Source organism: Ambystoma mexicanum, chromosome 12, assembly GCF_040938575.1.
Source record: "Ambystoma mexicanum isolate Mex_15411 chromosome 12, UKY_AmexF1_1, whole genome shotgun sequence".
In the NCBI taxonomy this organism is placed as follows: Eukaryota; Metazoa; Chordata; class Amphibia; order Caudata; family Ambystomatidae; genus Ambystoma; species Ambystoma mexicanum.
In genome coordinates, this window is record NC_090936.1 from 1,008,984,157 (window position 1) to 1,009,471,743 (window position 487,587).

The window sequence follows — 487,587 nt, forward strand, 5'->3', positions numbered from 1 at the left end:
AAAGCAACAGATTTTATCTCACGCGGAAACCAAGCAGCAGACACAGAAGCCAAGCGTATGGCATCCATCCAAAAGTGAGATGATAATGGAAGTGGAAGTTATCCATGCCAACGAGCGAATGGTGGTTACACAAACTGCACCTGAAGGTTACAATAATTTGGGGCAAACACAGCTAATGGAACTCCAAGGGGAGGCACCACAGGAAGAGAAGAATACGTGGAAACTTCGAGGGTGTTCTTTAAACCCATCTGACAGCTTGTGGTGACAAGACAGCACAATAATGCCTGTAGCTCTAATGAAAATAGCGCTAGAGTAGTTGCATTACCCAACACACATGACTAAAGAGAATCTAGCAGCAACGCTTCCAGAAGACTGGTTCATACCGAATTTAGCGGAGCACGTTGCGTTATTTATAGTGAACTGTATAATCTGCCAGCAATTCACGGCCGGCACACATTAAAAGTAATGAGAGGAGTCATCCTCAGGCCAAATGGGCCTTTTCAGCACTTGCCGATTACGTCGACATGATTCAAGTATGTAACGGGTACAGATACTTAATTGTTGTGGTGTGTCCATTCTCTAGATGGATAGAGGCAGGTCCATGTACACACCCAGACTCTACCGGTGCGGCCAGATTTTTTGTGAGGGAAGTGTTCCCCAGGTGGGGGGTATGCGAAGTCATGAGATCAGATAATGGCCCTCATTTTGTCAATGGAATATTTGAACAGATTAGCCTGCTGCTTGGTATAAAGCACAAGTTCTCATCAGCTTATCATCCGCAAGGTAATGGGATATGTGAGAAGCTCAATGGCTTGTTAAAGGAAAGGATAGCCAAGTTGAAGCTTACTCTAAGGAAGGGATGGTTGCACTGCCTTCCACTGGCACTGTATGCACTTCGGAACCAACCCGGGTCCGACCATCATCTTACACCACACGAAATAGCCACAGGAAGAAGAATGAGAACTCCACTGACACCCCAGGATAGAGCTAGATGTGATGCTCAGTCAACAGGAGAGATTTTATTGTCTGAAATGCAAAACTATCTGAACTGTATGACATCTTGCCTTACTGTAATTTCAGACCAGCTGCAGCGACGACGAAAAGGGTGCAGAGCAGCACAGAATACAGAAGGAGATACTACAACAGACCAAGTTCAAGGTCTACGTGTTCCACTCGTCTTCCCTGGAGACGCTGTCCTTGTGAAGAATTATACAAGGAAAAAGTGGGACGAGTCAAGGTTCAACGGTCCTTTTACAGTGGAGGACAGCACTCCGTCTGCAGTGAAACTACAAGGCAGGAGAGCTTGGATTTTTCTTGGTGATATCAAACCCTACATCAGGAGAAGGCCCCTACCTGCACCCCAACGAGAGGAGTCGATGAGCGACAGAGAAGAACAACAGTATGTGCAGACAAGATCCATGACGAAGAAGAAGGACGCATGACCAACCAAACAAAGACATAAGACTTTTTGCAAATTGTGGCTTAAATTGGACACTTCCTCTAAGCAAAAAAGGGGATAAGGACATTAAAAAAACAGACACTCTGTGCATCCTAGTTGCAGGGTGAAGAAGAAGAATTGCACACATAAGCCACAACATAGCCTGCGAACTTTGAACTTTGGACTAAGACACACTTAAGCCTTGATAAGAAAAGAATATGCTGAAATTTGACCAAGAACCCTTACATTGGAAGCAAATACAGTATCCCGGCTCGTTCCACACAGAGACACTGTTCGGAATCACTTATGGGGTTCCGCAGTAATGACATCACCAAGGATGTGGTCAACTACTTTGATCTACTGCTAAGATCATACCCGTCAGTGGTGGAAGGCTCACCAGTGTCACTGACTTTCTTCAAGATCCTGAAAAACGAAAAGACAATAAGGTAACTGCTCACTGTTATAGCCGAACAATTTCTCCTACTCCCTGAGTACAATGAAAAGGAACAAAAAGTCCCAAACACAGGCGGAAATGCATGAGCTTATCAACACCTTGTTCTTTCGCATAATCGAAGACTGTCCAACCATTGTCAGAAGAACGACAGACACACTTACATTTCTTAGAGATCCAGCAAATACAGAGCACCTAAGCCATCTCCTAAATAACATAGTATTTCTAGTTGCACGCCACGCAAACGGGCAGTGCAGACATTGCCTACATTGAAGAAAACATATAATCCTGAACCTCAGCAAAGACAGGACAGATGTCCCTTTCACCAGAAGACAGCAGGTTGGCACAGACTTTCCAGAGCTAGTGGGGAGACCAATCAATGTTGACGTCCTCACATTCATCATAGATCCAGCTAATGTTGCACAGATGGGAATGCTCCTGCATGGAATCATGCTTCAAGTGGAACTTTATAACCATCAGAGGAGCTATCTGAGGAGATTCTGAAAAGCCTTCCGCCGAGGGACAGATCGAGGAAGCAGAGTGTGAGAGAACTTCACTTGTTATACCTATTGTTATTCTTCCCTATGTTCTTATACTGATCAGTGTCCAATATGTCCTCAGGACTGAAGCAAATCCGAGGAGTGTATTGGGAGCTTACCTACTTTGAACATGCACAGTAAAGGGGCTCACTGCAGTGTTATTTACTTTGTTTTTCCCATAGTCTAGCAAAGGAACTGTATCCTGAAATAAGAGACAATTTGTCACTCACAAGAGGGAGGACACTTGTAGAGTACCTGATACTCTTAAAATGCAGAAACAATAAACACTGACATTTGTTGAATGATCGAGATGGGGGTCCAGAGCAGCAATCTGGTCCTCCCACAAGAAGAGATGCACCCCCGCTTCTCTTGAAGAAAATGCTGCTGCCTGACCTACAGAGGCATAATATACATATGTATCATATTCATTATTGTTTTACTGTCACTAACAATCAGAACGGCATTCTTTATTGGTACCCAAAGCATTCCAATTTCAGTGCACCCACCTAATGATGCACGCATGAAACCCACAAAAACACCCAGACCATATATAGTCATTCCAGTCCCTAGAAGATCTGATGGTGGAATGAATGAATTTGAGATGGATGTGATTAGCAATGATACACACACACTTGTGGTCACAAACAAACAGAAAAGCCGGAGACAGGGTCGGCACGGAATGATAGAAGTAAAACCCCTCAATGCACACGAAACAGCCTTAGTGTCAATGACTGCAGAACCACAAAACAGTAGAAAATAAGAGACTGCCTGCCATAAGAAACTTCACAGAAGATGTTGTATGAAACAAGAAGAGTTAAGAGGAAAGCCAACAGAAAGAATCATATCAGTGACTCAAGAAAATAAGGGCCAACTCTGAGAAACTCTCTGCAAGGACGCAACTGATAGTAGACTCATTATTTCTGCACATAGCCAAAGCAAGGAAACTGCAAGAGGAACTGAAGAACAAAACCGCAGAGACTGTATTGCCAAGCATATATGTTCCCACACGAGGGACATGTACCAGTTCCACAGTACAACCATATACCGGACCAGCGTCATGGGCATTTGTAACTGTGAAAAAAAAATCAAAATATCGAGGCTGAGTACCCCAAAAAGGAAATACACCGAACACGGGTTACAAAGGAACATACAAAGATCTTTTTATTTTATACTGAACAGTTACAGAGAAAAAAGGTAACAGATAGCTATCGGCCCTCAGTACAACACAACGAACTCCAGCGTGGTTCAGTGTGCTTAGTGAGAGACGCTGTACATTAGAATTCGTTGCTCTTTTGTACCATTTGCGAATATGATGTCCAACCCTACTTCGGGTTAATATTCCTCTAATACATTACTGATCTAGGGTCATGCCGAGTTCATACCACTATATGCATAGGGATTGCCTTTAATACATTTGCGAACAAGTCTACATGGTAACAGTGTATTTTAGGATTTCTCATAAAGGTCTTCTCAAACATTAATACAATGTAGTTAAACAAGTGTTCTTAGTTCAGTATTTGGATACATTGTTCTTAACATATGCTCGTGGATTAGTTTCATTGCACGAGTAATCCTTTACACACAGGTCAGCGAAGGACAAGATCTCAGTTCACGACCCCAACAAGTGGCCTGCAGGCAAGTTACATATTAATTACACACAGAGGTCAAGACAGCCATGGTGTATTTCGGAATTACATCGTCCACCATTTTAACTCACAGGGTGACTTTACAGAGAGAACCTAAAATGGCGGATTGACCTAAAATGGCGGTTTACATTGATTCTAAGGTCAGGACCTTGCAACACGGATTCCTTCTCAAGTGGCTTATAAGCAGCTTGGCGTAGGCCAATATACATATATTCGTTGCAATAGGAGGTACGATATAATTTCCCGTTTGACAAACCCTCCTTTTGGCCTATGCCAAGTGCTAAACTACTTCGGATCTCCTTGCAAATAACTCCATGCATCATCGTCCATGCACCCTGAATCGCTGTCAGAAATATCTATTGCCATCAGATCAATCGCTACAATTTCCTTTTACACATTTCCTTGGAGGTTTTATCCGGGGCATATACTTTATGTCCTATCGTACCTATTGCTTGTGCGCAACATCCCCCTAGCATCGAACATATACTAGGTAGACACTGGATACAACAACAAAGGAACAACAGAATTCCCAAAATGATCAGTAAGACCGAAAGTACCTTCCAACCCCAAGATCGCAAGAAGTCCCAGAACCAAGTGCTAAGATCCCAGTTTCGCTTGGGAACATTCACTTCTGAACTGAGGACGTGCAGAATCTGTATTGCCTTGAAGATAGTTGGGGAGGAATCTGGCACGAAAACACAGCAAGCGGACCCCACTAATTTACACACTCCACCACATCCAGCCAGAATGACATCTAATGCCATCCAGTTCTGAAGCGCTACTAGTCTTATCGCTTTCTGTTCTAATGTCATATTATACAGTATGTCCGTGGTCCGGTTGATGGTTCTCTCCAGTACTCTCGCTAGTCTTCTGATATCTTCGGAATTCACTATCTGTCCCCAAAACGGCAGAAATGATTTTGCTACATCTCCCAAGACCTGTGCTGGAGTGTCACCAATCTCGTCCCGCCGTGGGCGAGCCTTTGAAACCTCTACTGTACTAGCAATAAATACCCCAGGTAACAGGATCCCTAAATAACAGGTTCCCTGCCAATCCCTGGGCAACCATGGAAATGCTACATTACCGCAAACAAAGTAGACAGGTTCGCCTACATACAAAGGTCTGTCTTCCCTAGTCAAATTTGCAACGTTGGCACAACCTTTAAAATCTCCCAATGACTGAGTACCATTCCTCTGTATGCAGAAAGAAACTGAATCGGGGCTATGGTTAACAGTGTAAGAAGGAGGTATGGCATCCTTATTGCCTATCGGAGCCATCTTGAAGGAAATCAAAGATTGGAAAGGACGAGACAGTCTATCAGAAGGCCTAATAGAAGCAACGTTAAGCTTACTCCTATTTGTGAAAAGCGAGCATCCCAGGGGAGTCAGAACACGTTTCTCAAAAAAGCTATTCAAATTAGTGCGATCAAAGTTCCCCGAGATGCTATCGTTCCAACGGCCAAAGAACATTGCTCTAAGAGAAGCATAACAAACAGTTGTCAAAGGTAAAGGATGAATATAGCAACCTAGCCCCTTATCCCTGTGTTGCGGTAAATGTGAGCAGACCCAACAGTTGGACTTATTAAAAATGGCATGCGTGGCATTCATGATAAGTAGCAGAGTATTACTGTGGTACCTTTGTCTATGCTGGGAGTCCCTAGGGGACAGAGTATACAAATGTACAAAGGGACTAGGAACAGTAGGTACATTTTCAGTCGGTAACAAGGACTCTAAAGGATGAGTTTCCTCGAGGTGCCATAAGCCTAAGACAGTGACTATTAGAAAACCAAATATTATTATAAAAACACAGCAATACATTTTCGGGGCCCAAGTACTTTATCCATTATCCCGGTTGGTCACACAATCATTTACAAGTCCTATACGAGCGGTAGCGGTGGCAGGCATTGTAGTCTTCAAACGGAAACCCCCAATGTTCGTTGCTGGCGACCTCCTGGCCCCGCGACTTCTTAGTCTTTCCAGAACCCTAGCCAACAGAATCCCCTTTCTCAAATTTGGGCAAAAACAAGCCCTCGATGATCCTTTCTTCTCCGAATGCACAGCCGAACCGTGCCGTAAGTCTATCAGATGCACAGCAAAACCGTGCCGTAAGTCTATCTTTTTGGACGCAGATTGTACCTTGCTTTTCCCGGTACTGATTTATCCGGAAACAATGTGTCATCACTTCCCGTTGGAAGCAACGTATCAGAAACAAGTGAAGATGCTGAATTTGAAACAGCAGTTTCCGGAAGCAAAACTTTTGGAGAGTGTGGAGACAAAATGGCAGGTTTCCCAAGCCTCATGGGCTCAGAAAGATACTCTGATACACTCTCAGCGCTATCTACTGCTTGGGGATCGTTGGTTGCCGCGTTAGCGAGGGGTTCTGTTTCTTCGGTATCATGTGGCACTGGGGAGAGGAAGTTTCTTGACGTGCGACGCGTGGATCCAGTTCTTTCTGCCAGAAACCCGCACCGCCGTCTGTGTGACCAACAGGGCCTGGAATGGGCCCCGCCAGCGAGGTGCAAGGCAGGAAGAACGCTCAAATGCCTTGATGAGCACCCAGTTCCCAGGCCGTATGCTGTGGCCCGCGCCCTCGTATCGCACAGGTAAAGCCTCTCGCACCTGGTGATAAATCAAATACAGGTTTTTAGTCAACTGGCTGCAATAATCTGAAAGTAATACATTTTCAACATTTCTCAAAGATCTACATTAGGAAGGTTCCAGATATTGGCAGGTCTCCCCATTACCACCTCAAATGGAGAGAGCCCAGTCTTGGTTTGAGGGGTTGTACGGATGGCTAATAACACGATCAGTAAGGCGTCCGGCCATTTTAATTTAGAGCCGGCACACGTCTAAGCGAGCTTGTTCTTGATGATACCATTGTGTCTTTCTACTAGTCCGGCGCTCTGAGCGTGTCTGGCCAAATGGAACCGTTTGTCGATTTGTAATGCTGCACATATCTGCAGAATTACAGCAGCGACAAAATGTGGACCATTGTCCGACCAGATGACTCTTGGTAGCCCGTACCGCGGGAAGTATTCTTTTAACATGGTTTTCACAGTAGTCATGGCTGTAGCATCTTTGACAGGGAAAGCCTCAACCCATTTACTAAAAGCACAGATGACCACTAATACGTACTTCATATTGTTGCACCGTTCCATTTCAATAAAGTCGAAATGGATGACTTCGAAGGGGACAGAGGGTGGCCCAAAACTTCCCCTTGGAGTTGCTGTCCCCTTTCCCACATTATGTTGTAGCAAATCATGCAGTCCTGAACATAGCGCTGGGCAATTTTTGAAATTTTGTCATTTGCCCAAACTTTCTCTAACATTTCCGTGACTTTCTGGGCACATATATGCGTAGGACCATGGGCCATGATGACCATCATCATTACATAAGCGTCAGGGAGAAGCCATTTCCCTTCAACTATGTCCACCCAACACCCATCATCATCGAGTTTCCCCAAGCCTTCAGCCCACCTCTTGGATTCCTCTAATGTGGCATCGGCTTGGATATCCCATACAGACCCAACACCCTCGTCCATTGCATAGGCATTTACAGCCTCCCTTGAAACATACATCTCCGTAAAGAGATCGTTAGGAGTTTGTCTAGCTATCTGATCAGCAAAAGCATTCCCTTTTCCTATGTCATCTGTAATCTTTCGATGTGCTGCACATTTTATGACAGCTAACTGAATAGGCAGCGCAAGAGCTGACAGTAGTTGTACCATTAGGGAGCCATGCTGGATTTTTGTGCCATGTGAAGTTAAGAACCCTCTCTCTGACCAAAGTCTCCCAAAGTTGTGAACCACCCCAAAGGCATACTGACTATCAGTATATATGTTTACTGTAAGCCCTTCGGAAAGTTCACAAGCTTGGGTCAATGCTATAATCTCTGCGGCCTGCGCAGAGTTATGCATGATTCTCTTGGTTACCACGACCGTGCTTAATGTGGTGATTGCATAAGCAGCTGTGGATGTACCATCCGGAAGTTTGAAGCTGGAGCCATCACAAAACAGCTCTCCTTGCGGATTATTCAAAGGTGTGTCTTTCAAATCAATTCTACCCTTTGTCTCTTGTTTGGTAGTATACAGACAGTCATGTGACTCATCATCGCCGCAAGCAATACCTTGCGGGAAAGGTAGGAGTTCAGCCGGATTAAGAACACAACACCTCTTAATTTGGATGTGAGGAGCAAACAAGATCAATTCATATCTTGTCAACCGTGCGGAAGTGAGGTGTTGCGTTTTGGGTTTGGTTCAGTAGAACATCTACAGAGTGAGGCACCATCAGGGTTAGATCATGGCCTAGGACCATTCCCTCAGTCTGTTTTACAGACGCAGCAACGACAGCTCGCAAACATCTTGGCAAAGCGCATGCTACAGGATCAAGGGCGGAAGAAAAGTAACCGCACGGCCTATTCTTCCCTCCATGTTCCTGCATTAATACAGCCAAAGCACATCCATCACATTCATGCACAAACAACACAAAGGCCTTTTCATAGTTTGGTGTGCCCAAAACTGGTGCCGAGCATAATGCAGTCTTGAGCAGGTCAAATGATTGCTCGTGTTCCGCGTTCCACGGCAATGGCGAAGAAAGTGCCCTTCTTTGTCAAAGCCAACATTGGTTTGATCACTAGTGAGAAATTCGGGATCCACAACCTACAGTAAGAAGCCATACCTATGAAGGCTCTAACTTCCTTCTGTGTATTTGGGACAGACATGCCAGAAATGTGTTTTATTCTTTCAGGTGTCAATCTTCTTCCCTCCTTTGACAGGAGATAGCCTAAATAGGCGACCTCCTGGCAACAATATTGAAACTTTTTAAACAACGCTTTGTGACCATGTTTAGCCAGATGAATAAGCAGCAACACAGTGCCCTCTTTGCAGGCACTTTCAGAGTCTGCAGCTAAAAGCAAGTCCTCAACATACTGAAGCAATGTACAAGTAGAGGACAATTCAAGAGTATCAAGCTGTTCTTTCAAAGCCCTACTGTAGATGCTAGGACTCTCTGTGTAACCTTGAGGTGCACGAGTAAATGTGAACGAGCATCCCCCTAAGGTGAACACGAACAAGTATCTACTATCCTTGTGTATAGGAATACTAAAGAAAGCATTCTTCAGGTCCACAATACTAAAGTAAGTAGCTGTAGCTGGAATCATGGCCAATATTGTCATCACATCAGGCACAATTGGAAATTGCGTAGCGACGACTTTATTAATGGCACATAAATCAATTATGAAACGGAATGGAATTGCATTATCGCCTTTCTTGTACACTGGTAAAATCGGACTATTGCACAAACTTCCTGAAATTTCCTCAATCACCCCGCGATGCACAAAATCGGAAACAATGCATTTCAAAGCTTGCTCGCCCTGAACTGAAATCTTATACTGTGGAATGCCTGGCAGCTCAATTCCATGTTTCAAGACTATTTTAACAGACTCAATCTGTAAAACACCGACATCATTGTCGTCAATTGCCCATAATCTCTCTGGTACATCAATGAATTCTGGCGGCAAAGGTCTGGTCAAGAATTGCGAGACAGAAAGTTGCTGTGGTGAAATCGTTAAACGCACTCCGTCAGAAGAACAATGAATTACCGCATTCAATTCTTTCAAGAGATTCACCCCAGCAAATTCTCTCCACAATTTGAAGTCAACAGAAATGGACAGTGGTCCGTAAAGGGACCCAAAGAAATAGGTACCAGCGAAGAAACTGGACAAACAACTGGTGTGCCAGAAAACCCTACAGAAACATTGGTTTGCCCTGACAGTGGAATGTTTGGAACCCGTGAATGATCAATGGAACACTTCTGTGCTCCAGTATCTATTAAAAGCAGATGTTTCCTATTTCCCACTACCATTTCAACGTAGGGACCTTTCTGATTGACGAAAATAGGTGTAGGTTCCAAACCCTGCTTCGGGCAATCCTAACGAAACAGAATATCATCAAAAGGAAGCTTTTCAGATAGATATGCAGCAGAAGGATGATCGAATATGTTCCTAGTATCCACACTCGGAGTCTGATTATCCTGTGAAAAAGGTTGCTGAGGATCCTGTGCAAACTGACCTCTATGAGGGCCCCTACACCCGGGCGACTCTGGATCGTCTACCCATATTCCCAAATTTGTTATTTGACCTCTGTCGAAGGACAGGGCATTGTGCACGCCAATGACCCTCTTGTCGACAATAGGGACACTGGTTAATGTTCACAGGACCCAAGGGCACATTCCCTTGCGGAACATACTGACCTCTAATTTGCGAACTACCCCCTCTGGGGCCTCTAACAATTTGCTGTAATAATACTTTAGTCTTTAAATCACCTTTTCGTTTTTCAACTCTATCTTTTTCATTGTTGACACGATTCTCGTAGTACTGAGCCATGTGTAGTACTTCTGATTGGGACTTCGCCTGCCAAGCGCTCTCAGAAGACATCATTTGTGACTGGATGTCGGGCAGCAATCCACGCACAAATTTGTCCACAAATAATCTTTTCACAGACTCTGTGCCTAAGTCTTGACCACTGAAATCCGAGAATACCTGTTCAAACCGATTAAAAAACTCAGTAGCACCCTCAGACTTCCCTTGGACACAGGCCGTAAGTTTGTCCCAAATAATTATTTTCTCAGGAATTATGGTTTTCAATTTTGCAATAATTCTATCAGGTAAAGTTAGTATCACCTGGGGCGGTCTTTCACCAGCTGGCCTTTCTCCATCGAATCTAGTTATGTTTGCCCATGTATCTCCCAACCCTGGTACGTCATCTATAGTCCTAACTTATTTCCATAAATCTACGGGCAGGAGTACAGGAAATAACAAATCAATATCACCTAGGATGAATACTGAGGACTGCAAGACGGACTCTATTTCTTTATAGAATCCTGTCGGATTTTTCCTAATATCAGGAATAGATTGTCTAATAGTATTCACTTCCTGTCTTGAGAACGGGACATGAACAAACTGCGATACATAATGTGTAGGAATGTCCACAGCGACTTTACCCGCCGCAGCATCGGCCACAATCTCAACCTTCGGGACAAATGTCGGAGGAACTTCTCTCATAGGCAACTGAGAAGTAGGCAACTCCGGCGCTTACTAAGCAACAGAGCTAAGTCGAGCGCTAAAGCAGTCGAAGAAGTGTCAAGTGAAAAAGCTCTCTTATAAATACTCAATAACTTTGTGGGACAACTAATTTTTCTCTTTACACAATCATCCTGTAGGTACTCTATCATTACCTGTATCACTTTCCTCTGCATTTCTGGCGTATACTGACTGTATGTGTCATATACCTCAACTGGAGTTATCAACATATCTGAAATCCATCTAAGCGCGTCTTTCATACAAATTTGTGCTTCCTCAGATATCGATTTTCGACAAGGAAGGACCCGTTTCTGTACATACATACTTTCCCCCTCGTCATCCTCATTCTGTAACCTTTCCAACTCCTTTCTATACTCAAATAACCTCTCGACATGCTCATTAACTTTCTCCACAGTGTCTCTTGAAAATGCTAAAGTGTTTAGATCCCTTAACCCTTGCGGGAGATCTGTATTATTTAATTTGCCCCACATTGCACATAAATGAATCCCTAAACCTTCAATAAAAACATTTTTCTCAGGAAAATTATCCATATTAAAAAGTGTGGCAAAAACATTAGCTTGATCATCTCTCTCCAAACAATGCTTAGCCCATGCAATCAAATCCCGTTTCTTTTCTGGCGGTACAGTATTGCGGGTGACAACCCTTGACCCCGCACCCTGATCGGCTACAAGCGCACAAGACCACTTGGAAGAGGGGGAGCAGGCAAATTCAATGTAAGTACTGTTACTGGTGCAATAGGAAGGGGTGGAGGAATAGGTGGAGGAACAGTAACTGGAGGAAGAGGAACATTAGGAGGAGCAGGAACAACAGGAAGAGCCAAAGCAGCGGGAAGAGGAACATACGGAGGTGACGCAGAGGCACTAGGCCTTTGTTCATTTAACAATTTGTCGATGAATTTGTCGGAAACATGAAGGTCTTTAGAAGGATACATTTTATGAATTCCAAGTGAGAAAGCCCTATCCATAGTCCTATTCGACTCAGAATATTTATCTTGGTCATACAATAATGCTTTTTCGGCGTTCGTTTTATGACGGCGCGCATGTTTTTCTCTACTCTTGTTGCTGCAACGCTTCTTTTTTCCAGTTCTGCAAAACATCGAATGCTGCAGGTCTAGCCTTTTTCTTTAATAGAATTGACTCTAAATACTCAATACGAGGGATTTCAAAACTACCATTGGTTGCCACTGAAGTTTGGAGGCATGTCTGGTTTGTCTGTGCCAAATATCATTAAACACTATACTTCCAATGCCATGCTTACAGTACATAGTACACGCCGGCGACCCCTCCTGTGGTGCTGGACAGCTAAATTCCAAAGATTGTCTATCACTGCGGAACAACGCCCTGAAGCAGGTAGACAATTTCCCAGGCATATCAAATTATTGGTGTTACCTGGTCAATAATTGTGTCTGCAGATACAATACGCCAAAATCAAATTATCAGGATATTTAAGAATCGGGTCACAACTCACCTGATCAATACTAAGGCGGTCCGATCAGATTACAAAGAATCTTACCTAACTAATCTTACCTCGTGTTTGGTGATTTCAGCAAATCTGCCCGCCTCGATAAGTGGACCCTCGTCAAGATGCCGTCTCGGACCACAAGCTAATCGTCCAGGGATCGGGTCGTGCAGCACTGCTGAGGTGTCGCGTCTCGTTCAGAAGGGGCCCCTTATTTTGTCACACCGTCTGATCCCGGTCCGATAGCGTGTGTCAACCTTCGACAATCCGGCATCAATCTTGAGGGTCCCTATTCGGGCGCCAACTGTGAAAACAAAATCAAAATATCGAGGCTGAGTACCCCAAAAGGAAATACACCGAACACGGGTTACAAAGGAACATACAAAGATCTTTTTATTTTATACTGAACAGTTACAGAGAAAAAAAGGTAACAGATAGCTATCGGCCCTCAGTACAACACAACGAACTCCAGAGTGGTTCAGTGTGCTTAGTGAGAGACGCTGTACATTAGAATTCATTGCTCTTTTATACCATTTGCGAACATGATGTCCAACCCTACTTCGGTTTAATATTCCTCGAATACATTACTGATCTAGGGTTCATGCCGAGATCATACCACTATATGCATAGGGATTGCCTTTAATACATTCGCCAACAAGCCTACATGGCAACAGTGTATTTTAGGATTTCTCATAAAGGTCTTCTCAAACATTAATACAATGTAGTTAAACAAGTGTTCTTAGTTCAGTATTTGGATACATTGTTCTTAACATATGCTCGTGGATTAGTTTCATTGCACAAGTAATCCTTTACACACAGGTCAGCGAAGGACAAGGTCTCAGTCCACGACCCCAACAAGTGGCCTGCAGGCAAGTTACATATTAATTACACACAGAGGTCAAGATGGCCATGTTGTATTTCGAAATGACATTGTCCACCATTTTAACTCACAGGGTGACTTTACAGAGAGAACCTAAAATGTCGGATTGACCTAAAATGGCGGTTTATATTGATTCTAAGGTCAGGACCTTGCAACACGGATTCCTTTTCAAGTGGCTTATAAGCAGCTTGGCATAGGCCAATATACATATATTTGTTGCAATAGGAAGTAAGATATAATTTCCTGTTTGACAGTAACCAGCAGGAAAAGGATGTATAAGGAGAAGGAAAGAGCTGCCAGACTCTTGTCCACTCAAATGGCTCAGATGAGGAGGCCTGCACCATGGACCGGGATACCTGAAAACACCCCTGCAAGAAAAAGCCATACAGATGCATTCAGAGATGTAGTAATAGCAAACTACATGAAAACCTTAAGAATCAAGAGAAGCATGCATGGAGATGACAATGAACTGAACTACTACCTGGATAGCACAGCACAACTAGGTAACAACATTTGGTACCAGCACATGAGGGAAGATGGAAGACAACATTCTGAAGGGGAATGCTTTGTTTGTGCACTCCTACCATACAGTATGGGGAAATCCAAGATCTTCGTGGCTGTAGAAATTGATGTTCAGACAGCACACTGTCTTTCACACGTAGCCATATGCAAAACTAGAGGCCAGTTCATGGGAAGTGACGCTTCTCTAATATGGGCAACTGAAACAGCCTATCCCGATGAAGATGATAATGTCCAAGATATTAAGACACAAAATAGAGCTCATACTAAGAACCATGTGATCAGATACGAGAAGCCTGGAGTTAAAGGAGCAGGAATAAGATGAGAAGTGAACCTGAGACTAAATGTCCAAGGAAAAACTCCAGAAGAGGCAAGAAATTGGAAAAACAGAGGCCAAATGCAGATTTGGGGAACAGTGCTTTCACCAGATGAATGGGAGAAAGGAGTAGTGATTTGCAGGGCATGAATGGTCCTCGGAGCCTGCAAGGGAGCAATTGAAAATTCACAAAGACTGTGCAAGCAATTGTGGCCAAAGCTTGCAAAACTGCTGACATGGGTCAAAGACAGAGGAGGACCCTTACAGATAGTGCCACTGGAGAACTCGAAATTGTGCTTCAGGAATAATGGCACAAGAAAAATGGGAGAGAATTAGAACTGTGGACGGATTTTTGATGCTCCAGGAATGGTACATGGAACTGCAGTGATTATGGATCATTATTGGGCTTGCAGATCCAAAGCATACATCAGACTGCCAAAGAACTGGGGAGGCATATGCACAATAGTGAATGTCCACGTTCCAGGATTGGTGATCCCTTAAAGTGACCTGAATATTGACAGTTTCCCAAAAGCAGATGCTCACCTGAGAAAGAAGAAATCTGTGGAACTGATAACTCGAATGAAGAGAGAAAATTACTTCTCTGCTAAATCAGAAGAAGCCTTTAATGCGATCCCATATGAACACAGGCTGTTCAGCCTCACCTCATCAGTGTTCACGACGCTCTTCGTGCCAAGAATCCAAGTTGGAGTAAATACTAAATGGTTGCAGATAACCAGATGGGAGTTGCTGCAGACCATCAACATGACCATAAAAGGATTCAATGTGATTAAGGAAGAGTTAAGAGCCATCCGACTGATGACTCTCCAGAACAGATATGTCCTTGACATGATCACATCTATGGATGGAGGAGTTTGTGCAAAAATAGGAGAATCATGTTGCACATTTATACCTTCTCACGACGAGGAGAATGGAACTTTAACAGAAGCTATAGGGATGCTGACGAAGCTACAGAACCAGATGATCGAAGAAACTGACGAAGTTGATGATGACAGCTGGTTTGGATCACTATTCTCTTGGGTCCCACAATGGATGGCAGACATATTCAAGTTCCTAGGAGCCCTGCTAGTGATATTACTAGGATTTTGTGCTATCAAGATAATAATCTTCTCGCAATGCCAGAAAACTGCGAAAAAAGCAATAGGGATGAAGATCATGATTGATGTCAAGCCAGGATGGAAGCCCAAAGACCTGACTGATGAAGAAATAAGAGACTTTGTGAAGGCCAGCATTCACGCACCAGAAGGAAAAAAGTTTCTCTATCCCAGGAAACACAGAAATTATGTTGGAAGATGGGTTTACTGGAGCCCAAATGGACAATGTCAACTCATGACATGGAAGAAAGACGAACATGTAAGGACAGCAGGAAGCCTGAAAGGAGTAATAAAGATATGGACACCAAAGAGACACTTCTTCAAACCATCCTGTATAGACCCAGAAGATGAAGAAGGAATGGACCCAGGCGATGGAGTGAAGATAAATACAGAAAAATCGAGTAAGTTGAATCCAAAGACGGAGGTGAAAGTGGTCGATGAATCGCCCAGAGAGGGGATATGATATGATATGATATGGCATTTGTAACGCGCCTATACACAAGTGTTTCAAGGCGCGAATGAAGAGAGTGTAGAGGAGGTCCCGAGTAAAGCCTGCACTCCAGTCGCCCATTTTGAAGTACCAGGAACGTTCACACTGAGATATGTGACGTATGATGAGCAAATAAACCAGCAGAGAGCCGCAGTAGGACTCTTCCCAGTACCTATCAGAAGAGCAACATCTATTAAAGTCCCAATATCCAGAAAATCATGGACATTAAGGTATCCATTGAAAAAACCCTACCAGCAAATGAGACGAAATGAAGATTGCCTAAGTACTGTCCCGGAAGAAATCAAAAAGGCCTTAATGAAAGAGTCACGAGGGCCCAGACTGACGCGCAGATAGAAGATATGACGACCAAAGAATAACACAAAGAGACGAAACGCCATGAATAAGGATATTGTGAACCTAGAAGAAGAGAACGATGTTGAAATACAAAGAAGCTTATGCTGTAAGCAGGATGAAGATACTCAACCAGCTAACTCCTGTACATATGCTTGGAAGCTAAGAAAACAGTGTGGCTTGCTATGCTAAGTAGAAGAATAGCACGGCAAGCGCCATTATACATAATCGACTTCAAAGTGAAGCACAGTACTATAAGTGTGATTCCACTTTGCACGAAAAGCAGAATCAACTCAGGTTAGTAAAGGCCAAACAAGACAAGGTTTATATTCCAGCAAAACGAGAAGAGACGGCTGAATCGAAACTCGGCAGATGCAACCCGTGCCAGTAGAGCCAAGGTCAGACCAATAGAAGGAACGAACAGTAGCCTCACATAATTGAAAGTTAAGAACAGAATATCCTGTCTTTGAAAGGTCGAGATAAGAAGGCGTAGGCAAGTGGCAAGCTGAACAAGATTCAAATACAGAAATTGAGAGAAACTAGACAAATTCACGGTGCAGGCAGCACATGACCAGCCGAGCGAGAAGAGGCACAGGTTCACACCTACGCTTGGCATCCACCCAGGCAGAGAACTTTTCCAGACAGAAGATACAGTTTTGAGGCCAACCACAGTAAAATAATTGACACATAGCTGCTGAAGCGCTGATTGATTGAAACCTTAATTGGAGGAAGGCCGGGTAAGTAGAGGGCTCCTCGCACCTGGCTGACCGTTCTGCGTGCTGCTAAGCAAAGTGGAAATTTATGCATGGGGTTGGTGCCAACCCAATCACAATGGACCAAATAATCTAGGGTCCTATAGTTAGTAGAACCAATGGGACGTCATACTTTTAGTGATGTCTACAATAGTCATACTTGAAGGAAGGGCTTAGACGCCCACCTAAGTATGTGTACCCAATCCCCTCACTCCGTTACCATATACAGATATAGTACCTATATAAAAGTTACCTTTTCCTAACCAATAGAATTGCATGTTAACTTTTGAGTGTTACACATCAATTATGCTAAGTTTTGAGTATAAATGTCACTGTTTGTATGAGGTTTGTTGGAGTTGAAGCGAGACGGACTATCGCATCACTGCTGATTGCCATGACTCCCCTTTATTTGTACTTGTCATTAAACGGACTCCCTTTGCCAAACCATTGAGTTGTCCTTATTGATTGGTGTTGGAGTAATACATCTGCACCCCCATCCATCTCAAGGTGCAGCTATCTCGTCATAAAGTACTCTCGGAGCGAACCTCGGCTATATGGGCTGGCCGGGGGTCTCCCCAGTACAATGTGAAAAAGTAGTCAGCAAAAGTGGCTTTCAGAAATGTTGTTATTAAATAGAAGCAATCCAAAGTGTGAACATTTTGCCAGTAATAAAGTTGCCAAAAAACTATTTTTAAATACACAAAAGTACAAGGCTTTAACCCTAAATATGACCCAAACATCTAACAAAAGCGCCACAATCACCCTAACCCATTGCTAAACCTTCCACTAACTCTAATTACAACCCTTATTCCATCCTGGACATTTACATAACACTAAGCCTTTAGCGCTCTAAAGCATTTTATTTGCATGTTACTCATTACAAAATGAATAGAAAATGAACAGTCAACCTATCTCCAACCCCATCCTCAGCTCACCACAAAGTACTTAGCCCTTTACTTAACCCAGACCCTTGCTCTAATACTAGCCTTACCCTAGCTGCAACTCTACCACTTACCCTAATGTTTACTTTACCCTAACCACTAGGTTTATCCCAACCGTTATCCTAAGCCAACATCACCAGTCCCCTTGTCCCCCCTATCCCTTTCTTTAACACTTACCCAAAAAATTACTCTTTTAGCCCTAGTCTTACAACTACCTCTACCCTAACACTAACCCTGACACTTAATCTACCCTAACCCCTAACTAATCTTGTGACAAATCAACTTCTGGGGCACCAGTGGTCCAGGGATGAATATCTGTTTCTAAAATATCAATCAGCCCCACACCTTTAGTACACCAGAAAGGATCCGTACAAATTGGAAACAGAAGCAAATTATAAACCTCCTTGTCCAATTTTGGTAACGTGGACAGAAGAGCAGGCTTGTCTCTGAAAGGTTGTGGATCGTTGGTTAGTTGCAACACAGCGAAAATACAATTATTACCCAATGATAAAAGGGACTGTCCAGACAAGGTTGTATACAAATATCAAGATTAAATATTAGGGCACCTGGCAAAACCCTGAAAAACCCAGGTAGATATACAAGAATAACAAAAACAAAGATTCAGGGTGAGAGGTCACACCACTCCAGCATTCTCAATATATATCACAGTCACTGGACATACATTTTTATTTCCACATAAATGTGTTTTAATAGTATCTGGATAAAACTGATGGGGATAGAGCACCCAGGGGTATTTGGGAATACAATACAAATAAGTATGATCCAGTGGACAGAACTGGATCTTAATGTAAAACAACAGCAAACGCAAAATGCTATTTTTGGTCAATCATAACACTTGTGCGGTCACAGGAAAGAGCATAAACTCAATTTCATGAACATGTATACAAAAGAATCACAAAGGTGATATTTAACGTCGACACAAAGGTGTTTCGGCCTAAAGGAGCTGTTAAGTGCAGCTTAGTGGGCAGGCCTTCATCAGGACGTGTGATGAAACAAATGGTAGTCCCGGGATCTCTATCAAAGACTTATCCAGTCGAAGGGTAAGCAAGAGAATCCATCATGAGTATAAATGTCTGAGCGGCATTGAATGAGTCGTAGAGGAACAACTGTGTACCTCAAAAGGTAAGTGATGTCTTCTAGGTTGATAACGGTGAAGACAACTCTCACGGTTGGTGTCTGTTTTCCCAGATAGTCTCAAAATGACCAAACTAATGTGCTGCGAGGTATTCGTCTGGGCTGCGAGTGGCGACGTCCGCACTTGTACTTACTTACACTGTTTTGTCGGCGTTCCGTGCGGGCTTCGCCACTCGCAGCCCAAAAGATTCTGCCGCCCCAAAGTGCCTGAGAGGCCACAGGAGAACAGGATCCAGGATGAATCTGGGACTTCCAAGACGACTCCTGGATAGGCAAGCACATAGGGCAGGCTTCCAAAATACTTCGATGAAGAGCAGCAGATTTGCATGATGGTCCCTCGAAGCTCAGGGAGAGGTCTCCTTTGCAGGTCCTCTCTGATTCATTCCTTGGGTGACAAAACAACTTTCGGATTACAGTGATGAAATGCAGCAGCAGACTTCTCCTCCAGATGAGCTTCAAGGAACAGCTTCTTCTTGCTTCAGCTTCGACTTCAGCTTCTGAACAAATTGGTAAGTGAGAGGTCCCTAGATATACACACCTGTTTCTCATTCACTCTGGCTGAGCCAGACTCAGTCAGCCAATCACACATAAGGGCATTCATGCAGGCAGGCAGCCAATCAGGCTCACAGGCATTTAGTGACCACAAAAGTGATGGGTGGAATGTTTTGAATGAATCTGAACCACTGGCAATTGCTCTGGGCAACCTTCCACACCACTGTTTTTTGGCCCGTCTGCGCCATTGCAAAAGGGGTCCAGTCATGTGCAAATCAGTCAGCTGCCGCCACCAATGGTAGCAGCCCAGCCCAAACTGCTAGACCAGGTCCCCTCTGCACAGAAAACCAAGCAACCCCAGACGTGTTTCGGCCTTGTTGGACCTCCTCAGTGAGGTGCAGCCTGGTTCCCTATGGTAATTTGCATATTTAAGTAACTTTGGGTCTCACCCTAAATTACTAGGGGAATCCAGACGTGGACCCCTTGCTCACTATTCTTAGAGAGGCACAGCTCCTCCCTACTGATGAAGTCCAACCAGACCGAAACACGTGTCTGGGGATGCTGTTGGTACTCTTGTTCAGAGGAGAATTGCCTAGCATTTCGGTGCTGGACTGCCCCAGGGCAAGACAAAGACTGATATGTTTGGGATATTTCTTCTCTGTGAAAGATAGTGAGCTAAAGACTCTGGGTAAGTCTCTCGTAACCAGGACTAATGTCTGGCAGAGGGACTCCCAGGACCCCCATTGGTAATTTGCATATTTAAGTAACTTTGGGTCTCACCCTAAGTTACTAGGGGAATCCAGACGTGGACCCCTTGCTCACTATTCTTAGAGAGGCACAGCTCCTCCCTACTGATGAGGTCCAACCAGACAGAAACACGTGTCTGGGGATGCTGTTGGTACTCTTGTTCAGAGGAGAATTGCCTAGCATTTCGGCGCTGGACTGCACCAGGGCAGGACAAAGACTGATATGTTTGGGATATTTCTTCTCTGTGAAAGATAGTGAGCTAAAGACTCTGGGTAAGTCTCTCGTAACCAGGACTAATGTCTGGCAGAGGGACTCCCAGGACCCCCATTGGTAATTTGCATATTTAAGTAACTTCGGGTCTCACCCTAAGTTACTAGGGGAATCTAGACGTGGACACCTTGCTCACTATTCTTAGAGAGGCACAGCTCCTCCCTACTGATGAGGTCCAACCAGACCGAAACACGTGTCTGGGGATGCTGTTGGTACTCTTGTTCAGAGGAGAATTGCCTAGCATTTCGGTGCTGGACTGCCCCAGGGCAGGACAAAGACTGATATGTTTGGGATATTTCTTCTCTGTGAAAGATAGTGAGCTAAAGACTCTGGGTAAGTCTCTCGTAACCAGGACTAATGTCTGGCAGAGGGACTCCCAGGACCCCCATTGGTAATTTGCATATTTAAGTAACTTTGGGTCTCACCCTAAGTTACTAGGGGAATCCAGACGTGGACCCCTTGCTCACTATTCTTAGAAAGGCACAGCTCCTCCCTACTGATGAGGTCCAACCAGACCGAAACCCGTGTCTGGGGATGCTGTTGGTACTCTTGTTCAGAGGAGAATTGCCTAGCATTTCGGTGCTGGACTGCCCCAGGGCAGGACAAAGACTGATATGTTTGGGATATTTCTTCTCTGTGAAAGATAGTGAGCTAAAGACTCCGGGTAAGTCTCTCGTAACCAGGACTAATGTCTGGCAGAGGGACTCCCAGGACCCCCATTAGTAATTTGCATATTTAAGTAACTTTGGGTCTCACCCTAAGTTACTAGGGGAATCCAGACGTGGACCCCTTGCTCACTATTCTTAGAGAGGCACAGCTCCTCCCTACTGATGAGGTCCAACCAGACTGAAACACGTGTCTGGGGATGCTGTTGGTACTCTTGTTCAGAGGAGAATTGCCTAGCATTTCGGTGCTGGACGGCCCCAGGGCAGGACAAAGACTGGTATGTTTGGGATATTTCTTCTCTGTGAAAGATAGTGAGCTAAAGACTCTGGGTAAGTCTCTCGTAACCAGGACTAATGTCTGGCAGAGGGACTCCCAGGACCCCCAATGGTAATTTGCATATTTAAGTAACTTTGGGTCTCACCCTAAGTTACTAGGGGAATCCAGACGTGGACCCCTTGCTCACTATTCTTAGAGAGGCACAGCTCCTCCCTACTGATGAGGTCCAACCAGACCGAAACACGTGTCTGGGGATGCTGTTGGTACTCTTGTTCAGAGGAGAATTGCCTAGCATTTCGGTGCTGGACTGCCCCAGGGGAGGACAAAGACTGATATGTTTGGGATATTTCTTCTCTGTGAAAGATAGTGAGCTAAAGACTCTGGGTAAGTCTCTCGTAACCAGGACTAATGTCTGGCAGAGGGACTCCCAGGACCCCCATTGGTAATTTTCATATTTAAGTAACTTTGGGTCTCACCCTAAGTTACTAGGGGAATCTAGACGTGGACACCTTGCTCACTATTCTTAGAGAGGCACAGCTCCTCCCTACTGATGAGGTCCAACCAGACCGAAACACGTGTCTGGGGATGCTGTTGGTACTCTTGTTCAGAGGAGAATTGCCTAGCATTTCGGTGCTGGACTGCCCCAGGGCAGGACAAAGACTGATATGTTTGGGATATTTCTTCTCTGTGAAAGATAGTGAGCTAAAGACTCTGGGTAAGTCTCTCGTAACCAGGACTAATGTCTGGCAGAGGGACTCCCAGGACCCCCATTGGTAATTATCACAGGCATTTAGGCCATTCACTCCACCCAGACACCCATAACAAAGAATGTGGATTGGGGCAAGTACCCAGCCTTTCAGCACACTACACTTCATTCATGTCAATTTCAGTCAGGGCTGTCTCATTCATTGTGTCACACACAGAGAAACCAGACACCCACAACAGAGAATGTGAGTTGACTCCCAACTACATTCACACAGGTCCCATCCCTGAGGTGTCCCCACAACACATAAAACCTGGGAAGGCTCTAGTCAGTCTGATAGGACTCAGCCCCAGAGCCATATATGGTATTTCCACCCAACAGCCAGTCAGGGGGAAAGGGACAGAGTCAAGGATTCCCAGGACTTGAGAAACAAGGTCAAAGGCAATAGAAACCAAGAGGCCACAGTGGCCATCTTGAATTTGTGTAGGAATCCATTGATTCCTATGTCAGGGCCTGGGTATCCCAACAGCGGAGGGCACTCAGAGTGACTGCCAAGTCAGCATTTAGCTGCCACCAGCCCATACCCTTCTCTGTGGGCAACATACTGGTGCCCAAAAACAAACATAATTGGTATAAGGGTGTACCCCCACCCATGGGTGCCATAGATTATCCCATGGGTGTTGTTCACCAAAAGGCAAAATGAAGAGCTGCACTGCCAGAGGTCCAGGCTGTATCTCAGTGGCAGAAAACATAAGGAAAACACACACAGAGAAGTGGTTGGACAAGGACTAAAAGCCCTGTCCCTCCATAAGGCATTTCCAGCAACACAGTGTCATTTTCACTATGTGATTATTCTGGGCCATTTGAGTGTTTTTATTCTTTTTTTATTTGTGCAATCAGCATTCCGATTTCTCAATTTATTTAATTTTGTTATTCTGATTTATTTCATTTTACTTATTTCATTTCCTTGGACTGACTACAGCCATTCCGCTGCAGTAAGCGCAAGGTTGCCTGGCCTCTTCACTCGCACGGGCATGTTTTTGTTGCAAGTCTGTCTTTTACTTTTTCTTACTGGCACCTATTGGGCAGCAGCTGGCTTTGCTCTCCTGCGCCTCGGATGGCTATTTGGCTATTTGGCTCCTGCCAATAATATGTGTATATTTAAATCCTGGACTCCTCGGAGGCACAGCGGACGGGCACAAAGTCTGGCCAAAATCAGGCCCATCTGTGCTCATCTGCGCTGCAGATGGGCTGTGGGCGACCCCCCATGGTGGTGCACCTCTTCTTTAGTCGGGAAGCTCTCTCATTGAGAGGCACCCTCTAACACAGTGTTCCCCCGCGGGCTGGGATCATGACATTCAGGACATACCATCTGAGGCTTATTTAGTCAACTCGCAGGTGAAATGTCTGCTTTTTATCGCGCCTTTGCTCCCCGTGCATGCTGTCAACTGCTACACTCTTCTGCAGGATCACTCTCACTCTTACGGACGAAGCTTAAAGCCTTGTCTGCTCCTGTTCTGGTCCATGCCCTGCCTTCCGATTACCGGGTCCTTCACCTGCATAGGGCCCCTCCGAGGGCAGAAGGTGGGATCTCTATTGTCCACCATTTTAATTTGTCCTGCTCTGTATAGTCTTTTCAGCACACCGCTAACATGGAAGCTTCTATACTCCATTATGTGGTGTCCCCTACTAGTACTCTTCATTTTGTATTGATTCATCGTCCTCCTGGACCTAGTTTACCTTTCTGCTCTGTTTTAATGGGAACTGGTGGCCGACCTCAGACTTCGGTTTGGGGTTCTGATGGTCTTGGGTAATTTTAACTTCCACCCAAATGACCTCACTGTCATACAGGTAACTGGCCTCATCACTGCTTTTTCAGAGCTGGGTTTTACCCAGTCAGTGGTTGGCCGTACCCACCGTTTAGGTAATACGCTTGATCTTATTTTCTCCCTGTCCTCTTTGGTGACTTCTTTGGCTCATCTGCCGGTTCTGTGGTGTGACCATGTTATTATTCCTTTTTCGGTTAACTCCTGTCCTATTTCTTGTCCTTTGGTTCTACCTCGTCCGACTAAAAGGCACTAGGGCAAGATGAAACGTTCAGACATCTCTAGGGCTATCACTCTAGGGCAGCCAGTGGGCACCTTCTGCAATTTTCAGACTCTTGTGCTGGACATGTCCTCTGCAGCTGGCTCCTTGGCACCCCTCAAAGTCTGCAAACTGTGTGCTTGTCTCTCTGAGCCGTGGTTTTCAGACGATTTTGACACGCTGTGGCTTGCTCGTAGGCAACCTGAGCACAAGCTTTGCTTTTCTTACTGCGCTTCGTCCCGCCTAGCTCTCCGTCAGGCTACTGCCTCCTACCAGCTGGCTATTACTCAAGACAAATGTGCGTTATTTTCCTACCGTGTGGAAGCCTCTGCCAATTCCTGCAAGGAATTATTCAAGGTAGTCTGTTCTCTCGCTTCGCCTTCAGTCACCAATTTGGTGGCTCTTTCGCAAAAGGTTTGTGATTCCTTGTCCGCCTACTTCGACGATAACATTTCCATCATCCGTCAGAAAATCTCTGACACCGCCGCCCTGTCTTCACCTCCTGTTGGCACAGATGCCCCAGCCTGTCGCCATTGGGCTGGTCATCTTTTCCAGATTTCCAGAGTCTGTCGTGGTTTCATCTCCCGCCGATCCTATCCCACTTAGTATTCTGAAGGATGTCTGCCCCAGCATTTCACACCTCCTTGTGAATCCTCAATGCCTCTTTTGCGTTAGCTCACATCCCTACCCCTCTTACACATGCCCTTATTCTTCTTCTTCTTAAAAAAACCTAATCTTGATCCCTCTATTCTCTCTAATTTCCATCCTATTTTTCGCCTCACTTTTTCTATGAAGCTCCTGGAAGCTCTGGTCACTCCGCTCCTCTGTTCTTTTCTTGAGGATTCTGGGGGTCTCGACCACTTCCAATCCTGTTTACGGCCCGTCCAGGGAACCAAATCGGTCCTGGTGGCAGTGGCTGATGACCTGGCTTAGAGTCTCTCTGCCACATTTGACACTGTGGACCATGACATTCTACTGCAGAGACTGTCCTCTGTTGGTTTATTGGGCGGGTCCTGGATTGGTTTGTCTCATTTCTTACTGGTCGGGCCTAGTCTCTTTCTCTTCCTTCTTTCATTTCTGTGGATAAACCTCTCACGTGTGGTGTTACTCAGTGTTCTGCTCTTTCTCCTCTTCTCTTTAACCTCTATTTTAAGCCTCTTGTTCACCTGATTCATTCTTTTGGTTTTCAGTGTTTCTCTTAGGCTGACGATTATCAGATTCTGGTACAGCTTGACTTGTCCCTTCTGGCCTCTGCTGAGCGCTGCAGTTCCTGCCTCCTGGCGATACACCTCTGGATGGGCTGGAACTGGCTTTGTATTAATGGCGATAAAACAGAGGTGTTGGTAGTCGGTTCCTCTCGGGCATCCTCCAACTGGTCTTCTGCTTCTTGGCCTATGGAACTTGGTCCTCTGCCGAAACCCTCTCCTGTTGTTAAGAACTTGGGGGTCAAGTTTCCAACCCACTATCTATGCAGAACCGGATGAGTGCAGTCTATCTGTCGGTTCATTTTAAACTCTGCATATTGCGGAAAGTCCTCCCCTATCTTTCCATTCATCTTCGATCACTGGTCATGTCCTCTCTTACGTCTGGGTCGTTAGACTATTGCAATGCCCTGTATCTGGCTCAGCCAGTTTATCTTCTTCAGCAATTGCGAATACTGCAAAATTCCACAGCCTGATTAACAGTGGGGGCTCCTCTGTTTTTCTCGACCACTCTGATTCTATTAAAACTGCACTGGCTCCCAATGGTCAAGCATATTAAATTCAAGGCCCTCTCTGTGGTCCATCGTGCGTCCTACGGTCAAGGGCCAGACTTTCTGCAGGCTAAATTTCGAGCTTACATTCCTGCCCGGTCCCTGCTCTCTGCTTCTTCCCTGAGGATTACGGTTCCCCACTTCAAGTTTGCTCGTGTGCGTGGCCGTCCTTGCTCAGCTGCAGCAGCCTTGCTGTGGAACGCCATTCCTTTATCTTTGCATGCCACAGAGAATCATCTCTTCTTTTGCTGGGCTTTGAAGACTAATCCGGTGCTGGTTAATTGCCCGGTCTTCCTTTCCTCTTTCACCCTTCGGTCTAGTCCCATGATCCTGTAGTTCCATGATGCCCTAGCTGGTCTAGGTGCCCTTTATTACATTATTTTGACATTGCATTACATCAGAGAGCCCACAACTGACTAACGCCACTGCTGAAGCACAAAAAAAATACTTACATAGCTCTAACAGATGGCCTGTTGCACAGCCTTAAAAAATCCTGTAATACATAAAACTCCAAACACTCCCACATAGCACCCAACAGAACCAGGCATATCTTCCAACACCTACACATTACCCTCAAAAGACACTCATTTGGTCACTTATATATGCACAAATATTCAAAGTCCAATCTAGAAGTCTGCTGGAATCATTGACCTACCCACTGGAAGATGCAGCAAGGTTGCCAACTCTTGACAACAAGGACACCAACGTGTTTCAATAGGGTCACCAACTCTTGCAAGCAAAGGCATCAATTTATGCCAAAAAAGTTATATACCGGAGACAACTAGGGGGCGCAGAAGGCAATGGCTGCCTGAAGCTCGGCTCCTCTCACCGTGGGGACAATAGAGATGATTTAGAGATAATCCCAGTCCCGAAAAAAACTGAAAAACCAAAAGGCTTTGATGGTGACAAGTGGTTGAAGGCAGAGGTGTCAAGAGCAGACCGCCAAACCGAGAAAGAACTGGCACCCGAACAAAGTGCCCATCCCCCATCGGAGCCTGGACACAGTGAACGAGTCACGAAGGGCACCAAGCTAGCCCAGAGTGAAGGAAAAGCGCAGCTGCGACCAGGATTGCAGAGGCACCCACATGAGCAGACGTAAGCAGTACCGACCTTGCTATAAGGATCTGGGGATCTTTGAAAAATAAATGATGGGCCACGCGACACGAATCAGGACCAACAAAGAGGAGGAAGCACAGAGTAAATGAACCAAATGCACCACGGCCCGCAACAGGGAGCGGAGACCCAGACTACTGTCCCACGGAATATAATTGAAACCAAAGCTCCCCCCAGAGCTCCGAATAAAGAGAGGAGGCGGAAGACCGACCCGGGACGGCTGCCCAGGGGTATGAGGACTGTTGGGGGTTGGTCTTTGGCCCCATGCGTGCCCGCAAGCCCCCACCCTGAAAGGACCACACTGCTCACATGTCCTTTCAGTTCGGGCTTCCCGGTCGCTCTGCTGCGTGCATGTCCCACACGGGGCAGCGCCACACTCCTCCTTTTTCGGGAGGACACACAACTGCTTTTATTAGTAAACACTACAAACCACACAACACAATAACAGCAACATTTTACGCCCATGCCCCTTTAATGTCAGCCGCCCGGGTCCCCTTATTCGGGCAGATTGTCCACATGTCCCAGCACGTATTCGCTGAGGTAAGCGGGTTTCCCTCGCCCAGCCCTCTGGGGGTACCTCCCGCTTACCTCCGGCACGGGAATTCCTTCCGCAGCAGTTCCCCGGACAGGGGAATGCGGTGTGCCCAAGGGAACTCCGGCGTCCTCCGGTACCTCTGCCACATCCGGGTCCAGTGGTGGTTCAGTTCATGGATCACCCCGCTTCTTAAAGAAACTGACGTTTCGGGTGATGGCAGATCTTCCATCCGAGGCCGTCACCATGGACCCCTTTACGGCTACCACGTCCAATGGCTCCGGCTCATAGGGGAGCGAGAGCTTCCCATGGGGGTGTCGGTTGCGAATGAGCACCTTGTCTCCCGGTTCCAGCTGCTGGGGGCGAAGACCCCTTCGCAAGTTCTCCTGGTCAATCCTGACCCGCCTGTCGGCCTCAACCTGCTGGTTGTCAATGACTCCCGGCTCCTTCTCCCGGACCTCGGGCAGTAGGCCCCGGGGACATCGCCTGATCAGAGCCTCCGCTGGGGCTACCCCCGTGGAGGCATGTGGGGTGGTGCGGTACACCCGCAGGAATTGGTAAAGGGCTCGTTGGAGTGGCTGCCCTTGTCTCTGGGCAATCCTGAAGGTCTTATTGAGTGTCCGCATCAGTCTTTCAGCGTCACCATTAGCTCGGGGCCACAGCGGGGATATCTTCCTGTGCTGAATCCCGCAGCTCTCCATGAACTCCGAGAACCGCTCACTTTGGAATGGCAACCCATTGTCCGAGCACAGAGTGATGGGGAAACCATGGGCCGCAAACACCTTCTCCTCGGCCACGACCATGTGCTCGAAGGCCACCGACTCCACAAACTCCACCTCCGGGTATCGTGAGTACTCATCAACGATTACGAGAAAATGGGTGCCTACGGACGTCGACCCAAAGTCCGCATGGACGACCTCCGAGGGCCTGGTCCCCCGGGGCATCGCCTCAATGGCCGCCTTTCGTTGCACGGGAGAAGCCGCCTGGCACCACACACAGGCCGCAACAAAGTCATCCACCCTTCTCTCCAGTTCCGGGAAACCAGACCTTCAGCCGCAGTCTCGCCTTGGTCTTGGCGGCGCCCTGATGTCCATGGTGGGCCAAGGTGATTAGCTCCGTTATCTTGGATTGGGGGACCACTATGCGATCACCTCGGAGCAGGAGACCCGATTCCGAGAAGGACAGCTCGTCCTTGACCTTCCACAATTGCTCGAGCCCTGTCCTGGCCTCCTGGGTCCGCCCCGCCAGAGCCTCCAAGATGGACTTCCAGGAGCCGTGCTGCATTGAGTGCTTTAGGATCTGGAAGCACTCATCCTCGGCCGCGGCAGCCTCCAGCTCCGACAGGGGGATTGCATTCGGCGTGGCCCCCTCCACCACCATGCGAACGTGGTCGTCGGCCTCCTCCGCACAGGTGTCGTACTCCTCTCCCCTGCGCACTCCAGGATGCCGGGAGAGGTAGTCCGCTGCGTTATTGGCCCCCGGCCGATACACCAGGGTAACTCCATACTCAAGCAAGGCAAGCATCCACCTCTAAATTCTAGCCGGGGGCTTCGAGGATGACCCAGCCAGAATGGGAAGCAATGGCTTGTGGTCTGTTACCACGGTCACTGGACGCCCCAAGACATGGAGTCGAAAATGTCTGCAACCCCAGAGGACCGCCAGTGCCTCCCGCTCGATCTGGGAGTATCGTTGCTCCGTTTCCGAGAGTGCCTTGCTGGCGTATGCCACTGGGCGGACGCTCCCGTCCAGGTCCACCTGAGTCAGTACAGCCCCCAGGCCGAACGGACTAGCGTCCACAATGATCTCGGACGCCAGCGCCGGGTCGAAAAATGCCATGGTGTCCTCTGCTGTTAAGGCGCTCTTAATGTCCTCAAAGGCTGACTGCTCAAGTGGGCCCCACTGCTAGATCGACTCCTTCTTCGTCAACGCCCTGAGCGGCTCGGACCTTGAAGCGAGATTTTGAATGAAGCGCCCACAGTATGTCACCATACCAAGGAAGCTCCTCAAGTCGGACACCGACTCGGGGGGCTGCGCCTTCTTAATGTCCTGGACCTTCCTCGGATCGGGCGACACCCCCCCTCCTTGAACACGAACCCGAAAAGGGTGAGTCCCAGTGACTGCAGCCTCTCAAAAGTCTTTCCAAGCCTCCTCAGATGGTCCACCTCTGTCCTAGCGAACACCAAAATATCATCGCTGGTATTAAGGACACCCTCCAGATCTGCTAGGGCGCCCCGTATAATGTTCTGAAATACTTCTGCAGTTGATGACACCCCAAAACTCAACCTCTTGTACCTGTACAGCCCACGGTGGGTGGTGAACGTTGTTATGTACCGGGACTCGGGGTGGAGGACAACGTGATGATATCCTGCTCGAAGGTCTAACTTGGAGAAGAAACGGGCCCCTTGTACTTCAGCGATAATGTCATCGATGGTAGGGGTGAGATGCCGCTCCCTCTTAATGGCCTTGTTGGGCAGCCTCATGTCCACACAAATCCGGACAGAGTCAGGTTGTTTAGGTTTTATAGCCACCACAATAGGGGACACACAGGGCGTCGGGCCCTCGACCTTTCTCGATAATGTCCAGACTCACCAGGTTGTTTAACTCCTTGTCCACCTGCTCCCTCAGATGGAACGGTACCCTGCGGTGCTTCAGGGCAATGGGCTGTACGGAGTCATCAATGTGCAGCCTGACCGGGTCAACGGTCATCTTTCCAATGCCGTTGAAGAGGGCAGCGTACTTATCAAGGAGGTCATTCATGTCTTCCAAGTACACCGAGTACGCAAAACTGACAATTCCGAGAGCCTCGGCAGCAGCACAGCTTAGGAGAGTGTTGTTACTCAGAGGGGTCACATAGAACCGAGCCCTGATCCGGGAGCCCTCATGCTCCACACTTGCCACGAAGGCACCGTCCAGCGGTATTGGTTGTAGTCCTCCAAAAGCGAATATGCGGGCTCTCGGCGTAGCCAAGTCCGGGGGCGGGTCAAGGGCGTCATAGTGTCCCGTAGCCATTACATTGACCGAAGCCCCCATGTCCACCAGCACCGGGACCGGAGAGTGGTTAACCTCCACCACACACCTCGGCTGCCTCCTGCTCTTCCCCTTCAGGACTTCCACACTCGAAACAAAGAAGATGTTCTCTTCCTCTTCCTCATCTGCCTCGTCCACCTGGGCCTCCACTTCACCTTGCTCTACCTGGGCCACATTTGGTGGTCAGCTCTGGCGCGGAGTCCACGTCCGGGCCGGACCTCTCGGTACCATCACGAGCAGGGCCGCCTTGCACACTTTAGAGAAGTGGTCAGGCAGGCCGCACCTGCCACATGTTCTTCCCGCTGCCGGGCACTCCATCGGGTGGGGGAGGTCATAGCCACACTTCTGGCACGACTCCCCTGATCTTCCTGCTCTGTCCCGGGGTCCTCCGCCAGGCCGTCTCATTCCTCTGCCGCCTCGCCACACAGCACACACCTCCTCTGACTTTATTGAGCAGGACCCCGCCTCCATCTTGCTTGCGCGAGCCTCTGCCACCTCATGACATCGGCCCAGTTCCAATATGCGGGGCAGAGTGATGCCCGGCTCTCTCAGGACCTGCCTCCTGAGCTTGCCGGAGGAACACGACTGAATCAGCATCGTGCGCATCATGTCCTCCGCGTCCCCCCATGCACAACCCAGGGAGAGGCGGCGCAGGCGACCATAAAAGGTGTCCAGTGTCTAATCGTCCTTTTGTTTGGCCGACAGCATAACAAATCTCTCATAGTCCACGTTGGCAAGGGGCAGAAAGTGCGCAAGGACCACCGCCTTGGCCCCATCATAGGATTGGTCCACCGGAGTAAGCGACTCAAACATTTCCTGCACCGCAGGCCCCGCCGAGTACAGCATAGTGGCCACCATGCTGTCGTCGTCTGTCACCTGAGCAGCCGTGAAATACATGTCAAGGTGGCTAACCCACCTCCTCCACCGGGGCCCCATGCTAGAAGGTGGGCCCGGTGCATCAAATTCGGGGATGGGCTGCTGGGCAGCCTGGGCTCGTGTCTGAGCCATGACGGGGAGTCCTTGCTGAGCACCTGGCTGTGCCACCGGCAGCACCTGGGGTACAGGAGCCTGAACACCTACTTGCGGGGGCAGCTGTAGAGCCGCCGCTGGTTGTTGAACTGGAAGCACTGGGGGCTGCAAAGCCTGCTGATGTTGTGCCGTTTGGCCACCGTCCTGAGGAAGCTGTGCAGCTACGGCGGCCTCACCCTCCTGATCATCAATGTCACTCATGGGCTTGAGCGCACAGGCACCCCCACCTAGTGTCCTGAGGGCCACAACTCAACCACCCACCACCACCATGCAGACAAAGCCTCCCCCCTCTTCCAGGCACAGCAACAGTCCAACCTAGGGGAGAGGCGGTGGTGACTTGTCCCTCGCTCACCTGGGACAGCTTCCAGCCACAAGACCCATGGAGGAGAAGAAGACACCCACTGCAGCCATCCTCGTGATGATGAAGGGGACAAAGAAGAAGCCACAGCGTCCTGATGATGAAGGGGACAAAGAAAAACGCTGTGTTTCCACCTTGCCGTAGTCCACAGGGGTGTGGATGTTCCAAAAATTAAGCTACAACTGTGGAGTGGACTAGACAGGCCCTGCCATGTTAGTCCTTCCCCTAGCTTTCACTCGACGTAGGAGTCCCAAAACTGGAGTAAAATTCACAAACCAGGCATGGGCGTGCAGGTTAACCTGCCTGCAAGCAGAATATCAAAACATTAGACCTGGATCACCTTCACCCTCCAAACCGGAACCTGATGAAGTTCCACGGCCTCAGAGACAAAATGGCCGCCAGCCGCGTGTACGATCCGCAGCCACGGCGTGAAACGAAACATCAGAACGTTCCGTTTCAAGGAAAAATTCCGGAATGCCTCCACCGCCGGGCCCGGGCATCCGTTAACACTCGTCGCCACTGTTGGGGGTTGGTCCTTGGCCCCATGCATGCCCGCAAGCCCCCACCCTGAAAGGACCACACAGCTCACACGTCCTTTCAGTTCGGGCTTCCCGGTCGCTATGCTGCGGCCGGGAACGCCCCATTTATTTATGCAGCACGCGGCGGCGTGCAACGTCACGCCGCCGCATGCGCGTCCCACACGGGGCAGCGCCACAAGGACCAGAGCCTCAGTGAGGGGAAGAGCCCAGATGGAGCACGGAGGAGCGGCGCCCCAGAGTGAGACCGGCACCAGGGGGCCAGAAGAACCCTACGGGCAGAGAAGAGGTGAGAACCCCCCCCCCCCTGCCACACAGAGGGACAAAGAGACCAGCAGTGAGGGAAGGGGGAGGCACCTACAACTGTAAGAGCCCCCCAACTGCGGCGCTGCGCATCGGGGGAAACAGAGACGTGGAGAAGAGCAACAGTGAACCCAGACAGTGAGAGTGAGGAGAGCCTGCCCACGACAGGTGGAGGAAGGGGGCAGGCCTCACTGTGAATCCAAGAAAGACTGCCCAAAGAGCTGTGCAGCCCGGGGGAACAACCCACTCTCCCCCTGAACAAACAAAGGCGACACAGTCAACGGGCCGGCGGAGATCTGCGCAACTGGGCTCACAAGACTGCACAAAAGAATGCCCATAAAGACTTGGTGCCCTCAGGGTGGCCGTGACAGAGGTACCCCAGACACAGCAGAGATCCTGGCAAAGCCTGGGGAGGAAAGAAGATCCAAAGGGGCAAGCAAGAGAAAATAGCCTGCATGACCCCCCCCCCCCCCATTGAGCATAATTAAAGGAAAGGCCAACACCTCAATTCACCCACAAGAGAAGGGGCCTGTTGCAAAAGAGGGAAAAACCCCAGCATAAAACCGTCTGTAAAAGGGCTCCCGAGGAAAAGTCAGCACTCTCCATTGGACCCAAGAACAAATAGCAGAGCGCAGTCAGAGGACAAGGCTGGAAAGCAGATGAAAGACCCAGTGAACACTCCTCACAACACCACAATAGAGCCAACAGAGGGGGAAAGGTGCCTAGTGCGGACCCAGCCCATACGAGGTGTAGAAAAATGATGTGAGCAGGGGGCTGTGGTGTGAGAGGAGTAGATATATAGAACATACGTTACGTTATATGTTTTTATATTTGATGATAATTAATTGTTTGAAATATACAAATTAAAATATGTTTTTTGATATTTCGTTTCTGGCTGAACATGTAATCGATGATATTGATCACGACAGGTTGAGTAGCTAATCCTACAGCTATAGTGTGGTGGAGGTGGGTAGCTAGTGGTGACTGTTTGCTGTTCTATATACCAGCCCATAAGAGGCCTGGACAGGCTCCAACAATACAGGAGGGAAGAGGCGTCCAAAGCAGAGGATACCCCCAGAGAGACCCCAAACTGAGCAGCGCTTCCACTAAGGAGGACATTGCACAGCTGATGGCGGGGATGAGGGCCTTATGATCTGACATTCAAACCTCCATTTTGGAAATAAGAGGGAAAGTCGAGAAGATAGAAGGAAAAATAGAAAACCTGCAACACAGCCAGGTCAACATGGACCTGGTAGAAAGGAAACTGAATGCAAGAATAACAGACATAGAGTTAAAAGAAGAAGATGTCAGGTTCTTGATCCTCTTCACTGGCGCAGAGGCAGCACAACACCTACCTCCCCATTGGGTCTTGGCACCTGGGATATTAGAACCACAGGTCACCGCAACCCTCTGGGGAAAGAGGGTTAGGGTCCGTTGAGTGGATATGTAGAGGGAGTTCAGGAAAACCGGAAAGAGGTTTAGGGAAATGTGATGGATGGGTAGGGGGACTTAGGGAAACATGCTCCTCAACTCCTGCTCCGGCTCCAGTGGTAGTGACTCCACCCTTGCACACCCACTCCACAATCACTTTGTGTGTCACGACCCGTATAAACAAAAAACCATGGCCAACCTATGGGCCAGGAGGGGCCTTGGATCGGGTCTCAAACAAACTCAGGCATCCTTTGCTGAAGCCCTCTTGGGGCCAGTCTTGGCGCCTTTGGCGCCAGGCTCATACTTCGTAAGGACTTGTGTTTTGGGACTACTTTGTTTCCAGTGCCAGCCAACATGGAGGCACCCACATAGCTTGGTTCCCTTGGAACCAAGCTATGCGGTATAGTGTTTTGGGTGTGGTAGCCTAAGAACTACTTTACCTGGACTACTTTTCTGAAGCTATTTAAACCACACCCGACTTGAATAACACGCTTCGCGTTACTTTGCAATCCTGCAAAGTGACCCTCATCGTGTTCAGCTGTACCTGCGAACCTCGGAAGAACAGCATCTGAAAAACAAAAGGACATTGTTAATAGCAGCAGCTTACCTGTAATTCCATCGCTAGCTGCCCTCAGCTCCTGCAAACAGCATCCAAGGATCAGCGAGCCTCCCGGACCGACGGATCTGCAAAAAAGGGAGAAACTGGCATCAGTGAAGTAACTAGATTGCACTCGCCCACAAAGGACAACGCGCCCCTGCCAAGAAGGCAGGACGGAGAGCACGCTAAAACCCATAACAAGGTGAGGAAAGGCCCGGGGAGGGGCTGCGGGCATACTGGGTGTTGGGAGGCTCTTACCCCAGTTGCCCAGTCTTGAACATTGCCCACCTATATTCCAGGCAGAGCTTCTCTGATGATCATACCTGGGAGCCGCTGAGAAGGATAGCAGAGTCCCCACAGCTGGGTGGTGCCCCTGTGGATACCAGGTCAGCGTAACAGAACGCGAAGCCTGCCAAACCAATCCGCCTGGGCGCCATGGAAACATCAGAATTAGACCAATTGGCCCAATTGTTAGGAGAACTTCTTGATAAGGTTCATTCTGCCCGACAGGAGACTAACGCTCTCTGGTGAGACTTATTGGTGACTAAAGAGCGTACTGAAGATATCAGCAGGCAAGTCTTGCAATCACAAGCGGGTCTACCTGGGAACAACCCACTGATGCAAAATCCTACCATGTCATCCACTGTCTCTACTCCGGTACAAGTTGTGTTACCAGGTACAGTTTCTTTGGCACCACCGGAGAGGTTTGCTGGTGATCCACAAAAATACGCAGCTTTCATGAATCAGTGTCGCCTTCATTTTCTTTGCAGGCCGGGAGCATTCCCAAATGACCAAGCCCAGGTAGCCTTTGTTTTATCATACCTAAGTGGCACCGCCGCAGATTGGTCGGTACCATTGGTGTCCCATGATGATCCTTTATTACATGACTTTGGGGGATTTCAGAGGGAAATGGAAAAACGTTTTGCTCGCCATACCCGAGAACAAGCTGTGGACAATGAACTCCTTTCCCTCCGACAGGGGAATCAGGATTTGTTAACGTATATCGCTACTTTCAACCGATTGGTTGCTGAAGCTAGGTGGCGTGAAAACAAAAGAACCACGTTGTTTCATCAGGGTTTACGAGGTGAATTAAAAGACATTCTAGCTCAAGTGGTTAATCCTCCTAGAGATTGTTCTGAATTCATAGACTTGGTTGTGCAACTGGACCACCGGTTGCAAGACCGAAAAGCAGACCATTCTAAAATGGACCCTCAGGCAGTGTACGTTTGACCTAGAGACAGTGTAACTTGAGTGCAAGAAAATACTGTGGAGCCCATGCAAATCGGAGGGGTACGACCCCCACTAACAAAACAAGAGCGAGATAAAAGGAGACAAAAACAACTATGTCTATATTGCGGAAAGTCAGGGCATTTCCTGAAGGACTGCCCAGTGAAACCTCAGAGGAAAATGGTTAGAGCCACGGAAAAAGATGAAGAGAAGGAGTGTCAGTCGGGAAACTACCCAGCTCGGCAAACATAGAGGTCAGTTTGTTGAGTGAGAGGAAAGAGCCACCGACCTCACACTTTGCAATACTGGTGATCTTAATTAATAACCAAGAATCGTCAAGAATGCATGCCATTTAAGCAAACATCGACAGCGGAGCAGTTGGGAATTATATAGATCAGGACCTGGCTGCAGAGATGGGGCTTCCCCTGTGTTCTAAGCTGACTACAGACAAGATAACCACGGTGGATGGGACAGAAATCGCTTCCGGACCCGTAACCCAGCGCACAGCCGAGATAACCTTACTGTGCCAGGACGGACATCGGGAACCTATTTCGTTCGATCTCATCAAGGCACCTCAATTCCGGCTCATACTAGGGATGCCATGGTTAATCGCTCACAACCCTTTGATTGACTGGTGGGCAAGAAAATTATTCTTCCCCAGCGACTGCTCCCCAGCCTGTTATTACCAAGAACAGAAACCTGCTTTCAGTATCTCTACGACTCCTGAAGTGGCAACCCTGGGAGTGACTAATACCTTGCCTGAGGAATACCACGATTTCCAGGATGTATCCCAGAAGGACCAAGCAAACACGCTGCCGCCGCACAGGCCCTATGACTGCCAGATCGACCTTGTTCCCGGTGCTCATGTTCCTTGCGGTAGAATTTATGCTCTCACGGAACCCGAGAAGCTTCATCTGAAGGCTTACTTAGACCAGTACCTCGCAAATGGATTCATCCGTCCATCTAAGTTCCCTGCAGCTAGTCCTTTGTTTTTCGTACCAAAAAAAGAAGGGGACTTAAGAACCTGTATTGACTACCGTGCATTAAACCAGATCACTGTGAAGAACCGTTACCCCTTGCCGCTCATCCCTGAAATGCTGGACCAGGTCAAAGATGCCCAAATTTACACCAAACTGGACCTTCGAGGAGCATACCACCTGGTGTGGGTCAGAAGCGGTGACGAATGGAAAACTGCTTTCCGCACGAAATATGGTTTGTACGAATATCAAGTCATGCCCTTTGGGTTATGCAACGCTCCTGCAGCATTTCAGTATTTCATGAATGACGTCTTGAGAGAGTTAATTGATGTCTGCGCCCTAGTGTACATAGATGATATCCTAGTGTACTCAACTTCAAAACAGGATCATATCAAGCATGTCCGTTCAGTCCTCTCCAAGCTCCGGGAACATCGTTTATATGCAAAGCTGGAGAAGTGTTTCTTTCACGTCACCGAAGTTGAGTTTCTGGGTTTTATTCTTACTCCAGGAGGCATCAGAATGGACCTGCATAAAGTAGACGCCGTTTTGAAATGGCCACCACCAACGTCAGTAAAAGGGGTACAGAGCGTGTTGGGCTTTGCGAACTTCTGTCGCCGGTTCATACCAGACTTCTCACAGGTTGTACACCCGATCACTGTATTGCTACGAAAAAATAACAAAACATTTGCCTGGACCGAAGAAGCAGAAAAAGCTTTTCAGGAACTCAAGAAAAGGTTCACCTCCGTGCCAATCCTGCAACATCCTCGCCCAGATCTTCCTTATATCGTGGAAACGGACGCTTCCAGTGTAGCGATGGGAGCTGTCCTCTCACAAAAAGATCCAGAAAAAGGCCAGCTACATCCAGTGGCCTTTTGGTCGAAAAAATTCTCTCCTCCGGAGATGAATTATGCCATCACGGACAAAGAACTCTTGGCGATCAAATCCGCCTTTAAGGCCTGGCGGCACTACCTTCTGGGGGCCAGACACACCATTACAGTTATCACGGACCACCGAAACCTGCAATACCTTAAAACAGCTAAAGCCCAGTCTTCACGCCAATTGCAGTGGGTCCTTTTCTTCGCCGAATACGACTATGTCATCACTTTTCGAACAGGGGTCAAGAATGGAAAAGCTGATGCACTCTCTCGTACAGGCACTGATGACTTGGTATATACGACCCCAGACCCCATCATACTTGAAGACAAACTCTTGGGCCTCACTACAGCTTTAACCCAAGTAGAACTGAGGGATAAGATTCAACGAACCATGAACCCAGATGCCTTCCTCGCATGGCAAGCGCAAGGAGAACAATATTCCATTAAAGATTACATACCCATTTTTAAGGATCGGTTGTATGTACCCACCAAATACTTACAACAACAAATTGTTTCAGGATATCACGATTCCCTGATCGAAGGGCACCCTGGAATCACCAAGACTCTAGCCAAGGTAAAAAAGAACTTCTGGTGGCCTGCCTGGCGTAAGGATGTCATCCAATATGTTCAATCCTGCGGAGTCTGTGCAAAAAATAAGTCGCAAAAACAAAAACCATCCGGTCTTCTGCAACCTTTGGACATACCTCCCACTCCATGGCCCACTCTTTCCCTCGACTTCATCACTGACCTACCTCCCAGCCAAGGGTTTAACACCATCCTCGTAGTCGTGGACTTATTCTCAAAAATTGCACATTTTATTCCACTCAAGGGCCTCCCTGACGCATCTACGCTAGCCAAAGTGTTCCTGGATGGTATTGTCAAACTACATGGCTTTCCATCAGTCCTGATCTCCGACCGAGGTAGCCAGTTCGTCTCCAACTTCTGGAGAAAGTGTTGCGCAATGGCGCAAATTGACGTCCGGCTATCAACTAGCCATCACCCTCAAACGGACGGTCAAACCGAGAGGACCAACCAGAACCTCGAACAATACCTATGGTGCATGATGCATCAGGAACTAAGAGACTGGAATGATTTACTTTGGATAGCCGAGTACGCATAAAATAATTCCTTGCATTCAAGTACTGGACAAACACCCTTTTATACCCTTTATGGTAGACATCCACGTACCTCAGAACTGGATCTCCCAACCAGTTTGGAAATGCCAGCAGTAAAAACTCTTCACACCAACATCACTCAAGCTTTCAAAAGGGCCAAAGAACATTTTACTCACGCCAAAGAAAAACAAAAGCAATTTGCCGACCATCACCGGAAAAAGGCCCCTGACTATCAGGTAGGAGACAAGGTCTGGCTGGCCGCCAAATTTGTACCCATTAAAGGAACCCGGACCTTCCAACCCAGGTACTTAGGGCCTTACACCATCAAAGCAATTATTAATCCGGCGGCCGTCAAACTGGATTTACCAGCTAACCTACAAATCCATCCGGTATTCCACGTGTCCCTTCTAAAACCGATGCAGCCTGGTACACGGATTGGGACACCACCAAAACCCATACTTATTGACGGGGAACCAGAATTCGAAGTCAGAAGCATCTTGGATTCCAAGTACTCAAGGGGCAAGCTTTACTATCTAGTTGATTGGAAAGGATTTTGGACCGCAACATAGGTCCTGGGAACCTTGTGGGAACATTCATGCACCACGTCTAATCAACAAATACCATCGAAACTTCCCAACTAAGCCTGGGACAGACACAAGGAACACCTTGAGAGGGGCCTTGGGGGGGAGTGCTGTCATGACCCGTATCAAACCCCCCCTGGCCAGCCCACGGGCCAGGAGGGGCCTTGGATCGGGTCTCAAACAAACTCAGGCATCCTTTGCTGAAGCCTTCTTGGGGCCAGTCCTGGCGCCGTTGGCGCCAGGCTCATTCTTCGTGAGGACTTGTGTTTTGGGACTACTTTGTTTCCAGTGCCAGCCAACATGGAGGCACCCACATAGCTTGGTTCCCTTGGATCCAAGCTATGTGGTATAGTGTTTGGGGTGTGTTAGCCTAGGAACTACTTTACCTGGACTACTTTTCTGAAGCTATTTAAACCACACCCGACTTGAATGACACGCTTCCCGTTAGTTTGCAATCCTGCAACGTGACGCTCCTCGTGTTCAGCTGTACCTGCGAACCTCGGAAGAACAGCATCTGAAAAACAAAAGGACATTGTTAATAGCAGCAGCTTACCTGTAATTCCATTGCTAGCTGCCCTCAGCTCCTGCAAACAGCATCCAAGGATCAGCGAGCCTCCCGGACCGACGTATCTGCAAAAAAGGGAGAAACAGGACAATAGACATTTTACAATCGTGCCTGAAGCTTACCTCACGAGTCGCCCATCGACCAGCCTCGCCTTGGGACTTCTTGCTCCGGGTGAGCACCGCAATCTACGGGAACGAAAAGACAACAGGTTAGCAAAGGCAAGGCATCAAGGCAAGGCATCATAGCGCTGCGCATAGCGCCTACTTACTGCATCAAGGCGCTCTCGATGCACCATCATCTCCCGGCGAGTCCCAACTCAGCCAACGTTCCACAGTGAACTTCCGCGCACCTAAGGAAAGAGAAAAGACATTATTTAAACCAAAGAAAGGCATACAAGCATAACAGTAATAAGACCTACCTGAAAGACTTAAAAGGGCCGGCATCAGTGAAGTAACTAGATTGCACTCGCCCACAAAGGACAACCCGCCCCTGTCAAGAAGGCAGGACGGAGAGCACGCCAAAACCCATAACAAGGTGAGGAGAGGTCCGGGGAGGGGCTGCGGGCATACGGGGTGTTGGGAGGCTCTTACCCCAGTTGCCCAGTCTTGTACATTGCCCACCTGTATTCCAGGCAGAACTTCTCCGCTGATCATAACTGGGAGCCGCTGAGGAGGATAGCAGAGTCCCCACAGCTGGGTGGCATCCCCGTGGATACCAGGTGAACGTAACAATGTGTTCACTATAGCTGGAGGCCTTTGTACTGGTGCCTTTCCCCAGTACTTGCCTCAGCAGTTACGTTATTACACAGCCACACTGTCACCTTTTAGACACAAGCAGCTCTGGCACCCTTCCCACATTGCTTCATGTAGGCAAGACCCCCATTAGCACGGCAACAGGTTCCCCACATTACTTCATGTAGGCAAGCCCCAAATTAGCAAGGCAACAGATCCCCCACATTACCCCATGCGAGGATAGCAACAAACAATGTGCACACTATGTGTAAATACACTTAGCTTTGGCTTCTGTATGAGTTCAAGGTCCTCTGGCCTTTTCGTGTTGATGGGCCGTTGCCCCGTCACACTGGTTCGTTTCGTTTTGCAGCTGAAATGAGCAAGGTAAAGTCAGTGTGCGTGCATATGCAATGCCGTTCCTAAGAACGTTCCCTGAGGGGTTAAAACTGGTTACGAGTGCGGTTACTTCACCGCCTGTCTACAACTGAAATCTAGGAATAATTAGTCATGCATATCATGTAAGGGTTAATATGCTTGCTCGGTCGCGCTTCCTATGGTTTTCGTGGCTCTGGGCAGTAAGCAGTTAACATTCCCCAGTGGCGCGTAGCGCATCTCCCTTCCGACGAAGATCAGCTGTTCTCAAAAAGAAATAGATTTCTACTTAGCTTTTTATTGTACGTGGAGCCTGCGGTGTGGATGCAGGCGGGCGGGCGGGCGCCCCGCGTATGCATGCCTCCAGGAGCTCACGGGATATACGCATAGCTCTCAACCATTTATGTCACAAAGGCGGGTGAAAACACCCGATTTTATTTTTGGCGGGTGAGAGGCCCATTGAAACGAATGGGCGTGAAGGTGGCTTGGCGGGTGAGTCAGCTGTTTACAATGCGGGTGACACCCGCCAAAAGCGTGTGAGTTGAGAGCTATGATATACGTCTCCTCTCGCTGGTAGCCAGGATTGCGAGCAGTGCTTCCAGGGCGCTGCTCGTGCATGCGCACAAGTGCGGGTGTGGTTCTTCTTCCCCCAGCAGGCTCCTGTAGCACACAGCCTGCTGGGAAATGTAGTTTCCGAGCGGTTCTCCATCCCTGGGCCTTGCACCTGCAGAAAGGGTGGTGAACAGGCCTGGAAAACCTGGCAGGACATCTTAGGGCTCCCCAACTCTCCAAAGGCCCCAATAGGGGCTGCTACTTGCCCCATTGTCCCCTTAGCTCCCCCAATTGCCCCAGCCCTGACGGAAGAACTCACCCTCAAAATGGATGACATGGAAAACAGTGAAAGGAGATTGAATGTATGAATAATTGGCCTCGAGGAATCGGAGGGGGAGACACCGGCCCAGATCGATATAAAAGTACAAGACATCGTCAATCTACTATTCAAGGCGGAGGGAGGCAAAATGGTGCAAATTGAGAGAGCTCATAGAGGAGGAAGAGCATTTGGAGGAGGACCTCACTCAATAGTCATGAAATTCTTACGCTACAAAGAGCAAGCAGAAATTCTCCTCAGGACAAAGCAAGCACAGGACATTGGGTTCAAAGGCTGGAAGATAAAGATATACCAGGACCTGTCAAGTTTCACTCTGGGACGTAGAAGGGAATGGAAACCCCTCTCCATATGGCTCACCGAGCAGGGAATCCGGTATAGATGGGGCTATCCCTTCGCAGTTACTTTTGAAATCAAAGGAGAGGACTATAGAGCCACCACGCCAGAGGAAGCAAGGCAGGTGTTAAAACACCTAACAGAGACAGCGGACACCAGAGGCCCACTCGCCAAGATCTCAGCACACAGAAATGCAACCTCAGAACCGAAAGAGAAGCAAGACGTGAAGAAAATATGTCAAGTTGGGATCCCCGTCACCATCAAAACCACCCTGAGCTATGAAAGGGGAGGCCGGGTAAAAGGTCAAAGAAGCCACACAAGGTAACGATGGTTGGGAAAGGGATTAGTTAAGGGTTCCCAAGGTGGGGGGTGGGCTCAAAACCTACTGGCCCTCAGTTTTAAGAGGGCGTCTCAACTCAAGGGACCTCAGACGGTTATAACGGTTAAGTTATGTTCACAGTTACAAGAGAGCGGGAAGGGGGAGACAGACAGGTGTAATATTAAAAGAAATTCATGGGGCAGAGTTTCATGCAAAGAAAATGGAGGAACAGGGAGGAGGCGGACAAGAGAAAAGGGGGCGAACGTAGGAATGGAAGAGAACTCAAGACCGTGGCCAGGGAGTGCAATGTTAAATGTGGGGATGCTTAATGTGAAGGTGATGAACTCCCCCACCAAAAGGTCGCTGGTGGTGAGGGAATTTGAAAGAACCACCCTTGATGTTCTCTTCATCCAAGAGACCAGACTTAAAGCAGGGGAAGAGAAGCCATTGAGGGGGAGCGGAGGGGGAAAACATACTGGGCTTCAGGCGATCACAAGAAAGGGGAGATAGGATTAATACTGCACAAGCGAAGTAGTGTGATAAACCCCGTAGCGTACACCTTGATGGGAGGCAGGCTCCTACTGTGAGGGTATCCAGATCACATTAGCGGGAGTATACATGCCCAACCAAGGGCAAGGTGCATTCAACAAGGAGGGTGGGTTCCTGCAACTAAGTGGAAAGGGACCTCACGCTATTGAAAAGAATCTTAAGTGAATCACCAGCAACCAAGGGCCTCGTTTTCCAGCTATACAGGACTCTCCTATGCAGTCAAGGGAACATGGATGGAGCTCTCAAAAAAAAGATGGGAGAAAGACCTTGGCCCCATGCTGACTGAACAACTAAGGATGCAAATGTGCAAATCAGCCCACAAAACCTCCATCTCAGCGCAATATAAGTTGCATGGTTTAAAGCTACTGCACAGGTGGCACTACGATCCCAGACGACTTTCCAGAATGTTTAACCAAGTGAGCCCTCAATGCTGGAGGGAATGCTCAATGAAGTAAGTTTAAAACAAAAGTTATATACTCATGCCCATAGAAATGCCAAGTCATATCAACAAGTGTTCCGACTCTTGCCAACATGAAATCCATCTTGTGCCAAGGAGGGTGCCTGATTCTGCCAACATGCGCCCTAACACATTATATTAATATGTATTTGTATTATGTCAGTCATCACTTCAGGGGTCTAACAGCACTGAGGCTTGAGTGGAGTATTTTGCTCCTGCCTGTGTCATCCCGACCTTGATCGAGAAGAGAAGAGAAGAGAAGAGAAGAGAAGAGAAGAAAAGAGAAGAGAAAAGGGCATCAGAGCAGGGGCAAGGACAAAGGGGGGAAAGATTAAGCACACATAAATGATGAGTACTGGTAAGAGGGGGAATAAGGAGTAGGTATAAAGCCTATAGTAGTTGCAGTGTTCCAACTCACAACAGAACTTCCAACCCATCCCAAAAATGTGCCACTTCAGGCCAATGAGGAAGCTAATTCCAAGCTAATTCCAACAAGTAGGCTAACTTATGGCAACAGAACTACCAACCCATCCCAGAAATTTGATTGATTGATTGATATTTTATTTCTATCGCCCTCGTACACAAGTGTTTCAGAGCGCGACAAGGCAAGGGAGGGGAACAGCGGAGAACAAAACAGCCATCTTACTAGGCCCAGTGACATTGAGAACGCGCAAGTGCATGGGAGAGGGGCGAGGGGAAAAGTGCATGGAAGAGGGGAGAGGTGGAAAGTGCGAAGCAGAGGAGAAACAGATAAATAACAATAAATAAATAATAAAGGCAACAAACAGTGGTAATGCAGCCAGCAATTTGCAAGTGCTAGGTTTAAGGCAGCAGACAGGGTAGGTCCGATAAGTGCAGGAAGAAAAAGGGGGGGCTGTATGGGTACAGATACAGACCCCAGTGCAAGGGGTGGCCTGGAGGCAGTGCGGGAGGGTGACAGGATGAGCAGGTACCTGGGCCCAAAAGACAGAGGGTGGCCAGGTGCACGGTGCCAAGAAAGAACAGATCAGCAGGGGAGAGGGGAAGTGAAGGCAGAAGAAAAGAGGAAAGTCTTGAGGTGCTTCTGGAACCAGAGATGGTTCTCCTCAAGTTTTAGAGTGGCAGGTAGGCTGTTCCAGAGGGAGGCCCCAGCCGAAGACAGAGATCTGCCCCCAGCTCGTTTCTTAGAAAAACGACTGACCCTGAGTGAGTTGGAGGTAGAGGAGGGAAGAGCTCGAGAGGGGAGGTATTTGCGGAGGGATAGCTGAAGGTATTTTGGACACAGGCCCCAGAAAGCCTTGTGGACAATGCAGAGGGTTTTTAATTTAATCCTTGCATCCACTGGGAGCCAGTGTAGAGATTTCAGAGCTGGAGAGATACGATCCCAAGGCTTGAGGCCAAGGACAAGTCTTGCAGTCCTGTTCTGGATTAGTTGCAGAGGGCGGAGAGTAGAGGCAGGTAGATTTAGAAAGAGGCTGTTACAATAGTCCATGCTAGAGAGAACCTGAGCTTGAGATACCATGAGCTTCTGGGGGAAGGAGAGGAAAGGCAGAGTACCTGAGGAGGTGCATTCGGAAGTTTGATTTTTTAGAGACCTCAGAGATGTGGGCGGAGAAGGAAAGAGTGGAGTCAAAGATGACCCCGAGGTTCTTAGCCTCGCAGGTGGGGGTAGGAGGAGGGCCAAGGGAGGCCAGCCAGAGAGTGAGGGGAAAGGATGGTGAAGGTGTGCCGATGAGGAGGATCTCCGTCTTGCTGGCATTTAGACAAAGATCATTGGCGGCACACCAATCTTGAATGGCAGTTATGCAATCAGAGATGAGAGAGGGAGAGGAGGTGGCAGAGGACAGCCTGAAAATGAGTTGAGTGTTGTCAGCGTAGCACTGGAAATTTGAGCAGAAAATGGCAATGCAGTGGTCGAGAGTTGCCAGGTATTGGTTGAAAAGCCAGGGCGAGAGGTTAGACCCCTGGCGAACACCACAGGTAGAGAGGAAGATAGATGAAAGGAAGGGCACAAGTTGGACCTGGGAGGGTCGATCTGAGAGGAAAGAGGTCAGCCAGGCCAGAGCCTGATCAGTGATACCCAAGTTTTCACGGAGACGGTTGAGCAGGATGGTATGGTTGACCGTGTCGAAGGCAGAAGAGAGATCGAGGAGGATGAGGACAGAGGGAATGTTAGAGTCAAGGTTGGTGAGCAGATCTTCACGGATGTTTAGGAGAGCAGTTTGCATGCTTCTGGCAGCTCTGAAGCCAGACTGGTGGTCATGGAGACAGCCAACAGAATTGGAATGAAGGTTAAGCTGAGAGATGGCCAACTTTTCCAGGAGTTTGCCAAGAAAGGGAGTAATGGAAATTGGGCGATAGTTAGCTGGACAAGAAGGATTAGCTGTGGGTTTCTTGAGAAGAGGATGCACAAAGGAGTGCTTCAGAGGGGAGGGGAAAGATCCAGAGGCAAAGGAGTAGTTGCAAAAATCAGCAAGGGCCGGAGCAAGGGTGTCAATGTGGTCCTTGATGGTTTTAGAGGAACAGGGATGAACCTGTTTTGAAGAGGCTTTCATAGATCGGACTTGTCTAGCAACCTTGTCAGGGGTGAAAAGAGGAAAGGACGAGAAGGATGGTGGGAGGGTGGCTAAAGGAGGGTCAGCAAGCACAGATGGAGAGGGAAGAGGAGGAGTGTGGGTGGAGAGGGTGGACAGGATGTCCTGGGTTTTTTAAATGAAGTGAGAGGCAAGGGCATTGCAAAGAGCCTGGGAGGCAACAGGAGGGGTAGAGACTGCAGCAGGGTTGGCTACAAATGTGCCACTTCATGCCAACGAGGAAGCTAACTCATTCCAACCAGGGTGCCAACCCATGCCCACAACGGCCCCAAGTCCTGCTAATAAGGGAACCTACATAAACTCAAAAGCATGCCAACTCATGCCAAGTAAGATTTTAACTTGGCTCAATAAGAATAACGACTTGTGTCAAAAAAGGCAACCAATTTGTTACATAAAATAGTTTATTCAAGGGTGCTCGTTCTTACCAATGGGTGTCAACTCGTTTCAACAATGACACTTGCCCGGGTTAACAATTGCACCAACTTGAATGAACCAGGGCAGCGTCTTGTGTCAATGAGGGTGTTAGCTCATGAAAACAAGCCAAATGACTTGTGCCAAAAAGAGCACACACATAGTCACCGCTCATATTAGCACAGCACCAAGTCAAGAAGGGCACCAACCTGCACCAACACATATGCAAACCCAGGACTGTACCTCTTGCTAAGAGGGGCACAAACTTGAGCCAACAATGTTGCAAATCCAAGACAACAAAGGCACCAAAAATATCACTAGCGCATACCAGCAAAATAGAACTCATGGTAAGAAGGTCACCAAAGATTGCCTTTACACTGAATAAACCAAACAGGTTAATTGATTGTACAAGTTGAAGAGTGCCGGCGTGCGTTATCTTTTTTTCTCAATCTTGCTTTGATGCACAGTGTAGTGCTAAAAGGCACATGCTAGGTAAGAGAGACTAGGCATGTGTCAGCTTCTATTCAAATGAAGACATTTATAGACATTTATTAAGGTTTCTTTGTTTAGCAGGTGCAGTTTAAAATGTCCAAAAAATAGAGACAAGTTTCTCTTAGAACAAGAGCAAAGTGAAAGAAGTGAAAAAAGGTAGACAAAGGTTGAAAAATGCTTCGTCCTTCCAAGCGGTGATTGTTACTAACATCGTGCATCCACTTGTTGCGAGTCATAACTGCTGTATGGTCTACTTGCAGTAAATATGGTTGGTTGTCTGTTCTATATAGTTAGTGACAACCCCATTTAAACACTAAAGTTTCCCATTTTTCATTAGGTTGCTCTGTTTGAATTTTTTATACTGTACCCCTCTCGGTTTTTCAGAAGGGGTATAGAGGAAAGGAGAACAATATTACACTGTGACATTATTGGTTTTCACTAGGTTAGATTGTTCTGAAGCCGACCGGTTTCTGTGGAATCTTGTAGATAGACCACATTCTTCAGGACCATGCGGAAGGCGCCAGCCTGCGTGCCTTATTGCTTTTGTATGCAGTGTAGTCTGCAAAGGTTGTTTTACACCACCTGTAGGGATGACAGGAGGGTGGGGGGAGGGGATACAATTCCCATTTGTAAACTCTCTCTGGATTGTAAAACTGCATGTTCACTTAGTATCAAAAAACCAAGCAGCCAGGAAACAAAGGGGATTGTTTCTTACCCTCTTCATGTTTTTTGTGGTGTGGTTATTTTCTGGAGTGGTTTATTGCAGGGTACCTGGTAAACGTGGCAACCTGTTACCTAGGGGCCAAGGAACAGACAAACTTTTCTGTTATATACATCATGGGCAAGATCTATGTGCCACATCATACATCATCTGTGGTTAAAAACACCAGTTAGCAACTATTACTATCTTATCACGAGCCGCGCTGACAAGCATGTACTCGTGCTGAAATAACATATGCTAAACAGGCACCGATCTGCTTCGATTGGTCATGTCTCTTGTAGTTAGACTAATGGCCAGGTGCGCGCCTCTCCCACTCGACCCCGCGAAGCGGGGGAGTGACAGAGCACGTGCCAGGTCCTATGGGGTGCTTACCTTCTGCTTGAGTCTCAGGCATGTTGTCATGCAGGACAATGGGCCTCATTACACGGAAGGCGGTAACGGTTAACGGTCACCGGTAATGCTACCGGTGACCGTTAACCCTTACCTCCTTACTACGAGTTCCCTTTGCGGGTCCCGACTTTAACGGCTGGTTTTACCAGCCGTTAAAGTAGGGTGCCGCAAAGGGACCCTGGTGCTAATTACGGTATCGCAATTTGCGGTACCGTAATTAGCGCCTTCCCCATTCCCATTATGCCCTATGGGGGCAAAAATGGGAATGGGGAAGGGCTTTGGTGAATGGGGAATTACCGCACCGCTCACCTTGGAGTAGGGCGGTAATTCCGCCATCCACCAAGGCGGACACGGTAAAATACCGGCGGCAACCATGGCGCTAATAGCGCCATGATTACCGCCTACAGTGTAATGGGGCCCAATGTCTTTAACCTCTTCCCTTAATTCCTCCTCACCTCTTTCTTCTGTTGAGTCTGTGGATTGTTCTGTCTCCTTCTTCTTACGGAGTCTTCTTGTCTTACTCTCCTTCTTATCCTTCTTATGATGCAAATAGGGGCGAGGCTCCTCAGAGGCCGTCGTGACAGGATGGAACCAGGTCCCGGAGACCCCCGAGGAGCCAGTCCTAAAACAGGGAAAAAGCTGGTTGGCGGAAAAAACCCTGCGAAGAAGTCTCTTTCTTCTTGAAGAATGGTAGGTAAGGAGACCGAGGTTGAAAGTGTGGCTTGTGTGGAATGATACCACTCTTCTTCTGATTGTAAATACGATGTTACTGATGATTGTTCCAGAGTATGATATAGATGAAGTCTAGGTCTGCAGTAAACAAGCAGTTCCGCTCCACCATTGGCCGGAAAGGAAAGCCGCCGAGAATCCACCTTCCCGCTAGGAAGGAATACTGCCGGCGATCCTGCCGACTGACCCAGATGGAAGCAGCCATGCGTAAGGGTAAGTGAAATGCTCGAAAAGAAGGAGGGAGAGGAACGCCAGAGGGGCGCGATCTCCTCCGAAAGAGCACTACAGGGAAGCGAGATAGAACAACACAAAAGCAGCAGATGTAGCAGTAAGATGAGGAACAGGGAAGACAGGAGGAGTAAGAGAAAGGGTAGCGTAGATAGTAACAGAGAGAGACCGAATAACCCTTACCTCCTCCGTGAGTCTAGACAGCAAATCGATATACCCTCACCCGAATAGCAGAAAGCACCTAGGAAATTCTAGAAATATGGAAAAGCAATGGAAAGGGAAAAGGGTAGAAAGATACTGTTAGGGCTTGAAAAGTACGAGAACTGAGCGTTAGAAGTTTCCTAAAAGAGAAAGCAACGATACAACGCATCGGAGCAAAGATGCGTGTGACGTATATACGTCCCGGTGGCCATCTTGGAATAAGGCATAGACCGCTGACTGGCACTTCTCGATCCATCTTAGGTGTGTCTCCATCGGCTCCATACCGTCCATGGTTGATGCATTACAGTATGCCCCCTCCGATGAGTCAGACCTCCTGGCTTTCCTGGATAGAGCCTATGGAACTTGTATACCAAGTCCGGAGCATGTACATGGGTCTTGGGTTCCCATGTTCTCTCAGAAACTGGATACCCCTTCCAGTGTACTAAGTACTGAAGGGTGCCATGCTTATAAAGTGAATCCACTAATCTGGCTACCTCGTATTCTTCAGGTCCAGAAATTGACCTGTTGTTTGTACTTCTGTTTGCTCTAAGAAATGGGTCTTCCACGTAAGCCTTGTGTAAGGAGGTATGGAATACCGGATGTATTCTCTTGAATCTTGCGGGAAGCTTCAGTCTGTAAGCAACAGGATTTATCCTGTCCTCGATTCGAAAGGGTACTATGTATCTTGGAGAAAATTTACCCAGATGCGCCCATCTGGGCAGGTATTTGGTAGATAACCAAACCAAGGTTCCAGGGTCCCATTGGGGATTGGGTCTTCACTTGGAATCTGCAGATCTCTTATAGACCCTTCGACTCTCCTCCAAAGTATGGAGAGCTAATTGATGTATTCCTTGCAAGTCAGCAAGCAGTTCATTAACCGCGGGAGCTTTGGTTTTAACCAGATCTAGTCCTGGTAACCAGTGTCCATGGGTACATTTAAAGGGACCGATGCCGATTGCTGTGTGGATTGTATTATTATAGGCAAACTCTGCCATCGGAATCAGCGTAGCCCAATTATCCTGCTCCTTTTTGCAAAAACAGCAAAGATACTGTTCCAAGTTGGCGTTGAGCCTCTCAGTCTGCCCATTGGACTGTGGGTGGTATCCAGAGGAAAGCACCCTTTGAATACCTAACTCTTTGCAGAGAATAGACCAAAACCGGGAGGTGAACTGGACTCCTCTGTCCGAAATGATAACTTGCGGTAAACCATGTAAACGTACTATGTCCTTAAGAAAGATAGATGCAGTCTCAGCTGATGAAGGTATACTCGCTAGAGGGGAAAAATGGGCCAACTTAGAGAACGAGTCGACAGTGACCATGATGGCGGTCTTTCCCTGTGACGGTGGCAAATTCACGATAAAATCCATGGAAAGATCCTACCAGGGACTGGTTGGTAGACTGGGTTGTTGCAAAAGACCCAATTGCTTCTGTCGAGACACCTTTCCAGTGGCACATACCGGGCAAGTCTTGACGAAGGAAATGACATCGGACCGGACAGAAGGCCACCAAAAACTTCTTGTCAATAGCTCATATGTAGCCTTCTGACCCTTATGCCCAGCTAACGGAAGGTCGTGACAAAAGTGCTTTGCCTGATGTTGTAATTCCTGAGTAGGTAGGAAGAGGGCAGAATCGTGGAACCACAGACCCTCCTTCTCCAGTAACTGTTCCGGAAGGGGGTTGTCTTTCTTCCAGGCCTTGCTCTCCTCTCTAACCCCTTGGAGGTAACGGCTTATGACTGCAATAAACCTTTGCCGGGGTATTAAGACCTCCTCCTCGACCTTCGGGTCTTCTGTCATAGGCCAGCTTCGTGAGAGAGCATCTGCTAGTCCGTTCTGAGTTCCCAGTATGTAGATAATCCGGAAATCGAAAGTAGAAAAATAATAAGCCCACCTGGCATGTCGAGAGTTGCGACACTCCATCTGCTGGAGTATCCGCAGGTTCCTATGATCTGTTCAAATAATAAATGGGTAGGTGGCTCCTTGTAACAGATGCCTCCACTCCTCACAAGCCATTCTCATGGCCAGCAGTTCTCTTTCCAGGACCGAATAATTCTGTTCACTGGCTGTGAACGTCTGAGAGAAATAAGCAATAGGACGTTCTTGATCCTTCAGGTCCTCCTGTAAGAGGACTGCACCCATGGCTCCGCTAGAGGCATCCATCTCAACAATAAAGGGCTTCGACTGATCAGGCTGTATCAAGATTGGGGCGGTAGTAAACAGTTCCTTAAGTTTGGAAAAGGCCTCCTGTGCCTTCGAGTTCCATTCGAAAGTGCTTCCCTTCTTAAGGAGAGATGTTATTGGTAGAACAATGTCAGAAAAATGGGGAATAAAGCGTCAATAAAAGTTTGCCAGACCAAGGAATCTCTGAACCTCCTTGACTGATGAAGGTTCGGGCCACCTAAGAATGGCCTTAACCTTGTTGGTGTCCATTCGAACTCCTGTGAAAGATAGGATGAACCTTAGGTAAGGAACTTCTGAGGCTTCAAAAATGCATTTCTCGGGCTTAGCGTAGAGGCGATTCTCCTGTAATCTCCGTAACACCTCCTTGACCTGAGATCGATGTTCCGTATGGGCTGTAGAAAAAATGAGAATGTCGTCTAGATAGACGACTACCGATACATTGAGCATATCAGCAAACATACCATCCATGAATCTTTGGAACACCGCTGGGTCATTGACCAGACCAAAAGGCCTTACACAGTACTCAAACAACCCCAACGGTGTTCTGAATGCAGTCTTCCACTCATCTCCGGATCTTATTCGTAACAAGTGGTATGCCCCGCGGGGATCGATCTTCGTGAATATCTGAGAATTCTTGACAGCTTCTAGTATATCTCTAATCAGGGGCATTGGGTATCTATCCCGAACTGTGATACTGTTGAGTCCTCTGTAATCGATGCAAGGATGCAGTTCCCTGGTACCACTCTTAGCTACAAAAAACAAGGATGCTCCTCCAGATGACTTTGACCTTCTAATAAGACCATTCTCGAGATTAGAGTCCAAATACTCCTGAAGAGAGATCCTTTCTTGCTGAGATAACGGGTACATACGACCAAAGGGTACCGGGGTCAGCTCCTTGAGATCTATGCCGCAATCCTCTGGACGATGCAGTGGAAGTAGTTTGGGAACCTTGTCTTCAAAAACCTCGGAGAACTCTTTATACTGTTCAGGAATCGAGGAGATGGAAATACAAGACTGTCCTATCCGGAGTGCGGTGAGAAGTTCTCCCTCAGTCTTCCTAAAGCAATGCGCCTCGCAATAGCTAGAATTGAAACTTAGTCTGTTGGCACACCAGTCTATGCAGGGATTATGTTGACGTAACCAAGAAATACCAAGTATTAACGGAAAATGGGCTGCCCTTATGATGTCAAAGACAATCTTCTCAACATGATTACCCATCGTGATCTGTGGAGGATGGCTTTCCATGGTTATTGGTCCTGAAGAGAGAGCACGTCCGTCCACTCGTTCAAATGGTATGCTCTTATTCTTTTCTTGGAGTGGAATTCCCCTCTCGTTGGCCCATGTCCCATCAATAAAGTTGCCTGCAGCCCTGCAGTCCAACATAGCCAATACAGGAATCGTGCTCCCGGAAGATACTGCAAGAGTAACCTGTAGCACCATCAGTCGGTTGTCCTCTATGCTTTCTCCTCCTGCTCTGGTTGTATTGCAAGGTTTTGAGGCGATATCCCTGTTATCTCCCTTGCATATATACGAGGTTGTGCGTTTCACTGGCGTCTGGAAGGTATTTCTGTGCAATCTTTTAGTTGATGCTTCGAGGATCCGCAATACATGCACAGATTCATTGCTCGACTGCGCCTTCTTTCCTCTGAAGTTAGTGGACCTCTGGTTGCCCCTATTTGCATCGGTTCTTCCGTTGAGGTGTGATCCTTAGGTGGAACAGGAGCATTATAAACTGGTGCATGACCTCGACTTCGTCTCTTCTCACTCTGTCTTTCGTTTAGTCGGAACTCTATCCGAAGGACTAGTGATACTAATTCGGAAAATGTCTCTGGTCGAGCTACTCGTGCTAGCTCGTCCTTTATCTCTTTGTTTAGCCCTTGGCGAAAGATTGTTTGTTGGGCCGTGCCTGGCCATGCTGCCATGGTTGCCAGGTCTTGGAACCAGGCCACATACGATTGAACATCCTGGTTTCCTTGTTTGACATCCATAAAGGCTTCGTAAGTCGAGTACTTCACCTCTGGTCTTTCAAATCGGAGCTTAAAGTTCTGAACAAACAGATCGTAATCATTAACTGAAAGATCATCGGTGGTAACCAATGGAGTGGCCCATGCCAGAGCACTTCCCATCAGGTTAGCTACCAGATAGCCTACTCGAGTTCTGCCAGTCTCGAAAGTCCTCCTTCTGAAGGAAAAATAAACCTGACAGGCATCCAGGAATTCCTTCATTCCTCTTGGATTACTGTCATATTTTCTGAGAGAAAAGGGCATGGGAGGCAGTTCACTTCTTAACTCATCTCTGGCTGTGGCTTGTTGGTGCAGGGCATGGTTCTCCATCTGGAGTGTTTGCATATCTACTCGTAGATTCTGTATGGCGTTGAACATCTCCTGAAACGGCTCTAAAGAGGCCATGGTTTCTCCTTGGTGTTGTATACTGTCATGCAGGACAATGTCTTTAACCTCTTCCCTTAATTCCTCCTCACCTCTTTCTTCTGTTGAGTCTGTGGATTGTTCTGTCTCCTTCTTACGGAGTCTTCTTGTCTTACTCTCCTTCTTATCCTTCTTACGATGCAAATAGGGCCGTCGTGACAGGATGGAACCAGGTCCCGGAGACCCCCGAGGAGCAAGTCCTAAATCAGGGAAAAAGCCGGTTGGCGGAAAAAACCCTGCGAAGGAGTCTCTTTCTTCTTGAAGAATGGTAGGTAAGAAGACCAAGGTTGAAAGTGTGGCTTGTGTGGAATGATACCACTCTTCTTCTGATAGTAAATACGATGTTACTGATGATTGTTCCAGAGTATGATATAGATGAAGTCTAGGTCTGCCGTAAACAAGCAGTTCCACTCCACCATTGACCGGGAAGGAAAGCTGTCGAGAATCCACCTTCCCACTAGGAAGGAATACTGCCGGCGATCCTGCCGACTGTCCCAGATGGAAGCAGCCGTGCATAAGGTAAGTGAAATGCTCGAAAAGAAGGAGGGAGAGGTACTCCAGAGGGGCGCGAACTTCTCCAAAAGAGCACTACAGGGAAGCGAGATAGAACAACACAAAAGCAGCAGATGTAGCAGTAAGATGAGGAACAGGGAAGACAGGAGGAGTAAGAGAAAGGGTAGCGTAGATAGTAACAGAGAGTGACCGAATAACCCTTACCTCCTCCATGAGTCTAGACAGCAAATCGATATACCCTCACCCGAATAGCGTAAAGCACCTAGGAAGTGCTAGAAATATGGAAAAGCAATGGAAAGGGAAAAAGGTAGAAAGATACTGCTAGGGCTTGAAAAGTACAAGAACTGAGCGTTAGAAGTTTCGTACAAGAGAAAGCGACGATACAACGCATCGGAGCAAAGATGCATGTGACGTATATAGGCCACGGCGGCCATCTTGGAATAAGGCATAGACCGCTGACTGGCACTTCTCGATCCATCTTAGGTGTGTCTCCATCGGCTCCATACCTTCCATGGTTGATGCATTACACATGTACAGTGTCTGGCGGGCAGCGCATGAGTTCACTACACGGCGGCTCGCCAGATTGAGTGTATACCAGTTGCCATGACACTCAGGGCGTCACGTAGGGACAGCTAAAATGGCGGCCCGAACGGGATGAGAGGGCCACCATCTTGGAGTGTCCCAGCCAGAGTCTGCCCAGAATGGGATCCTGTAAAGTCACCAGGGCACTGCATATTTGCATTTGATTTATGATTTTTCTTTGCACCTGGTGAGACCAAAAGACATAAAAAGAAATATGCCGTACTTCCGTCCGTGTTTGCGGACGAACAACACGTAAAAGGAGCAGAGCTCCAAACAAAGGCTAATGGTGTTGGGGGTTCACAGCAAAGCCTGGGGGGGATGTTTCAGTCCTCCCCTGTATCCTCTGTGAATTCAAAGCACGGTTGTGGGTGAACCAATGGTGTATAGCCACTTACAGTTTGTATCCTTCCTATGCACACACAGGTTTTGTGGTTATACATCATACATTCTGATCATTCGTCGCATGGAGAACAGATAGGGGATGTACTGGTCCTTGCATCTTCTAGGTCTCATCGCATGATTCTCACAAAGTTGCTAAAGTTTGCCAGCTCGTAGGTTCATTGAGGCCTATCATGTCTGTTTTTAGGCGAAATATCCATAGCTGTTCTCTTCTGTAGAGGAGGTTGTGAATATTGCCTCCTCTTTTTGGTATTGATATTTTTTTGATAATTGACCATGTGAAGTCTGATCGGTCATGTTGTTGCGATATAAAATGTTCCACCATTGGTGCAGTTATTTTCTTAGTGCATGTGCAGGATCTGTGTTCTGCCAGTCTTGTTTTAATGGGACGCATGGTCATGCCCACGTAGCGTTTTTGACAGGGACATGTAATGATGTAAATAACATTACTGCTGTTGCAGTTCATGGAAGTTCTTCTGGTTCCATGGATAGTGCCATCCTATGTCAATGCTGGTGGATCTCTTTGTGGTTGGGCATGCGCTGCATGCGCCGCAGGGTGTGTGTCCTGTTGCCGAGTTGAGATTCCAAAGGGTTTTTGGTTTGGATTCAGTTTCTTTGTACGTATGTACAAGGGAGTCTTGCAGGTTCTGCCTCCTTTTCATGGTGAACCTGGGGGTGTCTAGGGTATGTTCGCCTACATTGAGGATTGAGTACAAAAAAGAAGGTGGGTGAGGCGCGCACTCCCGGTCCTGGTCAATTGAACCTGTTGCAAAAAATAAGTAGCTGGGTTACATCCCAAAATGGACAAAAATTCACAGGGTTAGATCCCTTCTGCTGCAAATCAGGTACTCAGTATTAACAGGGTTAGATCCCTTCCTGCAAATCAGGTACTCAGTAATAACAGGGTTAGATCCCTTGCTGCAAATCAGGTACTCAGTAATAACAGGGTTAGATCCCTTGCTGCAAATCAGGTACTCAGTAATAACAGGGTTAAATCCCTCAGCTGCAGTTCTGTGGTCTGTAGTTGTTCTCCTCCTAGCGCTTTCTTATCTCAAATAATCATCAGGGAGGCTGTTGAGCAGGTGTGTCTAATTAGACTCAAAGGATTCTGGTAGCTGTAGTGAAAACGTTTTTTTCTGTTCAGGTGACCAGCAACCGACACCCCTCCAAAGCACAAGTCCTTCCCAAATTTGGGGGAGGGGAGAGAACCATCTTTATGATTCTCCAAAGTGGGGCACAGTCACCCCGTGGCGCTGCCTCTGGAGCCCGGGACTCCCATAGCATTCACTACAAAAAAGAAGGTGGGTGAGGCGCGCACTCCCGGTCCTGGTCAATTGAACCTGTTGCAAAAAATAAGTAGCTGGGTTACATCCCAAAATGGACAAAAATTCACAGGGTTAGATCCCTTCTGCTGCAAATCAGGTACTCAGTATTAACAGGGTTAGATCCCTTGCTGCAAATCAGGTACTCAGTAATAACAGGGTTAGATCCCTCAGCTGCAGTTCTGTGGTCTGTAGTTGTTCTCCTCCTAGCGCTTTCTTATCTCAAATAATCATCAGGGAGGCTGTTGAGCAGGTGTGTCTAATTAGACTCAAAGGATTCTGGTAGCTGTAGTGAAAACGTTTTTTTCTGTTCAGGTGACCAGCAACCGACACCCCTCCAAAGCACAAGTCCTTCCCAAATTTGGGGGAGGGGAGAGAACCATCTTTATGATTCTCCAAAGTGGGGCACAGTCACCCCGTGGCGCTGCCTCTGGAGCCCGGGACTCCCATAGCATTCAGTACAAAAAAGAAGGTGGGTGAGGCGCGCACTCCCGGTCCTGGTCAATTGAACCTGTTGCAAAAAATAAGTAGCTGGGTTACATCCCAAAATGGACAAAAATTCACAGGGTTAGATCCCTTCTGCTGCAAATCAGGTACTCAGTATTAACAGGGTTAGATCCCTTGCTGCAAATCAGGTACTCAGTAATAACAGGGTTAGATCCCTCAGCTGCAGTTCTGTGGTCTGTAGTTGTTCTCCTCCTAGCGCTTTCTTATCTCAAATAATCATCAGGGAGGCTGTTGAGCAGGTGTGTCTAATTAGACTCAAAGGATTCTGGTAGCTGTAGTGAAAACGTTTTTTTCTGTTCAGGTGACCAGCAACCGACTCCCCTCCAAAGCACAAGTCCTTCCCAAATTTGGGGGAGGGGAGAGAACCATCTTTATGATTCTCCAAAGTGGGGCACAGTCACCCCGTGGCGCTGCCTCTGGAGCCCGGGACTCCCATAGCATTCAGTACAAAAAAGAAGGTGGGTGAGGCGCGCACTCCCGGTCCTGGTCAATTGAACCTGTTGCAAAAAATAAGTAGCTGGGTTACATCCCAAAATGGACAAAAATTCACAGGGTTAGATCCCTTCTGCTGCAAATCAGGTACTCAGTATTAACAGGGTTAGATCCCTTGCTGCAAATCAGGTACTCAGTAATAACAGGGTTAGATCCCTCAGCTGCAGTTCTGTGGTCTGTAGTTGTTCTCCTCCTAGCGCTTTCTTATCTCAAATAATCATCAGGGAGGCTGTTGAGCAGGTGTGTCTAATTAGACTCAAAGGATTCTGGTAGCTGCAGGGAAAACGTTTTTTTCTGTTCAGGTGACCAGCAACCGACACCCCTCCAAAGCACAAGTCCTTCCCAAATTTGGGGGAGGGGAGAGAACCATCTTTATGATTCTCCAAAGTGGAGCACAGTCACCCCGTGGCGCTGCCTCTGGAGCCCGGGACTCCCATAGCATTCAGTACAAAAAAGAAGGTGGGTGAGGCGCGCACTCCCGGTCCTGGTCAATTGAACCTGTTGCAAAAAATAAGTAGCTGGGTTACATCCCAAAATGGACAAAAATTCACAGGGTTAGATCCCTTCTGCTGCAAATCAGGTACTCAGTATTAACAGGGTTAGATCCCTTGCTGCAAATCAGGTACTCAGTAATAACAGGGTTAGATCCCTCAGCTGCAGTTCTGTGGTCTGTAGTTCTCCTCCTAGCGCTTTCTTATCTCAAATAATCATCAGGGAGGCTGTTGAGCTGGTGTGTCTAATTAGACTCAAAGGATTCTGGTAGCTGTAGTGAAAACGTTTTTTTCTGTTCAGGTGACCAGCAACCGACACCCCTCCAAAGCACAAGTCCTTCCCAAATTTGGGGGAGGGGAGAGAACCATCTTTATGATTCTCCAAAGTGGGGCACAGTCACCCCGTGGCGCTGCCTCTGGAGCCCGGGACTCCCATAGCATTCAGTACAAAAAAGAAGGTGGGTGAGGCGCGCACTCCCGGTCCTGGTCAATTGAACCTGTTGCAAAAAATAAGTAGCTGGGTTACATCCCAAAATGGACAAAAAGTCACAGGGTTAGATCCCTTCTGCTGCAAATCAGGTACTCAGTATTAACAGGGTTAGATCCCTTGCTGCAAATCAGGTACTCAGTAATAACAGGGTTAGATCCCTCAGCTGCAGTTCTGTGGTCTGTAGTTGTTCTCCTCCTAGCGCTTTCTTATCTCAAATAATCATCAGGGAGGCTGTTGAGCAGGTGTGTCTAATTAGACTCAAAGGATTCTGGTAGCTGTAGTGAAAACGTTTTTTTCTATTCAGGTGACCAGCAACCGACACCCCTCCAAAGCACAAGTCCTTCCCAAATTTGGGGGAGGGGAGAGAACCATCTTTATGATTCTCCAAAGTGGGGCACAGTCACCCCGTGGCGCTGCCTCTGGAGCCCGGGACTCCCATAGCATTCAGTACAAAAAAGAAGGTGGGTGAGGCGCGCACTCCCGGTCCTGGTCAATTGAACCTGTTGCAAAAAATAAGTAGCTGGGTTACATCCCAAAATGGACAAAAATTCACAGGGTTAGATCCCTTCTGCTGCAAATCAGGTACTCAGTATTAACAGGGTTAGATCCCTTGCTGCAAATCAGGTACTCAGTAATAACAGGGTTAGATCCCTCAGCTGCAGTTCTGTGGTCTGTAGTTGTTCTCCTCCTAGCGCTTTCTTATCTCAAATAATCATCAGGGAGGCTGTTGAGCAGGTGTGTCTAATTAGACTCAAAGGATTCTGGTAGCTGTAGTGAAAACGTTTTTTTCTGTTCAGGTGACCAGCAACCGACACCCCTCCAAAGCACAAGTCCTTCCCAAATTTGGTGGAGGGGAGAGAACCATCTTTATGATTCTCCAAAGTGGGGCACAGTCACCCCGTGGCGCTGCCTCTGGAGCCCGGGACTCCCATAGCATTTAGTACAAAAAAGAAGGTGGGTGAGGCGCGCACTCCCGGTCCTGGTCAATTGAACCTGTTGCAAAAAATAAGTAGCTGGGTTACATCCCAAAATGGACAAAAATTCACAGGGTTAGATCCCTTCTGCTGCAAATCAGGTACTCAGTATTAACAGGGTTAGATCCCTTGCTGCAAATCAGGTACTCAGTAATAACAGGGTTAGATCCCTCAGCTGCAGTTCTGTGGTCTGTAGTTGTTCTCCTCCTAGCGCTTTCTTATCTCAAATAATCATCAGGGAGGCTGTTGAGCAGGTGTGTCTAATTAGACTCAAAGGATTCTGGTAGCTGTAGTGAAAACGTTTTTTTCTGTTCAGGTGACCAGCAACCGACACCCCTCCAAAGCACAAGTCCTTTCCAAATTTGGGGGAGGGGAGAGAACCATCTTTATGATTCTCCAAAGTGGGGCACAGTCACCCCGTGGCGCTGCCTCTGGAGCCCGGGACTCCCATAGCATTCAGTACAAAAAAGAAGGTGGGTGAGGCGCGCACTCCCGGTCCTGGTCAATTGAACCTGTTGCAAAAAATAAGTAGCTGGGTTACATCCCAAAATGGACAAAAATTCACAGGGTTAGATCCCTTCTGCTGCAAATCAGGTACTCAGTATTAACAGGGTTAGATCCCTTGCTGCAAATCAGGTACTCAGTAATAACAGGGTTAGATCCCTCAGCTGCAGTTCTGTGGTCTGTAGTTGTTCTCCTCCTAGCGCTTTCTTATCTCAAATAATCATCAGGGAGGCTGTTGAGCAGGTGTGTCTAATTAGACTCAAAGGATTCTGGTAGCTGTAGTGAAAACGTTTTTTTCTGTTCAGGTGACCAGCAACCGACACCCCTCCAAAGCACAAGTCCTTCCCAAATTTGGGGGAGGGGAGAGAACCATCTTTATGATTCTCCAAAGTGGGGCACAGTCACCCCGTGGCGCTGCCTCTGGAGCCCGGGACTCCCATAGCATTCAGTACAAAAAAGAAGGTGGGTGAGGCGCGCACTCCCGGTCCTGGTCAATTGAACCTGTTGCAAAAAATAAGTAGCTGGTTTACATCCCAAAATGGACAAAAATTCACAGGGTTAGATCCCTTCTGCTGCAAATCAGGTACTCAGTATTAACAGGGTTAGATCCCTTGCTGCAAATCAGGTACTCAGTAATAACAGGGTTAGATCCCTCAGCTGCAGTTCTGTGGTCTGTAGTTGTTCTCCTCCTAGCGCTTTCTTATCTCAAATAATCATCAGGGAGACTGTTGAGCAGGTGTGTCTAATTAGACTCAAAGGATTCTGGTAGCTGTAGTGAAAACGTTTTTTTCTGTTCAGGTGACCAGCAACCGACACCCCTCCAAAGCACAAGTCCTTCCCAAATTTGGGGGAGGGGAGAGAACCATCTTTATGATTCTCCAAAGTGGGGCACAGTCACCCCGTGGCGCTGCCTCTGGAGCCCGGGACTCCCATAGCATTCAGTACAAAAAAGAAGGTGGGTGAGGCGCGCACTCCCGGTCCTGGTCAATTGAACCTGTTGCAAAAATAAGTAGCTGGGTTACATCCCAAAATGGACAAAAATTCACAGGGTTAGATCCCTTCTGCTGCAAATCAGGTACTCAGTATTAACAGGGTTAGATCCCTTGCTGCAAATCAGGTACTCAGTAATAACAGGGTTAGATCCCTCAGCTGCAGTTCTGTGGTCTGTAGTTGTTCTCCTCCTAGCGCTTTCTTATCTGTTGAGCAGGTGTGTCTAATTAGACTCAAAGGATTCTGGTAGCTGTAGTGTAGGGAGGAGAATAACTACAGACCACAGAACTGCAGCTGAGGGATTTAACCCTGTTATTACTGAGTACCTGATTTGCAGCACGGGATCTAACCCTGTTATTACTGAGTACCTGATTTGCAGCAGAAGGGATCTAACCCTGTGAATATTTGTCCATTTTGGGATTTGACCCAGCTACTTATTATGTTTTTTGCAACAGGTTCAATTGACCAGGACCGGGAGTGCGCGCCTCACCCACCTTCTTTTTTGTACTGAATGCTATGGGAGTCCCGGGCTCCAGAGGCAGCGCCACGGGGTGACTGTGCCCCACTTTGGAGAATCATAAAGATGGTTCTCTCCCCTCCCCCAAATTTGGGAAGGACTTGTGCTTTGGAGGGGTGTCGGTTGCTGGTCACCTGAACAGAAAAAAACGTTTTCACTACAGCTACCAGAATCCTTTGAGTCTAATTAGACACACCTGCTCAACAGCCTCCCTGATGATTATTTGAGATAAGAAAGCGCTAGGAGGAGAACAACTACAGACCACAGAACTGCAGCTGAGGGATTTAACCCTGTTATTACTGAGTACCTGATTTGCAGCAATGGATCTAACCCTGTTATTACTGAGTACCTGATTTGCAGCAGAAGGGATCTAACCCTGTGAATATTTGTCCATTTTGGGAATTGACCCAGCTACTTATTATATTTTTTGCAACAGGTTCAATTGACCAGGACCGGGAGTGCGCGCCTCACCCACCTTCTTTTTTGTACTGAATGCTATGGGAGTCCCGGGCTCCAGAGGCAGCGCCACGGGGTGACTGTGCCCCGCTTTGGAGAATCATAAAGATGGTTCTCTCCCCTCCCCCAAATTTGGGAAGGACTTGTGCTTTGGAGGGGTGTCGGTTGCTGGTCACCTGAACAGAAAAAAACGTTTTCACTACAGCTACCAGAATCCTTTGAGTCTAATTAGACACACCTGCTCAACAGCCTCCCTGATGATTATTTGAGATAAGAAAGCGCTAGGAGGAGAACAACTACAGACCACAGAACTGCAGCTGAGGGATTTAACCCTGTTATTACTGAGTACCTGATTTGCAGCAAGGGATCTAACCCTGTTATTACTGAGTACCTGATTTGCAGCAGAAGGGATCTAACCCTGTGAATATTTGTCCATTTTGGGATTTGACCCAGCTACTTATTATATTTTTTGCAACAGGTTCAATTGACCAGGACCGGGAGTGCGCGCCTCACCCACCTTCTTTTTTGTACTGAATACATTGAGGATTGGACATAGTTTAAGAACCTCCTTTTTGATTCTGTTTGTTAGAGGGCAAAAACTGAATACAGCTGTGATCTTATCATTGGTGTCTTTTCGCTTTCCACAGTGTTTGAGTTTCACTTCTCTGGGTATGTTCTTAGCTCTTTTCCGAGCCTGTCTCACTAAGTGTTTGGGGTATCCTCTATTCAGTAACTTGGTGGCCAGGTGGTTCGATTGTAGTTCATAGTCTGTGAAGTTTGAGCAGTTTCTCCGTTACCTCAAGAATTGTCCAAATGGTATATTGTTTCTCAGGCTGGCAGGGTGGTAGCTGTTGAAGGTCAGGAGTGAGTTTCTGTCTGATGGTTTGTTGAAGACTGTGCTTACAATCGTCTCATTCATTATTTCTAGGTTAAGGTCTAGAAAATGTACGGCTCTCTTGCTGTGTGTTTCTGTAAAGTTCAGAAAGGGGTTTTGTTCATTCAGCCATTTCATGAAAGATTCAAGTTCTATTTCATTGCCTGTGAAAATTAATAGTACATCATCGATGTATCTGGACCAGAGTTCTATCTTGGCGTTACATGGGTCGTTCATATTGAAGCTCTTTCTTTCTTCGAAATCAGTAAAATACAGGTTTGCAGGGCTAGGTGCAAAAGTCGCTTCCATCGCCGTTCCAGAGACCTGTTCGTAATATGCATTTTCATGTATAAAGTAGTTTTTTGTTAAAGCGATCTCTGCCAATTGTATGATGAACGAGACCGGGGTTTGTACAGGTGGGTCTTTGCCTCGCAGTATCTTTTCAATCACTCTGAGGGTTGCCATCTGTGGTATCTTAGTGTATAAGGATTCAATATCCAGAGTTACCAGTAGGTTGCGTGTGGAATCAAAGGGGCGATTCTTCGTTAGTTTGAGTACTGCCGTGGTGTCTTTTAGGTAAAATCTCATCTTGATTACCTCTGGCTTCAGAAAGAAATCTACAAATTGGGACAAGGGTTCCAGGATAGAGCCTATGTCGGATACCTCCCCTTGTGTACTTTTGGTAAAGCATAAAATGCAGGTTTCCTAGGTGTTTTTGGATTTAGGAAGTCATATTCCTCGTTGCTGATCAGATCCTCTGCGCTCGCTTCTCGCGGGGTTGAGTGGGGGAGACACGCACCCAGCCCTTAGACTAACCGCAAGAGATAGGACCGATCGAAGCAGATCGGTGCCTGTTTAGCATATGTTATTTCAGCACGAGTACACGCTTGTCAGCATGATAAGATAGTAATAGTTGCTAACTGGTGTTTTTAACCACAGATGATGTAAATGACCTAACAGATTCTCAAGATCTTGCCCATGATGTATATAACAGAATCGTCTGTCTGTTCCTTGAACCCCTAGGGAACAGGTTGCCACGTTTAGCGGGTGCCCTTCAATAAACCACTCCAGAAAATTACCACGCCACAAAAAACATGAAGAGGGTAAGAAACAATCCCCTTTGTTTCCAGGCTGCTTGGTTTTTTGGTACTGAGTGAACATGCAGTTTTACAATCCAGAGAGAGTTTACAAATGGGAATTGTATCCCCCCCCTCCTGTCAATCCTAACAGGTGGTGTAAAACAACCTTTGCAGACTACGCTGCATATAAAAGCAATAAGGCACGCAGGCTGGCGCCTTCTGCATATCCCTGAAGAATGTGGTCTATCTACAAGATTCCACAGAAACCGGTCAGCTTCAGAACAATCTAACCTAGTGAAAACCAATAATGTCACAGTGTGAGATTGTTCTCCTTTCCTCTATACCCCTTCTGAAAAACCGAGAGGGGTACAGTATAAAGAATTCAAACAGAGAAACCTAATGAAAAATGGGAATCTCTAGTGTTTAAATGGGGTTGTCACTAACTATATAGAACAGACAACCAACCATATTTACTGCAAGTAGACCATACAGCAGTTATGACTCGCAACAAGTGGATGCACGATGTTAGTAACAATCACCGCTTGGAAGGACGAAGCATTTTTCAACCTTTGTCTACCTTTTTTCACTTCTTTCACTTTGCTCTTGTTCTAAGAGAAACTTGTCTCTATTTTTTGGACATTTTAAACTGCACCTGCTAAACAAAGAAACCTTAATAAATGTCTATAAATGTCTTCATTTGAATAGCAGCTGACACATGCCTAGTCTCTCTTACCTAGCATGTGCCTTTTAGCACTACACTGTGCATCAAAGCAAGATTGAGAAAAAAAGATAACGCACGCCGGCACTCTTCAACTTGTACAATCAATTAACCTGTGTGGTTTATTCAGTGTGATAATATATTTGGGTAACCCACAGTTTGGAAACCCCGAACAGTCCCCCTTTTGTGATTTTGTACACCAAAGATTGCCAACAAGAGTATAAACTCAAGTCAAGTTGTGCCAAGTCATGTCTATTATTAAGTCTACGAATAGCTCTGAGATCATTGATTTTTCATGTGTGGGCAATTGGCTTTCTGAATAGATTCTTGACATAGAAGAGAGTAGCCTATTATTAAGTCTGTGAACAGCTCTGACATCTTGGATTTCTTTATATGTAGGCAGTGAGTTTTCCGATCAGAGGCTTGACATGGAAGTGAATGGACTATTATCAAGTCTATGAACAGCTCTGACATCTTGGATTCTTTATATGTGGGCAGTGAAGTTTCCGAACAGAGGCTTGACATGGTGGTGAATGGACTATTATTAAGTCTATGAACAGCCCTGACATCTTGCATTCTTTATGTGTGGGCAGTGAGTTTTACGAACAGATGCTTGACATGGAAGTGAATGGACTATCATTAAGTCTATGAACAGCTCTGACATCTTGGATTCTTTATATGTGGCAGTGAGTTTCCGGAACAGAGTCTTGACATGGAAGTGAATGGACTATCATTTAAGTCTATGAATAGCTCTGACATCTTGGATTATTTATATGTGGCAGTGAGTTTCCCGAACAGAGTCTTGACACGGAAGTGAATGGACTATCATTAAGTCTATTAACAGCTCTGACATCTCGGATTTTTTATATGTGGACAAAGAGTTTCTCGAACAGATGCTTGACGTGTAAGTGGACTATTATTAAGTCTATGAACAGCTCTGACATCTTGGATTCTTTATATGTGGGCAATGAGTTTTCCAGAGGCTTGACATGGAAGTTAATGGACTATTGTTAAGTCTATGAACAGCTCTGACATCTTGAATTCTTTATACCCTGGCAGTGAGTTTTCCAAGCAGAGTCTTGACATGAAAGTGAATGGACTATTGTTAAGTCTGAACCTTCGGCCTTTGGTAGATGGAGGGGGAACGGGTGCCCTTATCTTACTGGACTTATTGGCGGCGTTCGATACAGTGGACCATCGGGTACTACTCGACCAGTTAGAAGCCGCCGGCCTGTCGGGCCAGGTTCTGGCGCTGTTTGCCTCTTTTTTGGCTGACTGCAGCCAGACGTTGACGCTTGCCTCCTTCTTCTCAGCCACCATGGTGCTATTGTGCGGGGTCCCCCAGGGCTCGGCCTTGTCCCCTGCCCTGTTTAAATCTATATTCAGCCTCTTATTTGGCTCATCCGCTCCTTCGGCTTCAGGTGCTACTACTACACTGATGATACGCAAATCATCATCCGGCTGGTTTCCACCCAGCCGGGCCTTGCATCTCAGCTTAGGAGTTGCCTGTTGGCCGTGAGTGGGTGGATGGGCAATAATTGGCTGAAATTGAACGGGGACAAGACCGAGATCCTGGTGGTGCACCCCCCACATGGCCCTCGAGCGGTTGGTTCTGCTTCTGCGCCGTTCTGGGCTTCTGCCTTCTGGCCTACTGAACTTGGAGCATGTCCTTCCCCAGCCCCAGAGGTTAAGAATCTGGGAGTAATTTTTTCAGCTTCATTGTCCATGGAAAGCCAAGTTGGGGCCATTTGTAAGGCAGGCTTCTTTCAACTTCGTGTGCTTTGGAAGGTCCTGCCATTTCTTCCTGTCCGACTGAGGCCGCAGGTTACGGCCACATTAGTTTTAAGTCGGCTTGTTTATTGCAACTCTTTGTTTTTGGCTCAGTCCCAGTATCTCCTTCACAGCCTGCAGCTCCTCCAAAACTATGCTGCACGTATATGTACTGGCACCCCATATGGTGCCCATGTGTCCCCCATTCTTCGTTCTTTGCATTGGCTCCCGGTTCTGCAGCGGGTTCTGCATCGGGCGTTTTATGATTCAGGTGCTGAATAGCTCCAGGATAAATTTCAGCTTTATGTGCCTGCTCGTGAACTGCGGTCGAAGGGCTGTTGTCTCCTTGTTGTTCCTCGCTACCAGTTTGTGCGGGTGGAAGGCTGCTCCTTTTCGGTGGCGGCCGCTAAGTTGTGGAACCCCCTGCCGATTCAGCTGATACCGACCAATGTTAGGAAAGATTTCGTAATTGTAGGTAATTTTCCTTCCATGTGGCAACCCCTAAACTTTTTGCTGTTGTTTTTCACCTTGTTCTTGACTTTGCCAGAGAAGTGCAGCCTTCTGCCGCACTCCTCTGGGCTTTCGCTCCTTTCTTACGGGGAAACTGACATGCCCTTAAGACTGTCAGTACCGGGGAACGCTGTTTCCCGTAGTTTCTTTTATCATGTTGCGGCTTTCGTGCAACATAACACAAGAGGGCACTGTAAGCTAAGTTACAGCTCTCTTGGGTCTCTAGCCTTCTACAGGCCCTAGATACTCGTTTAGGATTGTATCTGATCGGTGCAAGTGATTCAGGGACGGGAATGGTGGCAGCGATCGTTTCTTGTGTTTTGAGCTCCTTTTGGCGTTCAAAGCGCGTTTCTCGCGCTTAACCCAAAATGGTGGCCTGGCTCCCAAAATGGCCAGACCACGAGGCTCCTTTGTCCTGTACGCTGACCGTCTTGCTCCCTTCACCTTCCCCAGGTTGAGCCGACCCGGGGCCTTCCTTATTTGGGCATGTACTTTCCCGCGAAACACGGATGCTTTCTCAGGCTTCTACATGTCTTATGTGTGCCTCCAGGATGTGGGCTGGGATGTCTGGTCCCAATACACATCCTGGGTGCCAGAGAGTCTAGGGTGGTGTGAATGCCTGGGACCACCGTGGTCCGTGATTGGTCCACGAATGGTGTGAGTGTTGATGAGCGGATCTCCCATTGGGTCCCCTCCGTTTTGGCGCGAAGGGAACCGTGGATAAGAGGGGGCTGGAAACACCACTACCATGTCGATCTCCTGAGTTCTCACGAACGAAGGAATACAGGAGCCAAGTATCCTGCAACCAAGAGGCTGGACCGAGGAATCGCTGGTGACCCGCTGAAGGACTTCTCCTCTGCACTGCTGTCGCCTTGTGAAACCCTTTTCACCTTTGATCGAACCAGAAGGCCTGTACTGGTACTTCGACCCTTGGAATAGCGGGAACAGCTATTCTCGGCATCTTCACCATCTCCTGCCAGTAAGCCTTCGGAAGCGTCTCTGGGCCATCCAGCTGACTGACCAGCTTACACGGGAGTCTTGCTCTGTAACCGCCGCCAGGTTGTGTAGTATTTCGAGTCCTTGTCACTCTCACATGCTTCGTGCACTTGGCGTTCCCAGGTCTGAAGTGAGTAGTGTACATTTGGCTCAGAAACACACGGCCGCTCCGTTTCCCTGCTGTGGTAACAAACTGTGCGGGTTTCTTCGATTGGGACGTCCTTTTACTCAACACGACGACGAGGCGTTCCCTGCTCTTCTGAACCTGCCAGCTGCTGAAACTGACGCGGAGAAGCCTGGGTCTGCTTGCATCGGGGACCGGTTAGTAGCATAGCTAGGATCTGGTCGCCCTCCTGCAGGAGCCCATTGCTTTTCCCCGCTGTGTCAAACAGCACCCTTTCCCGTACTCGCGCTCTGCTTCTGCCCACTGTGGAGGCTGCGCTTGAGTCGCGGAACGTGTTCTTCTTTTGTGCACTAAACTGAACTGCCTGATTTCCCTCGAAGAGCTTCTCCTTTTGCCCGTTGGCACCAGCGCGTGCAGGTACTTTTGAGCACAAGGCTCCACTCTTCGCAGGGCTCGGACTTCCTTCTAGTTAGGTGCCTCTGAAGGCGAACTGGGTCTAAGCATTATTTCGCACTGCCTGTCTTCCTTCCCTTTTAGGTGGACTACCCATTTCGTGCATCTAACGCTTGAGACTGTCGTATTTGTATATATATTGTGTTGATATGGTATGTGTTGGTTTACTATCGTTATATTGCGATTTTCTCGCTACGGTCATTGTTTTAAAGGCCTTGGAATAAATGTGTATATATTTTTAATATAACAACTGTTTGGAGTAGTTTGTAAGTGATCTTGCTTTGTGTGCTCATTGCGGGCTTTCAGTCACCCTCACCCCTCTTGAGACCTAGTCTTGACCGCCGCGATCGCTACCTTGATTGGTCTGGCTCGTCCAGAGGTTACCCTGTTCCAAGTAATTAGGTTGGCCTTCTGAATTTCTGCGCCACCAGGACAGAGTTCAGAAATCCGTCTTAACAAATTGGTGTACAGCGGTGGGATACGACTGAAGGTATCCAGTGTTGCGCACGAACTAGGGCATTTCAGGTTATTCCAACCAGGACACGTAGTGAATTGTTGTAGTATAACTTTAAAAAGGCCATAGTCCTATCTAACAGTATGGAAACAAATACCTTGTTAACTTTAAATGCTTCCAAATCAGAAACATTGAAAAAGATGTGTGCGGAGAGAGGTGTTTCCTCTCAAGGCACGAAATTGGAAATGATCCAAAGAATCGTGGCGTGGCAAGAAGCGCAGCTTGACGCTATAACTTCTGAGGACAGTGCGGAAGGAGGTGGGGCTGCTCTCACTGGTAGAACCGACGGTTCTGCCGCTGCACTGATCCATCGCGACCACGAGGACAGGGAGGACGAGATGTCTAATGTTTCCTCTGCCAGTGCTGATGGGGAGGCTATGCTTGAATTCAAGAAGCAAGAGCTGCGGTTTAGGCAGCAGGAGCTTGAATTCAGCATAGCCAAACTAAAAATCGAACAGGCAGAAAAACAAAAAGACAGGGATCACCAGTTGGAACTGGCCAAGCTTCAGGTTGCAAATGGGTCCAAGGGTCCTGGACATGGGTCTGGGGCCTCCTCTCATCCACTGTTTCTGAAAGATCTGCTCAGTGTGTATGAGGAAAGGAATGACATTATGGACTGGCTGAATGCGTTTGAGTATGCATGCGAAGTTCAACAAGTTGACAATGCTGATAAGATTGCCTGGTTACTCAGCAGACTGCCCCATTCTGGCTGTAGTGCCATTATGGAAATGTCGAAGGCTGAGCGAGCTGATTTCGCAATGTTAAAGCAAACTCTCATTTTAAAGTTTGGGAAGACTCCGGCCCAATATTTGAAACGTTTCAGAGAGTATAAGAAAAAGGAAGGTGGTACTTGGGTATCTTATGTCACTGAGTCCTTGAAAAACTTAATTGGCTGGGTCGAAGGTTATAAGGTTTCTACCTTCGAAGGCATGATAAATCTTGTCATGCTGGAACACATTTTTGCATCTTCTTCCCCGGAGCTTAAGCAGCATTTGGCCGATTCGAAGGAGATAGATCCTAAGAAGCTGGCCATTGCAGCCGACTTATGGGTGTCACATCGAGTGTCCCATAAGGACAAAACTCATCCTGGTAAGCAGGAGGAAGGGAAAAAGTCCAAAGATAAGGAGGGTGGAGAATCTGATAAATCTTCTTCTCATAAGGGCCACAAAAAGAAAAATAAGGGTAAGACACAAGAGAACTCACAGGGTAGTGGAGGTCAGCCTCCGAAACAGAACTCTGGTTACAATAAGCCTCCCTATGTAAACAGACCCAATGGATCTTGTTTTGCTTGTGGAGCAACTGACCACGTGAAGGGGGATCCCCGGTGTAAGGTTAGACCTTTGGGGGTCCACTCCGCTAATCTGGCCTTCTCCTCCTACGAGGAAGAAGAGATTACAGGAGCATCCTTCTCCTCAGACTCATTTCCCAGCGGGATAGAGGCTGAGGTAGTTTTAGTGTCCCTGGGTTCCTGGGAGCCTAAAGTCGCAGAGGCTTATGCTAGGATTCCGGATAATACCAAGCACTACTTTAAAGACAGTGTGCTGATCAATGGAGTAGATACTCCAGCTCTTAGGATAGTGGGTGCAGTCGCACTGTAGTGGATTCTACCTTGGTAGACTCAGAGGAAGTTGCCAGAGCTACTCTGATGCCCACTAAGTTGGCTGACGGCCCACCCCGTATGTTCCCAGTAATACCTGTAAATCTTACTTACAGCAGTCAGGATTCCAGTGAGCATTCAGAGAAACGTCCCGGGAAAGGTCTTGTTAGGTAATGATCTCAGAGCTTTAGGGCTCGTAGGAGACACTGCCGAAAGACCCTACACACGGTCTCAAGCACAGGCAGCATTGGCCAAGACCAATACGCTGCCCCAGCCGAAGGGGAAACCCAAGGCGAAAGGAGTCGACAAGTCAAGACGAGGGAAAGAGAATATTCCCCCGAGCTCGCCTACCACTGCGGTGGAGGAAGTTGGTCAATCGCCCGGGCCTGACGAGGAGGTGGCGATGCCTGAAGTATTTGACCCCAACGATCATCCTGAACTAAAAGACTTGTTAGTTGAAGGAGGTCCTGATAGGGACGAATTCAGTAAAGGCCAACGTGAGTGCCCATCTCTGGAAGGCCTAAGGAGACAGGCCTGCTCCCAGCTTGAGGGTGAACCTCCTGGGACGCATAGGATTTATTGGGAAGGTGGACTCCTGTATAGTGAGCCCACAGAGTCTACAGAAGGAGACCATAGGAGGTTGGTGGTTCCCCTTGCTGTTAGGCCCTTCCTCCTGCAGTTGGCGCATGAAGTTCCCCTTGCTGGTCACCTTGGTATGAAGAGGACCAAGCAAAGGTTATCCATGCACTTCTACTGGCCCAAGATGGGGGTGCAAGTAGAAAGTCACTGCAGAAGTTGTGCCTCCTGCCAGTTGTCTGGTAAGGTTGGCGCGACAATCCAAGCTCCGTTGGTACCGCTCCCAGTTGTGGGGGTACCATTTGAAAGGGTAGGGATCGACATCGTTGGTCCCCTTGACCCGCAAACATCCTCAGGCAATAGGTTTATCCTGGTGCTGGTCAACCATGCAACCAGATATCCTGAGGCCATCCCATTGAAAACTGTAACTGCCAAGTCAGTTGCAAAAGCTTTACTTGGCATATTTACTAGGGTTGGCTTCCCTAAAGAAGTTGTGTCGGATCGTGGCAGCAACTTTATGTCGAAGTATATGCAGGCTATGTGGAAAGAATGTGGGGTCACCTACAAGTTCTCTTCTGCATACCACCCCCAGACCAATGGTCTGGTGGAACGTTTCAACAGAACATTAAAGAGCATGATTGGGGCTCTGGAGGAACCTCAGAGAAGAAAATGGGATCTTCTTTTACCATGCTTACTGTTTGCCTACCGAGAGGTACCACAGGAGGGTGTTGGCTTCAGCCCTTTCAAACTTCTGTTCGGTCATCCCATACGGGGACCCTTAGCCATCGTCAAAGAGGGATGGGAGATGCCCACTCCCCCTGTTACTACCAACGTAGTTGATTATGTGCTAGGGCTCAGAAAACGGATGGTACTTCTGATGGCCTTGGCTAGTGATAAATTGAAGGCAGGACAAGCGCTGGTGAAACATTGGTACGACCAGAAAGCTTCCCTCATCAACTTTACACCTGGTCAGCAAGTCCTGATCATGAATCCCATAAGGCCTCGAGCTTTACAGGACAAATGGTCAGGCCCTTACACAGTGGTGGAGCCCCTGGGTGAGGTTAACTATTTAGTGGACCTTGGAAGGCCTGGACAGGCTCCAAAAGTGTTTCACGTGAATAGGCTGAAGGCTTTCGTCCCAAGAGTCGAAATCGCAGCACTGCTACTGGCTTCAGACGTTGAGGAAGAGGAGTCTGAACCTCTCCCCGACCTGTTCCAAAGCGGTCCTTCAGATAGCTCCTTTGAGGGTGTCCGAGTGGCCCCTCACCTGACTTCTGATCAGCAGGCTGAGGTGAAAAGTTTGCTTAGGCAGTTTTCCCCCCTGTTTTCACAGTCGCCTGGTTTGACACCTTGGTGCAAACCTAACATAGACACAGGAGACAGTGTACCTACCAAAAGTAGGGGATACAGGATGTCAGACAAAGAACGGTCTTATATTAAGACCGAGGTCAACAAGATGTTAGACCTTGGGGTGATTGAACCCTCTAGTAGTCCTTGGTCCAGCCCTGTGGTTTTGGTTCCAAAGGCAGGCACTTCTGAATTGAGGTTCTGCGTGGACTACAGGGCTCTGAATGCTGTCACCAAGACAGATGCACACCCCTTGCCTCGAACAGATGAGCTGGTGGATACTTTGGGTGCCACCAAGTACCTCAGCACGTTTGACCTCACTGCTGGCTATTGGCAAATAGCTTTAGCAGAACATGCCAAGGAGATGACAGCATTTTCTACTCCAGAAGGCCTTTACCAATTCCGGGTAATGCCGTTCGGGTTGAAGAATGCACCTGCCACTTTCCAGAGGCTTGTGAATCATGTTTTGAATGGGTTGGACGAATTCTGTCTTGCATATCTGGACGATATCGCAGTTTTCAGTGCCACCTGGGAAGACCATGTGAAACACCTCAGGATTGTGCTCCAGGCTCTTCAGAAAGCACACCTGACCATAAAGGCTAGTAAATGCCAGATTGGACAAGGCTCAGTGGTTTACCTTGGACATGAAGTAGGTGGAGGGAGGATACAGCCTCTTCCCAGTAAAGTACAAGCAGTACAAGACTGGCCTACCCCCACTACGCAAACTCAAGTGAGAGCCTTCTTAGGACTCACGGGGTATTACCACAATTTTGTGGCAGACTATGGCACCATAGCTGCCCCTCTGACTGCCCTCACAACTCCGAAGAAACCCAAGAAGGTAACTTGGACCGACAGCTTTAACATCTTGGATTCTTTACATGTGGGCAATGCGTTTTCCAGAGGCCTGACATGGAAGTGAATGGACTATTGTTAAATCTATGGACTGCTCTGACATCTTGGATTCTTTATATGCGGGCATTGAGTTTTCCAGAGACTTGACATGGAAGTGAATGGACTATTGTTAAATCTATGGACTGCTCTGACATCTTGGATTCTTTATATGCGGGCAGTGAGTTTTCCAGAGACTTGACATGGAAATAAATGGACTATTGTTAAATCTGGGAACAGCTCTGACATCTTGGATTCTTTATATGTGGCAGTGAGTTTCCGGAACAGAGTCTTGACATGGAAGTGAATGGACTATCATTAAGTCTATTAACAGCTCTGACATCTCGGATTCTTTATATGTGGACAAAGAGTTTCTCGAACAGATGCTTGACATGTAAGTGGACTATTATTAAGTCTATGAACAGCTCTGACATCTTGGATTCTTTATATGTGGGCAATGAGTTTTCCAGAGGCTTGACATGGAAGTTAATGGACTATTGTTAAGTCTATGAACAGCTCTGACATCTTGAATTCTTTATACGCGGGCAGTGAGTTTTCCAAGCAGAGTCTTGACATGAAAGTGAATGGACTATTGTTAAGTCTGAACCTTCGGCCTTTGGTAGATGGAGGGGGAACGGGTGCCCTTATCTTACTGGACTTATCGGCGGCGTTCGATACAGTGGACCATCGGGTACTACTCGACCAGTTAGAAGCCGCCGGCCTGTCGGGCCAGGTTCTGGCGCTGTTTGCCTTTTTTTTGGCTGACTGCAGCCAGACGTTGACGCTTGCCTCCTTCTTCTCAGCCGCCATGGTGCTGTTGTGCGGGGTCCCCCAGGGCTCGACCTTGTCCCCCGCCCTGTTTAAATCTATATTCAGCCTCTTATTTTGCTCATCCGCTCCTTCGGCTTCAGGTGCTACTACTACACTGATGATACGCAAATCATCATCCGGCTGGTTTCCACCCAGCCGGGCCTCGCATCTCAGCTTAGGAGTTGCCTGTTGGCCGTGAGTGGGTGGATGGGCAGTAATTGGCTGAAATTGAACGGGGACAAGACCGAGATCCTGGTGGTGCACCCCCCACATGGCCCTCGAGCGGTTGGTTCTGCTTCTGCGCCGTCCTGGGCTTCTGCCTTCTGGCCTACTGAACTTGGAGCATGTCCTTCCCCAGCCCCGGAGGTTAAGAATCTGGGAGTAATTTTTTCAGCTTCATTGTCCATGGAAAGCCAAGTTGGGGCCATTTGTAAGGCAGGCTTCTTTCAACTTCGTGTGCTTTGGAAGGTCCTGCCATTTCTTCCTGTCCGACTGAGGCCGCAGGTTACGGCCACATTAGTTTTAAGTCGGCTTGTTTATTGCAACTCTTTGTTTTTGGCTCAGTCCCAGTATCTCCTTCACAGCCTGCAGCTCCTCCAAAACTATGCTGCACGTATATGTACTGGCACCCCATATGGTGCCCATGTGTCCCCCATTCTTCGTTCTTTGCATTGGCTCCCGGTTCTGCAGCGGGTTCTGCATCGGGCGTTTTATGATTCAGGTGCTGAATAGCTCCAGGATAAATTTCAGCTTTATGTGCCTGCTCGTGAACTGCGGTCGAAGGGCTGTTGTCTCCTTGTTGTTCCTCGCTACCAGTTTGTGCGGGTGGAAGGCTGCTCCTTTTCGCTGGCAGCCGCTAAGTTGTGGAACCCCCTGCCGATTCAGCTGATACCGACCATCAATCTCCTGGCTTTTCGCCGGCTGTTGTAAACCTATTTGCTCTGATTCTTCTCTGGGTTATCTATCTAGTGTTCTCATTCTTCCAGTGTCCTCTTTTAGCTCCAGGATGCTTCGGCGAGTGTGCGCTCTATAAAAACAATTAACATAACATAACATATGAACAGCTCTGACATCTTGGATTCTTTATATGCGGGCAATGCGTTTTCCAGAGGCCTGACATGGAAGTGAATGGACTATTGTTAAATCTATGGACTGCTCTGACATCTTGGATTCTTTATATGCGGGCAGTGAGTTTTCCAGAGACTTGACATGGAAATAAATGGACTATTGTTAAATCTGGGAACAGCTGTGGCATCTTGGATTCTTCATATGTGGGCAGTGCGTTTTCCGAACAGAGGCTTGACATGGAAGTGAGTGGACTATTTTTAAATCATGGACAGCGCTGACATCTTGGATTCTTCATATGTGGGCAAGGAGTGGACATCTTGGCAATGGATGCATGTCTTTCTACCACTGTGTAGCTTTGGGGGTTCTCTATGTGTCCGAGCGGGTGCATCTGATGGACTCTGTGTGGCAGTCATCAGAAGCCTGTAGTGTAAAAGCAAGCAATCCAATTATGACACCTCCCTGCTGCGGTGGGGGATTAAATCTGTGCGCTGCCTGCCTCGGGAGGTGTAACCGGGACTGTCACTCTGCCCGTGGCCTCCCTAGGTATGGTACCAGCCTCCTGAAGCCAAGCAGCTGCCGCGGAGCTGATCCTTTCCACTGAATTATTCCGTCTGAGCCCCCGAAGGACTGCTGGGGTCGCCATCTGCTTCCGTGGAAGGAGCCCAGGTGGCTCTGCCGCCATTGAGGAGAACAGGCTGCCACGAGGCCTGCAGGTTGCCAAGAAGGGCACAGCACTGATCACCCACGGAAAGGATAGCACTGGGGCTGCAGGGGTGAGGGTGGAGGGGGCAGCTCAATTGCGGTGCTGGGCACCTAAGGAGGGGCCGGTGCAGGGCACCCAAGGAGAGACCACACAGAACACCCAAGAAAGGGAAGGTGCCAGTCACTCAGAGAGAAGGGTGCACTAGGAACCCAAGGAGTGGACGCCGCTGGGCACCCAAGGAGAGGCTGGTGCAGGGCACCCAAGGAGGGGCCGGTGCAGGGCACCCAAGGAGAGACCACACAGAACACCCAAGAAAGGGAAGGTGCCAGTCACTCAGAGAGAAGGGTGCACTAGGAACCCAAGGAGTGGACGCCGCTGGGCACCCAAGTAGAGGCTGGTGCAGTGCACCCAAGGAGGGGCTGGCGCAGGGCACCCAAAGAGAGATCACACAGGACACCCACAGAGTGGAAGGCGCTGGACACTTAGAGAGAAGGAGGCACTGGGAACCGGAGGAGTGGACGGCGCTGGGCAGTGCTGGCCATTAATAGCTACACAGCGTGCCCAAGGAGGGGAAGGTGGTGCTGGTCAGTCACGGAAGGGGAGCGTTGGGTAACCAAGAGCGGCCTGTGCCGAGGACACAGGGAAAGAACGGTGATGCTCACCCAAGCAGAGGACGTTGCGCGTCACCCAGACGAAAGGTAGTGCTGAACACCCACTGATGATGCAGTGCTGGGCACCGGGGAGGGAACAGGGGGATCGGTGGTAGACACCCGAGTGAGTGCTACTACTAGGCGACCAGGAAGGTCACGGAGCTGGGCTCAGATGGATGCTCTAGCCAACGAAGACACCGAATTATGAACTCTCGAATCGGGGAGCAGACGGGGCGCCCCCCACTGTGGGAATTCCAAGGGAGTCAGGCGCGATCAGTAGCCAGGAACCCCCGGGTGATCCTCCCAGCGATGAGGTAAGTGTGTAATAAGATTCCTTTTCTCATTCCTCCTATTCTGTTTTGTAAGATGGCTCCAGGGAGACCCGTGTGTATTGCAAAATCGCCCACCCATAAATAATGAGGATCTCTTATCAATATGATGTCTCCTTTCGTACAAGTTAGAGACACTTTCAAAGAAATGTGCTGTGCGTGTAGTGAGTGAATGGATGCGCGTGTGGCTGAGGGTATGGCTGGACGGAAGCGCTCGCGCGATTCTTTCACGCACACATTAGCTGCGCAAACACGCAGCAAGAGAGAGATCTGGCGCAGTACGATTGCCGTGCTCAAAAGATGGAACACGTGACAACTCGAGTCCGCGTGGCACCTCGCGCCAGGCGGAGGGCGTGGGCGACGGGCGTTGGGGTGACAGGCCCGAGAGAGTGAGGAAGGAGACCGAATTAACTGTAATTGTAACCTAATCTCGAAAATCAAGCATACAACTTTAAAGGATTGTTTCTGCATTGAAAGACAATTCTGGCCTATTTCTTTGAGAGGGTTCTGCATTTTAGGGTTCTCCTTACTGGCGCGTTAAATGTTCTCGGAAGAGGACAGGCAAAACACCTGTGAAAACATTGAATTAATCACGTAGAACGGCACAGACCCACCACAGACATTGCCTAATATGACAATACACACCTTACGTACACGATAGTGCAAATTCGAAATGAAAAATCTTAATTTACATTTGACAAAAATACACGGTAACCCACACAACAAACGCCGAATTCACTTGTGTCTGTGTCGTCACTAAAATCTTCCAGGCGCCCTAAAAGCATCACACCTATTTTGAAAGCAAACGTTTTTTTCCTTCAAAAAATCGCCAATCAACCTTATGTAATGCACAACATTCAAAATGGTACCTTTGTACTCTATTGTTTCCGTTGTCGCTATTATTAGCACTACAATGTGCATGTCTGGTAGCTTCCCACTTGCGGTACTTAATACTCTCTGCCAGAGGCGTTGCTGGGGGGGGGGGGCTGAGGGGGCTATAGCCCCGGGTCTCTTGATTGTAGTCCCGGATAGAAGCTCAGGGGCTACAAACAAAATGCTAGCTAGCCCCGAGTCCCACCAGTCCCAACATTAGCTTAGCCCCTGATCCTTTCTAGACCTAGCAACACCTCCGCTCTCTGCTTCCCCCTGTGGCCATGTCCGCGCTGCATATGTTTTTGCTTACCTGAGCGTGGCATTCGTTTTCAGAATCAGCTGCAGAAATGCAGAGCTGCAATGGGGCTAATACATTTTGTCTGTACTTATGTATTTATGTATGGACATTATATAGCGTCATCGTGCAAGAGCAGTGCACTGTTACGTTAGTGGGATGTATACCACTTAACACTCCCATTTACATGGTCTCCAGGTGCTCTGCCGGATCTGAAAATAAGAGAAGGAGTGTGTTTGTTAGTTGGAGGAGAGGAAGAGCTCAAGAGTACTTTGCTGTGATGTTAGTAGTTTCAGTTTGGAAAGACCGGTCACGGTGTGTGCGGGTTTGTGTCTAGGTGGAGTGGGTTGGTGCGTTTCCGGGTGCTTTAGTCCAAATGGGAGGCCATGTGCCATTGGCTTTCTTGAGAATGTGTAAGTTGTTGGAAAAGGTGAGGAGTTGTGTTGTTTGGTGTCAGTGGAGGGAGTTTGTTATTGTTGTTTTCTATGGGGCTTAGTTCGTTTGTGTGTAGAAGTTTAGAAGGGTATGCAGAGTTCTATTATGGTTTAGTGGTGGGGAGGTGGGTGATCCTCGTGGCATACAGTTAATTCACAATCGTGCCAGTAGTTCTTTGAGTAGCTGCCATCTATGGTGTTGTCGTCTGACTTGCTTGGTTTCTGTTTGAAAGGGGTCTGAGGCTTGGAGGGTTAGCTTGGAGGGTTGAAGAGCCATGTTTTCATTGCTTTCCTGAAGGTTAGGTGTTCCTCTTCTGCTCGTGGCTTGGGGGGTTATCTTGGAGGGTTGAAGAGCCATGTTTTCATTGCTTTCCTGAAGGGGAGGGGTTCCTCTGTTGCACGTGGCTTGGAGCAGGGGAGCCGACTTATGAATTTCCTGGGGGGGGGGCCAAATACAGGAAGTGACATCACTGGCAGTTATAGGACCACAAATTTGCATGTAGTCGCCAACTTGGTGATATGATATGATATGATATGGTATTTGTAACGCGCCTATACACAAGTGTTTCAAGGCGCGACGAGGCAGGGAGGGGGGGACAAGGGGAGACAGACAACGATCCTACTAGGCCAGGTGTCATTCAGATCGCGCAAGTGCAGGGGTAGGGGAGGGGGAAAAAGTGCAAGGGGAAGGGGAGGGGGAAAAGTGCAGTACAAGGTAAGTGGCGTACGTAATAAATAAATAAATAGGGCCAGCTGGTGGCAAGTGTGAGGTAAGTGCAGAACAAGTGCTGGGGGAGGGGGGGTTGTAGGGATACAGAGACAGTCCCGCAGTGCAAAGGGGTTCCAGGGCATCAGTGCAAGTGGAGAGTGGCAGGGCCCAGGACCGAGGCCGTTTAGAGTGGTCCAGTTGCAGGATCAGTGCAGTTTCAGTGAAAATTAATTAGCAGTTCAGCAGGGGAGAGGGAGAGGGAAAGCAGAAGCAAAGAGGAAGGTTTTGAGGTGCTTCCGGAACCGGAGATGGTTCTCCTCAAGTTTCAGGGAGGCAGGAAGGCTGTTCCAGAGGGAGGCCCCTGCCGCAGAGAGAGATCTACCCCCAGCTCGTTGCTTCGAGAAGCGGCTAACCCTGAGGGAGTTGGAGGCGGATGAGCGAAGGGCTCGGGAAGGAAGATATTTGGGAAGAGAGAGTTGAAGGTATTTAGGACCCAGGCCCCAGAAGGCCTTGTGGACAATGCAGAGGGTTTTGAACTTTATCCTCGCAGCCACTGGGAGCCAGTGTAGAGATTTCAGTCCTGGAGAGATACGGTCCCCGGGCTTGAGGCCAAGGACAAGTCTCGCAGTTCTGTTCTGGATGAGTTGCAGAGGGCGGAGAGTGGAGGCAGGCAGATTAAGATAGAGGCTGTTACAGTAGTCCAGCTTCGAGAGAACCAGGGCTCGGGAGACAGTGAGCTTCTGGGGGAAGGAGAGGAAGGGAAGAATACCTCTGAGGAGGTGCAGCTGGTAGTGTGACCTCTTGGCGACGTCAGAAATATGAGGAGAGAAGGAGAGTGTGGAGTCGAAGATGACCCCAGGGTTTTTTGCCTTGCAGGTAGGAGCAGGGAGGGGGCCAAGGGAGGCAGGCCAGAGAGCTACAGGGAAGGAGGGAGTGGGAGTACCGATGAGTAGAATCTCAGTCTTACTGGCATTAAGGCAGAGGTCATTGGCGGCACACCATTCTTGGATAGCAGACAGACAGTCAGAGATGAGGGAAGGAGAGGGGGAGGCTGAGGGTAGCCTGAAAATGAGCTGGGTATCGTCCGCATAGCACTGGAAATTAGGGCAGAGAGCGGCGATGCGGTGGGCAAGGAGTGCCAGATACTGGTTGAACAGCCAGGGAGAGAGATTAGATCCCTGGGGGACACCACAGGTGGAGAGAAAGATGTCGGAGAGGAAGGACCCCAGTTGGACCTGGGAGGGTCGAGGTGCAACGGTGCGTAGGGGAGGTGGAGGCGCGCGCAGCGCAGAACAGTGGAAACATTGTCTGGCATGTACTGCATATACTAAAGTCAAGTAAGAAGGAGATGTAAGCCTTCGAGTTGCATTCCAGTAGGCCATCACTGCCCCTACTCCACCGCTCTATAATCATCCAGGTTGTAGTAGCTCTCAAAAGGCAGAGCAACACAACTAGGATGGGAGAATGAAATGCCATCCCATCCTGTGAGTGTGTCAAACGTCAGAGCAAAGACTGTGCGTGTGCCTCCTACCTTGGAGCACAATCTCACTAATTTGGTGCAAATCTCGCAAGTGGGAGCTAGGGAATCCCCTGCGTGTGTGTGGGCTGCAGACCCCGGATCACATGCTCACTTCTTCAGTGTGAAACTCTGGCCAAGGCTCTTTAGGCAAGCATTCAGGCTGGGTCTCACACCTATAAACAGTGTGATATATTGAGTGGGCACCTCACTCCTTGGAGCATAGTATCAACCGTTGCTGGTAATCTCACAACTGAATGTACAGTTTCACTCTTGGTAATCTCAGTGACCCCATGTATATTAATGGAGTCAGTCTCCCATCTGGGAAGAAAATTATATTTCTGTTAAAACACTCTGAATTGTCACTCCAGTTTCCTCGATCTATAGATCCATACCATATTCATTCAATGTGTGTGCAGGGGTGATCATTTGTGTCTGAGAGAGCTCATTCTTTCATTCAGGAGAGATAAAGGGGTAACAACCCCCTCTATGTGGGATCAGGCTCATTTTGCCCCATGGCCCCTCCAGAAGGAGTGAGCAGGTTTTAAGACCCTGCTGATTCTGCTATCCAACAGGCTCGAGCCTTCTATCCCTTGCCCCATCACGGCTCCCAACATCCTGAGCGCAGCTTATGGACAGTAGGCAGCTCCGGACACGCCTTTTGCCAATTGAATGTAGACAGATCTACTATTTAGACACTGGGAGAGAGCCATGAATCCACATTGGTGGAGAAGTAGCACTCAACATACAGAACACAATGGTATAGTGTTGCAGTCCTGCTGAGAAATGAAAATGTTGTGCATGTGAGCAGTAGGCTGGATCAGTGCTGCCCCATAAAAGGTGTAGAAGCCTCTGTGAGAAGTGGCAGGAATGTCCCAATGGTGAGAAGTGTAGTATTTTCACATTAACTATGCTTAAGAACTTTGGGTTATTGAATAGTGCTGCTACATTCTGAGTAATTCCATCCCTTTAAATCTATGAGCTCTTGCATAACCAGGACAGTGTTGAGTTATTCTGAAGATGACAGACTTGCTCAATAGTTCTGGTTCTGTATCATTAAATGTACTTCAGATCCTTAGATTATCGGAAGGATAGCTCAGGGGCAACCTGCTCACCTTGGAAGCAAGACGACACAGAGCAACACAGGTTCGATCCCTCGGTCCGCGCAACACAGGTTCACTCCCTCGGTCTGCGCAACACAGGTTCGCTCCCTCGGTCTGCTCAACACAGGTTTCGCTCCCTCAGTCCGCGTTTAGAAACCTCTTGGTAGTACAAGCATTATAAATAACCAATTAAAATAAAAAGAAATACATCTGTTGAGAAGTGCTGGGGCCTTGTCAATAAGAGTGTAGCAGCTCAACTGAGAAGTGCTGATGTTGTCCCATCAAAAGTATAGCAGCCCCACCAAGATGAACTAGCATTGCCTCAACAAAACCATACTATTATCGCTGAGTAGATTCAACAATTATAGAAGCCCTGTTACAGCAGTACTATCCCATCAAGGGCAAAGTTTAATTTGCCCTCTCCCTGCCCCTGCTCCCTGCCCCCTCCCTCGCTTTGTATCTGTACCTCCATTTCTAAAAATCCTTCTGGGTTGGGTGTACCTCTACATCTGTTCACCCCTCTTTGCAGGAGGGGTGCACAGATGTACGAATACACCCAACCCAAAAGATTTTTAGAAATTGAGGGACAGACTTGCTTTGCATCTGTGCCTCCATTTCTAAAAATCCTTCTGGGTTGGGTGTACCTCTACATCTGTTCACCTCTCTTGCCAAGAGGGGTGCACAGATGTACAAATACACCCAACCCATTTTTAGAAATTGAGGGACAGACTTGCTTTGCATCTGTGCCTCCATTTCTAAAAATCCTTCTGGGTTGGGTGTACCTCTACACCTGTGCACCCCTCTTGCCAACAGGGGTGCACAGATGTACAAATGCACCAAACCCAAAACGATTTTTAGAAATTGAGGGACAGGCTTGTTTTGCATCTGTGCCTCCATTTCTAAAAATCGTTTTGGGTTGGGTGTACCTCTACATCTGTGCACCGGGGTGCACAGATGTAGAAGTATACCCAACCCAAAACGATTTTTAGAAATTGAGGGACAGATGCAAAGCAAGAGCCTCTTGCTTTGCATCTGTCCCACAATTTCTAAACATTGTTTTTCCCCGGCTTTTACCCGGGCCGCTAGAGAGAGACACAGTATGGATGGAACAAAGGGCCATCCATACTGCGTCTCTTCTCTACGACCAGGGGGGGCTCAGCCCGGACTTCATTCTGCCGGGGGGGGGCCGGGCCCCGCAGCCCCCCCCCCCGTATTCGGCACCCCTGGCTTGGAGGGTTAGCTTGGAGGGTCGAAAAGCCATGTTTTCATTGCTTTCCTGAAGGTTGGGTGTTCCTCTGTTGCACGTAGCTTGGAGGGTTAGCTTGGAGGGTTGAAGAGACATGTTTTCATTGCTTTCCTGAAGGGGAGGTGTTCCTCTGTTGCACATGGCTTGGAGGGGTGAAGAGCCATGTTTTCATTGCTTTCCTGAAGGTGAGGTTTTCCTCTGTTGCTCATGGCTTGGAGGGTTGAAGAGCCATGTTTACATTGCTTTCCTGAAGGTGAGGTGTTCCTCTGTTGCTCATGGCTTGGAGGGTTGAAGAGCCATGTTTTCATTGATTTCCTCATGGCTTGGAGGGTTGAAGAGCCATGTTTACATTGCTTTCCTGAAGGTGAGGTGTTCCTCTGTTGCTCATGGCTTGGAGGGTTGAAGAGCCATGTTTACATTGCTTTCTTGAAGGTGAGGTGTTCCTCTGTTGCTCATGGCTTGGAGGGTTGAAGAGCCATGTTTACATTGCTTTCTTGAAGGTGAGGTGTTCCTCTGTTGCTCATGGCTTGGAGGGTTGAAGAGCCATGTTTACATTGCTTTCCTGAAGGTGAGGTGTTCCTCTATTGCACATATTCCACTGGGGAGAGAATTGCAGAGTTTTGTTGAGATGCTAGAAAAGGCTGGTCCACCATATTTCATTTTTGAATATTGTTAGGGTTGAAGGCGTATGTCATTGTCAGACCGCAAATTTCTTTTTGGTCTGTAGATGGAGATTTGTTCTTGCATGAATTCTGCTCCTCATCTGTGAATTGCTCTGTGAATAATGCAAAGTGTTTTGAAATAGATTTCTTCTTGGCTGTTAGCCAGTTTAGGGAGCTTAGTGCTGGTGTGACGTGTTCTCTCTTGCTGAGTCCTAAGAGGAGACTTGCTGCTGCGTTCTGGATCCATTGCAGGTATTCCAAGGTATATACTGTCAGTATATTCTTCGATAATGGCCCAAAATGTCACCCTCACAATTACGACGGCCGAAAATGCAGACTTTTTTTTTACACCCCCCCCTTACACCATATATATATGTTTGGGGTATGTAATATAATGGTAAAATGGGCGGTGTGGGAGGTCTCCCCCCCCGCATACGTATGTGGTGTAAGGGGGGTTTAAAAAAAAGAAAAAAAAATGTCTGTATTTTCAGCCGTCGTAATAAAAGTGGTCGCAATAATCACATAGATCCTATTCTTCTCATGACGAGATAGAGGACGGCAAGTGTTCTGTGTGGGAAGGTGAGAAAGGGTAATATCCGCATTATAGTACATAGGTGGAAGATGCATTACTTTTACTGCTCCATTGACATGAGGTTCCAGTGTTAGGTTGTTGTCCATCAAAATTCAGATATTTTTAACTAATTTGGATGCTTCAGATTTGACACCTATTTTGGTCGGTCATGGTATATGCAGTTGCATAGAGAGGTTGTTTGACATGTCCATGATTTCAGTTATGTCCAGGCTGATTTTAAGTCTGTTTTGCTCATCCATGCGTTGATTTGTCAGAGGCAGTTGACAAGGGTTTTTCCCATGCCCTCCATGCCTGCACTGGTGATTTTAGTCAAGGAAAGCGGGAAGTAGTCTGCCCATATTATTATCTTTAGTGGGCTTCAGAATTTACACATTGAGAAGATATTTTGCATGTACAAATGTAGATAACTGTTGTGTGGCTCAAGTGAAAACATTGACCTTTCTTAACCAATCGGATTCCTCCCAAGGGATCTGGTACACATATAGATAGATGATCTCCAGAGAGACTGCAACCTGTATGTATATGCTAGAGTTCTGGCACGGCCTTCGCTGCGCTTTTGTGATAGTAACACCTACTGCTCTACAAACTAATGTATACCCATATCTCCTTTAGACATCTTAAAAATGAATTGCATGCTTGAACTAAATTGTACATCGACATACTTTTTTACAGATTAGGCTTAAGTAATCAGTAAGTGCACAATAAAAAAATGCTGACCATGTCGCAAAGTCAAAAGTCGGCATCCAGGCACACAAAAGACTTGCTTTGTGTTTGTGTAGTGTATTCTGTTCTTCACTGCATGAGGGTTGTCCCTTTCATTGTTTATATGCTTTCACGTTCAACCACGCCATCCTGATCAATCATCTCTCTTTTTAAAAACATTTGTTTTCATTATTTCTTTTATTCAACAGCAAACTTAAACATATACATAAACAATTCATAACGTTTTACAAAAACAATCAATAATGATCCCATTGTCTACCAATAAACATTCAAATTAATTAACTTTTCTCACAATATACAACAATGAAAAACCTAAGACTCAATATATATCCAGACATTTACTCAAAATTGTCTCTGTGAGAACCTGGGCATCACAGATCAGTCCCTGGAGTGGCTGACCTCCTTCCTCTTGGAACGGCCCTCCCAGGTACAACTTGTTCCCTTTCTTTCCGCCACCTCTCTCTCTACCTGTGGCATTCATCAGGGCTCTATACTCTCACCCTGGTTTTTCAACATCTACTTGGCCCCTTTTGCCCACCTGATCTCTACCTTCACCTCTAACTTTCAATGTTAAGCGGATGAGACTCAGCTTTCCTTCAGACTCTGTCATGGGAACTGGACCCCCCAGCTAAACACTCCTTTTTCTTAGCCCATAGAGAGCCATTGCATAGGCAGAAAGGGGCTATGTGGGTTTGGGCATGGCGTATAAAGCCTTGGACACCATTTTCATTTAGAGTAAATCATTTTAGCAGCTAAGAACTTTCGATGTTATGCACATATCCATGTGGGGCTTATCACTTCCTGCCCATTCAACATGGATCTCTGGTGCCCGTGCTGGTACTATGCAGAGCGCTCTAGTCTCTGGGCGTGGCTGCCTTTATAAGCCATGCCCAGAGACTGATCCATGCTTCGTGTAGATTCTGTTGCTATACGCTCACCGCAGCTCCGGAAATACTGTAAAGAAGCAAGGAGAACGTTACCTTTTACAGCGCTATTGGAATCTACAAGGCACTTACCTGATCTCTGCTTGTTGAGTCTCGAACTTCACCCAAAGCCTCATCATGTTTACACGGCAGCACCAGCGCCTGTGGGAGAAAATAGAGAACATTAGTGAGTACAACGCCGTGCATCAAAAGACAGCCGTTCAGACAAGACGGAAGGCAACGCTGTGCAGTAGCAAACCACTCGCAGCCCAGCACACTCAGCCAGGCTATTTGCAAGGCTTGCCTCGATCTCGGGCGGATCTCCGCTGCAGCACACCAGGAACACCTATTGGAGATATAACAGACAAACAGAGTGTGGTAGGCACCGCACCCCTACAATTTGCCCATTGCTGCATTTTGGGACACTCTTGAAAACACATGCTCAACAAGGAACTCATGTCTGCTCACAAGACACTTGTTTAACCTCAGAGGAACTACTAAAGCAGAGGAAGAATCCACTAACTATAGCAAGCCGGGCAGCTAGAGAAGCTTGCTAGTAACACAACCAACAGAACGTACCTGCAGATCAAGGATCTAAGAGTCCAGTGAAGTAACTGGGACTCAATCCACCCACGAATCAGCGCCCCTGCATCTCACAGGATGGAGAGCCCACCAAACCTCTAAGTCTCCTCTCCTCTCTCGCTCATTCCTAAATGTCTATCCACGATTCAGTATTGGTGCACCTCCGATCTTTGCCTTAATGTCAGTAAGATGGAAATCCTTCTCATAGGGACCCCTACCCCTACTTTCCTTCTCTCACTCTGGCCACCCGCCTTGGGCCCTCTTCCTTCGCCTTTCTGTGAGGCAAACCTTGGTGTCATCTTCAACTCCACTCTATCATGCTCTTCTCACATCTCGGACGTCGCCAAGAAGTCCCACTACCAGCTGCACCTCCTCAAAGGGACTCTTCCCTTTCTCACTTCCCCCAGAAGCTCACTGTCTTCAGAGCCCTGGTTCTCTCTAGGCTGGGCTACTGCAACAGTCTCTTTCTCAATCTGCCTTCCACTACTCTCCGGCCTCTGCAACTAATCCAGAACAGGACTGCAAGGCTTATCCTTGACCTCAAGACCAGGGATATGAGGGGGTTGACTCTAAGGCTTCCCAAGCCAATAGCTTGACCGGAGGTTAAGGCCTTGCCAAAGAGCTAGTTTCCTACTAGCTCTAAACAAACACACCGTGAAGAATAAAAGCAATACAAGTTTATTCTTCAGGAAGACATTCTTCAGTTTTTTCTGTATGCCGTGATACGACACATATGCATATACAAAATCTGCATAATAGTGAGTTAGTAAACAGTAGTGACAGTTTATTTTATGTGTTGTTTAATATCACAACACATTGGCGTTGTCTGATTTTGTCTTCAAGGGTTTGTAGTGCTTCGTTCTGTTTTTTAGTTTCCTCCTCGGCTGTCTCGATTACTAGAATAATCCAGTCGCGGGAGCATTTGTTTCCAACACCGCTGAACTTGGACATAAATCTAGGGTTATCTAGAAAGACCCGAGATATGTTCTTTACTTGTAGTACCGGATCTTTCGCCGGTGCCGCTGGTGCACTAGTTGCACCACGAAAGATCCGGTACTAAACAATTTGGACACTTTACTGCAAAAAAAGAAGAAACTCATCCGCACGGAGTCACATGGACAATTCATGCTAGAGTACCTTAAAGCTGGCGTGATCCCTGAGGGCTTACAAGTAAGAAACATACCTTGGGTCTTTCTAGATAACCCTAGATTTATGTCCAAGTTCAGCGGTGTTGGAAACAAATGCTCCCGCGACTGGATTTTTCTAGTAATCAAGATAGCCGAGGAGGAAACTAAAAAACAGAACGAAGAACTCCAAACCCTTGAAGACAAAATCAGACAACGTCAATGGGGCTCATTACGAATCAGGAGTTAAGGGGTTAACGGCGCCGTAAACGGCGCCGACCCTTAACGCCTGATTCCGAGGTCCCTTTGCGCCATGGTGAGTTTAACGCCTGCTTTTTGCAGGCGTTAAAATCCATGGCGCTAAGGGACCATGGTGCTAATTACGCCACCGTAATTTACAGTGGCGTAATTAGCGCCTTCCCCACTCCCATTATGCCCTATGGGGCAAAAATGGGAATGGGGAAGGGTAAAATGGGAAATGGGATTTACCGCCCCACTCACCTTGGAATGGGGCGGTAAATCCGCCATCCACCATGGTGTAAACGTAGTTTACACCATGGTGGTAAGGGTACGACCCAGGCGGTAACTTACCGCCTGGGTCGTAATGAGGCCCAATGTGTTGTGATATTAAACAACACATAAAATAAACTGTCACTACTGTTTACTAACTCACTATTATGCAGATTTTGTATATGCATATGTGTCGTATCACGGCATACAGAAAAAACTGAAGAATGTCTTCCTGAAAAATAAACTTGTATTGCTTTTATTCTTCACGGTGTGTTTGTTTAGAGCTAGTAGGAAACTAGCTCTTTGGCAAGGCCTTAACCTCCTGTCAAGCTATTGGCTTGGGAAGCCTTAGACTCAACCCCCTCATATTACTGAACTACTTAACCCTCTCGAGTCAGGCCCCCTAAAAAAGAGGGTTCCCTCAAGACCAGGGACCATATCGCTCCAGTCCTGAAATCTGTCCACTGACTCCCGGTGGCTACAAGGATCAAGTTCAAGACCCATTGCATATTGCACAAGGCTTTCTGGGTCCATGGCCTGCACTTCATCCAATGCTCCCTTCCAAAATACCTTAATTCGCGAGCCCTTTGCTCAGCTACCTCCAACTCTCTAAGGGTTAGACGCTTCTCCAGGCAGAGAGTGGGGGGTTGAACCCTCTCCTCAGCAGGTGCTTGCCTCTGGAATGGCCTCCCCGCCCCTCTCATACTTGAGCTGTACCACCTGAAGTTCCAGAAGCTGCTCTAAACGTTCCTCTTCTCCTCTGCTTTCTCTCTCTCCCTCCCCTGCTGACCTACCTGACCTTCCTGTCTGCTGTACCAACTGGTTGCTTGGCTACCCGCAGAGTCTCACTGGGTATCAGGCTCTTTCTTGATCAGTCACCCTTGCACTGCTTCCGGGCCCACCACGCACTTATCGGCTGTAACTGTAACACTACAGTCCCTTGTTCACCTTGCACTACCCAGCGCCGCGCTGCCCTGACTGCACTTACTCAGAGCATTGCTGCCCAGTTTTCTCCTCCCCTATTCCTTGTACTTGCCCCCCTCCATTCCTAATGCCGTAACACAAAATGTGGGGGGGGGGGCCTGCGAGCCATGATGTGGGCCCCACCCTCCAACTCAGCAACAAATCACAGGTCGCACCACACTCTAGGGGGGCCTAGATTGTCACGCTTGCGCAATACGCACGAACATGCTGCTGAAGGCATATGCTGCACACTGCACTAGGAGAAAGATATGAATAGGTGTTTTAATGCAATATACAGCACACTTTCTGAGAAGAATTGGCTAAAAAGCGAGAGTGTTTGCAATTGTTTTGTAGGGTAACACCAATCCAATACATGCAAGTCACCAACAGTGCACAGGAACATGAATGCTTTGCTATTAAAAAATGCCATGCCAAAATGAAAACATGTCCAACTGGCTGCACAATGTAGACCAGTGTAGACACGTAACAACATTACAGTAAAGCATGCCAGGCCACATTTAGATATACCTAGACTGGTTGCACCAAAATGCCAGTCGAAGCAATAACGCTCATCAAGAAGAGAACACACATTCAAGCCTGCGTCTCTGTGACCTCTAATAACACGGGCAAACTCTTTAAAATCTTCCAGTAACTGGTCAATCCTGTTGCAGTCTTTACCTCTCCTGTTCCTTCCCAGGCCACCTGTATGCCTCTGTCCTCTCACTTCTCCACTAAAACTCAGGACATCCTGTCCTCCATCTCCTTCCTTTTCCTCTTCCTCTCTCGGCCCCCCCCCTTTGGCCATCTCTACCTCTCTTTCTCCTCTTTCTCTCTGACAACACCTGATGAGGTTTCTAGACAAGTCTGATCTATGAAAGTGTCATCCAAACAGGTTCTCCCCTGCTCTGCCAGAACCATCATGGACCATATTGACACCCTTTCTCCAGCCTTGGCCGATCTCTGTAATCACTCTTTCACCACTGGAACATTCCCCTCTCCCCTTAAGCACTCCCTTGTGCACCCACTACTCAAGAAGCCATCTGCCGATCCCGCCAGCCTGGCAAATATCGCCCAATCTCCATCACCCCTTTACTGGGCAAACTGTTGGAAAAGCTGGCCATCTCCCAGCTTACTCTCCACACTGAATCTGTTGGTTGTCTCCAGGACCATCAGTCTGGCTTCAGAGCTGCCAGAGGCACGATAACTGCTCTCCTGAACACCCGTGAAGATCTGCTTTCTAACCTTGAATCCAGAATTCCTTCTGTCCTCACCCTCCTTGATCTTTCCTCTGCTTTCGACACGGTCAACCACGCCATCCTGATCAATCGACTCCATGAGAACCTGGGCATCACGGATCAGGCCCTTGAGTAGCTGACCGCCTTCCTCTTGGACCACCCCTCCCAGGTCCAACTTAGTACCTTTCTCTCTGCCACACCTCTCTATACCTGTGGTGTTCCTCAGGGCTACATCCTCTCACCCTGATTTTTCAACCTCTACTTGGCCCCTTTGGTCCACCTGACCTCTACCTTCACCTCTAACTTTCAGTGTTATGCAGGTGACACTCAGCTTTCCTTTAGGCCCCCCTCAGACTGCTCTCCTCTCTCGCTCATTCCTGACTGTCTATCCGTGATTCAAGATAGGTGTGCCTCCAACGATCTCTGCCTTAATGCCAGTAGGATGGAGATCCTTCTCATTGGGACCCCTGCCCCTGCTTTTCCTCTCTCACTCTGGCCGCCTGCCGTGGGCCCTCTTCCTTCGCCTTCCTGCAAGGCAAAAAACCTTGGTGTCATCTTTGACTCCACTCTCTCTTTCTCTCCTCACACCTCAGACGTCTCCAAGAAGTCCCACTACCAGCTGCCCCTCCTCAAAGGCGCTCTTCCCTTTCTCACTTTCCCCCAGAAGCTCACTGTCTCAAGTTCCCTGTTTCTCTCTAGGCTGGACTACTCCAACAGCCTCTTTCTCAATCTGCCTTCCTCTTCTCTCCACCCTCTGCAACTAATCCAGAACAGGACTGCAAGACTTATCCTTGGCCTTAAGCCCAGGGATCGTATCTCTCCAGCCCTGAAATCTCTCCACTGGCTCCCGGTTGCTGCAAGGATCAAGTTCAAGACCCTTTGCATTGTCCACAAGGCTTTCTGGGCCCGGGCCGCACTACATCCAATGCTCTCTTCCAAAATACCTTCCTTTAGAGCCCTTTGCTCAGCTACCTCCAACTCTCGAAGAGATAGACGCTTCTTCAGGCAGAGAGTGGGAGGTAGGTCTCTCTCCTCTGCAGGTGCCTCCCTCTCAAACTTGAGCCGGACCACCTGTAGTTCCGGAAGCAGCTCAAACCTTTCCTCGTCTTCTCTGCTTTCTCTCTCTCCCTCCCCTGCTGGTATACCTGACCTAACTGTCTGCTGTACCGACTAGTTGCTTGGTTACCCTCAGAGTCTCACTGAGTCCAGACTCTTTCATGATTAGTCACCCTTGCACTGCTTCTGGGCCTACCACGCACTTAGGGGCTGTAACTGTAACCCTACAGTCCCTTGTTCTCCTTGCACTAACCAGAGCTGCGCTGCCCTGGCTGCACTTACTTAGAGCATTGCTGCCCTGTTTTTCCCTCGCCTCTCCCTTGCACTTTCCCCCTCTCTTTCCCCTTGTACTTCTCGTTCTCGTACTTGCACGATCTGAATGACACAAGGCCTAGTAAGATCTTTTGTCTTGTCCTCCCTCTATCTTCCCTCCCTTATCTTGTGGCGCCTAGAAACACTTGTGTACGGGCGCGTTATAAATTACTTATATCATATCATTTGATCGCATATGCCCAGAAAAATATACAGTGCCGCAGTAAGAACCGGCTAGACTGACAGCACCCAAATGCCAGTCTAGCCAGGTAATTACACTTAGCAGGACTGCTTTATCAGAAATGCCCAGTTAAAAAAAAGTCATACCAAACTGAGGAATGACTAGACTGGCTGCACCAAAATGCCTCTCTAGCGACTAATACCACATATCATGCCTGCTTAGCCTGGACATGGACAACCATTATGATTTGTCGCACAATTCCGTCCCCCCACACATCCCTTCCCGCTCCCACTCCTACCCCAACCTCCAAAATCAGCTCCTTGGCCCAGAATTACCTCCACGTCCCTCTTCCTTGTCCCAGGTATGAGGCTCCTTGCCTCATAGGTAAGTACTGGGATGAGGAAGAGTGGGACTAGGAGTAATGAAGGTTACAGGTAGCTAAGTCAGGCATTACCTCCATGTAACGCTACCTCATCCCAGTACTTACTCATACACAAGTGCTGCCTCATACACAAGTACTGGGACGAGGAAGAATAGGGCTAGGAGTAATAAAGATTACTAATAAGTAATCAAGGCATTAAACACAAGTGGGGGTGCAACACCATTGAGTTGACTGGGATCAGCACTCCTCTCCCCACCGAAATTTTGGGCTATGTTGACTCAACCTGGCTGACCTTCAGAGCAGTTGCCGAACAAAAAGGACACGGATGTTAAACGGCACCTGGGTTTCGCTATTATAAAGAGCCCAGCAATTACTAACATAAAGCATTTCACTGACCTGGGGGCAACCAGACGTGGACTCCCTGCTCACTGTGCTTAGAGAGGCTCAGCTTCACCTCACTGATGATGCCCAACAAGGCTGAAACACGTGTATGGGGTTGCTGATGGTACTCTTGTTCAGAGAGGAATTGCCATAGCATTTCGGTGCTGGACTGCCCTTGTGGGCGGGACAAAGACTGATATGAAAATGGATATTTCCCATCTGTGAAGGTACAGTGAGCAAAAAGCAATGGCTGTGAACTCTCAATGTGGTTAATAACCACTGAACAGGTTATCATGCCTTGTTCTTTCGAGAGAGGGGCGCCTGCTACCTTTTTTGCATTTCACTGGTAGTACCTGCATTCAAATGCCACATTTTTTAGGCAATTGAAATCGTGATGTGGCTTTAGTACTTGCATGCTAGGGGAGTGATTGGAAGGGTATAGAGGGAACAGGAGACCACTCATTCTCACAACAGTCCATAAGTGGGTGCTTTAAACCTTGAAGGATAGAGTTAACTGTTTGTAACATTGAAACTGCACTCGAATAGTCTCATTAAAATCCGTAAAGAAATTAGATGCCCCCACACAAATAAGTTTGCCCCTCCCGCATCGCATGTGAAGTTAGCGCCTCTCCCAACATTTGAAGGGTTAGCCCCCCTGAAATGTAGGTTTTGTTGCACCCCTGAACGCAAGAACACACACCATTCACCATATACACACACGCACACCCAGCCATCCATACATTTAAGTGTGCACTCTTTCACCATACAGGCACACCCAGGTAGCCACCCGTACATTTAAGTGTGCACCCTTTCACCATACAGGCATACCCAGGCAGCCACCCGTACATTTAAGCGTGCACTCTTTCACTATTCACTCAGACACGCAAACGTCATGGGGTTGAGGGGAGCCCTATTAATTCAAAAAGAAATTGTTTTTTTTAAGTCACTCTGACTTTATAAAGAAATTATTTCCATTAAGGACTGAACCATAACAGAAATAATTTCTTTGTGAAGGCAGAGTGACTTCAAAAATAAACTATTTCTTTTTGAAGTCATAGGGCTTCCCTACTCCATGACATGGAGGCCACCAACGTAGGGTCTTCCATGCCATGGGGTGGAGGGAGCCCATGGACTTCAAAAAGAAAATTTCTTTTTTAAGTCCTTTTGCCTTCATAAAGACATTATTTCTGTTACAAAAATAATTTATTTATGAATGCAGAGTAAATTCAAAAAGAAAAAATATTTGTTTGGGTAGAAAAAAAACATTTTTAATTTTTTTTCTCCAAGTGGGGCCACCTCCCAGGAGATGTGATTGCGGGGTCCCCCGCACCGCGTGGGCTGCGGGAGCACCCGTTATGCCAGTGTCCATTCCCCTTGCACTTCTCGTTCTCGCACTTGCACGATCTGAATGACACAACGCCTAGTCAGATCATTTGTCTTGTCCTCTCTCTGTCTTCCCTCCCTTGTTTTGTCGTGCCTAGAAACACTTGTGTACAGGCGCGTTGTAAATGTCTTATCATATCATCTCATTGCCTATGACAGGGAATGCAATAAAGATAAAATATTGTGTACAATACTTTTACTAAGCATTAGGCTGAGAGACACCATCAACGACTACTTGTACCAGAAAGTGGTAAGTACATAATCCACCATCAGAAGGATATCTTTGTTTGGCATTGTTCAAATAAAAAAAGGAAAATGTGCAAACAAAGAAACTGAAAGATTATTAAGCAGAATAGAGGGGCCAACAGTATAAAAGTAGCAGGGAAAGTAAAGTAAGAACAGAAGAATATTTCTCGAGATGAGCAGCATTCAGAGTGTTAGTAACAATAAAGAGAGCAGTTTCAACAGTGTGACTGTGAGGAATTCGAACATCCGCAGGGTGGGTATGCGCTCGCCTGGCTTTTTTGAAATTGCATATGACATTGAATGGTGGTAGATCAGCCTCTGGGGCTAATCTGCACACATTTTCCTACGCTCACCGCACAACATACACATAGACCTGTGTACTCTGGGTGGACACAGCCTACAGGTGCCGTCCCCCCTGTCATATTTAGTTGGCATATGACAGCCAAGAGTACACAATATCCTCTCAGAAGGGGGAGGGCAAAACCTTCCTCCTGCCATAGCCAGCCTAGTTAACTATGAAAGGCTCCATGGATCCGCCCATCCTTTTGTTGAGCCCTGCATAATGGTGGCAGCGAGTAACATAATTAGCAGCAAGCTTCTGAGGTGGGAAGTGCCAGAGAGTCTCTGAACCAAATCAAGGACAAGGCAGTTGCCTGCAAACACTCTCCTCAGCTTTGGGCCGTCTGCCTTAAAGGACCACACAAGTCCAGTGAAGAAGCTAGGAGGAGTGCATCGACAAGCATCTACCAACATCTGCCTGAAAGGACATTTTCAAGCCAGTCAAGTCCTTCGAGCTGCAACCGACTGCACTGCTGACTGTTGTTAGGCCGCAGTCACTAAAGCCACCCGAGATGCCTCGACCAGTGCTTCATAACCGCAGACCAGCACTGAGACAACAATTCCTGAGCAGCCGTGTAGGCCAGCCTGCAACCGTCCATCCAGCCTCACTCGCTGGACTTCCTGCGGCCTGATTCCTGCAGCAGGCTACCATCTTGAACTCTGTCACAGAAGCTGCAAAGCACCCTGAAACCGATTCATTGCTGTCGAGCACCAGGAACTTGTACAAGCACAAGGAACATTGTGGTTCTGTTCCACTGGTTCTTCTCCGAAGGCCCCTATTTCCATTTTACGATCCATTGCTCCCTTTTGTTGAAACCAAGTACTCTTGAACCTTTGCAATGAATTACTATACCGACTACCCTCCTGTCAGTATCCAGAGTGCATCCCTTTCCCTTCTTTGAAACTGTCTGTCCTCTGCATTCCTTTACAGGGTGGGTTTTATTTTGTAGCGTTTTAGAACTGTCTGTTGTGATAATAACAAAGTAGATATTTGTATACAACCTTATCTGGACAGTCCCTTTTATCATTGGGTAATAATTGTATTTTCGCTGTGTTGCAACTACTGAATGATCCACGACCTTTCAGAGGTAAGCCTGCTGTTCCGTCCACATTACGAAAATTGGACAAGGAGGTTTATAATTTGCTTGTGTTTCCAATCTGTTCGGATCCCTTCTGCTGAAATAGAGGTGTGGGGCTGATTGGTGGTTTAGAAACCGATATTCATCCCTGGACCACTGGTGCCCAGAAGTTGATTCATCACATTGGTGGCAGGTGGTCAGATCTAGTTGGAGATTTGCAAACAGGTTAGTCACCCAACGATAAATGTACTGTTGCAGGCAACGTTTAGAACACCGCTAGGTATTTGTAATAATCATGAATCTTGACATAGAGTGTCAGAGAGATCTGTTATATCCTCTTCCACTAGTCAAGAGTCTGATTCCCTGTCCTCCCCTTTCTCCTCACCTCTGATTTTCCGGTGTGATGCAAGCTTAGGGTTATCCTGAGTTCGAGTCTTCACCTTTTTTTTATGTAGATAAGGACAACCGTGAAAGGATGCCACAGTGACACCCAATGGGTGAACTGTGGCTGCCCTCCTCAGCCGTTGAACAGTGGGGAAAAAGCCAGTGGCATAAAAAGCCCCAGTAAGGTACTCCTCTGCTGATGAGATGTGTTGGGATCAGGAAACTCCAGGGGTAGCAAACAATAACGTATGAACTGCAGTTGAGTGCGAGAGAAACACAGGTAGAAAGTTCCGGTAGCAGCAAATAAATCGAGGAAGAGGCAAGCAATCCGTTGGACAGGCAGAGGTCAGTACACAAAAAGAACCAGGATAAAGCCGATCAGGAAGAGGCAAAGCAGTCCGTAGAACAGGCGGAGGTCGATACACTGGATGACAGAGTACTGAAGGCAGGGGGGGGCAGAGTAGAAAGGAGTGAAAGAAGACGAGCCTGAGTGAAAACAACACAAGACGGGAGGAAGGGACGGGCAGAAGACGGGAGTCGAAAAGTAGAAGCAGGAAGGGCGAGGATCACAGAGGCGAGAGGATTAGCTGGGAAGAAAAAAGGGAAGAATAGAACGGGGAGACAAAAACCGGGAAGGAGACAAAAATCTGAGTAGCGAAGTACAAGACGTACGGCAGCGCAGGCGATCAGAGAAACTGTTCGTTGCAACGCATCCGACACCGGAAGTGGGAGGCTAAAGAGCCGGCGTCGGAATGCGTAGAGCAAAAGACTAGACCCGTACTCTGTGCTTCGCCGTGCGTGAAGGAACCAGCAATGGAGGACGGAGCTTCCATTTAGACCAAAGCCGCCAGGTTCCCTGAGATGTGACAGTATGCCCCCCCTAAGGTCCACCCCTCCTGGCTTGCTCGGATGACTACGGTGGAATTTATGTAACAGCAGGGGGGTATTCAAATGAGATCTAGGTTCCCAGGTGTTTTCCGAACTAGGGTATCCCTTCCAGTGGATTAAATACTCCCAGCGTCCTCTATGATACCGGGAGTCACATATCTGGGCCACCTCATAGACATTTTTGGAAGGATCCTTAGGTACTGAATTGTTGCTCGTCTTACGGGTCCATCTATCTTCCACAAAGGTCTTTAGTTGAGAAGTGTGAAACACCGGATGAACTCGACGTAAGCTTGCAGGTAGCTGTAGGCGAAAGGCTACAGGGTTGATGACTCGAGTAATCTTGTATGGTGCAATATATCTAGGGGACAGTTTAGAGGGACGTACCCAACGTGGTAGGAATTTGGTCGACAAGAGTACCTTAGAACCAATACCCCATTCAGGAACTGGTCTACGGTGTTTATTCGCTTGGGATTTGTTTCTTTCTCGGGCCTCCTTCAATCCCAGCCTAGCCTTGTTATGTGCCTCTCGGATAATTGTCAATGAAGCTTCGGCAGAAGGTACTGAGCTCTCTATGTGAGCTAATGGAAGTAGGGTACGGGGATGGTAACCATAAGTACAATAAAAAGGGCTAATTCTGAGGGCAGAGTGTCTAGCGTGATTGTAAGAAAATTCTGCCGTCGGGAGTAACTGGACCCAATTGTCTTGCTGTTGGTTAACAAAACACCGGATATACTGCTCTAAAGTACCATAGAGGCGCTCCGTCTGTCCGTTAGATTGTGGTTGGAATCCCGAGGTAAGAGCTCTCTATATGCCCAACCCTTTACAGAGAGCAGACCAGAAATGGGATGTGTACTGGCTGCCTCGGTCCGAAATTATCTTAGTAGGTAGACCGTGTAACTTGAATATGTCTCTCAAGAAGATCTCTGCCATACAGGAGGCAGAAGGAACTCTGGGTAATGGTGAGAAATGTGCCAACTTGGTGAAGGAATCACCCACTACCATTATACAGGTACAGCCTTGTGACTCTGGCAAATCCACGATGAAATCGGTAGATACAGTGGTCCAAGGGCCAGTAGGAATAGTACAGGGTTCCAATAATCCCAGAGGTCATTGCGTGGAGGATTTGTTCCGAAGGCAGGTGGTACAAGACTGGACATATTGTTTGGTATCTTCCCTCATGTTGGGCCAAAAGAAATATCGTACCAGATAATCTTGAGTGCAACGAATGCCACGATGGCCCGCAAACTTGGAGTCATGACACCAGGATAGTGCGGTCTTTCTTAATGATGGAGTGGGTAGGTACAATTTGTCGTTTACCAGATAAAGTCCGTCTTTAACGACGTACTTAGTCAGGTTGCCATGCATTTCGTTTTCGAATCTTTCTCCTAAATCGTCCTTGACTTGTTGCAGAAAAGTAGATATAACTCCAATCCTTTGAGACCTTGAAAACATCAACTCAGTCGTGGATTCCGGTTCAGACAAATAGTCACTGCGTCGGGACAGGGCATCAGCTACCAGGTTTTGTTCGCCCGGGATATAGGTAATATCGAAGTCAAACTGGGCGAAGAAATGCGCCCACCTTGCCTGCCTGGTATTATAGCATTCAAATTGGCGTAATACCTGCAGATTTTTGTGATCCGTTCAAAGGGTAAAAGGATGTTCCCCACCTTGGAGAAGGTGGCGCCATTCAGCACAGGCTAATTTCATGGCGAGTAATTCTCGTTCTATAACAGAGTAGTTATGTTGGCTGATGTTTAGGGTTTTGGAGAAATAGGACAACGGGTGTGCCTTACCACTGTGTTCTTGTAGTAAGACCGCTCCTACTGCGGCTGAAGAGGCGTCAGTTTCCACAATGAACGGGCAGTGCTGGTCGGGTTGTCTTAAAACAGGAGCCGAACAAAAAGTCAGTTTGAGTTGTTGAAAACTCTTCTCCGCCTGGGGAGACCATTGGAACGGAGAGGAGGACTTCTTGAGAAGAGTGGTCATTGGGAGGACCTGTTGAGAGAAATTTGGGGTGAATTTTCGGTAGAAATTAGAAAGGCCAAGGAATTTCTGGATGTCCTTAACGGTCTTAGGAGACGGCCAGTCTAGGATGGAATTGACTTTTTGTGGGTCCATGGCTATGCCCTCAGAGGAAAGTATGTAACCTAAGTAGGAAATGGACTTAGCCGAAAACACACTCTTTTCAAGTTTGACCGAGAGATGATTGTCTTTTAATCTGTGAAACACCTCCTGGACATGGATATTATGCTCTTGTTGGGTGAGAGAGAAGATAAGTATATCATCTAGGTAGATGATGATTGAGTGTCCCAAGAGATCAGAAAAGAGTCTGTCCATTAAGCGTTGGAAAATGGATGGAGCATTGACAAGGCCAAAAGGCATTACTTGATACTCATAAAGCCCGAAGGGGGTCCTGAACGCAGTTTTCCACTCATCCCCAGATTGGATACGAAGCAGATGGTAAGCGTTACGTAGATTCAGTTTAGTAAATATTGTGGCTGACTGAACGGCGTGAATGATTTCGGATATCAGTGGCATGGGATATCTGTCCTTTGTGGTTACCTTGTTTAGTCCCCTGTAATCGATACACGGGCGTAGTTCCTGTGTGTCTTTTTTGGGGATGAAGAATAAAGAGGCTCCTGCAGGAGATCTAGAAGGCCTGATCAAGTCATTGGCCAGATTCTTGTCTAGGTATTCTCGCAGATACTTTCTTTCTTGAAGTGTCAAAGGATACATCTGGCAAAAGGGGACCAAGGCCCCAGGATGTAGATCGATCCTGCAATCTTCGGGTCTGTGAGGAGGAAGCTCTAGAGGAATCTTCTCCGTCACTACATCGGTGTTTTCTTTGAGAAAGGAGGGGAAACAATGTATTGTCTTGGATTCCACTCCACAGGATGTTCGCACCGCTGAAAAGGTCGGTTTAGGCAGACAGTTTGTTTTACAAAAGGTTGAGTGAAAGCTTAAAAGGTTTCTGGTCCAGTCTATGGAGGGGTTGTGTCGACGAAGCCAACCTATGCCCAGAATGAGAGGGAAGTGAGCTGCTCTGATGATGTCAAAGGATAGACGTTCAGAATGTTGCATGATACACACAGTGAGGACCTCTGTAGAATGAGTGATCAGGCCTGAGCTTAATGGTTCGCCGTCAACACCTTCTACCTTCTGATCCTCGGTCTTGGCTACTCGAATAAGTCCGTGGCTTTCCACCCACTGGGTATCAATGAAATTGCCTGCGGCCCCACAATCCAGAAGGGCCTGGGTCTGGATCGAGGTCTTGCCAACCAGTAGGGTAACTGCCATCACCATGAGACGGTCATCGTTGCTACCTTCCAAGGTAGTGATTGAAAGGGTAACAAAGGGACTGGGATTATTCCCTCGGTAGTGAGTCCCCAAATTTACAGAGGGTGCTCGTTTCCCGAGCGCCTCAGGGGTACATCTGGGCAGTCTCGAAGTAAATGAGTCGAAGATCCACAGTACATACACAGGCTTCCTTCTCGCCTTCTCCTGCGTTCTTCAACCGTGAGAGGGGCGCGGGTAGTACCAATCTGGATAGGCTCTTCTCCAGTGGAGCAGGTCGAGGAAGGTGATGTCAGAGGGAGGGAAACTGGAGGTATAGGGATCCCAATCTTTGTTTTTCGACGTTCTGCTCGCCGTTCGGTTAATCGAAAATCAATCCGCAATGTGGCTGTGATAAGATCCGTGAAGGTGAGAGGTCTTTCTATACGTGCTAGTTCGTCCTTCAATTCTTCTCGCAGACCTCTCCGGAATATGGCATATTGTGCCTGTTCTTGCCAACCTGCCTCAGCAGCAATTTGTTTGAATAACGTGATGTAGGACATTAAGTCTGGGTTCCCTTGTCTGATGTCCAACAGGTCCTCGGAGGCCAAATACGTGCTCTCGGTACGTAGGAAGGTCTGTTTCATCAATGTCTTGAATGCTTCATAATCTTGTAACACGGGATCTGCTCTGTTGACCAGCGGGGTGGCCCAGGCCAGGGCATTGCCTGACATGTGAGTAATCATAAACCCAACCTTAGCAGGCGCCGAAGAGAATGTTTGGGAACGAAAGGAAAAATGCAGGTTACAGGCATCCAAGAACTCCTTTAGACTCTTGGGCGTCCCATCAAACTTCCCTGAGACTAGGGGTAATGGAGGTAGATCCGTAGTAGGTGGGTTCCGCTCTGCAATTCTCTGCTGTAAAGTAGCATTAGCGCCCTTGAGATTATGAACTTCTAAATTCAGGTTCTGGACTGCTGCCACTAACTCCTGCACCTGTTGCGGAATGGCCATAATGATTTGTGGGCGTTGCAAACTGTCAGAGAGATCTGTTATATCCTCTTCCACTTGTGAAGAGTCTGATTCCCTGTCCTCCCCTTCCTCCTCACCTCTGATTTTCCGGTGTAATGCAAGCTTAGGGTTATCCTGAGTTCGAGTCTTCACCTTTTTTTTATGTAGATAAGGACGACCGTGAAAGGACGCCACAGTGACACCCAATGGGTGAACTGTGGCTGCCCTCCTCAGCCGTTGAACAGTGGGGAAAAAGCCAGTGGCGTAAAAAACCCCAGTAAGGTACTCCTCTGCTGATGAGATGTGCTGCGATCAGGCAACTCCAGGGGTAGCAAACAATAACGTATGAACTGCAGTTGAGTGCGAGAGAAACACAGGTAGAAAGTTCCGGTAGCAGCAAATCAATCGAGGAAGAGGCAAGCAATCCGTTGGACGGGCACAGGTCAGTACACAAAAAGAACCAGGATAAAGCCGATCAGGAAGAGGCAAAGCAGTCCGTAGTACAGGCGGAGGTCGATACACTGGATGACAGAGGACTGAAGGCAGGGGGGGGGCGGAGTAGAAAGGAGTGAAAGAAGACGAGCCTGAGGGAAAACAACACAAGATGGGAGGAAGGGACGGGCGCAAGACGGGAGCGGAAAAGTAGAAGGAGGAAGGGCGAGGATCACAGAGGCGAGAGGATTAGCTGGGAAGAAGAAAGGGAAGAATAGAACGGGGAGACAAGAACCGGGAAGGAGACAAAAGTCTGAGTAGCGAAGTACAAGGAGTACGGCAGCGCAGGCGATCAGAGAAACTGTTTGTTGCAACGCATCCGACACCGGAAGTGGGAGGCTAAAGAGCCGGCGTCGGAATGCGTAGAGCAAAAGACTAGACCCGTACTCTGCGCTTCGCCGTGCGTGAAGGAACCAGCAATGGAGGACGCAACTTCCATTTAGACCAAAGCCGCCAGGTTCCCTGAGGTGTGACATAGAGACTGTAAAGGCATGACCAAGGATGTCCTGCACGTCCCATGTCAAGAGAGGGGACTTCCCCACAGCACTAAGGTTAATACACCTGAGCTGCTGACCAGCATCCAAGCTTGAGTAGAAGCAAGGGCAGTTGGGGAGACGACCCCAGGGGACGGGCTAGGCCCCATGTACCCGAATGAAGAAGACCTTCTAGGCGGAGGAAGACAGCATGAGCAGTGTTTCTCGCCAACCATCCCACTGGGCGGCAAGCATGATTTCTCAACACTCTAAAGTGTCAGTGAGGTCAGGGGCTAGAGCGGCATCCCGCAGGTCCCAGGCCCCAGCACAGTCTCTAAGTGGCCCAGTAATGGTTCTGTCTGTTAGCAAGGTAGCGGCTAGAAAGCTGCTGCTCCAGGAGAGGAGACTAGCGCTAGAGGAACAGAAACAGCAGGACAAGGTCACCATAGAGCTGCGCAGGCTGGCACCCAAAGAGAAGGAGGCCAACAGATCTACATCTAGCAAAAGCAGCAGTAGTGGCACAAAGCAGAATGCTTTGCCCAGGCAGCACATCCCCAAAGACTTAAGGATATTTTTGACTGGTTTGACTGGTTTGAAGCGCTTGAGCTGGCTTTTCAGCTACAGGAGGTGGGCAAGGTACTGTGGGGTTCAGCGCTGATGAGTCGCTTACCGACACCATGTACTGATGCAATTCTTCAGTTAACTCCTGAGGTAAGGCCTGTTTATGAAAGCATGAAGGCGGCCCTCCTCAAGAAGTTCTGTAAAACCCCAGAACAGTATCTCAAGAGCTTCAGAGAACTCGTGAAGCAAAGTGGGCAGGCATTTGAAGCATTCACACACTTGATGAAATATCTGAGCGGGTGGGTGGCTGGTAACAAAGTGGACACATTTAAAGGGATGTACAATTTGATTGCGTGTGAGCATGTATTGAAGAATTGTGAGGTGGACCTTCACTAGCATCTTGTGGACAAGACTATCACAGACCCTAGAGAGCTTGCAAAGGCTGCCGACAGGTTTGTTAGTACTCAAGTCCAGAAAAAGGCTCAGGCGAGGACACCAAACCGGAAGAGAAATCTTCGGACAAAAAGTAAACAAGGATGAGAAGGACAAAGGTCCAACCCAATCCTCTTCAAATTCAGGCCCTCAAAAGAACGAAGGGAAACCCCAAAACTCTAGTTCAGCCGAGCACAATGAAAAGAAGAGTGCAGGCACCACTAAAACTGGGACACCTACGTCCTCACCACCCAATGGTTGTTTTATGTGTAAGGAGCTGGGCCACAGAAAAGGGGATACTGCTTGAAAGGGCTTATCCAAGCAAGCCATAGTGAAGGTTGGACTTGTGGAAGAGGGCATCATTAGTGTGGGGCTCTTAGAGGAGGACTTCCCACTAGGCCAAGAAGTGGCTGAATGTGGATTGGGTACACTGAGTGGGAATAGTACCGGGTCTCCAGAAGAGATCCCAGTTCCCAATATTACTCAACTCTGTTTAGAACATGTGTATATCAATGGACACAAAACTCCTGTGGTCTGAGCGAGCACGGCTAGCCTCACTGCTTTCACCCGGTGGTGGGAACAGCCAGGCCAGTATACTGATAGGCCTGATGGTAGCGGCAGTGGATTTGACAGAAAAAATGTGTGCCCTTTGGCAATAGTAGAGTTCAGCTGGCGAGGTGAAATGACCCAGCACAGCGTAGCGTAGCAGTCAAAGACTCCATCCCTGTTCCATGTCTGTTGGGTTATGATCTTCCTGATCCCAAAATAGTCACCCGATTGAAGCTACCTGATCGAGGGCCAAAGAGATTGCCAGAGAGAACACTCTGAGTGCCTTAAAGCCTAGGGTGCTTCCAGAGGGCTTGTTGGAAGGACTGATGTGGCCGGTAGCCCCTAGTTCTGTTCCACAGACTGCTGAGTCGCCTACTTGTGCGGGTGAGGGGCAAGTAGCCACCGAGGACCCTACTTTGGTAGGAGGGGAGTCAGTGACTTCAGAGTATTCCGACGCAGCACAGGAACCTGAGGTTGAGGACCAGGTAAGCTCAGATCCTGTCCAAGCAGGATGAGTTTGCATCAGCAGGAGCACAGATAACACTGACCATTTTAAAGCCCAGAAACAGTGTCCCACTCCGGCAGGCCTGCGGAAACAGGTGGAGGAGCAAGCTAAGGGCAAGTCCTCTGGCCTTTTCAAAGTGGACTGGAAGGATGGACCAATGTACAGTGAGCCAAAAGACTCTGAGGGCGAGGGCACCGAAAGGTTGGTGAATCCCCAGTGTCACAAAAAGTTCCTTTTGGAGTTGGCTCACCAAATTCCTTTAGCAGGTCACTTCAGAGTGACTAAGACATCGGACTGGTTGTCTGCGCACATTTACTGGCCACAGTTCAGCGTAAAGGTTAAGGAATTTGTCCGGTCCTGCCTGACTTGTCAAGCTGCTGGCAAGTCCAGCGGTGCCACAAAGTCCCCCTTAATTCCACTATCCATGGTTGGGCGGCCTTTCGAGAGAATAGGAATGGACATTGTGGGTCTTTTGGACCCTCAAACCAGCCAGGGGACATATCAATCTTGGTGGTGGTAGACCACGCCACATGGTACCCTGAGGCTGTCCCTCTGAGGAGCATCAAAGCCCTTGTGGTCGCAGAGGCTCTGATTGGGATATTCTCCCATGTTGCATTCCCCAAGGAAGTCGTTTCTGACTGTGAATCAAACTTCATATCAGCGTATATGAAGACTATGTGGGAAGAGTGTGGAGACACCTACCGGTTCTCTAAATTCTTCCATACACAAACAAATGACGTTTACAAGATGCTGTCCCTATGAGTGATAGAGCCATCCCACAGCCCCTGGGCTAGTCCAGTGGTACAGGTCCCTAAAAAGACCAGTGGTGGGAAGACTGAAGTTCTCTTTGGTGTGGACTACAGGGGGCTCCATTCTGTCATGAAGACAGATGCTCACCCCATTCCTCGGGAAGATGAGCTCATTGACAAGTTTGGCGCTGCCAAGTGCATGAGTACCTTTGACCTCACGGCAGGCTACTGGTAAATTGGCTTGACAGATGGAGCAAGAGAGAGGTCAGCATTCTCAACCCCAGAAGGACATTATCAGTTCACTGATGCCCTTCATATTGAAGAATGCCCCTGCCACTTTTCAGCAGATGGTTAACCAGGTTTTGTCTGGGCTAGAAAACTACAGTGTCGCCTATTTAGATGACATTGATGTGTTCAGCTACACCTGGGAGGATCACTTATCCCACCTGAAACAAGTGCATCAGGCGCTGCAGAATACAGGTCTGACTATCAAGGCCACAAAGTGCCAGATAACGCAAGGCACAGCGACTTAACTAGGCCACCTGGTTGGTGGAGGTAAGAAACAACCTATTGAAGTGAAGGTAGAAGTGGTGACGGATTGGGACATCCCAACCACGTGAACGCAGGTCAGTGCCTTTTCGGTCTCACTGGGTAATACCGGTCATTCATCAAGGGGTATGGGAAAATTGCCATGCCCCTGAATGATGTAATTTCCAAGAAAATGCAGAAGATAACTTGGATCCCCGCCTGTCAAACCTCTTTTCAGGATTTGAAAGATGGATTACGCAGGGCCCCAGTACTAAAAGTGCCAGACTATGGTCAGGAGTTCATTATCCAGACAGACGCCTGTGATTTTGGGATTGGAGCAGTGTTAGCACGGCTGAACTCTCAAGGGGTCGAGCAACCTGTCGCCTACATTGTTAGCAGATTAGCAGACGATTGACAAAAAGGTAAAGGAACTGGGCGGTCATTGAAAAAGTGGCTTATGCGGTTGTGTGGGCCATAAAGAAGCTGAAACCCTACATCTTGGGGTCTCACTTTACGATCCAGACAGACCCCCAGTCTCTTCAATGGTTAATGGCCATGCAAGGGGAGAACCCTAAGCTTCTGCGTTGGGCTACATCCCTACAGGGATTCGATATGAACATCCAGCACAAGCCAGGCTCCCAGCATGAAATTGCAGATGGCCACAGTTGACACTTTCACCTTGATGATGAACCAGACCCTCAGTAGGGTGGTGTTTCACATGTTGAGGCTGGGGGGCATGTGAGGACTCGGCCATCCGCAGGGTGGGTGTGCGCTCGCCGCGGCTTTTTGAAATGTTATATAAAATCAAATGATGGTAGATCAGCCTCCGTAAAATGTGAGGGGGTAATCCGCACACATTTTCCTATGCTCACTGCACAACATACACATAGACCCATGTACTCTGGGTGGAAAAAAAAACAGGTGCCGTCTCCCTGTCATATTTAGTTGGCATATGACAGCTAAGAGTACACCATGTCTTCTCAGAAGGGGGAGGACAAAAGCTTCCTCCTGCCATGGCCAGCCTGATTAACTATCAAAGGCTCCATGGATCTGCCCTGTCCTTTTGTTGAGCCCTGCAGAATGGTGGCAGCAATTCACATAATTAGCATACTAATAGAGTATAATTCAAACACGCCCAAATGGAGACAGGAAACCCCAACAACCTTTAATATGCATCTGTGTCAACCTGAAGCCAGCTCCTGCCTCTGAGTAGCAAGGGCAGTGAACTGTCATGCCTGGGACAGCTGTTTACAGTAGTTATCCCCATAGGGGGACCCCATTCAGAAGTTACGAGAATGTGGGTTGCAGAAGCCAGAAAGTCTGGTCACGCCGCAGCTTCAAGGGAGGCCTGTCGCTTTAATCAGGAGCCACAGAGAGCTCAATTAACCAGAGAGACCCTTAGATCCACAACAGACAGACATATGGGTGGGACTTAGTATTACATGTTTTCACCTCTTTTCCTTTCCTTTTGCAAAGCACTCTGGTTATGACTTCATGCATACATGAGATTGTTGGTGGGGACCCAGGATTGGTTCATTAAGGTAGGCTTAGCTTACAGCAGTCACTGTGGCCCATTTGGCTTTAAAAGAGGGCTGAGGCCATCCAAGATGGCCGCCGAGATCAAGGTGGTGTGAAGATAGTGCTCCTCCTTAGAAAAAAGGACAAAAGAGCCCCCCTCTACAAGCACAGAGCACCACATTTCTCTTGCAAACCCACTTGATCGTGGGGAACTAATAATTAAGTGTGTTTATTTGAACTGCAACGCAAACCGCAGACCACGATATCGGCATGCTGTTTCTAGGGTGTGGCATTGTTGTGAGTGGTTTCCAGCAAACAATGGACATTTCAATGCAGTGGCAAAAACCGACAGAATACTTGGTGTGGAAGATTCAGGGCTAATATAAATTTAGGATGCTGCCACAGGCCTGGCTACGAGTGACGGCTTGCCTTTTCTGAAGACCTCCTGGAACAAATGCAGATCGGACAGTAGAGCCAGCCGAGTACATGGATTCCCGGGCCACTGGAGGCTGCGTGTCCCTACTAACTACAGGGCTCAGGGAACACAGTAACCTATGCAGTAGCATGTGTTTTACACCCAGACCAGTGCATAAGCAACCGCCCTGAGGGCCAGAGCGTAAGCTTGGCAATAGTTGATGATAATGAAGTGTGGACGTCAGTAACGGTCGGCAGATAGGCTGATATGTTATTCAACACTTGAGTTCCATCTCTATATATATGATACACCTCCCGCGTTGAAAAGGCACAAATTACCTATTAAGAAAAGCATTACCCGCTATAAGGTGGAGTTGGAACCCAAGAGGCACGGCAACCATAATGAATGAGACTGGGCAGTACTTACAATTGTGCACCATGACCTCTAAACTCATATCCTAAGCCCTATTTATAATTCCTCCCCCTCTCTGAGTAATTAGATTGCCGTATTGCTTTAAAGGAGGAATCGCCCCAACTAGCAACCACTTAACACCTTTCAGGACTTGCATGGAACATTAAGGGGGTACTAGATCTCAGAACTAACAGGGTAAAGGAGTACATAAGATCAGGAGAGTATTATCCTTGATTATGGTGCACTTTAGAATCGGACAAGCGAAGGTCAAGTAGTGAGCTGGACCTCTGTTGTTTTTGAATGAACAAAGGCAACGGGTGTGTCTGCCTACAAAGTGGGTGGAAATCTAAACCTGTGGATTAGAGAGGGACCCCATTGTGTATTATCAGAAGGGATCATGTGGACATTATAACTATATGGAACCAAAAACAATCTAGGTATAACACAGAAAGTGATCAGCCTAGGGCAGCAAATCAACCTAGGATTAGGTGGACCGACAAATCAAACTGAGATCAGTGTTTTGGTTGGGGTGTCGAAATAGTGAGCAGAATGTGAACTGCTACGCAGCAAGGTCAAAGTATCATTGCTTGTGCCGCTACTATAACTACAAAAGGTCAGAGGGACGAGCTGGCAATTTTGTGAATGCAGATTGCATCTACAAATGTCCCGGAACAGAGCAAAAGATCCAGGGGAGGGGGTCCCTACCCACAAGCTACAGAAGATTAAACATCAAGAAGGGGCTCTGCTGAAACTATGGCTTAAAGAAGGAGAAAAAGGGCCTGCCGACGCAAGCCCACTAACTCACCAAGAATTAAGACCTGTAGCATTACCAAAGATACCAGAGCAAGACTCAACAACAGAAGTTATCAAACAATGTTTCAGTGATTTCAAGGATCAGATTATTGAAACACTCCAAGCACAACTCGCCCTTATAAGAACTGAACTCACACAAACTTTGCAAGAGTTGAAAAAGGAGATCAATGATCTAGCAGAACGAATTGAGATGAATGAGACAGCGATCCAAGACATTGCGGAGGACACATGGAAAATAGATTATTAACTGACCAATTGGCAACAGCGACACAAAATATTGAAATCCAAATGGAAGATCTTGAACATGGATCGAAGAGATATGACATTCGGGTAAAACTACTCCCGGAAATGACAGCAAACCGGGAACTGAGAACAACGATGCAAAAGGTGTTTGCTGATCTTTTCGATTTGGAAAAAGGAGAGGATGTTGCAATCGGTCGAATACTTTGAGTGAACTAGAAATGCAAAGATCCAGGAGCAAGGCCCTGTTATGTAGTTGCTGCAATTCAAGACTATGGTCAGAAAGAGGCAATTTTACCGGCAGCAAGGAAAGCAACTCCCATTAAGGTGAATGGATCAGAAATCCATCTGTAGCAAAGACCGATGGGTCCAGTAGTACAAGTTCTAATTAAAAACCAAGTTCGCATATAGATGGACATTCCCTTTTGAACTCTTTTTCACATGGGAAGGACAACAACATAGGGTCACTTCGTGCGAAGAAGCTTTGAGGATACTGAAGATAGCAGAGGAAGACGAAGGGAACCATCGAAAGGAAACTCAGAATGTCCAAGAAAAAGGGAGATTCAGAAGATGGGAATGGACTAAACCACCTCGAGACAAACCACTGTAAGACTCATCCGAAAGAACTATCGACAGAGTATGACACCCACTGCTGCAGAGAGGGTAATTGTGTAAACTATTGTATTATGTGCAACAAATTATGAACATAAGATAGTAGCGATAGTTAAGGCAGATGGGAAAGTTATGGGGGCAAAATGTTTAAGCAAGGAAGTGGTGGAAGGAAGGGGGGTAGAACTCTCGACTCTTGGAATCATGGGGTGTTGGGTACAGGTGGACCCACACAACTAATCTCTGGGTGTGTATTGGGGCTCAACCTCCACGGCGTAATGCATAGAAGGAAGGGGAATAGGCTGGGGTCGACCGGGGAGGAGGAAGGATATAGTGGTAGGGGTACGTTTGAGAGGGTTAGGGGCTATAGCGTAGGGGGTGGTCAGCTACCAAAGGTGTAGATGAAGTAAATTCATTCAGATGGGAGGAATGAAAACATTACAAGTCCTATCCTTGAAAATTAGGGGCTTGAATTCCCCAGTTAAAAGACATAAAGTTGGGTCGTTCTTGAGTCTGGAGAAACCAGATATAGTGACGTTTCAGGAGAGGCATGTGTCAAGGGGAGATGCAAATAAGCTGTCATTATATGGTTACTCACATATTGATCAATCAAATGATAAGGGAAAGAAGTCAGGGGTTTTAATAGCTTCAAAAAGTTGGGTTGGTCGGACCATAGTGGCGCAAGAGAAGGATTAAGAGGGTTGATATTTATTCATTATAATACAACTGGGCAGAATGTGTTATATGATTGCAACAATGTATGCTCCAAATATGGTGCAAGATGTGTTTTTGCAACAAGTACTAGATAAACTAGAATGGTTTGCAGAAGGACAAATTATCCCCACAGGGGATATTAATATGGCTTGGGACCCCCAAGTTTACAGGAGTAGGGTAAGCCAGAAAGTACAACGACCCTCTGCGCAAAAACTAAAAACGACCATGGCCAGCCTATCATTAGTAGATGCTTGGAGAGAAACGCAGTGTGGGGATGAAGGGTGTAGGTTTTACTCATCAGTTCACCAGACATTTTCAAGGATAGATTACGTGTGGGTCTCGGCTTCATTGTTGGGGCGAATACAACAGATGCAAAAGGTCCCAATAACTCTACCCGACCATGCACCATTAAAATTAATAATCGCTCAGGGAACGAAGGGTCAGGGTTATGGCGATGGAAATTCCCAGAACATAAAGGCCAGGTGATGGGTGAAGAGATTCGGGAAAAGATCAAAGAATATTTTGAACTAAATGGGTCTCATGATACACCAGATATATGGGTTTGGAATGCTTTTAAAGCAACCATAAGGGGTGAACTTATTGCAAAAAAAAACATGAAGGGAGAAAGTGCTACCAGCAGCACAACAGGAGTTGGAGATCCAAATAAAAACAGTTATGAAGTAGATGGTAACAAATCAAGGGACACGAATTTGAAAGAAACATAGGTACCTTAGAGGCCAATTAGATGTATTACAAATAAGGCAAGCAGAGAAGGGCCTATTATATTTAAGGCAGAGCTAGTATATCAAAGCCAACAAGGCCGATTCCCTATTGGCACATCAGGTTCGAATGAAGGAGGAAGCTAGAATTATCCGTACTATTGAATCTGGGCAAGGGAAAGTTAACTCTTCTCCTCGGCATAGAATAGAAGCCTTGACTGAGTATTACTCGGCGATATATAGTTCGGATCGCCCAGATCCCAAAGTACAAATGGCATACCTGCAATAATGCTGGTTAAATGAATTAGATTTAGCTGACAGGAAAGAGTTGGAGGGTCAGATAACATCAGAGGAAGTCCGAGCAGCGATAAAGTCACTACCCCTCCACAAGGCAACGGGACCAGGCGGTTTTCCTGTGATATTTTACAAAATCTACATTGAAGACTTAATCCCGGTGTTGACTTAATTATTTAATTCTTTCAGGGGAGAGGGTATTATTAAGCCTTCAATAGAAGAAGCAGGGAATGACCCAGAGAAGGACAGGACACAATGTGGTTCCTACCGACCCAAAGCTCTCATCAATATTGATACTAAGCTTTAAACTAAAATATTAGCAACTAGATTGGGAAGACTACTACCTTCGTTGATTCACCCTGATCAATCTGGGTTTGTTATGAATAGGCAAACGTTTGACAACACTAGACAGGTGGCCCATTTGATAGAAAAAAATTATAATTTTATACAAAAAAGGGGAAATTGGGGAAAGTCCCTAAAGCGCCAGTGGATGGGACATTAAGGAGAAAAAACAAACAATGGTATCCACTGAGCTATAAATTTTGTTTTGAAAATAGTTTACATTAATTTCAAATAATGGTGTGTATCCTCAAAAGATATCATAATTGATTAAATTGATTAGAGCCTGTATAGATACTGAAAACAATCCAGGAGATAAATTTGTTAACGATTTATTAGTTATATTTGAAATGAGAAAAACAACAAATTTTAAAATCAGCAAAATCCAAACATAAAGAAAAAATGTTTTCAAACATAAAATTCATCAGCAAAATCCAAACATGAATGAAAACAGTTTTCGAACATAAAATTCAATTAGAATTTCATTGAAAGAAAAAGTTAATAATCAAAGTATCTAGTTCAATCAGTAAAGAGAGAGAGAGAATGCAAAACAGCAAAAGTAGACATGGATCGATCTATAATGCAATGAAAATAAATAAATAAGGCTGAATGAACAGCAGGAGTAATAGCGCTTGACTCTGAGAAGGTGTTCTACCGAGGTGTATGTCCTTTTTATTTTTAACAATGGAACATATGGAATTCGGTCCAGGGTTCTTACAAATGGTAAAAGCAAATGATCAAACCCCAATTTTGCGATAAGCTATCAATGGGGATCTCTCTAATGAGATTCAAGTTATGAGAGGGACCAAACAGGGGTGCCCATTATCTCTAATACTAAATACACTGCATCTTGAGCCATTACTGTCTAAAATTAGGGAAGAGGAGAAAGTTAAAGGGATTCAATTTGGGGGAGAAGGTCATAAAGTTATGGCCTTTGCAGATGACCCATTGCTGACGTTGGAGGATACATCCTCTTCCTTAACATATTTAACAGCAGAGTTGGCACAATTTGGCGAGGTGGCAGGCCTAAGAATTAATATACAAAAATCAGTAATGATGAAGTTTCAAGAGGGGAACATTTCAGACCTGAAGGAAAGCCATGACAATCAATTTATAATAACGCAACATGGTATGCGATAACTGGGTATACAATTAACAGACTCCTTGGAGTCGATGTACCGAGCAAACTATCTCCCTCTCCTGGTGTCAGTTAAGCAGTGGCTTCAAGAATTAAACTTTTTGACAATATCATGGATGGGATGAATAAACGTAATTAAAATGATGGTTCTCCCAAGGCTGTTGTATTTATTCCAAGCATTACCGATAATGGTCCCACTGAAATTCTTCAAGATACTTAATAAGACACTGAGGGAATATATTTGGCAAGGCAAGAAATCTAGGGTTGCTTGGAAGGTATTAACACCTTCAGTACAAAAGGGGGGAATAGGGGTACCACATTTCCAAACCTACTTTCAGACTGGCCAATTGTGGATCATTAGGGAATGGTTCAAATGGGACTCAGAGAAAATGTGGGTACGAATGGACAGAGCAGTAGTTGGTAAACCCCTCCATGAAGTATTATGGTGTCAAGCACAGGATCATTCTGTTAATATGAATAGAAGTAAAATAACAGCATTGATAGCACAGACATGGGATACAGTGGTGCGACGAACAGGTATCACAATGTTTGCCTCTCCTTTCACACTTCTTTTTCACAACCCCAGTTTACTCCGGGATTAGAACAGAATGCATTCAAGCAATGTGAGGAAGCTGGATGTTTGAAGATGGGTGACATGTTTGAAGGTCAGGAGATCAGAACTTTCCAGCAATGCAAAGAGGCATTCTTATTGAATGAAAATGAATGATTAAGATATGTTCAATTACGACATTGGCTAATGGTCAATAAACATTTCATAATAAGGGATCTATCTGCTTTCGAGACATATATTACTACTAAAGTGGGAGACAGGCATATGGTGGGGGCACTATATATGATAATTGGAGAGAACTTGAGTCAAATGCAGTGGGGTTACAAGAAGCTATGGGAGAAGGGCACGGGTATTGTAATGTCAGAGACTCAGTGGTTGGCGGTTTAGAAGGGAATCCCAAAATTGATGCGGGCAATTCAAATACGAGAAATGTGGGTGAAAGTAATGGTTCAATGGCATCTAACGCCCGAGAAATTGCATACGTTTTATGAAAATGTTTCAGATGAAGGCTGGTGGGGATGCAAAGAAAAAGGAACTTGGGAACATATTTGGTGGGAGTGCCAGAAAATTAAACCCTTTTGGGAAAAAGTCAATAAAGCTATGCATGAGATGTTTGGCCTCCAGATACGAAGAGGCAGAGGAGAGTCGATGTTGGGTTTAGAGATTTTAACCGAAAGGAAGCAAAGGAAAGCATATATGCTATTGTTGGTAGTCGCAGTGTCACGCATAGCACAAAAATGGAAACAACTTGAGGCCCCAACAGAACAAGAGTGGTTAACAAAAATGTGGCATTATGCCTCTCCAGAGTGGGCCACCCATGTATTGCAAGGGGAACAAAAGAATTTCAAGAAGAATTGGGAGTTTGTGTTGGACTTTTTGCATAAAGACTTTCTTGAGAATTGGTGCCCTCAAAGGATACGGATGTTGGACTTATTTAACTAAGAAGCTCACTATCTGGATTGTAAAACAATGTTTATACTGAAGAGGTAGCTGTCCGGGAGTGGGAGGGTGGGAGGTCTGGCAAGAAGTGGGTCTGGGGGGGTTTTGCGGTGGGCAGGGTGAGTGTACTTTTCGGTTGTTTTATTTTTTTGTTTCTGTACTCATAGAAATGAAAACACTAATAAAAATATTTTTTTTAAAAAAAAGAGGGCTGAGATACTAAATCCAGAAGACCCTCCAACAGCTCCAGAACCGGTACCCAGCCAGCACACAGTATGCCCTGCTAGGCTCTGCAGAAAACTTCCTAGGTGGGAATGGAGGGTACAGAGATTTGATCTGTACCCACTTTAACAGTGTAGAGAGAGAAAGAATGTCCCAGTCACCCTACCAATGCCAGCTTTGCACTGTCGAACTCAAGAACAGAAACACGGAACGTTCTGTGGACTCTTTTAAACACAGATGTCTTCCGTTAATGATTCAGTGGCAGTATTTGTATTTTGTATTTTATTTATTTATAAAGCGCACCTGGCCCGAGGGTATTCGGGCACATAATTTGGGATACAGGCATAGTAAGAAGATACAGTTAATATACAAGGAGGCATTTACAGGTTATGTACAGACATATGAAGCAATTACAGTCGATAAGCAAGGACGCATTTACAACTTATATACAGACAAATAAGCAATTACAGTTAATATACAGAGAGCATTTACATATAAATACACATCGGAATTTACGAGTGTATAGCAAGCCGAAGACGGTGGGTCTGGGCAAGAGGGTGGGGAGATCAGTCTAAATCAAGGGTGATTGAGGTCAGACAGCCATGCTTTTGCTTGCCTTTTGAACGCTGGGAAGGATGGTTACGCTCTGAGGGGGTTAGGTATTGAGTTCCATAGTTTTGCTGCCAATACAGGGAAGCTAGTGCCCCCCGATCGCTGCAGATTGAAATGGGGTATAGCTGTCTTTGCGTAGGACTCTCAACGGTGGTGTAAACCAGGAGTTGAAGTGAGCCTGAGGTTTAGGTTTCCTAAGTTTAATCGGTGTGATTTGGTATAACGCTCTAAGTTAAGTCTGGTTAAACAAATCTACCATGACAGTTGGGTTGGTGCAGATAGTGGCATGTTCATTGAGGATGGGGAGGATAAGCGGGAGCAGCTTTTTGCAAGTTATCTCTTGTTTCTAGCATAGCTAGCAGGTGTGATGTCAGGTTTGGTGCGGGTGATTTTAACAGAAATGTGGTCGAGTGCTGCGGAATCGTTGGGGTCATGGAGACCCAGATTGAGATCACCTAGTACGATGATTTGAGATTTGGATTTCATGTTCGAAGCGATAGTGTGAGATAGATCTACGTCAAATGTGGAGATCGATCCGGGGGGCCTGTAAATTAGATGAAGTGTGATAGTCTGCTGGGGGTAAGTGTTATTTTGACTGAGAGTATTTCCGCTGAAGAAATTTGCTGTGTGTTAGATATGCAGAGATTTATGGTACTTTTGTGAATGAATGCAGTGCCACCTCCTTTGGTTTGATTAGTGTTACGATCATTTTTAATGATGGTGTAGCCTGTAGGGATAGCTAGCAATAGGAGCGGTCCTGAGGCAGAGTGTAGCCATGTTTCTGTGATGGCAATAAAGTCGAGATCAAGTCTAAGGATGGTGTAAGCTATATCAAGTGCATGTGCTGTAAGTGACCTAGCATTAATCAAAGCGCCTTTGATCGTGGTCAGAGGGCCATGAGGTGAACTTGTGCCATGATGGATATTTGTATCCGGTGAGGGAGGCATGATTGCGTCGGCCGTAGTGGTGGGTAGATGCCTGTTAGAGTGTCTAGTGGTAGTGGCATTGTGGTATGAAGCATGGAGGAGTCTCGAGCCAAGTCTGTAATTTCTTAATAGTGTGGCGCATGGTTGGTTAGTTGTAGGTTTCCTGGCAAAGTGTTCAATCCAAAGGGTGGGCGAGTTGAGGTAGGGGTTAAAGGCATGTGTGGTGGGATCCAGATTATGGAGGTGGTATTGCTGTATGGTTTTGTGCAAGGCGGGCCTAGAGCTTTGACCAGGTGGGCTAGGAGGCATGTTGGAACTGCACTAGCTTGTTGCATGATCTGCTCGATTTTCGTCAAAGAATGCTTGTGGCGTGGAGCTCTCCACCCCTTAAACTAGGGTGAAGGGCAGAGTCTGTCACATTCCCTTGGCACTCACCTCCTGGGGCACTGACTGGATATGTAGAGGACTCACGTGAGCCGTAATCAGGATCCATTCTGAACTCTGGCATGCTGAGCTCAGCCAGCTTTAAGGATTGTCTCAGCTATGGTTTACTGTAGGGATGCATTGGTCTGTTGAGGCAACAGGATACCTGCTGAGCTATGTTTGGTGGTGTGTAATGGGAATAGCAGCCCAGTTAGGGCTATGAGTTAAGACTTATGAATTTGTTTTAATTGACGGATTAGGGGTAGTAATTAAAAACCCTCTACAGGGCACAGATGTCCATAACAGTTTTGGTAAGTCCTACTGTTGTGATCCCTTTCTGTGGATATGTACTCACTTAGTATTTCCCTGACTTCTGCTTTAAATTTGTCTCTTTTAAAGTCTACTTTTTATCATTCGTGTCTGTCGATCATCACCCGTTCTTCCCATACTTAAAAAGCTAACCCTTGACCCATCTCCTCCTTCTAACTACCCACCTATTTCCCTTCTTCCTTTTCTTCTGAAACATATTGAATGTGCGCCCTATCCAGTAAGCTAGCTGTGTGATCTGCAGGTCGCAGGTTCGAATCCTGGCAGGGCCAACTCAGCTTTTCATCCTTCCAAGGTCGATAAATGAGTACCAACTTCGGTTGGGATGATAAATGTATGTAAATATGTTCTCTGCAAAGCGCTTTGGCTTAAGGTGCTATATAAATAACAAATCATTATCATTCTCTATGTAACTCTTTCATTAGCTTATTGCTCATTCTCTTATGCATCCTCTATTGTCTACTTTCCGCTAGGCTCACTTCACTGAAATAGCTCTGTTACTACTCATTTTCCCACTTCCACTCGGCACAACACACATTCATCTTTTCTTCCTCTTTTGGGCTTGTCTGCACCCTTCAACATGGTGGATCGATCTATACTCTGCTCTCCTCTATTGTGATCCCTGTCTCTTTATTGGCTGCCTTCCTACCTTTCTGGTCACTCCTACTCGGTATCTTGGTTTTTCTCTTTTAATGGTTGAAGTTGTCACTTTTATGCAGGAGACTCCCATGTTTTTTGTTCCTTTTCTGATCATCTTTATGCCACTATCGCTGACTTTCTTTTGCATTGTTGATTCCGCACCTGTAAGCTCTAACTCTAGAATATTTTTTACATCGTCCCAACTTAAATACTTCTTGGGACTTTGATAGTCTCTCGTCTTGTCTAGTGCTTCCTCTCCCTGCAAATGCTCTCTCTCTCTTTTACAGATGATTTTTAACTCTTCTATCCGTCTACTCTTTTTTCTCCTGCTGTGGTCCCACATCACTCCTTCTCTTGCTTCTCTTCGTTATCATTCTTTTCCATCTCGATAACTTTGCATTGTATCCAAATCTGTTAATGGTCTTTCTCCCTCCCATTTATCTTCTCTTGCTTCTTTTTACACTCCTCCCCATTCTCTTCACTCTTCGCCTCACCATTTCCTAACTGGTACTCCTTCCACATGTGCTCAATCACTTTTTTAAATCTTTTTTTCAACTTGCTCCGAAGAGTAATGCAATTCCCTTCGGATTTCGCTACACCGTGCTTCACTCTCATCACTTTTGCATTCGTTCTTAAGAATACTTCTTTACTTTTGATTGTCGATGGTTGTTATATACATGCCACATGGTCCTTTCCATTCTGGAGATTCTGTAATACTTTACAGCCATTGACTGATAAGGAACTGTTTACTGTAGTATGTTTATTTTGTGCACTGGTAGAGTTTAACACATGAGAGCAAGAATCTGCATGTCATGGTTTATTTTAAAGGGCAAAACCAAAACATTGTTAAATGCATTTTATGAAACTGCTTAAACTATTTTTCTTCAACACATTAGAAGCTGCATATTATTTTGTATTTTTAATCCAAGCATATTCTACATCAATGGCATGGTATCAGCAACTGAACAAGCTCTTATCATACATTAAGCAGGAGGTCAGTTATTCAAGGAAGTTTCAGCGTATGTTGATGTATTTTAAGGAATAAGCTGTTCCCTACTGTATGTCAAAAGGATATTGCAAATCACCTTGGAGTTCCAGGACCTTATTAAGCATTACAGCATTCAATCTCGTTCCTCTATTTGATTACGTAACTCCTCAGTGACTGTCATACAGCAGGGAACACTTTATCCCATACATATTCCAAGATTTGCATTCTAGCTATATTTTAAGTTTGCAGAATCCCATTATGTCACCTGTTTGACAAAGGCTGAATTTTCCCATTTTTCACTGCCCCCTAGTGTGCAGACAATTCAAGTATATATCCACAACTTGCGTGCATGTACATTCCCAATTTCACCATCCTTCTTTGTTTCCATTTTGTCCAAACACAGTATACTTCATTTTACAGTACTAGCATATGCACAGTTTAACAACCCCAGTATATTTCCAGTTTGCATAATTCAAGTATATCTTGTTGGGATGCATGTCCAGACCACTGCCCCACCTAGACGATTTAGATTGCGAAAAATATATTAGAATATGGAAATGAACACGGGAAGATGTAGGGGGAAGGGGAAGTGTTATGGGTGAGGATCAGTGGCGGGAGTATTGACGAGTACCCTCTCAGTTTTTGTTCAAGCCCGCCCAGCCCCAAGAGGTAGTTGCAGGTACCATCATTGAGCTGGATACAAAAGGAGTTCTGCTGGAGTTCACATCACCTTGAAACCAGGCACTGTGTTGCCACGAGTAAAACAGTATCCATTATCAAAGGCAGCAGAGGAGGTGATTTAGGCATCTACACCAGGGCATTATAGTACCTTCTAATTCACCCTGTAACAAGGATATTTATCCGGTGATGAAATCAAAAGGTGCCAGTTGGAGGATGATTCAGGATTTACGTACTCTTAATGACATTGTACAGGCAGATTTTCCAGTGGTTCCAAACCCTGCTACAATACTGTGTAATATACCTGTCGAGGCCACCCATTTCACTGTAGTGGATTTGAAGAATGCGTTTTTCTCAGTGTCCTTGCATCCTGATTTGCAGTATCTTACTGCGTTTACGTTTACCGGGAGCTGATTCCAACATACTAGGTTTCCTCGAGGGTACTGTGAGTCCTGAGAATTTTTAATAGGCTGTTACATGAAGATTTAGGGAACATCTCTGTTCCAAGTACCATAATACATTATGTGGATGATTTATTGGTGTGTACCAATACCGAATACCAATGTAGGGAAGACTCTGTAGCGTTGTTACAACTGTTAGCTGACAAAGGGTACAAGGTGGACCGAGCAAAGCTGCAATATTGTCAGCAGGAAGTGTTGTTCTTGGGACAGATGATTTCTGTGAATGGCAAAAGAGTAACCCCAGAGCGAGCCGCAGCAGTGCACGCCACACCGCGGCCAGTAACAGTGAAGGGCATGCAAAGGTTTCTGTGCCTTTGTAATTATTGCAGAGCATGGATTTTTGATTACACTTCGTACACTAAACCATTGCTTCAGGCCCTCAAGGAAGCAAAGCGTACAAAAAATACTATTGTCTGGACTGATGAGATGATCACTAAGTTTCAGGAGCTTAAAGATGTTATTTCTACCACCCAGTATTGGCTACCCCTGATTATATGCAAGAGTTTTATCTTTGTTCACATTCCGATGGTCAAATGCTGACTGCGGTACTGACAGAACACAGCACAATGGGACACAAACCTTTGTCCTACTACAGTGGCATCACATACTCTATAATGGAAGGACAGTTCCGGGAGAACAAGCGTTGGCTGCTGCTACCTTTGCTATTGAGAAGTCTGCAACGATTGTGATGGGTTGCTTGCTAACACTCTACGTGGAACATGCAGTTTTTGCGATACTAGAAAGATCTAAATCCACTTTGACCACACAAAGGGCTTCTGCATATGAAGTAATATTGTCAAGCCCATCCATTCATATTGTTCGTTGTAAGACAGTGACCCCAGCTACCTTTTTGACTGAACCCGTTACTGATGATGACGAGGTGCACAACTGTGTAACCTATGAAGGTCCAGAAGATGGTATCCCTAAGGCCCGCGACTATGCCCTTGATGAAGGGGAAGTATATTTCATTAATGGGTCATCAACTATTGACCATGAGACAGGTCAGAGACATACTGGAGTGGCAGTGGTGCATTTGGTTGAGGGAGAGTTTGAGGTTGTCTTGTAGCGGAGGCTGCCAGGTCATTATTCAGCACAAGCGGCAGAACTGATTGCTCTCATTAAAGCACTTGAGGAAGCGCAGGGATGCCAAGTAAAAATATATTTGGACTCAGTGTATGTCACAACAACCGTTTACCCAGGATTGTCAAGCTGGATGAGAAGATGGTTTCCCAGACTGAATGGCTCTCCCATACAGCATGCAGCACTGCTAGACAGACTGATTGCTGCGCTCGCACAGCCTACACTTGCTGCAACAGTGAAGTGCGTCACTCACGCAAGCAGTGTTGATTTCCTCTCCCTCCAGAACGAGGCTGCAGACACTGCAGCAAAACGGGCTGCTTATTTGCCTGTCCCAGGAATACCTGAGCATCCAGTGTTTGTCAATATGCAGCTCCAGTTGCAACTGCCTTACACGGCCCTCCCTGTTATAGAAATTTTTGAAATAGAAGGTCAGGCCACACAATGTGAAAGGTTGATGTGGCAAAATAGAGGGTGTGCACAATCTCCAACCGACTTGGTGTGGAGACAAGTGAGTACATGGAAGGCTGTGATGTGCGTTGCTGGCCTTTGATCAGCTCCACTATCCCTCCTATGTATCTAAACAACATATTCCAGCAGATATTCAGGCAGATTGGTATGTGTCTAATGTTCAGGAATTGTTATCTTTGTTCACATCCAATTGTGTGTGTGCGAGATGTATAGGACAGGACAAACATTGAAAACTCTTAAAGGCCCCTTGCAATACCCTATAGGTCCATTCCTGGATTTACACATTGATTCTGCTGATATAGGAGAGAGGTGTAACTCTTTTTCTTTTTTTTAAAATTTGTATTCAATCAACATGATTTTTACAAAAGAAGAGAAGATTTCTTTTATCTGTAACTGTGACGAAGGAAGGCCAAAAGAAAAGAGAAGTAAAAGTAGGTCTCTGATTTTCGAAAAGGTGCCCTAAAGGTGAGCTCCGAAATCTTCATAAGTCATTGAGGGCCAGGTTGGATGGTCGGAAACTTAACATGGTGAAGAATTTTGTAGGTCGCTAGTAACCACCTCGTTTTGTCTTCACTGATCAGTCAGGCCCAGCATGTGGGTTCGTCCATCAATGTGCAGTATGAAAATATATGTTTTAAGTAGTGTACTCTTATCTGTTGGTTCCCCGGACAGTGAAGAGGGAGGTTTCAAATTGTTTCTTTTTCTGAGGTTATATTACAAAAGCGGCAGAGGCTCTTGGTTGAGAGGCCTCTGATTGCCAGAATTTCGTTGGTTGGTAGCAAGTTTAGCCAGGCTCATAAAAGGAGATCAAGGCCCTGTCTGCTTGGGAATCTCTTAATGTAACTCTGGAGCGCATTTAAATTTCTTGTGTTGCTTGGAAGGTGATTTGTCAATTTATTGCCAGCTGCTACTTCTAGCATACGTATCCAGTCTAGCTCCTGAAGTTTATTTTAATTCTCACAGGATTGTGCAGCAACATCTCTTCATCGCACTTGCTTAAATTTAGCACTGTGATGTTAGCATGTTTCCAGGAGGTGAGTATTTTGCTATTGGAGTTCTCTATTTCCTGGCTTATCAGGTTGTAAATTGCAGGGGAAACCTCCATCCGGCATTTTCTGTAGAGCATCAGGGTAGTGTATTTCACCATGCCTTGTATTGAGAAGAGGCTTAATTCTCGGCGAATTGATGCTACCAGGGTTGAATTTGGCAAGCCTAGGACTTTTCTCGAAAATAGGGCTTCGAGTTTCGGCCAAGTGGCCATAGGGATGTTCAGCATTGCTTTGGTCCCATATGATAGTGAGGGGACCACCTTCCTTTTGTAGAATTCCAGCACTGGAACAATGGAGTAATGGCCAAACTTCCTATCTATGGCCTTGCCTTGGCTTGCGTCGCCAGTTGGTTTGTTTTTGCCTTTAATGCCTCTTGCATTGATGTATCATTCTTTGTGCTGTCCAGTAACTCTTTTCAGTACTTGATAGTGGTTGTTTGTCCTTTCTCCCGTTGTATTGAGGCTGGTCCATATGTATATACTGATGCCAAATCGGCGGCCAAGTTCTAGGTGAGAGAAGTGTTTCCCCGATGCTGTTATATGGGTAGGCCATATAAAGGGGGCGGGGGCGCTGGAATGTAGTAGTAATGCTGTAAAGGAATGTAGATATGTTCAAACATTTGACACATTTTTTTGAAGCTAATACACCAAATTATGAATATCTAACCACAGTGGTAATTTGCAAGCGAATGCAGATACGGGATACCTTATTATGGGATTGAAAGGGGGTTTAGAGGAAGAAAGAGAATACGATCTGTACAAGGGAATAGTCCTTGATACAATGTCCAATCTGCACCACCCAGAGTTTGGTATAGTTATATGAACTTGGTGGGGAAACAGAGGTACAAAGGGAGTTGTTTTGTATGCGCCCTCATCCCCCATGTGTCAGGAGCACCCAAAATATTGGTACCTCAAGAGATACCACCTTTAGAAGCTCAGTGTTTGGTACACTTAGCGCTGTGTCGGGTTCGAAGTCTGTTCCAGAGACAAGGCGTACAAGTTGTACTAATGGACAAAGATGAATAGAACTGTGCAAAAGACAACAGTGCCCCTGAATGCAATCCCGGCCTATGTTGAAATTGGATGCAGTGTTGTTCATATCAAACAGATGGTAGAAGGTGGTGGTTAGCTGTGCAGCTGTGGGGCTAGCAGGGTGCAGAGAAGAAGTTATATGGAATGCCAATAAGAAATGTTTCAAAATATGGTCTGAACAAATATCTAAACTAACTAACTAATGAGAAACACCTGTAAAAGTGAAAACAAGGGAAGAATGCCAGTTTTTTTTTTCGAGGACATGGAACTGTTCCACTAGGCACTAACATGAAGTACAATAAGACATTGGGCCTCATTACAAGGTTGCCGGTCTGGATACAATGGTACTGGCAAGCTTACCGGTACCGTTGTATCCGGACCAGCAAACTCTGAGTTGCGCTTGCGGGTGCCTTTAATTCCACCAGTTCTGACCTGGTGGAATGAAAGGCACCCACGAATACAGCAAGCCTGTAGCACCAGCACAATAATGAACCGTGCTGGTGCTAAAGGCATCCCCATTCCCAATGGGAATGGGGATCTACTAGCTCCGGCACCCACAAAAGGGCAACTACCGGGTCCAACGGGGCTTGAATACCCCGGTAATTGCCCATTCGCGGATGCCGGACTTCCTTGCCATTTTGGAGGTAGCCTTGCCGGTTTTCCCGGCAAGGCTACCTCCAACCTTGTAATGAGGCCCATTGTCCATTCCAGATCTTGCAAAAGGAACCACAGCATCAATTAATATGTACTGGGTATGCGGCCAACAAGCATACCTGCATCTTCCACCCTTTTGACAAGGCACCTGTGCATTGACAACCCTGAACACAGCTATCCTGGCGGTGCCAGAAGTAAACTTGACAATAGAATCTGAGTCAATGTGACCACCTATCCACCCCCCCCAGACAAAGAAGAACAGTTGGTTGGTGAAGTTTAGAAGGAAGAGATCAAACTATCTGTCGGAAGAGTCATCCAAACTGCTTAAGGCAATTCAAAGCAAGTGCTGGCTATGCACTAAAACAGAAGTATTCTTCATCTCCCTCATGACTCCAGGTATCCAGGCTGCAGCGTATGCCAAGTGGCTGAATATAGTTCAGTGGGAAGTTATTCAGTTGGCACATTTCACCGAACAAGTCCTCAATGCCATCAAAAGGGAACTGAGGGCAATCCGGCTGATGATGCTTCAAAATAGATATGTTCTAGATCTCCTAACGGCGATGGAAGGGGGCGTGTGCAAGAAGATAGGGTTGTCATGTTGCACGTATGCAACCCAAATGATTCGGAAAACGGGTCGCTGTTGCATATTATAAGGGCCTTGCACAAGCTGAAAACCGGAATGGTAAATGAAGCAGGAGTGCAGCCTGAAGATTGGTTCACCACATGGTCCTTTGGGTTCCACCTTGGCTTGGGGGCACTGGTGAAGCTGCTGGTTCCAATTGGGATATTTTTGTTGGTGTTTTTCTGCATGTGCCAGATGATGCTTCGATGCTGTGCCAAGAGTATCCCGGGCAGTGCAAAAATGATGGTCACTATTAGGGCAAGAGTGGCTCTCTCAGGCACAAAAGAAGGGCAGGCCCAAACCGAGGATTTGAATAAACCATGCATGGTTAGGTTTGAACAGTCCCTTCAACCCCTGGAAACACTAACATCACCCCTACCCGATCCTGAGAATTATACCGAGCACTGGGTAGATTTAGCGGGTGATGGAGATTGCATATATCTCACATGAACTCCGGAAAAGTATGCACTGGGCAGGGGTAGCTTGTGCCATTTGTGGAAGGCATGGGTTCCCAAGGATGAAGCAGACCGACAAAGGGAAAGGGCTGTTAGTTAATGAAGGACTAACTAAAGCGGAAATGTTGGGATGCACCTCCAAACCACTGACCCACCTAGACGATTTAGATTGTGGAAAATATATTAGAATGTGGAAATGAACACAGGATGGTGTAGAGGGGAGGGTGTTATGGGTAAGGAAGATTAGCAGGAGTGGAAACGCATGAAGGGGAAGTTAATCAGCAATGTTGCAGTTTACTCATATAGGAATATAGGATATAGTATGCTCATATACACGACAGACACAGCATGAACTAACATTGCATTTACGAGTAGGCCTGAATCCTTGCAAGACCTGTTCTCCCAAATAACACAGAACAGCGAGGTCTTGTTTCTCATCTTATTAGTGTTTCCCAATTCCCAGGCCCGGCAAAAGAACACACATATGACAACACATTAGATATTTCTTTGAACTAATTAGGCAGGAATGTGTGCAGCCGAACATGTGAAGGGCTGCGGCCTAGCACCAAGGTCATATTCCTGGAAGCCAAGGCAGAGGTCTTAAGATGCCAAAACATGAACTAAGATTTTGCGCACTAGCACCACCCAGAACGGTGGTCACTCTATTTGAACAACCAGATGTGCAGGGAAATAGGCTCTAAATCCTTAGTGAACTGGATCGATTAGTGGGACATTTAGTTTACTCTTGGGGAGGGAAAACTGATAAAAGGGAAAACAGAGAACGTCATGATCTACGTTGTGTGCCAGGGAGAGCCAAGAATGATTCCCGTACAGTGGGGAGGGGATGGTGGGGTCGCCAGCATGTTTGGGATGAGAAAAGTGCTGCTTTGTCCGTAAAGACCAGGCCGACCTCGAAGAGTCCCACAAAGTTCATATTATCCCATGATCATCGAGGACACTACCCATGTGTGGTGAAGACGAGCGAGAAGACAACAGGTCCAATTAGAAAATGTCCTATATGTAATCATTAGCATGTAAATAGGCGGCAGCCAATTAGGGTGGGGGATTAAACACTGTATATCGATTGCATCATGAGTGACAATTTGTGGGTTTATAATTTGAATCTAGCATGAAAGACGTCAGAGAGCTCTGTAGCAGTGGATTCATAATACTCTTACGCCTTTTCCTTTTTGTATACAAAAATAACTTCTCAAAAGCATGTGCACCTATTCTTTTTTCCTAGCAGGTTGTATATTCTTGATCTGATCATTGGGAGTTGCCCCACATTTTCCTGTTGGAAAGATCTCAGAACACACCCAGATTGCCAATCCCAGTACAGTTACAATTTCAGTGCACTCATTGTTTCAGCCCAGAATGTTCCCCTTTTGACAAAACCAGTATACCCCCAGTTTCACAATTCAAGGATTAAATCCCACTAGAAACACTGTGCCTGGTTACAAGTTTGGTGGTATCTCAGCAGTAAATCTGCTGAGATACCACTGATGGAATTACCTTTACCACCACCTGGTTCAGCGGTATTATCACCAGTGGTGGTTTGGCAGTGTTAGTCCCCATTGGTGGAGTCCATAGGACTCAGTGGGAATTTCAGCAGTTTTACCACCAGCGGTATTACCACCAGCAGTAATCCTGCCGAAATGGGTGCATTTTGGCAGAAAGGCAACGGAATTACCTCCAACATTTTGCTGGAGGTTTTTGCTCCATCTCACTATCAAATTTGTAATCTAGCGGTGCAGTTATGCAGCGATAATGCAGTGTTAACAGAGTTACCACTGCATTGCTGCCGATTTTTCCCACACTGCTGAACCGGAATTGAGGCCCTGTTTGAAAAATTTAGGTTAGAAAATTACTGTATATTCCTAGTTTGAAAACTTTGGTACGTGCACAGTGTACACAAAATAGTACACTCCCAGATTGCACACTGCCATTAGATTATGAAGTTGGCCATCCCAAAATAAATGCATTTTTTACACCCTTAGTTTATTCCAGTTTAACAATCCGATTTTACTTCAATTTTGCATAATCCCATTAAAATCGCAGAGAGCCCAAATATATACCCACTGTGCACAATTCCAGTACACTTCCATTTTAAAACGACCAGTACACTGACAGTTTGCATTATTCCAGTGTATTCCAAGGTTGTCATTCCCAATATAATTTCATCTTTAACAACCATAGTTTGTTCACAGTATTGTTATCTCAGCAGACACACAGTTCGCACAATCCCAGTATTCTCTCAGTTCATACAATGTTAACATTTTGACAACTCAGCATTTCCCATTATTAATAGTAGGCCAGTGAACACATATCTAGTATTCACAATACCAGTACAGTCCCACTCTGCACAATTTCATGATATTCTCATTTCAATCAGCCCAGCACAATTCTAGTTTGTTAGTTTGCACAATCTGCATATTACTAATGTCACAATTCCAGTAATCTCACATTGTGATAATACAACTATGCACTCAGTTTAACAAAAGAAGTACACCCCATTTTGTACAATCCTGCGTGTGTGCTCCCAGGTTGCATAATCCTGATTTAATTAAAGTTTATACTAGTCAGTACATTTACAGTATTGCAATCCAGTTAGCAGATTGCCAGCATGGTGTTACACAGCTGTAGTAGTATAAATGTGTAACATCCAAATAGTTTTTGACAATTTGTTTATTTTTAGATGCCAAAAATAGCCCAATGGTTTTGTTTGCTTGTTTTGTTATATTTTTATTGATACTGTGGATTGGCCGAATCCACATTTTTACAAAATTTGCTGCTGCACCACCACCAATTTTACAGGCACACATTATCCTGTATCACAGGTTTAACCTGACCGCCAATATCCCCCGCACCACCAAAACCACGGCTGCCTTTTCTCTCTTATGTCCCAGGCATCACCTTCTTTCATCTCCCCTTTTTCTCACCCCATGGCTTCCATTTTCTGGCAATGTCTCTGCCTCCACCGTCTTTTGCTTTCTTCTCACCTGACCCGGGCCTCACCATCTTTGATAGCTGACTCCCTGCTGAACCCCCTCCTTACTTTGCCATTGTGTTTCTTGTGTTGCACCCACATCCCTTTCTACAGGCGGGAAACCGGTCGACAGCCCAGGGCCCAGTTGATGGAGAGGGGGCACAGCAGGCAGCCTGTTAATCTACCGCCTAGAAGAGCAGTGAGCCTTTGCATTTTAACAGCACTGCATGGACCCGGGACATGGATGGAGAAAAGAGGCAAATGCCCGCCCTGCCCATATCCACACTCTTCAATTGATGCACAATACTCATCTCAGAGGTTTTTTAAGAAGACCCCCACCTCCTAAATTAGCATTTCTTCAGAAAACTAAAGATGCAAAAACATTAAGTGTTTATGGTGGACTGAAAGGACTGATCTGTTTTCTTTTACTGGCTTAATCAAAGGGGTCAGAGATAGCTTGCAGGAGTAGGCGATTGTGGGGAAGTAGTATGGGACAAAAGTAGATGACCAAAGGAAGATGTAATATGGGGAGGGTAGGAATTGACATTCATGTGGTATTCATGTGTGGTGTTTTAGCAGGTGACTTGGCTCATTTACTTGTTTATGTGGTGTTCAATATATCCTAGTTTTGTACCCCAGCACTCTGGTGGCAGGCATTAATATCTATAAGCCATGTCTAGTGTTGGCATGGTGGCTACTGAGATTACACAATCATACAGCCACAAGCATTTGCTGACCTTCATTTTCAGCTTGGTGAACATTGACTCAGTCAGACAGGGCCTAGTGTTTATTATGCTGTCTGTGCTGCGTGTGCCCACATCAACCATGTCTGGTCCAGCCCAGGAAGCCCTCTATTTGACCCCCCTGAGAAGGGTTGTCACCTTTCCAAGGAACAGGACTCCTGGGAGGTCTCTTGGGAACAAGCACTTCAAAGATAGTCCTATTATTACAACGGCCATCTCATGCCAGGTTACTCATTACTGGACAGGTTTTAATGTAGAAAGGCAGAGGAAAAGGTTGGAGGTAGAGTAGCCCAGAGGGGAGGTTCACTACACAGAGTGGTCTCACCATTTCGGATTTTGGTAGGGCTCACCAACAAGGTACTCTGGGTAACACATCAGCAGACAAAGGACACTTGTTACAGCTGCTAGGATTGGACCATTAACAACAGGCTTGCTGTGTACCAATCCGCTGTAGCATTTTGACTACATAAGAGGGAAAACCTCCCCTTAGTTGATTCATCTTTGGAACACTTTTGAAGAAGGAGCACGCTCTTGTTCCCATCCAGGGGCACATCATGGGTAAAACTGCTGCGTGGAAGCCTTCATTACCTGTATCCGAGGCCAACGGTACCCAGGAAAATGGAAGTGCCAGAACCCTGCAAGTGCTCTCTAGAACCCTTCCTGGTTGGGGAGGGAAGAAGAAAGGACTTACCTTGCCCCTAATTTCCTCGAATGGGTCTCCCATTCAATGCAAAGACCAGAAAGTAGCCTGAAGCCTGTTTCCCATCTTGAGATGCTTTTCGAGCCTGTTTGAACATGCTTGACTCACTTCAATCCACAACAGGACCTATGGTGCTTGGCACTACAAGCAATTCACACCACGTACCTGCTCTTGTAGCTGTCCAGACCCATTGAAGAAGATTGTTTCAACTGAACCTTATCTCCACCTGGATTCCACAGAGGCAACTGACTTGCAGAATCTCGACCACCGACTCGATTCAACAGAGGCATCGTCTTGACCCAACTGATGATGCTGATTTGACCTGCTGGAAGCAATCCACTTGACTGTTTTGGCACTTCGTCTCGATGATGTCTCGATGCCACTTCATCTCGAAAGTCTACCTTCTTCGGGCCTCATCACGAGTTGGGTGGTAGCCCTTAAATGCTGTTACCGCTGCAATTAAGGGTATGCCCATTCTCGAGTCTGGCAGCATTTACCCCCAGCTCTAATCTGGGAGTAAATGTGCCAGAAAAATGCTGATATTTGGTGCAATTACCGTGCGGTAATACCACCGATGGTAATTGTGCCAGCAATTCCCCATGGACCCAATGGGGATTACGTTTACAGCCCAACCCGTCAACAGGCGGTAATCATGCCGGATTGGTGAGCAGTAATGCAAATCAGTTGGGCGGTATCCCATTAGCGATAGCGCCCAACTCATGATGAGGCCTTTTGTGTTTTTCCTTACAGGGGCTGGACAGTAGTATTTCTACTAGTTCTGTGCATTTTTGTCTGTTTAATTAAAGATCTTATTTTCATAGAACCATGGTTGGATGTTCTTTTAGTTTGGTACCCATGTGATATTGTTGTTTGTGTTGTTTCTGTGCCAGCTAACACCCCTCGCGAAAAGAATAGCCTGCCATTGGCCTGCGCTACCCCAAAGAGCGAAAGAGGTATGTATACCTATTGGACTTTGCCTGTTTCTCAGTAATGATTGGATCACTGCTGTTTAGTAGTACTTTGGGGCTGAGTATGTGCTCCAGTACTGCAGAGCAGTAGTAATGTCGTCACAAGGAGTGCTCCCCATCCCAGGATGATTGCCTACTGCCTGCCCACAGCCCTCACTTGGGGTAGGCAGGCTGTAGCATAGTCGCAACTACCAGGGGGGTTAAGGGTGCCTTGACCCCCTCAAAATATGAAACATTACCTTTGGTTCTCCTCTCCCCAAATATTCCACCACAGACATCCCTCTTTTCCCCCCAATTATGCTGTAGTGTTTTTAGGAGAAAGAACAGCACAACTCTCACTGCCAAGACTTATCCAAAAGAGTATAAATGTCCCGAGGTTTGCACACATTTTACTAGAGTGAGTGTTGTGATAAATTAAATGTTTACCAAACCCAGTGTACATTATGTGCCCAAAAGCAATTCGGCATAAATCACTTTCAGAGGCATATATGTCCTCTATAAAAAACATGTGGTCATTCTGATGTTCACAAAATGCCCTTTGACTTTATGCAAAGCAGCAAGGGGCTATTTGTCCCATTCTCAAAATTGATATATTTACAAAATTAAACCGATTTACTTATTTGGGTTCATTCTGAAAGCTTTGTGCTGCAAAATAAGTGTAGAGATAAGGCGTGGAATTCTTACGCCAGTCTTAACTCTTTTATAACATCCTGGGGGATTTTGAAAACCTTCTTTGCAGGCAAAGTGGGAGACGGGTGGGGGAAATACTGTTCCTCCTCAACACACCCACTCCGCCTCCAAAACGGCCTAGTTTTACGCCTGTGGAATCTGCCGTTTAACACTTGATAAAAGCCCGGATAGCCTGCACACGAATCCATTCTAAATTAAATTTGCAGGAGGCTTTTACATACAGAGAATCAAATGCAAGAGTGAAGGTGCTTCTGCCTGTGTTTACTCTTTGGCTGTGCACTCTGTTGCTAAACCTTGAAACTTGCATGTAGGGGACCCACCAACATGTGAATGATAACCTTGGTGGTCTCCTTGATGCAATTACTGCTTTCTGCAAAATGAGCCTGCCTGAATTATTTATATATCGAGTCCTATTTATAAACGGGGCTAGAAAGATTAATTTACAAAATGCAGACAGGAGGCAATCCAGACCACCGTAGACCATGCTGCATGATCTAAAGTACATATTTGCAGGGTCTTATCATTTATGGATTGGGGCATACAGCTCCCCTTTTAGGCAACACCCATCCCTCTTTAAGCCACGCCCCTAGTTTGAGCCCTACTCAACGTCGCATTATGCTGGAATTTGTTATGTGGTACGATTGAACACCAATTGTAAATTGTGTGGCTTGTTACTCCCCCTTTCTCAAAAATGGTGTTGTAAAATGCACCAATTTTCAGCACATTATTTTGCATATGTTCTTGGGGGCTAATCACCCTACATCACGTAGGGCTCCCTGCTCCGTGCTTGTAGACTTGTGCCAATTTGTGGGAGATGTTAATGACCCTACACTAGAAATATTCACCTGCTGCCATTGACCTTGAATCCTTTACAATACCAGTGCCCACTCGGGTGCTGCCCATCCCCCACCAGCATCAAAAGCTGCCCCTGCCATTGGACACATGCATAATAATGTTACTGGCTGGGCACACTGTTGGCTGGTCTGTTTCACCTAGGGCAGGGCATGGAGTGCCCCACTGGCAGCATGATCTTCTCATCATTCGCATTGTGCATGCATGATGGCCACGGTCGGCTTGGGAGTCTATTAGTGCAGCATGCACTTCGGGGAACCCCCTCAGCAGGAGTTATAGCCACCACCCCATCATTTTGTGCTATGCCACTGACACGCAGACTTACATTTTAATTGGAGTCCTGTACTGGCCTGGCAATAACAGTGTCGTGCTGATGAGACTGTCCAAAAGCACTCATCTTCATTTCAACATGCTGCTGCCTATATTTGACCTGTGATGACAGTACTACTTAGGCCTCAACTACTGCACCTTAGGCCTTACAAACTCAACACACAGCATGCTGCGCATGGGCCTGCCATTTTGCCAGCCTACTCCAGGGAGGTGGACAGCATCATCCTCGCTGTCGGCAGGTGTGCAGGTGCAAGCTGCTGGCCCAAAATAGTGCCAGGCAAATAATCAAGGAAGCGAGAGACCGTGTCTGTCAGACACTAGATTGGGGCAGCAGAGGGATAAGCCATCCATGGCCACAGCCCACCCATATCAACTCATTCAAAAGTTGAAAGAAAATTGTCTGAAATTCTGAACACTACAAAGCGCTGCTTGAACCGAGCATCCATCCAACTTTGAAAGAGTTCAGGGAAATGATGGGGAAAGGACATGCTTTGGGCCTTTTCTTCAGCACGGCTGTCTTTATTTGTATTTCACATGGGGTCTTCCAAAAACAGTAGCCCATAAAATGCTCACAGCCCCAATGAGCGGTCAGCTAATAAAGCAAGGCTGTTGGGATAACAAAGTGTTGCCGTAATTAGACCCTAGATGGGACTGGAGAAGTGCATGGAGAGTGATTCTGATGGATCAAGAAAAGGGGGTCATGGGAAGAGGTGGCAATGGAGTAGAGCAGGGCAAACCTCATAGAGGTTAAGGGGAAGTGGAGGGAGGTGTTCTACTAATGGGGTGTAGATTGATAAAAGGTGACGTATGTGGAAATTGAGTTTGCACCTAGCTTTTGAATGAGATCTATCCAGAGAGAGGACAAGGATTGAATGTGCAGAATACAGAAAACGATATTTCTAGAGGAGTGTTGCAGTAATGGGCCGGGTATTGCATTGGCCTAGCATCCAAAATCACTCAAAGAGTTGCTGCCTTAAGAGAAAGGACATAGAATGGATGATCGGGTAAAACCAACAACCCCACTCTGAGAACTCCAGAAAAAGATCAAAAAGCGATTGACGGCCCCTTCCTATCTTGAGTCTTTTAAATGATGGGGTGTTCATTTAGGCATCCCTGTGCAATTTCCATAAACAGATCCAGTTTTAAGGGTGGTGTTGAAATAAATTGGATCTCGATCCCTTTGCCAATTTCCTGAACCCATTTGGTCCTAGAGATTATATTGCTGGACCCCATATGTTCCTGAGCACAGCTCTTGAACCCATCAATTCTCAAAGCGAGGAGTTCTGTTTCTTTGTTAAATCCTTTGTCCCTTTCTAGCCTTTTTGGAGATGTCCACTATTTGAAAAGACCTACATTATATGGAAACGTCAAAAATGTCTGAAATAAAAGACCGAATGCGAGATTTGGCTGAATTTCGGCCGTTTGAAAAGTCTGAATGGCCGAAAAATTCAACCAAAACCCCCATTCGGTGGCAAGGGCTGCAGGGGCTTCGGGGTGTCCAACGCACCCGTGTTCACTATACTGTTAGTGGGGGTTGCAGAGGTGTCCCCCACAGCCAGTCCGTAAAAAAAAAAGGAAAGGACCCTGCGGCACCGGTTCCCGATCACGGAAGTGAAAGGGAACAGGTGTTGCAAGGACACAGCAAGTCGGCGGCACACAGCGAAGTGTGCCACCGTAAGGAAAGTAGGGGCATGGGGGCAAGGGCGAAGGCTGAAATGTTCAGGGGAGACAAGAGCAAAAGTTATTTTTGGAAAAATTACTTTCGGTCTTTTCTCCCACGAACATTTCAGCCATGGGCTTCCAATCCCAATCCCTTTATATACCTGTTTTGACCCACTCAGCACATCCTGCACTGCAGGTGAATGTGCTGTGTCCCTTGGCTAACCACTTCAGCCTATCCTGTCTAGGAGGGGGAGCACTTCTACCCCCGTGAAAATGGTCTGGACCTTCCACCCTGCGAGATGGAAGGTTATGCACCATGTGCTAATTCCATATAGCTTTCCTATTTTGAGAGGTTCTCTGCTTCTAGATTTAAAACAATTCTTGTGTGTAGCGTATCGTGCCGTTTTCCTGCCACCTCTAAGTCCTGTGATAACAGATGTTGTTATTAGCCATTGTAATGGTAGTCGATTTATAGATCTCAAACTGACAAAAAGCTGAGTTGGACTTTCCTGGGTTCGAGCCCATGTTCTCTGGTCTAAATACAAATGTCTGAGGCATGCTCTGAAATCATCAAACTATTTCTTAAGCTTCATAACCAGGAACCATCCTTTCAGGCATGTGACTTATTCTACTTTTCCTGAGTGAATCCCCAGAAGCCCATCCTTCCAGAGGCATAGAATTGTCTAACAAGTGAGGCCTGACGCTATTGTAGTTGCACCCACCGCAGCAACGTTAACATCTTAAATGCCCACACAGTGCTGCTGAGTGGGCATTTACAGATTTCGAGCGGACCTTGCCCACTCAGGCCCTACCCTGTCTACGCCCCAGCATCCTTGTCACAGGCAAAGTTCCCAGTCTCTGGAGAGAAGGCTGAGATTATGTTTTTCTGCAGATGGTAGATTCTCAATTCCTGCATGAACCCATCATTCCTGCTGTCAACAGTTTCAACAGCCATGTGAACTCATGGAACCCGCCTTTTCTATAGTTGATCTATTCCATACTTTTGTGTGATCCCCCTGCCCCCAGAACTTGTCCTTACTACATGTGATATGTTACCTGTCCTAAGTCAAAGACACAAAACAGATCATTCCTTTTATTGACATGTTTTATATCCCTGAGTGAGTGAATACCAGAATCAATTCTTCCTACAGGTGACATAATGCCCTGTTGATAACATTAATTTATTTGTTTATTTATCGTTCATCTGTAATGCACCTATACACAAGTGTTTCAAGGCACAATCTATTATTGTTTTTATAATTTTTTTCCTCCATTGTAATTGTGGTTCATTAATCCAATGGCACATCTAGCCGAGAACTTGAGATTGGTCTAAGCTTCCAATGTGCAAACTAGGGGCACTTTGCAGGTGAATTTGGTCAGTCTATAACCACGACTGATTGAATAGGGTGTTGTAGAGGTTCAGCTTGAGTCATTAAGCTTACAGACACTCTCCCAGTTTGTTCCTCAAAGGTTCCTGATCACTTTCAAAATCCCCAGAACCCATCCTTTCTGTGGGAGGCCAATTTCTCTGGTGAATCCCAGTCCCTCCCACAAGTTACTAACTGATTATCCTGGACCCACTCCCCAGAACTAATCCTTCCTATAGATAACTGGTTTGGCAAATCTTTGGTAGTCACCAGAACCAAGTATTCCAACTTCACAATAACTTGTGTTTGTATAGCTCTTTGAGCAGATGGTGCTTTAGGAAGTGCATATGTAATTGATGGGATCACACCAGAGTCCAAATAACGGAACCAAGTCAGGAAGATGGCAAAGTACTGTTTTATTAACAATTATCTAAAACAGGGAGGTTACAATGAACAACAACGGATGTACGCTCAGTCTCTCAATGATCTCTACACAAAAGTTTTTGTATTTTTTAAAAATTTTATTTGGTTTTATATAGCGCCTTACACCAAAGCGCTGAACATAAGAACAAGCACAGTACAAATAATGAATTAACATTTAAAAACACATATTTCTGTGATTGCAGTAACCCTCATTAACCAGACGAAAGAAGGTGGGACATAGAGAGACCTGAAAGGATGAATAATCAGTAATAGAATGGAGAGAGAGTGGGAGTGTATTCTAGTTTAAGGGTGCAAAGAGAGAGAAAGACTGAAAACGAGATTAAGCACAGGGGGGATGGGGAACTATAAGGAGATAATGAGAAGCAGAACAAAGTGAACGAGAGGGAAAGTAGAATGTGACAAGAGAGGAAAGATAAATGGAGCAAGGCCATGGACAGCTTTGAAAACTAAACATACCAAAATACATTTTAAACAGTGATGAATAGAGAGCCATGCAAGATTAGCCAAGGAAGAAGAAATAGAGTCACGAGGAGCAAGCAGAAACAGAACATGAATAGAAGCATTAAATACAGATCTCAATGGAGCTAAATGAGATATAGGATGTCCAAAGAGTGCAGAATAACAATAGAAGAGCTGTGAAAAGATTAAAGCAACAGCAGTAGCTGCGTGGCTTTAAAAGTCATGAAAGGACGGCTTTTCACATTTTATACACATGAAATCGACATGAACGAGCAGATAGAGAAATATGATGACCGAAAGAGAGATCTGAATCAAAATAGAGACCTAGGTTACGGGCCACAGAAGAGATAGGTAACTGGAATAGAGGAAATAATATGAAGGGAGGTGATGGAGAAGGAGAAATAGTAGAAGAAGTAAAAAAGATAACCTTGATTTTTGCAGCATTAAGTACTAAAAATGATCTGACATCCATGATAGGATGGCTAGAAGACAGGCGCTAAGTTTATGGTGAATGTCACCATTAAAGTGTGGAAACGAAAGAAAGAGCTGTGTGTCATCAGCGTAGAAGTAATGCGAGAACCCAAAAGAGGAAATAAGCCCAGCTAACGAAGAAGTGTAAAGTGAGAAAATAAAAGGACCACGGACCGATCCTTGAGAGACACTATAAGTAAGTGAATATGTTCCAGAAGAAGCCCCTAACCAGGAAACCGAAAAAGTTCTCTGGGATAGATATTATTTAAACCAAGCTAAGGTAGAACCAGAAAAGCCAAAAGAGGAAAGAGCGGACCGTAAGGGTGTGTGATCAACAGTATCGAAATGCAGCAGAAAGATCCAGAAGTATAAGCAGCGAAGACTGTTTAGCGTGATGTACAGAGTGCAGAGAGTCCAGAAGAGAAAGAAGAGCAGTCTTGGTAGAGTACTGTGGGCGAAAACAAGGAAGAATGAAATTACGAGAGATAAAGGTGGAAACCTGAGTGTAAACTATGCGTTCAAGAATTTTAGAAAGATATGGCAAGAGTGAAATGGGGCAGAAATTTGAGGCAGAAGATACATCAGCAGGAGGCTTTTTGAAGATAGGGATAATGGTAGCATGCTTAAATGAAGAAGGAAAAACTAAAGAAGATAAACAAGAATTAAATAAAATTGTAAGCTAAGGAACAAGTAAAGGATAGATTTTAGGTATAAGTGCAGATGGTATAGGATCCATTGGGGATGAAGTAGTGTGAGCACGGGCAAGGAGATAGAGTGTGTCTTCATTAGTGATGGCAACAAATCCAGTAAAAATGTCTTTAGGAGATACCATAGGAGCAGAGGTCAAAGAACTGGCCTAAGTTTGAGAAGATTCAATAACTGATTGAAAAGAACAGACTTTAGAAGTAAAATAGAGTGCAAGATCTGTAGCAGTAAGAGTAGAATTAGTTGAAGGATAGGAGATGAGAGTAGATGGGATAGAATTTGGAAAAGCCGTTTAGGATGAGAGCACTTTGAATTAAGTAGATCAGAAAAATAAAATTGTTTAGCAGAATGAAGACAATTATCATAAAGAGCATGGTTAGACGCATAAGAACTGTAGTTGCCTGCTGTCTTCAGTTTTAGCCAGCACCTTTCTAAGCACCGAAGAACACTTGACATTGTGGGAGGATGGAGAGAAAGCCAAGGTTGGGGGTTTACGTGAAGGGTAAAATGAAGAAGAGGGGTAAAGTGAGTCGAGAGATGTTGAAAGTGAAGAGGAAAGAGCAATAGCAGCTTCATCTGATGTCAGAGTAGAAGATGATCCTTGAGACACCCGTTTAGAGGTGCTAGCAGAGATAAAAAATGTAGTGTTGAATTTGCATAGATCATGACATAATTAAGACAGATAAGTTACAGGAGGCAAAATGAGAGCGGAAAGAACAGGAGAAATCGAGAACAAAAGCAGTTGATAGTCTGATAGATAGACCAGAAGAGAAGACACAGGAGATGTAAAAATGGAAGCGGTAAATATAAGATCTAGACAAGATCCAAGGATATGAGAAGAGGGAGTAGAAAGAGGAGAGAGATAGTGAGAGTCAAGAATAGAAAGGAATGGAAGAACAGAGTGAGTAGTTAAGAGATGAAGATTAAAGTCTCCAAGAACTATAAATGGGATAGTAGCAGGAAGCAAAAAAGACTGCAATGCATCAATGTCCTCACAAAATGAGGGTACAGGACCAGGTGGACGATGAATCAATAAGAATGAAATTGAAGATGTAGAGGAAACAGCAGAGAAAATAGAGTATGAAAATTCAAATGAGGAGAAGTAAGGAAGAGTCAAATTATGAGGAATAAGAGAAAAGGATGAATGATGTAAAATACCAGTGCTGCCCCCACGAGAAGAGATACGAGGGGTGTGGCAGATAGATGTAGCAGAAGTAGACAGTGATGCAGGTATGGTAGTATGATTAGCCGAGATCCGGGTTTCAGTAATACAGAGGGATTGAACATTCAAGCGTAAAAACATGTCAAGTACGGTTGATGATTTGTTGCATAATGACCTAGTGTTCCATAGTCCAAGATGAAGAGATGTAGATTTGGGGGCACAAAGAGGGTAGGTCAGGTTAACAAGGTCACGTCTAGTAGTGGAGTGTCTGAAGTCTGCGCCAAAAGGTGGCATAAGAAATGCAAGAAATGAGCCACCCAGCAGTATTGCTGTGATGGGATGTGAGACAACGGACACAGATGGAACACCAATTTGGCCCTTAAATGGATGAAGAGGATGTGCCGGTAACATGAAGTGAGGTAAGTTCAATAGTACTTGCGGTGCCTTCGATTGCATGGTATCCCGATCTGGAGGAAGATTCCACATGGAGGCGGAGGCGCTGACCACTGCTGACAGCCGCAGACTGTAGGGACTTTGCCTGACTTCACCTGGGCTTTACCCAAGCAAGAAGTGATGTAGGTATGTCCTACAGATGGATTGGCCGAATCGGGGGCGGGGCACACAATGTCACACAGCCCTAGCAATGGGAACGCAAGGAATTACACCGGAGGAGCAGGCCACCAAATTGAAGACGGCACGGCTGTGCAGTGAGATGTAAACCAATACGCAGCCCCCACAACCAGGTACATAGAGTGAAAAACACATTCTTGCAGATGTAAAATCACCAGTTGCCAGTTCCCCAAGTGGCAGCAGACAGCAGGGATTTTGCCTGACTTCAAAAAATATGGTTTTTATATGAAAAATACATTAGCGTGATATCATACTACGTGGCAATAGTGAAAAAACCTATTGGGGGTCATGATTGGTTAAAGGAGACATCTAAGTATACTTTTCTATAGGAGCTATGATTGTTATTGGTTGTCAATTACCAGGTGTACAACTTATGCCTACCTCTAAAAACATGTAATTTCAGAAACATTGGATACACACTTTCTCATTGGTCTTCAAACTACAAGGTCCTTCGTTATATGGACTAATATAATGGGTTGGTACCCTTGTGCCATGTCTGGAACATTTGGTTCATTTAGCAGCAGGTAAGCCAAGACCTGGGTGCAGGAAGGTAGGACATTGGTCTCAGGAGGATAGCTCAGGGGCAACATGCTCACCTTGGAAACAAGATGACGCAGTGCAACAAGGGTTCAATCCCCGGGTCCGCGCTTAGAAACCTCTGGGTATTAAGAGCGTTATAAATAACCAATTACACTTACCTCACCACCCAATTAGCCCAACATCTCTCATTGCCCATGCCTTCTGCCATGAAATTGTCTTTGTACTTAGCCTTGCAGAATATCCTTGTCTTTGGGACTGCACAGGAGTGAGGGCATTCGCTATCATGTCTGGGACTTCCAAGCTCTGTTTCCATCCTCGGCTCACGTGATGGGAGACCACAATTTGGCCCATTTTGCAGCTTTTAAATGCTCTAAATGAATTAAAGTTTGGCATGCTTTGTGCTCTATGTTGCACCTTAATGCGAGAAGGTTCATCCTCTGCATACTCGTTCTTCTTCCGACCAGATAGCTGACCTTGCTTCTTGAATCTTTACTCCAGGCCAGGCAGTCTTACCCTTCAGGTTCACAAGCCTATTATTCTTGCTGCAACACAGTTTCTACTCCAGCTTCATGGGTTCTGACCTACTAATTTCATGATACCGATGTCCAGTTTCTATACAATGGCGGCTTTGTCTGCATTCTATTCCCTACTCATGGCCAGCTTCTATGATGACTTAATCTATCTTGCATTTCAGCAACTGTACATTATTGAACGGTTATTTTTCTGCAGCACTTTGTGCATGTGTAATCTTCCTTTTCTATATTGGGAAACTCACTCGATTCTTTACTGCCCCATCAGTTTCTTCAGGATCTATACATCCTCTTTAGCCAGTATCTCAAGACTTTGTGCACACTTCTAATGATGTCATTAATTCATTGGTGAGCTTCTTTTCACGCTCCTTAAGGTTTTTCCTCCTGCAGGTTATCGTCACCTCAAGGGTACATTCGGTAGTGTTGTCTCAATGGGAATCTTCTTTCGAACACTTGCTGCAGTAGTGGTATTATGACTGGTGTTAGGCATGGCACGATTTTATGTCTCCAATACATGGGAGGTCCAGGGGCAGGATGTCCTGTTGAGGCACACAGGTGCTCCTCTACATCTTACTGGCATGTTTCACTTTTAATGACAGGTTGTCTATCCTTGTGCTAATCCCGAGTCCATTCTCTCTACAGGTAAAGGTTCTTCAGCCATCAGCGAATTCCGCAAACACATAATTCCTATATTTGACAGAACCCCTATGAGGATAGAGCCCTTTGGGTATCGTGCATGCAATGGGTGGGGATGCAGAATAACTCTGACACCAAATAATCAAACCAACTCAGGAAGATGGCAAAGTTTGCTGTTTTAATACCAATTATCTAAAACAGGGAGTTACAACAGACATCAACGGACGTTCGCTCGAGTTCTCAATACATTTGACATAAAAACACATTTATATACTAAAAATATGTCATAAGTGACATCATACTACGTCGCAAATGAGAAAAACCTACGAGTGGTTGTGATAGGCTCAAGGGGAACATCTAAGTATACTTTCTATAAGGGGTGGGATTCTGATTGGATATTTACTGTCAGGTGGACAACTTATGCCTACCTCTAAAACATGTCATCTTCAACACTATTAAGTACACAGTATATCATTGGCTCTCAAACTATAAGGCCCTTCGTTACATGGCCCATTAAAATTGGTTGGCACACTTGTGCCATGTCTGGAACATTCGGTTCACTTAGCAGCATGTAAGCTCAGACCCAGGTGCCAGGAGGTGGACTTGACTTTACCTCCCCACCCAATTAGCCCAACGTCTCTCATCACCCATGCCTTCTGCCATGAAGATTGTCTTTGAATTTGGCCTTGCATAGTATTCTTGTCTCTGTGAATATAAGGGAGTGCGAGCACACACTATCGTTGTTCTAGAACTCCGAGCTCAACTCTATTTCTGTCTTAAATTTCTTAAATGAACCTTAACAAGGGTTGATTACGCTTCTCACGTTCACTGCCTTTGAGAATAAATAACCAGCCTTGGTTGCCTCAGCTTTGACACCAGGCCAGACAGCCTCGCTATTCGTATTCCACGATCTCAGCTAATTCTTGCTGCAACACAGTTCTCGGCCTTTCCTCTCCATGGGTCCGGGCTTACTAGATTCTTGACACTGATGTCCAGCTTCTATACAGTGGCAGCTCCACCTGCAGTCTATACACTAAATATTGCCAGCTTCTAAGATGACTTAATCTACTTGCGTTGCTGCATCTGTACAGTTATTGAACAGCTTTCATTTTCTGCAGCGAGTCATACACGTGCAATCTTATTCTCGCATATGAAAGTTTACTCGGTTCTTAACTTCACCATCAGTTTCTATAAGGTCCATGCATTCTCTTTAATCTGTGTTCATAGGGCATCACGCTCGTCTCCTTCACTCTTTTTCATATTCCTTTGGGGAGTTCCTCCCTCAGTACCTTCCTTCGAATTTTCCCTGTGGTGTGGTCACAACTGCTGGTGTCAAGCATGGCACAATCTCAGGCTTCCAACATACAGGAGGGATTTCCTGCAGAGACATGAAGCTGCTACTCTACACCTACTTCCTACAAGTGAAAAGTTGATTCATACTAAGAAAGTCATTCATGGAATGAAATGTCCCTTTGGGATCTATTATGTTGGCATGACCACAAGAAAAGCCAAGGTGAGGTGGGGGGGGAACACAAGTCAAACATATGCACTGGGAATTTAACATCACCAGTAGCTGTTCATTATTTAGAAAAGAAACACTTAATCACACAGTTACATTTTGTCTTTCTAGAATCTGGACATGTTCCACCCAGGGCTGGTAATTTAATTTAACAATTGCCCCAAAGGGAAGCCTTTTACATTAATAAATAAAATGCCTTGTATCCGAGAGGTATGAATCAGGAATGTGACTTGACATGTTTTCTTTAATGGAGCTTACATCATGGCACTAATTTAGTTTCATATGTATTTTGTTTGTGAATATCTTTCTGATTTAGGGTGGTTACAGCTGGACCAAATTGAACTTAAAGATGTATTATTTTAGTTCTTAACTTTTACCAGAGCAAACTTGCACATAATAAGTTAGGGTTTTGTTTAGGAATTTCACCACTTCAGTGCGTTTAAAATTTTGTAACATGCGAACCCTACAAAATAATAATTTGGTTATGATTTTATTAATTGTATTATCTTATATATAAGAACTGTACAAGTAAATATTGTAATTCATTGTTGGTATTTTGTAAGCAGCTACATTAAAATGGAAATAGTTTGGTTATGAGTTCATTATCTGCACCATTTGTGTACATACATACTGTGCAAATTAGGAATTACTTCATTATCTGCACCATTTGTGTACATACATACTGTGCAAATTAGGAGTGTGGGTACCTTTTGATGGTATTGTGTAAATTTAGTAATCTAAGAAATTGGGATTTAGCAATTGCTATACTAATATAAGATAGACACAATGCTGTATTTAGATAAGCTATGCATATGCCTTTCAAATTGGGAACGATCAGCAATGTTTTCTTCAGTTCATTTTAATCACGTGCATGTCACGTGTATCACGTTACTTGAGGACCGTTAGCAACGATCATGTGAGAATGTTTTTAGTTGTGTATATAAGTATGGCGAGAATATAGGTATGGTTGATGTAGCTATGCTCACACTAGGTGTTTTCCATTACTCCATATTACTGATTTTTTAAATGTAAGATTTATTTAGATGTTAGTCTTCTTTGAAGTGTTAGTGAATACAATTGGGATGGTTTTGAGATTTCTGGCGATCAAAACAGTATTTCTCATTATGTCGACTCATTTGACATTGTGTGGAATCTTTGTTTGGAAAATTGAGAGTATGTCTTTTTTGGTAATGTATTGGTGGTTCTTTTAAGTAGCTTTGATATGGCGGCATTGAGGTTTCTTTACTGTGTTTACTTTTCAGATCAATTTCCCCAAGATTTACTTGTTCTATTTGATGGGAGTATCAGGTTAGTGTTACTATCATCATGTGTATGTGATTGCTTATAAAAATGTATGGACATTGAACAACTAATAGGGTTGTTGAATATTAATAGATATACCAGTGAAGAAGAAATTGATAATTTGAAACACATTGAATGTGAAATGTTTAACTACCTGGGATTGGTGAAATTCAGAGAATGGAATTATCTGTTTTGAAATAATAATTCGAACAACAGCAAAAACATTTTTGTGTATGAAATGTAATGAAAGGTTTTTGATGTAGGTTCTGAAGGAAGTTATGAATTGTGAATATAGGAACTGTGATGATGTAACCTTTATACATTTTATTTTTTGTGAATTTCATACATTAATATGTACTAAAAAATAAAATGTGTTTATACAATCAAAACTATTGTATGGAGGAGTTTGTTCTAGTTGTAGAGTGCGGGAAGTTCAACCACAAATCTTCTTTGGATGTTATTTGTAATATTTTGTGTTGTCGGATTTAGGCTGTTATCTTCCCAGCACCGTAAGATTGATATATTTATTGAACTGATTACATTGAATATTGAATTTTATTGAAATTCGTGTGCACTTCATTGTGACATTTAAAAGTTGTTTTAGTCCCTAGAAAAAATCATAAAATCTACCCTTCCTATGTGGAAAGATTCTCTATCTCTCAGTCCAGAAAAATATCACATTTATAGGTAATATTGTTATTTTATTTATTTATTTTTACATTTATGAAGCCAGCAGAACCCCTCAGGCACTGAAGCATTGTTATAACCAGTTACACACACATGAATGTCAATAGAGGTACCGGGGCAGACCAGCTGCCAGTGGCCTCATCGAACAGTATAATAGGTCATGCTTTCTTACTGCGACTTGAAAACCAATTATTGCAACAAGGAATCATGTTTCTTTGAATGAGAAAATGCCCAGAATGTAACAGGTGAAATGCAGTTGTTTGGCCTTGGAACAATGGGCAATATCTATACTTCTTAGAGGTGAAATGTAGTGTTTTTGCCTGGGGAAAATGGCCACAATACATCTGCCACTATCGCTGGGTGGTTTGCCCATTAGAAATCTTTCACTTGACTGTCAATGGGGTTTGATGATCCCCTTCACTCATGCTTTCCAAAAAAAGCTTTTAAGAAAAACGTTTCCCTGCTAAGTGAATGGAAGTCCACACTGGATCCATTCTCCCGATACATTGCAGGTCCTTTGTTCCTTCCTGCAGGCCTTTGTTCCTTCCTATAGGCTTCAACTATGTTATAACTGTACACAGCTAATTTACATTCTAACGGTGACTACCGTGACAGAGTTAGGGGCTTGACTCTGTCAGTGGTGAACAGGGACCTCTCCCGGCCTTGGTTAAGAGGCCTACCAGGGTGTAAATCAGAGTCAGTCCTACCCTAGAGGTTGGGTGAGGGAGTTGGGCTGGCCCCAGTCTCTGAACCCCCTGAATGTACCTTGACTGTTAAAACTGGTACCACATTCAATCACCCAATGCGATGCACACTCAAATCTGGCCAGAGTTCTCTTTTCTTTATTTCAGAAATACCTGGACCATCATGCACTTCCACAGTGAGCGAAACCCAGCAGACCACTGGAGAATATTTACAACCAGATTCTGTCATTCTGTCAAAATTGCCTTCTTAGGTTGCCCTCGTAGTGTAGAAGAAGAATTCTACCCTACAATGTAACCCTGTGTCTGGATATAAAATAAACCAGCACCAGGGATCAATTGTTTGGAAGACTGGACCCAAACGCACGTGGCAGGAGACTCCCTCATGTGCGACCGTATTCCAGTTGAAAACAGTAATGCTTTTTATGCCGACGTCACAAGGAGCAGAAATAACTGTTACAATATAAGAAAAACAAGAATCCTTAATGCTTACACAAGGGACATCAAAAAACAGAAACATGAAATAGGACAGACACTCTTACCATGGGACTGGTAACAAGAATTCCATAGGCAACCAATGCTCCAGTAAGACCGCCAGGTACAGGGGTGTAGGACTATTCCCGCCGGCATGCGTACGCCTAAGGGTCGGCAGTACAATCCCCGACGAAACGAGGACGCTCCTACCTCCGCCCCTGATGGCACCATGGCAGTCTCTAGTCCGTACCGGGGAACGGAGAGGAGTGGTGTACCGGCAATCTTGATGCGGAGCACTGGTCAGGTGGATCCCCAGAAGCCGGAGGTAATCCTATGCAGTCCACGCATGAGTATAAACCAGGTTGATCAAGTTGAGAGGCAGTGGCAATCCATAAGGCTGTCCAGGTCGTTAGCTGAGAAAAGTTCAGAAGACAAAACGTGAGACAAAGGCAAATCCTGGGCGTGGTCCGGTTCGGCAACAATTTAGCAGTGGGGCAGAACGGGGTTAGTTCCGCAGGAAGGCTGGAAAGATGAAAGGAGCAGGTAGGCAGAAGCCGAGGGGGAATTGCACCGACAAGAGATACTCAGAGTGCAAGGTAGCAGGGCAAGACAGGAAAGCAATGGTTCAAGGAACAGGTAAACAAGGATATTCACAAGGCACGTAGCAGACTCCAAATTCAAAATCAGAAGCAACGAGTTTACTGCAGGCTAGAGTTTATCTAGTTGCGATCACATGACCTGAACGTGCGGCAGCCGTGGTGCGGGTCGACATTGATGCCCTAATCTCCATGGTAACCGCCAATGCAAGAACCCTGAAGGACGAGGTTGTCCCAAGTTCTTATGGCCGTGAATGAAGCCTTTAATACGAGGTAACCGAGTGGATCGTGACCGCTGATGCAATGTAGCCTGACCCTGTTTTCTTTGAGACGGCGGGGACGGCGCTAGCCTATTTAGACTCCTGCGGATCCCGGGCCGATTCCTGACACATTCCGACACCTGCCACAAAAGAAAACCATTACTCACTGCAGCCCAAATGGAGTACAACATCGACCTGACATCCAGCGGTTCAAAAGCCAAAGACAATTTTTATAAAAGGTATAAAAGGGTATTTTGTAGAATTGCACTACAATGACCCAACCCCAGGGGAAAATACAGCTTGGAGGCGGGAGGAAGGACAGACGCAGGGAACCCCGGGTATGAAAGACTCAGATGAATGAAACTGAGAAAATGGTGTTTGGATGAGGGGAGGTGGGCCGAGAGATCAGGAGGAGGACAGAAGGGTGTGCTGAAGAACCTGTGGAGGATTTGGATAGGAGTGCAGGTGATATTGTATCTGAGAGAGAGTGGTACCCAGTGGAGAGAGTGAAGCTGTGATTGTGAGAGTGTATGTAAGAGAGATTGGTAGTAGAGTGGGGGGCTAAGAATGCTACACAGACTGTGTGGAGGGTGAAGGAGAGAGTAGAGAGAATGAGAGTGTGAGAGAAGCATGATTTGTAAAAAGAGAATGGTAGGGAAGGGTAGGAATAAGGGAGAGGCAGGAGTTGTAGATGGGAAGTGTGCATGGTGGGGATAGTGGTTGGTTGAGGAGGGAAGTAATAGAGATAGAAGGGCGAGGAGTGTGATAATTTTCGTAGGAAAGAGGAAGAAAGAGGTGGGATGAAAGAGAGAGAGGAGAGAAAGGGAGAGAGGGAGAGAGAATGTGCGCCAGGGGGCAATAAGTCTGGAAATAGTAGCAAGTGAGAATAGGAGGGGGAGTAGGAGGGAGAAGATCGGAATAACTAGGAAGGGAGAGGAAAAGGTGGGAGAGAAGCAGAAAGGAGGAGGATGAGAGAGGAAGTAGGAGAGGAAATGAGTAAAAAGTAAGGAGGCAAAAGACCAGGGAGATGATGACTGAAAGGGAGTTGGGGGTAGAGAGAGCAAGAGAGTGTTGAAGAAACAGGCACCATCTCAAGGAAAATGAAGGCCATCTTTTGGAGAGAAACTAGAATATGATATCCTTAGGAAGTCCTGGAGGCACTAAGGTAGATACGGATGTGGCTTGTGGGCCCTTCCATGGTGGAGAGGCTGCATTTCACAGTAAGGGGTACTGATTTGTAGTGTTCAAGCTGACATTGGGCAACAGCGAAGGTAAGGTGGAGGGAGCCCATGGGATGCTGAGGGGCCAGGCAGGACACCCACCTTATGCAAATTACCCTAAAATCTCAAAACCATGGCAACAAATATAAAATTTGATTATAAAAAACCTGTGAGCCATCTATCAGACATGTGAGTTTCTAAAGGTTGTTTGTGACACCTACACAGTAACTCTGCATAGTAATGCTACTAAAGCGCTCCAACACTGCAATCCTAAGTGAACCTCTGGCAATACTGTTCCCCCCAACATTGCCATGGTGGTTGCTACCGTGACCAGTAGAGGAACTAAAGGAAGCACAGCCCCTTAGGAATCAATAAGGACATCTATTTAGACCAATGTTCTTCAAACTTGCGTCCCACAACTTGAAAGATAATAAATAGCAGCCCCTCAGCCTTTATAGGCTGGGATGGACACACTAACCCGGTGGCCACTTCTGTAAAAACATTGGGTGTCTATCTTGACACTTCTCTCACTATGTCATGCCACGTCAACCACGTCATTTTGACCTCAGCCTACACCACAAAGCTCATCACTGCCTGCAAACCTTACCTTTCCATGGAAAATCATCTCACAATCACTCGGGCTCTAGTCCCTTCCAAGCTAGACGACTGCAATGTGTTATCCTGTGGCACCTCTGAGAAAGATTTACCCAAACTGCTAGTTCTGCAAAATAACCCCCTCCGTACAACCCTTACCTTGGCATTGCACGATCATATTTCGAAAGCAAGAAGATCCTCACACTGGCTCGCTGTCCGTGAACGAATTTCCTTCAAAATTCCTGCCATAAACCACCGATGCCTAACCAACAATGCACCTTCATACCACGCCCAGAAGGTCAAGAGCCATGTGCCTAGCAGACCCCCACGATCTTCTTCCAACCACTGCCTCACCACACAGAGATTCAAACGCAAAAGAGCGGGTGGTTCAAGCTTCCCTGTCCGTTCTGCCACACTCTGGAACAATCTCCCGCTTACACACACTCCAGGAAAAGCACTCCTTCCACCACTTCCGGAAAAAGCTCTAAAACCTACTTATTTAATTAACTGTCCTTCCCTTCGCTATATGAACCTTTGCTGAATGTCATTGTATAAAACAGTTCCACCCTGTCTACAGTATGTACCAGTGCCTAGATGACCACAGGCTTTGCGCGCTACTATAAATGCAAAAAATAAATAAAATACAATTTCAAAAAAGGTGTAGCAAGCACAGCTTTTTACATTGAAATTCTATGTCAGGTGCCTCTCTCAGGATATAAACACAGCATGGGATAACATCCACCTTGTGTTTATTTTCGTTTTCAGCTGCACTCTGATGAAAGGGGCACTGTGACCCTAGCAATCTCCACACACCACCGGACACTCAGAGGACAGTATGAAGTACAGAGTGTCACAGAAAACAGAGGGGCATGTACAAAGAAGGGGATAAAGTGTGGAAAAAGGAGAGTGTGGAAAAGGAAAACAAGAGGCTACGAGTGAGGGAGAAAGAGACAGGATGTGTGAGAGAGTGAGGAAGAAGTGGGTATGCAAGAGTAGAGGAGCGAGAAAAAGAACAAGAGGAAAGAAAGGTGGGGCTAGAGTGCAGTAGAGAGAGACACACAGAATGGGCATAGAAAAAGAGAGAGCAAGCAAATGACAGAGGGCAAGAGAGGGAGATAGACCAGGAATGGAGGAAGATGCAAATGAGGGGGAGAGAAAGAGTAGGAGGGAGAGGATGAGACAGCACTGGGGAAACATGTGAGAGAGAAGAGAGCCATACAGAATGGGAGACGATGGGATGCAGAATGAGGGGGGAGAGGTTAAGAGTGACAGAGGGGAGGACAGAAATAGATAATTAGACAGGATAGAGAGAGTTGAAAGGAGGGGTAAAAAAGACACAAGATTGAGTGAGAGAAGAGAGAATGGGAATTTGAGGATTAGAGAACAGGACAAGAGGGGAACAGTAAGAGAAGAGAGTGAGGCAGGCAGAATGTGAGATAAACTGAAAGAAGAGACAGAACGGAATGAGAAAAGTGAAAGGCCGGGGAAGGAAAGCGATAGAAGACACAACAAAAGGAACAGAAAGAGAAGATCAAGAGTGTGAGAGGGAGAGTTAAGAGACAGAGTGGGTGGTTTAAAAAGGCAAAGGGTAACATTGTCACAGGGGGGAAGGCAAATAGGTCCCAGAACTCAGGGGAAGAGGATAGATGGAAAAGACGGAAGAATGAAAGGACAGAATGGCGAGACCAGAGTGTGTAACAAAGAGAGATTAGAGAGAAAGAAATAGAGGGAGGGAGAAGGAGAAGTGATTGGAAGTGGGAACCTGAGGCAACAGGAGGATGGGTGAAGGAGGCATTCAGGCTGGTGCAGAAAGGTGCAGTGAGGAAGCTAAAGAGAGGGCACAGGAAAGAGTGTAAGGGTGGGAGAGTCTGGGATGTGACATTGAATTTATTTTAAAAACAAGAGATAACTGTGCATAGAGCGTGTTGCTTTGCTACGCTGTGTACAACCAGAATTTAACATCTTGATGCTATCTGGCTGGGACCTATGCTCACCTCTCACGCTTCCATAAAGAAAAAACATTGATATGAGGCCGCTGGATACGCCGCTCGAGCCACAAAAGCAAATGGCTCAGCTCTCCTTCATTGGGATACTGTCGCTCTGTATATAGGTCTTTGGACCTATAGTACTGTACCAACTTATCCAAGATCTGATATTGAATTCATGGGACCACCTTAAAAATATCTGATTTCTTGCTCCTTGGAGAATAGAGAGGTTGAAAGCTATGTATTATACATTGGTGTGCTGGTCTTTTGGCACGCTGCATTCTCACTGCTACCCCTAAGACCATTGGCTGGTGGTCCCTGGAAAGCTGTGACAAACTCCCTTCTAGCAACCTCAGTGACCAGTATGGCCCAACTTAGAAACATTTTCTTCAAGGAGGGCTTCGCAAATACATGTTTGCAGAACACTGATTTAGACGGTCTGCTCATGTTTTCCTATTGGTCATGCTGGTGGTGGGACTCGGGAAGACAGTGTCAAAAAACTTCCCACCCTGTTTCTGTTGCTCCACAGCCATAGGTGGAGCTGAGGCACAGGTCCATTATTCAAGATAAGATGCGTTTGAAAAATTAAACTGTGGGCTTGTATGAGGGTCATGTGAACGTGTGGCTTTGTGATTGTCAGCATGTGTTCGGTGCTTGCGAGTGTGCGCGTATGTGCGTGCATGTGCATGAATTTAATGATTGTGCATATATATGCCCAGGGGGTGGAGCGCAGTGTCCAGTTACTGTGTTGGTGGGGCCATTGCATGAGGGTGCGTTAGTTATTACAGAGCCAGAATTGTGATTTTCAATAACAGGTCTCTCTTGCGATATTGTGTGAACTGGTTGAAAGGCAACACGTTGCAGGGCAATACTACTGGCATATATTGAGCACAGCTAGCATCAACATTTATTCTGATATTGTCAATAATGGCATTGATAACGCAAGACAACGCAGCACAACACAGGTTCGAATCCCGATCCCACACTTAGAAACCACTCGTTGGTATTAAGCGCTTATAAATGGACAATTAAAATAAAATAGAAAATAAATGTGTGTCATACAGTGGCAATAGTGTCATTATTACACAAAGACAACATGAGTTTGTTCTTACATTGGCAATACTGACATTTTTCGGCAAAGCCAACAGAAGCATTTTCTTACAGTGGCAGTACAGCATTATTGCGCATAATCATCATATCAAGCCGCGGAGGAAAGGCCAGGAGACAAGGCCTCAACCCCTCTCTGCAGCTCTGCTGCGAGGGGGTGTCCAGCTGCATCAACTCCTACAGGCAGAATCTACTTCTCAAGTACTGTTGTGCTTGAGCGCCTCACGTTCCCCCATTGACTGACACAAGGAGCATCCCAGTCCTAAAATGGCCACCGCTCTTGTTGCCATGGAGACGGGCAACACAACACAAGCCTGACGCCGGGATTGACTCACACACTCTCCTCGGCCCTCCCCTCCTGCTTTAAATGGAGGGGAGTGGAGCCGGGAGGCAAAGTCGCATATAAAAGGCCAGGAGATAAGGCCTCAACCCCTCCCTGCAGCTCTCCGCGCATTGCCCCACCACCCTTAGGAATATGCACCTCCGATGGCGCATTCCCGACCGGCCGCCTCGCCGCAGTCACACACAGCATTACTTACAGAAATGCTCGTCTGCGAGAAGGTGCCCCCCAAACCTTCCAATTGCACATATGTCTGTAAGCCAAGCACATACCTGCCACCTTGCTGCTTGGCTGCACCCCAGCACTACTATCCGCACAGCTGTGCAACAGCCTCACCAAACAGGTGTGCCGCCTGCTACGTTTCCTAATACGATATTGCATTCGGCCCAGCGGCTCCCCGCTTCACGGCTCTGCCACAGGCTGTCAATAGACCGACCACTGTCCCGCCTGCACATGCTCTATCTACCAACTTCAGTCAGGCTCACCGCAGCACTGCACATAGATGCAGTTACATAAGCCCTAACGACTCTTTGCACAAGACTATGTCATCTCCACAGATACCTCTTTTACTTTGTGCACTCCCGATTGTATTGCCGGCTGATACTGTTGATTTGCTGCCTACCCCTGGCACATGCCCCATTGTATTGCCTGCTGATACTGTTGATTAGCTGCCTATTCTGGCACATGGCCCATTGTACTGCCTGCTGACACTGTTGATTTGCCCAGCAATTTGCCTATATCTGTTGCTCATCCCCCCTCACGTCCTTCTACCAGCAATGTTATGCCAATCAATTGTGCTCTCGTCAACTCACGCTCCTTGCCAGCACATTCCCTGGATGTTCATGACCTCATCACTAAGGACAACCTAGACCTCCTCTTTCTTTGTGGGACTTGGCTGACAGAAACCTCTGGCCCTACACTCTCCCTTGCCATCCCTTGTGGATACACTATCTATATGCAAGACCTAGTGGGTCAAAGAGGGGAAGGCGTAGCTGTCATAGCTAAAGACACTATCTCTATTAGAAGGCTCAATGGTGAACTAGGCCAAAATTCCAACTAACTTCCGACTTAAACTAAATCCTCCAACTGCACTATTGCCCTTCATCTCAACTACCACCCGCCAGGCCCTGCCACAGATTTCCATGAATCCTTAATTCATGCCCTCTCAGACAATCTTAAGGAATCATCTAAAATTCTGCTCCTTGGAGACCTCAACTTAGGACTCAATGACCCTAATGACCTGAATGCCGCCACTCTTCAGAATGCCCTTTCCGCCGTAGGATTCTCCCAAGCTATCTCGCAGCCTACTCATGAGAAAGGCTGCACGCTTCACTTGGTGTCCTCTCATAACTGCTCACTCCTGGTTTCAGAGATTGCTCCCATTCCCTGGTCCGATCACTACTGCATTAAATTCAGCATCACTACCTCCAAGGGAGCTCCGAATGTAACTACTCCACTTCCTGCTGCTCTCTAGAGAAGTTCTCATAAGCTCACGATGGAGAACATCCTGCCCCTTCTCGCAGTGCCTGCCCTCCTGCCTCCTTTTCCAAATGACCCAGAACTCCTTGCATCAGTTTTTAATTTGGTCATCACCCAAGCTGTTGTTAAAGTTGCACCACTTACCCTCAAAAAATAAAAAGAAAACAAGCATTCCAACGCATGGTTCACCCAAGAACTAATGGAATTTCGTGCCAAAAAATGGGCAGCGCTTGCTACCTGGAAAAACCACCCTAATGATGCCTCTAAAGCAGCCTTTAAAGCCATCTCAACAAACTACAAAACTGGCATCATTCAGGCCACCTACCATGCTAGCACAACATGGTGCAACAAGATTCAAACGGCCATGCTGGACAAACTTGAAACTTTGCACACCAAAATCCTTACCCACCAAAAAGCTCTCTCTGACCTACTAGCCAAATCTCTCAACACTGCGCCGCCTACTATTTCAGAGAACCCATCCCCAGTGTTTGATTTCATGGATATGAGTGAATCGGAGGTCAATGCACTCCTCAAATCCATCAAAGCTTCTAACTGTAAAGGGGATGCCTGTCTGTCTCAGGTCATTAAAGACTGTGCCCGTCCCTTACCCCATTCATCACTGCATTTATCAACACTTCCTTGCAGTCGGGCCTTGTCCCAACGACACTCAAGGAAGCGTGGGTTCGCCCACTCTTAAATAAAACATCCCTTGACCCACTTATCCGCGGGAACTACAGGCTGATTACGACTGTGCCGTTCCTACTAAACATTCTGGACAAAGCAGCCTATCTTCATCGAGGACAACCACCTCTTGGGTCTCCGGCAATCTGGCTTCTGACCTAGGCATGGCACGAAAATGGCCCTGCTTCACTTAAAAAATCAAATGGACGACCTCAGAGATGTAGGCAAACCTGCGCTCCTTCTTCTACTTGACCTATCCGCTGCTCTCGATCTGGTAGATCACAAGACCCTTTGTCACCACCTCTCCACCGCAGCTAACTTCTCCCCGAGGGCCTGTGCCTGGATAACCTCCTTCCTACAGGACAGAGTCATGAAGGTTTTTTCTGAATCTTCATGTGCCGACCCGAGTCTCATCAAGTCTGGGGTCCCTCAGGGTTCGTGCATTGCTCCCACACTATGCAACCTTTTCACAAGGCTGCTATTCAAAATCTTGGACTCAATGGGCATCTCATATACCAACTATGCAGATGATACCCAAGTGCTCATCCCCCTCTCGGGGGATTATCTGGCCGACCTCAACACCCTCAACTCCATCTACTCTACAATCCAATCTTGGATGGCAGAGAACTGATTATGTCTCAACAGCGAGTAGGCTGAACTTCTATTAATTGGATCCCCGTCTACCCTGGGTAAACTGGACAAGCAATATGGTTCCTTTACAGTTGACAACATCCCTATTGTTGTTTCCCAAGTAATCAAGACTCTGGGAGAGTACATCGAACCTGACCTAACCATGAATAGACAGGTTAATGCTGTAGCATCTGTCTCAGCATACCACTCCAAACTTCTTAATGTAGCCAGACCCTTCCCATCCCAAGCGAATTGCCTCACCTTTGCAAGGGCAATAATTGGCTCTAGGCTTGACTTTTGCAATGCCCTATTTGTAGGGACCTCCCGCAAGAATTTAGCCAAACTCCAACACGCTCAAAATAATGCCCTGAGAGCCGCACGGGCATATCTAGAAAAGACCACATTTCAGAAGTCAAGAGGAAGGTCCACTGGCTACCCGTCAAGGAAAGGATTGTTTTCAAAACACTCTCCCTGACGCACAAATGCCTTCATGGGCTGCCCCCCTGCCTAGCCCACAGAATTGTCCCTCACACTACCTCCAGACCATCGAGAGTGGCGTAGGCCAACAGAATAACGGCACCCATCACGCACAGAGTGCGGGCGGGTGGCACTAGCTTCCTCCTGAATATGGCTGCTACCTTCTGGAACTCCATCCCCCCAGAACTCCGACAGTTTGACTCTCACTCAGCTTTCAGGAAAGCTTTCAAAACTAGGCTCTTTGTATGAAATGTTTACTCATGTGCTTTCGTAAGCTGCTGTACACACTGTTTGTTTTCCTGTAAATGTAACTGATCACTATGCATTAAGTAACTTTTTGGGCCGCATTCATGTAACCCTGAATCAAGCCTCCATACATGTCCTTCATAGTGCCTTGAGGCCAAAGGCTGAGTTCCTTTATATGATCACAGAACTTCGAGGTGATTTGCAATATCCTTTGTAAGTATGGTAGGGGATGTCTCATGCCTTATAATACATGGCCACACTCTGTCCTCCCCTTTAATACCTGGCCTCTTGCTTAATTTAGTGTAAGTGATCTTCCATTTTCTGATCCATATAATCAATGTAGAATCTGGATCATAAAACTTAATATGCAGCTTCCAATGTGTTGCAGAAAAGTAGTTTAAGCAGTTTAATAGAATTCATCAAACATATTCATTTTGTGCTTGAAAATAAGTAATAACATGCAGATTCTTGCTCGAATGTGTTCAACTCCATGCACAAAATAAACATGCTACCATAAATAGTTTCATATCAGTTAATGAATGAAATAATTTCACAGAACGCTATTTTACAAGAAAGGAATTGAAAAGCGTGTTACGGCTTTAATTAGTTTAGTTTATTATTTGTATTGCGCCACCTGGCCCTGGGGCATCCAGGCAATTAGCAGGTTACAGAGTTGCAAAAAATGGTACAAAAACAGGCATTGCAGTAATAAGGACATTGTATAATCAGTTTCTCATGGTATAGACATCAAAGATATATACAGGCAGTTGCACAAATTTGAATGTAAACATTTGTGGGGTTGAGGCATTAGTGATGAGCTGGCGTTTTAGACTTCATTGGCAAGTAGCCATGTTTTGGCTCCGTGTCTGAAGCGGTGAAAGAAAGGTTCAGCTCTGAGATTGGTGGGAAGGGAGTTCCAGAGTTTTGAGGCGAGCACAGTGAAGCTTGTGCTGCCTGCTTTTTCGAGCTTAAATCTGGGGATATTTAAGAATTGAGTTTGGGCTGATCTGGTTAGGCGAGATGAGGTGTGAAGCGTGAAGTTGTCCGAAAAGTATCTAGGTGCTTGGTTAAATAGACACTTGTGTGTGAGAGAGAGTGTTTTGTATTTGATTCTTTGAGGTATGGATAGCCATTGAGTGGAGCGCCTAGCGTTAGAGATGTGCTTGTGTTTGGGTATGTTCAATGCTGATCTTATTGTGTTATTTTGGATAACTTGGAGCTTGTTGATGTTCTTTTGGCTGGTGCCCAAGTATAGAGCGTTACAGTAGTCGTCTTTTGAGAGTACTAGTGCTCTGGCTAGTGTAATACAGTTAGGGGTCGAGAGGTAAGGTCTGCTGGCATTGATAAGCTTACATGTGTAAGCAGTGGCGGAAGAGATGGCGTTGATTTGTCTAGTCAGTGTGAGGGAGGAATCAAGATAAATCCCCAGAGTTTTAATACTATTGGAGACAGGGATATTGTTACCATCAATGGTGAATGTCTGGTAAAGTTTGTCGAGGTTGTTGAGTCTGGATTGGGAGCCTAGAAGAAGAAGCTCGGTCTTGTCGTCATTGAGGCAGAGTCCGTGTTTGGCCATCCATTCTTGGATAATGGAGTAAATGTTGTTGAGTACAGAGTTGTCAGTGGAATAGTCGCCTATTAGTGGGATGAGTATTTGAGTGTCATCTGCGTAATTCGTGTAGATGACACCCAAATGGTACAGCATGTCGAATAGAGGTTTTGTAAACACATTGTATAATGTGGGGGAAACACAGGAGCCCTGGGGGACGCCGCAAGTGACAGGGGCAGGTTCAGCGGATGCCGTGGGAGCAAAGACGCCTGGATCTATTATTTAGGAAGGACTGGATCCAGGTGTTGGCCTTGTCAGAGAATTTGGCTGCTGAGGTTAGATGTTTGCAGAGAATATCGTGGTTTACCAAATCAAAAGCGGCAGAGAGGTTGAGGAGGAGAAGGGCTAGTTTGCCTTTGTCTTTGAGATTGATTTGTGTCTTGAGATGGATCAGGGCTGTCTCTGTGCCGTGTTTGGGTAGTTGTTTTTCTCTAAGTGGTTCTGGATCTGCAGGTAGGCAGCTCTGTCGAGGATTTTTAGCAGGAATGGCACAGTAGTCTGTAATTGGTGGGTACGTTGGGGTCTAGAGTGGGTTTCTTGAGTAGAGATAACTTATTCCAGAACAGTGGTGATGTCATGTTCCTATTACAGGTCAGTAGTGATGTCACAACTAGGCTATTATAAGAACTGTGTTTCCAGGTATTGCAGGCTGCCATGTATTATAACGTTGTTATTCACAGCATAATATCCATCCACATGTCTATAATGTATCTGCTTTACCAGTTGGCTAACTCTTTTAGTGGTCTTTATTTTTCTCTGTTGCCCTTGGGATAATGGTTGTTCTCTACAAAGCCCACCACATTGCATAACATAACAATATGGCGTAAGTGTCTACATTAATTCAGCAGTCCCTTCTGTAAAATGCTCTCATCCAAGTAGTCATTCTGTTATCCGCGGAGCCCAAAAGGCAATGGCAGTTTTACCTAGCTATATTTTTTAAACTCCTGAATCCTTTACCCAGTAACTTGGGATTTCTTTCTAGATGACTCAGTTGTAGGTATCTGGGTTAAGAGGCTTTTACCCATTCATTGGTTGTTTTTATTGATTTTGGGAATCCCGGCACCTCAGAGTGTTTTAATGGTTCCAGGGACCCCAATAAGATGGGATATATTTTATATGTATATAATAATTGTATTTAATAAATAAATAACCATTAGCATTGCAATTATCTGAGGCCGGGTCGTGGGCCTCATTATAAGTCCGGCAGTAACCGTGACGGTAAAAGCAGCAGGTTGCCGCCGGACTTGCACATTTTTCTGGTGTCTGACTCACCAGAAACACCAGGGCATTACAGCCTCAGCGGTCCGTGAAGTCAGGCGCTGGAAAATGCAATTCCCCATTCCCATTTGAGTCCCATAGGAATTCCCATAGGAATGGGAATTGGGACCACAGACCTGGTCTGCAGACTCGTAGTGTGCCGGTCCAGTAACAACGGTGCCAGTATTTTCACATTGTCAGGGTGGCATTGGATGTGGTAAGGTTATCTGTAAGGATATGGTTGGGGCAAGGAAGGGTTGGGGGAAAATATGGGTTAGAAAAAGACTGAAGAACTAAATGTATGAAGAGGTAAGTGTGACAAAGTGAATGCTGAAGTAGAAAAGACATACATCCAAAATAAAGCTGCAAGAACGATCTTCAACCTCAGAACCTACAACTATGCATTAAGTTCTACTGTCTACCAGCATCATCCTTCATTCCCATCGAAATCCTCTGCTGCCTTCACCCACATTCACACTGCTACAGCCCCACCTACCAACAAACAGTAATCATTTCTCAACGGTCTTTTAGGGCTCTTCAATGCCTCCCAGTGTATGCGTCCTGACACCAATACCTATGCAAAACAATGCACTGATTGTTGGCGATATGCTGCACAATCCCCATAGGGCTTTGGAATTTCCCACCTTCTTATCTGCGCCTTGGGACTGTATACTCCATTTTAAGAAGAATCTTCAAGACTCACCTGTTCATCTGTGAACCCCTTTCTTTCCCCTCCTCCTGAAAGATCAAAAGAAATATCAAGGCTTGATACCACCAACAGTTAAATGCACTAGTCACGAGTTCAAAAGTACATGTACAGTTTATTGGTCAGACAGCTATCTGGCTCCCAATACCTTGCAGTGTGTACCAGCAGACACTGTGAGGGGAGAGAGTGCTGGACCTCTCAAAAACATCAGTATTTATACATTTTCTCATAATCCCGGACACATCGTCCAGCCCCTCTTCATGTTACACATTCACTAGGGTTTGTAGCCAGTTCACATAACTAATACAGATTTAAAGTTAATCCAGTTTCAAGGAACAAACACACAGATTTCTGCAAAGGCACACAGTTTCAGCTATTCAACATTCTGTTCCACTGTTTGAACGAGGATGACACTATTGATACAGACAACATCTAAATTACTATTCAATTAAACTCTAGTTTAGCTCCAAGATTTCTTAGTGCAGGACAAACAATCCACTTTCAGCAGCCTCAACATGTTTATCTACGTTGACACAGTACAAAGTCCATTTTTCTCTGCTGGAGCCAAAAACACAAAGTTTAACATGAGACAGAAAACAGGAGTTAATCAAAATGACGGGTGATTTTAAAATGGCAGCGTAGTCAGCCTTATTCAGGTTTATTCAAATGCGCTTTCCAATGCGATGCGAATGTGCTTAGGCCAATGTTCGTTTCTAGGCGGTATTATGTGAAATATACTTTAACACTCCCTCCCCTCTCTCTTCCCATTCTCACTACATGTACTGTCTTCCTGCCTCGCAGGATCTAAAGCAATGTTTCTGTCTTGCATGAGCCTGCGCTAAGCAGTCAATAAATAAAATAAATACATGAGGAGGGTGGTTTTTATTGTGCAATGACCACAGGATGACTTCTGCGTCCTATTGTAACCTCTTGGCTTTAAAACCACGCAGCCAATTACAATATGTTTGTCAGGCTCATCTGATCAGTCCCACTTGCTGAGTCAAATTCAAGTCAACCCTTGTCTTGGCTGATCTAGTGGATTCTCTCAGCACTTTCTTTCTAATAACCAAATCTGCGTTGTAAACATGGGGATGTTTCTTGGAACCAGCCCCCCATCTAAATCCTCTACGACCAAGACTAGAAGATAATAATTCCCCCACGAAGGGCTCCAAATTGTCCGCTATGAAAGTGTAAAATGTCCACTCCTATGTGGTAGAGGACAGGCACTCAACCAAAGCATCATTTACGCTAACAAATGAACCCGGATTCCAAGAAATCTGATTACCAGCAGTGTTAATTCAGATAGGCCAACCTCGTCCTGATAACTGGCACTCAATTGGACATCAAAATTGATCTCAAGCATGGAATAATCACTACACAAGTTCAGGGTGATTATTAAGGAAACACATTTCAAACAACTACCTCCCTATGAATATATAGTCCAAGATCGCCTGGACCACACCATTGGTCCAGGTGAACTGGGGTGGAATATCTTCTGGAATAATCCTGTTCAGTTGTGTCAAACCCAGGCCACACAGGTCATTGGACCTCATACTCCCATTGTGAAGTTTCTTGCCACACCCTACACTCCTGCTGGCACTACTGGTATGTTGTGCCCCACACACACAGTCAGAGTTAAGGTCCCCTGCTAGGATGATATGACCGCCAAAATACACATTGCGCCAGTCATTAATAAACTGTGAGATGTTGTCTAGGGCCATCTCCAGCTCACAAACTCCAGAATGCCAATAAAGATTCAAAATAAGCAAGTGAATACATTGCTTCTTAATAATGTTCACATCATTAGCTAAGATGCCAAAACATACATCCACATTCCCCACCTCATCAAGTTCTTTGCAAGATCTAATAAGCATTAACAAGCCACCGTAGGCACTTGCTCTCCCCGTCTCGCAGCTTGGATGCAAGGCATGTAACCATCCAGGAATAGGTACGCCCTCAACCAAGTCTCCTGCAAAGAAATGATTGCATTACTCTTGCATTTTGTCCCAATCCATTTGTTGGAGTGAATCCGGCAAACTGATAAGGGTGGTGTCTGCAGATTAAACCCGGTTTGTCGCATTCATTTTAGTTCAGTAGCCAGGACCAGTCAATGGGCCTCATTCTGAGTCTGGCAGTCCGGTAAAAAAAAAAGAGTACCAGTATCTGTGGATACCGGCACTTTACCAGACCACCCGACTACGGGTTTACCGGTGGGGCACCTGGGCTACCTACAGCTAAATGCTGGAGGCAAGCCAGGTGCCCTACTGCCCAAAATAAAAGCCCTTGTTAATGCCACCGGCATTCCCGTTGACAGTAATGACGGATAATCCATGAATGTGGATTTACAATGTACCGCTGGCACTCGCCATCCGGCGGCAATGCCGCCGGACTGGGTGCCGCTAAAGGTAAGTACCAAATGCTGATATCCTGGCGGCTCTACAGCCAGGGTACCGGCATACTCGGAATGAGGCCCACTGTTCTGTTCTGAAATCAGCATCATTTTATTGAGGTTTTGAATTTCCTCAGCCAACAGTCCTCCATTATAAGGAAAGCTTTCGGAGGAAGGTTTAAGTACCATTCTAGTTGTTCCAGTCCACTGTGCGCTTGAATTGATTTGTTCAGAATAATTCCTGAGATCAAAGACATATGTTCTGAGATGCCCTTACTCCTTTGAAATAGTGTCAAAATCTATTTTAGAATTAACATATATTAAGGAGTGATCCGTTCGATAAAGGTCAATAAAATCAATACTTTTAATATCCCCAGAAGAGATCCCGGACAGATTTGGAATGTCCCCAAGGAGACTCACAATATTAGCAGGATTTAGGCATCTGTTGTCTGGTAATACTCTTTCAATCAATATCAGGAAAGGATGCTCTGCCTTAGCCTCTCCTTCTCTCCTATCCATCGTGGAAATATGAAGGGTCTGCAAAGCTCTTGGGCAGAGCAGAAAGTGCTTGGATCTCTTGGAGGTGATTTATTGGAGGTTCTCCAATGTGGTGGTAGACCCTGAGGGGGTTCTGTCGATGGAGGCCCAAGGAGCTGCCCAAATCCTTGGTTAGGGCCCATAGTTGGCCCAGATGAATATTCCACAGAGGCATAAGGCAAGAATTTCAAATGCACTTTGACCAAAGATGGATCACGTGTAGGACCCAGACCTCCAGAGTTATCCTTCCTCGAGTTCACAGCATTATTAGAGAAGCTTGGGGCTGGATTTACACACAGGGGATGATTCCCCATCTGAAGGGCTGCTTTGATGGGCAGCCCTGACCAGAGGCCGCTGGGAACACATTGATTCCATCTTGGTCAAACCCTCAGCCTCAGGGCATTCAGCTCTGCGTGGGCCCCTTCCATTGATCCCATGATTAAATAGAAATTCCTTCACCGTGGTGTGCAAGAGGATGTTATAAAACTTAAACAGTAAGGATTCCAGCAGCACAGAACGAGCCTTGGTTTCTGCCCTGATGCTCTCATGAAGTGACACCAGAATACACAGGACTTGGTTGATTTCTACCAAGAGATCATCTTGAATGTCCCAATTTTTCTGGTTCAATCAATGCATCTCTGAGGAATGTCTCCTCGAAGGATGAGAGAGTGCCATAGACTCTAATGATGAGGCAGATGAGTCAAAGGTCATGCATTTTGGTCTGTCAGGTGGGACTGGTATTACTTGTAAATTACTGTCATACAAGAATAGATCACCCTATGTATCGTTAAGAACAGTGTGTATATGCCCATATTACCAAATCACTGTGAATGCAGGCAGACGTCCATGACCAAATGATAATGATGTACTATTATATTGCAGTTACGCTTAAGCGCTTTATATAGAAAAAATATACACCCAATATCACCAAACCTGTGTTGGTACTCATTTATCGACCTCTGAATGATGAAAGGCTGAGTTGAGGCGTTTAAGAACAAACTAAATCAGTGACTCACCCTCTGAAGTGTGCCTGAAATAAACCTTTAATGAGTCTAGCAATTATTGTATAGAAATCCAGAAAGACACCTTATTTGGTATTCCTATTCTTTCTTATTCGGGGTCAGTGCTGAAAGAGTTAGACTTGTGGCACCGCTGTTCTTATTTTTCTTCTTTTTTTAAGGGGCCTGAGCAAGAAAGCCAGCCACTCCAGAAGTAAAGAGTCACATGGTGCTGGCCACAGCCCAGGAGCTGGCATTACAAAAAAAGGAAAAGAAAAAAGAAACCCTTTTTTTTCCAGAGGTCCGAAGGGTAGACCTCAGAGATCGCAGTTGCGATCTCTGGCAACTCCTAAATGACGTCCCTGACCTTCCTGCTTTTACAAGGTGGTAATGTCAGGGGATTCCATAGAAATACATTGCATTAAGCTGCATTTGTCAGGTGGAGTGGAAAGAACTGGTAGACGTGTGAAGTGTGTCTTGCTTCCTACCTCCACCTAGAAAATTGAAGAGAATTCTGTGGATCGGTAAACATGGCGGTAAAAGCATACCACCATTTGAACCCATCTGTGTGACCCACAACGTGACCAGCTATGAGTCCCCTGCATCCCTGCTCAGAAAACTGGTGGAGTGAGCGAGGGCTAGCGCCTACTATCTTCCCAATCAGGAAAGCATTTTTGGGGTGTATCTATTGAGGGAAAACCTAGGCATTTGTTAGAGGCATATATTAGATGCTTACAGTGAGCAAAGACAACCCTTAGAAAATAGTATTTGTTATCAACATGCCATTTACTATACATTCCTTCTGTGGAATAGCTCCTGACCTGGTTTAGTCTCCACTTGCTAACTGGTGAAGGGACATCCCCACCCCCACACCATCCCTCAACTGACTGCCCAGTCTGCCTTTCCCGGCAATGCCACGTATGTTTACAAACATGTTGAATTTACCTCTGCAAACACTGACCCTAGGCCCTGAAAGTCTATCTTTTTAGGCTTGTCCCCAGTCATGTGTCCCTGTTGGGGGTTCCTGTGCATTACCTCTCCATAGCCTGATCTACACTTATCCAGGCAACAATCGCAAACTGTCTCCACAATACATTATGTATCCCCATGTGTGTCATTTCTGAAGTTAACATACAAAGACAAATCTAAACTAGCAAGGAGTTGTGAACTCTTACAGTTAGCTGGGAGATATAAATCCCCACATCACCCCACCCCAGCTGCCCCAGGTTTCTATCCCACTGCCCAATTAAAACAAGCATTGGCAAAACCAACCATTTTGACTTTTGTGTAGGAACGGGATAGATATTTGATAGGTACTTCAACAAAAGTGTTACCAGGCCATATGGTGGCAACAGCTGGAAAATTGTACGATTATCTGGGCATATGATGTCAGCACCTGACAAATGTCATCTAATACTTATACACAAGCCTAAGCTTTTGGCTTTGCCAATGCTTACTTTTAGTAAGACTTCAGTGCAAGGAAAAATGTAAGGTGACGGTTTATGGTCTTTCCATCTAATGCCATTGCATCTAATGCCATTCCATCCAATTTTTTCCATCTAAAAAATGTGCATCTAATTAATAATTTTTCTTTGTTTTTTGGGTGGGTCCCCCCGGGGTTCATGTGATTAGCCACGTATGATGATGCTCTGAATTAAAGGGTTAATCGCCCGGTGGTCCCTACGTAGCTGCATTCATTCCCGGCAGCATTAAAAAAACAGATGTTATTCATCAGCTTTTCAGATGTTATCAGCAGGGTTCTATATGAGAACCAGTATTTTAATCACATTAGACTCTGGAAGCCACTGACTTCTGTGGGAAACATTCACACATTTTTGTAAATAGCACTGGATGCCGTTTTGAACCACAATCGACAAACCCCTGTGCAGACTGCCTTAATAATCTTCAAACGATTGGAATTCTATTGATAATACACGCACTTGTGAACATTAATGAATGCAGCGTATTCATTTGCAAGACAAATGATTCGGTATTTCCTGCCAAGGACAAAGGTTTGTGTGAGAAAAAGGATTGATGTCTTTTGTTCCAGGGACATGCTGCCAGAAATGGTGTCCTTAGTTAATTTTTCCCAACTCCCCTTAATCCTTTTCATCACGCAGGAGGTCCGCTCTTAGCCCCCCAGGATCGGACTGGCATATAGGGCAATAGGGCAATGCCCGAACCAAAAACACAAAATGCTAGTGTGGGCCAGTTTTTTTGGTCAAAGTGGCCAATTATTCTAGCCCATGTGGCCAGTTTGATAAGTAACTTCACTATGTGGCTATTACTTTTAACCATTGTTGCTATATAAATATTCTTAAAAATCCACAATTTTAATCACATTTTATCAAAAACCTCCCCCTTGGGTACTACTTAAACAGTCTGTCACAAAAGGAATGGATTCCAATTTGCAGCCCTGGGCCACTTTTTTATTGGTGCCTGAGACAATTTTATGCCCCAGTCCAACCCTGGCCCCTGGTATTCCACTTTATCCCCTGGTCATCTTTACAGAACAGTGCAGAGTGTATTTTTGCAGTGCAAAGTGACTTTGCACTGTTCTGTAAATCACGGTGTTTGTACACAGTGCAAAGTCACTTTGCAGTGCAAAAATACACTCTGCACTGTTCTGTAAATCACCAAAAAAGTGAGGAATCTATTTTTTGGTACTGATGTCGAAGAACTCTGCGCCCTTTTTATCTTTTGTGTTCATACAGTTAAGGTCGCATGTGTAATTAGGGTAACCGTGGAGTCCTATGATTCCTCTACTCCACTAGGAAAAGACCATAACAGAAAATGTTACCCTTATGTGTTGCTCATGCGCCCAAGTTGTTTTTACTCCATACAGATGGAGAAGGAAATAAGGTACCACACAAGATTTGTGTTTTGATTCACCAATATTTATATAGAAAACTGTTGCCCTTTAGTGATTTTTGATTCACCAATATTTATATAGAAAACTGTTGCCCTTTAGTGATGACACGTGTTTCAACGTAACCAACGTTTTTCTCAAATCAGGGCCAATGTAACCATCCTCTTAAATGTTCTCAAAAGCTTGAATCCAGTCATGGGTTAAATCCCGTGTCCCTCTATTTCCTCAAAGTCGTCCCTGACACGTGTTTCAACGTAACCAACGTTTTTCTCAAATCAGGGCTGGTATCAACAAATGACAAGTAATATCAAAAACAGTGCATAATAAATTGATTTAAGTAAACACCAATGTGGTCCACAAGAACGTTTGCACATGCATGAATTAAGAAATAATTAACAAAATCATAATAACATGGCCATGTTTGGGGGGGGGGAAAAAGGAAGGAGGTTTGTGGGAAAGCGAGAAGAGAAAAAAAAAAAATATATAAAAACACATGATTGTTAAACAATATGTCAATGGTGTTAATCCTATTTTTTTAATGAGTACATTGGTATATTTAGAATAATTTATTGTATGCTTATGTTCATTGTATTTCTTACCCAATGTAACCGTCCTCTTAAATGTTCTCAAAAGCTTGAATCCAGTCATGGGTTAAATCCCGTGTCCCTGTAGGGGAAGCATTTACATATGCTCGTTTAACTGCCTTGTATTATGGGCACAGATTGTGTCTCTATATAAAGTCTATCCAATGCTGTGTTCATGCTTTAAATACGTGCACACAGAAATTACAAGGATATGCTGTTCTCACCACGTTACATTGCATTAAAAAAACTCTAGGGGAGGGTGTTTGTCCTTTCCTATTTTTCCTTTTCCTTTTGTTTGTTATATCTACAGTCGTAAAACACGCAGGCCCACATGTCCGTGAACCTTATTCCTTTCCCACCTGGTGGGCTTTCCTGCTTACCTCTATTTCCTCAAAGTCGTCCCTTTCAGTCCTTGTATGATTGTGTCTCCCAATCTCGTCTTTTGTTTGATCACGTTACTAGGTTACCTATGTCCTACTTCTGTTTCTATGTTGTCGGCCATATTTTGGGGCTGAAAACCTATGTCCTACTTCTGTTTCTACATTGTCCGCCATATTTTGGGCTAAAACTCTATATCGGTATTGTGTTTTGTGTTTGTTTGGACGCACGTTCACGTAATCGAAAAAAGTTGCGCTCTTTTAAAGACAAAATGTTCTAATACTTTTTTAGTCTTAATAAAGCGGTGTGTAACACCAAACAGAGTTCATAACAAATGTTATTCTAAATATTATTACAAGGACACTCCCTAAATCGTTGAAGACTCCTCCCCTTTTCTCCTTTTTTGACGCAAGTCATGTCAATGGGACACAAGTTACTGTATCTCCAAAAAATGTATTGGCATCTGATTAATTCTTGCGTAATGTGACAAAATGTGTCTTAATCAGTCTTGTGATATTATAAGACACAATGTATCATGCCTCCGAATATCATTATGTTAATCTTTTTGATCAATGTTGATGCCTCTGCCTAAGTACATTTCGGTGTGTATGTTATGGGACATGTGTACCTTTTTGTCTGAGGTGATAATTCTTTCATGAAACCCACAAAACAGGATACTACATTTATAATATTTTCAGAGAAAAGAATACATCTCATTGTCAGAGTTTAAACCTTTTTCAACAGTTCTAAATTTGCAAATCATTCTGGCTTCTTCTTGTCGTAATTTCAGCTCCAAATTTCCTCCTCTTGGTCCTAAGGTTATTCTTTTTAGACCCAAAAATTTTAAAAGTCTTTTTTCATCGCACTGATGCTCTTTTTGCCAATGCTGTGCTAATGGTGAGTTAGAATTAGGATTCCCTATTCCTGAAAGGTGTTCTCTTATTCTAATCCTTAATTCTCTTATCGTACTTCCTATGTACATTTTGTGACATATATAACATATTTACTTCTGCAATTGATGTGTTCCAAAATTTGCTGCTTAATGCCATATGTATCCTGAAAACTTGCAGTATTGTCTATGGTGTATTTGCACATCGTGCAAGTCCCACATCTTCTGAAACCTTGTGTTTGTTTAGGTAACCAAGTATTCGAACTCCCAATTTCTAGTATAGGGAGCAGAGATGGACTCAATACATTTTTTATGGTTTTGGCTCGTTTGAAGATTATAGTCGGGTTGTCCTTAATGTAGTTCCTGACGTGTGGGTCCAATTGTAGCAAATGCCAATTCCTTTTTAGGATCTTCCTTAAAATTCCATTATTCTTACAGTAAGTCGTAATGAAAGTCACTTCCTCTGTTTGGTTGTTGATTCTGGTTTTCGTAGTTAGGGTGTCTGCTCTGTTAAGCAAATGTAAATGCTTCCCCTACAGGGACACGGGATTTAACCCATGACTGGATTCAAGCTTTTGAGAACATTTAAGAGGACGGTTACATTGGGTAAGAAATACAATGAACATAAGCATACAATAAATTATTCTAAATATACCAATGTACTCATTAAAAAAATAGGATTAACACCATTGACATATTGTTTAACAATCATGTGTTTTTATATTTTTTTTTTTTCTCTTCTCGCTTTCCCACAAACCTCCTTCCTTTCCCCCCCCCCCAAACATGGCCATGTTATTATGATTTTGTTAATTATTTCTTAATTCATGCATGTGCAAACGTTCTTGTGGACCACATTGGTGTTTACTTAAATCAATTTATTATGCACTGTTTTTGATATTACTTGTCATTTGTTGATACCAGCCCTGATTTGAGAAAAACGTTGGTTACGTTGAAACACGTGTCAGGGACGACTTTGAGGAAATAGAGGGACACGGGATTTAACCCATGACTGGATTCAAGCTTTTGAGAACATTTAAGAGGACGGTTACATTGGCCCTGATTTGAGAAAAACGTTGGTTACGTTGAAACACGTGTCATCACTAAAGGGCAACAGTTTTCTATATAAATATTGGTGAATCAAAAATCACTAAAGGGCAACAGTTTTCTATATAAATATTGGTGAATCAAAACACAAATCTTGTGTGGTACCTTATTTCCTTCTCCATCTGTATGGAGTAAAAACAACTTGGGCGCATGAGCAACACATAAGGGTAACATTTTCTGTTATGTTCTGTAAATCACTTTGCACTGAAAAAGTACTCTTTGAACTGCACTAAATGGGCCCAATTCACGATGCAAAGAGTACTTTTTCAGTGCATAGTATTCTGTAAATCATGGTGTTTGTACGCAGTGCAAAGTCACATAGCAAAAAGCCAAGAATTCTGGAAATCAGACCCTTAGTTTTTTTTTTTCCATTATACTATGCACCTGCAGTTCCCAGGATGCAGAGTGTGGTGATGGCTAAGAAACAGGGCTGATGGAAGGTCGCGCTTATGAGATTGAACAAAAAGGTCTGGGAGCCCCTCTACCAAGGCCAAATAACCTGTTGTATGGGAAGGTGCCAACTCGGGAGGGTACAGTGATCTAAAACGTGGTTGTAGGCCCTCCGGAGCGGAAGAAATTCCATAGAACAGGGTATCTATTTGTCCTTAGTAGAGGGGCTACCACACGCCTTTGTAACTTTGTAAAACACAGGGTTTCACCCTAAGTAGCCCAGGGTAATCCAGACTGGACCCCCTGCATACTGTGTCTTGGAGAGGCTCAGCTTCATAACACTGAAGAGGCCTGACTAGGCCGAAACACGTGTCTGAGGTTGCTGATGCTGCTCTTGTTCAGAGGAGGATTGCCATAGCATTTCGGTGCTGGACTGCCCTTGTGGGTGGGACAAAGACTGATATGCAAATGGATATTTCTCCTCTGAAGAGTGCAGTGATCTAAAACGTGGTTGTAGAGCCTCCCGAGTGGAAGAAATGCCATAGAACAGGGTATTTGACCCATGTTCGGTCTCAGTAGAGGGGCTCCCAGACTCCTTTGCAACTTTCATTTATCAACCTTATTGTTCTCCATTCTGGGCCCTTGGTCTCCTGTAAGCGTGGCCTGCATGGCACAGTGGTGAACTGACATCATGCTCTGCTTTGCCTGTCTTGTGCTCATTGTGTTCGCACTGAAGTTACAAATCACACGCTGATCCTGTGTGGACCTAGAGTGTACACAAAGTTCCATGTCTTTTGTGTGTTCTCCTCTGAACCGTACATTTACCTTTTGCTTTTAACCACCACAATGAAATGAATGCAGTGTAAGCAACAGGACTGTATGGGCCGCTCAATTCTCATACAGAATTGGCTGCCGAGTGGTCCCATGTCATGTGTGACACCTTTAACCAGTCCTGGGGCCTGATTACGACCCTGGCGCTAATGGGTTAACAGCGCCGTAAAAGGCTGCGGCGCCCTTAACCCATTAGCACCTGATTACGAGGTCCCTTTGCGGGACCCGACCTTAACGGCTGGTCTACACCAGCCGTTAAAGTAATGACCCGCAAAGGGACCTTGGTGCTAAGTACGGTACCGCAATTTGCGGTACCGTACTTAGCGCCTTCCCCATTTCCATTGAGCCCTATGGGGCAAAAATGGGAATGGGGAAGGGCCATGGAGGAAGGGGGAATTACTGCCCCGCCATCCTTGTAATGGGGTGGTAATTCCCCCTTTCTCCATGGCGGAGTCGGTAAGTTACCGGCATGGACCATGGTGCTATTAGCACCATGGTTTTCCGTCTGGGTCGTAATGAGGCCCCTGGTTTATTAGCCAGCGTCCCTTTGCACACCAGTAGGAGCTGAGCAAGCCTCACAATTTTGGAAGGGCTGGATGACAGTTTTGAAAGCTGGTTTCGAGGGGGGCCATCAACCCATTGTGCTGCCGACCCCTTGCCCCTTTTTTCCTCTGAGCCTGGAGACTGAATAATACTTTTTCCTTCCTTTGGCCCTTGGATACATCTTTCACCCCAATTCAGAGACTGTTTAGTTTAACACAGCTAATTATTGGAGGCGCGGGCAACCTAAAAGCTAAGCCCAGTAGTTAAGGCGTTGGCTTTATCATAGGAGTTATTTTGATATTGCCTGGGCAGGCTTTTGCCCTTGGCCTCTGTGTTTTTGCTGCTGTTGCCATGTTAATGATTGTTTACATGTAAATTCTTTCTCCAGAGTGATAAATCAGGCAGATTGTTGCCGTCAAGCCCACACCAACATCCTCGCTCACTATACAAACATAATTAAAACTCACGCTATCTACCAATATTTACTCACCCCATCTATAGATATTTCACCAAAGTTATAAAAGATTTCAGGAACTTGGGAATATAGTTATCAAATTCAGAACTGGGTGTATTGTCCCTGCAAGTAATGGTTCATTGGAAAACACTTGTATTTTATAGGAAATGTCTGGTGGCAGGAAAGAACTCCCTCTTTATGGTTTTAAAAAATGCCCTGGCATCTAAAACTCATAGGGCCTCATTACGAGGTGGGCGGTAAGGGATTACCGGCACCGGTGCCCTACTACGAGTTCCCTTTGCAGGTCCTCCCATAACGCCTGGTTTTACCAGGCGTTAAGGACGGGACCCGCAAAGGGACTTTGGAGCTAATAACGGTACCGCAGTCTGCGGTACCGTTATTAGCGCCTTCCCCATTCCCATTGAGCCCTATAGGGGCTCAATGGGAATGGGGAAGGGCCCTGGTGAATGGGGAATTACCGCCCGCCAACCTTGGAATGGGGCGGTAATAGCTCCATTCACCAGGGCGGAATCGGTAAGGATTTGGAGGCAGCCATGGTGCTAATAGCGCCATGGTTACCTCCACCCTCGTAATGAGGCCCATAGTCTCCTCTCCCCCTGGAAAGGTGGTGTTTGGAGACTATTCATGCTTCAGATTCTACGACTGATCTTTTAATTGGAAGCCCGACAGTAGCCAAATACAGATTATGGGCAAACAGATGTGTTGCTAGGGGCAGGCTGAGGGGGCCATAGCCCTGTGTCTTTTGGTTGTAGCCCCAGATAGAAGCTCAGGGGCTACAACCAAAAGGCTAGCTAGCCCCGAGTCCCGACGGTCTGACATTAGCGTAGCCCTGGATCTTTTCCAAACCTAACAGCACCCCTGTGGGCAAATGATTGGATCCGCACTCAATTGCAATGTAAAACCTACACATTGTTTTAGTGTCTTAATGATGAGATAAAGTCAGTAAATCAGCTGCCAAACTATTTGAGGAAATGTCCAAATGCAGTGTGTATGGAAATGTATTCTTAAGGGTTCATTTTAATTGGTTCCCAGCGGTGGAGGTTATGGGTGCACGTGTCCATAGTTGTAGATTCTGCAAATGTCCCTCAGAATTAGAAACTCTAGGACACTTATTGGTACGCTGCCCTAAACTGGTGGAAGTGAGAAGTGTACATTTTGGCAGTTTTACAACCCAGTGTACAGTTCTTACTGTTGATGATTGGTGGGTGATATTGGACAGTGGTAAATATGTAAAATTAGTTCTAGTCGTTGTTAGATTTTAAAAATAATTGTTTGTGTACGCACATGCTGTTTTAGACAGTTTATTTTAGAATTCTTTGAAGTTCTTGATTGATGTAAGCGTGATTGGTTATTTTAATGTGATGTTTTTCTTTTTTGGAAAAGGTTTGTGTTTTTTACAAGCCGAACGCTGATAATAATAAAAAAGTATGTCATGATAGTGTGCTCCCCTGCCAAGAGGTGCCATGCCATGTGTGATGCCTCGAGCCGCTCCTGGCATTTTAGATAACAGCACTCTGTCCAGCTGGAATCAAGGTTCATGCTTTCTATGGAAAAAACAAACTGCAAATCCCAGAAAGCAAAGTGATATAGCCCAAAAGGCTGGGGTTTCTGATCTCAAACATGAAATTGTACTTTTTATCTGTATTCATTTGAAGGTATTTTTGTTTTAAAGCCTACTCCTTCATCGCTCAGGTAGATCTTACGTAATCTTTATTTATGTTGCATAGGTTATCTTAGCAAGTCCATTAGATGTTACATGGAGGATCCACCGGTGCCCAGCACCCAGGCCCCATCTCTCCAACTGGCTCCTTCCCTCTGGAACCTTGTGTTGGCTCATTACATACTCATTCCCATGATGACCTCACACACACTCTGACATCATCCCGTCTACATTCAGCAGCTCAGACACAAACACACAAGACCGATACCACCATTTTCCAGTTGCATTATCCAGTATGCTTAACATTGCATATTACTTGTATTTTTGTGGTATTTATTGAGCGAGGACCTAGCTTTCAGAAGCAACGGAACTTTCACCGAGGTATTCACCAACACAGGTGCATAAGGGTGCGCTTTACACAGGTGTACACCATTACAGATGCATATATTATTAATATGTGAATTATATGTGAATTATACCAACAGCGTCCAAGTAAAATAAGGGATTCCAAATCAAGTACATCCTCTGATATATCTGAGTATTGTTGCCTACTATTTCTAGAAAAGCAGGAGTGACTACAATGGAGGATCAATCAATTTTGAGAGAGCATACAGAAACACAAGACTTAGAAACTCAGAAGATCTCTTTTGTAGGCGACACATCATCAGAAGAAGGCAGAAGAAGAAATACTTACGCAAAACACTGATAATTCAAAGAGATTTTAGTGATCAATCTATCAGATACACTGTTGACAACTACAACATTCAATACCTGTTTTTTCAGGAACATTGATTTTTGAGGGACTTGAGAGAGATTAGATATACCTCAAGGTCAAGTAATCTACAGAAAGGGAAATTACAACAACTGATATTATTATTATTATTATTATGTTATTTATTGAGCATGGACCCAGCTTCGAGAAGCAATGCAGTGCTTTACAGAGGTATACACCACTACAGAAACATAACAGAGCACTTTATAGAGGTGTACAACATTACAGATGCATAACAGAGCATTTTTAAGTGTTAACAACAGAACAGATATACAGCGGGCAGGTAGGATACAGAGGGGGACAGAGGAGGGCTACACCTGTACCGGGTGGCAGGGAATAGAGGGGCGGCGTCTAGCGAGTCAGGTGGCGCGAGGGGTGACATGATGGCATAGATGTTGGGGAGGAGAGACTCCTTGAAGAGGTGGGTCTTCAGTTATTTTCTGAATTGTAGGAGCATGGGGGTGAGTCTGGTGGGGAGGGGGTTCCATAGTCTTGGAGTGTAGGCAGAGAAGGATTGTTTTCTGTCCACCGGAGATGAAAAATCTCTCCGCGAGGTAGCTGGGTGACTTGAGGGTGACTGCCTAATAGAAGATGTAGCAAGACTTGAAGGAGATTTGTGTGTATAGTGGGAGCCGGTAAAGGTCGATGAGGGCCGGGGTGATGTGGTTGTATCTGAGTAGACCCTTGATGCGGCATGCAGCCGCATGTAAGACACTTCTCAGGGGCACAAGGGAGGACGATGGGAGGCCTTCAAGGAGTGCATTGCCCCCATCCAGGTGGGACAGGACCAGTGCTTGAACGGTGGATCTAAAGCTGTTGAGAGGGAGGAAGGGCTTGACTTTTCACAGGGGGAGAGCTGATACCAAGCTGTCTGAGTTTATTTTAGCTATGTGTGTCTTGAACGAGAGATGTTTGTCAATATGGAACCCAAGGGACTTGGCGCAGGAGGTGAGCTCGGGTGTGAAGCCCTCAGAGTTCATGGTTGAAAGCCAGGTCTGGATGTCTGGGTGTTCAGTGTTGTTGGTGAGGAGTAGGAATTCAGTCTTAGAGAGTGGTTGAGATTCAAGTATGCGAGAGGCAGGTTTTGAGCCTCTATGGATGTCCTTGTTGTAGTCCATTTTGAGGTATAGCTGTGTGTCATCGGCGTATTGGTGGATGTGCATGTTGTGTGTGGCTAGGAGGACTCCCAGCGCTCCATTTATAGATTGAAGATCACTGGGGAGAGGATGGAACCCTGTGGGACTCCGCAGGTGATGGGTAGCATTGGCAATCTAGAGGCATTGATCTGAACAAACTGCTTGATTAATTGGTCAAAGAATCAGGAAATTATTATTAATCCTGCAGACAAGGGAGACGCTTAAGCTATTTTAGACAAGACACAGTATAAGCAAGAATGTACACAACAATTATGTGATGGTACAACATGTTTACGGTTGGATAGTGATCCGAAAAAGAGAGTTATAGAATTAATTAAAACAACAATAGACATGATGAGAGAATAATTAATTACACCAAGTACGAAAAGATTGTAATAATAAAATATCCATTGGTACTGGTTTTCTATATATTACCAAATATTCCTAAATCACTGATTGACCCTCATGGTAGGCCTGTAATAGCAGCCACAAAAAGTTTTTTGGAACCATTATCTCCATATATTGATGCAGTTTTGCAGCCACTGATATAGGAGATCAGTACTTATGTTAAAGATATGTGTTTTTTAGATTGATTGCTTACTTTGAATACAATAAATCAACAGATTGTTTTTTTTACAATGGATGTAAATAGTCTCTACACCTCTATCCCTCCTTAAGAAAGTTTGGCAGCAATTGAGTAGATTTTACTTAAACGTGAAAATTAACAGGCAAATAAGACTTGTGTAGTGACTCTCGTTAAACTGGTTTAGAACAATATTCTTTTTCATATGAAATAGATTTTTTCTGCAGATTTCTGGGACCTCTATGTGTTCCAACATGGCCCCAAAATATGCAAATGTTTTGCTGTACCATTTTGAGACAGGCAATATTTTAACACAAAATCAATGGATGAAATCATTAAACGTATATATAAGAGCAATAAATGATATCTTTGGCATAGGGACTGTTTCTGGGACAAACTATTATCTTTTTTGAGCACATTTACAATGTCGATGATAGGATTAAGTTTACCACTATATAGAGTAAAGAGTCTATACATTATAAGGATGTTAAAATAGAAGTGTTAGAAGAGAAGATGACAACTACGCTTTAATGAAAACCCACAGACAGAAACAATTTGCTTAGTGTTTAATGTTTGCATCCTTAAGGAACCATTGAAGGGTTGCCATGTAGTCATTTATTGAGAGTAAAGTGCAAAGTTTCAGATGAAACAGCATTGGCTTTTCAGGAACAATCATTATTGAGAAATTCCGAAAACGTTCATATTATGAACAGACTTTGAAGAGTTCAACGGAAAACGCAGTTAAAATGATGAGATCACAGTGGTTGGTTACTAAACCAAAAGGTAGCTCCTTCTGTGGTACATGTCATGACATACTCAAAACAGAATCACAAAATGTGTCCTAGTCTTTGTAAACAGTGGCAAATGGTTGCCCAAGATGAGTTGTTACATCAACCATTCCCAAAGCCACCAACATTTGCATTTAGGAACCATAGCTCTATCAGAAATGTATTAATCAGAGCTCATACATCAAAAAAGAAACAAAATGATATTACATCTAAATGGAGCTGCACTTTTCTATGTCTTGGGTGTCAACATTGCAATCATTTGATAAGAGGTAGGTATTCAAATCATCAGTACAATGTGAAACCAATTTTTCAGTAAGAGTTTACGCCACATTTAACTCAACTAATGTGATTCATGCAATTTGCTTTTCGTGTGGCGTTTGGTATATAGGCATTACAACTTGTCGAATCAACAACGGTGGATAGAGCATAAATCTAATGTGAGATTGCCATTTTGCAGATCAGAAGTGGCACAATATTTTTTTACAAAATAGGTCAGATAATTTGTAGTGCTGGAAGAAGTTTGCTGTCCTAAAAGAGGAGGCAATTTAAATGTATTATTAGCTAAAAGATAAAGCTGTTGGAAAGAGAAATGATCTGAGATGTTTTCTGTGGATATGTATATAAATGCATTCTGTGTAATTGCAATGTCTGTGCTCTAGAAATGTGACAAGGTATCTGATGTACCTACCCTTAGCAATGTGATATACATATCTACAATGTTTTGCATGTAAGAAAATTCACATACAGGAGTGACATTGATTAATTCATGGTTGTGAGGGTAGTTTTATTAATATGTTGTCATTTTTAATTATCGCATAAGAAGGATTATGAACAGTGTAATAGCTATATATTAGACACGTACAGCTCTTTTTTATTGTCGTTTTTGATAATTGCTACATTTATGAGAAATATTTGCAAATTGAATGAACATCTCCTTGAAGATTGGGTAAAACGTCATTGTCTATCTATTGATAATCTACGTTTAAATAACGTAAGTGATCATGTATTTTAATGCGTGGCATTGTGAAACTCGAAATACAATTAAGATTGGTTGTATCAGGAGCACAAGGACATATTCATGAAGAGCGATGTACACATTTTGTTTACATTATGATCAGAAGTCGCTATTGAAGCGTGACGTCATTTCCGATGTGTCTTCCATATACGGAAAAAGCCCATTGGTTCTAATTATTTATGCAGGCATACAGAGAACTGTCCTTTCGAGTTTACAAGCAAGTTAAGGGTGGCTATTTCCACATTTGGAGGATTATAAAATGGGCTCACATACTGAGTTTATGTATTTGAGTATGGATTGTTTTTCAAACATAAGATTGAGACTTTGTAAAGAGATATCAGATGTCTGCATACTTCTTGTTGCATGCAGATTTTGAATAATTGTCCTCAAATTACAAAGAGATTTGGAGTTGGAATGTTAATATAAAGAAAATGATCATACATATGATGAACTTTGGAATAGCCCGGTATTGTAACTTGTCAGAGAGGATACACTATTTAAAGTGATTTATGGAACATTAGAACATTTCCCATAATATATTTTTCATTTTATTTATAATTCGAGATTAGGGCTAGGATGGTCCAGTTGGAATTTTATTTTAGCAGTACTCTATAACCTGTGGGGAAACATTCTTTTGATGCCTTTTGGCAACTGGTCAATTATGCTTAAAAAATATGCAATTCTCAGAAGCATGCTGGTATTGCCTGGTTATTTGACATAGGGAATTAATATGTTCTTGTATTTATTACATATATAGGAAGCCAGGGACTAGTTCTCCTGATGAATGGTGATACAAGAATTCATGAAACGTGTTGAGAAGATGTTTAATCAAGATGTTTTATCACCAAGCCTTGACATTAATTGGGCAGATTACTACTAAGGACTGTTGTATTATTCCACTAATGACACTGATTGAATACTTGAGAATTATACACTTTATTCTTATTGATTTTCTGTTTATTAAAAAAAGTTTAATTGAATTTATTACCGCAATATATTGCTTGGAAAGATTTATTTCAAATGTTCAATTAAACTACATTACATTTATGCAAAGTGTTGCTTGGGGATTGATTCCTGATACAGAGTGTGATGTGATTGTTTACCTTATCCAATGTTGGCTAGGGGGTCAGGATACACCTATGTGACAGCAAATCCTGCAGACACCACCCTCGTTTTGCAGTATCGTGTAAATACTGGACACATTTAGTATGAACTCCTCAGATACTCAACCCTGATAAATGACAGTCATGAACAGGGAATGTATTATTATTATTATTATTATTATTATTATTATTATTATTATTATTATTAAGCACAGACCTAGCTTCGCAAACAAAGGAGCTCTTTACAAGTCATACGTGCAAGTGCACAATGCGGAAAGCAGAGAAAGAAATTAGTGGGAGCTAGCATAGGGGGTCAGGGAGGGCAGACAATTTTGCAGCAAGAGATCTGCAAGCAACCAGTGGAGGAAACAGGAGGAGCAGATCACCCAGTCATAAGGTTAAAGTTAATGCTATAGTCCTCTGTGTCAATTCGGTTGTGGTCTTTTTTTCCAATGTACTGAATATATTGCTGTGCAATGTCAGGCTACTGTCTGCTGGAAACCCAGAGTCATGGAGTCATGGAACAAAGCACTTAAAGCGTTCTGCACTTGGATGCCAAGCCACTTCAATGCTACATGAAGACAGCGAGAGATAACATTTCAGGAAAATGCCTGCTGAATAGTAGCTGTTACTAACCAGCCAGGAATGCTCTCGTGCTCAGGGAGACATGGGGTGCCTAATGAACGCTGTTCCTGTGGCAAATGGTGCATCATCTGTACTAAAGTATCTGCATGTCACAAACTTAAACCATCATAACAGTGTGATCGTTTAGGGCTAGGACATATGGACAGACTACTCCAATTCTGAATTGAAAATAATGACTATTTAAAAAGAAAAAAAGAGGAAGACGCAAAAATAGTTGCTTTTTGGGCATTCTAAGGGTCCCACTCAAGGACCTGAGCCTCTGCAACACTCAAGGACCTAGGCCACTGGAACCTGTGGTGTCGTGATGAGATTCATTTATTTCTTTTATTTATTGTGCATTATACATCAAGTAAATTGTGTTTCAAAGCGCCCACAGGACAACCAGGTTGGAGCATGTGAATGAAAATCAAATAAAACAATGAAAGATAGAGGCAGTCCTACGAGGCGTTGTGAGCATCTAGAACGTGCATGTGCAGAGAGAGAGAGAAGGGATGAGGGAATGGGGGATAAGTACTAGGTGTATCAAGAGGGAAGTGCTAGGGAGTGAGCAGCTGTAAGTGCCTTGGTGGAGTGGTCAGCTGCCATAAATAAGTGAGGGCCTGTAGTGGCCTAGGCAGTGGGTGCCAAGACAAGTGCTGGGAGCGGGCAGAGGCTGAAGGCGATTGGGTGTGGGAGGCCAGGACCCAGCAGGACACATAAGAGCCCTGGCCACCAATCTCAGCAACTGTGGGGATTTAGCAAAGGAGGGAGGAAGGGAAGGAGGAGGTGAAAGGAGAGTCTTGAGGAGCTTCCGGAATTTGAGGAGATCCGGCTCAAGACGAAGGGGGAGGCTGTTCCATAGGAGGGAGCCAGACGAGGAAAGAGATCAGCCACCAGCTCGCTGTTTAGCAAAGTGATTGACACACAGAGAGTTGGTGCCGGAGGAGTGTAAAGATCAGGAGGGAGAGTATTTATTGAGAGCAAGTTGTAGATAGTGTGGTCCTCAGTCACAGACAGCCTTATGGATGATGCAGAGGGATTTGAATTTGATCCTTGCAGCAACAGGGAGCCAGTGGTGTGCTTTTAGGGCTGGAGAGTTGCGGTCCCTGCGCTTAAGGCTAAGTCTTGCAGCCCTATTATTGATAGTTTTGCTGGGTCCGCTGTACGAATCGTGGTCCTTGTCCTGACTTTGCGGCATTATGCATTGTCTCAAAGCAGGCAGACGCAATGTAGCATGCTGTCATGATGCCTACCCCCAGGCATCCGGACCAAGCCCATCAGCCCCGGGAGCAGGCATCTAGACATTTAGTAAAACCTCAGCATCCCCGGCTAGGGGCTATCTGGGTTCAGTCCTGGCGCCTTAGGCGCCAGGCTCATAGTAGAAATCAGTCCTGGCGCCTAAGGCACCAGGCTCATAGTCATTACTTACCTCAGGCAGACCATGCTCCAAATGACTCCAATCCAACATGAAGCCTGAAAGGGACTATTTTTCTACAGGGACTATTTTTTATTCGGGTGTGGTTCTAGGGACTTCTTACCTGGGACTACTTTTGAGGCTATTTAAACCACGCCCGACTAGCAACACACGCTTTGCGTTATTCTGCATCCAGCAGCGTAACGCTCACCGTGCCTGCAGCCTGCATCCAGTCTTCTGCCACGCCCGCCTCGACTCAGGAGCTCCTAAAACAAAGAGGAAAGAAAGGGACAAGGTTAGAAAACAAACTTATTTCTATTCCACACCTGATTCTGGATCCATCTCGTCTCCGGACCTGTAAAGAACATCATTTCTGCACGCGCCGCACCTCCAGCTGCAGCGCCGCGCCATACTCACCAGTCTTCATAGCATCCTTCGGGTCGGCGCTGCCTCCATCATTTCTTCGCCTAACTTCGGCACCTAGGAGACAAAAGAAAACCACAAGGTGAGCCGAGGGAACCAACAAATATAATTCTTACCACCATAGACTTACTTGATTTACCACCGGAGGCATCCTTTTTATGACTCTCCATATTTTCACGTGCCGCATCTGTAAAGAGAGACAAAACAACACGTTTTCCACGTGCAACATTTACCGGACAGCGCCGGGTAATACAGACTCTTACCTGAGCGCCACCAGCTGCCACAAGAGCATCTTTTCACGAGCCAGCTGCAAGACAAGAAAGGAAGGGGGGAACAAGAGTGAACATCGGACATATTGAACTCTATGAACTTAATAATTACTGGTCCTCACCAGGAACCTCAGAGTCAATACTCTCCGGAACTCTCCCAAGCCTTCAAACCAGTGAAGTATCTGGAATCGACGCGCCCCTGCAAATCCACGCAGGATGGAGAGCTCATCTTTCAAGAATATAAGATGAGATTGCTGTGAGGGCATTTCGGAGGTGATTAGTTGGGGAGGACTGTGGGGGTGCCATCATTTGAATCCACAAGTGGCTAAATCCATCTCTCCCCTTGCAGGAGAATATTTCTACGGGTTAAGCAGACAAGATTAGGAGGGCAGATCCAGTCAGTCATCGCTGCACTACGCATCATGTGGGTGGAGACTGCAGCTGTCCAGGTTCGACTGACGCCCCTGTGGGAGCCAGGTGAGCGTAACAGAACGCAAAGCCTATCTACAAATCCCCTCCAGGGCGTTATGGAAACCTCAGAAACCGACCAACTAGCCCTATTGTTAGGGGAACTTAGGGCAGAAGTGCACTCCGCGCGCCAAGAGACTAATGCCCTCAGGAGAGAATTAATTGTGTCAAAGGAGCGCACTGATGATCTTGCTAGACAATTACTGCAAAACCAAGCTGGGCAAACACCATTACCTGGATTCGGGGGGAATCCAACTCCTGTTTCATCGAGCAATCCTGTGCAAGTGGTTCTACCAGGGAGCATTCCTTTAGCTCCACCCGAACGTTTTGCTGGGGACCCAAAAAAGTTTGCCGTGTTTATGAACCAATGCCGCTTGCACTTTTTATGCAGACCTGGAGCTTTTCCAAACGACCAAACCAAAGTAACCTTTGTACTATCATATCTTAGTGGCAGCGCAGCGGATTGGTCAATTCCATTAGTTAACCAGGATGACCCTCTTCTTCGGGATTTTCAAGGTTTTCAATTGAGCATGGAAAGACTATTTGCCAGACATTCACAGGGACAGGCCCTGGATAACAAACTTTTACCATTACGACAAGGTTACCAGGATCTACTAACCTATATTGCCACTTTCAATAGGTTAGTGGTGGAAACCGGATGGCCAGAGGTAAAACGAATTACATTATTTCATCGTGGACTTCGGGGTGAACTCAAAGACGTTTTGGCCCAAGTTGTGAACCCACCTCAGGATTGTGCAGAATATATAGACTTAGTGGTCCAGTTAGACCACCGACTTCAGAATAGAAAGGCTGATCGAGCTAAGTTCGAGAATCGGGTATTGGTTAAACCCAATGTTACCCTCAAAGGAACAGATGTATCAGAACCGATGCAGATCGGGGGGTCAAGGGACCCTTAACTCAAAAGGAAATAGAAAGAAGACGGCAGATGCAATTGTGTCTGTACTGTGGGGCCTCAGGACATTTTCTACGGGATTGCCCTATAAAAACATCTAAAAGAGTAGTCAGAGTTGCTGATAAAAATCAAACAGAGCCTGATTCTGGAAACGACCACGCCCGACAAGCATAGAGGTCCGCTTGCCGAGCTTGAAGAAGGATACTCAGACCTCGCACTTCATCATACCAATGGTCCTTATAGTTCCAAGGCAGCCATCACGTATGCACGCAGTGAGGGCATACATTGATAGCGGGGCCATAGGAAACTATGTGGACCACGAGTTGGCTTCTAGGATGAATCTATCTCTCTGCAAAAAGACCACTTCGGATGTCATCACCACAGTCGATGGAACTGAAATTGCCTCTGGGCCTGTAACTCATTCCACCGCAGAGATGACACTATTGGGTCAGGATGGGCATCGAGAGACTATTGTGTTTGATTTAATCAAAGCCCTGCAGTTCCAATTAATACTGGGGATACCTTGGTTGGAAACACATAATCCTTGTATTGATTGGCGAGAGAAGGGAATAACCTTCCCGGATTGTGCACATACTTGTTACCCGAAAAAACCCTTGAACCAAGGCCTGGCCAGAGTCGCTACTCCAGTCGTGCAATTACCTCAGGAATATCAAGAATTCCAGGATGTTTTCCAAAAGGAACAGGCAAACACCCTACCACCTCACAGATCATACGGTTGTCAAATCGATCTCATACCTGGTGCACAACCTCCATGTAGTAGGATCTACGCTCTTACGGAACCCGAAAACCTTCACCTACGACAATACTTGGACCAATACCTTGCTAATGGCTTCATTCGTCCATCCAAGTTCCCTGCATCTTCAGCTTTGTTCTTCGTGCCTAAAAAGGAAGGTGACCTCAGAACGTGCATAGACTACTGCGCATTAAATCAGATCACGGTTAAGAACCGATACCCATTGCCTCTGATCCCCGAATTACTAGACCAAGTAAAGGACGCTTGCATCTACACTAAATTAGATCTCCGAGGGGCATATCATCTGGTACGTGTAAAGAAAGGCGACGAATGGAAGACTGCTTTTCGCACTAAGTACGGGTTATTCAAATACCAGGTGATGCCCTTCGGGTTGTGCAATGCACCAGCAGCCTTCCAGTATTTTATGAACGATGTCCTTTGTGAACTCATTGACGTCTGTGTTGTTGTATACATAGACGATATTCTAGTGTACTCCTCTTCAGAATCAGACTATTTGAAGCACGTTCGTGCAGTCCTTAAGAAACTACGCCAGCACAAGTTATATGCAAAATTGGAAAAATGCGTTTTTCATGCTACGGAAGTTGAATTCCTTGGATTTATCCTGACTCCAAAAGGAGTCCGAATGGACTCTCGAAAGGTGGATGCAATCCTCAAATGGCCATCACCCAGTTCAGTTAAAGGGGTACAAAGCATGCTCGGAATTGCTAATTTCTACTGCAGATTCATTCCGGATTTCTCACATGTTGTACACCCTATCACAGCACTTTTGCGAAAAAACAAATGCTTCTTGTGGACCGAAGAAGCTGAAAAGGCCTTATAAGAGCTGAAAGCGAAATTCACGTCTGCACCTGTCTTAAAGCATCCACGCCCCGAACTTCCATAAATAGTTGAAACTGATGCATCCAGTTTAGCCATGGGAGCTGTCCTGTCCCAGAAGGATCCTGAAACCGGTCAACTTCACCCAGAAGCATTTCGGTCCAGAAAGTTCTGGGCACCCGAGTTAAACTATGCGGTTACCGATAAAGAATTATTAGCCATCAAATCCGCCTTCAAGGCTTGGCGGCATTATCTTCTCGGTGCCAGGCATACCATTACGGTAATCACCGATCACCGGAACTTGCAGTATTTAAAAACAGCCAAGGTCCAATCGTCACGTCAGCTTCGATGGGCATTGTTCTTTGCCGAGTTCGATTTTGTGATCACTTATCGACCAGGTTGTAAAAATGGCAAGGCAGATGCCTTATCCCGAATAGGGATGGGAGAAGCATATGCGAACCCGGAACCGGTGCCTATAATTTCAGAACAAAGAATTCTTGGCATAACCACTCTACTGACACTAGAGGATATTCAAGTAAAGATCCAACAACTCTTTGATCCAACAGCCCTGCAGGACTAGGTGAAGAAAGGCTCGGACTACTCAGTCATCAATGACCTACCTTATTATCAAGGGTGACTATTTCTACCACACAAGGAACTACAAGATCTAGTCATCTCCAATTATCATGACACCCTGATTGAAGGACACCCAGGTATCGCAAAAACTGAAGCAAAAATTAAGTAAGAGACAATTCTGGTGGCCCACCTGGCGAAAAGACGTAAAGTCATTTGTAATGTCTTGTGGCATTTGCGCCCAAAACAAAAGTCAGAAGAAAAAACCAGCTGGCCTCTTACAACCTTTGGATATTCCACCTACACCATGGCACACCTTATTGTTAGACTTTATTACAGACCTACCTCCATGTAATGGATTTAACACCATTCTAGTTATTGTGGATCTTTTTTCCAAGATGGCCCACTTTATTCCTCTAAAGGGATTACCTTCTGCTTCAATTCTGGCCAAGGAGTTCCTCGAAAACATTGTTCAAATACACGGATTACCTTCCGTATTGGTCTCTGACCGAGGTAGTCAATTCATTTCATATTTTTGGAAGAAATGTTGTCAACTGGCGCAAATCGATGTAAGGTTATCAACCAGTCACCATCCCCAGACCGATGGTCAGACAGAGAGGACCAACCAGACCAATGAACAGTACCTACGTGGCATGCTACACCAGACCGAAAGTAATTGGAAAGATATTTTATGGATTTCCGAGTATGCATACAATAACTCTTTACATTCAGGAACCGGACAAAGCCCCTTTTATACCACATATGGACATCACCCTCGATCCTCAGAACTAGATTCGCCTCAGCATTTAGAAATGCCTGCAGTTAGTCATTTGCATTCTACTATTACACAAGCCTTTAAAGAGGCAACAGAACATTTGAAACAAGCAAAAGAGAAATATAAGTAAAATGCTGATCAACATAGAAGTGAAACTCCACAATACCAGATTGGGGATCAAGTTTGCCGGCTACAAAACACATACCTCTGAAGGGAACTCGGACTTTTAACCCTAGATATTTGGGACCTTACACTATTAATGTCATTATCAACCCGGTAGCCGTCAAATTGGAATTACCCTCTAGTATGCGCATTGATCCTGTCTTTCATGTTTCACTTTTAAAACCAGTTCAACCAGGAACAAGATTAAACAAACCATCCGACCCCATCTTGATAGATGGAGAACCTGAATTCGAGGTAAAAAATATCCTGGACTCCAAGATGGTTAAATCAAAACATTTTTATTTAATCGATTGGAAGGGCTATGGACCACAAGAAAGGTCATGGGAACCTAGTGACCACGTCCATGCACCTCGGTTGGTGAAAAGATTCCATCGGAACTTCCCAGACAAACCAGGGCCCAGGGGAGGAACAACTTTAGGAGGGGCCTTGGGGGGGAGTGCCGTCATGATGCCTAGCCCCAGGCATCCGGACCAAGCACATCAGCCCCGGGAGCAGGTATCTAGACATTTAGTAAAACCTCAGCAGCCCCGGCTAGGGGCTATCTGGGTTCAGTCCTGTTGCCTTAGGCGCCAGGCTCATAGTAGAAATCAGTCCTGGCGCCTAAGGCGCCAGGCTCATAGTCATTACTTACCTCAGGCAGACCATGCTGCAAATGACTCCAATCCAACATGAAGCCTGAAAGGGACTATTTTTCTACAGGGACTATTTTTTATTCGGGTGTGGTTCTAGGGATTTCTTACCTGGGACTACTTCTGAGGGTATTTAAACCACGCCCGACCAGCAACACACGCTTCACGTTATTCTGCATCCAGCAGCGTAACGCTCACCGTGCCTGCAGCCTGCAACCAGTGTTCTGCCACGCCCGCCGCGACTCAGGAGCTCCTAAAACAAAGAGGAAAGAAAGGGACAAGGTTAGAAAACGAACTTATTTCTATTCCACACCTGATTCTGGATCCATCTCGTCTCCAGACCTGTAAAGAGCATCATTTCTGCACGCGCCGCACCTCCAGCTGCAGCGCCGTGCCATAGTCACCAGTCTTCATAGCATCCTTCGGGTCGGCGCTGCCTCCATCATTTCTTCGCCGAACTTCGGCACCTAGGAGACAAAAGAAAACCACAAGGTGAGCCGAGGGAACCAACAAATATAATTCTTACCACCATAGACTTCCTTGATTTACCACCGGAGGCATCCTTTTGTGACTCTCCATATTTGCACGTGCCGCATCTGTAAAGAGAGACAAAACAACACGTTTTCCATGTGCAACATTTACCGGACAGCGCCGGGTAATACAGACTCTTACCTAAGCGCCACCAGCTGCCACAAGAGCATCTTTTCACGAGCCAGCTGCAAGACAAGAAAGGAAGGGGGGAACAAGAGTGAACATCGGACATATTGAACTCTATGAACGTAATACTTACTGGTCCTCACCAGGAACCTCAGAGTCAATACTCTCCGGAACTCTCCCGAGCCTTCAAACCAGTGAAGTTACTGGAATCGACGCGCCCCTGCAAATCCACGCAGGATGGAGAGCTCATCTTTCAAGAATATAAGGTGAGATTGCTGTGAGGGCATTTCGGAGATGATTCGTTGGGGAGGACTGTGGGGGTGCCATCACTTGAATCCACAAGTGGCTAAATCCATCTCTCCACTTGCAGGAGAATATTTCTACGGGTTAAGCAGACAAGATTAGGAGGGCAGATCCAGTCAGTCATCGCTGCACTACGCATCACGTGGGTGGAGACCGCAGCTGTCTGGGTCCGACCGACGCCCCTGTGGGAGCCAGGTGAGCGTAACACATGCCAGCACTATATAAAACACCTAAACTAGTATCACCTGGGTGTAGTTAAAGGAAGCTGGTAGTCCAAGTTTGGAAAACTCATTTAAGAGACTCCATGATAGAGAATATTATTCTATCTACTTAATATATTCATTCCAAAATGCATTTTGCTTTCCTAATATTGGTATTAATTTCAGGGCGATGAGCAGTGGGGTGTCCAGACTCTTTTGACTGTGGTGGCCACGTGGGGCACTGACTTATGCAGGGGTGGCATGAAGTACGAATGCACACACACACACACACACATAGTGTTCATAATTTAAGATAATGAGGTGGCACCTGGGGTGGCCAATCAGATTCCAGGGGTAGCACGTGCCACCCCAGACCACTCCCTGGACATGCCACTAGAGATGAGATGTGCAAAGCTACAGAATGCTCTCTTCTACGCCCTGCCCTCGTTCCCGGCACCCATGCAGAATGAAGCAAGTGCAGTGGAGCAGTCCTATACTGGGGACGTTCCACTAAAAACTTTAATGGCTCTGAAACAAATTACCGATCTCCAAGAAGTAAGTGCACCCTGCGACATGGCTCTCAGCCACGGGCGTTTCCCATAGAGCTGCTGAATGTGATGGACCCACTGGGTTCACTTAACCCCTTAGGGCGTTTGTAAGTGCAAAAAAATCCCACATGTTCACACATGTGTGAGTAAAAAGAGCCTGAAAGTCACATCCTTCTATAGTTTGCACAGTGTTTAACATATTACCTCCAGCTCTGAAGCCGCAGGAGGATTCTTAAAAAGTATTACTAAAGGCGTGATTTTGGGCTTTTTGTAGGCATATACCTGGCCAAAAGATGACGGATGGAAAATGGGATGATTACCTGGGAATATGATAGCAGTGCATGACAAATGACTATCTTATAGCTATAGAAGTGCACAACATATTTGACTGTGTCAATGCTTGTTTTTAACAGGACCTCAGTGCAAGGAACATAATTAAATCAGTTGGCTGAAGGCACACTTGGAAAAGACATTTTTATTACATCAGTAGCACCTTTACAGCTGAATTTAAGGCATTAACTCTCAGAAGACTGTTTAAAAATAACACTGGCAGGCCAACATGTGATATTACTGATTTATAGTGCTAGAACAAGGCGATCCAATTAAGATGTATTTTGGGAGGGGCAAGGAGTGGATGGGAATGGTCATAGGGATTAACCTGCTAATGGGCAGCAATGGGTGGGCAAATAACCAAACAACACCCACACGTTGAGGGTCCCTCCTAACAAGATCTGCTTCCTGGCTGTAGGCCAATGCAATAGTTTCAGCCTATCGGTGGTGCTTAAACACAACCAAATAGCCAAAATTTAAAATGTTGATGGTATTTTTCTAAGGGTCCCTCACTCCATGCCCTGTGGATAATTGAGATTTGTACAAATTGCATTGTTACTTCCATTTTGTTTTCAGACTTAAAAAAAAAAACAGAAGGCAAGAAATTTCTAATTTTGTATCTAAGAATTGAAAATGTTATCTTACAAAAACAAGAAAAAACTACCAGACATGTTATGCTTGATATTGTATGGCCGTTTCAATCATCCCTGGGCAAAATGGGTAGCATTCAGACGTGACCCTATCTCACTGGGCTCACATTTCAACTTACCCACTTGGCCTGGGTCCATCACTTTACATCCCTGAGTCTCATTTCTGTTACGCTGCCAATATCGGTGTCACCTAGAAGTGATTCACTTAATTCTGCATTATAGAAAACGACTCACGGATGCATAATTGAATAGAGTGTAGTGTGGGTCAAGGTTTAATAATGCTGACCGTTGATATAATGTAGAACAGGTTGAATTGTCTCTTAAGCTCACCCAGGGAACGTCCCTAGCCATGGTGCTCTCTCCACATAGATAAGTGAAAAAAATGATAGTGCGATGTTTGGTGCGTGCGAGGGGCTTGGAGAGCCCCATTCGGAATTCTGTGTAGGAATGTGACAGAATGTCTGGGGGTATTAGAACAATCCCAATAGTGGCTTGTGACTATTCACAGTTCACGATTTTAAAAATAAGGCCCCACAGAAATATTTGTTGGTCCCCTCGTAGAGGGAGCGAACCACCCCCAGCTTCCTTTCTCTACCCACCATCCCCTTCTCCATGCTTATTTTTTTGCGCTGCAGGATGGCGCCACTGCTGATCGCGAATCAGAAATAGAAGAATACTACTTCTGGCACTAGCGGGCACCCTTACTTGAAGTAGAACAAAGTCAGAGCTAGAAAGAGAAGAAATACCTTTTCTATTTCTAACATTGATGGGTGCTAGAAGTGGTGAAAAAAATGAAATGTTTCTAGCATAACAACCCGCTCGTCCTATACATCCTAGCATGAGAGGGTGCTTGTGCTGGAAATAGAAACATATTGTATTCGTTATCCATTGTGAGAAGGCCTGCTTGAGCTACAGAACGATAGAAAAAATATTTGTTTGTATTTCGAGCTTGAGCGGGTTCTAGAGTTTGGAACGGAATAAAAACAAAGTCCTGTGCGGTACAGCACCCTGTCCTTGAACATTTTCAGCCGTAAATGATACAGGATCCTTGGCCACCTGAAATTTGAGTGTTACCCTCAAACTGGTTCAAGCATGAATGGTTATGGCAGAGATGCACCCTGCACATGTTGAGCAAATTAATTGAACATACGAAGGCACAGTACCTGTAATAGGATATAGTTATTCAATTTAAAAGTATATAAAAATGTGCCGGTTCCCGACTCGTCGGCCAATCATTTTTAGTTGCGTACACCCCATTGCTTGATGGGAAATCTCATAATTCCAACCCTGCCCCTAATATTACAGAGTAAGCTATGCCCCCAGAGAATCCGTTTCAGGGAGAATAGTCATTATGGCCGGGCTGTGTGCTAGCCAACCAAAGCCATTGCTTTGAGTTCAGGCAGACTTGGGCTGTCTAAATTAACAAAAGTGTGGGAGCCCCTCGACTGCGTACAAACATGGTTCAAATAACCTGTTCTGTGGAATGCATTCCAGACAGGAGTGTCTACAGTCATGTTTTAGCACACAGCACCCTTCACAGAGGAGGAGTATCCATTTGCATATCAGTCTGGTCCCGCCCACAAGCGCAGTCCAGCGCCGAAATGCTAGGCAAGTCCCCTCTGAACAAGAGTACCATCACCCACGCTTAACTTGACTATCGGGAGGGGTTGCCAGGGCTCAGCACCGGCACTTATTTTTGAGTGCCGGCACTTATTTCTAAGCCCAGCTTGATTATGTAGTGGTGTTTTGGAAATGTGATTATTTTAACAGTCAGTCATAGTAACATAACAACAACAGTGCGCACTGGCAAGGGTCTGCATCCTGGGCTGACTCACAGTTATTCACAAACCAGATGACCCAGGTTGGCAGGGCAGGACGATTTATCCATGTTCATGAAAAACAATGAGTTGCAATCCTGGGCACTGATGCTGACCATGTCCACACACGGCTCCACTCAGCCTGCATGCCACTGCTGCAAATTCTCTAGTGTAATAACCAGTAGTGTGGGTTAACACAAACAGGACAGTCACCCGCCAACACCCCCAAAACAGGGGCAAAGTCAGTGAGAAGACCCATATCGAACAGGAGAGCCAGTCAAGAGAGCCAACATATGCAAGACGATCTTGCTGCAGTGTTTGACAAGCAACTCATCAATTCAGTAATGATTTTATCTACATTCATCCAACAATTTACCATAGGACTAACGCATTTTTGCTCTTTTTTCCTGTGGTTATATGGTTAACGTGCTCCACTTGCCGCCGATAGGATTAGAGAAAACTTTTAACGATGATGTGTTTTAAAGAAACACTTAAATATTTATTTTATTTCAAGACAACTAATATGATATATTGGTTTCACCCTCAATTAACCAGTTGGAATTGGAGGTTTAACCCCAAATATGTTAACACCGTATGGGGCAGCCGTGTGACAATGTATGGAGCAACAGTGGGTGGCGTCAACAGTAGATGGGAGAACTGCCCTTCCATCATGCAAGAAAATATTTGGGCCCTGGCACTTATTTTCTTACAAATTAAGCACTAAATCACCAACCCCAGACACGTGTTTCGGCCTTGTTGGGCTTCTTCAGTGAGGTAAAGAGGTGCTTCCCCAAGGCACAGTGAGCAAGGGGTGCACTTCTGGATTACCCTGGTGATTTAGCCTATGTAAATAAGGCAGGTGGTCGGTGACGGGCACAGTCTAGCAATGACCTTTATAAATTGACACAAGGTTAAAAGTGGGTATGGATTTGTGGGTGCTTTTACGCACAAGTGGTGCCTGGGAGGGTCACAGAATGAATTCCTTTTCACTGGGACACCATTTCTCAAGCAACAGGCTTTCCTTTCATAAACGAATGAATTCAGGGAGGTGTAGCGTTGCCAAACTTTAACAGAGCAAACTATATTTAAAACCAGCAATCAATAAATTATAAAAGGAAAGTACGGGCCTGTAAAAGTGTTATGCCAGAGCAGGGTCTGATCACCCTGTACAGGTGCACTGGTTCTGCGAGGGAGCAAAGCGCCCCTTCCTTCCCTCCCTACTGCCCGAGCCAGTGACGCAGTAATCCGCCAGGCCGTGCCTCTTTACATAAGTGACAGCGACAACCCCCGACGGTGCCATTACTCCTCCGCCCCCGGGATTACCGCCTGGGTCCAGCACACAGCACATAGTATAGTATGCTCGGACTTCCCACTCCAGGTTGATACCCACAGCACCCTCAATGCTCTCGAGGTGAGCCCCAGTTTCCAAATTGACCCCACCACGTTCACAGTATTATCAAGACGGAGAAGGTTCTCCAAATGGATGCATCTGCTGTCGAGGGAGGCTTGCATGTGGTGTGCTCTGGTGAACACAGCTAAGGCCGAAGCAATGTTACTCTTAGCGGATGTGGACAGTTGTAGGTTCATGCAGTGCTGGTCATTGGGCCGGCTCTCGGCGGATCCGAGATCCGGCACCAGATGTGTAGCCGGATCTCGGGATCCGGCCAGAGTCAGCCACCCAAGCCCATGAACCACGCTGGAAAAAAGAAAAAGAAAAAAAAAGCGTCCACGACGGCAGCATTGCCGTTTACCGCGGCTTTGGCACTGATGTGTAATTCACAATGCTCACTACATGTACAACTGAAAGGAGTCAGTTGTACATGTAGCGAACATTGTGCTTTACACACCAGTGCCAGAGCAGCGTAAAAGGCAATGCTGCCCTCGCGGGCGTTTTTTTTTTTTCGTTTTCTTTTTTGGCATAACAAAATGAGCCAGGGCTCATCAAGGGGGGCTGGCCTAACTGCAGGGGTCCTGCTGGCCCGTTAGGCCATGCTCCCCTGAGGAGCCCCGGCTCAATGGGCCACTGGCACCCCTGCCAGGCAGCCTTTTGTAGAGATCAGCACCCTCTCTCCCCATGAGGGAGAGGGTGCTGATCTCTGCATTTATTTTCTATAGGCTTGCCTGGCAGAGGACAGTGCCTCGCCTATTCAGCCTTAATGGTGGCGTCGCCCCTTGCCAGCTGGGTAGGGGCAGCATCACCATTAAGGCTGAAAAGGTGAGGCCCCTGGAAGCAGAGGCCCTGTTCCTTAAGACTGAAACTCCCGCGAATCCGCGGGAGCTTCAGTATTTAGAAAGCAAGGCCTCTGCTTCCAGCGGCCTCACGTTTTCTCCATAATGGTGGCGCCGGCCCACGTGCATCACTTGATTAAAGGGATGCCTCGCAGGTGCGACGCCACCATTATGGCTGAAAGGCATTTTTTCCTTTGGAAAAAATCCTTTTCGTGTAGTGGACGGGGCTGGCAGGGGAGATTAGTGGGCCCCACAGGGCCCCGCCTCAAATCGAAATTTCGGAGCCTGCTGGGGCTGAGCCCCGGCAGGCCACCTCCCACTTAAAGCCCTGGCCAACGGTAAAAGGCAATGTTGCCTTTGTGGGCGCTTTTTTTTCTTTCTTTTTTTTAAGTATTTATCTGACCGGATGGCCACTACCAACCCCGCCCCCTCTAGATCTCGCCCCCTCTGCCCCCCCCAACTCCTCCCCCACCCCGGCACTTGTCGGATCCCCCACCACATTCTTTCCATTTCCACCCCTGGGTTCATGTAAAGGGGCTGTGCTCTTGCATGGCATCTTAAAGTTCATTTTCTAGCTGTATTTTAGGTTCTGCTCGGTGTGTCTTAGATTTTGTAATACATGTCATATCAGATGCTTGTGTAGTGCCTTTTGCACTCTTATGTCCCTTCAAAGCGCTCAGGGCGAACAGGAGTGGGAGGCAAGAGGGGGAAGGGGATAAGAAAGGGACGGAACATGAGAAGAAAGGAGGGATGGGAAAAAGAGAACATGAGCGAGAACGAGGGGCTGGACAATGGGGAGATTCAAAGTGGAAACATGATGTTATGATTTTTGTTGTTGGTCGGAAAGAGATTCTGCCGTAAAGCCACTTAAAACTGATCGAGGGGACATGAGAGAGAAGAAGGACTTTTGCCACTGGTGAGAAATAGGGAGACAGAAGAAAGAATTAGAAAACATGACAGCGGGAACTAGGAGATAAGGTCATGTTATGTTATTTGGTCTCATAAAGAGTAACGTCTAACGTCTTCTGTGTGCATACCCTCTGGGTGGTTGCAGACATGCAAAATGTAGGTTGCGGTTGGATGGGGCGGGAAGTTACTCGGTGTAGAAGGAGACAACCAAGGTTGCTATAGTGCTGATGCATTCAGATGGGGAGAACTTGGGTCTGTGTACGGGAAAACTTCTATTTTTGGAGGTTCAATGTAGATTGGACCTGGCCAGGGCCTACCTTGGAGCAGGTATGTTTGGCATCGAATGTGTTATTGTGTAATGACCCAGTTGGATTCATGCATGCGTATTATGGTTATGTGATTTTTTTTTGTATAGCGCCTATTGCCATTGTTATGGTTTCGATGCGCTGTGGCCCTTTGGAAGACCGTAGTCTGTGGAAACACGAAAATACAAGAGCTTTACATAACATGTGAATAGTAATACGAAATCTGGTGACTCTTCATTTATTAGCAGCAGAGATTACTAGTTAATAATATTATAAAACCCATGCAACGCAGTGTGTTCTGGCATAAAGATGACTGCTGTGTCAGTGACTATGGGGAAGCTAGATCTACTTTTTCATGGTGCTCGGCTGTATTCTATAGGTTGCATTGCAAAAGGGGGGGAAAGAGTATTATGAACTAGTCTATCAACCCCCAGTGCATTTGTCTACGGTTGAGGGCTGTGCTTTGCTTTACATGAAACTACTTGGAGAGATGGCGATCAAGAAAAGTGGTAGGTGGAGTGAGGGGTCCTCAAAGTGTCCCACACGCATGGGCATCTCGATGGGTGCAGCACATGCAGGAAGATGGGCATGAATATTTTACTAGAATTGGCAAAAGCAAGGGGTATCAACGGAGCCTGAACCCACCCAGGGAGGTTGGCACGTTTCTCTTCCCCAGCTTCTTTTCCAAACATGAGTCAAAATGGTGCATGTTACCACTCAATTTCTGGGAAAAGTTAGAGCCGTAGGACTTGGTGACAGTTCTATAGCGAAACACATGAGATATTCCAATACTTCAGATGCCAGGTCACAAAAGTAAGCAGGATCATTTTGCTGCAGCAAATCATGTAAATGGCAGTCAGAAAATGTTGTGCCTGGATATACAGTAAGACAATATATATTTGTCCCACATCAGTGGAACAGTGCATAATAAAGCATCCACAATGAATATCCCCAGATCTCACCACATATATCGCAGTCCAGACACAGTGCGCACTGGCTATCAGTCAATCATAGAATTGCGTTCAAAACCTTGTCACTCACAAATGTCTCTCTAATCTAGCGCCTAAAAGTCTCACGAAACATCTCAGACCGACCAACAAGGAGTCCTCACAACTACACTGCGTTAAGATCCCCAGGTTTAAGCTTCAGAAGGCAGGTGGCAGCAGTTTCCCAGTTTTAGCAGCAAAACTGTCTAACAGCCTGCCATTGCTCATCGCCGTACCTACCTGTGATGCACTTTAAGAAATCCTTGTATTGTCTCAACTCTATGTAAATGCGTAACATGTGTAACTGTAAGAAATGCGCAGATACCTAAGGGTTCAGTGCGCTATATAAATAAATAAATAAATAAATAAATAAATGCCACTAACACACTGGGACACATTCCAATCGTGAATCAGATGCCAATAGAAATGATGCAAGTTTTAAATAATATGCCTAGACATTTATCATTTATTGCACATCATTGTTCCGGTCCAAGTTTATAAAATAGAAACAGAACTGCCAGGACATAAACTATAATCAGCATTAGCTGCAAGTGGGTTGCTAGGTTACTAAATATGCCAACATGTGGCGGGCTATCAGATTAAACATAACCATGCCAATTCTTACCTTTCCCAGCCAGTTTCAAACTGCATCCTTTAATCACATATCATCAGTTTCACGCCAACTTCTACAGTGCAATACTTTCAGGGATGCCACAATACAGCATATTAATATTCTGGCATCTGCTTTGCCCAGCAAAGTGTGCTATCAGTCTCAACCACGCAATACTGGTTTGCCCAAGTAAAGCAATGTACCATGTTTTTACTCAGGCAAAACTGGCATGGCATTGCTTTAAACCAGCATGGCAATGTTCTGGGGGACATGGAATCAAATGTATGGAACCATTTGATACCGTTGTCACAAATATCGGGCATTGCCCCCTAAAACACATGTTCATAGATGTCTACATTTCCCCAAGAATATTATGATGTGAGCCTCAGAACTGGTATGCCATGGGTGTCCTAACAAGATACACACACATGCTAGTTGCTATATTACCCCCGGGAAACGATGTTGCCAGTGTCTATAAAGCAATGCCAGTGCAACTGCAGTAAAACACATATCCTGCTGAAATCTCTATTGACCAAGAACATTATGATGCCAATATAACAAAAAAAATGCATTTTTTTCCCAAGTGGAGCACATTATCTTACTGGCATTGCATTTTTTAAACTGGCATCACAATTTTCTGGTGGCAATGTAGACACATCTATAGTGTCCCCTGAAAATGGTCAGGTCACCCTCAACAATGCCATACTAGTACTGTCCTACTTAAGACTGGTATTAATGTTGCCACATCCAGTAGCCCATTGAAATGTTCAAGGCCACTCTAGTTCCCCAAATCCTATTTCTCCTATTGACCCATGGATTGCCCTATGTCACTCTAATTGCTCATAGATGTGCCACATGTAACATCCCATTGCCCTCTGAAATTCATCACTCTTATTGACCTTTAAACCCACATTGCCCCCAGAATTTCCCAATGTAAGATCTAAATGCCCATATACACCTGTGTTGCTCTCATTTCATGTCATCTTTCCCCACCCCAAGTACCCCATGACACATTGCCTTCAGAGCTGCCACATGTTAAGTCCCACTGGCTGATTAATTGCTCGTTGTCCCTCTAATTGCCCATATAACTGCCCCATTTCATGTCTCTTTTCCCCTGAATTGTCCCATGGCATTAACATTTCCCCCTGAGATGCCCCGTGATGCCTCTCATTGCCCCCTTAACTGCCCATGCTACTCCCATGGCCCCATAACTGACCTATATCATGTCCCACATCCACCTGATTTACCCAATGTCACTACCTCTTGACCTTCTCAATAACACATTCCTCTGGTCCCTGAACTGCCCCATTGCACTCTCCTGCTCTCCAGAACTGGCCCCTATGATATATGATATGATATGATATGATATGATATGATATGGCATTTGTAACGCGCCTATACACAAGTGTTTCAAGGCGCGACGAGGCGGGGGGGGGGACAAGGGGAGAACAGACAACAATCCTACTAGCCAGGTGTCAATCACATCGCGCAAGTGCAAGGGTAGGGGGACTGGGAAAAGTGCAAGGGGAAGGGGAGAGGGGAAGTGCAGTACATGGTTAGTAGAATACAAGATAAGTAATAGGGCCAGCTGGTGGCAAGAGCAAGGAGAGTGCAGTACATGGTTAGTAGAATACAAGCTAAATAATAGGGTCAGCTGGTGGCAAGTGCAAGGTAAGTTCCGGGAGAAGGGGCTGTGGGATACAGAGACAGTCCTGTAGTGCCGGTAGGCATTGCAGGGAAGAGTGGCAGGGCCAAGGACCGAGATCGGTGAGTGGCCAGTTGCAGATTCAGTGCAGGTTCAGTGAATTTAGCAGGGGAGAGAGGGAGAGAAAGCGGAGGCAAAGAGGAAGGTTTTGAGGTGCTTCCGGAACCGGAGATGGTTCTCCTCAAGTTTCAGGGAGGCAGGAAGGCTGGTCCAGAGGGAGGCCCCTACTGCAGAGAGAGATCTACCCCCAGCTCGTTGCTTGGAGAAGCGGCTGACCCTGAGGTAGTTGGAGGTGGATGAGCGAAGAGCTTGAGAAGGAAGATATTTAGGAAGAGAGAGTTGAAGGTATTTTGGCCCAAGGCCCCAGAAGGCCTTGGGGACAATGCAGAGGGTTTTGAACTTAATCCTCGTGGCCACTGGGAGCCAGTGTAGCGATTTCAGTCCTGGAGAGATACGGTCCCTGGGCTTGAGGCCAAGGACAAGTCTCGCAGTCCTGTTCTGGATGAGTTGCAAAGGGCGGAGAGTGGAGGCAGGAAGATTTAGATAGAGGCTGTTAGAGTAGTCCAGCTTCGAGAGAACCAGTGCTCTGGAGACAGTGAGCTTCTGGGGGAAGGAGAGGAAAGGAAGGATACCTCTGAGGAGGTGTAGCTGGTAGTGTGACTTCTTAGAGATGTCAGATATGTGAGGAGAGAAAGAGAGTGTGGAGTCGAAGATGACCAGAGGTTTTTTTGCCTTGCAAGTAGGAGCAGGAAGAGGGCCAAGGGAGGCCGGCAAGAGAGCTGCAGGGAAGGAGGGAGTGGGTGTGCCGATCAGTAGAATCTCAGTCTTACTGGCATTAAGGCAGAGGCCGTTGGCGACACACCATTCCTGGATAGCAGAAAGACAGTCGGAGATGAGGGAAGGGGAAGAGGAGGCCGAGGGTAGCCTGAAAATGAGCTGGGTAACATCCGCATAGCACTGGAAGTTGGGACAGAGAGCGGCGATGCAGTGAGCAAGAAGTGCCAGGTACTGGTTGAAAAGCCAGGGGGAGAGGTTAGATCCCTGGGGGACACCACAGGTAGAGAAAAAGATGTCAGAGAGGAAGGAACCCAGTTGGACCTGGGAGGGTCGATTGGAGAGGAAGGAGGTCAGCCACGCCAGAGCCTGACCAGTGATACCCAGGTTATCACGGAGACGGTTGAGCGGGATGGTGTGTCAAATGCAGAAGAGAGGTCGAGCAAAATGAGAACACAAGGGGTGTTAGAGTCAAGGTTTGAGAGCAGGTCCTCACGGATGTTCAGGAGAGCAGTTTCCGTGCTTCTGGCAGCTCTGAAGCCAGACTCATGGTCATGAAGACTACCAACAGATTCAGCATGGAGATTAAGCTGGGAGATGGTATATCACACTGAATAGCCACAGATGACTCTTAGAGGCCCCAGTACTACCCAATGCCTCATCTGTGTGCTCCCAACTTGCCCCATGACCCACCACCTCGCCCCCAGAAACCCCTCACACATTCTCTCACCCTTCACCATATGTGGTTGTGTGGGGTACCAAAAATCCATGGTCCTGCCAAATCACATACCAGAATCGTGCACTCACAGTCCTTCACCCCTTCCTGCACCCCCTCCCCAACTAAGGATCTCAGCAGACATCCAACATATGGGGATTGCCATCTGTCACCACTTATGCCATGGTACAAAGTCTGTTCCCATACTCTCTTTAACTGTCCTCTCCTTGCCCTCACCACTGCTTTTGACTTTGCCAAATCTTCTTACTATGTTCACCTTATATCCCCCCACTCATGCTTTTGCAAATTGCACGAGAGCCTCCAGGCCATGGCTTACCCACTCAGCCACCTTTCCATTTCCCCCTTACTCTCTGCCAATGACTTTGTATCCTATTTCTACTTTACAACCACCAGCATATGTGAACCCCTGCCTGCACTTTTATCCTTTCCTCTCTCATGTGAACTCCCATTCTTTCATCCCTATATCACTTCTCTCCCACATCAGCGGCTGAGCTCACATCCATCCCACGTTCAACGAACCCCTCTTGTGTTCTTATAGATTCCCTTGCACTCTAAACGGTAAAAGGCCTTGCTCCTGTCTTCTGCTCTCGCCACTCATCCCTCGCCAATCTATTTGTATCAATTTGCCTCCTTCTTGCCTGCTACAAGGTGACCTTCATCATACCTATCTTGAACAAAATGGCTGCTTATCCTAACAATCTCTCTTTCTACAGACCTGTCTCGCTTCTGTCTTGAACTACATTATTAACTGCCCTGAGGAAAACAGGTCATGCAACCCCGTCCAATCTAGGCTTCAAAGCAAACACTCATCAGAAACTGCCCTACCCATGTTTCCAACTTTCCTAAAAATGCTCACTGCTCCCACCTCTCCTCCATCCTTAATCTATCTCTCAGCCGGTTTTGACATTGTGGATTATCCCTCCCTCCTTCAAACTGTTTCCTCCCTAGGCTTCAAGGACACTGTACTGGACCAGGTGGCATCTTATTTTATTTATTTATTTAGCATTTTTAAAGCGCTCACACAGCCCGCGGGCATCGAAGTACTGTTACAGGAATTGTTTGTTTTTAGTTGCGTATTTATAACGCGCTTAAATACCAAGAGGTTTCTAAGCGTGGACCCGGGTTCGAACCCGTGTTGCTTCGTGTCGTCTTGCTTCCAAGGCGAGCACGTTGCTGCTGAGCTATCCTCCTGGGATCCTCCTGGGATAGCTCAGATCCCTCCTACTCCATCTCCTGGAACTCCAGCACCTCCTCCCCACACTTATTTCCATGGGTGTGCCACATGGATCAGTCCTGGACTCACTTCTCTACTCTCTGTGTAACTCCTCCTTGGGGAAACTCATTTCCTCATTTGGTTTCTCTTACCACCCCTTTGCCAATGACACTCAGATCTTCTTCGTTTTCCCCTAGTTCTGCCCTGACATATTGGAGCACATCACCCACGTCCTCTCTGTCATCCGTCAATGGGTGGTGTGTCACTGTCTGAATGTAAAGTCCTCCAAAACAGGAAGTAATCTTCCTCTATGCCAGCAATGCCAACCTCTGCTCCGGGGCTTCACCCTCTACTCTTACACTCGACTCAAGTAAGTACTCAACTTCGCCACAAACACACCATCTACAACGAGTTAGATCCTCCCCTACCTTGTCCTTAAGCCACCGCGCCACGTATCTCTTGATGCAAAATCACTCCTTTTTCAGGTTTTTACGTCTTGCCTCCAAATCTATCCATGGTCTAGATCCCCACTAGTCAGCAGCTTGCATCTCCATCTCCTCGCCCACTTGGTGTCTCCATTCTTCAACTCTGAACAGCCTTGTTGTGCTCACTTCCCCTGCACTGACTCCCACTTCTATTTACTTGCCCCTCACTACTGGAATGGCCCCTGATCTTGCATGAAAGCAACTCAATTAGAGAAACTATTAGTAGCAGGTAATAATATCCCTATATGTATAATCGTCGTATATAATGTCGCAGGGAAAAGGTTGTGGCAACATTATATATGTGACCATATATATAGGGACAGGGGCAGCGGGAGTTGCAGGGGTGTCCCCCACTCCCCATGAAAATTAAGAAAGGGTTTAGGAGTTACAGGGGTGTCCCCAGCATGTTCCATGTAATAATGTCCCCACAAAAAACGGCGATTTTTCAGCGATTATTTTGCATGCCGATATTTTTGAGGGGACATTATTACATGGAACCAATACTATTTAAGAGCAGCCTTAAGCTCCACCTGCTGGATAATGAAGGGCCATCCTCTAGCCCCGACTACCCTGCACCCAACCACTCTGCTTGCCCTACATCATGCTAACCGACTGTACATATGTACATTGTATTCATGTAAATAATGTACACAATATTTCTATATGTCTTATGTCCCCTAATGTCCCTTTCTTACGACCCATGAAGTGCGTGTCAGTTGAGGCTTTCGCTGCCACCTTCTCACCTCCCCCTCCCCCTTCGGCTGACTCCCACCCTGACACAGCCCTCTCCATGCTCCACTCTGCTATATCTGATACTCTTCATATCCTTGCCCCTGTCATGAGAATCCGCCTGAAGCCCAAAGCCAAATGTGACTCCTGGTATGACTCGGAGCTCGTCACCCTTAAACACAAGTGCAGGGTGGCAGAGAGGAAATGGCGTGCTTCATGTTCATCCTCTGACAAACTGGCCTGCCGCCTGCTCCAAAGGCAATACCGTCTCTCCGTTCTCACCAAGAAGAGAGCCCTTATCCAAGCCCGCATCTCTGCGGCATCTAACAACTCGGCCGAAACTCTTTAAAATCTGCAAGGAGCTTGCCAACCCTGCTGCAGTCTCTACCTCTCCTGTCCCCTCCCAGGCCCTCTGCACTGTACTGGCCTCTCACTTCATCTCTAAAACGCAGGTCATCCTGTCCTCACTCTCCTCCTATCACCTCCCTCCCTCTCTTCCTGGCTCTTCCTCTGTCCCTTCTGCAGCCACCCCTCCTCCCTCCTTCTCTGCCTTTCCCCTTTTTTCTGCTGACGAGGTTTCCAGACAAGTCCAATCTATGAAAGTCTCGTCTAAACAGGTTCACCCCTGTTCCTCCACAACTATCAAGGACCACATCGACTCCCTGGCTCCTGCCCTGACTGACTTTTGCAACCACTGCTTCGCCTCTGGAGTCTTCCCATCCCCCCTTAAGCACTCCCTTGTGCACCCTCTTCTTAAGAAACCCTCTTCTGACCCCTCCTGCCCGGCTAACTATCGCATATATCTCCATCAATCCCTTCCTGGGCTAGCTCCTGGAGAAACTGGCCATCTCCCAGCTTAACCTCCATGCTGAATCTGTTGGCAGTCTTCATGACCATCAATCTGGATTTAGAGCTGCCAGAAGCATGGAAACTGCTCTCCTGAACATCCGTACGGACCTACTCTTGAACCTTGACTCCAACACTCCGTGTGTTCTCATTCTGCCTTTGACACTGTCAACCATGCCATCCTGCTCAACCGTCTGCGTGATAACCTGGGTATCACTGGTCAGGCTCTGGCGTGGCTGACCTCTTTCCTCTCCAATTGACCCTCCTAGGTCCAACTGGGGTCCTTCCTCTCTGACATCTTTTTCTCCACCTGTGGTGTCCCCCAGGGATCAAATATCTCCCCCTGGCTGTTCAACCAGTACCTGGCACTCCTTGCCCACCGCATCGCCGCTCTCTGCCCCAACTTTCAGTGCTATGCGGACGATACCCAGCTCATTTTCAGGCTACCCTCGGCCTCCTCCTCTCCTTCCCTCATCTCTGACTGTCTGTCTGATATCCAGGAATGGTGTGCCGCCAATAACCTCTGCCTTAATGCCAGTAAGACTGAGATTCTACTCATCGGCACACCCACTCCCTTCTTCCCTGCAGCTCTCTGGCCGGCCTCTCTTGGCCCTCTTCCTGCTCCTACCTGCAAGGCAAAAAACCTCGGGGTTATCTTCGACTCCACACTCTCCTTCTCTCCTCATATATCTGACGTATCTAAGAAGTCACACTACCAGCTGCACCTCCTCAGAGGTATTCTTCCCTTCCTCTCCTTCCCCCAGAAGCTCACTGTCTCACGAGCCCTGGTTCTCTCAAAGCTGGACTACTGTAACAGCCTCTATCTTAATCTGCCTGCCTCCACTCTCCGCCCTCTGCAACTCATCCAGAACAGAACTGCGAGACTTGTCCTTGGCCTCAAGCCCAGGGACCGTATCTCTCCAGGACTGAAGTCTCTACACTGGCTCCCAGTGGCTGCGAGGATAAAGTTCAAAACCCTCAGCATTGCCCACAAGGCCTTCTGGGGCCTAAATACCTTCAACTCTCTCTTCCTAAATATCTTCCTTCCCGAGCCCTTCGCTCATCCGTCTCCAACTCCCTCAGGGTCAGCCGCTTCTCGAAGCAACGAGCTGGGGGTAGATCTCTCTCCGCGGCAGGGGAGAACAGCCTTCCTGCCTCCCTGAAACTTGAGGAGAACCATCTCCGGTTCCGGAAGCACCTCAAAACCTTCCTCTTTGCTTCTGCTTTCTCTCTCCCTCTCCCCTGCTAATTCTTCGCTGAATCTGCACCGAATCTGCAACTGGGCCACTCTCGCCGAACTCGGTCCTGGGCCCAGCCACTCTCCACTTGCACTGCCTCCCTGGCAACCCCTGCACTGCTGGACTGTCTCTGTATCCCTACAGCCCCCGTTCCCAGCACTTGTCTGCACTTACCTTGCACTTGCCACCAGCTGGCCCTTTATTTATTTATTTTGTTCTACTTACCTTGTACTACACTTCCCCCCTCCCCTCCCCTTACACTTCTCCCTTCCCCCTACCCCTGCAATTGCGCGATCTGAATGACACCTGGCCTAGTAGGATCGTTGTCTGTCTTCCCCTTGTTCCCCCCTCCCTGCCTCGTCGCGCCTTGAAACACTTGAAACACTTGTGTATAGGTGCGTTACAAATGCCATATCATATCATATCATGTCATATCGGTGCTTTTTAAAGTCAGCCTGACAGGTGACTACCTCAGCTGTCTATCTTTTTGCTCTCTACACAGCACTTCCGGCAGAAAACTCTGATGGACAAACCAAATAAATACAAATACAAAATACACTCCCTCATCCATGCGCGCGCGCACACTCACGCACACACACACACACACACAGTTTGTGAAAACATGTACCTTTACAGGAACCTCTCATCTGCTCCCAGAGAACACGGAAACAGGAAGGCGGGTGTCAACAACCTCTCTCCCTGACAGGGGCGTAGGAGACATATAAAATCTGGGGGGGACAGGGGACATCTTGGGGACCTTGCTTTATGTATTTATTTATTTATTGTGTTTTAGTCAAAGAACTCGACTTTTCACAAAATTAGAATTAAAATAGCAGTACATATTAATTTACAAATATCATTCTATAAAACAAGAGAAAAGAAGAAAAGAAAACAGAAGAAAATTAAAGGATGCAGCAGCAAAGAACATGTCTTTGTATGTTGCATTTCTAGATTTTTCATCTGACTATGAGCTCATGCTAAGAGAGAGGAAATGACAATTACTTCCAATGGGCCACAGCTAGGACGCCAGCTCCTTAAGAGCAGATCACCTGTAAGAAGACTCCTGCCAAATTGAGGAGTTGAAGCCTTTTCTACCAACTGCAAGTTGCTACTTTTTTGTGTGGGGCAAGGGGACGTGTGTGTCTCTTGGAATGGAAAGATGGGGGTTTCAAAAAAGAGGAAATCTTGTTTGTACCTCTGAGTAAGCCCTGTTATGGGAGTAGAGGGACCAAGTGCGTGATGTTGCTGCTTTGACTGTCCTTCGGGGTTTGGGGGGGTACAGCAAACAAGGAGGATGAGTGATCGCAAGCCCACCCCCTTATAAGCACTCCCCAGGTCCGCGGCCGGATGTGTCAGACCCGGGGACTGCATAGTAGGTGGGGTGTATGTGGACCCAGGGGGTGGCCAGAGGGACAGCCCGCTATGTGGGCTGCCCCTCTAGCCCCCCTCCGAGGGCCGGCGCCAGCTTCTCACGATGAGTCTGGTCCCTCTTATTCCATCTCAAGCTGGCTTCAGAGCCTAGCCTTTCTTTGCCTTTGTTATTCTGAATGCAGAGCTGGACTCTGTTCCTTTCTCATTTAACATTTGCAGCAAAGTCTGATCTATTTGATTCTCTCATATGTTACCAGGAAGGCAGAGCATGGGTCCTCTGCCCTGTTACATTATTCAAAGAGCCCCTCTGGCCTTTCTTTGCCTCTACCTTGTCTCACTGCTTGCTTAATACATACCTCCTTTCTTGGACACTCAACATATTCTCCCTAACACAGCAATCCACACCCAGCCATACCCACACCCAGCCATCCACTTCGGGACACCCCTTTCTCACGACGCTGCAAGCCCCGCATACTGCCGCCCAGAAAGAGCCTGTCACCCACACTGCATTTTGTTCCCATATTGCCGTGATCTTGCTGGCCCCATTGTATGAGCCCATTGCCTTACCTGGGAACCCTCCACTTGGGTGACCCTTTTGGTCTTCTGTACCTGTTTGCACATGCCTCTTTGGCCTTACCTGTGAATCCCGCATTTAAGTGAACCCTCTTGGTCTACTGTACCTGTTTGTATAAGCCATGTTAGCCTCACTTGTGAATCCTGCATTTAGGTGAACCCTTCTGGTCTACTGTACCTGTATGCACATGCCATGTTAGCCTTATTTGTGAATCCTGCATTCAGGGGAACCCTTCTGGTCTACTGTACCTGTTTGCACATGCCTCTTTGGCCTTACCTGTGAATCCTGCATTTAGTTGAACCCTTCTGGTCTACTGTACCTGTATGCACATGCCACGTTAGCCTTATTTGTGAATCCTGCATTCAGGTGAACCCTTCTGGTCTACTGTACCTGTCTGCACATGCCTCTTTGGCCTTACCTGTGAATCCCGCATTTAAGTGAACCCTCTTGGTCTACTGTACCTGTCTGCACATGCCACGTTAGCCTTATCTGTACACACTTTTGCTTCTAGCCCTAGTGTCTTTACTGCCTCATTGCATTTTAGTCAGTGCACTATTCTGAATTTAGGCCCATTGCATTTCAGTTAATGTACTATTCTGATTCTAGGCGCTGCCCCATTTTAGTCAATGTTAGGAATTGTCACATCTAGGTGCACTCTGATGTATGCACTTTAGTCAATGTTAGGAACTGTCACATCTAGGTGCCCTCTGATGTATGCACTTTAGTCAATGTTAGGAACTGTCACATCTAGGTGCCCTCTTATGTATGCACTTTAGTCAATGTTAGGAACTGTCACATCTAGGTGCCCTCTGATGTATGCACTTTAGTCAATGTTAGGAATTGTCACATCTAGATGCCCCTGATGTATGCCAACTAGCCACCAACTATCATAGTCTGGCCTGCTCCCCACCAGCGCCACTAGAATCCACCTCTATCTACAGACCATGATCTTCTGGCTCGCCCTAATCATGTTCCCATTCTGCTTAATACAGGACAACGTACCCTGTAGCAACAATAGCTACATAGCCCACAAGGACGGCCTGGCTAAACTAGGGTGCCCCAGACACCACCCCATCCCATGCCCCACTCCGTTCCTACCCTCCGCATCCCCCTTCCCCTCCACTAACCACCCTCCCACCTCCACCTCCATTGCCATCCATGGCCCACCTACCAACAGCCACCCCAGCCCCATTGCTAAGTCTAATCAAATTAAACCAACCACCAAACCTCCCGCCCGCTTTAAGCCGCCCGGCCTAACCACCCCATCCCTTACTCCCAACCTCACAGCCCGAATTGACAGATTAGGCTCCAGGCTCCCCACCACAATTTCTAGACCCAGCTCCAAACCTTACACCAAAACTAATACAAAGCACATTGCCTCGAACAAGCCCACACCTCCCCCACTAAAAGGCACCCTACTCAACGTCAGATCCCTGGCTGCCCACCCAACAGAAATTGCAGACATTATCCTTACCAACGACCTTGACTTTCTAGCCCTAACAGAAACCTGGCTTCATGAGGCGTCCGGACCCCATTTATCGATAGCCATCCCAGACAAATACTCTATCCTCAGAGGGGACAGACCAAACGCCAAAGGTGGAGGCGTAGCGATCATTTCCAAATCCGCCCTAGGCCTTAGACCAACCGACACAGTCACACTCACATCCTGTGAGTTACTCACAGTCAAGCTACAAACATACCCCACAACCACGATCACCATCTACCTCATATATAGACCCCCAGGCCCCCCTGGGACCTTTGAAGAAGACATCACATCCCTCATCACCGAAAACTCCAAACCATCAGCACAAATCATGATCCTCAGAGACTTCAATCTCGGCTACCAAGACCCGAACGATGCACATGCTGCATTCCTAGCCAATGTCCTAACCGATCATGGTCTTACTCAACTCATTGTACTCCCTACCCACCAAAAAGGCATGACCTTGACTGGGTAGCAACTCACAATTGCAATACAACCTGCAAAGACCCCCAACCTCAGGCATGGATCGATCACCACATGATCCCTCTTGAGGTCAACACCAATCAGGCACTGCCCAATAAGCACCCCATGGCACCAGCATGTCCCACCAGGAATAAATGCAACATTACTGCTGAAGCCCTACTACCACTGGTCTTACCTACCCTCAATGCTCTCCCAGCCAACGCTGACCTAAACCTGCTGATCGACACCTTCAATAATTCCATGGCTAGAGCAATGGACACCGTTGCCCCTTTAAAAATACGCAAAGTTAAACCCAAAGCTCATCTGAACTCGTGGTACACCCCTGAGCTCAAAATACTCAGGAAAGAGAAAGCTAAGGCTCATTACACCTGGAAGACTAACCCCACCGCGGAAAACAAATCCAACCTCACTAACTTATCCTCACTTTACAAAAGCGAGATAATCCGGACCAAAAAAGATGCTTACAACACCAGGATCACTCAGGCAGGATCCTCCACTAAATAATTATTTAAAATTCTGAAGGAACTAGAAAACCCTATTTCACCTCCAGAAACCTGCCTGAAAGACAAATCCTGGTGCACCAACATTCAGAACGCCCTAAACAATAACATTTTAGGACTCCAAACTAAAATTGAAGACAAACGGCAACAACTCTTCAACAATAAGGTCACCAACCTTAGCCTACCCACACCCAACAACACTAGCGCAGGCTTCTCGTTTAAGAAAGTCACCATCCCGGAAGTTCAAAAAATCATCACCTCCCTAAAACCCTCTAACTGTAAGGGAGACAGCTGTCCGGCACAGATCATAAAAGATGCAGCCAGAGAGCTCTCCCCCTTCATTACCAAACTCATCAACCTATCCTTCACCAATAACTATATCCCTAGCAACTTAAAACAATCATGGGTTCTCCCACTCCTGAAGAAACAATCCCTTGACCCGGCCATACCCACCAACTACAGGCCCATCACCACAGTCCCCTTCCTACTGAAAATCCTGGACAGAGTTGCCTACATCCAAATTCAGGAATACCTGGAATCCAACCAACTGCTAGGAATGCGTCAATCTGGCTTCAGACCTCAAGACGGAACTGAAACCGCCCTTGTTGATCTCAAAAGCCAGATTGATGAAATCAAAGACAAAGGCAATGCCGCAATCCTACTCCTACTAGACCTCTCAGCGGCCTTTGACCTGGTCAGCCACGAAGTCCTCTGTAATCACCTTGCCACCGCAGCCCACTTCTCCTCCTCTGCCATCACATGGATACAATCTTTCCTGGCAAAGAGAACCATGCGAGTATTTTCCACTACAGCTGCAGCAGACCCCATCCCCATCACATGCGGGTTCCCACAAGGATCCTGTGTATCCCCCACTTTGTACAACATATTTACAAAGCCTCTATTTGACCAACTGGACCATCTGGGTGTCACCTACACAAACTACGCAGATGACACCCAGATACTCCTCACCATCTCTGGTAATTACCAAGAAGACTCCGCCCGGATCAACAAAATATTCTCCATCATTCAGGCATGGATGGCCTCCCATGGCCTCTGCCTGAATGATGAGAAGACAGAGCGCCTAATCGTCGGCTCCCCCAACACTCTAACTAAACTTGACCCTAGCTATAATAACATCACCATCGATGGTCATTCCATTCCCATAGCCAAAAGCGTAAAAACCCTTGGCTTCCATCTAGATGCCAACACCAACCTTAGCAAACACACCAATATGACTGCTTCAGCCGCTGACTATACCGGCAAGCTCATTAGGGCCAGCAGACCTTTCCTATCACCCAATAGCTGCCTCACCCTTGCCAGGGCCCTAATACAATCCAAACTCGATTACTGTAACAGCCTGTACCTAGGTGCTAATCCGTACTCAACAAGCTGCAGGTAATACAAAACAACGCCTTGCGCACAGCCCTCAACATTCCCAGACAAGAGCATATCTCTGCTACTAGGAAAGCCTGCAAATGGCTATCCATACGACAAATAATTGATCTAAAAACCATCTGCCTCACGTACAAATCCCTCAACCACCTAGCACCACCATATCTAGCTAATAAATTCACCCTGAAACCTGCCACCAGATCCTCCAACAATCTTTGCTTATCAGTGCCCAGGTTCCACCTAAAAAGAGCTGGAGGGGTAAGCTTCACAGTGCTTGCCCCCCAACTCTGGAACTCCCTACTGCTTAACATCAAAACTGTCGAATCCTTCCAGATCTTTAGAAAGCAGGTCATCAACTGGCTTCTAAACAAAGAATAACGCCATTAACACCAGACCTTGCGGTAACTGGCTTAGACACTGTATTTATATTGAAAACTGTGGGCCTCATTACGACCCTGGCGGTAAGGGGTTTACGCCAGCGTTAGCTGCGCCGACCCCTTACCGCCAATTACGAGGTCCCTTAGCGCCATGGAGGTTTTAACACCCGTTTTTAGCGGGTGTTAAAATCCATGGCGCTAAGGGACCATGGAGTTAATTACGCCACCGTAATTTACGGTGGCGTAATTAACGCCTTCCCCACTCCCATTATGCCCTATGGGGCAAAAATGGGAATGGGGAAGGGTAAATGGGGATTGGGGACTTACCGCCCCACCTAGGTCGGAATGGGGCGGTAAGTCCGCCAACCACCATGGCGTAAAAGTAGTTTACGCCATGGTGGTAAAGTCACGGCCCAGGCGGTAACTTACCGCCTGGGTCGTAATGAGGCCCTGTATATTGTACGCATTTGCTCTTGTTTACTGATCACTGAATATATATGTATACATTATAAACTTGTACAAAGTATGCAAAACTAAGATACTTCTCAACGCTGTAACCAAATTCTTAAGCGCCCTTCTACCTCTGGGTTTGGAGCGCCATACAAATATAATAAACAAACAAACAAACAGCAAAGGCAGCTGCAGTCTGTCTTAACTTCTATTTGTTCCGTGTCTTGAATTGGCCTCTTATTTCCGCTTTTCGGTCTGCAGCGGAAAGGCATTTGCCGGTCACTGCCATGGTGGTTCTACCTGGCCATAAGAGGGCAACAGCTAGCCAATATTGGAAGAACATGGCCAAATTATGCCAGAGGCTGGCAACAGCCTTCCTAATGCCTACACAAGAGACACAACTCTTGCCTTTGTTTCTAACAGTAATTCAGTGGATGAAGAAACGCGAGAGCACACATATTGCTTATAAAGGAAGGGGATGATGTCACACTTGGTTAAGACATTTTGATCACACCAGGAGCTAATTTCCAGCTGCAATTAAGCAATTACCTTTTAGACTTCTGGCTTTAAATAACATTAGTATCACCTGGAAAGCACAGAGGTTGCTCAACAGGGTTCCTGGAGCACGAGGGCTACCCTACTCGTGGGCATGGATGATTGGAGGGCATTCTTGCCCTGTTTTGGAGCCTGGCCCCTACAGCCATGATGGGGGGAGGGGCCTATTACTTTTGGTTGTACGTGCACTTTGAGGGTGGGCAGACATTGCCTCCTGCTTTAGCCCACTAAAAGCTCTGCTTTGCAACTTTATCACACATACCTGTCAGGTGGCATGTGACTCAATGCTACTAATGAAATTAGCCTCAGAAGTCTGGAATCCTTTGCCACATCAACTAGGGTACAGGCTTGCCACCTGAGACTTACCCATGTTTGAGTCGGCATCTGCCGCCCTGTGGGGAAGACACACACAGAAAGAGCAGGGCACAGTGCCCTTGTGAGTTTTTCACACTTCTTCCTTGGGGTGGGCACAATTCACTCTGCAGAGAAAGTGGCACATGCTGGGCAACATTCTCCCACTTTGACAATGTCACCCAAAGAGCAAAATTGTCCATTTGAAATACCTCTGTCGACTTATTATTGCGCAATCCATACTGATGGGTTTCAGCAGCTGCTTAACGCGAGATGGCAATTAAGAGCATTTGCCAATGCACTCAAGAAGCACAGGACACCCTCTTACCAGCAACATGCCATGCTCACTCATTCTGATCAGGAATTGGCATTTATCTGGGGTCATTTTAAATGTATTTAGTTATTACATGTGTAGCATCACGCAAAAACCCCAATCATCAAGGCGCAAAGTAAACTCCATGAAGTGGACCACTTCCATTGGCGCACATTTTTACTTTTCCGCCACAAAATGGAAGATTTTAGCGTAAAAGGCAGGTGAAATCCCTTTGCTTTTCCACTTTGGAAGAGTGTAAATACCTCACGCAATTAGTGATTGCTGGTACAATTGAAAATGGCTTCCTCTGGATTCCGCCCACTTTTACCAGGTTTCATTTCCTTATTTCCAGCATGAGAATCCATGCTGGCAGTAAGGCCGCATTTGTCTGGTGGAGCGGGAAATGCAGGGGGTCCTGGTGGGTCCACTGGGCTCCCGAACTCCACCCAGAAAATGCATGAAAATCTGGGCAATTAGAAAAAGCGACAGTAATTGTGTTTTCCACCCCTTTTTCTGAACCAATTGACCTGGAAAATGCTGTGTTGCATCGGAAGCTAAATGCATTCACTCTGCCTATTATCCCACCGGAGGATTAAGCCAGGTGCTGAACACAGGTGTTACATATTCCTGTGCACAATCTGCATTTGGAGAATTAACTAACTGAGCTACCTTACACATGATATCTCCTCTGGGGCTCTACCGTCTTAACCCCTTAACTGCCATGGTTATTTCCCCCCCAGTGCCAAGGCCTTTTTTGGTGATTTCGGTATGTCGCCGTTCAATCCCTTTTAACTTCTTTGTTACATGAGATATCTCGGCCAAAGTTGGCCTCTTTTTTCCAACATGTAGGCGGTCGTAACGTCACCCAGGAATCCTAGATTGCTGTAGGGGGGTGAGAGAAAATAACCAAAAAGGAGAACATTTGTTTTTTTTTCAGAAAATGCCAATGAAATGTTGTACAAAGAAGCCTGTGGTGTTTTCCTTGTAAGAGCTAGGAACTAATGGTTTGCTGTGCTGGATTTGCCATTTTCCAGGCTTTCAACAACAGATTGAGTGGAAACCAAAATAACACATTTTGATATACTAATCAGCCGTTTTGTGAGAGGTAGGCGATTTTGGCGTTTTTTGTCCAATAGAACATGCGTGGACGAAATGGAAGAAAAGGTTAGGAAAGCTGAATGGGAAGCCAGAAAGGCATACATTTCTGAAAAGTAGACAATATTCCAAGTTTAGGAAGGGGTGATTTGCACAGGTCAGGCAACAACTATGTAGGGAAAGATTCCATAGTTTGGGGGGAAATCGGGAAAATGACAGAAAAAAAAACACAATTTCCACACTTTTCACTCTGGTCACCCACCGAAACACACTGCCAACAACACATGGCCTACCTTCCCGCGTTCCCACAGGTTTTCCAATGAAAACGGTACCTCACATGTGTGGGTGCACACCTACCTGGGTGCAAAGGGAAAAGCCTAAAGCACCTGTAACCCCAAGTCTTTTCGCGCAGCAGATTTTCAGGAATTTTGCTCATGTGGACAACCTACAGATTTGGGCCTAGGGTGTCGAAGCCACGAAGGAAAACAGGGAACCCCTGCATTTCTGAAAAGAAGACACCCGTGGGAATGCACAGAGGTCTGACTTGCGTGAATCGGCCCATAATTTATGACCCACAATCCCTGACAAAGTCTGAAATTTAGTGGAAAAAACACAATTTTCACTTTGTCTGGGATTGTGGGTAGTACATTCTGGGGCGATTGAATCAAGTAAGACCTCTGTGGATTCCCACTGGTGTCTTCTTTTCGGAAATGCATGGGGTACCCTGTTTTCCTTCGTGGCTTCAACACCCGAGGCCCAAATCTGTAGGTTGTCTTCCGAAACCATTTGGGGGTTACCAGTGGTTTAGCCTTTTCCCTTTGCGCCCAGGTAGGTGCACCCACACATGTGAGGTACCGTTTACATCGGGACACCTGTGGGAACGCGCGAAGGTAGGACATGTGGTGTTGGTGGCGTGTTACAGTGGGTGGCAAGAGGGAAATGTCTGTAAATTGTAGTTTCTTCATCAAATTTCAGACTTTGCCAGGGATTGTGGGTAATACATTCTGGGGCGATTCGCGCAAGTCAGACCTCTGTGGATTCCCACAGGTGTCTTCCTTTTGGAAATGCATGGGGTTCCCTGTTTTCCTTGGTGGCTTCGACACCCTAGGCCCAAATCTGTATGTTGTCCACATGAGCACAATCTGCTCTGCCGAAAAGGCTTGGGGTTACCAGTGGGTTAGCCTTTTCCCTTTGCGCCCAGGTAGGTGCACCCACACATGTGAGGTACCATTTTTGTCGGGACACCTGTGGGAATGCAGGATGGTAGGACATGTGTTGTTGGTGGCGTGTTTCAGTGGGTGGCCAGAGTGAAATGTCTGAAAATTGTGGATTTTTCCACCAAATTTCAGAGACATTTTCCTCTGCCAACCCACAGAAACACGCCACCAACAAGAGATATCCTATCTTCCCACGTTCCCACAGGTGTCCTGACGAAAACGGTACCTCACATGTGTGGATGCACCTACCTCGGCGAAAAAGGGAAAAGGCTAACCCACTGATAACCCCAAGCCTTTCGGCAAAGCAGATTTTGCTCATGGGGACAACCTACAGATTTGGGCCTAGGGTGTCGAAGCCACCAAGGAAAACAGAGAACCCCATGCATTTCTGAAAAGAAGACACCCGTGGGCACACCCATTTCTACTAAAAAAATCAAAAACATCCATGGTGGTTTAGTGACCCCCACACCCACCCAAAACAAGTCATCATTTTTTTATTTTTGTTTTTGTTTTGCCTCTTTCCTAGGGGCAGATTGTGCTAGCAATCTGCCCCCAGGGAGGGCTACATGAGATGCCCCCATCCATTTGGGGTGGGGGGGAGCGGGCCACCCCCCTTTCCGCTAAAAACATCCATGGTGGTTCAAAGCCCCCCCGCCCATCCAAAACGAGGTATAATTTGTTTTATTTTTGTTATGCCCCTTTCATAGGGGCAGATGGGCACATCTGTGTGGCCATCTGCCCCCCAGGGGGGGGTGGCTCTGCCAATATTTGCAGTGGCCCCCCCACCCCAAATGGTTGGAGGCATCTCATGTACCCCTTCCTAGGGGCAGAAATCTGCCCCCAGGGAAAGCTACATAAGTGCCCCCATCCACTTAGGGTGGGGGGAGAGGGCCACCCCCCCTTTCAAACACAAAATAATCCTGGTGGTCTAGTGGGCCCCACACCCAAAACAAGTTATAATATATATATATTTGTTTTGCCCTTCCCTAGGGGCAGATGGCACATGTGTGTGACCATCTGCCCCCAGGGGGGTGGCAAAATGTACTGCCCCAGGCTTGGTGGGCGGGGCGGTTCTGCCAATATTTGCTGTGGACTCTCCCATCACCCCAAATGGATGAGGGTATCTCATGTACCCCTTCCTAGGGGCAGAATACTGCCGCCAGGGAGGGCTACATAAGCAAGTTATGATATATATATATTTGTTTTGCCCTTCCCTAGGGGCAGATGGGCACATGTGTGTGGCCATTTGCCCCCAGCGGGGTCAAAACGTACTGCCCCAGGCTTGGGAGGGGTGGCTCTGCCAATATTTGCAGTGCCTCTCCCCCCCACCCCAAATGGATGGAGGGCATCTCATGTACCCCTTCCTAGGGGCAGAAATCTGCCCCCAGGGAAGGCTACATAAGGTGCCCCCATCCACTTAGGGTGGGGGGAGAGGGCCACCCCCCTTGCAAAAATCCCTGGTGGCTAGTGGTCCCACCCGCACCCACCTCACCCAAAACTACGTTTTAAAAAAATATATATATTTTTTTTGTTTGCCCCCCTTCCCTGGGGGCAGATGATCACCCATCTGCCCCCAGGGTATTGCCCCCATGCTTTGGGGGCCTGGGGGAGAGGGCAGCTTACATAGTAAGCAGCCCCTCCCCCCACTTCAAAAACAGATCCCTGCATGGCACACCAAACACATGTTCTGAGGGGGATAAATGACATTACATCCCCCCCCACTTAAAATTGTGGGGAGGGATTTGTTCCCCCTGTCCCCCCCATGTCCTACGCCCATGCTCCCTGAGTCTCGTCCCTCCCATAGGCCATAGAAGACCTCGGGGTAGCCAGGACAAAGCCCCAGGCTGTGCTATTCTGTGAACACCTGAAGCTGCTTAGCTCCCGCACCCCCAACGCCTCCTATAGGCCATACCCCAGAGTGCTGCCCTACGCCTGTAGGGAAAGCAGCCTGCGAGTCCACATGTGTGGCTGGTGGCATTAGGCCCCACCACACACAGTGGAATGAACCTGCACTATTTTGCAACTCCAAACACACACTGGCTTCCTCAGGCTAACCAGGTGAGCGCCACAGCCTCACAGCTGCAAATGAGCTGCTCAGCCTCTGTCCCTCAAATTCACCTTGGAAGTGGGGGGGGAGGGGGAGAGCCACTGCCCTGCTGTGATTGTGAAAGAGTCAACACTGTATGATAGGAAAGGAGGCAATGTGATAATATAAGAAAGTAGCAATGCGTTTATTTTATGACCAGTTATCAAATTACTTTATACCCGCATAAAAGATTATTTCCAGCTCCAATTATGCCCAGTTATGATATGACATGATGTGGCATTTATAACGCGCCTGTACACAAGTGTTTCTAGGCACGACAAGACAAGAAGGGGGAAACAAAGGGAGGTCAAAATAACGATCTTACTAGGCCTTGTGTCATTCAGATTGCGAAAGTGCAGGGAAGAGGGAGGGAGAGAAGTGCCAAGGGGGAAGGGGGAAGTGAAGTTAACTCACAAGTGCAGCCAGCGGGTGACCCATAAGTGCAGAGAGGAGGGACTGTAGGGTTGCAGATACAGACCCTTATGTGCTGGGGAGCCCAGAGGCAGTGCGAGGGCAACTGGACATGCAGGAGCCTGGGCCCAAGTTCCTAGGGGGACCAGGTGACCAGTGCACGGAGCAGTCAGGTCCATCAGTAGGGGAGAGGAAGAGGGAAAACCGAAGCAAAAAGGAAGGTCTTGAGTTGCTTCCAGAACCGGAGGTGGTTCTGCTCAAGTTTGGGAGAGGCCGGGAGGCTGTTCCAGAGGGAGGCCTCAGCCGAAGAGATAGATCTGTCCACAACTCTCTGCTTGGAGAAGCGTCTGACACTCAGAGAGTTGGAGGTGGATGAGCGGAGAGCTCGAGAAGGAAGATGTTTTGGAAGAGAAAGTTGGAAGTAGAGCGGTCCCAATCCCCAGAAAGCCTTGTGGATGATGCAGAGGGTCTTGAAGTTGATCCTTGCAGCAACCAGTGAGGAGATTTCAGAGCTGGAGAGATACGATCCCTGGGCTTGAGACCAACAACAAGTCTTGCAGTCCTGTTCTGGATAGGTTGTAAAGGTCAAAGAGTAGAGGCAGGAATATTTAGAAAGAGGCTGTTGCAGTGGTCCAGCCTAGAGAGAACCAGATCTCTGGAGACAGTGAGCATCTGGGAGAAAGTGCAAAAAGGAAGACTACCTCTGAGGAGGTGCAGCTAATAGTTTGACTTCTTGACTTCTAAAAGACATCAGAGAGGTGAGGAGAGAAGGAGAGGGTGGAGTCAAAGATGACACCAACGTTCTTAGCCTCACAGGAAGGAGCAGGAAGAGAGCCCAGGCTGGGCTGCCAGAGAGAGAGGAAAGGAGAGAGTGGGTGTCCCAATGAGGAGGATCTCACTCTTACTGGCATTAAAGCAGAGGTCATTTGCGGCACAACATTCCTGAATTGCGGCCAGACACTCTGGCATGAGAGAAGAAGCAGAGGTAGCAGAGGAGAGCCTGAAAGAGAGCTGAGTGTCATCCTCATAACATTGAAAATTGGAGCATAAAGTAGAAATGCGGGGGGCAAGAGGTGCCAGGTAGTGGTTGAAGAGCCAGGGAGAGAGGTTAGACCCCTGGGGAACACCACAAGTAGAGAGAGAGAGATAGGCGAGAGGAAAGACCCCAGTTATACCTGAGAGGGTTGGTCAGTGAGAAAGCAGGTCACCCAGGCCAGGGCCTGATCAGTAATACAAAGGTTGTCACGGAGACAATTGAGCAGGATGACACATTATAGCCAAATTGCGTACTGCCCCTGACAGGGCCTGTCAAAAAAAGATTCCCTGTTTTTCTTGACACTGGCATTGATATTCTAACACTGTAAAGGAAGTTCTTTAAACACATGGGGCCTCATTACAAGGTCGATGGTAACTCGCCGGTGCGCCCATATATTAGTATAACATAAATAAAATATAAAGATAACATACAAACTGATGTGATTAAAACAAACTGAGATACATGCAATTCATTGCCTGTTTCAGGGAAGAAGAAATCTCCTACCGCAAAGGAAGTAGCCGTGTATTGCATAAGAACTCATTTGCAAAAAACTAAGAAGCTTGGATCTGATTGTTTAAAAACAGGTCAGTGCCCTCAATAGGCCTACACAATAGGAGCCATACACATTTTTCTTCCCTTTTTTAATTTACATGATTTTAAAATTGAGTTTGTTTTTACATTATAGTGGTTGAGAGGCAATGACACCCAAGGGGTTTCCGCAATTTGCTTCGCAAGTTTAGAAGAAATACATCTGACCTGAAGATGGCCATAACATCAAGAAAAGACGTTAAGTATTAGGTCTAATTTATCTTTTGAAGGCCGAAAAATATATAGACATTCCAACCGGTTTAAAAATAAAAACCTAGACAACTAGAGACAAACAAAAAGGCCTCTATGGGAAGAAGTCCTTGGTGACCTGAAGAAAATAGATCTCAATGTCATATTTTCTCTTGTGAAACCGCCAGAGAGTTAAATTGTAGTATGTAAAAGACCAATGTCACGTACTAACCCCAATGTTGGTCTAACATTTGAATTATGTCTTTAGAAAGTCGTTTGAAACTTAGGTTCTGTATAAATGTGTTTTGGAAAAAGACACATAAAAAACTTGTTTTTATGTCAAGTAGAATTTCTACAGACCCATCACAAGTTTTGGAGCTCCACCAAAGATGGTTGCTAATAGACTGACACCAGTTTAAGATTTCTTCAGAAACCTTTTTTCTACCAGCAGCTGTAATTTTTGTATTGACTGATTTGGCAACGTGCCATACATCGAATTGTTGACAAATTTGTGGAAACTGCTCTCGCATGGTCTTGGCTATCGAAACATGCCTGTCAGTGGCTATCAGCTCTATTTGCATCCCCCTCGATTGAAGAAATTTGACGGATTTGATGAAACCATGTTTCTCCATGGCCACAGAAGATGTACATTCGGACACCTGCACTATCTTCAAACTCACAATTTTTAACTTTCCATGTCTTGAAAATGGTATGTGCAGTACTTTGCTAAAAACCTGGGCTGTTACACTGTCCATCACCAGCTAGCCAAAAACGTTTGCCAGAGAATGTGCTTTCGATGGACATCTGTTCAACTTTCCAGGCTTCACTAATGGCGGGGAATACGAATTCCCTTTGATATTTGAAGTACTGGGTGGAGTTGAGCAAGAAACTCAACTCCCACAAATTGACAGAAACTGGAAATATTATCGAATATAGACCCGCTGAAAAGCAAAGCTGCTGAACATAGTAGATTTCCAGCTGGCACTTTGCCCAGCATCAGTTGAGCGGACTATGAAAATGTACTATGGAGGTGGAGGGAGACCCATACATGCCACTTAGTGTTACTAACTGATAGCACACATAAACATTTTCATTTCATTTTAAATTGTAAGCATAACACATTTTCGTAAAGGACAAGTATAATAAAATTACTTGATAGGCGAGCGAACTTGATGTTCACTTTGAACATCAAAAATTCATGAAATTGATGCAGAATCTTGTTCCTTCATTTTCCGAGCATTGTCATAAAGTGGGCCAAGGGAAAAACATAGTTGTATTAAATGTGTGGCAGATCCAACGCTCGAGAATATCACTTTGTGCATGCCAGTAGGACGCACCATTGGGACACTGGACGTGTTGGTGGTTTCTTCACTTGTGAGGGTCTGTGCATCCATCACTGTGCTGTACGCCAAAAAAGGAACATGTCAAGCAACCGATTACAAAAGCACATTGCGACTTTTAAAGGGCACAATGGCATTGTTTTATAATGGCCATAATTGTTAGATATGCTCAAGAAAGCGGGAACAGATGTAGTGTAGTGAAATCTAGTATAGTAAAAATTCAATACTATCTTGTAGCAATGGAAACCTAAGTAGGACACTTTTGAAGTAAATACACACCGAAAGCTTAAAAGTTCATGAAGTTACCATTTCAGTGCCCCACCAGATTTTGATAGAGAGTTCATTGATAGTACTTATTTATGCAGCCCATCGTCCAACATTACAACAAACACATCTAATTCATCATGCAGGACTCACGGAGGCAGAGTGTGCATACATTCGGTTGAATTGCATGTGGATGCAATGTACGATGAATTTGGAGTCAATGCTTCTTAGTGTACTCGGATCAGTCATACATATCGTCAGTAAAGTGCCGGCTGCAGAAGCGGAATACATTCGACCTCACGTCCGTCAAGACAGCCTGGGCTCTACTTTCAATCTCTTCCACCTAGTAAACCACAGCATTTAACCCATTCTCTTATTAAATAAATATCCTGCAGGAATGTATGCAGGACCATGCCCAGACTTTTTCAATGGCTCTTAGAAGGGCAACCGAGTACCATACAGGCCGGCATTCTTCAATTGTCTCTTAAACCTCTATAGAAATATATTAATAATTCAAAAAAATACTGTCTGCCAGTGATTGATGTGATTGTATTACAGATTTCTATGCAATATTAGTTTCTTCAAAGAGGGAAAACATGTTTAGCATTGTCGAATGAACACAACGGTAACTGTCTTACAGATATGATTGGTATACCGCTATTTCTTAACATGTTACTTGTCCGGTGCATGTACCTTCCTGCATCAAAAGGGAACATGCTTTACAAACATGTCCCATGAAATATTCCATTCTATTGCAATGGACAAAGATGCAATGTGGTATTTTTTCAGATGAAAATACTTGAAACATTAGACAATGGTGAGGTCATTGGGCTAAATGAACATTACAATGGCTGGTACAATTGGAGGGAATAGTAAAACAAATTGAGATCGGCAGTATATGAATATAGAGAAAGAAATTCAGTGACCTACCACCCTTACTTGGATGAACAAACAAGCCGATTCAGCAAGCACGGGAGCCACATTCCGTGGAACAAGTTGCACGACAAACAGATACCTTACTGAGCACAGAGATGTTCTCCTGTTAAATGTCAAGGTGTTTGCAAGGGATTAGAAAAGTGTGTGTGTGTGTGAATGTGTGATGTGTTTGTTACGGGCTCTTGCAGAGGGGAGCTTGGCCATGCTTTGTCTGGGGACGCCATGAGAACAATGGTCAACGTGCAGAAGATCGCTTTTGAAGTGTACATGGTGTTTGGCACCTTGGCCGTCCACACCCACCCAGCCCCCTTACTTTACGCATGGCCACAGGTGCGAAATGCCATTGATACTGGAGGGGGGAAGGATGGGCATGGGGCGAGTGGAAAAGGTCCGGAACACTGCTGAAGGGAGACACACCTATGTGGATTGCCGGGCCAGGGTCTTGCAGAGGGGAGTCTGTAGACACTGGGTCTGGGGAGGCTATGAGAACAATGGTCACTGTTGGTGGTAAAGAGACGAACTCCCCCCCCTTGTGTCGCTCTAGAAACATACCATATGTAATAACCAAGGGGGAAGGCACAGCCGCCCCCCGCAGCATTCTGTTGCACCACAGCCCATAGAAAATAAACAATACTTTATAGCCCCAAGCTCAGCCATAAGAAACCATTTGTGAACTAGTCCCAACGCCATCTTTTCTACCGGGCCCGACAAACAATCTCTTTGTAGAAATGCAGCTCTCATCCATCATCCGCAGCGCACAGCCAGCCCACACCATCGTCTCCCCCTTGCCAGCTACCAGCACTGCGTGGGCCCTGTTCTCATGGAAGCCAGCCATGCCTTGTTACCATCCTGTGGTATGATTTCCAAAACAATGTGCTCTGCGAAGAGCGTGAGACAGTGAGAAGTCATAAACCAAGTGCCCATTCTTCTCCACTAAACTTCCCGTGCCCTCCCAACCAAATAAATAAATACAATAATTAAAATTAAAAAACCACCACCCTGACAGTCCAGAGCCTGCCATCTCTGCCCCCCCAGTTCCTTTGATGGTGATACCATCCTACCCTCCAGCACCCCGATCACTCACGGACCCCCAACACAGCCCTAATCCTGTGTGGCAATATAGTTTACCAAAGAACAACAAACGTCTATCTATTTTATGAGAACCCAAGCATGTGGCAAATCAAAGCTTTGAGGTCGGCACCTGGGTGAAGAGTTTGCGGCATCAAAGAGAATCCGGAAGGGTAAAGGTTAGAATGGCAATATATTAGCTCATGCGACCAGAATAGACTTATTCATGCTAGATTTGATGTGTGCCATTATTTCTGCATTATCAGATCCTGTTTGTTTTAGACACAGCTTTACCTCACTGATGAGGCCCAACAAGGCTGAAACACGTGTATGGGGTTGCTGTTGGTACTCCTGTTCAGAGAGGAATTGCCATAGCATTTCGGTGCTGGACTGCCGATGTGGGTGGGACAAAGACTGATATGCAAATGGATATTTCCCATCTGTGAAAGGTACAGTGAGCAAAAAGTGTGTGCTGCAAACTCTCATCTCAGAACAGGTTATCATGCCATTTTCTTTCTGGAGAGAAGTACCAGCTACCTTTTTTGAAATATTTGCAAGGAACTTGGGGTTGGTCACCCTACGTTACCTGGGGGCAACCAGACGTGGACTCCCTGCTCACTGTGCTCAGAGAGACACAGCTTCACCTCACTATGAGGCCCAACAAGGCTGAAACACGTGTATGGGGTTGCTGTTGGTACTCTTGTTCATAGAGGAATTGCCATAGCATTTCGGTGCTGGACTGCCCATGTGGGCGGGACAAAGACTGATATGTAAATGGTTATTTCCCATCTGTGAAAGGTACAGTGAGCAAAACGCGTGTGCTGCAAACTCTCATCTCAGAACAGGTGATCATGCCATGTTCTTTCTGGAGAGGAGCGCCAGCTACCTTTTTTGAAATACCTGTATGTTTTAGTTAGAAAGATGGGTGCTCCCTTGCCCTGACCTTCACACCGCTGAGCTGAGCCCAGCGGACCCATGTGTGCCAAAAGCAACAGAGATACGGCAGCCAATTATCAGCTTGTTTCTCATATAGTATCAACTTTTCCATAAGCCCCTCACTGATGCAATGCTAGAATGTGCACCCTATTGATGATGTCATCAGCGATGCTAGTACATTGATACTGGAGGGGGGATGGATGGGCATGAGGCGAGCGCAAAAGGTCCGGAACACTGCTGAAGGGAGACACACTTATGTGGTTTGCAAAGGCGGGGTCTTGCAGAGGGGAGTCTGGAGACACTGGGTCTGGGGAGGCCATGGGAACAATGGGTACTGTGCAGAAGATCGCTTTTGAAGTGTACATGGTGTTTGGCACTTTGGCCGTTCTCACCCACCCAGTACTGGAGAGGGGTATAATGGAGGGGAGGTGGCATGTTGAGGGCGATGGGAGCACAAAAAGGCACCAACCATTATTTCATGTCCTTCAGAAACGAGTGAGCGTGTTCTTGATTCACTAAATAATTGAAACAACTATTCGTATATGCTCATTTGTATTTTATTTAGTTTGGTGATGTTGATTACACAAACAAACTACAAATTGTATACTTGAGGTTGCAGCACAGTGTGCAAAAATCCCCTGTACTGACCTCTGTCACGGGGGAATTTTTCACGAATGGCTCCAATGACACAGGCAGGTATTACTTGTCGAACACGGAATCCAAGCCTCCCATAAAGCCACCATGGAAATGAACAGTAGGCCACTAGTCTGTACACCCGTGGAAGAGAAACATACATACTCTAAGTGTTCCAGCCTCACTTGAAAATGCATCCTGAATTCTATGACATAGTTGCCCTTACAAACGTCACTTGATTGATAAATGGACTTGGGCTTTGGAGTCTAGACACATTGCAAAAGTGAACACTCATTCAATCTATGACGGTTTGGGCCACAGAGAAATATTGTTTCTTAGTTGAAAGTGAAACACACGTAAGCGATGAACACTGCGTTTTGCAATAAGAGAGAGAAATATATCCAATTTGAAGACTAAATTCATTTGTCAGTGATCGATCAAAGTGACGACAATGTAGGGTACAAACATGAAATATTATTTGTCTCAGTGGTCAAAATGACATCACACCTAGAATACACTTACTCGTTACTTGGATTGCGAGGGCGAACTGTTGCGAGAAGTTCGTGCATAAGCACCATCATAATCCTAAACACAGACCTTGTGAGGCAGGCTGCCCTGAAGTCATGCATCCCGGTAACACATAGCAGTGGTGTGTCTTCTTCCAATATGTAGGCCAAGCATCCAGAGTTTTCTTTGCAGCAGCCGTTCTCCACCTCGGCTGGCATGACCTCACAGCGATTGCAGGTACACCAGGTGGAAACGTCTTCCATGCGACTAGGCTCAGGCTTATGCTCCAGTGATTCATCTTCCCAACTATCGTTCGATTTCCCATTGTTTACGCACCTTTCTCTTTCAATTACTTCCTCCTCGGAGTACTCAGGCTCGTACAGGTAGGGCTGTATTGCTGCCATTATACAACAAATCTTTAAATTAAATGCAAGTAATGATTGAAATCAATAGTAATGCTAGTCCAAGTATCTGTTCGCATTGGGCTTTGTGCTAAGAAAGTAGCTGAACAGAGCAGAAACGAGTCACAGACAATGATTGAAAAAGCAACTCTGATGTTGTCTGATGAGAAGGGGTCTGTTTATACTTATTGAGGAAAGAGGCGCCCGGCCATTTCTATGGAGACAAGTCAATAGCTTGCGCACAGAGAACCATGACACGAGGCGTGCATTGGCTTTGTGAAAAGGGGCGTAAGCGTCGAGTGATGTCAGCTTCAGGGGTGGGGATATGATTTAGTGCCGTAGGGGCACTTGAACGTAGGGCTATCGATCCACAGATAAGATTAGCACAAGATGGCCCCGCACAAATCCTTGTTTTTCGCATGTGTAAAAGTGAGGAAAAACCAAGGTAAGATGCATAGGAAAAATGTTTACGATCGATCACTGTATGCTGAAAAACACATGCCCGAACAATCAGGACAATACTATTTTTGAGCGCACTATCCCTTTAAGGGGTTAATGCTGTTAACATGACTTGCTTCAAGGACAGTGGCGTAGTCAAGTGTGGCCTGAGGAAAAAGGCCCACCCTCAATTCCCCAGGGCCCAACCTGCAACCGGTGCCTTCCTTAACACTGAAAGCCCCCGGGGAGAGTTAACAAAATTTAGCACCTCCACTGGCGCCCCGGACCGGGGCCACTGCGGGTGAAGAGGGGAGGGAGCCGAATGTTTTGTTGCAGTATTTAATTAAGTGCTTAACTCCCCATTCCATGCAGGAGCGAGGAGTTAAGAACTTCAAACCAGCATGTGTCACAGCCGCGCTGTAGTGTAATAAAAAGCACCCTGCTCTCCTGCTGATGCGCCCAGTACACGCAGGTGAGCGGGGCGCATTTTATTAAAATAGGGTCACCTGCCGCGCCTTTACCACAACGGCATCTTGGGGGAGCCCTTCAAAGACTTCCCCAAGCTGGCGTGGAAGGCGGGCTAATGTGATGCCCCAGGCAGTCGCCGGGGCAGCCCGGGCCTATGGCCGGCCCTGCCTGCTACATACCCTGCAGTGGAGGGGAGGGGTGTGAAGGGGCGGCGCCTGCTCTTCATGCGGTAAAGAAATACTGTTCAGAGCAAGTACATAAACCAACACACTTAAAAGTGCCAGATACAACCCTGCAGAGAACAACAGGCAGTCGAGAACGAAAGGAAGCTCCATTATCCCCTGGGATCTGTCTGCATGTTGGTTTTCTCCATTTAACATCAAGTAATGACATGTTCTCATCCAGTCTGGGTGCAGAACCTGAGCACACGTGTTTTCGTGCATATGTTACCTTCCCTGTAGGTAGGGTATTGGGAGTTCATTGTCCACGTTTCAGGAGAGCACAGGAGCTGCACACCATTGTGAGGGGTTCTTTCACACAGACACCTTCTGCATCCAGGAACACATAGTACTACATTCATGATAATCACAGGAATGCAAAACAACATGCACTGCAACCACCAGGACTTCTAGAACACGCTCGGAGAACTCCGTTTCGGCAGATTTTCCGGCAGCAGGGATGTGCATGGGTTAGTGATGTTGGGCGAAAGAAAAGTGGGGGGTGGGTTTGTTCTGCATTAGGAGCTTTGCAAGGCTTTGGAATGTGCGCAATCTGCAGTCACCTGTGGGCACGGGAGAAAACATGAATATGTTCCAGTTCTATCAGGGCTATCACGTTCATCTTACCTATTTCATTAACTGGTTACCATGTATTATATATATTCAATTTATTGTGATACAATCCTAAATTAGGATTTTACACAAATTCATAGTCATATGTCACAATAACACTGTGTACAAAAAATAGAGATTAAACAAATACAAATGCAAATGAAACAATAAAATCAATCAAAATAACAATCAAACAAGCAATTTATCATTTATTTAGATTATATTGATATGTATAATTTAAAATGTTGTAAACCCATCTGTAATAACTTTCATGCAGTGGCGTTTATTATTTCGCCTGCGACACCCCCTCTTGGAAAGTGTGAACGTTAGGGTGATGTTCACTGCAATAGGTGCATTGGGATTCAACAGGTCCCAACCCCCTGTTAGCAATCCACTGTTTTAAGGCAACAGATTGCATCACAAGGTAAATCCCCTTTATATTTCAAACTGCTAGGTTTATGTGCATATTGTCTGCTTGTAAGGCATGCAAAAACAGTTTGCGTTTGCGTTTAAGCTCAAATCTTTTGAAAAATCACGCACACAAAAAAATCTGCATGAACTTTTCAATGACTACAAGCAGATGCCCATTTCACTCCGTTTTTGTTGTGTGTCTTTAAAATACAGAAGTGAAACTCAGAAATCTTTTGGGGCTCACGTCAATATGTGTTCTACGTCAAGGGAAAGGGTCAGTTGGCTGAATTGTGTCTTAATTATTAAGTTAACGTATACACCGGCCTATAATGGTTCAAAGATTGGGGTTGTCCACATGATCCAGCTGAATGAAATGTCCTGTTGAAATAAATATACCTTCTTCAGTTGTGCGCACACATCTGCACTAGGCCCACATGTATTAATTCTGCGCAGGCCCGCACAGTGTGGATATTCTGGCTACACCCCTGTTTGAGGGGCAAGCAAGAAAGTCTCCAGAAAAGGAAAGATTAATGGTTTGGCCTGCAATGTGTCTAGCAAGATTTTCTCAAGGAGCCGGACTGTGACGCCATCCCAGAGCACTATAGTGCCCCCACCGCTACCGCCGCACAGAAGTGCCCCAGAAATCTGCCTGCAGTCCCTGGAAGAAGCGCCTGCCACGAGGATCCACCGATCCCTAAAAGGGCCACCGCCATGATCCCCATGGCAACTAGCTACAAACAAGCCCCACTGGGCTTCAGCCATTCGTCCACGCATCCTCCCCGCCCCTTCCCTCCTCCCTTTTATGGAGGCGAGGCGGGCCAGGAGGCGAAGCCGCAGAGGAGCGAAGGCCAGAAGGAAAGGCCAAGCTGCACGCTCTCTGCAGCTCTCCGCTGCTCGACCGCGCAGCCCGCGATCCCTGCATCCACAATGCCAGCACAAGGTAAGGGCATTACCCGTTTCCATATAATGTCTACGATGGGAAATAGCCTGGTCACAAAGAGGAATCAGCGACTTGGTACGCGCATACCCGCCCGCATGCATACGACAACCAATCCCGACCAGTTCAGCAGACTTGCACGGATGGGGTCGAGATTCTGCCGGCACTATATGCCCAGAATCCGAGGCTCCATAACCTCAACTCCCATGCCGGCACATGCCCCCTCTGAGTCCTCCAACGTGCCCACAGACAGGGCACACGTACGCTCACACACCCCCTGCAAAGTCCGGCACTCACCACTGGGGGCGCATAGTAGCCCGTCTACAACAGGTTCAAGCCGCATGAGGCTACTGACTGATTCTAGCAACAAGTGCAGTGCACATGAAACCCCGCCCGCTCTTCCCTCTGAATTCCTAGGCACCGCCACCACAGAGACAACCATACCAGACACTACTTGCATTACTATTGTTAGCAATCTGCACTACACTGTTAGTATTGCGTCAATGAATAATGTGAACTCTAAGACCACCACTGCCACTATGCCATGCAATGATAATGTGTTGAATGCTATGCCCACCACTGTCACTATGCCATGCAATGATAATGTGTTGAATGCTATGCCCACCTCTGTCACTATGCCATGCAATGACAATGTGTTGAATGCTATGCCCACCACTGCCACTATGCCATGCTATGATAATATGTTGAATGCTATGCCCACCACTGCCACTACGCCATGCAATGATCATGTGTTGATTGCCATGCCCACCACTGCCACTATGCCATGCAATGATAATGTGTTGAATGCTGCGCCCACTAATGCCATCAAGCCATGCGCCTCTGTACCAAGCACCCTCCCAAGTTCCATTACACCCTCCCTGCCTAGCGACCCCACCACTACCACCTCCAACGCCCCTCTACTATGTGCCCTGATCAACGCTCGATCCATACCAGCACACGCCCTAGACGTTCACAACCTCATTGTGAACAACAACCTTGACCTTCTCTTCCTCAGTGAGACCTGGCTCAATGCATCATCAGGCCCAGCCCTCACACTTGCCATTCCAGATGGCTACCTAATCTACAGGCAAGACCGCTCCACCCATAGAGGCGGCGGGGTTGCCGTTATCGCCAAAGATAACCTCGCTATCAGAGAAATTCAAGGGGACCTTGGCCATCATGCTGATCATCTTCATCTTAAGCTAAAACTCTCACCTAATTGCACTATGGTCTTCCATGTGGTATACCACCCTCCCAGTCCTGCCGCTGATTTTCACGACGCCCTGACTCACGCACTCTCAGACAACCTAAAAAAATCCTCTAGGTGACCTCAACCTGGGGCTAAATGACCCTAGTGACTCCCACGCCTCTGCCCTCAGGAAAGCACTCGATACTCTCGGGTTCTCTCAAGCCATCTCAGATCCCACCCACGCCAAAGGCCGTACGCTAGATTGGATCTCCCTCCATAACTGCACGGTTCTTGTCAAAGAGATTACGCCGGTTCCATGGTCCGACCACCTATGCACCCGATTTGACATCTCCACCGCTACTGGACCCCCTAAACCAACTGTCCCTCTCCCCGCTGCATTAACTAGGAGCTCTCGCCAGCTCACTAAGGAGAATCTCACCCAACACCTCCAGGTCCCTGCACTGCAGCTCCCCTTTTCCAATGACCCTGAGATACTTGCCAATGCTGTCATAACTACCATCACAAACGCAATTGATGCTGTAGCTCCCCTCACGCTTAAAAAAGCTAAGAAAGTTAAACACGCCAACTCCTGGTTTACTCAAGATCTATCCCTGCTAAGATCTAAAAAAGGGTGGCACTAAATGCCTGGAAAAAGAACCCTAACGACACCACCAGAGGTGCTTTCAAGGCCATGTCCATTGAATATAAAACTGCCATCATCAAGGCCAAAGCCTCCTCATTTAACTCCAGAATAATCAATGCCAAATCCTGCACTAAAGAAATCTTCTCCATCTTCAGAGAACTCGAGACACCCGCATCCCGACCCCCCACCCTCCTAAAAGGCGCAGCATGGTGCAACTCTATTCAATACGCCATGCTGGCAAAGCTGAACACATTACAAGAGAAGATCCTTGCACACCAACAGGCCATAACCATCCTGATAAAAAAGAACCATCAATGCTGACCTCCCGCCACCACCACGTCCCCTTCCCCCTCCTTCGAATTCAAAGAGTTGACCGTAGAAGAAGTTACCACCCTCCTCAACTCCATCAAACCCACCAATTGTAAAGGGGACTCCTGCCCAGCACAAGTCATCAAGGACTGTGCCCCCACCCTTGCCCCCTTCATTACTGCCTTTATCAACGCCTCATTCCAGGCCGGCCATGTTCCCGCTGGACTCAAGGAAGCCTGGGTCCACCCGCTCCTAAAAAAGCCCTCCCTAGACCCCCTGATCCCTGGCAACTACAGGCCCATTACTACTGTCCCTTTTCTTCTAAAAATACTTGACAAGGCAGCCTACGTTCAAGTACAAAAATTTCTAGAAGACAACCACCTTTTGGGTCTCCGACAATCAGGGTTCCGTCCAAGGCACGGCACCGAAACGACCCTCCTTGATCTTAAAAACCAGATGGACGACATAAGAGATGCCGGCAAACCTGCACTACTTCTCCTCCTGGACCTCTCTGCTGCCTTTGACCTGGTGGACCATAAGACCCTTTGCCACCATCTCTCCACTGCAGCTAACTTCTCCCCTAGTGCCTGTAAATGGATCACCTCCTTCCTGCAAGGCAGAGCAATGAAGGTCTTCTCCGACCATGCCTCAGCCGACCCAACCATCATCCAATGTGGGGTCCCACAAGGGTCGCGCATCGCACCCACCCTCTACAACCTCTTCACGAGGCCACTGTACAAAATACTTGACGCATTGGGCATCTCATACACAAATTATGCTGATGACACCCAAGTGCTTATCCCCCTCACGGGCGATTACGCGTCTGACCTGAACACCCTTGACACCATTTACACAATGATCCAATCATGGATGGCGGAAAACTGGCTATGTCTCAACAGCGAGAAAACCAAACTTCTGCTGATCGGATCCCCCGCCACCCTGGGCAAACTGGATAAGCAATACATCTCCTTCATCGTAGACAACATCCCCATCATGGTCTCCCCAGCAGTCAAGACCCTTGATGTCTACCTTAATCCCAACCTCACCATGACTAGGCAGGTCAATGACATTGCATCAACCTCAGCCTATCACTCCAAACTCCTTAACACAGTAAGACCTTTCTTGTCCCAACAAAACTGCCTCACAATCGCCAGAGCAATAATAGGCTCCAGACTGGACTATTGTAATGCCCTCTTCATTGGTACTTCCAGAACAAATCTTGCCAAACTCCAGCTGGTCCAAAACAACGCCCTCAAGGCAGCCACGGGCGTATCTCACAGAGACCACATATCTGGCCTCAGAAGACATGTCCACTGGCTACCCATTAAAGAAAGAATTATCTTCATAACTCTTGCCCTGACCCACAAGTGCCTTCACGATTTAGCTCCCCCCTACCTTGCCAATAGACTCTCCAAACACTCTGGTGCCAGGCCATCCAGAACCGCCTACTCCAACACTTTAATCGTTCCCAGAACACACAGAGTATGCCCTGGTGGCTCCAGCTTCCCTGCAGTGGCTGCCACCACCTGGAACGCCCTTCCACCACACATCAGGCAAATTGACTCCCATGCTTCCTTCCGCAAAGCAATCAAAACCTGCTTGTTCTTATAATCCAGCCTGTACCTGTAGTCACCTGTCTGTGGCCTAGTATATATTCTTATGTGAAACATGTACTGTAACTATCATGTATACCTTGGGCGGCTTCACTGTAACCCTCTTAATTAAGCCCTCGTATTCTCCAAGCTTTCAGCGCCTCAATGCCCGTGCGCTGTAGTGCGCGTTACAAATACAAATAAATAAAATAAAATATAGTGGAAATACTAGAACTTCTCGTGGAGTCAGTACAGTACATCAACGTGTACTTTCAATGTCAGCCTCATCAGCTGCAATTTGGCACGCCCACCATGAGCATCATGCCCCCAAACCTGATCACTGGGGTCTTCATAGAGTTCAAACTTTTTTCATTGCTATGGGCTACCACTAAGCCCTCTCACAGGGCAGGTACACATTATCAAATGCCAGGGTGCTGGAAGCCAGTTTTGATGTTGGAACATTGTTCAAACCAATCCGCATATTGCAAATGCCTTGTGTACAAAGCTCTGAGGACATGCATCAGGTAGGTTCTTAACTCACGATTCCACTGTGATACACTATAGAACTGGCTCCTGCGGTAACTTTTAGAAAAATGTTGTACCCATCCATTCAGCTTTTGGGGGATATTATAAATGAACTATCCTCTGCAATCTGAAAGTTCAGGACCTACAGTTTCCACCTGGATATTGAGTCCCTTTGTAATATCCAACTCAACATGATCAGCTGCTTACTGACCTTCTGGGGTGATCTGGCAAACTATCATCTGGCAAACTATCATCTGGCAACCCTGCTTGTTCCCCACACACACAGGTGAGGCCAACCTGCTACTATCCCTGGACAATGGTCAGGCTTTTGCAGCATCATCCGGAAAGCTCAGAGAAGGAGATGCCCCATCTATTCTGATGGAATCTGAACCGTGGCAACCTTCTGGTCGAGTCCTCCAGAGATCACAGAGCAATCTTTCTCCAGTAGCCAGGAGGTGGCACTGCAACGTTTGGATCCCTGCTTGCTCCAGCCTGTCTCCCCTCAAAACCAGGAATCTACTTCCCTATTTTCCATAGCAGGGCTGTTTTATAGGGAACACTGTCCACTCATTTCTACGCCTACAAATCCTTAGTGCAACAATATATGCACCATAGTACAGACATCTTCACATTCCTGCTGAAAGAGATGTTGTTCAGTAGATCTCTCCCTTTGGTGGAGTGGGTGTCAGGAAAGATGGGCTGTAGTACCAACTTGCGCCACAACACTGAGATTGATTATTATTCTGGCTTCATCCCTTCGGAATTCCGGAATCCCTCAGATGGCAGCTGCATTCCTGAGACCATCATGCATGTCTCTGCGTTCCTGGCATCTGTCTCTCACCATTTCCGTCATCTTTTTTCTTTCTCTCTGTCCTTCTTCAGCTTGTCCCTGCTGTGCTGAACCCCTGAAGCACTCCCTTGACCCTGCTGGCACAGAAGGTCCTCTGCTGGGCTCCTGAGAGATGACTCGCCCGTCCGAGGTGCTGCTGCTGGCCCTCAGCCTGTCCTTCCAGCTCACTGCAGGTACACTGGGAGCAGATTAAGGTCATTTGTGGAAAAGGAATCTGTGTGCTGTCTGGTACTGTGATTTATAAATAAGGAGCATCCTGGAGTGAGTGTGAACTAAACCAAGAGCTTTCAAATTAAAGAATGCAAATGGTACATGGGGCATAAATTACCCTAACAAATTTACTGTATCCTAATAATTGAACTGTTTGTCGTAAGAGCTCACATTTTAGGAACTTCCCTTGTTGGTGTCCTCTGTTAGTGATCCTGAAAATGAGCACTTATGCATTTAGTGTGCATCATTATCAGAAGGTCTGTATTTATACCTCATTACAATGGATGGTATCACAGATAACATGTTCAGAGAGGTCTAACATTAGTCGTCAAGTGGGAGGGGTTGGATCATGTGACAATGGAGGATGACACGACTAATGACAACATCATGGTTCCTTGAAGTCCACGGGGTAGATGGAGTATGACACAATCTAAGTTTCCCATTGCACCTTCCTGGTGCCCTTCAAGCCAGAGTAGGCATTGTTTCCCTGAAGAAGCTCTGGGTGATGAGGGCCTGGAGGCCAAGGTCAGGGGGTTCCAATGGAAGGGAGTTAAGTGCGGGGACAAGTTCAGTCTCTAAGTAGCACAGATTGGTTAGGTATGGTAAAACAGATAATGTTCCTGGGTATGGACTCAAAATATGTAAAGGAAATAATACCACTACTCAAAAATCTGAAATAGATACAGATATTGCCAATGAGAGAAATTGATTGTTTTTACTTAGATTCCACTAATGCATTCTGGCTTGAATAGACTAATAAATATCTTTAAGTATGCTAATTTTACCTACCTATACCCTTTTATTTTAGATCATCTTTTTAAATGTGCTTAACTTTATCTTTGTAACTATTTTTCTTTTGAAACAGTACATTTTTTTTATGTCTACATTATTTCTTCTTCGCAAATATCTCTTTTAGCGTTCAAGTATACCAATGATTTCAAGCTTCAAACTACCCCATTTTTCTTTAAATCTCTTCTATGTTCCCCACCGAATTTAAATGGCCAAAATATGTTTTTCATTGCATTTACTAGAGTTTTTTGGACATATATCATTCTGAGTGGTAGGGGACCTTTGAGCCTTAGTTGGATTTGTTCTTCTAAGCAGTGTTTGTACCTCTGGCAGACTCCCTGCTGAGCCGGTCTTCACTCAATGTAACCTATTTTGTTTTCAGCGGATCAGTGCTCTGGTGGCAGCAACATCTTCACTGAAATCCAGGAGAACAGCCCCAACGGAAGCTTCATCGCCAACCTGACGACCTTCGGGGACCCGGTGACCAGCAGCGTCCGTCTGTGCCTCAGTGGGACTCAGGCTGACTGGTTCTATCTGGACGGGAAAACCGTGCGGCTCAACGTATCCTCGGGGAAGCCGCTGGACAGAGAGGTGAAAAAGGGACATTCAGGGAAGGGATTCAGGGCGGCCTAGGCTTTTTCATGGTCAAGTCGGTCTAATTAAACAGAGGGCATCAGAAAAAGGTCTGTTTGAACAGCAGGATCCAAGAAATTCCAAAAAAATGCACTGCAAAACTACACCAACAGTCTTGAGCTCAACCAGTCGTAACCCACTCCCACTCTCAGACCGATTTCAAAAATTTGTTTCCCCCTTTCAGTGTGATTATGCTGCCAATAGAAACATTGATGGTGCTTTCTCTTTCACCCACAATACAAGGGCCAAGAGCCACGGTTATAGCTAATTGGGGCCGGAGAGGCAAGGGAGGGAACCCCACAAAAAAGCATACTCTACCTCAGTTTTTTTTTTTGCCAGTGGCATTCAAACCACAGCATTAAAACATAGAGTCATTTATCTAATACCTTAAGAGGAGGCGGGCAGTGCTGCTGTTTATGAACTGCCACAATGTTTGTTTGTTTGTTTGTTTATTAAACAAACAATGTGCAGATGAAAATAAAATAATGGAAGCCATGGTGATTTCCCCAATTGAAACAGTAGAGGTCTTAAAGAAACCATGCTACCAGGGCACCATGCTGAACTGGATTGAATCCTATCCCACAGGGAGAGTCCCAAAAGTTACTTAGGTGGTTTGAATCACAAGAATTGTCAGTAGCCTGTGGTGTCCCTCAGGGTTCTGAGCTCTCGCCTCTGCTGTATAGTCTTCAGGTATCGCCTTTAGCACATATCATTCATCTTTACGGCATGTGCACGTACTCGTATGCCAATAACATTCAGATTATTCTTCATTTTAAGGACAGTAGGAATTTGAGAAAAAGGCACAATGCTTAACTTTATGTATTATCTTGAAACTATTGATAAATGGATTTGCAAAAAGAAGAGAAAATTAAATGGAAACTTACCATACATATTACTTATTAAGAAAGGGCTAGGTATCTGGTCTGACGACTTTTGGCTGTCATGTATGAGCTCTTCCCAACACAAGATCATCTTGGAGTAAAATGTGACTCATCTCTTTTCTTCTGTGCACTAACTACGTCCGTGGCCCAAGCAGTATCTTTACACCTAAGCATTTTAGGAAGAATGTTTAATTTCTTCTCGTTCAATGCTAAGATCATTCTACTAAGGAGTCTAGGATCTTCTCTGGTGGGCTATTATAAATCACTTTATCAATGTTTCCCAATGTCGTGTATCGATAAACTTCTAAAAGTCCAGAACTTGGCAGCATGTTTACCCTGCAAACTGGGCCCTTCTGAGCATACATCGCCGGCCCAATATCATCTCCATTGGCTACCAGTAAATTTGACAATTCATTTGAAGTCACTATGTGTAGCCTACTAAGCCATCTATGAACTTGAGCCAAATTTCCTTGTAAAGAAAGTGAAATGGACCATTCTTTCCCATGGAACTAGCCCCCCTACAGGGAAAAGGCAATAGTCCTGCAGATACTGGCTGGTTCAAATGGGGTGAAGTGGATTTAGTGTAAGTGTCATTGGCTCTCCCTAAATGTTGCTCAAGAAGGCCCACTTTCAACTCCACCTCCTCAAAGGAATTCTTCTTTTCCTCACTTTCCCCCAGAAGTGCAATGTCTCTAGAGTTCTAGTTATCTCTAGGCTAGGCTACTGCAATAGCCTTTTCCTTAATCTACCCTTTTCTTCTCTACAACCCCTCCAGCTAATCCAGAAAAGGGCTGGGTGACTTATCTTTGGCCTCCAGCCCAGGCACTGTATCTCACCAGCCCACCCATTTCTCCACTGGCTCCCAGTTGCTGCAAGGATCAAATTCAAATCACTCTGCATCATCCATAAGGCTGTCTGGGGCCGGGCACCATGCTATCCACAACTGGCTCTCACTTAATACTCTCCGCCCAGATCTTTGTGTTCCTCCGGCACCAACTCTCCGTTTATGAAGCGCTACGCTAAACAGCAAGCTGGTGGCTGATCTCTTTCCTCTGCAGGCTCCTCCCATGGAACAGCCTTGCCCTTCCTCTTTGTCTTGAGCCGGATCTCCTCAAATTCCTGAAGCTTCTCAAGACCTTCCTTTTCACCTCCTCCTTCCCTTCCCCCCTCCTCTGCTAAGCCCCACAGTTGCTGTGATTGGTGACCAGGTCCCTTATGTGTCCTCTTGGGCCCTGGCCTTCCACACCCAATCCCCTTCAGCCTCCACCCGCTCCCAGCACTTGCCTTGGCACCCACTGGCCTATGCCACCACAGGCCTGCACTTATTTAATGGCAGCTGACCACTCTCATCTAGTCACTTAACAGCTGCGTATTCCCTAGCACTTCCCTCTTGGTACACCTAGCACTTTTACTGGCCACTCCCTCATCCCTTATCTCTTTCTCTCGAAGTCACTTGCCCGTTCTGAATGCTTAAAAGGTCTAGTAGGTCCGCCTCTATCTTTCATTCTTGTATTTGCTTTCATTCCCATGTTCCCTCGCTGTTGCCCTGTGGTTGCTTTGAAACCCAATTTACTTGATGCATAAGCGCCTTACAAATGTAAATAATTAATTAATTAATTAATTAATTAATTAATTAAATAAAAGGCTGCCTATGCCCTGCTTCACAGAATGAGGCATTTCTTATGCTATCTCTGCCCATTATATAGTGCCAGACTACCACAAAGTATATAAATGAAATAAAATAGAAATAGAAATAATAAATAGAAACTAATATGTATCTTAAGTGTCAAACGTCCATTGTTTGAACCAGTGGGCAAACCACCTGGATAATTGAGACCTTTGGTTTGACTGTACAGCACTAGATAATTGGCTGTGATGGAAGATGTAATACAGTCCGATGTGCTCTATTTCTATAATACAAAATGGAAGTCATCCCACATTGTCAGAGTTCAGTTGACCCTCTCCCACAGCTCTGACAAAACTGCAATCTTCACCCTGATCCTCTGTAAACTTGATTACTGCTCCAGCCTGCTCCTGGGCCTACCGCTCTACTTTGTAGCTCCCGTAAACAAAGTATTCAACATTGCTGCGTGCAGCCTCTATGACCAACCTGATCTTCTCCCACTTCAGTGTAGCGTCACCAGGCTGGGTGGCTCCTGATTCCAAAAATTCGCCCTCTTCAAGTGCATGCCCCTTATCTTTAAATCTATCCATGGCATTGAGCCCCACTATCCTGGTGATTGCATCTCCCTCTAATCCGATCTACAACCAACAAGAACCTCCCTGTCCAATGCTCTCCTTGCACCACCTCCTGCTTCTTCCCCATCTCTTGTCTCGCCCCTCACCATCAGAATGCTCTCCCCCACGGCAGTAACGCCTTGACTGAATGAAACTATTGAAGACCAGGCTCAAGTTTCACTGGGTAGCCAGTGAAGGGACATCATCCGTTGGCCTCTATAAGCCCCACCCAAACACTCAACCTGCTCTATCCCGATTCTGAACAATTGTATACATGCAAATATGTATTCATTTAACTACTGGCCCAATGCCTAAATGTACACTATATTCATACATATTTCTCTGTCACCAAATGTCCCTTTCTTATGTCCCAATGCCTTACCCCTACAAAAACCCGGCTCCCCTCCACGGATGTAATCACTGTATACAGGGTTGGACTGGGGCATCGGCACCAATGAAAAAGTGGCCCACAGTTGCGAATGGCAATTCATTCCTATTGTGACACAGTTTGAGTAATACCCAGGGGTGAGGTTTTTGATAAAATGTGATGCAAATTATGCATTTTAAATAATATTTATTCAACAACACTCGTCAAAACTACTAGCCGCACAGTGAAGTAACTCTTCAAACTGGCCCATATTTGCCAAAAAAGTAGGCCATTACCTTTCGGGTAATGCCCCAAGGGCATAGTCAGAAGTCCGAGCGAAGCAATGTTGAAGCTGCTCACTTTGGTGAATAGGAACTGTGTTCTCGGCAGCATTTTCGTAAAATAACGATTCTGCTGCCGAGATTGGATTGCACCCGTAACACCTTAAAACAGGCGCAATCCTCACAGAACACTACGAGGACGCCCAGGCCCACTTGAGAATAGTAGTGGAGCCTGGGCGTCCTCTTTTGGCGCAGTGAATCGTGCTGTTTAGCACCTTCACTGCGCCAAGTTGAGCATAGGGCCCCCAGAATAGGTCTTAAGTACAGAAAAGGTCGTTAAGCTTTTTAACGTCCTTTTCGGTACCTAACACCTGGATGAGAATAGGGCCCTCGGAGACTGAAAACGTGTCTACAGGTGTCCACACAATGATGGACTTTGCAAATTGATCAGTGCACCATTTAGCAACTATTTTCGTCCTGCATAGGTGGCAAATGATGTTCAACTTAACTTCAAATGATGATTTTTACGCTTCCCCCAATTGCATGATCCGATACATGGAGTGAAAGCACAGCGTCACCAAAGTCAGAGAGTGCAGAACCGTTGCCTCCTTGAAGATCGATGTGTGCAGATTGCTCGCATAACTACCTGGTTTAGGCGGGAATGTATCCGTCTCACCAGCTGACATCTTTCAACAGTTCTCCCGCCTAAACCACCCCCCTCCAGTTAGTAAGTGGTTGTCGTGCTACCGCCTCCACTCTAGGGCTTCTGCATTTTAAGGGGGTTCATTACCCCCTCTACTTTTCTTGTTTTTGGGTCTAGTACATATCTTTTCACCTCTCTTAAGGGGTACTGCTTGAAAATATCGGGCAAAGAAATGCCAAATGCGCGTTCGGCAGTGACGAAAATGTTGAAAAACCATTATATTGAACAAGGGGAGCAGGGGTTACAGTGGTGTCCCCCGCTCCCTGAGGATTACGGGGACAATAAAGATGCAACAAAAAAGAAAAAGAAAAGGACTGTGCGATGGAAGTTCTTTTCCTTACATACAGGGAAGGGTTTTCTGCTTATCATATCAGAACGACTGGAAGGAGGTCAATAACTGACTGAAATCAAAAACAGCAATTATTGACTGCATTCCAAGCATTCTGATTGGCTCGGTGGAAGTCAACAATGACTCCCTTATGCTAATATTGTTTCTTTTGATGTCAGGGCCCATCCTGGCATATAGAGAAACCATGGACAATGATTTACTTGCTATTTCTTAATCTCTTTAATGGTTCAGGCTGAGCAGTTGAGCAATTTCTTCCTGCTTTCTCCCGCCCTTTTCCAGAGGGATCAGCCACGCTGTGTATGAACACTGACAGGGGATTCCATGATGACGTATCCAATGTATTTGCTGTGCAGTGACTTGTCCCTATTGCTTTGCAGGCCCTGGACCCTCCAGTGCTGATGGTCACGCTGACGTGTTCTGAAGAAGGTGTTGCCAAGGTACACACTTTTTGGTATCTACATCTGATCTCCAAGACACATTGCTAATTAATAACAATGCCATTATCATGATGAACAAGGGGTGGTGCCATGTGGGGGTCTAAGGAGCAATTAGGTGAGATGGAGGTCATAGAAATAAGAAGAGCTGGTTTGCAATGGATCCTTATTGGGGTTCTTGAATTCATTGCTTAATGGGGTGTAGACCCTGGGGAGGGCCAGTGCACTGCATGCTTCTTCCCCATATGCCTTCTTGTAGATTTGCACAAGGTGGTCTTATCACAACAGAACATGGAATGGGCGGTGGTCTCTGTGAGTCAAGCCCACCCCTCCTCCACCCCCTTCATGTGCCATTGTAGGCCACATGTAAGAGTATAATCTCTGCCAGTGCCATCTGCATTTCCATCTCACACTGTGCCGGTAGTTTCTGTATATTAGTGCTGGTCCATAGTCTGCAGGGCAGGCTATATCCCCATCATCACACACTATGTCATAAGCAGATAAATACCCAATACATAAATAATTCACCTATTTACTTAGGTAGGAGAACAGGCTGCAACGAAGGTCCCATCTCCTCTTTTTTTGGACTATCCCAAAAGGACCGTCTCAGATCCCCTCTCTATCAGTAGTCACTGGATAACATTATGCAGGAGCCATGGCAGTAGTAGACAGGAGTAGCTTCCCCTAGGTTCTATTTAGTATTTGGAGGAAAGGGACCATCACATTTTGGTCTATTTGTTTTTAGCTCGACTCCTTTGTAGTTTGTTATGGTACCGACTAATATGCCAAACCTATATGAAGCATGTTATGTTGTGCTATACTAAAGGTTCTTATACCATGCGCTGTTGCCACCTGCATGGTCTGTTGGTGCTCTGGCGGATCTGTAATGCAAGGAGGTGGCGGGGTAAGTTAGTAGGACTGAGCGGGGAGAAGAGCAAGATAGCTGTGATGTGCTGTTGGCAGCTTCGATTCGGAGAAGTCGGTCTCTGAGGGTAGGTTTGTTTTTCAGTCGGTAATCGCATTGTGGTGTTGGGTGAGAGTGTGTGTCTCATTACGAGGACAGCGGTAACTCGCCTGTGCACCCGTAACACCAAATCCGCCACCTGATATCCCTGTGACACCAGGACCCAGCGGCCCGGGATATCAGGCGGAGGATTCGTGAAGTTCCCGTGGGGACTCCATGGGAATGGGTTCACGGAAGCGCCAGCACCATTGCTAGCGGTGCCGCGCTACCATGACAACTCTGCTTACCAGGGCCGGTGAGACATGCCAGGCGCAAGGGCCACGAAGGCAGAATTGTAGTGTGGCGGTCCGAAAAGGGTGCCTGTACGGTGCAACTGGCACCCTCATTTGCAGCCACCACACTTGTAATGAGGCCCTATGTCTGGTTTGTTTTGTTGGCTTGGCATTTGCAAAGATACATGTGCAGCCTTCCTATGCCTCCTTTACTTGTGTTGCCTCCGAGGTCCTCTCCGACATGAAGGGTGGTGTGCCAATGCTCCAGGGAGGTGGAGTTGACATGTCAGTGTCACTTGTGGTGAAAGAAACTCCCATTTAATAGAATGGAAGTGACAGGGTGGGAATTACCGCTTCTTTACTCTTGCATTCAACTCCACCCATTCTTAGTTTCTCATATATTACAAAGCCGGAAAGGCCAGGGAGGCTGGTATCAGCAACAACCAGCACAGAACAGGATAATGACTATCTGACGTGCAAACCTCGTCAAACTGAACGCACTTGCAGGAGCTGATACCTATGACTGCAAAGTCGCCCTCAGTCAAAGCAGTCCTGCTTTTTCCCATTGCAAGCATGATTTGTAGGCCCATACTTACAATGGGAAACGCAAAACTACAAGACCCAGAATGCAATGCGAGAAACTAGCAATGGCTTTAGGTGTGAAGCATGACACAGTGCAACTTGGCAGCTATGGCTACCAAGCGAGTAGTAGTGCTTTCACACAGCATATTAGGTTGTGCAAGTGGCTACCCCGAAAATTACATATATATGTATCTATGTATCTAATGCCCGAAGTTGGCCTGGGTATGACAAAATGGGATTTAGGCTTTCTGGAAGGGGATCGCCCTAAATCAAGCCTCATATCTGAATTCAGGAGGTTTCCGTTGCTCATCCAATGATCAAGTGACTTGGAATATTTCTAGAGATGAGGTTAAAAATTAATTAACAATGTTCCTGAATGTGTATTCGCAACTGGCAGAGAGCGTTTGGCCAATCAGGTGACTGGAAAGGCAGGTGGACACTGTCAGTGACCGCCCACGTTTTCTCAGATACCCCAGCACCTCCCCTGGTTGTCTGCCATTGTTTTGGCTAGTGCTCCAGCAGGCCCTTTCCCACCCCGCCCCCTGCCCTCATGCAATCCCACACTCCTAATCCTCACTTTGCCCACTACGTGCCATTTATCAGCCCGTGTGCAGGGACACATGGTCCTCGTGGCTCATGCTCTCTCATTGTCACTACCATGGGAATAGAAAATATACCTGCTCCCTTCTCTATCTCACATGACGCAGACATCTTTGGTTCTTTTTATGAGAAAGTGGGCATGCGCAATATACACAGAGCCTATTACCCATAGAAAAAATACTTTAAAAGTATTTGCACCCTGGTGAGAATAGCGATCACCCCCGAATACTTGGGTGTACAGGGATAGTAGCATCCATGAGTCCTCAACGAGGTCCTCGCTTCACTCAGCCTACCTTAGGCTCGGACTGGCAGGGCTTTACCGGCCCCCGAAAGTGGGAGTTAGTGCCATCATGTACTTTGTCTGATCTTTTCTGAGTTATGAAGAGTCTCATCTGTTGGGCAAGGGTCGTTCTTGCAGGAAAAAGCTAAACTGTGGAATCACAAACTCAGGTTGAGACTTATTACTGTACTTCATTTACACGACAAGCAAAAAATAGTCTGAGTCCATAAGGCCCTTTTACAAAATATCCGTTTATTGTCACTGGTTGACATTTTCATTGATTGGGATACAATTTTCATATTTTACAGAGAATGGCGCATTCCAATGTATGCTTGTAGCATTAATTAAAGAGAATTTTGCAGACGTGAGGACTCACTATAGAGACTTTAATAGGGGGTAGCCTGCCAGAGTCGCACAGCACTAACAATGTAGGTATCGCATCCCATGTGGAGAGGGTTGTAACATGTGTTAAAGTCCCAACACCCGAGTTATAGACCCAAGGCAAAGCTGAGGACACATAGCAGGCGTAAGGGATGATAAACCGCTTATGCCCCTCTAACCCAGGGCTATATTGTTTTATAAAAAGTTAAAATCACAAAAACTGTTCGTAAGAACCAAATAACCGCTGGAGAAAGAGCTCAGAAATGTGCATTGGCATTGTTCTGGTGGAATGTTGGCTAAGGGAGACACTGGGGGTTGAGGAGGAATGTTGTGAGAGAAACATCATGCTTTAACAGTGGTTAAAGCCCTCATGCTTGTTACATGCCACACGGCAACGGCCCCTTTAAGGGAAAGTGAAAGTAGAGACTGAGAAGGGAGGGGCGGGAGGAGAGGAGAAGGCGGGAGGGGAAGGAAGGCAAGTTAGTTAACGTTGGAGGATAAAGAAGTAAAGACGCATCCTGTGTCGGCGTCTTATTTGGATGATTGGTCTTGTTGTAGGATATAACAACTGGCGATGAGCTGAGCCTGCACTGCCGTTCCGGGAGGAGGGGACGTTCACAATCCGGTCGAAGGAGGCAGACCGGATTGGAGGTTGCGGCATCGTTGGAGAAGACGATGTGAGGAGTGCAGTTGGAGAGGGAAGAGCGGCAGGACCAGCCCGAGGACAGGAGGCCCCGCTGTGCGCCCGGTGAGGAGGACCGCACCAAGAGGCTCCATACGGAGGGGAGGCAACCACTGGTGAGAAGAGTCACAGGAGAAGAGGACATCCGGCAGTGCGGCCAGCGAGGAGGACTGCAACGAGGACAGCGGAGGAGAAGCAGAAGAACCAGGCTGCTAACAACGGAACATGCCGCACAAAGAAGCAGGACGCACCAGGCACCTGCACAATAGAACCACTAGAAAGCGAGGACTAACGTCACCCGCTCATAACAAGTTTGCCCACACAGTGACCACACATGAGGAAAACGACTATCTGAAAGTCCACTAGAAAATGAGGAGTACGCAAGAAAGGGCGATCCACGTGATCTACAGGACGACAAAACCAATAGAAAGCGAGGATTATCTGCAAGCCCACAAACACACTAGAAAGCGGGGAGTGCCCAAGAAAAGGCGATCCACATGATCTACAGGACCACAAAACCACTAGAAAGTGAGGATTACCCACAAGGAAATAACAAACGACAGGCCTATAAACCCACTAGAATGCGGGGACTGCCCAAGAGAAAGGGTGAGCTACATGCGCCACGTGGCCCCTAGAAAGCAAGGACCAACCTTCCGCCCACAACTAATACCCAAAACCCAGGACAGAAACAGAAACGGAAAATACAATACAACAATAGCAGAAATAGAGAAGTCAAACCACCCCAAAGATGTCGCAATCAGGAAGTGCAGCAGCAGATGGCGCCATACCGCTTCCACCCAAACCCCTTCATGCTTGAGCCACAAGAAAACCAAGGCCAGAGATGGCAGGAATGAATGGACAAATTTGAAGAATTCATGGGAGCCGTAGGAAATCAAGACGCTCCAAACAAGCTGGACATATTCACTAACCTGGTAGGGAAAGACATCAAAAGCATCATTAAAACCATTCCAGCTCAATAGAGAATGACCTACCCGCTGCTCATCACTGCAATCAATGGCCACTTGACTATGACAGAGACTATGAACGATACACATTCAACCAGTGTACTCAAGCACCACACGAAACAATAGGACAGTTCATCCTGCATCTCCAAAGGAAGAAAACATATTGCAACTTTGCAAATGTCATCAATGATGAAGCCATCCGGCTAAGGGTGATTGAAGGGTGTCTTTCCTCCCAGTTCAGGTAGCACCGGTTGATGAAACCCCTTCCCCTGCAGGAGATTGCAGAACTAGCAAGGATCTATGAGCGCGTCGACGTCCAATCCGCTAACATCGAGAATCCCAGGAAACTAGATATGGTAGCCGCCATAACCAACAATCTGCAGGGACAGACCCGCCACTTTGGCACCTCGTTCCTCCAAGACACTTGAAACTCAGCCCGGCGGACCCAACCTGAGAGACAGTGCTACCGCTGTGGGTTTGAGTTCCCCCACAAAGGGCAGTGCCCTGCAATCGGCCAGATGTATATGAGGTGCGGCCAGGAAAATCATTTCCAAAGCATGTGTCGAGAAATAACACAACAACTGCTGGCCTTCAGGCCACCGACTCAGCCAACACCACAAAGGAGATATGAACCGCCAAGGTCACCCAATCCAAGACCGTTCCTCGAGAGAAACAACCGTACCAGAAACACAACGCACCCAGGATTCATCCGAGCAGTGGAAAACCTACAAATGGAACCGACGGGTGACACACGCACCAGCCCAGAACACCTTCACCACATGCAACTCATCCCTGATGAAGACCTGAGAAGAGAATTCACTGCTGGAGACCTGTACGAGAAACCGCCCATTGAAGAAGAACCCCCAGGGACAGAGCAGTACCAAGAATTTGAGCGGTACAGTAGAGAATACGTCCAGCTCATATCCGACTCATCTGACGACAGCACAGAAGCCCGAGTGGTGGTTCACCTTGGACGGATCAACACCCCGTTCCTCATTGACACAGGAGCCACAGTCAACATAATGAACGAGAGAACGTATAAGGCGCTGGCCGGGACATATCCCTTACGATCCTCTGAAGCTCAAATTTTCCAATGGGGCGTGACTCTACCCCTAACGTCAAAGGGACAATTTCTTTGTGATTTAGTACACAGAGGGCGACGAGTCCCAGTCACAATCCACGTCATCCACAGCCCAGTGACTGGGAGATGCCTCCTAAGCGACAAAACAGCCACTGCCCTCCACCTAATAGACATCCAGTACGACCATTTGGAGATGATCCAAGGATTTCCACCACTAACCCAGTCCGTATGCGCCATGTCCCACAAAGCGCTGGATCTCGAGACTTTAAGCGTCACGTTTCCTAACCTATTCAAGGGTGTTGGCATGTTAAAGTACACCGTGATCAAGCTGCACATTGACCCCTCTGTACGACCAGTACCACAACACCCCAGAAGGATAGGGTTTCACCTACAGGCTAGAGTGACGCATGAGCTACAGCTACTACTCGACAACAACATCATTGAGAGAGCAGAAGGGCCCACCCCATGGGTGTCCCCCCTGGTAGTCATCTCCATGGCGGATGGACGCCTCCGCGTCGACATGAGGATCCCCAATACAGCAATCCAAAGGAAAGACACCCACGGCCCAACATCGAGGACATGCTGGTAAGACTCAACCAAGCCACCCCGTTCTCGAAGCTGGACCTGAATCAAGGCTATCACCAGCTAGTCATTAACCCTGAGTCACGGCCCATAACAACCTTCATGACACACGAAGGCCTGTTCCAGTACAAACGGTTGAATTTCGGAATCTCATCAGCGGCTGAAATCTTCCAAGAGACCATACGCCAGCTGATAAGCCCAGTCACAAATGTGTTAAACTACAACAACGACATCCTAGTCTTTGGAGTCACCCAGGACCAACATGACAATGCACTGAGACAGGTCTGCCACATTCTCCATGAAGCTGGCCTCACCCTCAACAGCCTAAAGTTTCACATCAATAAACACAACCTGTGTTTCTTTGGACATATCTTTTCCAACCAGTGTATCAGAGCGGACCCCGACAAGATCAGTGCCATTGTCAACCTGACGAGCCCAAATGACGTATCCGAGCTAAGATCATTCCTAGGCATGGCCGGCTACTGCACACAATACCTTCCCCACTAGGCAACCCTCACCAACCCACTACAACAACTCCTCAGAAAAGACCAACCTTTCACATGGGATTAACTGTGTCAGCACGCTTTCTCCACAATCAAACAGGAGCTAGCGACCAAGTGACAGCTGGCGTACTTTAACCCGCAATGGGACACAGAAATCAAAGTAGATGCCAGCCCCGGCGGCCTAGGTGCCATCTTAGCCCAGACCAACCCACAGCAGAGCACCGACACACACATAGTTGCGTATGCCAGCAGAGCGCTCAATTCCATCGAGCAAGCCTACTCTCAGGCAGAAGGCGAGAGCTTGGAGGCAGTTTGGGCATGCGAGAAGTTCTATCACTTCATCAATGGAAGGACCTTCGTACTCATAACCGATCACCAAGCCCTCCTGTCCCTATTCGGTAACCCCAAGGTAAAGATGCCACCAGGCATCGAACGCTTGGGCAAACGCCTCCAGGAGTATGACTACACCGTCATTCACAAGCCTGGAGGCAAAGCCAATCCAGCTGACTACCTTTCGAGACACCCGGACAATCCCCCGGACACCACCATGCAAGGCGAGGCATAAGCGTACATTGCCTATCTATCCCTGAACGCCCTTCCCCTGGCAATCACGATGGAGCAATTCGAGGAACAGAGCAAAGCTGACCCCACGATACGGGCGTCGGTCCAACTTACGAACACCAACAGATGGTAACAGGTGGCCATGGAACACTTTGAGACGGGGAGGGAGGGAAGCGGACAGGAGAGACCTACTAAGAATGGCAAAAATACAAGGAGAACTGGCCATGATAGATCAAGGAACACTCCTGAGAGACAACTGGCTAGTGGCCCCCAAAGGCCTCAGGAAACCCCTAGTGATGAACGTGCACGAGGGACACCGAGGCATAGCCAACACCAAGAAGATACTACCCATCCAGGTCTGGGACCCACACATGGACACCATAGTCGAGGACACACTGAGGCACTGCATACCATGCCAGATAAACACGGCAAGCTCACCCCAATGCCCGCTCGAGACAGTTCCCCTACCTGAAGGGCCATTGCAATGAGTCGCGCTAGATTTCTACGGACCGCTCGAAGAAGGAGACCACCTCCTAGTGGCAATCGATGAATACTCCAGATTCCCACTAGTGAAACGCGTGCAGTCCACAGCATTCCACCAGGTCGTGGCCATGGTGGACAAGTTGTTCAGCGAATGGGGTGTCCCTAACGTTGTAAAAACTGACAACGGTCGCCCCTTCCAAGGACAGGAGTTCAGGAAGTTTGCAGCACATCTAGGATTCCACCACCAAAGGATTACACCGCTGTGGCCCCAAGCCAACGGCATGGTGGAACGCTTCATGGCTAACATCAAGCGGACCCGCCAGAAGGTGGCGACAGACCAGACCTCTATGCCTCAAGCCACCTGCCAAATGCTGAGAAGCTACCAAAATACGCCAAACGAAACAACATGCAAGACCCCAGCAGAACCGATGATCTTATACAAACCACGGACCAGACTACCACAGCTAGAAGACTATACCGCAGCAGAGGATGCGGAAATCAGAAGATGAGAGGCTGAAAAAAGAAGGAAGGCCAAAGAATGGACCGACAAGAAATGGAAAGCCAGAGAACACCAGATCCCAGTAGGCGAGATAGTGGTGGTCAGACAAGTGCAACAACGGAAAACAGATGTCAGATACCGGCCGGAGCCACTGGTGGTAACGGAAATCCAGGGACCAATGATCACCGCCATGGGGGACCACGGGGAGATGACAAGGAATGCCTTGTTCTTCCACAAGATGTTCCAAGAGAACCCAGAAGAGGATATACCTATTGGAGATGAAGAAACAGAGATCAGGGAGGATAACCCCGAACCACCCGAAGACCCCAGATGACGACGTGAGGGACCTGCCCGGCCGGCCCCAGCGAGCCTCACGGAAACCTACATGCCTTATTGAAGAAATGTAGGCCATGGACTTCCATGATAAGTAAGGGGGGGTTACATGCCACAGGGCAACAGCCCCTTTAAGGGAAAGTGAAAGTAGAGACTGGGAAGGGATTGGTGGGGGGAAGGGAAGGAAGGCAATTTAGTTAACATTGAAGAATAAAGAAGTAAAGACGCATCCCGTGTCAGTGTCTTATTTGGATGATTGGGCTCGTTGCAAATAACCGCTGGAGAAAGAGCTCAGAAATGTGCATTGGCATTGTTCTGGTGGAATGTTGGGAGGGAGACACTGGGGGTTGAGGAGGAATGTTGTGAGAGAAACATCATGCTTTAACAGTGGTTAAAGCCCTCATGCTGACCCTCTGTTCAACAATGGCCATTGCAACATTCCATGGTATGATGAACATTATGCATACGTTATGATGCTCCAGTTCCCATAGGAAGGTGGAGAAGGTGTGCTGTGGGAGATCTAAAATAGTATTCAGGATTATGTGTAAGTGATGGCTGAGCAGGGGCTGCAACAATTATTAATAAACATTACATGCAAGAGGTGGTTCAGAAGCACCTAGAGCAGTCACTACATGGAGTTATGTACACCTGATGACGATAAGGGACCACCAGCAGTCACTGTGGAGATTTAAGTAGAACTGGTGGCTTTAGGCAGAGTTCTACAACCTTCAGATGTGTTGAACTACAATTCCCATGAGCCCTAGCCAGCATAATCAATGGTAAGGGGTCATAGGTGTCATTGGAGTCATAGTCCAAAACATCTGCAGACCCCTGGCTTGGGGGACCTACAACAGTTAGTATAACATATTGTGCAAAATATGGCTGTTGGCTGTGACAGCCATCACTACAGTGATGTGTGAGGAAGCAATAGAGATGGCGCTGGAGAGGAGCCTGTGAAGTATTTACACAGGCGGGTCTCACTTTCAAGTTTAGGTTAATATTAATACTGGTTGCATTGTGATTAAATACACACCTTAGGAAAGTGGGCCAGTGTTACAAATTTTGAAATGCTCAGTTCAAGGAAGAGCTGGATCCGTAGAAAGTAGACGTATATTTTCTATGACGGGGCTTTCTTGATCTTGTTTATATTGCAGTCTTTCACTTTTATCTTTTTTCTGTCTTACAGTCTTTTGTAATTTCACTGTCATGCTCTTTTTCTCTCACTCCCCTTTACCGTCTCTCCTTCCCTTTGTCCCCTTTCTATATCTGTCGATCTTCCTAACCCCTCCCTCACCTCATCACCTGACTCCTTAGGCACAGCACAGAATCATAGTCCAAGTCCTCAATGAAAATGACAATAGACCTTCGTTTCTGGAGGCTTCGATCATGGCTCAGAACATAAGTGAGGTGAGTAACTCCCTGACATGGGGCCACAGGGAATCACTTGGGTGTACGCTATTGCCTAGCCATGAATGATGGCTCACTAAGCGCTACGCTGCAGTGCTCAACAGGATACTGTCCATTACCCTGCACGATAAAGTACACTAATCTGGGACAGGAGATGGTGCAAGGCCCTCAATTCCCCGCAAAGTAGAGAACTCTATTCCGAAAAAAGGAAAAGGAGCAAGCCTCCTACCCACCACTGCCCAGAAGGCAGAGTCCTTTACTCTTTACATTGAACACAAAAATATCCCAGGGCCTCATTATAAGTTTGGCGGTATCTCGGCGGTAAATATGCTGAGATACCACCAAATGGAATTAACGTTAGCGTCAATTGGTCTGGCGCTATTACCGGCGGAATACAAGTGGCAGTGTTAGTCCCCATTTATTTGGAGTCCATATGACTCCATGGGGCATTTCAGGTGGAATTACTGAGGCAGTATTTCCACCTGCATTAATTCCAATGAAATCGGTCAGAAGTTGGTGGATTTACCTCCAGCTCATACAGTAATATCATTGCATTTGCATTTAATCTGCACCGCCCAAATCGTAATTAGGCTCAGTCTGTTGACGCATCGAGTGCCCACATGTGTCATAGTGTTGAGTTTAAATCTTCAATGGGATAGGCACAGCTTATCTCCCAGGCTGGGTCTGGCTGCTCCACTAGAATGGTATACCTCCACCACAGGCGGGGTAGAACCTCTCCCATACATAAGATTTAAGTCCTCCGTAAGGCTGACAATAGTTGCTCCCATAGGCAGGGATAGGTATAGTTCCTAAAAATAGCAAAGAATAAAAGTGGTCACCATTCCGATATGGCCCCCAGATGATTCCCCGACTACATATTCTGGAGGGAAAAGGAAGGCTCGATCAAGCTGCTTCTTTAATTGCCTGATTGTATGTAGGATTTCTCAGTAGTCAGGAAAAAAAATGTCAAAGGTTAAACTATTTGCGATGCTTTAGAAAATGCCTTAAAAGATAGGAACCACAGGGTAGGATTTGTACCAATCTCTGAAACAGGTGGACTTCTCATTCTCTGCTCAGCAGCACCAGCTTTCACAAGTTTACAGGCAGAAAGCACTAAACCAATCAGTACTTTCTAGAAAATACCTTGCCAGGCAAGCGTGATGCTACAGTTGGATGGTTGGAACAAGGCCTACTCTTTACCACTGTCAACACTGCTTTCCATTTGATGGGAAGCTTTTTTCTGACTAAATGTTCAGCTTTGCGCCCATGTGTCTTCCTAACCTGGATCTCCCCTCTTGTGCCTAGCTAGCGGAAGTGGATTCTGTGGTGTTCACAGCTAAAGCAGAAGACAAAGATGGTGACACGCTCATGTACGTGCTAGACAACACAATGGTGAGTCTTTGTTAATCAAACATAATCTCTGACCTTGCCTAACCCTACCCAGGCAATGTGATTTCAACAGTTGAAAAGAAATTGGGTATATGCATGACTGTTCGAAGTAGACAGGCACAGAAACTTGCATAACTTCTGGTACACTGACGTTTACTCTACGGGCCCAGTAACCAGTGGTGGTTGGTGATTCTTTTAATGGAAGGGGTGTAAATATTTCCCACAAATATGCCAGAGCGACAGAGGGTAGTGAGAGAGCCCAAATCAACCAAAGGGAGTTTGGCAGGGATTTCCCGCCCTAGAAGGTCTTTTCAAAAATGGGTTAAAATGATGCATTTTGCAGAACACTTTCTTTAAAAATGCCATGCCACAATAAGAAAACATGTCCAAACTGGAAGCACAATGTAGGCCAGTCTAGATACATAATAACACTTATCATGTTTGCTTTACCCTTGATGCACAGTTAAACAATTGCCATGCCACAGTAAGCAGTAGAAGGACTGGCTGCACCAAAATGCCAGTCTAAGCATGAAATAACACTTATTTTGCTTACTTTTTCATAGATGCCCAGAATAAAATGGCAGGCTATAGTATTAAACAGCTAGCTAGACTGGCTGCACCAAAATAGCAGTAACCAGTTAATAACATGTATCATACTTACTTTATCATAAATCTTTTTTATTTCTTATTTTTATTTTATTGTTTCAAGTGCAAACCTAGCTCGAGAGCAGCAGAGTGCTAGTTATGGTGTGAATAGCCAGTGTTTGGACTCACATGTTTTACCAGTAGCACATTACTGTGAGTTGTAGCCTATACATTCATTGGGATAAGTACATGGTTAGGTGCTGTTGAAAAAGCAACATTTTGAGATATTTGTGAAATTGGAGAATTGTGGGGGCATTCCGAGCTGATACTGGAATAGAATTCCAGAGGGTGGGTGCGTGGCAAGAGAAAGATTGTTTGCAGCTCACTCTTTACGGACTAGTTGTGATTTGAGCCAGTTGGTCAATTTGCTGTGCAAGGATCGCATGCTGCCAGATATGTGGAGATTAGCTGCCAGATACACTGGTGTGCTACTCGTGATTGCTTTGTAGATAATACATGCAGTCTTGAACAGTGTCCTGGCCTGGAGAGGAAGCCAATGTAGTTTGTGCAGTACAAGGGTGATTCGATCAGATTGTCATGCACTTGCAATAAAACGTGCTGCAGCTTGGTGGACTGCTTTTAGGGGAGCCAAGTGAGCAACTGTGTCCTCTGTAAAGAGGGCATTTTCCCCATCAATGTGCAAAACCACAAAGACCTGCACTACGGTCCAGACATCCTGCAGCGGGATGAAGAGTTTTCCCAGAATAAAATACCATGCCACCGTAAGAAATGGCTAGACTGGCTACACCAAAATGCCTGTCTAGATACATAATAACATGTATTATGTTTAGGATAGATACCCAGTAAATAAAATGGCTTAACTGGCTGCATCAAAATGGCAGTCTAGCAACGTACTAGCACTTATCATGCTTAATTTTTCATAGATGCCCAGTAAAAATTCTCGTGCCACAATAAGAGATTGCTAGACTGGTTGCACCAAAATCCCATGCTAGCCACTTAATAACACTTATCATGTTTGCTTTATTAGAGATATCCAGTAAAGAAATATCATGCCACAGTAAGAAATGGCTAAACTGGTTGCACCAAAATGCCAGTTTAGCCACGCAAGAACACTTATCATTCTTGCTTTATCATAGATGCCCAGTTAAAAAATGACTTGCCACAGAAAGAAATGGCTAGACTGACAGCACCACAATTCCAGTCTAGCCATGAAATAACACATATCTGTACATTATAAACGGTCTTTTTTACTGGGAATCCATGGCAGATGGTCAGTAAAAATGGCTGTTTTTGTTGCACCAGTCCAGACTATGCTCCACTCTGCTGGCACCTCCAGAAAGCCTGCTAGCTCCCACACAGTACAAACAGAAACCAGGAAGCAAAGAGCACTTACTGGTTTCTGCACATGCATGCAGAATACAGAGAACTCCATTGGCAGCACCCTGATTTGTTTGAATGTGTGGGAAGGTGCAGGAGCACCCCATTGCACATTCTAACATGCGGTTCTCTAACTCATGAGCCATGCAATGTTGGGAAATCAAAAGGCTCACGGCCCTGGATGGCCCATTGGACATGCGTGCTGGGGAACTAAACTGTCAAAGGGAAACATATTTTCCCTTTGACAGTTTAAGCCAGCCCAAGAACGCTCCCTCAGCTGCAGTAAGCAACCGAGGGAACGCTCTGTGTTTCCCATAGTGTGCTCCTCCATGATTGACGATGGCAACATTGATGGTGCCCTTCCACAGCTGAGATGGTGGGCAGCCTAAAAGAGACCTATGGAGGCGGGTCCAAAAATATGATTGGCTGGACAGTGATAGAGGGTCTTTATAATCCTGGGTAAAGAGTTGGATTGGTGGATCTCCTGGTAGGTAGGATGTAATTTAGCGACTGGAAGAGCCATGTGGCTAAAGAGAAGATGGCAAACACTTGGGGCGATCTCTGCAGCTTCAGAGAGAATGGAGGATTGCTTCTGTGGGATGACAGATCAATGAACATTGGACGAAGGAATCCATACTGAGACCTATCACAGTTGAGACAGATGGGCAGACTAGGTACACTTGTTTGGACTCAACTAGTTAATCCTGTGAATAGTAGCAAATGGTTGTGTCTTCGGAAAGATTAACAAATACTCAAGTAATCTCCACTGAATAAATCATATAACTGTTCCTTGTGGATATTTTGGAAATTGTACTGCATTTTACTCGTTTGTGGGTCATTGAGTCTAGCCCTTATTCCTTGTGCTATTGGTGTGCACCAGGGGTACATTCAACAGCAGGTCACCGGACATATCCGAATACACAGAGCAGCAAAGGTGCACATCCCAGGGGTAATAAAGCGATGGCCGTGTTATTTCAAGATTGTAAGCCTAATGTGACCCAGGAAGGACAGCCTGCAAAAAAGAAAGCAGGATGTAACTGTGGGTGGTGGAAAGGGAAGCATAAGGTGGCATGCCAACAGAGAGTAGCTGCGGGAGTGAGCTGTGGTGCTTCATAAAGAAACAAGAACAGTAGAGAATCACAACTCATTGAATGCTGAGCACACCTTCCTAATGTCAGCACTAGCCACTTAACCCATGGGAAGAAATGTATACATTTGTATATATGTGCTGAGTTCTACATAGCACACACGTGGCTGTGAAGCAATAGAGCACTGTACCAGAAGGGGGCACAGAAATATGGGTCAATACTATGGATATGCTATTAAACACCCACTTGGACGGAGATGGAGATGGGGGTACAGAGGGTTAGAGGCCAAGAATGGAGGTTGAGGAGGGAAAGGCAGACCCACTCTTGATTAATTTGATGGTGGGTCCACAGTTGTGCTACCATTGAAGCTCTTTTACTGTGAGATTCACACAGCCTGACCTTCTTGACACCACTGTTGGATACCTCGGTCTGTATGAGCGATTTCCTCCCTTGACTTCCTCTGCTATCCTTGAGCCACCCTGGAGCACCAGCCTGCTTCAGAAGAAGCCACGTACTAGATAGGTTGGATTCTATTGCACCAACGGTTGGGCAGACTCATACCATCTGTCCAGTTGACAAGCAACCCACACCCGGTTGGGTGATTCCAATCCAAGACACACACCCTTTCTCCTGGTTCTGATCTCCATTTATTGACTCGCATCTCTACCCTTTTAGAATATTTCATGAGCAGAATCCTGTCCCTTCCAATAAGAGCACTTCTCTTGCAAGGTCAGTGTTCTGACCCATGTGATCTATAATCAGATCCCCACGATATATTTGCATTGACTTTGTCAGCAATAAAAATGAAGTAATGTGGCATGAATCTCCACATTTTGTGTCATTTATGCATAATTAAACTGGCAGTGTGTAGCTGCTATACATATTGAATTCCATTGCTTAATTATTGTGTGTACTGGGACCAGAGTATCCAACACCCTTGACATCCGTGCCCCTGTCAAGAGGATTCGCCTGAAGCCGTTTTCAAGTACAACTTATGGTATGACTCTGATCTGGCTTCTCTGAAACCTAAGTGCAGAGTTGCTAAATGGAAAAGGCAGACCTCGGGTTCATCCTCTGACAAACTGGCCTGTCACCTGCTCCAAAGGCAATACCACTTTTCTATCTGCTCCAAGAAGAGGGCCCACATCCAAGACGCATCTTTGGAGCCATTAACAACACAGATGAACTTTTTAAAATCTGCAAGGAACTCGCCAATCCAATTGCAGTCTCCACCTCTCCCCTTCCCTCCCAGGCACTCTGCACCGTTTTGGCCTCCCATTTTACATCTAAAACCCAGGATATCCTGTCCTCACACTCCACCACCCTTATTTCTACTCCCCCCTGCTCCCCTGCCTCCCTTGTTCCCATTCCCACCACACCACGTACACTCCTCCTTCTAGCCCATAGCACCTCAGATCTCGAAAGTTGTCCGCTCTGTGAAGGTCTCATCCAAACAGGTGCTCCCCAGCTCCTATAGGACCATTAAGGACAACATCTCCTCTCTCGCTCTGGCACTTGACAACTTCTGTAACCCCTCCTTTACCACTGTCTCCTTCCCTTTATCCCTCAAGCACTCCCTTGAAAACTCTCTCCTACAAGAAGCTGCCGGCTGACCCCTCCTGCCCGGCTAACTTTTGTCCTATCTCCACCACTCCATTCCTGGGTAAACTCTTGGAGAAGTTAGTCCTCCCCCAACTGATCCTTCACACTGAACTTGTTGGTTGACTCCATGGCCATCAATCTGGATTCCGGGTACCCAGAGTCACAGAAACTGCTCTCCTGAACACCTGTGACGACATGGTCACAAATCTCGACTCCAACTCTCAAGCTGTTCTCATTCTGCCTAATCTCTCCTCTGCCTTTGGCACGGTCAACCATTCTATCCTCATAAAAAGGATCCATAATACCCTATGCATCATGGACCGGGCACTGGAATGGCTGGCCTCTTTTTCTCACTAACCACCCTCCCAGCTCCTACCGGCACCACCTCACTCTCTACCTACGATGTCCCCAGAGCTCTATCCTATCATTGTGGCTCTTCAATATCTCTCTCTCTCGACTTGCTCACCTAATCTCTTCCTTCTCTCCCCACTTCCAGTGTTATGCTCATGAAACACAGCTCTCCTTCAAGCTTCCCTCTACTACCTCCTCTTCTCCCTCTCTCATCCCTGATTGCCTGACCGCCATCCAGGCATGGTGTGCGGCTAACAATCTCTGTCTTAATGTCAGTAAGACAGAGATCCTTCTCATTGGGACTCTTGCGCCCTGCTTCCCTCCTACCCTTTGGCCCCCCTCTGTGTGCCCCCTACCTTCACCATCCTTTGAGACCAGAAACTTTGGCGTCATCTTTGACTCTGCTTTCTCCTTCACCCCCAACATCTTGGACCTTGCCAAGAAGGCCCATTTCCAGCTCCACCTTCATCTATGATAGACTTTAATGAAGAAATAACCCAGCTGTTGCGCATTCTCAACGGAACCAGCACAGCCACTCTATTTGTGGGAGACCTAAATCAATGGAGGGGTGACCCCGCTGACAAAGAGGCTTTGGAATTAGAAAAAGCACTTAATGGCATAGACTTCAGGGTATGCAATAGCGATCCAATGACACCCAAAGACAACCAGTTGGACTGAGAGGTGTCGTGCAACCTTGATGTCAAAATTGACGGGACCATTCCATGTATTTGGTCGGATCATCAGAGGGTGGATTTCTCAATAAGACCCCATAGGCCAATGCCCAAAGTTAGGAACGACCACAAAAGGATCCTGAATAGGAATTTCAACAAAATCTCCACAGTAGAGTTAGTTCAGTGTGCAAATGAGATAATGGCACAAACAACAGATACTGACTCCTGTGAAACCCTAGTCTCGACATACAACACATCGGTTCTAGAACTGGTTGAGAGGGTAGCTCCTGCTAGATGGAAACTAGTCAGGGCAAACACAAAGCACCAGAAATGGTTCACTACCCTACAGGTCATCTTAAAAACAGAGAAGAGAAAGTTAGAACTAAGACGGGTAAAACAACTAACCACCGAGAATAAGAACAAGTGAAAGAAAGCAGAATCACTGTATAAACAAAACATCAGAGAGTCTATGAAAAATGTCTATAACAAGAAAATAAACAGAGCGTCAAACTCTACAAGTAAGCTCTCCAAAATTCTGAAATCCTTAGAAAAACCCAAAGCACTATCTCCCCCGGCCCGACCTTCCCATGGTGATTGCTTAAAAGTACAGGAGGCCTTCAATGCTAAGAACTTGAAGGCAAGAGAAACAATCAGGACCAATTGTGTCTCATTGCCCAACCCCGACAAAACCTCCGGATGGACCAGCAGGAGCAGGGTGAGACAGAGAGGTTTGACTTCTCAACTGTCACAACAAAGGACGTGAGATCTTTCTTAACCACCACGAGACCCATGTCCTGTGCAGAGAATATCCTACCCCTAGGATTATCTTAGAACATAGAGATGTCTTCATACCCTTCCTCACAAGTCTGTTAAATGCCTCCTTTCGTGATAGCCACCTACCAGAATATATCAAAATTGGTACAGTAACCCCTTTAGCAGAAAAAACAGGCTTGGACCACAGGGATCCTAGTATTTTATGACCAACTACCAACTGCAACTTTCTATTGAAGATTCTAGATAAAGCAGCTATGCTGCAGTTGCAAGCTTATGTGGAAACAAATAACATCTTGCATAGGCAACAATCAGGCTTTCAGCCAACCCACAGCACAGAAACAGCTATGCTTGATCTCCAGACCCATATGCTCAGAATTATGGACAAGGGCAGGTCGGGCATGCTGGTGCTACTGGACCTGTCTGCGGCCTTTGATTTGTTAGATCATGAACAACTACTCTGGTCACTGGAGCACATGGGTCGATGCTCCTCGAAGGCAATTCGATGGATACTCTCCTTTCTTGCCAATCGAAGATCGAAAATTCACTGTGATGATGCCTTCTCAGTCTTGCCGCCTATCAATTGTGGAGTACCACAGGGGGCTGGTTTGTCTCCCCTACTTTTTAATCTTTATCTTAGATTCCTCTGTACAGTCCTCAAAGACTCCAGAGTGTTCTTCACAGATTACGCTGATGATACTCAGCTGGTGATAGAACTGAGTGGTAACTACAAGACAGATGCCTGCAACCTCGAGACAGTTTATAACACTATAGAGGCCTGGATGACATCCAATTCGATGTGTCTGAATGGGAATAAAACAGAGTTTCTAAGCTTTGGCTCAGGGCAGGCACGTGGCAAATTAGGTCATGAATACGAGTGTTTCCAGATCAAGAATTCCACCGTCAAGGTCCAAGAAAAGGTCAAGACTCTGGGTATCACTTTGGAGGCATCACTAAACGCAGAGTCTCACGTTTGCAACTTGAATAAAAGTTGGCAATATATTTATTCTGCTTAATCACATCAGACCATTTGTGAATGAAAGAAACAGCGCCACTATTGCCAGTGCCATCATTCTATCCAGACTGGATTATGAAAACACACTAATTTTATGAACAAACAAGGGTTACATCGCAAGATGTCAGATCATTCGGAACAGGGCGATCAGAACCAGAAGGGAGCATATAACATCAGACAGAAGAGCCCTACATTGGCTGCCAATTAAGGAACGGATTACGTGAACCTTCCCGGTAAAAGCAGCGCAAGAACGGAATGGACTACCGAATGCAGTCAGATTAGAGGGTAACTATCGGGCTTTCCGGAAGACCCTAAAGACATCCATGTTTAAATAGCTATAGCAGAGCCCCAAGGTTAACCAAATAAGTTTCGAACCGTCCTGTCATCTGTATGTTGTTTCCCTGTCTAAATGTATGCGCCCTGATGCCTGGATGCTTGGCGCAATACAAAATAAAAGAGGCATTATCCCTTTCCCCACCTTTCCCCAGAAACTCAATGTCTCCAGAGCTATGGTCCTCTCGAGGCTGGATTACTGCAAGAGCCTTGTCCTCAATCACCCCCTTTCCTCTCTATGACCCCTTCAGCTAATGCAGAATAGGGCTGCAACACTTGTCCTTGTCCTCAGGCCCTGGGACCATATCTCTCCAGCCCTTGGGGTTGCTTGCCAAACCCTTCTCCAAGCATTTAGTGGGGAGCAGCTCTCTCTCTTCGGCTGATGCCTCTCTTTGGAACAGCCTCCATGCCCCTCTCAGACTTGAGCCGGACCACCTTAAATTCTGAAAACTGCTCAAATCCCTGCTTTTCTCTACCTCTATCAATCTTTCCCCATCCTGCTAATCACCCCACTGCCACTGAGACTGGTGGCCTGGTCCTACATAAATCTCACAGGTCCCAGCCCTCCTCCCAGTCAACACCAGCACCCCCACCCCACAGCACTGTCCTTTGCAGGCCCCCTGCCTGTCGGCGGTACACCCCACCTGGGGATTCCTCTGCCCTAGCACTTAGCCAGTGGTCTTCTCCCTTGGCCCCCCCTTGCACTTCCCTCCTGACTCCAACCAGCACTTGTGTATACCTTGTTGCCCCCCACCAGCACTTGTCCATACCCTGCTCCTTCCGCCCCTCCCTTCCCTACTCCTGCACATCCGAATGGCACAACGCCTAGTAGCACCACAATGTATGTTACTGTTTTGCCACTGTTATTTACTCCCCTTGTTTCCTTCCCATTTCGCCTTGTGGTGCCTTGAAACACCATTCTGTTGTATAGGCGCCCAACAAATGCTCAATAAATAAATAAATAAAACAGGCTGGTGCTATCAGACTGCATATACATCAAGCATTGACAATGTATATGGTGTATGGTGACGATATGTTCTGAGTTCATGCACAAAGACACACTTAGGCAAATGGAAATGTGGAGGGAGACAGGGTGGGGAAAGGGTGCAAGACAGGTGGATGAATGAATACAAATGTGAGGATTGATGAATAAATAGAGGTATGGCGCTGGAGCGATGAATGAAAGATTATGAAGATTTGAATCTGTGGGGAGGGGTGTGACAAGTGCGCTTCAGCTGCTCATTCTAACAGCAGCTCTGTACTAGGGTGCACACAGTTGACACTGCTGTATCCTACCCATGAAGTGGATGCAGCACCTTTGGTGCAGAGGGGGGCAGGTGGCTCCTGAGTGGTTATTGCCATTCTAAATGATCCAAGGTCAATGGTGGCTGGTGAACTTTTTCAGTGCAGGGGCATTAAATACTATGACCAAGCAAGCATAGCCAGGCCCTCCCTAAATAATGTAGGGGGATTCAAGGTGCCACCCCTAGAGAAAACTGGTTTATTTTATAACACAACTGGAGAAAGATTGAGTAAAAAGCCATTCAACTTGCAATGAGTTCCCTAAGGTTATACCCAAAAAACAAATCCAGTTGATGCTGTGTCACCAGCAGTACACACAAGCTTTTTCAACCTTTTAATGATGCCTGTGGGCAAAATATATGTCAAATTGTGAGTTCAAATCACTTTCGTGACACTGTATCTACAATGTTGGCAGGCATTTCTACTGCTTATCACTTTGATGATGTTGTCCTCACAACATATGGCAGCATTTCCACTGAAAATCACTTTCCTAATGCAACACACACCCTATGTGCAGGAAATACCACTGAAAATCCCTCAGGTTAGGTTGAGCTCACAACATACATCTGCATTTCCTCTGTAAACCACTTTCATGATGCTATCCCAGCATTATATGCAAATATTGCCCTTCTAAACCACTTTCATGATCTTGGGTTGATAGTATAGGCAATCATGCAGACTGCAAATCACGTTGATGATGCTATCCACTAGCTATATTAGTTTGCCAGTGTAAATCCCTTTTATGATGCTGCATTCACAATATATCGCAACATTGCATTAGAAATCACTTTAATAAAGCTGTGCCCACAGCATATGTTATGTAATGTTATGTAATGTTATTTGGATTTTACACTGCGTGAGTCACCAATATAATATGTCAACATTGCTACAGTGAATCCCACTTTATATCCATTACACTTGCACACATACATACGTCTGCAGTCACTCACACTCACACATATATACATATATATATATAAGCATGCTTGAGCTCTCTCGCACACACACACACACACATACACATTCATCCAAAATCTAGCATACACACACACACAGCATAGAATTTGACAAATGTACATCTTTTTTTATTGATTTGATCAAATCATCAACTTTTCAAATACATTTTATATGTTTCTCAATAAAAGGTCACATTAAAATTATTTATATATGCATACAAAAAGCTATAAAAGATTTCATAATGGTATCATATCAAAGTATATATATATATACATTATGACAGGTTTTACCCATTTTCTTATACAAATTTCAATTTACATACAAACAATTATAGATTAGTTTCATCCGGAATAACTACTTCGAGAAATTGTACTATTGCTTTCATCACTGTAAACTTTGAGCTTGAAAATAACCGATGCCAAATTTGCTTTTCTGCAACCACATTTCTTAAACACAGCAGTTTCGCAAAGAATCTATCACGTTGTGCACTGAGTTGATGACATGATACCAATACATGTTGCAAAGTTTCCTTTTCATTTCTGACCTTACAATAATGGCAAAAATAGATGTCAGACAATATGACATTTCTCCGAGCAAGGATACACTTGTCAGCCACACGTTAATTCTAAAAGGTAAATATTTGTTCCTTATGCTCGGAGAAGGACATTCCAATAAATAGCTTGACATTTGTCAGAGCCTTTTATGACCAAAGCTTAATGAATCAAAGTCTTTATAATTCATATATTTCTCATGGTTCTTTAGCCAGTCCCATTGATAAAATGTGATCTTGTCTCGTGTGGCTCGTGTGGGATTCTCAAGTAAGAGTATTAACGTAATGTCAGCTTCCTCCAAAGCTTTCAGTACACAGTTTCACCATTTTAGAGGAAAGTTATTTGTAGATAAGATTAGTTGATAAGCTACAACACTCAAGATGTTATTAGATTCCAAACCCAATAAGCATTTTCGGAAAAATATACACAATCGCCATAATACACATCCGGCCAGAGATATCAAGCCCAGCTCAAATCGTAAAATTGGCATCGAAGTGCAGTTAGGGAGATTTACAACCCCTTTCCAGAACCGAGCTTCCATTTTATTCCACATCTTGTCTTGAGTATACAACATGGATTCTGTTCCATAGGTCAATATTGGAATCACTTTTTGTTCATAAAAAAGTAGCACATGTTTGTATGTGTTTCCCATATTTGAATACCAATATCTTTGCTTGCAAAATCAAAGCTGTCAGCTTAATCTGTATGTTGGTTAGGAACCACGAGTTTGTTATAGTGCTCTGTATTGTCAGACCCAGATATTTATATTCAGTTACGATCTTCATAGGCTTGTTCTGTAGGGTCCAGATAAAATTACTAGATTTGTTTTTCCCTGAGTTTTTACAAATTAACACTTGTGATTTTTCTAAGTTGACAACCAATTTTTTGTTTCTACATATATACCCAAAGAAGACAATACGTTTTGCAGGCCCCTTGTGGTTTGGGATATTAGTACCAGGTCATCAGCGTATAGCAGCCAGGCTATACGCTGATTACCTAGTTTAGGAGCATCAGACACGATATCAAGAAAGGACTCCCCCCATGTCCAAGATGAAAAGATTAAATAAGATCAATGCCATGATACACCCTTGTTTGAGGCCTTGAAAGGTGCTGAATGATGTCGACAAAATCCCTTCCAAAGTCAATCGTACTTGCATGGTTCTATTTGAATGTAGTTGTTGTATCAGAGTTGATAGGGAAGGCGGACAACCAAAAGATTTCAATTTGTCAAGTAACATAATTCTGTCTATAGAGTCAAAAGCCGTCGGGAAATCAATAAAAGCAAAATACAAGGATTGTTTCCGGATGGCATATTGTGACTTTAACATGTTTATGGCAATCATGTTAGGGACAGTACCAAGCCCACTAACAAAACCAGACTGAAAGGGGTCTCTCTTGAGGTTTTTACTGGACCACTCATTCAGTCCTCTTAGGATGATGCGACGGAAGATCTTGCTGGGAGCATCTAATAATGATAGAGGTCTGTAGCTAGCAGGGTTTGCACGATCTCCCTTTTTGTACACTGGAATGGTGATCGAGTGTCTCCAAGATGCTGGAATTTCTTGGGAAGATATTATGTTGTTAAACATGATGACCAATATATCCACCCAGATTTCTGGGAATTGTTTCATAATCAAGTTTGACAAGCCATCGGGACCAGGTGCCCTTGATTGACTAGCTTTATGAATATAAAACAGTATGTCGTCTCGATCAAATTTTAATGAAAATCATTCTGTTCCATACACAACGGAGCACTCAAAGGATTAGATGAAGAGTATAGATTTTTATAATACTTAATGTACATCTACAATTCCTTTTATTTAAACTTACCTAAACATGAGGGCTTCATCATCTCCTGCTCTACTCTGCTGTCCGGTTTGAGCAGAGCAGAAGGATTCAATCTTACATGCAGCTGAGGAACACATGGACTGGGCATTTCGGCAGGAATCGGAGTGTGGTTGCCTAGCAACCTTAAGGCTACTGCAAGTGTCACCTGGAGGCAGTGCACTGCTTGTTCACTCCCGCACAAAATAGTTTTGCTTTTTTTTAAACAAATAAATGCCTTGCCTGGAAACCAACCACCAGCACAGCGGGCTGCCGAGGAGCGCTTACGCTGCTCTTTCTTCCAGAAGCTCTGCACTAGGATGTATGGAGTTGACACTGTTGCATCCTAGATATCACAAAAGAACGGTGAAGGGAAAATGTTTTAACAAGATATCACATTCATCATGTTTCTAACAGAATACACACACACTTCCAAGCTCTCCCTAATAGGAAGAACACCCTGTCCCTGTCTCAAGGTAGGTTCTCTCCCTACGCTGCGAGTGGTGTACCGCCTAGCTAACTTGGATAGAGAAGAGACGTACCCTATCACACCTTCTTTCATACACACAACTTTAAGATAAAAAACCAATATTATATAGGTCATGCAGAATGATTCTAGAGCGACAGAGTATATACCACTTCTGTCTCAATCTTAGTGGCTATGGGCTGTCCTCTCATATGGATTTCCATCTATGTTTTAATCACCATTACATGGAGGCAGTTGCAACCACTATAGACCAATATATTGTTAGAAGCAGTAAATATGTACTCTCGACAGAGAGCATAATGGACTAAACGTTTTAGTTAGAGGTGAACCGCACAGCATATTTAGTATTCAGCCAAATACTGAATAGTTTGTCAAGTATTCAGCCGAATATGAAGCTGAATAGTTGTTTTATTAATAAATCATGTTGCAAACTTGAAATACACTTTTTTAAAATATTGAAAGCACTATTTTAAGTATGTGTTCCCAAGTTCTATTTATTTCTCCTTATTGTAATCAACATCTCATCTATATATACATATATATATATATATAATACACACAATCCAGAAAAGAACAGATTGTCAACAAAGCAGGGACAGCATGTAATTTAATAATGAATAATAATTTAGCATTTATATAGCGCTACGAACCCTCAGGTATCTGAGCACTGCTTATTATTACCCTCTGTGTGTGGTGCTCATTTATCGACCTCGGAAGGATGGAAGGCTGAGTTTGGCCCTGCCAGGATTCGAACGTGCAACAGCAGGCTCTGCACAGATGTCAAAGCGAGCACTGTACTCGCTGTGCTATCGGACTGGCATACAAAACAATGTGCAAAACAATTCTGCATATGCAAAGCCAGTGCTACTCAAAGTGGCAGGCTTCACTAATGCAAAGTGCTAGGTTTCAACGAACAAAATGGCAACTGCAATTTACATTGGCCGTTGAGGAACACATACATTGAAATCTCTCGTGGGTTGCAAGCTGTCTTACGTGGAAAGTGAATTCCACACCTTCCTTCCAGCTCACGCCGAAATGAATAAATGGTTTCCGTTCGCTCATGCAGGGCACAAGTCGAGGGTACATGCAAGGTAAGTGGATTCCAACTGTGGACTATTTTTAAAGAAGTTACTGCTTCATCCCTATGCTAAACATGAAGGAGGGCACTCCCAGAGAGGCTGATAGGGTAAAGCAGAGGTAATCACACATAAGAAATTCTGACATGTGACTGAGATGTCCCAAACCCTACAAGATTTAGTAAAATACTTTCCTCTTGGGCAGTCGCTAAATTCTGAGAAATATCAGTTTGCATTAATTTACCCTACTACCATGCGCCCACAGCAAAGAATGGAAGCTCCTATGGATTTTTCTATGCCTCTTGTTCTTCAACGCTCCGGCCCACAATACCCGCAGATAAGGTAAACTCTATCACTCCGTCGTCTCTCACATGTATCCTGTTGGGACAGACTAGCCTATAATGTTATTCAAGCGGTTCCCAATAATCAAGTTCCCCAATATGGGTTGGGTAATGTTGACCCCATCTTGATCTGCCAGACATGTAACTGACTCATCCCCAGCCCTTACTGATGTAGAAGAGGCAGCCACCTGCTGGCAAGTCTTCTGATTTCCAAAGATCCTCACCTCTAGCAATGTTACCAACATAGCATAGCTCTTTGACTATGTCCCATACAGAGTCATGTGCCTCTCGCTCTATAATGCAACTGGCAGACTGGCCCTCATGAGATCTGGAAAATATTCCCAACATGAAGTTCCTCAGAGGCCTTATAGGCGGGGCCATGTCCTCCTGGTCTCCGCTACCTGTTATGAATTTAAGTTGTTTCTCCATAGGCTTTTCCCATAAGAACCGTGCTCACCTCTCACCCCTCCTTACCAGTTTTCCTTGCTGATACACAAACATATGCCCCTTAGTTTTATATTGAATCAGTAATGCTTTCAGACATTGGGCTTCATTGCAAGTTTGCCGGTCCGGTATCTATGGTACCGATAAGCTTGCCGGTACCGTAGTTACCGGACCGGCAAACTACAAGTTCTGCTTGTGGTGCGTTTTCTCCTGCCAGGTCGGACCTGGGGGGGCGGACCGGCACCCCCAAGCACAGCATGTCGGATGCACCGGCACCATTCTGAATGGTGCAGGTACATCCGGCCTCGCCATTCCCACTGAGCCCCATGGGGCTCAAATGGAAATGGGGAGCATTTTTTACCAGTGCCCGGGAATGGGCAAATACCAGGTGCAGCGGGGCCGTTATGACCCGGCAATTGCCCATTCCCGGGCGCCGGTAAAATCCACAAGATCGGCAGCAGCTGCCGGCTTTACCGGCAAGGCTACCACCAAACTTGTAATGAGGCCAATTGTTTATTTCCAGTCCCTTTTTCAATCTGCACTCCACCGTTGCCTCTCTGACTTGTTACACTGCAATGAAATGCAAAGACAAAAGTATTCGGCTAGAGCGAATACCAAGAAATGATTCAGCCAGAGTCGAATAGCGATTTTTCAGCTGGAATTCGGCAGAAGATCGGGACACCCCTAATTTTAACAACATTTGTTCTCCACACACTAAGCTTGGAATTCGCAGGTGCTGTAGAAACTTGAATATAGGTCTTCATGTTTGGGACCCTCTGCCTCTTTTCTGATAAATGGTCCAACACCTTAACTAGAGACAGAAGAAAGCAGCACACGAGGGAAACGTGCGATTTCTCGCCATTCTCTTAGAAATCTTTCATTTGGATTCTTACCTTCATCTTCAGTGCCAACTTCCTGGCCCACGTCATAACATGTCTCTTTTTCCCCATTGCAGGTGGACTCCAAGTACTTCCGGATTGATATGCCAAACAGCGGGAAGCTGGTGCTGTCCCGACCGCTGGATTATGAGACCAAGCAGGAGCTGGAGTTTGTCATTCACGTTGTGGTGAGCGTTTGGGGCACATTACTAGACCGCACACACTGCAATCTGCACCGCTTCTGGGCACAGGTGCAGCAGGCTGCTGGGGTCCGTCTAACATCAATGTGGCAACAATGGGGTTACGCTGACTGCCTTTCCCAGCTCAAAGAAAAGCACCCTGAATCCTTCTGGGAAAAAATGGAGCTACAATTGTGCATATAGATATGCTTAATCGGTTCCATGTCATTTCATCGTGGGATGTTTTTTCTCTGTGTTTTTTACAGTGGATTTTTAACGAAAATAAAATACATTTTTCTATTTTTGGGGGGACCCCCACAAACCTTGCATCCCCTTTAATTGTTTATATATTCCCGAACACTCACACCCCAAATACATATTTTTCTAACCCCCCTAAAATTTTCAATGAGTTTTTTTTCTTTAAAAGATCTATGTTAAAAAAAACCCTGTGAAAAATAATCCTGCGATGAAAGGACGTTGTACTGCTTAATCAATAGTTCCCTACGGAAATATACATCCAAAATCAAGTCACAACTTATCGGCCTGTGTATACTGTCAATAATCCAGGGGCTGGGGGGGGGGCTTTAGGGACATAATTCAAGATTTATAAAACAAGATACAAATCTCAATATATAACGTACACATCGCAATATGCAGTATATAGACGTATGAATCTTCACACATCTCCGTATATGACTACTCCTCGCAACAGGCAGTATATAGATGTATTAATCTTGTCCTTAACGTCCTCATAACAATCCTTATGCTTTCTCCCATGCTGGTATGTCACCTCAGGGCACACTTGTACCATTAACGAGGCAGGACCTCCACACTCAAGAAACACGTTCTTGACATCTGTAAGTCAATAATTACAAAAAGGCACATTAAGGTGGGCAGAGAGCCATTACCCGACAGGTAATTCCCACCCATGGATGGGTTTATAGCTAATAGCACCCTGGCATGCTTTCCGGGGTGCTAATTGCTTTTTTGTTGCTGAGAAAAAGCTCAATTGACATTTCTCAACTAAAAAAACTACAAACCAAAATGGCCACCATGGACGTAAAGAGAAAGGAAATACATGTAATGCCCTTTCCATGGTGTCTATTGCCATGGAGGGGAAGGGGAGAATGTGGAAGTTCCAGGCCACCGGCGGCCTCAGGAAAGTGGAGACGGGTTTAGGATGGTGCAGGAAGTTTCTGGGGCAGGTGGATGGGCTGAGGGTGCCTTGGAGAAGTTGTGGGGAGAATCGCCTGGGAGGAAAGATGGCAGCCTCTCGTTTCTCAGGAGGCTCAGTCAGCAGGCAATACCTTGAATTAAAGCCTGCATTCCTAGTTTCCTGATTGGCTAGGAGGTGTCATCACAACCCCTCCCGGTTACTAATACAGAAGTATGCCAACATTTTTTAACCTACACTAAGAATGCTGCAAGGTTATTCACTCAATATCAAGCTGCATGCTGGGGCTTGTCTTTCTCAGCATGAAGTTGGTCGTATTCCAATCGTTGCTAAGAGCAGAACTGTGCACCGTATCACTCCATTCAAAGTGAATGGAGTGATACGAGAAGTATAAGCTGCAGAGTGTGTAAGCCCCATTGCTATAAAAACAGATGGAAAGGCCTATGATTGTGTGCAGATCTGTGGAGACTTAATACAAATGCATTCACTGACCACTACATATTGCAAACTTGATCCTACAATTGTAGAAGGCCACCTATTTTGTTAAAATTGGACCTCTGAAAAGCTTACCACCAAATTCTTCTGCACCCATGTTCCAAGCACCTTATTACATTCATGCCCCCTCAAGGAACCTTTCCACTCACTGTGATGCATGTTAGCTTTTGTTTAGTGGCTTCTGTATTTCAGCGGATGCCGGTGCCCTTACTGAGAAGCCTGCATAGAGCGATTCACGGTCAGGACAATGGGCCTCATTAGGAGCTTGCTAGGATGGAAGAAATGCTGGTTAAATGGCCACTAATACCGGCTCTGGCATTTTCTCTGGACCTGCATACTCTGAGTCTGCCGGTAAGACAGTGAACCACCAGGAGGTCTGACCTGCCGGTAGTTCAGGGCTCCTACTGGCAGAGAATTCACGGAATCACTGGCACTGTTTACAGCGGGGCCGGTGATATAGGGGTGCCCATCCCATGCAGTGCTATGGGACTCCATGGAATGGGAACTTACTGGCGTACCAGCGCCCGTAATATCCCGGTAACACCGGGATATCAGGCAGCCATAACTGGAAGAGGAGGTTGCCAGTAACCGGTCGGTAGTACCAGTGGGTTACCGGCAAACTTTTAATGAGAGACAATATATCTGTAAAGGGAGACATGCAAGGTGAACACCATCAGAACCTCAGACAGGTGTGCGCCGGTTCAATGCAAGTGGCATGAAGCTGCACAGATACAAATGCAACAATCTGTACAAAATATAGTTTTTACAATCTCACCAAAAGAAACCTGGGCTGCACAGTCCCACAAAGAGGCACAACCCTAAGATGAGCTTGATGGCACAGTAATACCCAATGCTACCCAGCCCACATCGAAATATCAACTTTGTTTGTTCATGATGGTGACAGAGTATTGTGCAAAGTTTGCTTGAAAATTATCGGAAAACCTTTGATTTCTCCTAGTGAAAGGTACACGTTTTGTGTGGGATAACTGGATTTGTGCTTTCCTACAAGTGAGCACGTGAAATTTGACATCATGACGGCACAGTGGCTTCAGTCTTTTTATGTGCAGAAGCGCACTCACCTCACTGTGGATGCCAGTGGGCATGGCCTGGCGTATGGCCTGGGAGCAGGCGTAATGCAGAAGACAGCAGACACCCAAGCGGTTGTAGCTTTTGCCTACAAATCGATGAATGATGCTGTGTTGTGCATCTCATATGTTCACAACAGTTCCCGCCCCACGTGTATGGGGGGCACGGAACAAACAGCGGGCCGAAGGAGCGCCAAAGAAACACCACCAGCCCGGGTTTGTGTCGGCGTGTAACTGCCGGCTTCCTTTTGGAAGTCCCGACGTCACGCCGTTTTAATGCCACGTGCCACCCTACGCAGTGACATGGCGAGGATACAACAAAGGACTCTGTTTTAGAGTGTGTTGTAAGTGGAAAAAGGACAGAGCCCCTTTAAGAAGGAAGCCCAGGACTATGGGAGGGAGCGGGAGGCAGGAGGAAGGGGAGGAGCAAGGGAAGGGAAACGGCAGTAAGAGGATGGAGGAATAAAGGGAAGGTTGGAGAGGCAATGGCTCCTGTGTCTGTCATTCGGTGTGCGTGTGAATGGCCCACCTCAGCAGTATAACAACTGGCGACGAAGGGAAACGTCCCACGCCGTGGAGGAAATGGTACAGGTGACACCCCATGCGGGAGGTAGAAGGGCCTGGGTGCCCAGCAGCAGTGGGGGCCCGTGCGCCCAGCAATAATGGAGGGCCCGTGCGCCCAGCAGAACAGGAAGACGGAGGGCCCGGGAGCCCTGCAACGGAGGAGTACGGGTGCAGGACCTGCATACCCACCAGCATCCGGGGGCCCGTGTGCCCGCAGTGACCGAGGGCCGGCGCGCCCGCAGTAACGGAGGGCCTGTGCGCCCGTAGTGTGGAACGGCCTGTGAGCCCAGCAGTGGAGGAGGGCCCGTGAGCCCAGCAGTGAAAGTGGGCCCGTGAGCCCAGCAGTGAAAGCGGGCCCGTGAGCCCAGCAGTGTGGAAGGGCCCGTGAGCCCAGCAGTGGAGGAGGGCCCGTGGCCTTGAGCCCAGCAGTGGGGAAGGGCCAATGCGCCCAGCAGTGGGGAAGGGCCAATGCGCCCAGCAGTGGTGGAGGGCCCGTGTGCCCAGCAGCAGTAGTGGAGGGCCCGGGTGCCCAGCAGCAACAGGGGCCCATGTGCCCAGCTGTGTCCGGGGGCCCGAGAGCCCGCAGTGAAGACAGACGGGCCTCCGAGCCCAGCAACCAATGGTGGCCACGTGTGCCCGGCAGCTGCCGAGAGCCGTGCGCCTGCAGTGAGGAGGGGCCCGTGTGCCCAGCAACGGAGGAGACGGAGGACCCGTTCGCCCACAACAGAGAGAGACCGGTGAGGAGCTCCGGAGGAGGGCCCGTGTGCCCCGCAGTGAAGGGGAACACAAGAAAAGGACCCGTGTGCCCAGCAGCTTGAAGGGCCCGTGTGCCCCGCAGCCCAACAGCGGCCTGTGCGCCCTGTCGGAGGGCCTGTGAGCCCAGAAGTGACCGAGGAAGGCCTGTGTGCCCGTCGCTGATCTGAGGCCCAGTGTGCCTCGAGGAGCTGAGGCCCGAGCGCCTTGAGAAGGTGAGGCCCGTGCGCCTCGAGAGGAAGAGGCCCGTGTGCCTGGGAGGACGAAGAGGGCCCGTGCGCCCGTCATCGACCGGAGGCCCGTGTGCCGTGAAGGTGAAGCCCGTGCGCCTCGAGACGGAGAGGCCCGTGTGCCTGGAAAGGGAGGAGAAAGCGCCGGAGGATCCAGGCGGGCCCGTGCGCCCAGGAGAGAAGAGCCAACACCGTGACACGAGAAGACCCGCTGGCCCGCGGCAACCACACAGCAAGTAAGGTGTCGGGGAAAGGGAACCCCGCGTCTCCACATGTGACATTCAAACACATACGGGAAAAACACATTCCGACCAAAAGGGAATCCCCGTGTCTCCCGCACGTGACACATAAAATAATACGGGGAAACTACAATACGGAAAAGGGGAATTCCCGTGTCTCCCCACGTGACATCCCAAGGGACAATTAAGTAAGAAAGATACAAATCCCCGTGTTTCCCCACGTGACACCCAAGGGGATAAGAAGAGTGGGCGATGCGGGCCCATGCTTGGGCTACTGAACATTTCTGTGCATATATTTGGAGGAGGTGTTCCACACTCTAAACCAACCAAACTCCAGGTGGTACAAGAAAGGCTATACCGGGTTTAGTTCGATTGGATGCAAAGTGACATGCATTTCTGTTAAATATCAAGGGTGTCGCCGGCTGCAGGAACCAAGAGGCAGTTTGTTTTTACCATCTAGCCCAATTGGGCAGAGGGACCCGTAACTGGGCTCAAGAGGAATGGGTGGGGGCCTCTGTGACTTATGCAACAGAAGCCAAGAATGGCATGAGTTTAGAGGAAGAAAACAGGCTACAGCTGGACACTTATTCAGTCTTTTGGAAAGAAAGTTCTTGAGTACACCAGGGATGGGTGGCCGGCTGGGAAAGGTTACATATGCCACTCTCGATTCACTGCAGGATCTCAGCTGGCTGTCTATAGAGTCAAATACTTCCATTTATTTGTTAGTGTTTTATAACACAACATCTGTGAAACATCTGTGAAATGCAGTCCCTTTGCAGTACCTCAAAAAGGGGGTGGGCAGGAAGGGGGGGTGGTGAGATATTCACAGGCTTGGAATATTTAGATCAGGGGCATGCTAGGAAGGGAAAGAAGAAGCGCCATTGGAGAGGGAGTAAAGGGGAGTGTGAAGCTGTAACTAAGCATTCTGTCTGTAACAAGCGCCACGATGCCTCCGGGCTGCTGCACGCTCTACAAATTTGAGTAAATAAAGCAAGTGCAAGTGAGTAAAGTGCAATGAAAGGCAACAAGTGCTGGATTCCCAAGACCATTTGGAGCAGTAAAAGAGGCTTACAACAGGGGCAGGAAGTGCAAAAATAGTAAAGTGTGTGGCAATAAGAACCGGAAGCTTAGGGCCATCTCGGGTGAACTGCATTGAGGGGGTGGAACAGCGAAGCAGGGCAGCAGGAAGGCCTCAGGACTCCAGGACACTTGGGGGCTGTTTCTGTATCCCTACAGTCCCCACCAGCTCTTGACACTTGATGTCGGCACTTACTCCTGCACTTGCCACTATTAATTATTTATTTTATTTTTCCTTTACTGTTGATCCTACGTATTGCACTGCCTCCTCCCCTATCCCCTCCGCACTTGCCCTTTCCCCCCTCCCCTCATCTGCACTTGGGCCATCTCAATGTCACCTGGCCTAGTAAGATCGTTGTCTTTGTCTTCCCTCTGTTCCCCTCCCTTGCCTCATCGCGCCTTGAAACACTTGTGTATAGGCGCGTTATAAATGCCATATCATATATCAGGAGGCTCAGGTCAGCTCTATTTGTAGCGCTGGTTTCATCAAACTTAAAAAGTTGAACAAAGTCATGCCATATATTCCATCTAGGTTCCATGAGCCTGTCATACCTGCCACTATTAATGGCTGCCTTGACTATTTCAACGCGGTGCTGCTGGCACAGCCTGCCTATCTACTTCATCGTCTACAGGTGTGGCAGAACGCTACAGTTCACCTGACCAAGTGTATTCCCTATGGCCATTCAGTTACAGCAGCTCGACAGGACCTTCATTGTTCTCCCGTGATAGCCCGTGGAGAGAGATGCTGGTGCCCAAGTAAATTATATTTCTTTGGAACCCATCAAGGCTAGGGTTGTTGGCAAACATCCAGTCCTGCACACAAGAGAGGCAACAGGGGATCGTGCTGGAAACAAGCATAGGGACACTTCCTAGTTCGAACGCAATCTGCGGGTCATCCTCATAGATAAGGAAAGTGCCAGAAAAGGGGATGATGAGTTCCATCAAAGGTTGCAGGTAAGAGTTGAAGCATCTCGGTTGGGTAGTGTATGAAGCCTTGGGGATTTTAGACTCAGAGAGGAGTGGGTCTGGCCTAGGCTGGACACCTCTATAATGGAAGGATGACATTCAGACTAGGGCACTGTCTTTATGGCAGTCAAGCAGGATGGAATGGGTGACAGTGTCAAAGGCAGAGGATGTCTCCAGTAGAATGCGGATAGCAGGGCCTTCACCATCTAGGAACTGAAGCGCTCATCTCTCATTGAGAGGAGAGCCGATTTGGTGCCTCTGGTAGGTTGGAAGCCAGTTTGATGGTTGTGAAGAAAGATGTTGGTTTCACAGTAATCTTGGAGCTGGGAGATGGCCATCTTCCCAAGGAACTTGTCATTGAACAGACTGATGGTAATGGGGCAGTAGTTTTCCAGAATAGCCACATCATCTATTGGTTTCTTGAGTAAAGACAACATTTGGATCTTTGTAAGCTCTTGCAGAAAAACAGTAGAGTGGAAAGTCCTGCTACATAAGGCATTCACATTAGTGATGTTCTCTTCAATGGCGCTGGCAGTGGTGGGGAAGGCCTGCTCCAAAAAAGCTTTCATCACTTGACTGCTTTAATAGCTTTAATAGGGGAGACCAGATTGAAAGAAGGGAAGAAGTATTTAATAATAATAATAATTATAATTTATCATGCGCTACAAACCCTCAGGTATCTGAGCACTGCTTATTACCCACAGTGTGTGGTGCTCCTTTATCGACCTCGGAAGGATGAATGGCTGATTTTGGCCCTGCCAGGTTTCAAACCTGCTTAAACAGACTCTGCACAGATGTCAAAGCGAGCGCTCTACTCGCTGTGCTATCGGACCAGCTAGGCCTGGATAAGTTAATAGGGGGCAGCCACAGCACAGGGGAGGAGATACTGGACATGATGAGCATTGCTCACTGCAATTAGTTTGATCTTGTCCGTGAAGAAGGAAGAAAAGGCCTTTGCCAATGATCAGAAGGCAACAGGCTCAGATGTGTATTCTGCAGTGGAGTTCATTTCCGTGCATATCCCGAAGACCTCACATTGACTTGTTGGAAGCAAGATTTGATGCACTTTTGCAGTGCAGCTTTTCAATTATTTTTTTATCGATATGTAGTAGTCTCTAATGTGGCGGTGCATGCCAACTTGTCTTCTTTAGCCTTAAATGTATACCGGCGATGTTCGGGGGTTCTGGTTTTACTCTTCATTGTAACAAGGTCAGAGTGAAATGTGCTCTAGCACCTTGAAGCGTCTCTTGTGCTAGATAGAATTATCAATAAAGATCTCAGACCAAATAACCGGACAGACTCAGAAAATATGACAAAATACTACTTTATTCTCAGTTCAATAAAGCACGGTGAACTGACGAACAGCAGACTGATGATCGCACGGTCACACATAAACCTGATTATGCAAAGGTTACATACCCCAATTTGCATCATCTATGACATCCTATGTGGCAAACTGCAAAACCTATTGAAGGGAATGATTGGTTAAGGGAACATATGTACCTATGGCATGCATAGGGGTTAGTACTTCATTGGCTACCTCTTATCTGTAGGGCACGCCTTGAACTATCTCTAAATACTTATGTTACTGATTATAGCCGAGAAAATGGCAGTGGATTGGTCTATGCAACATTGTATAGCACTTTGCCCCAATAGACCTTCTGATTGCTTGGCATGCTCACACAACCTTGGACTTTTGGCTCGTTAGCAACACGTAAGCAAAGCGAAACCCAGGTGCTTGAGTCACGTCAGATTACTCCCTGCTTTCCCAATTAGTCCATCATCTCTCATCAGTCCAACCATAAGCCAAAGATTCCCGTCTGTAGTTGACCTTGTAGTCTTCTCTCTCGTCTGGGACATTCGAGGGAGTGTAAGCACATCACTATCTTCATCCCAGGCTTAATGAATAGCCCTTGTTTTCGACTTCTGAATCAGTGTGAGGAGATCGCAAATTTGTCAATTTCGACCTCTTATTTACTGCTATTTGATTTATTTATACTGGGTGTTCTTGATCTTCTTGGCCTCTAGAGACACCATATTGTAGGAACCTTATCCATTGTTAATTGTCCAATACTCGGCTCTTGCAAATGTTTTCTTCTTCTTTAATCTAAGAGAAATACGTCTCACACCCATGGCTTATCTTTCTGCCTCCCTTTTGCAATTATTCCTTAAAATAGCACCATTGATCCCAGGCCAACATAGACACCCCTTTATTTTGCACACAAAGCTATTTCTCCAATGTCTCATGACTCTGCATCCATGGTCTGTATCTGAGGTAGCTGGATTGAATCTTCACACAAGCCACATCCATCTTCCTATCATGGCCGTCCTTGCCACGTTATATTTTCCTCTATAGCAAGCTTCTATATGTCTCATTTACATTGTGTTATTACATATTTACACTTACTGCTCAGCAAGTTACTTTATCATCTCTGTATATATAATTACTTTATCGTACATGTTTCTCTTATCACTTCAGTTTCATCGTTCCTTCTTAGGTATTTTCATATCGTTTGAATATATCCCTGTATATCTTCTTCATGACATCACTCTGGCCTGATCAGATTTCACTCAGCGCTACATAATGTCCATTGGTGCGTGCTGTCATCATTGCACTCTTTCAGTACGAGGTTACATTCGGTACAGTTGCCTGAGTGCATATTGTCTCTCGTACACTCAATGCAGTATAGGGACAACACATGGGGCCTCACATAGAGCTCTTCTCTACAGAAACCAATTGATACGTTTTAGTAGGGGCTTCTACTTTTCTTTGACCAAAGAATCCAATATGTTGAGAATGTTAGCAAGGTCCCAATGAAAGATTCTTGCTTTAAAATACCACTGCCTTCACACTCAAATTTATTTTAGGAAGTATTTCAGGCGTGAGGTCTATCTCAGAGAATGGTATCCAGCTTCCCTCTGACAGCATGGCGATGTACTTGAGGGCACATGGAATAATGCATTGAAGGGCATTCCTATACCAATTCTATAGGGAAAAGGCAAGTTGAACCGAACAGGTTCGTAAAGGAGTGCCTGCGGGGGGGGGGGGGCAAAAAACACAGAGCGGCAGCACACACTACAAATAGAGCGAGCCTATTCAGAGATTGGTCGCGAAATTCAGGTTCAATCGAACATGGGCAGTGGAAAAGTCTCACCCACCAAACATCTTCCGTGGGCAAATTAGAAAAGTTGAAGAAATTCAGGAGTGCAGAGAAGTAGTGTGCTGTGCCCGACGTCACTCCATATACAATGAACAAGTCACCCACCATGTGATTCGCAACACTGAGCACCCAAGTAATGGAGATAAGTGGAACGTTAACCATGTAGATATATATATATATATATAAAGAGAGTGCAACAACGTCCACAAAGTGCAAGGAGAGTTCTGAGAGAGAAGGTGGATGAGCTACTGAAACAGGACCATATCCAAAGATGTAGTGCGCATTGGGCAAGCTCCCAGCTTCAACCGCCTCAACTACCTCAACGTGAGGCATCCATCTAACAAGCACACCTTGCCCTGGAATCTGCTCAGGCCAGTGAAGACACAAGGGATCCTATATCACGTCTTCAAGATGTCTGTTGCGTTAACTGTATTTTGTCCCACGCATGGAGACGGCGTAATGCCCTCTGGCTTCTGCCATGAGCCCCCTTTCTCCTTGTGCATTTGAGCTACTCATTGGGGGTGTAGCAGTGTGCTGGATTATGGGGTGCAATGAGTGATGTGCAAAGAGAGAGAAAGTGTAGGGAAACAATGCAGAGAGAATGATGCAGAGCTCTGTGCTCTCCCCACAGTCCTCATTATAGTTGTAATAACCCTAAAGGTTTGATCAGATTAACCCTTTGTCTGCAGTCGTCTTTTCCTACACTGCAGGGCTGCACTGCGCCCTTCCCCCTGGAACTGGACCCTAGAGTGCATTAGTGTCTGAGGCTCTTCATTGAAGCCCTACTTCAGATAGCACTCGGCTAGCGTGTCCTGCTTGATAAACACTGAATTATGAATATTACGAAAGAGGCCCTGTCATTGGGATATTTATAAAGTGGGTACCTGTGAAACACCATTACATGCAGGCCAAAAAGGTGAGCTAGGCACACACTAATTTCCACTCAGCTCACAGACTCACACCTGCCATCTCTTGATTCTCTCATTTTCAAACTCACTGGTTCCTAAATTCGAGGAGTACTCCCCCGCAGGATGAGTGACACACTAGGTGAGGTGTACTCCCCTGCAAGACGAGTCGCACACTGAACAAGGTGTTCCCCCTGCCGGATGAGTCCCACACTGAGTCTGGTGTGCTCCCCTGCAGGATGAGTCCCACACTGAGTCTGCTGTGCTCCCCTGCAGGATGAGTGGCACACGGAGTGAGGTGTACTCCCCTGCAGGACGAGTGCCACATTGAGTCAGGTGTGCCCCCTGCAGGATGACACTGAGTCAGGTGTGCTCCCCTGCAGGATGAGTGATGGCACACTGAGTCAGGTGTGCCCCCTGCAGGATGACACTGAGTCAGGTGTGCTCCCCTGCAGGATGAGTGGCACACTGAGTGAGGTGTACTCACTGAATCCTAGCAGGGGACTGATATATTTCCAAGCACTCTTCTTGGAGCCACCTCTGAGGGTTGTTTTTTATTAAAGTTTCTTCCCGCTTTTGACGTCATACCCAGAGGCATGAGTCTGCAAGACGTCATGTGAGATGAAGGAAGGAATTTGTATTTATTGAATATAGATAGCGACTACCATTTCATGGGTAGTGTAGCTCAGTTGCTAAGCGCCCATCTTGGAAGCAAGATGACACAGAGCAGCACAGGTTCGAATCCCTGCTCTGCGGTTAGAAACCTCTTCGATATTAAGCACGTTATAAAAAAAACAATTATAATAGTTATATAATTTCAAACCGAAATGACATACAAATAGATAGATTCAGGAAACCGAGGCATTCCCTGGGCAGAGTTCCTTTACAATAGGATCACATTTTTTTGGTTTGGGTAGCAACAATGTTTTCAGTCATGAGACATTAGTACAAGGCGCGGCAAACAGAAAATGAAATCTACGATTGGAGCGATTGAGAGCCATACATGGCCTATAATCCCGATCACGTTGAGGCAGGTCCGATTCCTTTCTCCTACAAGTAGTCCCTTCTACCTTTCCAGGGCGGGCATTTTTTTTAAAATTTTTTTTTTTTACATTTGTCTCACTGTCCGCCATGGACATTTTTCAATGCTTATTCTCAACATATGTACAACTTTTGGGGTTCTAAGTGTAGGTGTGGCCCCTGAAACCTTTCCCATCAACCCTAAAAGGGGCCCCACCTCCCTAATTCAGGCTCTCTATCTCATAACTACTTGCTCACTACTACTACAGGCAGGGTGCAGCTACTGCTTGATGTCATTTGTTTGAGGTTTTATATACAGAAAAAAGGAATGCCAGCTTGTGCCCTCTGATGTACATCTTTGTGGAGTTATACTGTGAAACTGTAGCCTGTCTTTCATGAAAAAGGTCTCATTCATTAGGGCCTGATTCACAGAATATTTTTCAATTGGATTGCACCATTATAAAAGGCTTCTCTGAATCAGGCCCTTATACTCTTCAATGGGTTAATTTGTACAATTTCAATCGACTGTCATCTCACTGCCAGGTTCAATGACCCTGCTTTTCCACGGGGTCACCCCGGACCATATTAACACTCTTTTCTGTGGACCAGAGAGTGTAACGAAGGAGATATATTTGTAGTTTTTCAAAAACAAGTCACTCAGAAGGTATCAGAAAACAGTGAAAAACAGGATCTCAGCTAAACTATGTAACGGGGGCGGGCAGACCAGTACCCGAGTGAAGGTCCCGAGTGAAGCGAGTGCCCCTTAATGCGGGCGGGGCTGCCGTTACCAGCAGGGTCGGCCCACTTAGGTGTGTTGTACTGCCATCTGCATCCCACGGGTCTTGACTGTAGTCTGTTTTCAACGTTCATTAAGAAAACGGAAAATGGATTAAGGTCAAGAGTGGTGGCTGTGGTGGCCCGAGGATTGGGTACACAGCTCACAAGCTGGTACGAACGCAGGCATCTACGGTGACTACAGACTGACTGGATCAGCACCCTTTCCAGAGTGTTAGTTTCCCCCGTAGTTTCCATTGTGTGTGAAGCACTAACTGTGACTCCACCATAACAGAGCAGACGCGCTCACTTGGTTTCTGACGAATCTAAGCATTTGTCGAGGACAGATCTACACTTCCTGCTCATATGACCTAAGGGAGCCTCCATTACCAGCCTCCCTGAAGAACCAGCAGCCCTCACAACCGCACTCCATGAGAGTCTGGAACCAAGTGCTCTGCGACCTCATTGGCAGGACCACTCCATGGAGATCAGACATGATGGAGCTGGGTGGGGGCAGCCCCCAACTGCTTTCCCTCTTTCTGCAACAATAACCCCCATTTTAAACCTGCACCAGTGTGAGGAATCCGACCATCCGCACAGGGAGTGTGTGCTCGCCTGGGCTTTTTTTGAAATTTTGTAAGAAATTGAATGATGGGAGATCAACCTCAGAAAATGTGTGGGGCTAATCCCCACAAATTTCCCATACTCGCCGCACAACAAACACAAACTCAAGTGTACTCCAGGAGGACACAGCCTACAGGTGCAGTCCTCCCTGTCACATTTAGATGGAGTGTGACAGCCACGGGTACATGAAAGCATCTCAGGAAGGGGGAATGCAACACCTTCCTACTGCTATGGCCAGCCTAATTAAATATCAATGGCTCCATGGATCTGTCCTGTTCTATTCTCAAAGTTCTGTGTGGTGGGAGCGCATACTGATGAGAGTTAAATGAAAGCATGCCTGCGAAGAGGCCTGGTCACAGAACTAACACATGGGACAGGAAACTAACACCTCTTTGATTTGAAATGTGTCAACCTGAAGCTAGCTCCCACCCTTCTGTATGAAGGGCAGTGAATGTCATGTCTGGCACAACTGTTTACAGTAGGCAATCCCTGCAGGGAACCCTCTTTCAGAGGGAAGAAGTATATGATTTGATGGAGACAGAAAGTCTGTTCTCACCACAAACTTCAAAGGAGACCTACGCTTTGACCAGGAGTTACAGAGAGGTCAATTAAGCACAGAGACACTTTGATCCACAACAGACAGGAAGATGGTGGGACTTAGTAGTGCATGTTGTCACCCCTTACCTTTCCTGTTTCAAAGCACGCATAACAGAAGATTGTTGGCGGGGACCCAGGATTGGGTCATTAAGGTAGGCGTAGCCTGCACCAATCACTGGGGCCCATTTGGCTTTAAAAAAGGGTTGAGCGCCTCATTTAGAAGATCATCCGACGACTTCGAAGGAAGTAAGACGAAGGACTCATTGGGATCCAGGCTGAAGATACAATCTACCTTACATCTTCTGCCAGTGAAGGAAAGCCATGATTTCCAAGAGGGAAGCAAGATCCCTCCTCTAAGCATCGCCCAGAGAACAGAGGGAGATACCGGACACAGAGGATCTGTCCAGCAGCTAAAGAATCGGTACTCAGCCAGCACACAGCATGCTCTGCTACGTTCTGCCAGCAAGCTTCCTGGGTGAGAAGGGCCAGGGAGTCTCTGAACAAAGGACAAGGCTGTTGCCTGCAAACACTCTCCTCAACTTTGAGCTGTCCGCCTTAAAGTACGACACAAGCCCAGCGAAGAAGCTAGGAGGAGTGCCACAACAAGCATCAACCAGCGTCAATCTTTTAAGGACATTTTCGAAGCAGTCGAGCCCTACAACTGCGACCGGCTGCACCACTGACTGTTGTCACACTGCTGTCACTAAAGCCGTCCAAGATGCCTCGTCCAGGGTTCCATATCCTCCAACCAGCACAGAGACAACAATTCTTGACCCTGAGCCGCCGTGTAGGCCAGCCTGCAGCCGTCCGTCCAGCCTTGCTTGACAAACTGCCTGCCGCCTGATACCTGCAGATGTCTCCCATCTTGAACTCTGTTGCAGGAGCTGCAAAGCGTCCTGGAACCGACTTGACGCTGTCGAGCATCAAGATCTTGTCAATCACCAAGTACATTGTGGTTGTGTCCCTCTGTTCCTTCTCTGAAGGCCTCTAATGACATTTACAACCCCTTGCTCCCTTGGAGCTGAAACCAAATAACCTTGAACAGTTAAGACTGATTGCTTTACCGACTACCCTCCTGTCAGTATCCAGAGTGCATCCCTTTCCTTCGTGAAACTGTCTGTCCTCTGCGTTCCTTTGCAGGACGGGTTGTATTTTGTAGTGTGCTAGAACTGTCTGTTGTAATAATAATAAAGTAGATAATTTTATACAACCTTGAATAGACAGTGGCCCTCATTACGACCCTGGCGGAAAGCAACTGACCTGACCGCCATAGCGTAAATAGCGTTTCCGCCATTGCACGACGGAGTAAAGTGCGGCTAATTCTGACCCATCGGGCACGAGCACTACGCCATGGCGGAAGTGCAAAGTCCGCGATGGCGGAAATGTCCCCAAAACGCCCCTCACCGCCGTCGTACGGCGACCTAGGTGCAATTCCGCCACCCATCATAGCGGTCACCGTAATGAGCGGCAATCGGAAAATACGGTGACCGTAAATATACGGAAACGGAAGCAAAAACATGGTCCCGGAACGGGAAACAGCACGCCGTACACCTATAAAATCAGAATTTCCACACAACCATTAATAATACTACCCTGAGACACATCCCAACCCGTCATCCACCCTAGTGAAAACAATAACAATGGGAAAAGTAGCGAAAAAAGCGTGCGACCGCAAGCGGCAGGTCCACTTCTCCCGTGAGGAACTCACGGTGCTCACAGAGACCCTCCAGGAGAATGCTGCCGTTGTCTTCTCGACGCAAATGACCAGGACGGCACTTGCGAACAAGAAGGCCAAATGGGCCCTGGTGGCACAGCGGGTAAGTGCGGTGGGGACCGCACCCCGCAACCCACAGCAATGCAGAAAGCGATGGGACGACTTGCGGATACGCGTATGGAGCATACTATCCGCCAACCGTAACATTGCCACAGCTACCGGGGGAGGATCGGAATCACCCATCAAGTTGACCCCCTGGGAAGAAATCTGTGCCTCCACCATTGGAATGGAGACTATAGAGGGAGTCGGAGGGATGGAGAAAGGAGTGCAGACATCCGAAGAATCAGGTAGGTGTCCCAAATAAAACAATGCTAAAACCACAATGTCCAATCATGTGAAGTACCATGTGTCCACATAGTGCAACAGAAACACATGGAATTAGAGAAAGAAAGGGTTTGCTCTCAAACTGCGCACACACATAGAATAATAAGCAATTGCAAATTAAATGAGTGGTTTTAATCAGAATTGGTGCAGCCTGACACGTGTTTCGAGCTTCCCGCTCTTCTACTGAGCTCTATGTGTGTGCGCAGTTTGAGAGCAAACCCTTTCTTTCTCTAATTCCAATTTCCAGTGGGAATTTGGCAGGCTCCTACTCAAGCTCTCAGCCGCAGCCCTATCACAGCCACATAAGTTACCGTTCTATGCGCTGTATCCTGCTGGCCTTTTCTGCCACTTTTTCTTCCAACAGAAACACATGTCCAGGAGAACGTCCACATACATTGGCCTGATAGCGCACATTAAAAGTCAAATTAAATAAATAAATAATTAAAATTCCTAAAAACACCCTCTACACGTGCAGCAGGCACCCCCTAACTGCAGGCTGCAAAACAACTGCATCCTCAATCCACACAAAAATGAAACCACCTCCAAGGCCCTGACCCAAATCACCCTCAGGTACCACCCCAATGCATGTGATACATTGCCATTCCAATTTCCACAGACCCATTAATAACGCTCGCCCTCCTTTACTCCACCACAGGGTCCGATTCAAACGACGAGCTCCAGGACACCCCTACCAGCACACCTGCAAAGAGGGCCAAGACCAAAGGCCAAAGACCCTCCACCTCAGCTGCACGGATCAAGACACGGCAGCAGCACAAATCAAGTGGCAGCACACAGGAGGGGACTTCAACAGGCACCCCAGCAGCCAGCATGGCCACAACAGCACCACCACAGGCCCCCCCAATGGATGCCACAGAAGGCACTGCTTCTGGTGGCAGCAGCACCATAGGTGACACTGCATTAATGGCAGCATGCTCCGACACAGAAAACGGTGATGTGAATGTAGGATCCATCCATGACCTGTCTCAATCCCCCTGTTTGTTTCATCCCGTACACCATGAGGATACCACGCAGGGGCACCCACAAGACGACGACTGGCCATCCCCCACAAGCCCTGTGTCAAGGCAACATGAGGTGATCAGCCCCTTTGTGACACCACCGCAAATGGCCATGGCCCAGCAGAGGCAACAGTCCCTCGACCAGGTGATCGTGCAACAGCATCAACTGGCCACGCTCCTCAAGGACCATGCTGATGAATGTGGGGGTACTAAGGCAGCCATAGAAACATGTACAGAGACACTAAGGGCACAAATGGAGAGAAGCACCGAGAGCCTGAGAGTACAAATGGAGAGAAGCACCGAGAGCCTGAGAGTACAAATGGAGAGAAGCACCGAGAGCCTGAGGGGGGAACTGCATGCGACGTCCAAAGACGTATGTGCTGAACTTGCCGCTGTGCGCCGTGTGCTCACTGAGCTCTCACAAACCCTTAGGGACATGCATGGACGTGAGCAGGCAGAGACATCATCCGTTGCAAGTTCTGTCCAGGGCAGCCCCCAACGTAGATCTGGGAGGAACCTGCGCTCCACAGGCAGGGGTGCCCCTGATACCCGGAGAGGGGGCTTGCAATAGCGTCTGCCCACTGACAATGAGCATCCTTGGACACTGGTGTTCGGGGGGGAGGTAGGAGGGTGGAGGGGGTGTGTTGGGCTTACTTGGGTGGCGGGTCGATGGGGTGTGTAACATAATTTCACATATGCTATAAACATTTCACAATCATCCAATGAGATGTGTGGACATTGATCTTTGTGTACGAGGCCATTATAGGCGTACAGTCCATATTGTGCATGTTCCAGACACACACAGTGCCACAAGTCCCGTGTCCATGTATCAGCCACCAGGCGTGAGTGCTAGAAGCATGAATCTATGATAATCTGACAAATTTCACGGCCCTCCTGTGCCTCGCGGACTCCTTGAGGTGCTGCCACATCCCCACCCTCATCATGACCATATTCAGGTGCTTGCAGTTCTGCGTCAGGGGGCATGGGCACATTTCTACGTACGCACATGTTGTGTAGCATGACACATGCCATGACCATCTTTGCAACCTTCTCATGGCGGTACAGGAGTGCACCGCCAGACCTGCTGAGGCAGCGGAAACGACCCTTCAGTAGGCCGAATGCCTGTTCTATGACTACACGGGTACGTGAGTGGGCATGGTTGTAGTCCTCCTCATGCTGGTTCTGTGGGTTCTGGAGTGGTGTAAGGAGCCATCTCTTCAGTGGATACCCGGCATCACCTGTATGTGGACAATAAAGGATGTTTGAGGAATGACATTGCTACGTAAGCACCCCCCCCTTCCTGCCAGGTCATTGCCGCATCACATACCCCACATTATCATGCATGAAATGAGACTCACCGAGTAGCCAGGATCTGTTCCCTGCGTGTCGCTCCATGTAGCATGGTATTGTAGAGTTCCGTAAGACCATGGAATCATGGGTTGATCCAGGAAATCGGGCACAACAATGTGTAATGATCCTTTTGGAGTCACACACCATTTGTACATTAAGAGAATGATATTGTTTTCGGTTGCGGTACTGGGCCTCCATGGCATGTGGGACAACCAATTCAACATGGGTGCAGTCGATGGCACCAATGCAACCCGGTATGCCGGCAAGTGCATGGAATCCCACTTTTGTGTTCGTAATTTCCTGCTCCGAGCGTGGTAGAGAGATGTAGTCGTCTGCGTGCTTCAGGAGGGCATCGAGCACTTGCAATAGTGTCCGTGACAACAGTGGCTGTGAAATGCCATGCAACTGTCCGACTGTGTGCTGGTAGGTGCCTGTGGCCAGGAAGTGGAGTACAGACACCACCTTCAGTAGGGGTGGGATGGCTATCTATCATGCTGACAAGGTCAGCGTGTGTCATGTCCACAATGGCGGTTATGGTGTCCCGGTCCAAACGGTAGAGGGTGTGGATCTGCTCATCAGTGAGGTTGAACGGATGTGCTCGGAGGCGTGGGATTGCGGGCTGCCTGCGTGGTGGTAGTGGCTGTGCTGGTGGGCCTTGCTGGCCCTGCCTTGCCCTCCTCCTCCTCCTGCGTCTCCTCTGTGCGGCTGGTTGTTGTAGTAGTTGGTGTTCGTCTTCTTCTTGAAGTTGGAGTACTTGCAGTGCTATCAGGTCCCCCAGGGCCAACATCGCTAGTCCTGCCGGTAGCATTTTGGAGTGGGTGTGGTTGTGGGAGGGGGTTGGTTGTGAAATTTATGTGTTTTCAAGCTGTATAGCCTCCACCTGTGGTGATTCATTCCACCTGTGCAAGCTGCAATCCCCTTTGGGCGAGCACATCCCGCACACAACGCTGCAATTCGACGCATGGCATCTTGCTATTACAATCATGTATTTCATCCCGATGGCAGTGAGATATTGGTTCATATGTTCATTCTGCTATGGTCCCATTGTTTCACATACTATCTTTGCAGTCGCGAACAAACTTGTGAAGGGTCAGTGGAATGTAGTACTCGATTAACGGTGGACCCTCATGCAGCACTGTACCGCGGTTCACCGACGGGCGGGGCGTCCCATTTGTGAGTGAAGCCAGTTGCCATTTTCACACACTGCCGCACTAAATGGATGGATTTGTGATTTCAAGCGGTCACAGATGCCTTTTCAACGTGATGTTGCAAATGAGGAATTCGAAGGACAGCGCTTTCGGTTTCCAGCTAGCGGCGAGGAGACGCCCACAGGTCTGACTGCAGATATAAAGTTCTATTGTTTAATGTCCTTGGGACAGGGGCCATGGCGAGAATGCAATGATTGATATGAATAGTATGGGATGCGCAATAGCGTAGTGGAGGATGAGGCAGGACGTTCCCAAATACATGTTACTTCACAACACTAGAATTCCGGCCTGGAGCACAGTGGATTTTGCAGACTGCATTACGCACAGACTCAATGGAAATTTCAAATGTTATGTGAGTAAATAATCAGGCGTTTTTATACCGGGATGAGGGAATGATGTATGGATGCATGGACAGATGATTTAATAGAGAGCCTGCCATGTACATGGCTTTTTGGAATCTATCCACTTCCCCTGCGCTATGTGATGCAGGGCTGCCATAGTGGGACCATCGTCTATCTGCCCTTGTTGAACCCTCCCTGTCTCGACGCGCCTTCAAACACTTGTGTCTATGCACGTTACTAATCCCATCTAATGGATTCTGTTTTAACAGACGCATGCACACAAACACTCGTTTGTAATAGTGTTTTCACCTCGATTTATATAGTTATGATTCGCAAGTGATTTTTGGGTGCGAATAATCCTTTTGAGTGGGCTAGCATGCATATGGCTGTGGATTTAGTGTGATCGTTGAAGTGAGTAATTCAAATGGAGTTCTGATGCCCATACTATTCTTTTTCATTTCATTTGGGTGACAGGTATCTCCTCCCCTTTTGCCACTGCCATCTGTATGCCACTCCTGCAGATGGCTTTTACTCCCGACACCTGCTGCTTCGTGTTAATCAGTGGAGCACCATTACGATTTTATGGGACGATCGCCAATGGCCCACATGCCCTTACGCAGTACTAGTGGCTAGGAGCAACATTTCGACCTTTCAGCTGGACTAGTGCCTACCTAATGGGACGGCCCTGCGGTTCTAGGCGCTTCCATGTTGCCTTTTTGAACGTGAATGTAGCCCCTGTGTACCATGAAGGAACAGGGCGTAACACAAGAAGAAGCTGGTCATTTATTGCGGATACAGCCCACAATAATGAAATATATTTTGGAGTTCATGACCTAATAGCTGTATGGGCCGGGTGATTTTGTTGTGCATTAAATTTTGATTATGATATTGACCGTGTAGCGTTATTCTTTGCAAGTAATGTAGCATATTCCTATTTGTGGAGCGATGTATTGTGAGAAGATCTGCTTTGGGTTCCGGCTTCTGAGTATAGTTGCGTGGTACTGTACTGGGCGCGTTTGCCTACGAAGGCCAGTAAGGTCAGGGATAGGGGCTACCATTATGTCTGTTTTGATGATGTCATGCTCATGGGAGGGGGATTAGCTTTTGTGTAACAGATGCTGGTCAGCCAGGTGGATTGGTGGAATGATGTGATTATCAGAATATGGCTGGTCACAGGTGCCTGTGTTTGCGTGCGTTTCTTGGAGGGAGACTGAGGTCATGTCCATTGGAATAGCTTCTGTATTCGTGCCATCTGTGCCCTGCAGCTCCCATTGGCCCCTCTTGAGATGAGCCTGGCTGCTCAGTCACTCTGCCAACTTGTGTGGTACATGCTTATGCTGATGGTTGGTTTGTTTACTGGCAGGAGTACAGGGCTGGTGCAGTCTCACTCAGGATACTGCTTTGAATGTTGCCTTACACTGGTGTCAAGCGATGGGGGGCCTGTTTTTGTTTGTCTCAGTTTTCAGTTCATGTTGCTGTACTTGAAGCTTCACATGCCTGTGCTGCATCAGTAGGCAATGGTGCCATGGCTAATATGGATGGCCACTCACAAGGCACTTGGAGCCCCTACATTCATTTGTTCGTTGGCATGCATGGGTGACTTGTACATTTCACTGGTTGCATTTTGTGACTTCATTGCACCTACGAGGAGTTGTGCAATGTGGCCAGGGAGTGGTGTACAGGCACTCAGTAGGGCCTTTTACGGTTGGTTCGCGATGCCGTACTTCTCACCATGGCGGAATGGTACTTTCCGCCATGCTTGATGGCGTTAGGTACATGTCCGCTAGGGTCAGAATTCCCGTACCGTTGCGCCATGGTGGTAATTACGGTTTCGCATGGCGCGCGTGCGCGTACTTGGTGCAGTTAGCGTTGGCGTTCACTACGGTGTCGCTAATGGCATCGTACTTTACGGTGACGGGTCATAATCGCACCGAGCGCTATTCGATGGCGGTATTGCATTTCCGCCATCGTTTTTCGATTTCCGCCAGGGTCGTAATGAGGGCCAGTCTCTTTTATCATTGGGTAATAATTGTATTTCGCTGTGTTGCAACTAACCAACGATCCACGACCTTGCAGAAATAAGCCTGCTGTTTCGTCCACGTTACCAAAATCATACAAGGAGGTTTATAATTTACTTGTGTTTCCAATCTGTTCGGATCATTTCTGGTGTACTAGAGGTCTGGGGCTGATTGATGGCTTACAAACCAATATTCATCCCTGGACCACTGTTGCCCTGGAAGTTGATTCGTTAGTTAAAGCCTCCAATTTATTCTGAACCCCACTAAACGGGGGAGTTTTGTGGGTGAGTCATTCGCTGTAGACAACTGCAAAAAATAAATTAGCCCCCCTTTCCAAGGAGAAAAGACCCCTCCATGGCCACACGATTGCGTACCTGTGATTCATTAAACTATTTTTCAGATCATATTAGGGACTGTATCACCTGCACTTACTTGTTTTATAGCCTCATTCAGACCCGAGGACCTGGTTGACCTATGTTTCCCTGTCACATGTTCATAGCACACATCATGCTAAGCGCAGTTATAGGCAGTGTTCTCCTTAGCCATCGTAATGGTACACAATGTATTGACTTCAGAAGGATGAGGGGCTGAGACAGCCTTGTTACGACTGGAAGGTGCGACTGCAAGATGCACAGTGACAGATGAAGCAAGCCCTTAACTCCATGAGCTATCATATCAGCCGTTTGTCATACGCATAGCACTGAAGTACTTTGCCTTCACCTCTATACATTGCAGAACAGATCTGCACGCGTGTTCCTTCACTCGCACTCGCACTCCCACTCTGACTCTGACTCTCACTTTCACTCTCTCGCGTTCTATGTATCTGAGGGACTGTTTTAAGTCTTTTCGGCAAGTATTTCACATAATGTGTACTGTAAAAAGCACCATTTAAAGCCATGATTTAACCTGCCGCATGACCGCTTGTTCGTTGCTTTGTCGTCCCTCGCTATGCTCAGTCACTCATGCTCATTAGTGGGGAAATCTTACTCTCCACACCCTCTCACTAAAAAACTCACCAACAACCACTGCCTTTATCAGTCCCAAATCGCTGGTCTCAGTGACCCAAAGTGATGCAGAATGATTGGCCGATAGTAATGAAAATGTTTTTAATATATTAAGTTATTGCTCTTTTGTAAAGCGCCCACTGCTGAAATAGTCACTTCATAGCGCTCCAAGGGTAAAGTGGCAAAAAGGTAGGGGGAGGAAGGGAGCTGATCCTTCAAACCCTTCTGGGAGCAGTTAAGTGCCACTAAGAGTGGGGGGGGTGGGCGGGGCGTGGGGGGAGCAGTGCAGCAAAACCATGTAACACAACACAACAATGAATTAATCCATTAAGACCAACTAAAAAGCTGCTTCCTGGATTACCCTCGTTCACCTCTTTAAGATGTCACCCAGACTTCTGGCTGTGTTATCCTTTAAGCAGACACTCTTTGATTCTGTTAAATAAAGACAAGGGGCTGAGGGAGGGTGGGGGGCGCATCCTTTCTGTGTTGTTTTGAAATGAGCCCTGCGCAGGGACAGGGTGGTTTAATCACTGCTTGGTGTATCTTCATTGTTGAGTAAGGACTGTGGCAAGTCAGGAGGGGTAGATGCGAAACCAATCACCGAGTGTAAGCCTCCATTGCCCTTTTAATTCCATTGTGGTGCAAATATCAGTAGGTACACTAGGATGAAGCTACAGGCCAGGCAGGTGCTGCCATTACCAGAGCGGGCTAGCCAGCTTTATGATGGTCCAGAAAGTCATAGCAGTCCTTCTTCTCTGCTGGTTTCCACTGTGTGTTTGTGTTCTTCTTTTGTTAAGCAACTTTATTGGAAAGCTGTGAGTTGAATCTTGACAAGGCCATTTAAACATTATGATCTTGTGCAAATTTCCGTATCTCTAATTGCACCCGCTCTCCTTTTAATACCTGTATCTTAAGACACACATTCGGGAGGGTGTTCTTGGCGCCGCATGGCATGGGCCAGCTGCTTCTGGACACGTGATCTCTCCCAAATTTGCATTTGCCTGGCAGTTGGCAATCCTAGGATTTAAGCCCACCCCGCCCCTTCGTCAGCATCTCCATCCCATCCCTGAAGCACCCTGGCCGCCCAAGGCCCTGACTACGCCCATGCTTCGCCTTAAAAGGGGACTTTGGGCTCCATGGCCTGTGCACTAATCAAAGTCGACATGATCTTGTCAGTTTCACTTCACCAGTCGTGTCTAAATCCTAATGTCTAATTTCCTTAATGGCTTCTTCTGGATGCTCCTCTCCTCGTTAGGGGATACAGCTGCCCCTCCCACCGCCCACACCAGCTGCCGGGAAATCCCCGTTCGGGGCTTTGGTCCACGTCACCAACTGTGTATTTCAGGACAGGATTTTCCTTCATGTCCACAGACAAACATGCCTGCTTCACATGGAATATGACCCAATCCATTCCCATGCCCACCCCAGCAACCTCTGTTACCCTCACAACCTACCTGTATCTGCCTAGGTGTGTGCCATCCAGTGCTTAATTTGTGGGGGTGTTGCCAGGGCTCTGCCCTGGCACTTATTTCTGAGCCCCGGCACTTATTATCTCAGACGGAGTTTGATTATGAGGTTCTGTTTTGGCAACTTTATTATTTTAATTGCCCTCCCATAATTAGCACCTATAGAATCATTGCAAAATGTAAAGGATGATTGTGTTTAAAGACACACTTAAACGTGTCTCATGTCAAGACACAATAAGCATGTTATTTTATGTGTCGGTTGATTGGTATTTGTAAATCACCCTTCTGCCGTAGTGAATACATCCGTCAACCACAATAAGACGGTGGGAGTTGCAGCTTTAAACCCATATATGTTGACAGCATGGGGAGCAGACGTCGGTGGTGGCAACAGTAGGTGGGGACCATCCTCACGTTTAATTGGCGTGTTAGAAAATACTTGAGCCTCAGCACTTATTTTTTCACAGATTAGCACTAATGCCATCTACACAGCGCTCTGTTGCTTCCGTTAGGTTTGCACTTCATGATTCCCACACATACATGCATGCACACAATCTCCTTTCCACATGCTTCAAAACACCAATAAAATAATCTGTAAGCATCATGTCCTAAATCGGCCACTCCAGTACATCGCCACCCTCTTTCTACTCCCCCTCAGGAAATGGGTTCTCTCGTAATAACGAGGGCCTAGGCCTAGGCTTTAGGCGAGCAGGCCAATACCCAAAAGAGTCAGTATGACAGGCCAATGCTGATTTTGTGTGCCAAAGTGGGCCAGTTTGGGACATTTAGTGCACTGTGCAGCTTTTAGTTTCGACCAATAGTGCTGGTTGAAAAACACTGCCACTGCCACATGCCACTGCCATAAATGTCCACAAAAATGGACTCCAGTGTCTTGTTTTGTTTACTTGATTATGTGCATGAAATGTCCCGGGTGGGGCCACGGGGGGGAGCCAGAGGGGGGGAATTAGCCAACCTCTACATAAATGCACAAACTTCCATCATCAGAGTGCGAAGTGCTGAACAAACAAGAGTGCAGTTGGTGAGCATTTTTCAGAAGCTAATCATGCCCATGATGAGCTCAAAATTGCTGTACTCGGGAATTTCAGGACTGACTGTGAGGAATTCAACCATCCGCGCACGGCGGGTGTGCACTCGCCTGGGATTTTTTTTGATATCTTTGTAAGAAAATGAATGATGGGCGATCAACCTCGGAAAATTTGTGGGGCTAAATGGCACACATGTTCCTATGCTCGCCGTACAAAAAACATATAGTCACATGTACTCCAGGTGGACACAGCCTACGGGCGCAGCCCCACGTAATGTTCAGCTGGAATGTGACAGCCACGGGTACATGAAAGCACTGCAGGAAGGGGGAAGGCAACACCTTCCTCCTGCATGGCCAGCCTTTTTAAATATCAAAGGCTCCATGGATCTGCCCTGTCTATTGTCAAAGTTCTGCTCATGGCAGCGCATACTGATGAGAGTTCATTGAAACAGGCCTGTGAGAGGCCTGATCACAGAACTGACAAAGGGGACAGGAAACCAACACCTCTTTGATATGCAATGTGTCAACTTGAAGCTAGCTCCCACCCTTCTGTGTGAAGGGCAGTGAATGCCATGTCTGGGACAACTGTTTACAGTAGGCAACCCCTGCAGGGGGAACCCCTTTCAGAGGGAAGAAGTATGTGATTTCATGAAGAAAGAGAGTCTGTTCTCGCCACAAACTACAAGGGAGATCTGCACTTTGATCAGGAGCGACAGAGAGCTCAATTAACCAGAGAGACACCCCAGACATCCAATAATGTCGAAAGTCAAAAAGTCGAAAACAAAAAGTCGAAAACACATTTTTTTTTTGGTTGCTTTTTTTTCGAAATGGGGGGTCCCCCCCCAGCCCCCCTTTTTTTAATTTTTTTTGTTTTACCCCTTTTTTTTTACCCCCGGAGCCCAAAAAAAATATATAAATAAAAAAAATAAAAATTCGACATTTTTGTTTTCGACTTTTTGGATTCGACATTTTTGTAATTCGACATTATTGATTCGACATTATGACTGGACACCGCAGACATGGACCATCATATTAAGTCTGTTCGTAATCTTCCTCCAATCACTGGTACTACTGCAGTTCCATTGATCAGCTATGCTGATGATACTAAAATCATGGATCGCACCCCAATAGGATTACAAAGATCTCTCAATGCTTTAGGAGAGTATGCCTAAATAAATCACCGAAAAATTTATGAATCAAAAACCAAAATATTAATATTTGGTAACAAAACTAAAATTGGCACACCTGCCTGGTACATAAATGGTACCAAATTGGAGGTGGTGGACACCTATAAATATCTGGGTGTACCTATTAAGCATGCTCCCTGCAATGATTTTGATTGCACCAACCTCTGAATAAAGGTTTTTTTTAAAAATGGCTCCTAATTAGGAGCATTATGTCCAAGAAAGGTGGAAATTACATTGAGAGACTGCTAAAAGTTGATACTAGTAGCATTATTCCTAGCATCGTCTGTGGTCTTTCAACAATTCCAGAAACTAAATTAAAGGAAATAGATACATTGGAGGCACAAATTCTACGTACCATCTTGAATGTTCCACAGATGGTTCCAATGGCGGCGCTCCATATGGAACTTGGTACTACATCAATTAGAATTACATGCATGATACCAAAAGGTGCTCTTTACTTTACCTTATGTTGACACCAATGGAAGAAACATCTATTTGTGGTGTTTTGGCAGAAAAATAAAATAAAATAGTAATAATTTCTTTCTAGCTAATTTGAAAGAAACCGTCAGATATTTCTTGAAAAATGTAATATGGATTTGGAAGAAACATTATCTAATACTAACAGAATGATCAATATCAAAACAAAAGGTAAACAATATGACCGCTGCATGAATGTTGATTATCTATCTAATTGCATTATGTATAAGGAGTATAGTAGACAAGCCTTTAGATTGGCGGCTTCTTGCACATATTTGACCAAAATTTGCTCTAATGAAATTAGAAGGTTCATTATTTATCTTCGTTATACCATCTTACCTACCTTTGAGCATACACGAGGTGTTGGACACGTATCCCCAGGATGGAAAGGTTATGTCGATTATGCAGTAATAGTACTGAAACCTCAAGACATATACTTACCCAATGTAATCAATTATTGAAGGAGTACTCACTAGGCTATATTAATTATTTACTTACTAATATTACACATATAGAGGATAGTCAATTTTGGGCTGCAAATATTTCGGCAGAAACTATTGTTATATCTGGTGCTGCCTTCTACGTATGGAAGAAGGCCACTTCCCGAATAATTTCCCATTAACTGTAACATCCCTGGATTTTAATGTTTTTTAAAATTGTTAATTCTGATTTTACAAATGAGCTCTACAATTATATGAAGTACTAATCAGTGTTTATATTTATCATTGTGTTGTGAATTACTGTCTAAGATGTCATATTTGTTATTTACCTATAATGTAACGGATTTGTATTTTGTATTTTAATATGTGTAAAGGTTTGTTTTAACCACTGACACAAATAAATAAAAACAAACAGAGACACACCGATCCACAACAGATAGGAAGATGGGTGGGACTTAGTAGTACATGTTGTCACCCCTTATCTTTCCTGTTGCAAAGCACTCTGGTTATGACCTCACGCATAACAGAAGATTGGTGGTGGGGACCCAGGAATGTTTCATTAAGGTATGCTTAGCCTGCACCAATTACTGGGGCCATTTGGCTTCAAAAGAGAGCTGAGCCCCTCTCTTAGCAGATCATCGGATGACTTCCAAAGGAGTAAGAAAAAGGACTCATTTGAACCCTGCATGAAGGTACAGTCTGCCTTACAGCCTCCGCCAGTGAAGGAAGGGCAGGATTTTCAAGAGGGAAACAAGATCCCTCGCCTAAACATCTCCCAGGGAACATAGGGAGATATCGACCTCAAAGAACCCGTCAAGCAGCTCCAGAACGTGCCCTGCTAGGTTCTGTCAGCAAGCTTCGTAGGTGGGAAGTGCCAGCATCCATCTTTTAAGGACACTTTCGAGGCAGTCTAGCCCTCGATCCGCGACCAGCTGCCCCACTCACTGTTGTCACGCTGCAGTCACTAAAGCCACCTGAGACGCCACAACCAGCATTCTAAATCTGCCAACCAGCACTGAGATAACGATTCTTGACCCTGAGTTGCCATACAGGCCAGCCTGCAGCCGTCCGTCCAGCCTCACTTGCTGAACTGCCCGCTGCCTGATACCCGCAGCAGTCTTTCATCTTGAACTCTGCTGCATGAGCTGCAAAGCATTCTGGAACCGACTCGATGCTGTCGAGCATCAAGTTCCTCTCAAGCACCAGGTACATTATGTTTCTGCCCCCCTGGTCCTTCTCCAAAGGTCCCTAGTGACATTTACGACCCCTTGCTCCCTTGGGGCTGAAAACCAAATAACCTTAAACAGTTAAGACTGATTGCTTTACCGACTACCCTCCTGTCAGAATCCATGTGCATCCCTTTGCTTCGTGAAACTGTCTGTCCTCTCTCTTCCTTTACAGGGTGAGTTGTATTTTGTAGTGTGCTAGAATTGTCTATTGTAATGATAATAAATTAGAGATTATGATACAACCTTGATACATAGTCCCTTTGATCATTGGGTAATAATTGTATTTTCACTGTGTTGCAACTAACCAACGATCCACAACCTTGCGGATATAAGCCTGCCGTTCCTTCCACGTCACCAAAAGTGGACAAGGAGATTCATCATTTAGTTGTGTTTCCAATCTGTTCGATGCCTTCTGGTGTACTAGATGTCGCAGTTTATTAGGCGTCACACTCAACTCAGGGAGTACCTTTCCTCCCCCAAGCAAGGTTGCGCACAATAAAGCGCTTTTGATTTCAGATTCACTTTGGTGAGGCCTCCAACCCTTCTCACACCCAACCCCAACGCTTACCCTGTCTAACCTATGGACTAGGAACCAGGCCGGTGTATAGTAAGAGTATATATTTATTTAAGGTTTGACAAAGAAAACCAGCAACCAATATCAGCCACCAACGCTGTGGCAAAACCCAATATCACAACAATAACTCTGTTATACAAACAACAAAGGTACAATTTGGAAACATGCAGTCACAATTTACAATACATTTAATTTCAATGTAATCAATAAAAGAAATTCACAGTACAATGAAAAGCAATCGTTTTGCAACACACATTCAAAGGACAAGAAGTACTTTGGAATTCTGCTTTGGGGGCAAGGGCATTAATGGGAAATTTCATTTTTAGGCTTTCAGTTGAAATGTACATTTGGGGAAAAAGAACTCAAAGGGAAATCGTTTTTCAACACACATGAAAATGAAAGGCAGGGAAATTTTGTTTTGGAACACACATACAGATGAGATACAAGGCTTTGTAATTCTGATTTAAAATGAATGGAGATGAATGGGAAATGTAATTTTTCTCACTCCCCACTGACTTGAAAGGCAGTGTTTTGTGGATCACTTCTTTTGGGATTCAGGACCCCTTCCCCCTTTTGTGTAGAAGTCAAGGATTTCAGAAAACAGTCAACCAAGTCTTATGGGCTATACCGGCTCTAACACACTAGGCATGAGCTTTGTTAGTTTCGAATTCTAACAACACTCATCCCATGATTGTCTATATGGGAATTAATTGATTTACTTTCATCAAATGTGCTAAGGGTCTACACAGTGTCTCTCCCTTTCCCCACAATTTAATGGAAAGGATTAAGTCAGGCAGTTCCCAACACAATTCAATTTCAACAGCGAGGGTGGTTTTCCATGGGGAAATAATTGGAATGAGATTTAATAAATTGTGCAAAGGGCCTTCCCAATTTCACCCCCCCCTTTACCCAATAACGGAAAGGGATCAATGCAGATGGTTCCCCACACAATTGATGGCTTTTGGATATTTACTTATATGGGAGCTCTCTGCTCAGGGGGCCAGACCGATTTTTAGGACCCTCTTTTGGTAGGCAGCTCACACCAGGCCTCCCCTACAGCAAGGTCCCTCCAGATAGGCCTCTCTTAGATAGGGCTCCCAGATATGGTTTCCTTGATGGTCTTGGCGCTCTCCTTGCCTTTCTACTAGTTGTTCCTCTCTAGAGTCCAGCAGCAGGCTATCTCCCAGAATAAAGTCAAAAAGCCCTGTTCTGAGGCAAGCATACCCTCTTATAGGACTGATGACACTCCAAAATGGTCATAATCCCACAATCAGGATTGGCTAGCTCGCTCCCTTCAACTCCCACCTAGACGCACACTGACTGCTGATTGGACCAGAAGTTGGGAGATGTGCATGATGTAGGCTGAGGGAGGAGAAAATATCAATCATTTCAAAATGACAGGTAGTTTTACATTTTGTGTGCTGAAAAATCTAAAAATGTAGCAACTTCTTTAGTTTTTCAGATAACCACATGAATATAGATATTTTTGAGTTCTATATTTTATTGTGAGTCGGAAAATATTACTTTGATTTCGGCATACACTTCCTGGGCAGAGCTATGATGTTTTGCGGTTTGGTGCTGTGCCGAAATAGCTAGAAATGGGGCATTTTCTAATTCAAACCTTACTTTCTTGATCTATCACTTTTCCAACTTTCCCATTCCTCAGGTGTATGCAGATGGCAGAATCATAATTTTTTATCAGAATTTAAATTATATACATCAGAAACATTTTGTTTTTAGATAGTCCTGACTGGCTTTTCATCCCCTTTCAATTGAACCTTGGGTGGGCTCGATAGGACACACAATGCTCTTTTTATTTAGAAAAATGTGTTCAATGTTTAATTAATGGCAGAGCATGACATGGCCCTCAGTTTCACATTCAGATTAGACACACGCTGTTTTCATTTCTCTGAAAACGTGTGACCAGCCATATGGTTTATCCATGTTTATCTTAACCTTTTCCCTCCTAGGCTTCAAATCGGTCTTTACTTGGAGCTTAATGCACTGTTTATCGGAAGACCTGACCTTAAGGTCACTTCTGCAGGACATGTTATCAGCAACTCCTATAATTACAGTCTACTTCTTTGTATATCTTAGCACCCAAATTGACAACCAGACCCCTTTCCTTGGTGGGCCTATCCAAAGATCTTGAGTTCAGATTTTCAAAAGGTCTTTGTTCAGAGCTAATGCCCTTTTATGTGGAACCTGTCCCTAAAGATAATTTCTGTTGGTCATGTTATTAGCATTTCACCACAATTCAATCTTTTTCTCTGTATATTTAAGCATTCACTTGAAACCAGCCCTGCATTCCTGGTATGCATCAAACCAAAGAGCTGCGAAGTCAGGATCCAGGTACACTATTCAGCTCATAGTCTGGTGGGGTACTTCAGCTCAGAGAGAACAAGTTGCAGTTTACCATTCTGAAAGGCTTGCATATTCCATTTACCCGCCATGTATCTGTAATTTTCAATGCTGCACCTGGGCCTGTTTTTCACAATATAATATTTTCTCGATAACATATTAGAACAGAAGTCAATGAAACAATCTCCTTCATACAAAATAGGCCATAGTTAGCACAGGAAATCAGTGTTCCTTTATGAAGCGAAATAGGCCTTTCTCTTACAAATGTCATTTTAATAGGCTGAAATAAAGTTTCTTATTACTGGATAAAGCAGTCTGCCATTCGACTTTATTTCTAAATTGAAAAGGCATTATTCCTCCCTTTTAGCTTCCCAATGCACAACTATTTATTTTCATATCACGTGCACTGCTGCAGTTTTTAAATCTGTCCATGTTTAATGTATTTCTTTAACATAACAGTTGAAACGACATGAGTATCCCTTCGGTATTGTCCACGCATAGGCCATTATTTACCATCAGAAACCGAGGTCCCCTTTAGTACTCCAAGTAGGCCTTTCCATTTAATTCTTGGTTCATTAGTGAAGAGTAAGTGTCTTACTCCACTCGCGCTCTTGTCCATTTTAATAGAATTTAACTAGGCCCATTTCTTATCATTTCACCAGGCCTTAAGTTGGAAAAGGAAGTGTTTTGGACTTGCCTGCATTTCCCAATGGCAAGCACCAGCCAGCTTCACTCTTAAATACTGGCCTGGCCTCTTTATTTCTGACATTCAGGGGCTATATTTTACCCCGCATAGAGGTGTGAGGCTGGTTGATGGTATAGAAACTGATATTCATCCCTGGACCACTGGTGCCCCAGAAGTTGAATTGTCACACTGACAAAGCCAGAAAGACCTATGAATTCAAATGTATGCACATTTTCCATACACTAGCAGGGTGCTTGAACAGACATTGCAGTTTCAGGAGTCAATATCCCACCTTTTCCACCCATACAGATACAGGGATCACAACATTCACACCTGACACTTTCCATCATTTTTTCCACAGCCATTCACAGGCATTCAACTGACACTGAACCAGCCCCAACAGCCTCCCTAAGGCAATGAGTTGTTGCCGGACTCCCTCCAACCCAGACCCATCAGTCCTCAAAATGCTCCAGCTGAATGCTTCCCAGAGACTTGTCATGGCCCCTGTCTCTAGCCAAACCCCACCCTTCCTCATTATGGTGATGCAACACAATCCCAAGATGGTATTTGACACAAAGTTACCAAACTGGGCTCCAAGAGTCACAGGCTTAACACATAACTGGTTGTGTATACGATCTTTCAGCCTTTTAGAGGCACATGCCTGATATGTTGATGAATGTACTACCATTGATCTTGCAAAGGGACTGGACTGACATACCACGTCTCAACTGGACTGCACCTACTATGACTGGCATCAACCCATTCCGTCCTGCCTTCTTGAGATCAGTAACATGGCGGGCTGTTTCTTCTTTCCGTGCTCTTCAGTCACACTGACCCATGCCCCACTTAACACATTGTTCAATTTTGACCTTGAAGATTGCAATGTGGGGGTGTGCAACATCTAATATATGTCTCTCTTAGCAAACCTACAAATCAGGTACACAGACAGGGACAGATAATGGGGTATTTCTAGGAGGGGCCTTGTAAGCTGTAATGCTACAATGTGTTTTAAAGGCTTCATTCCATCTCTGCCTGATGAAGTCGAGGAATTACACGAAAGCTCGCAAACATAAAAAATACATGACTTTGTGAGCGTAACTAAGGTATCAACATGTTGTTTTCTTTTGGATTAACATTCTATTCAGCACACTATACTATATACAGTGTGTCACAAAAAGTCACGATTTGAAGCCAATTCAACCATGCAAGGATCATGTAGGATGGATCTTCTGTTGAGTGTGTGTTGTATAGACAGGACTGATAAGTGTCAGTTCTCATGCAATGCTTTTTGGGCCTGAGAGTCTGCACATTGGCTTGGCACTCACTTTTGTTAAAAGGTTTATGGCATGCACACCTGACCGGCATGCGTGTACAGCATATCCCTCTCCACATATCATTTGCCAGTTTTCCCTGTGTCATTTACATGTTTCACAATATGGTTGAGAGGGTAGTTTTAGTGGAGAAAAGGGCATTTGTGTAGTCGCTATTTAGGATCAAGCATGGTGTGGTGTGTGCATGCTTGTGTGTGCACGTATGGCTGGTGGTGTAATGGCAGATATGTCAATTGCTATCCAGTGATTATAATAAAAAATAGAGAATTAAATTTGAACGAATAAAAAATACTGAAAAAATACCGAATTATTAAACACAATGATATGTGGGGGTGGGGTAAGAGGTTCAATCTGGTGTGGAGGGGGTTGGAGTGGAGTATTAAACATGGGGAAATAAGGGACTTTGGGAGGGGCCCCAAAAAATCAATATTCTTTTTGGTATTTTCGGTACATTCAAATTTCATTCTCTATTTTTGGATCCCATAAAATAACATCAATCCATGTCAATTGTGGCGATGTGGACATATAGGTTGTAGGAGCACCATTCATGGGTGTTGTGTGAGTTGGGGGAGGGATCACATGTCGTACAGCCCCTAGCATCAGTCCGCCTGCCCGTGACCAGGTTATGGATGGACCTAGTCGGGGAGTCACATACAAGAATCAGATTGCTTGTGATATGGCTTTGCGGGGCTCCTTGTTGTAGGTGTAATGGCTGCATGTAGGACTGCATGTGTCCTGGTGGGAGACATCTTGCGGATCTGTGCGATTCAGCACCTCTATGTCCTGTCTCTTGCCTTCCCCGGCATTGGGCCTGTCTTTTGAATCCACTTGTTGGCTTATTTCATGAGGCTGTAAGCGAGCTTGTGTTTTGAAGCCTCCTGCTCACCTGTAATTGTAATTGGCTATTTATAGTGCACTTAATACCCAGAGGTAAATGATATTTGTGATGTTATCTTTGATGTCCTGGGTGTTAGTCTTAGCAATGCAGGTAGATGGTGCGAGTTATGGTAGCTTATTATAATGGCGGAATGTGCAGTGGTGTTTGGTTGCACTTTAAAGTTTAACATTCTTCTAGGGAAAAAAAAAATTCCGAATGCACATATATATGTATGGCAGGGAAGGAAAAGAAAGGGGCTAAACAAGTGATGTCATCATTGATGTCATCATTGACATTTGAGATGACATCTTTCATGGTCTGGGTGTTAGTATTAGCAGTGCACAGGGGAGGTGGCAGGGTTGGGGGCTCAGGTTACCATAACTGGCCAATTTCAGGGGTTTTTCGGTTTTAATTTGAAGCATAAAGGGGAGGAGGAATGTTTTTTTAGTGAAGTGTACAGGTTTTTGTTAGGGCAACTTAACCATAACGTCCCCTCAACAAAGTTTTTTTTGTCATAGAACATACAGAACCCCCTCCCTATTGATATTGGAAAGGGACGGACTGAGCGCCTGTTCGCGCACAGGGTTGGACAGGATCAACATTAGCCAAATATGCAGGGGGTATCTGAAAATGTACTATTGTCTTACACAAAAAATGTGCAACGTCGAAGAAGGACATAAAGATATTATAAGTAGTAATAAGTAAATATGGAAACCTGAAGCTGGGAAAAGAAAACAATACATTTTATAACCATGTAGAATAAAGTGGAGGGTGCCATAAAAAAGAAAGGATGCCTCCAGCGTAATCACTTCACAGAAACTCGGCAGCCTGGAACGACAGTGGACGGACACAGTACGACAAAGGGACATTTCAGCAAAAGAGTGAGTGCAGGTAATTTTTTTGTATGGGTGATGTTTTTTTGTTGTATGTGGTGCAGAAATAATAATTTCTTTCTGTTGTTTTGACTCAGAAATGGCTTGTACTTTGGAGTGGCTGGAGGAGCATTTTCCGCATGGGGAAATGTCTGAAGACAGCGACAATAATGGTACACATTGCTCTGCATATACAAAATGGTGACCAGTATTTTAGAGGCATTCAATTTATGTATTTTGTTTTTTAACAGATCAGGAAAGAAAAGAAGAAAGGGCAACAAACGAGACAGAAGAAGACTGGCTAAAAAGCATAGAGCAGAAAATTGACATATTAAATGACAATTTTCAAAGTTTACGAGAGTTTGTGGAGGACTGTGTGTGAGGAAATGTCCGTTATCATTGCCCCACCTGCACCTGCCCTGCTTCTCCATTCCCTAGTGAACCATCCCCAAACCTTGAACAGGAAAATAGATGTTTTGACGAAACATCCATCCCTTCTTCCCCTCACAAATCTTCTCCTCATAACCAGCCCGTGTTGAATCCTAATTCCCCCATATTTGTTTCAGTGTCCGCTTCCCCCAGTATTTCTTTAGAATGATGTGTGTGTTTGTGTGCGTTTGAAATGTTTTTGTACAGTAGTGGTAGAGAAAGAGTTTGTGTGTAGAATTTTTTTTTAAAACGACGTAAAATGTTCGCGAACAGCACGCCTGTTCGACCTATCCGCAAGCAATGGAATGTGGGTGCTGTCTAATGTCAAGTAAGACGGATGTGATGTGTGACTGCACCATCTTTTGAAAATGTGCGTACATAAACAGAAAGGGGAGTCCAAAGGATATACTACCTCGGCGTACCGCTTGGAAACGAGATAATACTGGTTCATAGAGCACACAAGATGTCCGGAATGGGTGTAAATGAGTAAAAAGGGAGTGTGTGAAGGACAGTATAGCGGTCTGTATTGGGCGCAGTGAAAATGGTGCCGTCCGTAGAACAGGCACGGTGGCCGGCAAGTTCGTAGGCAAACAAAATGGAGTTGTCCTAAGGACACTGGAACTGTCCGTACAGTGAACATAGCATGCATGCACATGCGCAGTACAAACGTAAGTATTGCGAACATCGCGCCAGTTCCTAACTGTCCGCCTCGCTTGTGTCGCACTTTGAAGTAGTTTGAGAACCTGAACACTGTCCGTAGGACACTTGTGCGCATGAGCACATTTGATTCTTTGCATTTGCTGTCCAGGGGACTTTCATTACTAGGGCGGATGTGTTGAGGACGTCATCATGTGACCGCACCTACGCTGAGCGTGGGGACTAGTTTCTGCGGTTGGTGTGCTTCCGCAACAATAAAAATGAACTTGTAGACACAAGGCAAAGTATTGTAGAGTGTAAAAATGTAATTTCACACATCCCAAACAATAGGCCACCTCAGGAGTTTCTGTGTAAAATGTGTGTACCGCTTTGTAGGGATGAAGACGGTCACGAGGCACACCCCTGCACCCCTACAAAAGGCCACACCCCCGAGCACATCTTCATTGTCCTTCTAGCTAAAGCAGATTGAGCTGGTTTGCCTTTACTGCTGTAGTGACCAAAAGGAAACTAATCGGTATGGCTTCCGTGGCTGCTGTTGGGTTATTAGCATCTCCACCACCCCCAAACCCACCACCACCACCACCTCACCAAGGGCCTGCAGAGAGATATATGGGTGAGGATGTAGAGATTGTGGAAGAAGAGGAGGAAGAGAATGAAGTGGAGGAACTCCGCACTAGGAGCACTCGGCGGGAGTCGTGGGTGTGACAGTTGTTTTCCATTTATGGGAACGTACCAAAAGCACGTGCGAACCTGGTGGAGTGTAACGAGTGTGATGTGGTGTTGAGTCGCGGGAGATTTGGAGCGTACAGTTTTGGTACGACAACCATGAAGCGATACCTCACTTCGTTCCACACTGTGGACATTCGCGAGGTGGTGCCATGTGAAGAGCGTAGTTGTTTGAATTCCTCCACAGCATCCTCGGTATCCGATTCTCCCACCACAAGAGACACTCCTGTGGGGGAGCACCTCCCTCAAGCCGCTTCACAAGCCATTCGCAATGTTGTGGACCCTTACCTTTCAAAGGTGACAGTAGTGTGCACGTATTGTGACGCAGTACTCTGCAGGGGGGAGAATTTTCTAAGTGCTTTTGAGGCTGCAGTCACAGAGCACCAGAAGATCTGCTCCTTACCTAAATAAATCTCACCCTTAGCATTTGTCTGTTCAGTTGCCCTTCCTTATCCCCGTGGCTGGTGTCCCTTCCTTAACCTCCTTTCGCCTCTTCTCCTAGTGTGTCGAGTGATGTTAATCAATGAACGTAAAAACAACAAAAATTACAGAAAAGACTCTTTTCAGAGCCGCCTTTCTCAGTATAAAAATAGAACTATGAAGTGATGGCTGTAGACCCCTGCGGAGTTCAGAAAAACTTTGCAGACAGTCGTAGAGGGAAAAAGGGAGGGTGCAAGTGGAGCAAACGCAATAAAGTGTACGTTGGGAGTAAGTGGCGGCTCTGAAAAGAGCCTTTTGGTGGTGTGTTGTGTGGGTCAAAAACAGTGGATTGGGGAAAACGGATTGCATTTTGTAAATTGTGAAGAAACATCTGATTGCCAGCATATGTGAGGTGGACTCCATCTGTGCGGAAAATGAAACTGCTACGAAACAAAATGTTTTCATTGTGGAAAGAGGACATGCCAACATCTCTTAAAAAGGCACACACAGCCTTAGTCACATTGCGTCTCGCTTTCTCCATTTGTGGACCAAATGCAGAAGAATGCAACCATATTTGTCTTTGGGCAATACGGGAAAAAAGTATTTGGCAATTTGGAAACATGTCCATGAGCTTCGCGAGTCCTTCCTTCATGGCAAATTGCAAAGAAATTCCAGATACATGGCCTAAACTGTTTCCTCCACAATGAATGATCAGTATATCTGGAGGACACTCTGTCTGTAAAGTAACACAAAGAGGTACCAAGTCCAGCCATCTCATGCCACGCACGCCATGCCAGTGCACTTCCGCATGTGGAAATCCGAGATTTGTAGATAAACTGCAGCTTGCTGCATGCACCTTCAACTAATGTATCCATGAGTCTCCCACAATCCAGATAATCTGTTTTCGAGCATGGAAAGCCATGGCTGTGTGGTGTCCTATGAGGGAGAAGATGGTCTTACTAAAGTACGTCGGTCAGAACACACCTACTGAACTTTGTGGACCAATCCCTAGCTCCACTCATTCTCATTTACATGCGGCTGCACCCTTGAATCCCCGGTGGTGATATGTGCTGGCTGCTAACTACCGCCATGTTTGTGGACATGTACAGGATCAGAGCGTGATGACGGTACATTAAATTACTATTCCCCTTTTTCCCGTTTAAGGTAGGCTCTGAAAAGAGCCTTTTTTAAAAAAAATGTTGCCAAATATCGTACAGACATCTGGTATTTTATGTATTTTTTTGTATTTTCTGTCCTTGCTTTACTCTTGCAAACATTACAGAACCTTCTCTAAAGCAAGCCTTATGTTCAAAAAGAACAGCGCATTTCCCAAAGAAGATAGCGCACCACCATCTCCTTCAAAGTAATGCGCATTGCTTAGAGCAATGTTATTGTGGCTACAAAAAACATACCAACTCGTAGCATGAATGCACGCATGCTGCAATTGATGATACACCTCCCGATGTTTTGATCTGGACAGAAAACAGAAGTGTTGTTCCATTGTACTCTCGGGAGTAAAGCAGAAAAAATTACTTTCAATGTTGGGAAGATGGTCATGAGAGATTCAACCAACTGTGACAAATCTGCCAACAAAGTACGTGAAGTCAGATATCCCAAGTGGCAAGCACCGTAGTGCAAAATTACCACATGAGGAGTGGTCATTCTACGCATATATCTACAAACTTGCAGAATTGCTGCAGCATTGGCATCAGTGTCAGCGCTTCACACCACCTCCACTCGTTGCACATCGAAATCGAGACTCCCATCCAGGGTTCCTGCCCAACTCGACCTCAAAGAGAAGAGCTGTACCCACCAGATCATCCCACCATCCTGGAACTGACATTTTGAGACCTACGACCATGAATATATACCACTGGGCCAAGTGTTATTTAGCTACTTACCCCAGGGGTCCATGTGGTCCGTGGTCATTGAGTTCCGTAGGCCCCCTTCAACCACATTTGCCATTCATTTGCATTGGCCCAAAACCTGGTGTGCTTCCTGCCCCTCTGGGCCTGCTAGACCTCGAGCCTGGTGCTGCATATCTTCATTGGGGTCTTCTCTGGCATATCTTGGGATGAGTCACTTCCCTCTTGTACCCCTGGGGTAGAACTGGGACGTGTCTGGCTTTTCACTATAACCACTGGTCTGCCTACAGACTTTACCCTGTTCTTTTCTATGGGGCACTTTAAAAACAATAAGATCTTCTAAAAAGTGACCTTCTCAGGTTCATAACTGAACGGTGCCATTTGTCTTGGGTTCCCACTGGAACCCTGGAGTTCTGCACCAAGACCTGGCTTTTTGGCAACTACCCCATATGGATCATACATTTCTGAATCTGGGTATTACACTCTCTCCTCTTAAATTACAGTGTATCATTCCTTGCTATATATGTTTCCTTCCTTGGGTGTAAAATGCCCTTATTGGCCTGGGTAGTGTGTGCCTAAATTGTATCCTGAAGTTTGGTTGCTCCCCCCCGCCGCCCACCACCCCCCGCCCCCGCTTTGTGGGAATTGTGTACCCCTCATTCCTCACTGCAGGAGCTATACAACTGTGCAGTGTGCATATGAATTATGTGTTTTATCTTGAACAAGAGTCTAGGAGGAATCCTGTTACTAAACTCTGTGTGGCATCTTGGGTCTTGAATATGATGATGATAGTGTATGTTTGTATTATCTAGGGATCTCTTATGGACTCATCTACCACACTCGTTATAAACACTGTCTGCCTCCAGGTACAGGGTTCACATTTTAGGGTCAAGGGTAGGTTAGGCCTTTATGGACCATTAGCACCCTGGTGGGGGAGAGCCATCCAATCAGGTGTCTAGGAACGTGAGCTTGAACTACCGGTGAAAGCCTACGTTCCATCCCACCTGACAGCCGGCTCCCCCATCACCATCTTACCCCCACCTTCTGTCCCGTTTTGTTTTTTTTTGGTCTCTTCCCACCTACCACTTACCTTATTTCTGCGGCGGCGGCACTCCCCGCCACCACCGCTTCTTCTTCTCCCCTCCGACAGACCACCATGAAAAGGGAAGAGCCCTTTTTCCTTTTCCATGGTGGCCATCTTGGAAAAGTATTTTCCTTTGTTCAACTGGACACCGCGCGTGGCCCGTTCAATGAAGGAAACTACTTTTTTTAGCACTGCAGTGTTAGGCAGAATCCCGTGCAGTGCCCTTAGGGACCACTACCCACAATTAAGACCACAGGTGGCAATACAAGTTTACCTTTGGTACAAGCCTGTACTACTAAGTTATAATGGTAGCAGTAGCAGAGCAGCCAGGCTTATCTCAAGAGTATATGAGCAGTAGCAGAGATTACACAAAGGGACACAATTACTGTGACTCAAGCAAACACTGACTCAAGGTTTTAGGTAGAAAAATATAAGTACATTTATTTTTAAACCGTCAGTTATAAACACAACACGTCTATTAAACTTTAAACAAAACCACACGTTAAATATACTACGATTAACCAATTCACTTTGAACAGTATGTCTCAAGGTAAGTACCATGTGTTTGAATGAACCGGTGTTATGAAAAAAACATGATACCGCGGATACGGTTGTGATCACTTTTTGACAGTTCGGTCTACTAAATAAACGCGTATCCGTTACATGAAATGCTACCGGGGCAAAAACACACTTAGCACCTCAGATAGCCAGAGGGAGTTGGGGGCAAAAATCACAGGCAATATTTAGGTTAGGCAGACAAGACCGAGAAACACTCAGAAACAGGAGTTCAAAAGTCAAAGGGCCGGAGCCAGGTTTAAGTGACACCGGAGACCTGTTGCCGAAGATCACACGTTAGACAGTTCACGATTCAGCGTAGCCAAGAGTACTTTGATGTTGTCAATGTTCGGAAACAAAAGTTATAAGAAGGAGGGAAGACAAGGGCAAGCCTTGAAGATGAAGAAAAGGGATTCACCCTGTTTCCTCAAGCAGAACACAGTACCTTATTCCAATGGTGCAGCTGGTGCCCTGGCATTTGTTCCTGTTGGTTTCCCGCAGACCCACGATTCCGGGAGCTTCGTTGTGAAGGAGGATGTCTGAAGGGGGTCTGCACCACACAGGGATGAAGCCGGCAGCAGCGACAACAAATTGAAGGTGTGCTCCTTAAAAACAGGAGAGGCTCGGCAGGTGGCTATCCGGACCACTACAGCAGGGTGCAGCGATTTCGACCACAACGGATATCTCTGGCTGAAGAAGATGAGCTGGTTATCCCCACCAGGCTCAAGGGAAGAAGACTCCGGACTGGATCGCCTCTTAGTTGTTGAAGGGTAGATAGCTCAGGACTGCAGCAGGGCTTCACCGGGACGGGGTAGTTGAGCAACCGTCATTCTCTCCGCTTCTCTTCGGTTCCTTGTAGTTCCAGAGGCCACTCTGACTTCTAGCCCAAGAGACCTGCCTTTTATGCGCAAAACCCCCATTCATACAGCCTGGCTGTCAATCACGCAGCAGGGGGGTTGTCCAGCCGGGACAACCACCTCAGCCAATCATAGCAAAGTGTGACTTGGGTTTCCTAGGATACCCTGTGCAGGGGGTGACTACACCCCTTCCCCACATTCAGTCTATCTAGACACCCAGACTCCAAGAGGAGGGCTTCTCTGCAGAAGCCCGCCAAAAGACGGTGAACAAAGAAGGCGAACCTAGTTTGCCGCGCAAAGTAAAACACAAGAAGGACTTTAACAAAAAGAAATGGCAAATAAACCCTACCGGAGCCAAAAGAAAGACGATTTGGTCAAGCGGGTTTATGCTTATGGCTGGAAAAATAGCCAAAAGTATTACCACGTTTATCTAATATAATCGCGGTAGAAAAGTTAGGGTGATACCACTGCCACCAGCCAAGTCTAAATGTTAAAAGAGCAAAACAATGCTCAGAGAGGTACAAACAGAAAAGGGGTACAGATTAGCCCTTTGCAGTACTCCATGTAAGATGGGGTGTACTGGGTCTGTGGCAAAAGTGACTATGTAAAGTAAATGGCAACTTTACCTTTCTCTGGGGGACAGTAGTCAGCCCCAGCGAAATGGAGTCAGAGGGAAGTCTGAAAGACAACCCTGGGTTACTACACTAAAGGTGCTGTGTAACCCATACAAGAACAGGGGCACCTGGAGTGGTGTGCTCCAGTGCCCAAGATCACACAATGAGTAAAACACATAGGCCAAAACACATGTAAGAGTGGAAGAAGCATGTACACTCTTACCAGGTGGAAAAAAATAAACTCCAGAAATCCAGCAAAGCTGCTGGGGGACTCACTAGGTGAGGGAAAATAGCCCTAGAAGGAGAATTCTCCCTAACACTCACCCCCCCCCCACCCCCCAGACTAAGGGACAGGAGTATTTAATCCACTCCTGGATGGATCTCATACCTCTATTCGGTTACAAACATCGTAGAGAGACCATCAGCATTTTGGTGGTGACTTCCTACTCTGTTTTCAATGTTACAGTCAAAGGTTTGCCTTTGTAAGCTATATGACCTATACACCCTTTGAGAGACATATTTCATTTTGAATCTATAGGGGATCTGGTTGACCAGTCCCTCAGAAGTTGGTACAACTCCTGAACCTGTAATAAGCTTTTTCAAGGGGTCCTTATAAAGGATTCCCTTAGATCTAGAGTGGCCTCCAGGGTTCCTCACCACCTCTTTTTTGGGAGCAGGTTGGGTCTCAGGCATCTTGTTTGGAGGGGCTGGGGACAAGTAAGGTACATGCTTCCCCTTACTCTTAGATCTAACCTTACCTATTTTAGGAGTTTCTCTCCTAACATTAGGATTTGAGTTGGGGTCTTCTGTAGAAGGCCCAACAGTCTGAAGGTTTTTGGCCTTAGACTTTTCTTTTCTGGTTTTCCACCAGTACTGAGAATTACCAGTTCTCTTAGGCCTAGCGAGGGGTCCAGTTGGTCTACCCACCTCTTCTTCAGAAGGAGGGGGAGTCAGAGACTTTAAAACTGGGGGAACAATGATGGAGCTTGGTTTGGGCTCCCATTTCCCTAACATACTATCCTGAAATTTGCCTGGGTTAGAGGTCAACTTACTAACACCAGGGCTTTGAGTGGGGGTCTCTGTAGAGATTCCCACAGGCTCAGAGTGGTCCCCTAAGGTGGCCTCTCTAGCCAATTTGGTTTGGTTCTGCTTCTCCCTACTGGGAGGCCCGGGGGTACTGGATACTACTCCTAGAGTTTTTAGATCATTCCCCAACAGGACTCTCCCAGGCACCTCACTCTCAATACTGACTGGGATCCTCACTGTCACGTGGTTATACTGAATGAGAGCTGGTAGAATAGGAACCATTTGGACAGGGCCTCCAGCAAGTTTGGTGGGGCCTGTCGGTGCCTTAGCAACATCCTCAGGCCTGAAAAATATTTCATCCACAACTGTTCTGCTGGCCCCAGTGTCTCTCATGGCAGGGGTGTCCTGACCATTGACAAGAACCCTGTCCACATAATACTCCCTAGAGTTTTCAGGAATGGAGTCATACACATCACTATGTGGTTTCTTACCCAGACCCTTGGACTTTAAGGATACAGTTGCTTGAAGAGCCACAGGTTCTTCAGCCAACAGATGAAAGTGAGCACTAGACATCTGTACTTCTTCCTCTGGGAAGAAGGCTAAGGAGGTAGTGCTGACCCCTGCAGGGTTACCCTTGCATCTGGGATCTCCTCTCATATGGCCAGTTGACCCACAACTAAAGCATTTACCAAATGCTCTCTGGAATGGGGGGTCTTTCCTGACTTACCTCTGGTTTGGCACCAGCCCTGTTTGGTTTCCCGTGTGGCTTACCCTGGTTATGTTTGGGGGCCTCTTCTGAGTGGGAGGTATTGGAATTCTCTTGGTTGTCTTTCTTTGGCTGCTTCCCCTCATCCTTCTTCTGAGTAGCCCCAGAATCCTTGTGAGTGGCCCTGTTGGTAACCCACAGGTCAGCAGCCTTAGCTAGCTTCTTAGGGTCTATCGCCTTTGAATCAGCCAAGTGCTGTCTAAGCTCAGGAGAGCAGGCATCAAAAATAGACTCCAAGATTACAAGATTCCTCAAACCTTCATAAATGTTTACTTTGTAACCCTTAACCCAACCATCTAGGTTTTTCAAACATTCACACACCCAGGTAGCCCAAGGGGTACAATCATGCTTTTTGAGGGTTCTAAACCTCTTACGATACTGGGAAGGGGTATTCCCAAACCTAGCTATTAATGCTAGTTTCACACACTCATAATCCTGCTTATCCTCCTCCCCCAACTCCATTACAGCATCACTTGCAACAGGGGGAAGCCTAGAGAAAAGCCAAGGAATCAACTGATTCCCTGTGAGACCCTGAATCCAATGATTGTACTCAAACAGTGCTAACCAATCCAAAACATTGTTTAGTCTCATACATACCAATCATTTCTTTTGGCATACAGGGGTCTCTTAGGGCTGGAAGACCTAGAAGACTCTGGCAGAGAAGTATTTTCTAGAGACAGTTTCTTCATTTCTAGTTCATGATTCAGCTCCATTTCTCTGAGCCTAAACTCTTGATGTTTCATAGCAGTTTGTGCATCAATACGTTTCACTTCTAACTCAAGTCTCATTTTCTCAAGTGCAATAAATTCAGGAGTAAGTGTAGGACCTGTGGGGGTCCCTGTGGACAGAGGTTGTGCATTCTGAGCAGGCAAATGTGTTGTGGGGTTTCCTAACAAGGACTCATCTACTTCTTCTAAATGAACACTCTCAGAATCAGAAACATCAAAATCCACATTGGCAGGAGTGGTAGGCCCTTCTGACCACTCTCCAGACCTTTTTCCCATTAACTTTGCAACCAGTTCAGATTTCTTTCCTTTACCGGAGAGTTTCATATCTTTACACATGGTTCTAAGAACCTCAGCAGTATAGAGTAAAAGACTCTCTTCAGTGTAGTTTTCAATATTCAACATGATTTCTCAGTTAAATAGAATTAGTGATGTTAGCCTTGTGGTTAGTTGAACCCAAGCAACAGCAGTACTCTAAGTGTAATCATTTTACTTCCAAATCCCACCGCTGCCACAAGTGTTAGGCAGAATCCTGTGCAGTGCCCTTAGGGACCACTACCCACAATTAATACCTCAGGTGGCAATACAAGTTTACCTTTGGTACAAGCCTGTACTACTAAGTTATAGAGGTAGCAGTAGCAGAGCAGCCAGGCTTATCTCAAGAGTATATGAGCAGTAGCAGAGATTACACAAAGGGACCACAATTTCTGTGACTCAAGCAAACACTGACTCAAGGTTTTAGATAGAAAAATATAAGTACATTTATTTTAAACCGTCAGTTATAAACACAACATGTCTATTAAACTTTAAACAAAACCACACGTTAAATATACTACGATTAACCAATTCACTTTGTACAGTTTGTCTCAAGGTAAGTACCATGTGTTTGAATGAACCGGTGTTATGAACAAAACATGATACCGCGGATACGGTTGCGATCACTTTTTGACAGTTCGGTCTACTAAATAAACGCGTATCCGTTACATGAAATGCTACCGTGGCAAAAACACTCTTAGCACCTTAGATACCCAGAGGGAGGTTGGGACAAAAATCACAGGCAATATTTAGGTTAGGCAGACAAGACCGAGAAACACTCAGAAACAGGAGTTCAAAAGTCAAAGGGCCGGAGCCAGGTTTAAGTGACACCGGAGACCTGTTGCCGAAGATCACACTGTTAGACAGTTCACGATTCAGCGTAGCCAAGAGTACTTTGATATTGTCAATGTTCGATAGCAAAAGTTATAAGAAGGAGGGAAGACAAGGGCAAGCCTTGAAGATGAAGAAAAGGGATTCACCCTGTTTCCTCGAGCAGAACACAGTACCTTATTCCAATGGTGCAGCTGGTGCCCTGGCAGTTGTTCCTGTTGGTCTCCCGCAGACCCGCGATTCCTGGAGCTTCGTTGTGAAGGAGGACGTCTGAAGGGGGCCTGCACCACACAGGGATGAAGCCGGCAGCAGCGACAACGAATTGAAGGTGTACTCCTTAAAAACAGGAGAGGCTCGACAGGTGGCTATCCCGACCACTACAGCCGGGTGCAGCGATTTCGACCATGACGGAGATCTCTGGCTGAAGAAGATGAGCTGGTTATCCCCACCAGGCTCAAGGGAAGAAGACTCCGGACTGGATCTCCTCTTAGTCGTTGAAGGGTAGATAGCTCAGGACTGCAGCAGGGCTTCACCGGGACGGGGTAGTTGAGCAGCCGTCGTTCTCTCCGCTTCTCTTCGGTTCCTTGTAGTTCCAGACGCGACTCTGACTTCTAGCCCAAGAGACCTGCCTTTTATGCGTAAAACCCCCATTCATACAGCCTGGCTGTCAATCACGCAGCAGGGGGGTTGTCCAGCCGGGACAACCACCTCAGCCAATCATGGCAAAGTGCGACTTGGGTGTCCTAGGATACCCTGTGCAGGGGGTGACTACACCCCTTCCCCACATTTTCTGTCTGCCATTGGCGCGTTTGGTCTTTCCGTTTGGATGGCACACACTTCTACCAATAATGTGAATGCTTACACAACCGTCGCTAGAGGGTTGTGCAACAATCTCTCTGTGTGCTTGACACATTTGAGTGTGCATTTTCAATGGGGTTGTTCCTCATTGTGCCTTGCAAATTTGGGAATTAGATTATTCATGTGCATGCTTTGTATGATACAATGTGTGTGTGTGTGTCTGCGTGTGGTCGGCGCACGCACACACGCCTGCACGCGATTGTGCGCAACCAGGAAAGCGGCAGCACGACAGTGAGCATTATTAGAAGGGGTACAGGAGGGCCCAGGTAGCAGCGTTTGTTTAATTGATGGAATGCAAAGACCGAAACTGGACAGTGCACGTCATGTTCGAAGAACAGCTGCAGGCTTGGGTAATCTGGACCCATATGACCATTGAAAGGCCCTCGTTGCCAAGTGATTTAGATTATTGTGACATGTATTCTTATTATGTAACCATATATTCTTATTATGTAACAAGTTCAAAGAAATGAGATTACTCCTTGAGATTCATTCTGTCATCTCCTCCCACCTCGTCTCACTGTGTTAATGTCACACAATGAAGAAGAGGGTCCCGTGCTGTGCCTTGTATGGCAGGCAGCTCAATGAAAGCCTTTCCACTGTAAGCCCAGCTCAATGCAGACATGCCAGGCAAGGCATTCCATTTCAATCATTTTGGGCCATTTCTCTTCAAGCCATCTCGTTGAATTGTAGGTGTGCCTTTATTTATTATAGTCCTCCCTTTCTGATCGCAAAAATAGAGGAAGCACCTTTAGCCTACCTTTTTTGCCCCCATTGACCTCTCCTTCCTCTTTGCCGCCAATCTTTGTATTGTTTGTTTGTTTTATTGCTTCATTGTTGTGCCCTATTCCCCGACCCTACTTATTATTGAAACTGCCCTATATTTTTATTTTTAAGATGTGTCTTTCTTTTTACTGTTTTGCTCTTCCTGTTTGTGCGAGTTGTACTTTCAAATCAATTTTCGGTGCGATCGTCTTGCACTGTAATGGATTTTGACTGAAATGGCTTTTGTTGAGCTGGAGGAGGTGAAACGTGCGGACACCTGTAAACAGAGACCCACTCCTGCAGTGCAACCCCCTGGCATTGCTCCTACAGGAGAAATGTACCAGCAGCCAGAGAAGTGCCCCTGGGGATCCGGGAAGGAGATGCAGCGTTCCTGGCCACGCAGAAGCTCGAACTTGGCTCTCAGATCAGCCCACAGCATCTCCTCTGCATTCTGCCTTTTTTATTTATTAAGAATGCACTTTTAGAGTCATATTAGTGAAGTCTTACAAACAGAAAGTAATCGCCTGACACAATAGGAAGCAAGGTGTTCATTATAGAAATGCGGCCTAAAGAGCCATGTTTTTAAGACTCTCCATGATTTAAGCAGCTTATCTTGGCTAACATTAAGCATCCTTTCAGGAAGCCATATCAGAATGTGGAGCAACGTCCAGGGGGCCTTCCGATCCAATTACCAAGCCTAACACCCAATCGGTGGCAATGGAGGCTTTATTCCAAGCACTGCGCAATGCTTCACTCACTGCTTCAAGTGGGGCGAAAACGCTGAGGGGGCCCTCATTTAGGGGTGTGGCTTCCCCGTGGGCGTGGTCTAAGTCTTGATGGGCATGGCCTAAAGACGAACATGTACAATATTTCTATGTTTAGAAAAGATGACTTGAAAAGTATACACACCATAGTAAGGTGCGCACACAAATGTACAAATAAGCATTTATCAAGCCGTCTTTTATCAACAGAAATATGTTACATGACCCACCCACCCATCATTTTGTCATATTATCACCATTCCCATATGCGGAGTGCAGAAAAAGTTGACCCCCCCCCCACCCACCTATCATGTTGGCATATTATCACCATTCTCTTGCATGCAGTGCAGAAAATAATCGCCCCGCCCACCCATCTTGATGGCATGTTATCACCATTTGCATACACACAATACAGGAAATGTTGGCCCTCAACACCCACCCACCCATCATTTTGGCATACCACCATTCCCATTCCAAACTGCCTCCAGCTGGTGCCAGAGCCCCCAGCGCTGCTGTCTTGTCCAAGCGCTGAGGCAAATATTTTCAGTTTCGTAAACTCCAGCGAGGATGCTGCAGGCCTGCCCTGCCGTTCGGCTTGCCACCCGTCAGGGGCACGACCAAAGCACTAATGAGACCAAACAGAAATAATGCAGCAGCGCAACTTTCCACCGGGAGGCGAAATTCTTCTTCTACACCAAAAATGTCTTATCAGTCTGACTTGCCACCGTGAGGTGCATAATTAGTAACTGAGGAAAAAGAGCTTCAGATCTGACCAGCTTGCTACCGTCAGGGGCAGCTGAAAATGCTACTTACCACGGCTGATCACTGCCTTTTATTCCTCCAAAAACGCCTTGGGCCATGCATTTTGGTTGTCAGCTCTTGCAATCAGCCCGAAACTGCCCGCTGCCGCCCCCCACCTCCCACCCTTCATGTTCCTTCCTGGGGGATAACTACTTATCATGCCTTTGCAGCTCCATTTTGGTGCACTGGTCCCCCTGACTGGGTGCTGCCGGCGGGTGATTGCCTGTGGAGCCGATACCCCTTCTGCTGTTCGAAAGGTGCTAATGGCCCCTTTTGTTCAGTATTTCGGCAGTCACCTTAGTGGCGCCTGATTTTGTTTATTTTTTTGTTTATTTTATTTGTAATGAGCTCCTCACCCGAGGGTATCTGGGCGCGACAAGAATATATAGTTTCTTTTATGTACAAAGTAAGTTGCATTGCAGGTAAGGGCAGTGATTACAGTACATGAATATTACAAGTGGAGCACAGTAACATGATACAGAAAGACACGAGTATTAATACGGAGTATGGAGATTGCTATCAGATGTCATTAGAGACCAGCCAGGTTTCCATATTACTCCTAAAACTTGAGAGGGTTTGGTCTTGTCGCAGGTGCAGAGGTAGTGCGTTCCAGTAGAGGGCGGCTTGGACTGGGAAGCTGTTCCCCCCAGCTCTTTTCAGGTTAAATCTGGTCATGGTTATACAGTGCGATTGGGCCGCTCTGGTGGGGCGAGATGAAGATTTTCTGCTGATTTATTCTTGGAGGTACAATGGGGCAGCGTTGTTCGGACATTTGTGGGTGAAAGAGACTAGTTTGAATAGAATCCTGTCTTTGATGGGAAGCCATTTGGATTCTCTTCTGGCCGCAGAGATGTGTTCACTCTTGGGAATGCTTAGAGCGGATCTCAAATTTGTTTGCTGGCTCCTGCATAGAGGGCCTTACAGTAGTCGAGTTTCAACATCTTTAGGGCTCTCGCAAGGGTGGTACTGCTCTTAGTGGATAAGTAGGGTTTGCAGGCGTGTATGAGCTTACAAGTGTACGCTGTGGCGGATGAGGTGGCGTTGACTTGGGTTTAGAACAATTTTACCTAACCGCAAGAGTTCAACTCCCAAAAGTTCGACCCCCAATTTCCCGCATATATATATATGTGGGGGGTAAAGTATATAAGAAATGTATATGGGTAAGGTGCGGGGCTGTGGGGGGTCAACTTTTGGGAAGTCAAAACCTTTGGATTCGGTAAAATCACTTAGATTCGTTGACTTGTTTTCCCATGTTCAATGTGGAGTCTAGGTAGAAACCTAGAGTTTTAGTTTCTTTGGCCACTTTGATGGTGATGCCATCAATAGTGAATGAAGAGTATTGTGCATTAAGTTTGTTGAGTTGGTCTGGAGCACCTAGGATTAGGAATTCTGTCTTTTTGTCGTTCAGGCATAATCCATGGACAGCCATCCATGCCTGAATGACTTGGCAGGTATTGGTTAGGAGGGCTAGGTCTTGGTCATATTAGCTAGATAGGGGAAGTAGTATCTGGGTATCATCAGTTTGTCGAATAGCGGTTTAGTGAATATATTGTACATGGTGGGGGACGCACAAGATCCCTGAGGGACACTGCATGTGATAGGGCAAGGGTCAGCAACAGCTGACTGAGAGAAGACCTTCATTGACCTGGTGTGAAGGAAGGATTGAATCCAATCAGTGGCTTCATGCGAGAAGTTAGCCGCAGTAGACAGGTGCTTGCAGAGAATAGTGTGGTCCACCAAGTCGAAGGCGGCCGACAAGTCAAGTAGGAGGAGCAGTGCGCATTGCCTATTGTCCTTGAGTAAGCCAATTTGCATGTTTAGCTCAATGAGAGCAGTTTCAGCACCATGAAGTGGTCTGAAGCCCGATTGTCTGAGTCCTAGGAGCTTGTTGGATTCCAGATAGTGCTGGATCTGTAAATAAGCCACTTTATCTACCATTTTGAGGAGGAAAGGGACCGTGGTAATTGGCCTGTAGTTTGTTGGAATGGTTGGGTCTAAGGAGGCTTTCTTTAGCAAGGGTAAGACCCAGGCGTCCTTCAGGTTGGTTGGGACTTTGCAGGTATGAAATGAAGCATTTATTAATTTAGCGATGAATGAGGAAAGGTCTCTGGCAGCTTCTTTAATCATTTGGGGGGCAAGATGTCGCCTTGGCATCTAGAAGGCTTGAGAGATGTGATGATATTTTCCACCTCTATAGTTGTAACTTGTGAGAATTTGAATTCGGGAGTGCATTTCAATTGGAGTTTTTCCGGTTCTGGGTCTGAGTCAGGTTTGGCAATATTGAGCCTTTTGGTTGCGATCTTTTTTTGGAGGGTGTCTCTTTTGTTAGACAGAGCATTTTGAATGTCTGTACAACATGTTTTATCTTTGGTACAAGGGTCTTCTGGGGCTATGGGGGATTCTAGTTCCCTTAAGATTGTGAAAAGTCCCTTGGTGTTGGATCTGGCTTTGCTGATCTGGTCGTTGTAAGTTTCTCTTTTGGTTCGAATGATTTCAGCTTTGTATTTACTTGCTGATTCGGTTAAGTTGAATTTATTTTCTTTGGACGGGAGATTTCTCCATAAAACTTCAAGTTTTCTTTTTTCTGTGTGCATGCTTTTTAGCTGGGGGGTGAACCAAGTGTTGAGATGGGCTTTAGGTTTGTATTTGCATTTGCGCAGTTTGAGAGGTGCGATGGTGTCTAGAGCAGAAGTCATGGTGGCGTTGTACATTTCAACGAGTTAGGTAGGGTCCGCTGATTCTGAAGCGGTGTTTAAGGTAGGTAGTAGGAGAGGCAAGAGATTGTCAGTAGTTATATTTTGTTTGCTCCTCATAGGGAGGGGCGGCGCTATCTGATTGGTTTTGGATTCTACTTGTTTGATCTAAGTGGTGAAGGAGATGAGAAAGTGATCTGTCCAGGTTAAGGGTAGGATAGATGATATGGCGGTCTCTGAATTTTCTCGTGGGTTGGTTGATTGACTCTTTGGGTAAGGCCCAATTTGGTTAAGATGTTGGATATTGCCACGGCTTGTGTATCATGGGGGGTCATGAAAATCCAGATTGAAGTAGCCTAGGAGCAAGATTTGGGACGAGGGTTTGGTGTTGCCTGAAAGTAATGTCATGACGTCTTCTTCGAAGGTACTAATAGGGCCAGGGGGTCTGTATATTAAGTGGATGCTAAGGGTGCTAGTCCTGGACGTTGTAAGTTTAACTGTGAGTAATTCACAGGACTTAAGAGTAGGCGAGGGGGTTGCTCTGAGCCCTAGGCTAGATTTAGCAATAATGGCGATGCCACCTCCCTTCGATGAGACTCTGTCAGCTCTCACAATGGTAAAGTTGTCAGGAACGGCGAGCTTGAGGGAGGGTCCTGCTGCTTCATGTAGCCAGGTCTCAGATACAGCTAGAAAGTCTAGGTCACCTGTGGTGATTAGATCGGCTATGCCTGTGGAGTGGGCCACCAGTGATCTGGCATTGATTAGAGCAACTTTTAGATGGGTATAGTCACGGCCGATTGGTTTGAGTTTTTTCTAGGAGAGCTCTATTTTCCTTGGGTGTCTTTGAGATTGCAGCATTTGTCAAGTTAGGCTTGCAGGGTTTGTATTGCGGGTTAGACTGTAAGGCATGGTTATTGATGAGTCTAGAGCTTGGCATTTCTGACCATAGTAGAGCAAGGTTGGTTTGGAGTGCGTTTCCTGGCATATATATTAATCCATTGTGCTGGAGTTAGGGTTGCTACTGTATCCGAATTAGTGTTGTTGTTGAGCTTGGAGGCCTTGGGGGTTTTACATAGTTCAGGTAAGAATGTCGTGGGTCTAATGTTGAGGCGGTAAGAGTTGGTGTTAAGGAGAGGTAGGAATTTCAAAGGTTTGATCCCTCATGAAGGTGGTAGGGTCATATTGGCTGTGACTGTGGGAAGCTCTGAGGTTGAATGATGGCTCAGCATGAGGTGATGGCGAGCCTGAGCTAGGCTGAACAGTAAGGTAGGCATGCTGAACAGTAAGGAAGCTAGGAGGAGGCAGGCATCATACATTTTGTATTTGGGAGATATAAGTGGGGGCTATTCCGGAGTGGTTCAGATGCAATTTGTGAATGACATTGGTAATCTCTCTCAGGAATACAGTAATACAGAAGGTGAATGCAGTGTTCACCGATTAGTACAGAAATACAGTGGCTGAAATGCGAGACACCTTAAGGAGTGCAGACATGCAAAGGGCAAATGCAGGGCTCGCAAGGAATACAGTTATACAGTAGGCAGATGTGAGCTCCCCAAATGGTACAGTGATACAGTGGTTCAATGCAAGGCAGCACAAGGAGTTCAGTATTACAAGAGGCGAATGTGGGCCTCACCAATTAGTACACAAATACAGAGGCTCGGTGTGAGACACCCTAAGGAGTGCAGACATGCAACGGGCAAATGCAGGGCTCGCCAGGAAACCAGTTATAGAGTAGGCAGATGCGGGCTCCCGAAATGGTACAGTGATACAGTGGCTTAAAGCAAGGCACCCTAGGGAATGGAGACATGCAAAGGGCATATGCAGGGCTCGCCCGTGAATACAGCTGTGCGGTAGGCTAAGAGCAGGGCTCACCGTGAGGTACAGAGGTGTAGTGGCTTGCTGTGAGGCACCCTATGGAATGCAAGCATGCAATGAGCAGTTGAGGGGCTCACCGTTGAGTACAGCAATATAGAGGCACGTTACAGGGCTTACCAAGACGACTGCAAAACAATAGGTGGGTGCGGGACTCATAAGGGGCAGGTACAGGTGCAGGCATGCAGCAATATCAGGCAGTTCGGTTGTAGTTGGCAAAGGCATGATACTGTATAGCGGTGCCGTTAGTAGATCAGAAGTAGCATTTCTTATGATGCAGTAGATCGTTCCGTATAAATGCAATATACAAATGTCTCGGGTACAGTACATGATGATGTGTGGCAGGAGCAGTGGGTGTGGAGCCTCTTACCCTGCTCAGGCTGTGATGATGCAGATTGCTCCTAAATCCCTCCCGTCACCGACAGGCATGGACGGGGGGCCTTGTTCTAGGGGCCTTAGTCCTTTGGGGCTGGCTTCCGCCTCCGGTCGCACATGATTGGGGAAGTAGTTACGCTGATCAAGTGGCTGGGCAACCAATATAAACAAAAGTAACGCACTTCGTGCGGTGGCCATTTTAGGAGCCGGAATTTCGGTGTAAGCTCTCCACGTGGGGAGAGGGTATTCTGCTGCTCAAGGGAAGCCAAATAAAAAGGCAGAATGTAACAAACTCACTCTGGAGTTGCTTTCAGTGGCTGCACACACGGCTGGAAGTCATCGGGTGTAGAAGGATCACACGTTGTGCTGATCCTGCAGCTCGGACGCTGCGTAGATGAACAGCTCTTCCTGCAGCTCTGGAGGGTGCGTTGGGGCTCCTGCCCATGAGAGTGGTGACTAAGCAGTGAGGCACGGACAGGGGGGGCTTGTTCTAGGGGCCTTAGTCGTGTGGGGTGTAGTTCACATGCAAGTTCCCCCATGATTATCTCCTGTGACCTCTGACTGCATGGCCTATTGTCCATTGCGGTTTCAAGGACAAAGGGACTGTAACTTCCTCTCATGACCCCCTCACAGAAGTGCCAGGCAGCCAAAAGCGACATTGTGACCGGCTGGCACTTCTGTCAGTCACAGCTGCCTGACTTGCACGAGAGACGACTGGGGGAAGGAGTAAACAGTTCCTGTAGGAAACGGCAAGGGATGTCTTGCCAGTTAAGAGAACTTGGCAGAGCCAGTTTTAGATTTGCTTTCACAAAAAGGTTAATGTGTTTCACCATTCCATTGACTGAGGGGTGATACAAAGTGGCATACTTGTGATCGATGTTGTGGTTCTCCTGTGATACAATCTTAACTCCATTTTCTGTCACCAGATCTTCTAAAACACTTACGTGGTCAAACATTGCAGCTAGATACTTCACAATCCTGGCTGTTTTCACACATCACACAACAGTCTTCCATGCCACCCACTTTGAGGTGCAGCCTGTGAGGATGAACACATGCAACTTTATCAAACAGAATGCAGTGGCTGTTGTCTCGTTTCTTTTTTTGTTGCTCAATTCACATGCTGTGCAATCTTTGACCACTTCCTTGAGACCAGCATACATTTCTGGCCACCAATATTTTTCTCTCACGTGTCTTTGTCATGTCCCGCCCCTAAATGCCCCCTGTGAGCCAAACAAAATGCTTCTGTGGAGATCCACAGGGGTAACCAGTGTCTCTCCCCTCATCATCCCCTAGTTTCCTCTGACAATTCTTTAACTACTTGTTTGTAGCCAGATAAATAGCCATTCATCTCTCTCCAACCATCTGTTATTCTCTATGGATGAGGCCCATTTCTTCATCTGTCTAGTTATTTCAGATTAATTCTTCTCTCAGAACAGCTGCGCTTATGAGCACCACCACATACTCTTCTATTTGTTTTGTGTTCCTCATAATTTCTGATCCTCTTTCCCTATTTTGCCAGGTAGTCTACATAGGTAAACCACTACTGCATTCTTGCGGCCTGGAACATGTACTAACTTGATGTTGAAATTCATACCTCTACAATCCAGTGACAGAGGCGGGAGAGCAGTAGAGATATCCTTCATGCTCAGCATATGGACAAGCAGCTTGTGAACTCTTTTGACTGTTACTGGCGAAGCCCAAACCAGCTTTTAAAGGTGTTCTAAACACCAGTAAACCCCCAATACCCTGCGTATCAATACTGAATCATTTGTTTCGCTTCCCATCAATGCCTTGGATGTGAAAGGAATAGTTTCTTCCTTTGCCTGCTGTATATGCATGAGGGCCTCCCACTGGCATTGACCATTACAAATGTGTGGGTCTGGATGTCAAACATACTCAGCGTGGGTACTTTGTTGATGTCACCCTGAGCATCGCAAACTCCTTCTGACATTCTCTGGACCAGCAGAACTTGGCAATCTTCTTTAAAAATAACCTCATAAAGTTAGTTTTACAGGCAAAGTTCTCTATACATTTTAATTAGTACTCCACGAACCCCAAAGAATGATTTAAGATGTTCTCTATCTTCTGGTGCGGTAACACTTATCATTTTGTCAAGCAAGTCCTACTTTGGTTTTTGCCTGCAGCACAGAAGGTGTAGCCTTGCTGAAACACTTTTTGTTGTCCCAATTCCTACATTTCTGGAGCCTCAGTGTAAAGCTCTTGGCTCTGACTATGCTCAATGCTCCTACCAATTACGTGGTATGTTAATTTTTATTTGCCTCTGTGATTAACATGTTTGTTAATCCCACAAATAGCTTTGGCATTAGTTGCTGGTATACAGCTGTGTCCAAGGCCAGGCCAAATACGTCCATAATTGTAGGCTCCCAGTGGTATCACAAAAGACGTGAGTGGTCTGGATTATTTACAAAGTCCTATTTGGTGGTATGCCAACAACAGGTAAAGTGTGGAGAACACTATCATTGGTTCAAGAGTTACAAGCATCGGGCCTATATTGGGTGGTGGCTCTTGATCAACCATATGCTGGAATTAAGGCCACTGAGATCAACACACATCCTCACTGAATTGTTGGGTTTCTAGACAATGATAACCGGAGGAAGCTCCCCAGATGACTCTATATGGTGGATGATGCCTCTGTCGCACAATTGTTGAAGTTCCTTTAGTAGTTCATCCCTTATGGCCTACCTCTGTGGGCCTTAGGTCATGCTTCCTTTTTGAGCACTATGCACTTTTAAGCCCGCAAACAGGCCTATATCATCACTGAAGACATGTGGATATTCCTCCTGGAGATTTCCTATTTCCTTTTCATCCTCATCAGTGACTGTCAATATTGGATAATCTTCACTCAGGTTCACTTTTACTTTCAAGGCTACTTGCTCATCCCAGCCGCAATGATGGATCCTCCCTTTGCCACATACAGCTTACAAACGATGGCGCAGTCTTTGAATTTGAGAGTAACACACTTTAAAACCCACCACCTCAATGGGGGTCATGCCATACCCCATGTGCTTGAAGATTGCACTCCTAAAGTCTGATATCTCCCCCATTATATTGGTGAATGTGTCAGCATATACCACGGTTGATGGAAACCCAGAGTTCAACAGCATTTTTACTAGTGTCTTGTCCATTGTTACTCAGTCCTATGATAGCCTTCTTTTTGGGCCTGTGGCTATCAATATGTAGTCACTTTGATTGTTCCCACTATGGCATGCTGACTCTGTTTTCTGCACATCCCAGCATAGTGTCCCTTGAGGAGTCCACACTTGAGGCGCTTTGTCTTGAGATCTAGGCATTCTTTCTCACATGGTTATCCCATCCACATGTGCCACATTTCTTAAGTGATGGGCTGTACAGTTCTGGCTTGTGTGCCATTGTTGTCGCCAGACTTCAGAATCTTCAGACACTTCTTTCCCATCTCAACTGAAATTTCTATCTGAAATAGCTGCTAGAGAGTAGCTGTTTTTTACTCTGCACAACTTCTGCTGTAGGGTTGGGTCTGAGGTGTTCATTACTGCTGGTCCCTGAGAGATTCATCATCCATATCCGTAAAGTTACAGGTGGTAGTGAGGCCTCTTAAGAACAGCCATGTAGGTATCCACACTCTCCCCCTTACGCTGCTCACGGGAATAGAACCATCGCTCCAGAACTGCATCGCATTTGTTTCCAAAATATGCCTTGATTTCTTCAAGTGCTTCTTCATATTTCTTCGTAGAGGTACTTGATTCACTTCATACGCCGAGTTGACAATTACTATTGTCAAACTGCAGACAATCCTTAGCCTTTCAATACCTACACAGTGGAGTAGAGCAGCTTTTTATTGTGGTCTCTCTGGCATCCCTCCTGAGGTTCTCAGGTAGACCTTGAAGGATTCCAGTCACGCTCCCAGTCAGTGAGTGGATCACCTATATGGGCTAGACATGGGGCTGGCATGGCAATGTTTTGTATCTTGGTTATTGCGATGAATCGGGACTATTCGCCCCGTCTCTCCATATGGGAGCAACCCCCTTTGAGGCTAGGGAGGTGAGCCCACTAAGCAAGTCTCTCGCTAGGGATCTGGGAAAATCGGACCTCACTGGGAGTGACTCCCCACCTGGGGACAAGGACTCCCATCACTGGAAGGAACACCCTGTCCAGAGTACATTGCCTGCCTTAAGGGAATCAGAAAGACTGTTGTTACATCTGTTTTGGACTCTCCAAATAGTGACATTTCTTCATTCCCTTTGGCTTCAGGTAATGCAGGATCTTGCCTGAACACCACAGTCAGAGAGCAGCGGCACACCCCTTTTGTTTCTGATGACGTACATAAAAAAAATGAGGAAATTGCAGTGTAGGAGGAGAGAGAATCATATGCAGAGGTGAGCCTGTGATGGGAAGATGTCCTGTAGGCCACGCTAGACCGCGGAGCCGGCGGTAGCACGAGGAGCGAGCTGATCGCTAGCAGGACGACGAAAGGCTGGTGTTCTGGACGGCAACAAAGCCAAATTCGAGAGAGAGAGACAGTGAAGAAACCATCTCACCTGGTGGCGTGACCACACGGAAACCGTGGTGGGCCTGGGGCCCATTACCAGAGGCTGAGACCAGACTGCAGCAGAGAGATCAGAACCATAATCTTCACAAGAGAGGTGCACAAGCTGTCGAGCAGGGCCGAGCAAGGGAAGCAGATGCTCCCAAAGAGGTAACTCCTCTGTGAGCGTCGAACAGCTGTATCCAAGGCTATGAAAGCCTAAAGGGTTATGGGAGCCAGAAAAACCCAAACGGGCAGACAACCAACAGAGGTCCCACTAAAGTAAACCAACCAGAGGGTCAAGGGCTTTGTGGAGCCCTGGAAGGAGAGGCATTGTTATCCAAGGCTGGGAAAGCCGAAAAAGTTCACAAGAGCCAGGAAAACCCAAATGGGCAAACGCAAAAGCGAGGCCCCGCTTAAGTGAGCCGACCAGAGGGCCAAAAGGCTTTGGGGAGCTCTGGAAAGAGAGGCATTGTTATCCAAGGATGGGAAAGCCGAAAAGGTTATGGGAGCCAAGAAAACAGGAGCGTACAAACAACGAAGCGAGCCCCGCTAGAGGGAGCTGACCAGTGGGCCAAAGCGCTTTGGAAAGCCCTGGAAAGGGAGACATTATTATCCTTTGCTAGGAAAGCCAAAATGTTTAAGGGAGCCAGAAAAACCCAAATGGGCAAACGCCCAGGCGAGGCCCTGCTAAAGTGAGCTGACCAGAGGTCCAAAGCACTTTGGGGAGCCCTGGAAAGAGAGACATTGTTATCCAAGGCTGCGAAACCCAAAATGTTTAAGGGAGCCAGAAAAACCCAAACGGGCAAACGCCGAATCAAAGCCCCATGAAAGTAAGCCGACCAGAGGGCCAACAGGCTTTGGGGAGCCCTGGAGAGAGAGGCATTGTTATCCAAGGCTGGGAAAGCTGAAAAGGCTATGGGAGCCAGAAAAAAACCAAATGGGCAAACACCCTAAAGGGGCCCTGCTGAAGCAGGCCTACTTGAGGGCCAAAGGGCTTTGGGGAGCCCTGGAAAGATAAAGCATATAAAGCAAGACTGGGGACAGAGAGGACAATGAGGGTTCACAGGCCCAATCCAAAGAAAGGAACATTTTCCAACATAGTTTCATTGCATAAAGAGACCCTTTTTCCCATGCAAAGAAGGGCATGCAGCAGAAGTGTACGAAGATTTAAGTCTGCCCGTTCAAAGCCCGCAGAGAGGCTCTGTGAAAATGAAGAACTAGCAGTTTTCAGGAAACAACTGAAAACGTATTTGTTTGTTTAGTGTAGATCCCATAGGTAGCTCCACTCCCTGTGACACTGCGTCAAAGTATACAAGAACATCTCTGTGCCCAGATGCATTCGTGCTCGGTCCCCTCAAGGTTATGCGTGGTATAAATTTGCACAAAAAAAGCTTTTAACCCTCTTTTGGAAAGAGATCTGAGTAGTTGGGCCGAACAAAACCCAAGGATAGAGACTATTGCTCCAGTCTATATTTGTGTTCTGTTTTTTTGTGGTAGGGCAAGATTGTATATAGGATTTGGACTAAGGACTATTTCTTTTGACTATTTTGATTAGTTTAGTTTATTAGGGAGGGAAGTTCCCTCATAATGGTAGGGCTAGATGGATGTTTTTCTTATTATTTAAATAAACACCCTTGGACATGTTGCATCTTAGTCCGACTCCTTCTTCTGCTTCGCCGCATTATTTCTACTTAGGCTTTGGAAAAGACAACCAGCTTTCTGTTCTTGGATCAGGTTCCTCTGGGAGTGATAACCATTGCTGCTTGCCTAGTAATGTCACAGCGATGTTCAGTGCTTTTTCTGACTGTCATTTCCTTACAGCAGGGTTGTCTGTTTCCTCCCTTGTACTGTGAGGTCACAGTTCTCTTAACCTGGATTCCCTCCTGAGGTCCCCACCATTGTGTTTGGGTCAGTGATGTGATGGCAGCTATTGCACTGCATGCAGCATTGCTATAACGTTGCGGATCCTCTTTAGCCCTTGTTTAAAGTCACAAAAGCCCTTGACTTGATCCTCTTGCGGAGAACATTGCAGAACGTTAGCTACTGCAGCAACACAATTCCCATGATTGCTGCTAGTAGTTATATTCCAGAGTGCTCGCGAGGTAGCAGTGTGCTCAGTCTTCTTTCAGATGTTGCGAGCACTTGATGGCAGAGCTCCTTTGTGGGTACTTCGGAAGGACATGCTAGTGTGCCCGTTCACACCTGTTCAAATCACAGGGATTTCGAAAAAATGTGGTTCCGGCTTGTCCCAACGTCGCTCCTAGGAGCTCTTCAACTTCATGGGAATTGGAGAGGCCCGAGGTGCCCTGTGCAACATAGTCTCGTGCCCTTCCCTGGGATGTTATCGCCAACCCCATTCAGGCCTGTCAATGGGCAATGCCCCATTAGTTCAACAGGGGCTTAGAATTCCTTGTCTCTTTGCCACAGTGAGCCCCCACGGTCAAAGGCTTGTCCCCTGGCTTGATTATCGTGAGACTGTTCTCTTTGCAGCCTTTCCATGCATGACAGACTCCAGTCTGTTGGATGGCTGCACGCACGTGGTTGCACATGGCACAGTAATACCAGCCGCCACTGTTGCAATAACATAGCTTCTTAACATGTGGGAAAGGAGGCTTTAATCCAGGACCCCTGGTGTGCTCCACTGCTGCCAACACACCTAGGCAAGTAACACATCCCTTGTGATGGGATAGCTTCTGAATCCACCTGATGACATTCCATTCCAAGCCATGTAGTCAGCTGTAGAAGCATAACACATTTCTTTCAGCAGGCAAATGATGAAAGTGACCCTACTCTCAAAGCTCCTTTTTGTTACACTTGAACCGTTTACTTACATCCACCCATTCCTGGATTTGACCAAGCCATGCATGGACCCTTTATTTAGACCCTTTGTGTCTCCAGAGAGCCTCAGGTTTACCTGTGTATAATCTGTATAAACATGTGACTTGAAAGGTATGAACTACCGAGTCCGGCATCCCAAACACAGAGCCCTGTCTTTTGGGAAGAATCATGCACTCTAGGGTGTCCAATGAGGGGGCACTATCCAACACAATGAAAACCAGAGGCATTCCTTGGATCACTAACTGTCTAACATCCTCTGTGCCGAGCACAGGGCGAAACCCACATGGTGGAAGAACCGAGTGGGGGAACTCTGGTTTGGTTCGGCATTCAAATGTAGGGTTCCCACAATGTGTAGGGCAACCTCATCAGAAGGCACTGGACGTGGGGGAAGGCAGAGAAAGCGCTTTTATGGCTTTTCTTCTGTGCCCACTCTATTCAGAAGAAGGGACTATTGGGTTAATTCCAGTGAACCCAAAGAATACCCATGAAAGATCGTGTCCACTTGTGCATCCTCCTTGGCTGGGCTCTTTCATTGGGATTCTGATCCATGAGAGCAGAAGGCGCAGATGGATTTGGGAATCACTGCATCCTGAGTTGAAATCAATGGAATCTGGGATGCATCCAGGGATTCCGTTCTTTTCCGCGTGCAGTGGTGTCCACTGTGACAAACATGACAACCGTAATTGATTTCTACAGGCTGTGTCTGCATAACACAGAATAAGCAGGCACCAACCGCAAGAAATTGGGTCAGCCTATAGGCATTAGAGCACTGACCCCCGCCGACAGGTGTGAGGATCCCTACTTGGTGCGGCCAACTTGCAGGTGATCTCTGGTTTGGAATTCCACTCCAGGGTTCTCACAACAAGCAATTAATCTTCAGCAAAGGGAATGGGTCATGTACCAACTTGAGGTTTTGCAACCTTATTTTGAATGCGGTCAACTCAAAATAGGCTCACTGCTTTTCTGACCAACAGGAAATGAACACTAAGGAGCGATACAACTCTTCAGCCCGGATCCACATAAGCGTGCTAGATGGAGATGACCAGTACCCACAGTTCCTGCCTTGCAAGCTTCTGAGCCACGAGGGGGCCGATGTGTGCGTGAGCCCCATCTACATGGCAAACGTCACAGAGGGGGAGTTCCAGGTAAGTGTTGTTTGTCAGGTGGGTTCTTTAATGATCAGAACAGCGGCTGTGGCAGCCAATGATTTGGGGGTCAAATCACTCTGTTTTTCCATTTGCTGAATCATCGACATGAAATGGGTAATTAGATGACAGAAGAAATTTAGACATCAACTATACAATATCTGTGACACTAGTGATGAACCCACCAATCCAACCCATCAATCACCACCAAAATACTAACATCCCGGCTTCTCTTTTTCATACAATATCTAAAATAAATTGAGACCAAAGAAGACCCAAGGGCCTTCTTGCTGGAACAGCCATCTTATAATAAAATAAAAAATCCTTAATGTTTCAAAAGGCTGACTATAAGGCGATCATCCGATATCTTTTAGGACTTCTAATATTTTGTGCACGTCTTACAGACCGTTGCGTTCTCCTTCGTTGGCATAGGCACTGCCAATGACAGAGTTTGAGGCACTTTCCCTGATGGAGCAGCCAAATTCGTTTAAAACATTCAACGAATTTGAATTTGATAAATGCTGCCGCGATGTCATCTCCCTACCCCGAAATAACAAAGGATCCGGTTTGCCAATAGCATGATCCCCCATACTGCATGCTGCAGGGGAACATCTGTCCTTCCCAATGTCTCAGTTGACAGACCGCCAGTCATTTCCATGAACACACAAATCTGCTGGGATGGGATGAGGTGTGTTGACTCCGAGCTCCTCACTACTTCACCAGGTCCCCTCCTTTGCTCAACACCAGCCTCTCTATCTGTTCTCTTCTGATGGCAAAACCTTACGTCAACAATGTTTCTCTTCCAGACGGCTCCACTGCAGCTCTCTCCAGGACCAGTCTATGCAGAAGATGGGGACCGAGGACTGATGGCTGCTGTCACCTATTCCATTCTGCCAGGTAATGCTGATCAGCACATACCATGGGGTACTCGAAAAATAGGAATGCAGATCTGTATTGAACCCCTATGCCAGATTATCTAGACATTGTGCAGAAAGGGTACCCTTGGAAGTTACCATATTGAAATGCTAAAAACCGCCACCCACAGAAGGCAGAATCTTGACTCTCTCAATTCAAATGAACATGGGTCACAATAACAATCCCTTTGCAGCTTGTTTTTAGGTCTTTCCCTTAAAGATCATGGGCCTCATTACACGGATGGCGGTAAGGGATTACTGACACCGGTAAGGGCATCGGTGCCGGTAATCCCTTACCGCCCTACTACAAGGTCCCTTTGCTGGTCCCTACCTTAACGGCTGGTTTTACCAGCCGTTAAGGACGGGGCCCGCAAAGGGACCTTGGAGGCAATTACGGTACCGCAATTTGCGGTACTGTAATTGCCGCCTTCCCCATTCCCATTGAGCCCTATGGGGGCTCAAATGGGAATGGGGAAGGGCCAATGGTGAATGGGGAATTACCGCCTCGCCAACCTTGGAATGGGGCGGTAATTCCGCCATTCACCATGGCGGGATCGGTAAATTACCGGCGGCAACCATGGCGCTAACAGCGCCATGGTTACCGCCTTCCGTGTAATGAGGCCCCATATGTCTTCAGTGATACACGGCTCTCCGTAGGGCTTCAAGGACTGGCAAAAGCTTCCAAACATGGCTCTCGGTGCCATAGATTGCTATCACCCTCTTGAGCCAAGCTTCAGTTGTGAAATAAGGCACTCAAACATCATGGGTGAAAAGCTTTTTAAAGAAAGTACAGATTGTTGAAAGTACTGAGAGTTCATTCCAGAGCCCGGAAATGATGTTCTTATTGCTTAAATATGTAGCAATTTCCTACAGCATGTATTCAGACACCAAAATAAATATAAAACATATAAATGGCATAATCAAAAAACAGTATTCATTGAAAAAAACTCTTCAAACATAAATCAAAACCTCTTCTATGTTCGTCTCTTTTTGCCTCCCATAACAGAGGCAGATACTACAGGGACACCTTGTAGCCGATAAAGAGATCAAGGTCCTTGTGACGAAAGTCAACATTATAGGCTGGGTGATAAGACTGGGATGACCATAGGGGCTGGGGGCCACCACCTGCTCTGTGATGTAGGCCAAAGAAGAGCTGAACATCCCCCTTTCTCCACAGTCCATCACTAGTCTTAATAGCATTTCAAATCAGATGTACCCTAAGAAACCCTGAGGCAGGATAGGGCAATGCCCTACAAGGAGAAGGGACATTACAGTGTGGGACACGTAGGGGTTGACAGGGACAGGCTAATGGTTGAATATGCCTCCCAGTGGCTAGCAAAGGAATGCGGACCCCAGCAGAGAAACACACATCTAAAGGAAAAGAACTCACCAAATACCATTGAGAAATGTTACCCTCTGGCCCCAGAAAGAACCCATCCAGCCCTAACTCCCATAGTGATGTCAGCCAATAGAACATGGGAACCCAGTATCATAAATTACCATTTGATCAAGACTAAGGAACTTTTCTTCGATTTGCCAAAGTTATAATGATCACTTTTCTCATCATGAAAATAGGAGTGCTTTGAACCAGTGACCACAGAGACTCATTTGGGGGTTGCTAGGGGTCGCAGCTGCGACCCCTGCTATCTCAGCTGCACTACTTGCTGTATCCCGTAATAGCCCTGGCCAAAAAGAATCTTTTATTTTTTTTTAACTAGCTGCGGGTGGCCCTTTTTCCACCCCAGATGCTGCTTCGTACAATCCTGCTGGAATCAGCCCACCTGGGTCCAATACCACCCATAATGTAGTCTAGGACCCTTACGCCCAACACCCAACTTGTACTTGTTCTCCTTGCCTACCTGATCCCAGGATTGCAGCCTTCTTTGTTCTTTTGCACTACTGCTCCTCCAGCAGATGCCCTTTAAGGGATTGATCACATGTTGAATGTGGGCACCCCTCCTGCAGCCTAGGCTCACCACCTCCTTCCACAGCACTGTAACGCCAGTTCTGCTGAATGTTGGTGCAGTGCAAAACACCTCAATTAATAATCGGTCCATTAGTGCTGCAAGCTACATCTCTCTTCTGGAGTAAGAAGGTCACATGATCAATCCCCTTCTTTATCACCATTACATGATGCACCACAATAGATGTCTGGAATATTGCGCCAGGCCTTTACAGTACGTCTATGGCACTTCTGCCACTTTGGGGTTTCCCATCAGCCTGTCATGGTTTTTGAGGAGACCACACTTAGGGAAGAAGGTCTTCTTTACCCCATTCTCAATATGGACCTATAAGTCCCCATCATACACAGCACTTTTGGGGGGAATCACATGACATGTTACCAATTAGTAGCTGTAACATGGGGACAGTTGAGCTGGTGATACTGTGATACTGGGGAAACGGGAGAAAAGGGGGAAGAGGCACAAGCCATCATGATAGATAATCATAGTTTTTGTTTTCCAATTTCAGTTGTTATTGGAAAAAGCTAATCAATAATAGAATCAAAGAATGCAAAGGATCAATGCAGTAAACCAGTCTAGGATGACAACGTAGGATCTTCGGGTTTGGTGTCCCTGCTGGTCAGGCTATATATGCGTGGCCCATTGGTGAGAAATCATGCTCATCAGTAGACTTGGCTCATCAGGTGGCACCTTGAAAGAGACCCATTTTAATAGGCAGAAAAATCAAGAACTGTTTTTGCCTCTGACAATTCATACCAATTAGCCTGCACCAGGGTCGGACTGGGATAATAAATAAGCCCGGTCACCCAAAGAAAAGTGTCCCACCCCTCGCCTCAAAAAAGTGGCCCACCCCTTGCCTCATGACTCTTGACCTCTGATGACAGGCTGAGGGGCCAATCTAACTCTGGCCTGCACCAATGGACTGACATAATTAGTACAGGTTATTTGACTTGTAGTGAGATGCAAAGAACACACTAACACATTAATCCAATTAAATAACGTGCTAAATAGTGGGGACCAGTCTCTAAGCGTGGCAGCGTGTTGTTCTGCGTTGTCTTGCTTCCAAGACAAATGATTGCTCCTGAGCTAATCGAATTAAGGTCCTACAGAAATGCAGAACATGCCACCAGCCAGGAACGTCCACCCATGTTCCTGGGTGGTTGAACCTTGAAAATTAGACTGTACAAGAAAGCCGAAGGAATTTCAGACCCAAACACATTTGGACTGTGATGCAATCCGTTTTCAACCAAAACTATACCTTAGAAGATAAACAGGTGGCTGGGAACAAAACTTGCTTTGGGCCAAACAGGAACATAAGTATGATTCTCAGCAGCAGGGAATGAAGATATCGCATTGACCAGCTGGGAGGACTGAATGGCCATGCACCACAAACCATCTCTCCAACAGAAGACCCTGTCTCAAGTGTTCCCACACAGCTAGGCATCAGACAGCTACATAGGTCATCATTTGTGTGCTTGTGTGAATGTGATAATGTGTGCATGTGTGTGATGCAGGATCATACTCCTTGATATAGGTCTCCCTTTAACCAATTGGAGTGCAAATGTATAGGCTTGGAAGGCAGGAATTTTGCAAAAATGTTCACGCCATTTGAAATAAGAACCCCATTTTTCTTTTACACTTAAATCGGAGTGGGGTTAAATAATTAGCAAGTATCACGATCACACCCTTTGGGTACACTGTGCCACCGGGAATTTATCCCTGCTGCACATTTTACCTCATACTTTCCAATCTTTAATATCTAAACTTTGGATTTCAAGGCCCACAATAATACTGTCTTTTAGAGTTTACTGACAAAACACAAAAAATTAGCAAATCCACATAACATGTAAAACCTTATAGCAACGTGTTAAGCCAGAAGAACATCACTGTGGGTTAAATGTTCACATCCTGAATGATAAACTATAAGCCCCTGAATGCATGGGAATGCAAACCTGACAAATCTATTTACCCCGGCTGTACCTTTAATTCTTAAGAAACGCCCTAAAAGAAGTTGTGTAAAACCCCAATAGATATGGAAAATCTGTGTTACAGCCCCCCAACTCTTTGCTATTTGTGATGTTAGCGCACCATTTTAATCTTCATCAGCAAGGTTTGCAGCTGTTAATCCGGTTAGTAATCACAGCGATGGCTTGCAATCAGGAGTCCCCAGGAGGCAGTCCTCTGCATGTTGTGCTAGTGATGAGCCCCCGCCAGGGATCCAATGAACTCTGTAGGGTTTCCCCACAGGCATGCAAACAACTCCAATCAGTCACCCAGCAGCAGACTATTATGCCAAAGTCGTCCACAGTTGTAATTGCCAGAAATTTAGCACCCTGCTGTAGAGAGGCAGATGTACACATCATCTATAGAGCCCACCTCCTCACCTCCGTCATATTGGAAGAACAGCAAGAGAACACTGTGCATGGCACCAGATATCATCCCAATACCACATCTGAGGCATGAGAGGCGTTATGCACTCAGACAACCGTACCAAATGAATCCCCAAACTGATGCAGTAGCCATGACTCTGCAGACACCGCTGGAGATAGAAGAACTATAAGTAAAGTCTGGCAGATGCAAAGTGACATCATGAAGAAGAGAAGATGCACTAAACCTGATGTATGGATATCTAAAGAATGAAGATGTGACTAAAGTGACAAAGTAAACATATATGCGAATATGAAGAAAATAATCTACACAAAGAAGATGAGTATAAGGTATGCAGTAGATGTATATATGCAGAAACGCAAGGTAGACAAGACAATGTAGAAGCTTGCTAAAGTAGCAAATACAAGGCGAGTAAAGCAGCCATGTTGAGAAAATGGAAGTTGCCATAGTACAATAGTAAGCGAGAAGCCTTGAGGAGAAAGACCAAGGCTGCAGAGCTGACAGGCCCTGGAATACATATTTGTTCAGGAACAAAGGATATTTGCTTGGCTAAGAATCAAGGATGCCGCAGCAAGAAGCAACTGCAAAGAACAAGAGGAGTTAAAGAGGATAAGCCATGTACGTAAGACATATTTCTATTAAAGGAGTGAATAATTGTGGGTGCCAAGTATTGAACAATCAAAGATGCATTAAGCAAAGGGGGCGCTGTTGAGAAGCCTGCAAGATGGCTGCCTAGCTTTCAAGCTCCGTGCCCGACTGCTGTATATCCGCCTTTATCAGCGGTTCCCTGTACCATCCGTTGATGGGAGTGAGCTCATCGTCTTGGCTGCCCTCGGAGCGACATATTGATCCAAGTCGTGGTGAAAACCGTGACTTTTTTACCGAGCAGGACCCTTTCTCCTCCCGACCCGGCTCCCCGCTCGCTGAGGCCTACCGCGCCACATGATGCTGCGGCGGGCACGGCCCTTGTGTGCTGCTGTGACTGCGACTTCCTAAGCCTGGTGGAGCGGCTGCCTACCTCTGGTGCCCTACGGAGCCGCGCAGCATCGTCAGGAGGGAGGCCTACATTTTCTCCTGGCCTTGCCACCTGCGCACTTGACCCTCCATGAACCGCCCGGGCGGTGCCATCCTCCTGAGCTTCTCCTTATGGGCTGACCGGTGCCTGAAGCGGTTCGTATCCTGTGCGCCTCCTGGTTGTTTGCTGGCCCGTGGCTGAAAGATCCAAGCTACGCCCCTGCGGGTGAGGAGGTTGGGGGCTGTGGTTGTGGCATGGTGCCCCTCCGGATCTGGGGCCCTTATACTCGTCAACTGCTGTGGAGCTGCAGCCATTGGGCGATAAACTGAACTGCTGGGGACCCAGCCCTACCATCGCAGACCCACCGCCCTTGATTACATTGGGCCGCCCATACGAGGCATCTGAGCCTTCACTGCCGCTGCAACTACCGGGACCTGTGATCCAGCTCTGGAACGGTGTCACCCAGTGAGCAGTTCAGCACTACCCGTACATCGAATTTAGGCTCCTGCTGGCGGAGGGGTGGGACTCCCCTGCCTGTCCAGATACTACTGCACCCAAGGGGCCCAAGGATTACGGTCCTAACAATTGGCAGGAGCTGCCCCGTGGTGCTTCATTGCACTCCCGTAGCATGCCAAGTAAATCACGCGGAACCGACAAGGCGGGAGCAATGGACAAATACGCTAAGTCGCCCCCCAGACAGGAGCGGGGGAGGTCACCTCCGAGCCTGGACGACTCTGACCCACCATCCGGATCCCCGCAGCCTGACCTCACCACCCTGATGGAAACTATGGCGAAAAACTTCGCCTCATTTCACAAAAAATTGGACAACATAAATGCAAGTGTTGCTTCTATGCGAGCCAAATTGGACCAGCATGGCACCAGACTGGCGGAGGCCGAGACACGCATTGGGACCACGGAGGATGGTATGCACACTCTTCAAAACACTGTTTCTGAACTAGTGCGGGATATGAGGCAAGTCAAGGCAAAGTACGACGACTTGGAATCCAGGTCCCGCCAGAATAATCTCCGTATCGTGGGGATCCCGGAGTACTCACTAAAGGGTAAGATGGAGCAGGCAGTTGAGGATCTACTGAGAGAACTCCTGGGCAACCCCCAACTCTCCCCGTTCTTCACGATTGAACGCGCCCATCGGGCGCTTGCCCCACATCCCAAACCGGGAGACTTCCCCAGGCCGATCATTGCCAAGGTTCTGAGCTTTCGGGACAGAGACCACATACTACGCTTGGCCCGGAAGAAAGGGGAACTGAAATTTGAATCCCAAACAATCAGAGTTTTCCCAGACTTTTCCATGGGTGTGCAAATCGAGCATAGGCAGTTCAACGAAGTGAAAAAACTGCTCAGAGAAAGGAAAATTGAATACGCCATGCTATTTCCGGCACGCCTGAAGCTTACTCATCGCAACAAGTTGTACTTCTTCACGGTACCCGAGGAGGCAGTGAAATTCATTGAAGCCCACATTCCTCTCCCCGACCCACTCGAGGAGCCGGCAGCAGGTGACTGAAGAGGTGAACATTGACCATTACATGTGGGCCGCCATGGGCGCTACTTAAGCGCGCCCTTTACGCTTCCTTTGTGGTACTTATGAATCTCGCATCATCTATATCCTTTGTTAAGTGTGACCTATTGTTAAAGCTCCCCGTAATGTACTAATTGTTACCGCTGCATAATATACGGTGCGCCGCACCAATCTCACATTCAAGTTGGGTTTACGGCAACAGCGACCCCCGTTGCAGCTGCAATGCCGAGTTTGGCATGTTACGGCCGTTGTGCGCGCCCCAGTTGGGCGCGCAGCTGGGTGCGCCCTTGTTCCGCAGGGCGAGCCCCTGCTGGGTATTGGGATGGGGTCTTATACACTGCTTGTTTGGGGAGGGCAGTGAGGGTGGGAGGTGGTAATGTTGAGGGATGTTATTGTGAAAATGGCAAGGAGTGTGTGGCTTGGAGTGTGGAAGATGGTGGCCCTGCATTGAAGATTACTACATGGTCAACAATCAATGCTATGCAGTGCTGGGATGTTCCTTAAGCTTGTAACATGGCTATTAGGCTAATGTCGTGGAATGTGCGGGGGCTCAGTAATTTCACCAAGGCTCGTAGGATAACTGCATACGCCCAGAGACATGGGGTCAACATTCTTCTATTGCAGGAAACCCATGCACTTGCGCACCTTTCCGCCTCCCTGGTGCCGGCATGGGGAGCCAATAAATTCTACACAGTGTACTCCTCTCAATCCAGGGGGGTGCTAACCTTAATTCATAAATCAGTGGAGTTTTCCTTACGCACTAGCCACATAGATCTAGAGGGTAGATATGTGATCCTCGACTGCCTGTTGGCTAACACGGAATGCCTACTGGTCAACACTTATGCCCCGAGTACAGACACCCCCGACTTTTTCGATGATATCAATACCCTACTTTCGAGATACATAGGGATCCCGGTTATCTGGGGGGGGGGGACATGAACCTCATACTGAACACTGAGCTAGACAGATCGGGCACTGCACACAGGACACTGTCTAGAGCCGCTCGTCGGCTCCACACACACATGGGCCCGGCTGGCCTAATAGATGTCTGGCGAGCACTCAACCCAACAGCTAGGGAATACACGTTTTATTCCTCTGCACACGACAGCCATTCCAGAATCGATCTCTTTCTCCTGTCAGCCGGGCTGATGGGGAGGAGCTTCAGCATGCAGATCTTGCCACGCACACTCTCAGATCACTCCCCAGTGACACTCGATATTACCCTACAACACACACTACCGCGCCACTCCGGCTGGCGCTTCAAATCTGAGGCACTGCACAACATAGTTTTCAAGGCCGACATCCTTGCGGACATCCACACCTTTTTTGACACCAATAAACGTCATGACACGACAGACGAGGTCCGGTGGGAGGCTTTCAAGGTGTACATCAGAGGGATGTGTATCTCTAGGGAAGCAGGGGTCCTGAAAGACATCAAGAACTCTCTACAAAGATCTGAATCAAAACTGAAGGAACTAGAGCGTGAATACGCCTCTGCTCCCTCCCCGCCCAAGTTGGCACAGATACGGGCGGAATTGGAGAGCTTCGAGGCACATGCCCTCAGGGAAATAAGATATTACGCACGACCCATTGCGGCTCGCAAATATGGCGAGGGGGAAAGACCCGGTCGAACTCTGGCCAGGCTGGCCCGGATGGTGGGGGCAGAACCTGTATTAATAGCATTAGGGGCGAGGATGGCGTACGTCACTGGGCTGACCAACACATTCTGGAGGCCTTTTCCGACTTTTATGCAACCCTTTACGCCCCGCAGATTGAGCACAGTCCTCAGGATCTGGATCGTCTCCTCGATAATATCCCCATGTCCTATATATCTCCCGCCACCAAAGAGCAGCTTGACGCTCCCATCTCCCTAGATGAAATCACTGAGGCTATTTCCGCCCTCCCAAAAGGCAAGTCCCCGGACCGGACGGCCTGACCGCTGAATTTTACCAAGAGCATGTCGCTCTACTGGCCCCGCGCTTGCATGAAGTATGGGACGAGTCCCTTCGCCTTGCCACTCTCCCCCAGTCCCTGCGCGAGGCTATAATCACTGTACTCCCAAAGCCAGGCAAGCCCCTGGAGGAATGTGGCTCCTACAGACCCCTTTCCCTTATTAACACAGACACGAAAATTTTCGCCAGGGTAATTGCGAACAGATTCCTTCCCATCATGTCGTACCTTATTTTCCCAGACCAAAGCGGCTTTGTCCCTGCCCGCTCTACCTCCTTAAATGTCCAACGACTCTTCAACGTCATGTCTAGAATTGACCCTAACGCTAATGCGGCCGTGGTGACACTGGATGCCCAAAAGGCATTCGACATGGTGTCATGGCAATACCTGTGGGCCGTGCTGGAAAAGATGGGAATTGGCCCAAGCATGCTCTCCTATATCAAGCTACTGTACACGAACCCAAAGCCAGATTCCTGGTTAATTCCCATATTTCGGCTCCCTTTGCCCTCCACAGAGGGACGCGCCAGGGGTGTCCATTCTCCCCCCTACTATTTGCAATGGCTATCGAGCCAATTGCGGACATTGTCAGAGACAAACACACTCGTAAGGGGATTCGTCTGCGTGACACACCTGAAATTATATCTTTGTACGCGGATGACGTGCTTCTGTATGTCAGGGACCCCTCGGTCCACTTAGACCCAATCATCCGAGAGATCATCAAAATTGGCACATTTTTGGGCTTCACTATAAACTACACCAGATCAGACATCTTCCCTCTCACACCGGCAACCCCCCAACCATCATGCGAATTCCCACTCAGGTGGGCCCCAGATGGCATCAAATACCTCAGGTCCAGGTCTCACTGGCTAGGGCTTCCCTCTTGGCAGACAACTACAGTGCTGCAGCGCAGTACGCGGAGGCAAAAATGGAGAGGTGGCGTAATCTCCCCCTGTCCTTAGCGGGAAGACTGTCGCTAATCAAAATGATTATAGTTCCAAAGCTCCTATACATATTCGCCAACATCCCACTCTGGCCCGGGAAGCACTATTTCACAAACCTGCACGCAGGCTTCGCCCGGTTCCTGTGGCACGCTGGGGCCGTTCGCAGGAAGTGGCAGCACATCACCTTACCATACGAGAGAGGGGGACTCAATGCTCCGGACATAGCACAATACTGGATAGCCGCACAGGCCCAACACACGACCCATTGGTACAAACACCAAGACCCACCTCCGCATGTCAAACTCGAGATCCTAGCAACTGAGGAGATAAATGTTATGTCATTGATCCTCTTCCACTCGTACCAGTCTGACGCCCCGGCGGATCCAGTGTCCACCACTATCAGGGCACGGAGACATATGCTGCAACCCCATTCTAACCTCCGTCTGTACTATAAATGGCTTCCCATATGGTCATTCCCAGGCCTTGCCCCCACGCAGGATAGGCTCCTCATGCAACACTGGCAGGACATGGGGTATTGGGCGCTCTCTGACCTGTTCCCAGAGGGGAAATTCATCACCCCGCAGACATGGAGGCCGGGACACTCAGGCTCACCACTGGAGTTGCTGCAGTACTTTACAGAGCGGCTGTGCAGGACATGTGGCCCTCATACCCGGACGAACCCCCAGAGTCCACCGAAATTTGCTACATTGCTAATTCAGCGGTGGGTAGGGGCATGATATCCGCACTTTATAAAATGTTGGCTGAGCGCTCTGCGGAACCATCTTGCAAAGTTTGCGATGCTTGGAGCCAGGAACTGGGGTTGGTAATCACTGACGAGATGTGGGCCAAGATGTGTGCACACACGCGTAAGGTTTCCCTCAACTCTAGATTTAGATGCATACAATTCAAACTCCTTAATTGCCTGTACTACACTCCTCAAGCGGTTGGGAGGTTCGCACGGGATCAACCCCATGTTTGTCAGAGATGCAAATCCAGCAAGGCGGATCACGCACACATGTTTTGGGCCTGCAGGGCGTTGGCCCCGTTCTGGGAGGCTGTGCTGGAGGCCCTCTCAGAGATGGTGGGATTCCGGATAGATCCTGACCCCTTGGCCGTGTTGTTTGGGAGGTGGGAGGGTGAGGGTGAGGGTGCTAGACGGGTTGTAAAATTCTTGAACATGGGAGCCATAGTGGCCAAGAGATGCATACTGCAGGGCAGGAAGTGGCGATCCCCCCATACACTAGAAATGTGGCTTAAGGCTCTCACCTGGACACAGGTGTGTGAGGAGGACTATATCAACACATTGCCTGTGAATGCTCGCCCTAAAAACATATGGACTGAGTTTTGTAGCTACCTGAACGCTAAAGCTGATCTGGAACTTTTATCCTTGCCTCCAACGCCGGATCGGGCAGAGGTGGAGGCTGTACTGTGACTCTCCCCACGGGACTCGATCTGCTGTCTTTGAATGTGCCCGGTCTGCCGCTTATGTATTGATTGTCTGTCCGTACCCTGTTTATGCAATATGCTTCTGTTGATGTAATATGTGATCCACCTGCTACTGCTTCTTGCCAATAAAGAGAAGTTAAAAAAAAAGATGCATTAAGCACATTCAAGACAGAGTAACCAGGTCTCCAGAGGCCAAAGAGAGTAATAGCACCCAATATAATTGAATCAAATATGGCTTATGACAAAAAGTCAACCTTTAAGTTAGACCTAGCTATAAACTGTACATATTGCACATGGCTGATTTTGTCATTATTGGTTGCTATCACCTCTATTGTCTGCATATTCTGTATATATCTGCTGCTCTACTATTACTGCTTATTACCATGTACTGTGCCTTGTAACCTGTACTAAGCGCCCTTATACTCCCGGATCCGGAGCGCTATAGCAATAAATAAACAAACAAACAAACAAATAGCACTAAATAAAAAGACAAAACAGACAAAATCGTGGTCTCCTCACACATGATTCAGGACTGGAAGGCAAGGCATATTCATAAAACTCCAGGTGAAGATAGCAATGTACCTTCACTCCCTTTAAAGTTCTAAGGAAGAGAACAGTCAGCATGGTCAACTACAGAGAAGATGCCATGGCTTAGGGCCTAACTGATGAGAGATGCTAGGCTAATTACCTAAGGAAAGCAGTTATATGAAGTTGTTCCCTTGCATATGGGTTTCGTTCCTTACATGCTGTTAACAAGGAAAAATGTTCAAGGTTGGAAGAGAGTGCCAACCAATCATGAGGCCCAATGTAATGGTGGACCATGCATTGTTGCAGAAACCTATCTGCTTCTGGTATTATGTTATTATCAGTATTTTACGTGGTTAGAGGTGAGAGCGCTATTCTATTTTAAAGTGAAGGGGTTATTGAGGCGGAGTGGGGATGTGGACTGTGGCACCCCAGGAGGAGCCGCTGCGGGCCAATCCTTGAGGAACAAGCGCTGCAAAAGCTGACGGTTTTGGCCTTTGTGTATGCATGCGCATGGCAAAGCTTCATGATGCAGGCTGTTTTAATTAACGGTGTTGAATTGACCGGGCGTTCCTGTAAGGGCAAGCATTGCCAAACCCAATAGCTTTTTTTTTTTTTAATAGGCGTGGGAAACACACTATGGCCCTCATTACAACCCAGGCGGTAATGGTTTAACGGCGCTGTAAAAGGCGGCGGCGCCGTTAAACCATTACCGCCTGATTACAGGGTCCCTTTGCGGGACCCGTACTTAACGGCTGGTGTAAACCAGCCATTAAAGTTGGTGCCGCAAAGGGACCTTGGCGATAATTACGGCAACCGCTATTAGCGGTGCCGTAATTATCGCCTTCCCCATTCCCATTATGCCCTATGGGGCAAAATGGGAATGGGGAAGGGCAAATGGTGAATGGGGAATTACCGCCCCCGTCAACCTTGTGATGGGGGCGGTAATTCCGCCATCCACCATGGCGGAGCCCGGCATGGACCATGGTGCTAATAGCACCATGGTCCAACGCCAGGGTCGTAATGAGGGCCTTTGTGTATAAAGCTAAGTCAAATAGGATTATTTCAGGGGCAAACAAAGGTATGGGCAGGCCTCACGTCATCTATTCATACCATATGTAGAATTTATATCATAGCAAATTATACAAAATTTAAATAAAATTGATGTAACAAATATATTGAAATTTATGTCAAATTTATATCAAAATTTATTTAAAAAATATATATCAAAATGCATATACATTGATATAAAAATGTATATAAAAATGCATAGTAAAAATATATAACATTTATATAAAATGTTTATAAAATGTATATACAAATTATCGGGAGTCAATCAAATTGATATAACAAATATTATGGTTCTTATCAAATGTATATAAAATGTATCTAAAATGTATATCAAAGGCGCAGGACTAGGGGAAAGGGGCAGGGCTAAGACCGGAAATGGGAGTAGGCCACCTGTCAAATTGAAAATTGACTTAAAAGGTACCCCCTAAAACTACTGGTAAAAAAAACAGACCACACCTATATGCTTTGCGTCCCTCCTTATATGTCATTCCTCCATAGGTGTATCCTAATGGAATAGCTTCGGCTTATCCAAAACGAACACATCATTATATTATTATTATGGATGATGTGTGACACTTCACTGAAGCATCCTGGAGTATTTGTAACCACACATCAACCTGTCCAGCATTGCACGGTGTGTTTTTGACCAAGCTTTATATCTGTGTGTTACTTTGTCTCAGAGAAGGCGCAGCAGCGTGTGGTCTCAGACAAAGCAAATCTGTTGATGAGATCGAAAACTTGGCTACAACAAAATCATCTCCCTTTTTGAACTTTGGTCGCGAGCGTTTCTGATTTGTGCTTTTATTTCATACACAGAAAGCGACTGTTTCCAAATTGACAACATCACAGGAGCGCTAGTCCAGTTGAAACCAGTGGAGAGCAGCAGAGACACGCCGTCGTTCGCCTTCAGTGTCATGGTAGGTCTGCCACGGGACTTTACCATTGTGTTAGACAGTAGCCAGCAAGAGAATCTAAATTCTGATCGGCCCCCGGGGATCTGGCGAATAGTCTCTATGATAGATTGGTGCAGTGCCAATATTCCTGAGTTTGGGGCTGATTCGCATACATTTTTGGGGTGCAAGGAAGGAGATATGCTTGTGCATCCATCTCATTACTTGTGCCGAAAGAAGTGGCTCCCTTTTCGCATTTTAGTTGCGCACATTCAAACGCCCTTTCTGGCCCCACGTACATAAAGGGGCATTTCAGGTCATTTCATTGCACATCCCGAATACTGAAACAGGATGCATTTTTAAATGTGCAGAAATTAAACACACTGCTCTGCACGTGTTTGGAACAGGGGCAGGTGATGCGCCTTACATGACAGGGTCACTGCTGAACTTGCCATGCATTTATTTAAGTGCCACAGAAGCGGCAGGAAGCGTTGCGGTCCCTCTTGCCACCCCCAATCAGGGCCAGATTCAGGGGAGCCGACTTATGAATTTCCAGGGGGGGGGGGCTCAAATACAGGAAGTGACATCACTGGCCATGACCGAAAATTTGCATATTGTCGCCAACTTGGTGCAACGGCGCGCAGGGGTGGGGTCGCGCGCAGTGCAGAACAGTGGAAACATTGGCTAGCATGTACTGCATATACTAAAATCAAGAAAGAAGGAGATTTAAGCCTTCAAGTTGCATTCCAGTAAGCTATCACTGCCCCTACTCCACCCCTCTATAATCATCCAGGTTGTAGTAGCCCTCCCTCAAAAGGCAGAGCAACATGGGAGAATGAAATGATTGCTAAACAGAAGGTACAGCTGCAAGGTGGAGTACCACCACCACAAAAAAAGTTCCCAATTCAAGGGAAACGAGAAGTAAAGACGTTTACCGATTAAAACCAAGCAAGTGCTGCTGTAGAGGAGAACAGGTGAACTGTTTTTATTGCAGCACCTTCCCCAGGCTAAATGTATTTTTACGGACAACAGTTCGTTGAATAAATTCATCTGCAATGGCCTCAACATCCAGATGTGCAGCTTCATCTTTGTGTCCATGCAGCAAAGCAACAGCATTTAATCGAGCTTGGCCCATTGTAGCCCTCAGGTAGGTTTTGATGCGCCGAAGGCATGAAAATGAACGCTCCGAAGAACAAGAGGATACAGGGATGGTTACTGCAATTTGAAGCAGTCGTGCCAGTTCTGGGAACAAATTGCGCATAGGACGACCCCTTTCACCTTGGAACAAGTCAAAGACATCCTGAAAACACATAACCGGAGTCTTATCCCTCTGTGTAAGTTCAAGGAACATATTTCTATGCAACTCTAGATTGCATTCATGGAAGTCAGTCTTATAAAAATTTATGACATAATCACTGGAGGCATTCCCTGTAACAAATTGTTCAATGTTAACCATATGGTCACATGCAGTTGTATTGAAACGTTCTGACAAAGCTACCAATGTAAGGTCCATGAGTTCATAATAACCTTGTCTATAGAGGTCTTTGGGAGACTCAAAAACATGAGGAACTGACCCTTCATCCAGGTGCCGTGGGATTTTCCTGGCCCTTCTTTGCACAAAATGTTCCTCTAGTTCCACATCTAAATCATTGGCCGCTGATGTGGTTTTTGAGAAGAAGTCTTCAAATCCCTCACGCAGCTGTGCAACTATGGTCTTAAGGTTTTCAATCATAACCGCTGCTTCATGGAACCTTAAATTGACCTTCTGTAGAGCAGTGTTCACAGTTTCAACACGGGAAAATACCAAGTACAGAAGATTAAGACCTAGATAGGTTTCGAGTTTATGGAGCTGCAAGTGCAACCCATGGGCTTTTGCTCCCGCTTCATTGTGGTCACCGGCTGCAAGTCCCAGAAATTCAATTACAGAACTGTAGTTAGCTAGTACAGTCTTCAAAGATTTTGCTCGAACGGTCCATCGGGTAGGGCAGAATGGAAGCAGTTTGACACTCCCTTCTTCTTGACAACGTTCAAAACAAGCAAGCCGTTTTGGGGAATTTCGAATGAACCCAATCAATTCCCTTACAAAAACCAACAGATCCCTGAACTTGGAAGTGCCCATAGCTGCATCCTGAACTACTAAATTCAGATTGTGTGCAAAGCAGTGCACATAAATAGCTCGTGGTGCCACCTCCTGCACCAATGTCTGCAAACCATGTCGATGTCCAGCCATATTGGAAGCACCATCATAACACTGCCCCCGACAGTTTTCCATATCATAGCCAAACCTCAGGAGAACATCTTTTAAAATGGCAAACAGAGTTTGTGATGTAGTGCTAGACGTTTGATAAAAGCCCAAAAAAATCTCCTCTACCTGAAGATCCTCTTTTGCAATACGAAAGACTACAGAGACCTGCTCTTTTATTGACACCTCAGCAGTCTCATCCAAAATAATCGAAAAGAATTTTGCATCATGAATCTCTTTCATTAGGCCACGGAGCAAATTATGTGACATAATTGCCAGCATTTCATTTACTATGTCATGCGACATCCATTTGTATTCTGTTCTTTGAAGCCAAGTTTGAAGTTCTGGGACATCTCTGCCACGAAGCGACAGAATTGCATTTAAATTAGAATCCTCATCAGTATGGCCCCGAATTGCAAGACCTTGCCGAGCTAAAGCCAACAATGTGGTCAAGATATTCAACAGCGCACTTCTGTTATCCCTCATCTGCTTGAGGTGGCCCAACGACAGAGCTGCTACAACATTTGTACCCCTTTCCACAGATACTAGCACCACTGCAGCCGCCCGATGAAGATTTGAAGTCTGATGGCCGTTACATCTCTCTATGGCCTTCTTAAAATTATTAAAGCCATGTTTAACAAAAGCATTCCAGGCATCCTTATCACGGCTACTTTTTGGCAATGGCACGCCCTTTTCATCAGCAGACTGACATACCTTACAGAACATTTTTTGAACAGACTCATCATATTTAAGCCAATTATACGTTTCTAACCATTTCCTTTGAAAAGTGCGGCCCTGCTGGGACTTAAAACCATTCGAATCACTCATGTTTGGGCAGCATTCTTGTGTCACATTGCTGCTGCCAACATCAATGACTGTAGGAGCATCTGGTATACTTTCCACGCATTGTGCCTGGCAGATTGATGCAACTGTGGAGCTCGAAATTGCTACAACTGCTTCGTCAGGCACATGGGAACTCTGCTTTGGTTTAGCTGGGGTTCTTGTAATAAACCTCTCCATGATCACTTTGCGTCTTTTCCAGGGGACGTGGGTGAAGCGGTCGCTGCTATGTATAATGTCTCAAAACGTCTAACTGGCATACAACTGCAAGAAAGAAAATTGGTTGCTATAATCCATGCAAAATGTATTTCTTGATGCAAGACATTTTCTTATATTTCTATTTGAGCTTAGTGACTTTGTTGTATTAGGTTTAGTTCATCACCAATCAATGTATCACCTTCAGGGGGTGATCTTTAGTTTTGTCTTTTTCCAAGGGCCACGAGGTCCAGATGCCTGGTAATTTCACAGTAGATATCCATAGGTTTCTCATGATTTGATGACATGATTCTCCCACTTGGAAACAAGAAGCTAGTACATAGCATCCCGCACATCGTGCATATCATTTTGTCCATTATTTATGACCCCATACACTTCAAATGCTGTATAGAGGCACCCTGGCTATTATGGCTGGCACCTCTTGCATTAACCTACTGTAAAGATGCTGTGCCCAAGTGACATTTGCTAAAATGTTACCTCTGGGTAACCAGATAGAGTTAGGGACTTATGCTTAATAACATCTTACCTTCCAAGAAACAAGCATACACCTCTTTATACTGCCTTATTGCATTCACAACACAGAAGCCACTGTTTCAAACAAGCATCTAGAGAAAATATGAAGCACACAATGCATTATTAACAGTTTACATATCCACAAATTAGACACTCAAGCATCTACTGCCGACTTTTCTTTCCACTGCACCACCCCACTCGGCTACTGAGCCAGACAAATACTATCTTGGGAGTGGGCTGTGGGGAAATATCCATAAAACTCCCTCCCCACTTCCTCGGTCAAAAACGTCTCACAAACAAAATAGAATGTGTTCAAAGAACGCATCAGAGAACATCTAGACCTGAACAGCCGTAAAATAGAATGTTTTCTCTACAAGACATAAGCATCATTCACAGCAAAGCATGCAGGCATAACAAGGCCGTAAAAAAAGACCCCCTGCCTGCCCTCCCAGCATTGGTCTCTAGAGATAGGCCCCATATCGCCATCTCTCTCTTACCCATCTCTCTCTTACACAGAGTTTACACTGGGAATAGGCAGATGAGGGGAGGGGGAGCAGGCTGACTGGACTCCACACACCACCCTACTGCAAGCGCTAGCTGCCAGATCTTCATGGGCTCAGCGGAACTCATCAACCACAAAACAGTCCTTCTACACCATGTGGGTGCATGAGCTCTGCATGTATGCAGTCTCTTGGAGCATTTGAAAGCAGAACGCTCCTCTCTTGGTTCAGTCTATCCCTCCCCTGTTGCTTTCATCCTCCCTCTTGTGCACCCGCTCTTACCCTTAACCTCAGAGCTATGAGACTGCTCTACCACTGTGCGAGTGCTGTACAACCAACATAACCAGCCTAACATGATATAAACACACTTGATTGGCCACTCCATTCCCGTGCCTCCTGTTACCAACATCATTCACCTTTATACACAGTCTGTCCTGGACTGCCACTCATGGCACAGGCGTCTAGTCGTTTTGACCAGTGTTACTGAATGAATGTTCTCAAGTTGCATCACATTTGACACAAGGCAAGGTGGGTGAACCGGGAACAAGGGTGGAGCCGGACTGGACGGGGGCACAAACCCTCCTGCCCCCCTGTATTCCACCGCTGCATTAGTCTCCTGCCCCCCTGTATTCCACCACTGCATTAGTCTCCTGCCCCCCTGTATTCCACCACTGCATTAGTCGGCCATTGTGCCTCTGAATTTTCTTGCATGCAATTCAATGAATCTTGTAACAGTTACTTGTCCTTTTATATTTCTACATCAACAATGTTTAAATACGTTAACGCAATACACATCTAACGCAGGTCACCATTGAAGGGCACTTGCTAGTCATGAGGTGACAGCCTAGGCCTGTGCACTTGAGGCTGTACTGAGGACCCCCCCTCTTTCCCCCAGCCAAACGTCTGCGCTACTGCCAAAAATAGCGGAATCGGTTGTGCTGCAACGAACGACGCTGCTGCTCCGTCTATGGCCAACGTTTATGGTGCGTTTGCCTATTTGGGCCCTTTCATAGCTCCTCCATCTCTCCGTATTGATCACAATTTGCATATGCGGATTGCCTGCATATTTGTCTCAACGCCTGCAGACGGGAGATGCCTTACGTACAAAGTGTACTCCTTAAGACTACATTCAGAACATGAGGATGCAGAGAAAACCAGCAGAATAGCCTTTTCCCTGATTGTCCCTGCATCCTCGGATTTAAGAATGAGGGAATTTACTCGCAGGTTAACTCTGGGTACAAGCTCAATCCAGGAAGTTAGTCCATCCTTGGAGCTCTCATTTCTGGGGCAGGTAATGTAACTGGTGCACACCAGGGGCGCCGAGTACGGGGGGGGCTATGGGGGCCGGGGCCCAGGGGGCTACGGGGGCCGGGGCCCGAGCCCCCCCCCGGCAAAATCAACAAACATTCCCGCCCACCCCCTAACACCAATAGGAGTCCTAGAGGGGGGGGGAGGAAACGGACAATAACTATCGTACTAGGCCTGAGGGTCCCTGATTCCTCTCTTGCTAAGGCACTGAGGGTCCCTGATTCCTCTCTTGCTAGGGCGCTGTGGGTCCCTGATTCCTCTCTTGCTAGGGCACTGAGGGTCCCTGATTCCTCTCTTGCTAGGGCACTGAGGGTCCCTGATTCTGCTCTTGCTAGGGTACTGTGGGTCCCTGATTCTGTTTTTGCTAGGGTGCTCTGGGTCCCTGATTCTGCTCTTGCTAGGGCGCTGAGGGTCCCTGATTCTTCTCTTGCTAGGGCGCTGTGGGTCCCTGATTCCTCTCTTGCTAGGGCGCTGTGGCTCCCTGATTCTGCTCTTGCTAGGGCGCTCAGGGTTCCTGATTCCTCTCTTGCTAGGGTGCTGTGGGTCCCTGATTCTGCTCTTGCTAGGGCACTGTGGGTCCCTGATTCCTATCTTGGAGCGCATTGGGCCCCATATCTCCCTAGTTAAGGTGCTGTGGTCCGCTGATGCCACCCTACTCCGAGCAGTATGGGCCCCTGTTACCACCCTCGTAATAGCACTGTCCGCCCTAGATGCGACCCTCGTTGGAGCATTGTGGGCCCCTGATATCACAATAGTCGCAGCACTGTGAACGCCTGGAGCCTCCCTCTTTAGAGCCCTGTGAGACCCTGGACCCTCTCTTCTTAGGGTGCTGTGGGTCCCCGATATCTCCCTAATTGGGACCCTAGGAGCCTCTGATACCGGCCTAGTTCGTGCATTCTGGGTCCACCTCACTAGTTAGGGCAGTTTAGGCCCCTGACATCTTTCCTAGTGCGGGTCCTGTCGGTCCCCTATTCCTCTTATATTGGGGTGCTGTGGGCCACCGATGCCACGCTAGTGGAGCACAGTGGGGCCCTGGAACCGACATGGTTGGGGCACTGTGGGCCCCTGGGGCCTTTCCTGTGAACCTCAACTCTTGGGGCGCTGCAGATTCTAAATGTCTCCCTAGTTGGGGGACTTTGAGTGCCCGCTTCCTCTCATTTTGGGGTGCTGTGGGCCCCTGATGCTACCCTAGTGGAGCACTGTTGTAAGAATAGTCACATTTGATGCATGTGCGTGACATTCTGTTGCTACGACAACATCTTCGTGTATGGTTCCAGAATGTTGATGGAAGCATACACGAAGATGTTGATGGAAGAGGTTGGTCTCTCCGGGGCTCTTACGAATAAACCTGTATGAATCTTGATTCACACAAGATCGGAGTTGTGTGTTGATGCGTCAATGTACACTACAATTGGCGACGAGGATGTCCTAAGGAAGGAGCCCCGGGCGCAGCGTTCGTAGTGAAAGGAAACTGTTGATCGCTGCCGTTACAGTGACGAAGTACGGTATGGCGATCGTAATTATATTAAAGAGAGAAATGCGCTCATGAGAAGGAGGTGAGGAGCGGGAGACCGGGTGTGAAAAAAAAAAAAACAAAAGAGACTTTACATTGTACTTACAAGCAGCGGCGGATGAGAGACGTGCGCGAGCGGCCAACTGCCTATCGCATTAGAGGAAAGGACCCTAGTACGTGCTGAACGTGCCGCCATTTTGAAAAAAAAAAACGGAGAAGCATACGGAAAGAGGTACAGATACAATGTGGATGTTATATAAGTGGTGCATTTAAAAAAAAAAAAAAAAAAGTGGACAATACTTATTGAAATAGAGTGCAGCACATTAAGTGAAGGTGCCCCAGGAAGTTTATTGATATAGAGTGCAGCACATTAAGTGAATTGCCCCAGGAAGTTTTAGCAACATCTGTTGGAATATAGGGAACATCATGCAGACCATATCTGCTCCAGTGAAGTTTTTGCCATTGCCTGGGAATCCAACATGTTCTTGGGAACAATGGCAGGATAATTTTCAAGTATATCTGAGAGCAATTGGAGGGTCAAGATACAGTGATGATCAGAAGGAGGCCACTCTTCTAAGTTGTGTAGGTGCGGAGGCACTAAGGATTTTTAGGACTTTACCTGAATTGGTACAGGATGAAGTGAGTTGGGAAGAATCGTCGAGTGGAGCCAGAAAATATGACACAGCAATGGCCAAACTCAATAAACATTTTGGAAATAAAATTAATATAGTATTGGAAAGATATAGATTCTTTACGCGAAAACAAGGTAAGGAAGAAAATATAGACTCGTATTTAGCTGCATTGAGGGGGTTGATGGCCACTTGTGCGTTCACAGGAGTTGCAGATGAATATTTAAGAGATCAGGTGGTGTTACATGTGGCAGATCCCCGGATTCAACAACGGTTATGGCAAGCGAAAAACCCCACATTGGATAAAACAATTGAGATAGCCAGATCTATGGAATTGGGGGAAAAATGTATGAAGGAAGTTCAAAAGAAAATGGAGAATGTGGAAGTTAAATCAGTACAAGAGATGGAGGTTGGGAAATATACCAGTCAAGAAGATGATTTGGTTGCCATTGTCAAGAGGTTGGTCAAATCAGATGTTAATAGTGGAAGTAGACAAGGAAGGAGTGGAGTGTTCAAACAGAATAACAGATGCTGGAATTGTGGATGGCATAGACATGCCGATACAGAAAGAGATTGTCCAGCTGCGTCAGCGGAATGTTACAGATGTGGTCAATTGGGACATTTTGGAAAAATGTGTCACAACAATAGATCAAGAGGAAGATTCAACAGCCGGTTTGGGAGAAATATTGGACGCTACAATAGAGGTAGAGGTGCAGCGATGACAAGTATAAAAGCAATGGAAGACATGGGTGGTCCGAGTAATTTTTTGGCAATCAAGGATCGGCTTGTAGATGAAGTTCAAATACTAACTCTTGCATCAAGTGAAAAAGAGATGGGACCATGGGTAGCCATGGAGATAAATGATATAACGCTACAAGTAATGGTGGATACTGGTTCTCCTTATACAATGGTTGATGTAGAGACGTATGTCAATGTCTTAAAAAAAAATTTGGGGGAATTACAAACGACAAAAATCAAGGCAACTGGATATGGAAAAACACCCATCAACATTATAGGATTTGTGTGGGTACATCTGAAATTTGAAGGGAGAGAAACATATTGTAGATTATTTGTGGCTGAGAATGGATTTTCAATAGTAGGTTGGTGGGAGCAAGCAACATTGAAAATCAGAATTCATCCTGGTGAAAAGGTACCCATCTTATGCATTACGGAGAGCAGTTGTGATACAGCAGAAAATTTGGCAAAAGCCTTTCCGAAAGTTTTTAAGGAGGAAATTGGTTTACTCAAAGGATTTGAACATCGAATCATACTAAAAAGGGGTGCAAAGCCAGTGGTACATAGAGTGAGAAATATACCCATTGGTACCAGAGAAGCATTGAAGGCTGAATTAGAAAGGTTATGCAAGCAAGATGTCATTGAACCTATTGAAAGCTCGGAGTGGTTATCCCCCATCGTGATTGTCAAAAAACAGGATGGGTCCATTAGAATGTGTGTGGACCTAAGAGACTTAAATTCTAACATTTGGGTGGATCGCCATCCGTTGCCGAACATTGGGGAAATGTTGACTACCATGAAACCGGCAAAGTATTTTACAACGTTAGATTTATCGTCAGCGTATCACCAGGTGCTGCTGGAAGAAGAGAGTAGACATCTAACGTCTTTTGTGACACCCTTAGGAGCCTTCCGGTACAAGAGAATGCCGTTTGGGTTGGCTTCAGCAGCTGCAGTGTTCCAGAGACTGATGCATCATTTATTTGAGGGTCTACAAGGAGTACATTATTTTCAGGATGACATATTGGTGTCAGGAATGTCTCAAGAAGAACATGATGCAAAGTTATTGGGAGTATTACAAGTATTACAACAAAAAGGAATGACCTTAAAAATTGAGAAATGCAAAATCAAGAGAAGTGAAGTAACATATTTGGGTCATCGCATAACTGCTGATGGAATAAAGCCAAAAGACTCATTAGTAGATACCATTTTGAAAATTGCTGATCCCAAGAATAAGGACCAACTGAGGAGTTTCATGGGATTAACGGAATACTACTCGAAGTTTGTTGACCATTATTCAGACAGAACAGAGAGAATGAGAAGTTTAATGTGCAAAGGTGTAAAATTTGAGTGGACTGAAGGTATAAAAAAGGAATTTGAACAAATCAAAATTCTGATCAATAAAGCACCGGTATTAAAATTATTTGATTCAAGCGCAAAAACAAGAATATCTGTGGATGCAAGCAACATAGGACTGGGAGGAGTTCTAGAACAGGTTCAGACTGGAGAAGTTGTTCCAATTGCTTTCGCTTCACGGACATTAAGAGGTGCTGAGAGACATTATTCAACAATTGAAAAAGAAGCTTTGGGGGTTAAATGGATATTGGAACATTTCAAAAGTCTCATTTGGGGCATTCCGGTGGACATTATTACAGATCACAAACCACTTGTACATGTGTTGAATTCAAAAAATCCTCATATGACCTCTCCAAGAATAAGAAGATGGATATTGATCATCATGCAGTTCAATGTGAGGATAAAATATACTCCAGGAAAAAACAATGTGGTAGCGGATTGTTTTTCTCGCCTGCCGTGCGAGAACGTAGCAGAGGTTGGTGATGAAAGTGAAACAGTGATGGAAGAACAAAATATGGACTGTATTATTGCTCAAGTGCATCCCAGTTTTTCAAAGGAGGAATGGATAAGAGCTAGTGAATCTGACCCTGAACAAGAAATGTTGAGAAGAGCCATTGAGAGTGGATGGCAAAACATGGATGACAATACAAAATACTGGGAGAAATTTAAGGATGAGTTATCTAATGACAAAGTTTGTGTTTATCGAGGAGAACGCATCATACCTCCAACGAATTTGAGGAGGAAAATTATGGACATTGCCCATGAAGGTCATGTGGGAAGGATGTTGACAAAGAGAAGAGTAAGAACTGCTTATTGGTGGCCTAACATGTGGAGTGAAATGGAAACTTTGGTCAGAGATTGTACTGCATGTGCAGTGAGTGACAAGAGTAAGTTGAAAATTACAACCCCATTGCAACCAGTGAATATTCCTAGTACAGTATGGACAAAATTAGCCATTGATATAACTGGGCCCTATGAGACATTAGAGTCGAATAAAGTGTTCCTCATAGTATTGGTAGATTATACGTCTAAGTGGGTGGAATGTGGCATTGTTGAGGACTCAGTGTCAGCTATCAAAGTAGTGAAATTTCTGGAAGAAATCTTTAACCGAGAAGGTGAACCGCAAGAACTGGTGTCGGACAATGGAACTCAATTTATGTCTGTAGAGATGCAAAAGTTTCTGAAGGACAGAGTTATTAAACATAGCACCACAGCTTTATACCATCCAATGGGAAATGGGTTGGTAGAGAGGATGAATCGTTTTATAAAAGGTATTATTCAGCTAGCCGTGATAAATCAGTTACCCTGGAAAGAGACACTCAAAGAGGCTCTCAATACATACAAAGTCACGCCACACTCAGTCACTGAGGAAATGCCATTCACGTTGATGAGAGGAAGGACACCTACTAATAGACTGAGACCTGCTTGGATGGAGAGAAAAGGAAATAAGGAGATAAATTTGGAAGACATTGTCAGCAAAGTAAAAAGAAAACAAGAAGAGTATAAAAGATATTATGACAAACAAAAACATGTTCAAGAAAGCCAAATTGAATCAGGTGATTGGGTTAGAGTCAAAGAGCCAAACAGGGTGTTGAAAGGAGAATCAAGATATCGTCCTCCTCAAAGAGTGAAGGAGTGCTCAAAGAAATCTGTGATATTAGAGGATGGCAAAAAATGGTCATGCGATGATGTAGTTTTGGCAAAGGAAAATGAGATGAGGAGAAATGAAGGAGAACAAGGCTGGTGTGAGGAAACATTCCGGAATAAGATATCCAAGGATGATATTGAAGAAACAAGAGTAAGATGTAAAGATAATATACAAGAGGAGAAAACCCAAGGTAGACCACAAGAAGTAGGGAGTGACAAATCTTGGGCTATACCAAGACACAGGAGAAGATGTTGGAACCGTAAATCTGACTATGTGTACTATTGAAGATTTGATATTTAATGATTGGATCCAGATAACGAATTACAACCCTGATATAATGAAGTGGATCCAGATAACGAATTACAACCCTGATATAATGAAGACACTGTATCCTTTATTAATATACATAGTTCAAGTTATTATGCACAGTAATGTATATATATGCAACAGCAGTTAGATATAATAAGGGTGTTCTAGTTTTAATGAGTTTTTTTATTTTGTTATTTTGTTAGAAGGGGAGATGTAAGAATAGTCACATTTGATGCATGTGCGTGACATTCTGTTGCTACGACAACATCTTCGTGTATGGTTCCAGAATGTTGATGGAAGCATACACGAAGATGTTGATGGAAGAGGTTGGTCTCTCCGGGGCTCTTACGAATAAACCTGTATGAATCTTGATTCACACAAGATCGGAGTTGTGTGTTGATGCGTCAATGTACACTACAACTGTGTGCCCTGGAACCTCGCCCACCCCCTAACCATGGCAACAAAATAAAAATAAAATCACTTACCTGCTGCTGCCGTTTTCCGAACGTTCTGCTCTCTCTGCTTCTCTGGATGGAAACGTCTGCTATTGCTGCCGCTGCCGCTCCTGCTTTAAACATGGGCGAACCGGAAGCAAAACACAGAAGCTTCCGGTTCGCCCCTAAACCCTCCCCTCCAGGACCATACACCAATAGGAGTCCTAGAGGGGAGGGCTTAATCCGACATTCTCGCGCTTTTACCCGGGCCAGATTGAAGTGCTGCAGTATCGATGGAAAGGGCCATCGATACTGCATCACTTCTCTCCGGCCCGGGGGGGGGCTCAGCCCCCACTCGATTTTGCCGGGGGGGGCTCGGGCCCCAGAGCCCCCCCGTACTCGGCGCCCCTGGCCAGATTTATTTTAAAACATTTCACAAAAATTGAACCGACCCTCATTGAACCGACAGAAATGTATACAAGGGGGGAGCCAGCACAACTTTTGACTTGCATTTTTCTTAAACTGGCAAAAAACCAAATAAAGTTAATCCTCTGATCTTTTACTTGATTTGCATACATTTTTAAGAATCTGCCCCTGGACTTTAATCCCAGCTCCATTACATGACCAAAAACATCATTTCATTTTGGTATAATCACTTTATCTGCTTGTGTCTCTAAATGTAAATATGTCAAGAATATATATGTAACAAAACTCTTACTGTCCAATTTTGTTATCACTCTGCGAAACTGGCATCCTGGCATCTGCAATGCAGTCTTAACTGCATTCCGCACACCTTACTGTTACATGCACTACACCTCATGTTTGGGATGATGCTTTTATATGAAGCATCATATATATATATATATATATATAATTCTCTTAGGATGCATGTGCATTGGGAACTGAGCTTGTACGTGGCCAGCCTTACCTGCAGACCCAACTAAAACTCTGCGTAAGAAAAGTAAACCAACATGGTTTAACGTTACAAACATTGTAATGTGGCGGTGAGTGTTGTAACAAATAAGCACCAATCCATGTGTGCATTATGCACCTAGTGGTTCAAGCATGCAACCTTTTATACATAGACATATTTGTCAAATATGAAGATCAGTGGTCATTCTTATGTTCGCACATTTGTCTTTGATTTTATGCAGAGCAGCCAGTAATCCTTATTGGTACTATTTGTTCCTTTTGATAGAGTACTATGGCAGTGTACCCTACTGTCCTTCATGGAATGGTAACCGATCATAAAATAATATATATGTTTGTTTTACGTGTTGATAATGTGTTTTGCTCAATAAGACAAGTGTAACAATCTTATCATAACTCAAATATATACTGGAGGTGATCATAAGAAATAAACGTTGTACTAAGACGCAGTTTGCAATGTTAGTACAATAAAATAATTTCCTTTTTTGTTTTTTATAGCAGTATTTGCAAAAAACACAGAAGTTCTCCTCACCCCATCAAAATAGCTGTATTATTTATCTGGTCACAGACCTGGTAGCAATGGCTGGGGTGGCTTTAGCACACACGCATGCGACAATGCAAGTCTCACCCACATAGAAAGAGAGGGGAGAGGGCCGAGAGAAAGAGAACGAGACGGTGCTATACTGGCACATTGTATGCCCGACAAAGCTAATTCTCTGTGAAGCACTTTGATGCTCCTTAAACATAGACCCACGTTACATCAAAGGCTGAAAAATGACTGCTCACATGATACATTCGCTCCATGCAAACACCCAAACAATTCAAAGGGCAAATATCACACGTCAGATAATTATTATTTTGTTTTTTTGTTTTATTGATATAGCTGATGAAATCAACTTTACAGTATATTTCTTTCACATTGAGATATGTTTAAAACTATAAAATACATAGTAATACAAATTAATTAATAACTCATTTCATAAAATTAAATTAATCAAAGTAAACTGTCCAACATCAAATGCACATATATACCTTAATAAAACAAGAAAGTCACCATAAAATGAGCACGAAGTTAGCTGCAACAAAACTCTGTCATGAATGAAAATTAAACATCCTTGGTCGTGCTGGCATTAATCTCGTGGGTTTTAGCTCATATAGAAAAGCCAGGGCTCTGAGTCTTACCACAGTGGAGTAACCAGAGTAAATCATTTGCCACAAGGTTTCTGAGGTGCGGACTCCATACAGCTCCACAATTGACTTGAAATTAACCTTACATTGGTTTACCAGTGCCACACATTCGGTTAAGAGATGTCTTAAGTTTTCCTCAATGGGTTCTTGCTGACAGAATCTACAAAAAATCATAGATTCCTTACGAGTTTTCCGCGGCACCAGAATCTGTCTAGTAGGCCACAAATTTAACCTCAAACGTAAGAAATCATGTATATGGGCTGCAGAAATTGCCTTGATCAAATATGTTTCTGGGATACTATGCTTTTTCATAGAAAGTAAGTGTGCATCAAAATCACGATAGTTTGAACAATCTACCCTAGGGTTTGCCCAGTCAGAGGCAAATAATCTCGTTTTGACCTGCATCGAACTTTGAAGGAGAATCAATAAAGAAACGTCTACTCACGCCAATGCTTGGACCACCTGAAAACGCCATTTGGTGATGAAGGTATTGGTCGATGAGAAGACATGCTCAGCCAAAATACCCAGAACAGTGCAGGTTTTATAAGCCAACAGGCATTTTCTGAAGCGTGCCACTATTTGCCAAATATATCTCATATACAGTGAAATTAGTCCAAGTTCATTCCGTATGAAGGGAAGAGGAGTGCAGTTGGGAAGATTGAGCACCCCACGCTGATATTTACCCTCCAAGGTGGACCAACATTTTTTCATCAATATAGGTCGGATTTCTGCTGCATAAAGCAAAATTGGTGTTGTTTTTTGATAATAATATAAGTCAGGGCAGGGGCAACTGTAAATTTGCCATATTTACGTAGTATAATCTTGGTCTGCTGTATGGCAGTTGTTACTTTATGAGATAGCAATTGTCCATACAATTGCACACCTCCATGACTTACTATTTGGACTCCTAAGTAGGTATAGGTTTGAACTACTTGTAGTCTGCTCCCTCTAAGGCTCCAGAAGCCAGACCTATTGCCATGCTTTCTAGATGAATTAAACAGCATGACCTTAGTCTTCTCAAGATTGATGGACAAGTAATTCCCCTGGGTATAAACTGCGAGAGCATCCAAGGCTCTCTGAAGCACTTTTGAAGTCTTTGATATTAAAACCAATTTGTCTGCATACATTAGAAAAGGAATTGGTCTATTTGCCAGTTTCGGTGGATCCGTTATAATGTTAATAAATGCACTCCCAACATCATAAATAAAGAAATTAAATATGGCAGAGGCCAAGGTGCACCCTTGTCTCACTCCTCTATGGGTTAATATCGGATTAGATAGTTTACCATCCACCGAAAGTCTTACTTGTATAAAATTATTTGTATGCAGATCTTTAATCAGAGAAATGATTTTAGACAGGCAACCCATGTGAATTAACTTGTAAATTAATAAGTCTCTCGAGTCGAAAGCCGCTTGTAGATCTACAAACATCATATATAGAGCTTGCTTTCTTGACTGGTGGAGTGTAATTATTGATGTTAGTGTCAGGAGGTTCACACAGGTACCCATGAAGCCTGTTTGCAGAGGATCTCTTAGGCCGGCTTCTAGTGTCCACTTATTGAAGTCCCTGAGTATAAATTTTGAAAACAGTTTCCCAGGTGCATCCAATAAGGAGATCGGCCGATAGTTACTCACCACTGACCTATCACCCCTCTTGAAAAATGGAACTTTCACACCCGAACGCCAGGAGGAGGGTAGCTATGAATAGAAATAATTTGGTTAAAGATGATACATAACATTTTTGACCAAATTACTGGATTCTGTTCAAAGACAAAATTACTTAGTCTATCCGGGCCAAGCGCTCGAGAATTATTAAGTTTGTGTATATAAAATAAAACATCCTCCTCCTCAATGGACAGTCCCTCATAGTTGGAATACTCTAGGGTGGTATATGAGTCGTCCCCCATTGGTTTTTGGTACACATTGGAAAAGTGCAACACCCACTCTGTCTCATTAACACCATTGAGGGGCTTTTGTGACAAATGATTAGCATTGTTGATCATTGCCCAAATTTGTGCAGTATTTTTGCATACAATGTTATCCAACATGGGTTCACCATCTGTTTGGAGCAGTTACATTTGGTGCGATTGTAACCAGTTTCTATACTGGCAGGAGAGAGCACAAATGCATTCATGCTTGTTTTCACAGTTCTATAAAGCAACAGGCTTTTTATTTTTACAAAGAATGGATTTTTTAGATTGAACCACTGCATCGTATTCATACCGAGGTTTGAATTGCACATTAGTGGATATCTGTACTTTTTCTCGATAACTGTGTAAGAAGCAAGTATAGTCACCTGTGTCGGCTTTACCATCATAGCAACTGCTCTCCATATTTTGGTGAAATGCTGCGGGGTCCAGAAATTCCACGTTAGGCACGTTCTCGCATTATTGACCATCATAGCTTGGAGAAAGTACTCAGATCGATCGTCAATAGCTACCACATTGCCCTACCATATTAAGTTCAACATGTTATGGTCACTATACATTTGTGGAATTATGTTGAAGCTACTAGTCGCATTCAACGTGTTAAGATCTACAAAGGTATAATCAATAATTGAGGCACTTTCCCCTCTTTGCCAAGTCATCTGCAGAATAATGTCTCCTGGAAGAGACCCATTGCACATGAAAAGCCCTCTATTCTTCATGAGAAGATACCATCTTAGACAGGATAGATTGTATTTGGGATTGTTGGAGGGTAATAGTTGTAGATTTAGGTCGCCCGTTACAATGATGTTAGTTACTTCGATGGATTCAGAAATAACATTAAGCAGACTTTCAAGATCACCAAAAAAAACCTCATCTGATATCCCTTTCGGGTTACGATACATATTCAGAATTGCTATAATCCCACCTGGAAAAATTAGCTTAGCCAACAGGAGATAGAAGTTTGGGGCAGCCCACCAAGAAAGCAGCCAGTTTTTGTGGTTTTTGATTGCAACTAGCATGCCAGAAGATGGTCGACCACGAGATGAAGTCTTGGCCACATGAAAAACAATTGTATGGCCTTCCCAGGTAGGTTGTTCTACTAGCCAAGTTTCTTGTAAAATGATTATATCATGTGAGGCTAGAAATCCTGCACTGCTCCCTAGTAAGTGGGAATGACCACAAGTGTTCCAGCTAATCATTGAAATATGAACCCTTCTTTTGTCATTTGTTAGTTATAAATCAGGATTATGCATCGCTGCACATCCGGAAGTCAGGTTTTGTGACTTGGAATTGATGGACTCCTCTTCACCAAATGCTCTAATTTGTAATTGGGAAGCCCCCAACATGTTGAGACTGTTTCTGAGGCTTAGATTACCGTCAGAATCAATGACAAAAGGGTCTCTTGCCAAGACAAAGCCCAATGCGAATATATCCATCCGCACTTGCCAAAGGGTGTTTCTCACTAAACCACACTCTCGCGATAGAGCTATCATTGTTCTGGACAAACTCGACCTGTTCAATGTCTGCAGATGTGATATCTTGGAGTGTACTAACCTCCTAACATATTGCAAGTAGACTAGTTCTATTCATGATGTAGGGGATGTACGGAGCCGGATGACATTTAAGAATTAGCTCGATGAATTTTGGCCCGTTTCTTGTAATCAATACTATTTTTAGTGGCCCACCCGTAACATGTTGCAGCTCAGTTCCTCTTTGTTTAACTCCTATACTTGGATTGGAGAATGTAGGTACTTTTCCCTGGCTCAAATGTTGCAATTTCGTCCACCGAGACACATCAACACATTCACTCCACGATTTCTGGATGGTTAAGTTCTGACTAAGTTAGTTTTGAACAGCTTTTGTAATTTGGTCTTCGATCTGCAAGGTAATATGCTGTTCGTCAAGTTGCCTTTCTACAAGAGCCTTGGGGTTTGAAGGCTTTGTCATGTTTGGAAGGTCACGTGAATTATTACACCTCCTCAAATCATTGCCACCCATGGCATTCTGATGTGCGTCATCTCCAACCATCAAGGAACCCTGTGGTGAAATAACCCGCTGCACAGCCAGGTGAGCAGCCGGTGCCATTATAATGGAATGAGCTCACCCACTTCCTGAGTGTAGTGTAGGAAGCCACTTGTGCATATGTGGCATCCTGAACCTTCTGGATTGTGTTGTTCACTCTCAATGCAGCAGGAGCGCATACAGGAAGAACTTGTGGGTTTGCCCCCACCTCAGGTAACGCCATCAATAATGATGGCTGCCTCGGTCTAAAATGAACACAAGTTTTTTGTAGGTGTGGGTATTTTTGTATAGAGTTCTTAATTTGAGTTCAAACATCAACTAGGATGGAGGCTTGGTATTCCTCTCGTTCAACAACCCTGATATTTTCCTGCTCATCAGCTGTATCCAGATGAGAAGGTTTCAACTCAGAAAGAGTCGATTGTACAGCAGAAATCGAAGCTATTAGGTCATTGAGCGGAGGATAATCTTCCTCCTCGTTAGATTTTGCAACAACATTCTTGGTGGCTGTTGCTAAAAGAGGTGTTTTTTGGGATTTCTGCACCTGTGTTTTACACCCTGTTTTCATTTAAGGAGCAAATAATGTTATTAGTTGTTTTATGTTTGCTCTGGCTCACAATAGTAAGGCTTTTAGATTTTTTTTAGTCATGCCGGGTTACTCGCCTCCTTGCAGTCTTACCTCCTTTGCTCGAAAAAAGATTGTAAGAAATCTTTTTTAACACTGTCTCATCTGACAGAGCAGCATTAATGTTTATAGATTCACAATTCAATGATGGAATATGATCTAAAGGTGCCACGCACTTTCTGCACAGTTTGTTGGGAACTGGGGCTAATGACAATTCTATGAGGCTGCTCATTCAAGTTGTTAGAATCAATGGATTGAAGTAGTTCATCTACAGCATTGGGCATCGTATCCGCCTCAATGACATGGGTGAATACAGGCAGAACGGACTCCCATGCAACAGGTGTCCTAACAATCTCACTGGGACTTGAAATTGCGATGCAACACTACGTGTACCCTGTTTCACCCATTCAGTTAGTGCTTCTCCATGTAAATGTGGAGACGTTCTTTGACAACATTTCACTCATCCATACCATGAGTTGATCTATTTGTTCAGTTTGGGCCGTGAGTTTCAGGTCCAATGTTTCAAACAACTTAGTCAACGTGGTTATGGTTGTATTTTTTTGCATTTAAGGTAATTTCTAATAATTTGAATTGAGGTGCGACCAAAAGATTGTTATTGGGAATTTTGCAGAGGCTCTGAGAGGTTTGACCATCCACTACCAAACCAGCTAGAGACATGTGAACAATATGAATAGAATCATCAAATAAACTCTGAGATTGATAGAGACTATTTCCAGCTGAGGTTATGGAAGACGAGGAAGCAATCAAGGAAATATTTTCCAAACTAAAGCTGAAGTCCTCCACTCGCTGATCATTAGAATTACATGCCAATGCAGGGGAGGTTAGATCACACACATCTTTCAATGGAACAACAAGTGGAGACAAGTTGACTGGTTGAAAAGGATTAATTTGGATCTGTTTATGAGGAAAGAGATCGGAGGGATAGGAGGATTGGCCAGCAGAGTATATACGGCGATTGTGTCGAATTACAGAGGTAATGATTTACTGAGGGAAGATTGGAGTAGAAGGATTGGTTTGGATATATCTGAGTATTTGTGTCACCGAATGTGTGTGAATGTTAAGCTGTGCTCTTTGGGTCTTATGGAGTGGTCAAGACAAATTAAAATCCTTAATCGGATTTATTGGTCGCCTGAAATAATGTGGAGAAGAGGGATGTTCGGAAGTTCGGATTGTTGGAGATGTGTACATGGAACGGGTACTTTGGAACAAATGTTGTGGGATTGTAGGTTGGTGAGGTTGTTTTGGAATGAGGTTGCTCAAGTGTGTGATAGGGTGATTGAGGGGTTGCCAGCCTTGGATTTCAGTATGGTGATCTTGGGAAATGATGAAATTTTGGACGATCTTACACAATCTCAGAAGAAATGGTTTTTCAGGGGAACCATGATGGGTAAGAAGATAATTCTGCGCAACTGGAAAACTACTTTGACCTTGAACTTTGAGTCATGGATAAGTGAAATGCATGATTTGGCAGAATTGGAAAGGGTGGTGTACAGGAGAGAGGGGAAGAATGGTTTGTTTGATAAAATCTGGGGAAAATTCCTATCGTTATACTAGTTAGATGATATTTATGTGTGGGGTTGGGGGTGTACATAGTTTTGTAATTGATGCTTCTTAATTATTATGCTTTATGGGTTTGTGTGATACTGTTTACTGTATATATATTTTGTTAACTGAAAAATAAAAGTAAAAAAAAAAAAACAAGTGGAGACATAACATAATTTCCTGGAATCATGGAAGGATTGGGCTCCCCCAGGCCCTCCTTGTTGGGGTACACCATTTTCGAGAGAGTCATGTCCACATGTCTTGTTGGGGAAGTAATGGGCAATCCTTCCACCGCTAATAGTTGTGTGTCCGTGATGGAGCTGTTACTAGGCGGAACAACTACATCACTTGTGGCGGGGACTGCTTGATCATCATAAACTGGAGTCAATCCTGAGACGCGCATTGACGTTATTTACAAAAGTCATAAATATCACCTGGAATCAACTTTTTTTCATTAGTTATAGGCGGAATGTCCGACATTTTGCGTTTTGAAACAGTAGCCGAGGAATGGCGACATGGAGTAGATTTTAAAACCAGTGAAGTGCTTGAAGTTTTTAGAGCCTTCGGTATATCTGTTGTAAGCAAATAGCCTCGAAACGCCATAGGTACTTGACTATCCAAAATTAAGCTGCAACCTATACAGAGTGCAGCTGTTGCCAACCCAAAAGAGAGGTTTTTCCCTCCCCTTAAAGAAGGAGTAAAAAACTAGGGGCCTGTTAATCGGACAGCAGCTCAAATGGACTAGCCCCACAGTTGCTGCCAATCCGCGTTCACCACACACTTATGGCAGGCTGCTTCTTATAAGTTACGTATGCCATGCAGCCAGATTTGTGTAAATGACCAACAACGTAGTTCACTGGTGCCCACTCTGGTTTGATTTAAGGGTTAGACAGGCCAGAAATCAGGTCCACTCAGGCCGTAAAGCGTTTTCACAGAGTTACATATTATATCACAATACAACCATACAATTGTGAGCAGTACGACACAGCGCGTATCGTATATATACTGGTAGAAGTGGGACCTGCTAGGACCCGCTCGGATTATTCAAAAGGAGCCCAGTGAGTTACACTCACCCCAATAAGTAACTCTGGCTTTACAGGCTTTTCAAGGGCAGAGACATGCAGAGAGACGAGGGGGAGACGCGAGCTAAGATTGCTCCATGCAGTTCCAAAGGGCCGCCACACTCGGTGCCGCTGCTCACTACTCACGTTCTGTAGCCCACTGGCTTACCACTGGCTGCTGCTACTGCTGCTTGTAGCCCTCAATTCACGGCTTCTGCGGCTCCCATCGCTGCCTGCACCCTGCTCACCTTCCGACGCCATGAAACACGCCTGGAAAGGGGAGTTAGAAAAAGGCACCCTAAGGACCGTCAAGCCGCACCAGGGAAAAGAAACGCCTCTCTCAGTCTCGGTCTCGTCAGACAGATTAACTGGCTGGCCGCTTCCGACAGTCAATTCCAATTCACACCTAATTCAGATATTTAACACTCACATTAACTTCGCTCTATAGGCCACACTCTAAAGATCAGTTGTGTGAATTTCTTTTTTTATTTTCTACAGACAGCATTGTGAAGTTTCACCCCTAGAATGCCAATTAGTGTACTATTCTTAATGGTGCAACCTTTGCTAGAGGTACCTGACTTACCTGAAAAATGTATTCATCTCTCCTTCCCACAGAGGACGTATTCATTAGATCAGCTGCAGGGTCCCATTTGCACGAGGCAGCTAATCCCACAAAACATTTGAGCAAATTAAGGGCCTGATTCACAGAGCATTTTTCCATGGTGTTGTGTCATTATACAATCCTTCTGCGAATCAGGCCCTAAATGGGGTTTCATTTTGTGATATGTAAATATCAAGATTGTCTTTATAAGGTAAGCATTTTATCTGTAAACATGGTTGAACTGCAACAGTTTTAGCCTGAGCACGCTTTAGGTGCAATGTTAAAGTGAGCAGTTTTCTTTGCAAAAGTGAAAGCATTGTTCTATGTTTTAACTTTCACTTTGTTTTGCAAAATTAGGTTAGAATGTTTTGTTGAAATGCATCTTGCTGGGAAATTGAATTGCTCTTTCTTGAATGGAGGGAAATGCTTTCAGTTGTTCCCATGGGTGCTTCAGAAGTCAGAATGTCTGGAATGTAGTCAATACCAGTAGTTATTGACTACGTCCCGAGCATTCCGATTGGCTGAGAGGAGGTCAATAATAACTTCAAAGTACTAATAGAGCTCCAGGTTAGTACTTCCGCAATATCCTTCCTGGTGCAAGGGAAAATGCATACTGTTGTCAGTACTCAAGATCTGTACTTTTTACGCAATCCAGCCATGATTGCTCACCATTGTGTCTATCCAAGAAATATGAAAGGCGGACAACTGGACTCCAGTATCTTCCTCATCCTCAGGGATATTCAAGTCTGGGGCATCCTCTTTAAAATGTTCAACCTTTAAATCAAATCCCACGCTCCACAGGTGGCTACTACAGAAGAACATAGCATGTTATTATGACATTTGGAATCTATTGTGGTTTTTTATAATATAGTTTTGTGCTGCTAGGCTTCCCAGGTGAATGACGTGAGAAAGTACTCATTGACGGACATCGTCATCAAGGTATTGGCAGCCAATAGGCATCCTCCGCGGTTCAGCGCAGCCCGCTACCAAGGCTTCATCCAGGAGGACCAGAACCTTGCAGCACTGGTGACCACGTACAGTGGGCGGGTCCTGTGCCTGAATGCCTCAGATGGAGATTTCCAAAAGGTAAGTCCGTGGAGGCCCGACCCGCAGTACAATTATTAGTTGATTGTGTAAGCACTATATATGGGACAAAGTACCCCCTACCGTACGTTATAAGGAAATTGCAAGTCACAGAGGAGTTCCGTGACCAAACAGAGGAACGCGGCCAAAGGCCAAGTACCTTTATAAGGTCATGGAGCACCAAGGTGAATTGCAAATATCCTTTTGACGTACAGTAGGGTGCATTATATGCTTTATAATACATGGCCACACGCTGTCATCTCCTTTACTCCCTGTCCTCTTCCTTAATCTAATGTAAGAGATATTCTGTTTGCTGTTCCATATCATTAATGCAGAATGTGTTTGAATTTAAAAGAGCTAACATGCAACTTGTGATGTGTTGCAGGAAAATAGTTTCAGCAGTTTAATAAAATCAATCAAAAAAACTGTTCGTGCTTTAAAATAATAAAAAACATGCTAATTCTTGGTCGCTTGTGTTACTTTCTGCAGAAGTGCACAAATTATACCAGCTAGCATAAACGGTTCCGTGTCAATTAATGTCTGTAAAGTGTCACAAAAAACTATTTTACAAGCATGGAATTTGAAAAGCTTGTCACGGCTTTAAGTGCTGCCGTGCCCGCTGGAGGCCTGCTCTGTGCTTGCTCAAGCAGCAAGCATTGTGATGTCACAACTGAAGCGTAATAACTGATTACAAAGCAGTTATGATTTCACAACTAGCCTTTAATAATTATTTCCAAGCTTTATACAGATATTGCAGGCTGCCATGTATTATAAACAGATCATATCTGCTTCCTCAGTAACATTATCCCATGCTTCATTCGGTCAAGTATCTCCTACACAGTCCCCTATCTTTACTCTTTCTTTGGCTACCCATGGATACTTTGTGCAAAGTTACTAGTCACTTCATTCCCCCCTTTTTCAAATTTAAAGACATGATCTACTGTCGGAAGAGAAGTCTGTTCAGTATAAGATGAAAACAAGCAGAGACTGTCTTATGTGCGGGCACATGATTTGTTCTTGATTTCTGTATTTAATGTTAATTAGGAATAAAAACAAATACAATTGATGAACAATTATTCGGAAATAAATAAACATTTATGATTGGGTGCTTTACATGTCCAATAATAGTATGTATATCCACCAAATGACCTAAAATAATGAAGGATTAAACACATATTAAAGCAAGTAGAAGTTGATAAATAATTTAATAACTGAAATGACACCAAAATGTAAAAAGGTTTTGTAAGGCAAGGAGTTAAGTCATTTAAAAGTTGGGTCTGGGGTATAAAGAAACAGAAAACACACAAAGTAAAAAAGGCCTCTGGTAGGGGAATGGGGTAAGAGGCATCTGAAAAATAATATAATCCAAGACCAAGCCATTATATTCCTAGAATTCTATCATACCATTAAATAGGGCAATGGTGTAAATCTACGGGTCATCAGTTCAAGGGGGTTTCTTGGCCCCATCTGATGTGTAATTAAAGAGGTGTGCTTCTACATTAGAGAACTATCCCTCAAATGAATTCCACGTCGTGTCAATTCTGGCTCTTGTGCCTGCCTTAATCCATTATTTTCATTTTATAGTAAGGCCTACTAAACGAGACTGACATTGCAAATCTTTCTAGCAAGATGTGATGGACCCACATCCAAACTTGTTGCTCGAGGTACAGCCCCCTTTTTTCCTCCAAAAATAGCCAATTTTGCCACTCGTTAATTCCGGCAGTGGCGAATCTGGCAAAAATCCCCAATGGAATCCTGTCGACTTCTAATAAGTGGACTAACCGATTTGGGTGGTAATTTGGTGCAATTACCACCGAATTACTGCCAAACTCGGAATGAGGCCCATAGCCCCTAACTTGTTCTGAAAGAAAGCCTGCCCCTTTCCCGTCCACACGTCTGGTAATTTATATCCTGAAAAGTAAGGACAAACTTACTTTCCATTTGTCGTTTTTTAAAATCAATTTAAATCTACCAAATCATGTAAATGTGCACACTTGCATTAAAAGGCATGATAGGTGGTAGCGCATAAAACCAGACAGTATTGCATTCAAACTTATTCTTTGATTAATGGGAACTAGTGAGGTGTATCCCTAATTATTTTTTTTTTTATAAAGGCTCTCCTGATTCCTTTTATGTTTTTGTTGCAACATTGTTAAGACCCCCTTAAATATTGGGTTTTTTCATCTGTCGTTTGAACAACAAATACCAGTAGGCATATTGTAATATTACTCAAATTCATTAAGTGGGCACATCAAGCTGTCACTTTCCCAGAGCTTAGCCACTTTTGCACAGGAGGTCCAGCCCATGAGGGGTGTTTATGAAGTTATGATGCAGGAAATGACATAGAAGGTGCGTGGCACTCGGGATATGACCGTGGTTTCCCACACACTCAGACTGCCTAGTAGGTCTGTGCCTGGGGTGGGTGTGTCACTTTCCTGACCCCTACACTCATTCTATTAATCACAGCTGTTGTGTGTCATGTTGCGTGGAATGCTTCGCCTCACATTCACACTGGATCCACCCACATTGATTGCTCAACCCCATACTGCGTCCAGGTATTTTTGGAATTCACTGAAAATCTTGCCCACTTTTTAAGCAAGTATGAACAGGATCAGACATGCTTTGAAAACCTACTAGGACCATTATCCTTTCCAGGTGTTTTTCTGCAGTAACTTGAAGTTAAACAGCATGTTCTGTTTCTGTTGATTACAGGGTTCAAACCCGAAAATCCAGTTCAGTCTGAAGCAGCAATCAAACCACACAGAACTCTTCCAGATAGTGCAAAATGGCCTTCTTCTGGCGAGAGCCAATCAGCTGCATGCACTGGAACAGTACTTCCTGATGGTAAGAGTCGGGTCATAAGCAGACCATAAACAGAAGGTAGGGGACAGTGGCCTCGTTCTGAGTTTGGCAGTGTCTGAAAAAACTTGAGGTTATGGAATTAACTCCAAGTGTTTCAGTCCTCCTGATTTTGAGTTTCAAACCCAATTGGAGATGCTCTCACACATGGAGGTATTACATTCAAAGAAATTGAGGAGTTGCCTCCAGTGCATCTCTCTATTGGCAATTGCTCCATTCCCCAATAAATTCCAATGGGACCTTAGAATCAGGACAATCACACATCATAATCAGGTGGAAATTGCACAGTAAGCAGTGGTTGTAGCCGTAATTATGTTTAGGGGAATTAGCACTGCTAATACCTCCAAACATACGAGGGCCTGTGTCCACACAATAGGGGGATGGCATTCCTTACCATAGCATGTCCATAATCCAGACAATCCCTGACCTTCAAGGTATGACTGAAAGCTCGTTTCTGTGAACATCAGCATCTCTGACTCACAGCCTGAGTGAGTGTAATTGGAATTGGTTATTTATATCATGCTTAATACCCAGAGGTTTCTAAGCGGGGACCCAGGGATCGAACCTGTGTTGCTCAGTTTTGTCTTGCTACCAAGGCAAGCGCGTTTCCCCTGAGCTATCCTCCTGAGTGAAAGCCACCATTGGACCTAAGCAGTATATAAGAGTTTAACGATGATGCTGGTGATCCAGAAACACCAAAAAGTGATAGAATGAAAACTTTGAATTGATCACACCCACTTGGAACTTCCCTCAGCAGGTCCCACTCCACTGTTCTTTATCCTGTGTGTGCAAGCATAGAAGATCTTTACCCATGTGTAAACCAAATTTTGTCCCTAAATGAAGCAGCCTAGTCTGAGATATGCGGCAGTGTCTCCTCTGCTTTGGAATACAAGTCATTCAAGGCATGTTTCAGCCTTGTCGGGCATCATCGGGAAGGTGTGCTTGAATTCTGGTATATAGCACACAAAGGGCCCATGAAGGGAAGCCACATTTGAAGACCTTGCCTGCTGTGCCATTGGGATCAAAGCTCCACTTTATGGTGATACATCACTCAATTTTGTAGTGATAGCCACCGAGTACAGAAAATCCTAAAAAGACATTGGCACATCTTAGCAATTGATGAAGATACCAAGGCATGGATCCCAGAGAAACCTACTCTAACCTTTACCAAAGCAAGAACACTCAAAAACATCCTCAGTCCATCATTCATGGCACCAGTCTCCAAAACCAGCACCAACTGGCTCACTAACAACAAACCAGTAGGGTTTTATAAATCTGGAACTTGCTCCATGTGTAAATTCGCCACCACAACCAAAGCTGTAACTTTCAGTACGACTGACACACACACAATTGGACAATATATTAACTGTAAATCCAAATTCGTGGTTTATGTTATCAACTGTGTCTGTAACCGAAAATACATTGGAAGCACCAAAAGGGAGCTCAGAATAAGGATCAGGGAGCACCTAAACTCCCTTCACTGTCATGAGACCAGATACCCACTGGCGCTACATTGGCAAGAAAAACACCAGTGGGACAACAAGGATGACATCACCTTCATGGGCCTGGAGAAAATCCCAATCAACATAAGAGGTGGAGACCGTGAACTACAACTACGTCAGAAGGAAGCAAAGCTGATATGCCAATATCGTTCTGTCACCTTTGGTTTAAACAGTGACCACGACTTCCATGCATTCCTATGAAAATGTTAAGATCCTTGGAAATCTGTTTGAATCTCTTCAAAATACCAAACACCTTCCAGTGTTATCAATGCCAATAACCCACCCACTTGGCACCACACATCCCCTTAAACCTTACATGATGCCTGGCTAGCTGCATCCATCTTTTACCTAGTTACCCTGCCCTATCAACCTATCACATACCCCAGCCTTTCTAACCTTGGACCATACGTCCCTTTTATCAATTCTACTACCCTCTACTGGTCCTAGCCATCCCCCCTGTCAATCTAACCAGTGGCTATTCCAATTTCCCCCCCTTTTTCTCAAACCCTCAACCCAACTTAGCCCACTGAGGACCCTACTATGTCCCATGATTGAGTTCACCTCTCCCTTTTCCATACTTCCGGTATACACAACGCTAAAACATGCCCCAGGCGCTTTTTCTAACGTTGCGCATGCTCTAAACAGCAGTAAACACATAGGCAACACAAACATTCAGAGCAGCCTATCCGTGGGCATTTCATTCTGAACGAATCAAATGGCCCGGTTCCCCAACCAATTAGAGCACACCTTCCTTATTTACAGGAAGTAATGTGCACTTCCAGCAGACGACCGTCGCCTCCGCTACTCCGGAACACATGTCTGCCGACCGGCTCAGGTAAGCTTCGTGTGAACTCTGCCACGTCCCTTGCTGACTCTAGCTGCTTCTCTATTACTTCACGCCATGACTACCAACATAAAGATAGCCGCTCGCGCACGCGGCTCGCAAATTACACTCTACGTGTCTGACCACGCGCATTATGCCTCATTAACTCTCGCCTCACAATAGATCCACCCCATCGGGCGCCGCTCCACACTACCACAGCCCACCTTCTTGGGAGTAGGCACCAGCCCACACAACACACTGCTACCAGCATTACGCTGACATATCCACCCTCACCCCGCCAACTTTAAACACCAGGCACTTCCCAATACGGGCGACGCTGTGCACACATGCCAGCCATTACATTGCAACCAGGCATCAGCCCACATATGAAACACATGTATCTCCAACAGGGTTATCTGAACCTACAAGCGTGCACCCATGATATTGAGCAGGAACATGCTCATCTGATCTTCTTAGCTCATAATTCAGGCACACTTGCCTCAAACGATGCCAAAGGCACCAATTGCCCAAACCTTAATCACCCTTTGCACCAGTCATGCCAGACCCAGTTAAATACAGGCCAACAAGCAAAACCTATTATCACGGCTAGCAGCATTCGGTAACCAATAAGAGTGCACTCATGATACTGTACATGCCGAAGGCACCAATTGCCCAATTCCAGTCACCCCTTTCATTAGACATGCCCGACCCGGTTAATTCCAGGCTAACCAGCAACACCTTATACCATGCCTACAAGCACTTGGTAGCCAGACCCCTTGGCAGAACACACTAGCGCCTCACTGTTCCTATGACCACCACCAATCCTTTCCATGGTGCGTCCCTTCCCTCAACCTCATACATTTTCCCTTTCAGAAACGGCTATCCAGCCCACTGGCACCTTACTGGGTAGGACCAGTTCACCTTTCTTGAAGCTCAGAAAAAAACTCAATTGGGTAAGACTTTAGACTGTTCTTCTCTCAGGCGCAATTGCAAACTTCTGTAGCCCTCCCCTAACTAACTAGCACCTCTTCCTTTTCTCCTCTTCTCCCTTGGTACTTTGTCTCCTATTCTACTATAAATCATATTGCTAATTGACTTTTTGATCTGTAACCAAATGACATGCTATGTTGTCTAAATACTACACTGTGTCACTATCACTACCATCACCAAACATGGTAAGTCACCTCTCCTGGGTGCCAAAACATGCTTTGTTTGAAATTCACATTGGTTTTTACCCCAACTGGTTTTGTTTTTGTTTAACTCCTTTCAATGTATACAAAAATGTATGGAAATTGATATTATCAAATTGCTCTTGAATATCACCACACTGGGTACACCATATCACTACCACACCAACTCACAAAATCACAGCCTTGAAAAAGACTAAGGTTGAAACGCGCGTCGGCTGTGTAAAGTGTCAATATGTTAAAACTGGCACCTCTACGTCCAAGATTGTATTTCATTAGTGCTGAATAACTAAAGAAATAAAACTAACCACTTGTCTAACACTAAACAAACCTGACTCATCCATTACCTGACAAAGCTGCCAAACTGACAAATACCGGACCATCCAATCCCACCAGCGCCTACAGGTCCACAGTTTGTCAAACCCCACAACTTGTCTTCACAACCAGGAACCCTGGAGTTGGTTCCTTGACAAACCAGGACTCAGGCTGCAGGTTTGACAAAGGAATTAAACTAACCAGGAGTGCGCAGGAGTGAGGGAGTTCCACCTTTCAAAAACTTGTGTTCCTGTATAGATGGGGCACGGCCTAGATGGTTGGCTGGACTGTTCCCACAGGTGGTAGATTTAGGACTGATTTTCATATGACTGGTCTGCTTCCTTACCGTCACAGACTGTCAAGAAAACAATGGAATTAAAGCTCCAGCGATGAATCCCCAGTGGTTGTGATTAATTCAAATATTTCCATCCATCCAATTTTGGCGTTTGTCTTGATCATGATAATGGAACAATATTTCCTGCCAAGTCAATGATGTGCACAGCCTGCAGCCATAAATCCTACAAGCGAAATACAGTGCCCCGACCCCTACACTGAAGGAGACTACCGTACACGTGCAGTGCCAGTAATGAACACACACTGAACACAGTAGAGGCATGCAGAGAAGAGACATAGGCCGTGGCATATACCATCTCACTCTGGGACAGAACTTCATGAAGCGACCAGCAAAGAGGGAAGAATGTTGCCACATTACACAAAGGCACTAGGTCAGTAGTAGACCAGTGGGGAAACTCGGTTTGTACTAGCTCAGAGACAAGCATGCCCCTCACACTACCAAGATTCATGGGCACTGCGTCAACACTGGTTGGGAGCCAGAAGTCTTTTTAACTACATGCACAGCCACTGAGCCAGTAACAACTATGATAGAAGAGTGCCTAATGCCACGCATGGACACTGTGGCAGTATTGACAGAGAGGAACAACAGCTCTAATACAGTATGTGGATTGGTATTACAGCTAGTGAATGTGTTTCTCATTCATCGCTAAAAGAGACATCATCCAATCGGATTCAGGCCATGCATGGCATATTCACATGCACTTGGGAGTGGGAAGGTCCTTCAGTTGTGAACATTGGGCACACAATCCAATGTTGCAGATAATAGAATTGGTCTGGTGCTGGCTTGCTAAACTTTTCATCTGTTCCCTTTGCATGCTGCTTGCCTTGGGGGGCACAGGTCATCGCAAGAGATGAAGAATCGGGAGAGACCACGAACTGCACGATCAGCGTGGAAGTGCTGCGGTCCGGCCAAGCAGGTATGTGACCTCTTCTTTTGGACCAAGAGTGAAAGGCTATGTTAGATAACTATTCTCATACAATGGACAGATAACAGAAGGGCCTCACAGAGATGGCTATGTGTTCTGTTCTGAGTTGAATTCCCTGTCCATAAATCCCTGTCATTTCTGGATGGTTACGTCCCACCCTGGGAGGCCTAGTTAGGTCAACTATTATGCTCACAAGTGGAAATAGCCCTAATGATAAGAAGTGAGATGCAAATGAGGAGTTCTTTGATCAAACATTTGATCATTATTCAAAAAACACTTTAATCAGTACATCAAATGTGTGTACACAATAGTTGCACTCACTAATTAAATAGGTTTATAGAAATTGACACATTTTCTATGCAACCATTTGAAAATATGTTTTGTGTATGGAGGAGGGTGTGTGGGCACGCATGGTCCAAAGGAGCAGGAGATTGTGGGCCAGCAAGGGGGTTTGGATTAAGTAGCGGACATGTGGTCTGGTGGAGTATGCCATCTAATGGAGGAGGAGATGTGGTTGAGCCAGTGTAAGCGCGGTTAGCATAGGAGGATGTGAGATATTTTGGTGAAGATGTGATTTAATGAAGGACGTGTGTTATAGTTGATGTGCTGTGGTACAAGGTCCCCAGCCTGTCTCTGGGGTTGCTGGATAGGGTGGTCAAAGGCCATGTTCCACCACCAAGAGAGTGATGATGGGCCCGGAGTTGGTACATAAGGGATCCCCTGGACCACCCCACCATTCCCCAGTTCTCGGACAAGGAATTTCACAAGATATTTTCCCATGCTTGCCAGTTCTCTCATGTGATGCCCAACCAAGTGATTGCTTTTGCTGCCCTGAATTCTGGGTGCTAAGGTGACATCTCTCGACCAAAACATCTAAAGGAAAACAGTGCACTCAAATAAGAGAGGTTCAGCAAAAAACTCTCTACTTGTAAATATTGAAGAACCCTTTGGTGCTGGGAGAAAGAATGGTTTTCTATCTAAAATCAAATGTTGCAAATCTCAAAAATAATAATGAACAGCAGAACCCCTGGTGTTGTTCTCCTGCACTCTATTTGAGTAAGATACTATTATACTTGACCTCACACCAAATTTACCGACATATCTTCATTTCAGACATTTAGTAATACATTCTAACTTATTTATCACACATTTTCTATTGTCATGAATAAATTAGTGTTCGATAGAAAAATATACAAAAACTATTTCAGACATGATGTCAATAAATGCAATTCAAACAATTTTAAATGAATATTTCTTTCATAGTATATTATTTTTCATAACACAACGGTAGTATCCTTCAAAAATATCCTTTCCAACTCTTCTAGTATTTAGAACCTTTGAGATCCTGCCCATCGTGTTTCGGATATTCAAGTATTCTTCTTCAGGGGAATAGTCCACTATACTTTTCCTAAAACCAATACATGCCTATTTATTAATCAAATTATCCATTAGAAAATAAATGTAAGGTGAAAACTCACTATCCACTGACCTGATTAAGTGTATCTCTGTTTCCAAACAAGTAAAGCAACTTGTTGATGTTTATTCATCCCTGCCAACAAATATTCAAAAATGTTCATTGGTTCACTGTCATGATATATCTATTACCAAAACTGTAATTTAAATCCAAATTTAAAGATGTCTTCTCACAACAACTTAATCTTGTTCCCTTAGCAGAGGCTTAACGGTCAAGTTGCACCATTCTTGTAGGGTCTAGGCAGGTGAAGACCAAACGTAGCACTCCACCGTCATTAAATAGCAGTCAAATGAGCTAGCAGATCTCTTTCTGGCGAATCTGTTTGGATTTGTCTACAAAATGTCTGCGCCATATTGGAATGGCGATGATGCAACTTTAGCAATATCGCAGGATTTCTTCCATCAAAGGTATTGACATTCAGACACAAGCTCCAGTTATGCTACTGGAGCTTGTGCATGAATTTATAATCGTTTTGGTTACATTTTGTAGAAAAACACAAGACGGGCTTTTTCCTTTCCTATGTCTATGTTTAAAAAACAGAAACGCCAGTAAGATCTTTGCACGCTCTTTTGATTGCTAGCTAAAGACTCCACGACAATGGTGCAATTTGACAGTTGCAGTACATTTCATGTGATATGATATGAGATGGCATTTATAAACGCGCCTATACACAAGTGCGGGAGAACAATACCAGGGTTTCTGCTGTTCACTATTATTTTTGAGGATTTTTGACCAGCCTGCAAGACACCAGAGCAGCATAAATCATCCTTTTGGTAACAGAATGTTGGCGTCTGGCCTTTTAGCATACTGTGTCGCACAGATACCACAGCAGCACATTGGAACATTGAGCAATGGCTATCCACCTGGTAGCATGCACATTGCCCATGTCCAATTCAAGAGAGTACACATGCTCTTTGACAGCTCGGTCTGCATAACCCTGAGGACCCACGCGACCGGAGTACCATCAGGTGTAATTAAAAGGCCAGTAAGCCAATCAAAAACACAGAATTATTGTTACCCACAGGCACCCTCACTTATAGAGAGGGATTTACAACAGCATAATAAAAACCACAAACCCAGCAGCTTTAGTTTGGGTGTTAGGAGTTGGGAAGAGAGGCACAGAGATTTCAGGAGAGAGGAGGTTGTGTACAGAGACCAGGAAGGCGGTGGAAGGATTGTGGAAGCAGAAGGCTGGTTGGAGCCTGGGAGAAGATGGTGGAGTGTGTTAGGGAGAATTCTCTTATTTTTTGGCTAATTTCCCTCACCTAGTGAATCCCCCAGCAGCTTTGCTGGATTTCTGGAGTTTATTTTTTCCACTTGATAAGAGTGTGAGCTTTTCCCCCACTCTTGCCCATGTTTTGCCATGTTTATTTAATCTGTTTTTGTGATTGTGTACTCTGGAGTACACCACTTCAGTAGCCCCCTTCTTTTGTGTGTTACACAGCACCTTCAGTGCAGTAACACAGGTTTGTCTTTTAGACTTCCCACCGACTCCATTTCTGCGGCTGACTACTGTCCCCCAGAAAAGGGTAAAGTTGCCATTAACTTTACTTAGTCATTTAACCACAGATCCAGTACTCCCCATCTTACATGGAGTACTGGAAAGGGTCACTCCGTATCCCTTTTTATCTGTACCTCCTAGAGCATTGTTTCGCTCTTTTGACATTTAGACTTGGCTGTGGCAGTGGTATCTATCCTTACTTTTCTACCGCGATTATACTATATAAACGTGGTACTGTTTTAGGCTATTATATTAGCCTCAAACATAAACCCGCTTGACCAAATGTTCTATCTTTTGGCCCCGATCGGGTTTATTCTCCATTTCTTTTTTTTTAAGTCCTTCTTGTGGTTTACTTTGTGCGGCAAACCAGGTGTGCCTTCTTTGTTCACTGTCTTTTGGCGGGCTTCTGCCAAGAAGCCCTCCTCCAGGCGCCTGGGTGTCTAGGTGGGCTGAATGTGAGGGAGGGGTGTAATCACCACCTGCACAGGGTATCCTAGGAAACCAAAGTCGCACTTTGCCATGATTGGCTGAGGTGGTTGTCCGGGCTGGACAGCCCCCCTGCTGTGTGATTGACAACCAGGCTGTGTGAATGGGGGATTTTCGTATAAAAGGCAGGTCTCTTGGGCTACAAGTCAGAGTCGCCACTGGAACCACAAGGAACCGAAGAGAAGCGGAGAAGAAGACGGCTGCTGCAACTACCCCGTCCCGGTGAAGCCCTGCTGCAGTCCTGAGCTATCTACCCTTCGACGACTAGAGAAGATCCAGTGCGGAGTCTTCTTCCCTTGAGCCTGTTGGGGATAACCAGCTCATCTTCCACAGCCAGAGGATCCTCTTTTTGGTCAAAATCGCTGCACACTGCTGTAGTGGTCCGGATAGCCATCTGAAGAGCCTCTCCTGTTTTTAAGGAGCGCACCTTTTATTCACCGTCGCTGCTGCCGGCTTCATCCCTGTGTGGTGCAGACCCCTCCAGATGTCCTCCTTCGCACCGAAGCTCCAGGAACCGTGGGTCTGCAGGAAACTACCAGGAACAACTGCCGTGGCACCAGCTTCTTCATTGAATAAGGTACTGTGTTCTGCTTCAGGAATAAGGGTGAATCGTTTTTTTTTCGCCTCCAAGGCTTGCCCTTGTCTTCCCTCCTTCTTATAACTTTTGCTTCCTCTGTTGACAATATCTAAGTACTCCTGGCAACGTTGAATCTTGAACTGTCCGACTGTGTGATCCTCGACAACAGGAACCCAATTCCACTTGACACTGGCTCCGGCCTATTGACTCTTGAATTCCTGTCAACTAGTGTTCTCTGATTCTGTCTGCCTTGACAAAAGTATTGCCTATGATTTTTGCCCCCAACTCTCTCTGGTTAACTCAGGTGCTAAGTGTGTTTTGCCCCGGTAACATTTCTTGCCGCGGATACGCGTTTCTTTAGTAAGACCGAACTGTCATTACTGTCAAAAAGTGATCGTAAGTGTATTCTCGGTAACGTCTTTTGTTTCACAAGACCGGTCCGTTAAAACATAGGGTACTTACCTTGAGTTAGAGTCTACCAAAGTGAATTGGTTGGTTGTAGTGTTTTTACGTGTGATTTTGAAATACTAGAAGTGTCGTGTTGATAACAAATGGTTTAAAAATAAATGTACTTATATTTTTTACCTGAAACTTTGAGTCAGTGTTTGCTTGAGTCACAGTAATTGTGGTCCCTTTGTGTAATCTCTGCTACTGCTCATATACTCTTGAGATAAGCCTGGCTGCTCTGCTACTGCTACTGCTACCACTTGTCATGATCTCTGCTTCGAAAAGGTCAGGGTTTTCCCAACTCCCTTGGAAGCAGATTCATAACCCAGGTTCCGAGTGCCAACCAGTCCCAATTGGGACCTTTTGGACCCAGTCCTGGCGCCAGTGGCACCAGGCTCATAAATATGCCCAGTCCCAGCGCTGGAAGCGCCGGGCTCATAATGCTTGGGTGGATTTACCTGCAGCAGACCATGCTGCTTACTTGATTGCCAGTTGAGCCTCTGATCCTCTTCTGTTTGGAACTACTTTTCCTGTTGGGTGGGGCAGGAGCCACTCCCTAGGTTCAGAACACTGGAACTCTTCTGGAAAGCAGGAACTCTTTTCTTACCTAGGCGTGGCTGTGGAAGGAGACACCTAAGCACTACAGTAGGCTATTTAAACCACACCCGATGGATGAATCTTGCTTTGCGTTATTCTGCATCCTCTGCAGCAGAACGCTCATCGTGTCTTCTGCATCTGATCCTGGGCCTAAGGAAAAAGGCTTACCATCCTGAATCCAGTCTTCAGCAACACCTATAAAGACAAGAAAGAACAGGTTAGCATTACGGTCTTCAGTGACAGCTCTTCACTTACCTGGGCCATCGGCTGTCACCAACGCCTCGCGCTGCATTCTGAAAGACAAAGGCTTACCTACTCTTCGTGCGCTCCGGAGGTCTTCACACTGCATTCCGGCATCTGAAAGACAAAAGCTTACCTACTCTTCGCACGCTCCGGAGGCCTTCGGCGCTGCATCCCGCATCTGAAAGACAAAACAAGGTGTGTTTAAAGACATTGGGGAACTTTAATACTCACGTGCCATTACTCCTTTCCACATCTAACCCAGTGGGTATTCCGGCACCCTGCAGCCGCTCCGAACTTGTACCTGCAAAATAAAAAGACAGTTAGAGCGCATCGTGAAGCAGGCAACAAGCGCTTACTTACGTGCTTCCAGGCGCTTCTATTCATCACACGGGCTCATCTTCAACTCACTTCAGCCCGTCATCCACCATCGCCGGAACCCTGCAAAACAAGAGACATCATTACTAAAGACTTTAAAGACATTAGAATTACTCGAAACTTACCGTTCGTGCAGTAAACGACGGACAGCAGTCCTCTGAAGTCAAGAGGCCTGCTCCCCTTATCCAGTGAAGAAACTGGTTACAGCACCCTGCCCCGAGGCAGATGGAGAGCACGGCGTTCACTTACCTAAGGTGAGAGCGTTAACCTTCGGGGTTCTACAGGAGAAGAGAAAGGGAAGAGGAGAGAGACATTCAATAACCCAGTTCATTAATCCCATATTTTCTATCTGCAGACATCTTACCCTTCGAGTCAAACATACAGTGCACAGAGGTCCAGCCCAAAGAGCCAGCCGTGTGTTACACATCACCTTTGAAGATACGGTATACGCCCAGTCAAGACCGGCGCCTCTACGGGAATCAGGTGAGCGTTACAGAATGCAAAGCCTACCACAAAACTCCCGTCCAGGCGCTATGGAAACCTCGGATACCGACCAACTAGCCCAGTTACTTAGGGAACTAAGGGCAGAAGTGCATGCAGCCCGTCAGGAAACGAACGCTCTAAGAAGGGAACTGATTATTTCCAAGGAGCGAACAGATGATCTCGCTAGACAATTGCTACAGTCACAAGCCGGACAGACCCCGTTACCCGCATCTGGGGGAAATCTTCCTTCTACATCCTCTATGAATCCAGTGCAGATCAACCTACCTGGGAATGTACCTCTGGCTCCGCCCGAACGATTTTCTGGTGACCCAAAGAGGTTTGCAGTATTTATCAATCAGTGCCGGTTGCATTTCTTATGCCGACCAGCAGCCTTTCCAACTGATCAAGCTAAAGTAGCTTTCGTACCTTAGTGGCGATGCGGCAGACTGGTCGATCCCTCTAGTAAATCAAGATGATCCGGTCCTCCATGATTTTCAAGCTTTTCAGCTCAGTATGGAAAAACTGTTAGCAAGACATTCACAGGGGCAGGCCTTGGACAATGAGCTTCTTTCGTTGCGACAAGGTAATCAAGACCTTTTGGCTTATATTGCGTCTTTCAACAGACTGATAGTGGAAACTCAATGGCCTGAGGACAAAAGGATTACGCTGTTTTATAGAGGTCTATGTGGAGAGCTCAAAGATGTGTTAGCCCAAGTAGTGAATCCCCCACAAGATTGTTCGGACTATATAGACTTAGTCGTTCAAATAGATCACAGACTGCAGAACAGGAAGGCCGATCGTTCCAAGTTTGATGCTCGAGTATTTTCCAAACCGCCAACTCCTTCCAAAGGAGTAGACTCCGGGGAACCCATGCAAATAGGGGGTCTGAAAGGTCCTCTAACACAAAAGGAGCGGGAAAGGAGAAAACAGTTGCAATTATGCCTCTATTGCGGAAACTCAGGGCACTTTCTTCGAGACTGTCCGGTGAAACCTGCCAAGAAGGCAGTAGGAGCTGCAGTTACCAAAGTTACAAACTCTGAGCAGGGAAACGACCTCGCCCGACAAGAATAGAGGTCCTCTTGCCGAGCGTGAAAACCAGTTCCGTGACCTCGCATTTCGTGATACCTATGGTCCTCATTAGCCCTGATAATCCGGATCGATTACATGCAATTGAAGCTTACGTCGACAGCGGTGCCATCGGCAATTATGTGGATCATGAAATGGTTTTGAGGATGAATCTAACTCTTTGTCCCAAGGCTGTAAAGGACGTCATTACTACGGTGGATGGTACGGAGATAGCCTCCGGGCCAGTAACGCATACCACTCAAGAGGTGACGCTAGTAAGTCAAGATGTACACCATGAGAAGATCGTGTTCGATGTGATCAAGGCCCCTCAGTTTCAGATTATTCTAGGAATACCTTGGTTAGAGAAACACAATCCTCTGATCGATTGGCGAGCAAGAACGGTCCAGTTTCCAGAATGTGTCTCTACTTGTCACCCTCCACCTGGTGTTGCACTGGCAGCAATTTCTTCAGAGACTCCCCAGTTACCTCCCGAATACCTAGAATACCAAGATGTTTTCCGGAAGGATCAGGCTAACTCTCTACCTCCTCATAGGTCTTATGACTGCCAGATAGACCTGATACCTGGATCTACTCCTCCTTGTAGTAGAATATATGCCCTCGCCGAGCCTGAGAACCTTCACCTTCGACAATACCTGGATCAATACCTGGCAAATGGGTTTATTCGTCCTTCCAAGTCCCCTGCTTCTTCAGCTTTGTTCTTCGTTCCAAAAAAGGAAGGAGACCTTAGAACTTGTATAGATTATCGCTCCCTGAACCAGATCACCGTTAAGAATAGATATCCGTTACCTTTGATCCCTGAACTCCTGGACCAAGTCAGAAAAGCATGCATATATACAAAGCTGGATCTTAGAGGAGCTTACCACTTGGTACGAGTAAAAGGGGGCGATGAATGGAAGATGGCCTTCCGCACCAAGTATGGGCTATTTGAATATCAGGTCATGCCCTTCGGACTTTGCAATGCCCCGGCTGCCTTTCAATATTTTATGAACAATGTCCTCAGAGAGCTCATAGATGTGTGTGTTGTTGTTTACATTGACGACATCCTCGTTTATTCTTCATCGGAATCTGAACATCGAAAACACGTGAAAATGGTCCTCGAAAGATTGCGTCAACACAAACTTTTCGCTAAGTTGGAAAAATGTGTTTTCAACGTGACTGAAGTTGAATTCTTGGGATTCATATTATCACCTGGCGGAGTGCGTATGGATTCAAAGAAGGTCGATGCAGTTCTCAAATGGCCATCACCATCCTCCGTAAAAGGTGTGCAAAGCATGTTAGGCTTCGCTAACTTTTACCGCAGGTTTATCCCCGAATTCTCTCGAATAGTCCAGCCCATCACTGCCTTGTTAAAGAAAAACAAACGTTTTGAATGGTCTACCGAGGCGGAACAAGCTTTCCAGGATTTGAAGACTAAATTTATCTCTGCACCAATCTTAAAACACCCTTGCCCCGAACTCCCCTACATCGTGGAAACTGATGCTTCAAGCCTTGCCATGGGGGCAGTTCTATCACAAAAGGACCCGGTAACCAATCAGTTGCATCCCGTGGCATTTTGGTCCCGCAAATTCTCGCCTCCTGAAATCAATTACACGATTACTGACAAGGAACTTCTGGCTATCAAGTCTGCCTTTAAGGCTTGGCGGCATTATCTGCTGGGGGCCCGACACACCGTTACTGTGATTACGGATCACCGAAACCTGCAATAATTGAAAACCGCAAAAGCCCAATCCTCTAGACAACTCCGTTGGGCATTATTCTTTGCCGAGTTTGACTTCATAATTACCTATCGACCTGGTACAAAGAACGGTAAAGCTGATGCCCTTTCTCGGATGGGAGTGGAAGAACACTTGATCAACCCTAAACCTGTACCAATCATTCCCGAACAAAGAATTCTGGGTGTAATCGCCACAGAATCCATAGAGGAAGTTAAGGATAAAGCCAGGCAACTTGTAACTCCAGCAGACATACAGAATTGGCATCTGCAGGGAAAGGACTTTGCAGTAAAGGACAACTTATTGTATTTCCAAGAACGATTATACCTACCCAGCACAGATTTACAGAAAAAAGTAATCTCTTGTTATCACGATTCTTTAATGGAAGGACATCCCGGTATGGCCAAGACCTCAGAAAAGATCAAGCGCTACTTCTGGTGGCCGTCTTGGAAAAAAGATATCAGAGACTTTATAATGTCCTGTGGAGTATGCGCCCAAAACAAGAGTCAAAAGGAAAGACCAGCAGGCCTCTTACGCCCTATTGACATCCCACCTCGCCCTTGGCATACGCTTTCTATGGACTTCATCACCGATCTACCTCCATGCTCCGGATACAATACGATTCTAGTAATCGTGGACTTATTCTCCAAGATGGCGCATTTCATTCCGCTCAAAGGCTTGCCAACAGCAGCAACTCTGGCCCGAGAATTTCTCGAAAACATCGTCCGACTGCACGGTTTTCCTTCGGTTCTAATTTCGGATCGAGGTAGTCAATTTATTTCTCATTTTTGGCGAAGTTGCTGTCGGTCGGCTCAAATTGATGTGAGACTATCGACCAGTCACCACCCTCAGACCGACGGACAAACCGAGAGGACCAATCAAACTCTGGAACAGTATTTACGCTGCATGCTGCAACAAACTGAAAAAACTTGGAAAGACATCCTTTGGATAGCCGAATATGCCTACAATAACTCTGTCCATTCGGGAACTGGGAAAACCCCGTTTTTTCTTTTGTATGGCAGTCACCCTCGAACCTCGGAGTTGGATCCCCTCCAAGTTCTTGAAACACCAGCAGTAGACTACCTGCATTCTACAATCACCCAAGCCTTTAAGGAAGCTGTTTCTCACCTTCAAAGGGCTAAAGAACAATACAAGAAAGGAGCAGATCAACATCGGAAGGAAGCCCCTCAATACCGAGTAGGGGATCAAGTCTGGTTATCCACCAAATATCTACCTCTAAAAGGGCCACGCACATTCAACCCAAGATACCTTCGTCCCTATTCCATCACTACCATAGTAAACCCAGTAGCGGTCAAGTTGGACTTGCCCCCGCACATGAAGATACATGCGGTCTTCCACGTCTCTCTATTAAAACCCGTGCAACCTCAAACCCGACTAACTAAATCTCCAAAACCTATCCTAGTTGATGGGGAACTCGAGTTTGAAGTCAAAAGCATTCTGGACTCCAAGATCTCCAAATCTAAACTATTTTACCTAATTGACTGGAAAGGCTACGCCCCCCAAGAGAGATCCTGGGAACCTGCTGAATATGTCCACGCTCCTCGCCTAATCAAAAGATTTCACCGAACATTTCCTGACAAGCCAAAACCCCCGGAGAAGCCCGGTTTGGGAGGGGCCTTGAGGGGGGGGGGGTACTGTCATGATCTCTGCTTCCAAAAGGTCAGGGTTTTCCCAACTCCCTTGGAAGCAGATTCATAACCCAGGTTCCGAGTGCCAACCAGTCCCAATTGGGACCTTTTGGACCCAGTCCTGGCGCCAGTGGCACCAGGCTCATAAATATGCCCAGTCCCAGCGCTGGAAGCGCCGGGCTCATAATGCTTGGGTGGACTTACCTGCAGCAGACCATGCTGCTTACTTGCCTGCCAGTTGAGCCTCTGATCCTCTTCTGTTTGGAACTACTTTTCATGTTGGGTGGGGCAGGAGCCACTCCCTAGGTTCAGAACACTGGAACTCTTCTGGAAAGCAGGAACTCTTTTCTTACCTAGGCGTGGCTGTGGAAGGAGACACCTAAGCACTACAGGAGGCTATTTAAACCACACCCGATGGATGAATCTTGCTTTGCGTTATTCTGCATCCTCTGCAGCAGAACGCTCATCGTGTCTTCTGCATCTGATCCTGGGCCTAAGGAAAAAGGCTTACCATTCTGAATCCAGTCTTCAGCAACACCTATAAAGACAAGAAAGAACAGGTTAGCATTACGGTCTTCAGTGACAGCTCTTCACTTACCTGGGCCATCGGCTGTCACCAACGCCTCGCGCTGCATTCTGAAAGACAAAGGCTTACCTACTCTTCGTGCGCTCCGGAGGTCTTCACACTGCATTCCGGCATCTGAAAGACAAAAGCTTACCAACTCTTCGCACGCTCCGGAGGCCTTCGGCGCTTCATCCCGCATCTGAAAGACAAAACAAGGTGCGTTTAAAGACATTGGGGAACTTTAATACTCACGTGCCATTACTCCTTTCCACATCTAACCCAGTGGGTATTCCGGCACCCTGCAGCCGCTCCGAACTTGTACCTGCAAAATAAAAAGACAGTTAGAGCGCATTGTGAAGCAGGCAACAAGCGCTTACTTACGTGCTTCCAGGCGCTTCTATTCATCACACGGGCTCATCTTCAACTCACTTCAGCCCGTCATCCACCATCGCCGGAACCCTGCAAAACAAGAGACATCATTACTAAAGACTTTAAAGACATTAGAATTACTCGAAACTTACCGTTCGTGCAGTAAACGACGGACAGCAGTCCTCTGAAGTCAAGAGGCCTGCTCCCCTTATCCAGTGAAGAAACTGGTTACAGCACCCTACCCCGAGGCAGATGGAGAGCACGGCGTTCACTTACCTAAGGTGAGAGCGTTAACCTTCGGGGTTCTACAGGAGAAGAGAAAGGGAAGAGGAGAGAGACATTCAATAACCCAGTTCATTAATCCCATATTTTCTATCTGCAGACATCTTACCCTTCGAGTCAAACATACAGTGCACAGAGGTCCAGCCCAAAGAGCCAGCCGTGTGTTACACATCACCTTTGAAGATACGGTATACGCCCAGTCAAGACCGGCGCCTCTACGGGAATCAGGTGAGCGTTACAGAACGCAAAGCCTACCACAAAACTCCCGTCCAGGCGCTATGGAAACCTCGGATACCGACCAACTAGCCCAGTTACTTGGGGAACTAAGGGCAGAAGTGCATGCAGCCCGTCAGGAAACGAACGCTCTAAGAAGGGAACTGATTATTTCCAAGGAGCGAACAGATGATCTCGCTAGACAATTGCTACAGTCACAAGCCGGACAGACCCCGTTACCCGCATCTGGGGGAAATCTTCCTTCTACATCCTCTATGAATCCAGTGCAGATCAACCTACCTGGGAATGTACCTCTGGCTCCGCCCGAACGATTTTCTGGTGACCCAAAGAGGTTTGCAGTATTTATCAATCAGTGCCGGTTGCATTTCTTATGCCGGCCAGCAGCCTTTCCAACTGATCAAGCTAAAGTAGCTTTCGTACCTTAGTGGCAATGCGGCAGACTGGTCGATCCCTCTAGTAAATCAAGATGATCCGGTCCTCCATGATTTTCAAGCTTTTCAGCTCAGTATGGAAAAACTGTTCGCAAGACATTCACAGGGGCAGGCCTTGGACAATGAGCTTCTTTCGTTGCGACAAGGTAATCAAGACCTTTTGGCTTATATTGCGTCTTTCAACAGACTGATAGTGGAAACTCAATGGCCTGAGGACAAAAGGATTACGCTGTTTTATAGAGGTCTACGTGGAGAGCTCAAAGATGTGTTAGCCCAAGTAGTGAATCCCCCACAAGATTGTTCGGACTATATAGACTTAGTCGTTCAAATAGATCACAGACTGCAGAACAGGAAGGCCGATCGTTCCAAGTTTGATGCTCGAGTATTTTCCAAACCGCCAACTCCTTCCAAAGGAGTAGACTCCGGGGAACCCATGCAAATAGGGGGTCTGAAAGGTCCTCTAACACAAAAGGAGCGGGAAAGGAGAAAACAGTTGCAATTATGCCTCTATTGCGGAAACTCAGGGCACTTTCTTCGAGACTGTCCGGTGAAACCTGCCAAGAAGGCAGTAGGAGCTGCAGTTACCAAAGTTACAAACTCTGAGCAGGGAAACGACCTCGCCCGACAAGAATAGAGGTCCTCTTGCCGAGCGTGAAAACCAGTTCCGTGACCTCGCATTTCGTGATACCTATGGTCCTCATTAGCCCTGATAATCCGGATCGATTACATGCAATTGAAGCTTACGTCGACAGCGGTGCCATCGGCAATTATGTGGATCATGAAATGGTTTTGAGGATGAATCTAACTCTTTGTCCCAAGGGTGTAAAGGATGTCATTACTACGGTGGATGGTACGGAGATAGCCTCCGGGCCAGTAACGCATACCACTCAAGAGGTGACGCTAGTAAGTCAAGATGTACACCATGAGAAGATCGTGTTCGATGTGATCAAGGCCCCTCAGTTTCAGATTATTCTAGGAATACCTTGGTTAGAGAAACACAATCCTCTGATCGATTGGCGAGCAAGAACGGTCCAGTTTCCAGAATGTGTCTCTACTTGTCACCCTCCACCTGGTGTTGCACTGGCAGCAATTTCTTCAGAGACTCCCCAGTTACCTCCCGAATACCTAGAATACCAAGATGTTTTCCGGAAGGATCAGGCTAACTCTCTACCTCCTCATAGGTCTTATGACTGCCAGATAGACCTGATAACTGGATCTACTCCTCCTTGTAGTAGAATATATGCCCTCACCGAGCCTGAGAACCTTCACCTTCGACAATACCTGGATCAATACCTGGAAAATGGGTTTATTCGTCCTTCCAAGTCCCCTGCTTCTTCAGCTTTGTTCTTCGTTCCAAAAAAGGAAGGAGACCTTAGAACTTGTATAGATTATCGCTCCCTGAACCAGATCACCGTTAAGAATAGATATCTGTTACCTTTGATCCCTGAACTCCTGGACCAAGTCAGAAAAGCATGCATATATACAAAGCTGGATCTTAGAGGAGCTTACCACTTGGTACGAGTAAAAGAGGGCGATGAATGGAAGACGGCCTTCCGGACCAAGTATGGGCTATTTGAATATCAGGTCATGCCCTTCGGACTTTGCAATGCCCCGGCTGCCTTTCAATATTTTATGAACGATGTCCTCAGAGAGCTCATAGATGTGTGTGTTGTTGTTTACATTGACGACATCCTCGTTTATTCTTCATCGGAATCTGAACATCGAAAACACGTGAAAATGGTCCTCGAAAGATTGCGTCAACACAAACTTTTCGCTAAGTTGGAAAAATGTGTTTTCAACGTGACTGAAGTTGAATTCTTGGGATTCATATTATCACCTGGCGGAGTGCGTATGGATTCAAAGAAGGTCGATGCAGTTCTCAAATGGCCATCACCATCCTCTGTAAAAGGTGTGCAAAGCATGTTAGGCTTCGCTAACTTTTACCGCAGGTTTATCCCCGAATTCTCTCGAATAGTCCAGCCCATCACTGCCTTGTTAAAGAAAAACAAACGTTTTGAATGGTCTACCGAGGCGGAACAAGCTTTCCAGGATTTGAAGACTAAATTTATCTCTGCACCAATCTTAAAACACCCTTGCCCCGAACTCCCCTACATCGTGGAAACTGATGCTTCAAGCCTTGCCATGGGGGCAGTTCTATCACAAAAGGACCCGGTAACCAATCAGTTGCATCCCGTGGCATTTTGGTCCCGCAAATTCTCGCCTCCTGAAATCAATTACACGATTACTGACAAGGAACTTCTGGCTATCAAGTCTGCCTTTAAGGCTTGGCGGCATTATCTGCTGGGGGCCCGACACATCGTTACTGTGATTACGGATCACCGAAACCTGCAATATTTGAAAACCGCAAAAGCCCAATCCTCTAGACAACTCCGTTGGGCATTATTCTTTGCCGAGTTTGACTTCATAATTACCTATCGACCTGGTACAAAGAACGGTAAAGCTGATGCCCTTTCTCGGATGGGAGTGGAAGAACACTTGATCAACCCTAAACCTGTACCAATATTTTCCGAACAAAGAATTCTGGGTGTAATCGCCACAGAATCCATAGAGGAAGTTAAGGATAAAGCCAGGCAACTTGTAACTCCAGCAGACATACAGAATTGGCATCTGCAGGGAAAGGACTTTGCAGTAAAGGACAACTTATTGTATTTCCAAGAACGATTATACCTACCCAGCACAGATTTACAGAAAAAAGTAATCTCTTGTTATCACGATTCTTTAATGGAAAGACATCCCGGTATGGCCAAGACCTCAGAAAAGATCAAGCGCTACTTCTGGTGGCCGTCTTGGAAAAAAGATATCAGAGACTTTATAATGTCCTGTGGAGTATGCGCCCAAAACAAGAGTCAAAAGGAAAGACCAGCAGGCCTCTTACGCCCTATTGACATCCCACCTCGCCCTTGGCATACGCTTTCTATGGACTTCATCACCGATCTACCTCCATGCTCCGGATACAATACGATTCTAGTAATCGTGGACTTATTCTCCAAGATGGCGCATTTCATTCCGCTCAAAGGCTTGCCAACAGCAGCAACTCTGGCCCGAGAATTTCTCGAAAACATCGTCCGACTGCACGGTTTTCCTTCGGTTCTAATTTCGGATCGAGGTAGTCAATTTATTTCTCATTTTTGGCGAAGTTGCTGTCGGTCGGCTCAAATTGATGTGAGACTATCGACCAGTCACCACCCTCAGACCGACGGACAAACCGAGAGGACCAATCAAACTCTGGAACAGTATTTACGCTGCATGCTGCAACAAACTGAAAAAACTTGGAAAGACATCCTTTGGATAGCCGAATATGCCTACAATAACTCTGTCCATTCGGGAACTGGGAAAACCCCGTTTTTTCTTTTGTACGGCAGTCACCCTCGAACCTCGGAGTTGGATCCCCTCCAAGTTCTTGAAACACCAGCAGTAGACTACCTGCATTCTACAATCACCCAAGCCTTTAAGGAAGCTGTTTCTCACCTTCAAAGGGCTAAAGAACAATACAAGAAAGGAGCAGATCAACATCGGAAGGAAGCCCCTCAATACCAGGTAGGGCTCAAGTCTGGTTATCCACCAAATATCTACCTCTAAAAGGGCCACGCACATTCAACCCAAGATACCTTCGTCCCTATTCCATCACTACCATAGTAAACCCAGTAGCGGTCAAGTTGGACTTGCCCCCGCACATGAAGATACATCCGGTCTTCCACGTCTCTCTATTAAAACCCGTGCAACCTCAAACCCGACTAACTAAATCTCCAAAACCTATCCTAGGTGATGGGGAACTCGAGTTTGAAGTCAAAAGCATTCTGGACTCCAAGATCTCCAAATCTAAACTATTTTACCTAATTGACTGGAAAGGCTACGCCCCCCAAGAGAGATCCTGGGAACCTGCTGAATATGTCCACGCTCCTCGCCTAATCAAAAGATTTCACCGAACATTTCCTGACAAGCCAAAACCCCCGGAGAAGCCCGGTTTGGGAGGGGCCTTGAGGGGGGGTACTGTCATGATCTCTGCTTCCAAAAGGTCAGGGTTTTCCCAACTCCCTTGGAAGCAGATTCATAACCCAGGTTCCGAGTGCCAACCAGTCCCAATTGGGACCTTTTGGACCCAGTCCTGGCGCCAGTGGCACCAGGCTCATAAATATGCCCAGTCCCAGCGCTGGAAGCGCCGGGCTCATAATGCTTGGGTGGACTTACCTGCAGCAGACCATGCTGCTTACTTGCCTGCCAGTTGAGCCTCTGATCCTCTTCTGTTTGGAACTACTTTTCCTGTTGGGTGGGGCAGGAGCCACTCCCTAGGTTCAGAACACTGGAACTCTTCTGGAAAGCAGGAACTCTTTTCTTACCTAGGCGTGGCTGTGGAAGGAGACACCTAAGCACTACAGGAGGCTATTTAAACCACACCCGATGGATGAATCTTGCTTTGCGTTATTCTGCATCCTCTGCAGCAGAACGCTCATCGTGTCTTCTGCATCTGATCCTGGGCCTAAGGAAAAAGGCTTACCATTCTGAATCCAGTCTTCAGCAACACCTATAAAGACAAGAAAGAACAGGTTAGCATTACGGTCTTCAGTGACAGCTCTTCACTTACCTGGGCCATCGGCTGTCACCAACGCCTCGCGCTGCATTCTGAAAGACAAAGGCTTACCTACTCTTCGTGCGCTCCGGAGGTCTTCACACTGCATTCCGGCATCTGAAAGACAAAAGCTTACCAACTCTTCGCACGCTCCGGAGGCCTTCGGCGCTGCATCCCGCATCTGAAAGACAAAACAAGGTGCGTTTAAAGACATTGGGGAACTTTAATACTCACGTGCCATTACTCCTTTCCACATCTAACCCAGTGGGTATTCCCGCACCCTGCAGCCGCTCCGAACTTGTACCTGCAAAATAAAAAGACAGTTAGAGCGCATCGTGAAGCAGGCAACAAGCGCTTACTTACGTGCTTCCAGGTGCTTCTATTCATCACATGGGCTCATCTTCAACTCACTTCAGCCCGTCATCCACCATCGCCGGAACCCTGCAAAACAAGAGACATCATTACTAAAGACTTTAAAGACATTAGAATTACTCGAAACTTACCGTTCGTGCAGTAAACGACGGACAGCAGTCCTCTGAAGTCAAGAGGCCTGCTCCCCTTATCCAGTGAAGAAACTGGTTACAGCACCCTGCCCCGAGGCAGATGGAGAGCACGGCGTTCACTTACCTAAGGTGAGAGCGTTAACCTTCGGGGTTCTACAGGAGAAGAGAAAGGGAAGAGGAGAGAGACATTCAATAACCCAGTTCATTAATCCCATATTTTCTATCTGCAGACATCTTACCCTTTGAGTCAAACATACAGTGCACAGAGGTCCAGCCCAAAGAGCCAGCCGTGTGTTACACATCACCTTTGAAGATACCGTATACGCCCAGTCAAGACCGTCGCCTCTACGGGAATCAGGTGAGCGTTACACCACTTTAACATAGTAGTACAGGCTTGTACCAAAGGTAAAACTTGTATTGCCACCTGTAGTCTTAATTGTGTGTAGTGGTCCCTAAGGGCACTGCACAGGATTCTGCCTAACAGAGAGAATGCTAGGATGCTAGGAAGAAGGTTGGTTGGCACAATAAGGAGGAGAATGAAAGGAGTTGTGAAGAGGAAGTTGGCAGGATCTAGAAGGGGGAATTGAAAAGAATTGTGAGGACGGTGGTGTAGAGAACAATGAACACACGGTTAGCAGTTATTTTAGGGGGGGTGGTAAGAACACCGGAGAGGAGAGTGACCGGAGATGTAAGGAGGGGGTTTGCAGGAGATGTGAGAAGAAAGTTGGAAGATGTCAGATCCATCAGAATCCGTGACAATGGAATCAAGCTTGGACCCATAGTGTAGCCGTAGAATTCTCTCTACAAATGTAACCCTCTGAACACACGAGGTAAATACAGAGGGATCTATTAGTTGAAAGGTAAGGAACACCACACAATGACCAGGCACTGCAAGGAAACAAGATGAAAAACTTAGGCTTGGAGCAAAATATATAGTATACAAAATATGAGAAAAGGGAAGAGGACAGGATGGGATCAAGATGCGATCTATGAAAACAGAATAAACTACTTGAAGCTAGGAAAAGGGTCCAAGATCACAGAAGGTGAAAGAAGAGAGCAGACTTACCAAGTTTTCCTGATGATGTCTCTGTACCAACTTGACACCCAGTGTACTACTGCCTAAAACCGACGGCACGAGGACGCCTAATTGAAATGAGGCAGTCTCTAGTCCCAATCCTATCCCGCCTGCACGAGGACACCTAACGACTTTAGCGCAGATTGAGGCAGTCTCAAATCCAGCGCTTTTCAACTTTATTATGCTGCTCACAAAGAAAGGTTGTCCTGTGGATCTAGTGGAACTTAATCATGCTGAGCTCACAGAGAAGTTATCCATTGGGTGTTGTTGAATTTTGTTATGCTAAGCTCCACAAGACGATATTTGTGCATGGTGTAGAACCATATTAAGTTGAGCCCTAGGAGAAGTCATCTTGATGCTGTTGAGGAACATTGTTTTCAGTTGCCTTTCCCTACCTATTTTGCATGCCCCTCATCTCTAAATATCCCAAATAAACCCCACTTGAAGTATATCTCTCCAAGTATGCCTGTTGTTGGTCCCACTCAGTTTTGTGATATTGTTGAATTGGGAAATGCATTGCATCATGAAGGTTGCGTGGTAGTAGTATCGTCCTCTCAATGTGCCTGCGTTGCACCCCACAGTTTACAGTCAGTGGACACATGTATTCATAATTTATTATGGGACATCCCCTCATGAACTGGCATGTTTTCATTTGGCAATGTGTGGGATCAATTGAAATGCAACTATCGTATTGTACAGTTCAACGACTCTAACATTCAAGAAGCTTTATGACTAAACTGTCCTGTACTGCTGTGAAAAAGATTGACTGAATGATGGCAGACTCAGATTCTGGCGGAGCAAAGAAGTATTCTAACCCTGATGAAAGTCCTAAAAGATATGATGGAATGAAACATGTTGAGTTCTGATAATAGATGGCTGTATAGCCCTTCTGCCCAAAAACTTTTTTATATGTATTTGTGTCGTTGTTGTACATATCAAATATAGATGTCTTAAATTGAGTAATAAATCATGGTCATGGGTGCCATTTTATATTTGGATTAAACTATCACAAGTTTGATATTTGCTAGATGCTGAGAGAGTTAATGTGTGTTCATGCTTTCTGCACACAATGAAGGGTAAAATAATTGCAGCCATGGCCTGTAATGGTTGTGATTTTTTTAGAAAGTACAATGTTAAAAAAGCAATAAAATGTTTGTAAAAACAACACAAAATGGAAGCTATTTTGGATAGATCTGATGTTTCTGTGAAAAAAGACTATACGTACAGGGCAGAATAATGAATGACTTTAGTTGATATGTGTAAGGATTACATTTACCAGGCTAGACCTTGCTTTAACTGGCCTCCACTTTTGTTACAAACGGTATTTTAGAAACCAGCATTTATTTATTGAAAAAAGGATGTCATTGATACCAAATAGTTGCAACTGAGCACTAACCGCTGTTTATTAACTGCAGTTTAAAATGTTTATTCATTTTTTTTTAAAACTGTTGAAGTGAAAAGCAAAGCACAGTATAATTCTATTAAGAAGATCTTTAGGGATGATCCCCCTGTAATGTTATTAAATAACTGGAGAAAATCAGCAAGATGTTCGAGGGTAGGTCTCAATATGAGGGTGATATAGGCTCCTACCTCCACCGTCTCTTCCTGTGTCTTTTTCCCTAAAAGACAGCCCCAGTAGAGAAAGTGTGATAAGTGAGGGTTATGAGGAATGGGATGGGTCATGGGGACAAAGGGTAAGGACAATGTTGAATATTCCCTGTCGTCACGCTCAGAATCCTCAGTATGTAAATAGCAGTGTGCATTGTTGAATAATGCACCACATTCACTTTAGTGATCCATCAGAGTACATTTGGTTAATTTGCCTTGTAGCCATTTGGTGCCCCTTTCCGTACTCCTCCCCTGGAGGCCATCTTCAGATTTCTTCTAGCACGTTCAGAATTCAGAGTCCTCTATGAGTTCTTCCTTCTTTTAATGATTTATCTAACATCTTTTAATCAACAACTTTGTGTTGCACCTCCTTTTGAAGTTTGAGATAAGTACTTTCATATTTCATGGGTTTGAGGAGCACTTGCTGTGAGGGGGTATACTCAGTGCTTTAAGTGGGGTAAGAAATTGAGGGGGGGCCCTCGTTTGGGGGCGTGGCATCTGCTGTGGGCGTGGCCTAAAAGTGCACAAATCATAGTAGGGTGCGCAAACAAATATATAAATGTAGTAGAGCATTTATATATTTGTATGCGTACTAGTATGGTTTGTGTATTTTTCAAGCCTTCTTTTATAAACATAGCAATGTTACAAATGTCTATGTTTATAAAAGGTGGCTTGAAAGTGTACAAACCATAGTAAGATACGCACACTTGTGTGCGTACCTTACTATGGTTTGTGTACTTTTCAAGCCACCTTTTATAAACATAGACATTTGTAACATATTTCTATGTTCATAAAAGACGGCTTGAAACGTACAAGCCATCTTTTATAAAGCGTTGAGGACAGACAAAACCCAAGGTGGTTTTGTCCGTCCACAAAGCTTTATAAAAAATGCCTTGAATTGTGTACGTTTCAAGCCGTCTGTTATAAACGTAGAAATATTTCTACGTTTGTAAAAGATGGCTTGAAATGTACACATTTCAAGGCATCTTTTATAAAGATTTGCCAAAGGAGACAGGCACCTCGGGCTCAGTGATCGCTGCTCTGAGCAGAGATCACAGAGCCCGAGGCGTCTTCACCCTCTGGGAACCCGCGTGCTCCGTGATATAATCTACATATTAGATCATGGAGCCTGCAGGTTCACAGAGGGTCAGTGACCTGGCGAGGGCAAACAAAGGAACTGTAACTTCCCTGATGACCCCTCAAATGGGGGGTCATCAGGGAAGTTACAGTGACTGACAGAAGTGCCAGCCAGCCTCAGCGACGCTGTGGCTGGCTGGCACTTCTGTCCACTTGCCTAACGTTACACTGGCGGGCACATCTCCCGTCGCGGCTGCGGCCGTGACGGGATAATGCGTCCTGCCATGGCGTGGTGGGACGGGGGGCCCCGGCAGGGCCCCGGCTCAGCCCCAGTTTTTGGAGACTGGCGGGGCCCGGCCCGGCAGGCCCCGGCCCACTTAAAGCACTGGGTATACTCAGGGGAAGAGATTAATATCGTCTTTCTGCCTCCAGGGTGTAGCCCTCTGAAGTGTTGCTCCTTACCCACCATGGCTGATATGAAGGCAAAAGAATTCCTTTTCAGGAATTGCTCCACCTTAAATCTACATCGCATCTTTGTGGAGAATAAGCATGAGTAGTGTTTATGCTGCTTATATCCTGACCATGAGCTGGCATCCTACCCTATTTGCTAGTCCTTTTCTAACAAGACCTTCAGAGATCGCCATAGGAGACTGGTGGCCTGGCTTGATGAAGGGACGATTCCTTCCGACACTGCCTCAGGAGCTCTGCTTCTGCCCACCCAAGCAGACCTTTGGATAAAGTTACTTCCTCAAAAGGAGCGTAATCACATGAGTTGCCTTTCAGGGAGAAATGGGCAAGGGAGAAGATCCTGCCCAGGCCTTTAAGGACACTCATATGTAGGGTTTCTGGTTTCCAGTGTTTGTTTTCCCATTTTCAGTGTTGTTTTCCCAGTGTTTTCACAAAATATATAAATCTGTGCATATCAGTGTTTATACATTTTTTGCGGAAAATAATAGAGCCCAACAGCGTTTTTCCAGTGTATATAAAAAGCATGCGTATATTAACATACATACCTTTAAGTGTACAAATATCATGATATACAATGTTTTCAATGGACCGGCTATTGAAGGAACAGTCTTGTAAAAGGGGTAGCCAACACACTTCTACTGAGAAAGCAAGCAAAAAGATGTCAGTGAAGTGCTGCCCCTGGAACGGATGTAGGCTCATTTGTGTACAGAATGATGCCCTCTGTCAATATCCAGGGCGGGTTCTATGATGTATGAAGGTCTGTGTGACAAAGTAGGTGCAGGGAGGCCTAATTTGCACACTCATTCACATCTTGTGAAACCACAGAAAATTATGTAACAGGAAGTGACATGAGGCTTTGATACTTGATGATTACATGGAAAGCAACATTACAAGAAATTGTCATGAGTAAATGAAAACGTAAACAAAATGTGTGTCACGTTATGTTATGTTGATTTAAAACGCGCATCGCTGCCATTTTTATCATCACCAGGATCTGTATGAATTGTCACTGGTATTATTTATGGATCAATAGAATAGCATGAGTGGGAACCTTTTGTTTCTAGAGTACAATGTTGACAGAATCAGTTCTAAAGCGTTCTACTTTTCACGGATAAGTCACAGTAAGATCAAATGATTTTCCTAGGATCACACACTTATGTTAAGTGGTGATGCAGAGATTTTAGCCCAGCCTGAAACATAGAGTTTTGGCCACATATATCTTCAAAGCTTTAGTTGGTAGAAAGATGTGATTTTGTCTTTCAAAATACATTATACACAAATCATAATAAACTGCTCCAAACAATATGTTAAGCGACAGAAACGTGCATGTATCACCAACTCCGTAGACCCCCACCTCCCTCTCAGATGTTCCTTATTTTATCTCAACGTGTGTGCAGGAACAGAAGTAAAGAGCCAGGGAGCATGAATGCAGATACTGCAAGTACAATTTATTTAATTGTTTTTCATTTGTAAAGCGGCTCAGCCCACGGGCATCAGGGCGCTGTTGCAGAACAAGTTACATATATGCATCAAAAGCAACCAAGTTTATGTACACATAATAAAACGGGCATGGGTCGCTGACCTTCCTTTGGCTAAGGTACTTAGCTGGCTGAAGTTCGATATTGGCCAGAGTTCTGCTCGATAGGAAGCATTTTAGGCGAATAGCCACGTTTTTAGGGCTTTGCCGAATGGCTAATAAGATGTTTCTGCTCTTAGTGCAGGTGGGAGGGCATTCCAGTTGATTGTTGCCACAATCGGGAGAGCCTACTCGTTTTACTCTTGGTAGGGGCAGGCGGTGAGCGTAACAGTTCTGACTGGTCTGTTGGATTTGGATCTTGCAATCTTTTCTGACAGGTATTGGGGCGCTGTTTTAGAAAGGCATTTGTTTGTGATTGATAGGATTTTAAAGATTATGCTTTCTCGAATTGGGAGCCAGTGCACTTTTTTCCTCATGGCAGAGATGTGGTATCTTTTCAGGATGTTAAGCGTAGTCCGTAGGGCATTGTTCTGGATTATCTGTAATTTGTTTAAATTTTGCTTGATTATTCCTGCAAATAATCCAGTCTGGGCCCGGTGTTTGCTCTGGCAATTGATAGGCAGCTAGATGGGGACAGAAAAAGTCCGGCAGCATTGATAATCTTGGCTGTAGGTGCTGCTGATGAGGCAATTGCGTTCACTTGTTTGGTGAGGGAGATCGATACATCGAGGTGGGCGCCTAGAGTTTTTACTGATGCTGAAATCAGGATCTGAATCCTGTCCGTGATGAAGGCAGAGAATTGGGGGTCGAGATTATTGAGCAGGGACGGAGAACCCATGAGTCGGATCTCCGTCTTGTCGTCGTTTAGGCACAGGAAGCTTTCTGCCATCCAGGCTTGGATTGTTGACTATGCGCTGTTAACAGTGCAGGAGTCTTCCTCATAGCTACCTGACAGAGGGAGGAGGATTTGGGTGTCATCGGTATAGTTCGTGTATGATATGCCGATGTTGTCTAGGAGGTCGAAGAGGGGCTTGGTGAATATGAGGGCGGGCGAGATGCAGGAACCTTGTGGGATTCCACAGGGGGTGGGAATGGGAGGTGCGCTGGTCAGAGAACATTCTTGTGGATCTACCCTCCAGGAAGGATGCTACCCAAGATGACGCTTTAGGCGAGAAGTAGGCTGTGTCTGTGAGGTGGTGGCAAAAGGTTTTGTGATTTACCAAGTCGAAGGAGGCTGAGAGGTTTAGTAGGAGAAGGAGCGTGGGTTTTCCCTCGTCTTTGAACACATCTAGCTGTTTCTTTTAAGTCAAGGGGCGCTGTTTCTGTGCAGTGGACCGGTCTGAAACCAGATTGACGCATCCCAAGGATGTGGTTGTCTCCTAGGTAGGATTGTATTTGGGTATATGCTGCCCTGTCTAGAATTGTTAGTAGGAATGGTACTGTGGTGATGGGACGGTAGTTGTTAGGGATAGAAGGGTCGAGTGTTGTTTTTTTTAGCAGTGGGAGGACCCAGGATTTTTTAAGGCTCACTGGGACTCGGCTACTTGTAAAAGTGGCTTTGATGAATTTGGTGATGAAGGGTATTAAAATGTCTGCACAATCTTTATAATAATGTTAGGTGGGCAAATGTCCCCTTTACGCTTGGACGGTTTTAAGTTTTTGATGATGTTGGCCGTTTCTAGCTCCAAGATTTCTCTAAAGTGGAATTGAGGCAGATTGGGCGATTTGGTTAGGATAGAGTGGCGGGGGAGTACTTCAGTCGAGGTTTGTTTCTTCTCGATTTTCTGCTGGAGGGTGCAGACTTTCAGGCGCATGGCGTCCTGGATTTTACAGCACAAATTCTCATCTTTGGAGATAGAGGGGAATGAAGGTGATTCTAGTTGCCTGAGGATTTTAAATAATTCTTGGGAGTTCAAATTGGCGTTAGCTATTCTTTTGTTGCACGAGTTTGCTTTGGTAGTGATAATAGCTTGCTTGTATTGAGTAGCTATCTTGTTGAACGCGGATTGGGATGTGGCTGAGGGAGCTTTTTTCCAAATGACTTCCACCTGTCTTTTTTTACTGCGCAAAGCCTGGAGATCTTCGGTGAACAAGGAATTGATATGACTTGCTGGTTTGACTTTCCTCAATCAAGAGTAGTGGGGCTACCACGTTTACAACTTTGGTAAGAGCACTGGTGTAGGTATCAACTAATACATCGTAGTCTGTGGATTTTACAAAGTTCTGAGCTGAGTGGAGTAATGAGGTGGGATATGGATTATTTGGATATCTTTCGGGGGCTGTGAGACAAGAATTGGGGCATGACTAGGCTAGGGGTCTGTTGTTTCCGCTGGGGGAAGGTGAAGCTAATGATATGATGGTCTGAACATGGGCATGGGTCGTTGGCTGTGATTGTGATTTGGCTGTTTAAGTCGGGCTATCCAGTCTAGAGTTCTGCCTCCAATGTGCATGGGGGTAGCAATACAGTTTTTGAAGCCTAGGTCTGATAGAGCGTTGGTCACAGCATAGGCAGTTGTGTCGGTGGGGTCTATGAGACCTAGGTTCAGGTCCCCCAGGAGTAGGATCCTGGAAGTAGGTTTGATGTTTTATTCTACCAGGTACATAAGGTCTGCCTCAAAGACTGTGTTAGGCCCTGGGGATCGATAGATAATATGAATGGTGGTACAGTCGGAGAGAGAGTAGGTGAGGTTCACAGAGCGGAGCTCGCAATTCCCATCCAAAGTTACATTGTTTTATTTTCGAGAAAATAAAAAGGTAAGTATTTGTCAGTGGTCAGGGGCTGTTAAGAGGAGGTCTGACAAATTCCAGGGCCATTCTATTTTTGGGGCCAAGTGAATGTGGCCTAAAAATGGCTAAATGTTGGCTGCAATTTCTCAAAACAGCCCCTCTTCACTGCCAAATATTTTATTTTACACAAAAAAGGATGTAACAGATCTTGTAGTGCCGGTGCCTGTCTTATTCTAACACAACATATTTTGGAATAGCTACAAAGACAGCCTGGGCGCTCAAATACATGTGTTGAAAAATCTATGTTACATCCTTGTTTAGTTGAAAAGAATTTGTCACTAGTCAGGGGCTATTTTGAGGAATTTTGCCAGATTTTGAGATGTTGATTCTTAGAGGTGAGTGAATTCATGGTCACATAAAAAGGCTCAAGGTTAGGCACAATTTCTCAAAGTAGCACCTGCCCACTGACAAATACTATCTTTTACAAAAAAATGTTGTAACATACATTGTTTGGTGGTGTCTGCCATGTCTTATTCAAACCCTCCATTCAAGCGAGGGGATAAAAAGAGCGTGCAGGGGGTACAAATAGAGACACTGAAAAATCCATGTTAAACCATTTTTTGTAGTCAGTGGTCTTTGAGGAATGTTTGCCCATTTTGAGATGTGAAACGGTAACCAAATAAAATGTTCAACTGTGTCTACAATTTCTCAAAATAGTCACTGGTCGCTGCCAAATACTTTTTTTTTTTACAAAGAAAACAATGGGCCTCATTCCGAGTATGGCGGTAAGGGATAGCGGCCACCGCTAACGAGAGCGGTGGCGGTAATCCCTTACCGCCATACTCCGAGTTCCCTTAGCGCCATGGTGCTTTTAACACCTGCTTTTAGCAGGCGTTAAATACCATGGCGCTAAGGGTCCTTGATGTTAATTACGCCACCGTAATTTACGGTGGCGTAATTGACGCATTCCCCACTCCCATTATGCCCTATGGGGCAAGAATGGGAATGGGGAAGGGTAAATGGGGATTGGGGAATTACCGCCCCGCCAACCTTGGAATGGGACGGTAATTCCGCCAACCACCAAGGCGCTGCCGGTCCGGGTACGGCGTCAACCAAGGCGTTAATAGCGCCATTGGTTGGCGCCGTACTCGGAATGAGGCCCAATGTCACAAAGAATGTGCAGCATTTTTGAATGACAGGAGAGGAAGCAATGGGAGAAGGCATACAGGCATACTGAGTATGCGGGTGGAGTAGGGCCCTTCTATTGTATGCCATACTCCCTCTCCAGCTACCTGTTTGCCCTCCCGAGCTTCCTCCCATCATTGATCACACTAATGCACCATTGGCCGGGGGCTTGAAGGGCGCTAGTTCAGTTTAACCCGAGGAGGTACTTTTTTCCCCCGTGGTGTTTTTCCAGGGTTTATCATCTTCAACTGAAAACTGGAAAGATTACTCATCAGCCATTCCTTCCAGCTAAATCATCTTCTGCTGGACTACAAGATTATAACACGGTGGAACCGTCGCCTAACTGTCCAACCATGAGACTGCTGACTGCAGCCGTACCATCCACAAGTCACTCTACAGTGCACACACCCAGATGTTGACCACCCTGAGGGCGTCTTTTCTGAGGAAGGGGAGGAGCTATGTGATAGCTACTTCAGCCTCATGCACTCAACGCAAGGTGATATGTCGATGCAAAAGCCTCCACAACCTCTTCCAGAGACACACTGCTTGTCAGTAGACAATTTGCATACTTTAAAATCTTTAAACACAGAGCTCCCTATTAGAGTCCCTGACCCTCCTAGCAGGCCGGAGCCCTGGCAACATACACAGCTACCAGTCCCAGATGGTGCCACCAATTTCCCCCTACTAAAGTACATAGGCTTGGTGACTGGATTGACTGTTCGCAACAGTATGCTGTTGTTGTTGACCTAGGTTTGGAAGTGCTGTAAGGCTCTCAGGACACTGGCAATGCTCTCCAATATCATGAATGCTGTGTTTTCCAACTGGTTCAAACCCTGCACTTCCAGGCTTTGCCCACCAACTGAGAAGTAGCCAAACAGAGGCTGACAGCGGAATGGAAATCTCACAAACCCCTGAAGCTGGAGACCACCATGCCAGAATGTAGGGGTTACAGATGCACCCGAGCCCATAGTCCTTTCTCTATGCAAGCTGTCATATGCTTTTGCAGGGGTAACTTGGCTCTCAAAGGGATCTACCTAACTGTGAGAACCAGGTCATGCTGCAGGGTTATGATCCACGCCATTGGTAAAAAGTCTCAACCCTTCAGGGTGTTGGAGTGAATCCCAATGAATAGCAGTGATTGCATTGCGACCAGGTTGGGCTTTTTCCTGTTGATCAAGAATCTGCATGCTTGAAGCCCTAGACACACTCTTTCGCAATGAACCTGGCACATTGGGCAGGATGGGGCTTGCATCAGCCAATATTCTAAATAGGTATAAACTGAAAACCTCTTGGCATGCAAGAACCCACGATCGGGGGCAGAAACATTGGGTAACAGGAGGAGCAAATGTCAAACCAAATGGGAAAACCTGAAACTGGTATGCCGATTATCCCACTGTGAACTGGAGAACCGTTTGATGAACTGACTGATTTAGAAGATGGACTTTGGCAATTTCCAGCTCTATAGAAGCCAGCCAATGCCCTGGTTCAATTGCACTTATTACCCAATGGGGAGGGGGGGGACTTGTGTGAAAGAGATGATACACAATCCATGTATTGAGTGACTTGAAATCCCAAACTACCCCCTCACCAAGTAGAGCACAGAAGAAAGAATGACGTTCTCTCAAAGAAATCTCAACCACAGTCTTCTTTTTGCCAAGCAGTTCCTGTATTCGCTTTAATAATGGCACTTTTATGTTGTGGATTTCTTTGGACGGGAGTCTTTTTCAAGTGTGGAGTGTCTGGAAGTGTGGTGAACTCCATGGAGTATCCACTGTGCACCGCGTCCAATGTTCATTAATTTGCAATGTCCCACCAAGCATGAAAAAAACAGGAGGAGACAGCCTCCCATGGGATAGTCATGACTTGGGAGTTCCTGGGGTAGCTGAAGCTGGGTTGGGAGGTTATCCTCTAGTTGTTGATGGTCTGCCTCTACCTCTACAGGAACCTCTGCTTAGCAAAAGTGCTGGGAACTGATGTACCCTGAGCCAATGACCTGGGTGTGAAAGAACTTTCTCGATATCTACTGGTAAAGGCATGCTTATGATCATTACATGATTTTTAAAGGAGCAAGTCCAAAGGAGACCCAAACAGACAATGTCCAGAATCTACAGCTTAGTCAATGCTGCCTCCGCCTTCTAGTCCTGAGCCACAGACATCTTTTGGCTGCAATTGATGCACTGCCTGTGGAAGCTGAACCACTCTTAACATCATAATTTATGTCTGACAGGTACTGGATCCGACACTCTATAACTTCCAACAGAGTTGTGACATCTGCCCCATCCTGGTATGCAGTAAATATCCACTTAAAAACTGCAACAAGAACTGGGCTTCATATCCTGAATATACCCAGGCTAGGATAATGAGTCTGATGGCCGAGTAAATCCTTTTCAAGACCCTGTCCATCTTTTTGTCAACCAGATCAGCCAGCGTTGCTTCATCCGGAGTAAAATTGGCTACCCCATCAAATCCCCAGTTAGCTTTTGTGAGGGGTCAGAAATGTGAGGCGGAACAACTTTTTGAAGGTGTTTGAAAATATGCAATTTTATTAAATGAAAAGGTTGGCTAAACGCCTCACTATCCCTGCCTAAAATAAACTAAAAGAAGCACTCTAACAAAGGATATCTGTACCTCGCACGTATACATACAGTAATTCAGTAAGATAACGCATGGCAGTTTAAAGGTAACACAAATATAACAATTGAATCTGAAATATGACAATAGTCTCTCCATATAATCTGGTTGAATTATAATGTTATACTGTTCTTTCTTCAGCAACATAAATAACACCAGTTTTCTTTGTCAGCACCACCGTATAGCACTCCATCAGCTTCTACCTGGTTTACTCTCATGCCAGGCCTACTACTTCAAAGGCTTGCCACTCGGTATACTTCCCTGCCCAAACAGCGATGTACAAACAGCAAGTGCTTCTGTGGTAAGGATTGTGAGAAACCTGAAGGTGTCTCACCCGCCAGTCCCTGGGGATATGTCATCCAGGTGGCCAGGACGCAGCCATCGCTTTTGGATCCAGTTCCTGGGGGGTCACCTGTGCGAGAGGATCACCTGAAGGAGGGGACCTCGGGGCGTGGAAGTGGGAAATCAGGAGGATGAGACGCTGTATCCTCTTCCCAATAACACCTTTTCCCCATCCTCCCAGGTAGGATTCCTAGTAATTCAAGCCCCCCCCTTTTCGAAACAAACACTTACTCACAGACAGTTCACTGTGAGCGACAATTGACTTACACCAGAGCTGTATACCTGACAAAACCCAACACCATGGACAGGCAAGGTCAGGCAATTACGGATTATTACACACACTTGACTTCCATCACACTTCCCCACATGGATAAAAGGCGGATCACACTCTGAGCAAGGCAAACCACACAAGGAAACATCAGTTCCAAGATGGCAGTTTAATACAAGGAGAAAGACGACGAGACAAGAGAGAGTCGCAATGAAGGAAGTATCCTTGACCTCTAAAGACCGTTATTTTCATGAGCCTTGGAAAGAAAGAAACAGAAGACCAGGAACGAAGACTGATCAAACCTGTACAGTGTGTCGGGGTACCCAGGGCTCTCCTGCGTCGATAACCAAGGTGGGGAGGAGCCATTGACGCTGTGGTAGTGTCCTTGGCTCCTACTACAAAGCGGCATCAGAAAACACAGCACAGCCGGTGAGTCGGAGAGACTGATACCAAGCCAGCTTGTGTTTTGAACCAAGATTGCAAGCTGCAACTTTGTATAAAGAGAAGAGTGTGTGAGGCGTTGGTGATGAGTGACGCAAGTATAATTGGAACCAAAGAAATAATTGAACTTTGTGATTGAACTTCGGGAGGCAACACAAGATACCATACACAGATTGGTCCGGCGCCACATGGACGCTCATTCAAAGATCTCTGTTGGGTACTGAACTTATGCTGAGTGTGAAAAAAAGGAATACTGAGATCAAAGTGGTCAATGCTAAATCCTGTGCACATTCAAAAGTCTTCGATAGTTTAAAGTACATCGCAGTTGGTCCGAGCACGGCTGAGGGAGACTAATTGACCAAAAGAAAGGGATCTGAGCATGGCTGAGGGGGGTCCAGGGTGAAACGTGTGTCACCTGAGGAAGAATGATCTGAGCATAGTTTGAAAGGGATCTAAGCCCTGCTGAGGGGGATCCAACATTGAACCTTTTGTTGTGCAAAGGATCTGAGCCCTGCTGAGGGGGATCCAGGGTGAACACCCAAATTGAGTGCTGGAAAAGAACATTTTCCGTGTTGTATTTGTATACCAGGCCCTCTGAGTCAGCCTTGCAAGAGATCAAGAGGCTTGGACACAGAAGGTCTTGAACTGTGAAAGTTGAACTGTATCCTCGTGCCGTAGAAGCCAGAGTGTGTGCTTTGCTCGAGTGAATCACCTTGTCGCATGCTGAAAACGCGGGGAAGGGAGGCCCACAGCCCGAACATCCTGACTTATCATTTTGTGAACACCTCTTTCTTTTTCACGAACATCACCCCACCTTATTTTGTAAATTAGTGGTTAGTATTGCCAATAGGTCTTTTACTATAGGCCCTCTTTTAATTTAGGAAGACTCCACTAGGACTGCATTATTATTATTTGATGGTCATAGCTTGCTCCCATCTGTAGATTTAGGTTTAGATAGGTGTTTATCTCACCCTTGTGAAAGTTCAATAAACACCCTTGAACTGTGGTCACTTGTGTCTGTCTTACTGTTGATACCATGCCTTCCTTACCGGATCAACGTGACAACAACTTCACAATGTTCATTTTCGTGCAACATTAAAACGTTTAGCAACTCTTCAGGGAAAACAAGATACAGATTAGTGCTCTTTAATAATTTTCTGCAAATTATTCTCCTCTCCTTCTGAATAACCTTTTCCAGAAGGGCAGCCTTCTTGCCACTCTTGTTTCCCTACTGCATAAGTAACCAAATACTGACAGGGGTAGGATCTTATTCTATTTACTCATTGGCTTTGGCAATGTAAGTTTAAACAAGCAGTTGTGATATGCTTCTTAAAGCACGGGCAACAAGCTTCACAACCTTTGGACCTTTCATTAGTCCCCTTCTGCCTTTGACAATATCTGTTGGATTTGTATTGCCAGAGTTTTAGTTTTTCTTGGGTTGAGCAATGGTCGTATGTAGTATCGTTTAATAATCTTGCCCCATTGGATTGCTGGGCTTTCAACAAACTCAGATGCTTAAATTTACAGTCATTTGGTGTTAACAAATATTACTTTTTCTGCTTTCCGATAGTTCGGTATTCAAAGTCACTTGCAAAATCACTTCCACTCATACGTGAGTGTGTGTCACTAGACAAACGCCTGCCTTGAACACGCGAGCGGGTTCAGAGCGCCTCAGCTTCACAACCAGCTGTGAACTCACTGGGTAAGGCGTGCAAGTTCGAATCCCTCACTGCTCACAGGTGTTCTGATTCTGTGGCTCCTCATGACCCGGCAGACCACTTCTCATGCTCCTCCGCTGCCCTCGCCAATTGGAAAAAGAGTTTTCCATGCTACGGAGGCTCTCTGGTGAATGCCAGCCACCACAGACAGCCTCTTGGGAAGGAAAGCTTCCATCGCTTTTCTTCTGCCGTCCAGCCCCTCAAAACAGGTCCCTAGAGGGTAAGCTTTCCCTCCTGCACACTTCCTGCTGCGCGACCTCTTCACTTCAAGCTTCTGGAGGCACAGACCCTACCAGGACCGGCTACTGTTTTCTGCCTAACAGTGGTCCCGGCAACTTCTCCCTCCTCCGGGTTCTGCGTCAACTGCATCCATGACTCACACTGATCTTCCTGCTCGTTCTGCTCTCTCATGGCCTGCACCTGAGGGGGGCTTTTAAGCCTCCCAGTGTCCCTCAGGTGTGGGTAATTTGAATTAACAATCTGACCACTCCTGCATCATTGTTCCTCTTTAGCCCTCTTCTTCGTCCCAGTACTTAGGGAATTATTGGACTTCAAGTTCCTAATGGCAAACTTAGTTTGTCTTACTTATTTTGTCTTACAATAAGCCACTAGAAGGGTGGTAGGCTTTCAGGGAAAGTTGAATAAGGGGGTTTCCCATTCCTCTTGACCTGCTTTCCCCCTCATGTGATCCTCTCACAGAACACCACCCCCAGGGTTGGGATCAGAAAGCATCTGCCTTTCCCATGGCACATGAGAAAGGTCCCAGAGCAGGTTTCTTGGGGGAATCATTGCTGCTTCATCACACTATCCAGGGTAAAATTCTCAGGGTGTTCGAAACTGAACCAGTCCATGGGATATAATTTAAGCGAATATCGAGGAACAAGAGGTTTTTCTGTATACTTCCATTTCTAATACAAAGTTTTACAGTATCCTAAAGGAGAGAAGCAAGGCATAAACCTGATCCTTAAACTCTTGGAACAAATAATTTTCCAGTGATGGAAGGGCACTTGTTAATTCCAGATTATGTTGGAAATGTTCCAAGACCATTTTTAAGTGCTCTTTATTGATATATTTGCCTGCAAAAACTGCCCCTTTATCTTCCTCAATGCGGTCTGGCAAAATTCCCTTTGCCAGAACAAGTGCGTCATCCAGTGTGCAAACCCCACCCCCACCTGGATGTCTGCTAGCGGTGCAGGAGGGGACTACCACCGTGCTTACTGGTGTGGAAAGGGTAGGGCAGCTGCACTGGGACTTAAACAGGGTCCGGCATGGAGGCCTTAATGCTTCTGTCACTGATAGTTGGGCCAACTGAGTGAGGGGGATGCCTCGTGTGCATATGATTGCGTCGCTTATGCCTCCTTATGCCCGCTTCTCCACGATAATGAAGATTTATACAACGAGGAAGAAAAGACAGATGCTTTCTCTTTCTACACAATTTATTGTGTTCCATTGTTACAACCATGACATCACATGCACTCCCCTGTCCACCTATCTAAGCCAGGACCACCAATAATGAATTGCCCTTTAGGTTCTCTTGAATTCCTCAGGGTAATCATTTAAGGGTGGCATATGTCATATGTCTGGCTGCCTCCAGTGACAAAGCCCACATTTTGTTCGAGATCAGATACGCTTGAAGAGCAAAATACACATACCTTCCTGCTGGCACTCTTCTCCCTGCTGCGGCAGTGCTGTGTTGGGGGAATACCCCCTCCCACTGCCGCAACCACTCAAGGAGCCTCATTACGAGGTAGGAGGTAGCCATGGTGCTATTAGCATCATGGCTACCCCCTTACCGCAATCCGGGTCCGGGTTCTCGAAACAAGGACTTACCGGGTCATTCCAACCTTGGAGGACCCGGTAAGTCCCCATTCCGAGAACCATTCCCCATTCCCATTCGAGCCCCCATAGGACTTAATGGGAATGGGGATGGAGCTAATAACGGGCCTGCTAGTAGCGGGCCCGTTATTAGCTCCCTGGTCCCTTAGCGGCTCCTGCTAAGGGACCTCGGAATAGGGCGGCAAGGGTTTACTGGCACCGGTCTCCTTACCCGTTAACCCTTACCGCCCACCTCGTAATGAGGCCCACTGGATTCACAGCCCACAACAGCACCAGGCGCGTCATCCTGTTCAGTCACTCTGTCCCCTCCCATTGCCCGCCCATGCCCCCGCAGCATCTGCAACAGTACGACCATCAAAGGTCTGGAAATCTGGGTGGAGGAACCCCACCAGAGATGAGTCCGCAACAGTGTGATCCCCCCTCTTTTACCAATGAGTTGCTGAGGCCGCCAGCAACGGCCAAGCCCCAGATTTATGGCTGTCTTCTTAGAAACATTTTTTTAAAAGCACAGGTAGAGGAGGTGATACAAACAATGAAATAGTTGTTCACTTCACAGCGTCTGTCAGGAAGGCAGGAGCCTTCATGCAGTAAGGAATCCGACGAGGAGGAGGGGGCCGGGGTGGGGGGCAAGTGGTACTATTGAGCATATGTATCCCTTAATGTCCGTTTGCATTCGCTCCTTAAATGATACTTACAGGCTGACTTCCTGCATTTGGCCCTATATAAATCACTAGACACTCCGAGGTGGTTGCGCATGGTTAATACCATAGGTTTGTAGACAGAGGCCCCTAAGCTCGGACTAGCATTCATAATTGCAATGCCATGTGATTCTAGGTGAAGTATTTAATCTTACTAAGGCCGAGCAAAGCTACATCCGCGGCTAGAACGAAGCAATGTGCTCCTCTGTTGTGAACGCTATTCCGCCTGGCAGATCCATGCAAATGCATTGAAACCCCCTGGATGGGTAAAAGCAGCGAGAAAAGGGATGCTACTCCTTTTCGCCACTTTTCCTGTGACTTTTTACTGATCCAGGGGATTGGGAAATGACCCCCAAAGTGTTGCCGAACTCAGTAGAGTCTGCACTATTGGGTAGAACCAATAATTGGACGGTAACTCCAGATTCTAATTCAAAGACATTACAGCCAAGTGCCTCTCAAAATGGACAGAATGCCTCCAAATCTCCCTGAAGAGGCCGGAAAGGGGATGAATGGATTACGAGAATTAATGAGTAAAGTCTCTAATGTGATCTCAATCAGATGATTCTCCGGACCATGCGTGAAGATTTAGGGCCTCATCACGAGTTGAGCGGTAGCCCTTAAATGCGGCAGTAATCGTATTACCGCCGCATTTAAGGGCTGGCCCCATCACGAATCTGGCTGCATTACTGTATGCCGAAAAATGCAAATTTTTGGCGCAATTACAGCCGGCAGTATTACTGTGCAGTAATTGTGCTGACAATTCCTAATTGGAATGGGGACTTACAGTTAGTACCCAACCTGGATCGTGGGCGCTAAAGCTAATATAGTTGGGCGGTATTACAACTTAGACACTGCACAACCTTTGATGGGGCTCTTAGGGCCTGATCACGAGTTGGGCGGTAGCCCTTAAATGCAGTGGTAAAAGTGTTCCTGCCGCATTGAAGGGTCCGCCCCAGCTCAGAGCTGGGAGTAAACACACTGAAAAAATGAAAATTTTTGGCACAATTACCACCAGCGGTATTACCACATGGTAATTGCGCTGAAATTCCCCAATGGATCTAATGGGGACTTACAGTTAGCGCCCAACCTGTGATCCATCGGTAATCCCGGCAGATGGGTGGGCGCTAAGGCTAATAAAGTTGGGTGGTATCCCAGCCAAGGTATCGTCCAACTTGTGATTAGGCCCTCGGGGTCTGATCACGAGTTGAGCAGTAGCCCTTAACTGCAGCGGTAACAGTATTACGGCCGCATTTAAGTTACAGCCCAATCTCAAGTCTTGCGCGTTTATCCCTAGTTTAGAACTGGGCATAAACATGCCGGAAAAATTCCCTTTTCCCGCACAATTACCAGCAGCGGTATTATTGTACGCTAATTGCACAAGAAATTCCCCATGGACCCAATGGGGAATGGGGACTTACTGTTCGTGCCCAACCCGTGATCCGGCAGTAATACCACCGGACGGGTGGGCGCTAACGCTAATAAAGTTGGGTGGTATCACGGCCGGGATACCGGCCAACTCGTGATCAGGCCCTTAGGGAAGATAACTATTGCAAATCTCATGGACAGATGTTTTCAGCAGTGGGATAAGAACAGAGAACATGGCCGTTAAAAAAATGGGGTGCGAGAGGGGGTCCACCACAGGGAGCAGAGTAGGTATGAACTAGCAGTAAGGCGATTGGCCTGGAGCTCTATCACTAGGACTCATATTACATCATGGAGATTCATAGAGTGGTGTGAACTTTGACAGAATTATGATGGAATGCTGGATACTACAGACACCTCTAATAGAAGAATGATGAGCCTGTATTTGGGGTTTCCCTTGATTCTTCTCTCTCTCTCTTTCTTATGGCCCTACAGTGCCTCCGGATCCAGCAGAGCCCCAGAGAGCGCCCAGCCTGCCGGATCTCGCCATCCTGCTTGCAGGCCTGGGAGCCCTAGCAATGCTGATGCTCTGTCTCCTATTTCTTATTATCCGTGCTGTGAAGGCTCGCCATCGTCATCAGCAGAGCATGGGCCGCGGAGCGTCGCTAGCCATCGAGAAGCACCCCAGTGTGGTAAGAGCACCTATTTACTAGATTCCCAGCTCTCTTCCCAACCCAATATAAGCGGGGGGGGGGTCTAGGCCAGCCACCAACTGTCCCTTCTGAGGTCAAGTGGACCCAAGAGTAGCCAGTGCATTGTAGGAAAAGGAATCCCAGGCAGTGGTGCCCCACACTAAAGCCATTGTAGGGAATACAACCTAAGCATTAGCAAAGAAGTTAAACTAGCACATGCAGTGTACCACCGTGTACAGGGACCGCGAGGCAGGTTCACAACAGTAAAAACATCTTAATGGTAACAATGAAATGACTAACCTTGACTGACACGTTTCCATGGTGATAGTGAAGCCGCTGATACTCCCAGGGATTTGACGCGGATAATCCCCAATATGGCTGCCCTTCATGTTTATTTTAAAAACAATGCCTACAAAATTCAAACCCCTGTTTGTTTACATATTTTTTACTCCGTTTCGTTCTTTGACTGTGGAAGAATATGGCAATGGCCAACAGCTGACCACAAATGGGGAGAATCAGTGGCGATATGTGAAATGAATGATGCTTCCATTTCCACCAATTAATTGGGTAATTCCTGGAGTACATCAGGGGGCACAGCACTCCTTTTAAAACTCTATAACAGATGTAACCTGTGGAACTAGAGCACTGCCACATGGCAAGTAATGTCCCTCACCCACATACAATATTTAACAAATAGTCCAGGGAAATGACACTGCAACAATAACGACACATGCCAATGGACAACCCTACTAATGCTTGCACAATATTATGCCAGTTGATCAGAGAAATGGCGCTGCAGCACAGTATGGCAAGAGTTATTTTCCACATGTCTCCCCAAAATTCTATACAGGAAAAGCGAAATGTCACTGGGAACAGTAGAGTCTGACCATCCCCAAAAATACTTAAAGGGTAGACTAGTGACATGTCAATGCGGGACAAGCAAACTCCACTAACCCAACCGAACACTTTACAGGCAGTGGTGGTCTATAAGCATTGCACCAGAGCGCAATATGGTAAGGGACATGCCCACTGTAAGAAGGGATTTTCAGAGCCAGCCTTGTGGGAGGGTCCTGAGAGGCCAGTGTGGTTGGTGAACACAGTAATTGGCACTTGATCTAAACAAACTCTGATAAGGTAATGCAGGCAGAGCAGTAAGGCATGCTTCAGGAGACCAAGGGCTAGGGTGTAAGTACCTTTAACAGAATTTAGAAAAACACACACACGCACACACACACACACACACATATACATATACATATGTGCATATATGTGTGATCTGTTTCAGTGGGAAAAAAAGCTTTAGTTAAGAGAGAGGAGAGTTAAGGTGATCTTATTTATTCAGAGGGTGTCAGAATTAATGAGATTCTTAACTCGCCGGCCATCCCCCTCTGTAGATGTCCCCCATGATGTTATGTTTTATGTCATTTTGAATCCCTTCTGTGATATCATGTATGTGCTCATGGGCTTTGCAACGGGGGGACGCTGAGTTAAAATGCTCAACACTTCCCACAGCCACTGTGAATTTTAAGGGTATTGTTGCGAAACATCTGATCATCTTAACTCTCTCTTGACTAGATGTTTTTTTCACTGAATTTCAAGGGTTTTGTTATACTATAGTTTCTTCAGGCCCACTAGGCATGTCTTTTGACTGAGGCCACTGTCCATGTTGCACCAATTATTTTAAAAGAGGGAAGGCCACTGACCATAGCGTTAGGCCATGGCCATATGCCCCGGCCTACATACCGAGGGCTATAGCCCTCCCCCAGTATCCCAACAGATCCCACTAGCTATAGCCTACGTCCATGGCCAGTGGTCTCAGGGTCCACTGTCCTTCGGCCTTCGCCACTAGTCCGCTAGCCATGGCCTTCAGCCATTCACAGTGTTCATTTTGCCCCAAATATTTAAAAACACAGAGGGATGTAGCCAGCTAAGGCCTTTGGCCACTGTATATGTGATACAAACTATTCAAAAAGACCCACATCCCCTGCCTAGTAGTTCTGATCCCACCTCTGGCAGGTTTAAAAGTATATTGCCAAGTCCCAATGGTCCATAGAATTTGATTTTCCCCTTTTTCCCCTCTTTTATAAGTTCTCGCTTTAATAATAACTCCTTTGCTTCTGTCCTTTATTCACGTGGACATCATTACCCATAATCATTCCCACAGTAATACAGAGAATGCCCATTCGCATGGTAACATTAAATTTGCTGATTCCCACGATAACGGAAAAAGGCTCGAAAATTAAAGTCTTTCCTGTCCTCCATGACACGCACCTTTTCTTGATCGTCCCATTCCCCTTCCTTGTGTTTTACCTCTCTGACCCTCTCCCATTACCCCCTTACACTCTTCGGTTCATGCGACACAGTTTCTTTTCTGAGCATGCCTTGTGACGTTACTGCAGGAATCTCGCAAGATTTCCGCTGGATTACCCCGAAAAACCAAACATGTTCTCCAAACAGGGCTCCCCAGCCCACCCCAAACTCCTCAAGTGCACAACTAGTCCTCTTCTCCCGCCCCACCTGTAGTCTGATATGAATGCACCTCCTTTCCTCCTCCAAATGTAATTTTGAACACTTTTCATTTCCATCTTCCTTTGGTATTACCCTGGGAATAGCTAACATCGATCGAGCAAAAAAAATGTAAACTAGCAGCTTTTCATTTCTGCAATGCCTTTCAGCCTCTATGCCGCAAAGCACCATGGGAGATATATAAACGTTTTTCAGGAGCAGGAGGCAGCTCCTTCTCTGTCAAATATGAAACAAATTGCAAGATTGGTTTACCCGAAACCACCAAAAAGCACCACTGCAACGCTTTGTGCCCAAATTGTCTCTTGTGCCAAAGTTGTCTCTTAGTGGGAGCAAATCCGTCCAGCGGTATTTGCGCCTGTGGTGTTCAATTGAAGCACATTTTCTTTATAGGGAAGATGAATACGGACTAGGCCAAAATCGGTGTTTTTTTCTTTGTTTTCTTAATTACCTTTCCACATTTTAATGAATTTCCCCCAAAATGTCCAGTTTGGAGGTGCCCGGGACAAACCTTTTTTGGGAAAATATCATCTTGGAAAAGTTTATATAAGCAGGTTTCCCCTTAACTATAGGGGGGCGACTGCACCCAAGATATATATATATTTTAGGTGGGTCGGTATACAGTCGGTATTCTCAAAGTGAGATTACCTATAGTTTACACTAATTTAATAAAGCAATTCAGGACAACGATAGCAAGTAAACTGAAAAAGGAACTTTAAGGGTGCCCAGGGAGGAATCTAGATTAGAATGCCACTGATAACAGATAGGTAGGAGAAGTATTCAGGAAAACGATCTCCACAACCACTGTAGCTGGAGGGGGGCAATACTAGTGACAAATACACTCTCACCCCTTTCTCTGATTTTCCAAGTGACCACCCATTTGGTACTCAGAAGCGCTCAGGACACATAATTCGTCACATTGGTGGGGGTCCAGGGTTCGTGGGTGGAGTGGCTGAAGTTAGTGTCGGTCTTGGGTCCGGCTATAAATCGATTCCAATCTCCAGGTCTGGGAGCGTTCCAAAAGACTTGCAGGTGGACAGGACAGACACCTCCGGACAACAGCCACAATGAATCCCGCAATGAGGAGGGACCCACCAGAACACAGTAGATTAAGTGCAGCAGCAACTGAAGAAGACCCCATCACGGGTCAGTAGGCTCGGTTCATGGCCGCAGTAAAGCACAGACTCCAAGAGTATCCCTGTTTATGCAGCAGGCAGCTATGATCTTAGGCCACAAGTCAAGAATCTACAGAGTCCCAAACTTCAGCTCAGTAGGAGCAGAGAGCACTGGTAAGGGGGTGGGCAGCCCTACAATGTTCCTGGGACAATTCCAACATGCACTGGTAGCAGGCTTTTGGTGAAGGGCACAGGACTAGTTCATTCCATCAGTCCAAGGGGAGAAGACACTGATGATGTTCCTCTCTGGTTGCATTAAGGGCACCAGGGTTTCACAATTAGATGGCTTGATCAATGTCAGTTGTCCATAGCAGAAGCCTCCAGATCTTCAATGCAGGCAAATTTTTAGATTCTTGTTTCCAGTGTGTGATCTCCAGAAATCCTGCAGGGCTTCATTATTTGTACACTTAAAAATGTAACCTAGTTCAGTCAGGTGATAACGTTGTCTTGGACGTGATACAAGGTTGTCAGATGCAGCTGGACGCCTCCCATGGTGTAGACCATGGATTGGTTTAATTAGATTTATTGCATTTAAACAGCTCGTAAATGATTTGCTTCACCTTTTGCATGAACACTGGGAAAGTAGCACTGGGTGAATATTATTTGAGTGGTTTGAGGTGGGCAACACACACTGTGATTCGAAGAAGGACTCAGTTGATCTTGACTATGCCTTTGAAGCGTTGGCCATGAGTTGATCTTGGCTGGCACCAGAGGTTCTCTTTCTAATTATCTCTGGCTGTGTTTGGCATGAACTTGGCTGGACTTTAGGGAGCTCAGAGATGGCTTGTCTTGTTCACCAGTAATTCTGGCTGCTGTACACTGATAATGTCAGCATCACTTACCCTTAGAATGATAGCAAGACAGGGTCTTGAACAGAGGGCCATTAATTTCTGTCTAAATAACTTCTCTCTGGCAATACACACCATGGCCAGCACACAATCAGAAATAATGTAGAAATTAGCCCGAGGGTTGTGGCTCAAACCTGGTAGGAAATGGCCTTGATCTGGCATCTTTGCCCTCAAAAAGACATTGAGGACTTGTTGCAGAATGGAAAAGCAATCTCAGGAGACTTAGAAAGTGAACACACAACCTGATGATTTATGGGTGAAGTGAACAATATCATTATCACCTCATGCCAATCAAACAGACAATTACAGAACCACTAGATAGACTTGAAAAAGTGTCATCCACCAAGAAACTCAAAATATTTGACCAATATTCCCCATCTTAACCAGAGAGACTTGGATGGTTGGAGAAAGTGGTTTGATGTTCAGGTTCCTATCAAGGTGAATTAGGAAATAAAGTGAATCTCAGAATGGGACCTATGATAACAGAATCCATCTGACCTCACAGATCTGTGCTCATCATTACTTAACCTGCTCCTGGAGGACAGCAAAGGTTACTTTGTGTTATTTGTATATGATATAATATCCATTATGGTGAATTTGTAAATAACAAAGAATAAGATTAGCAATTTTGTTTCCAATTCTTATAGGTTGGTATTTCGATCCAAAAGAAAGTAAATAGACTAGTTGTTAGAAAGCATGGGAATTGAAACGCTACATTATTTTAGGAGATATGTTATAGAAGCTGAAAAGGGACTAGCTATCACAAAACCCGTGCCAAGATGGTGTATTCCTGTCTGTCTTGATAACTAAGTTGTGACTTCATCCTGTGCAATGAGATTAATAGTTAGTTAATTATATTGTTATATTGGTTCTGAGTATTTGTTTAGATTCCAAGCGGTTATAAACTATGAACACTAAAAGGATGTGGTTTTGTGTTTGTTTTTGATTCCTGGTGTATTTGTTTTGGTATTTGTTTTGATGACGCCTGGTGATGAGGCTCTGCCTCAAAACTTGCTTAAGAATCATTGTTTGCCTCATATTAGAAAATGGTTGTAAACTGTTAAAAGATCAAGTGTCGAACAATGATTGAATTTAATAATATATTGAAAATAACGTTTCATGAAAATTGAGGTACACGTTTTAACCACATTTTATTGTTAGTTGAGCCGCCTGTTCCACTCTGGATCACAGAGCAGTCTTACTTAGTCAGAAGTTAGTTTCCTGTGCTGCCTGAACAGGGACGTACATAGCTCTGATTAACCGTACAAAACTCAAATAACTCATGTTTGAAATGAGCTTTGTGCACCACACCATGGTAATGTTCAACACAGAAGTATTTAATCAGTTAGCAGATATGAACAATTTCGCAATATTAGTCACGTGATGACCCAGCGCTAGCAAAACTCTGAGCATGCGTCACTGTCCGGGTGACACTGTTCTGGGTGACTTGATGGCAGGAAGTCGTTGGTTCACACAAATACAGCATTTTACAATAGTAAAAGTTAGACCCCCATTATGGCTCCAGCTATCGAGGCCAAGTTGGATGCCTGTAAGAAAGGGGTAATTCTCTTAAATGGTCACATTCAATAATTAGAAGAACTAGCTAGAGAGTTGGGATGTCAAAGTAGACCCCTTGAGCTTTAACCTTGGAAATAATGAAAAGGGCGAATGATAGTAGTGCAAAAGGCGGGTGAAGGATGCTGAGGTTTTTGTTACTGGCTGAAGGGCTGAAGATGTCTAACTCAGTCTTGGGGTCTTTATACTCAGCCAGTTGCCATCCATCCACGCTTTTAATATAAATAAGGAAAGTATGAAACAAGCACGTTTACATTCTATATGCAATGAGGTCCCTTTGATTTTAGGTACTTAAGTGTTTCTGGAGCAAAAGCAAATCTCCAAAAAGTGAGAGCTCTAAAATAGTTTCATTCTGAAGAGAATTTGGGATTGCCAAGTATCTTATTTTTAGTCAATTTGAAATAAGGGAAGCAAGAACGCCCACCTTAATTGAGGTAGGAGAAGTTGGGTGTTGGTGGTACATCTGCTCGAGCAGTTTGGTGTTTTCAGTATGCTTATAATTGAGTGGCCTGTTTATTATTCACTGCTGTTTGGACGATCCTTTGTGAGATTTGACCATTCAGTTCCCATTGAGCTGGGGAATTACAGACTTTGGTGAGCCAGTCTGGTCCTGTTGATGATCTTTTGAAGGGAGGACGTGATCAAGCAAATGTTGTAAGTGTCCCAATCTCATAGTACAACTTGCAGCGAGGCAGAGCAGTAGCTGTTCATGTAAAACCTGATTGTTGTATAGTCTGCATCAATTGGACTATCCCCATTGGAGATTAGGAAGAGAGGATTAATGAGGGTCTCTTTAGTGCTTGGAGATTGGCATCAAAGACTAAGCTAGAGCCAGAGCATTTCATTGTGCAATGATAAGTTCACTGTTAGGAGCCATGTACTTTTTGTTTGGGTTCTGTGAGGAACCTGAGGGCGTGCTCACTTCTTCTCCCCTTTTATCCTCTGCTCAGAGGGACAGGAAAAGGAAAGGGGGTGGATATGCGAGGGAGGATCACCTGGCTGGAGAGAAATTGGGAATTGGGGAGAGGACGTCCTTAGGTAAGACATGGCATCCCCCTTTTCAAAATAAAGCGTCTGTCACAACAGCTTTTGTAGGTTACTGTGAGCCTTTCCCCTTTTCTTCCTTACAAACTCCCCCTCAGAAATGCAATTTTTTTACTGGGATGAGGAAGAGATCAACTAGGAGGGCACGTCCTCATTTGGGTGGGATACATACATATCAGCCTTGTTAATACAGACACATATGATATGATAAGTAATTTATAACACGCCTGTACACAAGTGTTGCTAGGCGCGACAAGACAAGAAAGGGTAGACAGAGGGAGGTCAAAACAAATGATTTTACAAACAGATAGTGCGAGGGGGGAGGGAAGAGGAGAAGTGCCAGGGGGAGGGAGGGAAGTACAGTGGCAAAATGCGGTAAGTGCTTCCAGGTTGGTGGCTCAAGTAAGTGCAGGAAGGCAGGGGACTGTAGGGTTGCAGATACGGTCCCTAACTGGGTGGGAGGCCTGGAGGCAGTGCACGGGGGCTACTGGTCATGCAGGAGCCTAGTGCCATGAAGTTCCGTGGGTGGCCAGGTAACCAGTTAGCGCAACAGACAGGAGCATCAACAGGGGAGAGGGAGAGAGAAAGTGGAAGCGAAGAGGAAGGTCTCAGTTGCTTCCGGAACCTTAGGTGGTCCTGCTCAAGTTTGAGAGAGGCAGGGAAGCTGTTCCAGGGGGAGGCCCCAGCTGAGGACGGAGATCTACCCCCCACTCTCTGCCTGGAGAAGCAATTGACCAACAGAGAGTTGGAGTCGGATGAGCAGAGGGCTCGAGATGCTTAGGAAGAGAGAGTTGGATGTAGTGTGGTCCCCAGCCACAGAAAGTATTGTGGACGATGTTGAACTTGATCCTTGCAACCACGGGGAGCTAGTGGAGAGATTTCAGGGCTGGAGAGATACGATCCCTGGGCTTGAGGCCAAGGACAATTCTTGCAGTCCTGTTCTGGATTAGTTGCAAAGGGCGAAGAGTAGAGACAGGCAGATTTAGAAAAAGGCTGTTGCAGCAGTCCAGCCTAGAGAGAACTAGGGCTCTGAAGACAGTAAGCTTCTGGGGGAAAGTGAAAAAAGGAAGAATACCTCTGAGGAGGTGCAGCTGGTAGTGTGACTTCTTCAAGATGTGAGGAGAGAAGGAGAGGGTGGAGTCAAAGATGACCCCAACCTTCTTCGCTTCACAGGAAGGTGAGGGTAGAGGGCGCAGGGTGGGCAGCCAGAGTGAAAGAGGGAAGCAGGAGCAGGGCTCCCAATGGGTAGGATCTCAGTCTTACTGGCATTAAAGCAGAGGTTGTTGGAGGCACACCATTCCTGAATTGCGGATAGACAGTCAGGTATGAGCGAGAGAGCAGAGGAGGCTGAGGGGAGCCTGAAGAAGAGCTGAGTGCCATCTGCATAACACTTAAAGTTAGAACAGAAGGTAGAGATGTGGTGGGCCAGAGGTGCCAAGTAATGGTTGAAGAGCTAGGTTGAGAGGTTAGAACCCTGGGGAACACCACATGTAGAGAGAGAGGTGGTAGAGAGAAAGGACCCAAGTTGGACCTGGGAGAGTCGATCAGAGAGAAAGGAGGTCAACCAGGATAGGGCCTGACCAGTGATGCCCAGGTTGTCATGATGACAATTGATCACGATGGCGTGGTTGACCGTATCGAAAGCAGAGGATAGATCAAGGAGACTGAGGACAGAAGGAAGGTTAGCATCGAGATTAGAGAGCAAGTGTTCATGGGTGTTCAGGAGAGCAGTTTCCGTGTATCTGGATGCTCTAAAGCCAGACTGGTGGTCATGGAGACAAACAACAGATTCAATGTGGAGAGTAAGCTGGGATATGGCCAGCCTTTCCAGGAGTTTGCCCAGGAAAGGAGTGATAGAGATCAGGCAGTAGTTTGCCACAGAGGAAGGATTGGCAGAGGGCTTCTTGAGGAAGGGGTGCACAAGTGAGTGCTTTAGGGGTTGAAGGGAAGGTTCCAGTGGCAAAAGAGTGATTGCAGAAATCGGCCAAGGCTGGAGCGAGGGTGTCGATGTGGTCCTTGATTGTTCTGGAGGAGCAGGAGGGCACCTGCTTTGACAAGACTTTCATAGATCGGACCTGTCTAGAAACATTGTTGGGAGTGATCATGGGGAAGGAGTCAAAAGGAGGAGGAGAGGTGGCCAGAGAGGGGCCAGGAATAGTAGAGGGAGAGGAAGAGGAGAGAGTGGACAGGGTGTCCTGAGTATTAGCGGTGAAGTGAGAAGCCAGTTCCCTGCAAAGGGCCTGGGAGGGAACAGGTGAGGTGGAGACTGAAGCAGGTTTGGCCAGCACCTTGCAGATTTGGAAAAGTTTGGCTAACTTGTTAGAGGCTGCACAAATGCGGGATTGGATGTAAGCACTCTTCTTGGACAGGAAAGGGAGTCTATATTGCTTTTGGAGCAGGCGACAGGCCAGTTTGTCGGAGGATGAGCCTGATGCCCTCCACTTCCTCTCTGCCACTCTACACCTGCATTTAAGGGTGTCTAGGTCGAACTCATACCAAGAGTTGATCCTCATGACAGGGGCATGGACATCAAGAGTGTTTGAGATTGAGAGATGCAGGTTGTAGAGCGTTGTGTCAGAGTGTTAGTCAGCCTGAGGTGTAGGAGGAGGAGAGAAAGTAGCAGCAAAATCCTCCACTGACACACGCTTCATGGGTCGGATGACTGAGAAGGTGGGTGTCAGTGCTGGGGTAGACTTTACCTGGGGGATAGAGAGCGACAGGTGAGATGAGAGAAGAAAATGGTCAGTCCAATAGAGAGGAGTGGGGAGAGGGTTAGAGAGGGGGATGTCTGACAAGATAGGAACATCCAGGGTGTGCCCGGCAGAGTGTGTCGGGCCAGAGGGAAGAATAGAGATGGAAAGAGAGTTGGAGAGATTGCAAAAGAGCCCAAAGGAGAGGCTAGAAGCATGTAAGTGGATGTTGAGGTCTCCGAGGAGGAGAAGTTAAGAGGCAAGGAGGGAGGAGGAGAGGATAGCCACTTAGAGAGGAAGAGGGTGACCTGGCCAGGTGGCCTGTAGATGGTGGCCACAGTAAGAGAGAGGCCAGGATAGATAGAGAGCCTGCAGACCAGGCATTCAAAGGAGGAGGGCTGCATAAGAATGACAGAAGCAGGGATCCACTCTGGGAAGATCAGGGCTACTCCATCTCCTGGATGGTTGGTTCTGGGTTTGGAGAGGAACTTGTAGCCCTCAGTGAGGAGAGTGTCAGAATTGTGACAGAGCTGGCCGTGAACCATGTCTCGGTGAGACCGAGGACATCCAGATCAAGTTCTTCGAGGAGTCGGCAGATGTCATAGGAGTGTTTGACAGCAGAGCAAGAGTTAAGAGTAGCAACATGGAGCAGATTGCCACATTTGGAAGACGTCCGTAGAGGGGTGCAGGCATGAGGTATGCCCAGCAGAGGTGTTAGAGGTGCCGAGAGTGGGCAGAGGAGGAAGGAGGAGAAGGCAAAGTAGTCAAAGAGGAAGAAGAGGGTAGCAGAGAGGTGGCAGAGGAAGGAGGAGGCAGAGCAGCCAGTGAAGCTGAGGAGGGTGCCAGAGAGGTGGCAGTAGAGGGTGGCGGAGGAGCCAGAGAGGTGTAGGTAGAAATAGCAAGAGAAGGAAGGAAGTTAATAAGACGTGGGAAGCATCTATCGAAAAGGAGGAGATTGGGCTGAGGGCCCTGGGCCAAAATGGTGCCATTCAGATCGACATTAATGATGGTCTTGGAGGAGTGGAAGGGGGCCAGGAGGACCTCATACTGAGTGCCACCATTAATAGTAGAGGAGGAAAAAGGAAAAAGGACCATATGGGGGGGTCCCTAGGCATGGAGAGGGAACAACAAAGAGGATCTCAGTGAGGGTCTGTCTGGAGGAAGCAATGGTGTAGGTAACAGTGATAGGGAGACCTGGGTTAGAGACCAGGATGTCCATTTTGAGCATCTTCCTACCAGACTTAGTGAGAAGGATAGGATAGAAGATAGAATAGCAGTTAGGGAAGATAGGGGAGACTCAGAGCACCATGGAGGGGTGCAAGGCAGAGAGCAAAAGAGGAGGAAGGCAGCCCAAGCAGGAGGGTGATTGAGGTGTGGGGGGTCACACACATATCAGCCAAGCAACAAAATGAGAAGGAGACAACATAGAGTTATGAACACATCCTTTAATGTAAACCTCGGCAAACACCACTTTGGTAGTGAGACGAGGAAGAGGGCTTTGGAGGATTTCAGTTGGAATAGCCAGGCATGTCCAGCTAATTGGTTTCATCATGGTCAGGCAATTAAAGTCAAATGACTTGCACCTGCAGTCATTTAACAAGTTCCAGGTGTATACAAATGGTGACCGCCCAGCACTGAGGGAGAGACGGCCTGGAGAGAAGGAAGCAGCCTGGAGTAGTGGAGCGGGCTGGAAAGTAACAGGCTTGAGAGAAGCTGTGCCGAGCATGAGTGAGAGAGAGATTCCGGGACCAAGGCTGGCCGTGACAGGGTCTAGGATCCTGCTGTCCTCCCTGCCCGTTGCCCACAGCAGGAGCTGTGGGGCGCCGAAGCTTCCAGATCGGTGCAGGTCTCAGAGAGAGCAGGTGGTGCTCTCAATAGCTGCCGCTGGGGCAGAGAGGAGATACGCGCTGCAGGATTCCAGGATGGTGAGCGCTGCTCGCTGTGGCTCCCGTGAATGGAAGGCAGAGCGAATAGAAACCAGAAAGCTGAGTGGAGAAACCTGAAGGAGCTGCCGTATACCACTAGTGAATGCAAAGAAGGGAACACTCATATCGGGCGCTTCGGGGACTGGAAACAAGAATGTATGAATGCCAACCAAACTGAAAACTGTTATAAGTACTATAGAAGGCCAAAACAAGGTTCTTTGAATACAGAATAAGCTGGAAGCTATTATAAGTACTTTTAAAAGTTGAAACAAGTAATATTGAATACCAAATTGACTGAACAACATTGGGAGCATATTTGAATACCGAACAAGCTGTAAGCTGTTACAAGTACTTTTGAAAGTTGAAATAGGTAATATTGAACACCGAATTGACTGAAAGACATTGTGAGCATACTTGAATGCCGCACAGAACAAAAGCAAGTGATGAACACTTAGGAATGAAGTGAAATCAAGGTGGTGCTAATGGTAAACACCACATAATGGGTTATGTGAGCCACAAGTGTGGCAAAGCCGAAAGATTACCAAGGAGGATATGAAATGAGAAACTAAGTATTGGCCAAAGATACCAGAGCCCAAGGAACTACAGGTTAAGAAAGAAAACCTATGTTGGCAAAAGCTAGAAGAGTACAGGCAGAAAGCATAAGAAAGTGCATAGGGGTGTCAGTTGTGTGACCGGCAATGGGTGGACCGTGTGGTCCGACAACTGCGCCTAGACCGAGTACCCCCTTGGAACGAACCAACTAAAGAAAAATGTAAAGAAGCTTGTGTTTCGCAACAGTTGCTGTTTCAGCTTGAAATGAAGAAACTGAGCAATCTATGTGAACTAGTGAAAAGCCTGGATGAACAAAGATTTGAACTGATATTGTTTTTGAAAGCTAGAAGATTTGAACTGGTATTAGTTTTTGAAAGCTGGAAGATTTGAACTCGTGGGGAAGGGAGCCCCAAGGCGTTTTGAACTGTTCTGAACTTGTGAAAGGGGAAGCTGAGTACAAGAGCTGGAAGGAGCTTGCAACATTATTTTGAACACTATTCCTTTTGCTGCTCACATCCCTACACATTGTATACAGTTAGTTGTGAGGACAAGCATAGGTTTTGGATACAGACAGAATGTTTTAACACTTTATTTAAACTTGGCAGTCTGTAGTACAGCATCAGCACATAACAGAATTCATTGTATCACAATTCAACAGTGTAAATCACACAACATGGCATACATATCAACATATTAATCAATATATCAAGGGATATATTCACACTCACTTGTATAGCCTCCTATTTGGGCACGTATAGCCATAATTTGAGTAGCTATATGGGATTAATCTTACAGTACTAGTACGGTGCCTTTGTGGCCAAATATGTACAGCTCCGTAGGATACATCTTTTAGCTATAATACAGCCCATAAAGACAAATGTTCTCAGTCGCTTCGCAGGAAAGTTTGCCCACGCTCCAAACAGCACCCGCAGGGGTGAACTATCAATCGGAAACCCCATCACTTCAGACAATACTTTAAGCACAGAATCCCAAAATTCACAGAATCGGCCACAGCTCCAGAACACATGCATATGGTCAGCATTACCGAAAGAGCATCTGGGACATGTGTGGCCATTGGATGGGTACATTTTGCTAATTCCATCAGGTGTATAGCAGAGTCTGTTCATCAATTTATATTGTATGAGCTTAAACCTAGAGTTCATGGATACATTTTTCGTATGGGAGCACATAATTTTCCATTGGGGGCCAGATATCTCTATATCCAGGTCCTCTACCCACTGGCGCCTAATCTTTGGATTTAGCAGTTCCATTTTACTTCTCACTATTTTGTGCAGTGTGGACAATAGTGTGCGACTACCCAAGGAATTGGCAATGTGTTTCAGGAGATCATCTTTCGGGGGCTCAGCTGGGTATGCCTCCCACGACACAGCAACTGCTGTACGCAGTCTATAATATTATACCATTTCCAGAGCAGTGCCCTTGTGCTCCTGCCTCCATGTTTGTGGTGTGATGAATTTCCCCTCGGGGAACAGGTCGCCTAGTGCCCTGCACCCCAGCTGCTCCCAATATTTAGCCAGTGCCTTATCCCAGGCAGGGTTTAGCCCTGGAAATCTACACAGTCGGAGCCACTTACAGTATGGTTGAGTCACCCCCAGTTTTGCATATATACTGCGCCAGGCAGATACTGTACTAAGGACTGGGTGATCGTATGCACAATTATCTTTATATCTCATATCTAGCAGTAGCGTCTTGGTGTCCGTAGTGCCCTCTGCCAATCTTTCCAATTTAACATGCAGTGGGACCTGTTCTTCACCATACCTGTATGTAGCAAACTGGGCCTGAGCCGCCAACCAGTACATTTCCAAGTGCGGCACTGCAAACCCACCCCGTTCATACAGTAATGTCATCTCTTACCACTTCTTCCAGACAGCGCCCACATGCCACAGGAACCGAGCAAGGGATCCATGAAGTCTTGAGAAGAAGGGGGACATTGACAAATATATATAACAATTTGGGCAGTAATATTATTTTAACTAGGACCAATTTACCTGCCAACGAAATGGGGGCCGTCTGCCACCGGGCTATCCTCTCCTCTACGTATCGCTCATGCATGGTATAATTGCCCCGTAGGAGCACAGCTTTTTCCCTGGATATCACGACACCTAAGTATTTAATGCTATTGGGTGCCCACCACAATGGACATCTCCATGTGGTTCCCTTGTGATAGCTGTCAAAAGGAACATGTCTGATTTAGTATAGTTTACCACAAACCCTGAGTATTTTCCCACACGCATTAAGTCTGACATAATTGGGTCTAGATTCATTTGTGGGTCATGGACATAGAGTAGGACATTGTCAGTGTACAATGAAAATATTTCTGGTGAACCCTTCAGCCGTATCCCACACTTCCCATGGTGCTCCCTAATTAAATCAGCCATTGGTTCGATGGCCAGGGCGAATAACTATGGGGACAGAGGGCAGACCTGTCGTGTGCCCCTACCCAGGGTGATCTGCTCAGAGACTTGGGAATTCACCAGTACTTTAGCTACCGTTCTAGTATATAGTAGCTTGATATAGCGAAGCATTTTAGACCCAAGCCCCATTTCACTCTGCTCAACAAAAAGGTATTCCCACAACACCATATCAAAAGCCTTCTGCGCATCTAGTGTCACAGCCACTGCAGAAGCCTCAGCTTACAGTTTTGCCATAACATTGAACAATCAGCGGATATTGAGGGCTGTTGATCTACCTGGTCTAAATCCGGGCTGATCTTGATGGATCAGGTGAGGCATCAGTGGGAGCAGACGATTTGCCATTGCTTTCGTGTATATTTTAGTATTCATATTCATGAACGATAACGGCCTGTATGACCCGCAGTTATCGCTAGGTTTATTTGGCTTAAGTAGAATCGTTATTGTAGCTTCACGCAGAGTTTGAGGGAGAAGAGAGTTCTCCAAGGATTATTCTCTACAGAATTTGTCTGTCAACCTATCTAGACCCGGGGCTTTACACTTCGGGAGGTCTCTAATAACAGTTAATAGCTTCTTGACCGTCAATGGAGAATTTATTTGGTCCCTAGCTTTTTTCGACAACCTTGACAAAGGGACATCTTCAAGCAGGGAACGTATAGCATGTTCCTCGTGTTGCTGGCCAGGTCTGTACAAGGCCTCATAAAAGTCACAGAACACCTCACGTACCTCCCGGTCCGCCCATCTAACCTCTCCCTAAGTATCTAAGATACAGGGCCTCATAACCGGTTTGGCGGTAGCTGTGCCGGTGCTACCGGCAGGTTGCAGCCGGACCAGTAATGATTTCCTGGCGCCTAACTTCCCAGTAACACCAGGGGGATTACAACCCCGGCGGTCCGGGAAGTCAGGCGCCAGCAAATGCTAAGTCCCCATTCCCATAGAGTTCTATGGGACTGGGGACCACAGAAGCAGAGTCATCATGGACGCACCGTTAGCAACGGTGCCAGTGCTTCCCAGTCCCCATTCCCGTGGAGTCCTTTGTGACTCCACGGGTATGAGGACTTACTGAATCTTCCGCCTGACTTCCTGCTCCACCGGGACTTGTAATGTCCCAGTGGCAGCGGGAAGTCAGGCGACTTATTCAGTGGTTCGAGGTCGGCGGCAACCCACCGGTAGCACCAGCGGGTTACCGCCAACCTCATAATGAGGCTGTATGTCTTGTAATGCATCTGACTTAAACCTCCACGTCCTGTTCGGTCCAGCCATCCCATCCAATGTCAAATATATCACTATAGGGGAACGATCTCATAAAGTATGTGGGAGAATACCTACCCTTGCAACTTTCCCCACCAGGGATGGATTGCGACAATAAGAACATATCTATGCATGACGCCATGTTGTGCGCGGAGGAGTAAAAAGTATATTCCCGGGCCGGTCAGTATAGGAGATGCCACACATCCCATATGGCCAACACTTTCATATGGCCCAGTAGACACTGGGCTGCTCTGGATGGGGGTCTAGGGGCCGTACCAGTCTTGGACACAGACAGACTTTTGATTTGAACTTACTGACACAGACTATCCTTAGTTTTCTTTAGGTAGGGAAATCCCACCTTAGTATAGGGCAGGTTAGGCCTTGCTACATCCTGACATTTGAGTAAAATAAAACTTTTGATTAGAAATTTGAATCTGCAATCTGTGTCATACCCCTTGAGGCCTTCAAAGTTCCAAGAAATACACTGAGCTGATTAGGCTTTCCCAACACCTTGAGGCCTAGGAACTATCCTGTTTCTTTGAATTAAGGTTTTAGGTACTTCTCCATTTTCGATTCTGCACCTTGCTCTATCTCCCCAACCATTTACTGTACCTCACATTTGTTTGTGAGTTTTCCCTGTGCACATCTGGACACTCCCATCTCCCATCATGTATTGTTATTTGCGCTCACGAATTGGACGTGGTAGTCCAATTATGATGCAGCATAGTTTATGCTCCTTTTTGTTTAACCCTGATTCGGATAAAAAGCATACTCTGGGGTTCTAGAATGTAATGTGGCAAGGAAACTAATGGCATGTCATAACCAGCCCAGTACCAGCATTTCCTGGATTTTCTATAAAGGCGTCCATACCTTTGGCCAAAAAAGTGTACGTAATTTGTTAAGATAAGTGGTACAATTCTCGTCCTCTGTAGGATCTTCATTTTCCTTAGTTTTGTCTTCCCAATGTCTTTTCGCAGAGCGGAATCTAGACTTTCAGGAGGCGGGATGGAAAGGGCTGGTTCAGAAAATAAGGGCAGAGTCTCAGCCTATGGAACCATGCTGGGCTGCTGATGAGGCTTGAACTCGGTTGAATATCCCTGTAAATGTGTTTTCATGATTTCATCAGCCTGTCGCTGAGGTGAAGGAATGGTCATAGGCAGAGGACCGCCACACCTTCACTTGCATACAAAGTGTACCTTAGCGAGCACACCGTATCACACAATGGGGCACATTCTCCAATTCCCCAGACCACAAAGAGAGGTGTAGAAACTAGACAAAGACGACCATTACGTCAGGTTTAGCACATTTGTTTTGACTCAGGGGGGTTTTCAGGTTTTGGAAGCTGAAGGAGGGGGGGATCAGAATGGGATCACCATTTTGGCCTCCATTTTCTACTCTGCCTACCCAAACCTAATGGTGCTCTGCAAGTATGTGAGTGTCATGCTGGTGGAAAACCATTGGATTCATGTGGAATTAATGATAAATGTACACTTCTATGCCCTACAAAGTGCATGAAATGCTTGTAAATCATGGTCTACCAGGCGTACAAGGAAGGCACTTGCACTTCTTTGCTGCACAAAGTGCAAAAATACATGTAGATCAGGGTCTGCCATGTAAGCATGGGAGGCTTGACCAATTATTTACCCTTGAAAAGTGCAAAAGATGCTCGAAAATATGGATCTTCGTTCTGCAAACCACATAAATTGCACATTGCGTAGGCCATCCCGTACGTGCAATGAGCACGCCGGGGATGGCTAACGCAATGAGCACTTTTTTTAACAATGAGTCCCAATGTGTTTACTGAGAGATCTCTAAAAGGCGTGAGGCGTGAGGTATGTCCTCAAATCGGACTATTTTGGGAACGAGACTCTACGGTGAGAGATCTAAGAGAAAGAGAAAGCATTATCCCTGAAGGCAGATTTTTAAACCATTGCACATGTGCAAAACAAATGAAGCAAATTAAATCAGCACAGCTGTTGCTGCTTGTGTTAGAGGGAATGTTTTCGCAAAGGGCAAACATTTATCAGACTGTTTTTCTTTTTTTAAATTTGAATAAAAAAGGAATGTGTTCACTGCATTTATTTTTATGTTACGTATCAAGCATAGTATAAAAACGAATCTGTTTCATTCTAGTGCAAAACCTCTTAAAATAATACGTATTGGGACAAAACCTGTTTGCCCCATTCCATATTCCAGAGAGAGGAAACTGTGGCTAAGGGAACCTTCTCAGTATTGTGCCCTTTTGCAATGTTAGATAGTCTGTCCCCTTGTGTTTTCAGCTAGTTATATCAACAGAAACAGACATTTTACACTACAACTAAGTAAAGAATAATTCCCAGAACAAATAATGTAAGTAGTAGGCGAGGGAGACACCAAACTGGTTGGTGAACATCATTGTAAAAGGGATAATTACATACTTTCCTGGAATGGTACGTCCAACACCTTGGGAGGTTCCCCCATAGAATAGTGTGTAGCAATCCCTCTCTATGCTCCGGGAACTAGTCATTGTCACACATTGCAATGGAACATGAGAGGTCAGGTACCAGAGGGAACAAAGCGACTGATCTATCAGATTCCACCCATTCCTAAGAAGAAGGGGGAGTGGATTTGTGTAAAGAGTCATTGGAAACCCTAAGATCAGAAGCCAATTCCTCCATTGCTTTTTCCTTTAGACTGCAGTTGTTTACTTCGTGTTAATACCGAGCTTGGTACTGGATAAACGTATGAACCATTTTTATCTGTTTTCCCGACCTGTGCTTAGTGTTGAGTGGGAACCTGTCCTCTTAACAGAGTGAACTGGATCCTGGTTTCATTTGAGAAATTCCAGTATCCTCTCTAAACATCCCTCACCAAAGGGACATTTCCTTCAAGACCAAACAAATATTATTGCTCCTAAAAAAAACAACACTGGACCCCACTGACTTCAGCAACTATCACCTCATCACACACCTTCCTTTCCTCGACAAGATCCTCGAAAAAGATGTACATACTCATCTTCGAGCACATGTAGACACCAACAAACTCCTACAAAGCTCCTGTTCTGGATGTAGACCCAGATGCAGCAAAGGGAATGAAATAATTCAAGTGGTATACAATGCTGTCTGCATCTTTGATGATGGCCCCTTCCCTCCCCCGCCCACTTCTTGATACTCCCAGATCCCTCTGTATCCTTCAGCACAGTAGATAAACAAAACGTCATTGATATATTGAGTGAGACTATCCTCTGGTGCAGGGGTTCACATTTCAAGTTGCAAGCTACTAACCAGGGATAAAGTCACTTGCCACCTGCATTGTCCACATTCACACATCACACTATTTCTTACTCTCCAAGAGTCAATTGTCTCTTGCCAGTGGCTAGTGACGAGTGAACATTTTGAGGCATGCTCCAGTGGTTCCCCTCATAACTAAAAGTCAACCATCATTTCCTCCAGATGGATACCTCCATATCACCCCCCCCCACTCCCCTGAGTCGTCGCCTGTGGAGGCCAACGAAAATCTATCCTCTCACCCTTAATCTTCAACCTCTACATGGAGCCCTTTCCACGACTTGTCAGCCACAACATCCACACCCACCAACATGCAGAAAAGACTATTTTCGACCTCAAAATCCCTTCCACCAAAGACATCCTCCAGCTCAGGGCCTGCCTCACTCTGATACAAACCTGAATTTTTAGCGCATTACACAAAAGTAACCCCACAAAAAACGAATTCCTCCTCCATTTTCCAATAACACTGAACACACCCACATCCAGACCCTGCTCTCACGCCACTACTAAAGCCATGAACGAAGTCCCTGGCATTCAACATTGACAGCCATCTCTCCTTCAAAATGCACATAGCAAAGAAACCCAGAGAGTTTTCCAGCATCTAGCCAGTGTGATCCAAACCACAAAAAGAGGCGGCTAATCATCACTGCTATGGAACCTTTCAAATAGTAGACAGATTTAACTGTCTCGCCCAGCAGAACCACTAAGAGATCCATTGGCAACTGTGATCCAGTATTCTCTTTTATTAATGACAGAACCTCCTTCCAAAACGTACGGGTCTTCCCACAAGTCCACCACAGATGTAAAAAATCACCTCTGAACCCACAGCCCCTGCAGAAAAGAGGGTAAATAGACTGATTAATCTTATTAAGATGGGTCGGTACCTTTATCATCTGAACAAGATTTTATATGCATTTTCTTTACTCGTCACACTGCAGGATGCTTTGTTTGGGCAAGGGTCGTCTCTCATTTGCGCACCTGACTCTCCATGGTTCCCTGGCTTGTTTTCTCAATTTGAAATAGGCCGCTGAGCGATTTATCAATTCTCCCCTTATGACAGCCTTCTAGGCATCCCACAGCATGCCAGTCGGGCTCTCGTCTATATCATTATCAGTGAAATAGTGAACAGTAGCCGTGGCAATTACGGTCCTGGAGAAGGGGGTCATAGAGCCTTACACCCGCCTCATAGCCGGACAAATCCTGTTTATGCGTAACGTAGTTGAGACCATGGAGTGATGCAAGAATAATCTAGGGCCAATGTACGCCCCTGAGACAAAAGGAACCAGAGAAGCTGATAGAAAGAGTAGGTTGATTCGAGAAGAGCACACAATCACGGGATTGTCTTTGAATCCCGTGAAGGATCCTCCAGACATCAACACGGTCCCACTCATGCAAGCCTCTTAGCAAGGCCAGTGCATTTACATAATCTGTAGGAGTGGGCATAAGATTTGCACCCGTCTCTGCATCCGAAGCCAGATTAAAATCTCCATGATATTAAATTCGCTCTCTGCAAATGCTGCGAGGATTGGAAGAAATGTTGCCAAAAAGGCGTATTGATTGTCATTCGCAAAGTATAGAGAGGCCAATGTTACAGGGTGGCCCAGTAGGGTTCCCTTCAGTAGGTGGTACCTCCCCTCAGGATCTTTCAGCAACCCCAACTCCTGGGCCTAGGAGATAGAGAGAGTGAATCAGGCCAAAACACAACCATATGGAAAAAGAGATCTCCCTTTCGTCAACTAACACTGTCGCTGTCCAGATTGCAGCACCTATGCTGTCAATGTGCACCCTTCATATCATCTAAGAAATTATAACCGAACTAAATGTATTTATTTGTTTATTTATTTATTTGTTTATTTAAAGAAGTGCCGAAAGCCCACAGGCATGTAGGCGCTAGTTACAGGAAATGCAAGTCAGACAAGGTACAGGGACGGTTTGGCATGGTGCAACAGTTTAACAAAACAGGTGAATCTTGAGGTTCTTTCTGAAGAGGAGGTAGGAGGAGTCGGCTCACAGGGTGAGGGGTAAATTGTTCCAGAGGGTGGCTGTGCAGGCTGGGAAGCTGGATCCACCTACTTTTCTGGTGAACCTTAGGTGCGGTGAGGAGGTGGCTGTTTGAAGGGCGTAGTGGTCTGGCAGGTGAGTATCTGTTCGTTTTTGGGCAAGGTAAGAGAGTTCTTCATTCGAGAGGCAGCGATGTGAGATAAAGGGGACTTTGAATTTGATCCTTTCCTTGACGGGGAGCCAGTGAGCGGCTCTTCTAGCATCAGAGATGTGATCATGTTTCCTTCGATCCACAGCAGCTCGGATGGCATTGTTTTGTAAAATCTGGAGCTTGTTCAAGTTCTTTTCGGATGCTGCACAGAGGAGGGCACTACAATAGTCTAGTTTGGCACTAATAAGGGCACAAGCAACTACAATGCGGTTGTCGACAGAAAGAAAGATGCACGCGTAGTAGATGAGCTTGGTGGCGTAGGCAGAGGTGGAGACAATCTTGGTAAGCTGCCTGGACATGTTAAGGGTGGCATCCAGATAGACCCCTGAGTTTTGACGGCAGAGGCTACAGGGATGGCATGACCGTCGATAGTGAAGGAGTTGTAAGCAAGGTCCAGTTTTGCAAGCCGGGAGGGGGTACCCACCAGGAGGAGTTTGGTTTTATCGTCATTCAAACACAGGGAGTGGGCAGCCATCCAGGTTTGAATTTTTTTCATAAATGGTGTTATCTTTGAGGCTGTCCTGGACGTGGTCCCCAGAAAGGGGGGCCAGAATTTGGGTATCGTCTGCATAGTTTGTGTAGGCGATGCCAAAAGAGTCCAGGTAGTCGAATACGGATTAAGTGTAAATTTTATAGTGTGTAGGGGAGACGCAAGAGCCATTTGGGGTGGCGCAGGGGGTAAGTGTGGGGGGTGCGGAGGCTTCCCACGTGAAGACTCCAGAGGTTCTGTCTGTGAGGAAGGAGATCCATTTGGCAGCTGCGATGGAAAAGTGTGGTGAGGTGGTGAGGTGGTGGCAAAGAGTCTTGTGTTTGACGAGATCAAAGGCAGTCGAGAGGTCAAGAAGCAGGAGGAGGAAGATTTTACCTGCGTCGTTGAGGTTGTCAAGCTGTTTTTTTAAGTCCATGAGGGCTGTTTCTGTGCCATGTCTTGTGCAGAATCCAGATTGTGGGGAGCTGAGAATGTAGTGGGATTCCAGGGAGCTTTGGATTTGGAGATAGGCCACGCTGTCAATAATTTTCAGTAGAAAAGGGACAGTGTTTATAGGCCAGTAGTTGGTCAGAATGGTGGGGTCCAGCAAGGCCTTTTTAAGGAGGGGGAGACACAAGATTCTTTCAGTGAAACAGGTACATGGCAAGATTCAAAAGAAGAGTTGATGATGTAGGCGATAAGTGGAAGGAGGAGTTCAGTGCATTCTTTTACTAGGGATGCAGATCAGATGTCACTTATGGCAGCAAGGTCAGCGATGGAGATGGTTTGAAGAAGAAGGGTTGAGCGTGGGCCTGAGGGCAAGGTGAACAGGCAGGTTCCCAAGTGACCTGTGACTAGGGGGTCTTGGACTTGATTTTAGTTTGGAGGTTGTGATTTTTCCCGTGAGGGCGTTTTGTATGTCGTTACACCACTGGGAGGCTTTCCCAGTGGTGGAGGGAGGCGTGACCAGGGATTCTAATTCCCAGAGAATAGCAAATAGCTTGCTGAAGCTAGAGGATGCAGCGATGATAACTGTTGTTGTAGGTAGCAGCTTTAGTAGTGTGGATGCTCGTGAAATGTTAGAGAAGGTGTCTTTGCTCTCAGGTGTGGGATCTTCTTGCCAGACAGCTTCAGCTGCCCGGTTTTTGGCCCGGTTTTTGGCCCGGATTGAGCAAAGGTCTTCGGAAAACCAGGAGCTGTCATTCCTAGAGTTTTTTTCTTTGCAAGCTTTGGGGGGGGCTAGGGAGTTCACAGCGTTAGTAAGCAAGGTGTTGTAGTGGGTGACCAGGGTGTCAGTGTCCGGGAGAGGGGGAAGTGGTTGGTTGAGAGAGGTGGGAGTAGCTTGCAACTAGTGAGGTTGGGCATGCTACGAACAATCGTAGGTGGTAAGGGTATGTTGAATTTGGGGCACTTGTTAGGGCAAGGGATCGAAAAGGAAATGATGTTGTGGTCCGACCAGGGGCAGGGTTGGTTGGAAATAAAGGCGCTGTTAAATTGGGGTCCAAAAGCCAGTCTAGGATGCAGCCATTATGATGTGTGTCAGGATGTGCTGGGTGCAGCCAAGTGCTGCAGTGGAGCTGGCAAGGGTGGAGGCGTTAGGGTCATCAAAGCCTATGTTGAGGTCTCCTATGATGAGGAGTTGGGAGGTAGGTTTGAGATTCGAGGATATGAGCTCGATAGGCTCAGCTTCAAAAGTGTCTACCTGACCAGGGGGTCGGTAGATTAGGTGAACAGTGATGGTGCAGTTGGGTGAGCAATGCAATTTGGCTGAGATGGCTTCACATTGTGAGAGTCAAGAGGAGTCTAAGCCATATAGTGCAAGGGAGTCTTTGTAGATAAAGGCGATCCCACCACCTTTCTTGTTGGGTCTGTAATTGTGCAATATGGTGTAGCCAGGGGGGATGGCAATAGATAGGGAGGGGCCGGCAGATGGGGTGAGCCAGGTTTCTGTGATGGCCAGGATATCAATGTTGTTTTTGACGATAAGGTCCTCTATGTCAGTGGCATGCTCTACCATGAATCATGCCTTGATAAGGGCGCAAAGAAGGGCAGCGGTGCGAGGGGTATTGGCGGGTAAAGGGCAGTTGGGTGGGGGGGTAGCAGTGTTAGGGTGGTAGCAGAGATTGAGGTTGTGCCTGGATACTGCTGGTAGGCAGGCGGCACGAGGGGTGATGGGTGTCAGAGTGTGGGATGTGAGTAAGTAGCATAAACCCTTTAGAACAATCCCATCAATCCCCACCTTTTTCCAATTCCAGTTCCAATTCCCAATGGAACAGACCAGCCATCCCCTTCTGCCAACGGAGGCCTCGGGGGTAGGACAGGCATAACCTGTTGCCCCGCCATACCTTTATGTTTTCAAGGGCATCCTTCCCCGTTCACAACCCAACCATGAATGTCTTTATTTCGCATCAGCTACCGTCCCCTCCCCGCATGATGTTCAGAAATTGAAGGACAGCAACTCCTCAGCTGGGCATTGGTGAACACCCATGTCAGCTCCACAAACCACGTGTTGATGAATCAGGCAGTATTCCGCATCAGCGGACTGTCGCACGTGCAGTGTAAGATACTGTACTGGTTCCATTCAGCTTTCTACGACCTTACGATAGTGTGACATTAGTCCAAGCTCCCAGAAGGGGGTGGGGGGACGATCCTCAGACTGATCCTTAGCCGATCTGGTGGCCAAAGAAGGCTGCAAAGTCGGGTTCATGAGAAGCATAGCTTCCTACATGGTTGTGTTTTACAAAGGTGGGCTCCTAACATGTATGGGCATGTTCCATATTGGGAATATGCATAAGACTAACACATAAACATGGTGGGGAAGTCGAGGGGCTTCAACCCTTATGTGAAAAGAACCTGTAATGATGTTTAGTTAAATAGCTGCCAAAGAGAAACAGATTGTCCTTGAAGCTTTGTAACTAGGAAGAAATACAACCTTCAATATTGCAATGTGCACTTAATAATGGATGTTGTTCTTTAATCAAAACATTTTTCACATTGGTGTGATATATAACATAAAACATATACCAGTGAGGTACAGAAACATCTCATTTAAAACAAAGGGCAAAATAAACATTGACAAATTTGAACAAATCAAACAAAGCGTAATAGTGTGCACCCTTATATGAAAATATGGCGCAATTCTTCTAGGAAGTTGAGAATATGCAGAGAGTGGTTTAGGGGACCACTGTCTGTCTAGCTCAACAATGAAATCAGCCTAGTGCCGGGTCTACGTCATAAAACATAGGTTATTGTAGTTTCATTGTGTACGGCATCATGGTATTAATCCATATTTCTTACGCCATGCAGTGGTAGCAGGCTGCCAATCCATTGGGTGGTTAGATGTTTCGGCAAATGTCTCTTGTGATTTGAGTATATATGCCATAATGAAAAGGGAGAATCCAATAAAAAGGCAAAGGAAGGGCTGAGAAACAGCCAGGGCAAAGGAGCATTCGGCATAGTACAGGAGAAAGAACTTGACTAACCTCTGCATAGAATACAGCTGATGCGGCTATGTTGGCCTGAAGGGATATGTCTGGCTTGGTGGTATGGAACTTGTCCCACCACAGATCCTGTGACTGCAAGAAAATGCAAGAGAAGAAAGAAAAAATGCCTACGTAAAATGTAGGGCAAAGAGGGAGGCCAATGTCATAATACTCATAGTGGCAGGTGACCTGTGTGTGACTACATGGTAATCTTGAAAATGGTAAAGGTGTTGGTTGAGGGTGTGCTTATCTGTGCCATATTCGAGAGGGTAAGACAGCAGAAAAACGCTTGGGTTGCTAGGCAGATGTCACCTCCTCCTGTCCTGGATGAGAGTTGTAGCTTGCCAAGGCGCTCGAGTGTCTGGCAGGGCAGAGCAGCGCCTCTGCACAAGTAGTGGCGGTGGGGCCTATTTACATCTGGGGCCCATTGTCTTGGAACGTGCCCATGGGTGGCCTCGGCCGTGTTAAAGGTTGACATTTGTTGGACATAGGCACAAGACCACAAAGACGGAGAGAAACAGACAAAAAGAAAAATGGATTTAAAAATAGATTCTCGCAGTGTCTGGGAGCATGTCTGTGCACAAGGTTTAACTAGCGTGTCCTCAGCACTGCCAGCTGAGGACCCCGCGTAGACGCCCGCACCGGATTTACCGCGATTTGGGACCCATACTTGGCCCTGTCCGGCTCACGGAACCTGAGAGATTTCGGCCTTCAGGAAACTACAGCCCACTCTAAGTGCATTGTGCACCCGCAATCCAGCAACCATTTGAGGATTGCCTACAGCATCCCACTGCTATAGCAGCAGCAGATACTACGGACTACACCGCAACTGGTGTCCATCCTGACGAAGGCCTACACACAGACAGGCTTCAATCAAGTCTTATTTGGCCGAAACACACCTGTGTCGATCCTCCGTGACACAACTGTACCATCCCCCTCTTGTGTATGTTTTTGTAAAAACTGTTGTGTACACCTTGTGTAAACCACGTCTGGGACCACCTTCCATCCCAGGTGCACCCTCTTCCAACTGTAGGTCCTTCCTACCTCCTTTGTGAATGTGCCCCTATGTGAAGTTTTGACCTCAATATCTCTGAGGTTGACACTTACCTGTGTTACCACAGAATACAATTACTTTTGTCCATTTGTTTTAACTTTCGTGCTTATCGAAAGTACTGTAAAGTAATCATTGAGTCATTAAAAATGTTCTATGTTGTTTTGAAATACATTTAAACATTCAGAACCACACAACCACTTGTAGGATCTTCCATCCTGATTATTTTTACATCGGTATCCTTAAGCATGCTTGCATTCAGAAGTCTGGATGTTGCTTACCGTCTGCCCCTGGCTCTGTAGTCTGTGTCTATCACAGCAAACGGTTACTGTCAGTTAGTGCGAGTTCTGCGTACGAGATAGAAGAACGCTAGGCGGTTCTCACTAAGTTCTAGTGTACAGGCCATTGTCATGGCGGCGGGGGCCTGGAGATAGCGTAACGCCATGATTGCGGGGGCGTTGACGCCACATCCTGCCGTGGTGGAGGGGGCCTGGCTGAGCACGGCCGTTGGAGCAGCCGAAGCTTGTGCCGGCTGCAGGCGTTGCTAAGCAACCAAAGGGGAAGTATGTCCCTGTGGCATTGTGAGGGTGAAATGCAAAATAAACTTGAAGCAATGCACACCTGTGCCTATTCTAGGTGGATCTGCTACTTCATGAGGTTAGTGGCAGGCTGGGCTACCCCACAACTACAGCACCTGAGAGCGTGGGTGCACAATGGGTGCAGTGTGTAAACTACTCAAGTGTGTGTAATGTTAAAAGAGGGGGGGTTGGTGCCTTGATGGCGCACTAGGAGCACTCGGGCACCGTACTGGTGCAACATAGACAATAAAACACCAACGGCATTCCCAGAATGAGGCAACTAAAACAGAATAGCCATACGGGAGAAACCCTCATGTAGGCCCTCCATTCCCAACATTCTGAGGCAAACGGGTACAGGTGTGTAACACGAGGCTAGTGAGCTGTTTCCGCAAACATTGCAAGTTTGTTTAATTGATCCTCTTTTCTTAAGGAAAGACATTTTTATTCAGCTTCCGCCTTTATTGTTGAAGCATTAAATACATGTTCTGGGAGTAAACATGCTGAGTGTAGGATTGAATGTGCCATCTGTATTTCAAGTTACAGTATGAACTGCATCTCTTTACGGTCCCTCTCAGGCAGTGTTCCGGAACAGGGACCACCAGTTACAGTATGGAATTACAATGTAGGGTGCACCTCATTCAGGCTCTCTTTTTCAAATAGAGCAACATTTACAGGTAAGTTTCCATATGGAATTACAATGTAGGATGCAACTCATTCAGGCCCTCTTTTTTCAATTGGAGCAACAGTCACAGGTTATCCATATGGGGAAAGCCTTGTTTATGCCCTCTATACACAGCGTCTTATTGCGGCAGGTGCAACAGTATAACAATACTAATACTTATAGTAAGGGTAAGACTTGCACCAAATACTGACCCTTTTTAAACAGAGTTCTGGAACCAGAGCGACACAGTTACAATATTTAGTGCATCTCATTCAAAACCTCTATAGTAGTGTTCTAGATGAGAAAACACCAGTTGCAGTGGGGAATAACAGTATATTAGTATGGACTTACAGTATAAAGTGCACCTCATTCAGGCCTTCTTTTGCAGCATTACAAAAATGTATCCACCGGCCTTCTTTCTGGCCCAAAGATGCATGTACATTTGGTGTGTTGGTAATCACTTCTAAGATCCACCAGTGAATATCCTCATGGGAGTGCTGGTGTCTGATAAAGTGAGAGTCCATGGGTGCTGTGAGTGTTTTACACCTGATCTTAGAACAGTGTTCCACAGTTCTTTTGTGAACAGGTCTGCAGGTCTGGCCAATGTATCGTTTCCTGCATGAAATTGGACGAAGCAGATAACGTTGGCCGTCTCCCAGTTGGAGAAATGCTTAAACTTCCATACTTTCCCCTTTACATCAAAGCTTTGCATTTTGCTGGTAAACCTACAGACACTACAGGTACCACATGGGAAATGGCCTAATATGGGTCTCATGTTCCATAGAGTGTTTCTACCACTAGATCTATTTAAAAATGAGTTGGTTAAGTACTCCTTTAGGTTTCTAGATCTTTTCAATGCCATCAGGGGAGCTGGTTCATTGGGTAGTACGGTCTGAACTAGGGGCCAGAATGTTCTAATGGTGGCCTTAATCTTAGTGGTTTGTTCATTGTACATATGTGCGCACACCAGTTTTGTCTCTGCCTGCTTCCTGGTTTTAGGTGTCAGAAGAACCTCACAGAGTGCATCATGCTCTCTCATGTGCATTCCTGATTACATGTTTGGGGTACCCTCTGGCTTTAAGTCTGCCATCCAATTTCAATGCTTGGTCTTGATAGTCAGCCACATTGGAGCAGTTTGCCGTATCCGTAGATATTGACCATAAGGTTAATTGTTGCTCATGGTAGTGGGATGGTGGCTCGAGGAGCGAAGTAGTGTGTTACGATCTGTATCTTTCTTAAAAACTGTGCATTGCAAGATGCTGTGATTCATCCATATAGTCAGGTCCAAGAAGTTAACTTTTTCATGGCTCCATGACATGGTGAACTGGATGCTCGGATTGCGGTTGTTGAGCCAGCGTTGGAACTCCTCCAGGTGTTCTGAAGACCTGTGCCAGATGAAGATCACGTTGTGGATATAGCGCTTCCACTTATGTATCTTATCTTGGAAGAGGTTTGTTTGCGTCTTTACGTGTTGCCTTTCAAACTGGGCCATATAGATGATGGCCACGCTGGGTGCAAACGCCGCCCCCATAGATGTTCACTTAGTTCGTTGTAGAAGTTTATGTCAAATTTGAAAAAGTTCTTAGTAACTGCTATGGTCAACAGGTCTATCATAAAATCCGAGGGACTCGTCTTTGGATGTGTTGAACATTGAGTTCATCCCTAAGGCAATCTATGGCATCCTGCTGGGGAATGTTAGCATATAATGCTTGGATGTCCATAGTTACTAATAAATCTGTAGGTTGTTCAACAGTAGTACCTTCATAACATGTGATGGCATCCATGGTGTCCCTAAGATAGGTTTCTGAGAGTTGGCTTAGAGGTTTGAAAAAAACATCCAGGAATTTTCCCAAAAGTTCCAAAATGGAGCTGCATCGCGAGATAAGGGGTCTCCAGGTGGATCGGTGGGGTTCTTATGTATTTTGGGAGTTATATACATAGTTGGTGTTCTGCCTTCATTGGTGTTAAGGAAAGCATACTCCTGCTCTGTAATCCATTTGTTGTTAAGTTCAATGCCCGTAATTTCCGACACCAGCTGTCTTATTTCCACTGTGGGATCCTTGCCAAGTCTCTTATAATTAGTTTCATCACCCAGGAGGTCCATGACCATCCTGCGGTATTTGTCATGATGTAGCACAACAATCCCTCCTCCCCTGTCTGCTGGTTTGATTACAATTTTATCAGCGCGTAGCGATGTAAGGTTTATGGTGATTGTTTCGACAGTCAAAGTGTCTACATACAAAGGTTTCGACATAAAAGCACCGAAAACAAAATTTTCGATTGCATTTTTTTTAAAAAAATGTAATGGGGGGTTCCCCCCCAACCCCCTGTTTTCTTTTTCAGGCTAACTTTTTTTCTATGCGAAGAAAAAAAGAAAACCTGCAACATGAAAAAAAATGCATTCAAAACTTTTTTTTCGATGTTTTTGTGTCGAAACTTTTGCATGTAGAAACTATTTTTTCGAAACTATGACTGGACAGCGCGATGTAAAGGACGCCCTTTCTTCATTGGTCAGATTGGTGCGTGCAGAGGATTTCCGAGTCTGTAGTTTAAGAATTTCCTGTAAAATGCATTTTTCATAGGGCAATATTTCCTTAGGAATTTGGTTATCCTGTGGTGTGAAGGTCGATTTTGGTCTCAAAACAGTGTCTTCAATTTGTTCTTGGTCTTCTTTGTCCCGAAAGAATATTTTTAGTCTGAGACTTCGGAAGAATCTACGTAATTCCAATTCCAGTTGATACCAGTCAGTGTTACTAGTGGGGACAAAGGACATACCCTTGCTGTGGAGTGATATCTCATTGTTGGTTAGTGCCGTGGATGTAAGATTGAACACTGGGAGGGTTAGTTGTACATCCATCTCCTCTGTTGTTGCCGTCTCCTTGGTTGTTGATATCTGGTTCCTTGGGGGTACCTTTTGTTGCTGAAGTTGTCGGGACCCCAAAATTCTCTGGGGTTCCCTGGTCCTAAAAAAGGCCGCCATCTGCTCCTTGGTTGTTCATGTGGACTGATGTGATGTTGTCTGAAATCATCGTCACCAGAATCTGCATGTGAGGTATAACTGAAGGTCACCCATCTGCGCCTAGTATTGTACCTTTGCTGGTTGCCTCCTCCTGTGTTGTCCTGTCTGTTGTCGTTTTAGTTCTCCACTAGGTATTGATATGCAATTTCCAATTTGAAATCTTTGGTGTCTTTCGTGAGTTTCTTCATTTTTTTTATCAGTGTTGTATTTTTAAATTGCTCATGTTGCGAGTTGATCTCATTTAGTTTCTCTCGGGCATTGGTAATGGCTGTGTTGTTTAGGAAAACTTGTTCTTTTTTATCTAGATCTTCTTGTATTCTGAAGCCTATCTGCAATGCTGTGGTGATGGTGTGGACCAACAGATCTCTGCTACGCTTGGTGGCTATTTAGCTGAATTATTTTCTGTGTTACATATCATCCAGGAATAGGCAGGCTCATTCTTCAATAGTAATCCCGCTGGTATTAAGTTCGCTTTTAGATATTCCCGCCCGAAATGTCCATGCACTTCTGTGCATAGGCATTATTTCTTTGATTGAAGTAGTTCTTCCCCTGTGGACTGTAGGGTGAGGCGTTGGTCTGTGCCCGTAGGGTTGAAGAAAGATGGTTCATTCATAATTTTGGATATTTCTGCTTCTGTGAAGCTCAATGTGTTGGCCTCTGCCATGTTGTCCTGACCGGTAAAGGAGCACCAAATGTGCTGTGTTAATGCTGGTTTGAAAGTAATGGCCTGTCTAGCATGCTCCTGTGCCTCTGGTGATAGCCCTTTGCTGGCTACACGTGTCCAGACCAAAGTCTGTGATCACTATCCAGGTTCTTCCATGACCTACATGCTTATAACAGTTTTGCATACTCCATCCAGGGTACAAATCCCTACACACGGAAATACCTATCTTTATCTAGTACCCTTCTCTCATAGCCAGGATGTAAAATCATGGAGGGTTCCTCTCTCAGCCAACGTCAAAAGGGTGACATCCTGCGGCAGAATTATATTTGAGAATCTGAAGACAACTTCTGGGGCTGCCCTGGCAACAGACGTGATATCTTCTTTTAATCAGTAGAAGTAGACTCTAGTCAGCACATCCGTAATCCACTTGTTTCAAAGTTCAGCCATGAAAACACTCTGTGAGTTCTGCCCAACTCTATATCTTTGTCCTCTGGCATTTGTAGCAGCAATTTGAGCAATATTGTTTGGTGCCTCATTTCTTGCGCTTGTTATGCCACCATTTAGCACAAACTTACGTCAGCCTGTTAATACACGTAACCTCGCTAACCTGACCTATCCTCTTTGTACTCCTAAATCTACATCGCTTTACCTCAGACTATGCTACGCTAGATCATTATGTAACAAATCATCAACAGTTCTTGATATGTTTTTACGCTTGATTTTACAATTCCTTTGTATCGCTGAAACTTGGATCTCGGCCACTAATACTACTATTATACTTGCTTCATTGTCTACTTCTGCCACATCTTTCTGCCACACACTTTGTATTTCTTCTCGAGGTGGTGGCACTGGTATTTTATATCATTCTTCCTTCTCTCTTATTCCTCATAATTTAACTCTTCCCTATTTTTCTACATTTGAATTTTCTCACTCAATTTTTTCTGCGGTTTCTCCTACATCTTCAATTTAATTTCTATTGATTTATCGTCCAGCAGGTCCTGTTACCTCATTCTGTGAGGTTATTGATACATTGCTGTCTTTTTTGCTTCCCACTACTATCCCTCTTATAGGTCTTGGTGATTTCAGTCTCCATCTACTCATTCTTCTCTTTCATTTCTCTCTATTCTCGAATATCAATATCTTACTCCTCTTTCCACGCCTTCTTCTCGTATTTCGGTTTCTTGTTTGGATCTGATATTTACCTCTCCTTTAACTGCATCTCTTGTGTCTTCTCATACGGTCTATCTATCAGATCACCATCTTCTTTTGTTGTTTCCTCTTGCGTTCTTTCTTCTGCCATTTCTCTTACTGACGTTGTGACCTACTCAAGTTCAACACAACGCTTTTTATCTCTACTAGTAATTCTAAATGGGGGTCTCAAGCTTCATTTTCCAATCTGACAGCAGATGAAGCTGCCACTGCTCTTTCCTCTTCACTCTCAAAATCTCTTGATTCACTTTACCCTTCTTCTTCATTTCACTCATCACGCAAACCATCCCATCCTTGGTTGTCTTCCCATCTTTGCGCAATGCAATGCGTCCTTCGGCACTTAGAAAGATGCTGGTTAAAACTAAAGACACCAGGAAATTACACTTCTTATGTGTCTTATCATACTTTATACGATAAGTGTCTTCTTTCAGCTAAACAATCTTATTTTTCTAATCTACTTCATTCACAGTCCTCTCATCCTAAACACCTCTTTCAAATTCTTTCTCGACTGCTTTCATCTCCTTTTCTGGATCTTTCAACTAATTCTACTCTCACTGCTACAGATCTTGCACTCTATTTCACTTCTAAAGTCTCTTCCTTTCTATCAGTTATTGAATCCTCTCGCACTCAGGTCAGCTCTCTGTCTTTTGCTTCTCCTCTGCAATCTCCTAAGGAAGTTTTTTCTGGGTTCACTCCTATTACTAATGAAGATACTCACCGTCTCCTTGCCCGTGCTCACCATACTTCCTCCCCACTGGATCGTATACCATCTGCACTTATAGCAAAAATCTATCTTTCACTTGTCTCTTATCTTACAATTTTATTTAATTCCTGTTTATTTTCTTCTGTTTTTTCCCTATCTTAAAAAAGCCCTGTGCTGTTGTAGCGTCTACTTTGAATTTTCGTCCCATTTCACTTCTGGCATATCTTTCTAAAATTCTCTAGCGCGTAGTCTATACTCACGTTTCTAATTTTGTCTCTCGTAATTCTATTCTCCCCTGTTTCCAATCTGGGTTTCGTGCAGGATACTATACTGAGACTGCTCTTCTTTCTGTCCTGGACTCTTTACATTCCGCACGTCACGCTAAACAGTCTTCTCTTCTTATACTTCTGGATCTCTCTGCCGCGTTCAATACTGTTGATCACACACTCTTACTGTCTGCTCTTTCTTCTTTTCGCTTTTCTGATTCCACTTTAGCCTGTGTTGAATCATATCTATCCCAGAGAACCTTTTCAGTTTCTTGGTCGCGGGTTTCCTCTGAAACATATTCACTTACTTGTGGTGTTCCTCAAGGCTCAGTCCTTGGTCCTTTCATTTTCTCTCTCTATACCTCCTTGTTAGCTGGGGTTATTTCCTCTTTTGGGTTCTTGCGTCACTTCTACACTGACGACACACAGCTTATTCTTTCGTTTCCACATTTCCCTGATGACATCATAAACTTAGTGCTTGTTTACTGGCTATCCAATCAGACCATTTCTTAGTTCTCAACACTGCAAAAACTGAGGTTAATTTCTTTCCTTCTACTTCAATTTCTTCTTCTCCTTTACCTTCTTCTATTTCATTTCCTCCGGCTCAAATACCCATTTCATCAGTAGCCCGTAACGTAGGTCTTTTCTTTGACTCAGTTCTTCCTTTTCGTCATCATATTTCATTATCTGCTTGTTCCTGTCGATTTCATCTGTACAACATTCGGAAAGCACGTTTGTTTATGACTTTTAAAGCCACAAAGATTCTGGTGTCTGCCTTTATCTTTCACACCCTTTCTACTGTTCCTCTGCACTCTTTGGACTTCCTATATCAAGTTTATCTCTGCTGAAATCTGTATTTCATGCTTCTATTCATGTCCTTTGTCTATTGGCTCCTCGTGATTCGATTTCCTCTTCTTTGGCTCAAATTGGATGGCTCTCTTTTCATCACCGTTTAAAGTTTATTTTTCAATGTTTTGTTTTTAAAGCTCTATATGGTCTTGATCCTCCCTATCTTCTTATAATTCCCCGCCCCCCCTGTGCTCAATCTCATTTTCGGTCTTTCTCTCTTCTAGCACCCTTAAACTGGAATGCACTTCCTCTCTCTCTTCATTCGATTACGGTCGAGTAACATTTCAGTAATCATTTCGGGTCTCTCTACGATCCCACCTTCTCTTATCTGGTTAGTGAGGATTTTTTGCAATTGCCGAAATACTCTTGTGTTGTAAATATTGATTTTATTATTTGTACTATTTTCTGTTCTTATGTACAGCGCTTTGGCGTAAGGCGCTATATAAAATAAAATACAAATACAAAATGCAAATGCAAATCTAGTACAAAGGCTCTCAGGTCCCAATCCTGAACCTCGAATGCTATGCCCCAAAGCTGAATTTTTGGTCCTCCAGCTCCTCCACTTTGTCAGCTAAGACAGCTTGCATGAGTATTCACAGGTATTGTTCTCCAGGTCATCATTGCAAGCTTCCGCTGAGCCCATGCACTTGTCGACTGTGGCCACCTTCTGTGTGACCTCGCCCTCCGTGCACTGTATTTCTTTCTTTGTCAGAGAAGATTTAAAAGTGGTCAGATTTTGTTGCAAGTGCAAACAGATCCCTCTCTGCTTCTGAGCCCGAATAGACCTGGGCCTCCACCAAAAGCTCTGGATTCTTGGACTTATCTTGGTTTTGCATCAAGGGCAATAAATTGCCGCATTTGCCTACCTCAGCCATATTTGTGGACATTGTGGCAATTTGTGCCGTTTCGTGGCAACGGGTGAGGCTACAACTAGATACCATCTAGATACCGCCACACTACACAAAACAAACCAAGAATCATTTCTATGTTCACACCCATCATTCTATGTTCACACCCATCATCTCTGAGATGCTGGAAGCACACCTAGAGTGAACAACCCCACATAGTCCATAAAACAACGCTAACAAGTGCCCACAACCACAACCCACCATAACACCACACAACACACTAACACCAACACAAACACTATCACACACCCAAGGCACTGAATCGCACCCATACGGTTGCAATGCACAGGGCCTCCCGCACCAATGCCCACATGCAAAACAAAACCCACAGACACCAGTTCCTCCTGGTTCTAAACCTATCCTCTCATCCTATTCTCACTAACCTCCCCACACCTCTCCCTTGCAGAGCCATTCGAGCGCCTGGAGACTGCCCCTGCGTAGTAGCGGTGCGCAGTATAAATCAACATAACATAACACCTTGATGACGACCCGCATTTGAGGCTGCCTCATCATCACGCGAGTTAGACACAGCAGGTGTAATAATTGGCGTCCCATTTTTAAATGGGATCGTGTGACCTCACTTCTTCACACTATGTACTAAAACTGTGTTAAAAAAAATGTATTGTTAGTCTCTATCCGCTGTCACCTTACACATGAACTGCCAGGAGCATACATACAGGCCTGGTGGTGTTATGAAAGAGCCCATTGAGCCTCATTACAACCCTGCTGGTCCGGTAACAATGGTGCCGGTAAGCTCACCGGCACCGTTGTTAACAGACCGGCAGAGTACAAGTCTGCAAGCCGGATGCCTTTCCGTCCGCCAGGTCTGACCTGGCGTGCGGAACGGCACCCGCTCACAGACTTTGATGAAGCACTGGCACTGTTGCACAGAGTGCCGGTGCTTCTGTCCTCCCTATTCCCATTGAGACCAATGGGACTCGAACGGGAATTGGGTGTTACTTTTTCCGGCGCCTGGCTTCCGGGACCGCCGGGGCTGTAATGCCCTGGTAATTCCCCAAAGCCAAGCGCCGGTAAAAAACATGACTCTGGCAGCAGCCGTGCCGTTTTTACAGGCACGACTACGGCCGGGGTCGTAAAGAGGCCCATTGACTTAAGAGAAAGTTTGGTTATTGTGCTTTTGCTTTGTTTTATATAGTACAGATATAGCTGTGAAGCGGCAAAGCGGTATGCAGCAGTAGGGTACAACCATGTCGATACAATGTGAGTGATAGACGTGCAAGACCTGGAGAGAGGGCATACCAAGGGTTACCGGCACGGGATACCGTTTCGGGAGGCAAAGGAGGCCCCATTCTTGAGTAATTGTTGGGGTACCTGCGGCTAGTCTCCTGTGGAAGCTATAGTCCTGCGAGTGTCCTGCATTTTCACTGTTCAATCCCTGGGTCTGTCTGAGCGACTCCATCCTTTGCCTTCTCCGGCTACATTATGTTATGTTATGTTACTGCCCTTTCCATGGTCTCCAGGTGCTCTGGCGGATCTAAAAGAGATGGGGATGCGCGACTGAGAGAGGAAGCCAAGTGTTTCCCATATAATACCCTCTTCAGGATACCCTAAGCAGACAGGTCATCAAGCTACTCCTCCCATCGGTGTTATGCCTGATTCTACGCTAATACCTTAAGAAGAGACCCAAAGACGGCGAATCATTAGGCCGCATCTACCTTCGACACTTTCTCTGCCCCGCTGGAATCGGTAAAAAGCCTGGGAGTCAAAGCATCTAGCTCTCTTTCACCTGACCTCCAAGTCGGTGCTCGATGCAGCTCAGGCTATTTCAAACTAGAAATGCTTTAACAGGTGGTCCCTTTTATTCCGCCTTCACTAAAGGGGCCTGTGGGAGCCTTGGCTGTTAGGAATTCTTGACTACTGTAATGCGACTGCTGGCCCAGCCTAAATATCACCTTAATAGGCTTCAAATCCTTCAAAAGTCACCGGCCTACATAAGTTTGCACATTTTCCCCTGGTTCTGCACAAGTTCACTGGCTGCCAATTTAATGTTTGTTTGTTTGTTTGTTTATTTATTTGTATGGCGCACTGGACCCAAGGGCATCTTGGCGCCTTTGCACAGTGAATTACAGGAATACTTTCAGTTTAGTGACCACAGATACATTAAGTGGAATGACGACAAGAAAACAGATAATACAATAGGAAATGCAATAAACAGCATATACATACATGTGGTGTGAGGCGAAAATCCTAGTGTAGGATCAAGTTCAAAGCCTGACTCATCGTGCCATATACGGGCAGAGCACTTATTACCTAGAAGAGAAAATCATCCCTTATAAGCAAACTAGAGCTCTTTGTTCGTTTAAACGTGGTCTTCTCGTGGTTCCGCGGGTTAGGAAGGTGTCTGTCGCTGGTAGCAGTAGCGGCTCCTTCCCTCTGAAACACTCTTCCATCAACCCTGAAGTTGATGGCGGATTACACCAAATTTCCGAAAGCCATTGAAAACCTTTCTTTGCCCTGAACAATCTGTCTAAGCTTATTTTTTCTCTGCTAATCCTCTCCTAAAGTTTTCCTAAACCTAGCGCCAGGATACCCTCGGGTGATAGTGTGCTATATAATAGCCGATAACATAGCATAACATGTTCCTGCCACTTTCAATGACAGCGTTGACTATCTTCAAAAGGCAGCAACAAATTCGATTTGTCTGAGTTTACCTCCAGGTTTACATAGATCTGGTTACAGTCACGAACTATGATTTTCAAAACATTTACGCAGGATAAAATATCCACCTAACAAGGAGCCAGTGACTGTATTGGGGAGTCCAGTGCATAACCAAATAACAGTTTTCATGCTAAATTGACAGCTTGCACCCTCACAGGTCATTGGAAGGGTGGGCAAGAGGAGTGGAAGGGTAAAGACCTGATGTAGACCTGTTGCAGTTTGTCACTGGGACAGGAAAGGGAATAGACCCCGCAATCTCAGGATAGGCCCAAACCCATCAACACAGACCTCAATAGTTGGGCTTTTGAAAGCAATTGACACCACATCCATGATTGCCACTCCAGAAATGCCTTAGAACATGAGGGCAGGCCTCTAGCACAGACTGCAACAGCATGAGCACAGGTCTCACATTTGCACTTCCAGAGCACGTACTGCATGCACCTGCAGGCTCAATGCAGATGTTGATATTCACTGTTTGAACACACATTGAGTTAAAGAGAACTTGCTGCTCCCAGTTTAGAGGCAGAAGTAGATTTTTATGGCAGAGCAGAAGGCGCAGGCATACTGTTTCCCCAGCCTAGATCTGATGGGGGGTCCCTCTGCTGTGTTGCTTGTGTCTGATTTCTCATGGATTCTTTGTTTTTTTCTCATTATTTCTGTTCTTTGGTTCTGCTGCGGCCTGAAAGAGCTTAAAGTGGTTCCAGTCGGTGAGTGTCTTCCTTTGGCAGGGTCGTGTGCTGTAGAAGCAGGTGGGGGAGGGGCGGGGGAAGAATGCCCTCCAGGTTTGCACAAGTATGAATGGTTGCAGCAAAGAGGGCCATGGAAATAACCGACTCTGTTCTAAGCAATGGTGCATTTTAAGTAACAAAAACCAAGTTATTGCACACCACTTTGGGGGAATTGCAGGTCAACATACATGAGTGTAAGACTTTGGAAAGGATTTCTGGGATATAGGGTCTGGGTAAGTAATTAGCTGCTCACAGGTGGTGTTCTGTGTGGCTTTTCTGCCCAATCGAATCATGCTTTACACTGCGCCGGATTATTAGGAACAGGCCGGCATTCAATGATTGGTTTCTGAGTGATTATCCAACACTTAACAAAAATACTTTCATCAAGAAAAAGGTCCTAATGCCATCCAGTCGTTCGCTCGCCTGTGTGGTGTTCAGGAAACGATGAAGCAGTGCTTTTGGAGGGTAACAGGGGTGGGCTGGCCTGCAGGGATTTCGCAGTGCGCCTCTGCGCCCAGGGTCTCTTCTGTGTGTTTTTATTCCCAAATGTTCAGATATGAAAAGGGATGGGCTTGTTGATAAAGTGTAATATGGGGCCACTTTGAACACATTATTTCCAGGGGGCCTTTTTTTCTCCCGGTCCACCCCTGGAGGGCGGAGGGGTTCTGACAACTTACTGGCAATCCATTTTAAGACATTAGAGGCTAAAGAGATGTTACCCATCTTCTGCCTTGATAAAGGATGGCTTTTTTCAAGCTGTAGGCTCTGGGATGGCATGCCCTTAATTGTCAAGTCCCGTCTCCCAGACGCTTTGGACATGATAGGTAATGTGGGTCTGGTGGGGTGAGGGAGGGATAACACGTGTGGACTCCTTGAAGAATGTGCTCACAAACGCTTGCATTGCCAAGGATTCCCCTTTTGCCCCAATTCTTTTTTCACCACCGCGGCAGTTGTTAGGAGAGGGCCTCTGATGGCACGGCTAACGTTGCCATGAACAGATATATACAGTCATCCCATCTGCCCATTGTCCTACCATCATGGTCACATCCCGAGCACAGCTGGCCGTACAGCCTAAGTGCACTTAAAAATGGTCGTTGTCCTTAATCCATGCATGTCCACTTATGTATTGTCTCTGGTGACTGTTCCACTCACTTCCCTCCACAACCTGGTCAGAATGTCCATCAAACTCACCCCATTGTCAGTAGCTCACTGCTCCCCATCATATCTGATTTCTTATCTATTGTACGTTCTTTTGTAATCAAAAGAGCATTGTTCCTCCTGCATATGAATAAATAATTAAATCAATCTGGGCAATCTGTGTGTTAGTTTGGGTGCAATGTGTACCGTGTGCATCAGGGGATGGAAAACAATTGGCTTCACCCTAACTGTCCGCTACATACAAAGGACTCATTACTGTTCACATGATTTGATCTCTGCTCGATCCCTCTGCAATGGTGCCAGCAAGGAACCCTTACTGGACATGCGACCTGTTACCTTACACTGCTGATGCACTGCAGTGTATAACGAAACCTGAATCCGGTTATAACCCAGAGATGGGCATCTGGCCTTTCACACGCTAGCTGCTCCTAGTGCTGAGATATACCTAGCCCGCTGTGTCTGCATTACTTAACTGATGGGTATTCTGCTAAGTGAAGTATTATTAAAATGGCCGCTTGTTAGTGTTTACTTATGTTTCTATGACAGGGCTGCCCTGAGCTTCTTTACATTAAAAAATACTCCATATCAAACCTCTCTTTTGTACTACCAGCTTTACTGACTGCATTTAAAGGGGATCTCCCATACAGGATTTATTTTCTAAAACAGTGAAGTAATCACCAGTTGCACCTTCAAGAACAACGACAACAGACTTGTAAAAATATCTTATTTAGCTGCAGAAATAAGACCTGCTGCTGGCTTTTGTGAGAATACATTTTGCAGTTAGTCTTTCACATGTTGTTTTGGGGGAAACAGGTTAAGACTGAGGGGAATCTTCTTGATGCAAGATGTCCATAATAGGCCTGGCCAGCAAAGTTATCTTGCGTGTTCACCACTCTACACTAACCTCACCCATCCTCCTCTCTTTCAGGACTTGCAGAGTGAAAAAGAAATAAACATTCTTCAGTTGTGAAGTGCAGTTCGGTTAAGACTGTTATGGATTCTTTGCATCAGGATTTCTGTGGGCCTAGTCTGTTTTTTCAAATCAAAACAAGGAGTGTAAAAGCAGTGGTTGAAGTGAGCGGGAACGGTCGGGAGCGGCATTCCACTACTTTTATTTTTTAATGTTAAAAGGTCCACTACTTTTTTTTGGTACTCTTCTACCACTGTGTGGAAGCTTAATTGTAAAAGGTCTTCCCACAGAAGCTCAACAAAGTGCACATTTCTAGACTATTTCCAATGCACCCTTCCTTCCAAATGCAAAACCGCTCAAGAAAGATTTCTTCGAGAAAATTAATAATGCAAATAACCTAAATAAAGAGATTGTAAGTATATTTGAAAACCCATGCAATCCACAATCACTATCTTCCACTCTTGCTCCCTCTCAAGCGATGGTCGATGAGCTATCCAAGTAGTTTATTAGTAGAATGTATCAAATATAATTGATCATATCTGCATTCTCAGGCTTGATCAAAGAGGACCTCTTTGTCCCAACCCTTCAATACCCAAAGCAGTTTGTTCTGGCTTTCTTTCAATTGCTGACACTGGAGGAAGCAGATCACCTTCTCAGTCCAACCTCCACTCAAGATCCCCTGTAGCCTTGTGACTACAAGAACAATTATTCACTTTGTTATGTTTTTAGCAGAGACCTCTTTAATATGTTTAGAGTTTAGAGGAGGGCAGACCCCTGTGCTATGTCTTTGTTCAGTTCAGTGATAGGTAATTTCCTGCAGCCTGATACAAGGTTTGCTTGGGAAAAAACTCTGAAGTTCCCAACGGTAATTCTATACTGGCGGGTGGGCAAGCCTTGTTAGTAGTGGTGATCACTGTCATTGGGCAACAGAATAGCTGCTAAACTGAACAAAAGAGGCTACCCCGCCAATCCTACACAGACCCAGTATTTCTACAATCCCCTGGCCACTGCCATCCCTAAGAAGGATCCTTAACCATTCAGGCTCTGCCTTGAAAAAGACTTTAGTTGAACCACGTGTTGGCTTTTCTGTCATACACCTAGCACACTGTGCCAGGACAATGGTTACAATAATCGATGAATAGAAATTGAACGTGTGTAACACGAACAAGGTGTTTTTGACATCCTTCAACAAGCAAATGCAACCATGGTTATCAACACAATCCAGCGCCACTACTAACAAGGCTTGTTATTAGTGGCGCTTTAATAAGTCACTAGCTTCCGGCTGTGTCCAGAGTGCTGGAAAAAAGCTGTGATCCGGTCTCTGTTAAATAAACTAGAGCACGATCCATCAGAACTGTGACATTTCAGACCCATGTCTTTGCTCCCATTTCTCACTAAACAAATGCAAATAGTAGGGACTAAGCAGCTCGCATTTTGTTGGGAAGTTCAAACTTTTGGAACTAGTCCAAGTGGGGTTTGTACCACGCTCCATTACTGAACGTCCATGCTGGACCAGCTGCATGAAGAGATAGATTGTAGACGCCCCAGGATGGAGGACCTTTTAGACCTATCCATGGTGTTCAACGTGTTCTTTCACCAGATTTTGTTAGCACGCTTAGAATCTTTCAGGCTGGCCTACATGGTTTTAATGAATTACCTCTTTCCCGTCTTCTTGTATTTAGGTGATTAATGCTGGGCCTTATTACTCAACTCACTGCTTTCTGGCCAGTGGAGAACCATGGGGCTCATCTCTGCCACCCTCTATCCCCTTTATAATTCTTATCTAAGACCATTAACTGAGTGGATTTAAGAAACTGTTTTGTTGCCCATGAATTACGCAGATAACACTCAAATGCTAGTCAAGTAATCAGGTGGCAGAGACACGTTCTTCTGTAACTTCAGAGACTGTCTAACAACTATAAAAGGATTGATGGACACAAATTCATTGGAAATCATCCTCAACAAGAAAGGTTTTCTTACTTTGAAAACTCAAAAAAATACTTGGCATTTTCTGTTCGGCCACAATCCTTTGGCTCATGTCCTGGCCACTCATCGGCGGTGAGAAATATTGCATGCTAATTGACTCTGACGTGTGCCTAGGAAGCAAAGGCTAAATCTGGCTTTTTTCCCCAGTTATGGAAACTGAAGCATCTTTTCCTTTTCTAGCCTTTTCACCAGAATTTGAGCTGGGAATGCTTGTAGATCCTCCATACCAGACTATGTTAACATCAAATAATTGCATTTGCCTGAGAAACAAATAACAAATGGCCGGGCTGCAAAGAGTCCAGAATGCTGTTACCAGGCTGCTTCTTATGGTGAAGAAATATTAGCGGAGCATCCACCAGGGGGTGCAGAGATGTGCTGACGCATCTCAGCTCGTCTCCTCCGTTGGGCACCGTTTGAGGGTCTTGAGCCCCCCCCAACACCCCCAGAGTGAGGAGCAAACCATACCCCCACCTTGCCAACGTTGGTGGGCACATCACCCCGAAATTTGAACTTCCGCAGTGGAGCCGCCGCGAAACGGCGGCCCGTTGAAGTTTGGCGGGAGAGGGACCCCTCCCTCCTTCGGCACCGCGGCTCCACAAGAAACTACGCGGAGCACGGGCTAGAGAGCGGCCTGTGACTAGACCGAGCGATGCCGGCTGGCGCCTTCCCTCCCCCCCCGGAGGGAGGTAGTGGTGGCAGGGTGCACCCTGGAAGTAGCTGGAACCGCTCCCCCTGGGACAGACGCAAGCCCCCCGCAACGTCCGGGGAGGGCCCAGAGCGGGGCCGCCGGGTCCCCTGGTGCCTGGAGAAAGCCGGCGGGGAGGCCCCACTGAACACACGCTTCTCGGAGGTAGGCCCCTCGTGTCAGAGATGTCCGGGGGGGGCCTATGAGCTGGAAGGAGGCACTACAGAGATTCCGCCGCCCGTCCCCGGGCCCCCAAGTAAGTCCTGAAATGGCGGCACAGACACACCAGGAAGCGGCGGACACCAGCACTGTCACCAGGGGCATGGCGGCCCTCCTGGAGGAAATCAGAGGCTTCAGGGCAGATATAGCGCTGCGACTGGACACCCTGGATAAGAAAGTTGACAAAATAGACGATAGAGTTCTAGCGCTCGAGAATAACACTGCCTCCAACGACATCCTCGAGACCCAATTCGATATGCGCCTGGCGGAGCTCGAAAGGAGGGAAGAGAAATGCTCCTTAAAGTTGGATGACCTAGAAAACAGGGAACGTCGGTGCAACTTGCGCTTTCTAGGTTTCCCGGAGCGCGAAGTTGAAACGCAAGCGGACATTAATAAAACCGTCAGCGCAGTGGTTGGTCTGCTGTTCGAAGGCGCCAACACGAATGTGCCCACTATCGACAGGGCCCACAGAGCGGGCGCTTCCTCCAGAGGCCCCAGGTCCATTCTTGTTCGCTTTCACTATTTCGCCGAGAAAAGTAAGATCCTCGAACTGGCTCGCAAGGCAGGCCCAGTGGAGTGGGAAGCGGCCCGGATCTCAATCTACCAGGATCTATCGGCTTTCACACTGGCAAGACGCTGACTATGTGCTCCGTTGACAAAAATGCTCCAGTCCAAGGGGGTCCGGTACAGATGGGGTTACCCCTTCTCACTCTCTTTCGAGCTTGAAGGGTACAAATACGCCCTAGTGACGGAGGATGACATCCAGAGAGTGTCCAGCGAACTGTTGACCGGTCCGAATATGGAGCTGGGCGACCAAGAAGGTGAGCGAGCTCCGAGAGGCCCAAAAGGGACCAGGGCCCCAAGGGAAAGACGCAGGGTTCGAGGCCAAAGGAAATTCAGGAGACTGGCCCCGGCATCCCCGGGGCTTCCAGACACATGAGAGGGACCATGGTGATTAATGAAAAAGCCTGCAATCGACTTGGTGAGTGGATGGGGGAAACAATTGTTTATACCCAAGGACGACCTTGGGGTGCGGGGGGCTCGAGTTGTTGTTAATCAAGAGTTATTGAGCCCGGAGGGGGAGACAATGGTGGCCTGGTTGGCGATAGGATGACACCAACGATATGCCAGGCGATCAGGGGGGAGGGGAGAGGAGGGGGGAAAGTAAGGGGGTTGGGATGTTGGGGTTACAGTTATGGAATGCCAAGTTTTGGGGTCTACTACGCACCCCCAGGGCCTTCACGAGCCTCTAAAGGGGTAGACAAGCACTGTGGGAACAGGAACTGTTGCTGTTTGTTGAGGGGAGCTACGAGCTTTTACCAGCGTATTAATGGATGATTCGCTCCAATACTTGACAGTGGGATCGCTAAATGTGCTGGGGCTCACCTCGCCCACAAAGAGATCGTTGTTGGTGCGGGAATTTGTGAGGCTCCGGTTTAACTTCTTATTTGTACAGGAAACCCACTGGGTCCGGGGCAAGGAAGCAAAGCTCAGGGCTAAACTATTGATCGGGTATTCACGGCATCTTCTCAGGCAAAGAAGCGAGGAGTAGCCTTGGTTGTAGCCCCCGGGGCCCATTTTGTGCTTAAAGTCTTGAAATCGGATCCAGAGGGACGATTTCTCATGGTTAAGGGGGAGGTGCGGGGTCGGCTGTTTACACTGGTGGGTATCTATGCCCCGAATGAAGCACAGGACACCTTCTGGGTTGGAATGAAAGAGATAATAATATCATTCTCGGAGGGTACCCTATTGGTTGGAGAAGATTTTAATATGGTTCTATGCCCCGAGAGGGATTGGAAGTCTGCTAAACCCTGCCCGAACATGCGCCTTCACGAGAGACTTGCTGTGGCCTTTAGCGAAGTGAACAGGGAACTGGGCCTGAGCGACACAAGCACCTGCAAGCAGGGTCGGAACCCCGACTATACTTTTTACTCAAGGCCTCACGCAGCTTTCTCTCGTATTGACTACATTTTGGTCGAGACCTCGCTTCAGAGGGAGGTCACTGACTCGGGAGTGGAGATTGTCCCTTGGACTGACCACGACATGGTAAAGATTAGATTGGGCCTCCCCCCTGCCCCAGCAGTAGGATCCCGGTGGAGGTGTAACGACCTTCTTCTGCAGGACAAAGAGGTCCGCGAAGCCCTTCTGGTGGCCATCGAGGACTACATTTCCCTCAACGATAACGGTGAGGTGGGGGTCATGGGAGTATGGGAGGCATTCTAAGCTACTATCAGAGGTACCCTCATAGGGATAGGATCGGGGAAAAAGAGGGAAAGAGCCCAGGAGGAGAAATCACTAAGGGAGAAGATAGAGGCAATACAACCAGGGGGGAAATTAAAAACTCAGATGTTCCCTGGGAAATGGGAGGAATTGCAGAGGTTACGAACCAAATTAGCAGACCTCCTTGTGGGACAGATGGAGAAGAAACTCTCTTTCTTAAAACAGAAATATATGGAAAAGGGGGAAAAGGCGGATAGGATACTGGCTTGGAGGCTCCGTGAGTTCAGAAACAGTGAAGGGTTAATTCCATCCGCACCCCGGAGGGGGACTCGACAGTGCGGGATAGTAAAATCGCAGAACAATTCAGGCGATATTATGAAAGGCTGTATAGCTCGGAATACGTGGGGGACGGGAACGAGGTTGACAGCTTTCTCGACTCCCTCCCGATACCGGGCCTCCACCCCGACAAAGGTGAGTTATTGGAGCTGCCCATAACCCCACAAGAAATAATAGATACCATATCCTCGCTGAAAAGCGGAACAGCCCCGGGGGACGATGGCTACATAGTCAAGTTTTATAAAACATATAGGTCCACGCTTGCCCCATTCATGGCTAAGATGTTCAATGCCGCACTGAATCAGGGCTCCCTCCCACCCACGATGATGTCGGCTTTGATTGTAGTGCTCCCTAAGGAAGGAAAAGATCCCGCCCAATGCCAATCATATCGCCCCATCTCCCTTCTTAACACCGATGTTAAAATTCTAGCTAAACTCCTAGCAAATAGATTAGCGAAACTCCTTCCCTCCCTAGTACATGGAGATCAGGTGGGTTTTGTTACGGGGCGCCAGGGATCAGACAACATTAGGAAAACCCTTGATCTCATGCATGAAGCTTCAAGACAAGAGGCGGAAGGCTACCTTCTCTCGTTAGACTCAGAAAAGGCCTTTGACCGTGTCGAGTGGCCCTACATGGGCAGAGTTCTCCGCAAGATGGGGTTGGGAGATAACTTCTGTGGGTGCATCGCAGCACTTTACAACGGCCCTTTAGCGAGAGTATTGGTCAACAGAGGCACCTCAGAGCCGTTTTCCCTTTCCAGGGGCACCCAACAGGGATGCCCCCTCTCTCCCCTTTTATATGCCCTAGCCATGGAACCCCTGGCTATAGCAATCAGGACAGACCAAGAGATCACGGGGATACGGTGTGGCGACTGGGACTTTAAACTATCCCTGTTCGCAGATGATATCCTGGGCTACCTAACCAACCTCCGGGTCTCCCTACCACGATTATTTGATCTCATACACCACTTCGGCTCCTTCTTGGGACTGAAGATAAATACGTCCAAATCTATAGTAATGCCCATTGCCCATGGGACCAGGGGAACATGAGATTGAGGGCAGCACCGAAATACTGGGGGTAAGAATAGAGCGGGAATCCACCAGATACCTGGGCACCACCAACCCCAGAGACCTCTCCCAACTATACCATTGCAACTTCCCGGGAATCTTGGCTCAGGTTAGTAGCGACCTTCAACTATGGGCTCCCCTTACACTCTCTTGGCTGGGGCGCATGGTTACGGTAAAGATGAATATCTTGCCCCGCCTCCTCTATCTCTTCGCGGCACTCCCTGTGGTGATACCCGAGGCCTTTTTTGAGGTTCTCCAATCCCGAGTCCTCCAATTTATCTGGAATGGCAAAAGGACGAGAATCAAGACTTCCACTTTGACCCTACCAAAGTCAGAGGGTGGATTCGGTCTCCCGGACTTCAGGATTTACTATAAAGCAGCCCAGCTCCGAGTAATGTTGGAAAATATGAGGGATGACATGGGAACATATTGGACATATATTGAGGACATTCACGCCCACCCGAGAAAGGTTAGAGACCTTTTGTGGGCCCCCCCTAGGGTTCTCCCCCCACATCTTAGGACCCATCCCACCCTGGCGGCCCTCTGGGCGGTCTGGAAGCCTAACACTGCTAACAAACGACTATCCTCTTGGTCATCCCCCCTGACTTCGCTTTGGGGCCCCCCTATTGATCTAGGATCCAAGGGATTCCGAGACACCCAATCTTGGTCAGACATGGGCCTGGATAGAATCTCTCAATTGTACCGTGAGGAGGGTTTTATAGAATATGATAAACTGACCGAAGCATTGACGGATAACCCTCCCTCAGTCTTCGAATACCTATGCTTGAAGGGGATCTTGACCCACCCTCGCTGGGCCGATCGTCTCAAACGCCCCCTCACCCCTTTCGAGACAATCCTGACCATAATCACAACGCGGAGAGGCTCCCTATCTAGGTTCTATGGGGTTTTGATTACAGCTGACCTGGAGGGTAGGCAACCTTTCAAGGAGATCTGGGAAACCAGGCTGGGCATGCCTCTGGATGATCATACGTGGAAGGCGATTTTCAAATGCATTTTCAAGGGGTCTCTGTATACGGCTGCTATGGAACATAACTTCAAAATCCTCCATTCATGGCATCGCCCCCCGGCCACCCTGTCCAAAATGTTTAGGGATGTGTCCCCCTTTTGCCCCAGAGGGTGTCTCCAACGGGGCACATGGTTTCATTTGTGGTGGGAATGCCCAGTCATTCAGGTCTATTGGTCGGAACTACTCAGCTGGATCAAGGATATCGAGTGGTTCTGCCCGACCTTACTGCCATTGGAAATCCTCCTGGGCACCCCCGCACCCGAGACAGAACTGAATGCGTTCCCTAAGGTCATTGGGGCCATGTTGAGAGCGGGGAGGCTAGCGCTCGCCCAAAAGTGGAAAAGCGTACTGGCCCCGTCCAAAGAGGAATGGCTCTGCAAACTCAGGTCGATCTTCATATATGAAAAGCTTACCGCAATAACTAATGACACCATGACGGACTTTGTGCAAGAATGGACAGCAGTTCTCCTCCACGAGGATTGTATTTCTATGCGCCTGTAGATTGTATTTTAGGTTGCCTCCACGAGATGCCTATCTCCATTCTTCCTTGAGACTGTGATTGTATCCTTCTGTTTAATTCTCAAGCTGAACCCACTGTGTCAAGTGATTTGTCTGATTGGTACTTGGCAAGTAACTGTTCTCCCCAGAGCTATTACTGTTCGTGAACTCTCAAAACTTGGTGTGTTAATTGTGGGTTAGGGTGGGAGGGAGGAGGGTGGTGGGAAGGGAGTTAATTTTGGAAAAATCTGACAACCTGTCTCTCTAATTTTCTGTGTCTTACTGATGGAAAGGTCCGTTTCGTCCAGCCTTATATGTAAGTTGTCAATAAAACAAATTGTTTTAAAAAAAAAAAGAAATATTAGCACAAATCACCTGGAATAGCCCTGCCGCATTGGCTATGAGTTAGGAAAGGGAGGTGAGGGGGTGGCCCACATGTCTTTCTATGGTGTAGATTCCCAGTCCCCATGTCAAAGTTTCTTGGTTATCAGCTTACTAAGCATCTAAAATCTTCCCTTGCTTGGGATTCTCAACTTTGGAAAGTTTAGGATGGTCAAGGGGATTGTTGGGGGAAACTCCCAGGTATGCCAGAGTTATACTGTAAGTTCACGGACATCGAGGGCCCAACACCCTCCACCAAGATACACGGAGGACTCAGTCAACAGCAAGTTCAAACTGGGATCAGCACAGGAACTGAGAATTATTCAAGCACATCTCGCTCTTCCTCGGCTGGCAGGATGGTTTTACCCTCCAATGGCGTCAGCACTTCGTCACAACCTGGGCCCTTCCCCAGAAAACCGACTGGGACAGGTGATTGGGTACTGAGCATTTCTATAACCTACACAAGACACTATAGATGTTATTCGACTGGTCCTCGCATGTCAGGTGGCGGGTCTTTTCCATCCCCAATTCACCAACTATAACATTGTTGCAGTGTTGTGGGCTTATCATTGGTTATTGCCGTTGCTACCCACCCCCCGGGTTCTAAACTGTGATTGGCTAGAGCTGATGTCCCCAACCCTGACACCCAGAATGGTTTTTAGTTCTCTGTGTACCTTTTCAAGGCAATGAGAACGATGATGTGTCTGTATTGTAACTTGTGTGTACCACCTTTACTGTATGAGAATGCTCTCCGGTCTGGGGCAACACTTGTTGAATACTGTTGCATATTGTTGAATACTGTTGCATACTTGATGCACCCATTCCATCTAATACCATTCCATCGAAATTTTCCCATCTAAAAAAAAAAATCTAATGCATGTTTTTAGGGGGTAAAGGGTTAATTTTTATTCAGGTGCATTTTAAAGGGTAAAAAACCATGTAGCAATCATTGGTCCATTAGGAATTTGTCCAAAATAGAATGGATGATATCGGTGTTCCCTGGCCTTCTTTCTTATCATGTATTTAGTGGGAGTGGGGGTGGTGGCAGGATTGTGACCCCCCTCTTCTGGATCTTTATCCTCCCAGGCCTCAAAGCAATGGAATGAGCTACCTCAGGCTCTCCATCTTGAAAGCAAACTGGTGACTTTTAGCCAAACTCTCAAACCATAGTTGTTCAATAAGTAAGCTGCCGCAGACGTATTCAACCTTCATAACTGGTCATGAAACTCCTTGAATTAATAGGTTGCGCTGCAAAACAAAATAGAATGATAAAATGCCAAGAGGGCATTGATAGTTCTGAGGCATATCATCTTGAATGGCAATATGTGAGATATCCACAGCCCTGTGGTTGTGTGGGAATATGTCTCCTTAACACAAATGCCTTATGGTTTTATTATTATTACTATCAGGGTATTTATTGAATGCAGACCTAACTTCAGGAAGAAATGGAGTGCTTTACAATAATAGGGGGGAGAACACACGTTAGGGTGCAGAGAAACAAGGGAGTGGGGATTTAACAACAGAGGAGAGAAGGCAATTGCCAGCAATGGATCTCCAAGTAAGCAGAGGAGAAAACAGCAGGAATTAGATCACCCGGTCCCAGTTATCGTGGGGAGTGGATGGTGTATGGACCTATGTATTAGGGAGGAGACATTCCTTGAAGAGGAGGGTCTTGAGCTCCATCGTGAACTGTAAAAGTGAGTGAGCGAGTCCGATTTTGATAGGGAAGAGGGTCCAGAGTCTTGGGGCGCAGGCAGAGAAGGCCAGTCTGTCTTCTGTTTTTTTCCCTTCGTGCAGCAGTGGAGTTCAAGTCTGCACATGTCCTTACTTCTGATGGACCGTAGGCCTCTGGAGATATTAGGGTTCTGAGTGAGGTAGCTTGGGGAATTCAGGGTGACAGCCTTGTAGCTGATTTGTAGATGATACAGGCTTGCAGTGGGAAGCAGTGCCATTCAATGAGGGTCTGGGTGATGTGGTCGAATTTTGGTGAGATGTGCTGCAGGAGCAAGACACACCTCAGGGGTAACAGGCTAGTCACTGGAAGGCTTTTCAAAAAGGCACTGTCACTATCCAGGTGGGAGAGGACCAAACCTTAGTCAGCAGATCAGAAGTTGTTTTCTGAGATTAAGGGCTTGATTTTCCACAGGAGAGAAAGTTGATACAAGGCCATTTGTGTCTTTCTTGCTATGTGCTGTTTGAAGCACAGGTGTCTGTCGAGGTCAAACCCAAGGGACCAACTTGGGTGTGAAGCCCTCGAGGTGCTTAGCAGAGAGTCTTGTCTGAATGTCTGGGTGTTCAGTGTTATTGGTCAGCAGTAGGAATTCAGTCTTAGAGGGGTTGAGCTTCAGGTAAACTCTGCACATCCACGAATGGATCAATGACAGGCAGGCCTTGAGCCTGTGGATGTCTTTGATGGAGGATGTCTTGAGGTAGAGCTATGTATCATCTGTGTATTGGTGGATGTGGTTGTTGTGTGGAGGGTGGAGGGTTCGAAGCGTTTCCATGTAATGATTGAAGATCACGGCGGAGAAGGTGAATCCTTGCGGGACTCCACAGGAGATGGGTAGAGTTGGTGAGCTGGAGCAATCCATTTGTACAAACTGGTGGTGATTTACAAGGTATGATTTGAACCAGCTGAGGATGATCTCACTGATCCCCATGCAGCAATGTAGATTGTCCATGAGTGTTTGGGGGTCTACTGTGTCAAATGCTGCTGAGAGGACAAGGAGAACCAGGAGTCAAGGATGGCGATCATCAAGGATTTTGAGGGCATCGTCGATCACCTTGATGGTAACTGTTTCTGTGCTGCATCTGAATATGAAGCCAGACTGGTAGGACTGAAGGTGGTTGTTGGATTCAATGTGTTGGAGGCGTTGTGTGGCTACTGCTTTCTCAAGGATTTTACCTAGGAAGGAAAGATGGGTGATGGGGCAGTAGTTGCTGAGGTCGTCATGATTCAGTGTTTGTTTTTTGAGGAGAAGTAGGGTTTTCCGGTCTTAAGGGTAAAGGGGAAGATTCCTTAAATTGGGGAACGGTTTATGATTGTCAGACAAGGTACAAGCACTTCAGTGTCTTGAGTACAGAGGCAGGGAGGATGTTGTCCACAAATGATGTGGCCTTGAGGGATGCTAAAATGGCATTGAGGCCTTCCATATTGAGTCTCTTGAAAGCTGTCCAGGTAGTTTTGGTTTTGTGAGATGGGATGCGTAGTGTGCTGTTAGTTGTATCATTGGTGTCTATTTGTTGGTGGCTCATGCTGCTCTTATTGAAGAAGAAAGAGGTAATGGGTGTGGATTTCTCAATAGAGTGCAATACGGTCTGGCAGAGGGTTTATGCAGGACTTGATGGCTTTGAAGAGGGTTCTGCATTCATTGTTGGCCTTGGCTATGGTGTTTTGGTAGTAGTTGGCCTTGGCATTGGTGATCAGTCATCTGCATGAAGCATGGAGCTCCTTGAGCAGGGAGAGGTCGGGTGGACTGCAGGATTTTTTCCAAGTCTTCTATTGTTTTCTGATGGTTTGTTTGTTGAAGTTGAGTTCTTGAGTGTACCAACAGGCAAAGGTTTAGGCTTGAGGGTGCGTTGTTTCTTTGGAGCATGGTGGTTGATTTATTTGGAGGCGAGGGTGGTGTTGAGTTCTGGGAGGAGCATGTCGCAGGCCTGGTTCATCAGAGATAAATCAGCCCATGTGAAATGGAGTTTGGTGAGGTCTTCTGTGAGGCACTCCACTGGGAAATTATCTGATGGCTTGTTTGTATAGTTTCTGAATGGTTTGCATCACTGGTCTGGTGTGAATAATGTCAAAGGGGATTGCCAGATGGTCTGACCAGTCTAGCGGGATTGGAGAGCTGTGATGCAGGGTGGGCAGAGTGGTGGTGATGAGGTTGGGGATATTACCTTTCCTGATGAGTAGTGACTTTCGTGCGCTGCGTGAGGGTCAGAGTGTTGACTAGGCAGTCGAGATCTTCTTTCATTGGCTTAGTTGCTGGGTTGCCAGGGATGTTGAAATCTCAGAGGACGATGTTGTTGCAATGCGTAGGAGACATGGTGGTGACCAAGTGCGTCAAGTTTTCTATGAAGGAGGTGTTGTGCTTGGGTGGTCTGTAGATGAGGTGAAAAATGGCTGTGTCCGCTGGGGAGAGAGGGAAGTGCCAGCAAATGTTTTTGAAAGAACCAATAGTGATGACGTCCAGTGGGATGCATGGCCATGATGTCTTGTGAATGATGGCGAGGACTCTGGCAATGTTGTTTGAACTGTCTCATTGTAGGATTCTGTAGCCGTTGGGGATGAAGTCATCTAGGGTGCGGGTGGAGGTGGCTGTTACCCAGGTCTCAGTAATCAGATTGGCATCCAAGTCATGTGTGGTGATGAGGTTGGTGATGTTGCTGCATGGTTGATATGATCTGATATGATTGGTTATATATAAAGCACTTATTACCCAGAGGTTTCTAAGCGCGGACCCGGGGATCGAACCTGTGTTGCTCTGTGTCGCCTGGTTTCCAAGGCGAGCATGTTGCCCCAGAGCTATTCTCCCGAGACCAGGTGGCTGAGCAGACATCGGCGAGCATCGGTTTTCTTGTAGCTGTGGATAATGGAGTGTTGATGCAGTCTATGGTGATGTGAGTGAGATGTCCATGATGCTGCTGGTGAGCGCCATGGTTGGCGATGAGTGGTGATGGTAGGGATGGGCTGTTGTGAGAGAGGGGTGAAACACATATTAGAAGGAACTTACTTCCTGTTAGATGAGATGGGGTTCTGGTTCTGGATCCTTCTGGTCCAAACAGGCTTGAACTGGAATTAGCCTTTTTTTCATCTGCCATTCGGTTCGGACGCCCGGGCGAGAGACACCTGTGATCTAAGATTTAAGAACGGAAGGAAGGGGCAGGGCAGGGCGGGTGGGTGGTGCTTAGTTCACGTGATCATCAGGCTCCTCAAAGGTGTCTGCCTGCAGCTGGCCTGAAGTCCTTAAGTAGCTTTCTTGGAAGGCACCAAAACAAGTCAAGTAGTGGGCATAGCAATTGAGTGGCATGGCCTGGTCACGTGACCAGCAGCATCCTCAAAGCTGTCTGACTGGAGTCCTTAAGTCCTGGAGTTATGATAAAGTCAGCATTGAGCATAACAACACAAACACACCAACATTAGTGTTTAAAATAGCATGTAAAATAAGTCACATGGATGCTGCCATGGTAGCTCACTCTCAATCTGGTTCTATATCCAAAATGCAGCGCTACGGACAAAGAAGGGCACTGAAAGCGGCTGGTGGCTACAGGAGACGGCTGACGTACTTTATGGTGTAACTGGTGATTATTTCAATGTTTAAAAAAATAATAAACATGGAAGTGTCCTTTTAAGGAGCAATCTTGTATGCATTCAGTTTCTTCCTGTGGTTAGGGCCATAATGGGAGAGGACAGCCCCCTTCCTCACATCACTGGTTGGATTTCCCCATGGGAGAAGACCTCGAGGTATAGCCACTCCAGAAATGGATCCTGAGGAGGCAAGGATGTGGATGCCTCTGGGTCAGCCACAGACAGGACAACCCATGGCTGAGCCTCCTGAACGCATGTGGTGCAGAATGCCCACTGACCTCAACACTTGGAATATCAGTTTTGCATGATCCCCGCAGAAGAGGGATGTTAAGAACAGGCTAGTCCAGTCTTAATCCACTCCAGCATGGGATCAGTAAACAGAAAAGCCAGGAACCAGTTTGAAAGAAGCATTGTTGTTTTTCGCCATGGCCATACACCTGTGCCAGCAGTGCATGGCAACACAGATGCAGAATGCCACCAGGGTGCCTGCAATCAGTCGTGCTTTGCCTTCTACCCAGTGCAGCACTGTAGAATGGCACTGCTGAGCAAGCGTTTTCCTGTGGTCTAGGGGGATGCCATGGATAGAGATACTTAACACTGGCAGTCGCTGACACCCGTACTATTGCCCCTCCTCTGGGCACCTTGATGAATAGACCAGCCTGGGGACTCTGAGGCTTGCACAGCAAGCCAGCTCTAGCTACACCTTGGAAGGGCAGTGCATGGGCCATGTATTGAGCGCAGATGATGGCATAGTGAGAGAATGCCCTAACTCAGACCTACGCTGCCCCGGTGCTCTCTGCATGCCCCGGTCATAGTATACTTAGCTCGTCCTTTCCCACACACAGGACGGGGCAGTGGTTCCTCAGCTTGTCTCAACTGTCCCCTAGCGCTGGTCGTAGAGTGAATCCAGGCTCCCTTGGCCTCGGGTGGAAAGAGAAGGTGTGGCTTGGCTTGTCCCCTCTGCCCCCAGCCCAGCCTCCTAGCGCCAAGAAGCGAGCGTTTGATACGCATAGTGCAACGCCATTTGCCAAGTAAATCGCCTCTGTACATGAATTATTTTCCCGTCACTGACTCACCATGCCACATTAGCTTACTTAATGCAAAGCTTGGATTTCCTCCTACTCTTCTAATGCGCATGTGCTGCGCGCGTGGCTTCTTTGCTGCATATTGCGCTGTGTGCAGCAGCATCATCTTGCGCTGCGACGGTTCGTTAGTTCTTTTCATTGCACGTTGTGTTGCCTGTCACTACATCTTCATGCACAACATGTTGTATGCGGTGGCTTCTTAGGGTGGTGTTGTTAGTGCCTTCTAGCGCCCAGGTTGTGTTGCTGCATCGCTACATACACCCTGTTGTATGCCACGGTGCCTTCTTACACTGCATTTTACCGCTGGTCATTGCACTTTGTGCTGTTACCGCTACGTATTGCTCACTGTGCTCGAGTTCTTCGGCTTATTATTGCATGCTGCATTGCTAGTTCTTAATGTCGCGTGCTGTGTATTACCGCTTCTTAATGCGATGTGGTATTCATTTTGACTCCGCATCTTGTGTGCTGCTGCTGCTTCGTGATGCACACCCTGACTTTGCTGCATCTCCTTTCACGCCCTGCTGTATGTCGTTGCTTAATATTGCACGCCCTGTTGTGAGGCACTGCTTTTTCTAGCACACTATGTAGCATTACTGTTTTGCCCTTATCGTCCCATTGCAAATGGGCACTGTGTGTGTGTGTGTCTGTGTCTTTGTGTGAGTGTTCTTCCCAGGAGGACTACTGGGGCTGGCTACATTCTAGGTGAGGGGGGCTGGGGGAGTCCACAAAATTTGGCTAATAGTCACTTTACTGACCCTCCACAATGAGCACGTACACATCACTCAGCCCACTTAACAGTTCCACACGAACACATGGTGAATGTTACATGTTTGCACTCGTTTATAAAACTGTACCCACGAACATAATTGCACTTGAAACTGACACTACACGGGAAGCCGGGCTTTAGTTTTTACATGTTTCCTTTCCCAACTGGGAGCAACCACTCCTGTGAGAAACATATATGTGTTGGAATGTGCACACACTGCTGCGGATTCTTGCTTGGCACTGATGTGTGTCACTGCTTTTCACTGCATTCCCTGCAGTGTGTTCGTGCTTCTTATTGCACCCTACTAAGCCTCCCGAATTGTCCGCAGCTTAATCTGCATCCTGCCTTGTGTTCTCACTTCTTGGTCCGCACCCCCTGTGTGTTGCTGTTCTGGACTCCACACTACTCACTCTTTAATGTTCTCTGCTCGTCATTAATTGTGTCGTGTAAACCAGATCATGTGTAATACTGATGTCGTGAAGTGCCTGTGACGTGGTTCTGCTTGGGACAATCCACGCACTGGCATGGGTTGTTGTTTTCTAATGTACACCTTATCTTGTTTTTCAATGCACAACCTGCCAAATGTTACTGCCCACCCAATGCCCACCCCGCCACACGTGAGTAATTCATGAGCAAGCAGCATGCATGCATGTCTTGGGGACGCATACAGTCAGACCTCAATAATCGGTGTCTGCTACTGCCAGGCGGTATTCAGACATAATACCAAGCCCACAAGATCAAAGTCAAAATACTGAAATCATAATATCTAAAACTAAGAAATGTCTAAATTGCAAACGAGGAGGTAACGTTGAGGGCCACCAAGATCTCCTTCAAAACAAGATATTGAGGAGAGGGCGGGGAACAAGCTGCTGTCTCTCAACCGATTAAATGTAGTGATGAAAGAGGAAAGGGCCACCAGGATTTGCCCGAGATCTGCACATGAACCACCAGGATTTGCTCCGAGATCCGCACATGAACCTCCAGGATTTGCTCCGAGATCTGCACATGAATCACCAGGATTTGCCCGAGATCTGCACGTGAATCACCAGGATTTGCCCCGAGATCTGCACGTGAACCACCAGGATTTGCCCTGAGATCTGCACGTGAACCACCAGGATTTGCCCTGAGATCTGTACGTGAACCACCAGGGTTTGCCCCGAGATCTGCACGTGAACCACCAGGATTTGCCCCGAGATCCACACATGAACCACCAGGATTTGCCACAGATCTGCACGTGAACCACCAGGATTTGCCCCGAGATCTGCACATGAACCACCAGGATTTGCCCCGAGATCCGCACATGAACCACCAGGATTTGCCCGAGATCTGCACATGAACTACCAGGATTTGCCCCAAGATCCGCACATGAACTACCAGGATTTGCCCCGAGATCCGCACATGAACCTCCAGGATTTGCTCCGAGATCTGCACGTGAACCTCCAGGATTTGCCCTGAGATCTGCACGTGTGAACCACCAGGATTTGCCCCGAGATCTGCACATGAACTACCAGGATTTGCCCCAAGATCCGCACATGAACCACCAGGATTTGCCCCGAGATCTGCACGTGAACCACCAGGATTTGCCCCGAGATCCACACATGAACCACCAGGATTTGCCACAGATCTGCACGTGAACCACCAGGATTTGCCCCGAGATCCACACATGAACCACCAGGATTTGCCCTGAGATCTGCACATGAACCACCAGGATCTGCCCCGAGATCCGCACATGAACCACCAGGATTTGCCCGAGATCTGCACATGAACTACCAGGATTTGCCCCAAGATCCGCACATGAACTACCAGGATTCGCCCCGAGATCCGCACATGAACCTCCAGGATTTGCTCCGAGATCTGCACGTGAACCACCAGGATTTGCCCTGAGATCTGCACGTGTGAACCACCAGGATTTGCCCCGAGATCTGCACATGAACTACCAGGATTTGCCCCAAGATCCGCACATGAACCACCAGGATTTGCCCCGAGATCTGCACGTGAACCACCAGGATTTGCCCCTAGATCCACACATGAACCACCAGGATTTGCCACAGATCTGCACGTGAACCACCAGGATTTGCCCCGAGATCTGCACATGAACCACCAGGATTTGCCCCGAGATCTGCACATGAACCACCAGGATTTGCCCCGAGATCTGCACATGAACCATCAGGATTTGCCCCGAGATCCGCACATGAACCACCAGGATTTGCCCGAGATCTGCACATGAACTACCAGGATTTGCCCCAAGATCCGCACATGAACTAACAGGATTTGCCCCGAGATCCGCACATGAACCTCCAGGATTTGCTCCGAGATCTGCACGTGAACCACCAGGATTTGCCCTGAGATCTGCACGTGTGAACCACCAGGATTTGCCCCGAGATCTGCACATGAACTACCAGGATTTGCCCCAAGATCCGCACATGAACCACCAGGATTTGCCCTGAGATCTGCACGTGAACCTCCAGGATTTGCCCCGAGATCCACACATGAACCACCAGGATTTGCCACAGATCTGCACGTGAACCACCAGGATTTGCCCCGAGATCTGCACATGAACCACCAGGATTTGCCCCGAGATCTGCACATGAACCACCAGGATTTGCCCCGAGATCCGCACATGAACCACCAGGATTTGCCCGAGATCTGCACATGAACTACCAGGATTTGCCCCAAGATCCGCACATGAACTACCATGATTTGCCCCGAGATCCGCACATGAACCTCCAGGATTTGCTCCGAGATCTGCACGTGAACCACCAGGATTTGCCCTGAGATCTGCACGTGTGAACCACCAGGATTTGCCCCGAGATCTGCACATGAACTACCAGGATTTGCCCCAAGATCCGCACATGAACCACCAGGATTTGCCCCGAGATCTGCACGTGAACCACCAGGATTTGCCCCTAGATCCACACATGAACCACCAGGATTTGCCATAGATCTGCACGTGAACCACCAGGATTTGCCCCGGGATCTGCACATGAACCACCAGGATTTGCCCCGAAATCTGCACATGAACCACCAGGATTTGCCCCGAGATCCACACATGAACCACCAGGATTTGCCACAGATCTGCACGTGAACCACCAGGATATGCCCCGAGATCTGCACATGAACCACCAGGATTTGCCCCGAGATCCGCACATGATGATTAGCTCCTGGTGGGATGTGAAGGTTGAATGAATGGACCAGAATGGGGAGTCTCAATCTTACAACCTTGTGTTCATTTAAGCATTTACAGTGAACAAAACACTTCATTTCCAATGTAGAGATGTTGTCCTTTACATATTATGGTTTGGATATTATGCCTCAAGATATTTTGACTTTAGATGATATGTCTTACTATGAAATTTCCCCGATGTTAGGGAAATGAAATGTCATAGTTCTCAACAGGACAAAGTGTTAAGAAGGACATTGCCATCGACCCGCCCTTCCGTCATTCACTTTCCATTGCACAATACAAATGATGGAATGATATGGGGAGAAAGATGAATAGTTCCTCAAAGTGAGGCTTTGTTGAAATTCATGGCGATTTTCAATGATTTGATTATGAGGGTCTGGCTGCATTTCCCACTTTTAAGCACACTGTATGCACATCCTACTCAGCACCAGATCCAAAGCGCATCCTGATGAGCTTCAGGCCTTGATTCATGGAATTATGTGCGTGTAAAACAGGGATTTGCGTGCCTTCCTGCCCGCAAATCACCATTCGTCAAACAGGGATTTGCGGGTAGAATGGCCCGCAAATCCGTTTTACATGCAAATAGTTCCATGAATCAGGGCCTCAGTGTCGATGCATAGCTCCAGAGCCAATGAACATCCTGCTAATTAATGCATACCCTGACGAACTCCAATGCTCATGCATATCCTAGCCAGCTTCTTAGCCAATGGCCATCTCCTTGGCAGCAGAGCGAATTAATGCATACCCTACTGAACTCCAATGCTCATGCATATCCTGGCCAGCTTCATAGCCAATGGCCATCTCCTTGGCAGCAGAGCGAATTAATGCATACCCTACTGAACTCCAATGCTCATGCATATCCTAGCCAGCTTCATAGCCAATGGCCATCTCCTTGGCAGCAGAGCGAATTAATGCATACCCTACTGAACTCCAATGCTCATGCATATCCTAGCCAGCTTCTTAGCCAATGGCCATCTCCTTGGCAGCAGAGCGAATTAATGCATACCCTACTGAACTCCAATGCTCATGCATATCCTGGCCAGCTTCATAGCCAATGGCCATCTCCTTGGCAGCAGAGCGAATTAATGCATACCCTACTGAACTCCAATGCTCATGCATATCCTGGCCAGCTTCTTAGCCAATGGCCATCTCCTTGGCAGCAGAGCGAATTAATGCATACCCTACTGAACTCCAATGCTCATGCATATCCTGGCCAGCTTCATAGCCAATGGCCATCTCCTTGGCAGCAGAGCGAATTAATGCATACCCTACTGAACTCCAATGCTCATGCATATCCTGGCCAGCTTCATAGCCAATGGCCATCTCCTTGGCAGCAGAGCTAATTAATGAATACCCTACTGAACTCCAATGCTCATGCATATCCTGGTCAGCTTCATAGCCAATGGCCATCTCCTTGGCAGCAGAGCGAATTAATGCATACCCTACTGAACTCCAATGCTCATGCATATCCTGGTCAGCTTCTTAGCCAATGGCCATCTCCTTGGCAGCAGAGCGAATTAATGCATACCCTACTGAACTCCAATGCTCATGCATATCCTGGCCAGCTTCTTAGCCAATGGCCATCTCCTTGGCAGCAGAGCGAATTAATGCATACCCTACTGAACTCCAATGCTCATGCATATCCTGGCCAGCTTCTTAGCCAATGGACATCTCCTTGGCAGCATAGCTAATTAATGCATACCCTACTGAACTCCAATGCTCATGCATATCCTGGCCAGCTTCATAGCCAATGGACATCTCCTTGGCAGCATAGCTAATTAATGCATACCATGCTGAACGAATGCATGTTGTGCCATATGTTAGTGAGCACATCCTGCAAAACACCAGAGCTAATGCTCAATCTGTACAGCACCAATGCTCATGCACCATATTCAGCCATGGACCAATGAGTCCTATACGGCCAGAGTCAATTCACAGCTTTGCAAGCAGGAGAGCCAAAACATATTGTGATATCAGATCTAATGCACATGCAGAGCAGATCACCAAGGTCAATGCGCCTCTGTCTTAGATCTCGATCACAGCTGCTGCGGAGCACGATAGCCAATTCACCAAACACAATTCACATCATGCAAAGCACCAGAGGAACTACCTACAGGGCAGACCTAATGCACATTGTGCAGACTTACAATCTTTGCGATGCCTCAGAGCAACTGCGCATCCCAAAGGCCTAAATATGCAGATGCTGCATACGTGCATGCGGCGCGGCCCAGTGCTACCAGATATCTGGCAAAATCCCAAAGCTAATATCAGTGCTGATGGATGGTATCGTCCCTCCACAGTCTTTGCCACTGACAAATCCTTGAAGATAGACCGGAACTCGGAAAATCTTTGAGCCACAGGCATTGTGGCGGTGAAAGACGTTCCCAAGAAGTGTCAGCACCTGTGTATCCAGTTGCCAGGGTGCTTCCTGACTCCCATACACAAGAAAAAAATCAGGGGACATAGAACATGAAATGTAAAGGAAAAACAGTATTCACCAGAAACATTTTTGCTGAAACAATGTAACTTATTCTTCTAAACGAATACTTTTTCTCGGCAAAGTACTCCTCTTTAGAAGAGTTGGCCTGAAGTGCGGAAATAATTAACCGGGGAAGAGAACCTTTGTTATATCAGAACAAGAATCTTTGCTACCAGAACCTACACAGAGCAGCAGACTCTCCCAAAATGATCTACACCCGAGCCTCAGAATTAGGCTGCAATGTGCAAAAAATTGTGATGGATCAAGCGAGTGCATTGCATATCTTCTGTGGTGGGGCAGCCGTTAGCAGGGCGGATGAGGATGGCAGACCTCTTGTAGAGTATACAGTAACGCTCATAGAATCCAACTGTTTTCCATATTATATCACACCGCCACTTAGTAGACAATCCAAGACTAGAGGGTTTTAGGAAGGGCCTCCAAGGGCTACAAAGGCTTGCCTATTCATCTTGCGATGATCTGGAGTGACAATGACATAAGGTCCTCTCAGATATATTCTGTGGCATTTCCTTTGATGACCACAGGATCCACATTGTATGGGTGAAGCCCCATCCTTGGAGTGAACCACCCATCACTGCCCGTCTGGTTGTATGTGATTTTGCTGAGCTTTTTATCATGGCGGTAGATTTCATCGAATGTTTTTTTTAACGGTTTATTTTGATGCAAATATATGCAGGGGAGACCCCCCGCAGCCCTGCCCCTTACCTCCCCCCTACATTCATTATCAGCCAAAACCGACCACCCCCACATATTTTTGGCAAAATCCGTTAAATGAAACTCAATGAAATCTGCTGCAGTAAAAGTCTCCCATTCCTGTCCGTGGGAGGACAGGAATGGGAGACCACAGGGTCGAACACCTTCAGATTGCTCCACCAGTTCAGATTCTGGTGGAGCTACAGTGATACCCAAAGGCTGTTCATCAAGCATCCCTCCGGCCCTGACCACACATCATGAGATTATATTGCACAGAGAGCATCCTTAACTTTGAAGCGCAATGTAGCAGAAGAACACAGAAAGCCATGGGGCTTAGAAATCAAAGCCCTTTGAAAGGATCTCCCAGTTCAGAGACGGACACCGTTTGCTTAATGGGTCCCGCCCGGCCTTCTGTTGGGAAAGCACAACCCTTACTTATTTTGATGACTGCACCAATACATTTGGGTCTGCTGGAAGGAAAAGGTGAAGATTTCTTAACATTCAGAGAGAAATCCAGTAAGTGAAGAACTGAAAAGGTGGGGCGAAACAACAACACACCCTCCTGCTCTGATTTGCCTTCAATGAGCCACAGATTCTGGTGGGCCTGTACATCTGGAGCCTGACAAGAGACTCCGCTAAATTTGTGAATACTCGGAAGGAGGAAGTGAGGACAAATGAGAGCCCATTTAACTGGGCATGGAAACCCCATCAGTCAACCATAGGTATGTTATGTGAGCTGGCAAAACAGGATGGTGGAAGCGAGTGTCGTGCAGGCCGAGGAATGCCAGCCAGTTGGAATAGTCCCAGTTAAAATGATCAATCTGAGATTTTCTGACCTCCAAATTATGTTTTGTAGCAGAGGTTCTAGAGTTGGCTTCTGCCCGCAGAGTCCTCCCCTTTGTGACAAAAAATGGAAAATCCCTATAATCAATCCCATATTGCTCCCTTCGGATGGAACTCTCTAGCCACCTCCTGCCATGAGCAGAGTCCGATCTTCATAGAAGAGAATGTCCACCTGCCAAAGTCACTGTGGTAGGAGGGTAGGGAAATTGGAAGAATTGGGAGGAAACCTAATGGAAGGAAAGATTGGGCACCTTGGTGATCTCCAGGACCTACTGGTCCAAAGCCAGCCCTTTTCATTGGCAAGGAATCCCCATTGCCTTCCACCCACTGGAGATGGATTGGAAAGCAATGCATTACACACGTTTTTCAGGTGTGGCAGAGAGGTGACCAGGAGTCATTGCTTTCAACTTTTAATTTCCCTACTTCTCCTTCCTTGAAGAAGGAAGGAGAAGTAGGAAACAGATGTCTTCTGTTTTATTTTCCCAGAAATTGATTTGACTACAACACCTTGCGAGCGCTGCTGTCTAATCCTTGAACTTAACTGCGCACCTTGGAAAAACAAAGTTGTCAGAGCAAACGGCCCACGAGAAAGGCACTGAGTCTCGGGACATCACAATACTTTTATTTAGTGATCAACTATATCTCCAAACAAATAGGAGCCTAGAAGTGCATGAACTGAAGTTTAAAGTGAGCATCTGTAGAGAAGCCACTGTGCCACAGACATGCATTGCCCAATTATTCCTGCCATCCTCATGGAGCTTGAGATTGAGACTTTCGTGATGAAGCCGGTATTAAGAATTCATTGCAAGCCGTTAAAGGTCTCCTGCGAGACTGGTGCTTCAGAGCTTCTGCAGATGGTTGATGAATGGGCAATGAGGAGGTCATCAAGTGTAGATCGACCCACAACATCCAGGGTAACGATGCTATGCTCTTACACATGAGCATTGTCAAACAGGTGGTTACTACATCTCAAATACATGGATAAATAACAAGACCTCCCCTTCGACACTGAATTCATGATCACTCAATCATGAGACACTGAGGTGCACAGCGCATTCTATGACAAGACTGGAGGCGAGCATTATGCTTCATCTTCCTTTATTTCTACTCTTCAGCAGTTCAACAAACATATACAACAAAATCATGAAAAGTGTCTTAAAAATAGCAACTTTTCTCTTGTCCAAAACTACAAAATCCATGAGCCTCTGTAGTCCATGCTCACTCCACCAGTCACAATCCACTTCCTGTGCCTGGACTCCTCCTCTTCTTTTACTGCTCTTCAAGCAGATAAGTACCATTTTCTTTCCTCTCCTAATGCCTGTAGACAAATTGGCTGACTGAAGAGGGGAAGTGTAGATTAAAGATAGGACATATGTTTAGAGAGTGTGACTTGCCGGGGGAACGTGAGATAGATGCCATTCGGTCTTGCTTCGGCACCATGGGCATTCACAAAGGTAATGAAGCCGGTATCGGCAGCAATCAGGGAGAAAGGAGTAAGGCTTATTATTTACCTGGACGATCTCCTGCTTCTTGCAGAAGATCGGGAGGTATTAGTATACCAAACGAGATGGGTGCAGGACCTTCTGACCTCACTAGGATTTCTAGTGAACACAGACAAATCAGATACCATACCAGCGCAAAGGTTAGACTTCCTGGGATTCATTCTAGACACCAAGAAGGCGACCTTAGAACTTCCAGCTCGGAAGATGAGAGACATCAAGAGAGAGATCAGAGTATGCTTAGAGAAGCAACAAGTATCTCTCAGGACATTAGCGAGAATAGTTGGGCTTCTAGCAGCATCTATCCAGGCCATTTTTCCGGGGCCATTACACTACCGTGCACTGCAGAGATTGAAAATAAAGCATCTGCAGCTAGGTCTGAAGTACCATCAACAAGTGCCGCTGGATCAGGACTCGATTACAGAGCTAGAATGGTGGTTAAAGAATATGGACGCTTGGAATGGGCGAGCCATATTCGGAGACAAACCGGATTTGATAATAGAGTCGGATGCCAGTCGGAAAGGCTGGGGAGCCAGATGTGGGTCTTTACAGACCGGAGGCAAGTGGAGCGAAGAGGAGCTTCGTCTACACATAAACTGCCTAGAGCTCCTAGCAGGATCATTCGCGATCAAAGCCTTTACGAAAGAGAGAGTGAAATCTTGTGTCCTGCTGAAGATGGACAACATATCAGCAGTGCGCTACATCAACCATTTGGGTGGTACGAGATCCAAGATGCTTGCAGAGTTAGCGAAGGACCTGTGGCATTTCTGCCTACGATCAGGGACGTCGGTGACAGCAGAGTACCTGCCAGGGACACTGAACGTAGTAGCAGATTGGAACTCGCGGTACCTGACGGATTCCAGCGATTGGAGGCTGGATCCAGCAGTGTTTCAGAGACTGAACACGAGATGGGGACCATTGCAAGTAGACCTATTTGCTTCCCGGCTCAATACGCAGAGGAGCAGCTATTTCAGCTGGAGGCTGGATCCGGGAGCGCTAGGAACAGACGCGTTTCTGCAAGAGTGGATAGGAGGTCCGCATTACGCTTTTCCCCCCTTCGTGATGTTGAGCAGAGTATTAGCGAAATGCCGGAGGGAGAAAGCAGAATTGGTATTAGTAGCACCATTATGGAAGTCTCAGGTGTGGTTCCCCACCCTAATGGAACTAGTGTCGGACATTCCCAGAGTCCTCCCCGACGAGGAGCGACTACTCACGGACCCAGCTGGGTCGTGTCATCCTCTGAGAGTGAGAGGGACACTCCCGCTAGTCACGTGCAGGATATCCGGAAACGGTGGGCCTTGCCAGGAATTTCGGCGCAGGCTGCTCAGCTTATCGCTGAATCCTGGGCTCCATCCACTAGGAGGAGCTATGACGCAGCTTGGGCAAAATGGACAAGCTGGTGCAAGGACAGAGGTGTTCATCCCGTTTCTGCACCTGTAGTGGAGATTCTGAACTTTCTAGCGAACTTATTACAGAGCGGGAGAGCTTTCCGTACTATAGGAGTGTACAGATCGGCGATTTCTGCGGGTCACATGCCAATAGAGAGCGTCCCGGCAGGAGAACATCCTGCAGTGGTGAGGCTCATCAGAGGAGCTAGATTTAAAGCGCCGCCGGAGCCCAGGTATACCACAACATGGGAGGTGACTACAGTGCTGCGCCTACTAGCGAGTTGGCCGACCAATAAATATCTCTCGCTTAAGCAATTATCTGGAAAGCTAGCTATGTTGCTATGCTTGATCTCCTGCAAGAGAGTATCGGACGTAAGAGCACTAGATGTTAACAGACGATCCTTCGGTCCGGAGGGAGTTACATTCTCCATAGTGAGAAGGACCAAGACAGGGACGTCTACGGTACATTATCCGTATTTCCCGAATAATTCGAAATGGTGCGTAGCACGATGCATTAAGGAGTACGAGAATAGAACTGCAGAGTATAGAGCAGCAAGTACTACTCAGTTATTAATAGCGCGCAGGAAGCCCTATCACGCAGTTGCATCAGCTACCGTCGCAAGATGGGTCAAGGAAGTTATGCATGCAGCAGGTCTGAATGTGAGCACATATGGAGCTCATTCGGTAAGGGGGGCAATGGCCTCGTCCGCCGTGAGAGCAGGAGTGCCTTTGAATGAGATAATGCTGGCAGCAGACTGGTCAAGCGATAGGACTTTTAAAGAATTTTACTTTAAGCCAGCGGAGAGTTTAGCAAGTACGGTGTTGGGTAAGCTTTGAACAAGCATAATGCTCGCCTCCAGTCTTGTCATAGAATGAAGCATTAAATTCCCACCCGGGTCTGGTACTGTGTATACGATGGCAATGCTTTATTATGTATCAGTACGAGACGTTTGCACCACCCTAACGTAATCTTTTGTTGCTCTTTTCATAGGAGAGGATCAGAAGAATAACTGAAGGTGAGGACAGAGCAGAGAGGATCAGGAGCCCAGAGTCTTTTCAGCAATTAAGTTAAAAGTCCAAGAGAGTCTTCGCACAGTTGTCGAGGATCAGTTAGAGACTTTCAGAGCGAGTAAAAGCAGAGGAGGAGTCCAGGCACAGGAAGTGGATTGTGACTGGTGGAGTGAGCATGGACTACAGAGGCTCATGGATTTTGTAGTTTTGGACAAGAGAAAAGTTGCTAGTTTTAAGACACTTTTCATGATTTTGTTGTATATGTTTGTTGAACTGCTGAAGAGTAGAAATAAAGGAAGATGAAGCATAATGCTCGCCTCCTAGTCTTTAATAGAATTAATACTCCCTGCGCAGATAGCAGGGGTAATCTTCATTGTGCAGAGTAGCGCTGAAGCCGGCAAACACATTATTCGTCAGTTCACTGAAATAAACTCACATCAAATGTAACTCACCTTAACTAGTTCATCAAAATGTAACCAACATAAATGATGAATATCCACTTGTCATGCAATGGAGACATATTAATACAAATTAAACTACGGCCAGAGTACATGGCACCTAAGGAATGAACGTGGGGTGGTGGACTGGCCCATTTTACCGAATTCAAAGTCTTTCATGTCTGGTTTAATATACTCATTTGATAATCTACTCATTTAATATACTCGCACCTAGAAGCACTTGTGCACAGGCGCGTAATAAATGCCATATCATATTATAGTTAAGGTGAAGAGAGACAGTGGGATCCTTTGGATCCGCATTGATCGTGAGATTCCATAATGGACATTGCTCAACGGCATCAGTTACATCCCCCAAAAGTCGTGATGCTTTCTGTTCACCTTCTGGGAAATTCATTTAAAATAGAATTGAATTAATTTGAAAATACAGTGGCTTCCATGGTCCTGATGCCTAAAAGCCTACTGTAATAAACGTTATCTGTGGTGCAAGTGCAGTGTCATCAGATTTCCCAGATTCCTTAATGCATGCCTGGCTATATCTGGTCTCCTCAGGGATAGCTAGAACATGTTTCAGGCTTTGCAGGCAGTTATTGGGAATATTTCGCATCTAAAGAGGCAAAGTAGGGAATGCCAGAGCCAATGGAGAAGCTGCCAAAGGCCAGACCTGGTGCACATACTGCTGAGCTCAAGAGCCAATGCACATGCTCCACAAAACCAGATACAATGCACGTTCTAAGAAGCACCAGAGCTGAGATGCATCATGTCCAGTGTCTAGCCTACCGCTCGTTCAGCAGAGCCGCCACATCAAAGCCTATCCTTCCAAACGACGAACCTAATGCACACTCTGCCGAGCACCGTCACCAAATGCACACCCTACAAACCACCACAGCCGATGCCAACCTGCTAACCACTAGAGTCAGAGCATAGATCCTGCTGAGTGCCAGAGCCAATGCACCTCATGTTATCACCCGAGCAAATTATACATCCTAGCTTGTCATTTCTAGAGCACATCCAGCCGAGCATCAGAGTTAATGCACACCCCAGTGCGAGCATGAACCCTGCTACTCTCCAGCCTTCAGAAAGTGGGCTGCATTTAGGAGATAATTATTATGATTCTCAATTTGCTACTAACGTGAAATACTTTTGTTTTAAAAAAGTATTCCTTAATTAGGTCCACCTGAGTACAAGGTTTTAAAGTTTTCTGAAGGAGCAGTACTGAAACCATAACAAACATAGGGTGGTTTAGAAACCTCAAAATATAGTTTTTCTCTTCACACGTTCAGATAAGACGTTCATAATCTACAAATATATTACTTCAAATGTTCCCATTCAGTATTGATCGATCAGTGTAGGTTAATATTTGTATCGAAAAACCTTACGAAATCTTTTAACCACAAAAAACTAAGATCCGTGAAATTAGCTATTAATTCACCTATATTGCTACCTGCGGGTCGTGGCTCACTGAACACAAATGTACCACACGTTGCCTGGCTGCTACATGTTCGGATGTGAAACGAAAAGATCTATGCTGTAAGCGTGAGTTCTCAGTCTACCCAAAGTGCGCTATCCTTCAAATGGCTCAATTCTCAGAGCTTTGTCGGGCTTGAAGGCAGGTCTATCCAGTCTTAGCAGGTCCAGTACAAAATACACTGGAGGCCACCTCTCTGCTCTAACGCTTCGCAGTGGACTTACTATTCTAGAAACCTGTGTATCCTCTTAAGCCGTGCCATGTCCAGCAGGATAGCGTTGAGGTTAGACCATAACTCCTCAATTCACATAGAATGCTCTGGGCAGGGACTATTAAAAGGCTGGGGTATGTAATTAGGACTAAAGCAAGGTGCATCTCCCGTTCCAGGTAGTTAATCTGGGCTTTGACAGGAAACAACCAGCCACAAGCTGTAGACCATTCCCTGGCTGGGCTACCGGTCCAGCAATATATGCAGACTGGGTGGGGGTGGGGGTGCTGACTTGAGTGATATGACCCGAAATATGTAGATCTATAGACAGCATACAGGGTGCACTGCACTCAACTTGTATATGATAGGTTATTTATAACGCACCTAATTACCCAGAGGTTTCTAAGCGCGGACCCGGGGATCGAACCTGTGTTGCTCCGTGTCTTCTTGCTTGCAAGGCGAGCACATTGCTCCTGAGCTATCATCCCGAGACAACGTCATGGGTAATTATCCTCCCGAGACAAGTCATGGGTCATTAGTTAACCATATGGACTGAGTGTTGTGCTTCTAAAGCACATCATACCCCAGTGTATGCACTCGCTGTGCTTTGCAGCTCAGAGGAGCCTAGTTAGGTGGCAGATCAACTTGGACACAGCTGCCATCATCCACCTTCCACAGTATCCTGCAGAAACAAATGCTCACCATCGAGTGTCAGGGAATAGGTCACGTTTCAGGCAATGGAGCTGGAATGATTCATTCTGGATCTGCTTGCCATATGTCTTTCCGACTTGCCAAGCCCCACACTTTGCTGACTAGCTTTTCATCTCTCTTCTCTTTGCCATCGCCCAACCACGGTCCATCGGCCACCAATGGCCATTGTCTCATCTGCTTCTCTTTCCCAGCCAAAAAAAGGGGGAAGTAAGACACAAAACCTACTGCAGGGATGTGGCAAAGCATTGGACCTGTTCAGATAACAGCACAAGACATTAATTGAAGACATGTAATAATTGAATTGGTTACTTATAACGCGCTTAATACCCAGAGTTTTCTTAGCGCAGACTTGGGGATCGAACCTGTGTACCTTCACATAGTCTTGCTTCCAAGGCGAGCGCTTTGCCCCTGAGCTATCCTCCCAAGACAAACACGAGAATTATAGTTCAGTGGTGGGGAGCAAAACAAATGGAAACTGGAGACAGCTGCTTTGGTGTTCACACGATACACAAAGATGTTATATGATGCCGCTAGTCTGTCTTAGAAGCTAAGGTTCATTCATTGAACGTGAACTGATACTCTTCACCTTGCAATCTGCAGACACATGTATAGTTAGATGATGTCCCAGTGGCAAACAATATAATATGTTTGCTTTATGATACCATCCATCTCACTATGTAAGGAAGAATAGCAATGTTGGCCATGATCCAAGGGACACAGCAGGCCATGACAGGTGGCTTTAGTAGGGTGAAGAAAGCATTGCTTGCAAGAGATTATCAGTTATTGGGGGGAGGAGGTTTCAATCCTCATCATGTCCTCAATTAATTATAGTTTGTGCCTTGTCTTTCAGGTCAACTCCAGCAAATCACCAACAACCACGGGTGATCTTTGTTTTCAAAATGAAGGCTACAGTGAACTGGCCGACGAATCCAAAGATAGCCCTGAAAACAGTACAACAAAACCGTCGGCTCCAGAAGGCAGAGAGCAGCATGCTGAGACGGTAAAAAGCTATGCGGTAAGTAGTGCAAGTACCAAAACGGAGGGCGTGCCAGGAAACCAGGTGAAACACGTGCCCGTCCTCGCCGTCACACCAGTAGAAAATGAATCTGCCATCCGGTCCATTCTGACCAATGGGAAAACCCCAGAGAGGTCAGGTGGCAGAATGGTGTGGTTTGAAGACGTGAGCTCGTCGGAAAGCAGTTTACCCTCACCTCAGCAAAGACCTGCAGAACTCAAAGCTAGCGTCGAAATAATGTTAGAAAAGAGATTGGAGCATTCGACAACCGGTTCTGATGGAAGGTTGAACCAAACGCAGGCCATTGTGGAAAATGAAGGCAATAGACACTTTCTGGGCCCTAATCTCCTGGAAGAGATTGTCACTGTGGAGAACACCAACAAAACAACAGGACATAACAATTCAAAGAGTTGTAGTGCTCCGGAAGATGGAAAAAAGTCTAAAGACGATGATGGTGCTATCAACGCTATTGATGTTGATCCAATCGATCCACTCGGTCAGTCAGGGGAGAAGTTGCTCATCAAACCCCCAGTGGAGGAAGAACTGTGTGAAGAGGTGCCGAATCACGATCCCCTGAAGAACACACCATCGGAGAAAGATGATCCCACGGTGTTCCACCCTCCTCCCCATGGAAGTGAGGTCATCACACCAGGATCACTGATGCAACTCCTAGAAGATTCCATAGAGTGTTAATGGATGGGATTCAAGATATAGTTGGATGTGTTCTGCTGGTACAAAATAGCACAGCGAGGCCACAGCTCCTAAGCTGACTCCAGCGAGAACAGCCTGACCTAAATGAGCGCGATTGCTGAATAAAGACTGGCTAGGGTGGGGTGGATGGGAAGAGTAGGGCACTAGAGCAGAGGATTATACAATGTATTGGAATAAGCTGAAGAACACTAAGGAGACATTTCTTACATAAACCCCAGCAGGGAGGCCACCGGTCACAAAAGGAAGAATAACAATGCAGGGGAATTATTTTCATTCCTTGCACTCTAAGCAAGGACTGTGGCAGAAGTGCATACTCACACACCTTAAGAAATTGAGTAAAGTTTATATTGATGTTCAAGTGTATATTGGTGGGCTTACAATATTTCAGTTTTCCTTACAGTCTCTCATGAGTGGAGCAAGTCAAGAACAAGATGCTTCATCAGGCCTATGAACGACATTAAAGCTATGAACGAAGAAGGAAGACGAAGAACAGCAACCGGGTGCTACATATTAACTGCTAATGAAGCCGTTGTAGCCCAAATAATTGAACCCGTTTTGTGCAAGATTTGATTACTAGCTTGCCCTGCAATGGTTGATACCGCATGACTGTTTGCTATGAAATTCCCATGTACACAGCACCAACAAATAAGAATCTGGTTGACAATCAGCCAATGGGAAAATGGCAATTCATATCCATTACTGGAGAACATGCAAAAAAACACGGTATGCTCTGAAAATGCAATGATTAGAATAGTCCTTCCTAGCGGGACGCTTGTGGTTCATATGAGTAACAGTGCTTTAAGTGGGCTGGTACCCTCAGGCTCCTAGTTCTGGCACTATTTTGTTAAAGGGTCAGTGGAAGCACTTCTCTGTAGAACTGTTATGTGCTAAAAGAGACCGCAAACACATTTCTTTTCAAATATACATTACGTTACATGGCAATACCGGATTCATCATTTCTGCAACTTAAAAACAAACTAAACAATGAAATGAACATATTTCTGGCAAAGACCTTTTGGATAAAACTGCAACACCGTAATCTTTTATCAAGCAAAAGACTGCCCGGGAATAAACATTTTAAAGGAGAAACAGGCTCTTGGACATTTGGATGATGACTTTGTATGGCAACCTTTAGGATGTCCAACCACAGTTGTCACCTTGCACTCCGGTGTTGATCCCCTATGGTTTAAAGGAATGTTTTAAATGTTGTCTTAATCAAATTAACTGAACTACAGGTGCAGGGGAGATAATAGTCAACCCTGGCATATGGGTTGTAAAATACATGTCCCCTGCACACTTTCAATAGCCCAAATTGTGAGCCAAATATTTTGTCATACATTTTGTGAATATGTAGTACCTTATTTAAAGCCCTAATTTCATAACACTTGTTCATAATCAAATTTGTTATTGTCAAATAAACAATAGCCAACATTTTTCAATTTTTAACATAAAAATGTAATATTCAAATAGCCAAATGCGTTTCGAGAGTGATCTCTTCTTCAGGGGCAGTTTATATATTCAAAATACAACTAGAAAAAAAAATGAAAGAATATACAATTACTGAAAACATAATCTTAATTCTTAAATTCAATGGCATAATCTTGTATGCTTCAATTGGCTGTAACTCATAGTTTATAAATTCAAAAATTAAATTTAAATTCAGTGACCTGCAATTAATGAACCTCATCATTGATACTATCTCAATGATTGATTTACTCCACTTATTTCTATCATCAGATCTAAGACACATGTTTACTGTTTTATTTTCATCATCAGAATTATAATATTGAGGAATGATGCTCCTTAATTTGTGCCCGAGCTTGAATCAAAAAGTCAGAATCAGGTGCGTGGAAAATGTACATAGATTATTTTGTAAAGGGTGCTGATCTTAATAAGTTTCCTTGTGTGTATCAGATCTAGATTTAATCATAGATCATCTAGGGTATGTAAAGAAAGGACACAGTAAATGTTTGGTGTCATAAGACTTAAATCCACTAACAGGAACTATATGAGTACTAGCTGGCTAAAACATTAACCAGTATATCATGATAGTCAAGTCTAGAACACTACACAAGTAATGACCAACATTAATATCTTTTAAGAGATGAATAGGCTTGAATCCATCTGTTAGGTAATCTGCAATCCTCCTAGTGTGAACGTTTCACCTATTATTGAAGTGGTACCTTTTGCCTAAGAGAGGGTAAATCCCAAATAAATCTGTTGTACTAAGTTATCTGATTCCATGTTCCAAAGGAGAATGAACCAAAATCACTCACCTCCAACAGGTCGGTAGCGTTTGCTGGAAGATGTGGTTCAGTAATTTCTCTACTGCTGAGGTGTGCAATCTTGTTCATTAAACACAAGTGGGCCACTAAAAAATGATAAATAACAAGCTTGGTATTAGTTTCTTGTCTAAAAAAGCATAGTTGTTAAAAAAACAAATCGTTAAAAACCTCAAAAATATTGAGAGAGCTGCACCAGAGAGCTGTGGCTATTGTTTATTTGACAATAACACATTTGATTATGAACATGTGTTTATAAAATGAGGGTTTGGAATAAGGTACTACATATTGACAATATGTGTGGCTATAAATTTGGGCTATTGAAAGTGTGCCGGGGACGGGACTTCCTTAATTGGGAATTTCTTTTTGTAGCACAAACTTTTAGGATGTCCCAGGGTTGCAACCAATGAGTATGATGTTGTGTATCTTGTGGTGTACTGTATACACATTGTGTGACCATGTTTTAGAGATTTTATCAATTCATCATGTTTATTATATTTAATTCCTGTCCATAATAACAAATGTCACCCAGATGCTCTATGGTGATAAAGCTTTCTACACTCATCATCCTCCTCAGCGTATTTCCTTTATGTGTCCATGGAAAACATAGAAACAAAATCGTGCCCTGATTCTAAATTGGAACATCCATGTGAGAGGATTGATCATTTTTTTAATGGGCCTGATCTATTGCCAGGGGGTGACACTATGAAGGCATGTCTTTTGATACATGTGTGAAAGGAACGTCATTATCCCTCTCCCTTCCTC

The 487,587-nt window shown here is 46.1% G+C and overlaps 1 protein-coding gene across 3 annotated transcripts; it reads left to right on the forward strand.

The window, feature by feature from the left end:
- The first annotated feature begins 76,477 nt into the window (after positions 1 to 76,477).
- Positions 76,478 to 487,387, forward strand: LOC138514206 (cadherin-related family member 5-like). Of its 3 annotated transcripts, XM_069629545.1 has the most exons (17): positions 76,478 to 77,633; positions 144,353 to 144,398; positions 232,398 to 232,538; positions 233,747 to 233,955; positions 239,194 to 239,253; positions 249,333 to 249,425; positions 250,731 to 250,817; positions 266,566 to 266,676; positions 329,237 to 329,407; positions 330,214 to 330,304; positions 343,972 to 344,072; positions 367,085 to 367,285; positions 369,995 to 370,126; positions 375,161 to 375,239; positions 412,259 to 412,455; positions 451,173 to 451,193; positions 483,665 to 487,387. In XM_069629545.1, the coding sequence occupies exons 3-17, from the start codon at positions 232,478 to 232,480 to the stop codon at positions 484,520 to 484,522; spliced, it is 2,472 nt and encodes an 823-aa protein (XP_069485646.1). In that variant the 5' UTR covers positions 76,478 to 77,633; positions 144,353 to 144,398; positions 232,398 to 232,477; the 3' UTR covers positions 484,523 to 487,387. The 3 variants fall into 3 exon arrangements, with proteins under 3 accessions (XP_069485646.1, XP_069485645.1, XP_069485647.1); XM_069629544.1 differs by lacking the exon at positions 144,353 to 144,398 and having other exon boundaries at positions 76,479 to 77,633; XM_069629546.1 differs by lacking the exons at positions 144,353 to 144,398; positions 451,173 to 451,193 and having other exon boundaries at positions 76,479 to 77,633.
- Positions 487,388 to 487,587: the final 200 nt, after the last annotated feature.

Excerpts from the sequence above, each read along its gene's own strand:
- LOC138514206 (XM_069629545.1), top strand. The coding sequence starts at position 232,478 with ATGACTCGCCCGTCCGAGGTGCTGCTGCTGGCCCTCAGCCTGTCCTTC. Across the intron at positions 232,539-233,746 it reads GTCCTTCCAGCTCACTGCAG|CGGATCAGTGCTCTGGTGGC; the intron begins GTACACTGGGAG and ends TTTTGTTTTCAG. Across the intron at positions 451,194-483,664 it reads GCTTAAAGTGGTTCCAGTCG|GTCAACTCCAGCAAATCACC; the intron begins GTGAGTGTCTTC and ends CTTGTCTTTCAG.